This window comes from Cololabis saira, chromosome 3, assembly GCF_033807715.1.
Source record: "Cololabis saira isolate AMF1-May2022 chromosome 3, fColSai1.1, whole genome shotgun sequence".
NCBI lineage: Eukaryota > Metazoa > Chordata > Actinopteri > Beloniformes > Belonidae > Cololabis > Cololabis saira.
Window position 1 is genome coordinate 48,396,559 of NC_084589.1, and position 576,716 is coordinate 48,973,274.

Consider the following 576,716-nt stretch of genomic DNA (forward strand, 5'->3'; position numbering starts at 1 on the left):
TATTTGCGCTGTTTTTTATTTAACCAGATCCATACATTTCTTAACCAGATTCATACATTTCTTTAGACTTAACCGTTTATTTCGTAGAAAACATGTAGATCACAGTGGCTCCGTGTAAGATGTGAGATGACACTGGCAAAAAACCTGATCGTTGGAGGATGTTCATAAAGGAGTTCATATGCAGGACTTGTAGTTAGATTGTTATTTTTTTTTATTTATTCTTTTTTTTTTCAAAAACTTTATTTCACAAAAACATGAAGTTTACTAATTATATATCTTCAACAGAACATAGAAATCACATTTCATGCCAGGGGGGATAAGAGTTTACAAGAAAACATTAAAATGAGCACAGATATTAATAGTTTTGATCGCCTTTTGATGAAGAGAAAATTGAATGGAGTCGATGTGCTGTTTGATCTCATTGTAATAAGCAACAAAAGAGGGTTTTCTATGTGTAAATTTACATTTGTGAATGTGAAATTTTGCCAACAGTATGATGAGGTTAATAATGAATGTTTCATTGGGTTTTGCCTTAATCCTGTCAAAGTCAAAGAGTCCAAACAGCACATCCCTCCAAAACAACTTAAATTCTTGTTGAATATTGTTAACAATAAAATTACATATATCAATCCAGAGGTTTTGGACAATGGGGCAGATCCTGTAGCGGAGCCAGAGGGGGGGGTTAGGGGGCGGGGCCCCGGGGCCCACAAGCTCAAGCTCAATGATAGGGCCCCGTCTTGTGTGATTTATTTATTTATTTATTTGATTGGATCCCCATTAGCAGCTGCACAGCAGCTACTAATCTTCCTGGGGTCCACCCGTAAGTTCACATTGAGTACCGGTAATGAAAAAGTTCAACTAAAATACAAATTATAATGATAAGGAAAAACTTACACTAATGATGACTGCAACCATTGCAGCAATAATTAAAACAATGATAACAATTAAGTAAAATTACAAATACGTGCATATAGGCTGTGTAGGCTAAAGGCTGAATTATGGTTCTGCGTCAAAACGACGCCGTGTCTACGGCGTGTGGTTTTTGTACACGCAGAGGACACGCCGTCACATGCGCCGTCTCTGACGTGCACCTCCTGAAAATTGTAACTACGCGTCGAGGAGACGCCGACCACACGCAGACCGAGAGGGCTGTGATTGGTTCGTTTGAAAGCGAAGCATTTCCGGTTTCCGGTTTGAATCAGTAGTGAACTTCCAGGGCTCTTTTCTTCGTTTATATGTGATTTTTTTTTTGTTTTTGTTTTTTGCACAATAGTTGTCCTTATCTCTTTGATTTACTGTGACCGGAAAAAGTCGGATAAACCATTCAGAAAAAGATCGCTAACTAGTGGCCGCGGGGGGTACTGCACCGCGACCAAATGGAGAGACGGAGAAGTCCGAAGGATTCGTGACGACGTCACGGGTGCGCCGTGTGCTCTGCGTGTGTGTGACGCAGAAGTATACCCGCACCTTAATTCCTACTTTACAACTGTCCTGAACGCATCGGGGCTGTGAGCAAATGCCTATTGGCTGTAAAGCCTGATTTATGGTTCTGCGTTTAAAAACGACGCAGAGCCTATGCCGTAGGCGTAGGGTATGGCGAAGCAATTCTTTTTCCTCCAGGAGAACCGCCTGACACACACTGGTCGCTCGTGTCTTCTGGTAAATCTTGGAGCCGCAGGTTCTACCGACAACTGTAGCGCTCCAAATCACTGACCTGGTTCATGGTTTTCAGGGCAGAGTCCTCGTTCCTTCCACCCTCTTTTCAATGTGTATGACCTTTTCGTTCAGGACTTTAATCTCGCTACGAACAGATTCCATCATTTTTTCAAGGGTGTTGCTCCTGCTATTAATAAGATCAGCCAAGGAGCGGGCCGCATCATCTGAGCCAAACCCGATTTCTTTATTCGCTTGAATTAAAGATGGTTTCTTTGGAAGTGGAGGCTTACTTGGTGTTACAGGCAGGGGTGGGAATTCACAGTCGAAGTTTGTTTGCAGGTTGCAGTCCTTCCCGCTGCTGTAATCGTGGTCACTAGCTGGGAAGCTAGTGTTAGCCTCCTTGTCGGGTCAGTTAACGTTGGATCGTTTTAGTCCGGTCTTTTTGGACGTTTTAGATGTGTTTGTTCAGTCTTCTGACAGAAGTGTGTTAATTTTCTCAAAGGTACTATGCCAGCCGTATTTTCACAGATTGACGGTCAAAATGTTCTTCAAAACAGGTTTGGTGCCGAGAGCTCAATAAGTTGTGACTACTCACTCCGCCATCTTGCCCAGCCCCTCCAGTTAGATCGTTATATATGACGCGGAAGAAGCCATTTCTAGAACAACAACTTTATTCTTCAACTGTCTTGATACCAACGCAGTAACACAAGAGTACAGTCACAGTGCCACCTAAAGGTCACATAGAGTAATGCACTTGTTTTCAAATATACTACATCTCCCTTTCTCAAGTTTGTTTGTTTTCCTCATAACAGTTTCTATGCATTATATGGACATGACAGTTATGAAAACAGCATTACAACATTTAACCAAGTTTACACTAAAGGCACTGTAAATAATACGGTCCTGATGAGACTAAATTTACCAACCAAAATTGCCATCCAATATCACAGATCCGTATTAAGTCTGCATATATCTTTGGAGCAATTGGAAAAACAATTGACTTAAGCATAACAATATAACTTTCAATTTCAACAAAACATACCAATGCCTAAATCTTGTGACTGAATTTGAAAAGATCACAATTAGCGCATAACAGCTCCATCAATAACATTTACATCATACTTGTTCCATTCTTTTTTTTTCTTTTCTGTTTTTTATTCCAGATAACACCAAGTCACTCTAACAGGCCTTCCACAGGGAGTTGTTCTCACAGGGTTGTTCTTGGATACAGCATTGTCAGTCGCTACTCTTGGACTATGCAGTACAGCGGAACAGTATGGAGTAGAGCTAGTTGGACCAGCACTTGTTAGAGTGTCTTGCTCCACGTGATACGAATGCTCTGGTGTGATGTCACCAGGTGTCACTGGAAATTAAGGCCCAATCCCAATTCAACTTCGCTCGCCCTGCTTTTCTCCACTCGCCCTTCTTTTCTTCCCTAACCCCTAAAAAAGAAGGGGGAGATTTTAGGGCACTTGAAATCTAAGGCACTTGGCCCAGGTGCCTGTCCCATTCTCCTACTCCCTCTCGTTTTCATCCCTACCCTGATCAGGAAGCTGAGAGCCAAAAGCTGTTTTAATTTCAGCTGTAGCGCTGTTAATATGGCACTTTCTTAAGTTTTAATATTTTTTCAGGTATAAAGGTAACCTTTAAGATCCGCAACCGGGGCTCAGTTTATCCAAATAACGCCTGTTAAGAAATTTGACCCGATGTTTTCGGAGATGAGAATAGCCGCCGCCCCCGGGGAGCAGCAGCAGCTCACAGCCGGGGGGACAGACGTGTCCGCCCGGTCAAGCTGCTCCGTCGAAACTCAAAATACTTCTTTGTGTGAAAAACTTTCAAATGTCTTATCAACTTCGTTGTGTTGAAATTCTTTAGTAACATTCCTCCTCGGGGTATATCCTTAGCATACACTTTGCAAACTGCAAATTTGTTGTCCTTTTCTGACATCGAAAACTGCTATACCGGCGAGGCCGGCCACGCCCCCTTAGGACAGCTTGGTCTGAGATGCAGGAATGCCCGCGCGGGCGGTGTTTGTTGTTGTAAACGTCATCAGATCGGCCCGCTCTGAACTATTTTCCGATCTCCGATCAAAACCGATAGGGGCATTATTGGCCCGATCCGGATCAGTGGCCGATCAATCGGTGCATCTCTAGTTTTGAGCAGGTGTCTGCGATTTCTCCTGTACATTTCTCCTCTTGTGGTTTTGATAATGTATAATCTGGGCTGAATGTGTTTCTCTGGAAAGAGCTGATATGAGACCACTCAGCAATGAGGTGAAGTTGCGAACATGGAAGGTGATTGGGCACATACTGCGGCAGGACCACAACAACGACTGCAACATAGCAATGACTTGGGCACCAGAAGGGAAGAGAAGACAGGGAAGACCAAAGACCACCTGGAGATGTACCGTTGAGAAGGAGAAAAGGGAAGGACGATGGAAATCATGACTACAAGGCACGAAGTGGATAGGTAACAGGAATGTGTTTCTCTACCACAGTGGCTGGTTCCCACTTGTTGCCTTGTCTAACCCGCACATTTTCACCAACTTGGAGGTCAGACAGTGTCCTGGTTCTTTGATCAAAGTATTGTTTCTGTCTTTGTTGTCTATGCACGAGGTGGCTCCTGGCATCTTTATAGAAAGCTGGCTGCAATAATGACTTTGTCACAGGTAACTTTGATTTGAGCCTTCTTCCCATGAGCATCTGAGCAGGTGAGAGTCCAACCCCACTCAGTGGTGTGTTCCGGTATTCAAGCAGTGCTTGGTACGGGTCACCAGCACTGTCCTGTGCTTTTGTCAGCATGTTTTTTATTGTCTGAACTGCTCTCTCAACTTGGCCATTTGACTGTGGGAAAGTGGGACTTGAAGAAGTGTGTTTGAAACCCCACTCAGCACTGAAGTCCACCGTCTCTTGGCTCACCAGATGTCTGCCATTGTCGGAGAACAACTCATCTGGCACACCATGCCTTGCAAATATAGACTTCAGCCCAATGATGATGTGTGTGCTGTGGGTCGATACAGATCCGAACTTTGTTCGGTTTTGTTACAGTCACCATACTATTGACCCATTCTGTAGGCTCTGTCTGTTTGGTTATCACCCCCAAGTTTTCCATTCTATTCAGCTCTGTTTTAATTTTATCTTTTAGTGCGACAGATACTTTCCTGTTTTTGCTTGGTGACTTTATTGACAGGAATTTCAACCTCTTCATGTAGACTTTTTAGCTGACTCCGACTCAACTCACTGGCTCTGCAATTGTCTATTGCTTTATTTAGCGTGAGGTCCGGTTCTCTCAGTACTCTCACTTGGTAATCTGTGATTCCACACACGATTCTATCTCGTATCAGTGAGTCGGTGAGGTGCTCAAACTCGCAGTCTTTCACTTTCTTTTTTAAATCAGTCACATATGCATCAACAGTCTCTGATATTCATTGCAATCGAATAAAGAACAAGTGCCTCAAATATGTCACATTTTTCCTTGGCTCACAATGTTGGCGGAAAAGTTCTTTCAATGTATCATAGTCATCTACGTCTTCATCAAAGTCAAAAGTGTTATATACCTTTTAATTGCTTCGTCCCCGGCCACATGTAGGAACGTGGCTCTTTTCACTGCACCAGAATTTTCGTCGATTCCGCTGGCGACAAGAAACAGTTCAAATCTCTGGATCCAGACTCTCCAACTTTCCGCTAGATTTCCTTCTAGACTTAATGAGGTCGGAGGTTGCATCTGCTCCATTTTGTCTTCCTATTTTTGTTTTACTTCAAGTTTTTACTCTGACACCATGTTATATATGACGCGGAAGAAGCCAATTCTAGAACAACAACTTTATTCTTCAACTGTCTCGATGCCAACGCAGTAACACAAGAGTAGAGTCACAGTGCCGCCTAATGGTCACACAGAGTAATTCACTTTTTTTCAAATATACTACATAGATGAAGAGGAAGACCGAAAGTTCAGGACAAACTTTAAACTTCACAAATACAACCAACCAATCAACAATGGGAAGCACTTTTGACTTGTTAAAATCCCATCTTTTGTCCCTTTTTGTAATTCCAGAACTCCCACAAGAAAATGTTTGTAAGGTGGAGGAGGACGGGGTTTTCAGTGACCAGCACCTGGATAACCTGGAGAGGAGCTGCAGCCCGGGCCAGGACGAACCAGGGCATCCACAGACTACAGAACTGGAGGAAGACTCCAGCGGTCAGGAGATGAAGCACGAGGACGTAGAGGTGGTCAATGTCGCTGATGTGAAAGTTGAAAATGGTGAACCAGGACCAAACTGTGGCCAGCTGCTGTTGCACACTTCTCCTGAAGCTCAAAACAAAGATGAGGAAGGGACTGAAAGTTTACACTCAGACTCCAGTAAAACTGCAGATCCGGAGCCAATGAGACGACATGGTGACCACGAAGACGCTGCTGTCCCATCAGACAGCAACGAGTTCATTGAAAGTAATATTTTAATGGATCACATGAAGATCCACACTGGCGAAAGGCCGTACCTGTGCAGCACCTGCAACAAAACCTTTACTAGATCATCATATCTTAAACGCCACATAACCATGCACACGGGCGAGAAGCCCTACATCTGCAAAACATGTGGAAAAAGTTACACAGAACGTTCCAACCTAGTGATTCACTCGAGGACCCACACTGGCGAAAGGCCGTACCTGTGCAACACCTGCAACAAAACCTTTACTAGGTCATCACATCTTAAACGCCACATAACCACGCACACGGGCGAGAAGCCCTACATCTGCAAAACATGTGGAAAGAGTTACAAGCAACATTACAACTTGGTGGTTCACTCGAGGACCCACACCGGTGAAAGGCCTTTCGTGTGCAACACCTGCGGAAAAACCTTTACTAAATCATCAAATCTTAAAAGCCACATAACCATGCACACGGGTGAGAAGCCCTACATCTGCAAAACATGTGGAAAAAGTTACAGGCTACGTTCCCACCTGGTGATTCACTCGAGGATCCACACCGGCGAAAGGCCGTACCTGTGCAGCACCTGCGGAAAAACCTTTACTGAATCATCAGATCTTAAAAGCCACATAGACACGCACACGGCTGAGAAGCTATATTTGTGCAAGACGTGCAACAAAGGTTTTAGCCGCAGAATTGATTTGCTGAGTCACATGAAAAATCACCCGGAGGAGAAGTCTGGTGACTCGTGACAAATGAAGCTCATGTTGTCGTCCTCCGGGGGCAGCTGTCCACTCCTGTCTGACCCACAGAAGAAGAACCTGCAGAAGTCCAACCACCACCTCCTGTGGCTGATGAGCCTAATCCCCTCCCCACAAGGGTTGCAGGTTCAACCCGGATTTATGCTTCTCTGTCAACTTGACGCAGAGGGAACGATGTGGTCGTGTACTTTTTTTAAAGTTCTGCATTGAGTTTGTTTGAATCCCTGTTCCTTCTTAAAATCGTTATTTGTTGCTGTTGGTAACTTGCCATCTCCACGGTGCAAATAAAGAGCTGTTAGTATGTGCTGAAATTTCTTTAAACGTGACAGTTTATTTCGTTCATCTACAAAGCCTCTCTCATACGTTCTTTTTCCCGTCTGTTTCCTCTTCACTCACATTCTCTTTGTAAAGTTAATCTGCAGCTCCATGTTGTTAAACTCTCTCCATCTACTCCGTTCTGAGGTTAGTCCAAGTTTGATATATTTACATGTTCAGTTTTTACAACGTTCCTCTGAAAAACATGAAGAAACTTCAGAGAAACAAGGACAGAAGAAGAAACGCAACCATCAACACGTCAGAAACAGAACAGCCAACCATCTGTCACCATTTTATAAACTTTAATATCTGCAGCATTAAACAAAAAACCATGAAGATTTCAGAAGTCAGTGCAGTCAGATACAATTTGCTTTTATTTCCCCTTTAAAATGTTTTTATTGATTTTAGAAAACAAAAACATTTGGTTTAAAGGTGAATGAGGAAATGAGTGATGTGGGATACACATCACGATACTTGAGTCACGATCAATACGATATTGCGGTATCCAGATTTTGCAATATATTGCAATGTTATACATAGTTCGCTGAAAACTGTAAAAGGCTTTATGCGTTTTAAAATCTGAGCTGCACGTACATCAGAATATCGTGTAATTCATGGGACAAACTAAGTCAAAACAATGCACTTCAAATGATCCATGCTGTGTTATTGTAACTATATAAGTTAAAGTTACAACATATTTGTGTAAGTTTTTCACATTATTTACATAATATGAAATTAACAATGAATTAATTGAATCACATGTATAAAATCAAGTTGTACTAGATTTACAACTTGTCTGACACATGATTTATTATAAAGCTGATGTTGAGATCCGCGTTGAAGCTGCAGATCTGCAGGTTGGAGAGCAGGAGGAAGAGGGAGGATCATCGGGATCAGATTCCAGGAAGAGGACAGACTTTGGATTTAAGCCTTTTATATCAGACATCCGTTTAGGAGTAAATGTGTTTTTACCTCAACTCATATGTAGTCAGAAATAATCATGAAAAATGTAATTAAGTTTTCATTTTAGATGGATGAATCATTTTATTGTTTATATTTCGGAATATTACACTCTCCATATGTAGAAAGAGCAGCAGTGCCCCCTGGTGGTGAGTTATAAAATCTCAACATGAACCCAAGAGTGAACAATCTATCGTAATAATAATGAAAACAAAAAAGACTTTACACTGCAAAAACTCAAAAATCTTAACAAGAATATTTGTTTTATTTCCAGTTAAAATGTCTCATTTTTGGTAAAAAAAAAAAAAAAAAATCTCATTACACTTAAAACAAGACTCATCATTGGAAAAAACAACAATTTTCACCTGTTTCAAGTAGATTTTCACTTAAAATAAGTACAAAAAACTGCCAGTGGAACAAGATTTTTTTGCTTGTAATGAGAAGATAAATCTTGTCCCACTGGCAGATTTTTCTACTTATTTCAAGTGAAAATTTACTTGAAACAGATAAATTGTCAAATAAGTTCTTTTTCTGGTAATGACTCTTGTTTTAAGTGTTATACGATTTTCTGACTAAAAATGAGACATTTTAACTAGAAATAAGACAAATATTCTTATTAAGATATTGAGTTTTTGCAGTGTAGTGCAGCAACAAGAGGAAAGTTGTCAGTGACGCAGATTATTGGTACAGCGTGATCAGTACAACCAGCATTTAGCTCAGAAAACAATGTAGGAGCTCTCCATGGTTCTGATGGAGCTCTCCATGGTTCTGATGGAGCTCTCCAGGGTTCTGATGGAGCTCTCCGTGGTTCTGATAGAGCTCTCCATGGTTCTGATGGAGCTCTCCAGGATTCTGATAGAGCTCTCCAGGGTTCTGATAGAGCTCTCCAGGGTTCTGATGGAGCTCTCCAGGGTTCTGATGGAGTTCTCCAGGGTTCTGATGGAGCTCTCCATGGTTCTGATGGAGCTCTCCAGGGTTCTGACAGTCTCCTGAAGGGGGTGAGAGACATTGTCCATGATGGAGGACAGCTTAGCCACCATCCTCCTCTCCCCCACCACCTCCACCGGGTCCAGACTGCAGCCCAGGACAGAGCCGGCTTTCCTCACCACCTTGTCCAGTCTCTTCCTCTCTGCTGCAGTGATGCTGCTGCTCCAGCAGACACACCATAAAAGATGGCCGACGCCACCACAGAGTCATAGAAGGTCCTCAGGAGGCCGTCCCTCACTCCGAAGGACCTCAGTCTGCGCAGCAGGTGGAGTCGGCTTTGGCCTTTCTTGTAGAGTTTAGTAAGGATAAAAGTGTCTGCTAAAACTATAACTATCCCTCTCAACATATAATATATACTACATAAATATCCACATAAATATCTAAACATATCTTAAGCAAGTATAATATACCATGTTCCCCTATTTTATTTGTATCTCACACTCGTTACCCCATTTCCTCTTCCATATACCTGTTTATAAATAATTTTTTGTATATCTTTTTAAACAGATTTATGTTAGTACCTTTTCATTTCCAGCTCCAAACTGTTCCACAGAGTCTCCACAGTTCCATATGCACATGCTGCACATTGTTGTTCCTACTTTATGTTTTCTAAAATGTAGTTCTCCCCTTTAGATTATAGCCCCTTTCTCTCTCAGTGAACATTCTTCTGATATTTTTTGGTAGTAGATTATTCCTTGCTTTGAACATTATTTGCGCTGTTTTGTATTTAAACAGATCCATACATTTCTTAACTAGATCCATACATTTCTTTAGACTTAATCGTTTATTTAGTAGAAAAGATGCAGATCACAGTGGCTCCGTGTAAGATGTGAGATGACACTGGCAAAAAACCCGATCGTTGGAGGATGTTCAAATAGGTGTTCATATGCAGGACTTGTAGTTAGACCGTTATTTTTTTAAACTTTATTTCACAAAAACCTGAAGTTTACAAATTATATATCTTCAACAGAACATAGAGATCACATTTCATGCCAGGGGGGATAAGAGTTTACAATAAAACATTAAAATGAGCACAGATATTAATAGTTTTGATCGCCTTTTGATTAAGAGAAAATTGAATGAAGTCGATGTTTGAGCTCATTGTAATAAGTAACAAAAGAGAGTTTTCTATGTGTAAATTTACATTTGTGAATGTGAAATTTTGCCAACAGTATGACGAGGTTAATAATGAATGTTTCATTGGATTTTGCCTTAATCCTGTCAAAGTCATAGAGTCCAAACAGCACATCCCTCCAAAACAACTTAAATTCTTCTTCAATATTGTTAACAATAAAATGACATATATCAATCCAGAGGTTTTGGACAATGGGGCAGAGCCAAAATAAATGAGTAATTGTTTCAATATTTACAGAACAGAAAGCACATTTCACCTCAATGTCTATTTTAAACCTTTTAACAATATGATCATTAGAAGGATAAAATCTATGAATTATTTTAAACAATATTTCTCTAACTTTGTTGGTCAACAGGTATCGGTTGGGTAAGAGCCAGACCTTTTTCCAGCCAATATGATTCATGTACCTATTCCAGTGTGAGACCACATAAGGAACTGTGGTGACATCCTGTCTAAACAAGAATCTAATCAACTTATTGTTCTTACCATGGTTACCATGGTTACAGGACAAACAGATTTTGACAATTGGAGTATCAGTCAATGATAACAGGGATAATTGTTGGGTTTCCACTCTTGGTTGAGATCTAAAAAACATGCAAACACCAGAAGGGATTGCTCCAAATACTTTTGCAAAGTCGCCAGGTGACACAGGAATATTGTATTCTGCTAGAAACTCATTATAGGAGTAGAGAAGACCGTCCCTGTTAAACAACTGAGCTACATATACAATGTTGTTATTAAACCAGTACTCAATAAATAGGGATTTATGTTTAAACAGTATGTCTTTGTTGTTCCATATGAGGTATTTGTGGGAGGAAAAGTTGTGTTTGAAAATAGGAGACCATGACAGGAAGGCCTGACGGTGAAAGGAAGACATTCTTTTCGGGATTTTATCAATATTGTAGTTAAAGGTAAAAGTTGAATCCACCCAGTTTTGACAGAATATGGAAGGGTAGACATTCCAGATAGAGTTAGGATTTTTGAAGAATTGTTTCAACCAATTTTACCTTAAATGTGTTATTTAGGGTGCAGAAATTTAGAAAATGTAGTCCACCATTTTCATAGTCATGGGGTTCTGCAGAACTGCGGCAGTAAGTCCTTTCTAAAGAGTGGAGCTCCGACGAGGAGCTCCATTCTTTAGTAGGGATTTCATATGGATCCAAACCGTTAATAACCATTATTTTCTCCATATACTGCTCCCTGGCTTCCTTGTTTAAGGTATCCCGGTAAATTCCAGTTCCTTTCCAGCAGTTGAACATCTTTTTTTTGCGTTCCATCTGTTCACTTGGTGAAACAGAAAAGTCTGTCCCGTCTTCATTCGCTATCAAAACAAATGCACGCGACGGGACAGGATCTTTCCGGCAGTACGCGCTGGTGCTCATGGGAAACGTAGTGTTCTTTCTGGTAAAGCACTACCGCTTTTGTCCAAAAGATGCCGCCAAACTCAACAAAAGCTGAAAGTTACGTTGTGCTGCTTTAAAGGTATAGGCCCAATCCCAATACTCCCCCTACTTTTCTTCACTCGCCCTTCTTTTCTTTACTACCCCTAAAAAAGAAGGGACAGATTTTAGGGCCCTTGAAATCTTCCTAGGGGCCTGTCCCAATACTCCCACTACCCCTCGTTTTCATCCCTATCCTAATCAGGAAGCTGAGAACCAAAAGCTGTTAATATGCCACTTTATTTAAGTTTTAATATTTTTTCAGGCGTAAAAGTAACTGTTAAGATCCCCAACCTGGGCTCAGTTTATCCAAATAATGCCTGTTAAGAAATTTGATCTGATGTTTTCGGCGATGATGAGACCGGGGAGCAGCAGCAGCAGCAGCAGCAGCCGGAGTACAGACCTGATCGCGCTGCACCGTCCCGGGGGAGAAACCTGCAGCTCTGTTGAGAATTACCGCTGGCTGAAATAAATCATTTAGGAAGATAAATGTTGGTTTAATTCATCTATCAGTTGTAGCTATGCCTGTTAAGAAATTTGCTCCGAAAATTTTGAGATTTCTGCCTGCCGGCTCCGGAGCTGATATATGGGTTCCGTGTTAAATCGACGCAGAGCCTACGGCGTAGGGTACGTAACCTACGCCGTAGGCTCTGCGTTGGTGTAACGCGGAACCATAAATCAGCCTTTATTCTGGCGTGATCCTCGGCAAACGGGCAAACGAGTGATTATGTACATTCACTGAGTGAATATTATGAAAGTAATGTATATATTTCTCGCTAGAAATGTAATCAAAACGCATTTTTACGCAGAAACTAACTCAAAATATTGATTTTATTCACTAAAAAATAAGAAATGTCCGCCATGTTTTTTTTGGATTCAGTCCACAAATGACGACGAAAAGCATTCTGGGAAATTTTTTGGTCCCTAGATCAGTGAGTGAGGATCGCAAATCCCTTGATCCATAGGGGCAATTCATAGCCACTCGCCCCTCGTTTTCTCCACTCCCCCTAGGTGAAAAGCCGTAGCCTACGCCGTAGGGTACGCGGCGACGCGCACCCTTCTGCGTTGGTGTAACGCGGAACCATAAATCAGCCTTCAGTGTGTGCTGTGTGCTGTTCTTAACTTCTGTGTTGTGCTCATTTTGCTGGGACGTCGGGTCACTCCACCGAGACACAACTTTTGCGGTATGCGTTCATTGTTGTGTCTAAAAAATATAAAATAAAAAAATATATATATTTTTTTTAATGCCAAATAAAGCATAAAAATTCTAAAAAAAAATAAATAAATTATAAAAAAAATAAAGGATCCCCATAACTTTGATTGGGTGGGCAGGACGCACGTTTGGGTGGGCACAGCCCACCCCTGCCCCCCCCTAAAACCGGCCTCACTTACAGGTGAATGAGACATGGGGTAGTTTTGTTGAAAATGTGCTGTCCAAAATGTCCAGGAAAACTCGACTCCTGCAAATGCGCGTTCCCCAAAGTTTGTGGGGGCGTGGCTTTGGACGGAGCATGGCGGGAGGGGGAGGAGGGGCGGGGCTCAGAGGAGGTGCCACTTTCAAATCTTGCTAGCTCTCCAACATCACGGACTATACCTTTTAATGGATATAGTTTCGCATTTATCAGGTATTTTACCTGACTATTAAACATAACAAATAGTATAGAATCTTTGTCTTAAGGCGTGTGTCAGGGCAAGTGGACTGTCGGCCGTCGGGCCGTCGATGAGCGTCGGTGCGTGTCTGTCGGCCTAGTTTTCCCAGTGTGTCCCGGACATCGCCACAGGTCGGCCGCCCGTCGGAAGCTTTTCAGCCAATTCGACAGTTCAAATCGGCGTTGGCCGTCGGTCAAACAGCTCACTCTGTGATTGGCTGTTCAGGTAGCGAATCAGTGCACGAGAAGAGAAATGGAAGTGACGAAAGTAAACAAACATCGAAGGATAAGAGGACACACAGGCTGTATCTGAATTCGGATCCCCAACCTGGGCTCAGTTTATCCAAATAACGCCTGTTAAGAAATTTGATCCGATGTTTCGGGGATCAGAAGAGACGCCGGCGGGACAGACGTGATTGCCAGGTCAACCCGCAGCTCTGTTGAGAATTACCGCTGGCTGAAATAAATCATTTATTGGTTTAATAGATGAAATCTAATAGTTGTAGCTGCCACATTAGTTTGTCTGAATATAAAGTGAAGCTTCATGTTTTTACTAGATAGATAGATAGATAGATAGATAGATAGATAGATAGATAGATAGAACTTTATTCATCTATCTAGAAAAAAAGAAAACATGAAGCTTCACTTTATATTCAGACAAAACTACAAACTACAGAAAAACCAATCTACAACTGTTAGATTGTAGATTGTAGATATGTAGATATATATATATATATATATATATATATATATATATATATATATATATATATATATACATACATACATACATACATACATACATACATACATACATACATACATACATACAAATATCTTTATCAATGGAGGCTGGTTCATAGAGTCAGGGGAGGCTGGTCCTCCTCTATTTTTGAGAAGCAAGAGGGAGATTAAAATATTAAAAAAAAAAAACAGTAACTGGTTGAAATAAACCATTACCAAATCTCAGTATCATTTATGAAATATTTTTTTTCTCGTCTTTGGAAGAAAATCCATTTAAAAATGGTTCAACAGTGACATCTGCAGGCCACAGCAGGCAAGAGGAGAAAGAGCAGTCTGTGTGAGGAGAAGGGGGGTCTAAGGGAGGCTGGGGGGCTTCTGTCCTCCGGGGGAGCGTTCTCCTTCCATTCACTCAATGCATTTATTTTTTTTTCATGCTAATCTGTGATTGGCCGAAATCACGACGGGGACAAGTGTTGAAACAACAGGATTGAATAAAATTATGTTAAGAAATCTTGTAAGCCATTCTTTAACTGCTTAATTTTCGTTGGATATAAGAAAATAGGGATAAGTAATCAACTAATATAAAATAACATGACGCCGTGGGTTGGTTTTCCTGCCGTCCTCCCCAATTTTTTCAGTCACCATCCGCCACTTTTTTATATATATATATATATATATATATATATATATATATATGTATATATATGTATATATATCTCCAGTAATCGAGTTGTAAAAAAAAAAATCAGGGGGGATGGTGGATTTTATCATATGGGGACAGATAATTTGTGCTGATTACAAATAATATACTATATTACAAATAATAGCAGTGACCTAAACACCTGCAGAAATACTGCGGGAATGACATAGCAGCAGTTAAATGCAGCCTTCTGTAAGCTTTAAATATCCACTGGGCTTACATCAAATACATCAAAACACAACATTAAAAAACAGTTTTCTGAACTTATCAATATGACTCTGTCCTTCACAGGATAAGTAAAATGGATCACTGCCAAAACTCACAATCTTAACAAGAATATTTGTCTTATTTCTAGTTAAAATGTCTCATTTTAGTAAAAAAAATCTCATTACACTTAAAACAAGACTCATCACTGGAAAAAACATTTTTCACCTGTTTCAAGTAGATTTTCACTTAAAATAAGTAGAAAAATCTGCATATGGAACAAGATTTTATAGCTTGTAATGAGAAGATAAATCTTGTCCCATTGGCAGATTTTTCCTACTTATTTCAAGTGAAAATTTACTTGAAATAGGTGACAATTGTCAAATAAGTTATTTTTCTGGTGTTATTTTTCTCGTGATTACTCTAAATGTTGAAATAGCAGTGAAACCACATTCATTGATGAAATGACATTCCATCATTTTTTTGAGCGTATCCCTCCTGCCATTAATAAGATCAGCCAAGGAGCAGACCGCATCATCTGAGCCAAACCCGATTTCTTTATTCGCTTGAATTAGGGATGGTTTCTTTGGAAGTGGAGGCGTAGCCTACTTGGTGTTACAGGCAGGGGTGGGAATTCACCGTCGAAGTTTGTTTGCAGGTTGCAGTCCATCCCGCTGCTGTAACCGGGGCCGCTAGCTGGGAAGCTAGTGTTAGCCTCGTTGTCGGGTCCGTTAGCATTGGATCGTTTTAGTCCGGTCTTTTTGGACATTTTAGATGTATTCGTTCAGTCTTCTGAAAGAGGTATGTGTTAACTTTCTCAAAGGTACTATGCCAGCTGTGTTTTCACAGATTGACAGTCAAAATGTGCTTCAAAACAGGTTTGGTGCCGAGAGCTCGATAAGTTGTGACTACTCACTCCGCCATCTTGCCCGGCCCCTCCAGTTAGATCGTTATAAACCGCACGACATTGATCATTTTTGCAGATCTCTCGTGCATCACAGAACTTTGATCCAGTTTGCCTGAACCGAGACGTCTATGGGCTCCCTCGTCAGCCTCCACGGCCGGGAGAGTGCTGCTCATCTATGTTTTAGATACCTGTCCCAGTTAAACTAACGCGGCTTATCTTCCCAGAGCCACCGCTCTACGTCATTGCTCCTAGAATGCATTGTGCAGGTAGAACATGGCGCCTCCCGAAGGTCAAAATATGTGATAAACATTGTAGATTTTTAAAGCAATTAGATTATTTTATGTGTTTCTAACAACATATTTTAGTATAAGAGAACAATTGTGGCTAATTAGGGACTACAAGTCTTAATAACCAGGGTTCCTTTTAAGAATCACATGCTCTACATTCTCTGTGACATCACACTCATCACATTTATCAGACACGGACTTTACCATTAAATATAGAATAGTTCCTTCTCGCAGTCACAGTAAGTATTTAATTTAGCAACGAAAATAATTAGAACAAAATACATACATTCTTTTCATCACTGGTTTACTACGACTTCTGTCATTTAGCAGACGCTTTTATCCAAAGTGATTTACATCTGAGAAAACAACACAAGCAAGAAGGTTTAGAAAGAGTTTTATTTTTTCTGACACAATGAGAGCTGACGCAATTTATATGATAAGCTTCTGATTGTTAATATCAATAAATAAAAGAATAATATTTTTTAATTCATGTGTACTTTATTATTTGTCATAAAACATTTATGTTGTTAAGAAACTTTTATTGCAATGGGCTTCAAAATAATACACATGGTAAGTCTTTGAGACATCAAAACATTTAAACATCCAATTTAGTTTAGTTCAGCGCTTCCAGTCGGTGGATTTATTATTGACGTGCACATGCAGGACTCATGAGTCACCGTTTGGCATTAAAATAAAAAAGCAAGTTAAGTCAGAGGGAAGGTAAACTTCGGATGGTACGACCAGAGGGAACACAGGGAAGGAAATGAGGATCAATTAACATGATTTTGGTGTGAAATATATAGATATACGAGACACATTTAAAGCTGCAGTTTCCAACATTTAACCACTAGAGGGAATAAAGATCCCAAACTAACCCCCAAACTCAGAATGACGGTTCATTCATGCATGAATCACCCACAGGTTTTCTGCAGGGGTTTGAAGCCTCTTTTTCCTCGTATTGTGGCAGGTTGGAATTATATAAAGCAAGAAGTTTAATGCGTAATTAGGGGCGTGGCCTTTTGATTGGCATTAATTTGTCCAACCTGTAAATAAATACTTTTTCTAAGATCTTAGAAAATGTTGGGAGTAAAGAATCAGGCCTGTAATTAGTAAATTGGTGTCTGTCTCCAGAAACATTCTCATTGAACCTTCTCCAGAGACCAACAGAGCAGATCATCTTTTTTTAACCCACATCAACTCCATGGTTCCTGACACAGTGGATTCCTATCAGTTTTCCTACCGTGCCAACAGATCAGTGGATGAAGCGATGGCTTCGGCTTCACTTCACCTTCCAACACCTGGACAGGATGAACACCTATGCACGGCTTCTGTCCCTGGATGTGTCATTTGATGAAGCCAAGACCAGTGAAATAACAAACTGGATCAAAATGACGTGATTGAGGAAGTTGAGGATAAAGGACAAAAGTGCATCTCCACTTTTCAACTTCATTTGACGACATTTCTCTTTCCACATTGTTTTCTGAGCTAAATGCTGGTTGTACTAATCACGCTGTATCAATAATCTGCGTCACTGACAACTTTCCTCTTGTTGATGCACTAAAGTCTTTTTTTATTTGTGTTTTTATTATTATTATTACGATAGATTGTTCACTCCTGGGTTTATGTTGAGCTTTTATAACTCCCCACAAGGGGGCACTGCTGCTCTTTCTACATATGGAGAGTGTAATATTCCAGAATTATAAACAATATAATAATTCATCCATCTAAAATGAAGACTTTATTACATTTTTTATGATTAATTCTGACTAAATATGAGTTTAGGTAAAAAAGACATTTACTTCTAAACGGATGTCTGATATAAAAGGGTTAAATCCAAAGTGTGTCCTCTTCCTGGAATCTGATCCCGATGATCCTCCCTCTTCTTCCTGCTCTCCAACCTGCAGATCTGCAGCTTCAACACGGATCTCAACATCAGCTTTAGAATAAATCATGTGTCAGACGAGTTGTAAATCTAGTACAACTTGATTTTATACATTTTGTAGAATCCCCGACTGATGACGTTTGACTCTTTAACTGATGGTTCATGGATGTTTTTATTCCTTCAATGTAAAATCACTGCAAACACACTGTAAGAGCTATAAAGGAATAAAATAAAACAATGTTACTCTTACTACATACAAGTTTCATCCAACTCAAATACAATGTCAATGTCAATTTTATTTATATAGCACATTTAAAAACGACGAGGTCGACCAAAGTGCTGTACAGTATACAATAAAATGAAACAATACCAAAAGAAAATACAGTACAAAGTGTAGAAATAATAAAATCACTAACATGTTAGAATGATCAATAAAATAGCAATAAAAAATTGAAAATAGACGGCAAAGAACAGACACAGTGCACAATAGGGCTGCACGATTAATCGTTAAAAAATCGCGATCTCGATTCATGCTTGAACGCGATCTCATTTTTCGCATTTACGATTTTTTTTTTGATTTTTTTTTTAATTTTTTTTTTTTTTTTCTTTTCTTTCCCCGTGCTCCTCCAGCTTTATTGATAGTTTGAAATTACATTTCTATTTTCTAGGACTTCAGTTGCACTTTCCTTCCGACTTAAAAACTGAGTACAAGCAAATGGTATTTATACAGTAGTCTAAGTGATATTGTACAAAAATAACATTTTGATTTCTGTGAAAACATTTTTCATTCCCAAATAACTCCTAATTCTGCTGTTCTGACAACTGTTCTTGGTGTTAAATTTTTGCCAAGGTATTTGAGGAAAAAAAGAAAAAAAAAAGGAAAAAGAAAAAAGACATTTTAAAATAAAATGTCCACCTTGGACTACAGAGTGATATTTAAATTGTAAACAGATTTTTATAAAAGAGCGTGTTTCTTTTAATACCTCAAAATTTTTATCTTAGTAATATAACATGTAGTTTGTTATCGCCCGCTTGCAGCTGTGGAGCTGAAATGCATCATGTTATGAACTGTTTCCATGTCATACTCTGTTGGCAAACTCATATTTCACTAAAACAAACCAAAATAACCACACATGGAAGTTTGGTTTCCATTTACTCCCTTCTTCCATCTCATTTTACTGAGATGCACTTGCGATTTAAAAATAATAATAAAAGACGACAATTGCACCGCATTATCACCTGCATGAAAACAAGCGCTCCCTCTTTCTCCCTCAACAAATGAAAACGGCGGAGCCTTATACCACGTGATACACGCAGCCGGCTAGTAAACAAAAGGTGCATGTGAGAGAGTCGTGTTAGGAGTTAATAGAAAATAAGAAAATGAGCGTTGAGGAAAACCCAGCCAACGGCGGTAATGACAACCCCACGCCGGTAACGTTACTTCCTAAAAATGGTTCTCATTCCGTGGTGTGGAAGTTTTTTGGGTTCAAACAAGACGATGAAGACCAAAAACACGTAACTTGTCGTCAGTGTTTTGCCACAGTAGCAGCACCGCAGGGTAACACCACGAACTTGTACAACCACCTTAAACGTCACCATAAAGTGCAATATGACGAAGCTACAAAGACCAAGAAAACGACCGGAGAAAATCCCTCCCGGTCAACCACCCAGACATCGATAACGGGAACCTTGTACAGTGCATCTCCATACGCGTCAAGCTCCCGCAGACACAACGAAATTACAGATGCTATCGCGTATCACCTGGCTAAAGATATGGCTCCAATCAACACTGTGCAAAACGAGGGATTTCGGAAAATGATAAACACCCTAGACAAGCGCTACACAGTACCGTCCCGCAATTATTTTTCAAACGTTGCACTACCTGCTCTATACACTCAGTGTCGAGCAACAGTGGAGACAGAACTCGCAAGCAGTTAATTATTTTGCAGCAACCACAGATTTATGGTCCAGCCGAACTATGGAGCCATACATGAGCCTGACGGTCCATTATGTTACCAGTGACTTCACCATGAAAAGTCGGTGCGTGCAGACTGAGTTTTTCCCCGAGGATCACACAGGAGAGAATATAGCACAAGGACTGAAGGAGGCTCTGATCTCTTGGAGTTTGGAGGAGGAAAAAATGGTGTGCATAACAACAGACAGTGGAGCCAACATTGTGAAAGCAGCATCCCTTAACAACTGGACAAGGCTTCAGTGTTTTGGGCACCGGCTACATCTAGCTATAGGTAAGTTGTGTATTAAAGTTGATAATTTTCTGTTATTTATAATATACAGCTAAATAGCATATAGTTTTTTTTTAAAAAACAACAACAATAGGCTAATATCAGCAATAATAATACTATAAAATAGTAAATAACAAAAGCTGTATGTTATAAGCAACAATATTAATAGCAGCAGTAATGATAATAGTAATAATGATACTATAAAATAGTTATAATAAATATAATAATAAAATGGTGGACAAGAATTGATTTGATTTTTTTTCTATTTTCCTCTCTAGAGAAAGCAATGAAAGATCCAAGAATTGACCGCGCTGTAGGTCTGTGCAAAAAGCTTGTGGGCTGCTTCAGTTACAGTTGGAGACGGAAGAGGGACCTTGCTGAGGCCCAAAAGGAGCTCAAGCTACCCGAACACAAGCTTAAAACTGAGTGTCCAACGAGATGGGGTTCGAGACAAGCCATGATCCAGAGGGTACTTGAACAGCTACCTGCTATTTCACATGTTCTCTCCTCTGATCGGAAGGCTAGACACCTGATTCCCACATGGCAGGATGTTGAAGTTCTCGAGGCAATCAACAATGCACTCAGCCCACTGACAGACTTCACTGATGCCCTGTCAGGAGAGCAATATGTTAGTGTCTCCTCAGTGAAACCAGTTCTCCACCTCTTTGAAACATCAGTTGTGGCCATGCAGGAAGATGACTCGGATCTCACACGATCAATTAAGTCAAAAATCCTGGGGTACCTTCAGGAAAAATACAGTCATCCAAACACACAGGGACTGCTGGACATGGCCACATCTCTTGATCCGAGATTCAAGATGGAGTACATCAGTGAGGACAATAAAACCACTGTCAAGGCCAGACTGACACGTGAGATGACCGACGACATACCTTCAGTTACGGTAATTATGTTTACATCACATCATACTCAAAATGATATTTACACATTTTAAATGGTTGGAAAAATGTGACAGTGTACTTTAATGTTTAAGTGTGTGTTTAAGTGATATTGCATTGGTGTGTGTGAAATAGAATATTAAGATGAGCTTTGTTAATTATCTTCTCTCCTTTAAAGCAAACTCCCCCCTCAACTACACCCCCGGCTGCCCCCATGAAGAAGAGCCAAAAGACCTTAGGCAGCTTCCTCAAAGCAGCAAAAGGCAGTGAGGCACCATCCCAGCCTGAGCAAGATGTTGCCTCAGAACTACTGTCATATCTGCTCTCAAGCAAGATTGACAGTGAAGCTGACCCCTTAGTCTGGTGGAAGGAACATAAGGGAGAATTTCCAAAACTGTCTGTACTGGCTAGGAAATACCTCTGCATTCCTGCCACAAGTTCCCCTTCCGAGAGGGTGTTCAGCACAGGGGGGAACATTGTAACATGTCTCCGCTCATCACTGAAGCCTCAAAATGTCGACCACCTTGTGTTCTTGGCAAAGAACCTTTAAGCAGCTGGCTGCATAAAAAAAGGACTAGGCCTATGTTCTAGGTTGTTGTAGTCCTGTCAACTATCATGTTGTCATGTTGTCATGTTTGATATATTGCACATAAATATTGTTAACATTGTTATTGTTAAAATTTATATAAAGAGAGATGTTTATTTTTTTTTATGTTCAATGTCAGCTGTTACAGCAAAAAGCAGCCAGAGGAATAATTTGTTGCCAAATATTGTTCAAAATTGTTATTATTGTTTTAATTATTAAAAGGTTTGTGTAAAGAAGACAAGAGATGTTTGTTGTTATTATATTTTTGTTCAGCTGTTGCAAAGTTAAAGTAATAAGTGCAGTAAATTTTATATTGGAAAAAAATCGTGAGAGAATCGTGATCTCAATTCTAAGCAAAAAAATCGTGATTCTCATTTTGTCCAGAATCGTGCAGCCCTAGTGCACAATCACTTCTCACAGATGTAGGCAACTTATTTATCGTACACTAAAAACCAAAGAAAATAAATAGGTTTTCAAAAAAGACTTAAAAAGATACAGGCCAACACAGCAGCTCGCTGGGTCGGCAAAACCGTTAACCACAATACATGACAGTAACAGACAACCAAACTCAATATATACATAAATACTGTATATCATTCACAAAGAAAACAAACCTTGTATCAGCCAGGTGCTTTTTGTGTCGGTTAGGCACACTTTAGCACTCCCGACACTAGTTTAGTCTTGCAGAAAACGTTTCTACAGCCTTTAAACATTAACCGTTAAAGACCTGAGCGCTGATGTTTACAAGTTTACAAGAGATGCCTTCGAAATAAAAGCACTAAATATAACAAAATAAAAGCCTGGCTCCAAACAATGCCAATAAGAAAACAAACACAAAAACACATTTACAGAAATACTCATATTAAAGCGACACTACGTAACTTTTCCACCTTAATATCATATTTCCAGAGTCATTGTGATGGTACATCAACTTCCAACAGGTTTAATGAACCTCTGTCATGGTCTGAGGGGTCTGTATCGCCTTCACTGGCATTATGTAACTTTGAGGAGCATGGTAGGAACCCTGCCACACTACTGGTAAAGCACTACCGCTTTTGTCCAAAGGAGCCGCCAAACTCAACAAAAGCTGAAAGTTACATTGTGCTGCTTTAAAGGTCATCTACACATTTGATTAAATATTGTTAAAATTTCATATTATATAAATAATATGAAAAACGTACACAAATATGTCGTAACTTCAGCTTGCGTAATTACAATAACACAGCATGGATCATTTGAATTGCATGTTTTGACTTAGTTTGTCCCATGAATTATCACGATAATCTGATGTACGTGCAGCTCAGATCTTAAAATGCATGAGAGCCTTTTACAGTTTCCAGCGAACAATGTATAACAATACAATATATCGCAAAATTTGGATACCGCAATATCGTATTGTATCGTAATGTGTATCCCACATCACACTCATTTCCTCATTCATTTGCAAACCAAATGTTTTATCTAAATCAATACAAACAATTTAAAGGGGAAATAAAAGCAAACCGTATCTGACTGCACTGACTTCTGAAATATTCAAGGTTTTTTGTTTAATGCTGCAGACATCAAAATGTATAAAATGTTGACAGATGGTTGGCTGTTCTGTTTCTGACGTGTCGATGGTTGCGTTTCTTCTTTTGTCCTTGTTTCTCTGAAGTTTCTTCATGTTTTTCAGAGGAATGTTGTAAAAACGGAACACGTAAAAATATCAAACTTGGACTAACCTCTGAACGGAGTAGATGGAGAGAGTTTAACAACATGGAGCTGCAGATTAACTTTACAAAGAGAATGTGAGTGAAGAAGAAACAGACGGGAAAAAAGACGTGTGAGCGAGGCTTTGTAGATGAACGAAATAAACTGTCGCGTTTAAAGAAACTTCAGCAAATACTAACAGCTTTTTATTTACACCGTGGAGACAGCAAGTTACCAACAGCAACAAATAATACGATTTTAAGAAGGAACAGGGATTCAAACAACATTAGGGCTGAAACGATTCCTCGAATAATTCGAGTAATTCGATTACAAAAAATGATCGAGGAATTTTCTGCCTCAAGGAATCGTTTAATTTATTTATTTATTTATTTTTTTCGTTTAATTTCACCAGCTCAAAGCCTCGTATTACGCCCGGACCACATTTAATGCGACACAACGCGCTGACGCTGCGCCATATATCCATGCGCTGCGCACGTTAAAGGGGGAAGAAAGAGGCGGCGGATACGTTTGTTTTGTAACATGCCATGCTCAGGCAGTCTGCAATGGCCCAGACGGGAGACACATGTAGTTCAGTGCTTAACTTTTATTTTGAATCCACGCTATATTCTTCCGGTCCGTTCTCCCATGTTCCCCCTCTAAAGCCAAAAGTATTGTTCCGCGTTAAATCGACGCAGAGCCTATGCTGCTCTCCGGCGAGGGCGCAGAGCGGCGGTCCGTCTGGCGGTGCTGCGCTGCCGTGCAGGCTCTGTTGCCACGGCTACGCCGTAGCCTACGGCGTAGGGTACGCAGCGACGCGCACCATTCTGCGTTGTTGTAATGCGGAACCATAAATAAGCCTTTACCCGGTACATAAACCTCTGTTCCCGCTACAGTTCTCACTAAAAGAAAAGGCAGAAAATGTCAGAAAAATAAAAACGTAATAAAGCTAACTGGGTAGTTTTCAATTTTAGGTCTGTAGTCATTCATGGATAAAACAAGCAGCACTGGTGCCAAATGTGCTCTAATACAGCAGCTCTCAGAAGTTTATTTTGAACACTGCCAAAACTCTAACTTAAAACTTAACTAGAACTTCAAATTTGCTTGACACAAACGAAAGTTCAATTGAAACACGTGGGAAAAACACCTAACCTTTTAAGTTATGTGTGATATCAAGTGTAATGGCATTTTTAGTTTAGAAATAAGAACATTTCTTGGTAAGATCCTTAGTTATTTGAGTGAAGGCAGTGAATTTGGTCGACTGGTGTAAGTTCAGGGTTTTTAAATGCACAGCCATGAACCGACTGTATTATATAATTTAGTCTTAGTAATGTCAATTAACATCTAATATCTTATAATTGCTCTTTAACTAAACAAAAATATGTTTTATCCGATTACTCGATTAATCAATGGAATTTTCAGTAGAATACTCGATTACTAAAATATTCGATAGCTGCAGCCCTAAACAACATCAATGCAGAACTCATGTGACTCAGCAAATCAATTCTGCGGCTTAAACCTTTGTTGCACGTCTTGCACAATTATCGCTCATCGCCCGTGTGCGTGGTTATATGGCGTTTAAGATGTGCTGATCTAGTAAAGGTTTTGTTGCAGGTGTTGCACAGGTACGGCCTTTCGCCGGTGTGGGTCCTCGAGTGAACCACCAGGGTGGTACGTAGCCTGTAACGTTTTCCACATGTTTTGCAGATGTAGGGCTTCTCGCCCGTGTGCATGGTTTTGTGGCATTTAAGATGAAATAAATTAGTAAAGGCTTTGTTGCAGATGTTGCACAGGTACGGCCTTTCGTCCGTGTGCATGGTTTTGTGGCATTTAAGATGTAATAAATTAGTAAAGGCTTTGTTGCAGATGTTGCACAGGTACGGCTTTTCGCCCGCGTGGATCCTCGAGTGAACCACCAGTTTGGAACGTTCTCTGTAACTTTTTCCACATGTTTCGCAGATGTAGGGCTTCTCATCCGTGTGCGTGATTATGTGGCGTTTAAGATCTGATGATTTAGTAAACGATTTTCCGCAGTTGTTGCACAGGTACGGCCTTTCACCAGTGTGGATCATCATGTGATTCTTTAAATTACAACTTTTACTGAACTCTTTCCCGCAAGTTCTGCAAGAAAACGCTTTCTTCCCCGTGTGGGTCCTGGTCAGCTTTGATTTACAGTTGCTGTCTGACGGGACAGCAGCATCTTCGTGGTCACCGTGTCGTCTCATTGGCTCCGGATATGCAGTTTTGTTGGAGTCTGAGCGTACACTTTCAGTTCCTTCCTCATCTTTGTTTTGAGCTTCAGGAGAAGTGTGCAACAGCAGCTGGCCACAGTTTGGTCCTGGTTCACCATTTTCAACTTTCACATCAGCGACATTGACCAATGAGACATCCACCTCTACGTCTTCGTGCTTCATCTCCTGACCGCTGGAGTCTTCCTCCAGTTCTGTAGTCTGTGGATGCCCTGGTTCCTCCTGGTCCGGGCTGCAGCTCCTCTCCAGATTATCGATGTGCTGGTCAATGAAAACCCCATCCTCCTCCACCTTACAAACATTTTCTTGTGGGAGTTCTGGAATTACAAAAAGGGACAAAAAGATAGGATTTTAACAAGGCAAGGCAATGCAAGTTTATTTATATAGCACAATTCAACACAAGGTAATTCAAAGTGCTTTACATTGACATTAAAAGCGGCAAGACATAATTAGAAAGTAAATAACAAATAAGATTGAATAAAATTATGAATAAGATGATAAGAAAAGAAGTAAAATAATAAAAAGCACAAGCTGTTAAAAATAAGGGCAGTAGAGTCCAGCAGATAAGTATTTAATTTAGGAGTACGCTTGAGTAAACAGTAAAGTTTTTAGCCCTGATTTGAAGGAGCTAAAAGAGCAGTCTACAGTCTACAGTTCCTGTAGACCTCAGGTCTACAGGAAGTTTGTTCCACCGGTGAGGAGCAGAAAAACTGAACGCTGCCTCACCTTGCTTGGCTCTGGTTCTTGGGAACCACAACAAACCAGATCCAGATGAACCTCAGGGGTCTGGGACTTCATAAGGAACTAACAGATCAACCATGTATTTTTGTCCAAGGCCATTCAGTGCTTTGTAGACCAGCAGTAAGATTTTAAACTCTATCCTTTGACTCACTGGAAGTCAGTGTAGTGATTTCATGACCAGTGTAATATGGTCCAGTTTCCTGGTGTTTGTAAGGACTCTGGCAGCAGCGTTCTGGATCAGCTGCAGCTGCCTGATAGATTTCTTGTTAAAGGGGACCTATTATGAAAAACAGGTTTTTTCTTGTTTTAACATATATAAAGTGGTCTCCCCTCACCCTGCCAGCACAGGGGAGACAAAATACCATGAATTTCTGCAAGCTCTCTGACCCCCGCCGGACAGAATCCCCCAGTGTCACGTGGTTTTTTTTGAGCCGATTAAAATCTGCTCCCGTCGTGACGTAACGACGGGAGCAGATTTCCACAGGTTCAGCCTCCGCTGCTGAAACCACGCCCACAACCAGCTCTCTCCGCTGCTGGAGCGGTGCTTCCTTCAGCCAGTAGGACGCGGCGCCGCGGTGGAGCGGATCCAGGTTAAATCATCCAGGTTCCCGGGTGGTTTGGGAGCTGGGTCCTCGGGGGTCTGTCCCAGGTCGGACCAGCTTCACCCTCAAAGATTTTCAGGCAAATCTGTCGGTTTGATCACCGGTAACGGGCGATGCGCACAGGATGCGCTCCGGAGGCGATCTGTGCGCCCGCCGTGGGGTTGCAGCGCCCGTCGCACAGCATTCGCCGGGCAGATCCGGCTGAAATTCCGCTGGTCGGTCCCCGGGAGTCCCTGCTACCAGTCCAGGCCGGTTCCTGCGGTCCCGGCCGGTCGGAACCGGCCAGATTCCCCCGTTAAAGCCGCGGTGATGCGCGCTCCAGCAGCGCTGCTCCCGGGCGCCCGGCGTGGCTCCGGGGCCAGCGTTCAGAATCCGCCGGGTAGATCCGGCTTAAATAGTGCATAAATGTTATTTATATACAACTCATATTTTATTTTTTTAACAATAAAGTTTCCATTTGTGAAAATTCAGTGTTGTGATAATTTACAGGTTCGGGCTGCTCTGGCGGAGCAAGGTTTATTCTCCTCCCCTGCTACACGTCATTCAGGGAGCCAATCAGCACAGAGCCTCATTATCATACATACTGCCTGCGCCCCCCCCCCCCCCCCTGGTCATCCCGTTGCTGCTTCCACATGACTGCTGTGTGCTGTTGACGTCCGCGACTCCCCCACTCTGGCCTTCGGCAGGAGGGTCCCCCCTTATGAGCCTGGTCCTGCTCAAGGTTTCTTCCCTCCTAAAGGGGAGTTTTTCCTTGCCACTGTTTGGCTTAAGGTTTTTCTCCCACTATGGGAGTTTTTACCTGCCATTGTTTATGTAATAATTGCTCGGGGGTTTATGTTTATGTTTATATTTATGTTTATGTTCATGTTCTGGTTCTCTGGAAAGCGTCTAGAGACAACATCTGTTGTATTAGACGCTATATAAATAAAATTGAATTGAATTGAATTAATTCTAACAATGTTTTTCAGGTGGTAACAGGCAGATTTAGTGATAAACTTTAGATGGCTGTTGAAGTTCAGGTCTGAGTCAATAATTACACCCAGCAGGAAAAATCACTATGCCAAAATGTGCAACTGACGCAAGCACACAAATAATCATAAAGTGCAACATATAAACAAAGCCGAGGCAGATGATCAGGACTTCTTTGTTGGCACAATCAAAGCAGAAAAACAAGTCTCACAAATGGATGCAGTGGATGCAAAGAAAGAAAAGTGGCGTGAAGATCTGATTGTCAACAAGAAAGTTTTGAAAGTCAGGCTGGACACTGGGACTTATGGAAGCCCATAGGGGACTTTATTCAAATGCAAATGTATTCCACAATAGCATTATAATTTTCCACATATGCATGAGTTATTTGGGACAAAAATGAAATTAAAATGCAATAATTCAATTTGAATTTTCATTTTCACATACTTGTATGGGCATTCTATGACAATATTAAAATGAAAATGGAAAAGCTGTTTCACATTTCATTTTGAAAGATTTAACCTGATTTACAGAGGACAATATTCAAATGCAATAAGAGAAACAGCGCCCCCAGGCTATTGCATTTACATTTACATATTACAACGCACTTTTAGGGACAATATTCAATTTGAAAATGCAAAAACTCAGTTTTATTTCCTTTGCCCTGAGCTCGGACTCACAGGCTCACGCCAGGCTACAGTAGCAATACAGCCTTCACCCCACTAGTCGGCGCGTAGCTCTCAGTCAGTACGTTTACATGCAGCAGTTCGTAATGATAAACATTTGTATGTAAATAAAAAAGTTGTACCCCAAATTCTGCTGTCTGTGAGAGCTACGCGCCGACTAGTGGGGTGAAGGCTGTATTGCTACTGTAGCCTGGCGTGAGCCTGTGAGTCCGAGCTCAGGGCAAAGGAAATAAAACTGAGTTTTTGCATTTTCCAATTGAATATTGTCCCTAAAAGTGCGTTGTAATATGTAAATGTAAATGCAATAGCCTGGGGGCGCTGTTTCTCTTATTGCATTTGAATATTGTCCTCTGTAAATCAGGTTAAATCTTTCAAAATGAAATGTGAAATGCTGTTTTCATTTTAATTTGCAAGTTGTTAGAAAATTGCATTTTAATTTAAATTTTGTCCAGAAAAGAGCTTGGTGACATTTAAATGTAAATGCATTAGCCTGGGGGCGCTGTTTTTCTTATTGCATTTGAATATTGTCCTCTGTAAATCAGGTTAAATCTTTCAAAATGAAATGTGAAACAGCTTTTCCATTTTCATTATAATATTGTCATAGAATGCCCATACAAGTATGTGAAAATGAAAATTCAAATTGAATTATTGCATTTTAATTTCATTTTTGTCCCAAATAACTCATGCATATGTGGAAAATTATAATGCTATTGTGGAATTACATTTGCATTTGAATAAAGTCCCCTATGGGCTTCCATAGGGACTGATTGCAACGTAATTTCTATGAAAGACCTCAGAAAGCTGAGACTGGATAAAAAGGTGAGCAAATCTCACTCCAAGCTTGTTGCTTATGCAGGACACCACATTCCAGCTTAAGGTAAAATCATGTTGACATGTTAGTACAAAGATAAAAAAGTATGACATGGAGTTTGAGGTCATAAAGAACAATGAATGGGGGGGGGGGGCATTAATACATTTTATGTTTATGTTTTATGAAAAGCACTTTGTGTTACACTTTTTGTATGAAATGTGCTGTACAAATAAAGTTTGATTTGATTTGATTTGATGATGATGATGATGATGATGATGATGATGATGCCTCTCAGTGATGCATGGCGGGTGACGAAGCTGGTCACTGATGGAGCTCTCCATTGTGCTGATGGAGCTGTCCATGGTGCTGATGGAGCTGTCCATGGTGCTGATGGACGACTAGTACTACTACTACAGTACAGGACAGAGCTAGTACTACTACTACAGTACAAGACAGAGCTAGTACTACTACTACAGTACAGGACAGAGCTAGTACTACTACTACAGTACAGGACAGAGCCCGCGTTCACCTTTTCCAGTCTGTTCCTTTCTACTGCTGTGATGCTGCTGCTCCAGCAGATCACAACATAAAAGATAAAAGTACCAGTTATAGTACCAGTAGTACCAGTTATAGTACCAGTAGTACCAGTTGTAGTACTATTATAGTACCAGTAGTACCAGTTGTATTACCACTACTACAAGTACTGCATATGAACTTCTACATGAACATCCTCCAACGATCGGGTTTTTTGCCAGTGTCATCTCACATCTTACACGGAGCCACTGTGATCTGCATCTTTTCTACTAAATAAACGATTAAGTCTAAAGAAATGTATGGATCTGGTTAAGAAATGTCTGGATCTGGTGAAATACAAAACAGCGCAAATAATGTTCAAAGCAAGGAATAATCTACTACCAAAAAATATGAGAGGAATGTTCACTGAGAGAGAAAGGGGCTATAATCTAAGGGGAGAACTACATTTTAGAAAACATAAAGTAGGAACAACAATGTGCAGCATGTGCATATGGAACTGTGGAGACTCTGTGGAACAGTTTGGAGCTGGAAATGAAAAGTACGAACATAAATCTGTTTAAAAAGAGATACAAAAAATGATTTATAAACAGGTATATGGAAGAGGAAATGGGGTAACGAGTGTGAGAAACAAATAAAAGAGGGAAAAATGGTATATTATACTTGCTTAAGATATGTTTAGATATTTATGTGGATATTTATGTAGTATATATTATATGTTGAGAGGGATAGTTATAATTATGAAATATATGTTATATATTTATTAGGTATGCAACATATATTAAGTTTTCTTCTTCCTGCTCCTTTTCTTTCATGGTGATAATGTGTACTTCATGGAATTTTGTACAACATTATTAAGAATATATACCATGAATGGAATAAACGAAATGAAAAAAATGTATATATTTATAGGGATATTTATGTAGTTATATAGTGTATATTTATATAGATTTATAAAATATTTGTATTTTCTATATATTGATATAATATTCATGTAATATTAAGTTTTAGCTATATACTTATATGGATAATTATGAGGTAATAGGCATGTTTTACATAGTATTTATATAGACGATATTTATATGGATATTGTGTAGATATAATAATAGCAATAATGTAAATTCATAGAGTTATAAAGGGGTAGGAACTAGGAAAAAGTGTAGACTTCTTCCTACTCCTTTTTTCCAACATATGTGAATATGAAGATGTTAATGTTTATTTTTTATATAAATGTTCGAAATAAAAATTCATTCATTCATTGATAAAGTGTGAAATATGAGTCTAGTCCAGAGTCTGAATGGAGCATGAAAGGCAGCACCAAGTAAACAGAACAACAAGTTAGTTCGGGATGTTTCCGAATCCCACATCAGCAGCTGCTTGAGCTGGGGAGTTTCCCATTTAGTTCGTTTGCTTCATCACCACGGCTTTTAACTGGAAACAAAAGGGATCTTGTAGGAGTCATACTCATGTGTTCATTCATTCAACTTTCCAGGGTTACGTACCGACTCTGTGGAGTCTGATTTCAGGTTTCCAGGCGAGGTCCAACAGTCTGCGCTGACGGTCGAGCTCTTCTTCATACTCCAAGATGCTTTTTTCAAACACTGACAATATTTCTACAGCAGCTGCTGTTAGTCGCTGACCGATAAACTCTCTCAGATGATTCACCTTAGACATTGTTGAAGAGGAAAAAGAAAGGAAACAACACCGTCCTCCTCAAAGGAATCACTGCTCTCGTCTTCCGTTCGCTCCAAACTTCCGACCTTCCGCCAGGTGTTACAATCTGGAGTTCCGGTAGAAATCACGGTTCTACGGATAGTTCCTTCTCGCAGTTACAGTAAGTATTTCATTTACCAACGAAAGTAATTACAACAAAATGCATACAACATTTTTCATCACTGGTTTACTACTACTTCTGTCATTTAGCAGACGCTTTTATCCAAAGTGATTTACATCTGAGAAAACAACACAAGCAAGAAGGTTTAGAAAGAGTTTTATTTTTTCTAACACAATGAGAGCTGACGCAATTTATATGATAAGCTTCTGATTGTTAATATCAATAAATAAAAGAAAAATATTTTTTAATTCATGTTTTCTTTATTATTTGTCATAAAACATTTATGTTGTTAAGAAACTTTTATTGCAATGGGCTTCAAAATAATACATATGAAAACATTTTTGGAACTTCCAAAGTTTTTTTTGCAGGAATTTCCCAAAACTAAACATTATGTTTGACTCTCAAAATCAAGCTTCCCTCTCAGGATTTCTGGCTAGTTAAGAAATGATGGCTGTTATATCTCAGTGTGTTTCAGCCTCTCCACCCAAACAAAGTATCGTGAAGGTGTTTTTAGGATGCACTTTATGATGTTGTCCATGTTCATATTTTGAAGGGGAATGTCATCACTTTTAACTGTACCTGTATCAGAGAAAGAGTTGATGAAACAGGCTGGCAGCTGTTGCAAATATTCTGTTTCTAGGACAGGTATGATTGGCTGTTTCTAACGTCAAATGCTGAATTAGTTGATATGAGCAAAGTTTCATGTTCAAGATTTGCACTTGATACTGTGAAGATTTCATTAAACTGCATTTAATTTTTTTGTGTCTCTAGTGGCCCTTTATTCAAGTTGCAGACAGGAAGGGGGTAGAGAGAGAGAATGGGGATGACGTGCAGCAAAGGTGCAGGCCGGGATTTGAACCTAGGACCGCTGCAGGAGGACTGTAGCCTCAGTACATGAGCCGCTACTTAACCCACTACGCCACCGAGCTGCCCATTAAACTGCACTTTTAAAGCTTAAATCAAAGGTTTGGGTTTATTCTTCCCATAGATGGACATGAATGGACACCATTATTTATTGCAACTGTGTGGTTAAAAAAAATAAAAGAATTCAGTATATGTTCAAAGTAGATACTGGTCTAAATTTTACATTTAACATTACGGTAAATGTGTAGAATCATAAAAGAATTAATGAAAATAAAAACTGAGTCATGATTTTGTATTTTCTTTTATAGAAATCAAAATTATTTTTCAAAATTATACTTATTTAAGTGAAGTCAGATGTGTTTAAGATCTTAATTTTACATTGCATTTATTCATATTCTTATACATTTATCTTACATTCTAATTAAGTTTTAGGTATTTAGTAAAATGTTTTAATATCATTAATCTCCACAACTCAAAATACTAATTGGTTCAATAAACTTTTTTTCAGTTCAATTCATGATTCTTGATGAAGCCAAGACCAGTGAAATAACAAACTGGATCAAAATGACGTGATTGAGGAAGTTTAGGATAAAGGACAAAAGTGCATCTCCACTTTTCAACTTCATTTGATGATATTTCTCTTTCAACATTGTTTTCTGAGCTAAATGCTGGTTGTACTGATCACGCTGTACCAATAATCTGCATCACTGACAACTTTCCTCTTGTTGATGCACTAAAGTCTTTTTTTATTTGTGTTTTTATTATTGAGTTAGATTGTTCACTCTTGGGTTTATGTTGAGCTTTTATAACTCACCACCAGGGGGCACTGCTGCTCTTTCTACATATGGAGAGTGTAATATTCCAGAATTATAAACAATAAAATGATTCATCCATCTAAAATGAAAACTTAATTAGATTTGTCATGATTATTTCTGACTAAATATGAGTTGAGGTAAAAAGACATTTACTTCTAAACAGATGTCTGATATAAAAGGGTTAAATCCAAAGTCTGTCCTCTTCCTGGAATATGATCCCGACGTGGATGGAGAGAATTTAACAACATGGAGCTGCAGATTAACTTTACAAAGAATGTGAGTGAAGAAGAAACAGACGAGAAAAAGGACGTGTGAGAGGCTTTGTAGATGAACGAAATAAACTGTCACGTTTAAAGAAACTTCAGCACATACTAACAGCTCTTTATTTGCACCGTGGAGACGGCAAGTTACCAACAGCAACAAATAACACAGTTTTAAGAAGGAACAGGGATTCAAACAAACTTAATGCAGAACTTTAAAAAATGTACACAACCACATCGTTCCCTCTGCGTCAAGTTGACGGAGAAGCATAAATCCGGGTTGAACCTGCAACCCTTGTGGGGAGGGGATTAGGCTCATCAGCCACAGGAGGTGGTGGTTGGACTTCTGCGGGTTCTTCTTCTGTGGGTCAGACAGGAGTGGACAGCTGCCCCCGGAGGACGACAACATGAGCTTCATTTGTCACGAGTCACCAGACTTCTCCTCCGGGTGATTTTTCATGTGATTCAGCAAATTACTTCTGCGGCTAAAACCTTTGTTGCACGTCTCGCACAAATATGGCTTCTCACCCGTGTGTGTGGTTATGTGCTGATTAAGAGTTGATGATTTAGTAAAGGTTTTGTTGCAGGTGTTGCACAGGTACGGCCTTTCGCCGGTGTGAGTCCTCGAGTGAACCACCAGGTTACAACGTTCTGTGTAGCTTTTTCCACATGTTTTGCAGATGTAGGGCTTCTCGCCCGTGTGCGTGGTTATGTGGCTTTTAAGAGCTGATAATTGAGTAAAGGTTCTTCCGCAGGTGTTGCACAGGTACGGCCTTTCGCCAGTGTGGATCTTCAAGTGATCCATTAAATTACAACTTTTACTGAACTCTTTCCTGCAAGTGCTGCAAGAAAAGGCCTTCTTCTCCACGTGGGCCCTGGTCAGCTTTGATTTACAGTTGCTGTCTGACGAGACAGCAGCATCTTCGTGGTCACCATGTCGTCTCATTGGCTCCTGATCTGCAGTTTTACTGGAGTCTGAGCGTAAACTTTCAGTCCCTTCCTCATCTTTGTTTTGAGCTTCAGGAGAAGTGTGCAACAGCAGCTGGCCACAGTTTGGTCCTGGTTCACCATTTTCAACTTTCACATCAGCGACATTGACCAATGAGACTTCCACCTCTACGTCCTCGTGCTTCATCTCCTGACCGCTGGAGTGTTCCTCCATTTCTGTAGTCTGTGGATGCCCTGGTTCCTCCTGGTCCGGGCTGCAGCTCCTCTCCAGGTTATCCAGGTGCTGGTCACTGAAAACCCCGTCCTCCTCCACCTTACAAACATTTTCTTGTGGGGGGTCTGGAATTACAAAAAGGGACAAAACGATTGGATTTTAACAAGTCAAAAGTGCTTCCCATTGTTTATTGTATTTGTGAGGTTTAAACTTTGTCCTGAATCTTCGGTCTTCCCCTTCATCTATGTACCGTATTTTCCCGACCATAAGGCGCACATAAAATTATTTTTCCCTTTTATAAATGTGCTGCGCACCCAATGAAACGGTGCGCCGTATCTATTACCTGTATTACGGTAATGTAAGGCGGACGGCCACCATGAGAACGGTAAAGGGAGAAGGGGGCGTGTGAAGCACCTATGAGTTGCGGACGTGAATGAGACCATCCTCAAACCGAAAGCAGTAGCGCTGGCGGAAGAAATTAAAATTGAACATTGTCATGGAGGTCTGTCTTGGTGCTTTCGCTTCATGAAATGGTGCCAGCGCCGGGGAAAGACGGGATCCGCGCCGGGGAAAGACGGGGTCCGCGCCGGGGAAAGACGGGATCCGCGCAGGGGAAAGATGGGATCTGCGCCGGGGAAAGACGGGGTCCGCGCCGGGGAAAGACGGGACTTTGAAGGGTTTGATTAATGTAAAAACTGAAATAAAATACAATCCAACTAAGTTTTGCTCCTGCTCTATTTTTAAATAAGCACACTTGTGTGCTTGTGTGTGTGTTTTGCGGCGCGCGTGTGTGCAGCTCCGTGTCTGTAGACTCCGCCTTTTGGGTCGGTGCGCCGTATGTGTGTTTTAAATCTAAAAATGAGAGACAAAAATGAGGCTGCGCCTTTTCACACGGTGCGCCGAATGGTCGTGAAAATACGGTAGTATATTTGAAAACAAGTGCATTACTCTGTGTGACCATTAGGCGGCACTGTGACTGTACTCTTGTGTTACTGCGTTGGTATCGAGACAGTTGAAGAATAAAGTTGTTGTTCTAGAAATGGCTTCTTCCGCGTCATGAATAATGATCTAACTAGTACAGCATATCAACACATATATGAACATCCTCCAACCATCACGTTTTTTGCCAGTGTCATCTCACATCTCACACTGTGACCTGCATCTTTTCTACAAAATAAACGACTAAGTCTAAAGCATGAAATTTGAACGGTAAAGTTGCATCTTAGTAACAGTTCAATGCCTCCCAGTTTATTAAAAATGACTCGGAACTGAAATGATCTGAATCATCTACTGTATTAATGAATGTGTTTACACAGGACTTGATTATATTTATTATTCATTTTTGTTCTAGTATTAATAGACATATATTAAATGATTTTGAATGATGTAATTTATTGACCATGTGACGGAGGGAAGGGGAGAGGGTGTGCTGTTGTTTTTATTTACTTATTCCTTTTTTTAATTTATTTTTTCTTTTTCTTATTTTTCTTTTTTCTCTTATTAGTTATTTATTTTGGTTTAATTAATGTTATGAAAAGTAAAAAAAGGGGGGGAAATATTGATAATTATATTGTTATTGTAAATCTTCTTTTTTTCTTTTTTTTTTAATGCCCTCAATAAAGATATCTATACAAAAAAATGACTCTGGGGATATGATACCAAAAGCTCTTATTGTGTAGAAAAGATTTCAACCAGTTCATTTTAGGTTTCCATTAATAAAATCTAAATCTATAACTTGCAGGCCTCCATCTTTGAATTCTTTGGTCAGTTCAGTTTTCCTAATGTAATTATTTTTCTTTCTCCATATATAATCAAAGTTAACCTGATTAATCTTTTTGATTACGTTATTGGGAATAGACAACGTGTTTGCTGGATAAATACATCTGGAGAGACTTTCCATTTTGGTTAAGAAGATACGACCTAATAAACTGATGTCTCTTAATAACCAGGAGTTAAGTTTGTTTTGGCATTCATTAATTACCCTCCACACATTTTTATTTTCACGTTCTGCTGAATCTTTAGAGATGGAAATGCCAAGATATTTGACAACAGATTTTATAGTAATAGGCATGTTTTACATAGTATTTATATAGACTATATTTATATGGATATTGTGTAGATATAATAATAGCAATAATGTAAATTCATAGAGTTATAAAGGGGTAGGAACTAGGAAAAAGTGTAGACTTCTTCCTACTCCTTTTTTCCAACATATGTGAATATGAAGATGTTAATGTGTATTTTTTATATACATGTTCGAAATAAAAATTCATTCATTCATTCATTCATTCATTCATAAAGTGTGAAATATCAGTGTGGTCCAGAGTGTGAATGGAGCATGAAAGGCAGCACCAAGTAAACAGAACAACAAGTTAGTTCGGGATGTTTCCGAATCCCACATCAGCAGCTGCTTGAGCTGGGGAGTTTCCCATTTAGTTGGTTTGCTTCATCACCACGGCTTTTAACTGGAAACAAAGGGATGTTGTAGGAGTCATACTCATGTGTTCATTCATTCAACTTTCCAGGGTTACGTACCGACTCTGTGGAGTCTGATTTCAGGTTTCCAGGCGAGGTCCAACAGTCTGCGCTGACGGTCGAGCTCTTCTTCATACTCCAAGATGCTTTTTTCAAACACTGACAATATTTCTACAGCAGCTGCTGTTAGTCGCTGACCGATAAACTCTCTCAGATGATTCACCTTAGACATTGTTGAAGAGGAAAAAGAAAGGAAACAACAGAACCGTCCTCCTCAAAGGAATCACTGCTCTTCCTCTTCTTCTTCTTCTCCTTCTTCTTCTTCAATGGTGTTTATTGGCGGTTGGCAAACCAACTTGAAGATGCATTACCGCCACCTACTGGACTGGAGTGTGGAACACTAGACTAGCAGACAAAATAATAAAAAAGTAAAAAATAAAAATAAACAAATAAAATAAAACAAAAACTAAATAAGGAAATCAAATCCTCTCCAGTAGCCCTGTATCTTTCAGATATGCCATCAAATGCTTGAGCATAACTCCTGACTCTGCTCCTAGCAAGTTCCCCACATGTAAAGCCATCCTGGCTTCCTCTGCTGCTGCTGCTAATGTCCTTCTTTCCACCTCATATCCTCCACAATCCAACAACACATGCTGAACACATTCAGCCTGCCCACATTGGTCACATCTGCCATCAGGGGGTTTTCCTATTTTGTGCAGTGTATTGTTCAGTCCTGTGTGCCCTATCCTGAGTCGTGTAATGATTGCCTCTTCCCTCCGGTTCCTGCCCCTCCTTCTTCCCAACCCAACTGTTTTCTGTATATTGTAAAGGTTTCTTCCCGTGTCTTGGATGTCCCAGTATTCTTGCCACACTTTCCCCACATGTTTCTTGATGATTGATTTACCCTCTGCCCTACATAATGGAATGTCTGTATCTACAGTGTGTGATTTGAGTGTTTGTTTGGCCAGAATATCCACTCCTTCATTCCCTTCTATCCCTACATGGGCAGGAACCCAAATGAAGCAAACTGTCAAACCCCTCTTGTGCATTCTGTGAAGTAGATTATGTATTTTATATATGAGATCTTGCCTACATGACTTCATGGTTTTAATACTTGTAAGAGCTGCCCAACTGTCTGATGCTATTGCTGTATTGTTATGGTTGTTTTCTTCTATCCATTCCAAGCCTAAAATGATAGCTGCAAGTTCAACTGTATATACTGATAAATGGTCTGTGGTTCTTTTCTTGATATGTGTTTTGTAGTGTGGAATGAAAACTGCAGCTCCTGTTCTTCCAGTATTAGGGTCCTTTGACCCATCAGTGAAGATTTATATTTTGTCTGAAAAGTGTTGTTCCAGATAACTTTCAGCTACCCTTCCCTCGGAAATCTGCCTCTTCCTTTTCTTCAATTGTTGCTGTATGTCAAAGTTTACTGACGGTTCTATGAATACCCAGGGAGGAGTACATGAATATGGGACTGTCGGACTGAAGTGTATATGACCTAAACCTGCTTGTACTGCTTTTATGTTTCCTACCCACCCAAAACTCATAATATTTGATTTATTATGTTCCCAACAGTCCTCCAGGATGGCTTTAGCAGGATGGGAATCACTGCTCACGTGTTCCGGTCATCTTTTATGGTGTGTCTGCTGGAGCAGCAGCATCGCTGCAGCAGAGAGGAAGAGACTGGACAAGCTGGTGAGGAAAGCCGGCTCTGTCCTGGGCTGCAGTCTGGACCCGGTGGAGGTGGTGGGGGAGAGGAGGATGGTGGCTAAGCTGTCCTCCATCATGGACAATGTCTCCCACCCCCTTCATGAGACTGTCAGAACCCTGGAGAGCTCCATCAGAACCCTGGAGAGCTCCATCAGAACCCTGGAGAGCTCCATCAGAACCCCGGAAAGATCCATCAGAACCCTGGAGAGCTCCATCAGAACCCGGGAGAGCTCCATCAGAACCCTGGAGAGTTCCATCAGAACCATGGAGAGCTCCATCAGGACCATAGAGAGCTCAATCGGAACCCCGTAGAGCTCCATCAGAACCCTGGGGAGCTCCATCAGGACCATAGAGAGCTCAATCGGAACCCTGGAGAGCTCCATCAGAACCCTGGAGAGCTCCATCAGAACCCTGGAGAGCTCCATCAGAACCCCGGAGAGCTCCATCAGAACCCCGGAGAGCTCCATCAGAACCATGGAGAGCTCCATCAGAACCATGGAGAGTTCCATCGGAACCCTGGAGAGCTCCATCAGAACCATGGAGAGCTCCATCGGAACCCTGGAGAGCTCCTACATTGTTTTCTGAGCTAAATTCTGGTTGTACTGATCACGCTGTAGCAATAATCTGCGTCACTGACAACTTTCCTCTTGTTGCTGCACTACACTGCAAAAACTCAAAATCTTAACAATATTTGTCTTATTTCTAGTTAAAATGTCTCATTTTTAGTCAGAAAATCTCATTACAATTAAAACAAGAGTCATTACCAGAAAAAATACTTATTTGACAATTTTCACCTGTTTCAAGTAAATTTTCACTTGAAATAAGTAGAAAAATCTGCCAGTGGGACAAGATTTATCTTCTCATTACAAGCAAAAAAATCTTGTTCCACTGGCAGTTTTTTGTACTTATTTTAAGTGAAAATCTACTTGAAACAGGTGAAAATTGTTGTTTTTTCCAATGATGAGTCTTGTTTTAAGTGTAATGAGATTTTTTTTTTTTTTTTTTACCAATAATGAGACATTTTAACTGGAAATAAAACATATATTCTTGTTAAGATTTTGAGATTTTGCAGTGTAAAGTCTTTTTTGTTTTAATTATTATTACGATAGATTGTTCATTCTTGGGTTCATGTTGAGATTTTATAACTCACCACCAGGGGGCACTGCTGCTCTTTCTACATATGGAGAGTGTTATATTCCAGAATTAACAATAAAATAATGAATCCATCTAAAATGAAAACTTAATTACATTTTTCATGATTATTTCTGACTACATATGAGTTGAGGTAAAAACACATTTACTCCTAAACGGATGTCTGATATAAAAGGGTTAAATCCAAAGTCTGTCCTCTTCCTGAATCTGATCCCGATGATCCTCCCTCTTCTTCCTGCTCTCCAACCTGCAGATCTGCAGCTTCAACACGGATCTCAACATCAGGTTTATAATAAATCATGTGTCAGACAAGTTGTAAATCTAGTACAACTTGATTTTATACATGGGATTCAACTCATTCATTGTTAATTTCATATTATGTAAATAATGTGAAAAACGTACACAAATATGTTGTAACTTTAGCTTGTATAGTTACAATAACACAGCATGGATCATTTGAAGTGCATTGTTTTGACTTAGTTTGTCCCATGAATTACACGATAATCTGATGTACGTGCAGCTCAGATTTTAAAACGCATAAAGCCTTTTACAGTCTTCAGCGAACTATGTATAACATTGCAATATATTGCAAAATCTGGTTACCGCAATATCGTATTGTATCGTGACTCAAGTATCGTGATGTGTATCCCACATCACACTCATTTCCTCATTCATTTGCAAACCAAATGTTCTTGTTTTCTAAATCATAAAAACATTTTAAAGGGGAAATAAAAGCAAACCGTATCTGACTGCACTGACTTCTGAAATCTTCAAGGTTTTTTGTTTAATGCTGCAGACATTAAAGTTTAGAAAATGGTGACAGATGGTTGGCTGTTCTGTTTCTGACGTGTTGATGGTTGCGTTTCTTCTTTTGTCCTCGTTTCTCTTAAGTTTCTTCATGTTTTTCAGAGGAACGTTGTAAAAACTGAACATGTAAATATATCAAACTTGGACTAACCTCAGAACGGAGTAAATGGAGAGAGTTTAACAACATGGAGCTGCAGATTAACTTTACAAAGAGAATGTGAGTGAAGAAGAAACAGACGGGAAAAAGGACGTGTGAGAGAGGCTTTGTAGATGAACAAAATAAACTGTCACGTTTAAAGAAATTTCAGCACATACTAACAGCTCTTTATTTGCACCGTGGAGAGGGCAAGTTACCAACAGCAACAAATAACGATTTTAAGAAGGAACAGGGATTCAAACAAACTCAATGCAGAACTTTAAAAAAAGTACACAACCACATCGTTCCCTCTGCGTCAAGTTGAGGGAGAAGCATAAATCCGGGTTAAACCTGCAACCCTTGTGGGGAGGGGATTAGTCTCATCAGCCACAAGAGGTGGTGGTTGGACTTCAGCAGGTTCTTCTTCTGTGGGTCAGACAGGAGTGGACAGCTGTCCCCGGAGGACGACAACAGGAGCTTCATTTGTCACGAGTCACCAGACTTCTCCTCCAGGTGATTTTTCATGTGACTCAGCAAACCAATTCTGCGGCTAAAACTTTTGTTGCACGTCTTGCCCAAATATCACTTCTCGCCTGTGTGCGTGGTTATGTGGCTTTTAAGAGATGATGATCTAGTAAAGGTTTTGCTGCAGGTGTTGCACACGTACGGCCTTTCACCGGTGTGGGTCCTCGAGTGAACCACTAGGTGGGAAAGTTGCTTGTAACTTTTTCCACATGTTTTGCAGATGTAGGGCTTCTCACCCGTGTGCGTGGTTATGTGGCTCTTAAGAGCTGATAATTGAGTAAAGGTTTTTCCGCAGGTGTTGCACAGGTACGGTTTCTCGCCCGTGTGGATCCTCGAGTGAACCAGCAGGTGGGAACGTAGCCTGTAACTTTTACCACATGTTTTGCACATGTAGGGCTTCTCGCCCGTGTGCGTGGTTATGTGGCTTTTAAGAGCTGATAATTGAGTAAAGGTTTTTCCGCAGGTGTTGCACAGGTACGGCTTCTCGCCCGTGTGGATCCTTGAGTGAACCAGCAGGTGGGAACGTAGCCTGTAACTTTTACCACATGTTTTGCAGATGTAGGGCTTGTCGCCCGTGTGCGTGGTTATGTGGCGTTTAAGATCTGATGATTTAGTAAACGATTTTCCGCAGGTGTTGCACAGGTATGGCCTTTCGTCAGTGTGGATCTTCATGTGAGCCATTAAATTACAACTTTTACTGAACTCTTTCCTGCAAGTGCTGCAAGAAAATACCTTCTTCCCCATGTGGGTCCTGGTCAGCTTTGATTTACAGTTGCTGTCTGACGGGACAGCAGCATCTTCGTGGTCACCGTGTCGTCTCATTGGCTGCGGATCTGCAGTTTTACTGGAGTCTGAGCGTAAACTTTCAGTCCCTTCCTCATCTTTGTTTTGAGCTTCAGTAGAAGTGTGCAACAGCAGCTTGCCACAGTTTGGTCCTGGTTCACCATTTTCAACTTTCACATTGACCAATGATACATCCACCTCTACATCCTCGTGCTTCATCTCCTGACCGCTGGAGTCTTCCTCCAGTTCTGTAGTCTGTGGATGCCCTGGTTCCTCCTGGTCTGGGCTACAGCTCCTCTCCAGGTTATCGAGGTGCTGGTCACTGAAAACCCCGTCCTCCTCCACCTTACAAACATTTTCTTGTGGGAGTTCTGGAATTACAAAAAGGGACAAAAAGATAGGATTTTAACAAGTCAAAAGTGCTTCCCAGTGTTGATTGTTTGGTTGTATTTGTGAGGTTTAAACTTTGTCCTGAACCTTCGGTCTTCCCCTTCATCTATGTAGTATATATTTGAAAACAAGTGCATTACTCTGTGTGACCATTAGGCGGCACTGTGACTGTACTCTTGTGTTACTGCGTTGGTATTGAGACAGTTGAAGAATAAAGTTATTGCATTTCAGGTTGATCCATCCATCCATCCATCCATCCATCCATCCATCCATCCATCGTCTGCAGCTTTATCCGTTCCCGGGTCGCGGGGGCAGCAGTCTCAGCAGAGATGCCCAGACTTCCTTCACCCCAGACACTTCCTCCAGCTCTTCCGAGGGGAGTCCGAGACGTTCCCAGGCCAGCCGAGAGACATAGTCTCTCCAGCGTGTCCTGGGTCTTCCCCGGGGTCTCCTCCCGGTGGGACATGCCTGGAACACCTCCCTAGGGAGGAGGGACATGCCTGGAACACCTCCCTAGGGAGGTGTCCAGGAGGCATCCGGTACAGATGCCCAAGCCACCTCAGCTGACTCCTCTCAATGTGAAGGAGCAGCGGATCGACTCCGAGCTCCTCCCAGGTGACCGAACTCCTCACCCTATCTCTAAGGGAGTCCAGTCACCATGAGGAGGAAACTCATCTCGGCCGCTTGTGTCTGTTATCTTGTCCTTTCGGTCACTACCCAAAGTTCATGACCATAGGTGAGGGTAGGTGCGTAGATTGACCGGTAAATCGAGAGCTTCGCCTTTCGACTCAGCTCCTTCTTCACCACGACGGTCCGGTACATCGACCACATAAATGCGGACGCTGCACCGATCCGTCTGTCAATCTCCCGCTCCATCGTTCCCTCACTCGGGAACAAGACCCCGAGATACTTGAACTCTTCCACCTGAGGCAGGACTTCTCCACCCACCCGGAGAAGGCACGCCTCCCTTTCCCGGTGGAGAACCATGGCCTCGGTTTTGGAGGTGCTGATTCCCATCCCTGCCACGTCGCACTCGGCCTCAAACGGCCCCAGCACATGCTGAAGATCCCGGTCCGATAAAGCCAACAAGACAACATAATCCGCAAAAAGCAGAGATGAAATCCTGAGGTTCCCAAACCGGATCCCCTCCGGCCCCTGGCTGCGCCTAGAAATCCTGTCCATAAAAATTATGAACAGGACCGGTGACAAAGGGCAGCCCTGCCGGAGTCCAACATGCACCGGGAACAAGTCTGATCTACTAGCAGATGACACCACACTCTTTCTCGGGGATGAAAATCAAGTTTCTATTGCAATAAAGACCATAAATGAGTTTTCCAAGGCCTCTCGCCTAAATCTGAATCTTAATAAATGCAAAATTATTTCCATTAAGGATTCTGAAAAAACATAAATTTGTAGTATCCCAGTCAAAAATGAAGTAGTTTACTTGGGTATTACAATAATTAAGGACCAACAAAAAAATCACTTCACTGAATTTCAATCCTATTATCCAAAGAACTCAAAAAAAGTTAAACCAGTGGCTATTACGGGATCTCTTTCTTAGAGGTAGAGTTCTACTCACCAAGCCGGAAGGAATATCACGTTAACATATGCATCTGTCTCTCTTCGTGGACAACAAACGTATTACTCAGATTGACAGACTGCTTCTCAACTTCTTGTGGAAAAATAGAACTCTTCATCTGAAAAAAATCTGTTCTAATGAATGACTATGAAAATGGTGGACTACATTTTTTAAATTTCTGCACCCTAAATAACACATTTAAGATAAAATTGGTTGAAACAAATCTTCAAAAATCCTAACTATCTGGAATGTCATACCCTTCCATATTCTGTCAAAACTGGGTGGATTCAACTTTTTTTTTTACCTGTAACTACAATATTGATAAAATCCTGATAAAAATGTCTCCCTTTCACCATCAGGCCTTCCTGTCATGGTCTCTTATTTTCAAACACAACTTTTCACCCCACAAATACCTCATATGGAACAACAAAGACATATTGTTTAAACATAAATCCCTATTTATTGAATACTGGTTTAATAACAACATTGTATATGTAGCTCAGTTGTTTAACAGGGACGGTCTTCTCTACTCCTATAATGAGTTTCTAGCAGAATACAATATTCCTGTGTCACCTGGCGACTTTGCAAAAGTATTTGGAGCAATCCCTTCTGGTGTTTGCATGTTTTTTAGATCTCAACCAAGAGAGGAAACCCAACAATTATCCCTGTTATCATTGACTGATACTCCAATTGGCAAAATCTGTTTGTCCTGTAACCGTGGTAAGAACAATAAGTTGATTAGATTCTTGTTTAGACAGGATGTCACCACAGTTCCTTATGTGGTCTCACACTGGAATAGGTACATGGATCATATTGGCTGGAAAAAGGTCTGGCTCTTACCCAACCGATACCTGTTGACCAACAAAGTTAGAGAAATATTGTTTAAAATAATTAATAGATTTTATCCTTCTTGATCATATTGTTAAAAGGTTTAAAATAGACATTGATGTGAAATGTGCTTTCTGTTCTGTAAATATTGAAACAATTACTCATTTATTTTGACTCTGTCCCATTGTCCAAAACCTCTGGATTGATATATGTAATTCTATTGTTAACAATATTGAAGAAGAATTTAAGTTGTTTTGGAGGGATGTGCGGTTTGGACTCTATGACTTTGACAGGATTAAGGCAAAACCCAATGAAACATTCATTATTAACCTCGTCATACTGTTGTCAAAATTTCACATTCACAAATGTAAATTTACACATAGAAAACCCTCTTTTGTTGCTTATTACAATGAGCTCAAACATCGACTGCATTCAATTTCCTCTTAATCTAAAGGCGATCAAAACTATTAATATCTGTGCTCATTTTAATGTTTTCTTGTAAACTCTTATCCCCCCTGGCATGAAATGTGATTTCTATGTTCTGTTGAAGAAATATAATTTGTAAACTTCATGTTTTTGTGAAATAAAGTTTTTGAAAAAAAATGAATAAATAAAAAAAAATAACGATCTAACTACAAGTCCTGCATATGAACTCCTACATGAACATCCTCCAACGATCTGGTTTTTTGCCAGTGTCATCTCACATCTTACACGGAGCCACTGTGATCTGCATCTTTTCTACTAAATAAACGATTAAGTCTAAAGAAATGTATGGATCTGGTTAAATACAAAACAGCGCAAATAATGTTCAAAGCAAGGAAAAATCTACTACCAAAAAATATCAGAGGAATGTTCACTGAGAGAGAAAGGGGCTATAATCTAAGGGGAGAACTAAATTTTAGAAAACATAAAGTAGGAACAACAATGTGCAGCATGTGCATATGGAACTGTGGAGACTCTGTGGAACAGTTTGGAGCTGGAAATGAAAAGGTACTAACATAAATCTGTTTAAAAAGAGATACAAAAAATTATTTATAAACAGGTATATGGAAGAGGAAATGGGGTAACGAGTGTGAGAAACAAATAAAATAGGGAAAAATGGTAAATTATACTTGCTTAAGATATGTTTAGATATTTATGTGGATATTTATGTAATATATATTATATGTTGAGAGGGATAGTTATAATTATGTAATATATGTTATATATTTATTAGGTATGTAGCATATATATATTTATATGGATATTTATGTAGTTATATAGTGTATATTTATATAGATTTATAAAATATTTGTATTTTCTATATATTGATATAATATTCATGTAATATTTATATTTTCTATATACTTATATGGATAATTATGTGGTAATAGGCATGTTTTACATAGTATTTATATAGACTATATTTATATGGATATTGTGTAGATATAATAATAGCAATAATGTAAATTCATAGAGTTATAAAGGGGTAGGAACTAGGAAAAAGTGTAGACTTCTTCCTACTCCTTTTTTCCAACATATGTGAATATGAAGATGTTAATGTTTATTTTTTATTTTTTATATACATGTTCGAAATAAACATTCATTCATTCATTCATTGATAAAGTGTGAAATCTCAGTCTGGTCCAGAGTGTGAATGGAGCATGAAAGGCAGCACCAAGTAAACAGAACAACAAGTTAGTTCGGGATGTTTCCGAATCCCACATCAGCAGCTGCTTGAGCTGGGGAGTTTCCCATTTAGTTGGTTTGCTTCATCACCACGGCTTTTAACTGGAAACAAAGGGATCTTGTAGGAGTCATACTCATGTGTTCATTCATTCAACTTTCCAGGGTTACGTACCGACTCTGTGGAGTCTGATTTCAGGTTTCCAGGCGAGGTCCAACAGTCTGCGCTGACGGTCGAGCTCTTCTTCATACTCCAAGATGCTTTTTTCAAACACTGACAATATTTCTACAGCAGCTGCTGTTAGTCGCTGACCGATAAACTCTCTCAGATGATTCACCTTAGACATTGTTGAAGAGGAAAAAGAAAGGAAACAACAGAACCGTCCTCTCCTTCTTCTTCTCTAGGTTTAATGGCGGATCACAACCAACGTTATTAGGTTCTACCGCCACCTGCTGTACCGGAGTGTGTAACATCAGGATCATTATTACACCAGGTTACAGTCTAACTTAAAGGGGGGGAAAAAGGAAATACCTAAATAAAATAAGATAACCACATTTAAATCTTATTATCTATCCCTGCATCTTTAAGAAAGACAAGGATTTCCTTATAACAATCCCTCATCACCTCACTCCTCCCTAATAACCTACTAAACTCCATTCCCGTCCCAGCTCGTACATCCTGTCTCTTAAAGCGTTCCTTTCTACCTCATACTTGCCACATTTAAGAATCACATGCTCTACATTCTCTGTGACATCACACTCATCACATTTATCACACACGGACTTTGACATTAAATACAGAGTTGATTTTAAACTAGTATGACCTAATCTTAATCTAGAAATGATGACTTCCTCTCTCCTACACTTTCCTTTGAAAACCTTCACGTTAATTGACTTGTGTATGTTATAAAAATGTCTCCCTTTTACACCGTTGTCCCACACCTTCTGCCATGAATCCCTCACTGCCTTTCTAATTCATGATTTTGCTTCACCTTTACCAAAAGGAATTTCCATAATTACCTCACTACTCAATTTCAATGCTCTTTTAGCAATATTGTCTGCTTTCTCATTGCCATCAACACCCATGTGGGCAGGAACCCAACAAAACTGCACAGTAATTCCAGTTCTGCATAACCTCCACAACACCATTAATATTTCCAACACTAGATCTTCTCTTATTGTTTTATTTGAAGTCAAACTTTGAAGGGCTGCAGTGGAGTCTGAACAAATGACATAGTTCCTTCTCGCAGTTACAGTAAGTATTTCATTTACCAACTAAAGTAATTAGAACAAAATGCATACAACATTCTTTTCATCACTGGTTTACTACGACTTCTGTCATTTAGCAGACGCTTTTATCCAAAGTGATTTACATCTGAGAAAACAACACAAGCAAGAAGGTTTAGAAAGAGTTTTATTTTTTCCGACACAATGAGAGCTGACGCAATTTATATGATAAGCTTCTGATTGTTAATATCAATATATAAAATACAAATATTTTTTAATTCATGTGTACTTTATCATTTGTAATAAAACATTTATGTTGTTAAGAAACTTTTATTGCAATGGGCCTCAAAATAATACACATGGTAAGTCTTTGAGACATCAAAACATTTAAATATCAAACTGATCAAACTATCAAACTGATTTTGGTGTGAAATATATAGATATACAAGACACATTTAAAGCTGCAGTTTCCAACATTTAACCACTAGAGGGAATAAAGATCCCAAACTAACCCCCAAACTCAGAATGGCCGGGTTTCCCAGATCCAACCTCTCTTAAGGATTTAAGAGAGGTTCAAAGAAGGTTTGAACTAAGAGAGAACCCTAAGATACGGGTGTTTCCCAGATGACTTCTTAACACCGTCCTTTAGTTTCGCTCTTTCAGACGCTCTTTGGAGCAGCTGTACGGTTCTGAAACCAAATGAATCGATGCCAGGCAAATCGATCACCGATCACTATCAGCGCATTTTCACACGCAGCACTGCTACCTAACGCACTAATTCACTGCTGCCTGTGCGTTATAATAAAAAATTAAGATGGAGGGTTCCGGTGATGACGTCATACTGAGAGGGTTGAGGTTGCATCGCTCCCGACGCAAATCCCCTTAAAAGTTATATTTTACATTTATATAGTTCAACCAAACTGGCTGTGCTTGCTGCTGAATAACCACAGACGATGTCGAGACCAGATGGGACCGCAGAAGCGGCCGATAAACAACAGAAACAACAACGGCCCGCTCGAAAACAGACTGCGGCTAAACCAGCTACGAGCGAGCTAACGGAGGCTAATGCTAGCGGACCTGTTGATGTGTCGGCTCTGGCGAGCGAGATCACAAAGAAGGTTGCAGTTATGATGGATGATAAACTGTCTGCCCTCTCCAGTAAGTTCGACCTGTTTGTGGCAAAGTATGAGCAAGATGCTAAACGTTTGACAGAAGCTGAAACTCGTATTTCTACTGTTGAAGACACTGTCAGTGATTTAGCAATGAGGCTACACGATGCTGAATTCAACGTGACTACCCTCGTAAACCGAATGAATATGCAAGAAGCAAGATCACGCAGAGATAACCTGCGTGTTTTTGGAATTAAAGAGGGCCGTGAAGGGACTGACGCCCTGTCCTTCTTTGAATCATGGCTGCCTGAAGTCCTCAACATACAAGCTAAAAACAACAAGATACGTCTAGACAGATGTCACAGAGGACTGGGACGTCCAAGGCCAGGCTTCCCCCGTGTTGTGGTCATGAAGCTGCACAACCCAGCTGATAAGATGAGGATCCTGAAGGCTTACAACGCGAAGCAAGGGCTCGAATATGAGGGGGCCAAGATCACCATTCGTCAGGACATCCCACTGGATATACTGCTACGAAGAAGAGAGTTTAATACAGCCTGCCAGCATCTCATCAGGAAGAAAATCAAGTTCAGGATGCGATTCCCTTCCACCCTCTGCTTCACATACAACAACCAGAACCATGCCTGTGACACTGCTGAAGAGGCCAGGGAGGTTCTGGAATCGCGCGAAGCTGAAGCATCGGGGGCCAGGCGAGATGGACAGGAACGTGATGAGGACGAAGATGAGATTGGACAGGACCGCCACGATGAGGGATAAAGTAATGATGGACAGGGAGCGTGAACTTGGTTAAAGCAAACTATGAAGCTCGTAGCAGGTTGGGTATTTGACAGATTAGTTTAGGCCTGTTTTATATATATATATTTTTTTTCCTTAGCACCAGTGCAGGACACAAACAGACCTTTGTTTTAATTTTTTAATTTTTCTTATTTCTGTTTTTGTTCAACGGCATAGACTGTCAATCTATTTTTATTTTATTTTTATTTTTGCAATTGGAACTATTCTGGGATGTTTTCTAGGTAGGAGAGGGGTCTGGTCTGTAGTCTGGTTATTTTGTTTATATTATAGAGGGCAGGTCAGTTTTGGTTGTTCTTTTTCACCCCAGCAGCAGTTTAGGACAGCAGACAGGTTTTACTTTCTTATTTACTTTAATTTAATTTAATTTTTTGTTTTTACCATGACACAGGCTGTGACAAACCATTTGTACTTGATTTGTTTTGAAGTTATTATAGATAATACAGTCAGTGTTTACCTTGAGGAAGAAGAAATGTTTTATTTAGGATCTGTCTGTCTCATGTTAATATTTAGTTATTATTGAGGTGTGTGCGTGTGCGCGCACACGGCACGATATGTGTGCGTGCGCATGTACATATATTATTATTACTATTATTTTGTTTATATTTTTGAGCAATGCTGGAGGTGCGGATGTGGGGGATTGTTTTAGGGGGCGGGGGGGTTAGATTTTCTCAGCAGGGGGGGTTTGATCACTCTGATGGGCTCTGGCTCTCAGTATCACAGGAACCTGTTGGTTGTTGCATCCATTATGGATGCAGTTTTTGCGTTACTGTTCTGCGAGATTAGACTCGCAGCCTTTTGCGTTTTTGTGACGGCTTTTTATTTTTTCTTAAATCTGATTAAGGGCAGTTTTGAAACAATTTTGCAGAGTTACACATCTTGTTATTTTTCTTTTTTGTGTGGTTGGTATTGCGCACACTGGGCACGTATTAGTGTTATCTTATTACTTTTTCTGCATGAGTATGACTAAGTATATTTCACTTAACGTAAAGGGGGCGAACCATGTCATAAAGCGTAAAAAACTCCTATCTTGGTTGAAGACAGAGAGAGTTAATATAGCTCTTTTACAGGAAACACATCTGGACGATAAGGAGCATGAAAAACTTAGGAGAGAATGGGTCGGCCAAGTTTACTATTCCTCTTTTTCGACAAGCAAAAGAGGTGTCGCCATTCTTATAAATAAGAATACACCATTTACTTTAGATAGTTGTATTAAAGACAAAAATGGACGCTATGTTCTTATATCTGGTGTTTTATATGGGGAACGCATTATGATTGGCTGCGTATATGCTCCGAATACATATGACAGTCAATTTTACTCTTCTTTGCTGGCTGACGTTTCCTCTCTTTCTTCTTCATACACAATACTGGCTGGTGATTGGAATTCTACGGCTAATCCTGAGGTTGACCATTCTCCACCGTCCAGGTCCAAACCTTCTAAAATGTCAAGAGCCATGAGGGAAGTATGCTCTGATTTAGATCTATTTGACACTTGGAGAGTCCTACATCCCTCGGAGAGGGACTACACGTTTTTTTCCAATCCACATCAGATTTTCACTAGAATAGACTATATCTTTACCTCTAGGCAGGTTCTTGATAGAGTAGAAAAATGCAATATAGGCAGTAGGTTATTATCAGATCACGCCGATGTCTCCCTGGTGGTCGCACCACCATTTTGTCAACCCACCACCCGCCGCTGGCGTTTGAACCCTTCTATTTTGAACAGCACCGCATTTGTGGATTATATGGAGGACCAAATTGAACAATTCTTAGTGATTAATGATAATGATGAAACCAATCCATCAATACTATGGGAGACCCTTAAGGCCTATGTTAGGGGTGCGGCCATATCGTATTGCTCAGCAAGGAAAAAAGAGGCTTTAAAAAAACAGATTGACTTAGAAAAACAATTAGCGGACTTAGAAAAACAATTGAAGGACAATCCGACCAAGACCTTGCTTAATAGAACGGATGCCTCACGCTCAGCTCTTAACCAACTGCTAACACAGAAAGCGGAGGCCAGCATTTTCTATGCGAGACACAGGCTGTTTGAAATGGGGGACAAACCGGGTCGGCTGCTTGCACGTTTGGCAGCGGGTAGACAGAATTATACCTCAATAGCCTCACTTAAGGATGATTCTGGAAAGAGCCATCATGAGACGCAAGCTCTTACTGAAATAATGGGGAACTTTTATAAAAAGCTATATGCTCCTGACTCATCGGCTGATGAGGAGACTATGCACTCTTTCTTGGGAAAACTTAACCTCCCATCCCTATCTGAAACAAACCAGGAGTCTCTTGGGAGGCCTATTACATCAGAGGAGGTTACAGAGGCGATAACATCACTACAGAGTGGTAAAGCGCCTGGGCCTGACGGCTACGGGCCAGAGTTTTATAAAAAGTTCCATAAATTACTAATAGGCCCCTTAACTAAAATGTATCTACACTCTATAGAATTAGGCCAATTTCCCCCCACCTTATATGCTGCAAATATTTCTGTCATCCTCAAGAAAGGAAAGCCTCCTGATGAATGTGGTTCATATCGCCCTATTAGTTTAATTAATGTCGATAGTAAAATATTTTCTAAACTCTTGGCAAAGAGACTGGAAGGCCATCTTCCTTTTTTAATTGGAGAACAACAAACTGGTTTTATCAAAAATAGAGCTTCTCAGCTAAATACGAGGACATTAGTTGGTGTTATACAATACACAAGAACGCATAAAAAGGAGGGTCTCGTAATTTCTTGCGATGCAGCCAAGGCCTTCGATAACATTTTATTTCCTTACTTATTTAGTACCCTGGAGAAGTTTCGTCTGGGTGAGGGCTTTATTAATATGTTAAAATTAATTTATCACTCTCCGAGGGCAAATGTGCTGGTCAATGGTATGCTATCCCCTGAATTTAACCTAGGAAGGTCGGTGCGCCAGGGGGATCCGATTTCTCCACTCATTTTTAATTTAGCTATCGAGCCTCTGGCTGAAGCAATTAGAAGTCATAATAATATATTTGGAATTCAAATGGGCCCGGTTACACACAAACTGGCTTTATACGCTGATGATTTATTATTATTTGTATCCAACCCATCCAAATCTATCCCAGCTATAATGTCACTTATTCAGACATTTGGCTCCTTTTCAGGTTACAGGATAAATTACGACAAATCTGTAGCTATGCCTCTGGGGGGCAGTGTTGACACACCATGCTTGCCTAATTTTCCCTTTGTATGGTCCACTACTGGTTTCACATATCTAGGAATCACCATCACTCCTAATGTTAAGGATATGCTGAGGTTAAATTTCTCCAATGTGTTACAAGAGGTTAAAAGAGATCTTGTAAGATGGTTTGACCTGCCGGTTTCTTGGATGGGTAGGATAAATCTAATTAAGATGAACGTGCTACCCCGGCTTCTTTATCCCATGCAAATGTTACCACTATACATAACCAAGAAAGTAATTAGAGAAATTGAAAGGGACCTTTCAAAATTCATATGGCATGGTAAAAAACCTAGACTGAGTATGAAGACATTACAACTACCTAAGAATAGGGGGGGGTTGGCACTTCCAAGTATCTTATATTACAATTGGGCCTGCCACTGTCGTACTATGCATGGATGGGTTCATGATTTTCTTACTGGTAAGCCAGAGCCCCTTGAAGTATGGGAGTGTACTCCCTATGTACTCCTAGCTGAACTTACAAATATGCACAAATTACACTCCATATCAGCAGATAGCCCAGTACTCTTGAATTCAAGCAAGATTTGGAAAAATATTGTAGCTTTTACTGGTAGGAAAAATATGTCCTCATATTTGACACCTCTCATCGGTAATAGACAATTTGTCCCGGGGATAAGGAGTGTCGTTTTTCGGTCATGGTATGATAAAGGTATTAGGGTTATAGGAGACCTGTTTGATGCCAATGGTGTTTTAATGTCATTCAAAATGATTAAGAATTCATTTGGAATCCCACAAACAGATTTCTTTGCATATCTACAGGCTCGCCACTTTATAAACAATAACATTAGGTTTCCTCAAGATGGATCTCGTCTTGGGCATTTAGAAAAGACTATTATGCATTTTACCAAGAAAAAAGGCTTGATTTCATACTTTTATGACACTTTTCTGAGTCATGAAAAACACAACGTGGACAATGTTACAAGGCGATGGGAAAGGGACTTCCAAACAGAGTATGAACAAGAATGTTGGTCTCAATGCATCCAAAACTCCCACTCTATTTTTATAAGTAATAGATACAAAGAGATGCAGTATAGGATTCTTCATAGGCAACATAGAACACCTGAAATCTTAAACAAATTCGATCCCAGCAGGTCCCCATTATGCATTAAATGCAAAAAGGAGATTGGTACCTACATACACTGTTTCTGGGAATGTCCCAAGATTGCTAGATTTTGGTCCTATGTGGCTAAAGAATTGAGTTCAATTATGAAGTCTACTATCTGTAAAGATCCTGGACAGTTTCTATTAGGGCTGCCGTCAAAATTTGGAGTATTGGATCCTGGTAGAGCCAAGCTGCTTAGTAAGCTTCTCTGCGTAGCTAGAAAATGCATTCTGTTCAATTGGATTCATGAGAAACCTCCATCAGTAACCCAATGGTATAGAGAAATCTACAGAGTTCTTCCGATGGAAAGACTCAGTGCCAAATTAAAAGATAGAGAAGATAACTTCATGAAAATTTGGTGGCCTCTTATAAACCATTTGCCCAGGGATCTATCTGCCTTGATTTATAAAGGAAGCGATTCTTTGGATTTTAGACCCCCAGCTGTACTCTTGCAGTTTACCTTCTGATGTGCTCGGTGTGTGCTGTGTGTACTACACAATATAACTTTTTTTTAATTTACACAGTAACTGTGTTGTATCTATAGATGTGTTGATTGCCCTTTTCTTTTTCCTTTTTTTCTTTTCTTTTTGTTTGTATTGTATTCTGTTTTTGATTTATACCTTTTGTGTTAATACTGAAAATCAATAAAATATTATTATGAAAAAAAAAAAAAAAATTAAGATGATAAATATAATTCAATGACCCTTTTTCATCCAAACGGTGCGTTACTCCGTTATTTCTGGCTACAGTGAGGCTTTTATTCCCCACACACGGAGACCGGGAGTAAACGGGGTGGGCGTGTGTGTGCGTTCAAAAACATGAGCCAAGAGAAGGCGAGTTTCGCAAATCGCAACGTGGAATTACAGCAAACCCTGGTTTTTCGCAGGGGTTATGTTCCAAAAAGAACCCGTGATAAGTGAAATTCTTTTTACAATTATAGAGGGCTTCAGATTGCAGAGATCATCCCCGCCTCGCACGTATTCCTCCTTTTCTGAATGATGCATCCCGACTCGCGCTGTATACAGCGCGAGTCGGCAGGTGGGTTTTTTCAAGAGAAGAAAATAGTTATGGGTCGTTGTCTTCGCTCTTTTCTCTTCTGGGCAAAAAGATTCTTTAATATAAACCGACACCATTGATTATATTTGAGACTGTAATGAACGATTCATCAAAGGATCCCGTTCTTTCAGCTGCTGCTTCCCTGTCATCACACATGTAGGTGCTCGGGCTCGGGCTCGGGCTCGGCGCAGGTGTCACGGCTGCCTGGACAGCCCGGTCCGACACACGTCCAGGGGATTGAAGTGCTGACGCACGAATGCGTTCATAAAAACAGTTCTGCTTCGCGCACGGCGACGCGGTTGATTTGCAGCGAGAACATGCTGTATAGCAGCCAAATTATCAAATAAATGATATTCATGATGATCGTTTTATTTGTGCGTAAAGCATAAAGCATATACAGGAACACACTTGTTATTCCTTATTTTTCTTTTTTTTTCCTTTGCTGTCACCAATAAATGCTAAACAATATAAATCTAAAGTATAAAATAGATCAAAATTTGTGCGGGGTGCATTGTTTTAATATCTCATTGCTTGGTGTGATATTGATTTGCCTGACGCGGCTGGATCTGTGAGTCTTTGTTCACTAAGATGGTTGTAAAGACTGGGTCAGCAGCATCTTTCATTTCCTTCTTAATGAAAGAGATACTTAAGCTAAGAGCAACTCTGGGAAACGCGATTTTCTTTCACAGGCTCCTTAAGAAGGTTTGAAAGAAGTCTTTCGCTGTTAAGAACTACTTAACTGATCTGGGAAACCCGGCCAATGACGGTTCATTCCTGCATGAATCACCCACAGGTTTTCTGCAGGGGTTTGAAGCCTCTTTTTCCTCGTATTGTGGCAGGTTGGAATTATAAAGCAAGAAGTTTAATGCGTAATTAGGGGCGTGGCCTTTTGATTGGCATTAATTTGTCCAACCTGTAAATAAATACTTTTTCTACGATCTTAGAAAATGTTGGGAGTAAAGAATCAGGCCTGTAATTAGTGAATTGGTGTCTGTCTCCAGTTCTGTACAGTGGGAGGACTTTTGCATTTTTCTTTTTTTTTGGGAAATGTCCCAGTTCTGAGTGACTGATTACAGCTGTATGTCAGTTAACAATCCATCAATAACCTTTTTGACTATTGTCATATCACCACAGTCAGTTGACACCTTGTTTTAACATTTACTTACAATGGCCGGGTTTCCCAGATCCAACCTCTCTTAAGGATTTAAGAAGGTTCCAAAGAAGGTTTGAACTAAGAGACAACCCTAAGATATGGGTGTTTCCCAGATGACTTCTTAACACCGTCCTTTAGTTTCGCTCTTTCAGAAGCTCTTTGGAGCAGCTGTCCGGTTCTGAAACCAAATGAATCGATGCCAGGCAAATCGATCACCGATCACTATCAGCGCATTTTCACACGCAGCACTGCTGCCTAACGCACTAATTCACTGCTGCCTGTGCGTTATAATAAAAAATTAAGATGATAAATATAATTCAATTACCCTTTTTCATCCAAACGGTGCGTTACTCCGTTATTTCTGGCTACAGTGAGGCTTTTTTTCCCCACACGCAGAGACCGGGAGGAAACGGGGTGGGCGTGTGTGTGCGTTCAAAAACATGAGCCAAGAGAAGGCGAGTTTCGCAAATCGCAACGTGGAATTACAGCAATCCCTGGTTTTTCGCAGGGGTTATGTTCCAAAAAGAACCCGTGATAAGTGAAATTCTTTTTACAATTATAGAGGGCTTCAGATTGCAGAGATCATCCCCGCCTCGCACGTATTCCTCCTCTTCTGAATGATGCGGCATCCCGACTCGCGCTGTATACAGCGCGAGTCGGCAGTGGGTTTTTTCAAGAGAAGAAAATAGTTATGGGTCGTTGTCTTCGCTCTTTTTTCTTCTGGGCAAAAAGATTCTTTAATATAAACCGACACCATTGATTATATTTGAGACTGTAATGAACGATTCATCAAAGGATCTCGTTCTTCAGCTGCTGCTGTCATCACATAGGTGCGCTCGGGCTCGGGCACGGCGCAGGTGTCCCGGCTGCCTGACAGCCCGGTCCGACAGCACGTCCAGGGGACTGAAGTGCTGACGCACGAATGCGTTCATAAAAACAGTTCTGCTTCGCGCACGGTGACGCGGTTGATTTGCAGCGAGAACATGCTGTATAGCAGCCAAATCATCAAATAAATGATATTCATGATGATCGTTTTATTTGTGCGTAATGCATAAAGCATATACAGGAACACACTTGTTATTCCTTATTTTTCTTTTTTTTCCCCCCTTTGCTGTCACCAATAAATGCTAAACAATATAAATCTAAAGTATAAAATAGATCAAAACTTGTGCGGGGTGCATTGTTTTAATATCTCATTGCTTGGTGTAATATTGTTTTGCCTGACGCGGCTGGATCTGTGAGTCTTTGTTCACTAAGATGGTTGTAAAGACTGGGTCAGCAGCATCTTTCATTTCCTTCTTAATGAAAGAGATACTTAAGCTAAGAGCGACTCTGGGAAACGCGATTTTCTTTCACAGGCTCCTTAAGAAGGTTTGAAAGAAGTCTTTCGCTGTTAAGAACTACTTAACTGATCTGGGAAACCCGGCCAATGTGAGTGAAGAAGAAACAGACAAGAAAGAGGATGTGTGAGAGAGGCTTTGTAGATGAACAAAATAAACTGTCACGTTTAAAGAAACTTCAGCAAATATTAACAGCTCTTTATTTGCACCGTGGAGAAGGCAAGTTACCAACAGCAACAAATAATACGATTTTAAGAAGGAACAGGGATTCAAACAAACTCAATGCAGAACTTTAAAAAAAAAAGTACACAACCACATCGTTCCCTCTGCGTCAAGTTGACGGAGAAGCAGAAATCCGGGTTGAACCTGCAACCCTTGTGGGGAGGGGATTAGGCTCATCCGCCACAGGAGGTGGTGGTTGGACTTCTGCAGGTTCTTCTTCTGTGGGTCAGACAGGAGTGGACAGCTGCCCCCGGAGGACGACAACATGAGCTTCATTTGTCACGAGTCACCAGACTTCTCCTCCGGGTGATTTTTCATGTGACTCAGCAAATCAATTCTGCAGCTAAACGCCTTGCACAAATATCGCTCTTTGCCCGTGTGCGTGGTTATGTGCCGTTTAAGAACTGATGATTTAGTAAAGGTTTTCCCGCAGGTGTTGCACAGGTACGGCCTTTCGCCGGTGTGGATCCTTGAGTGAACCAGCAGGCTGGAATGTTCTTTGTAACTTTTTCCACATGTTTTGCAGATGTAGGGCTTCTCGCCCGTGTGCACAGTTATGTGCCGTTTAAGAGCTGATGAATCAGTAAAGGTTTTCCCACAGGTGTTGCACAGGTACGGCTTTTCGCCCGTGTGCCTGGTTTTGTGGCGTTTAAGATTCGATAATTTAGTAAAGCTTTTGCCGCAGGTGTTGCACAGGTACGGCCTTTCGCCAGTGTGGATCTTCATGTGATCTATTAAAATACTACTTCTACTGAACTCTTTCTTGCAAGTGTTGCAAGTAAATACCTTCTTCCCCGTGTGGGTCCTGGTCAGCTTTGATTTACAGTTGCTGTCTGATGGGACAGCAGCATCTTCGTGTTCACCGTGTTGTCTCATTGGCTCCGGATCTGCAGTTTTACTGGAGTCTGAGCGTAAACTTTCAGTCCCTTCCTCATCTTTGTTTTGAGCTTCAGGAGAAGTGTGCAACAGCAGCTGGCCACAGTTTGGTCCTGGTTCACCATTTTCAACTTTCACATCAGCGACATTAACCAATGAGACATCCACCTCTACGTCCTCATGCTTAATCTCCTGACCGCTGGAGTTTTCCTCCGGTTCTGTAGTCTGTGGATGCCCTGGTTCCTCCTGGTCCGGGCTGCAGCTCCTCTCCAGGTTATCCAGGTGCTGGTCACTGAAAGACCCGTCCTCTTCCACCTTACAAACATTTTCTTGTGGGGGTTCTGGAATTACAAAAAGGGACAAAAAGATAGGATTTTAACAAGTCAAAAGTGTTTCCCAGTGTTGATTGTTTGGTTGTATTTGTGAGGTTTAAAGTTTGTCCTGAACCTTCGGTCTTCCCCTTCATCTATGTAGTATATTTGAAAACAAGTGAATTACTCTGTGTGACCATTAGGAGGCACTGTGACTGTCCTCGTGTTACTGCGTTGGTATCGAGACAGTTGAAGAATAAAGTTGTTGTTCTAGAAATGGCTTCTTCCGCGTCATATATAACATGGTGTCAGAGTAAAAACTTGAAGTAAAACAAAGATAGGAAGACAAAATGGAGCAGATGAAACCTCCGACCTCATTAAGTCTAGAAGGAAATCTAGCGGAAAATTGGAGAGTCTGGATCCAGAGATTTTAACTGTTTCTTGTCGCCAGCAGAATCGACGAAAAGTCTGATGCAGTGAAAAGAGCCACGTTTCTACATGTGGCCGGGGACGAAGCAATTAAAGGTATATAACACTTTTGACTTCGATGAAGACGTAGATGACTATGATACATTGAAAGAACTTTTTCGCCAACATTGTGAGCCAAGGAAAAATGTGACATATTTGAGGCACCTGTTTGTTATTTGAGTGCAAGGAAAATCAGAGACAGAGATGCATGTGTGAATGATTTAAAAAAACAAAGTGAAAGACTGCGAGTATGAGCACCTCACCAACTCACTGATACGAGATAGAATCGTGTGTGGAATCACAGATGACCAAGTGAGAGGACGACTACTGAGAGAACCGGACCTCACGCTAAATAAAGCCATAGACATTTGCAGAACCAGTGAGTTGAGTCAGAGTCAGCTAAAAAGTCTACATGAAGAGGTTGAAATTCCTGTCAATAAAGTCACTAAGATAAAACAACGTGACGAACAGAAAGACAGTGGTGCCACAGAACAGACTGTAAAGATGAGAACTCAAGGAAACTGCACAAGATGCAGCTACAGGCATGAGCCAAGGAAGTGCCCTGCTTATGGACAAGTGTGCAAAGCCTGCCACGGGAAAAATCACTATGCCAAAATGTGCAACCCACGCAAGCACACAAATATCCATAAAGTGCAACATATAAACAAGGCCGAGGCAGATGATCAGGACTTCTTTATTGGCACAATCCAAGCAGAAAAACAAGTCGCACAAAATCGATGCAGTGGATGCAAAGAAAGAAAAGTGGCGTGAAGATCTGATTGTCAACACGAAAGTCTTGAAAGTCAGGCTGGACACTGGGACTGATTGCAACATAATTTCTATGAAAGACCTCAGAAAGCTGAGACTGGATAAAAAGGTGAGCAAATCTCACTCCAAGCTTGTTGCTTATGCAGGACATCACATTCCAGCTTAAGGTTAAGTCATGTTGACATGTCAGTACAAAGATAAAAAGTATGACATGGAGTTTGAGGTCATAAAGAACAATGCACGTCAGCCGTCTGTCGGGCCCCCTACTATCCACTAGCCAGGGACAACTTGGAAAGGGCCCTGTGTGGGAGAATTCTGATGCATTGTGGTTGCAACTGATGGTGATGGCGATGATGATGATGGTGATGAGGATGGTGATGGTGAGGATGATGATGATGATGGTGATGAGGAAGATGATGATGGTTATGAGGATGATGATGATGATGGTTATGATGATGATGGAGATGATGATGATGATGATGAGGATGATGATGATGATAATGATGATGGTGATGATGGTTATGATGATGATGGAGATGATGATGGTGATGATGAGGATGATGATGATGATGATGGTGATGATGGTTATGATGATGATGGAGATGATGATGGTGATGGTGATGAGGATGGTGATGATGATGATGATGGTGATGATGGTTATGAGGATGATGATGGTGAGGATGATGATGTGAGGATGATGGTGATGATGATGATGGTGATGGTGATGATGATGATGATGATGATGGTGAGGATGATGATGATGGTGAGGATGATGATGATGATGATGAGGATGAGGATGATGATGGTTATGAGGATGATGATGATGATGGTGATGATGATGATGATGATGATGGTGATGATGATGGTGATGATGATGGTGATGGTGATGATGATGGTTATGATGATGATGGAGATGATGGTTATGATGATGATGATGATGATGAGGATGAGGATGATGATGGTGATGATGATGGTTATGAGGATGATGATGATGATGGTTATGATGATGATGGAGATGATGATGATGATGATGATGATGATGATGGTGATGGTGAGGATGATGATGATGATGATGATGGTGAGGATGATGATGATGATGGTGAGGATGATGGTGAGGTTGATGATGATGATGATGATGATGGTGAGGATGATGATGATGAGGATGAGGATGATGATGATGGTTATGAGGATGATGGTGATGATGGTTATGATGATGATGGAGATGATGATGGTGATGATGATGATGATGATGATGGTGATGATGATGATGATGATGATGATGATGATGATGGTGAGGATGATGATGGTGAGGATGATGATGATGATGGTGAGGATGATGATGATGATGGTGATGAGGATGATGATGATGATGATGGTGAGGATGATGATGATGATGATGGTGAGGATGATGATGATGATGATGATGGTGAGGATGTTGATGATGATGATGGTGAGGATGATGAGGATGATGATGATGATGATGATGGTGAGGATGATGAGGATGATGGTGATGATGATGATGATGATGGAGATGATGATGATGAGGATGATGATGGTGAGGATGATGATGGTTATGAGGATGATGATGATGATGATGATGATGATGGAGATGATGATGGTGAAGATGATGATGATGATGATGATGATGATGATGATGATGATGATGGTGAGGATGAGGATGATGATGATGATGGTGAGGATGATGATGATGATGATGGAGATGATGATGGTTATGAGGATGATGGAGATGATGATGAGGATGATGATGGTTATGAGGATGATGATGGAGATGATGATGATGATGATGGTGATGGTGAAGATGATGATGATGATGATGGTGAGGATGATGATGATGATGATGGTGAGGATGATGATGATGATGATGGTGATGGTGAAGATGATGATGATGATGGTGAGGATGATGATGATGATGATGGTGAGGATGATGATGATGATGATGATGAGGATGAGGATGATGATGGTGATGATGATGGTGATGATGATGGTGATGGTGATGATGGTGATGATGATGATGATGGTTATGATGATGATGATGAGGATGAGGATGATGATGGTGATGATGATGATGGAGATGATGATGATGATGATGATGATGATGATGGTGATGGTGAGGATGATGATGATGGTGAGGATGATGATGATGATGGTGAGGATGATGGTGAGGTTGATGATGATGATGGTGAGGATGATGATGATGAGGATGAGGATGATGATGATGGTTATGAGGATGATGATGATGGTGATGATGGTTATGATGATGATGGAGATGATGATGGTGATGATGATGATGATGATGATGATGATGATGGTGATGATGGTGATGATGGAGATGATGATGGTGAGGATGATGATGATGGTGAGGATGATGATGGTGGTGAGGATGATGATGATGATGGTGAGGATGATGATGATGATGGTGAGGATGATGGTGAGGATGATGATGATGATGGTTATGAGGATGATGATGGTGAGGATGGTGATGATGATGATGAGGATGATGATGATTGTAAGAGCCAATTGTTTAATTTAAGTAATTCATATTTTATTGCATTTAAGTTTTTTCCCTTAATATAAAAGTTGCATGTCGTCCCATACTGTCTGCTACAAGCTGCTAAAATGCGCCCCCTGGTGTTTGGGCTTTTCGTCTTTTATGCGCAGAAGCATCAGTTAATTAGAGGCTCAGATTATATAATAGTGAAGTGAAGACGCTAGAGCGACACGTGGGATACATTAGTTTGACCGTATTTTGCATTTTAAGTATTTTTGGGTGTTTTTCTGATATCTTCTTTGATTGGAACCTTTTTGTCAGGAAGATAAGCTGTGCTTTGTGCAAGTTCTGCCTTTTGTTTCGTTTGTGGGATTATCCTGTACCACGAGTGATCAGTAAACTCCACTAAAATCATCTACGGCTGTCTCCTGGAGTCTGTGAGTACGTGGTCCAGTTCATGCCTTTGATGTGCAAAGTACAGTGTGCCCGCCCAAAAAAGTACGAGTCAACTCAAACCTGTGTCACACTGGCGAATGTGGCGTCGGATAATGTAGGAGAAATATTCTGGAACCAAACGCCACTACAACTTGTCAAACTAATACCACATGAATGAATGCATGAAAAACGTTAGCCTACCTGCCTTTTGAGCTATATACATACCCTGTAGCAAGCCTTGAACTGTTTTATGGAACTTGTGACGGTTTAATTGAAGAATATATTCGATTTTGTGGAAAACTGTCACAAGTATAACGCAACGAGCGTGACGTCACTATGGACGAGGAAAGCATTGCGCAATCCGAGCAACCTGCACTGTTTGAACCTGGCCACAAGAGGGAGCCAAAACCTACCCCAAAGGCTTTAGAAGACAAACTGCACAGGCTCTTGAATGCAAGGAGATATAAGCTCAGGGTATTGACGGCAAAAGAGAAGGAAATGGAAGAAATTATGGAACATGATTGCAATGTGGAGGAAATTGAAGATGTACATTTAATAAACCTACAGCAATTTCGTGATGGTTTCATTGAAGCAAACAAAGCAGTGCTGCCTTTAATTAATGAAGAAGAGAAAGATGCAGACCAAGAACAATGGTTTCAACCAAAATTGGCCTACTTTAATGACTTTATTAAGAGAACAAATGAATGGATGGTGGGAGCCAAACAAAGACGGCTTGATACGGCACTGGAATGTGACAATGACGTGACCTTCATGGACAGTGTCTCAGTGGCGTCCGCATTAAAGCACGAAACCAATAAACCTACTGGACAGGGCTCTGTCAGTGGTCTTTCCCGACACAGCAGTGCTTCCCGACACAGCAGTGCTTCGCGACACAGCAGTGCGTCAGCAGCTTCCTCAGCTCGTTTAAAAGAAGAAGCCAACAGAGCAGCACTACTCGCAAAGGCAGCCGCCATACAGAAACAACAAGATTTGGAAATTGAGCAGGCTCATTTGAAACAAGAAATGGAGATGCAACAAGCAAGAATGAAGGCTAAAATGGCACAGTTGGAAATAGACACCGCAATTGCAGAATCTGCTGCAAAAATTAAGGTATATACAGAGTTTGATGCCCCACAGCACAACTTGCCACGACAGGAGAAGCCTGAAGAGGGCGCTGCTTATGCTCCTGTGCCGCTGCAAATAAACACAGGCTCTTTATCACGACATTTGAAGCCTGAACAGGGCGCTGCTTACGCTCCTGTGCCGCTGCAAATAAACACAGGCTCTTTACCACGACATTTGAAGCCTGAACAGGGCGCTACTTATGCTCCTGTGTCGCCTCAAAGAAGCACACGCTTATTGTTAGGACAAGCAAAGCCTGAAGATGGTGCTACATTTGCTCCTAGCCACCCACAAAGGCAAAGGGACTCATCGCCACACACCGCTGATGTCAGACGCAAAACAACAGGCACAGTGCCACAGTACACACCCGGCTTTGCTGATGTCAGGTCCGTGAGGCATCAGGATCAGCCACCAAGGCAGGAGTACGCCTATGGTGAACAGCAACAAAACGATGGTATGGGGAACATACTTACAGTGATGCAGAGGCAGAATGACATTACGGAGATGCTTGCAAGGCAGCAACAAACTTCTCACCTTCCTCAAGTGAGTGTTCCAGTGTTCCACGGCGACCCACTTCAGTACAAATCTTTCATGAGAGCATTTGAACACGCAATTGAGTCAAAGACACAGAACAGTGCCGACAAGCTCTACTACCTAGAACAATACACGATGGGAGAGCCGAGAGACCTCATCAGGAGCTGTCAACATATGACACCAGCACGCGGTTTCAAAGAGGCAATGAAACTGCTCACCGAGCATTATGGAAACGAATTAAAGATCGCCACTGCTTACATGGAGAAGGCTTTCCAGTGGCCTTCAATTAAGTCAGAAGATGGCAAATCATTGCACTCATTCTCACTGTTTCTTGTGTCGTGTCGCAATGCCATGGAAGACGTCGACTATATGGATGAGATGGACAACCCTGCAAACATGAGAGCCATCATTTCAAAGCTCCCATACAAACTACGTGAGAAATGGAGAGGAGCTGCTTTTGACATCCAAGAGAGAGGACGAGGGCGCGCCAAGTTTCCGGACTTGGTCAAATTTATAGAAAGGCAGGCTAAAGTCACCATGGACCCACTCTTTGGGAATATTGCAGACGCTGGGCCTGCTACGGAAAAAAGAGACCAAAACAAAGCGCCAGCGAAAGGTGTCAAGAAAAGGAGTAGCTTTGCCACAAATGTTGTCTCAAGTGAAGAGCGAGCGCAGCCCCCTCCTAAGACAAAGAATGACAATACCCCTTTCAACGTGGCTCTTGTCAAACCCTGCCTATTCTGTGAAAAGAATCATGCTTTGGAAGTCTGTTACTCCTTCCGTGACAAACCACACAAGGATAAAGTGGAGTTTTTGAAAAAATGTGGGCTCTGTTTTGGATGTTTAGGTAAGGGACACCGAAGTTCAGCTTGCAAAAAGAAGGCAAGCTGTCAAGTGTGCTCGGGAAGACACCCCAGTCTGCTACACATCCCCAAGCCAGAACACAGACCCAGTGAAACCACCGACAACGAGGAGACAGAACAAACCACCTCAAGAACTGATGGGTCTGTACATGAAGAAACCAGTGCGTACACTGGGGCCGGTAACGGAGACGGCATCCTCGCTATTGTGCCTGTCCGTGTTAAATCCAAGAAAAGTCCCAAAACAGTGGAGACCTACGCCTTTATGGACCCGGGCAGCACGGGCACGTTTTGCACTGAAGACTTAGCCAGGCAGCTGAACCTCACTGGCAGAAAGACAGAGATTATTCTGCAAACTATGAACCTGAAAGGGAGCATTGAAAGTCATGTGCTCTCTGATATGGAAGTGAGCAGCCTAGAGGAAAATAACTTCATAGACCTGCCCAAAGTGTTCACGCAGAAGGAGATACCAGTGAGCAAACGGAACATTCCTTTGCAGAGGGATGTAGACAGATGGCCATACTTGAGAGAAGTGAAACTGCCATACATTGACGCCAAGGTGGGACTCATGATCGGGACTAACGCCCACAAGGCAATGGAGCCGTGGAGAGTTGTAAACAGTCAGGGCAATGGACCCTACGCTGTCAGGACAGCCCTTGGCTGGGTCATAAACGGGCCGCTCAAAGAACATACGGATGCCAATACAGAAAGTGATGAACGGCAATGGTTCACCGTTAATCGAACCTCCCTGCAGAGCATAGAGGAGTTAACCATACAACACTACAACCACGACTTTCCTGAGAGGAACTGCGACGACAAGGTGGAGATGTCTTTGGAGGACCATCAGTTTATGGACAAGATGTCAAGCTCTGTTCATCATGTTGATGGGCACTACTACCTCAACCTACCTGTGAAGAGTCAAAGTCTCACCTTGCCGAACAACCGAAGTGTGGCTGTGCAGCGTGCAGTCAACTTGAAGAGGAAACTCAGCAAGAATCCTGAATTCCACAAGGAATACACAACCTTCATGAACAACATGTTTGAGAAAGGTCATGCAGTTCCGGTACGTGATGACGAACGCATTCGTCAGGATGGCAGAATCTGGTATATTCCACACCATGGGGTCTACCACCCTAAGAAGAAGAAGTTGCGAGTTGTGTTCGACTGCGCTGCTTCCTTTCAAGGTATTTCACTGAACGACATACTACTCCAAGGTCCAGACCTAACAAATTCACTTGTAGGAGTGTTGTTGAGATTTCGACATGACGATGTTGCAGTCATGGCTGATGTAGAAGCAATGTACTACCAAGTCAGGGTTCCTGACGAAGACACGGACCTCATGCGCTTTTTGTGGTGGCCTCAAGGATGCATCACAGAAAACCTTGTGGAATACAAGATGGTCGTACACATTTTTGGTGCAAAGTCGTCCCCCAGTTGCGCAACATTTGCACTACAAAGGACAGCCAAGGACAACAGAAGCAACTCATCTGCCGAGACAGTGGACACTGTTCTCAGAAACTTTTACGTGGACGACTGCCTCAAGTCCCTTCCGAGTGAAGAAGAAGCAGTTGTAATGGTGCAAGAGCTCACTGCGCTATGTGCTACAGGAGGGTTTCACTTAACAAAGTGGGCCAGCAACAGCCGTTTTCTGATGTCTTCAATTCCAGAAGAGGAGAGGGCAAAAGGTTTCAAGAACCTAGACTTAAGTCATGATGCATTGCCTGCGGAGAGGGCTCTTGGTGTACAATGGTGCACTGAAGATGACTCATTCAGATTCACCATCAATATTGAAGACAAGCCAATCACAAGACGTGGAGTTCTCTCAGTTGTGAGTTCGATCTTCGACCCACTAGGCTTTCTAGCGCCACTCACCCTACCTGCAAAGATGCTCCTGCAACAAATGTGTAAAGACAAACTAGGATGGGACAAAGACGTTCCCAAAGAACTTGTCGAGAAATGGCTAAAGTGGTTGAGAGACCTTCAGCGGATATCTGACTTCAGTGTGAGAAGATCTTTCAAGCCTACTGGTTTAGGGTCCAACACCACAGCCCAACTACACCATTTTTCTGACGCAAGCGAACATGGGTACGGAACGGTGTCTTACCTGCGGGTTGTTGACGAAGAAGGTCAGTCAAACTGCGCGTTCTTGATGGGAAAGTCTAGGGTGGCACCCCTAAAGCAGACCACTATTCCACGCATGGAACTGACAGCAGCCGTTGTAGCTGTTAGAATGGACAAGATGATGAGAAAAGAACTTCAATTGGAATTATTGGATTCAACATTCTGGACTGACAGTACCACAGTACTAAGGTATCTTGCAAGCGAGTCAAGTCGTTTCAAAACCTTTGTCGCTAACAGAGTGGCTGTCATCAGAGATAACACACGACCAACACAGTGGAGGTACGTCAACTCCTCACTGAACCCAGCTGACTGTGCGTCACGTGGACAAACAGCAGATATCTTCCTGAAGAACCACAGTTGGATCTGTGGACCATCGTTCTTACAGTCACCAGAAGAACAGTGGCCTGAACATCCTGATCTTCAGCAGGTACAGCCTGATGACATTGAACTGAGGAAATCAATCACTGTGAACGTGAACCTGACTCACACAGAGGAAAGTCCTGTGAGCAAACTGATTCATCACTACTCCAAGTGGTATCGACTGAAGAAGGCTGTTGCTTGGCTGCTCAAGCTCAAACTGAGTCTTCTGCAGCTCAGCAAAAAGCGACAGGAGCTCAGAAACACCATGGCTCAGACTGTCACCAATGCTACAAAGCTAAAGGATGCAGTTGAGCAGGGCATGTGCGACTTCAAGAAAGCTCTGAAAAGAAAGTCCCTGACAGTGAAGGACTTAACAGAGGCCGAAAAGGAAATTATCCGCTTCAGTCAAAACCAAAAGTTTGGTGAGGAGCTGTCTGCTCTGAATCAAGGAGCCAGTGTCAAAAGGAGTAGTCCAACCTACAAATTGGATCCTGTTCTGCAGGACGGCATGCTCAGAGTCGGAGGCAGGCTCTGCAACTCTGCACTGCCGGAAGAGACTATGCACCCAGTCATTTTGTCTAAGGACATGCCCATTGCTAATCTCATCCTGCAAGACATCCACGAGAGGATTGGGCACTCTGGTCGAAACTATATGCTTTCAGAGTTAAGACAAAGATACTGGATTCCCAAAGCGAGCTCAGCAATAAGAAGCCTCCTTAGGAAGTGCGTTGTCTGTAGCAGACATCATGGAAGAGTTGGGGAACAAAAAATGTCCAACTTGCCTCCTGACCGAGTGCTGCCCGACCAGCCGCCCTTCACAAATGTGGGGGTCGATTACTTTGGCCCTCTGGAGGTCAAAAGAGGCCGCAGCATTGTGAAAAGATACGGCGTGCTCTTTACTTGCCTGACTATTAGAGCCGTGCATATTGAGGTTGCACACTCCCTGGACACGGACTCGTGCATAAATGCACTGCGAAGGTTTGTGTGCCGAAGAGGACAAGTAAAGATTCTACGATCGGACAACGGCACCAATTTTGTTGGCACCGAGAGAGAGCTCCGTGAGTCCATACAGCAGTGGAACCAATCCAAAATTCAGGACTCGCTTATGCAGAAAGGAATTCAATGGATTTTCAATCCACCCAGTGGCTCTCACCATGGCGGAGTTTGGGAGAGGCAAATCCGCACTGTGAGAAAAGTCCTGCACTCCGTACTGAAGCAGCAGACACCTGACGATGAATGCCTTCAGACAGTGTTATGCGAAGCTGAAGCCATCATTAACAGCAGGCCCATCACTACGTCTTCAGAGGATCTCAGGGATCTGGAACCCCTGACGCCGAATCACCTGTTGCTGATGAAGAAACAGCCATTAATGCCTGTTGGACTGTTCCAGACAGCAGATCTGTACGCTCGCCGACGCTGGAGGCAGACACAGTACATCGCAGACCTGTTCTGGAAGCGGTGGGCCAAGGAGTTTCTGCCCCTTCTTCAAAAACGCCAAAAATGGTCTCAAGTCAAGCGAAACCTTGCTCCTGACGACATAGTCCTGATCGTGGACGACTCTGCGCCCCGTAATTCATGGACCATGGGCAGGGTTCTAAAGGCTATTCCAGACAAACATGGTCTGGTACGTAGAGTCCTGATCAAGACAAAGACCAACACCTTGGAAAGGCCTATCGACAAGCTTTGCCTGCTTTGTGAAGCTGACGTTTAGGAAAGGCCAAGACAAGAAAAGGACATTATTGAACTGTATTGTTGTTTATTTGGCTCTTGATATTTTTCTTTGTAGTTTGTAATTGATATGCTTCCTGCCTAGTCAATTAGGGGCCGGTAATGTAAGAGCCAATTGTTTAATTTAAGTAATTCATATTTTATTGCATTTAAGTTTTTTCCCTTAATATAAAAGTTGCATGTCGTCCCATACTGTCTGCTACAAGCTGCTAAAATGCGCCCCCTGGTGTTTGGGCTTTTCGTCTTTTATGCGCAGAAGCATCAGTTAATTAGAGGCTCAGATTATATAATAGTGAAGTGAAGACGCTAGAGCGACACGTGGGATACATTAGTTTGACCGTATTTTGCATTTTAAGTATTTTTGGGTGTTTTTCTGATATCTTCTTTGATTGGAACCTTTTTGTCAGGAAGATAAGCTGTGCTTTGTGCAAGTTCTGCCTTTTGTTTCGTTTGTGGGATTATCCTGTACCACGAGTGATCAGTAAACTCCACTAAAATCATCTACGGCTGTCTCCTGGAGTCTGTGAGTACGTGGTCCAGTTCATGCCTTTGATGTGCAAAGTACAGTGTGCCCGCCCAAAAAAGTACGAGTCAACTCAAACCTGTGTCACACTGGCGAATGTGGCGTCGGATAATGTAGGAGAAATATTCTGGAACCAAACGCCACTACAATGATGATGATGATGATGATGATGATGATGGTGAGGGTGATGATGATGATGATGGTGAGGATGATGGTGAGGATGATGATGATGATGGTTATGAGGATGATGATGGTGAGGATGATGGTGATGATGAGGATGATGGTGATGATGATGATGATGATGATGATGATGATGATGGAGATGATGATGATGAGGATGATGATGGTGAGGATGATGATGGTTATGAGGATGATGGTGAGGATGATGATGATGATGGTTATGAGGATGATGATGGTGAGGATGGTGATGATGGTGATGAGGATGATGATGATGATGATGATGATGATGATGATGGTGAGGGTGATGATGATGATGATGGTGAGGATGATGGTGAGGATGATGATGATGATGGTTATGAGGATGATGATGGTGAGGATGATGGTGATGATGATGATGATGATGATGATGATGATGATGATGATGATGGAGATGATGATGATGAGGATGATGATGGTGAGGATGATGATGGTTATGAGGATGATGATGATGGAGATGATGAGGATGATGATGATGATGATGATGATGGAGATGATGATGGTGAAGATGATGATGATGATGATGGTGAGGATGAGGATGATGATGATGATGATGATGATGATGATGATGATGATGATGATGATGATGATGATGAGGATGATGAGGATGATGGTGATGATGATGATGGTGAGGATGATGATGATGATGATGATGATGATGATGATGATGATGATGATGATGATGATGGTGAGGATGATGATGATGATGATGATGGTGAGGATGATGATGGTGAGGATGAGGATGATGATGAAGATGATGATGGTTATGAGGATGATGATGATGATGGAGATGATGAGGATGATGATGATGATGATGATGATGGTGAAGATGATGATGATGATGATGATGATGATGATGGTGAGGATGATGATGATGATGATGATGGTGAGGATGATGATGGTGATGATGATGGTGAGGATGATGATGGTGAGGATGAGGATGATGATGATGGTGAGGATGATGATGATGAGGATGGTGAAGATGATGATGATGATGATGATGATGGTGAGGATGATGATGATGATGATGATGGTGAAGATGATGATGATGATGATGATGGTGAGGATGATGATGGTGATGATGATGGTGAGGATGATGATGGTGAGGATGATGATGGTGATGATGATGATGGTGAGGATGAGGATGATGATGATGGTGAGGATGATGATGATGAGGATGGTGATGATTATGATGATGATGATGATGATGGTGATGATGATGGTGGTGATGATGAGGATGATGATGGTGATGGTGATGAGGATGATGATGATGATGATGGTTATGAGGATGGTTATGAGGATGATGATGATGATGATGCCTCTCAGTGATGCATGGCGGGTGACAAAGCTGGTCACTGGTGGAGCTCTCCATGGTGCTGATGGAGCTCTCCATGGTTCTGATGGAGCTGTCCATGGTGCTGATGGATGACTAGTACTACTACAGTACAGGACAGAGCCCGCTTTCCTCACCTTTTCCAGTCTGTTCCTTTCTACTGCTGTGATGCTGCTGCTCCAGCAGATCACAACATAAAAGATAAAAGTACCAGTAGTACCAGTAGTACCAGTTATAGTTCCAGTAGAACCACTTGTAGTACCAGTAGTACCAGTTATAGTACCAGTTATAGTTCCAGTAGTACCAGTTATAGTACCAGTAGTACCAGTTATAGTACCGGTAGTAGTTCCAGTCATAGTACCAGTAGTACCAGCTGTAATACCAGTTACAGTGCCAGTTGTAGTACCAGTCACAGTACCAATATAAGTACCAGTTATAGTACTAGTTGTAGTACCAGTTGTAGGACCAGTTGTAGTACCAGTACTACCAGTTGTAGTACTATTATAGTACCAGTTGTAGTACTATTATAGTAACAGTTATAGCACCAGTAGTACCAGTTATAGTACTATTATAGTACCAGTTGTAGTACCACTACTACAAGTCCTGCATATGAACTCCTACATGAACATCCTCCAACGATCGGGTTTTTTGCCAGTGTCATCTCACATCTTACACGGAGCCACTGTGATCTGCATCGTTTCTACTAAATAAACGATTAAGTCTAAAGAAATGTATGGATCTGGTTAAGAAATTTATGGATTTGGTTAAATACACAACAGTGCAAATAATGTTCAAAGCAAGGAATAATCTACTACCAAAAAATATGAGAGGAATGTTCACTGAGAGAGAAAGGGGCTATAATCTAAGGGGAGAACTACATTTTAGAAAACATAAAGTAGGAACAACAATGTGCAGCATGTGCATATGGAACTGTGGAGACTCTGTGGAACAGTTTGGAGCTGGAAATGAAAAGGTACTAACATAAATCTGTTTAAAAAGAGATACAAACAATTATTTATAAACAGGTATATGGAAGAGGAAATGGGGTAACGAGTGTGAGAAACAAATAAAATAGGGAAAAATGGTATATTATACTTGCTTAAGATATGTTTAGATATTTATGTGGATATTTATGTAATATATATTATATGTTGAGAGGGATAGTTATAATTATGTAATATATGTTATATATTTATTAGGTATGTAGCATATATATATTTATAGGGATATGTATGTAGTTATATAGTGTATATTTATATAGATTTATAAAATATTTGTATTTTCTATATATTGATATAATATTCATGTAATACTTGTATTTTCTATATACTTATATGGATAATTATGTGGTAATAGGCATGTTTTACATAGTATTTATATAGACTATATTTATATGGATATTGTGTAGATATTATAATAGCAATAATGTAAATTCATAGAGTTATAAAGGGGTAGGAACTAGGAAAAAGTGTAGACTTCTTCTACTCCTTTTTTCCAACATATGTGAATATGAAGATGTAACTGTTTATTTTTTATTTTTATTGTTTACATGTTCGAAAAAAAAATGTAATTAATTCATTGATAAAGTGTGAAATATCAGTGTGGTCCAGAGTGTGAATGGAGCATGAAAGGCAGCACCAAGTAAACAGAACAACAAGTTAGTTCGGGATGTTTCCGAATCCCACATCAGCAGCTGCTTGAGCTGGGGAGTTTCCCATTTAGTTGGTTTGCTTCATCACCACGGCTTTTAACTGGAAACAAAGGGATCTTGTAGGAGTCATACTCATGTGTTCATTCATTCAACTTTCCAGGGTTACGTACCGACTCTGTGGAGTCTGATTTCAGGTTTCCAGGCGAGGTCCAACAGTCTGCGCTGACGGTCGAGCTCTTCTTCATACTCCAAGATGCTTTTTTCAAACACTGACAATATTTCTACAGCAGCTGCTGTTAGTCGCTGACCGATAAACTCTCTCAGATGATTCACCTTAGACATTGTTGAAGAGGAAAAAGAAAGGAAACAACAGAACCGTCCTCTCCTTCTTCTTCTCTAGGTTTAATGGCGGATCACAACCAACGTTATTAGGTTCTACCGCCACCTGCTGTACCGGAGTGTGTAACATCAGGATCATTATTACACCAGGTTACAGTCTAACTTAAAGGGGGAAAAAAGGAAATACCTAAATAAAATAAGATAACCACATTTAAATCTTATTATCTATCCCTGCATCTTTAAGAAAGACAAGGATTTCCTTATAACAATCCCTCATCACCTCACTCCTCCCTAATAACCTACTAAACTCCATTCCCGTCCCAGCTCGTACATCCTGTCTCTTAAAGCGTTCCTTTCTACCTCATACTTGCCACATTTAAGAATCACATGCTCTACATTCTCTGTGACATCACACTCATCACATTTATCACACACGGACTTTGACATTAAATACAGAGTTGATTTTAAACTAGTATGACCTAATCTTAATCTAGAAATGATGACTTCCTCTCTCCTACACTTTCCTTTGAAAACCTTCACGTTAATCAGAGGTTTCAAGTAACGAAGTACAAATACTTTGTTACCTTACTTAAGTAGAAATTTTGGTTATCTATACTTCACTGGAGTAATTACTTTTCAGACGACTTTTTACTTTTACTCCTCACATTTTCACGCAATTATCTGTACTTTTTACTCCTTACATTTTAAAAACAGCCTCGTTACTCCATTTCATTTCTGCCTTTAAATAAAAACTATCCAGTTAAATTGCTCCATCCGGATAGAGTGAATGTGGTTGTGGTTGTTTCAGATGTTCTTGTCCAGTTTTGTTCTTACATCCGTTCCCTCAGATTCCTGCAACTAAACTTGGATGTACATTCCAATAAAGGTTAGGATAAATGATAACATGCCTCTGAAGTTTGACTTTTTGCACCATTACAATACTTATAGGCAACTAGTCATCATATCTTCTGCTCTCTGAAACACATGTTAATGCTCAATAGTACACATATATGCTTCTTTAATATATTTGCATTATACTAAGATGCATTCATTTTCAATGGCTTTTGTCCTTAATGGCTTTTTCCCCCTTACATTACTTTTACTTTTATACTTTAAGTAGTTTTGAAACCAGTACTTTTATACTTTTACTTGAGTTAAAAACTTGAGTCGATACTTAAACTTCTACAGGAGTATTTTTAAACTCTAGTATCTATACTTCTACCTGAGTAATGAATGTGAATACTGAAGACACCTCTGACATTAATTTACTTCTGTATGTTATAAAAATGTCTCCCTTTTACACCGTTGTCCCACACCTTCTGCCATGAATCCCTCACTGCCTTTCTAATTCATGATTTTGCTTCACCTTTACCGAAAGGAATTTCCATAATTACCTCACTACTCAATTTCAATGCTCTTTTAGCAATATTGTCTGCTTTCTCATTGCCATCAACACCCATGTGGGCAGGAACCCAACAAAACTGCACAGTAATTCCAGTTCTGCATAACCTCCACAATACCATTAATATTTCCAACACTAGATCTTCTCTTATTGTTTTCTTTGAAGTCAAACTTTGAAGGGCTGCAGTGGAGTCTGAACAAATGACATAGTTCCTTCTCGCAGTTACAGTAAGTATTTCATTTACCAACAAAAGTAATTAAAACAAAATGCATACATTCTTTTCATCACTGGTTTACTACGACTTCTGTCATTTAGCAGACGCTTTTATCCAAAGTGATTTACATCTGAGAAAACAACACAAGCAAGAAGGTTTAGAAAGAGTTTTATTTTTTCTGACACAATGAGAGCTGACGCAATTTATATGATAAGCTTCTGATTGTTAATATCAATAAATAAAAGAAAAACATTTTTTTAATTGTGTTCTTTATTTGTTATAAAACATTTATGTTGTTAAGAAACTTTTATTGCAATTGCCTTCAAAATAATACACATGGTAAGTATTTGAGACATTAAAACATTTAAATATCAAACTGATCAAACTATCAAACTATCAAACTGATTTTGGTGTGAAATATATAGATATACAAGACTCATTTAAAGCTGCAGTTTCCAACATTTAACCACTAGAGGGAATAAAGATCCCAAACTAACCCCCAAACTCAGAATGACGGTTCATTCATGCATGAATCACCCACAGCCACAGGTTTTCTGCAGGGGTTTGAAGCCTCTTTTTCCTCGTATTGTGGCAGGTTGGAATTATATAAAGCAAGAAGTTTAATGCGTAATTAGGGGCGTGGCCTTTTGATTGGCATTAATTTGTCCAACCTGTAAATAAATACTTTTTCTAAGATCTTAGAAAATGTTGGGAGTAAAGAATCAGGCCTGTAATTAGTGAATTGGTGTCTGTCTCCAGTTCTGTACAGTGGGATGACTTTTGCAGTTTTCATTTATTTTTTGGAAATGTCCCAGTTCTGAGCGACTGATTACAGCTGTATGTCAGTTAACAATCCATCAATAACCTTTTTGACTATTGTCATATCACCACAGTCAGTTGACACCTTGTTTTTACATTTACTTACAATATCTATGATTTCTCTCTCCTCCACAGCTGTGAGAAACATTGAATCTGGATTTCTACTTATTAATGTTTCCTTCCATCCATCAGCTGATCCAGGATCACACATTTTTCTGCCAGATTTGGTCCAACACTCACAAAATACCTGTTAAAATTATTCACAACCTTATTTATATTATTAATGAATTCATCGTTATTGGTTAAATATTGTGGATAATTAGTCTGTGTTGAACTTTAACGTTATTTTTAGTCCTTATTCATGAAGGAATTCATGTCCCTCTCCATGAAGGCAAGTGGTCTCGGCTCTGAAACAGCAAAGTCCTCCCTCCATTATCATATTATTATTTTTATTATTATTGTTATCATTATTACAAAAGTGCATCTCCACTCGTTGAGTTTGCACTTTGAAAGAGATGGAAAATGGACTGGTACCAAAAGCCAGGCTTGTTGCACAAGGTTTTGAGGAAGTGCAAGTTTCTGCTACAGAAGGAATCTCCAACCTGTGCTTCAGTCTCTGAGGCTCCTTGTGGCAGGAAGTTATCAAAAACAATGGACACTGCATTTGATGGACATAAAATCTGCCTTCTTTCATGGACTAGAAATGTGGAGAGACATTTTCATTAAACCTTCTCCAGAGACCAACAGAGCAGATCATCTTTTTTTAACCCACATCAACTCCATGGTTCCTGACACAGTGGATTCCTATCAGTTTTCCTACCGTGCCAACAGATCAGTGGATGAAGCGATGGCTTCGGCTTCACTTCACCTTCCAACACCTGAGGGGTTTTCCAGGAAGCAGGTTCAACAAAGTCCGATTTTAAACCTGAACTCTGAGTTGACTTAACCTGAGATAGGAAACTCAGAGTTTTCGGTTCCAGAACAGCGGATATGAGTTAGTTCAATCAACTCTGAGTTTGTTAAACTCGAGTTAAAAAGTCATCATCAGTAGAGCCCTGATACAAGGATTCACCATGGCAACCGGCGAAAAAAAGATCCACATACGCTTTCTTTTTTTTTTTTTTTACTTTATTTAACATTTCAATTTACAAAATCCCTTTGAGGAAACATTAGTTTGCATCTGAAGATCCACATACTTCACGCCACTGGAGCTAGAAGTGTTAATACGTGCGTATGGCGAGTATGAGAGCATATTTCGAAAAAAAACACGAAACACGAGGATAGAAATGGTGTGGGGGAAAGTTGCTGCAGTCAATGTGTAAGTTTAAATGCAGTATTCATTTAACATTTAAGCACACTGTCTTATAATATTACAGATGAAACCAGTGGTGGAATGGTATTGAAGGAAATGTTATTGTCATTTAGATCAGGGGCAGCCGCCACACCTCGGCTTCAGGGGGAAATGTAAATGCTTTTTTAATTTTTTTTATACATTTATGGAATTACTCTGTGTCTATTTGTATTGATTTATTCTATTACTTAATACATATAAAATAACTACAAATGCATATCAGAACAACATGATGGATTTCACTAGGTATTATCTTTCCCAACGCTTTTTCTGCTCTCTAACTCTGCCGCTTGCTGTCCGTGGTGCAGAAAACGGATGTGTATTGTGTAAAGGCCCATTGGCTGAATTGACGCCACTGAGGGAGGAGACAGAGAGAAACTCAGGCTTTATTGAAGTAAACCTGCTAGCGAGCAGGTTAGGTTCAAAGGCTCAGTTGCCGTAGTAACTGACTCAGAGTTTGAGTTAAATCGCTTTCTGGAACTGAAAACTCCGGATTTCCCTCATCTCAGGCTTAACAAACTCAGACTTTACACTAAACCCGCTTCCTGGAATACCCCTCTGCTCTCCAACCTGCAGATCTGCAGCTTCAAGACGGATCTCAACATCAGCTTTAGAATAAACCATGTGTCAGACGAGTTGTAAATCTAGTACAACTTGATTTTATACATGTGATTCAATAATAGTTAATTTCATATTATTTAAATATGAAAAACGTACACAAATATGTTGTAACTTTAGCTTATATAGTTACAATAAAACAGCATGGATCATTTGAATTACATTGTTTTTACTTAGTTTGTCCCATGAATTATCACGATAATCTGATGTATGCGCAGCTCAGATTTAAAATGCTTAAAGCCTTTTACAGTTTTCAGCGAACTATGTATAACATCACAATATCGCAAAATTTGAATACTGCAATATTGTATTGTATCGTGACTCAAGTATCGTGATGTGTATCCCACATCACACTCATTTCCTCATTCATCTTTAAACCAAATGTTCTTGTTTTCTAAATCAATAAAAACATTTTAAAAGGGAAATAAAAGCAAATCGTATCTGACTGCACTGACTTCTGAAATCTTCAAGGTTTTTTGTTTAATGCTGCAGACATCAAAGTTTATAAAATGGTGACAGATGGTTGGCTGTTCTGTTTCTGACGTGTTGATGGTTGTGTTTCTTCTTTTGTCCTGGTTTCTCTGAAGTTTCTTCATGTTTTTCAAAGGAACGTTGTAAAAACTCAACACGTAAAAATATCAAACTTGGACTAACCTCTGAACGAAGTAGATGGAGAGAGTTTAACAACATGGAGCTGCAGATTAACTTAACAAAGAGAATGTGAGTGAAGAAGAAACAGATGGGAAAAAGGACGCGTGAGAGAGGCTTTGTAGATGAATTAAATAAACTGTCACGTTTAAAGAAAAATCAGCACATACTAACAGCTCTTTATTTGCACCGTGGAGACGGTAAGTTACCAACAGCAACAAATAATACAATTTTAAGAAGGAACAGAGATTCAAACAAACTCAATGCAGAACTTAAAAAAAAAAAAAAGTACACGACCACATCGTTCCCTCTGCGTCAAGTTGACGGAGAAGCATAAATCCGGGTTGAACCTGCAACCCTTGTGGGGAGGGGATTAGGCTCATGAGCCACAGGAGGTGGTGGTTGGACTTCTGCGGGTTCTTCTTCTGTGGGTCAGACAGGAGTGGACAGCTGCCCCCGGAGGACGACAACATGAACTTCATATGTCACGAGTCAACAGACTTCTCCTCCTCTGGGTGATTTTTCATGTGACTCAGCAAATCAATTCTGCGGCTAAAACCTTTGTTGCACGTCTTGCACAAATATGGCTTCTCGCCCGTGTGCGTGGTTATGTGCTGTTTAAGAGTTGATGATTCAGTAAAGGTTTTTCCGCAGGTGTTGCACAGGTACGGCTTTTCACCGGTGTGGGTCCTCGAGTGAATCACCAGGGTGGAACGTTGCGTGTAACTCTTTCCACATGTTTTGCAGATGTAGGGCTTCTCGCCCGTGTGCGTGGTTATGTGGCTTTTAAGATTTGATGATGTAGTAAAGGTTTTGCTGCAGGTGTTGCACAGGTACGGCCTTTCGCCGGTGTGGATCCTCGAGTGAACCACCAGGTGGGCACGTAGCCTGTAACTTTTTCCACATGTTTTGCAGATGTAGGGCTTCTCGCCCGTGTGCGTGGTTATGTGGCGTTTAAGATGTGATGATCTAGTAAAGGTTTTGTTGCAGGTGTCGCACAGGTACGGCCTTTCGCCAGTGTGGCTCTTCATGTGATCCATTAAAAAACTATGTTTACTGAACTCTTTCCTGCAAGTTCTGCAAGAAAACGCCTTCTTCCCTGTGTGGGTCTTGGTCAGATTTGATTTGCTGTCTGACGGGACAGCAGCATCTTCGTGGTCACCGTGTCGTCTCATTGGCTCCGAACCTGCAATTTTACTGGAGTCTGAGCGTAAACTTTCAGTTCCTTCCTCATCTTTGTTTTGAGCTTCAGGAGAAGTGTGCAACAGCAGCTGGCCACAGTTTGGTCCTGGTTCACCATTTTCAACTTTCACATCAGCGACATTGACCAATGAGACATCCACCTCTACGTCCTCGTGCTTCATCTCCTGACTGCTGGAGTCTTCCTCCAGTTCTGTAGTCTGTGGATGCCCTGGTTCCTCCTGGTCTGGGCTGCAGCTCCTCTCCAGGTTATCCAGGTGCTGGTCACTGAAAACCCCGTCCTCCTCCACCTTACAAACATTTTCTTGTGGGGGGTCTGGAATTACAAAAAGGGACAAAAATATAGCATTTTAACAAGTCAAAAGTGCTTCCCAGTGTTAATTGTTTGGTTGTATTTGTGAGGTTTAAAGTTTGTCCTGAACCTTCGGTCTTCCCCTTCATCTATGTAGTATATTTGAAAACAAGTGCATTACTCTGTGTGACCATTAGGCGGCACTGTGACTGTACTCTTGTGTTACTGCGTTGGTATCGAGACAGTTGAAGAATAAAGTTGTTGTTCTAGAAATGGCTTCTTCCGCATCATATATAACATGGTGTCAGAGTAAAAACCCTAACCCTGACCTCATTAAGTCTAAAAGGAAATCTAGCGGAAAAATGGAGAGTCTGGATCCAGAGATTTGAACTGTTTTTTGTCACCAGCGGAATCGTCGAAAAGTCTGATGCAGTGAAAAGAGCCACGTTCCTACATGTGGCCGGGGACGAAGCAATTAAGGTATATAACAATTTTGACTTTGATGAAGACGTAGATGACTATGATACATTGAAAGAACTTTTCCGCCACATTGTGAGCCAAGGAAAAATGTATTTCAGGCACCTGTTCTTTATTCGAGTGCAAGGAAAATCAGAGACTGTTGATGCATATGTGACTGATTTAAAAAAAAAAGTGAAAGACTGCGAGTTTGAGCACCTCACCGACTCACTGATACCAGATAGAATCGTGTGTGGAATCCCAGATGACAAAGTGAGAGGACGACTACTGAGAGAACCGGACCTCACGCTAAATAAAGCAATAGACATTTGCAGAGCCAGTGAGTTGAGTCAGAGTCAGCTAAAAAGTCTACGAAGAGGTTAAAATTCCTGTCAATAAAGTCACTAAGCAAAAACAACGTGACAAACAGAAAGACTGTGGTACCACAGCACAGAATGTAAAGATGAGAACTCAAGGAAACTGCACAAGATGCAGTTACAGGCATGAGCCAAGGAAGTGCCCTGCCTACGGAAAAGTGTGCAAAGCCTGCCCTGTGGTTTTCTTGCGTTTATTTAATATGCAGATAGGTGTGTGCCACAGCCGTGCGGTCATTGGTGGGAAGGTTCCATGCCCTGGATAGTGATTGGCTGAAACCGACAACCACCTGAGATATAAGGAGACAAGATGGCGGCCACCAGAGGGCTGCAAGCGGGCTGCAGACTCTCATCCTCCTCTTCTCCCAACCGGCCACACCTTTTGCTTAGAACTTTGCCATCTGTTTTGATATTAGTTACTTGTGAGTAGTAAGGGTGGGCTGCCAGTTTTGTTAACCTCGTTTTCTCCTGTTTATTTTAGTTAGGGAGGTAAGCCTTGTGTCATTTGTTTTCTTTTGTTTGACAGGTCAGTTACCTATTCCCAAGACAGGACCCTTTTGTTTGTTGTTTTGGCCTGTGTCCACCCTGAAGCCTAGTAGCTCAGTCTCAGTTTACTTTCAAGATAGTTATATGTTCATTTACTTTTGTGTAAATAAATCACTTCCTTTTGTATTGAAACCAAATCTTGTTTGTGGCTACTTGGGACTTGGGGAAGATGGGGCCTTATCATGTTGTCTCCTAGGCACCGCTAGACTGGGGCATAACATGAATTGGGGGTTCGTCCGTCTTCTCGTCTCGCTTAATTTGGTGAGTACTTCTGGTTGGTAGTTCTCTTTTGGTGTGTGGGGGCAAAATTATGGAGTTTTCACTAGATGATTTTGTGGCTAGTCCGCCTTTGTCTAAAACTGAGAAATGCAAAAAGGCAGACCTGTTGGTTTTGGCAAATGTTTATGGTGTGCGCGTGTCTTACAGTGCCAATAAGGCAGAGCTCAGACAGTTGCTGTGTGCAAAGTCGGAGCCCTGCAGAGCAACATGGCTCTCCCGGATGCTCTCGACAAATGCTTGCTGGCTCCTTCTTTGCATCAGGTATTTATTGAAAAACTGACAGGAACGACCATATTTGAGACAACCAATGGTAGACAGTGGATGGACAATGGGAGGAAACAAACAGATAAACAGGACATTTCAGTTGAAGAGCAACTAATCTATGTTATCAAATCAAATCAAACTTTATTTATAAAGCACCTTTCATACAAAAAAAATGTAACACAAAGTGCTTTCCATGTTATGCAGAGCCAACAGACATCTTTTCTGTTGGTGGTTTTGAACAAATGATCCAACTGACCATGAGACAGTTGTGGAACAGCCCAAAACCCTGAGTGGATTAGGGAGTGGCTGTTGTGACTGTTAACATGTGATAAGCAATTCTAAAAAAACACAGTCTGCTCTCCAAGCTGACTTGATTCAGTTTCTAATGGTTGTCATAAGGACAAAACTAATTCAAAAAGGTTGATTAACCTCACAACGTATGTTTAGTTTGTGCGCGACAAGAGTGTTTTGTTTGACAAATGGTGCCACGCGTGTAATGTTAAAACCATGGCGGAAATGAGAGAGCTCATTCTGCTTGAGGAATTCAAAACGTGTTTGCCGGAGCGAATTGTGGTTTATTTGAACGAACAAAAAGAAGCATCTGTAGCAAAAGCAGCCGTGCTCGCTGATGAGTTCATTTTGACTCACAAAAGTGTTTTTTCTATGCCAGTACCTCGTGTCTCACATGCAATGTCTGAGCGCAGAAACCGATCGCCAAAGCTGATGCGTAAAAGCTCCTCACCAGCTGCGGGTGAGAGCCGCGAGTGTTTTTATTGCCATGAGCCAGGCCACTTGATCGCTGTCTGCCCGGCTCTTAGTAAAAAAGGACAACACAAAAATGTTAAACCTACCGCAGGTGTGGGTTTTTATAAACACCGCGTCCCCACCTGTAAAGCACACTGAGTCTTCACCTGAAGCAGAGTTAAATGAGGAGGTTGACCCTCGTTTCAAACAGTTTGTTTTTCACAGATTTGTGTCAGTAACCGGTGAGGAAGCAGATAAAGTGCAGGTAACTATTCTCAGAGAAACAGCCGCCTATCATTCATTCATGCTGGCTAGTGTTTTGCCCCTCTCAAATGAAACTTCGTGTTCTTCTGAGTTGTTGGTGTGGGGAATTAAAATGAGTGAACTGAGCGCCCTACTTCACATGATCCATTTGCATTCACCGCTTGTGTCGTGACGTGTGAAAGTTGCCGTGCTCTCACGGTTTCCGATTAGTGGCATTTCATTTATTTTGGGTAACGATCTGGCCGGAGGAAATGTGTTTCCTCTGCCAGAGGTCGTTAATGATCCCATTTCGGTTGCACCTGCTTGCTGCCCCACCTCTGTCTCTTCTGTTGTGTCTGTGCCAAATGTGTTTCCTGTATGCGCAGTTACTCGTGCACAGGCTAGTAAATTGGGTGATGTGGTGGATTTGTCTATCTCGTTTATGGCTACATTAGATGAAGGTGAGCCCTCTTTTTCAGTGTCCCCCGCTACTGAGTGTGAAAAGGTACCAAAGTCACTGAGCTTGATGTGTATCCTGCTGATGCAGATTGGAGTTTAAATGTGACCCGAGAAATGTTGAGTGCTCAGAGAAATTATCTGTCTCTACCTTTGTGTCTGTCCTCTGTTGTAGCCGCCGAGGACGACAGCCAGCTAGGGATGCAAATTATCGATTATTTCATTAATTGATAGTTGATAACCTTATCGATCGATCATCGATTAGTTGATAAGCGGCGTTTTTCCCCCATCTGAGATACAAACATAATTTTTTTTGCTTGTATAAAATACAAAGGACATTTTAATGTATTCCTTAATCAAATATGTATTTGATACAAAAGTAACAAAAAGACATTTTTGTACCACAAGGAATATAATATAAAGTGCACTTCAAGGCTATTAGTAGTAGCAGCAGCCATAATAGTGTCATTTGTGTCAAGCAAATTTTAAGTTCTAGTTACGTTTTAAGTTAGAGTTTTGGCAGTGTTCAAAATAAAATTACGAGACCTGCTGTATTGGAGCACATTTTCTTTTAGTTAAAACTGTAGCGGGGACAGATGTTTAGAGAAACCTATGTATGTACCGGGTGAAGGCTGATTTATGGTTCCGCGTTACAACAACGCAGAGCCAAGAAGGTCCTGGGTTCGATTCCCGCCGGGGACGCTGTGGGCGCTGAAGTGCGTGTTAGTTCCCCCATGACTTCAGCACCCACACCCTGGGTGGGGTTGGCGAAAGGATCTTTCTGTGTGGAGTTTGCATGTTCTCCCCGTGTTCCCCTGGGTAGCTAATGGGAGCTACCTCACAAAAACATGCACACAGTCCTGGGCTACACATGCCCCCTCTGGCCAACCGGGGCGCCAGATCGGGTGGGGAGGATCCGGCCGGAATAACGTGATCCTTCCACGCGCTACGTTCGGCCGGAGAAACCCCACCCTGTCTGGTGAAAAGATGCGGCCTGCTCACTCCTCAGGTTAAGGAGGAGACCTGAGCTCAGTGCAGGGCCCTCCCAGGGTTGGTAGAGGATGGCAATGCACAGGACTGTTAGGTAGGAGCACTGGGTGATAAAATGGGGACAAAACCGGGATAAAAAAAAAATAAATAAATAAAAAATTAAAAAAAAAAAAATTAAAAAAAAAAAAAAAAAAAAGATTAATTGTAATCGTTAATTTTAATCGGGTAATTTCATAACGGCAATTAATCGAAAATCGATTAATTATTAACATCCCTACAGCCAGCCTTGTGGGTTTTTCTTGGACAACGGTGTCTTAATGAGACGGTGGAGTCCCGACTCCAGTGAGATGCAATGTGAATTCGTTTTCGAATTTTGACCACTTTTTTGCGGGCAGAGCATGAAAAAGAAAAAGCAATGTCCTCTTTGTTTTCTTTTTGATTATGACATAAAATGTGCAGCGTAAAGAATAAAATTAAAATGCAATTTGGATTATATATTATCTATTTTATTTTTGACTCAAATAATGCAGCCACATTCTTAAAATGAAAAAGCATTTCTGCAAATGTATTTTAACTTTCAAATTTTAGATTTAAAATTGAATATTGAACTATTTGCTGAGGCATGATTTGAAAATTAAATCTCCAACGTCTTTTTCTTTTTAATTTGAATTAAGTACAAGAATGACCAGTGTTGAATATGAAAATTAAAATGCAAATCGGATTAAATATTATTAAGTTGATTTATGGGTCAAATAATGCAGCCACATTCTTAAAATGAAAATGCATTTCTGGAAATGCATTTTAATTTTCACATTTTAGATTAAAAATTGAATATTGGTAACTATTTGCTGAGGCATGATTTGAAAATTAAATCTCAAACGTCCTTTTCTTTTTAATTTGAATTAAGTACAAGAATAAGCAGTTTTGAATACGAAAATTAAAATCGGATTGTACGTATATTATCAATTTCATTTTTGACTCAAATAATGCGGCCACATTCTTAAAATGAAAAAGCATTTCCGCAAATGCATTTTAATTTGAATATAGGCCCTCATATGCTTCCATACAGATATTGTAGCTTTGATTGAGGAGAATCTATTGCTTTTTTCTGACCATCCTAGCCAAACCTTTGTCTTGTATCATGACATTGATGTGGAAGGCCACAAACCCATTAAGCAACATGCATACAGGGTGAATCCAACTAAACGGGCCATGATGAAGACGGAGGTGAGCTATATGGTTGAACATGGTTTAGCTGTTCCCAGTACCAGTGCGTGGAGCTCCCCCTGCGTTCTGGTTCCGAAACCCGATAACACTCCTCGTTTTTGTAACGATTACAAAAAGGTAAACTCAGTCACTAAACCCGACTCTTTTCCTCTCCCCAGAATGGAGGATTGCATAGATCGTGTAGGCTCCGCCAAATATGTGACAAAACTGGATCTGTTAAAAGGTTATTGGCAGTTTCCTTTAACACCACGGGCCTCTGAAATATCAGCTTTTGTCACTCCCGATACCTTCCTCCAGTACACCGTTATGCCATTCGGGCTGCGTAATGCCCCCGCTACTTTCCAACGGTTAATGCATGTTGTGTTATCTGGTGTTGAAAATTCTCACTCACTCACTCATCTTCTCCCGCTTTTCCGTTACCGGGTCGCGGGGGCAGCAGCCTCAGCAGGGATGCCCAGACTTCCCTCACCCCAGACACCTCCTCCAGCTCTTCCGGGGGGAGTCCGAGGCGTTCCCAGGCCAGCCGAGAGACATAGTCTCTCCAGCGTGTCCTGGGTCTTCCCCGGGGTCTCCTCCCGGTGGGACATGCCTGGAACACCTCCCTAGGGAGGCGTCCAGGAGGCATCCGGTACAGATGCCCAAGCCACCTCAGCTGACTCCTCTCAATGTGGAGGAGTAGCGGCTCGACTCCGAGCTCCTCCCGGGTGACCGAACTCCTCACCCTATCTCTAACCTGTTGAAAATTGTGAGGCTTATTTAGATGATGTAGTCGCCTATTCCTCTACCTGGTCCGACCATCTCCACACACTGTCCCTCATCTTCAGCCGTCTTTGTGAGCCCTCTCTCACACTCAACCTTTCAAAATGTGAGTTTGGCAAAGCCACTATTACTTATTTAGGAAAACTGGTTGGTCAGGGGCAGGTGCGTCCGTTGGCCGAAAAAGTGCAGGCGGGTATTGATTTTCCGGTCCCACAATCGAAGAAAGCACTGCGCTAATTTATAATTGTATTTAACAATACAGACAATTGATGTGTGTTTATTATAAGATTTTGGGCGGCACCTGCGGCTGAAGAGACATTTGAGCTGGAGGAGGAAAGAAGCGTGGCTAACAGAGAGCTAACAATAGCTAGGATAGGCTCAGATAAACGGTCTGAAAGTTTTAAAAACAAAGAAAAGCTGTCGGAGAAAAGTGACCGTAGTGTTAAGGCTGAATTATGCTTCTGCGTCAAAATGATGCCGTGCCTACGGCGTGTGGTTTGGATCGACGCAGAGGACACGCCGTCACCTGCGCCGTCACTGACGTGCACCTCCTGAAAATTGTAACTACGCGTCGAGGAGACGCCGTCCACACGCAGACCGAGAGGGCTGTGATTGGTTCGTTTGAAAGCGAAGCATTTCCGGTTTCCGGTTTGAATCAGTAGTGAACTTCCAGGGCTCTTTTCTTCGTTTATATGTGATTTTTTTTGTTTTTGTTTTTTGCACAATAGTTGTCCTTATCTCTTTGATTTAGTGTGACCGGAAAAAGTCGGATAAACCATTCAGAAAAAGATCGCTAACTAGTGGCCGCGGGGGGTACTGCACCGCGACCAAATGAAGAGACGGAGAAGTCCGAAGGGTTCAGCACGGCGTCACGGCTGCGGCGTGTGCTCTGCGTTGGTGTGACGCAGAAGCATATTTCAGCCTTTATGTAAATGATTATCCGTCACTCGTAAATCATCTTTTGGTCCACTTTATTGACTCGGTATCAACACAGGGATGACAGACTGCTATTTTGCGGGACCGGTGTTACGGTCTAAACCACCCACGTCTGAACAACCACGTTCTGCGTGACATCATTACAACACAGTGACAGAAAACTATAACAGCCCCGATGAATATGAATGAAAATGCTATTCATTTCATGATGTTGAGAATTCTTCACTAAGGTTAAAGGAGCTTGAGGCTCCTTTTAAGAAATGAGACTCTCTAGCGCCACCCTTCACCACGACGGCCGTTGGTGGTACTGCAGCCAACAGTGAAGCCGGCACGGGAGAACGGGGAGAACGCGCATGCAGCGTCATGTGACGTCACATGCGCAGCCCAGGGCGGGAAATTCGGGACCGAATTGCAGCACATTTTGCAGCACACAGCCTGTTCAAGGCAAACGAGAGATACACTAGAGGGCTCATTCTTTTGGGTTTGGAACGCTTCATCTGACATTATTACTAGAAAACTTAAAATGTATACGGATTTTTTTCATAAATCCTGCCACAATCCAGCCTCAAGCTCCTTTAAGTGAAAATGTATTTTAATTTTCTTATTGATTGTGAGTTTGACTGGATGTCATTCAACTTTTGAACCTAGTAGGTAAACTACCTCCTTTTGAAGTGAAATTGATTTTTGTTATTGCACTGTTCTTAACTTTTTGTTAGGGCCCGAGCACTTACAGTGCGAAGGCCCTATTGTATCTGTAGGAATTTTTTATTTATTGTCGTTCTTTCTTTCTTCTGATGAAAAGAGGGCCTTTTTTCCCCCTAAACGTGCCCAAAAAGTCACCAAATTTTGCACGCAAGCCAAGCGTGGCAAAATGGCTAAACAGTGCTCCCTAGAAAACTTTGTGCCTCAAGCCCCACAATACGGTTTGACGTACATGCACGAAAATCGGTACACACCTGTATCATGGCGCAACTTAAAGAAAAGTCTCTTGGCGCCATGGCCGAAACCGAACAGGAAGTCGTCCATTTGGAATTAATAGTGTAATTTTGGCGAAATTTATGCCATTCCTTCGGCAGTTAATACGGCCCGAACCGTAACGTGCACCCAGGTGTGTTATACTTCAAAATGTGCGTCTCCATCCTGCGACTAGGCGCATTACTTTTCTCTTTGAAAAGCGTTACCGTGGCGACGCTAGACGCCAAAAAGCACCTCCACCCTTCATCGGATTGGTTCAGACAGAAAAAACTTTGTGCCTCAAGCCCCACAATACGGTTTGATGTACATGCACGAAAATCGCTACACACCTGTATCATGTCGCAACTTAAAGAAAAGTCTATTGGCACCATGGCCAAAACCGAACAGGAAGTCGGCCATTTTGAACATTTTGAATTAATCACGTAATTTTGGCTCAATTTATGCCATTCCTTCGGCAGTTAATACGGCCTGAACCGTAATGTGCACCCAGGTGTGTTATACATCAAAATGTGCGTCTCCATCCTGCGACTACCGCATTACTTTTCTCTTTCAAAAAGCGTTACCGTGGCGACGCTACATGCCAAAAAGCGCGCCCCTCCTTCATCTGATTGGTCCATATTTGATAGTTTCACCAAAAGTCACCAAATTTTGCACGCAAGCCAGGGCTGGCAAAAAATTTGATATTTCATGGTTTGCATTAATGGGCGTGGCCTAATGGCTCAACAGCGCCCCCTAGAAAACGTATCTCTGCCATAACTTTTGAACGGGTTGTGATAAAGACTCGTTGGTGGTGTCATCGGACTCTGTATTGAGTCCTTGACCTTCATTGGCTGAATTAGCCCCGCCCCTTCTTCTGATTGGTTGTCCCTATTTTCTGCTATAACTTTTGAATGCTTTGACAGAGAGTCGTGGGTGGTATCATCGGACTCTGTATTGCGTCCTTAATTAGAATTGGCCCCGCTCCTTCTTCTGATTGGTTATCCCTATTATTTGCTATAACTTTTGAATGGTTTGAGAGAGTCGTGGCTGGTGTCATCCGCTAAATGTCCAGGCCTGAAGAATCTACATGCAAGTCATACAAGCGCTTCCACTGCAGCCTGAACGTGCACAAGGGTGCGAGGGCCTGTTCATCGCTGCTTGCAGCTTTAATTTTAGTTTACAATTTCATGTTTCTACATTTTGTGGCAACAGTGCTGACAAGCTTTGTTTTGATCCAATGATGCAGTCAGTGAAAAAAAAAATGTCCATGTTGGAGAGAATGGACAATACATTTGTTTTACTTAATTTACTTTACTTTTTTACTTAATTCATTGCCAAAATGTATCTGATCGGGAAAAAGTATCGGAAATGTATCGGGAGCCAAAAAAAGTGATCGGATCGGGAAAAATCGGGATCGGCAGATACTCAAACTCAAGTGATCCGGATCGGATCAGGAGCTAAAAAATCCTGATCGGGACAACCCTAGAAGAAGTGGTAGCTGAAATGCCAAATGCCAGATACTTTTCAGTTGTAGACGCTAACCACGGATTTTGGCAAATCAAGTTGGACCAAGAAAGCTCACACCTGTGTACATTCAACACGCAATTTGGGAGATACAGGTTTGAAAGACTTCCATTTGGTATACCGTCAGCACCTGAAGTGTTCCAGAGGTGCATAGCCAGACATCTAGAAGGGCTAGAGGGAGTAGTCAACGTAATAGATGACATCCTGGTCTGGGGAGAGAGCATTGAGCAGCATGATCGCTGCTTGAGACAACAGCTGGACCGCCTAAGAAGCGTCAATCTGAAACTGACTAAAAGTAAGTGTAAGATAAGGATGACAGAAATCAGTTACATTGGACATGTGCTCAGTGAGAAAGGACTCAAGCCTGATCCTGAAAAGGTTAGAGCCATACAAAACATGCCTGCACCAGAGGACAAAGCTGCCCTCCAGAGGTTCACGGGGTTACTGCAGTACCTCTCTAAATGCATCCCTAACCTCTCAGACCTGAGTGCTCCTCTAAGGAAGTTGGAAGGGAATGTGGAATGGCACTGGGGGTCAGAGCAACAACAGAGTTTTGACAAACTGAAAGCTCTCGTCGGCCAAGCACCATTACTCAAGTACTATGATGTCAGAAAGCAAGTTATCTTATCTGTTGAATCAAGTTGTGAGTCCAGGTACTTCAAGATGGACATCCTGTAGCATATGGCTCCAGAACATTAACTGATTGTCAAAAACGTTATGCACAAATTGAAAAGGAATTGCTTGCAATTAGTGATGGAGGAACTAGAACTATTGAATGAATTCAAATACTTGGGAGTCACATTGGACTCCACCCTCTCTTTCCGGAATCACGTCAACAGGATCTCAAAAATAATCAAATTCAACCTTGCCAATTTCAAAACTATAAGACCATCTCTCACTACCGAGGCAGCCAGAGTGTTCATGCATGCAATGGTCATGTCACACATCGAATATGGATTCACCAACTGGTCTTTCACCACTAAAATGACACTCAACCAAGTAGAATCACTATACAAAAGAGCAATAAAAATACTTGACAAAAAAACTGTAACATACCACCTAAATATACTAAATAAACAATTAAGTCTAAAGAAATGTATGGATCTGGTTAAGAAATTTAGGGATTTTGCTAAATACAAAACAGCGCAAATAATGTCCAAAGCAAGGAATAATCTACTACCATCTAATTTTAGAAAACATAAAGTAGGAACAACAATGTGCAGCATGTGCATATGGAACTGTGGAGACTCTGTGGAACAGTTTGGAGCTGGAAATGAAAAAGTACTAACATAAATCTGTTTAAAAAGAGATACAAACAATTATTTATAAACAGGTATATGGATGAGGAAATGGGGTAACAAGTGTGAGAAACAAATAAAATAGGGAAAAATGGTATATTATACTTGCTTAAGATATGTTTAGATATTTATGTGGATATTTATGTAGTATATATTATATGTTGAGAGGGATAGATATAATTATGTAACATATGTTATATATTTATTAGGTATGTAGCATATATATATTTATAGGGATATTTATGTAGTTATATAGTGTATATTTATATAGATTTATAAAATATTTGTATTTTCTATATATTGATAAAATATTCATGTAATATTTATATTTTCTATATACTTATATGGATAATTATGTGGTAATAGGCATGTTTTACATAGTATTTATATAGACTATATTTATATGGATATTGTGTAGATATAATAATAGCAATAATGTAAATTCATAGAGTAATAAAGGGGTAGGAACTAGGAAAAAGTGTAGACTTCTTCCTACTCATTTTTTCCAACATATGTGAATATGAAGATGTTAATGTTTATTTTTTATTTTTTATATACATGTTCGAAATAAAAATTCATCCATTCATTCATTCATAAAGTGTGAAATCTCAGTCTGGTCCAGAGTGTGAATGGAGCATGAAAGGCAGCACCAAGTAAACAGAACAACAAGTTAGTTCGGTTTCCGAATCCCACATCAGCAGCTGCTTGAGCTGGGGAGTTTCCCATTTAGTTGGTTTGCTTCATCACCACGGCTTTTAACTGGAAACAAAGGGATCTTGTAGGAGTCATACTCATGTGTTCATTCATTCAACTTTCCAGGGTTACGTACCGACTCTGTGGAGTCTGATTTCAGGTTTCCAGGCGAGGTCCAACAGTCTGCGCTGACGGTCGAGCTCTTCTTCATACTCCAAGATGCTTTTTTCAAACACTGACAATATTTCTACAGCAGCTGCTGTTAGTCGCTGACCGATAAACTCTCTCAGATGATTCACCTTAGACATTGTTGAAGAGGAAAAAGAAAGGAAACAACAGAACCGTCCTCTCCTTCTTCTTCTCTAGGTTTAATGGCGGATCACAACCAACGTTATTAGGTTCTACCGCCACCTGCTGTACCGGAGTGTGTAACATCAGGATCATTATTACACCAGGTTACAGTCTAACTTAAAGGGGGGAAAAAAAGGAAATACCTAAATAAAATAAGATAACCACATTTAAATCTTATTATCTATCCCTGCATCTTTGAGAAAGACAAGGATTTCCTTATAACAATCCCTCATCACCTCACTCCTCCCTAATAACCTACTAAACTCCATTCCCGTCCCAGCTCGTACATCCTGTCTCTTAAAGCGTTCCTTTCTACCTCATACTTGCCACATTTAAGAATCACATGCTCTACATTCTCTGTGACATCACACTCATCACATTTATCAGACACGGACTTTGACATTAAATACAGAGTTGATTTTAAACTAGTATGACCTAATCTTAATCTAGAAATGATGACTTCCTCTCTCCTACACTTTCCTTTGAAAACCTTCACGTTAATTGACTTCTGTATGTTATAAAAATGTCTCCCTTTTACACCGTTGTCCCACACCTTCTGCCATGAATCCCTCACTGCCTTTCTAATTCATGATTTTGCTTCACTTTTACCAAAAGGAATTTCCATAATTACCTCACTACTCAATTTCAATGCTCTTTTAGCAATATTGTCTGCTTTCTCATTGCCATCAACACCCATGTGGGCAGGAACCCAACAAAACTGCACAGTAATTCCAGTTCTGCATAACCTCCACAACACCATTAATATTTCCAACACTAGATCTTCTCTTGTTGTTTTATTTGAAGTTAAACTCTGAAGGGCTGCAGTGGAGTCTGAACAAATGACATAGTTCCTTCTCGCAGTTACAGTCAGTATTTCATTCACCAGCGAAAGTAATTAGAACAAAATGCATACAACATTCTTTTCATCACTGGTTTACTACGACTTCTGTCATTTAGCAGACACTTTTATCCAAAGTGATTTACATCTGAGAAAACAACACAAGCAAGAAGGTTTAGAAAGAGTTTTATTTTTTCCGACACAACGAGAGCTGACACAATTTATTTGATAAGCTTCTGATTGTTAATATCAATATATAAAATAAAAATATTTTTAATTCATGTGTTCTTTATTATTTGTCACAAAACATTTATGTTGTTAAGAAACTTTTATTTCCTTGGGCTTCAAAATAACACACATGGTAAGTCTTTGAGACATTAAAACATTTAAATATCCAACTTAGTTTAGTTCAGCACTTCCAGTCGGTGGATTTATTATTGACGTGCACATGCAGGACTCATGAGTCACCGTTTGGCATTAAAATAAAAGTAAGTTAAGTCAGAGGGAAGGTAAACTTCGGATGGTACGACCAGAGGGAACACAGGGAAGGAAATGAGGATCAATTAACATGATTTTGGTGTGAAATATATAGATATACAAGACACATTTAAAGCTGCAGTTTCCAACATTTAACCACTAGAGGGAATAAAGATCCCAAACTAACCCCCAAACTCAGAATGACGGTTCATTCATGCATGAATCACCCACAGGTTTTCTGCAGGGGTTTGAAGCCTCTTTTTCCTCGTATTGTGGCAGGTTGGAATTATATAAAGCAAGAAGTTTAATGCGTAATTAGGGGCGTGGCCTTTTGATTGGCATTAATTTGTCCAACCTGTAAATAAATACTTTTTCTAGGATCTTAGAAAAAGTTGGGAGTAAAGAATCAGGCCTGTAATTAGTGAATTGGTGTCTGTCTCCAGTTCTGTACAGTGGGATGACTTTTGCAGTTTTCATTTTTTTTTTGGAAATGTCCCAGTTCTGAGCGACTGATTACAGCTGTATGTCAGTTAACAATCCATCAACAACCTTTTTAACTATTGTCATATCACCACAGTCAGTTGACACCTTGTTTTTACATTTACTTACAATATCTATGATTTCTCTCTCCTCCACAGCTGTGAGAAACATTGAATCTGGATTTCTACTTATTAATGTTTCCTTCCATCCATCAGCTGATCCAGGATCACACATTTTTCTGCCAGCTTTGGTCCAACACTCACAAAATACCTGTTAATTATTAACCACCTCATTCATATCATTAATGACTTCATCGTTATTGGTTAAATATTGTGGATGATTAGTCTGTCTTGAACTTTTCCTTATGGCATCGAGTTTTTATTATTATTATTAAGACAGATTGTTCACTCTTGGGTTTATGTTGAGCTTTTATAACTCACCACCAGGGGGCACTGCTGCTCTTTCTACATATGGAGAGTGTAATATTCCAGAATTATAAACAATAAAATGATTCATCCATCTAAAATGAAAACTTAATTACATTTTTCATGATTATTTCTGACTAAATATGAGTTGAGGTAAAAAGACATTTACTTCTAAACGGATGTCTGATATAAAAGGGTTAAATCCAAAGTCTGTCCTCTTCCTGGAATCTGATCCCGATGATCCTCCCTCTTCTTCCTGCTCTCCAACCTGCAGATCTGCAGCTTCAACACGGATCTCAACATCAGCTTTAGAATAAATCATGTGTCAGACGAGTTGTAAATCTAGTACAACTTGATTTAATACATGTGATTCAATAATATTGTTAATTTCATATTATGTAAATAATATGAAAAACATTCACAGATATGTTGTGACTTTAGCTTATATCAGAATCAGAATTTATTTATTAGTTATTTCCCTCTTTGGTAGTAAAAATAAATGTGGTATTTCTGTGTGGTATTTCTATCTACAGTATACACATTTTAAGGTGCAGCAGTTTGAGGTAGTGAGAAGGACAGTTCTGAATAAAAAGTATAGTAAAAATAAGTATAAGTATAACCTATTTACAATTTTAACAGACAAATTATACAAAAAATACAAAAAAATTATACAAAGGAAATACAAAAGTGAGAGGTGCAGCAGAGTGAGGCAGACATGATTATTAAAGAGGGTGCTGGATGATTTTTATTGCACGTGTTTGGTTACTCTGAGACTTATTATTTGTGGGAGTTCATCAGAGCAACCGCTTGCGGGAAGAAACTGTCTCTGTGTCTGGAGGTTTTAGCGTACAGAGCTCTGTAGCGCCGTCCAGAGGGGAGGAGTTGGAACAGGCAGTGTCCCGGGTGTGAGGGGTCTGCAGAGATTCGACCTGCCCGTTTCCTGGTCCTGGACCGGTACAGGTCCTGGATAGATGGGAGGTTAGTCCCAACTATCCTATCTGCAGTCCTGATGGTCCGTTGCAGTCTGTGCCTGTCCAGTTTGGTGGCTGATCCAAACCAGACAGTGATGGAGGAGCAGAGAACAGACTGGATGATGGCAGTGTAAAATGTGATCAGCAGCTGCTGTGGCAGGTTGAACTTCCTGAGCTGCCGCAGGAAGTACAACCTCTGCTGCGCCTTCTTTCTGACGGAGTTGATGTGGGTGGTCCACTTCAGGTCCCGGGAGATGGTGGACCCCAGGAACTTGAAGGAGTCTGTGGTGGAGACGGTGCTGTTGAGGATGGTGAGGGGGGGGGGGAGTGGCGGTGGGTTTTTCCTGAAGTCCACTGTCATCTCCACAGTCTTGAGCGGGTTCAGTTCCAGGTGGTTCTGACTGCACCAGTGGACCAGCTGATCCACCTCCCGTCTGTACGCGGACTCGTCACCTTCCCGGATCAGGCCGATGACGGTGGTGTCGTCCGCGTACTTCAGGAGCTTCACAGACGAGTCCCCTGAGGTGCAGTCGTTAGTGTATAGGGAGAAGAGCAGGGGTGAGAGGACGCACCCCTGGGGGGCGCCAGTGCTGATGGTGCGGGTGCTGGATGTGATGCTCCCCAGCCTCACCTGCTGCCTCCTGTCACTCAGGAAGCTGGAAATCCACTGACAGGTGGAGGCAGGCACGGTGAGCTGGGTGAGCTTCTGGTGGAGGATTGCGGGTGCGATCGTGTTGAACGCCGAGCTGAAGTCCACAAACAGGATCCTCGCATAAGTCCCTGAGGTGTCGAGATGACGCAGGATGTAATGCAGTCCTATGTTGACTGCGTCATCCACCGACCTGTTTGCCCGGTAGGCAAACTGCAGGGGGTCGAGCAGGGAGCCTGTGGTGTCCTTCAGGTGGCTCAACACCAGCCGCTCAAAGGTCTTCATGACCACAGACGTCAGGGCGACGGGTCTGTAGTCATTTAGACCAGTGATGGTGGGTTTCTTCGGGACTGGGATGATGGTGGAGCGTTTGAAGCATGAAGGCACCTCACACAGCTCCAGGGACCGGTTGAAGATCCGTGTGAAGGTGGGGGCCAGCTGCTCGGCGCAGACTCTCAGGCAGGAGGGAGACACGCCGTCTGGGCCAGGAGCCTTCCTGATCTTCTGCCTTTTGAACAGCCGACACACGTCTTCCACAGAGATCTTCAGTGCAGGCAGGGTCTTGGGTGGGGGGAGGGGGGTAGACAGAGGTGGGGGGGGTTGGCTGAGGTGAGGTGTGAAAAGGTGGGCAGTGGGGGGGGAGGGGGGGGATGGTGGAGGTGTAGCCGCAGGGGGGGAGGGGGAGGGGGAGGGGGGGTGGTGATGATGATGATGATGATGAAGGTGATGATGATGATGAAGATGATGAAGGTGATGATGATGATGATGATGAACATGATGAACATGATGAAGGTGATGATGATGGTGATGATGGTGATGATGATGAGTCGAACCGGCAGTAAAAGTTGTTCAGCTGGTTGGCGAGTTTGCGGTTGCCTGCAGGGCGTGGAGCTGGTCTTTTGAACCCAGTGATGTTCTGCAGGCCTCTCCACACAGACGAGGGGTCAGGGTTGGCAGAGAGGCGATTCTGCAGCCGTTCGCCGTAGGATCGCTTCGCTTTCCTGATCTCCCTTGTCAGTGCGTTTTTGGCCTGCCTGAACAGGGCTCGGTTGCCGCTCCTGTAGGCATCCTCCTTGTCTCTGCGCAGTTTTCTGAGGGTCGGAGTGAACCAGGATTTATTGTTATTGTATGTGCAGAACGTCTTGGTCTGCACACACATGTCCTCGCAGAAACTGATATAGGATGTAACAGTATCAGTCAGTTCATGGAGATCTGAGGCCGCAGCTTCAAACACACTCCAGTCGGTGATCTGAAAACAGTCCTGAAGCTCCAGCTTTGACTCCTCAGTCCACTTTTTAACAGTATTCACTACAGGCTTGGAGGTCTTTAATTTCTGCCTGTAGGTAGGGATGAGATGGAGCAGACAATGGTCAGAGTGACCAAGAGCTGCGCGGGGAACAGAGCGGTATGCGTTCTTTATGACGGTGTAACAATGGTCCAGAGTCCGCGTGTCCCTGGTGGGACACGTGACGTGTTGTCTGAATTTCGGGAGTTTGTGAGTGAGGTTTGCTTTGTTAAAGTCCCCCAAAACAATAAAAAATGAGTTCGGGAGTTTTTTCTCCAGGTCTGTTATCTGGTCGGCGAGACACTGAGTGGCTTCAGCCACACACGCGTCTGGTGGAATGTAGACGCCGACCAGAACAAAGGATGAAAACTCCCGCGGTGAATAAAATGGTTTGCAGTTCACAAAAAGTGTCTCTAAGTGAGGACTGCAAGAAACTTTTAGCACTGTGGCATCTGTACACCAACCTTCGTTAATATAGAGGCAGACCCCGCCGCCTTTTCGTTTCCCTGATGATTCCTTGCAGCGATCCGCTCGGATGAGCTGGAATCCCGGCAGCCGTACTGCGCTGTCCGGGACGAGATCACTGAGCCAGGTTTCCGTGAAGCAAAAGGCGGCAGATCTGCTAAAATCCCGGTTCCTTGTGATGAGCATAAGAAGCTCATCTATTTTGTTAGTAAGGGATCGGACGTTTCCCAGGTGAATGGAGGGGAGCGCGGTTCGGAATCCTCTCTCTCTCAGACGCACGAGGGCTCCGGCGCGCTTCCCCCGCTTGCGTCTCCTGTAGAGCCGGTAAACAGCGACTGCTGCTCCGATCAGAATCTCCTTAAAGCTGTCCGGATCGGAGAAAATTGGGCAAGATGTGCCGGGAGAGGACTTCCTAATATTAAATAGCTCTTCTCTGCTGAAGGTGACCCGTGAGGGGCAGCAGAAAACAGGAAAAATAAACAAAAAGCAGAAGAAAAACAGAGAGCGAAAAACCGTGGCGGCCATAGGCGGCGCCATCTTGCACTTTAATCCGCTGTCGGTGTTGCTCACCTACATCTCAGGACCAACCCAGTTCCCAGAGTACACGGCGGTCCTGATGCTGGACGACAACCAGATGGGGTACTATGACTCAGAGACCAACAGAGTGATGAAGGTCGGTGCTGGAGGTGGGAAAGGGGAGGAGCTTGACGTGGACCAGTTAGCCTTGGATGGGCTGTGGAACAATATGAAGGGGATGAGGATCAGGTTGGACATAGCCAGAAAACAGCTGAACCTGACCTCTCCAGGCATCTACGTTCAACAGAGGATGGTGGTTTGTGGGGACCAGGAAGACGATCAGCATCATTTCCTCATGGTCAGGGATGGTGTGAATGGTCATGATGCCGAAAGTGTAGTGTGTAACACGACCCACTTCCTGTACGGCGGTGGTGATGGTTGGGAGTTCCAATTGGACACCATGGAGCAGATTTACTTTCAGATGCGCTTCTCAAACATCTACCTGCTCTTCTGTGCCCGGACTCTGCAACACCTGCTGGAGATCAACAAGCACCTGGTGATGCGTCGTGTTCGACCTCGACTACGCCTCCTATCACAGCCGGGGGGGGGCGGGCCCAGATCACCTGTCTGGCCACAGACTTCTACCCTCGCCACATCAACCTGACGCTGCTGCGGGGACGGTCGAGGAAATGACCGTTGGCTCGGTGCTGCCCAACGGCAACGGTCTCTACCAGCTGAGGAAGACGCTGGTGGTGGATGAAGAGGAGCTGCAGAGGAAGCACAAGTACACCTGTGCAGCGTCTCCCCTGAGTCTGGACAACCGGCTGGACGTGAGCTGGAGGGCGGAGTCTTTCCGCTCATTCAGAGTCCACGTCATCTCTGCTCCGTCGTCCTGATGGTTGCTGCCATCCTGCTGCTGGTGCTGATGATGAAAATGAGGAAGAGGTCAGGGTCAGAGGGCATCTCCATGGAAACACAGGAGACTCCCGGAACAGACACCTGAATCTTGATGACACGGTTCCTGAAGTTTGCTGGTTCGTCCAGATGCAGTTTTGTGATCTTCAGTCCTGCTTCCAAGTTCTCTCTGCTCAGTTTAAATTCCAGTAAATGTTGAACTGACGACAAGTTTGATTTTCAAGTATCAGTACTGCATATTTACAGTAGTAATGATGTTCTACATCGTAGCACAGTCGTCATATCAGGTGAGAGTGTGGGGTTCAGTGTCCTGCTCAAAGACTCCTCAGACTGGGGTCAGTCCACGACCTTCAGGTTGGAGGACGACCTGCTCCACCCAACCACATGTCCAGACAGCTGCAGCGTAGTTAAGATCATTATTATCTGAAGCTGTTCAACGACACCTTCAGAAGATGCACGGTCCTTCCTTGAGCCAGCAACAGTGCATACATGTTATTTATATACAACTTATGTTGTTTTTTTTTAACAATAAAGTTGCCATTTGTGAAAATTCAGTGTTGTGATTTCTTTACAGTTAACGTGATTCATTTGTCTTGTAACATAATAAAATGAAATGATGAGGAATCGGAGTAAATAACTGTGGTGTACCTGTTTAGAATTCAATTAAATCTTCCTGTGTGAAGACGAGGTGACTAAAGGCTGATTTATGGTTCTGCGTTTCACCAACGCAGAGCCTACGGCGTAGGGTACGCGTCGATTTAACGCAGAACCGTAATTCAGGCTTTAAGATCCGTTTACACCGTGTCATAACTGCATGCCAGCGTCAGACTATCGTGTCGAGCTGCGTGACATCGGACGCTCTCTGTCCACACTGAAACCGTTAAACTCGCGGCCAGTTAGGACAGTCTAATACAAAAAAATAAAGCAATGGAATTGATTTTGTCACTCAAGTTCGATCGCATCGCATGGGACACGCTTTGTGTACGCAGCCGGCTCTTCTGTCCGGGGAGAGGCTTTGTTCCCTCCCCTGCTACACGTCATTAACAGAGAAGGAGGTTAGAAGCGGTAAAACTAGAGACATGGCCCAGAGGCTGAATTTCTGATTTATGTAGAAAAAACTATCTTTAGATTGTTTTTAAGACATTCAATGCCTGTTTAAAATATACATTAAATGCCATAATAGGTCCCCTTTAACGCACATCCTAAGTCACTTTTGCATACTCATGACTCATATCCAGCACTTTAAAAACCTCATATTGTTCATTTTTGCTTATACATTTTCTCTCTTATATATTTGCTTTTATATTTTATATTTGTATTGTATTGCACCAATCACCACAACAAATTCCTTTTGTGTTTAACAAACTTGGCAATAAACCTTTTTCTGATTCTGTTGAGCTTTTATAACTCACCACCAGGGGGCACTGCTGCTCTTTCTATGGAGAGTGTAATATTCCAGAATTATAAACAATAAAATAATTCATCCATGTAAAATGAAAATTTAATTACATTTTTCGTGATTGTTTCTGACTATTTATGAGTTGAGGTAAAAAGACATTTACTCCTAAACGGATGTCTGATATAAAAAGGTTAAATCCAAAGTCTGTCCTCTTCCTGGAATCTGATCCCAATGATCCTCCCTCTTCTTCCTGCTCTCCAACCTGCAGATCTGCAGCTTCAACACGGATCTCAACATCAGCTTTAGAATAAATCATGTGTCGGACGAGTTGTAAATCTAGTACAACTTGATTTTATACATGTGATTCAATAATATTGTTAAAATCTCATTATGTAAATAATATGAAAAACGTACACAAATATGTTGTAACTTTAGCTTGTACAGGACTGTCTCAGAAAATTTGAATATTGTGATTTTCAGTAATGCAATTACAAAAACAAAAAAAAGTCATACATTCTGGATTCAATACAAATCAACTGAAATATTGCAAGCCTTTTATGATTTTAATATTGCTGATCATGGCTTACATATTAAGAAAACTCAAATATCCTATCTCAAAAAATTTGAATATTCTGGGAATCTTAATCTTAAACTGTAAATGGTGACAGATGGTTGGCTGTTCTGTTTCTGACGTGTTGATGGTTGCATTTCTTCTTTTGTCCTCGTTTCTCTGAAGTTTCGTGTTTTTCAGAGGAACGTTGTAAAAACTGAACATGTAAATATATCAAACTTGGACTAAACTCTGAACGGAGTAGATGGAGAGAGTTTAACAACATGGAGCTGCAGATTAACTTTACAAAGAGAATGTGAGTGAAGAAGAAACAGACGGGAAAAAGGACGTGTGAGAGAGGCTTTGTAGATGAACGAAATAAACGTTTAAAGAAACTTCAGCACATACTAACAGCCCGTGGAGACGACAAGTTACCAACAGCAACAAATAATACGATTTTAAGAATGAACAGGGATTCAAACAAACTCAATACAGAACTTAAAAAAAAAAGTACACAACCACATCGTTCCCGCTGCGTCAAGTTGACGGAGAAGCATAAATCCGGGTTGAACCTGCAACCCTTGTGGGGAGGGGATTAGGCTCATCAGCCCCAGGAGGTGGTGGTTGGACTTCTGCGGGTTCTTCTTCTGTGGGTCAGACAGGAGTGGACAGCTGCCCCCGGAGGACGACAACATGAGCTTCATTTGTCACGAGTCACCAAGACTTCTCCTCCGGGGGATTTTTCATGTGACTCAGCAAATTAATTCTGCAGCTAAAACCCTAAAATTCCTCCCTTTCACTGAAATAGTAGACATAAAAATCACAGCTTTATTGACAGAAATGTGTTTAACATTTAAAACATTAAGTGCTACAGGAATTACAATAATTATGCACATTTCTTAATTATAGTATGTAACGCATTGCATAAATTGATTAAGACTTAATGTCATTCCGTTAGAAATATATTTATATTTTACTCTCTCACCTTGGATGTAAGGGTTGCCCAGCAAGGAACAGCTGTTCCGCCTGTGGCTGGTGCAGCGGTGGATGGCGCAGCGGTGGATGGCGCATCAACATTGTGTGGTGTGGCAGCAGCGGCGTGTGGTGTGGTGGTAGTGGCGTGCGGTGTGGTGTGGTGGCAGTGGCGTGCGGTGCAGTGGCGTGCTGTGTAGCAGCAGATGTTACAGGCGCAGGCGCCACAGGTGTGGGTGCTTTTGGTGCTTGGATGCCTATTACAGCAGGGTGCTTTGCCTTGCACGAAGCAAGGTGCTTGATAAAGTCCGCCCTGCGTATTAATATTGACTGACAGTGGATGCAGTGGTAGTGTAGGTCAGATTTGCACTGTAACCCACATCTGTGGATGGTGTACCCTGGAACAGAACATTGAATTGTAATATCATTCTACAATCAACATCTGAATCATGTAGTATCTGTCACAAACACATCACAGAAGGATTAGTTTTGATTCATTGCTTAAATGGAACCGGTCTGTACAACTTTACCTTCATGTGACACTGCCCTCTTAAAATGGGCCTCCAAATGGCTTTTCACCTTGCTCAGTTTGGTGGGATGGAACAAGGATGATTGGCAGAAAGGGCAGTGATATTGATCGCAGCACGTACGGCACCTTTGCAACTCTGGCAAAGAGCTCCCTCTTTGTATAGTAATATGCATCTAGTAAAAGAGAGAACATAATTGGTTAAATTGAACATTCTTACATGATTCCAAAGACACAAGTAAGGAAATCAAAATAAGACATTTAGTAATTTTTTTTAAATCACAAAAACATAAAATCCCTCATTCACATTGACAGTGTTGCTTCTACATTTTCATATGACAATGTACTAAAGTTGAAGCCAACACACCAGTTGCAAAGGGCGGAAATAATGAGAAGTCTATATTAACTTGAACTGATTTTGCCTTTAACTACAAAGTTTACAAATACTCTCAGTGAAATAATTTGTCACTCATTCCTTCCCTCACTTGTTTCTCATTCATTACTGATTAGCTACTCTAAGGCATTTGATGAAGAGTTGCTCAAGAACTGACCAGCATAATTATAAGTTGCTCATTCTCATTACTCATTAGTTTCTTTCTATCTAATCAGTAACTACAATACTTTTTGTTACCTTGACTGACCATCAACTAATGATAAAATACTCATCTGTCGCATCTGTTACTCATTAATTTCCAAGTGACTACTGACTTATCAGTAACTACCCAATTGTTTTATTTTACCTAATTGTGAAGTGTTACTGTTTATTTGAGCATGTTTTGCATGTTCTGGGGCCTCATTTAAAATGGAGTGCGTAGGATTCATACTAAAAGTGCACGTACGCCCAAAAGCCGAAAATGGCGGGCGCAAAAAAAAATCCGGATCTATAAAACCGCGTGCACGCACACTTCCACGCAATGTTCCCTTTATGAATCACAGTCCACCTGGAAAGCTGCGCAGCTGAATCCGCCCCATATCCCGCCCTCAACACGCCCATAAATCCATATGGATGAGCCTACTGAGCATGCGCAGTGGCTTCCTGCAGCCTCATTCAGGGATGAATGCGTCAGAATGAATGAACGTGTCGAGCCACCGTGCCACTGAATTTCGCTGAGATCTGAGATCTAGATGTTGTGGATGATGTGGAGAGAGGACAGTGAAACGAGATTATTTGGTGGTCACAGTAAAAGTAGAAAAAGTATATAAATAGTATAAAATAAAGCGAGTGAGTGGCAGCACGTCGTTGCTGCCCGTTAGTGCCACGATCGCACGACGCAATTTCCACTGGGGGCAGGGGGGACATGTCCCCCCCACTTTTCAAAATGATGTATTTGTCCCCCCCACTTTTTACAGTTTAAAAACTAACGGTAGGCTCAGCAAATCATCAAGACACTCGGGACGGCGGCCCGGCAGCCCCCACTCCCCCTCCTCCCTCCCGTCTCCCCTCAGAGCTGCTCTAGGCTGTTTTATGGTTCCGCGTTATACCAACGCAGAGCCTACGGCGTAGGGTACGCGGCGACGCGCAACCTACGCCGGACCCTACGGCGTAGGCTCTGCGTTGGTGTGACGCAGAACCATAATTCCGGCTTAAAAGTAAACAACATGAGCGCACGTACCCGTGCATGACAGGCAGACACACACGGGGAGAAGAGACAATTTCTTTAATTTTTATTTTTTTTAAAACTTTATCCTTATGAACGCAATTGTTATATAGTCCAACATTCCTTATTTTAATCAGAACACTTTCTTTTTTCCTCTTCGGCGTGGAGTAGTGGGCTCGGAGCGGCAGTCATCCCGGCCCCCTCCCCCCCCGCCGCCTACTCCGTTATCAGCACTATTTTATTATAAGTCTGACATATGTTGTGATATGTGATGACATTATTAAGAGTATGACATGAATCTGGCTTCATTTCACCACCTCACAGCCTGCGTCGCCAGTTCCCCGTGTCTTAAGTAAATTCTTACGGGAGGGTCCGGGTTGCCGTAAAGATACGCAGATCTTTCGGTTAGTTTTTTCTTTTTAGATCCGAGGCTTTGCGTAGAAGGTGGCTTCCGCAACTTTCAGGCGCTTTTTCTGCGCAAGCAAGCTTTATAGATGAGGCCCCTGGCCACTTGACCGCAGTCCTAAGTTATAGGTTATAATGTACTGTACAAAGAAGCATAACATTACAAGCAGAGTCACAAAATAAATGAAGTGTAAAAAAAACGTTACATGACATTATCATTATGTCATATTGACATATGACATTAATACAGTTTAGGTTGGAATACTTAATTCAAGATTATCAGACAGGTAATGACATAACACTGCTTTAATCTTTAAAAATCTATGTACTGGATAGAAATAATCGAATTAGCTTCATAATTAAATAGAAATCAAGCAATGTTTCCACAACTTCAAATAAACGTTAGCCTAACTGTAGAACAACACGAAACTATTTTGTTTCCAACACGAAATGTTGCTTTTAACTTTCTGCAGAAAGTTAACTGTTGCTTTTAACGGAACTGTTGCTAATGTTAGACGAGTTAAGAAGAGTATACTCGTCTTTTTTTTAATTAAAAATGCATCTGTTGAGCCGGTACCATGTTAGGCTAACGCCAAACGTTAGCCTAACTGTAGAACAACACGAAACTATTTTGTTTCCAACACGGAACTGTTGCTTTTAACTTTCTGCAGAAAGTTAAAAGTAACAGTTCTGTGTCGCTAATGTTAGACGAGTTAAGACGAGTATACTCGTCTTTTTTTTATTAAAAATGCATCTCGTCTTTGACCGCCAAAAGACAAATATACTCATCTTTGGTGCTTTTTAATAGAGTGCAGCTGGTGAACTTCATGGTTAAATTAGATGATCGCTTATGGCTACATGTTGTTCAATTTGCTTTCAAATTATCCTACATTTAGACCGCAGTTTAAACAAATAACTTATAACTTGACATGTTACTTACGTTCGTCATCGAAGTCCGGATACAATCTGCAATCTGCGACCTGCAAACCTGCAATGACAACTCCAATTCATTGAGTGGCGCTGTTGCAAAAACTACGGGTCCTGGAACTGCGGGTCCTGGAACTGCGGGTCCTGGAACTGCGGGTCCTGGAACTGCGGGTCCTGGAACTGCGGGTCCTGGAACTGCGGGTCCTGGAACTGCAGCCTCCGAGCCTGCAGCTGGACCCTTCTCCTTTTCGCTGGTGTGGGTCCTCGAGTGAACCACCAGGGTAGAACGTTCTGTGTAACTTTTTCCAGATGTTTTGCAGATGTAGGGCTTCTCGCCCATGTGCGTGGTTATGTGGCGGTTAAGATCCGATAAATTAGTAAAGGTTTTGCTGCAGGTGTTGCACAGGTATGGCCTTTCGCCAGTGTGGATCTTCGGGTGAATCACCAGGTAGGAAAGTAGCTTGTAACTCTTTCCAGATGTTTTGCAGATGTAGGGCTTCTCGCCCGTGTGCGTGTCTATGTGGTGGTTAAGATCTGATAAATTAGTAAAGCTTTTGCCACAGGTTTTGCACAGGTACGGCTTTTCACCAGTGTGGGCCCTCGAGTGAATCATCAGGCTGGAATTTTGTCTGTAACTTTTACCACATGTTTTGCAGACGTAGAGCTTCTTGCCCATGTGGATCATTTTATGCTTCTTGAATATTGATGATTTTCTAAACGATTTTCCGCAGGTGTTGCACAGGTACGGCCTTTCGCTAGTGTGGATCTTCATGTGATCCATTAAAATACTACTTTTACTGAACTTTTTCCTGCAAGTGCTGCAAGAAAATGCCTTCTTCCTGGTCAGCTTTGATTTATAGTTGATGTCTGAGGGGACAGAAGCATCTTGGTGGTCACCGTGTCGTCTCATTGGCTCCGGATCTGCAATTTTACTGGAGTCTGAGCGTAAACTTTCAGTCCCTTCCTCATCTTTGTTTTGAGCTTCAGGAGAAGTGTGCAACAGCATCTGGCCACAGTTTGGTCCTGGTTCACCATTTTCAACTTTCTCATGAGCAACATTGACCAATGAGACATCCACCTCTACGTCCTTGTGTTTCATCTCCTGACCGCTGGAGTCTTCCTCCAGTTCTGTAGTCTGTGGATGCCCTGGTTCCTCCTGGTCCGGGCTGCAGCTCCTCTCCAGGTTATCGAGGTGCTGGTCACTGAAAACCCCGTCCTCCTCCACCTTACAAACATTTTCTTGTGGGAGTTCTGGAATTACAAAAAGGGACAAAAAGATAGGATTTCAACAAGTCAAAAGTGCTTCCCAGTGTTGATTGTTTGGTTGTATTTGTGAGGTTTAAACTTTGTCCTGAACCTTCGGTCTTCCCCTTCATATATGTAGTATATATTTGAAAACAAGTGCATTACTCTGTGTGACCATTAGGCGGCACTGTGACTGTACTCTTGTGTTACTGCGTTGGTATCGAGACAGTTGAAGAATAAAGTTGTTGTTCTAGAAATGGCTTCTTCTGCGTCATATATAACGATCTAACTACAAGTACTGCATATGAACACCTATATGAACATCATCCAACCTTCGTGTTTTTTGCCAGTGTCATCTCACATCTTACAAGTTCTAGTTCTAAGGTATAGAGTGTATAACAAAATAAATGTTGACCGGTTTGAGATGCAGGTTGATGACATCCTATGTCCTATGTTTAACAATTATTTTGTTAATATTGGTACTGTTCTTTCAGAAAGGATAACTCCTATAGCCGGGTCCCCATCTGAGTTTCTGACAGGTTCCCATCCTTCTATTCAGAGCTTCAAGCCTCCTACAGAGAAGGAAATCTTGGACATAATTATGTGCCTGAAAGACTCAGCTGCTGGTCATGATGAGGTCAGATTTAATTTAATTATGAAAACTAGACATTCAATTGCTAAGCCTTTGACCCATATTTTCACCAAATCTCTAGAAACTGGAATAATACCCAATGACCTCAAAATTGCCAATTGGCCCACCTAGATGGTGCTTTCAGCATAAGTGGTTACAAGATGAAGAATTTGTAAAGTACATAGGAAAACAAATAGAGTAGTTCTTCAAAATGAATACTACACAGACAACAGAATGTATAAGGTGGGAAGCATTTAAAGCCTTTCTCAGAGGACATATAATAAGCTATACGGGTTCAAAGTCAAAAAAGGCACAAGAAGAGAGATTCAATTTGGAAAAAAAATTAAAACTCTTCAAGAAAAAGTTTATGAAAAAAACAACTCAACTGGAAAAAGAATTACTAATTTTGAGGTCTGAATATGACAAACAATCTGCTTTTAGAGCCGCATCTAGTCTTCTAAGATTAAAACAGTCATTCTATGAACAAGGTGATACATCTGGAAAACTATTAGCATGGCAAATAAAACAATTAGAGACCAGAACAGCTATTACAACCATAACATCCAACGGGAATGTTGTGATGAACCCTACAGAAATAAATTATGATTTCAGAGATTATTATAAAAAGATTATATGGTACAACTAACTCTATTAATGTACAAAATATGAATAGATTTTTAGATGGATTACCTGTTCCTTGTACCCCAGATGAATATAAACAAGATTTAAATACAGATATTACCAAAGAAGAAATCTGTAACGCCATAGATAATTTGAAATCAGGAAAAAGAGCAGGACCAGATGGTCTCCCGATTGACTTGTACAAAACATTTAAAAACATAATGCTAACACCCCATTTAGAAATGTTTCTCGAGGCATTTCAGAGTGGCAATCTTCCATCTTCGATGAATAAAGCTCTAATTATTTTACTGCCAAAAACAGGCAAAACCCCTAATAAGTGTGAAAATCTGAGACCAATAAGCCTCCTAAACACGGACCTTAAAATATAATGTAAGCTTCTAGTAATTAGATTACAGAGAATTCTGCCAAAAATTGTAAATAAGGACCAAAATGGATTCATATCAGGAAGACAGGGTTTCCATAATGTCAGAAGAATACTGAATATCATTCACTATAAAAAAGATAAACCAGATACATCCCTATTATTATTAGATGCCAAAAAGGCCTTTGATAGGGTCGAATGGCCTTATCTTTTCAATGTTTTAGAAAGATTTGGTTGTGGAAATATCTTTATTAAATGGGTGCAGGTCATATACAATAACTCTACAGCAGAAATTCTACGAACAGAAAATATTTCAAAACCAATAAATGTTAACAAAGGATGTCGAGAGGGCTGCCCTCTCTCACCCTTGTTATTCACATTAGCAATAGAACCATTTGCTATAGCAAAACGTTCTCATCCACAGTTTTGCGGAATTACAGTAGGACCAGTAGAGCACAGAATTGCCCTTTACGCGGACGATGTAATCTTATTTATGTCCTGTTTAAGGAAATCAATCCCAGCTCTGATACAGCTGATAAGAGCGTTTGGCGATATCTCAGGGTATAAAGTGAATCATACCAAATCCTCTATATTACTACTTAATTCAAATGAGAGGAAAAATCCAATAGCTGAAGCAATTCAGTTCAATGTTGTGGACCAATTTAAATATTTGGGAATACGCATTGTACCCGGGTTAGAACAGGTAGCAAGTGCCAACTATGAACCTTTAATGGCAGAAGTTAGTGAGTCAATCGACAGGTGGATGTCGTTACCAGTATCCATAATGGGCAGAGTTAATATTTTGCCAAAGTTGCTTTATTTATTCCAGAACATCCCATTACCACCACCTGCAGATTTATTCTCAAAAGTCAAAATATTATTTGTTGGTTTTCTATGGAACAACCGTAGGGCGAGAATACGCTTGTCTTTATTGTACTTACCATATGACCGGGGGGGTCTAAAATGTCTGAACGTGATATGGTATTACTGGGCTGCACAACTGAGGTCTATTATGTTTTATGTTGCATTGGATAATGCCCCCCACTGGGCTGAAATTGAATCTTATGGCTTAAATCTATCTCTTCCTTCATATATTTATTCAGACAATGTACAAAAGCTTTGTAAACAAACTAAAAATCAAATTGTTAAACAAATGATAAAGATTTGGTATGAAGTGAATAAATACTTAAACGAACCACAATCACTATCGCAATTTACCCCAATTTGGGGTAATCAGTTCTTTTTACCAGGCAGGGCAGATGCAACATTCCAATTGTGGTTAACTAAGGGACTAAAAACAATTAAAAATCTATACACAACAAACCTCAGATGATATAATGTCCTTTGAAGAACTAGTAGCTAAATATCATCTTAATAGAAAACGTTTCTTCAAGTACCTTCAGCTTAGAAATTATGTTAAAATAAACCCAAGCAATGTACTTTCTAAACCCTGTAGCACAGAACTAGAAAAAATTGTAACAAAGAATTGTCTGAGAAAGGGTGCTATATCAGACATCTACAATTTGTTGATATCATTTTCAAGTGAGAACTCAACATATAAGCTAAGGGCCTGGAAGGAAAACATCCAAACAGATATTACCATGGAAGAGTGGGAAGCCGCATGTGCCAACGCTCATTCTGGATCCATAAATGCACGCCTTAGAATAATACAATATAAATGGTTAATGCGGATGTATGTGACACCGATGGATTTGAATAGATATGACCCGAATATACCAGACATATGCACAAAATGTACAGAAGATAGAGGAACACTATTTCACTGCCTTTGGCAGTGTAGAATAAATATTAAATACTGGGAAGAGATAAGAGTCATCATCGAAAAGATAATTTCCAAATCAATATCATTGGGTCCTAAACTTTTCCTGCTGGGCCTTTATCCAGAGAAACATAACTTCAGTAAATATGAAAAAGCAATTACAGATTTAAGCTTGTTAAATGCCAAAAAATGTATTGCACTACTATGGAAAAGAACCCATTAACCAAGTACCAGTCAATGGTTAAAACAAATGTTATCAAGCCTACCGTTGGAAAGAATTACTTATATTCTGAAAGCCCAACACCATGTATTTGAAGGTTTATGGAAGCCCTTTATTGAATATGTCAAGAACTCAGACTTAACAGAAAACCAAAATGATCACTAACTGTGGGTATGGTGTGTATATGTATGTTTTTATAAAATATATATATATATATATATATATATATATATATATATATATATATATATATATATATACATACATATACACATACATACATACATACATACATACATACATACATACATACATACATACATACATACATACATACATACATACATACATACATATATTAGGGGTGTAACGGTATATGTATTTGTATTGAACCGTTCGGTATAGCGTGTTCGGTTCGGAGGCGTACCGAACGAGTTTCCACACGGACATATTAAGTAGAGGACCGCACGTTGTGGAGCAGAGCGCTGCTGCAGTTGCGCTCACACCGAGAAAGTATTAAGATTAAAGAAAAAAGCACTAACTAATGAAGAACTAAAGAGCTAAGCACATAATTGTGACAAGTCCAGTGTTTCCCCTACCATCGAGACCCCCCGCCAGGCCTGTTCTGCAACGTGAGTCAACCTGCTTCGTTGCCTAGTAAAACCTGAATTATGGTTCGGCGTTAAATCGACGTAGAGCCTACGCCGTAGGGTACGCAGTGACGTGCACCGTACGGCCGCTCGCCGCGTACCCTACGCCGTAGGATCTGCGTTGGTGTAACGCGGAACCATAAATCCGCCTTAACGATGCGAGTACCGCTGCTGAGAGCGCAGGGATATTATTATACATTATGGGATGTATAGAGTTTGTAGCCAGCCAACTATGGCACCGGCCAAAAAAAGAAAAAATATCGCGGGCGACAGACAACATGATATAAAGAAATGTTTCTGCAGGTACGTGTGTTTGTGTTTGCATGAGACGCTGCAGGGAAGCGTGAAGGAAAACACAGCCCGACGACACACCATGCATCCGTGGGGTCCTAGCGCCGGCACACGTAGAGCCAATGTTATTTTGTGTGTGTGTAATAAACAACTAGCACGTTTATATTTTGCATTTTGTTTTCTTACTGTACCGAAAATGAACCGAACCGTGACCTCCAAACCGAGGTACGTACCGAACCGAGATTTTTGTGTACCGTTACACCCCTAACATATATATATATATATATATATATATATATATATATTTTCTCCTCTGTTACTTTTAAAGCCTGTAGCTTATCATTATTATTACTATTATTTCACAATCCATTACATTGTGTTCATAATCTGTCTAATAACAAGAGAAGCATATTGTTCATTTTGTGTTTTTATTGTGATTGTTTTGTTTTAAGCTGTGTTTTTTTTGTTGTTGCTATATTTGGCAGCTAATCTATAAGAAAAGACATATGGCCATGACTAGACTAAACATGACATGATTGTTTTTACTGTGATTGTCTTGTGCTGCTATAAAACTCAAATAAAGATATTGTGGGAAAAATAAATAAATAAAGTATATTGTAAATCTAACACCGGTCTGTCTATAGGAGATGACCCGCTCACTCAGGTTACATCAACAACCTTCCTTGGTGTAATTATCCATGAAAGTTTAAGCTGGAAAAACCACATCAACCATGTCTGTAAAAGAATATCTAAATCTATTGGTATTATTGGCAAATTCAGTAGTTTGGTGAATGAAAATTGTCTCCCAACTCTTTATTATAGCTTGATATATCCATATCTCATTTACTGTAATATTATTTGGGGAGCTAGTTACAACACACATCTTCATAAACTTCACATGTTGCTAAAAAGATTGCCACACAGTAATTGGTCTGCTCATTCTGCCCCTCTTTTCAAACAACTCAATATTTTACCCATCTTTAAGTTAAATATATCAAACCTGCAATTTTATTTTCAAAGTATTGTTCCTGCCAGTTTCATTTTCTTTGCCATGTAAAGATTTTTTCAGTTCAACAGTGATATGCAACATTTTAATACAAGACAGGCTAATCATTTAAATCTCCTGAAGTTCCGTACTGGTTTGTGTCAGTTCTCCATCAGATACAGTTATGGAACACCTACAGCAATCTCGTCTACCTCTACTTCATTCAATCATTTTAAACATAAACTCAGGACACATTTAATTGATCACATTACCTAATGATATTTGTGGATAATTTTTTTCTTTAATCATGTAGAAACCATGTATTCTATTCATGTTGCTGTTTATTTGTTTTGTCTTTGTTTTTAGACTGCAATCATGTATTCTGTATATTTTAAATCTTTGTACAATCTTTTGCTGTATTTTACAGGCAGAGGCCTCGTATAAGCCCCTTGGGCTTTTTGCCTCAACTGAGCATTACTGCGGTCCAGCCAGCCGTCATTCGTATTTACGGTCAAATCAGCCGCTCCTAAATGTTCATGTGCTCCTATTTCAGCCTTTACGGTAAATGAATGAACGCGGCTCAGAAACGGAAAGATATGAAGTACTGAGTTTGAGATAATGCAGATATGTTTTTTTCATATACCCATACTTCCACTGTAATATTTACACACTCTTCCTGTAAAAAAAAAAAAAGGATGAAACACTTTTCTTTTAAGATCTAAACTTCAAACACCTTACTTTTCTAAAAAGGTCAGTCTCTTTTTTCACTTAAAGAGCATATTGCAGGTTAGGGTTTTTTCAAAAATCATACCTGACCTTATGTGAAAATGACTATGTGAGAAGTTAATGTAGGATTTAATATGTTTTACAAGACATAAGGGCACGTATTCAGAGGAAAAAGTGGCTGATTTTAGCCAAGCTCCTACAAACGCTTTTTTTTTCCGAACACCGCATCATATGACGTAGCACCAGGGAGACGTCTCCACAGCTCTGCCCCATCTGACTGCGCAGACCCCGTACACACGTAACCAGGTATCTGCTAAACCGAAGATATTTTCCTACGTTTGGACCTGTCATCCACATGAAAACGCAAATAAACGAATGTTAAAAAAAACTCCAGGCAAAGGGAAGATTTTTGAAAACTCAGTTTATGTAGATGCGTGTAGACAGAGACAGAGAGTTTTGCGTTTTCGAACATCACATTATGCTCCAAAACAACAACAAATATGCTCTGAGTCTGACGTCTAACGTGCGACCTTTGTTTACTACAGAACTACAGATGATCCACCATCTGTTCTCCAAGCTATTTATTAAATAAATAGTCTCTGCTCTTGTTCACCGTTTACTGCGTTACACCGACGCAGAGCCTACGCCGTAGGGTACGCGGCGACGCAATGAAAATTCAGTTCCTACATTATTTTCCTACACATTGATTCACAGGGGTCTCCAACCTGCAAATATGCTCTTTAAGGTTCTGTTTTGCAGGGACTATAAAAATGAATTCTCCCATAATTTCACCCAATACCCCATATAGCCCTCGTCACAACTACAATCACTACAGACACAGTCAATTTCAAACAATTTTACTGTGAAAAAATTGAAATATTAACATCTAAACCTCAAACGTTTTACTTTTCTACAAAGATCAATCAGCTTTTTTGCTTCAGGTTCGGTTTTACAGAGACTATAAAAATGAATTCTCCCATAATTTCACCCAATGCCTCATATACCTCTCTTCATAACTACAATCACTACAGGCACACTGAATTTCAAACAATTTTACTGTACAAATATTGAAATATTAAGGTGTAAACTTCAAACAATTTACTTTTCAACAAAAGTCAAATGCCTTTTTTGCTTCAGGTTCTGTTTTGCAGAGACTATAAAATTGAATTCACCCATAATTTCACCCAATACCTCATATATCTCTCTTCATAACTACAATCACTACAAGCATGCTTAATTTCAAACAATTTGGACCGGAGTCGAGCACTTTACCAATCTCTTTTTTACATTTGGATGTAACTTGTTCTTTTTTTCGGATGAGGAGTCATACTCATGTGTTCATTCATTCAACTTTCCAGGGTTACGTACCGACTCTGTGGAGTCTGATTTCAGGTTTCCAGGCGAGGTCCAACAGTCTGCGCTGACGGTCGAGCTCTTCTTCATACTCCAAGATGCTTTTTTCAAACACTGAGAATATTTCTACAGCAGCTGCTGTTAGCCGCTGACCGATAAACTCTCTCAGATGATTCACCTTAGACATTGTTGAAGAGGAAAAAGAAAGGAAACAACAGAACCGTCCTCCTCAAAGGAATCACTGCTCTTCTTCTTCTTCTTCTTCTTCTTTTTCTTCTTCTCTCTGTTTTATTGGCGGATCGCAAACAACTTTCAGGTGCATACCGCCACCTACTGTACAAGAGTGTGTAACATCATTTCATTTAGCCTGTTTTAAATTCTATTTATCAGCCTAGTGTCTTTTAAGAAATGAATCAGTCTTTCTGGTGATTTCACCCCCTCTCCCTCTGTTCCAGGATCCCCCTCAAATTCCACTCACGTCCTGCCTCTCTCACTTTTTCCTGTAGCCGTTCTCTTTCTATTTCATATCTGTTGCAATACATTAGAATATGCTCCCTGTTTTCTTTTACTCCACAATTCTCACACTTATCACTGTCCCTTTTTCCCATAACATACAAAGTTCCATTTAATCCTGTGTGGTCCAGTCTGAGTCTTGTTATGACTATTTCCTCCTTCTGTTCCTTTCTGTATAATTCTTTGTTATGATAGACTTTTGTATTTTGTGATATCCCTGTCCTTTCTGATCTTCCTCCCACCTTTTCTGCCATATTTCCATTCCTTTCTTCTTTATTACTGCTTTACCTTCTCCTTTTCCTAGTGGAACTGGTAATGTTATTTCCTTTTGTAGAGCCATTTTTGCTCATTTATCGGCACCCTCACTCCCTGTTACTCCCTCATGTGCTGGTACCCAACAGAACTGTATGTCTATGCCACGTCTGTGTATTCTTAGTAAAGTATGATAAATATCTATGAGTAAGTCTTCTCTGCAAGTTGTTGTTGATTGTATACTTTCCAATCCAGCTATTGAATCTGTGCAACCACCACCTTATCAGGACTGACCTCTTCCACCCACTGTAACCCAATAAAGACTGACACCATTTCTGCTGTGTATACTGATAGTTGATTAGATCATCTTTTAGAGATATTCACATCAAACTCAGGGATATACACACCTATTCCCACATAATCCTTTTGATTTTTTGACCCATCTGTGTATATTTTCAGGTAGTTGTAATAACTACGGATAGTTCCGTCTCACAGTTACAGTATTTCATTTACCAACGAAAATAATTAGAACAAAATGCATACAACATTTTTTTCATCACTGGTTTACTACGACTTCTGTCATTTAGCAGACGCTTTTATCCAAAGTGATTTACATCTAAGAAAACAACACAAGCAAGAAGGTTTAGAAAGAGTTTTATTTTTTCCGACACAATGAGAGCTGACGCAATTTATATGATAAGCTTCTGATTTTTAATATCAATAAATAAAAGAAACATATTTTTTTTAATTCATGTGTAGCAACTTTATTATTTGTCATGAAACATTTATGTTGTTAAACTTTTATTGCAATGGGCCTCAAAATAATACACATGGTAAGTCTTTGAGACATTAAAACATTTAAATATCCAACTTAGTTTAGTTCAGCGCTTCCAGTCGGTGGATTTATTATTGACGTGCACATGCAGGACTCATGAGTCTCCGTTTGGCATTAAAATAAAAAAGTAAGTTAAGTCAGAGGGAAGGTAAACTTCGGATGGTACGACCAGAGGGAACACAGGGAAGGAAATGAGGATCAATTAACATGATTTTGGTGTGAAATATATAGATATACAAGACACATTTAAAGCTGCAGTTTCCAACATTTAACCACTAGAGGGAATAAAGATCCCAAACTAACCCCCAAACTCAGAATGACGGTTCATTCATGCAGGAATCACCCACAGGTTTTCTGCAGGGGTTTGAAGCCTCTTTTTCCTCGTATTGTGGCAGGTTGGAATTATATAAAGCAAGAAGTTTAATGCGTAATTAGGGGCGTGGCCTTTTGATTGGCATTAATTTGTCCAACCTGTAAATAAATACTTTTTCTAGGATCTTAGAAAATGTTGGGAGTAAAGAATCAGGCCTTCATTTCATTTATTCTTTCATTCATTAATTTTTAATTAATTGTGCATCTCCACTTTTCAACTTCATTTGATGACATTTCTCTTTTGACAGTTTTCTGAGCTAAATGCTGGTTGTACTGATCACGCTGTACCAATAATCTGCATCACTAACAACTTTCCTCTTGTTGATGCACTAAAGTCTTTTTTTATTTGTGTTTTTATTATTACGATAGATTGTTCACTCTTGGGTTTATGTTGAGCTTTTATAACTCACCACCAGGGGGCACTGCTGCTCTTTCTACATATGGAGAGTGTAATATTCCAGAATTATAAAACAATATAATAAGTCATCCATCTAAAATGAAAATATGAAAAAACATACAAAAATATGTTGTAACTTATAGTTACAATAACACAGCATGGATCATTTGAATAACATTGTTTTGACTTAGTTTGTCCCATGAATTATCACGACAATCTGATGTACGTGCAGCTCAGATTTTAAAATGTATAAAGCCTTTTACAGTTTTCAGCGAACTATGTATAACATCAAAATATATAACCTCTGAACAGAGTAGATGGAGAGAGTTTAACAACATGGAGCTGCAGATTAACTTTACAAAGAGAATGTGAGTGAAGAAGAAAAAGACGAGAAAAAGGACGTGTGAGAGAGGCTTTGTAGATGAACGAAATAAACTGTCACGTTTAAAGAACCTTCAGCACATACTAACAGCTCTTTATTTGCACCGTGGAGACGGCAAGTTACCAACAGCAACAAATAATATGATTTTAAGAAGGAACAGGGATTCAAACAACGTCAATGCAGAACTTTAAAAAAAAAAAAAAAAAGTACACAACCACATCGTTCCCTCTGCCTCAAGTTGACGGAGAAGCATAAATCCGGGTTGAACCTGCAACCCTTGTGGGGAGGGGATTAGGCTCATCAGCCACAGGAGGTGGTGGTTGGACTTCTGCAGGTTCTTCTTCTGTGGGTCAGACAGGAGTGGACAGCTGCCCCCGGAGGACTACAACATTCAATTTCAATTCAATTCAATTTTATTTATATAGCGTCTAATACAACAGAGTTGTCTCTAGACGCTTTCCAGAGACCCATACCCAGAACATGACCCCCGAGCAGTTATTACATAAACAATGGCAGGTAAAAACTCCCCTAGTGGGAGAAAAACCTTAAGCCAAACAGTGGCAAGGAAAAACTCCCCTTTAGGAGGGAAGAAACCTTGAGCAGGACCAGGCTTGTAAGGGGGGACCCTCCTGCCGAGGGCCAGACTGGTGGGTCAGGGACGGCAACAGCACAGCAGGCAGGTGGAAGCAGCAACGGGATGACCAGGGGTGGGGACCGCAGGCCAGCACGCAGCTCCCGAAGCTCCGGCCCAATCATCAAGTCCCAGGTTGGGGTGCAGGGTCGGGGAAAGGTTGAAAAGGGGGAGGGCCAGGGAGAGGAGTCTTGAGGGACGAACCTTCTCCCCCGCCCAAAAGGGGCCGTTACCCTGCCCCCCTCACTCCCACATGAGCTTCATTTGTCACGAGTCACCAGACTTCTCCTCCGGGTGAATTTTCATGTGACTCAGCAAATCAATTCTGCGGCTAAAACCTTTGTTGCACGTCTTGCACAAATACGGCTTCTGGTCCATGTGCGTGGTTATGTGCTGTTTAAGAGATGATAATTGAGTAAAGGTTTTGCTGCAGGTGTTGCACAGGTACGGCCTTTCGCCCGTGTGGATCCTCGAGTGAATCACCAGGGTTGAACGTTCTGTGTACCTTTTTCCACATGTTTTGCAGATGTAGGGCTTCTCGCCCGTGTGCGTGTATATGTGGCTTTTAAGATGTGATGATTTAGTAAAGGTTTTGCTGCAAGTGTTGCACAGGTATGGCTTTTCGCCGGTGTGGGTCCTCGAGTGAACCAGCAGGCCGGAACGATCTGTGTAACTTTTTCCACATGTTTTGCAGATGTAGGGCTTCTCGCCCGTGTGCGTGGTTATGTGCCGTTTAAGATTTGATAATGTAGTAAAGGTTTTTCCGCAGGTGTTGCACAGGTACGGCCTTTCGCCAGTGTGGATCTTCACGTGATCCATTAAATTACAACCTTTACTGAACTGTTTCCTGCAAGTGCTGCAAGAAAACGCCTTCTTCCCCGCGTGGGTCCTGGTCAGCTTTGATTTACAGTTGCTGTCTGACGGGACAGCAGCATCTTCGTGGTCATCGTGTCGTCTCATCGGCTCCGGATCTGCAGTTTTACTGGAGTCTGAGCGTAAACTTTCAGTCCCTTCCTCATCTGTGTATTGAGCTTCAGGAGAAGTGTGCAACAGCAGCTGGCCACAGTTTGGTCCTGGTTCACCATTTTCAACTTTCACATCAGCGACATTGACCAATGAGACATCCACCTCTACGTCCTCCTGCTTAATCTCCTGACCGCTGGAGTCTTCCTCCAGTTCTGTAGTCTGTGGATGCCGTGGTTCCTCCTGGTCCGGGCTGCAGCTCCTCTCCAGGTTATCCAGGTGCTGGTCACTGAAAACCCCGTCCTCCTCCACCTTACAAACATTTTCTTGTGGGGGTTCTGGAATTACAAAAAGGGACAAAAAGACAGGATTTTAACAAGTCAAAAGTGCTTCCCAGTGTTGATTGTTTGGTTGTATTTGTGAGGTTTAAAGTTTGTCCTGAACCTTCTGTCTTCCCCTTCAGCTATGTAGTAAATTTGAAAACAAGTGCATTACTCTGTGTGACCATTAGGTGGCGCTGTGACTGTAGGAAATCTAGCAGAAAATTGGAGTCCGGATCCAGAGATTTGAACTGTTTCTTTTTTTTTTTCTTTTTTTTTTTACCTTGTCTGCACACATATTATTGAATGATACCATGACGGTAGAAACCAAAAGTGTATATATGTGCATTATTACTATATGTAATATATACATATATATACGCACACATATGCGTACACATACATAAATATACACATACAAACCCAGTGTTTTTTTTTTGGGGGGGGGGGGGGGGGGGTGGGGGTGGGGGTGACGACATCCACTGCCAATCCAGGAAGCAGGAACACACGGAGACACACGTCAAGCACTGGAAATCTGCAACAAAAAACGACAAACAAAGCACAAAACCGGCACGGAGCCAACCAAAACAATAACAGCAATCGACCTAAATCTTGAGATCTGATCGCAGTCTGAGCTAAGCAATCGCTACCGCTACCTAAACCCAAAAACTAGAGAGCCAGCATGCAGGTGAACAAGCCAGTGTGTATGTCTATGTGTGTGTGTGTGTATGTATATGATCATGCGTGTGTGTGTGTGTGTGTGTGTGTGTGTGTGTGTGTGTGTGTGTGTGTGTGTGTGTGTGTGTATGCATGTGAACTGTTTCTTGTCGCCAGCGGAATCGACGAAAAGTCTGATTCAGTGAAAAGAGCCACGTTCCTACATGTGGCCGGGGACGAAGCAATTAAAAGGTATATAACACTTTTGACTTTGATGAAGACGTAGATGACTATGATACATTGAAAGAACTTTTCCGCAAACACTGTGAGCCAAGGAAAAATGTGACGTATTTGAGGCTCCTGTTCTTTATTCAAGTGCAAGGAAAATCAGAGACTGTTGATGCATATGTGACTGATTTAAAAAATAAAGTGAAAGACTACGAGTTTGAGCACCTCACTGAAACGTATTGATGTAAATGTTCGCACATTTGAGCTGATCGACTGATCAGCTGTCAGTCGATCAGCTGATGGCGCTGCTCTGCTGGCGACATGGAGGAGGGCTCCTGCTGCATTTTGTATGGATGTCTGTGGCGTCTCCGTTTATTGTTCTGTTTATTGTTTTGAATCGGCTGGCACAACATGCACTTGACAAGAGGGCTGGTCTGAACTGCAAGCTGCGTCCAAATGTGCTGAACTGGAGGAGATTGGAGTGGCTGCTGGTGGCATGGTTATTCCTGTCTGGCTGGGCTGGCGGGTGTGCGCTCGCTGATCAGCTGTCATACAGCGGGAGCGAGCTTCTACACCTGCGGGAATGCGGAGTGTCACCACCGCCAAACCTGCTGAGCAACATCCCCAGGGAGCTATTGAGGCAACCCGGACCGGCATCTCGCCTTGCTCGGAAGGCCAGGAAGCGGGGCAAGAGAGGCGGCGTCAGGCAGCGGGCTCGGAGAGCCACCAAACTTCCACTGCCTCCGATACTACTCTGCAATGCTCGCTCATTGAAAAACAAGCTGGATGAACTACGCTCCCATGCCGGAGCTTACTACGAATACCGTGAGTCTGGCTTAATGGTTTTCACTGAAACATGGTTCCGAAATGACGTGCCGGACAGTTTTATACAGATCGATGGGTTTTCACATATACGCTCGGATAGGGATGTAAACTCAGAAAAAGAAGCCCATGGCTGCCCACAACGAAAGCGTGAGGGCAAATTAACGGAATGACTTCTTTATGCGCTTTGAGACAGACACCTCTAAAGAATGCAGTGATATTTTAAATGCAATTACTTTTAATGTGGGTGATGACAGAATGGTTATAGACGAAGACTCTGTGACCAAGGTTTTTAAAACCATACGCACTAATAAAGCGACAGGACCAGAGGGCATGTCTGCTTTTCTTTTAAAATCCTTTGCTGAGGAGCTCACACCAGCCTGGCATCGCCTTTTCCAGCTCTCTATGGATACACACACTGTGCCAGAGCTCTGGAAAAAGTCGATCATATTCCCAGTCCCCAAGAAAGCCCATCCCCTAGAGAATAATGATTACAGGCCAGTGGCCCTAACCTCAAATGTAGTCAAGTCACTAGAGAGGATTGTAACAGAGGAGCTCCGAAGGGAGGTGGAGCCATCTCTAGATCAGTTTCAGTTTGCGTATACTAGAGACCGCAGCACCAGTGACGCGGCCTCTACCTTACTGCACTTTATGTTGAAGCATCTTGAGAGTCCAGCTGCATATGCCAGACTGCTCTTCATTGATTTTAGCTCTGCTTTTAACACAATCCATCCAGACATCCTTCTTAGAAAATTAGTTAAGTTGAACGCAAATCCCTATTTAACTAAGTGGTATTTCTCATTTTTATCAGACAGGCCGCAACAGGTGAGATTCAACTCTTCTTTCAGACACAACAGTAAGCAGCACTGGGGCCCCCCAGGGATCTGTCAGTTCCTCCTTTCTGTTTACTCTGTACACAAATGACTGTGTCAGCTCCCAACCCGACCAATATGTGGTCAAATTCTCTGATGATACTGATCCTCAGCTTACTTACAAGCAGCTCTGACATCAGCAGCCATACAGCTGGAGTGGACGGGTTTGTGGGCTGGTGTGATGAACACCACCTGCAGATCAATATTAAGAAAACCGAGGAGATTGTGGTGGACCCAAAGTCAGTTGGGGATCACAGCACAACTATCATACATGGCCATAACATCAAGCAGGTCACGTCCTATAAGTACCTGGGCGTCCATATTGACAAGGATCTTAATTGGAGCACGCATGTGACAAATGTCTGTGTTAGGATCCACCGGCGCCTCCATTTTTTACGCAGGCTCAGAGTGTTTGGGGTCTGCAGAAACATCATGCTGATTTTTTATAGAGCGACGATAGAGTCCATCGTACGCGATGGAATCACCAGCTGGTTTGGGAACCTAACGGTCAAATCTAAATCCCAGATTGTTGGCCTGGTCAAAACGGCAGGGAAGATCATGGGAATGGGAATGGGAATGGGAATGCCCCTTATTAAATACCAAAACAAAAAGAACAGTCAATGTAACCAATATTTACAAAAATATACACTTAAATAGAACCAACCACAGATATTAATAATACTGCTTAATTCCCAGTCTATTCATGATCATATAACTTAAATATTTTATCTTTATACATTTTTTTGAACCTAAGTGAATTTGTGCATTCCTTTAAATCATTTTGTAGAGAGTTCCACAGTTTTACTCCCACAACCGATGTACACATCTGCTTAAGAGTGGTCCCTGCATGCTGATGTTTGACATTATATTTCCTTCTATGTTCTATATCTTCTGGATTTGAAAAAACAAACAACTGCTGTAGATTACTTGGTAATAATTTTCTTTTTGCCCTATGCATAACTAATAACGTCTGTAACTCAACTATTTCTTTAAATTTAATAAGTCCTGAATTAATAAATAATCTGTTGGTGTGTTCTCTGTAATTTGCTTTATGAATGATCCTCACCGCTCTTTTCTGCTGGATAAACAATGGATGTAGATTGCTAGTATATTTGTTGCCCCAGACTTCCACACAGTAATTGAAATAAGGTAAAATAAGTGAACAATATAAAATTCGCAATGCCTTATAATCTAATACATATTTTGCTTTGTTCAGAACAAAAATACTACTATTTTTTTAACATGTGATATATGAGCTTTCCATGTCAATTTGTCATCCAGTACAACACCCAAAGATCTAAGTTTAGTTTTACTTAATAAAGTAAACCTTGACCTGGACCTTGACATCCAAGTGGAGAACAAGGTGGATTGAGGAAAACCTACAGTACGACCCTCGCAGAACTGGTCAGTGCCAATAAGGCAGAATGAAACATCTTTATGTAATCTGAATTAGATGACATATATGACACGCACTGCAATCAATCTCACTCTAATAAAGTAAGGTAGCTGTCTTCAATTTCATAATGACACCATAGTTAAACTGAAACAATAGTAGGTACAGTAGCCTATGCTGTACCAGGATCATTCTCCATAGGTGTTAATAGAGGGGTTAATCGTACCACAGAACACAGCACATACACCTACTACCTTTCACCAGACAGTGCCAATTCATTTAATATCTCACCTCTGCATTTATAGCCAAGCCACTTGAGGGAGGACACAGGTCCCACACACTGGAGACACTTGTCCAAGGGGGAGACAGTTGCACACACCAGGCTATGTTTCTGACACTGTTGGAATTTTTTTATTGTAACATTTATTGTTACCAGACAGTTTGAGCAGCAAGACATTTCAGAATCATATGTATTTATCTTAAAAGTATTTAAAAAAAAAAACAAATGTCCATCAAATGTCTACATTACATTCAACTTACCCTCTCACTGTTGACAACTGTCTCCATTTCAGTTGGACTGCAGAACTGATTCTCCGTGTCCATCTAAGATAGAGAACAAGAGCAGATGTGTTCAAAATTAACACCGTGGTCTGTCTGTGTTCATTTGTTCATTTCCATTAAGTGACAGGATAAAAATAAGTGTGGAAATACAGCTTTAGAAGGTCAAAAATATCTTGCACAGACTCCAGACTAACTCGTCCACTGGTGCGACAACTGAGAAAGTTGGTTGCACCAGCACATGATTTGGTTGCACCTTTTTTATGGAATATTGTATCATTCAGAAAGGAGTGCTTGAAAACAGGGTTTTGTATCTGTAACCATAGTTTTGTAAAGCTGTGCATTTATGTTTGTACATGTAACTATAGTTTTGCAAACTTGTACATTTAAGTACAAGCATTTATCTGTAAGCTTAATTTCGTAAACTTCTACATGTGTGCAAACTGCGTTTTACAAGTCTGTGCATTCAGACACTTGCAAGCTCACTTTCATACAGCTAAATATTTAATAGCTACTACTATGTACAAGTTTACAAAACTACGGTTACAGATACAAACAAATATGATTTACAGAAACAAAACCCTGTTTTCAAATACACCTTTTTGAATGATCAGTGATTTGGCTGTTTTGGTAGTCCAATGTGACGTTACTGCAGGGCTCTACAGAGCGAGAATTTCACTTGCCCCTAAAAATGGAAATGTGCAAACTGGAAGAAATAATTTACGAGCACAGTGTGCGAGTTAAGATTAAAACCTACCGTAATCTTTTTTGCACCCGCTGCTATTCATTCAGAAAATAGTATTTCATACTCAGATAATGTACAATGTTTATTAAAAGTATCAATATATACCTGTTCCAAATCTTCAATTGTGGAGGAAGACTTTGTAACACCAGAATCTTCTGGAGGCATTTCCTCAGTAGAAACCTGCAAAACGGAAAAATATAGATATTTTCATAAATGTCTTGATGGCAGGTTGTTCTCTGTGTAACATTATGCAAAAGGTGTCATGGCTGTGTTTCTGAGTGTTTTGAGGGAAAGAAATCCACTCAAAATGTTTCTTAATTAGTCAACAAGGTAAATTATTACAGTCTATCGACTTTGAAACCTAGAATCTTCCAAAAATAATGTTTGTGTGCGTGGTTATGTGCCGTTTAAGAGCTGATGATTCAGTAAAGGTTTTTCCGCAGGTGTTGCACAGGTACGGCCTTTCACCAGTGTGGATCATCATGTGATTCTTTAAACTACTACTTTTACTGAACTCTTTCCTGCAAGTGCTGCAAGAAAATACCTTCTTCCCCGTGTGGGTCCTGGTCAGCTTTGATTTACAGTTGCTGTCTGACGGGACAGCAGCATCTTCGTGGTCACCGTGTCGTCTCATTGGCTCCGGATCTGCAGTTTTACTGGAGTCTGAGCGTAAACTTTCAGTCCCTTCCTCATCTTTGTTTTGAGCTTCAGGAGAAGTGTGCAACAGCAGCTGGTCACAGTTTGGTCCTGGTTCACCATTTTCAACTTTCACATCCGCGACATTGACCAATGAGACATCCACCTCTACGTCCTCGTGCTTCATCTCCTGACCGCTGGAGTCTTCCTCCAGTTCTGTAGTCTGTGGATGCCCTGGTTCCTCCTGGTCCGGGCTGCAGCTCCTCTCCAGGTTATCCAGGTGCTGGTCACTGAAATCCCCGTCCTCCTCCACCTTACAAACATTTTCTTGTGGGAGTTCTGGAATTACAAAAAGGGACAAAAAGATAGGATTATAACAAGGCAAGGCAAGGCAAGTTTATTTATATAGCACAATTCAAAACAAGGTAATTCAAAGTGCTTTACATTGACATTAAAAGCGGCAAGACATAATTAGACAGTAAATAACAAATAAGATTGAATAAAATTATGAATAAGATGATAAGAAATAAGTAAAATAATAAAAAGCACAAGCTGTTAAAAATAAGGGCAGTAGAGTCTAGCAGATAAGTATTTAATTTAGGAGTACGCTTGAGTAAACAGTAAAGTTTTTAGCCCTGATTTGAAGGAGCTAAAAGAGCAGTTGGAGCAGACCTCAGGTCTACAGGAAGTTTGTTCCACCGGTGAGGAGCAGAAAAACTGAACGCTGCCTCACCTTGCTTGGTTCTGGTTCTTGGGACACACAACAAGCCAGATCCAGATGAAGCTCAGGGGTCTGGGAGCTTCATAAGGAACTAACAGATCAACCATGTATTTTGGTCCAAGACCATTCAGTGCTTTGTAGACCAGCAGTAAGATTTTAAACTCTATCCTTTGACTCACTGGAAGCCAGTGTAGTGATTTCATGACCAGTGTAATATGGTCCAGTTTACTGGTGTTTGTAAGAACTCTGGCGGCAGCGTTCTGGATCAGCTGCAGCTGCCCGATTGATTTCTTGTTAAGGCCTGTAAAGATGCCATAGCAATAATTCAACCTACTGAAAATGAATGCATGAATAAGTTTTTCCATGTCTTGTTCAGACAGATTTTTTTTTAGGGGCAAAAATGATCACCTCTGTCTTTTCTGCATTTAGCTGGAGAAAATTCTGGCACATCCACTCATTGATTTGGTGAATACAGTTAAATTCAGATTCAGATTAAGATTCAGAGAAACTTTATTTAACCCCGAGTGGCAATTGCAAGAACAACTGAGCAGCAAGACGTTGAAAGTACCAGATAGAATAATATAATAAAATAAAAGCAGATAAATGAGGCATGTCTCATATGTACAAAACATATATAAATATAAGAATATCACAAAAAATGTAAAATAGGGTGACTATAGTGGTATAAATTAAATATAAAGTGTCAGTGTAAAGTGTTGACAGTGGATGTAAACAATGCAACAGGAGTATGGAGTAGTCCGGGGGGGCGATGCAGCGCAGGCGCCGCCTGGAGGGGAGCCACTGAAATGCGGGGTGAAGTATGTGGGAGGGGTCGTTGATGATTTTGGCTGCCTGGCTGAGGGCCTGTTGGTTAAAAACCTGAGACAGAGCTCTGACCGGCAGGCCGATGACTTTGGAGCATAATGATGCAGTGCTCTGCAGTCTGTTCCTGTTCTGGGTGCTGAGGGAGTGGAACCAGCAGGTCATGGAGAAGGTCATGATGCTTTCCAGGAAGGCATAGTAGAAAGTCATCATGATGTGAGTGCTGACTCTAAAGGAGTTGAGTTTCCTGAGGAGGTACAGCCGTTGGTGACACTTCCTGAGAATCTCCTCTGTGTTGGCGGAGAATTTCAGGAGGTTATCAAAGATGGTGCCCAGGTGGTAGCATATAGATGTTGAATAAGCGGAGAATGGACCCTTGAAGAACCCCACATGTGATCTTGGTTCTCTTAGACTCATGGTTTCCAATTGACACAAAAAAGGATGTTATAAATTCCCTTATAAGTAAGCTGATACCAGAATATAAGCTGCTAATTTGTTAAACATAAAGCTGTTAATTTGTTAGATATAAAGCTGTTAATTTGCTAAATATAATTTATATTAATGTTTGATTTAAACAGGTTAATATTATATTCAGGTATGTTTAGTTCAGTCTGTTTGAGTCAGGCAATTACAGGGCAGCTAAGTCTAGGTTTTGGGGTCCTCGGAACCTCAGGTGTGTGCGCTCAGAAGAAAAATGTTTGTAACTCCTGACCGGCTGCAGAAAACTTTAGATAAAGAAAAGTAAAAATGGAAAAACGGTGTCTTTATGCCTTAACCGGAGTACGTCCACGGGTGAAGGGTCCCTGCACATCAGTTTCAACATATAGTTCTTTAATAAAGGCCCTATCTTGCAAGTAATATTTAAACCATTGAAGCACAGTGCCGGTAAGTCCCACCCACTTTTCCAATCTGCTGAGAAGAATGTTATGATCAACTGTGTCGAATGCAGCACTGAGATCCAGTAACACCAGAACTAGGGCTGGGCGATATATCGAGTATAGCCGATGTATCTCGGCTTCTACTCTGCGCGATGTACAAAATGACTCTATCGTGCATATTCGAATATAAATTTTCACGCATTTTGCTTTTAGCCGCGGGCATTAAATTACAGGCTTTTCTCGCTCTGTCGTCTCATCTCTCCTTCTCTGAGACATAAAACAAGCGTACCCTGTCACACATGTCAGTCACGTGCTGTCGTGTGTGCATTATCATTGGCCCCCGACCAGCTGCTGGTGTCAGCGCTGCTGTCCGGGACCGCCGCTCACTTCCCCGCTTTAACTTTACTTTAACTTTCCCAAACTTGGCCTGTTTGCGCCGTGAGCTCATCTGCGCGGTTGCTACGCGCGGCGGACTCTTTTCAAAGCTAACCGGTTTAGTAAAGACGGGAGGGGATGTTTTCTCCTCGCACGACGCGAACGGCTCCAGAGAGCGGAGGACCCGCTTAGCGCGACACGCGCAGCCGAGCTTTTAGGCTGATTTATGGTCCCGCGTTACACCAACGCAGAGCCTACGGCGTAAGTGCGCATCGCCGCGTACCCTACGCCGTAGGTCCTGCGTCGATTTAACGCGGAACCATAAATCAGGCTTTTCTCTTCAATAGCTGAGAAACGTCACCTAGTGTTGCTTAAATGTGGCCACATGAAATCAATCACTATCATCCAAACAAAGTCAAACAAGACTATATGACGTCATATTTCTAACAATAAGTGAAAGTGATGCAAATTAAAGGAGGAGAGGATGAAACATTGCAGCCCCTGGCTGCACCTACAATTTAATATAAAGGTGCTGTAAGGGGCCCCTGCTGCTCAGAGCAGCTCATCCTGGTAAAACCTGGCAAAACCTGGTCATCCTGGTAAAACCAGGTAAAACCTGGTAAAACCGGGACCAGAACATGTTCTTAGCAGATGTTCTTCAGACGGGGAGTCAGAGAGATGCAACGTGCACTTTCTATTTTGAAATTACACTTTTTATGTTTGTGCCACTCACTGCTTAGTAACTGTTTAATAAATACAGTTTTGGTAAATTTGACTTATTCCCCGTTTTTGCATGAAAGTTTAAAATGAGCATATATTAATGCAGTATGAACAAGAATGTTTTAATGTAGACATATAGAATAATCATACTGGTGTGATTGTATGCATCAAATTGTTAATTCAAGGCTAAGGCAAAATATCGAGATATATATCGTGTATCGTGACATGGCCTAAAAATATCGAGATATTAATAAAAGGCCATATCGCCCAGCCCTAACCAGAACAGAGGATTTTCCTGCATCATTATTCAGATGAATATCATTTAAGACTTTGATGAGTACAGTCTCAGTGTACAAGTCAAAAGTTCTTCCCAGTGTTGATTGTTTGGTTGTATTTGTGAGGTTTAAAGTTTGTCCTGAACCTTCGGTCTTCCCCTTCATCTATGTAGTATATTTGAAAACAAGTGCATTACTCTGTGTGACCATTAGGCGGCACTGTGACAGTACTCGTGTTACTGCGTTGGTAACGAGACAGTTGAAGAATAAAGTTGTTGTTCTAGAAATGGCTTCTTCAGTGTCATGTATAACATGGTGGAGTCAAAACTTGAAGTAAAACAAAGATAGGAAGGCAAAATGGAGCAGATGAAATCTCCGATCTCATTAAGTGTAGAAGGAAATCTAGCAGAAAATTGGAGAGTCTGGATCCAGAGATTTGAACCGTTTCTCGTCACCAGCGGAATCGACGAAAAGTCTGATTCAGTGAAAAGACCCACGTTCCTACATGTGGCCGGGGACGAAGCAATTAAAGGTATATAACAATTTTGACTTTGATGAAGACGTAGATGAATATGATACACTGAAAGAACTTTTCCGCCAACATTGTGAGCCAAGGAAAAATGTGACGTATTTGAGACACCTGGGGCCTTATGTACTAAGAGTGCGGCGCACAAAAAACGTGCGTACGCCACTTTCAACGCTCACGTCGGATGTACAAAGAATGACGTGAACGTAGAAAGCTGCGGTCCGTCACTCACACATTAAGGCTGTTGTACGCACTTTTCTGAGGTTTTGTCCGTTGGCGACACTCACTGGTGATGCAGTGAAGTGCAGAATATGAAGGAAATGTAACGTCAACAATAAGTTTACGACCACGTGAAGGACACGACAGTCCCCACATCACCAGATAAGTTACACAAGAGTGGAGCTGCAACAATCTCACAATCAACCACATGATCTGAACAAACAACTAAAGACAGGAGCCCAACGATGGAACCTGCAAATCCTGATGGAGCTTTGGCTCCGTTAGAGGAACCTGCTGATGGCAGGAGGATCAGGAGCGAGTCTTCAGGCACCAAACCGATCTGCTGGTCCAGGACTAAGACTGGACCATCAGCTGGTTCAGGTACCAAGAGGATCTTATGGATCTCTGCCCTGAACTGGACCAGCTGCTCCGGTTCAGACCAACATGATGCTTCAGCTGGAGCTGCAGGTCGGACATATCCGTCGTCATGACGACCGTATGGGACGAGTACTGGAGATAAAAGCCAGATCCTAAACATCCCATAACTGTGTCTGGACAGAAATACATTAAAATACATTTTGCAGCAAAAACCGCTTCTGTAAAGATGTCTTAAATAAAAAAAAAGGTGTCACGGAAAGGTTGGTTGCGAACTGATGTGATTCAGCATGAAATAAGTTTTTATTGAATGTTTAGGCAACTTTCAGAGTCTGATATGGGGTCAGCTGCAGGTGCTGCAGGATCCAGAAAGTGTTTCTCCGCTGATGGACCGGTGTTGTGCCAAAAAGTGATTGCCTGCCAGAATCTGATTTCTTCTGATTTGTGGCCGCGGGAGCGCGCACAGCAGCCCGCTGAACGACAGCGCTACAACGTCAGAGTTTCAGATTATGAAACTCAAGAATGAGATCAAGTCAGATTTAGGCAGAAAAAACTTTTCATTAACTGTATTTGGCCTTCAATCAATATTTGGCAGGTAAAAAGACCCATTTTCAGGGGAGAAATCAGATTCTGGGAGGCAATCACTTTTTGGCACGACACCTGTCTCTCCTCCTGCAGATGAAATACTCGAGTTACAGCAACTTTGCTCTTTATTTCTCACGTTTGCACCTCAATAATCCCGTTGGAACAAATTGTCTTTATTTCTGCAGCAGAGGAATCAGATCGTGATGCTTCATGTTTTAAATATAAATGGTATATTGTTCACATTGTTATACTTATGAGAGAGGTGATCGCGGACATCCATATAGGATATATTATATCCCTTATAGAATAAAGAGAACGTGTGAAGATATAGATATAGATAGATCTATATATAGAATCAATAAACGTGTGCATTGGTCTTAATCCGTTAGTATATAATATGCATGACAATAAAGCAGAACGAGGAGCCGTTTTTCATCCACCAAAAATTCTGGTGTCGGTTCTTAAAATACAAACAAGAAAAGCAGAGTGTAATGATGCACTAACGCTGCCCATAAACATTCACAAACCCGTAATAAAACCAAAACTCTTCACGGAACGCAAAGCAAAGAACACCATAATGTAGGCGTCAAAGTGAATCCCAGAAGGGCCGGTGTCCTGCATGTTTTAGATGTTTCACTGCTTTAACACACCTGATTCTAATTAATCATCGTCACCAGCTTGTCATCAAAGTCTGGATAGTTCTGTTGATGACACAGTCATCATGGTGCAATGAAGCAGGGAAACATGTAAAACCTGCAGGGACACCGGCCCTCGAGGACTGGAGTCCGACACCCAGCTCAGAGCCGATGTTTTCTTTTTTTATTTGTTTTACCTGTTTTTGCACATTTCTTGTTAGGATGAGCGGTTTTTAATGGATAATTATCTTCATTATCATATTCAAACATATATTTGAGGGAGGAGACAAGGCGGAGTGTTGTGCTCCCGCATGTGCGCTCAAATCCACGCTGATTGGGATGTACAGAGAAACCTGCGTGGATTTGGGCGAACGCACAGCTTTGTACATATGAATTTTTGCATTCTTGTTAATTCCACGCACGGATTCAAGTTGAAATACACGCACTGTTAGTACATGAGGCCCCTGTTCTTTATTCGAGTGCAAGGAAAATCAGAGACTGTTGATGCATATGTGAATGATTTAAAAAAACAAAGTGAAAGACTGCAAGTATGAGCACCTCACCGACTCACTGACACGAGATAGAATCGTGTGTGGAATCACAGATGACCAAGTGAGAGGACGACTACTGAGAGAACCGGACCTCACGCTAAATAAAGCAATAGACATTTGTAGAGCCAGTGAGTTGACTCGGAGTCAGCTAAAAAGTCTACATGAAGAAGTTGAAATTTCTGTCAATAAAGTCACTAACCAAAAACAACGTGACAAACAGAAAGACAGTGGTGCCACAGCACAGAATGTAAAGATGAGAACTCAAGGAAACTGCACACGATGCAGCTACAGGCATGAGCCAAGGAAGTGCCCTGCCTACGGACAAGTGTGCAAAGCCTGCCACGGGAAAAATCACTATGCCAAAATGTGCAACTGACGCAAGCACACAAATAATCATAAAGTGCATCATATAAACAAGGCCGAGGCAGATCAGGACTTCTTTGTTGGCACAATCCAAGCAGAAAAACAAGTCTCACAAATGGATGCAGTGGATGCAAAGAAAGAAAAGTGGCTTGAAGATCTGATTGTCAACAAGAAAGTTTTGAAAGTCAGGCTGGACACTGGGACTGATGGCAAAGTCATGTCTATGAAAGACCTCAGAAAGCTGAGACTGGATAAAAAGGTGAGCAAATCTCACTCCAAGCTTGTTGCTTATGCAGGACACCACATTCCAGCTTAAGGTAAAGTCATGTTGACATGTCAGTACAAAGATAAAAAGTATGACATGGAGTTTGAGGTCATAAAGAACAATGCACCTATTCTAGGAGGAGAGTCATGTGAGAAAAATGGGGCTTGTCAAAAGATTGCATGCGCTTAAAAAAAGAGTGACATTCTAAGTGAATATGAGGATTTATTCAATGGATTAGGCTGCACACCAGGAGTATATCACATTGAGACTAGGGATGTTAACAATTAATCGATTTTCGATTAATTGCCGTTATGAAATTACCCGATTAAAATTAACGATTACAATTAATTGACAATTTCGTTTAATTTCACCAGCTGGTATTACGCCCGGACTACATTTAATGCGACACAACGCGCTGCGCCGCGCACATAAAGTTAGAAGAAAGAGACGGCGGATATGTTTGGTTTTAGTAATATCATGCTCAGGCAATGACTCTGCAATGGCCCAGACGGGAGACACATGTAGTTCTGTGCTTAACTTTTATTTTTAATCCACTCTATATTCTTCTGGTTGTTCTCCGATAGTCTCCCCTAAAGCCTGAATTATGGTTCCGCCTTAAATCGCCGTAAATCGCCGTAAATCGCCGTAAATCGCCGCCGTAGCCTACGGCGTAGGCTACGGCGGCGGCTCTGCGTTGTTGTAACGCGGACCCATAAATCAGCCTTCACCCGGTACATACATAGGTTCCTCTAAACATCTGTCCCCGCTACAGTTTTAACTAAAATGTGCTCCAATACAGCAGGTCTCATAATTTTATTTTGAACACTGCCAAAACTCTAACTTAAAACGTAACTAGAACTTAAAATTTGCTTGACACAAATGAAAGTTAAATTTTAACACGTGGGAAAAACACCTAACCTTTTAAGTGATGTGTGTTATCAGGTGTAATGGCATTTTTAGGTTAGAAATAAGAATATTTCTTGGTAAGATCCTTAGTTATTTGAGTGAAGGCAGTGAATTTGGTCAACTGGTGTAAGTTCAGGGTTTTAGTAAAGACACAAGTAGGGAAATGTTATTGGCCAGTACCCCCAATATTTGTACATTTGTTAAGTACTGTGTTTAACAGTTACATTCATGGCTGAAAGGTTACTAAGCACTTTGTTACCAAGCACTTTTTTATCATGTGAATGTATGTTTTTTTTATATATATAATGACAGCAATGGTGCTGTCAGTTTACTTTATGTAAATCAAGCTAGCTAAGTAGCTATTATGGCTGCTGCTACTACTAATAGCCTTGAAGTGCACTTTATATTATATTCCTTGTGGTACAAAAATGTCTTTGTTACTTTTGTATCAAATAAATATTTGATTAAGGAATAGATTAAAATGTCCTTTGTATTTTATATAAGCAAAACAAATTATGTTTGTATCTCAGATGGGGGAAAAACGCAGCTTATCAACTAATCGATGATCGATCGATAAGGTTATCAACTGTCAATTAATGAAATAATCAATAATTTGCATGAATATGAAGATGTTAATGTTTATTTTTTACTTTGTTTTGTTTGAAATTTGTTCGAAATAAACATTCATTCATTCATTCATTCATAAAGTGTGAAATATGAGTCTGGTCCAGAGTGTGAATGGAGCATGAAAGGCAGCACCAAGTAAACAGAACAACAAGTTAGTTCGGGATGTTTCCGAATCCCACATCAGCAGCTGCTTGAGCTGGGGAGTTTCCCATTTAGTTGGTTTGCTTCATCACCACGGCTTTTAACTGGAAACAAAGGGATCCTGTAGGAGTCATACTCATGTGTTCATTCATTCAACTTTCCAGGGTTACGTACCGACTCTGTGGAGTCTGATTTCAGGTTTCCAGGCGAGGTCCAACAGTCTGCGCTGACGGTCGAGCTCTTCTTCATACTCCAAGATGCTTTTTTCAAACACTGACAATATTTCTACAGCAGCTGCTGTTAGTCGCTGACCGATAAACTCTCTCAGATGATTCACCTTAGACATTGTTGAAGAAGAAAAAGAAAGGAAACAACAGAACCGTCCTCCTCAAAGGAATCACTGCTCACGTGTTCCGTTCGCTCCAAACTTTCGCTCTTCCGCCGGGTGTTACAATCTGGAGCTCCCGGTAGAAATCACGGTTCTACGTATATTTCCTTCTCGCAGTTACAGTAAGTAGCCTATTTCATTTACCAACGAAAGTAATTAGAACAAAATGCATACAACATTCTTTTCATCACTGGTTTACTACGACTTCTGTCATTTAGCAGACGCTTTTATCCAAAGCAACTTACATCTGAGAAAACAACACAAGCAAGAAGGTTTTAGACCAGGGTTCGGCAACCCGCGGCCCTTTAGCGCCGCCTAGTGGCTCCTGGAGCTTTTAAAAAAATGTTTGACCTTTTTTTCCCCTTTTTTTTTCTTCTTTTTTGTATTTTTTTGTCTTTTTTTCCTTTTTCTCTTTTTTTCTTCTTTCTTCTTTTTTTCCATTTTTTCTCTTTTTTTCTTTCTTTTTCCTTTCCTTTTTATTCTCGAAATTTTGACTTTTCTCTCGACATTTCGACTTTTTTCTCGATATTTCGACTTTTTTCTCGAAGTGCATAATGAAAAAAAAATCTTCCCCCAGTTATAACTACACACAGCATGGGTTGCCTTCATTCTAAGGCTGATACAAGACTTTTCATTTTTTGCGGCTCCAGACATATTTGTTTTTTGTGTTTTTGGTCCAATATGGCTCTTTCAACATTTTGGGTGGCCGACCCCTGGTTTAGAGTTTTAGTTTTTCCGACACAAGGAGAGCTGACGCAATTTATATGATAAGCTTCTGATTGTTAATATCAATAAATGAAAGTGTACTTTATTATTTGTCATAAAACATTTATGTTGACAATACAAACTTATATTTAAAACATGAAGCATCACGATCTGATTCCTCTGCTGCAGAAATAAAGACAACTTGTGCTGGCGGGATTATCGAGGTGCAAACGTGAGAAATAAAGAGCAAAGTTGCTGTAACTCGGAGTGTTGCATCTTCAGGAGGAGAGACCGGTCTTGGTCCCAGTCCATCACCGGAGAAACACTTTCTGAATCCTGCAGCACCTGCAGCCGACTCCATATCAGACTCTGAAAGTTGCCTAAACATTCAATAAAAACTTTATTCATCATTGCTGAATTACATCAGTTCGTACCAACCAACCTTTCCGTGACATCTTAGTTTTATTTTAAAAGACAACTTCAGAGAACCGTTTTTTCGCTGCAAAATGTATTTGAATATTTTTCTGTCCAGACAGTTATGGGATGTTTTAGGATCTGGCTTTAATCTGCAGTAGTCCTCCCATACGGTCGTCATGGTGACAGAGATGTCCGACCTGTCAGCAGCTCCAGCTGAAACATCATGTTGGTCTGAACCGGAGCAGCTGGTTGCATTGATGTCAAGACACCCAACAAAACACAAAAAATCAAGAAAAATGTGTTTTTCATGTCACAATCCCTTTAATGACATGTGGTGTGTTGACAAGGTGCTGTTTTCAGTGGAGGGCAGCATGCTGCTCTTTGGAAATATTCTCAGTTGAAATGTATTGGTTTTGTATTGTTTTTGTTTGTACTGAAAGTTTTTGTCTGTGTGTTTGGTTGGACACGTTTTTGAGTAAATAAAAGTGGTTTGAAAAACTCAAAAAAACTCTCTCTGTTTCTCACACACACACACACACACACACACACACACACACACACACACACACACACACACACACACACACACACACACACACACACAGGGGTTAATTTGTGCCGGATCCGCCTCTCGATTTTAGCCTCCCTGTGTTCCGGGACTTATTTGGGCAGATCCGGCACCTCTCGTATATATATAAAACAATAATAATATAAAAAACTGCACACACACACACACACACACACACACACACACACACACACACACACACACACACGGTCATTAATATTAATTCATTAAACCACAGTATTTTTTCTTCGTCTCATTAATGTAATGTACCATTGCTGTGGATCTTGTCTTTTATAATAATAATTATTAAAAAAGATAAAATGTCAAACCTTTTAATGTATTATTATTGTTTTGGGGTTTTCTAGATAAAGAGCACACATATTTGGATATTATAAAACTGATTCTGAGAAATCCTTTTTATATTCACATTGATGAACGTTTACAATGTGATCATGTGACCTTGGTTCTAACTCCTGTCTATACCTCCATTCAGTCTCCTCTATCACAGCGGGGGATCCTGCAGGGTAACTGACAGCCTGTGGGAGGGTGTACCCTTCATAATCTTCCATCAGTTTTGGTTGTCGCTTTTGTTGGTGTGGACATACATCTTCACTTGGGGAACATAAGCCATTATCACTTCGTAATGACGTTATCCGTCTCCAAAGACCATATGTTTTGGAGGCTTAATGATTAACAATTGTACACTGACCTTCTCTGTATTTTAATCATGAAGCAAGTGTCAAGACTTAAATAAAGAGGCAGGAAGCGGTCAATTTCCTTTACAGTGCTTTAATCGAGTTTAGAGAGTGAACTTACAGTTACGGTGTGTATTTGGTTCTGGAATAAACCATAGAATAATAGAAATCAATAAACAGCAATAAACAAATGTTTAAGATAGCACACATTCCAAATAATAATTTTATAAGCATGAACATCATATACATGTGTCATGGTTTCTCAGTTTGATTTGTTTTTTACTTGTTAACTCACTCTCCTGTCATTCCAGACCCTGCCACCCTCATCAGCCAGAAATCCACTCATTCCCTTCACCTGTGCTTCCCCTGCCCAGCTCCACACCTGGTTTCCCTCATCAGCAGTTCCCCTCATATACCGGCCCATTTCCACCTTCTAGTTTGCCAGATTGTCGAGTGTTTGTGCCTCACTTTCCAGCGTTCCCGATTTTTGATCAGTTTTCTGCCTGCCTGCCTGTCTGTGACCCTGCCTGATTCCGGTTTTTGGATTTTTGCCTACCCCCTTGGATTGTTTGCCTGATCTGCCTGACTACCCGGTTTTGACCCCTGCCTGCCTTTGACCCTGATTAAAGCCTCTTGGACTCTGATTGTGTTTGGTGTCGTGCATTTGGGTTCTCTGTCTTTGAGCCGTGACAGTACAATCTGGCCAAAAGCATGAACCCAGCCGACCCAAATCCAGATCCAGTACAGCACGCGCTGTCTTCTCAGGCTGCTGCTATTCAGCGTCATGAGGAGGAACTCTCCAATGTTGCCGGAGGACTTCAGGAGTTTGCCGCTCGTCAGGACCGGTGTTTAGACGCCATCCGGGAGCAGATGAACCAGCTTTTCTTTTCGACCCGACCTCCAGCACCTGAGGCTCGGCTTCCGCCTCCAGAGCGGTACTCCGGTGAGCCACGAACATGCCGGCCGTTCCTCACCCAATGCTCTCTCCTCTTCGAGCTCCAGCCGTCTTCCTATCCGTCGGAGAGGGCCCGGGTGGCCTTCATCATTTCCCAGCTCACAGGGAGAGCCAGGGACTGGGGAACCGCGGAGTGGGAGAGGCAATCCCCGATCTGTTCCTCAGTGAAACTTTTTTCAGACGAGCTGAAGAAGGTTTTTGATCACGTTACACCGGGGAGAGAGGCGGCTCGTGGTCTGCTCACCCTGGCTCAGGGGGGACGAAGTGTGGCCGATTATTCCATTGAGTTTCGCACGGTGGCAGCTGAAAGTAAGTGGAATGCTGATTCACTCTATGATGCGTTTTATCATGGTCTCTCTGATTCAATTAAAGATGAGCTGGCAGCCAGAGATCCGCCCATCGGCCTGGATGCCCTGATCGCTCTCGCCATTCGGGTGGATGGACGCCTCAGAGAGAGGAAGAGGGAGAGAGCCCAGTCCGTCGTACTCCGGGGGTTCCCTCACCTACCGGCCGCGGTTCCTGTCTCAGCTCCCCCGTCCGCTTCTAATGATTATCCGGAGCCCATGCAGTTGGGGCGGACTCATCTCTCCTTGGCAGAACGCCAGCGCCGCCTGCGGGAAAACAGGTGCATGTACTGTGGCCAGGTTGGACATTTTGTGGCTTCCTGCCAGGTAAAAGGGCAGGCTCACCAGTAATTCCGGGGGTGCTGGTGAGCCAGATCTTTGAGTCAGAAATGCCCTCTCGCCCTTTGGTCTTTGGAAGATTGACTGTAACTGGTCAGACTCATGTGGTGACGGTCTTCATCGACTCTGGTGCCGACGCCAATTTTATGGATAGTTCCTTGGCAGCCCAATTGGGAATCAAGCGGGAGCTCCTATCCAAGCCTGTCCCGGCCAACGCAATTGATGGGCGTCGGCTCTGCTCCGTAACTCACCGCACGGCTCCGGTTCACCTTGGCATGTCAGGTAACCATCATGAAACTCTTACATTTCACTTAATTCATGCACCCAGTTTACCTGTCATATTGGGTTATCCCTGGCTGAAACAACACAACCCTCACATAAACTGGTCTTCAGGGATCATTTCTCAGTGGAGCTCTCATTGCCATGCTGTCTGCCTCAGATCTGCTCTGCCTGTCACTCCCTGTAACTCCCCTTCATCTGCGTTTCCAGATTTGTCTGAGGTTCCTCCAGAGTACATGGACCTCAAGGAGGTGTTTAACAAGGCTCGTGCCTCCTCCTTGCCCCCGCATCGGCCCTACGATTGCGCAATCGACCTCCTGCCTGGCACTTCACCACCCAGGGGCCGTATCTTCTCCCTGTCCGCTCCAGAAACCAGGGCCATGGAGAAGTACATCAATGACTCGTTGGCAGCAGGCCTCATCCGTCCATCTTCATCTCCTGCTGGGGCTGGATTCTTCTTTGTGGATAAGAAGGACAGGACGCTGCGCCCCTGCATTGATTATCGTGGTCTGAACAACATTACTGTGAAGAACAGGTACCCCCTCCCACTCATCATCTCTGCTTTTGAGCTGTTGCAGGGTGCCACGGTGTTTACCAAGCTGGACCTCAGGAATGCGTATCACCTGGTACGCATTAGGGAGGGTGACGAGTGGAAGACGGCGTTCAACACTCCCCAGGGCCACTACGAGTATTTGGTCATGCCATTCGGGCTCACTAATGCTCCTGCGGTTTTTCAGGCTCTGGTTAACGACGTCCTCAGGGACTTGCTCAATACCTGTGTTTTTGTTTATCTGGATGATATCCTCGTCTTTTCCAAGTCCAGGGAGGAGCATGTTCAGCATGTGCGAGGTGTCCTCCGCAGGCTCCTGGAGAATCACCTGTTCGTGAAAGCCGAAAAGTGCCAGTTTCACGCATCGGAGGTTTCATTCCTGGGCTCCATTATCAAGGAGGGGGGCCTCCAGATGGATCCTGCCAAGGTAAAGGCTGTTCGGGATTGGGCCTCTCCTTCCTCCCGGAAGGAACTGCAACGCTTCTTGGGCTTCGCAAATTTTTACCGGCGGTTCATAAGAAATTACAGCGCTGTGGCAGCCCCCCTCACAGCTCTCACTTCCATCAACTCCCCTTTTGTGTGGTCCCCCGAGGCGGAGAGGTCATTCGGTGAGTTGAAAGTTTTGTTCACCTCTGCTCCTATACTCACCCTTCCGGATCCCTCACTTCAGTTTCTGGTAGAAGTGGATGCATCTGATTCTGGTGTGGGGGCTGTCCTCTCTCAGCGGTCTGCTAGGGATCATAAACTTCACCCTTGTGCCTTTTTTTCGCGCAAGTTGTCTTCCGCAGAGAGGAATTACGACATCGGCAACCGTGAGTTACTAGCCGTCAAGCTGGCTTTGGAGGAGTGGCGGCATTGGCTGGAGGGGGCGGAGCTGCCGTTTGTCGTATGGACCGACCACAAAAACCTGGAGTACCTCCGTTCTGCCAAGAGACTGAACTCCCGCCAGGCCAGGTGGGCGTTGTTTTTCAATCGGTTCAATTTCACTCTCTCTTACCGCCCAGGGTCCAAGAACACAAAGGCCGATGCCCTGTCCCGCCAGTTCCAGGTCATGGAGCCCCAGGCCGCACCTGAGGGGATCCTTCCGTCTGCCTGCGTGGTTGGTGCCATTACTTGGCCTGTGGAGGACAAGGTCAAACAGGCAAGCTCTCAGTTTCCTGCCCCCAGTAATTGCCCCAATAACCTCCTCTTTGTGCCTGCCAGCCTTCGCTCTGAGGTTCTTCAGTGGGGCCATTCTTCACCCCTGGCCTGTCACCCTGGTGTCGCCCGCACCCTGGTGTTCCTTAAGCAACGGTTCTGGTGGGCTTCCATGGAGAAGGATACCAGAGAGTTTGTCGCTGCCTGTCAGGTCTGCTCCCAGAATAAGAGTCTTCGGCAGGCTCCTGCCGGCCTCTTACTTCCTCTACAAGTTCCTCATCGGCCTTGGTCCCACATCTCCCTGGATTTTGTCACCGGGCTTCCTCCCTCAGATGGTAACACTGTAATACTCACTGTGGTTGACCGTTTCTCAAACTGCTCACTTCATTCCATTACCCAAGCTACCATCTGCCAAACAAACTGCTGAACTGATGCTTCATCATGTGTTCCGTCTTCATGGCCTCCCCAGGGACATTGTCTCTGACCGGGGGCCCCAATTTACCTCTTGTTTTTGGCGTGAGTTTTGCAGGCTCTTGGGTGCCTCCGTCAGCCTCTCTTCAGGCTTCCACCCTCAGTCCAATGGCCAGACGGAGAGGATGAATCAGGAGATGGAGACGGCCCTGCGTTGCCTCACGTCCCGCAACCCCTCATCCTGGTCCAAGCAGCTGTTGTGGGTGGAATACGCCCACAATACCCTTCCCAGCACTGCTACTGGACTCTCACCTTTCCAGTGTTCCCGGGGATATCAGCCTCCGCTTTTCCCGACTCAGGAGGGAGAAATCACAGTCCCATCTGTCCAGGCCTTTATTCGCAGGTGTCGGCGAACCTGGCTGCAGGCCCGCTCCACACTGCTTCGCACCTCTGACCGGTACCGTAAGGATGCTAACCGGCGTTGCGTCCCAGCTCCCCAGTACGCCCCTGGTCAGAAGGTCTGGCTTTCTACCCGGGACTTGCCATTAAGGGTGGAATCCAAAAAGCTAGCGCCCCGCTTTGTGGGTCCCTTCCCCATATCAAAGGTTATCAACCCAGCAGCCGTTCGACTACGCCTCCCTCGTTCCATGAGGGTTCATTCCACGTTTCTCGCCTCAAGCCTGTCAAGGAGAGTCCCCTTCAACCCGCCTCCAGGCCCCCGCCGCCCCCCCGGCTCATTGGGGGTGGTCCTGTTTACTTCGGTCCCGTCGCCGTGGGAGGGGCTATCAGTATCTGGTGGACTGGGAGGGCTACGGCCCTGAGGAGCGCTGCTGGGTTCCTACACAGAGGATCTTGGATCCCACTCTCATCCGGGACTTCCGCCGTGCTCATCCCGACCAGCCTGGTGGGACGTCGGGAGCCGTCCCTTGAGGGGGAGGTTCTGTCATGGTTTCTCAGTTTGATTTGTTTTTTACTTGTTAACTCACTCTCCTGTCATTCCAGACCCTGCCACCCTCATCAGCCAGAAATCCACTCATTCCCTTCACCTGTGCTTCCCCTGCCCAGCTCCACACCTGGTTTCCCTCATCAGCAGTTCCCCTCATATACCGGCCCATTTCCACCTTCTAGTTTGCCAGATTGTCGAGTGTTTGTGCCTCACTTTCCAGCGTTCCCGATTTTTGATCAGTTTTCTGCCTGCCTGCCTGTCTGTGACCCTGCCTGATTCCGGTTTTTGGATTTTTGCCTACCCCCTTGGATTGTTTGCCTGATCTGCCTGACTACCCGGTTTTGACCCCTGCCTGCCTTTGACCCTGATTAAAGCCTCTTGGACTCTGATTGTGTTTGGTGTCGTGCATTTGGGTTCTCTGTCTTTGAGCCGTGACAACATGAGATAATATCACATTTAAATGACAACAAAGAAAACAGTCAGTGACATCCATATAACATAACTAATGACTTTTGAACGATTAGCGAAGTAAATAACACTGCTGGAAATACTCACCACCAGACTTATAAACTATAACAACAAAGAAGTGCTTCTTACAAACAACAATATAACTCACGTTCCTCTGGACGCACATTGAACCACAAACATCAGTTTCATGACACAAAGTAATATAACAGCTTCATCCACATCATCCAGCTTCTCATCATTGTCTCTTCTTCTACCACACGATAAGCGGCTCTCAGCGGGATCTAGTGCAGCAGCCCCCCCTGGGGGCTGGATGTTCTTAAATCAACCACTCTGTCATGAAAACCTTCAGACCAGTGCTACATCTTTTATTAGTACAAATGTGGGGATTTTGAAATTCTGATTTTTATACCTGATCATTTCTACAGATGTGGGGCTTCGTGATTTGCTAAAAGTGTTATGGGAGTGAATATTGCATTCATGGGACTTGATTTGAAGATGTTCATGATTTGCTACTAAAAGGTTACAAAAGTGATGATTTGAAATTTGGAATACACTAAATGGATTAAGAATAAAACAATTTTCATGTTGAAATACTTCCTAGCATGATAAATCAATTTGGCAATTATTGTGCGGAAATGTTGAGGCAGCGCTTTTAATTAGTGAATATCAAATATTGTCATCAAAGGGGAACTTTATTCAAAAAGTAGCCCTTAGTACAGTGTAAAATCAACAAGGCCAACCCCCGGGAACCTGAACATGAAGAAGCAGTTCTAGATGATTGATGGATCATCTTATTCATCTTGGTGAGAACTCACACATAAACAAACACTTTACCATGACAGAGACCTGACAGTCCAGTAGTGACGTCCTGGTTGGAACAGGAAGTGGGTGAGAATAAAGACCAGGATGAACCCTGGCTGCACAGCAACCTTGTGCTCAGATCTGACAGCAGGTTGTAACTTCATCTCGGCTGATTGCAGCTCAGTGATTCCTCTCTGACATCACAGTTGGTCACATGTTCAGCAAACTAACTGCAGCTGACATGAAGTGAATGATCTCAGCTGAACTGAGCTGCAGAGAAACAACATGCTGCTGTTCACTGTGAAGCTCTGACTGGAAACAGACAGAAGAACAACATGTGGATCCTGGAATAACGGCAGCTTCCACCTTTAAAGGACTGGAAGAGGAAGAAGTTTCCAAGGAATCATTCAGAACAGTTTCACCAACATGTGATTCAGGTGTTCTGATGGAAACAGAGACAGACATGTACAGACTCAACTATCTGTCCAACAGAGACAGTTTCTCTGACAGAAGACTCTTGAGACTGAACTCAACACAGAGACACTGAAGAACCAGTCTTTTTCCCAAACCCGAACCCAGGATAGAGAGGTTCAGTGAATGTGGTGTTGAATGTGTGGAGGTGGATCAGTCTGTCAGAGGAGATGCTGTAGAAGGACAGAGTTCCAGCAGGAACGTCCACATACACTGCTACTCTGTCAGAGACTGAGGAAGAGGAAGAGGAGGAGGAAGATGTTAGTCTGTTATTGTGATAGACTTGGTACCAACCACCATCAGAACAGGACAGACTCCAGGAATGATCATTCATTCCAAACCTACAGTCATCAAAGTTTCCTTTCCTGCTGATTCTTCTGTAACTCACTGATATCTCAACTATTCCTCTCAACTGGACCTCCCAGTAACAGGGACCCGTCAGAACTTCTCTACACAGCAGCTGAGGACAGTAATCAAACCTGTCTGGATGATCAGGATATGACTGATCCTCCTCCACACACGTCATCTTCCTGTTGTTGTCGGACAGTTGGATGTTTTTGTTTACTGTGTTTGTGTCAATGGTGAGATGACAGGAATCTGATGGCGAGAAGAAACAACCCAGCTGCAGTTATTATTGATCTGTCATTGATCATTGATGGACTTATGAATGAGTGATGTGACAGTCTGAAGATGGTTGAATGTGTGAATGAAATAAAAACACACTTACACTTCCTCAGACCTGGTGTCATCCATCGTTGTCCAGCAGGCTCCACCCTGAAAGGAGGAGGGGGGTCAGACCAGCACAGTCTCTTTCAGCAAACATGGACATTACATGGCTCTCACACACTGATGAAGGAACAGTCCAACACGTGGACAGATGCACTTGAATGCAGCATCTCTGAAGTCCTGTCCTGTGGTCGTCCCGTTCCAGCACAGTTTGAACACATTCTTTTCATCTGATTTCATCTCTGCTGAATCAGCAGCAGGAGGAGACCATGTCATGGATGAGTGAAGGTGCAGCTGTTATTGTGCTGTGATGGGCCTGAAAACCACACTGCTGTGGTTCTGGGATGTTTACTGAGTCAAGAACGGCTCAGAGTTGTGACATGCATCTATCAGCTCTGCTGCAGCACCAGATGAGCTGCAGCAGCTCCATCTGCTCAAAGATCTCTGCTCAAAGTGTCATGGAAAACATTCATACATTATATGGTTTGTAACAAAAGGCCAACAGCTCTAAGGAACAGGATGAAAAGAGGGGGATATAAAACATGTAAATGCAGATGAAAGGGTCATATTTCTTTTGTAATTTTGCCTTCCTCTAAGAGGACTAGCATCCACATGTCGGGTGCAGGTATCTGTATTTTACTCTGTGTAATTAATAAAAATTGCCACAACAAAATCCAGAGAGCCACAAAAATGATGTCCACAACAACATGATGAAGTGTCCAGCACACTGATGTCCTTCTGTCTTCATACCTGAGAGTGTCCAGTCTCCAGCGGGGATCCTCCAGTCCAGAAAACAAAAGCTTCACTGCTGACTCTCCTGGATGGTTGTAGCTCAGGTCCAGCTCTCTCAGGTGGGAGGGGTTGGAGCTCAGAGCTGAGACCAGAGAAGCACAGCCTTCCTCTGAGATCAGACAGCCTGACAGCCTGCAGACACACAACACACATGCAGAGACTCTGAGAGAACTGCTCTGAGATTAAAGCTGACTCTGTCCTCATGGTCATCTGATGATGGCACTGATGGAAAATTCAGAGGATCAGCAGAAACACATCAACAATCCTTCAATATCAACCACAGTTCTGACGGTCAACACTTGAACACTTGTGTATTCTGACCTGAGAGACTCCAGGTGACAGTGGTGACTCTCCACTCCAGGACACAGCTTCTTCAGTCCTGAATCCTGCAGGTGGTTGTTACTCAGGTCCAGTTCTGTCAGACTGGAGGACTGAGAGCTGAGAACTGAGGACAGATCTGCACAGATGTCCTCTGAGAGGTTACAGAAACTCAACCTGCAGAGGAGATTAAAGAGAGATCATGAGGTTATTTAAAAGTTGATAATGTCATTTAACAAAGAAATAAATTATATAAAACCCATGAATGCTGATTATTTCAACTAATAATCAATAAGTATTGATCATTTTGATAGCTGCCTTTCTCTTCTTTGCATGTTAAGTTTCCTCAGATGAATCATTGATAAGAACTGAGGGGTATTCCAGGAAGCGGGTTTAGTGAAAAGTCTGAGTTTGTTAAAGGAGCACGAGGCAGGATTGAGGCAGGATTTATGAAAAAAATGCGTATACATTTTACGTTTTCTAGTAATAATGTCAGATGAAGCGTTCCAAACCAAAACGAATGAGCCCTCTAGCGTATCTCTCCGTTGCCTTGAACAGGCTGTGTGCTGCAAAATGTGCTGCAATTCGGGGCCCGAATTTCCCGCGCTGTCCTCAAATGACGCTGCATGCGCGTTCTCCCGTGCCGGCTTCGCTGTTGGCTGCAGTACCCCCGATGGCCATCGTGGCGAAGGTGGCGCTAATGAGTCTCATTTCTTAGAAGGAGCCTCATGCTCCTTTAAGCCTGAGATGAGGGAAATCCGGCATCAATTCAGCCAATGGGCCTTTACGCAATACGCATCCGTCTTCTGCACCACGGACAGCAAGCGGCAGAGAGAGCAGAAAAAGCGTATCTAACAAACGCAACATATTCTATTCACTATGTCAGTGCAACAATATCACAGGGACATCCGAGTTTAACTTCAAACAGTTAAAATCCAAATGAAAAAAGGAGAGGGAGGGAGCAGAAAACAGAAAGAGAAAGAAAGTAAAAAAAAAGTATATTTCTCTTAAACTGATTTATAAGAGGGTAGGGTGATTTGATATCTTACCTTAAAATGAACTTGCATAATTAATCCATCAGTGGCTGACAGCCTCGTTAATATCTTCTGCTGCTGGGGCAACATTGGACCATCACTTGCCTTCTTTCTTTTTTTTTTAAATTGAGTGGTTGTCTGCTTCCTTTTCATTTTTGTAAGTTAGTAACACTGCAGAGCGCGCTAAAAACAAGATTTACCTAATGACCACTGTTTTCAGGGACACTTGGACATCACATTTCAAGATATGAGGGGGGTACAAGTGTTGGGAAAGATAATACCTAATGAAATCCATCATGTGTTTCTGATATGCATTTGTAGTTATTTTATATGTATTAATAATAGAATAAATCAATACAAATAGACACAGAGTAATAAAATATAAAAAAAATTAAAAAAACATTTACATTTTCCCCTGAAGCCGAGGTGTGGCGGCTGCCCCTGATCTAAATGACAATAAAATTGCATTCAATACCATTCCACCACTGTTTTCATCGGTAATATTATAAGACAGTGTGCTTAAATATTAAATGAATACTGCATTCAAACTTACACATTGACTGCAGCAACTTTCTCCCACGCCAATTCTCTCCTTTACTGCTGCAGCTGTTTTTGTTTTTTCGAAACATGCTCTCATACTCGCCATACGCACGTATTAACACTTCTAACACCAGTGGCGTGAGGTATGTGGATCTTCAGATGCAAACTAATGTTTCCTCAAAGGGATTTTGTAAATTGAAATGTTAAATAAAGTTTAAAAAAAGAAAATAGAAAAAGTATGTGGATCATTTGTTGTCGCCTGTTGCCATAGTGAATCGTTGTATCAGGGCTCTACTGATGATGGGTTTTTATTTCCCTCACGCACGCGCTTACCTCGAGCTTAAAGGAGCATGAGGCTCCTTTAAAGAAATGAGACTCTCTAGCGCCACCCTTCACCACGACGGCCGTCGGGGGTACTGCAGCCAACAGTGAAGCCGGCACGGGAGAACGGGGAGAACGGGGAGAACGCGCATGCAGCGTCATGTGACGTCACATCCGCAGGACAGCGCGGGAAATTCGGCCCCCGAATTGCAGCACATTTTGCACCACACAGCCTGTTCAAGGCAACGGAGAGATACGCAAGAGGGCTCATTCTTTTTTGTTTGGAACGCTTCATCTGACATTATTACTAGAAAAATTAAAACATATACGCATTTTTTTCATAAATCCTGCCTCAATCCTGCCTCCTTTAACAAACTCAGAGTTGATTGAACTAACTCATATCCGCTTAAGTCGACTGGGAGTTCAGGTTCAAACTCGGAGTTTGTTGAACCTGCTTCCTGGAATACCCCTCTGGTCCCACATGAACCTGAACTTAGTTAAACAGTGAATTTAACTGGTTTCCTCCAAGAACACAACATGTGATTGTAACTAAAACAGATGTGTCCGTGTTCGTCCTTACACAACTTTCTTGGAGGCTTTGACCACCGGCAGCAACCTCCGTAGAACCTTCTCTGAAGCTGAGTATTTCTTCAGGTCAAACACCTCCAGATCTTCTTCTGATGACAGTAAGATGAAGACCAGAGCCGACCACTGAGCAGGAGACATTTTATCTGTGGAGAGACGTCCTGACCTCAGGGACCGTTGGACCTCCTTCACCAGAGAACCAGCGTTCAGTTCATTCAGACAGTGGAACAGGTTGATGCTTTTCTCTGCAGACAGATCCTTACTGATCTTCTTCTTGATGTATTTAACTGTTTCCTGATTGTTCTGTGAACTTCTTTGTTTTGGTTCCAACAGACCTCGTAGGAGAGTCTGATTGGTTTCCAGTGAAAGACCCAGGAGGAAGCGGAGGAACAAGTCGAGGTGTCCGTTTGGACTCTGTAAGGCCTTGTCCACAGCACTCTGATAGAGGTCAGTCTCTGTGTTTCTTTGTTCCTCCAGCAGGTTGACTCCAGAGCTGATGAAGGCCTGATGGACATGAAGAGTAGCCAGAAACTCCTGAACACTCAGATGGATGAAGCAGAAGACCTGGTCCTGGTACAGGCTGCTCTCCTCTCTAAAGATCTGGGTGAACACTCCTGAGTACACTGAAGCCTCTCTGACATCGATACCACACTCTCTCAGGTCTGGTTCATAGAAGATCAGGTTTCCTTTCTGCAGCTGCTCAAAAGCCAGTTTTCCCAGAGACCTGATCATCTTCCTGCTCTCTGGACTCCAGTGTGGATCTGTCTCAGCTCCTCCATCATACTTGACCCTCTTCAGTTTGGCCTGGACCACCAGGAAGTGGATGTACATCTCAGTCAGGGTCTTGGGCAGCTCCCCCCCATCTCTGGTTTCCAGGACTTTCTCCAGGACCGTAGCAGTGATCCAGCAGAAGACTGGGATGTGGCACATGATGTGGAGGCTCCGTGATGTCTTGATGTGGGAGATGATCCTGCTGGTCTGCTCCTCTTCTCTGAACCTCTTCCTGAAGTATTCCTCCTTCTGTGGGTTAGTGAACCCTCTGACCTCTGTCACCATGGAGACACACTCAGGAGGGATCTGATTGGCTGCTGCGGGTCGTGTGGTGATCCAGAGACGAGCAGAAGGGAGCAGGTTCCCCCTGATGAGGTTTGTCAGCAGCACATCCACTGAGGTGGACTCTGTAACATCAGTCAGGACCTCATTGTTGTGGAAGTCCAGAGGAAGTCGACTTTCATCCAGACCGTCAAAGATGAACACGACCTGGAACTCTTCAAAGCTGCAGATTTCTCTAGTTTCAGTGAAGAAGTGATGAACAAGTTCCAACAAGCTGAACTTTCTGAGTTTCAGCACATTCAGCTCTCTGAAGGTGAATGGAAGCAGTAACTGGATGTCCTGGTTGGCTTTGCCTTCAGCCCAGTCCAGGGTGAACTTCTGTGTTAGAACTGTTTTCCCGATGCCGGCCACTCCCTTCGTCATCACTGTTCTGATTGGTTCATCTCTTCCAGGTGGGAGTTTAAAGATGTCTTCCTGTCTGATGGTTGTTTCTGCTCTGTGTGGTTTCCTGGAAGCTGCTTCAATCTGTCTGACTTCATGCTCATCGTTGACCTCTCCAGTCCCTCCCTCTGTGATGTAGAGCTCTGTGTAGATCTGCTTCAGAAGGGTTGGGTTTCCTGCTTTAACAATCCCCTCAAACACACACTGGGACTTTTTCTTCAGCTTAGACCTAAGCCGCTTTTTACAAACTTTAGCAAGAGTACCTGAATAAAAGTGAAAAAAAAACAATTAGTGTTTCATAAAGTTCAACTTAATTCTCCTAAAGAATCGGAATATGAACCAACACTGATCAACTCTAACGTTACAATGAGCTGTCCAATATTGAGTAGATTCACTTTTACCACCAAAACACCTGAACATTCAGGATGTGGAAGTGACAAGAACATCTGGGGTTCTGGAGTTTCTAGTACCAGGATGTTAGCAGTACAGCCCTGATGGGTCGTAGGTTTGTGTGTTGTTGTGTTCTAGTTATTGTCGTGGTGTCTGTGAAGGGGATTTTCAAGGTTTAGGATTTGAAAACACCAGAAGATGATCTGATAAAATAATCTTTAGAACCATCAAGACAATCTGGATTTTAGCAGGATTCCTGGAAGAGGAAAACTAGGACTAAAATCTTCCAGTTATCTTGTGGTGTTGGTCAGTTAAACATATTTATGCTGTCCTGCACAGGGAAGGTGCTACTCTAGGGGGGGTGGTACCATGTGGGGGCAAATGTTGTGGCTGATCTGTGAATGTTGTTCATCTCCTGAGGCATTCTGGGTCATTTATCCAGCAGCTTAAATGTTCATAGAAATCCTCTTACTTCTCTGCAGACGCTCAGCCAGATCCTCCTGCTTCATTCTCCTCAGGAAGTTCACTGTGATCTTCACAAACGCCTCTCTGCTGCTCCTCCCCTGCTCTTCATCCTCACTCTCCAACAGATGCTCTAGGGATTCTGGGTAATCTGGACTCAGACCCCTCTGGATCTTCTTCAGCTCGTTCTTCACAAACATGACAATGTTGTCCTCCAGTAGCTGGAACAGAAGACCACATGAAGGACACAATCAGACTGAAACCACAGAGACAAACATCAGACTCATGATGGACAGACTGACAGTCCACTGGTCTCCAGAGACCAGCATGGAGACAAACACCAGACCAATGTTGGACAGACTGACAGTCCACTGGTCTCCAGAGACCAGCATGGAGACAAACATCAGACCCATGTTGGACAGACTGACAGTCCACTGGTCTCCAGAGTCCAGCATGGAGACAAACATCAACAGAACAGGTGGAGAAGCAGTTGTTGTTCATGTACAGACCAGAAATATGGAGTCCAGCTGTGTCTGATGTTGCTGGACAGACGGACCGCTGGGAGGCTCTGAGCTCTGCTGGTCCACTCTGTGGAGGAACCAGGAAGAATTAGCTCACATCATGTCTGTCCTCACAGAGACAAACACAAGCTGAAGGTCCATGAAGTTCTGTTTGGATGAGGACAGTCCATCAGAGGACTGGTTGTGGTGAATGTTTACTAGTCCTGCTGAATCAACAAGAACACATGACCTCAGTTAGAGCTCTGCTCATTCACATATTCACAAGATCCAGTTCTGCTCCAAGAAAGGATAAGAGATCAAGAAGATGGACAACTAATGGAGACATGAAGCAGCTGATGAACTCTGGATCATCATCAGGATCAGTCCTCTGGAAGGTAAGACCTCCAGATGTGTCGACCAGAGTAAAAAGCTCCTGACAGGAGATGAAGATCTACAGTATGAGGAGGAAGCTCAGATCACCATCAGGTGATGGAGGACCACAGGGGTCCAGGACTACATGGATCTACTCAGGAAGAAACATATGGACATTTCCTAACATGAGGACTGATTTAAATACATTTAATGCGTTTAAATACATTACACCTTTCTGAAGAAGAATGTTGGTCTCCTTTAAAGTGAATTAATCTATAATTTGACCTGTCGCTCTTCAAGGACAAACAGCTGGGTTCATGTTCAAGAGAGTCTCTTTTCTGATGGACCCTGATAGAAGACAAAAGTTCAAATATAAATATTCAATTTATATTAAAAAGAAGTAATACAGATAAAAATATTCAGTCTATTTAAAAAGTATTAAACATAAATCATTGGCAGCGTTTGGATACGCACACCTATTTACAGCAGAACGATGGTCTCCTTTAAAGTTAATATATCTATCATTTGACTGGTCGCTCTTCAAGGACACACAGCTGGGTTCAGGTCCAGGTCCAGGTCCAGGTCCAGGTCCAGCTAACAGGGTATTTTAAGTCCGGTGGTTGTCAGATGAATCAACTGAACGGGACTGTGAGCAGTTGGGCCGTGACAGGTTCAGAGCAACAGTGTTTGCTGCCATAGATCATCTCCTTGCTGAAATGGATCGGAGGGATAACTCCTACACACATGTTCAGCACACATTTGGATTTCTGAACAATATTCCATCTATCTCCATAATAGACCTCCGTCCAGGTGATCTAGAAGAATGTTTTGGATGAAATTGGACAATTCAGAGAATTCATTAAGGGACAGGATGACACCTCAACTAGGTCACTGCTGAGTCATATAAGAGGACGGAGACTACAGTCAGTGTTTCCAAATGTTGATATTTTTAAATGAGCACACTTGTGTGTGTGTTCTGCAGCACATGTGTGTTTTGCGGCGCGTGTGTGCAGCTCCGTCTGTGTAGACTGCGCCTTTTGGGTCGGTGCGCCGAATGGTCGTGAAAATACGGTATATATATATATATACATATATACATATATATATATATATATGTATATATATATATATATATATATATATATATATATATATGTATATATATATATATATATATATATATATATATATATATATATATATATATATATATATATATATATATATATATATATATATATATCAAGCAACCCTGTCTCATGGAGATGGGGTACCTTGACACGGAGTCAGGTCTGGTTCTTCTCGACTTTTTATCAATTTTAAGACTCTTAACACTATGCTACCCCACTGGTGGTAGGCACTGCAGGTATCTTTCAAATACTCCTTTGTTTGGTTGGATTTTGATAAGATGTGTACTTTGAGGGCCATTCTTCCCAAGGTGTGACCTCACTTAAAAGGTATAGTCTTTGATCGTATTCAAAAACATTTATTGTTATACTGGGTGAAATGGTCCTTCCATCCTGAGAGTAGCCAGTGAATAATGTGTTCAGAAAAAGGAGTGTGTTCAGAGTTGTTCCTGTAGTTTCTTGTGCTGTAGTTTCTTGTGCTGGCCCCCCCTTCTCCTCCCTTTTCTCTCTTTTGTCCATGTTGCAGCATCCTTTGCCGGACACCGGAACCTGCAGCGTGGGAGTGAGAGGGGCAGGGTAACGGCCCGGGCAGGCGGGGGAGAGGTTTGTCCGTCAAGACTCCTCTCCCTGGCCCTGCCCCTTCTCAACCTTTCCCCAACCCTGCACCCCAACCTGGGACTTGCTGATTGGGCCGGAGCTTCGGGAGCTGCGTGCTGGCCTGCGGTCCCCACCCCTGGTCATCCCGTTGCTGCTTCCACCTGCCTGCTGTGCTGTTGCCGTCCCTGACCCACCAGTCTGGCCCTCGGCAGGAGGGTCCCCCCTTATGAGCCTGGTCCTGCTCAAGGTTTCTTCCCTCCTAAAGGGGAGTTTTTCCTTGCCACTGTTTGGCTTAAGGTTTTTCTCCCACTAGGGGAGTTTTTACCTGCCATTGTTTATGTAATAACTGCTCGGGGGTCATGTTCTGGGTATGGGTCTCTGGAAAGCGTCTAGAGACAACTCTGTTGTATTAGACGCTATATAAATAAAATTGAATTGAATTGAATTGATTTAAATTCAGAAACTGTTGTCCCGTGATTATTTTTCAACTGCCCTATTATTTCCTTTACAAACAGGGAGCGACCAACAAATGGAGGGAAGAAAACCAAAAAAAGGACAAATGAAGTTTTGGACTTTCTTCAAGACTAAAGACAGGAAAAGAGGCTGAGGGAGCTGGATGAAAAGGAGGAGAGGGAAAAGAAGAGGCATGACCAGTTATCTAAGTTAATTGACGTTTTTGGGAAGATGGTGGACAAAATGTCGTTTTCTTCATTTTTTGATTCATAATTTGAGGTTCAATTTCTTTTGTTTTCATTTTATATTAGACAAATCCTCAGTTGACCTGCTGGTGTTGAATAAACAAGACTTGCTTTTCTTTAATCTGAGTACAGTGTTTGAATTAAGATTCCCTATGTTAACAAAAATGCATACATGTAAATACTAGCAAGACAGTTTTAGATCCAACACAAACCAGTTAGGCAGTAATTTGGTTATTCATTTATTTATGACCACAAAATTTAAACAATTTCAGCAAGTTGAACAAAAACGTTGCAGTAAATAGTGATCATATAACTGAAATATTTAGCTCAGGTTACCATCAATTTATACGCTCTCTTACAAAAATGAAATGACATCATGCTCAAAATGGAAAGTGATCTTAGATGGTCATAACACAGCTGGAATATTTAACTCAGGATACCATCATTTTACACGCTCTTACAAAAATGAAATTACTCGGCGATTGAGCCTGGCATACTGGATGCGCTGGTACGGGTAGATTGAAAGAAAGACAATACATTAACAAGGAAATACTTAAATTGTGTTCTTTGTTGAATTTTATGCTCCTTTATATAGGCTACCACTTTGTTTTCAAACATCCGTAGGATGATCATTCCCAAACTTATAATACCGGTATGTAACATTTTGAGGTTTCTGCATTCAAAAGCATGAAATTCAAAATATATAAGAGATAAAACAAGAACTTACAATGTAGAAAATGTAGGAAAAATAAAGAAAAAAAACAAATAAACAATTCTATGCACCTAGGTGAACATCTATATATATATATATATATATATATATATATATATATATATATATATTCTATCTATCTATTCTATCTATTAGGGGTGTAACGATACACTAATCTCACGATACGGTACGATACACGATATTGAGGTCACGATAACGATACGATACGATATTATAGCAGTATTTTTTTAACAACCTTGAATGAGGAACATATGACTGGAAAAAAAAGTATTTTATTTGAAAGACACAAAATACAAAACAATGCTGTGTGTTTGCCCTATTGTTACAGTTTGTAATGCTTTATAACTGTTTAAAGGAGCCGTCTGTAAGAAATGGCCAAAACTGGTACTGCAGTCACTTTCAAAATATTGTTGAGCGGCGTGTACCCTCCCCCCCTTCCCCCGACCAGAGTTTGCCAGGTAGGCTGCAGAATGCAGCAGGAACGTAGGCTGCCATGGCTGCGATAATTAGAGCCGAGCTGGCAACCCGGATGCCGAAACAATACTGACTTGGTGATTGGGAGATAGGTGGAGGGTGGAGCTTCAGAAACAATACTGACTTGGTGATTGGGAGATAGGTGGAGGGTGGAGCTTCAGAAACAATACTGACTTTGTGATTGGGAGATAGGTGGAGGGTGGAGCTTCAGAAACAATACTGACTTGGTGATTGGGAGATAGGTGGAGGGTGGAGCTTCAGCAGTGGTGGACAGTAACGGAGTAAATTTACTTGAGTACTGTACTTAAGTACATATCCACAAGATTTGTACTTTACTTGAGTATTAGATTTCTTTGGTACTTATTACTCTTACTTGAATACATTTCCAAGACAAATATTTTTACTTTTACTCGAGTAAATTTCTAGGAAGGCTGAAAAGTACTCGTTACTTTCAGGTCTGCTCTTTTTTCTTCTTCCCTAAAATCCTATTGGACACAAGCTGTTTTTGTCAAAGGAGGAGACCTCTCACAGTGCACGCTCTCCACTGGGATGTACGTAAAGCGGAAATACGTCAAGCCTCTGAATGGCTGAATGGGTAGACAGTTTGTTATGCTCTATATTGCTATATTGTACTGGTACATGTCCTTCCTGTAAAGTTAAGTGACTTCAACATTGAGTTATTGAAAGCAGAGATGTAGTTTTTTGTAAAGCAGTGGTCTTTGAGGGGGATCCAGACTTAGTTGGATGGTGCAGGTTCATTTGGTTTCAGTTCATGATTGTTAATAAACTCTGCATCATCTGCTGTCCTCTTATGATCCCATTCATTTGATTTGTTTTTGGTGTTTCTGCAGGTTTTATATAACATTGTGGTTCTAAAAGCAGCACATCAGTGCAACTGGTTTCAAAGAGTTAATTCTCAGAAACAAGAGTTAAAAGATCCTTAAATTAATTTAGAAAAAATATAGTAATTTACTGACGTGGAAAATAAGAAATTTACTCTTACTCTTACTTTTACTTTTACTTAAAGTACATTTAAAAGCATTTACTTTTGGATACTTAAGTACCTTTAAAAGCAAGTACTTTTCTACTCTTACTCGAGTAATATTTTGACTGAGCTACTTTTACTTGTAACGGAGTAAATTTTGACCAGTAGTATTTGTACTCTTACTCAAGTACTGGGGTCGAGTACTCTGTCCACCTCTGAGCTTCAGGCCAAAACAAAAAATGACAACATAAACATCAGTTGAGGGCTGCAACTCCTCTTTTTAAACTGGAATATCCTGGCTTGAGTGCTGTTGTCAGTGACATAAGTATTTGAAATGAACATGATTTTTAAATGTCTGTTGACATATCAGGGTCATTTTATGATTCGTTTTATTATTGCTCTTACATACAGCTCCTTTAAGTTTTAAAGAGAAAGCCAGGCCAACCATTTTCCACAAACTGAACTAAAAGTAAATGTCAGGTTTGCATTATGCATCTTCAGTTTCATACAAGTAAAAATATTTTGCCACAAACTGAATCGTTTCTCTCATGTATGATTTGACTTTTTTCTTTCTAATTTAACAACTAAAATTAAATAAATAAATAAAAGTAAATAAATACATACAATTTTACATCATAAAAAAGATTGATTCATGCTCACCTTATAAATGTAAGAGGAGATTTATTTTTGTTAAGAAGGTTATTTTGGTAATTCAGGGTTCATTATTTTATAAATATATTCTTTATATTCTGATGTAAATCAGGGACTATAATGACACTAGTCAGTTTATCTGTAGTGATTAGTCTGTTTTAGATTGGGCGGAATGATACGCCACAGTACGGCACTAGGTGCTGTGTTGATGTTCTAAAATCCTACGCTGTTGAACGGACGTTAAAGTACACTGACTGGAGCTCAGCAGAAGTTGTCCCCGTGTTTATCCTACTCACGACCAGAAAAAGGTTTAATTTAATAAGGTAAGGCTTAACTCTACACCAGACTTACATTAGTAAAAGTTCAGAGCTCAAAACGGGACCACAAAATGGGACTAGTTTCTTCTGAGCGGAGTAAGATTTTGGTCCGTGGGTCGAGGTGCGGTCGTGGTCGCGGCCGCGGTCGGATGCGCGTTTCTGGTCAACACAATAGATTAATATTAATAACCCAATATCGCGATACAGTTTGTCACCTCCACGACACGTATTGTGACGTTTTTGTATCGCGAAATTTCGTGGCACGATATATTGTTACACCCCTAATATATATATATATATATATATATATATATATATATATATATATATATATATATATATAATATATATATATATATATAATATATATATAAATATAAATATATATATATATATATTTATATATATATATATATATATATATAATATATATATATATTTATATATATATATATATATATATATATATATATTACTTGATCAATTGTAATTCTATCATTATTTTTGAGCAGTGTTAAAAGTTGGCCCAAATGTTTGTTATAAAAATAAAATACCTCTATGGAAACTGAAAGAGTATTTTTTTTTTTTGTTTATGTAGCGGTTCCCACTAAGTTTCCCATGGCAGATGTATTGATAATCCTCTGGAAACATTATTCAAAAACCAGCAATGCAGGACAACAGTTACTCATTTTCCATTATTCTATTTTCCACTATTATTCCATTATGTCAGTTTTCATTTGGTATGCAACGCTGATATTTCCTGTTTTTTCTTGATTACAGTTCAAGTCATCAAACAGTCCATCAGTGTCCTAATATCTTGAGATGACCTTCAATTCTACAAACAGCCATAGTTTCCCTAAACAGCTAAGCTGTCTGTCTGCTTTTGTCCTGTCATTGAAGGGGCCTTTGTCATGTCATTTATTGTTGCTGTTGATGAAATTTACTGCCAGTGAAGACAAATCTCCCTATGGAACATTGGAATTTTGATAAAAAAAAATGTTTCTAGAACAACTTTTATTTAACCCAAATGTCAGAGTACAGCAGCACAGCAATAGCACAGCACTAACCCACTTCCCTTTCTGTCACGGCTCAAAGACAGAGAACCCAAATGCACGACACCAAACAGAATCAGAGTCCAAGAGGCTTTAATCAGGGTCAAAGGCAGGCAGGGGTCAAAACCGGGTAGTCAGGCAGATCAGGCAAACAATCCAAGGGGGCAGGCAAAAATCCAAAAACCAGAATCAGGCAGGGACGCAGACAGACAGGCAGGCAGGCAGAAAACTGATCAGAAATCGGGAACGCTGGAAAGTGAGGCACAAACACTCGACAATTTAGCAAACTAGAAGGTGGAAATGGGCCGATATATGAGGGGAACTGCTGATGAGGGAAACCAGGTGTGGAGCTGGGCTGGGGAAGCACAGGTGAACAGCTGTTCACTGTGAAGCTCTGACTGGAAACAGACAGAAGAACAACATGAGGATCCTGGAATAACAGCAGCTTCCACCTTTAAAGGACATGAAGAGGAAGAAGTTTCCAAGGAATCATTCAGAACAGTTTCACCAACATGTGATTCAGGTGTTCTGATGGAAACAGAGACAGACATGTACAGACTCAACTATCTGTCCAACAGAGGAGGAGACTCTGGAGACTGAACTCAACACAGAGACACTGAAGAACCAGGATTGGACCAGATCATGAACCCAGGATATAGAGGTTCAGTGAATGTGGTGTTGACGGTGTGGAGGTGGATCAGTCTGTCAGAGGAGACGCTGTAGAAGGACAGAGTTCCAGCAGGAACGTCCACATACACTGCTACTCTGTCAGAGACTGAGAAAGAGGAGGAGGAAGATGTTTGTCTGTTATTGTGACAGACAAAGTACTGACCATCATCAGAACAGTCCAGACTCCAGGAATGGTCGTTCTTTCCAAACCTACAGTCTCTAGAGTTTCCTTTCCTTCTGATTCTTCTGTAACTCACTGATACAGAAACATCTCCTCTCCTCTGGACCTCCCAGTAACAGCGACCCGTCAGAACTTCTCTACACAGAAGCTGATCCCAGAAATCAAACCTGTCTGGATGATCAGGATATGACTGATCCTCCTTCACAAACATCATCTTCCTGTTGTCGTCAGACAGTTTGATGCGTTTGTAGACTGTGTTTGTGTCGATGGTGAGTTGACAGGAGTCTGATGAAGAGTACAAACAACAGAACTGCAGTTATTATTGATCTGTCATTGATCATTGATAGACTCATGAATGAGTAATGTGACAGTGAGAAGAATGAAATGAAATAAAAACACACTTACACTTCCTCAGACCTGGTGTCATCCATTGTTGTCCAGCAGGCTCCACCCTGAAAGGAGGAGGGGGGTCAAACCAGCTCAGTCTCTTTCAGCAAACATGGACATTACATGGCTCTCACACACTGATGAAGGAACAGTCCGACACTTGGACAGATGCACTTGAATGCAGCATCTCTGACGTCCTGTCCTGTGGTCGTCACGTTTCAGCACAGTTTCAACACATTATTTTCATCTGATTTCATCTTTACTGAATCAGCAGCAGGAGGAGACCATGTCATGGATGAGTGAAGGTGCAGCTGTTATTGTGCTGTGATGGGCCTGAAAACCACACTGCTGTGGTTCTGGAATGTTTACTGGGTCAATAACGGCTCAGACTTGTGAACTACATCTATCAGCTCTGCTTCAGCACCAGATGAGCTGCAGTAGCTCCATCTGCTCAAAGATCTCTGCTCAAAGTGTCATGGAAGAAATTCAGACATTATATGGTTTGTAACAAAAGGCCAACAGCTGTAAGGAACAGGATGAGAAGAGGGAGATATAAAACATGTAAATGCAGATGAAAGGGTCATATCTCTTTTGTAATGTATACCTTCCTCTAAGAGGACTAGCATCCACATGTCAGGTTCAGGTATCTGTATTTTACTGTGTAATTAAGAAAAATTGCCACAGCAAAATCCAGAGAGCCACAAAGATGATGTCCACAACACCATGAAGAGACCAGCACACTGATGTCTTTCTGTCTTCATACCTGAGAGTGTCCAGTCTCCAGCGGGGATCCTCCAGTCCAGCAGACAAAAGCTTCACTGCTGACTCTCCTGGATGGTTGTAGCTCAGGTCCAGCTCTCTCAGGTGGGAGGGGTTGGAACTCAGAGCTGAGACCAGAGAAGCACAGCCTTCCTCTGAGATCAGACAGCCTGACAGCCTGCAGACACACAAAACAACACAACACACATGCAGAGACACTGAGAGAACTGCTCTGAGACTAAAGCTGACTCTGTCCTTATGTTCACCTGATGATGGTGCTGAAGGAAGAGTCAGAAGATCAGCAGAAACACATCAACAATCTTTCAATATCAACCACAGTTCTAACGGTCAAAAGTTGAACACTCAACGGATTCTGACCTGAGAGACTCCAGGTGACAGTGTGGACTCTCCAGTCCAGGACGCAGCTTCTTCAGTCCTGAATCCTGCAGGTGGTTGTTACTCAGGTCCAGTTCTGTCAGACTGGAGGACTGAGAGCTGAGAACTGAGGACAGATCTGCACAGATGTCCTCTGAGAGGTTACAGACACTCAACCTGCAGAGGAGATTAAAGAGAGATCATGAGGCTATTTAGGAAAGTTTCTTTATAAAATTTAGGGCCAAATCCACAAAGAATAGATTGCGCCTGCAAATAGCGCTGTGAATTGCGCTGCATTTGCGCCCGCAATTTGCCCTGCTTTAAGGTCCTATTCACAAAAGACTTTGCTTTAATGATATACCGGCGCAAACACGCCCATAAAGTTTTGCAGCTGAGTGCAATTTTCCCTTGTCTGAGTAAGTGAGCGGAGCTGTTTCCAGTGTTCTCCATATTTCAGCACACAGATTGGTCCATAATGAAAACTGCAGAGAGCACAACAGCCTCAACTTTCACGTATTTGTTCTTCTCTAGTATTTCGCATGTATGACATAAGCTAATGAAAAGTCAAATGTTAAGAGGCTGTGCGCATTTACGCACAAGGCACAGCACCGGTCACTTCATTAACACCGGATCGGGATCAGATCAGGATCTGATGGTAATTCATGTTCTTTGTTTTGCTACACACACCTACAGGTCAGCTGTTAAACACACACATTCTAGATTTATATGTTTATATGGTGGAATTGTTTGTAATAAAGCAGCCCCTTATGTATGGATGAATCCTGAGCTCCGTCCTGTTATTTTTATTTTTAAATCCGAGATAAGTCCACAACCCCACTTGATCTGACTGTCTACAGTCATGTCTGACTGTAGATTTCACCCTTAATATCATTCAGTATCACACAGGCTTGAATGATATTGAAAAGAAAGAGAAACAGAGACAGACGGGGAGTGAGGAGTGAGTTTGCACGCAGTTAATACACGCTTCGAAAAGACGGTATTTGCTCCACTATTTTTGCGTGTAGCAAATAGTGCTGGCCTTTGTGAATTAGACGGTTTTTGCAATGAGGCTTATTTGCATAGAAAGGCGGATGTAAAATTTTGCGGCGAATGTATGAATATTACCTAATTTACATGCATGCAAATGGCACAGGCGCACCATGACACTAGTTGCTTGGCAGCGCAGTTTGTGGTGCAATTCGCCCTTTGCAGGTGCTTTGTGAATTAGACGCTCTCTTTTTGTCTCATTTGCACCGGTTTAGCGGCCGCAAAAGCCGCGAAATCCTTTTGTGGATTTGGCCCTTACTGTACAAGACAACTCAAAGGCAAGACAACTTAAAATAAAAAGATTTAAAAAAAAGAATAAAAAAATTAAGAATTTAAAAGCAGTAATTAAAGACAGACAGGCATAAGTCAATAAAAAGGTTTTCAACTTGACTTAAGGCTATAGAGAGTTTCAGCATCCCTGATGCATTCTGGGAGTTTGTTCCACAAGTGAGGAGCAAAAACTGAACGCTGACTCATCATTGGTTTTATCTCTGGGTATAGAAAGTAGGCGTGTTTCTGACGACCTGAGGGTTCTGGTTGGTTCATCATGGACCAGGAGATCAGAGATGTATTTTGATCCGAAATCAGGTGAAGAGAAAGTGTACTGTTTTAGGTTTAAAACATTTATTAAGAGAATACCCTGTGCTATGCTTAACTATGGATGATGTAGTGATAGAGCAAGTAACAGAAGTGAAGGTATTAGGGGATGTTGTAGAGAGTCAAATGACCTGGAATAGACAAGTTGATCAAATAGTGCAGAGAATGATTAGAGGTATAGCTGTGATTAAACACTGCAGGAAGTTTTTGCCTAATGATTTGATTAAACAGGTGATACACGCATCGGTCTTGTCAAATCTAGATTATTGCTCTGTGATTTGGTCCAGTAAAACCAAACTTAAAGGAGCTTGAGGCTGTTTTTTTTATTTGCAAAATGTGCTGCAATTCGGTCCCGATTTTCCCGCGCTGGGCTGCGGATGTGACGTCACATGACGCTGCATGCACGTTCTCCCCGTTCTCCTGTGCCGGCTTCACTGTTGGCTGCAGTACCCCCAACGGCCGTCGTGGTGAAGGGTGGCGATAGAGAGTCTCATTTCTTAAAAGCAGCCGCAAGCTCCTTTAACCTGGCCAGGCTGCAGGTAAATCAGAACAAAGCAGCTGACTGAGTCATTCAGCGCCTTTATCAGACCAATGGAAGTATAATGAATATCCATCCATCCTGGTTAAGTGGAGAATGTAGGAGGCAATATTCATTGATGAGTCTAATCAATAAAGTAGTTATGACTAAAACACCAGAAACATTTTATAGAAGATTATCATTTTTTTCACACACGCAGTCATTTGTCAAGTCGGACATCAGCAGGTCATTTTCTGTTGCCTCCATGTAGAAGTCACTTAAAACAGAAGACAATGAATCACAGAGCGATGGTGGTGTGGAGTGAATTACCAGACCTTTGGAGTTTAGATAATATGATAAGCTTTAAAAAGAAGCTCAAGTTATTTTTGTTTACTCAGGAGAATAAAATGGACTGTTAAGAATTGAGTTATTCATCTGTTTATCGTATTTGAGACTGTTTCCTTTTCCTCTATTTCTTTTGTGTTTGTGTGTGTAGTTTTGCTGAAGGGGGTGGGGGGTGTTAAAATGTGAACAGTAGATGATTATTTGTTCTATCTCACACTGTCCAGAAAGTTGTTGTGTTGTTGAAAAAGGGAAAAAAAATGTATTCTTTTTAAATTGAGCTATGTATTTTATTTTTCTTAATATCTTGTTTGAGAGTGTGATGAGAAATTGTAAATCCTGACTTTAAAAAGAAGGAATGTAGAGTCATAATGTCATTGTGCTGATTATATTGTTGTTTTTTTTCACTTTGAGCAGGTGTCCTAGTGTCTGTTGTCTCAGAGTTGTGAACATGTATGTTTACGTATTTTAATTAATGATAATGTTGTAATTCAGCTGATGATTCTGATGAGACCCAGAGAAACTGCTGTGAAAGATCAGCAACTAACGGGGATCTAATAAAACATCTAAACAAACAGTTTTAACGGACAACAGTTGAACACTTGGTGGATTCTGACCTGAGAGACTCCAGGTGACAGTGTGGACTCTCCAGTCCAGGACACAGCTTCTTCAGTCCTGAATCCTGCAGGTGGTTGTTACTCAGGTCCAGTTCTGTCAGACTGGAGGACTGAGAGCTGAGAACTGAGTACAGATCTGCACAGATGTACGCTGAGAGGTTACAACCACTCAACCTGAGAGAAGAGAAAAAGAGATCATGCCGTTATTTAGGAAAGTTTGTGTATGATATTTCATGTACAAGACGATTTAAGGGCTTAAAATAAAAAGATTTTAAAAAATTAATAAAAAAAAGTTAAGAATTTAAAAGCAGTAATTAAAGACAGACAAACATAAGTCAATAAAAAGGTTTTCAACTTGACTTAAGTCAATAAAGAGTTTCATCATCCCTGATGCATTTTGGGAGTTTGTTCTTTAGGTGAGGAGCAAAAGCTGAACGCTGACTCATGTTTGGTTTTAACTCTGGTTAAAGATAGTAGGCGTGTTCCTGACGACCTGAGGGTTCTGGTTGGTCCATCATGGACCAGGAGATCAGAGATGTATTTTGATCTGAAATCATTCAGAGATTCATAAACCATCAGCAGGATTTAACATTTATTCTGGGACAGACAGGAAACCAGTGTAAAGATCTAAGAAATGGAGTTGTATGGTCCACTCTCCTCCACATGTTCTTTAGGTCCATAATGACCATAATGTGTTATTGAATAAGTTAATGTAACCCTGGTGAAAAGTGTGGAGTGAATCTTGTTACCTGTGGACACGCCCCCTACCCTTTGACTGGGCACTCCCACTGGAAACGGCCTTTAAACCCTGGGCCAATGGATGCAGGCTCCACACTGCACCATCCTCCACTCTCAATAAATGAGCAGCACCTGCTCAGCCCAGACATACTCATTTGCTCAGACACACTGTTGCTGCCCCCATCACCAAACATTTCCTCTCAAGCCTTGAAGGAAATCTGCAAACCACCTGGATTAGTTCCCACAGCTGAGGTGCTGAATCATTGAAGATTATTGCTGTGGGGTATGGGGCTTCATTCTGCATTGGTCAGGCTTTATTGGAAGCTTTGAATTTCTTTGAACTGATCTAACTGGATGGCGAGCCAACCCTGAACCTTGAATACCTGCAGGAAGGATTTGAACTCTTGTTCCAGAAATCAATAAGCAGGTCCAAGGCAGGCTCAAGCCTGACTTGGACTTTCCTGACTTGACTTGACTGACTTTGACTGTGGTTGAGAACTGAAGTAAAAGTGCACTACTCATTTGAAAACTCTAAATACTCGTATTTAAAATGACTAATCTAGTCACTGTTTGAAAGGCCTTTGTCTTGTTTTTTTCAATGTTATATGTTGTCCTTTTTGTAATGTTTGTTTAATCATTTTAACAATATACTGCAGTTAAATTCAAACCTTGGTCTCAGTGTTTCATTGTCCTTCAATCAGCTCCTTGAGTCGAGCTTTGTATTTTTTTACTTTGAGCAGGTGTCCTAGTGTCTGTTGTCTCTGAGTTGTAAGCATTTATGTTTATGTATTTTAATTAATGATAATGTTGTAGTTCAGCTGATGTTTCTGATGAGACCCCAGAGAAACTGCTGTGAAATGTCAGCAGCTAACGGGGATCTAATAAAACAACCAAACAAACAGTTCTAACGGTCAACAGTTGAACACTTGGTGTATTCTGACCTGAGAGACTCCAGGTGACAGTGTGGACTCTCCAGTCCAGGACACAGCTTCTTCAGTCCTGAATCCTGCAGGTGGTTGTTACTCAGGTCCAGTTCTGTCAGACTGGAGGACTGAGAGCTGAGAACTGAGGACAGATCTGCACAGATTTTCTCTGAGAGTTTACAACCATTCAACCTGCAGAGGAGATTAAAGAGAAATGATGAGGTTATTTAGGAAAGTTTGTGTATTACATTTCATGTACAAGACAACTCACAGGGCTTAAAATAAAAAGATTTAAAAAAATGAATAAAAAAAGTTAGGAATTTAAAAGAAGCAATTAAAGACAGACAGACCTAAGTAAATGAAAAGGTTTTCAACTTGACTTAAGTTAATAAAGAGTTTCATCATCCCTGATGCATTTTGGGAGTTTGTTCTTCAGGTGAGGAACAAAAGCTGAACGCTGACTCATGTTTGGTTTTAACTCTGGTTAAAGATAGTAGGCGTGTTCCTGACGACCTGAGGGTTCTGGTTGGTCCATCATGGACCAGGAGATCAGAGATGTATTTTGATCCAAAATCATTCAGAGATTCATAAACCAGCAGCAGGATTTAACATTTATTCTAGGACAGACAGGAAACCAGTGTAAAGATCTAAGAACTGGAGTTGTATGGTCCACTCTCCTCCACATGTCCTTTAGGTCCATAATGACCATAATGTGTTATTGAATAAGTTAATGTAACCCTGGTGAAAAGTGTGGAGTGAATCTTGTTACCTGTGGACACGCCCACTACCCTTTGTCTAGACACTCCCACTGGAAACGGCCTTTAAACCCTGGGCCAATGGATGCAGGCTCCACACTGCACCATCCTCCACTCTCAATAAATGAGCAGCACCTGCTCAGCCCAGACACACTCATTTGCTCAGGCACACTGTTGCTGCCCCCATCACCAAACATTTCCTCTCAAGCCTTGAAGGAAATCTGCAAACCACCTGGATTAGTTCCCACAGCTGAGGTGCTGAATCATTGAAGATTATTGCTGTGGGGTATGGGGCTTCATCCTGCATTGGTCAGGCTTTATTGGAAGCTTTGAATTTCTTTGAACTGATCTAACTGGATGGCGAGCCAACCCTGAAGCTTGAATACCTGCAGGAAGGATTTGAACTCTTGTTCCAGAACTCAATAAGCAGGTCCAAGGCAGGCTCAAGCCTGACTTGGACTTTCCTGACTTGGCTTGACTGACTTTGACTGTGGTTGAGAACTGAAGTAAAAGTGCACTACTCATTTGAAAACTCTAAATACTAATACTTGAAATGACTAATCTAGTCACTGTCTTTTTTTTTCTATGTTATATGTTGTGTCTTTTTTGTAATGTTTGTTTAATCATTTTAACAATATACTGCAGTTAAATTCAAACCTTGGTCTCAGTGTTTCATTGTCCTTCAATCAGCTCCTTGAGTCGAGCTTTGTATTTTTTTACTTTGAGCAGGTGTCCTAGTGTCTGTTGTCTCTGAGTTGTGAGCATGTATGTTTATGTATTTTAATTAATGATAATGTTGTAGTTCAGCTGATGATTCTGATGAGAGCCCAGATAAACTGCTGTTAAAGGTCAGCAGCTAACGGGGATCTAATAAAACAACCAAACAAACAGTTCTAACGGTCAACAGTTGAACACTTGGTGGATTCTGACCTGAGAGACTCCAGGTGACAGTGTGGACTCTCCAGTCCAGGACACAGCTTCTTCAGTCCTGAATCCTGCAGGTGGTTGTTACTCAGGTCCAGTTCTGTCAGACTGGAGGACTGAGAGCTGAGAACTGAGGACAGATCTGCACAGATGTCCTCTGAGAGTTTACAGTCACTCAACCTGCAGAGGAGATTAAAGAGAGATCATGAGGTTATTTAGGAAAGTTTGTGTAGCTATAACATTTCATGTACAAGACAACTCAAAGGGCTTAAAATAAAAAGATTTAAAAAAATGAATAAAAAAAGTTAGGAATTTAAAAGCAGTAATTAAAGACAGACAGACATAAGTAAATAAAAAGGTTTTCAACTTGACTTAAGTCTATAGAGAGTTTCAGCATCCCTGACTCATCATGTTTGGTTTTATCCCTGGGTATAGATAGTAGGCGTGTCCCTGACGACCTGAGGGTTCTGGTTGGTTCATCATGGACCAGGAGATCAGAGATGTATTTTGATCCAAAATCATTCAGAGATTCATAAACCAGCAGCAGGATTTTAACATCTATTCTGGGACAGACAGGAAACCAGTGTAAAGATCTAAGAACTGGAGTTGTATCGTCCACTCTCCTCCACATGTTCTTTAGGTCCATAATGACCATAATGTGTTATTGAATAAGTTAATGTAACCCTGGTGAAAAGTGCGGAGTGAATCTTGTTACCTGTGGACACGCCCCCTACCCTTTGTCTGGGCATTCCGACTGGAAACGACCTTTAAACCCTGGGCCAATGGATGCAGGCTCCCCACTGCACCATCCTCCACTCTCAATAAATGAGCAGCACCTGCTCAGCCCAGACACACTCATTTGCTCAGGCACACTGTTGCTGCCACCATCACCAAACATTTCCTCTCAAGCCTTGAAGGAAATCTGCAAACCACCTGGATTAGTTCCCACAGCTGAGGTGCTGAATCATAGAAGATTATTGCTGTGGGGTATGGGGCTTCATTCTGCATTGGTCAGGCTTTATTGGAAGCTTTGAATTTCTTTGAACTGATCTAACTGGATGGCGAGCCAACCCTGAACCTTGAATACCTGCAGGAAGGATTTTAACTCTTGTTCCAGAAATCAATAATCAGGCCCAAGGCAGGCTCAAGCCTGACTTGGACTTTCCTGACTTGGCTTGACTGAGTTTGACTGTGGTTGAGAACTGAAGTAAAAGTGCACTACTCATTTGACAACTCTAAATACTAGTATTTGAAATGACTAATCTAGTCACTGTCTTTTTTTATGTTATATGTTGTGTCTTTTTTGTAATGTTTGTTTAATCATTTTAACAATATACTGCAGTTAAATTCAAACCTTGGTCTCAGTGTTTCATTGTCCTTCAATCAGCTCCTTGAGTCGAGCTTTGTATTTTTTTACTTTGAGCAGGTGTTCTAGTGTCTGTTGTCTCTGAGTTGTGAGCATGTATGTTTATGTATTTTAATTAATGATAATGTTGTAATTCAGCTGATGATTCTGATGAGACCCCAGAGAAACCGCTGTGAAAGATCAGCAGCTAACGGGGATCTAATAAAACAACCAAACAAACAGTTCTAACGGTCAACAGTTGAACACTTGGTGGATTCTGACCTGAGAGACTCCAGGTGACAGTGTGGACTCTCCAGTCCAGGACACAGCTTCTTCAGTCCTGAATCCTGCAGGTGGTTGTTACTCAGGTCCAGTTCTGTCAGACTGGAGGACTGAGAGCTGAGAACTGAGGACAGATCTGCACAGATGTCCTCTGAGAGGTTACAACCACTCAACCTGCAGAGGAGATTAAAGAGAGATCATGAGGTTATTTAGGAAAGTTTGTGTATTACATTTCATGTACAAGACAACTCACAGGGCTTAAAATAAAAAGATTTAAAAAAATTAATAAAAAAAGTTAGGAATTTAAAAGAAGCAATTAAAGACAGACAGACCTAAGTAAATGAAAAGGTTTTCAACTTGACTTAAGTCTATAAAGAGTTTCATCATCCCTGATGCATTTTGGGAGTTTGTTCTTCAGGTGAGGAGCAAAAGCTGAACGCTGACTCATGTTTGGTTTTAACTCTGGTTAAAGATAGTAGGCGTGTTCCTGACGACCTGAGGGTTCTGGTTGGTCCATCATGGACCAGGAGATCAGAGATGTATTTTGATCTGAAATCATTCAGAGATTCATAAACCAGCAGCAGGATTTAACATCTATTCTGGGACAGACAGGAAACCAGTGTAAAGATCTAAGAACTGGAGTTGTATGGTCCACTCTCCTCCACATGTCCTTTAGGTCCATAATGACCATAATGTGTTATTGAATAAGTTAATGTAACCCTGGTGAAAAGTGTGGAGTGAATCTTGTTACCTGTGGACACGCCCACTACCCTTTGTCTAGACACTCCCACTGGAAACAGCCTTTAAACCCTGGGCCAATGGATGCAGGCTCCACACTGCACCATCCTCCTCTCTCAATAAATGAGCAGCACCTGCTCAGCCCAGACATACTCATTTGCTCAGACACACTGTTGCTGCCCCCATCACCAAACATTTCCTCTCAAGCCTTGAAGGAAATCTGCAAACCACCTGGATTAGTTCCCACAGCTGAGGTGCTGAATCATTGAAGATTATTGCTGTGGGGTATGGGGCTTCATTCTGCATTGGTCAGGCTTTATTGGAAGCTTTGAATTTCTTTGAACTGATCTAACTGGATTGCGAGCCAACCCTGAACCTTGAATACCTGCAGGAAGGATTTGAACTCTTGTTCCAGAACTCAATAAGCAAGTCCAAGGCAGGCTCAAGCCTGACTTGGACTTTCCTGACTTGGCTTGACTGACTTTGACTGTGGTTGAGAACTGAAGTAAAAGTGCACTACTCATTTGAAAACTCTAAATACTAATACTTGAAATGACTAATCTAGTCACTGTCTTTTTTTTTCTATGTTATATGTTGTGTCTTTTTTGTAATGTTTGTTTAATCATTTTAACAATATACTGCAGTTAAATTCAAACCTTGGTCTCAGTGTTTCATTGTCCTTCAATCAGCTCCTTGAGTCGATCTTTGCACAAGCCTCAACTTGATGGTAGCCTGATTACATGTGCTACATTAAGCTGCTATGGTTTTGAATCAGCTACTATTGCATGTGGTAAGAGTTATTTGTCTGATAGGAAAAGCACTGTTTACTTTAATGGTAGTGATTCCAAGCTGAGAGCCGTGAGCTGTGGGGTTCCCCAAGGCAGTTCTTTGGGTCCGCTTTTATTTTCAATATTCATCAATGATTTACTGTTTATTCTAAATCATGCCACCACTGCAATGTATGCTGATGACTCCACAGTTTACACATCAGTAAATGTGCCTGCTTAATTAACTGAGATTTAAAGGGTGGAATTAAAATTAACATAAAATTGGATGATTTCCGAATAAGGTGAAGAGAAAGTGTATTGTTTTAGGTTTAAAACATTTATTAAGAAATTACCCTGTGCTATGCTTAACTATGGGTGATGTAGTGATAGAGCAAGTAACAGAAGTGAAGGTATTAGGGGATGTTGTAGAGAGTCAAATGTCCTGGAAAAGACAAGTCGACCAAATAGTGCAGAGAATGGGTAGAGGTATAGCTGTGATTAAACACTGCAGGAAGTTTTTGCCTAATGATTTGATTAAACAGGTGATACACGCATCGGTCTTGTCAAATGTAGATTATTTCTCTGTGATTTGGTCCAGTACAACCAAACGTAACCTGGCCAGACTGCAGGTAAATCAGAACAAAGCAGCTGACTGAGTCATTCAGCTTCTTTATCAGACCAGTGGAAGTATAATGAATCCCCATCCATCCTGGTGTAACAGGGAGGGTTTTAGGACCCTGGGGAGCCTTTAATGGGAGAGCAGAAGCAGCGCTCTCTCTCTCTCTCACCTGCAGAAGTGCAGACACTCAGCAGAAGGCACACCAAACATTTGTTGTGGTAGGTTGTGATTTGAAGGGAAATAATATTTTATTCACATTGTAATGCATTAAAAACATTATTTTAATGGATATACATTATTTTACTAGAAGAGCAGCGGCAGCAGTTGGGGCAGATTCAGTGTGGACATTGTGTGAGGTTTGATGATTGTAAGTCATGCACTTTATATTTAACTGTGAATGCATTGAATTTTGTGGTGTTAATGTGTTTTATGTTTTTTTTAGTATCTGTCTCTGACAAAAGAATAACTGCTGGTCCGGGTGCTAGTTAAAAACCACTTTAAAGGGCGACAACCTAACTGCTGGTCGGGGTTTAGTAAAGCTACTTGAAGGTACAGCATGTTGAATGGTGTATTTTAATTAAGTATTGTATCTTAACCTGTGGAACAAAACTTAACACATGTCTGTGTTCATAGGACTGTCTGCGAGAGAAGTGACTGTCACTGTTTTTTTTTCCCTCCTAATAATTAGTTTCATTTGGGCCTTCTTGTTTTCTTTTATTTGTTCTGGTTGTTATTAATTTTAGTTGGGCTAAGTGCAATATTTACCAGGCGCCTGACAGCGTTTTAGTGGCCACCGGTTTGGGGGAAGCTATCGCACTAACATTTAGTGATCCCTTTTTGTTTTGCGTGCTTATATTTTGGTTGCAGTGCAAACCCCACCTTGAGACCGTGCGAGTGATTCATTAGAGTGCAGTGGTGTTGTTACTCTACTGGTTTGGGTTTCTTTTTGAGTTATTGGATCCTGAATGCGTGAGCTGATTGCATTTATCCCCTTACCGTCACTTGGGTTATATGTGTTTTTGCCTAATATATATGACGCCTGCCCTTTTTAAATAAGTTAATTTCGTAATAAACTATTTTCATGATTCAAAAAAAAAAAAAAAAAAAAAAAAAAACAGTGACAGTCACTTCTCTCGCAGACAGTCCTATGAACACAGACATGTGTTAAGTTTTGTTCCACAGGTTAAGATACAATACTTAAATAAAATACACCATTCAACATGCTGTACCTTCAAGTAGCTTTACTAAACCCCGACCAGCAGTTAGGTTGTCGCCCTTTGTCGCCCTTTAAAAGTGGTTTTTAACCCCCGGACCAGCAGTTATTCTTTTGTCAGAGACAGATACTAAAAAAAACATAAAACACATTAACACCACAAAATTCAATGCATTCACAGTTAAATATAAAGTGCATGACTTACAATCATCAAACCTCACACAATGTCCACACTGAATCTGCCCCAACTGCTGCCGCTGCTCTTCTAGTAAAGTAAATGTATATCCATTAAAATAATGTTTTTAATGCATTACAATGTGAATAAAATATTATTTCCCTTCAAATCACAACCTACCACAACAAATGTTTGGTGTGCCTTCTGCTGAGTGTCTGCACTTCTGCAGGTGAGAGAGAGAGAGAGCGCTGCTTCTGCTCTCCCTTTAAAGGCTCCCCAGGGTCCTAAAACCCTCCCTGTTACACTGGTTAAGTGGAGAATGTAGGATGCAATATTCACTGATGAGTTTAATCAATGAAGTAGTTATGACTAAAACACCAGAAACACTCTACAGAAAATTATCCTTTTTTCCAAACGCAGTCATTTGTTGAGTCGGACATCAGCAGGTGGTTTTCTGTTGCCTCCATGTAGAAGTAACTTAAAACAGAAGACAATGAATCACAGAGCAATGGTGATGCCGAGTGAATTACCAGACCCTTGCACTTTAGATAAATGATAAGCTTTAAAGGGGACCTATTATGAAAAACACGTTTTTTCTTGCTTTAACATATATAAAGTGGTCTCCCCTCAGCCTGCCAACTCAGAGAAGGAGAAAATCAACCAAATTCTGCAGTGTCTGTACAGCCGCCCGGATGAGCCGTACAGTGTGATGTGGCTTCCACGGGCCGTTCAGATTCTGCTCCCTTTCGTTACGGAATGAAAATGCGATTTACATCGGTTGGCCTCCGATGTGTGAAACCACACCCACAACTAACTCTGCCGGCCGGAGCTTCTGCCATTTTTTCGTAGCGGTGTATCGCGTCATTCAGGCAGCCAATCAGCACAGAGCCTCATTATCATAGCCCCGCCCACTCAGAATCCTGCATAGATAATGAGGTTAGAGAATGGGAAGATAAAGACATGGCTCAGAGGCTGAATTTCAAATTTATTTAGCAAAAACAATCAAAAGCTTGTTTTTAAGACATTCAAGGCCTGTTTAAAATAGGTATTAGATGCCATAATAGGTCCCCTTTAAGAAGAAGCTTAAGTTATTTTTGTTTACTCAGGAGAATAAAATGGACTGTTAAGAATTGAGCTATTAATCTGTTTATTGTGTTGACACTGTTTCCTTTTCCTCTATTTATTTTGTGTTTGTGTGTGTAGTTTTGCAAAAGGGGAGAGGGGGAGTTAAATGTGAACAGCACATGATTGTTTGTTCTATCTCTCACTGTCCAGAAAGTTGTTGTTTTGTTGAAAAATGGAAAATACAGCTGGTAGTGCAGACCTCTCACAGCAAGAAGGTCCTGGGTTCGATTCCCACCGGGGACGCTGTGGGCGCTGAAGTGCGTGTTAGTTCCCCCATGACTTCAGTGCCCACACCCTGGGTGGGGTTGGCGAAAGGATCTTTCTGTGTGGAGTTTGTATGTTCTCCCCGTGTTCCCTTGGGTAGCTAATGGGAGCTACCCTCACAAAAACATGCACACAGTCCTGGGATATACATGCCCCTTCTGGCCAAGCGGGGCGCCAGATGGGGTGGGGAGGATTAACGTCGGAATAACGTGATCCTTCCACGCGCTACGTCCGGCCGGAGAAACCCCACCCTGTCTGGTGAAAAGATGCGGCCTGCTCACTCCTCAGGTTAAGGAGGAGACCTGAGCTCAGTGCGGGGCCCTCCCGGGGTTGGTAGAGGAGGGCAATGCCCAGGACTGTTAGGTAGGAGCACGGGGTGATAAAAGGGGGAAAAAACGGGAAAAAAAATTTATATAAAAAAGAAAAATGGAAAATATTTGTATATTCTTTTTTAATTGAACTATGGATTTGATTTTTCTTAATATTTTGTTTGAGCGTGGTGAGAAAGTGTAAATCCTGACTTTAAAAAGAGGAAATGTAGAGTCATAATGCCATTGTGCTGATTTTAATGTTGTTTTTTTTTACTTTTAGCAGGTGTCCTAGTTGTCTCTGAGTTGTGAGCATTTTGTTTATGTATTTTAATTAATGATAATGTTGTAATTCAGCGGATCATTCTGATGAGACCCCAGAGAAACTGCTGTGAAAGGTCAGCAGCTAACGGGGATCTAATATAACAACCAAACTGTCACAGTTTGGTTATTGAGTTCCTGTTTTATTTTGAAACCCATGTCTTTGTGTTTAAGATGGGGTTTGACCTTTCTGTTTCCCATCTGCCTTGATCATCTGCACCTGTGTCTCGTTATCCTCGTCCATCCTGCGATGACGCGCATTACTTTTCTCTTTCAAAAGCGTTACCATACGACGCTAGACGCCAAAAAGCGCGCCCACCCTTCGTCTGATTGGTTCAGACAGAAAAAACTTTGTGCCTCAAGCCCCACAATACGGTTTGACGTACATGCACGAAAAACACTACACACCTGTATCATGTCACAACTTAAAGAAAAGTCTCTTGGTGCAATGGCCGAAACTGAACAGGAAGTCGGACATTTTGAACATTTTGAATTAATCGTCGTCATTTTGGCGAGATTTATGCCATTTCTTCAGCCGCCTCAGAGCCCGAACCGTAACGTCCAGGTGTGTTATACATCAAAATGTGCGTCTCCATCCTGCAACGACGTGCATTACTTTTCTCTTTCAAAAGCGTTACCGTGGCGACGCACCCCCTAGAATAATTTTCTCTGCCATAACTTTTGAATGGTTTGACATAAAGACTCGTGGGTGGTGTCATCGGACTCGGTATTGAGTACTTGACCTTCATTGGCCTGAATTAGCCCCACCCCTTCTTCTGATTGGTCAATATTTGATAGTCCCTATTTTCTGGCATAACTTTTGAATGGTTTGACAGAGAGTCGTGGGTGGTGTCATGTGACTCGGTTTTGAGTCCTTGACCTTCATTGTCATGAATTAGCCCTGCCCCTTCTTCTGATTGGTCGATATGTGATACTTCTGATTTTCTGCAATAACTTTTGAATGGTTTGACATAAAAACTCGTGGGTGGTGTCATCGGACATGGTTTTGAGTCCTTGACCATAATTGGTGCAAATTAGCCCCGCCCCTTCTTCTGATTGGACGACATTTCGTAGTTCCTATTTTCCGCCAAAACTTTTGAATGGTTTAACATAGAAAGTCGTGGGTGGTGTCATGTCTGATATGCTTATCGGGGGCGGTGGCCATTAGTGCGAGGGCCCGTTCATCGCTGCTTGCAGCTTTAATGTTGTTTTTCATTTCTACTTTGAGCAGGTGTCCTAGTGTCTGTTGTCTCTGAGTTGTGAGCAGGTATGTGTTAGGATTTCATGAAATTGTTAAAAGCTCAAAGAATTTATAACACTGGTGGGCTTTCTCTTTATATTCAAAGTAACCTCGTATTGATTAAGACACAGAGCCACCCCCCCTGGTGGCATGGGTAGACAAGATTTGATTAGAGGTTAAATACAATAAACATACCATTGTTGAAGAGGAGACGGTGGGGAAAAGCAGATGCTTGGCATTGGGGGGTCTTGTCTGTGTTATGGGTGGGCACCCCAGGTGAGAGAAATAACAAAGGAGATGGAAGTGACACGTTCCGGGGGTCTTTCTGTAGCTGGCCCCACCAATGACATTCATTTGCAAAGAAAACCCCCCTCTTTTTAGTATAAAAAGGAACTGGATCGGTGACCAGGTGTGCATTTTCTCTCTTACCTCTGTGGTTTCCAGACAAATGTACCTGCCGCCGGAAAAACCTTGTACTTGACATATTAAAAGCTTGTATTAACCTTTGATTCTATTCCACTAGTTTTCTTTTGGTTCGCCAGACAAACAAAACAAATCTTTCATATGTTTACGTATTTTAATTAATGATAATGTTGTTATTCAGCCGATGATTCTGATGAGACCCCAGAGAAACTGCTGTGAAATGTCAGCAGCTAACGGGGATCTAATAAAACAACCAAACAAACAGTTCTAACGGTCAACAGTTGAACAGTTGGTGGATTCAGACCTGAGAGACTCCAGGTGACAGTGTGGACTCTCCAGTCCAGGACACAGCTTCTTCAGTCCTGAATTCTTCAGGTGGTTGTTACTCAGGTCCAGTTCTGTCAGACTGGAGGACTGAGAGCTGAGAACTGAGGACAGATCTGCACAGATGTCCTCTGAGAGGTTACAACCACTCAACCTGCAGAGGAGATTTTAAGAGAAATGATGAGGTTATATAAAAGTTGATTGTCATTTAACAAAGAAATAAATGATATAATATCAATGAATGCTGATTATTTCAACTAATAATAAGTATTGATCATAGTGATCGCTGCATTTCGCTTCTCTTCTCTTCTCTTCTCTTCTCTCTCTGCATGTAAAGTTTCCTGAGGTGAATTATTGATGAGAACTGGTCCCACATGAACCTGAACTTAGTTGAACAGTGAATTTAACTGGTTTCCTCCAAGAACACAACATGTAATTGTAATTAAAACAGATGTGTCCGTGTTGGTCCTTACAAAACTTTCTTGGAGGCTTTGACCACCGGCAGCAGCCTCCGTAGAACCTCCTCTGAAGCTGAGTATTTCTTCAGGTCAAACACCTCCAGATCTTCTGATGACAGTAAGATGAAGACCAGAGCCGACCACTGAGCAGGAGACAGTTTATCTGTGGAGAGACGTCCTGACCTCAGTGACCGTTGGACCTCCTCCACCAGAGAACCAGCGTTCAGTTCATTCAGACAGTGGAACAGGTTGATGCTTTTCTCTGCAGACAGATCCTCACTGATCTTCTTCTTGATGTATTCAACTGTGTGCTGATTGTTCTTTGAACTTCTTTGTTCTGATTCCAACAGACCTCGTAGGAGAGTCTGATTGGTCTCCAGTGAAAGACCCAGGAGGAAGCGGAGGAACAAGTCCAGGTGTCCGTTTGGACTCTGCAAGGCCTTGTCCACAGCCTTCTGATGGACGTCAGTCTCTGCTCTTGTTTTAAACCACCACGAGGTGTTCTTTTGTTTCTCCAGCAGGTTGACTCCAGACTTGATGAAGGTCTGATGGACATGAAGAGCAGCCAGAAACTCCTGAACACTCAGATGGATGAAGCAGAAGACCTGGTCCTGGTACAGGCTGCTCTCCTCTCTAAATATCTGGGTGAACACTCCTGAGTACACTGAAGCCTCTCTGACATCGATGCCACACTCTCTCAGGTCTGGTTCATAGAAGATCAGGTTTCCTTTCTGCAGCTGTTCAAAAGCCAGTTTTCCCAGAGACTCCACCATCTTCCTGCTCTCTGGACTCCAGTGTGGATCCGTCTCAGCTCCTCCATCATACTTGACCCTCTTCAGCTTGGCCTGGACCACCAGGAAGTGGATGTACATCTCAGTCAGGGTCTTGGGCAGCATCCCTCCATCTCTGGTTTCCAGAACTTTCTCCAGGACCGTAGCAGTGATCCAGCAGAAGACTGGGATGTGGCACATGATGTGGACGCTTCGTGATGTCTTGATGTGGGAGATGATCCTGCTGGTCTGCTCCTCTTCTCTGAACCTCTTCCTGAAGTATTCCTCCTTCTGTGGGTCAGTGAACCCTCTGACCTCCGTCACCATGGAGACACACGCAGGAGGGATCTGATTGGCTGCTGCGGGTCGTGTGGTGATCCAGAGACGAGCAGAAGGAAGCAGGTTCCCCCTGATTAGGTTTGTCAGCAGCACATCCACTGAGGTGGACTCTGTAACATCAGTCACAACCTCATTGTTGTGGAAGTCCAGAGGAAGTCGACTCTCATCCAGACCGTCAAAGATGAACACGACCTGGAACTCTTCAAAGCTGCAGATTTCTCTGGTTTCTGTGAAGAAGTGATGAACAAGTTCCACCAAGCTGAACTTTCTGTCTTTCAGCACATTCAGCTCTCTGAAGGTCAATGGAAGCAGGAACTGGATGTCCTGGCTGGCTTTGCCTTCAGCCCAGTCCAGAGTGAACTTCTGTGTCAGGACTGTTTTCCCGATACCAGCCACTCCCTTCGTCATCACTGTTCTGATTGGTTCATCTCTTCCAGGTGGGAGTTTAAATATGTCTTTCTGTCTGATGGTTGTTTCTGCTCTGTGTGGTTTCCTGGAAGCTGCTTCAATCTGTCTGACTTCATGTTCATTGTTGACCTCTCCAGTCCCTCCCTCTGTGATGTAGAGCTCTGTGTAGATCTGCTTCAGAAGGGTTGGGTTTCCTGCTTTAACAATCCCCTCAAACACACACTGGGACTTCTTCTTCAGCTTAGACCTAAGACGCTTTTTAGAAACTGCAGCAAAAGTACCTTAATAAATGTGGAAAAAAGAAACCAATTAGTGTTTATAAAGTTCAACTTAATTCTCATAAAGAATCAGGATGTTAACCGGCACTGATCAGCTCTAATGTTACGATGAGCTGTCCAATATTGAGTAGAATCACTTTTACCACCAAAACACCTCTGAACATTCAGGACGTGGAAGTCACAAGAACATCTGGGGGTCCTGGAGTGTCTAGTACCAGGATGTTAGCAGTACAGCCCTGATGGGTCATGGGTTTGTGGGTTGTTGTGTTCTTGTTATTGTTGTGGTGTCTGTGAAGTGGATTTTCCAGGTTTAGGATTTGAAAACACCAGAAGATGATCTGATCCAATGATCTGGAGAACTATCAAGACAATCTGGGGTTCAGCAGGATTCCAGGAAGAGGAAAACCTGGACTAAAATCTTCCGGTTATCTTGTGGTGTTGGTCGGTTAAACATATTAATGCTGTCCTGTACAGGGAGGGTGCTACTCTAGGGCAGTAACATGTGGGGGCGAATGTTCTGGCTGATCTGTGAATGTTGTTCATCTACTGAGGCATTCTGGGTAATTTATCCAGCAGCTTAAATGTTCATAGAAACCCTCTTACTTCTCTGCAGACGCTCAGCCAGCTCCTCCTGCTTCATTCTCCTCAGGAAGTTCACTGTGATCTTCACAAACGCATCTCTGCTGCTCCTCGTCTGCTCTTCATCCTCACCCTCCAACAGATGCTCTAGGCATTCTGGGTAATCTGGACTCAGAACTCTCTGGATCTTCTTCAGCTCGTTCTTCACATACATGACAATGTTGTCCTCCAGTAGCTGGAACAGAAGACCACATGAAGGACACAATCAGACTGAACCATGGAGACAAACATCAGACCCATGTTGGACAGACTGACAGTCCACTGGTCTCCAGAGACCAGCATGCAGATGGATATCAGGACAACAGATGGAGAAGCAGTTGTTGTTCATGTACAGACCAGAAATATGGAGTCCAGCTGTGTCTGATGCTGCTGGACAGACGGACCGCTGGGAGGCTCTGAGCTCTGCTGGTCCACTCTGTGGAGGAACCAGGAAGAATTAGCTCACATCATGTCTGTCCTCACAGAGACAAACACCAGCTGAAGGTCCACGAAGTCCTGTTTGGATGAGGACAGTCCATCAGAGGACTGGTGGTGGTGAATGTTTACTAGTCCTGCTGATCCCCTGAGAACATGTGACCTCAGTGAGAGCTCTGCTCATTCACACATTCACAAGATCTAGTTCTGCTCCAAGAAACGTTACGAGATCAAGAAGACGGACAACTGATGGAGACATACAGCAGCTGATGAACTCTGGATCATCATCAGGATCAGTCCTCTGGAAGGTAAGACCTCCAGATGTGTCAACCAGAGGAAAAAGCTCCTGACAGGAGATGAAGATCTATGAGGAGGAACCTCAGATCACCATCAGGTGATGGAAGACCACAGGGATCCAGGACTACATGGATCTACTCAGGAAGAAACATGTGGACATTTCCTAACATGAGGACTGATCTAAATACATTTAATGCGTTTAAATACACCTCACCTCTCTGAAGAAGACTGTTGGTCTCCTTTAAAGATAATTATCATCCCTTTTGAGTGGTCGCTCTTCAAGGACACACAGCTGGGTACAGGTCCAGGTCCAGGTTGATTCCTGTAATAATGAGGTTTGGTGATGTGAGTCTTGAGCTCTGACATGCAGAAGAGTCAGGGACAGTTAGAGATGCTCATCTCACCTCTGAGCTTTGCTCCGACTCTCATGTTCCCCACACAGAGAGGTTTTAGAGGGAGGGACTCCCTCCTCTCCGTCCTGACACTGATCCATTCTGCTGAATTCACCTCCACATCACCTCACACACACACCTTCACCTGCAGAGGAAACACACATCACTGGTGTTGCACACAGATCAGCTGATCCTGCTCTGTTTGTTCCTCTCTTTTTTTTTTTTTGCTTCTACTGAGCAGTAGAGGTCACTTGGCACTATTTTTATTTGTCTTTCTTTCTTATCTTTCAAATGTTGGAAAGGGTCACAGAGTAATCAATCTGTCCTCCACCAAGCCAGTCCATCAAGACTAACATGCTGTAACTAGCTGGAACAAGTGTGAAACAACAATCATGTGATTCTGTGAACAGAGTTTTTACTGTAGACTCGAAAACCTTGTTGTAAATGCGAGGAAGCTCAGAGGTTGATCTGCAGAGACAAAGGTTCAATGTGCAAATATAAGGAGATATAAACATGCTGTATCCAGTGCAAACAAGTAATAAATGTGATACAAGGTTTGATGATTGACAGAGTTCAGAGTCCAGAGTGCTGGGTGTGTCTTATGACCTGGAAGAAGGATCTTCTTTTACGTGTCTCAGTAAAAATGTTTCAGTTAATCAGCCTGTTGTTTCTGACCCCTGTCTGCATGAACCTCTGGGGAACTTCGGTGTCAACATTGATACTATTGGAAGTTCAGGCACGAAGACTTCTGGACGAAGATACCCCATCTTCAGTAGTTACACAAGTACCAAAGAACAACTTCTTCCAGGAACCAAACTGACTTTAATGCTGCAGACGACAGCTTCATTCCAGGAAATAAAAACACCTCACAGTTTGATGAAGAAAACTAATCACCAGCTGATCATCACTGTGTTTCTGATCTGTGGTTGAAGCAGCATCTGCCTCACCAGCTTTGGACCATAACGTTTTTTGCACTCAGCACACCGATGACGGAAAGGAAAGGTCTTAACGCAAAGTTCTTCTTTTGTATGTTTACTCCAAAAAACTGAAAAATAATACAGAATACAGAACCAAATCCTTAACTTTTGTAAATAGAAAAAAATTATGCTGGTCAAAAGCCTGTGTTGCTCAAAGGTCCAGTGACTTGTAAACTTTCACTGAGTGACCGTATATTTATTCTACATACAGCAGCCAATAGAAATGCAATATTCTGTTTTGTGAGTAGTCACCGGTTAGAACAAATATAAAACCAAAGTCTTACAAAAGGTATTATCTTAAACATAAATCACATTCATGCAAAATGAATAAATTTCACAAATAAATCCAATAAAAATATTGTCATCTAACAATCATGTATATTTGTTTTCATACACAAGAATGATCAAAGTCTGCAGTGAATACTTTCTCCAACCATGCAGGAGCAGAAACAAACAGGAAAGATCCTGAAGACAAATTTCAAACTTACAGTTTCTTCAAACAGTCCAAAGAGTTGAAGATGAAGATTCTGCAGTCTGAACAAAACCCACTGAGACGCAACTGAACTGATCCTGGAATGAGTCAGAGCTGCAACTGTGGAGGAGGAGGAGGAGGAGGAGGAGGAGAATGGATAGATAGGAGGAGGAGGGACAGGTGGAAGGATGAAGAGTCTAATAAATAATTTTTCTTAAAAGGGACCTATTATGGCATTTAAAGGTGACCTATTATGGCATTTAATGTATATTTTAAACAGGCCTTGAATGTCTTAAAAACAATCTAAAGATAGTTTTTTCTACATGAAACAGAAATTCAGCCTGTGGGCCATGTCTCTAGTTTTACCACTTCTAACTTCATTATCTGTGAGGGATTCTGAGGGGATGGGGTTATGATAATGAGGCTCTGTGCTGATTGGCTGCCTGAATGACGTGTAGCAGGGGAGGGAACAAAGCCTCTCTGGGCAGAAGAGCAGCGGCTGCGTACACAAAGCGTGTCCCATGCTAGGGAGCTTCGGCGACAAAATCAATTCCATTGCTTTATTTTTATTGTATTGGACTGTCCTAACTGGCTGCGAGTTTAACGTTTTCAGTGTGGACAGAGAGCGTCTGATGTCACGCAGCTCGACGCGATAGTCGGACGCTCGCATTCAGTTACACGGTAAACGGATCTTAAAGCCTGATTTACGGTTCTGCGTTAAATCGACGCGTACCCTACGCCGTAGACTCTGCGTTGGTGTAACGCGGAACCATAAATCAGCCTTTAGTCACCTGACCGGGTCACCTATGGGCAGAAATATGTGCCACTAGAAACTGAATTTGAATCATTCATATTTGAATTTGAATTGCTCAACTTGAATAATTGCATTAAAAAACTGAATCTGAATCACATAATTTGAATTTGTGTTGTTTAATTTGAATAATTGCATTGAAAAACTGAATCTACATTCCGAAAAACTGAATCTAAAATCAGTTCTCACAATTCAAATTCAGTTCTTGAAATTCAATTTCAATTCTACTGTGCCAGACATCCGGGTCTTCTGGAGGAACAGCAATCGAGTGCAGATACAAAGAACTCGGGTATCAGTCACGTGACGTTTTTTGTTGTCAGCGCCATCTTGAGGACCGACGAGGGACATTCCAGCCCCCCGGTCTCGCACTCCGCAGGCACGCCGATTTTTTCCATTGGCCAGCCGCGGTACTGCAACAAAAAATCCCATGGGGCCCAGAAAGCTTTTTTCCCATAGACCGCAATAGTAAAAGAGAAGCCTCTAAAACTGTTCACACGAACCTCCAGCTGTAATCACCGGCAATTACTAATCTTTGTATTCTATATTTTTAAGTCATGGACTTTATACATATCCATACCTGCCAACATTGGGCTGTGAAAAAGAGGGAGATTTTCTGGGGTAGCGGTTGGAATGCTCCACTCACAACATCCCTGCCCTGATAAACAAGACGACTTTTAATTAGCTTTAAATCCATAGCTACAATGAAATGTGCTAAAATGTACCTCCCAAAATGACTCTACAGCCTTCTTGGAGCCAAATATGTTTAATATTAATGACAATAAAATACAATATAGGCTACAATTGTACATACAATAATAACAAAAATCAATGCTGTCAATAATGTCATCTTCTAAACCACATACATACTGAATCACGCACTGAGGTGGTGGTGATGGTGTGTGTGTGTGTGTGTGTGTGTGTGTGTGTGTGTGTGTGTGTGTGTGTGTGTGTGTGTGTGTGTGTGTGTGTGTGTGTGTGTGTGTGTGTGTGTGTGTGTCCAGGACTTCAATTTTGTTGTACCTGTTGTAATTGTAGGTGCAGACTTTGCAGCTTCAATCACTTTCCTGGAGGGTACATACTTCTACATACTCCTTACATTTTAAAAACAGCCTCGTTACTCTATTTCATTTCGGCCTTTAATAAAAAACTATCCAGTTAAATTGCTCCATCCGGATAGAGTGAATTTGGTTGTGGTTGTTTCAGATGTTCTTGTCCAGTTTTGTTCTTACATCCGTTCCCTCAGATTCCGGCAACTAAACTTGGATGTACATTCCAATAAAGGCTGGATAAATGATAACATGCCTCTGAAGTTTGACTTTTTGCACCATTAAATATAGGCAACTAGTCATCATATCTCCTGCTCTCTGAAACACATGTTAATGCTCAATAGTACACAAATATGGTTCTTTAATATATTTGCATTATACTAAGATGCATTCATTTTCAATGGCTTTTGTCCTTAATGGCTTTTTCCCCCTTACATTACTTTTATACTTTAAGTAGAATTGAAAACAGTACTTCTATACTTTTACTTGAGTAAAAAACTTGAGTTGATACTTCAACTTCTACAGGAGTATTTTTAAACTCTAGTATCTATACTTCTACCTGAGTAATGAATGTGAATACTGAAGACACCTCTGTTAAAAAGACACACACACACACACACACACACACACACACACACACACACACACACACACACACACACACACACACACACACACACAGAAAAAAACTGCTTTAATAAGATATTTAAACGTGGGAGTTCTGATAAACAGTTATTATTAATGTGAATATGATGACAAAGGAGGTAGAGCCAAAAATAGATCAGCGAAAACAGTTGTGGTGCGACCTGGATGTTCCTCACCCCCTCTGTCCCCCTCTCCTCCCTGCGCGCACTCGTCACGTGTCAAGGCTGATTTATGGTTCCGCGTTACACCAACCGTACCGCACGCGTCGCCGCGTACCCTACGCCGTAGGCTCTGCGTCGATTTAACGCAGAACCATAATTCAGGCTTACCGCAAATCTTCACACACTCCTCAGCAGAAATTTTTCTACAAAACGGCAAGATATGAATCTACACTTTTTACACAGAATGGAGAAAACACAATAGGTTTAAATATCTAGCTCCCATTGGTCGTTTATATCGTTGAAAGAAAATAGAGGTTATAGTAGGCTACGTGAAAAGGAGTTCTTTGTATCTGCACTCGATTGCTGTTCCTGCGGAAGACCCGGATGTCTGGCACAGTAGAATTGAAATTGAATTGCAAGAACTGAATTTGAATTGTGAGAACTGAATGTAGATTCAGTTTTTCAATGCAATGATTTAAATTAAACAATACAAATTCAAATTGTGTGATTCAGATTCAGTTTTTTGATGGAATTATTCAAGTTGAGCAATTCAAATTCAAATATAAATTATTCAAATTCAGTTTCTAGTGGCACATATTTCTGCCCATAGTCTTGTATTAAAATGGTGCATATCACTGTTGAACTGAAAAAAAAACTTTACATGGCAAAGAAAATGAAACTGGCAGGAACAATACTTTGAAAATAAAATTGCAGGTTTAATATGTATTTAACTTAAAGTTGGGTAAAATATTGAGTTGTTTGAAAAGAGGGGCAGAATGAGCAGACCAATTACTGTGTGTGGCAATCCTGCAGAATCTTTTTTACAACATATGAAGTTTATGAAGATGTGTGTTGTAGGTAGCTCCCCAAATACTATTACAGTAAATGAGATATGATATATCAAGCTATAATAAAGAGTTGGGAGACAATTTTCATTCACCAAACTACGGAATTTGCCAATAATACCAATAGATTTAGGTATTTTTTACAGACATGGTTGATGTGGTTTTTCCAGCTTAAACTTTCATGGATAATTACACCAAGGAAGGTTGTTGATGTAACCTGAGTGAGCGGCTCATCTCCTGTAGACAGACCGGTGTTAGATTTACAATATATTTAATTTTTTGATGCAAATATAATAAAATTAGATTTTTTTTATATTCAGTGATAGTTTGTTAATTTTAAACCATTTTGAAATGTTTTGTAAATTGTGATTAGCCTTTCCCATTAAAGATGAAAAATCATTATGTGAAATAAATAAGTTGGTAACACTTTACAATAAGGGTCCCTTAATTAACGTTAGTTAATGCATTATTAAGCATTAATTAACAGTTTAATAATAGTTAAATAACCATTATTATGTATTACTTAACATTAATTAGCATATTAGTTAATGCATTAATAAACAGTTAGTTAATGCATTATTAATCATTAATTAACAGTGTAATAATAGTTAAATAACCATTATTATGTATTACTTAACATTAATTAGCATATTAGTTCATGCATTAATAAACAGTTAATTAATGCCTACTGCTCAGAGTTAATTAATACATTATTAAGCATTAATAAACGTTACATGATGTAATTATTTATCCTTATGTATGCATTACTTAGTATTAAGTAATACATTAGTTAATACATAAGTAAAACGTTAATAATGTCCCTAGTAATCATTTACTAATGATGTTTATTTGGAGTGAATATGCATTAAGTAACAGCTACCTAATACATCTACTAATCATTCGCTAATGGTGTACATGTTTACTGGATGGGCATTATTAAACAACTATTTAGAGTCTTAAGTAATCATTTCCTAATGGTGCTGTGTATGTTATCAGGTAGCTTACCTGACCTTATGAACGGTAACCTGACATAAACCTTAATAAATGTATAGGAGTGGCTCATAACCATTACTTAACCATTAGTAAAGGCTTGCTGGACCCTTATTGTAAAGTGTAACACATTTATCCCTTAGGTAACACATTATTAATGCTTAACTGCCTCATAAGCATTACTTAACCATAATTAACCATTAGTAGATACTATTCTGGGTAACACTTTACAATAAGGGTCCCTTAATTAACGTTAGTTAATGCATTATTAAGCATTAATTAACAGTTTAATAATAGTTAAATAACCATTATTATGTATTACTTAACATGAATTAGCATATTAGTTAATGCATTAATAAACAGTTCATTAATGCCTACTGCTCAGAGTTAATTAATACATTAGTAAGCATTAATAAACGTTACATGATGTAATTATTTATCCTTATGTATGCATTACTTAGTATTAAGTAATACATTAGTTAATACATACGTAAAACGTTAATAATGTCCCTAGTAATCATTTACTAATGGTGTTTATTTGGAGTGAATAAGCATTAAGTAACAGCTACCTAATACATCTACTAATCATTCACTAATGGTGTACATGTTTACTGGATGGGCATTATTAAACCACTATTTAGAGTCTTAAGTAATCATTTCCTAATGGTGCTGTGTATGTTATCAGGTAGCTTACCTGACCTTATGAACGGTAACCTGACATAAACCTTAATAAATGTATAGGAGTGGCTCATAACCATTACTTAACCATTAGTAAAGGCTTGCTGGACCCTTATTGTAAAGTGTAACACATTTATCCCTTAGGTAACACATTATTAATGCTTAACTGCCTCATAAGCATTACTTAACCATAATTAACCATTAGTAAATACTATTCTGGACCCTTATTGTAAAGTGTAACACATTTATCCCTTAGGTAACACATTATTAATGCTTAACTGCCTCATAAGCATTACTTAACCATAATTAACCATTAGTAAATACTATTCTGGACCCTTATTGTAAAGTGTAACACACGTATCCCTTAGGTAACACATTATTAATGCTTAACTGCCTCATAAGCATTACTTAACCATAATTAACCATTAGTAAATAATATTCTGGACCCTTATTGTAAAGTGTAACACATTTATCCCTTAGGTAACACATTAGCAATGCTTAACTGCCTCATAAGCATTACTTAACCATAATTAACCATTATTAAATAATATTCTGGACCCTTATTGTAAAGTGTAACACATTTATCCCTTAGGTAACACATTATTAATGCTTAACTGCCTCATAAGCATTACTTAACCATAGTTAACCATTAGTAAATTAAGCAATCACATATAAAGAAGTTTACACTTTTTATTTAAAACAAAATAAAACAGACTTTAACAGATAACATTTGTTATATATATATATATATATATATATATATATATATATATATATATATATATATATATATATATATATATATATATATACACACATCTGTGATAACAGATACGTAACAACAATTCACACAGAGGAGAGCTTTGAACAAACATTATTTAGTAACATAATACAATAACACAGTATGATAGGCTGGCATAATTTTATCATCCTTCATTTTATGTATTGTAGCAGAAATGACTTCAGTGGCCTTTATAACCTCCTTGCATCTTTTAGCAAAGTCTGCCACCGTCACCCCCTTCTCCATTTGATCATATTCTTCTGGAGCAGCTATTGCAAGCTCGGCAATCGCTGCAGTCCTCACAATAGTAGTCTGTCTACTCCATACTTCTCGAAGGATTTGGCCATATTCTTCCCCGTCTGGAAAATGGCAAGGACTTCCTTGTACCTCTTCACCACATCACCTGGTCCTCCAACTAATATAGACACACAAGAACAAGAAGGAATGTATCATTTGAATCATGAGATTGATGAGAAGAAAAAAACAAATCATTGTATTTTACTGTTAATGTTCAATGTGCCACGAGACACACTAATCCCATATGTGACACCTCAACACAGTGTAGAAGGATTTTCTGGCACAACTTCACCAAGGTACATGGAAACACCATGACACACACAGGGAATTATCAAGGCTAAATTGGGAGAAAAAGAGGAGAAAATGCTAAATAAAAATGGACACATTTGGGGTGAATCATTTTTGGAAATGAACATTCATTTGGACCGTACTGGTCCTTCTGGTACATTACTCTATCAGCGTGCAGGGCTTGAATTTAGCACTCGCCACTTGCCATTTGCGACCCAAATTCCTCAAGTGGCAAGACAGATTTTCTTGCCACTTGGCTAGTTAGAAAAATCGAGATTCCCAACTGTTGTGCCATTTATAAATCAAATTGAGATTCCCAATACTGTGCGCACCATCGCACCTTTTTATTTTTTATTCTTGATGTCAACTCCGGGTGAACCGTCTGAGTCTGACTCTGAAGAATGAATAGTAAACACTCTGAAGAACAACTGGAGAAAATGGACCAATGCAATGTCTCAGTTTGACCAGCAGGGGGCACACTGTATAGTTCCTTAAATGGTTTAGCTGGTGTATTGTGGTTGTCTTAAGACAGGCTAGGTTGGTTGTTGTAGTCTTAATAAGACACTTTCGAGCTAATAATAAAAAGGCTGCTTTCGTTCACTTGTTCGTTCTCATTTGGACATTTTTATCCAGCCCAGAATAAACACATTATTTATACAATACACCTGCTGCATTATAGAATATACAGACACGACAGGATCAAAGTGTTACTTTGAAGGTGTAATGCTATATATTCCTCCATAAATGTTAAATTTACAATTAAGTAGGCAACTACTGAAATTAAATTATACAAGAACACATCATGCAATCTCATTTTCCACCAATAGTATAGTAGTACACTACTGAATGATAATTGTAGCGTATAGAAAAACAGGATTGATGTAATATGGTACTACGATGACTGCTATATACAAGTGATGTCGAAATACAAAAGTAAAGCAACGTTTTGGTTTTGGTTAGTAAAAAATCTGGTTGGCTAATAACTTTTTTCATCTACTAGCCACTTGGCTAGTAAGTCAAAAAGTTAATTTCAAGCCCTGTCAGCTTGTCATGAGAGATTGATCTACTTGTAGGGACAACAGCCACATACAGCTCAAGCCAGCCAAGAAATACGTTTCACATACCCCGCAGGCGAGAGCGATGTTTGCTTTTCTTCGCCTTTTTCTCCTTATCCTGTCAGAGCTGGATTCAGAGCTGGATTCAGAGTCATCCTCACTGTCGTCTTCACTGTCATGCTGCATCTCAGATCCCCTCATCGCTTCATCATCATTGTCTTCTCTTGTGGACTGTTGAGCCTCCTTGAGACATGTCAAAGCTATGGATGCAAGGATTGATAGTTGATTACATCAGTTTGATTGCTTATTATATACAAACACCTACAACAACAAACACAGCTATGACACAACTTTCGCACCCACAGCGTACACACCCATCATTCTTTAACCCTCGAGCATCCCTTAAAATTAATATACACTTTTTACCCATAGTCCAAATTTGCCTCATTGACTACCATCTCATAAAAGTGCAATAAAAATGTAATACATATTTATTTTCACTTTCACCACATAAAATCTTTTCAACAACTTCAGACCTAGCCATAGATATAAAGTTAATTATAATCTTTAAACATTATTTTTACAACTCCTGATTTTTTCAATAGAAAAATCACAAAATATGCAATATTTTCAAAAATTAGGTTCAAAGTGAAATATATTACAGCATTGACTATGTCAATAATTGATAACATTTATTTTGATGCATTATTATTTTTGGAACAATGATTGTTCATTTAAAAAAACTTACACTCTTTACCTTCATGTCCAAATTTGCCCCATTGACTCCCATTATAACCACATATTTTTTATGTACTGTAATTCTTACCTATTATAATTTTTTTCCAGACGAATTCCTAATAAATCTAAGCCTCTACCTTCAAAATACAGAGAAAACAGGTTTTATGTCTGGTGACCCCCCAAAACTAGCAGGCGCAGCAGAGCTTCATCACATCAAGTTTCAGTGACGTCTCATCCATCCCGCTCCGTGTTTAGTTGGGGTCTTTCATTTAAAAAAGTGTCAGCCTTCACGAAGTGTATTAGCTTCTACACACACCCTTTCAGTTACATGACTGAGAAGTCAGTCTTTCAAATTTACCGATGTAAACTTCTTCTTCTCCATTATTCAAGTGTTACTGAGTCAAATATGCAGCATCTTTTTGAAAAGTTTACATTTTGTCAGAATGATGTATTTGTTATGACAACTTGAATTGTGAACTTTTCAAAAAAAGTGTCATGAAGTTAACATTAAGAGCTAACAGTTTAACGTAGTTAGATTAATCTTACCATGTTTTCCAGATGAATTTCCCTTTTCCGCTTTTTTCTTGTGCGTGGTTAGCCTGGTCCTGTAAGGGAGGTGACACGCCGAGCTCTTCCATCCTGAGACGCTTCTGTAGATGGGGCCGCGGTCAGTGCGCGCAAAGAAAAAAGTGTGGCGTGCGGCGTTCAGGCCAGTTCGGAACTAAGGCTTTTAACTAAAGCCTAATATTGGTGCTCCTAATCGGGAAATTCAGAGTCTTCTTGGAGAATCAGTTTTCTGACGTCACACAACAATGTCTAATGTCAATGTCTGGAACGCTTTGAAGACAGAAATGGGAGTTTTCAATGGGGAAACCCAGAGTTCTGAGGTGTCATGAACGCAGCATTGGCGCACACCAGAACTCAGGAGTTATCGCAGTGTAACCTGGGTGTAACTGCCTTGAAGGAGGAGCAGAATTTTCTGGCAGGACGGACAGTAATTTTAATAGGATAGCCATTTACCAAGCTGCACGTTTCATTTTAGGAGCACTTTAGTGGGTTTCATTTTAGTGGGTTAAAGTTAGCAAACGAGTTGAGTGAGCTGACAGAAGGCAAAAAAAAAAAAAAACACAAACACCTCAAACTAATTGAATGGCTCCAAAAGAAAAAAATACTGAGATGGAAAGTCAAGTGCAACCGGTGCCATCACAAAATGAAGCTGAAGAAAAAGATGGTGGATCTGTGGACCGATTTGAATGGTAGGTAACTTTGGCTAACATTGTGGGATAACTTTTTAGGTCAGTATTATTATTGTTATTATTATTATTATTATTATTATTATAATTATTATTATTATTATTATTCGCCAGCTTGATTTCATGATGGACAACATTGCTGCATCCCCAAGAACCCTTTCAAGAATGGCAAAGCAACGGGAGGTCTGCGTGACAGCGATGGAGAGGCTGCATCATAGAGAAGGACAGAGAATTGGGGGAAGGAGCATTTCGTGGTGATAGATGAGTCACTTCAGACATAAAAGAAAGGTAACGTTTTATATTAACTGCTACAAATTGTTAGGCTGCTAATTATGACTTAGTCTTGTGATGCCCAACGTTCAGGTCGAGACTGGACAAGACTTGAATGTCTGGGTAAGTTAGTGCAGGATTTTGTAATAGTGCTACCGCTGGTTGCAACCAGCTTCCTTGAAAAGGTAAAATAGGTAAAATAGGCAGGTTAAATAAGAGTTTTCTTTTTCCTGCTCCTTTCTGAACATGGATAAAGATGCAACTGTTTGCTATTTCCTTTGGTAAAATTTGAATGTTTCCATGGGCAGAACAAGTAAATGAAATTAAATGAAAATCTGTGTTAGTCTTTCATCCTCAACCAATGATTGGTTAGCTCTGCTTTGCACACACCTTACCAGAAACGTCAGCAATGTTAGCAACGAAAGGCCCACCCTAAAAGACTGTTGGTTGGTTTTGCAACACTGTTTTTTTTTAAACTCACAAAACGTTTCCACCCAGACACCCGCTTATTTTTACAAAATTGAGGTGGAACTTCCCCAGACAATCATTTTGAAATATTAGAGTTTGGAAACGAGACTAGTTATAACCACATCACCAATGTGGAAAAATTAATTAGTATATTCAAAGATTCAATATGTAAATTTTGATCAGAATTTTGAGGTAAAACATTACAAAATCATGTGCAATTATCAGAAATATGTTTAGAAAGAAGAGTTTAAATGTTATGTCAAAGACATTTACCAATTGAAGATGCAAAAGGCACCAAATACAAGCGCAACAGTAAAAGTTGGTGGCGAAGTGCAAATATGCGGCCTCCAGCAGGGAGCAGGGTGCGGATTTTTATTTTAAAAGTTGTACCAGCGCTCCTGCTCCATCCCGCTCCAATTTAGCTCCAGGGCCACCCATACCTGACCTACAACCAGCTTGTTTTCTAGCTGGATCTGTTTGTTATCGAAAAGTATGTAAGTGATTAAATTATTATTCAAACTGTGGGAGGGAAGAGATCTGAAACAGAACTCATACTGGAATCTGACGATGCCAGGTTTGGGTTTAAGTGTACAACGCTGCTTTTTTGGACAGGTCTGTGAGCAAGGAGCAAGAAAATTCTCACCTGCTCTGTTTCCCTCACATGCTCTGGTCCACCATCCTAATGTGGAGATCTATACTGTATTTTTTAGCCTGGTATTTGGCTGTACTTTGTGTGTATAAAAAGAGTTTAAAACTGCAAGATCTAACTGCTGTCTGAGCGTCGATCAGCTGAGCCAGAGCACAATGGGTGGGTCACTACACAGCTGTAGCAGCATATGTGTATGTTTTATAACATCGGCAAGAAAAAAAAACATTGTTGATTGTCTTCTCAATCGCAGTGAAACGATTGGATTGCCGATCGACAGAAGCCAAGTTGAAACAGCAGCCCATCATTTATAATGTTCATGCTTATAATGATGAAAAACAGAATGGGACAGAATCATTCCTATAGAAACTCTTAAATTTGGCTATAGTAATCATCCATTCCATGGAAATCTTGCATTTTACTTTGTCTAATCAGATTTGTCAACTTTATTCCTGCTAACATTATAAATGCATCTGACACAAGGTTAATAATCTTGTTTCTTGTTCTGTCATTTTCCCCAAAACACAGTATGGAAGGGGCAGGATGGCTGGGGGCTAGAAGCGGAGGAAGTGGGTGTTCGGGATGCTGGGGGTGCAAAGCACGCAGAGGCGGCCAGGGCGAAGACACCCAGGGAAGCCGGTGCTTCGCTTGGTGGAGAAGAGGGGGAGGAGGGAGCCTATCATACTGTGTTATTGTATTATGTTACTAAATAATGTTTGTTCAAAGATCTCCTCTGTGAGAATTGTTACGTATCTGTTATCACAGATGTGTGTGTGTATGTATATATATATATATATATATATATATATATATATATATATATATATATATATATATATATATATATATATATATATATATATATATATATATATATATATATATATATATATAATATGTATACATATAACAAATGTTATCTGTTATCTGTTTTATTTTGTTTTAAATAAAAAGTGTAAACTTCTTTATATGTGATTGCTTTATTTACTAATGGTTAACTATGGTCAAGTAATGCTTATGAGGCAGTTAAGCATTAATAATGTGTTACCTAAGGGATACATGTGTTACACTTTACAATAAGGGTCCAGAAAAGTATTTACTAATGGTTAATTATGGTTAAGTAATGCTTATGAGGCAGTTAAGCATTAATAATGTGTTACCTAAGGGATAAATGTGTTACACTTTACAATAAGGGTCCAGCAAGCCTTTACTAATGGTTAAGTAATGGTTATGAGCCACTCCTATACATTTATTAAGGTTTATGTCAGGTTACTGTTCATAAGGTTAGGTAAGCTACCTGATAACATACACAGCACCTTTAGGAAATTATTACTTAAGACTCTAAATAGTTGTTTAATAATGCCCATCCAGTAAACATGTACACCATTAGCGAATGATTAGTAGATGTATTAGGTAGCTGTTACTTAATGCATATTCACTCCAAATAAACACCATTAGTATTAGTGCATACGTAAGGATAAATAATTACATCATGTAACGTTTATTAATGCTTACTAATGTATTAATTAACTCTGAGCAGTAGGCATTAATTAACTGTTTATTAATGCATTAACTAATATGCTAATTCATGTTAAGTAATACATAATGGTTATTTAACTATTATTACACTGTTAATTAATGCTTAATAATGCATTAACTAACTGTTTATTAATGCATTAACTAATATGCTAATTAATGTTAAGTAATACATAATAATGGTTATTTAACTATTATTAAACTGTTAATTAATGCTTAATAATGCATTAACTAACGTTAATTAAGGGACCCTTATTGTAAAGTGTTACCAAAATAAATTCTCGCATAATGTCACCCAATACCTCATATAGCCCTCTTCATAACTACAATCGCTACAGGCACAGTGAATTTCAAACAATTTTACTGTATAAATATTAAAGGTGTAAACTTCAAACACCTTACTTTTCTAAAACCTTCTTCTACTTTCTATATTTAGTATTTCAATGTGTTTTATCTTTTACTGTCCTTATTGTTCAGCTGTGTTTTTTAATATTTATATTCCTATACTAATAATAATATTTATAGGCGCCTTTCAGGACACCCAAGGTCGCCGTGCAAAAGGACATTAAAAACAATCAATAAAACATTGCCATCAATTAAAAACATAGCAAAGTACAATACATAAAACAGTAAAGTGCAATAATGAGGTTATTCCAGTTCCAAGATTATGAAAAGTTTTTAGAAAAGTAAGGTGTTTGAAGTTTACACCTTTAATATTTATACAGTAACATTTTTTTAAATTAAGCATGCTTGTAATGATTACAGTTGTGAAGAGGGCTATATGAGGTATTGGGTGAAATCACGGGATAATTCATTTTTATAGTCAGAAAAACAGAACCTGAAGTGAAAAAGGCGACTGACCTTTGTAGAAAAGTAAGGTGTTTGAAGTTTAGATGTTAATATTTCAATTTTTCCACAGTAAAATTGTTTGAAATTCACTGTGCCTGTAGTAATTGTAGTTGTGAAGAGGGCTATATGAGGTATTGGGGGAAATTATGGGAGAATTCATTTTTACAGTCTCTGCAAAACAGAACCTTAAGCGAAAAAGGAGACTGACCTTTTTAGAAAAGGTGTTTGAGGTTTAGATCTAAAAGAAATGTGTTTCACCCTTTTCACAACTACAATCACTACAGGCACACTGAATTTCAAACCATTTTACTGTGGAAAAATTGAAATATTAAGGTGTAAACTTCAAACACCTTACTTTTCTAAAACAAATCAATCACCTTTTGCTTCAGGTTCTGTTTTGCAGAGATTGTAAAAATGAATTCTCCCATAATTTCACCCAATACCTCATATACCTCTCTTCTTAACTAGACTCACTACAGGCACAGTGAATTTAAAACAATTTTACTGTACAAATATTAAAAAGAAAACTCCTGCACACCTTCTTCTCACCGTACTCGTGTTTATTGGGCCAACGTTTCGGTCATAGACCTTTTTCAAGGCATCAAACAGATCGGAACAAAAGCTTGTCTATTATAGGCTGGTAGGACTATGTGGTCCAATCAGGCGCCGCCACACAAACACCTGAGCACCTTCAAACAAGGTCACATACCGAAATACAGTCAGTGAGCATCACCAAAAAACCAGGGAAAAAGAGACAACACTTATAAAGTGCATGCATGAAATACATCAATCAATGACCATCGAATCCAAAGGTATAATCATTAGAAAGGGAGGATGATTATACATGTAAAGTGTCAATCTTAGGTAGCAATCAATTTAAAATATTTACAATGAGGGAAGAGAGTCACACAGCAAAAATCCCATCTAAGTGTTCTGATCTTATACAGTATAAAAAATAGGGAGGATGAATGTACTGTAAAAACACAAAGTACATCAAAACTTATCATAAGGAGAACATTTTAGAATAAATAGGAGTCAGGGCCAGTCTCCTAATCGACCCATTCCCTGGAGAAAGGAAGGGAAAGGAGATACTTAAAAGAGGTGAATATATATATATATATATATATATATATATATATATATATATATATATATATATATATATATATATATATATATATATATATATATATATATATGTATATATATATATATATATACATATACATATATACATATACACACACACACATTACACAAGTTATACATATAGATACTGGCTATCGTTATTGTGGGGAAGTGTGAGGAAGGAAACTACACATGATAAAAAACCAAATCATAACATAACACTCAAAGGCAGTTCATCATTCAATCCCTTCGGTGCCAGTGTTTGTAAAGTAAAAATCCAGAAGAGCTCTCGACGTTTTAGCAGCAAGTCCAGATTCCCACCCCTCCGTGGAAGGCTGACTTTTTCAAGTCCACAAAAACGTAAAGTTGAGATATCATGTTTGTTCTCGTTGAAATGAACAGCCACAGGATAGTTAATGGCCCGGTTTCCCAGATCAGTTAAGTAGTTCTTAACAGCGAAAGACTTCTTTCAAACCTTCTTAAGGAGCCTGTGAAAGAGTTTCCCAGAGTTGCTCTTAGCTTAAGTATCTCTTTCATTAAGAAGAAAATGAAAGATGCTGCTGACCCAGTCTTTACAACCATCTTAGTGAACAAAGACTCACAGATCCAGCCACGTCAGGCAAATCAATATCACACCAAGCCATGAGATATTAAAACAATGCACCCCACACAAATTTTGATCTATTTTATACTTTAGATTTATATTGTTTAGCATTCATTGGTGACAGCAAAGGGGAAAAAAAAGAAAAATAAGGAATAACAAGTGTGTTCCTGTAAATGTTTTATGCATTGCGCAAAAATAAAAGGATCATAATTTGTCAAAATTTGTCTGCACACATCCCAGATCTGCGTGCACATATGAGATAATGTACCACACTGAAAAATGCTTGGCTGTGCACGCCGGAGCAGATGAGCCGCCTCCCTCGGATGAGGACGAGGATTCTGCGACGATGCCCCACCTCTGGTCCCCGGACCTCCAGCCCCCGGACCTCCCCGGACCTCCGGTCCTTGGACCTCCGAACGATGCCCGAGCAGCACTCCACCAAGCCGGTGTCCAGAGAAGACAGGAGCTCATCGACCTGTTTTTCTGATTTCACTTCCCTTTCACCAGTCACCTGAGCACCAACCAACTCCCCTAATCCCCAAACATTAAGAAGAAAAACAGCAATAGACGCACTATCACCACACCACCCATAACTGTCTAAAAACTACTAAACTCCGCCACTAACTTTCAAGAATACTTTATTGTTGCAATGTTTCAGTGCTTTTTCAGTGCTTTGAAGGTGTAGCATTGAACATTAAAGCAAAGTATTCTTGAAAGTGTTCGGGAGTTTACATGTGGTTTTGGCTGGAAGAGGCGCGTGTGTCATGCGTAAAGCGTACATTACGCACACACTTATACATGGCATGAGGACTCTTGGAGTAAATTAATAAAATGGTCAATTCACAGGGACCCTCTGTGTAACCCCTATGAATCATACAACACAAGAATGAAAAGAGAACCAAGTTTAATTCAACCATAAACACAACATGTCAGGAAATGAATCAATATAGCCTAATCATGATTCACAGGGAGGGTCGCCCTCCGGAGGGTCGGCTGTACGGCGCCTCGAGAAGTGGCATCTGTCTCCGCTGCAGCTCTAATCATCTGCTGCTGGAGGGCAGTGGACCTCTCGAGGTGGGCCTCTATACGCCGCACCACTCCGAGCTTCTCCCTCTCCAGCTCCACCAGCGTCTCGCTGCAGGTGCAGGTGCTGATAGCAGGCCGCTGTGTGCGGCCACCCTGCATGCGGACGCCGGTTCTTGGTGCAGGTTGGAGCTCGGGGACACGCTGGAGTGCGTGTAGGGTGACATATTCCTCGGACTCGGTACTTGGAGCCGGGGAGGTTGGTGGTGCTGGTCTGTCCCCGCTCCCAGGTGGCTCATCCACCGGTTGCGACAGGTCAAGCAGCTAAATAAACTTCCGAATATTTTTTTGAGGTGAAGGATTCTGTTTTACTAGTCACGAGAATAAAATGTGCTGTCCTATATGCTGATCGTTAAGATCATTTGTCCTAATTTGTCCATCTTTCACATTTAATAAAAAAACAATACATTTCCTCATTATTCTCTTACCAAGACTACTTATTTAGTTGCTGTCTTGTTTTTACCATGAAAAAGGGTCATTGAAGTATATTTATCATCTTAGTTTTTCAATATAACACACATAATGCACAGGCAGCAGGGAATTAGTGTGTTAGGCAGCAGTTCTGCGTGTGAAAATGCGCTGATAGTGATCGGTGATCGATTTACCTGGCATCGATTGATTTGGTTTCAGAACCGGACAGCTCCTCTATGGAGCCAAATCAGGGCCAAAAGTTTTGCTAATTTGAAAATAAAATTTGAACCTGAAATTTTTTTTTTACAGTTTCAGTTTTATTTTTTTCAGTATCAGATCTTTTTTTTCAGTTTCAAATCTTTTTATTTCAGTTTCAAATCTTTTTTTCAGTTTCAAATCTTTTTTTTTCAGTTTCACGTCTTTTTTTTCAGTTTCACATCTTTTTTTTCAGTTTCACTTCTTTTTTTTTCAGTTACAAATTTTTTTTTCAGGTTCAGACTTTTGGCCCGGATCTGGCGTGGGGGGCGTGGCATCAACTGAGAGGGGCGTGGCATCATGAGTGACAGCAGAACAGAGAAGGTTGGGGACGTTCCTCACTCATGTTGCCTTCAGGAAACGTAGGTTGCAGAAGTTATCAGTAGAAGTATGAATCAACACTGTATATACACTATATTCACGTGATTGGCAAAACTGATATTAGTGACACATTTCTGTTTGAAAGGCTGTTTTAGACCTTACTTGGCACCAATCGCAGTATAAAAGCAATAAACTATGCCAGACTGTACAGTTCAACAGCCACACTTTAAAGTTTGACATTTCCCACTTCTACATACTACCAAGTACGGTCTAAAACAGCTTTTTAAACAGAAATGTGTCACTAGTATCCGTTTTTTCCACTGCAAATCACGTGAATACGGTGTATATACAGTGTTGATTCATTCTTCTACTGATAACTTCTGCAACCTACGTTTCCTGAAGGCAACATGAGTGAGGAACGTCCCCCGCCTTCTCTGTTCTGCTGTCACTCATGATGCCACGCCCCTCTCAGTTGATGCCACGCCCCCCACGCCAGATCCGGGCCAAAAGTCTGAACCTGAAAAAAAAATTTGTAACTGAAAAAAAAAGAAGTGAAACTGAAAAAAAAAGAAGTGAAACTGAAAAAAAAAGATTTGAAACTGAAAAAAAGATTTGAAACTGAAATAAAAAGATTTGAAACTGAAAAAAAGATCTGATACTGAAAAAAATAAAACTGAAACTGTAAAAAAAAAATTTCAGGTTCAAATTTTATTTTCAAATTAGCAAAACTTTTGGCCCTGATTTGGCTCCATACTCCTCCAAAGAGCTTCTGAAAGAGCGAAACTAAAGGACGGTGTTAAGAAGTCATCTGGGAAAAACACCCGTATCTTAGGGTACCTTCTTAGTTGAAACCTTCTTTGAACCTCTCTTAAATCCCTAAGAGAGGTTGGATCTGGGAAACCCGGCCAATGTCTTTTCTCCATATGGAGCTTTTGTGTTCACTTATCCTTTGTTTTAACTGTCTGGAAGTTTTTCCCACATATGCTAGACTGCATATATATGACGTGTAGATGCGCAAGTAATCACCTCTTTCATGGAAAATGTTTTATTAGAGTGGGGATGATAAAAAAAGTTGGTCTTGGAGGTGTTATTGCATTGTGCGCAGTTACCACACCGGTAATTTCCAGCAGGTAAGGGAGCCAACAGTCTCTGAGTAGGTGGCTTAGGTGTTTGGGTAGTATAGTCAGTGGGAACAAGCAGGTCTTTTAGAGTTTGTCTCCGTTTATATACAAAGAGGGGGGGATCTTTAAAAGTGGGGGCCAATTCAGAGTCCGAGGTCAGGATGTGCCAGTATTTCTCAAATGTGGATTTTACAGAGTGATGCAGGTCACAGAGAACTTCCTTTCTTTCTTTTGGCTTTTTTGTAGCAGTTCTGAGCGTGATTTCTTCCGTGCCGCATCATACGCCCTCTGGATACAATCCATAGGATATCCCCGCTGGATAAATCTAGAGCTCATCTCTGATGCCTTGTCTATGAAATCCTCTGTACTGCTGCAAATTCTCTGGAGTCTAAAAAACTGGCTTTTGGGTAGGCCTCTTTTGAGGGGAGGAGGACGAAAACTACTAGCCAATAAGAGCGTATTTCTATTTGTTTCTTTTCAGTAGAGTGAAGTGGATAAGGAGCCATTCTTTTTTTCAACCCATATATCTAGAAAAATAACTTTTTCACTACTATACTCCATTGTAAATTGGAGGTTGCTGTCGAAGCTAATTCAGTAAGGTAAAAAAGTCTTCTAGTTCATTAGCATCAGCTTTAATTAGACAGAAGATGTCATCAATGAATCCGTACCATTTTAAGATTTTTGGCAAAAAAAAATATTGTGCTCAGGATTTGACACAAAGTTTTTTTCAAAGTGACCCACGTATAGATTTGCGTAATTCGGAGCACAAATAGAGCTGGTACCAGATACTTGGAAATAATATTCACCATTAAAGTTAGTAGTTTTTCTTCATGATAAAAGTAGCTAAGTCAACAATAAACTTACCCGGGGGCATGAGTAAGTCCTGCAAATAGAACTTTTAGGCTTCTCTACCACCATCATGGGGAATATTAGTGTAGAGACTGGGGATGTCAAAGGTGACCAACAGAAGATCATCAGGAAGGTTAGTGAGGTTAAAGATCTTATTAATGAAATCCGTGGAGTCTCTAATATACGCTGGTAGTGTTTGGACATAAGGTTTGATATAGTGATCCACAAACTCTGACAAAGGTGATAGTAAAGCGTTCATCTGGGCCACAATAGGGCGACCAGGAGGATTTGACAGGCTTTTGTGCACTTTGGGTAGTGTGTAAAAGACTGGACAAACGGGCGGCTGACAATACAAGAATTCAGAAATGCTCAACCTGAAATGCAACAACTTTATTCTTCAGCTGTCTCGATACCATAGCAGTAACACATGAGTACAGTCACAGTGCCGCCTAATGGTCACACAGAGTAATGCACTTGTTTTCAAATATACTACATAGATGAAGGGGAAGACCGAAGGTTCAGGACAAACTTTAAACCTCACAAATACAATCAACACTGGGAAGCACTTTTGACTTGTTAAAATCCCATCTTTTTGTCCCTTTTTGTAATTCCAGAACTCCCACAAGAAAATGTTTGTAAGGTGGAGGAGGACGGGGTTTTCAGTGACCAGCACCTGGATAACCTGGAGAGGAGCTGCAGCCCGGACCAGGAGGAACCAGGGCATCCACAGACTACAGAACTGGAGGAAGACTCCAGCGGTCAGGAGATGAAGCACGAGGACGTAGAGGTGGATGTCTCATTGGTCAATCTCGCTGATGTGAAAGTTGAAAATGGTGAACCAGGACCAAACTGTGGCCAGCTGCTGTTGCACACTTCTCCTGAAGCTGAAAACAAAGATGAGGAAGGGACTGAAAGTTTACGCTCAGACTCCAGTAAAACTGCAGATCCGGAGGCAATGAGACGACACGGTGACCACGAAGATGCTGCTGTCCCGTCAGACAGCAACTGTAAATCAAAGCTGACCAAGACCCACGCGGGGAAGAAGGCGTTTTCTTGCAGCACTTGCAGGAAAGAGTTCAGTAAAAGTCGTAATTTAATGAATCACATGAAGATCCACACTGGCGAAAGGCCGTACCTATGCAAAACCTGCGGAAAATCGTTTACTGAATCATCTGATCTTAACCGGCACATAACCACGCACACGGGCGAGAAGCCCTACATCTGCAAAACTTGTGGAAAAAGTTACAGTCAACCTTCCAACCTGGTGATTCACTCGAGGATCCACACAGGCGAGAAGCCGTACTTGTGCAACACCTGCGGAAAAACCTTTACTAGATCATCAGTTCTTAAACGCCACATAACCATGCACACGGGCAAGAAGCCCTACATCTGCAAAACTTGTGGAAAAAGTTACACAGAACATTCCAACCTGGTGATTCACTCGAGGACCCACACAGGCAAAAAGCCATACATGTGCAACACCTGCAGCAAAACCTTTACTATTTTATCGGATCTTAAACGCCACATAACCACGCACACGGGCGAGAAGCCCTACAGTTGCAAAACATGTGGAAAGAGTTACAGGCTACGTTCCTACCTGGTGGATCACTCGAGGACCCACACCGGTGAAAGGCCGTTCGTGTGCAACACCTGCGGAAAAACCTTTACTAAATCATCAAACCTTAAAAGCCACATAACCACGCACACGGGCGAGAAGCCCTACATCTGCAAAACATGTGGAAAAAGTTACAGGCTACGTTCCCACCTGGTGGATCACTCGAGGATCCACACCGGCGAAAGGCCATACCTGGGCAACACCTGCAACAAAACCTTTGCTGTATCATCACATCTTAAACGGCACATAACCACGCACACGGGCGAGCAGCGATATTTGTGCAAGACACAGAATTGATTTGCTGAGTCACATGAGAAATCACCCGGAGGAGAAGTCTGGTGACTCGTGACAAAGGATGCTCATGTTGTCGTCCTCCGGGGGCAGGTGTCCACTCCTGTCTGACCCACAGAAGAAGAACCCGCAGAAGTCCAACCACCACCTCCTGTGGCTGATGAGCCTAATCCCCTCCCCACAAGGGTTGCAGGTTCAACCCAGATTTATGCTTCTCCGTCAACTTGACGCAGAGGGAACAATGTGGTTGTGTACACTTTTTAAAGTTCTGCATTGAGGTTGTTTGAATCCCTGTTCCTTCTTAAAATCGTATTATTTGTTGCTGTTGGTAACTTGCCGTCTCAACGGTGCAAATAAAGAGCTGTTAGTATGTGCTGAAGTTTCTTTAAACGTGACAGTTTATTTCGTTCATCTACAAAGCCTCTCTCACACGTTCTTTTTCCTGTCTGTTTCTTCTTCACTCACATTCTCTTTGTAAAGTTAATCTGCAGCTCCATGTTGTTAAACTCTCTCCATCTACTCCGTTCAGAGGTTATACATAGGTCGCTGAAAACTGTAAAAGGCTTTATACAGTTTAAAATCTGAGCTGCGCGTACATCAGATTATCGTGATAATTCATGAGACAAAATAAATCAAAACAATGTAATTCAAATGATCCATGCTGTGTTATTGTAACTATAAGTTACAACATATTTGTGTACGTTTTTCATATTGTTTAAATAATATAAAATTAACAATATTATTAAATCACATGTATAAAATCAAGTTGTATTAGATTTACAACTCGTCTGACACATGATTTATTCTAATGCTGATGTTGAGATCCGTGTTGAAGCTGCAGATCTGCAGGTTGGAGAGCAGGAAGAAGAGGGAGGATCATCGGGATCAGATTCCAGGAAGAGGACAGACTTTGGATTTAACACTTTTATGTCAGACATCCGTTTAAAAGTAAATGTATTTTTACCTCAACTCATATTTAGTAAGAAATAATCGTGAAAAATGTAATTAAATTTTCATTTTACATGGATGCATTTTTTTTATTGTTTATAATTCTGGAATGTTATTATTTAGAAAGAGCAGCAGTGCCCCCTGGTGGTGAGTTATAAAAGCTCAACATAAACTCAAGCGTGAAAAATCTATTATAATAATAATAATAAAAACACAAATAAAAAAAGACTTCAGTGCATCAACAAGAGGAAAGTTGTCAATGACGCAGATTATTGGTACAGCGTGATCAGTACAACCGGCATTTAACTCAGAAAACAATGTGGAAAGAGAAATGTCCTCAAATGAAGTTGAAAAGTGGAGATGCACTTTTGTCCTTTATCCTCAACTTCCTCAATCACGTCATTTTGATCCAGTTTGTTATTTAACTGGTCTTGGCTTCATCAAATGACACATCCAGGGACAGAAGCCGTGCATAGGTGTTCATCCTGTCCAGGTGTTGGAAGGTGAAGTGAAGCCGAAGCCATCGCTTCATCCACTGATCTGTTGGCACGGTAGGAAAACTGATAGGAATCCACTGTGTCAGGAACCATGGAGTTGATGTGGGTTAAAAAAAGATGATCTGCTCTGTTGGTCTCTGGAGAAGGTTTAATGAAAATGTCTCTCCACATTTCTAGTCCATTAAAGAAGGCCGATTTTATGTCCATCAAATGCAGTGTCCATTGTTTTTGATAACTTCCTGCCACAAGGAGCCTCAGAGACTGAAGCACAGGTTGGAGATTCCTTCTGTAGCAGAAACTTGCACTTCCTCAAAACCTTGTGCAACAAGCCTGGCTTTTGGTACCAGTCCATTTTCCATCTCTTTCAAAGTGCAAACTCAACGAGTGGAGATGCACTTTTGTAATAATAATTACAACAATAATAAAAATAATAATATGATAATGGAGGGAGGACTTTGCTGTTTCAGGGCTGAGACCACTTGCCTTCATGGAGAGGGACATGAATTCCTTCATGAATAAGGACTAAAAATAACGTTAAAGGTATTTGGAATATATTGAACGATGCCATTAGGAAAAGTTCAAGACAGACTAATTATCCACAATATTTAACCAATAACGATGAAGTCATTAATGATATGAATGAGGTGGTTAATAATTTTAACAGGTATTTTGTGAGTGTTGGACCAAATCTGGCAGAAAAATGTGTGATCCTGGATCAGCTGATGGATGGAAGGAAACATTAATAAGTAGAAATCCAGATTCAATGTTTCTCACAGCTGTGGAGGAGAGAGAAATCATAGATATTGTAAGTAAATGTAAAAACAAGGTGTCAACTGACTGTGGTGATATGACAATAGTCAAAAAGGTTATTGATGGATTGTTAACTGACATACAGCTGTAATCAGTCACGCAGAACTGGGACATTTACAAAAAAAAAAAATGAAAACTGCAAAAGTCATCCCACTGTACAGAACTGGAGACAGACACCAATTCACTAATTACAGGCCTGATTCTTTACTCCCAACATTTTCTAAGATCTTAGAAAAAGTATTTATTTACAGGTTGGACAAATTAATGCCAATCAAAAGGCCACGCCCCTAATTACGCATTAAACTTCTTGCTTTATATAATTCCAACCTGCCACAATACGAGGAAAAAGAGGCTTCAAACCCCTGCAGAAAACCTGTGGGTGATTCATGCATGAATGAACCGTCATTCTGAGTTTGGGGGTTAGTTTGGGATCTTTATTTCCTCTAGTGGTTAAATGTTGGAAACTGCAGCTTTAAATGACTCTTGTATATCTATATATTTCACACCAAAATCAGTTTGATAGTTTGATAGTTTGATATTTAAATGTTTTAATGTCTCAAAGACTTACCATGTGTATTATTTTGAGGCCCATTGCAATAAAAGTTTCTTAACAACATAAATGTTTTATGACAAATAATAAAGAACACATGAATTCAAAAATATTTTTCTTTTATTTATTGATATTAACAATCAGAAGTTTATCATATAAATTGCGTCAGCTCTCATTGTGTTGGAAAAAATAAAACTCTTTCTAAACCTTTTTGCTTGTGTTGTTTTCTCAGATGTAAATCACTTTGGATAAAAGCGTCTGCTAAATGACAGAAGTCGTAGTAAACCAGTGATGAAAAGAATGTTGTATGCATTTTGTTCTAATTACTTTCGTTGGTAAATGAAATACTGACTGTAACTGCGAGAAGGAACTATGTCATTTGTTCAGACTCCACTGCAGCCCTTCAGAGTTTGACTTCAAAGAAAACAATAAGAGAAGATCTAGTGTTGGAAATATTAATGGTGTTGTGGAGGTTATGCAGAACTGGAATTACTGTGCAGTTTTGTTGGGTTCCTGCCCACATGGGTGTTGATGGCAATGAGAAAGCAGACAATATTGCTAAAAGAGCATTGAAATTGAGTAGTGAGGTAATTATGGAAATTCCTTTTGGTAAAGGTGAAGCAAAATCATGAATTAGAAAGGCAGTGAGGGATTCATGGCAGAAGGTGTGGGACAACGGTGTAAAAGGGAGACATTTTTATAACATACACAAGTCAATTAAGGTGAAGGTTTTCAAAGGAAAGTGTAGGAGAGAGGAAGTCATCATTTCTAGATTAAGATTAGGTCATACTAGTTTAAAATCAACTCTGTATTTAATGTCAAAGTCCGTGTGTGATAAATGTGATGAGTGTGATGTCACAGAGAATGTAGAGCATGTGATTCTTAAATGTGGCAAGTATGAGGTAGAAAGGAACGCTTTAAGAGACAGGATGTACGAGCTGGGACGGGAATGGAGTTTAGTAGGTAATTAGGGAGGAGTGAGGTGATGAGGGATTGTTATAAGGAAATCCTTGTCTTTCTTAAAGATGCAGGGATAGATAATAAGATTTAAATGTGGTTATCTTATTTTATTTAGGTATTTCCTTTTTTTCCCCTTTAAGTTAGACTGTAACCTGGTGTAATAATGATCCTGATGTTACACACTCCGGTACAGCAGGTGGCGGTAGAACCTAATAACGTTGGTTGTGATCCGCCATTAAACCTAGAGAAGAAGAGGGAGAGGACGGTTCTGTTGTTTCCTTTCTTTTTCCTCTTCAACAATGTCTAAGGTGAATCATCTGAGAGAGTTTATCGGTCAGCGACTAACAGCAGCTGCTGTAGAAATATTGTCAGTGTTTGAAAAAAGCATCTTGGAGTATGAAGAAGAGCTCGACCGTCAGCGCAGACTGTTGGACCTCGCCTGGAAACCTGAAATCAGACTCCACAGAGTCGGTACGTAACCCTGGAAAGTTGAATAAATGAACACATGAGTATGACTCCTACAAGATCCCTTTGTTTCCAGTTAAAAGCCGTGGTGATGAAGCAAACCAACTAAATGGGAAACTCCCCAGCTCAAGCAGCTGCTGATGTGGGATTCGGAAACATCCCGAACTAACTTGTTGTTCTGTTTACTTGGTGCTGCCTTTCATGCTCCATTCACACTCTGGACCAGACTGATATTTCACACTTTATGAATGAATGAATGAATTTTTATTTGGAACATGTATATAAAAAATAAACAGTAACATCTTCATATTCACATATGTTGGAAAAAAGGAGTAGGAAGAAGTCTACACTTTTTCCTAGTTCCTACCCCTTTATAACTCTATGAATTTACATTATTGCTATTATTATATCTACACAATATCCATATAAATATAGTCTATATAAATACTATGTAAAACATGCCTATTACTATAAAATCTGTTGTCAAATATCTTGGCATTTCCATCTCTAAAGATTCAGCAGAACGTGAAAATAAAAATGTCTGGAGGGTAATTAATGAATGCCTAAACAAACTTAACTCCTGGTTATTAAGAGACATCAGTTTATTAGGTCGTATCTTCTTAACCAAAATGGAAAGTCTCTCCAGATGTATTTATCCAGCAAACTCGTCGTCTATTCCCAATAACGTAATCAAAAAGATTAATCAGGTTAACTCTGATTTATATCTGGAGAAAGAAAATTAATCACATTAGGAAAACTGAACTGACCAAAGAATTCAAAGATGGAGGCCTGCAAGCTGTATATTTAGATTTTATTAATGGAAACCTAAAAAAAGAACTGGTTGAAATCTTTTCTACACAATAAGAGCTTTTGGTATCATATCTCCAGAGTCATTTTTAATAAATTGGGAGGCATGTTACTAAGTTACTGTTACTAAAATGCGACTTTACCGTTCAAATTTCATGCTTTAGACTTAATCGTTTATTTTGTAGAAAAGATGCAGGTCACGGTGTAAGATGTGAGATGACACTGGCAAAAAACGTGATGGTTGGAGGATGCTCATATAGGAGTTCATATCCAGGACTTGTAGTTAGATTGTTATTTATGACGCGGAAGAAGCCATTTCTAGAACAACAACTTTATTTTTCAACTGTCTCGATACCAACGCAGTAACACAAGAGTACAGTCACAGTGCCGCCTAATGGTCACAGAGAGTAATGCACTTGTTTTCAAATATACTACCATATTTTCACGACCATTCGGCGCACCGTGTGAAAAGGCGCAGCCTCATTTTTGTATCTCATTTTTAGATCTAAAACACACATACGGCGCACCGACCCAAAAGGCGGAGTCTACAGACACGGAGCTGCACACACGCGCGCCGCAAAACACACGCACTTGTTTTCAAATATACTACATAGATGAAGGTGAAGACCGAAGATTCAGGACAAACTTTAAACCTCACAAATACAACCAAACAATCAACACTGGGAAGCACTTTTGACTTGTTAAAATCCTATCTTTTTGTCCCTTTTTGTAATTCCAGAACTCCCACAAGAAAATGTTTGTAAGGTGGAGGAGGACGGGGTTTTCAGTGACCAGCACCTGGATAACCTGGAGAGGAGCTGCAGCCCGGACCAGGAGGAACCAGGGCATCCACAGACTACAGAACTGGAGGAAGACTCCAGCGGTCAGGAGATGAAGCACGAGGACGTAGAGGTGGATGTCTCATTGGTCAATGTTGCTGATGTGAAAGTTGAAAATGGTGAACCAGGACCAAACTGTGGGCAGCTGCTGTTGCACACTTCTCCTGAAGCTCAAAACAAAGATGAGGAAGGAACTGAAAGTTTACGCTCTGACTCCAGTAAAACTGCAGATCCGGAGCCAATGAGACGACACGGTGACCACGAAGATGCTGCTGTCCCGTCAGACAGCAACTGTAAATCAAAGCTGACTAGGACCCACACGGGGAAGAAGGCGTTTTCTTGCAGCACCTGCAGGAAAGAGTTCAGTAAAAGTAGTATTTTAATAGATCACATGAAGATCCACACTGGTGAAAGGCCGTACCTGTGCAACACCTTCAACAAACCCTTTACTAAATCATCAGCTCTTAAAAGCCACATAATCACGCACATGGGCGAGAAGCCCTACATCTTCAAAACATGTGGAAAAAGTTACAGAGAACGTTCCAAACTGGTGATTCACTCAAGGATCCACACGAGCGAGAAGCCCTACATTTGCAAAACATGTGGAAAGAGTTACAGGCTACGTTCCACCCTGGTGGTTCACTCAAGGACCCACACCGGCGAAAGCCCGTCCCTGTGCAACACCTGCGGGAAAACCTTTACCAAATCATCACATCTTAACCGCCACATAACCACACACACGGGTGAGAAGCTTGACATCGGCCACAGGGTGCAGTTCCCCTGCATTCTAACTTCAAGGCTTGCCTGTAACTTTGACGTGGTCACATTGTTTTATTTTCTTTATATGTTTTTAGATGAGCTTATTGGAGTGGAGTATCTCTACAAGCAAACTGGTAAAGTGCTGCAGGATTACAACGTGGCCATTGAGCAGTCAGAGAATAATGTGGTCCAGGTGGATGAGAGTTTCATTGAGACTGAGGAGTTTGTAAACATGACCCTTCCATCCTTGGAGACAGTGCGAAGACCTGCCGTCTCACAATCGTCTGCAGCTGCTCCTATTCCACCACTTTCAGCTCCTCCATCTACCAGCTCCACATGTCTGCCAGCAGTCCCTCCTTCAGCTCCATCAACCAGCTCCATGTCTCTGCCAGCAGTCCCTCCTTCAGCTACGGCTTCTCCTTTGGACAGCCTACTGATGGCTAAATCCAGGCCAGCAATTCTTCCTGCTACTCAATGCTGTGAGTTTTACTGAAGTATTAATAGAACTTTTAGTATATGTAAATGCACCAACTCTTAATACACAAATGGGTAGAAGTAAAATTAGCCACGAACACATATACATTTTAAGTAATAACCTTGTTCTTCTATGTAGCCCCAACACAGCAACCTTCGTCAGGAGCTGCTGCTCAAGCTTCTGAAGCCTCCTCCTCACATGATGTAAGAAGGAATTTGAAAATAGGTATTAAAATTATACGTTGCTGCTGTACATAGAGCTTATTGAATTTTTGTTGGTTTTTTTTCTGTTTTAGGATTCAGTTGGGCCTGACAACATCGAAGGGTATGGAGCAGTACAAGACTTGGCAGAGTTTTTGGTTGGCCTCAGACACCACCGTCTTGCCTTGAGTGGAGAAGAGGCCAACCAGGTCATCACCCTGTGGCAAATGCTGGGGGAGTACGACAAAAGGAAAACCATTTACCCAATACGTCACTGAACCAACCTGTCACAGGGTCGATTCCGGGCAACCAAAAAGATTGTGGCACCAGGTGTAGAGAGCACCAAAAGGTAGATAAATCTAAGCAAGAACAAGGTCTTGACTGTTTAAAAAATATATATTCACAATTCAAAATATCTAATTACAAAATAATAACACTGAAAACAGTCGTGTTTTAATAGTATGTATGGGATTCTATTTTTCAGATCTTTCATCGGGGCCCACAGTCCAGCTCAGTGGCCTGACTGTAACAGGGTGGTGGAGGCCGTCTTCCTGAGACTCTGTGCCCTCTACCCAAATGCTGTGCACTGTGATGGTAAAAAGGTGTCCCGGTTCACAATGATGGCTCGTTTATACAAACACATCCGGGAGTGTGTGATAACAAACAGTAGAGTGATGAGTGAGACCACCATCCAGCTCCCCGAAGTAAACGCTGCCACACTCACACAATGGTGAGTACCTCAGCATACTTCATATACAGTTCAGTACAGAAGGATTTGAACAATGACAGAATCTGTACAACTTTGCACCAAAAAAATGGATTTACAATGAAAACAATCAAGTGTTATCTTTCACCTTTATTGCTGCTGACAGCTTTACAGACATTTCACTTTACCTCACATTTACCTGCATTTCCGAGGTAATTAAAGCCTTGAAAAGAAAGTACTAATCTTCTTATATATTTATTTTACACAGGTACAGCAGGCGCAGCAGGGGACAGGAACAAAAAATTCTGCACCGGGGCGTCCCAGCTCCAGATCCACCCATGGCTGCCCCAGAAAAACTATGTCCAGCGGTACAGAAAGACCCCTCCCTGTTTTCAGCCAGTTTACTTCCGCTTCATCAATTCATCTTGCCACTAAATACTGCTGGGGAAGCACATCTGAAAGGGAGGCCACAACCCCAAGCCATCTTCCCAACTCCACAGCCCCATCCACAGCTGCACTTCCTGTCACAGCTGCCACCTGGCTACGTTGTCCCGTCAGGGGCTGCATCCTCACAGGTGACGGCTGCACCTGGATGCTCACAATACATACTTTCATATACACCATTATCATCACCATCCACCCAGACACAAGCACACAATGAAAGCGGACGTAGGAAACGGGTAGAAGAGCACACAGTCCAAGGAAAAAGAAAATACACCAGAAAGACAGATGTGATTATTTGCAGCAAGTGCAAAGAAAGCCGAAAAACGCCATCACACAGGCAGTATTTCGGCAACTGGTACTGTGGAGAAACAGAAACACAGTCATATGATCAATGGAGGGCTGAATTGGAGAAAAAGGGCTACAGAAAAAGCAAAAAAAACTGAAAACAAGGACCCTCCTGCTTCTTAAAAGTTAATTAGTTGGGTTTAGTTTATTTGGTGGTAACTTTTTTTACTGTTTTATGTTTTTGTCTTTGGGTTTAGCAGCTTTTTTTTTTTAAACCTTCATCTTTTTGGGAAAATTGTTATTGTTATGGGTGTTTTTCTTTTTTTTATTTCTAAATATTAGTCATTACATGCCTTTTTACATCTTATTGTAAAATATTAGTATTGTAAATAGAAATGAGTGCCTTTCTACATCTTAACGTTACAGCTACGATTGTTATTGTTGTTATTGCTGTTTTATTTTACCATGCAAATATATATTTATATAAGTTAATAGAAGTTTATAAATATGAGTCGGCATTTATTGTTATATTACTGTTTCTATTGTTATTATTTGTTATTATTTGTTATGTTGTTGTTATTTGTTATTGTCATTATTTCAATAAAATGTTATGTTTATAATTGATTTTATGACTTTCTTCCTCTTATTCTATTGTTATAAACTCAAATAGTAAGATCCTTTAGAATCTATACAAGGCTAACTGTCCGAAATTGGACATAGCTTAGGGAAGAAAATGTGTAGAATGAACCTTTATTTCTACCATTTCATTTGTTTTTACTTTACTAAAAAAACGTTCTTGTTATCGGTAGTCCCTGGGCTCGAACTCGCGAATTCCCGGTTGAAACGGCTTTTTTTCGTGCGTTCCCGTGCTCGATCTCGCAATGTCGCGGGAGATTTTGATCATTTCTGGATGAGTAACATCGACTAATGTGCGATGTCCTTGGCGCAGCAGGTAGTGTAGCCGTCTCACAGCAAGAAGGTCCTGGGTTCGATTCCCGCCGGGGATGCTGTGGGCGCTGAAGTGCGTGTTAGTTCCCCCATGACTTCAGTGCCCACACCCTGGGTGGGGTTGGCGAAAGGATCTTTCTGTGTGGAGTTTGCATGTTCTCCCCGTGTTCCCTTGGGTAGCTAATGGGAGCTACCCTCACAAAAACATGCACACAGTCCTGGGCTATACATGCCCCCTCTGGCCAACCGGGGCGCCAGATGGGGTGGGGAGGATCCGGCCGGAGAATCCTCACCCTGTCTGGTGGAAAGAAGCGGTCCATCACTCATCAGGATAAGCCCAGTGTAGGGCCCTCCCTGGGTTGGTAGAGGATGGCAATGCCCAGGACTGTCTAGGTAGGAGCACTGGGTGATGAAATGGGCCGGAGAATCCTCACCCTGTCTGGTGGAAAGAAGCGGTTCATCACTCCTCAGGATAAGAAGGAGACCTGAGCCCAGTGTAGGGCCCTCCCTGGGTTGGTAGAGGATGGCAATGCCCAGGACTGTCTAGGTAGGAGCACTGGGTGATGAAATGGGTAAAAAAAAGACAGGAGTGGACAGCTAGGCCGATATATTTTCCCACAAATTATTGACGATAAACAATATTATTGTCGACATTGTCGAGACCAAAATAAGCACTTATGTAATGTTAATATATCATAATAATGCAAGTACACCCTTTCAAATGTAATAATTAAACCTTTATTTGACATTGGAGAACTTTTAAATATGCAAAACAAATAAAACAAGCAAATGGGAGGTTCGAGCCTTCGTGCCCCAAAGTGCAGACCGTCGGGATGCCCGGACCTCCGCACCCCTCGCAGAAACCGCCACCCCCCCAAACAGCAGCTCTCACCCGCGGGGGTGAGAGGAAAAAAGGAGTGCCGTCTCCGTCGAGCCCCCCGCTTGCGCGGTGGACTCAGGTCTCCGCGCTGACCGCGTACCACTGCGCCTGCGAAGGCCGGCGGAGGCAGACACACGCTCCCATCCACTTGGGGGATCTTGGCGGTGGACGTGGGGGGTGACGGAGCTCCGGCTCGTCCCCTCGCCGCGCCGGCGTGCCCGGCAATCACCCGAGCCCTGAGCCGCGGGTTGGAGGGAGAGAGACGGCCGGCCTCCGGGCCGCCACCGCCCCTCTCCTCTCCACCCGTGCCCCCTTTTTTTTTTTGCCTACGACCTCAGATCAGACGAGACAACCCGCTGAATTTAAGCATAATACTAAGCGGAGGAAAAGAAACTGGGGTCCGGTCCGCGCAGTCTGCCCGGGGGATTCAACCCGTGACTCCGCCTCCCCCCACAGATACAAAGAGTCTGAATGATTGACAAGATGGTTCACTCCGTTCATTTTTTTCCGCTAAGGAACGAACGCGCCCAGGACCGATGCACAGAGTGAGCCCTCTTGTCATCCAGTGTGTTTGGAGGCCGGAGACGAAGAAAACAAATATGCGCGCATATGGCCATTTATCGAGGCCGGAAAAATTATCGAGTCCATTTTCATTTATTGTGCGATTAATTGATTTATTGATTATCGTCCCAGGCCTATGGACAGCTGCCCCCGGAGGACGACAATTGCTCGGGGGTTTATGTTTATACTTATGTTTATGTTCATGTTCTGGTTCTCTGGAAAGCGTCTAGAGACAACATCTGTTGTATTAGACGCTATATAAATAAAATTGAATTGAATTGAACAACATGAGCTTCATTTGTCACGAGTCACCAGACTTCTCATCCGGGTGATTTTTCATGTGACTGAGCAAATCAATTATGCAGCTAAAACCTTTGTTGCACGTCTTGCACAAATATCGCAGCTCGTCTGCGTGCGTGGTTATGTGGCGCTTAAGAGCTGATAATACAGTAAAGGTTTTTCTGCAGATGTTGCACACGTACGGCCTTTCACCGGTGTGGGTCCTCGAGTGAATCACCAGGCCAGAACGTTGTGTGAAACCTTTTCCACATGTTTTGCAGTTGTAGGGCTTCTCGCTCATGTGGATCCTCGAATGAACCACCAGGCTAGACCGTTGCGTGAAACTTTTTCCACATGTTTTGCAGATGTAGGGCTTCTCGCCCGTGTGCGTGGTTATGTGGTTTTTAAGATGTGAAGAGTGTCTAAACGATTTTCCGCAGGTGCTGCACGGGTACGGCCTTTCGCCAGTGTGGATCTTCATGTGATCCATTAAATTACTACTTCTACTAAACTCCTTCCTGCAAGTGCTGCAAGAAAATACCTTCTTCCCCGTGTGGGTCCTGGTCAGCTTTGATTTACAGTTGCTGTCTGACGGGACAGCAGCATCTTCGTGGTCACCGTGTCGTCTCATTGGCTCCGGATCTGCAGTTTTACTGGAGTCTGAGCGTAAACTTTCAGTCCCTTCCTCATCTTTGTTTTGAGCTTCAGGAGAAGTGTGCAACAGCAGCTGGACACAGTTTGGTCCTGGTTCATCATTTTCAACTTTCACATCAGCGACATTGACCAATGAGACATCCACCTCTACGTCCTCGTGCTTCATCTCCTGACCGCTGGAGTCTTCCTCCAGTTCTGTAGTCTGTGGATGCCCTGGTTCCTCCTGGTCCGGGCTGCAGCTCCTCTCCAGGTTATCCAGGTGCTGGTCACTGAAAACCCCGTCCTCCTCCACCTTATAAACATTTTCTTGTGGGAGTTCTGGAATTACAGAAAGGGACAAAACGATTGGATTTTAACAAGTCAAAAGTGCTTCTCAGTGTTGATTGTATTGGTGAGGTTTAAACTTTGTCCTGAATCTTCGGTCTTCCCCTTCATCTATGTACCGTATTTTCCCGACCATAAGGCACAAATAAAATTCTTTTTTTTTTTTTTTTAAATGTGCTGCGCACCCAATGAAACGGTGCGCCGTATCTATTACCTGTATTACGGTAATGTAAGGCAGACGGCCACCATGAGAACGGTAAAGGGAGAAGGGGGCGTGTGAAGCACCTGTGAGTTGCGGACGTGAATGAGACCATCCTCAGACTGAAAGCAGAAGCGCTGGCGGAAAAAATTTAAATTGAACATTTTCATGGAGGTCTGTCTTGGTGCTTTCGCTTCATGAAATGGTGCCAGCGCCGGGGAAAGAGGGGATCCGCGCCGGGGAAAGACGGGATCCGCGCCGGGGAGAGACGGGGTCCGCGCCGGGGAGAGACGGGACTTTGAAGGGTTTGATTAATGTAAAAACTGAAATAAAATACAATCAAACTAAGTTTTGCTCCCGCTCTATTTTTAAATAAGCACACTTGTGTGTGTGTTCTGCAGCGGGTGTGTGTGTTTTGCAGCGCGCGTGTGTGTTTTGCGGCACGCGTGTGTGCAGCTCCGTGTCTGTAGACTCCGCCTTTTTGGTCGGTGCGCCGTATGTGTGTTTTAAATCTAAAAATGAGACACAAAAATGAGGCTGCGCCTTTTTACACGGTGCGCCGAATGGTCGTGAAAATACAGTAGTATATTTGAAAACAAGTGCATTACTCTGTGTGACCATTAGGTGGCACTGTGACTGTACTCTTGTGTTACTGCGTTGGTATCGAGACAGTTGAAGAATAAAGTTGTTGTTCCAGAAATGGCTTCTTCCGTGTCATAAATAACGATCTAAGTACAGCATATGAACACATATATGAGTATCCTCCAACCATCACGTTTTTTGCCAGTGTCATCTCACATCTCACACTGTGACCTGCATCTTTTCTACAAAATAAGCGATTAAGTCTAAAGCATGAAATTTCAACGGTAAAGTTGCATCTTAGTAACAGTTCAATGCCTCCCAGTTTATTAAAAATGACTCTGAACTGAAATGATCTGAATCATCTACTGTATTAATGAATGTGTTTACACAGGACTTGATTATATTTATTATTCATTTTTGTTCTAGTATTAATAGACATATGTTAAATGATTTTGAATGATGTAATTTATTGACCATGTGACGGAGGGAAGGGGAGAGGGTGTGCTGTTTTTATTTTTATTTACTTATTTATTTATTCCTTTTTTAATGTATTTTTTCTTTTTCTTATTTTTCTTTTTTATCTTATTATTTATTTATTTTGGTTTAACTAATGTTATGAAAAGTAAAAAAAAAAGGGGGGAAAATATTGATAATTATATTGTTATTGTAAATCTTCTTTTTTTTCTTTTTTTTAATGCCCTCAATAAAGATATCTATAAAAAAAAAATGACTCTGGGGATATGATACCAAAAGCTCTTATTGTGTAGAAAAGATTTCAACCAGTTCCTTTTTTAGGTTTCCATTAATAAAATCTAAATCTATAGCTTGCAGGACTCCCTCTTTGAATTCTTTGGTCAGTTCAGTTTTCCTAATGTAATTAATTTTCTTTCTCCAGATTTAATCAAAGTTAACCTGATTAATCTTTTTGATTACGTTATTGGGAATAGACAACGAGTTTGCTGGATAAATACATCTGGAGAGACTTTCCATTTTGGTTAAGAAGATACGACCTAATAAACTGATGTCTCTTAATAACCAGGAGTTAAGTTTGGTTTGGCATTCATTAATTACCCTCCACACATTTTTATTTTCACGTTCTGCTGAATCTTTAGAGATGGAAATGCCAAGATATTTGACAACAGATTTTATAGTAATAGGCATGTTTTACATAGTATTTTTATAGACTATATTCATATGGATATTGTGTAGATATAATAATAGCAATAATGTAAATTCATAGAGTTATAAAGGGGTAGGAAATAGGAAAAAGTGCAGACTTCTTCCTACTCATTTTTTCCAACATATGTGAATATGAAGATGTTACTGTTTATTTTTTATATACATGTTCGAAATAAAAATTCATTCATTCATTCATTCATAAAGTGTGAAATATGAGTCTGGTCCAGAGTCTGAATGGACCATGAAAGGCAGCACCAAGTAAACAGAACAACAAGTTAGTTCGGGATGTTTCCGAATCCCACATCAGCAGCTGCTTGAGCTGGGGAGTTTCCCATTGAGTTGGTTTGCTTCATCACCACGGCTTTTAACTGGAAACAAAGGGATCTTGTAGGAGTCATACTCATGTGTTCATTCATTCAACTTTCCAGGGTTACGTACCGACTCTGTGGAGTCTGATTTCAGGTTTCCAGGCGAGGTCCAACAGTCTGCGCTGACGGTCGAGCTCTTCTTCATACTCCAAGATGCTTTTTTCAAACACTGACAATATTTCTACAGCAGCTGCTGTTAGTCGCTGACCGATAAACTCTCTCAGATGATTCACCTTAGACATTGTTGAAGAGGAAAAAGAAAGGAAACAACAGAACCGTCCTCCTCAAAGGAATCACTGCTCACGTGTTCTTCTTCTTCTTCTTCTTCTTCTTCTTCTTCAATGGTGTTTATTGGCGGTTGGCAAACAAACTTGAAGGTGTATTACCGCCACCTACTGGACTGGAGTGTGGAACACTAGACTAGCAGACAAAATAATACAAAATAAATAAGAAAAGAAAAATACTAATAAAATAAATGAATAAAATAAAACAAAAACTAAATAAGGAAATCAAATCCTCTCCAGTATCCCTGTATCTTTCAGATATGCCATCAAATGCTTGAGCATAACTCCTGACTCTGCTCCTAGCAAGTTCCCCCCATTTAAAGCCATCCTGGCTTCCTCTGCTGCTGCTGCTAATGTCCTTCTTTCCACCTCATATCCTCCACAATCCAACAACACATGCTGAACACATTCAGCCTGCCCACATTGGTCACATCTGCCATCGGGGTGTTTTCCTATTTTGTGCAGTGTATTGTTCAGTCCTGTGTGTCCTATCCTGAGTCGTGTAATGATTGCCTCTTCCCTCCGGTTCCTGCCCCTCCTTCTTCCCAACCCAACTGTTTTCTGTATATTGTAAAGGTGTCTTCCCGTGTCTTGGATGTCCCAGTATTCTTGCCACACTTTCCCCACATGTTTTCTTGATTATTGATTTACCCTCTGCCCTACATAATGGAATGTCTGTATCTACAGTGTGTGATTTGAGTGTTTGTTTGGCCAGAATATCCACTCCTTCATTCCCTTCTATCCCTACATGGGCAGGAACCCAAATGAAGCAAACTGTCAAACCCCTCTTGTGCATTCTGTGAAGTAGATTATGTATTTTATATATGAGATCTTGCCTACATGACTTCATGGTTTTAATACTTGTAAGAGCTGCCCAACTGTCTGATGCTATTGCTGTTTTGTTATGGTTGTTTTCTTCTATCCATTCCAAGCCTAAAATGATAGCTGCAAGTTCAACTGTATATACTGATAAATGGTCTGTGGTTCTTTTCTTGATATGTGTTTTGTAGTGTGGAATGAAAACTGCAGCTCCTGTTCTTCCAGTATCAGGGTCCTTTGACCCATCAGTGAAAATTAATATTTAGTCTGAAAAGTGTTGTTCCAGATAACTTTCAGCTACCCTTCCCTCGGAAATCTGCCTGTTCCTTTTCTTCAATTGTTGCTGTATGTCAAAGTTTACTGACGGTTCTATGAATACCCAGGGAGGAGTACATGAATATGGGACTGTCGGACTGAAGTGTATATGACCTAAACCTGCTTGTACTGCTTTTATGTTTCCTACCCACCCAAAACTCATAATATTTGATTTATTATGTTCCCAACAGTCCTCCAGGATGGCTTTAGCAGGATGGGAATCACTGCTCACGTGTTCCGGCCATCTTTTATGGTGTGTCTGCTGGAGCAGCAGCATCACTGCAGCAGAGAGGAAGAGACTGGACAAGGTGGTGAGGAAAGCCGGCTCTGTCCTGGGCTGCAGTCTGGACCCGGTGGAGGTGGTGGGGGAGAGGAGGATGGTGGCTAAGCTGTACTCCATCATGGACAATGTCTCCCACCCCCTTCATGAGACTGTCAGAACCCTGGAGAGTTCCATCAGAACCATGGAGAGCTCCATCAGAACCCTGGAGAGCTCCATCAGAACCCTGGAGAGCTCCATCAGAACCCTGGAGAGATCCTTCAGAACCCTGGAGATCCTTCAGAACCATGGAGAGCTCCATCAGAACCCTGGAGAGCTCCATCAGAACCCTGGAGAGCTCCATCAGAACCCTGGAGAGCTCCTACATTGCTTTCTGAGCTAAATGCTGGTTGTACTGATCACGCTGTACCAATAATCTGCGTGACTGACAACTTTCCTCTTGTTGCAGCACCACACTGCAAAAACTCAAAATCTTAACAAGAATATTTGTCTTATTTCTAGTTAAAATGTCTCATTTTTAGTCATAAAATCTCATTACACTTAAAACAAGAGTCATTATCAGAAAAATAACTTATTTGACAATTTTCACCTGTTTCAAGTAAATTTTCACTTGTATAACATCACAATATATAACCTCAGATCGGAGTAGATGGAGAGAGTTTAACAACATGGAGCTGCAGATTAACTTTACAAATAGAATGTGAGTGAAGAAGAAACAGACGGGAAAAAGGAAGTGTGAGAGAGGCTTTGTAGATGAATGAAATAAACTGTCACGTTTAAAGAAACTTCAGCAAATACTAACAGCTCTTTATTTGCACTGTGGAGACAGCAAGTTACCAACAGCAACAAGTAATACGATTTTAAGAAGGAACAGAGATTCAAACAAACTCAATGCAGAACTTTAAAAAAAAAGTACACAACCACATTGTTCCCTCTGCGTCAAGTTAACGGAGAAGCATGAATCCGGGTTGAACCTGCAACCCTTGTGTGGAGGGTATTAGGCTCATCAGCCACAGGAGGTGGTGGTTGGACTTCTGCGGGTTCTTCTTCTGTGGGTCAGACAGGAGTGGACAGCTGCCCCCGGAGGACGACAACATGAGCTTCATTTGTCATGAGTCACCAGACTTCTCCTCCGGGTGATTTTTCATGTGACTCAGCAAATAAATTCTGCGGCTAAAACCTTTGTTGCACGTCTTGCACAAATACGGCTTCTCGCCTGTGTGCGTGTTTATGTGGCGGTTAAGAAACCGTGAATCAGTAAAGGTTTTTCCGCACGTGTTGCACAAGTACGGCCTTTCGCCGTTGTGTATCCTCGTGTGAATCACCAGGTTGGAATTTTTCTTGTAACTTTTCCCACATGTTTTGCAAACGTAGGGCTTCTCACCAGTGTGCGTGGTTTTGTGCCGGTTAAGATCCGATAAATTAGTAAAGGTTTTGCTGCAGGTGTTGCACAGGTATGGCGTTTCACCAGTGTGGATCTTCGGGTGAATCACCAGGAAGGAAAGTAGCCTGCAACTCTTTCCAGATGTTTTGCAGATGTAGGGCTTCTCGCCCGTGTGCGTGTCCATGTGGTGGTTAAGATCCGATAAATTAGTAAAGGTTTTTCCACAGGTGTTGCACAGGTACGGCGTTTCACCGGTGTGGTTCCTCGAGTGCCTCACCAGGTAGGAATTTTTCTTGTAACTTTTTCCACATGTCTTGCAGACGTAGGGCTTCTCGCCTGTGTGCATGGTTTTGTGGCGTTTAAGATGTGATAAATTAGTAAAGGCGTTGTTGCAGATGTTGCACAGGTACGGCCTTTCGCCGGTGTGGATCCTCGAGTGAACCACCAGTTTGTAACGTTCTCTGTAACTTTTTCCACATGTTTTGCAGATGTAGGGCTCCTCGCCCGCGTGGATCCTCGAGTGAACCACCAGTTTGTAACGTTCTCTGTAACTTTTTCCACATGTTTCGCAGATGTAGGGCTTCTCATCCGTGTGCGTGGTTATGTGGCGTTTAAGATCTGATGATTTAGTAAACGATTTTCCGCAGGTGTTGCACAGGTATGGCCTTTCACCAGTGTGGATCATCATGTGATTCTTTAAACTACTACTTTTACTGAACTCTTTCCTGCAAGTGCTGCAAGAAAATACCTTCTTCCCCGTGTGGGTCCTGGTCAGCTTTGATTTACAGTTGCTGTCTGACGGGACAGCAGCATCTTCGTGGTCACCGTGTCGTCTCATTGGTTCCGGATGTGCAGTTTTACTGGAGTCTGAGCGTAAACTTTCAGTCCCTTCCTCATCTTTGTTTTGAGCTTCAGGAGAAGTGTGCAACAGCAGCTGGTCACAGTTTGGTCCTGGTTCACCATTTTCAACTTTCACATCAGCGACATTGACCAATGAAACAGACACCTCTACGTCCTCGTGCTTCATCTCCTGACCGCTGGAGTCTTCCTCCAGTTCTGTAGTCTGTGGATGCCTTGGTTCCCCCTGGTCCGGGCTACAGCTCCTCTCCAGGTTATCCAGGTGCTGGTCACTGAAATCCCCGTCCTCCTCCACCTTACAAACATTTTCTTGTGGGAGTTCTGTAATTACAAAAAGGGACAAAAAGATAGGATTATAACAAGGCAAGGCAAGGCAATGCAAGTTTATTTATATAGCACAATTCAACACAAGGTAATTCAAAGTGCTTTACATTGACATTAAAAGCGGCAAGACATAATTAGAAAGTAAATAACAAATAATATTGAATAAAATTATGAATAAGATGATAAGAAATAAGTAAAATAATAAAAAGCACAAGCTGTTAAAAATAAGGGCAGTAGAGTCCAGCAGATAAGTATTTAATTTAGGAGTACGCTTGAGTAAACAGTAAAGTTTTTAGCCCTGATTTGAAGGAGCTAAAAGAGCAGTTGGAGCAGACCTCAGGGGTCCGTTTCACAAAGCAGGTTCAACAAACTCTGAGTCTAATCCTGAACTCTTAGTTGATCTACTCTGAGATCGGAAACTCTGAGTTTTCGGTTCCAGAACAGCGGTTTAGAGGTAATTTACTCAACTCTAAGTAGTTTCACCTGGAGTTAAGCACGTGCGCCACAACTATCAAAAAGCAGTATCTATAGAGCCCTGATACAAGGATTCACCATGGCAACCGGTGACACAAAAGATCCACATACTTTTTTTTTTTTTTTTTAAACTTTATTTAACATTTCAATTTACAAAATTCCTTTTGAGGAAATATTACCGGTAGTTTGCATCTGAAGATCCACAGATCCACATACTTCACGCCGTGTCCTTTTTCACCCGAATGGAATTAGAGATTTTAATGCGCACATACGGCGAAATTGAACATGTTTTTCGAAAAAAGAGTAACACCGCAGCACAGAATAATATAAAATTAATTTAACAGATCTCCACATCATTCACCTGCAATCCTGTGGAACTCCTTGATGGCTTGGACAGGTTTATGTAGGCTTGCCACCCGTCCCTTGAAATACGGAATTGTTCCTTAATTGGGAATTAAAAGTTGCGTTCCGTATTGAACCAATACAGACACATATTATGCTCTTATTTATTCATGTAATAATATACAGGTGGAGGTCAGAAAATGTGAATATATTGCAAAACTTAATTCGTAGTAAATTCAACTTAAGGTGAAACAAATATTATTTCCCACTACATGCAAAGTGAGATATTTCAAGCCTTTGTTTGTTATAATTTTGGTGATTATGGCTCACAGTTTATGAAAACCCCAAATAAAAAATCTCAAAAAATTTGAATACATTATGAAATCATTAAACAATTCAATCATCAAAATTATAACAAATAAAGGATTAACATATATTGCTTTGCCTGTAATGAGACTATGTATAATGTACATGTATTACGTGGTCTGATAATCATCTCCCGACGAATAATTAATTCTCTGCGCATTAATTCTGCACAAAAAGGAGATGCCGTGTTCGTGACAATGGACTTCTAATATATATACTGACTCTGTTTTTAATGACGGACGGCAGAACTTCGCCAAAACTCGCCTGCTGACTGAATGAATGAGGAAATCAAATGTGCGTGTGGCTCTGAAAGAGGCGGAGACACAGAGAAACTCCAGGTTTCACGATATAAACCTGGTCCCGACCAGTTTAGGTTCAGAGCGTCTGTTACTACGGTAACTGACCGAGAGCTTAAATTACCTCTCTTTGTGAAACAGGCTAGAGTTACTCCTCTTTCTCTGGTTTGAGTTACCTCCGTTTGTGAAATGGAAAACTCAGAGTTTCCCTCATTTCAGGGTTAACAGACTCAGAGTTTTCACTAAACCTGCGTTGTGAAACGGACCCCTGGTCTACAGGAAGTTTGTTCCACCGGTGAGGAGCAGAAAAACTGAACGCTGCCTCACCTTGCTTGGTTCTGGTTCTTGGCACACACAACAAACCAGATCCAGATGACCTAAGGGGTCTGGGAGCTTCATAAGGAACTAACAGATCAACCATGTATTTTGGTCCAAGACCATTCAGTGCTTTGTAGACCAGCAGTAGGATTTTAAACTCTATCCTTTGACTCACTGGAAGTCAGTGTAGTGATTTCATGACCAGTGTAATATGGTCCAGTTTACTGGTGTTTGTAAGGACTCTGGCGGCAGCGTTCTGGATCAGCTGCAGCTGCCTGATTGATTTCTTGTTAAGGCCTGTAAAGATGCCATAGCAATAATTCAACCTACTGAAAATGAATGCATGAATAAGTTTTTCCATGTCTTGTTTAGACAGAGTTTTTTTTAGGGGCAAAAATGATCACCTCTGTCTTTTCTGCATTTAGCTGGAGAAAATTCTGGCACATCCACTCATTGATTTGGTGAATGCAGTTAAATTCAGATTCAGATTCAGAGAAACTTTATTTAACCCCGAGTGGCAATTGCAAGAACAACTGAACAGCAAGACGTTGAAAGTACCAGATAGAATAATATAATAAAAGCAGATAAATGAGGCATGTCTCATATGTACAAAAAATATATAAATATAAGAATATCACAAAAAATGTAAAATAGAGTGACTATAGTGGTATAAATTAAGTTAAAATGTCAGTGTAAAGTGTTGACAGTGGATGTAAACAATGTAACAGGAGTATGGAGTAGTCCGGGGGGGCGATGCAGCGCAGGCGCCGCCTGGAGGGGAGCCACTGAAATGCGGGGTGAAGTATGTGGGAGGGGTCGTTGATGATTTTGGCTGCCTGGCTGAGGGCCTGTTGGTTAAAAACCTGAGACAGAGCTCTGACCTGCAGGCCGATGACTTTGGAGCATAATGATGCAGTGCTCTGATGTCTGCTCCTGTTCTGGAGCAGCAGACAGCATGGCTCCGCGGAGCGCCGCAAAAAAACGCTTCTGTAAAGATGTCTTAAATAAAAAAAAAAGGTGTCACGGAAAGGTTGGTTGCGAACTGATGTGATTCAGCATGAAATAAGTTTTTATTGAATGTTTAGGCAACTTTCAGAGTCTGATATGGAGTCAGCTGCAGGTTCTGCAGGATCCAGAAAGTGTTTCTCCGCTGATGGACCGGTGTTGTGCCAAAAAGTGATTGCCTGCCAGAATCTGATTTCTTCTGATTTGTGGCCGCGGGAGCGCGCACAGCAGCCCGCTGAACGACAGCGCTACAACGTCAGAGTTTCAGATTATGAAACTCAAGAATGAGATCAAGTCAGATTTAGGCAGAAAAAACTTTTCATTAACTGTATTTGGCCTTCAATCAATATTTGGCAGGTAAAAAGACCCATTTTCAGGGGAGAAATCAGATTCTGGGAGGCAATCACTTTTTGGCACGACACTCTACCAGTCTCTCCTCCTGCGGATGAAACACTCGAGTTACAGCAACTTTGCTCTTTATTTCTCACGTTTGCACCTCGATAATCCCGTTGGAACAAATTGTCTTTATTTCTGCAGCAGAGGAATCAGATCGTGATGCTTCATGTTTTAAATATAAATTGTATATTGTTCACATTGTTATACTTATGAGAGAGGTGATCGCAGACATCTATATAGGATATATTATATCCCTTATAGACTCAATAAACGTGTGCATTGGTCTTAATCCGTTAGTATATAATATGCATGACAATAAAGCAGAACGAGGAGCCGTTTTTCATCCACCAAAAATTCTGGTGTCGGTTCTTAAAATACAAACAAGAGAGGCAGAGTGTAATGATTCACTAAAGCTGCCCATAAACATTAACAAACCCGTAATAAAACCAAAACTCTTCGCGGAACGCAAAGCAAAGAACACCATAATGTAGGTGTCAAACTGAACCCCAGAAGGGCCGGTGTCCTGCATGTTTTAGATGTTTCTCTGCTTTAACACACCTGATTCTAATTAATCATCATCACCAGCTTGTCATCAAAGTCTGGATAGTTCTGTTGATGACACAGTCTGTATCACAGTTTGTATCACGGTGCAATGAAGCAGGGAAACATCTAAAACCTGCAGGGACACCGGCCCTGGAGGACTGGAGTCCGACACCCAGCTCAGAGCCGATGTTTTTTTTTATTTGTTTTACCTGTTTTTGCACATTTCTTGTTAGGATGAGCGGTGTTTAATGGATAATTATCTTCATTATCATATTCAAACATATTTGAGGGAGGAGACAGGGCGGAGTGTTGTGCTCCCGCATGTGCGCTCAAATCCACGCTGATTGGGATGTACAGAGAAACCTGCGTGGATTTGGGCGAACGCACAGCTTTGTACATATGAATTTTTGCGTTCTTGTTAATTCCACGCACGGATTCAAGTTGAAATCCACGCACTGTTAGTACATGAGGCCCCTGTTCTTTATTCGAGTGCAAGGAAAATCAGAGACTGTCGATGCATGTGACTGATTTAAAAAAACTAATTGAAAGACTGCGAGTTTGAGCACCTCACCGACTCACTGATACGAGATAGAATCGTGTGTGGAATCACAGATGACCAAGTGAGAGGACGACTACTGAGAGAACCGGACCTCACGCTAAATAAAGCCATAGACATTTGTAGAGCCAGTGAGTTGAGTCGGAGTCAGCTAAAAAGTCTACATGAAGAGGTTGAAATTCCTGTCAATAAAGTCACTAAGATAAAACAACGTGACAAACAGAAAGACAGTGGTGCCACAGCACAGAATGTAAAGATGAGAACTCAAGGAAACTGCACAAGATGCAGCTACAGGCATGAGCCAAGGAAGTGCCCTGCCTACGGACAAGTGTGCAAAGCCTGCCACGGGAATAATCACTATGCCAAAATGTGCAACTCACGCAAGCACACAAATAATCATGAAGTGCATCATATAAACAAGGCCAAGGCAGATGATCAGGACTTCTTTATTGGCACAATCCAAGCAGAAAAACAAGTCTCACAAATCAATGCAGTGGATGCAAAGAAAGAAAAGTGGCGTGAAGATCTGATTGTCAACTAGAAAGTTTTGAAAGTCAGGCTGGACACTGGGACTGATCGCAAAGTCATTCCTATGAAAGACCTCAGAAAGCTGAGACTAGATAAAAAGGTGAGCAAATCTCACTCCAAGCTTGTTGCTTATGCAGGACACCACATTCCAGCTTAAGGTAAAGTCATGTTGACATGTCAGTACAAAGATAAAAAGTATGACATGGAGTTTGAGGTCATAAAGAACAATGCACCTATTCTAGGAGGAGAGTCATGTGAGAAAAATGGGGCTTGTCAAAAGATTGCATGCGCTTAAAAAAGAGTGACATTCTAAGTGAATATGAGGATTTATTCAATGGATTAGGCTGCACACCAGGAGTATATCACATTGAGACTAGGGATGTTAACAATTAATCGATTTTCGATTAATTGCCGTTATGAAATTACCCGATTAAAATTAACGATTACAATTAATTGACAATTTCGTTTAATTTCACCAGCTGGTATTACGCCCGGACCACATTTAATGCGACACAACGTGCTGCGCCGCGCACATAAAGTTAGAAGAAAGAGACGGCGGATATGTTTGGTTTTAGTAACATCATGCTCAGGCAATGAGTCTGCAATGGCCCAGACGGGAGACACATGTAGCTCAGTGCTTAACTTTTATTTTTAATCCACTCTATATTCTTCTGGTTGTTCTCCGATAGTCTCCCCTAAAGCCTGAATTATGGTTCCGCCTTAAATCGACGCAGAGCCTACGGCGTAGCCTACGGCGTAGCCTACGGCGTAGCCTACGGCGTAGCCTACGGCGTAGCCTACGGCGTAGCCTACGGCGTAGCCTACGGCGTAGGCTCTGCGTTGTTGTAACGCAGAACCATAAATCAGCCTTCCCCCGGTACATACATAGGTTCCTCTAAACATCTGTCCCCGCTACAGTTTTAACTAAAAGAAAATGTGCTCCAATACAGCAGGTCTCATAATTTTATTTTGAACACTGCCAAAACTCTAACTTAAAACGTAACTAGAACTTAAAATTTGCTTGACACAAATGAAAGTTAAATTTTAACACGTGGGAAAAACACCTAACCTTTTAAGTGATGTGTGTTATCAGGTGTAATGGCATTTTTAGGTTAGAAATAAGAATATTTCTTGGTAAGATCCTTAGTTATTTGAGTGAAGGCAGTGAATTTGGTCAACTGGTGTAAGTTCAGGGTTTTAGTAAAGACACAAGTAGGGAAATGTTATTGGCCAGTACCCCCAATATTTGTACATTTGTTAAGTACTGTGTTTAACAGTTACATTCATGGCTGAAAGGTTACTAAGCACTTTGTTACCAAGCACTTTTTTATCATGTGAATGTATGTTTTTTTTATATATATAATGACAGCAATGGTGCTGTCAGTTTACTTTATGTATATATAAATCAAGCTAGCTATTATGGCTTCTGCTACTACTAATAGCCTTGAAGTGCACTTTATATTATATTCCTTGTGGTACAAAAATGTCTTTTTGTTACTTTTGTATCAAATAAATATTTGATTAAGGAATAGATTAAAATGTCCTTTGTATTTTATATAAGCAAAACAAATTATGTTTGTATCTCAGATGGGGGAAAAACGCCGCTAATCTAGCTAAACTAATCGATGATCGATCGATAAGGTTATCAACTGTCAATTAATGAAATAATCAATAATTTGCATAAATATGAAGATGTTAATGTTTATTTTTTACTTTGTTTTGTTTGAAATTTGTTCGAAATAAAAATTCATTCATTCATTCATACATAAAGTATGAAATATCAGTGTGGTCCAGAGTGTGAATGGAGCATGAAAGGCAGCACCAAGTAAACAGAACAACAAGTTAGTTCGGGATGTTTCCGAATCCCACATCAGCAGCTGCTTGAGCTGGGGAGTTTCCCATTTAGTTGGTTTGCTTCATCACCACGGCTTTTAACTGGAAACAAAGGGATCTTGTAGGAGTCATACTCGTGTGTTCATTCATTCAACTTTCCAGGGTTACGTACCGACTCTGTGGAGTCTGATTTCAGGTTTCCAGGCGAGGTCCAACAGTCTGCGCTGACGGTCGAGCTCTTCTTCATACTCCAAGATGCTTTTTTCAAACACTGACAATATTTCTACAGCAGCTGCTGTTAGTCGCTGACCGATAAACTCTCTCAGATGATTCACCTTAGACATTGTTGAAGAGGAAAAAGAAAGGAAACAACAGAACCGTCCTCCTCAAAGGAATCATTGCTCACGTGTTCCGTTCGCTCCAAACTTTCGCTCTTCCGCCGGGTGTTACAATCTGGAGTTCCGGTAGAAATCACGGTTCTACGTATAGTTCCTTCTCGCAGTTACAGTCAGTATTTCATTTATCAACGAAAGTAATTAGAATAAAATGCAAACAACATTCTTTTCATCACTGGTTTACTACTACTTCTGTCATTTAGCAGACGCTTTTATCCAAAGTGATTTACATCTGAGAAAACAACACAAGCAAGAAGGTTTAGACCAGGGTTCGGCAACCCGCGGCCCTTTAGCGCCGCCTAGTGGCTCCTGGAGCTTTAAAAAAAATGTTTGACCTTTTTTTTTCCTTTTTTTTCTTCTTTTTTGTATTTTTTTGTCTTTTTTTCCCTTTTCTCTTTTTTTCTTCTCTCTTCTTTTTTCCATTGTTTCTCTTTTTTTCTTTCTTTTTCCTTTCCTTTTTATTCCCGAAATTTTGACTTTTCTCTCGACATTTCGCCTTTTTCTTGAAATTTTGACTTTTTTCTCGATATTTCGACTTTTTTCTCGAAGTGCATAATGAAAAAAAAATCTTCCCCCAGTTCTAACTACACACAGCATGTGTTGCCTTCATTCTAAGGCTGATACAAGACTTTTCATGTTTTGCGGCTCCAGACATATTTGTTTTTTGTGTTTTTGGTCCAATATGGGTCTTTCAACATTTTGGGTGGCCGACCCCTGGTTTAGAGTTTTAGTTTTTCCGACACAAGGAGAGCTGACGCAATTTATATGATAAGCTTCTGATTTTTAATATCAATAAATGAAAGAAAAATGTTTTTTAATTCATGTGTACTTTATTATTTGTCATAAAACATTTATGTTGACAATATAAACTTATATTTAAAACATGAAGCATCACGATCTGATTCCTCTGCTGCAGAAATAAAGACAACTTGTGCTGGCGGGATTATCGAGGTGCAAACGTGAGAAATAAAGAGCAAAGTTGCTGTGTTGCATCTTCAGGAGGAGAGACCGGTCTTGGTCCCGGTCCATCACCTGAGAAACACTTTCTGAATCCTGCAGCACCTGCAGCTGACTCCATATCAGACTCTGAAAGTTGTCTAAACATTCAATAAAAACTTTATTCATCATTACTGAACCACATCAGTTCGTACTAATCAAACTTTCCGTGACATCTTAGTTTTATTTTAAAAGACAACTTTACAGAACCGGTTTTTCGCTGCAAAATGTATTTGAATGTTTTTCTGTCCAGACACAGTTATGGGATGTTTTAGGATCTGGCTTTAATCTGCAGTAGTCCTCCCATACGGTCGTCATGGTGACAGAGATGTCCGACCTGTAGCAGCTCCAGCTGAAGCATCATGTTGGTCTGAACCGGAGCAGCTGGTCCAGTTCAGGGCAGAGATCCAGAAGATCCTCTTGGTACCTGAACCAGCTGATGGTCCAGTCTTAGTCCTGGACCAGCAGGTCCAGACTAAACCAGCTGATGGTCCAGTCTTAGTCCTGGACCAGCAGATCCAGACTAAACCAGCTGATGGTCCAGTCTCAGTCCTGGACCAGCAGATCCAGACTAAACCAGCTGATGGTCCAGTCTTAGTCCTGGACCAGCAGGTCGGTGTGATCTGATGCATCAGCAGGTTCCTCTAACGGAGCCAAAGTTCCATCAGGATTTGCAGGTTCCATCGTTGAGCTCCTTTAGTTGTTTGTTCAGATCATGTGGTTGATTGTGAGATTGTTGCAGTTCCACTCTTGCGTAACTTATCTGGTGATGTGGGGACTGTCGTGTCCTTCACGTGGTCGTGAACTTATTGCTGACGTCACGTTTCCTCATATTCTGCACTTCACTGCATCACCAGTGAGAGTCACCAACGGACAAAACCTCAGAAAAGTGCGTACACCAGCCTTGGTGTGTGTGTGAAAGACCGCAACTTTCTACGTTCAAATCAATTTTTGTATATCCGACCGTGAGCGTAGAAAGTGGCGAATGCACGTTTTTTGTGCGCCGCACGTTTTGTACATGAGGCCCCTGGCCCTCACACAGGCTCAGAGGCCTGGGTGGAGAGTACTATATAAACCTCCATTAACCAGGAGGGTTGGGGATTTACAGTGGAGGCTCCTGCACGAGGTGCTCGCTGTGAATGCTTTTGTTCCTGTTATTAATCCAAATGTTCAGCCTGTTTGTCCCTTCTGTGCACAGAGAGAGACGGTGTTTCATTGTTTCTAAGAGTGTGCTCGTCTTTCTGCTCTCTTTCACCTGCTGAGTCGAATGTTCTCGATGTTTGGTGAGACTTTTTCACACCAGGTGTTCATTTTATGTGTCAGGCACAGTAAAACAATTTTTTCATTGGTCAAGACAAATTGGCAATTTATGTCAGCAGGAGAATCAGACTGGAGGGTTCTGTGGATATTGATGTTGGATTAATTTTTTTGTCGGATGTTAAAAGTCAGACTCAGGACTGTTTTTAATTTCTACTGTCTGACTAACAACATAAAGGAGTTTAATGACATGTGGTGTGTTGACAAGGTGTTGTGTTCAGTGGAGGGCAGCATGCTGCTCTTTGGAAATATTCTGAGTTGAAATTTATTGGTTTTGTATTGTTTTTGTTTGTACTGAAAGTTTTTGTCTGTGTGTTTGGTTGGACACGTTTTTGAGTAAATAAAAGTGGTTTGAAAAACTCAAAAAAACTCTCTCTGTTTCACACACACACACACACACACACACACACACACACACACACACACACACACACACACACACACACACACACACACACACACACACACACACGGTCATTAATATTAATTCATTAAACCACAGTATTTTTTCTTCGTCTCATTAATGTAATGTACCATTGCTGTGGATCTTGCCTTTTATAATAATTATTATTAAAAAAGATAAAATGTCAAACCTTTTAATGTATTATAATTGTTTTGGGGTTTTCTAGATAAAGAGCACACATATTTGGATATTATACAACTGATTCTGAGAAATCGTTTTTATATTGACATTGATGAACATTTACAATGTGAACATAAGACCTTGGTTCTAACTCCTGTCTAAACTTAATTGTGTTTTGCTGCGGGCGGTGCTCCCTTGCTGAAGGGGCGGTGTGGCCTGTAAGGGTGGTGGTGACAGAGACTGCCTTTACTGGTCTCCGGGCTGTGGATGACGTGTTCCCGGTGGTGAAGGGAGCATGGGAGGTTGGGATGGAGGGGCTTGGTGTCCTCTCCTCCGGTAGGAGTCGGCCTCTCATGTGGATGGTGCAGCAGTGGAGACTAAACTGGGAGGGGCTGCACCACTACTGTCCATCTGACGTCTCATGTCCATCACCATCAGCTGCAGCCTCCGGTTCTCTTGTATTTGCTGCAGCACATACATCATTGCAGGTGGGCCCTGATACGGCTGTGGCCAACCCACATACACAGGTGCTCTAATGTGACTGGGAGATGTCTCTACGAGCTCAGCAGGGTGATTCTGACCTGGGCGCCGGGTGAGGGGTGTCATCTCTGCAAATCCCTCTCTATACCTCCATTCAGTCTCCTCTATCACAGCGGGGGTTCCTGCAGGGTAACTGACAGCCTGTGGGAGGGTGTACCCTTCATAATCTTCCATCAGTCTTGGTTGTTGCATTCGTCGGTGTGGACATACATTTTCACTTGGGGGAACATAAACCATTATCACTTTGTAATGACCTTATCCGGCTCCAAGGACCATATGTTTTGGAGGCTTAATGATTAACAGTTGTACACTGGCATTCTCTGTATTTTAATCATGAAGCGCATGTCAAGACTTAAATGAAGAGGCAGGAAGCGGTCAATGTCCTTTACAGTGCTTTAATCCAGTCTAGAGAGTGCACTTACAGATGTGGTGTGTGTGTATGTGGTTCTGGAATAAACCATAGAATAATAGAAATCAATAAACAGCAACAAACGTTATGTTTAACCATAGCACACAATCCAAATAATAATTTTATAAGCATGAACATCATTTACATGAGATAATATCACATTTAACTGGCAACAAAGAAAACAATCAGTGACATTCAGATAACATATCTAATTACTTTTCAACGATTAGTGAAGTAAATAACACTGCTGGAAATACTCACCAGCAGAATTATAAAATATAACGCATATGGATGTTCTTAAATCAACCACTCTGTCAGGCAAACCTTCAGACCAGTGCTACATATTTGATTATTAGTACAAATGTGGGGATTTTGAATATCTGATTATTTTTAAACCAGATATCTACAGATGTGGGACTTCATGATTAGCTACAAGTATTATGCTTCTTAATTTCATATAAATGGGACTTGATTTGAAGATGTTCATGATTTGCTACTAAAATGTTACATAAGCAATCATTTGAAAATTGGAACAAACTAAATGAATTAAGAATGAAAAATGTTTTGTGTTGAAATATGTTTCCTAGCATGATAAATCAATTTGATAATTATTGTGAGGAAATTTTGAGGCAGCACTTTTAATGAGTGAATATCAAATATTGTCATCAAAGGGGAATTTTATTCAAAAAGTAGCCCTTCTTAGTACAGTGTAAAATCAACAAGGCCGACCCCCGGGAACCTGAACATGAAGAAGCAGTTCTAGACGATGGAAGGATCTTATTCATCTTGGTGAGAGCTCACACATAACAAACACTTTACCATTAAAGAAACCTGACAGTCAAGTTGTGACATCATGGTTGGAACAGGAAGTGGGTGAGAATAAAGACCAGGATGAACCCTGGCTTCACAACAACCTTGTGCTCAGATCTGTCAGCAGGTTGTAACTTCATCTAGGCTAATTGCAGCTCAGTGATTCCTCTCTGACATCACAGTTGGTCACATGTGCAGCAAACTAACTGCAGCTGACATGAAGTGAATGATCTCAGCTGAACTGAGCTGCAGAGAAACAACATGCTGCTGTTCACTGTGAAGCTCTGACTGGAAACAGACAGAAGAACAACATGTGGATCCTGGAATAACGGCAGCGTCCACCTTTAAAGGACCGGAAGAGGAAGAAGTTTCCAAGGAATCATTCAGAACAGTTTCACCAACATGTGATTCAAGTGTTCTGATGGAAACAGAGACAGACATGTATAGACTCAACTATCTGTCCAACAGAGACAGTTTCTCTGACAGGAGGAGACTCTTTAGACTGAACTCAATACAGAAACACTGAAGAACCAGGATTGAACCCGAACCTGAACCCAGGAGAGAGAGGTTCAGTGAATGTGGTGTTGAAGGTGTGGAGGTGGATCAGTTTGTCAGAGGAGACACTGTAGAAGGACAGAGTTCCAGCAGGAACGTCCACATACACTGCTACTCTGTCAGAGACTGAGGAAGAGGAGGAGGGAGATGTTGGTTTGTTATTGTGATAGACACGGTACCGACCATCATCAGAACATTCCAGACTCCAGGACTGATCGTTCCTTCCAAACCTACAGTCATCAGAGTCTCCTTTCCTGCTGATTCTTCTGTAACTCACTGATACAGAAACTTTTCCTCTCCTCTGGACCTCCCAGTAACAGCGACCCGTCAGAACTTCTCTACACAGCAGCTGAAACCAGTAACTAAACCTGTCTGGATGATCAGGATATAAGTGATACCCCCACATATACATCATCTTCCTGTTGTTGTCAGACAGTTTGATGCGTTTGTGGACTGTGTTTGTGTCGATGGTGAGTTGACAGGAATCTGATGGAGAGAACAAACAATCCAGCTGCAGTTATTATTGATTTGTTGTGATCATTGATGGACTTGTGAATGAGTGATGTGTCAGTGTGAAGATGGTTGAATCTGTGAATGAAATAAAACAAAACTTACACTTCCTCAGACCTGGTGTCATCCATCGTTGTCCAGCAGGCTCCACCCTGAAAGGAGGAGGGGGGTCAGACCAGCACAGTCTCAGCAAACATGGACATTACATGGCTCTCACAGACTGATGAAGGAACAGTCAAACACTTGGACAGATGCACTTGCATGCAGCATCTCTGAAGTCCTGTCCTGTGGTCGTCATGTTCCAGCACAGTTTGAACACATTCTTTTCATCTGATTTCATCTATGCTGAATCAGCAGCAGGAGGAGACCATGTCATGGATGAGTGAAGGTGCAGCTGTTATTGTTCTGTGATGGGCCTGAAAACCACACTGCTGTGGTTCTGGGATGTTTACTGGGTCAAGAACGGGTCAGTTGAAGTGAAGTGCATCTATCAGCTCTGCTGCAGCACCAGATGAGCTGCAGCAGCTCCGTCTTCCCAAAGATCTCTGCTCAAAGTGTCATGGAAAACATTGTGGTATAAAACATGTAAATGCAGATGAAAGGGTCATATAGGAGCCAAATATTTTGTTGTTCACTGTGTGTGTCTGTGGGTGGCGCTGTGTTGTTACCTGAGCCACAGGTATAAAGGTGATGACGTAACATTTGTTTGACAGATGTTTGGCCTGGAAGGGCGAAAGGTTTTTGACCGCTGTGGCGCTAAAACTGCAAATGGTTATGCTTTGTCTGAGCACAATAAATACACTTTTAATTGCATCAAAAGAAAAGCGTCCTGGCTCGTCTGTCACCGCCGGGGAACGTGGGCAGCAGCAGCCAAAAGCACGTCGACCAGGTTCTATCTAGGTCAAACATTCTCAGTAGCCATAAGCATTGGGCTTGGCTCCTTCAGGTCACATCTCTTTTGTAATATATAACTTCCTCTAAGAGGACTAGCATCCACATGTCGGGTGCAGGTATCCGTATTTTACTCTGTGCAATTAATAAAAATTGCCACAACAAAATCCAGAGAGCCACAAAGATGATGTTCACAACAACACAATGAAAAGTCCAGCACACTGATGTCCTTCTGTCTTCATACCTGAGAGTGTCCAGTCTCCAGCGGGGATCCTCCAGTCCAGCAGACAAAAGCTTCACTGCTGACTCTCCTGGATGGTTGTAGCTCAGGTCCAGCTCTCTCAGATGGGAGGGGTTGGAGCTCAGAGCTGAGACCAGAGAAGCACAGCCTTCCTCTGAGATCAGACAGCCTGACAGCCTGGAGACACAACACACAACACACATGCAGAGACTCTGAAAGAACTGCTCTGAGACTAAAGCTGACTCTGTCCTTGTGTTCACCTGATGGCCATCATCAGCTGAAGGAAAAGTCAGAGGATGAGCAGAAACACATCAACAATCCTTCAATATCAAACACAGTTCTAACGGTCAACTATTGAACACTTGGTGGATTCAGACCTGAGAGACTCCAGGTGACAGTGTGGACTCTCCAGTCCAGGACACAGCTTCTTCAGTCCTGAATCCTGCAAGTCGTTGTTACTCAGGTCCAGTTCTGTCAGACTGGAGGACTGAGAGCTGAGAACTGAGGACAGATCTGCACAGATGTCCTCTGAGAGGTTACAGTCACTCAACCTGCAGAGGAGATTAAAGAGAAATGATGAGGTTATTTAGGAAAGTCTGTGTATAACATTTCATGTACAAGACAACTCAAAGGGCTTAAAATAAAAAGATGAAAAAAAAATGAATACAAATTTAAGAATTTTAAAGCAGTAATTAAAGACAGACGACATAAGTAAATAAAAAGGTTTTCAACTTGACTTAAGGCTATAGAGAGTTTCAGCATCCCCAATCCATTCTGGGTATAGTTTTAACTCTGGGTATAGAAAGTGTTGTATGGTCCACTCTCCTCCACATGTTCTTTAAATGAAACAGGCTAACTTCACTACTGTCTTATTGTGGCTGTTCAGGTCTGAGTCCAAAACCACTCCCTGATTTGGCTATTTGTTTTTAGCTTGACTACTTGAAGCTGAGTGCTGACGTTTAATCTTATTTACTTGGTTTCAAACGCTATTATTTCTGTTTTTATCTTCATTTAAAGCAGCACAACGTAACTTTCAGCTTTTCTGAGTTTGGCGGCATCTTTTGGACAAAAGCGGTAGTGCTTTACCAGAAAGAACACTACGTTTCCCATGAGCACCAGCGCGTACTGCCGGAAGAATCCTGTCCCGTCGCTGCATTTGTTTTGATGAGAGAACACGGGACGCTTTTCTGTTTCACCAAGTGAACAGACAGAACGCAAAAAAAAAGATGTTAAACTGCTGGAAAGGAACTGGAATTTACCGGGATACCTTAAACAAGGAAGCCAGGGAGCGGTATATGGAGAAAATAATGATTATTAATTATTATTAATTATAATAATAATTAATCCCTACTGAAGAGCCATGTGTTTCAATAAATTAGTATAATAGTACAACATACAGTACATGTTTTGTATCCCTCTTACTTCTCTTTTATTTTTTTTGACCGCTATATTATGGTGAAGAGGCTCCGATGCGTGATTATTTTTCTTTTCCTCGTGAGATTATTTTTTTCCTCTGCAGCTACAAATAAGAGTTAATATTTTTTCCTCAACAAACTAGTTTTATCTGAAGATTGGGGTTAATTGCACCGCAGAGAGCTGGCCAGCAACTGCGTTTAGCTGGAGAAGTGGGGAATAAAACCCTTGTTTTGATCCGACGCCCGTCTGTGTGAGTGTTTGTGGTTTAAGGCTGTTTATGGTTCTGCGTTAAATCGACGCAGAGCCTACGACACGCACCGTGCGTTGCATGTCGCCACGTACCCTACGCCGTAGGTCTGCGTCGATTTAACGCAGAACCATAATTCAGGCTTTACTGTGTGGAAGCCGGTGTTTGGTCGTTACAGCCGCGATCCAAAGCGAGCCGACGACTCTTTCACTCTTTTACTTTGTTATATCAGATACTTGGCCTGCGTGGTTCTGCCTCCGAGCAGGAAACCGTTGAAAAGTTAAACCATTAGGATCTTTTCCCCACGTCTGTTGTGTGGAGCTGCTGCAGCCGCAACGCAGCAACAGGTTCTGCGGAGCTCTGAGCTCCACGCCCCGCCCATTTTCGTCTCGACTGCGAATCGGCAAGGAGGGGGAAGTGACGTATGCCGTAAAGCAGTCAAAGTCGTAACGATTTGTAGTTTTTTAGTGTGGCAGGGTTCCTACCATGCTCCTCAAAGTTACATAGTGCCAGTGAAGGCGATACAGAACCCCTCAGACCATGACAGAGGTGTCATTAAACCTGTTGGAAGTTGATGTACCATCACAATGACTCTGGAAATATGATATTAAGGTGGAAAAGTTACGTAGTGTCGCTTTAACTGAAAAAAGTCTGGCACATCCACTCTTTAATGTGATCAATGCATTTGAAAAAAATTTGAATTGGATTATAGACTCTAGGTGAGATGCTTATACAGATTGGGGTGTCATTTGCATAGTCATGGCCGCACATTTTGTTCTTTTTCTAAATTTGACCATGTGACTGTGTGTAAATATTAAACAACAAAGACCCCAGAATTGAACGTTGAGGAACTCCACATATTATTTGTGTTAACTCTGATATATAGTTACCTAAATACACAAAATTGTCTTTGTCTTTTAGATTGGACTGAAACCAGGTTAGTGCTGTTCTTGAAACAAACTGTCTAGGATTGTGTCAATCGCTAGCAAAATCATTGGCAAGTCCCAAAAGGCTTTGTGCCTGCTGTACAAGGACAGGGTAAGGAGGAAAGCTCTGAGCATCGCAGCTGATGGCTCCCGTCCTCTCTCCAGAGAGTTTGTGCTTCTGAACTCTGGTAGGTGCAACCAAAAATATTCATAAAAACTCTTTTGTCCCCAGAGCAGTCAACATTCTTAATTTGACAGAATGACCAACTTCATGACGGGGATGGTGGTGGTGATGATGATGATGATGATGATGATGATGATGATGATGATGATGATGATGATGATTATGATGATGGTGATTATGAAACAGTTTTTTTTTCTTATGTTGGTATATTTCTTCTTAGTGCAGTTTTATCTTTTATACGATGTGATCCTCACTGCTGTATTGTGGGACCGCATCCTCCGGGACCGCATCCTCTGGGACCGCATCCTCCGGGACCGCATCCTCCGGGACCGCATCCTCCGGGACCGCATCCTCCGGGACCGCATCCTCCGGGCCCGCATCCTCCGGGCCCGCATCCTCCGGGCCCGCATCCTCCGGGACCGCATCCTCCGGGACCGCCGTGGCGAACCTCTGTTGTGGCGCCGGGGTGTGTCGTGCCGTGGGTCCCTCGCCTCGGGAGCCGTCGTTTGGTAGCCCGCACCCTCTGCCTCCCGGCCTGCTGGCTGCGGCGCCACCAGCTCTCCAGCGCTGCGAGCTGCTGCTCACCCTGGCCCTGAAGCAGGGCTGCCAGGTCCGCCAGTGCTCGGGCCAGGGCCTCCAGGGCCCGCTCCGTGCCTCCCTCCTCCATCCTGTCGGGCCCCACGTTGGGCGCCTGTGTAGCAGTGCTAGTGGTACGGGGGCTGACCGACAGGACAGAGGACACAGGGTTTTAGTGCAAAAACTGTTTTATTCACCAGAAACTCTCGCACGTGCACAAGCACCTTCTCCCACAGCAGACCCCTTGCTGCTTTGCAGCCACGCCTTATGAAGGCAGGCAGGGTGGAGAGGTTGATGGGGCCCACCTGTGCCCTAATCAACCTGAGTGGCTGCACCTCCACCTTGCCACATGTAGAGAGTCAAATGTCCTGGAATAGACAAGTTGACCAAATAGTGCAGAGAATGGGTAGAGGTATAGCTGTGACTAAACACTGCAGGAAGTTTTTGCCTAATGATTTGATTAAACAGGTGATACATGCATCGGTCTTGTTAAATGTAGATTATTGCTCTGTGATTTCGTCCAGTACAACCAAACGTAAAGTGGCCAGACTGCAGGTAAATCAGAACAAAGCAGTTAGCTGACTCATTCAGCGCCTTGATCAGACCAGTGGAAATATAATGTAATCCTAGTGAAGTGGAGAATGTAGGATGCAATATTCATTGATAAGTTTATTCAATAAAGTAGTTATGACTAAAACACCAGAAACACTCTACAGAAGATTATCATTTTTTTCACAAAACAATCATTTGCCGAGGCGAACATCAGCTTTTCATTTTCTGTTGCCTCCATGTAGAAGTCACTTAAAACAGAAGACAATGAATCACAGAGTGGTGTGGAGTGAATTACCAGACCTTTGGACTTTAGATAATATAATAAGCTTTGAGAAGAAGTTCAAGTTATTTTTGTTTACTCAGGAGAATAAAATTGACTTTTAAGAATTGAGCTATTCATCTGTTTATTGTGTTGAAACTGTTTCTTTTCCTCTCTTTATTTTGTGTTTGTGTGTGTAGTTTTTCTGAAGGGGGGTGCGGGGTGTTAAAATGTGGACAGCACATGATTATTTGTTCTATGTCACACTGTCCAGAAAGTTGTTGAAAAATGGAAACAAAAATTTGTATTCTTTTTAAATTGAGTTATGGATTAGATTTTTCTTAATATCTTGTTTGAGAGTGCGATGAGAAAATGTAAATCCTGACTTTTAAAAGAAGAAATGTAGAGTCATAATGCCACTGTGCTGATTATAATGTTTTTTTTACTTTGAGCAGGTGTCCTAGTGTCTGTTGCTTCTAAGTTGTGAGCACGTATGTTTATGAATTTTATTTTCTGATAATGTTGTAATTCAGCTGATGACTCTGATGAGACCCCAGAGAAACTGCAGTGAAAGGTCAGCACCTAACAGGGATCTAATAAAACATCCAAACAAACAGTTCTAAAGGTCAATAGTTGAACACTTGGTGGATTCTGACCTGAGAGACTCCAGGTGACAGGGTGGACTCTCCAGTCCAGGACACAGCTTCTTCAGTCCTGAATCCTTCAGGTGGTTGTTACTCAGGTCCAGTTCTGTCAGACCGGAGGACTGAGAGCTGAGAACTGAGGACAGATCTGCACAGATGTTCTCTGAGAGTTGACAACCACTCAACCTGCAGAGGAGATTAAAGAGAGATCATGCGGTTATTTAGGAAAGTTTGTGTATGATATTTCATGCATAAGACAACTCAAAGGGCTTAAAATAAAAATATTTAAAAAAATGAATAAAACATTTAAGAATTTAAAAGCAGTAATAAAGGCAGACAGACATAAGTCAATAAAAAGATTTTCATTTTGACTTGTGAGGCAGCTAGAGAGTTTCAGCATCCCTGATGCATTCTGGGAGTTTGTTCCACAGGTCAGGAGCAAAAGCTGAACGCTGACTCATCATGTTTGGTTTTAACTCTGGGTACAGATAGTTCCTGACGGCCTGAGGGTTCTGGTTGGTTCATCATGGACAAGGAAATCAGAGATGTATTTTGATCCGAAATCAAGTGAAGAGAAATTGTACGGTTTTAGTTAGTTTCAAAACATTTATTTAGAAATTACCCTGTGCTATGCTTAACTATGGGTGATGTAGCGATAGAGCAAGTAACAGAAGTGAAGGTATTAGGGGATGTTGTAGAGAGCCAAATGTTGTGCCAGGAGTCCCTCTGCCAGCATCCAGCACAGCTGTGGCAGATTCCAATCAGCCCAGCTGCTCCACCATCATGATCAACGGCTGCCTTCATAAGCTGCTGAGAGACAACACTCAGCGCTTAGACGTTGACTACTGTGGCTCCCTCCAGTCTATCCAGTGTCTCCCCGCTCCACCGCGCCATCCACCTCCCCCGGATTGAGTTTACTCATTAAAACATTCATTTGCAACTTCAGTCTCAGTGTCTTTGCTTTTGGGGTCCCTGGCACATTTGGCTATTTCAATTCTTGAGTGAGCATAACACCAAATGTCCTGGAATAGACAAGTTGACCAAATAGTGCAGAGAATGGGTAGAGGTATAGCTGTGATTAAACACTGCAGGAAGTTTTTGCCTAATGATTTGATTAAACAGGTGATACACGCATCAGTCTTGTCAAATGTAGATTATTGCTCCGTGATTTGGTCCAGTACAACCAAACGTAACCTGGCCAGGCTGCAGGTAAATCAGAACAAAGCAGCTGGCTGAGTCATTCAGCGCCTTTATTAGACCAGTGGAAGTATAATGAATCCCCATCTATCCTGGTGAAGTGGAGAATGCGTGCTCTGCAGAAGATTATCATTTTTGTCACACACGCAGTCATTTGTCGAGTCGGACATCAGCAGGTCATTTTCTGTTGCCTCCATGTAGAAGTAACTTAAAACAGAAGACAATGAATCACAGAGCGATGGTGGTGTGGAGTGAATTACCAGACCTTTGGAATTTAGATAATATGATAAGCTTTAAGAAGAAGCTCAAGATATTTTTGTTTACTCAGGAGAATATAATGGATTGTTAAGAATTGAGCTATTAATCTGTTTATTGTGTTGACACTGTTTCCGTTTCATCTATTTCTTTTTGTAGCAGGGCGAGTGCCAGACCGACAGGACAGAGAGGACACAGGGTTTCAGTGCAGAACTCTTTATTCGCAATTCACCCACACACGTGCACCAACACCTTCAGCAGCTTCACAGGGAGACCCCTTGCTGCAGGGCCGTTCCTGACCCATTTGGCGCCCTAGTTAAAATATTTGCAGGCGCCCCCCACCCCGTTCCCGTCCTGTCCCGTCCCATCCACTACCACCACACACACACACACACACACACACACACACACACACACACACACACACACACACACACACACACACACACACACACACACACACACACACACACACAACAAACGGAATGGCAATTTCTTTAGGATGTATTAAATAATTAAATATATAATATTACTGATTACTTCTGGCTCTCGACTAAGGCGGACGCTTTTTCTGCTCCTTCTCCCTATCTATCTGCCCTGCTACTGCTTGCTTGTCTCGTCTCCAGAGTTTCCTTCTTTTCACTCCTCCGAAACTACAAACATGGAATTGATTAACTGGTCTCTCAGCACAATTGACCAAATTTTTGCAACAAGAAGACAGGGGGTAAGGGAGCCCTCTTGCCCTGATGAGACATTCTTTGCTGGGTACACAATGGATTCGTACAAGTCGTGGAAGCCTTTGTGTATGGCGATAATGTCAATCGAGGACGTAGAAGATGCCTACATATTTGGATTTATGATCGCAGGATTTCTCCTGATTATCTCCATGATCGGAGGTGGGAGTTTCCTGATGTATCGACAAATGCGTAAGTCGCCGGCGGCCTTTTTTACTCACTTTTCCAGGCTGCCGGACGTGGCAGATGGATCAAGCAAAGCGATCAGCGCTCTGACTTTTATGCTGGGGGAGCAGGCCCGTAAGCTGGATGCGATTCTCGAGCAGAACCGCAGGCTGGCGGGGGTCTTTGAGCTCATTAACAAGATGGATAACAACATGGAGAAGCTGGGAGCTCAGCTTGGCCGGAATTGATCACTATTCGTCTGATTGGAGTCGCTGATGATGATGATGATGTTGTGCAACTCGGGTAGCTTGGCTGTCCAGTTATCGAAGGCTAATGATAATTCTATTAAAGAATTATTAATAATTAATAAAGTGGACTATTTATCAAATTGTATTATCAAAAATGATAATTCTCGTAGGGGCACCACCCCCGATGCCTTACTTCGGAGGAAATTGTGATAACTAAACAGCAGAAAATCAGTCTCATTATGATTTGAATTATCCTGCAGAACAGCAAATCTTACTATATCTTACAGAATAACAGTGAAGGCGTGATATCCGAACACTAGGCTCTGCTTAAACAAATCAATTTGTGACCAAATCTTGCATGAAATAACAACAACCACTCGTTAAAACTCAATCAGAATTTATTTACATACGGGTATCAAAGAAGATGTGAATAGATACCCAATAAATCCTGACGGCACACTACTTAAGTATTATAAAACAATTAATTAACTAGGAAAACAACAATCAATAAAAAAATGAAATGAAAGTTCAATGCATGGAATGGGAAAAAGAAATCAAAGCAATAATAAAAATGATGATAAAGAGCACAATAATGATAACGTACAGTAATACGCATACAGTAATCTCATTAAACATAAGTTCAGCTTTACACCGTTCTAACTGACTGATCGCCCACACGCCACCTCACGTCTCCTCTGGATTCTGGATCTGGGCTGCGGGCTCTGTCGGTGGTGACCGGGTTCCTGCCGGGGGTTCCCGGTGTCGGAGAGGTCCGGTTCAGCTTTGACCCCACCGCCGATCGCTTCTGGCGGGGATGCTCCGATAGCGAGCGGTCCCTCAGTCTCTGTCCTGCTCCTACTTCAAAAAGAAAAGGGCAACAGTTGCTGCAGCGGCGCCTCACGCCGGCTCTCTGGTCCTGACCGCGGCCTCAACACCGGCCTCGTTGCGACGGGGGGGCCGGTTCCTCCCTCGGAACGTCGGCTCACGTCCCGTGTGTGTCGCCAGGCTGCGGGAGGGGTTCGCGGGTCCAAGGCTGGAGCTTCTACGGCGGGTTCTGGCGGAGCAGTCGTCCTGGACGCACGGTCCCTGGTGTGGGGAAAGTGCTCAAAGGAAGAAAGGAGTTAGCAGACAGAGAGAGTTGAGAGTGCCGCACTCTGGTATCGGATTTTACGCCCGGCCTGTTAATGCAGGTCCGGAACGGCTCCCCCCCCCCCGCCCCAGGCTCTCGGGGAGTAGATGCGGCAGCGGCTGCACCGTTCGCAGGCACGTCTTGTCCGGTCCGCTGGCTGAGGGAGAGAGAGAGATGCACTGGGCAGGACGGGAGTTTGAGTTCCGCGGGCTGCGTGATGTCACCAGCCCCTGGCAAGTGATTGGGTGCTTCCCGCTTTTGGGCTTGGGGCGGTTTTACTGAGAGGGACAGTCCCCCCCTTCAGGGCTCGCTTCCTGGGGCTCCACTGAGTCTGAACCCCCCCTGGTGTCGTCACCCCAGGGAGTCTGTTCCTGGTCCCTTTGCGTTGTCTTTTCCTTTGTTCCTCCAGGTCTGGCGGGAACCCTGCTGGGTTTGTGGGGGCTATACTGCGCCTGACCCCCCTCCTAGGTGTCGTAACTTACTATCTCGACCGAGATCACCAGGAGGCACATTGCAGCCGATTTTCAGCTGAGCAGTTTCAAAGTTGGATATACACATTCACAAAATGTTCATACACATTTATAAGTCCAGAGTTCACATGACGTACACATTTATAAGTCCAGAGTTCACATGACGACGCCCAACAATGATGATTCAGAGACTGAAAGGAAGACCGAAAATTACTGGGGCTGCCTTTTTTCAAAACAATTGCTGATTCTACTAATTTGACCTTGACAGAGCGGTCTTGGCACGACCGCTCCTGCTCACAATCTCCTGGAGGAATGTAAACAAGATGACTCTGTCCTAAACTAGCCCTTCCCTCTCCCACAAACACTTGCGGATCCTGTTTTCACACACATTTGGCTGTGAGCGGATCTGGGCGGAGGTTCACGGACAGACTCATTGCTTCACAGACACTAACTGATAAGCACACACAATTCCCTCAATTAATGTCAACGCCTTTCTCGGCCCCCATCTTATCAGCCCCTCCTGACACAGACTCCGGGTTTGAGCGCCAGCTGCAATGGCCGCGGCCCTCACTTGGATGACCTGTGCCGGCCCCCCCCCGACCTCCCATATCATATACCCATAAGCTTATGATGTTGTTTTGTTGTGTGTATGTTGCTTCTCTGTGCTGAGGTGTTTTTTTGCACCTTGACACTAGGTATTAATACACAGTGTGAAGATGCCTTTTTTTCCCTCCTCCCCCCCATCCCAGTGTCATCCTTCCTCTAAAAATGGCGTCCGTATTAATGGTGCCATCGGTGTAAACCGGAGTCCTCTCGTCCGATTTTATGTCTGACCGGCAAAAAAGCTTTTTCTGATTATTATTATTATTATTATTATTATTATTATATTTCTTTATTTGTTATGGACATCACAATAACATAGGACAAACCAAATGCACTGTTTGAGTGTTTTAGCATACATGCTAATTTGCAACACTTGTCCACAGGAGGCTTTTTAAAAAAATAATATAAATACAATACAATAAGATATACAATAAAATTAGAGGATGACATAAGATATAAAGCAAAGACAACATTCAAGATCAGAACCAGACCTGACCTATTCATGTAGGCACTGTTGTTTTGACTTGAGCCATAGTTTGAGTCCTCTGTTAAAAATATTGCCACACGTTTCTAATTTTAAATTAGTCGGTAAGGAATTCCAGAGTTTTGCACCCTTCACAGAAAAAACCGACTCACCAAAAGAGGTCTTATATTTTGGGATACGACAATCACCATTGGTGCAGGCCTGTGTGGTTACTCTACCAGAGCTCTGATGCCTAATAACGACTTCAGAGAACAGGGGTGAAACATGATTATATAAACATTTAAAAACCAGTTTAAGACTACTAAAATTCACAAAGTTTTCAAAAGTTAAAAGGTTGTGTTTTCTTAAAATTTCACAGTGGTGCCATCTCATAGGTTTCTGATCCATAATTTTTATTGCCTGCTTGTATAATGATGTTATAGGTTTTAGAGTTGTTTGAGAGGCAAATGACCATGATGTGATGCAATATGACAGATGTGAAAAGATCATTGCATGCATGTATAATCGAGCAGTTTGACATGACAAATTCCTTCGAATATAACGAAATAAATTTAGATTTGGTTTGACCTTCTTGGAAATTTGCTTAACCTGACTGTTGAATTTTAAATTCTTGTCCAGAATAATGCCTAGGTACTTGACTTCGGTCACTACATCAATTTTTTCCTGGTCGATCCATACCTCAAATATGTCATTAGCAGCCCTATCACGTATAGAGAAACACATGGAGACAGTTTTCTTTACATTAAGAGTTAAATATGACAGCTCAAGCTATTTATGAATATTTAGTAGTGCCTGTGTCAGCTGCTCGCCTGCCAAGCTTGGTGTTTTTGCGGACACGTAGATGACAGTGTCATCAGCATACATCTGGCAGTTGACACGCGGACAGCAGTTTGGTAAGTCATTAATGTACATGGAAAACAACAGTGGTCCGAGTACAGACCCTTGTGGTACTCCCATGCTGTTGGTATGCAGGCTTGACTTCACCCCATTGACCCTGACACATTGTTGTCTCCCCTCCAGGTAAGACTTAAACCACTGCAGAGCTGCTGGTGACATTTTGAATTGATTTAACTTACTCAGTAGGATGCTATGGTTAACAGTATCAAAGGCCTTTTTTTAGATCCAAGAACACTGCCCCCACAACAAGTCCTTTATCCAGTAGACCTTTGACTCTTTCAAGCAAATAGCAATTAGCTGTTTCTGTGGAGTATTTTTGTCTAAATCCAAATTGCTGTGAGTAAAGCAATTGGTTAGACTCTAAATGTTCCATCAATTGCTCAGCTACAATTTTCTCCAGGACTTTTGATATTACAGGGAGGATAGCAATAGGCCTATAGTTACTTGCTATCTCCTTGTCTCCTGATTTATAGACCGGAGTAATTATTGCAGTTTTCCATCTGTCTGGAAATGATTTTGTTTTTATTGACAGGTTTACTAAATAAGTAATTGGCTCCAGCAGACAATTCAGATACTTCTTGATTAAGACAGCATGTAGATTATGAATGTCCTTTGACATGGAGTTACTCATGTTCACAATCACTTTTTTAACTTTATCCTGAGACACTTCTTTGATATGAAAAGACTCAGAATGAATCTGATTCACTTCTTTAGAGTTTGACTCAATAGTTTTAAAATGACTTGCCAGTTCTGTTACAGACTCAATAAAAAAGTGGTTAAAAACATTTGCAATGGTCTCATTACTGTAAATGGGCTCATTACAAACCTTAAGACAGTTTATTTTAGGATGCTTTTGCGTACTGGAATTGGTTAATCTGTTTATGTGTTGCCATAGTTTAGAGCTACAGCCATTGGCCTCTTCAATGAGTTTGGAGAAATAATTAGTCTTGGCCTTCCGCAACTCAGACACCACTTTATTCCTCAAGCTAGTATACATGAGATGGTCAGTGTTGTTTTTTGTTATTAAGGATCTTTTCAGAGCAAGATCTCGTTTTTTAATGATTTGAAGAATATCATTATTAAACCATGGAAGAGAGTATTTTTTGGGTTTACTTCTCCAGGTTTTTGTGTATTTATTTATTAGATTGCTTAAAGTAGAGGTAAAGCTTTTGACACTATAATTTAGATCTGGCTCTTTAGTTACTTTTTCCCAGTTGATTTTCTTCAGATCATGTTCAAAGTTAGCTATTTTTGATTTGGGAATTCCTGTTGTTAAAATGGAATTTTCCATTTTGTTATGATGAACTAGACGTTTTTTAGTTAGCTTTCTTACAATCAGTGTCATATTATGGTCTGAAAGTCCAGTAATAAGATTATATGTTTTTGTTATTCTTTCTGGCCTATTTGTAAAAATCTAATCTAAAAGAGTTTCACTGTTTCTAGTAATTCGAGTGGGTCTATCTATGAGCTGTTCATATTTAAATTTCTCTGTAATTGATTTTAATTTTGATCTACCACGTTTTTCCAGCCAGTTGATGTTAAAGTCCCCAAACAACATACATTCATAACCATTGTCAATAGAGAGAAGAGTCTGAGTCTGATTCTGATTTGTAATAAATAAGTAATACAACAACTCAGAGCAGCAATTAAATAAAGAAACAAGTGCAAACACAAACAAAATTTCAAATAGTAAAATAGGTCAAGTAAAATTTATTGCTCACAAATAATAACAACTACTACCAATAATAACTATATACAAAATACCCTGTAAAAACCTCAATTTAGCCCACAACATCTTACAATAACAATTTTAACAACAATAACAACAGCATTATAGCCATTGACCGGCTAACATGTTAGCATCACTCCCGTTTTCCCAACAATTATCTAGATTTTCAGCAGACAATCAGAAGTAAGTTTAAGAATAAAACGTGAGGATTACTTAAATGCACATGATTGTCAAGGTCAGGGGCGGAGCAGGGGTCCCAGCCTAAGGGGGGTGAAGCATTCTAGATGGGCCCTTGAGGCCTAAACATCTCCGTTAAAACATAATCGCTAAAAAAATGCCACAGATCAGCTCTCTGACACACAACCACAGCACGCAGGGGACACGGTCAGAACTTCAAATGAGGTTTCAGCACCATGGATTTACCAGTCATTTTGTCAAACCTAACTATAACCCTAATGCAAACTTTAAAATATAAGTATCAAACTGGAGATAAAAATCAAATGACATCCAGTGATGTCTATGGAAGCCCATCACCGCCAGTAAAAGAAAAAAATAAGACGAAATCTTAGCCTTAAAAATAAAAATATCCCCACGGTAAGTCATAATTATGACTTAAAAAGTCATAATTTCAACTTTTTATCTCATAATTATGACTTTCTATCTCATAATTTCGACTTTCTATCTCATAATTTCGACTTTCTATCTCATAATTTCGACTTTATATCTCATAATTTCGAATTTCTATCTCATAATTATGACTTTCTATCTCATAATTATGACTTTCTATCTCATAATTATGACTTTCTATCTCATCATTTTGACTTTTTATGTCATAATTATGACTTATCGTGGGGATATTTTTATTTTTAAGGCTAAGTTTTCATCTTAGCCATAGATGTCGGCAGAGGCGATTCTAGGGTCTGTTGGGGCCCTAGGCAAGAATTTCTAGGGGGCCCCTCAAACCAGCGTTCATCACCGTTATGTTATAATAAACTGACACCAACGAAAACTTTATGAAATTTATATTTATTTACACACTGCTAATTTACACACACGACACTGTGTAGTTTTTTTTTTTTGACACTGCATACAGGTGGATGACCGTGATCATGGGAATGACAACATGGGGCCCCGTAAGGGAGGTTTCTTACTGGCTACTGAGATGTCATTGATAATTGCCTTATGTTTGTTTAAGGAGGAGGATGTGGTCATTGCGGTTACCACATTTTGAGATCTGTACAGTAAAAACAGCCTTCAATACTTTTTTAGTCCTCAAAACCCCTGATAGGAAACACTTTTGTAATAAAAGTAATTATTAAAAAAAAAAAAAATTTTTTTTTTTTTTTTTTTGGGCCTCATGGGCCCCCCAACAACTCGGGGCCCCAAGCAGTTGCCTGCCTTGCCTGTTCACAAGCTGCGCCCCTGGATGTCGGATTCGCTGAGTAGATCAATTCAGACACGTGTGTTCAACCTACACGACAACAGTTTACAATGTGCAACGACATGTATTTAACACAATCAGACACGGCGGTCAAACAGCAACAAACAATATAGGAAAGGCCATATATTCAGCGTCATGACAATGTTATCAGAAATAATTAATATTATGACAGCTTACCAATGATGGTTTAATCCAGGGTTGGGCAGAAAACCACAACAAAACATATTTCCATCCACATCAAAACATATTTCCTGCTTTAAGGCTCCTTCTGATGTGACAACTGGCTAAAGGCTGATTTATGGTTCTGCGTTACAGCAGAGCCTACGGCGTAGTGGGTGGGGGAGGGTCGCCGCACGCGAGTGTGTTGAGGTGAGGGACCGCAGCAAAATTAATTGTGGCTGCCAGAGAGGCAGAAGGATGCAGCCAGGCAGAAATTAAAATTAGAAAAACGATTTCATTATTATTTAAAGACTTTTGGCTATATATGTACTGTTGTTGTTTTTTAGTGTATTCATTTCTAATTTTTCAAAAGTTTATTAAAAAGAAAAAAAAAATATCAGGCCGGGGTCCATCAGGCCGAGCCAACCCCTTTTTCAGAAGTAGGGGGTGTTAAAATGTGAACAGAACATGATTGTTTGTTCTATCTCACGCTGTCAAGAAAGTTGTTGTGTTGTTGAAAAATGGAGAAGATTTTCTTTTTAAATTGAGCTATGGATTTTACTTTTCTTAATATCTTATTTGAGAGTGTGATGAGAAAATGTAAATCCTGACTTTAAAAAGAGGGAACATAGAGTCATAATGCCATTGTGCTGATCATATTGGGTTTATTTTTTTACTTTGTGGAGGTTTCCTAGTGTCTGTTGTCTCTGAGTTGTGAGCATGTATGTTTATGTATTTTAATTAATGATAATGTTGTTATTCAGCTGATGATTCTGATGAGACCCGAGAGAAACGGCTGTCAAAGATCAGCAGCTAACAGGGATCAAATAAAACATCCAAACAAACAGTTCTAATGATCAACAGTTGAACACTTGGGGCCCGATTTACTAAAGGTTTGCGTGTGTTAAAACCTGTGCAAACTTGACAGCACCCGCAAACCAAAGTGCCAGCTGATCTACTAACAGCGTGCAAAGAGGATTGCGTCTCTGAAATGCGCTAAATTGCACACGCAATTCAGTTAGTACTTTTGCCCTGATGAATAATCAATATGGGGCGTAACCGCCAGAGAGCGCTAAATACTGGGAGGGGAAGATGCAAATTGCTCCATTTACCACGCGCAATGAGATTTACCAAGCCTGAAAGTAATTGCGCGTATTGTGATTGCGTCTGTATTTAATACGTTCGAAAGGAAGGTGCTAATCTGCTGCTCCCGTTATTGTGGCAAGGAGGCGACATCCAAAATCAAAGAATACGCAGAGAGAGTCTTTATTCTGCTGCATGCTATTTTAAAAATGGTTGCACAAGTTTTATTAAAGGCCACTTTTTCTTTAGTTCTTCGCCTTATATCTTGCCACCTTCTCTTATTGTGCCCCCCTCCACTCGCCCACAAGCAGGCCAAGCCTTTGTGCCAAAACTTTGTATTTTATTGATTACTTATCTTATTGAACGTGAAATCATCCTTCGTAAATTACATTTAATTAAAACCCGTGCTTATTAATCACAAAACATCATGACCAAATCCGCTCCGACCCGCTGTGTCAGGATCAGCGCAGACAGACTGCAGCTTCACCTGAATTATGGTTCTGCGTTAAATCGACGGCCATATGGTCCCGTCTGTCACACATTTACTGTCAGTGTTTGCTATATAATATATAATATTTGCAATATACTGTGGACATCTGAATAAAAACTTAACTCATAAATAGATTGAATCAAAGCGCTCTCCAGCTCTGTGTCTGATGTCTTTTTCTCCTCAGATCATGCCGAGCACCGCCGGGTCACGCAAACCCGACCAATTAAATATTAAAATCAAATTCAGTCCTGTGGCCCGTTTTTCTATTTCGTATTTTTGATCTGTGCCTAAAATTGAAATATGAAAAACCAGACGTTTTTCCGTTTTTTGTGTTACCAACTGCATTTATTCTATCGCAGGTTTTCTCCGATATTGCGTTTCTTTTGGTAATGTTTAAATTTCTTTGCTGTAGTTCATGAATGTGTTTATTTGCCTCTTCCACTAATATCTCTAACTCCAACTCGTCAAATTTCATTTTGCGCTTGTGACTTGTGACTGTGCTTTCCATCCACTCTCCATGGCGCAGATCTGCGCTCGCAAACCTTAAGACACGCAACACCTCATTTAAATACTGCTGTTTGCACCTGTTATCAATTGCGCACGCAATCTTAGTTGATCACCCGCAAACCACGCAACAACAGCACGCGCAAACTTTTTCAGTGCACACGCAATTTAGTACTCTTTATTTAGGATCTTAGTAAATCGGGCCCTTGGTGTATTCTGACCTGAGAGACTCCAGGTGACAGTGTGGACTCTCCAGTCCAGGACACAGCTTCTTCAGTCCTGAATCCTGCAGGTGGTCGTTACTCAGGTCCAGTTCTGTCAGACTGGAGGACTGAGAGCTGAGAACTGAGGACAGATCTGCACAGATGTTCTCTGAGAGGTTACAGTCACTCAACCTGCAGAGGAGATTAAAGGGAAATTATGAGGTTATTTAAAAGTTGATTATGTAATTTAACAAAGAAATAAATGATATAATATCAATGAATATTGATTATTTCAACTAATAATCATCAAGTGTTGATCAAAGTGATTGCTGCATGTCTCTTCTCTGCATGCAAATGTTCAATTTATACATGCAGCCATTGGGAAGTATAATCCAGAATCACTGCATACACTTTCATTGTTATGCTGTTGATACGCAGCTCTATTTATCTATGAAGCGGATGAAACAGAACCGTTAGTTAAACTTCAGGCATGACTTAGGGACATCAAGGACAGGATGTCCAGAAATGTCTTGCTTCTAAATTCAGATAAAACAGAGGTTGTCATTCTTGGTCCAGAGCATCTTAGGAAGGGATTAGATGGTGTTGCGATGGCTTCCAGTGCAACTGTGAGAAACCTTGGTGTTGTTTTCGATCAGGATTTGTCGTTTAAACCATATGTTAATCAGGTTTGTAAAATAGCGTTTTTTCATCTCCGTAATATTGCAAAAATTAGGAAAATCCTCTCGCGGATCGATGCAGAAAAACTAGTTCATGCGTTTGTATCTTCTAGACTAGATTACTGTAATGTGTTATTAGCAGGGTGTCCAAGTAATTTGCTGAATAGGCTCCAGCTGATCCAAAATGCAGCAGCACGAGTACTGACAGGAATCAGCAGGAGAGACCACGTCTTCCCAATGTTAGCGTCGCTCCATTGGCTACCTGTAAAATTCAGAATCCGATTTAAAATTTTATTACTTGCATATAAAGCCCAAAACGGCTCAGCTCCGCAGTATTTACAAGACCTGATAGTGTCTCTCCTGGCAGAGCTCTCCGCTCTCAGAGTGCAGGTTTATTCGTAGTTCCTAGAGTATCTAAATGTAGATTTGGAGGGCGGGCGTTCTGCTATCAGGCACCATTACTATGGAACCAACTTCCAATCTGGGTTAAGGAGGCTGACACCACCTCCACCTTTAAAACTAAACTTAAAACCTTTCTGTATAGTAAAGCCTATAGTTAGTGTTTAGTAAACCTCTAGCTGGTGTTGGTAAATCTCTAGGTAGTGTAAACTCTAGTGTGTTAGAGTCAGTAGTCATAGTTGCAGCTATAGAACAAGACTATAATAGTTAGTCTCAAATATAGCTTCGCGGTAGATATGCTGCTATAGGCTTATGCTGCAGGGGGGCACCAACATGATCCGCTGGGCGGTGCCTCTCACCCTTCTTCTCCTCTCTCTTTCCCTTCCTCTCTTCTCCATTTCCATTTTTACAAATGTCTCATAGCTATCGTTTTGTCCATCGCTCCTGTAGTTTCTTGTGCTGGCCCCCCCTTTTCTCTTTTTTGTGCATGTTTGCAAGCCGGATCCTCGGGAGTTGCGTTCTGGCCTGCGGTCCCGGCCCCCCCCCCCCCATCCCCGGTCATCCCGTTACTGCTTCCACCTGCCTACGTGGATGTCTGCTGTGTGATGCTGACAACCACCCCCCCCCCCCCCCCTGGTCATCCCGCTGCTGCTTCCACATGCCTGCTGTGTGCTGTTGACGTCCCCGACTCCCCCACTCTGGTACATTTCTCAGATCAGAATTGAAATTCTCAAAACTACTTGTTCAATCTTCACATCATTGTGTCACTTGTGCACATCAAAAAAGCAGTTTCTCATTTCTTCGAACAAGTTGCAAATGCATTTGTCATCCATGCAAATGATAATGTACAATTTTCTGCTGTTTCCTACATTATCAGTTGTTTATGTCATGTTGATCAAAATGTATTATAATGGGTCTCTGTTGAATAGTCTCACCCCCCACAACATTTAGGCATTAGTTCATCGCATAAGTCTTTACATGCAAAATGGTTGAACAAGTTGTCATAATATGTCAGCATATTTCTATACATTTCCATTAAACTTTGTTTCTAAATCTGGCCTGAATTGGTAAATTGATCCCAGGTGAATCTTGACTTTCTGTAATGAAGGGAAATATGTCAAGCATTAGATCAACCAATGATCAACCAGTTTTCTGAAATAGCTCAAAGGTGCATCTCATGAACTATCAGCTGGCAAGTATACATATAGCCGGAGCACAACACAATGTTACAATGTCTGACAATGGAAGGACAAGGAATTGGACGGGGTCAACAGCCAGAGAGAAGAAGAAGAGGAAGAGGAGTGAGGCTGCGTGGCGGAGGAGTTGGGAGGCAAAACAGAGGAAGAGGCAGAAGAGGCCGAGGACATATGCGCGTTCCTGATGAGATAAGACCTACACTTGTAGACCATGTTCTCAATCATGGGCTTACAATGGCCGAGGCTGGTCGAAGGGTGCAGCCAAATGTTGAGAGAACAACTGTGTCCTCAATCGTTCAGACTTTTCGTCGACAGAACAGGTATGTAATCTAACAATAGGCACTGTACTGTAATACTGTATACTTTCTGTAATGCTTCATACAATATGACAGTATTCTACTTTCATTTTACAATATACAGTAAGTATACTATATACAGTCACATTTTATCTTACTCAATTTTGTGTTTTGCATTACTATATTTTTTCCACATAGGACTGCAAGACAACTTCACAGGGAACATGACTAAGCAATTTGACTGTCTTATCCGTACACAATGACACAAGCACTTGTGATTCTGATGCACTGACACGTTCATTGACACAGATATTTAATTTTGAGAGATGAACTAAGGATTTTGAGCAAGAGACTGGCTTTTGCAGGTAATCCATGGTGTTTTGCTATTTGTACGAACTGTTTTGAGAAATGCACTTACTGTTTTGCAAATGTCGAGGATGATCTGAGAAATGTACCAAAGCGACTGAGAAAAACTGTAATAATTGCTCGGGGATTATATTTCTAATTATGTTTATGTTCATGTTCTGGATCTCTGGAAAGCGTCTACAGACAACATCTGTTGTATTAGACGCTATATAAATAAAATTGAATTGAATTGAATTGAATTGAATGTAAAGTTTCCTGAGATGAATCATTGATGAGAACTGGTCCCCCATGAACCTGAACTTAGTTGAACAGTGAATTTAACTGGTTTCCTCCATGAACACAATATGTGATTGTAATTAAATCAGATGTGTCCGTGTTCGTCCTTACACAACTTTCTTGGAGGCTTTGACCACCGGCAGCAGCCTCTGTAGAACCTCCTCTGAAGCTGAGTATTTCTTCAGCTCAAACACCTCCAGATCTTCTGATGACAGTAAGATGAAGACCAGAGCCGACCACTGAGCAGGAGACAGTTTATCTGTGGAGAGACGTCCTGACCTCAAGTACTGTTGGACCTCCTCCACCAGAGAACCAGCGTTCAGTTCATTCAGACAGTGGAACAGGTTGATGCTTTTCTCTGCAGACAGATCCTCACTGATCTTCTTCTTGATGTATTCAATTGTTTCCTGATTGTTCTGTGAACTTCTTTGTTTTGGTTTCAACAGACCTCGTAGGAGAGTCTGATTGGTCTCCAGTGAAAGACCCAGGAGGAAGCGGAGGAACAAGTCCAGGTGTCCGTTTGGACTCTGTAAGGCCTTGTCCACAGCACTCTGATACAGGTCAGTCTCTGTGTCTTTTTGTTCCTCCAGCAGGTTGATTCCAGAGCTGATGAAGGTCTGATGGACATGAAGAGCAGCCAGAAACTCCTGAACACTCAGATGGATGAAGCAGAACACCTGGTCCTGGTACAGGCTGCTCTCATCTCTAAAGATCTGGGTGAACACTCCTGAGTACACTGAAGCCTCTCTGACATCGATGCCACACTCTCTCAGGTCTTGTTTATAGAAGATCAGGTTTCCTTTCTGCAGCTGCTCAAAAGCAAGTTTTCCCAGAGACTCCACCATCTTCCTGCTCTCTGGACTCCAGTGTGGATCTGTCTCAGCTCCTCCATCATACTTGACCTTCTTCAGTTTGGCCTGGACCACCAGGAAGTGGATGTACATCTCAGTCAGCGTCTTGGGCAGCTCCCCTCCCTCTCTGGTTTCCAGGACTTTCTCCAGGACCGTAGCAGTGATCCAGCAGAAGACTGGGATGTGGCACATGATGTGGAGGCTTCGTGATGTCTTGATGTGGGAGATGATCCTGGTCTGCTCCTCTTCTCTGAACCTCTTCCTGAAGTATTCCTCCTTCTGTGGGTTAGTGAACCCTCTGACCTCTGTCACCATGCAGACACACTCAGGAGGGATCTGATTGGCTGCTGCTGGTCGTGTGGTGATCCAGAGGCGAGCAGAAGGAAGCAGGTTCCCCCTGATGAGGTTTGTCAGCAGAACATCCACTGAGGTGGACTCTGTAACATCAGTCAGGACCTCATTGTTGTGGAAGTCCAGAGGAAGTCGACTCTCATCCAGACCATCAAAGATGAACACGACCTGGAACTCTTCAAAGCTGAAGATTTCTCTGGTTTCAGTGAAGAAGTGATGAACAAGTTCCACCAAGCTGAACTTTGTCTCTTTCAGCACATTCAGCTCTCTGAAGGTGAATGGAAGCAGGAACTGGATGTCCTGGTTGGCTTTGCCTTCAGCCCAGTCCAGAGTGAACTTCTGTGTTAGGACTGTTTTCCCGATGCCGGCCACTCCCTTCGTCATCACTGTTCTGATTGGTTCATCTCTTCCAGGTGGGACTTTAAAGATGTCTTCCTGTCTGATGGTTGTTTCTGCTCCGTCTGGTTTCCTGGAAGCTGCTTCAATCAGTCTGACTTCATGTTCATCGTTGACCTCTCCAGTCCCTCCCTCTGTGATGTAGAGCTCTGTGTAGATCTGCTTCAGAAGGGTTGGGTTTCCTGCTTTAACAATCCCCTCAAACACACACTGGTACTTCTTCCTCAGCTTAGACTTCAGCCGCTTTTTACAAAGTGGAGCAAAAGTACCTTAATAAAAGTGGAAAAAAGAAAGTGATAAGTGTTTATAAAGTTCAACATAATTCCCCTAAAGAATCAGGATGTGAACCGTCACTGATCAACTCTTGCGTTACGATGAGTTGTCCAATATTGAGTAGAATCACTTTTACCACCAAAACACCTCTGAACATTCAGGACATGGAAGTGACAAGAACATCTGGGGGTCCTGAAGTTTCTAGTACCAGGATGTTAGCAGTACAGCCCTGATGGATTGTGGGTTTGTGGGTTGTTGTGTTCTTGTTATTGTTGTGGTGTCTGTGAAGTGGATTCTCCAGGTTTAGGATTTGAAAACCCCAGAAGATGATCTGATAAAATAATCTGTAGAACCATCAAGACAATCTGGAGTTCAGCAGGATTCCTGGGAGAGGAAAACCTGGACTAAAATCTTCCAGTTATCTTGTCTTGTTGGTTGGTTTAACATATTTATGCTGACCTGTACAGGAAAGGTGCTACTCTAGGGGGGGTGGTGCCATGTGGGGACAAATGTGAGATTCCTGTGTTTGTTTTTTCTAGTAATTTAGCTTATTCTCCTTAGTTGTCCTATGTTTTACATATCTCTGTAGATATTGTTTGTTTCATTATAGGAGGACCACTCGACAAGCCCTTATGGGTTTTTTTGGTTCCTCCCGCACATTTTTTCTGTTACATTTTATTAGGGCCCGAGCACTGAGAGTGCGAAGGCCCTATTGTATCGGTAGGAATTTTTATTCTTTATTCTTTATTCTTTCTTCTGACAAAAGGAGGGCCTTTTTGCCCCCCTAAACGTGCCCCAAAAGTCAATACATTTTGCACGCAAGCCAGGCCTGGCGAAAAATTGGATATTTCACGGATTGCATTAATGGGCGTGGCAAGATGGCTCAACAGCGCCCCCTAGAAAACTTTGTGCCTCAAGCCCCACAATACGGTTTGACGTACATGCACGAAAATCGGGACACAACTGTATCACTGTCGCAACTTAAAAAAAAGTCTCTTGGCGCCATGGCAAAAACCGAACAGGAAGTCGGCCATTTTGAACATTTTGAATTAATCGTTGTCATTTTGGCGAAATTTATGCAATTTTTTCAGCCGCTTCAGAGCCCGAACCGTACCGTGCACCTAGGTGTGTTATACATCAAAATGTGCATCTCCATCCTGCGACGATGGGCATTACTTTTCTCAGTCAAAAGCGTTACCGTGGCGACGATAGACGCCAAAAGGTTTTGACTCCTTCACCTTAATTGGTGCAAGTTAGCCCCGCCCCTTCTTCTGATTGGTCAATATTTGATAGTCCCTATTCTCTGCCATAACTTTTGAATGGTTTGACATAAAGAGTCGTGGGTGGTGTCATCTGACTCGGTATTAGTACTTGACCTTCATTGGCCTGAATTAGCCCCGCCCCTTTTTCTGATTGGTCGATTTTTGATGGATCCTATTTTCTGCCATAGCTTTTGAATGGTATGACATACAGAGTCGTGGGTGGTGTCATCAGACTCGGTTTTGACTCCTTCACCTTAATTGGTGCAAATTAGTCCCGCCCCTTCTTCTGATTGTTCGATATGTGATAGTTTTTTTTCCGATTTTTCCGATTTTTTCTTAAATATCCAGGCCTGAAGACATCTACATGCAAGTCATAGGCTACAAGGGCTTCCACTGCACGCCTGAACGTGCACAAGGGTGGGAGGGCCCGTTCATCGCTGCTTGCAGCTTTAATTTATTTTCCTTTGTTTCCTTATTTTCCTATGTTTCCTTTTTTTTTCTACATACTGTTTGTCTGAACTTTTAGCGGTTCACTCATCTCATCACTCACATCGCACACATTTTCTTCTGCTTATCCGTTCCCGGGTCGCGGGGCAGCAGCCTCAGCAGGGATGCCCAGACTTCCTTCACCGCAGCACTTCTTCCAGCACTTCCGGGGGGAGTCCGAGAAGCTCCCAGGCCAGCCGAGAGACATAGTTTCTCCAGCGTGTCCTGGGTCTTCCCCGGGGTCTCCTCCCAGAGGGACATGCCTGGAACACCTCCCTAGGGAGGCGTCCAGGAGGATCTGGTACAGATGCCCAAGCCACCTCAGCTGACTCCTCTCAATGTGCAGGAGCAGCGGCTCGACTCCGAGCTCCTCCTGTGTGACCGAACTCCTCACCCTATCTCTAAGGGAGCGTCCAGCCACCGTGCGGAGGAAACTCATCTCGGCCGCTTGTATCCGCGATCTTGTCCTTTCGGTCACTACCCAAAGTTCATGACCATAGGTGAGGGTAGGTGCGTAGATTGACCGGTAAATCGAGAGCTTCGCCTTTCGACTCAGCTCCCTCTTCACCACGACGGTCCAGTACATCGACCGCATACCTGCGGACGCTGCACCGATCCGTCTGTCAATCTCACGCTCCATCGTTCCCTCACTCGTGGACAAGATCCCGAGATACTTGAAGGCAGGACTTCTCCACCCACCCGGAGAAGGCATGCCACCCTTTCCCGATGGAGAACCATGGCCTCGGTTTTGGAGGTGCTTATTCTCATCCCTGCCGCGTCGCACTCGGCCTCAAACCGCCCCAGCACATGCTGAAGGTCCCGGTCCGATGAAGCCAACAGGACAACATCATCCGCAAAAAGCAGAGATAAAATCCTGTGGTTCCCAAACCGGATCCCCTCCGGCCCCTGGCTACGCCTAAAAATCCTGTCCATAAAAATTATGAACAGGACCGGTGACAAAGGGCAGCTTTGCCGGAGTCCAACATGCACCGGGAACAAGTCTGATCTACTGCGGGCAATGCAAACCAAACGCCTGCTCCGATCATATAGAGACCGGACAGCCCTTAATAGAGGGTACTCACCCAGCACCCCCCACAGAATGGCACGAGGGACACGGTCAAATGCCTTCTCCAGATCCGCAAAACACATGTAGACTGGTTGGGCAAATTCCTATGAACCCTTGAGCACCCTGCGGAGGGTATAGAGCTGGTCCAGTGTTCCACGACCGGGACGAAAACCGCATTGTTCCTTCTGAATCCGAGGTTCAACTATCGGCCGTAGTCTCCTCTCCAGTACCCTGGCGTAGACTTTCCCGGGGAGGCTGAGAAGTGTGATCCCCCTATAGTTGGAGCACACTCTCCGGTCCCCCTTTTAAAACAGAGGGACCACCACCCCGGTTTGCCACTCCAGCGGTACCGTCCCTTTCCTCCATGCAATGTCGCAGAGGCGTGTCAACCAAGACAGCCCTACGACATCCAGAGACTTGAGGTACTCAGGGCGAATCTCATCCACCCCCGGTGCCCTGCCACTGAGGAGCTTACGAACTACCTCAGTGACCTCGGCTTGGGTGATGGATGAGCACACTCCAGAGTCCCCACTCTCTGCTTCCTCAGTGGAAGGCATGTCAGTCGGGTTGAGGAGATCCTCGACGTATTCCTTCCACCGTCCGACAATGTCCCCAGTCGAGGTCAACAGCTTCCCACCCACACCGTAAATGTGCCAGCAGAGTATTGCTTCCCCCTTCTGAGGTGCCGAACGGTCCTCCAGAATTTCCTCGCGGCCGACCTGCCCGAGCTGCGGCTCGCTTGGCCTGCCGGTACCTATCTACTGCGTCAGGAGTCCCACAGGCCAACATAGCCCGGTAGGACTCCTTCAGTCTGACGGCATCCTTTACTTCCGGTGTCCACCACCGGGTTCTAGGATTGCCGCCACGACAGGCACCGGAGACCTTGCGTCCACAACTTCGAACCGCCGCGTTGACAATGGAGGCAGAGAACATGGTCCACTCGGACTCGATGTCCCCCGCCTCTCCGGGATCCGAGAGAAGCTCTCTCGGAGGTGAAAGTTGAAGATGTCCCTGACAAAGGGCTCAGCCAGACGTTCCCAACAAACCCTCACAATCCGTTTGGGTCTGCCCGGTCTGTCCAACCTCCTCCTCCGCCAGCGCATCCAACTCACCACCAGGTGGTGATCAGTTGACAGCTCAGCCCCTCTCTTCACCCGAGTATCCAAGACATGCGGCCAAAGGTCAGATGAAAAAGTCGATCATTGACCTCCGGCCTAGGGTGTCCTGGTGCCACGTGCATTGATGGACACCCTTATGTTTGAACGTGGTGTTCGTTATGGACAAACTGTGACTAGCACCGAAGTCCAACAACGAAACACTGCTCGGGTTCAGATCGTGGAGGCTGTTCCTCCCAATCACGCCTCTCCAGGTATCACTGTCATTGCCCACGTGAGCGTTGAAGTCCCCCAGTAGAACAATGGAGTCCCCAGTTGGAGCACTATCAAGTACCCCTCCCAGGGACTCCAAGAAGGCCGGGTACTCCGCACTGCTGTTCGGCCCGTATGCACAAACAACAGTGAGAGACCTTTTCCCGACCCGAAGGCGCAGGGAAGCGACCCTCTCGTTCACCGGGGTGAACTCCAACACATGAGCTGACTGAGCTGAGGGGCTATAACCAAGCCCACACCAGCCCGCCGCCTCTCACCCTGGGCAACTCTAGAGTAGTGGAGGGTCCAGCCCCTTTCAAGGAGCTGGGTTCCAGAGCCCAATCTATGTGTGGAAGTGAGCCCGACTATCTCTAGCCGGTATCTCTCAACCTCACGCACAAGCTCCGGCTCCTTCCACCCCAGCGAGGTGACATTCCATGTCCCCACTGCGAGGGTTTTGGTCCAGGGATTGGGTCGTCTAGGCACCCCGCCACGACTGCTACCCAGCCCACATTGCACCAGCCTCTCACGGTCCTTCCTGCGGGTGGTGGGCCTACAGGAAGGTGGACCCACGTCGCCGTTTCGGGCTGAGCCCGGCCGGGTCCCACGGGCAAAGACCCGGCCACCAGGCGCTCGCCTACGAGCCCCAACCCCAGGCCTGGCTCCAGGGCGGGGCCCCGGTGACGACGATCCGGGCGACGTTACGGCCCTCAATTTATTTCTTCTCATGGTAGGCTTTGGCGGTTTTATTTTTTTTTTTATGTGCAAATAAACTAAACTAAACTAAATGTTGTGGCTAATCTCTGAATGTTGTTCATTTCCTGAGGCATTCTGGGTCATTTATCCAGCAGCTTAAATGTTCATAGAAATTATCTTACTGCTCTGCAGACGCTCAGCCAGCTCCTCCTGCTTCATTCTCCTCAGGAAGTTCACTGTGATCTTCAAAAATGCCTCTTTGCTGCTCCTCCTCTGCTCTTCATCCTCACCCTCCAACAGATGCTCTAGGGATTCTGGGTAATCTGGACTCAGAACCCTCTGGATCTTCTTCAGCTCGTTCTTCACAAACATGACAATGTTGTCCTCCAGCAGCTGGAACAGAGGCCACATGAAGGACACAATCAGACTGAAACCACAGAGACAAACATCTTGGCCACCATGTTGGACAGACTGACAGTCCACTGGTCTCCAGAGACCAGCATGGAGACAAACATCAACAGAACATATGGAGAAGCAGTTGTTGTTCATGTACAGACCATAAATATGGAGTCCAGCTGTGTCTGATGCTGCTGGACAGACGGACCGCTGGGAGAGTCTGAGCTCTGCTGGTCCACTCTGTGGAGGAACCAGGAAGAATTAGCTCACATCATGTCTGTCCTCACAGAGACAAACACCAGCTGAAGGTCCATGAAGTCCTGTTTGGATGAGGACAGTCCATCAAAGGACTGGTGGTGGTGAATATTTACTAGTCCTGGTGACCCACTGAGAACATGTGACCTCAGTGAGAGCTCTGCTCATTCACATATTCACAAGATCCAGTTCTGCTCCAAGAAAAGTTACGAGATCAAGAAGACGGAAACTGATGGAGACATAAAGCAGCTGAGGAACTCTGGATCATCATCAGGATCAGTCCTCTGGAAGGTAAGACCTCCAGATGTGTCAACCAGAGGAAAAAGCTCATGACAGGAGATGAAGATCTATGAGGAGGAGAGCTCAGATCACCATCAGGTGATGGAGGACCACAGGGGTCCAGGACTACAGGGATCTACTCAGGAAGAAACATGTGGACATTTCCTATAATGAGGAATGATGGAAATACATTTAATGCATTTAAATACATCTCACCTCTCTGAAGAAGAACGTTGGTCCCCTTTAAAGTTAATTAATCTATCATTGGACCAGTCGCTCTTCAAGGACAAACAGCTGGGTTCATGTTCAAGAGAGTGTCTTTTCTGATGGACCCTGATAAAAGACAAAAGTTCAAAATGTGCATATTCTATTTATATGAAAAAGAAGTTACAGAGGTAAAAATATTTAGGCTATTTAAAAAGTATTAAACATAAATCATAGGCAGCGTTCGGAAACACTCACCTCTTTACAGCAGAACGTTGGTCTCTTTTAAAGTTAATTAATCTATCATTTGACCAGTCGCTCTTCAAGGACACACAGCTGGGTCCAGGTCCAGGTCCATATCCAGGTCCAGGTCCAGGTTGATTCCTGTAATAATGATGTTTGGTGATGTGAGTTTTGAGTTCTGACATACAGAAGAGTAAGGGACAGTTAGAGATGCTCATCTCACCTCTGAGCTTTGCTTCGACTCTCATGTTCCCCACACAGAGAGGTTTAGAGGGAGGGACTCCCTCCTCTCCGTCCTCACACTGATCCATTCTGCTGAATTCACGTCCACAACAGCTCACACACACACCTTCATCTGCAGAGGAAACAAACATCACTGGTGTTGCACACAGATTTAATTGAATTGAATTGAAATCTTTATTTTGACCATATAAAAAACAGAAAACAAAAAAACAATTTCACAAAACAAAAAAATAATACAAATAAACAGTCAGAATATATATATATATATATATATATATATATATATATATATATATATATATATATATATATATATACACACACACACATCTTATCATAAACCATATAATAATTATTCTATATACCATTTTATATACATACATTATGCTGAATCCCCACACAATCACTGCCTCATGTCTCTTCTTCCCTGTATTTGGAAAAAATTGTATGATCTATCATCTAATGTAGATGGTTGGACATTGTTTCAGCTCCTTACTCAGACAATTATTAGGGCCTGAGCACCTTCAGTGCGAAGGCCCTATTGTATCTGTAGGAATTTTTTTTCTTTTTCTTTTTCTTTTTCTTCTGACGAAAGAGGGCCTTTTTGCCCCCCTAAACGTGCCCAAAAAGTCACCAAATTTTGCATGCAAGTCAGGCCTGGTGAAAAATTTGATATTTAATGGTTTACATTAATGGGCGTGGCAAAATGGCTCAACAGCGCCCCCCGGAAAACTTTGTGACTCAAGCCCCACAATACGGTTTTACGTACATGCACGGAAATCGCTACACACCTGTATCAGTACACAACTTAAAGAAAAGTCTCTTGGCGACATGGCCGAAACCTAACAGGAAGTCAGCCATTTTGAATTAATCGTGTCACTTTGGCGCAATTTATGCCATTCCTTCGGCAGTTAATACGTCTCCATCCTGCGACAACACGCATTACTTTTCTCTTTCAAAAGCGTTACCGTGGCGACGCTAGACGCCAAAAAGCGCGCCCATCCTTCATCTGGTTGGTTCAGACCGAAAAAACTTTGCGCCTCAAGCCCCAGAATACGGTGTGACGTACATGAACGAAAATCGGTACACACCTGTATCATGTCGCAACTTAAAGAAAAGTCTCTTGGCGCCATGGCCGAAACCGAACAGGAAGTCGGCCATTTTAAACATTCTGAATTAATCGCGTAATTTTGGAGCAATATGAGCCATTCCTTCGAGAATTAATACGGCCCGAACCGTAACGTGCACCCAGATGTGTTATACATCAAAATGTGCGTCTCCATCCTGCGACTACACGCATTACTTTTCTCTTTCAAAAGTGTTAACGTGGCGACGCTAGACGGCAAAAAGCTCGCCCCCCTTCATCTGATTGGTCCATATTTGATAGTTCCCCAAAAGTCACCAAATTTTGCATGCAAGGCAGGCCTGGCGATAAATTTGATATTTTATGGTTAAATTAATGGGCGTGGCAAAATGGCTCAACAGCTCCCCCCGGAAAACTTTGTGCCTCAAGCCCCACAATACGGTTTGACGTACATGCATGAAAATCGGTACACACCTGCATCATGTTGCAACTTAAAGAAAAGTCTCTTGGCGCCATGGCCGACACCGAACAGGAAGTCAGCCATTTTTAATTTATTGTGTAATTTTGGCGCAATTTATGCCATTCCTTCGGCAATTAATACGCCCGGAACCGTAACGTGCACCCAGATATGTTATACCTCAAAATGTGCGTCATCTTGCGACTACGCGCATTGCTTTTCTCTTTCAAAAGTGTTACCGTGGCAACGCTAGACGCGAAAAAGCGCGCGTCCCCTTCATCTGATTGGTCCATATTTGATAGTTCTCCAAAAGTCACCAAATTTTGCATGCAAGCCAGGCTTGGCGATAAATTTGATATTTCATGGTTTGCATTAATGGGCGTGGCCTAACGGCTCAACAGCGCCCCCTAGAATACTTTTCTCTGCCATAACTTTTGAATGGTTTGACATAAAGAGTCGTGGGTGGTGTCATGGGACTCGGTATAGAGTCCTTGACCATAATCGGTGAAAATTAGCCCCGCCCCTTCTTCTGATTGGTTGTCCCTATTTCCTGCTATAACTTTTGAATGGTTTGACATAGAGAGTCGTGGGTGGTGTCATGGGACTCTGTAATGAGTCCTTGACCTTCATTGGCCTGAACTAGCCCCGCCCCTTCTTCTGATTGGTTGTCCCTTTTTTCTGCTATAACTTTTGAATGGTTTGACATAGGAAGTCGTGGGTGGTATTGTTTCTGATATGCTTATGGGGGGCGGTGGCCGTGAGTGGGAGGGCCCGTTCATCGCTGCTTGCAGCTTTAATTTTTGCTTGTAGTTCTACATGTCTTAAATTTAAAATTAATTGGTTCCCTTAATTCATATCTCCCCTGTCTGAAACATTTGCTGTATTTGTCCGGGTAAAGAGTTATTTCTGGCTTTGTATATTATTTGTGCAGTCCTTAAGTCTGCAATATCTAACAATTTTATTATTTTGGATTTAATGTATAATGGATTGATGTTTTCTAGATATATGCATGATTCTGATAGCTCTTTTTTGGAGAATGAATACTGGTTCCAACTTATTTTTATATGTATTGCCCCAGACCTCTATGCAGTAATTTAAATAAGGTAAAACTATTGAACAGTACAGAGTGTGGAGTGATGTGCTGTATATGAAGTGTCTAGCTTTCGCCATTATTGAGATGCTTCTAGCTATTTTAGTACAGATGTATTTTGTGTGAGATTTCCAGCAGATTTTGTCATTTATTGTCACCCCTAAACATTTGATTTCCTGTACCCTTTCTACGTCCGTCCCATCTATCTGTATCGAAGCCCTGTTATCCATATTCCTGTTACTAAAAATCATGAATTTTGTCTTGCTTATACTTAAAGCAGCATGAGGCTCCTTTTAAGAAATGAGACTCTCGAGCGCCACCCTTCACAACGACGGCCGTCGGGGGTACTGCAGCCAACAGTGAAGCCGGTGTCGGTGCTTTTTTTTCCCACCTGCTTTTTTTTATCGGAGGTCTCCCGTACGTGATGACGTTCCGTCTTGTGATTGGCTTTTGACCGTTTGCGTGAAAAGACCAGGAACAGAGTGACTACAGCAGCCGAGAGAGAGAGAGAAGTCATTGAAAGAAGGTCGTGTCGTGAACAGCAGTTACAGCAACATTTATTTAGTTATTAGTCAGTCAGTTAGTTAGTTTAGCCATTGTTATTTTATTAGTTAGTTGGTTGGGGTACTTTAGCCTTTATTTGTTTAGTTAGCTTAGCCTCAGTTAGTCAGTCACTCAGTCAGTCAGTTGTCTTGTCAGTAGTTTTTCATTTTTAGATGATAAAGCCTGGACATTCGAGGCTAGTAGTTAGTTAGTTACTTACTTACTTACTTAGTTACTTAGTTAGTCAGTCAGTCAGTTAGTTGGTTAGCTTTACAGGAGAGAGAGAGAGAGAGAGAGAGAGAGAGAGAGAGAGAGAGAGAGAGAGAGAGAGAGAGAGCTTCTGCTGCTTCTGACTTTACAGAAGTGTATGTCTCTATATGTTCTCATTGTTGAATCTGTAAATGTCTAAGCAAAATGGTCATAATACATTATATAAATATAATTAAAAAAATTTAACGTCAACTAAGCGCTCACTGATTAATCCGCAATTGCCAAAAAAGACGTTTTGAATGTGAAGACATGGTGAAAAACTACCTTCCTAGCTTAACATGGCAAAAAAATACCATCGCGGGGAAAAAATGCACACTTCCGGGGAAAATATTTCAGCCCGATACAATCTGGTACTCACACCGGCACGGGAGAACGGGGAGAACGCACATGCAGCGTCATGTGACGTCACATCCGCAGCCCAGCGCGGGAAATTTGGGCCTGAATTGCAGCACATTTTGCAGCACACAGCCTGTTCAAGGCAACGGAGAGATACACTAGAGGGCTCATTCTTTTTGATTTGGAACGCTTCATCTGACATTATTACTAGAAAACTTAAAACGTATACGAATTTCTTTCATAAATCCTGCCTCAATCCGGCCTCAAGCTCCTTTAAAGATAATTTATTTTTGTCGAACCAAAGTTTTATTTTACTGAATTCAGATGTGACCATTCCCAAAAGCTGCTGTAGATTCTCACCTGATGCAAAAAAGTTAGTGTCATCGGCAAATAAGATGGATTTGAGTAATTTTGATATTTTACATATGTCGTTGATGTATATGATAAATAATTTTGGTCCTAGTACTGATACTTGTGGTACACCGCAAACAATATCCAACCATCCAGACTGGCTGCCACCCAACTTCACGAACTGCCTCCTGTTGTTTAGGTAACTGCTGACCCTCTTTAATGCCATACCTCTGATTCCATATTGATCTAGTTTGTTAATTAAAATTTTGAGATTTATTGTGTCAAAAGCTTTCTTTAAATCAATGAATACCCTGACCGCAAATTTCTTTTTATCTGTGATTTCTTCTACTAGTTCAATTAATGCTAATGATTTTGATCTGTTGTTCCGAAATGCATATTGATTGTCTGAAAGTAATTAATGTTTTTCTATGAAATCGTCTAACCTACTGCAAAAGATTTTTTCAAGAATTTTTGAAAACTGGGAGAATGGATACAGACCTGTAGTCCGTGAAGAGATGTTTGTCACCAGTCTTAAACAGCGGAATAACATTGGCTACTTTCATACTGTTGGGAAATTGACTGGTTTGTAATGATAAGTTAAACATGTGAGTTAACGCTTTGGAAATCCCAAGAATGACTTTTTTTACTGTTTTCATATCTATGTCGTTATAATCCATGTATGTCTTGTTTTTGCAGTTGTTTGCAATGTCTATTAATTCTTTTTCTATGACAGGTTTGAGAAAAATGGAGTTTAGTCTATTAAGTTGTCATTATGTATTCCTGGTTCTTGAATTTCATTAGCTAATTTAGGTCCAATATTTACAAAATAATCATTTAGTCTATTAGCTACTTCATTCATATTGTTTATAATTGTGTCATTTTCTATAACATATTGTGGATAGTTCATATGTCTCGTTTTATTTCTAATTATACTATTAAGAATATTCCAAATACCTTTTATATTATTCTTGTTATTATCTAATAAGTTATTATAATAATCTTTCTTACAGATTCTCATGATATTAGTTAATTTATTTTTATACTTCTTATATTTATCTTTCGTCTCTTTGTTTCTATGTTTTATGAATTCTCTATATAAAGTATTTTTCTTTTTGCACGCATTCTGCAATCCTTTTGACATCCACTGATTATCCTTATATTTATGAGTTATATACTGTTATATACTGTTTCAGATCAGCTGATCATGCTCTGGTTTGTTCTTCTCTTTTGTTTTGTTTTTTTTGCTTCTTCTTAGTAGTAGTAGTAGAGGTCACTTGGCTCGATATTTATTTTTGTTCCTTTCTTATCCTCTAAATGTTTGAAAGGGTCCCAAAGTAATCAGCTTATCCTCCACCAAGTCAGTCCACCAGGCTAACATGCTGTAACTAGTTGGAACAAGTGTGAAACAACAATCATGTGATTCTATGAACAGAGTTTTTACTACAGAAACTCAAAAATCTTGTTACTGTAAATGAGATATAAACATGCTGTATCCAGTGCAAACAAGTAATAAATGTGATATGAGGTGTGATGATTGACAGAGTTCAGAGTCCAGAGTACTGGGTGTGTCTTGATTAAGAAGTCTTATGACCTGGAAGAAGAAACGTCTCTCAGTAAAAATGTTTCAGTTAATCAGCCTGTTGTTTCTGCCCCCCATCTGCATGAACCTCTGGGGAGATTCTGTGCCAACATTGATACTATTGGAAGTTCAGTCAGGAAGACTTCTGGACAAAGATACGCCATCTTCAGTAGTTACACAAGTACCAAAGAACAACTTCTTCCAGGAACCAAACTGACTTTAATGCTGCAGACGACAGCTTCATTCCAGGAAATAAAAAAACCTCAGTTTGATTGATGAATAAAACTAATCACCAGCTGATCATCACTGTGTTTCTGATCTGTAGTTGCAGCAGCAGCAGCAGCTGCCTCACGTGCTTTGGACCATAAAGTGTTTTGCACCCAGCACACCGATGACGTAAAGGAAAGGTCTTAGCGCAAAGTTCTACTTTTTTATGTTTACTTAAAAAACTGAAAAATCATACAAAATACAGAACTAAATCCTTAACTTTTGTAAATAAGATAAAGTATGCTGGTCAAAAGCCTGTGTTGCTCAAAGGTCTGGTGACTTGTAAACTTTCACTGAGTTACCGTATATTTATTCTACATACAGCAGCCAATAGAAATGCAATATTCTGTTTTGTGACTTGTCACTTGTCACAAACGGCTACAAGAGATAAAAAATAAATCCAATAAAAATATTGTCAACTAACAATCATGAAGATTAGTCTTCAGAAACAAGAATGATCAAAGTCTGCATTGAATACTTCCTCCAACCATGGAGGAGCAGAAACAAACAGGAAAGTCCCTGAAGACAAATTTTAAACTTACAGTTTCTTTAAACAGTCCAAAGAGTTGAAGATGAAGATTCTGCAGTCTGAACAAAACCCACTGAGACGCAACTGAACTGATCCTGGAATGAGTCAGAGCTGCAACTGTGGAGGAGGAGGAGGATGGACAGATAGGAGGAGGAGGGGGGACAGGTAAGGGGAGGAAGAGTCTAATAAATAATCTGGCTGAATTTAAAAAATGAAGGTGACAATTTATATTGAAGGTTGTTAATGAATTTCAACTAAATTATTGAGTAATTTAACTGAGATTTTTTTTTCAGGTGTATTAATTTATTTTGGTTCATCATTGTTCAGAATAAATCCTATGACGTGTTTCTACCAACAATGTCCATCCAGCGTCAGCTGTTGGGACATAGTGTGTGTGATTTCATCAGAAATGCCACTTGTGGAGTGATTCATCGAGGGCGTGACACCTGCTTCCATCATGAAGACATCCCTTACTTGTTGTTCTTGAATATTTCTGAGTTGTTGACTCCAGTAAAGAATCAGGGGTTAGATCCCACAGATCCCACCAGAAAACTTATATGTGGCAAGATGGCCACCAATGATGACGTTCAAAACTCAGCCATGAAGCATTTACTTTATATATATCGCTACGAATGAGTATCATTACTGCAGACACTTGAGAATCTTGTTACTTTAAATGTAGATCTGCAGAGACAAATGTTCAATGTGCAAATATAAGGAACTATAAACATGCTGTATCCAGTGAAAACAAGTAATAAATGTGATATGAGGTGTGATGATTGACAGAGTTCAGAGTCCAGAGTGCTGGGTGTGTCTTGATGAAGAAGTCTTATGACCTGGAAGATGAAACTTCTTTTACGTTTCTTAGTCAAAATGTTTCAGTTAATCACTAAAACCTGGAAACTTTATACACAGAAAATGATGTTGATAATGCATATGAGTCTTTCTTAAGAGTGTTCACATCATTATACGATAAAAACTGTCCAATAAAGACAATAAAACAATACAGTGGAAAACAGAAATACACTGATCGACCATGGATCACAAAGGGATTACAAAATGCCCGTAAAAAGAAAAAAATACACTTTATAGAGAGTTCATGAAACTAAGAACCAAAGAAGCAGAACATAAATATAAAAAATATAAAAATAAGTTAACCAATATGATAAGGGTATGTAGGAAGGAACACTATAGCAAAATATTAGATAACAATAAAAACAATATTAAAGGAATATGGGACATTTTAAATAGTATTATCAAAAATGGCTCCAGACAACAGAGTTGCCCTCAATATTTTATTGATAACAACATTAAAAAGGTCAATATGGATTATGTGGTTAATAGCTTTAACAATTTTTTTGTAAGTGTTGGACCAAACATGGCAGAAAAAATCCCTGATCTATTGTCATCTGAGGATTGGAATGATAATCTTATAGATAAGAATCCCAGCTCAATGTTCCTTACAGCAGTGGAAGAAAAATAAATAATAGATATTGTAAATAAATGTAAATATAAAACATCCACCGATTGTAATGAAATTGATATGAAAATTGTTAAAAAAAGGTCATTGAGGGGATTTCAGAACAACTAACATACATCTGTAACTTGTCATTCCAAACCGGTAAATTTCCAAACAAAATGAAAATAGCTAAAGTTGTGCCGCTGTATAAAACTGGGGATAGACACCATGACAGACCTGTTTCTTTACTTCCACAATTCTCAAAAATTTTAGAAAACTATTCAATAACAGACTAGACAAATTCATAGATAAACATAAACTACTTTCTGACAGTCGGATTCACACAAACAGCTCAACATCACTGGCAATAATTGAATCAATAGAGGAAATTACAAACGCAATAGACCACAAACAGTATGCAGTTGGAGTATTCATAGACCTTAAAAAAGCTTTTGACACAATCAATCATAACATATTAATCAACAAACTGGAACGGTATGGGATCAGGGGCGTAGAATTGCACTGGGTGAGAATTTACCTACGAGACAGGAAACAATTTGTGAAGTTGGGAGAGTTTACGTCGTCATGCTTGGACCCCAGGGGTCAGTACTGGGTCCGAAACTGTTTCCTTTACATCCGGGGTCCGCAACCAGTGGACTCCAGTCCGGATCCGGACCCAAATGCCATCCCATCCGGACCCTGAATGAATTGTTAAAATATTTTTAATTTTGACGAGAGAATTTATTTTAAGCCGGAGCGTCAAGGCTGATTTATGGTTCCACGTTACACCAACGCAGAGCCTACGGCGTAGGTTTTGCGGCGACTGAACCGTACGGCTCGCGTCACCGCGTACCCTACGCCGTAAGCTCTGCGTCGGTTTAACGCGGGACCATGATTCAGGCTTTACTTTTCCCCTATCTGACACAACCGTGCCTTTAACGGCACTGGATTGGAAGCTACAAACCAATCGCATGCGAGTCATAGTACACGTGGTTCAACTAGCCAATCACATCGCTCCAAGATACTTAGCTTCTCGGAGCTACAAGCTTGAGCGAGGTTTGGAGGCAGGCACAGACGCAGTGTGATAAATGAAAGAGAAGGTGGCGAACGAAAAGCGATTGAAGCGAGAAACACAGTGAGAAGATACAGGAAGACAGGTCGTGAGTTACAGGCAGAACAGGGGAAACACTATGGCGCTTTCAAAAAAAAGAAAAGTAGATGCCGAAAACCGAGCGTTCAACACGGAATGGACTGATTCCTACATGTTCATTCTTCCTGCCGGGCGCACGAAACCAGTGTGCCTCATATGCTCAGAATCCGTGGCACTTATTAAAAGTGCCAATGTCAAGCGTCACTATGAGACTAAGCACAAAGCATTTCACCAATCATACCCACCTAAGTCCGAACTCCGGACGCAGAAAATTCAAAGTCTCACTGCCCAATATGATCAGTCCACCAGGGTATTGAGCCGTGCTTTCAGCGCACAACAGCGTGCAAATGAATGTTCCCTCCGTGTTGCTTGGGTTTTAGGAAAACACAAAAAGCCCTTTACTGATGCAAGTGTTGTGAAAGAGTGCATGACTGAAATAGCAGGCGCATTACTTGATGGTAAAGAAAAAGATGAGCTCTGTGACAAAATAGAGAAAATACCCCTGTCAGCCTGCACAGCCACAAGGAGAAGTGAGATACTAACTCAAGATACACTGTCCCAGCTGGAAGAAGCTATTTGTAAGGCACCGTGTGTAGGCTTGGCTGTGGATGAATCTACTGATGTGTCTGACAATGCTCAGCTATTGGTTTACATAAGATTCTTAAACAGGGAGGAAAATGAGTTCTGTGAAGACCTTTTAGGCGTGACTCCCCTGCAGACTACTACTAAAGGAGAAGACATCTACCTGGCCATTAAGGAAATGCTATCACAGCGAGGAATAGAGCCAAAAAAAGTCATATCCATAACCACTGATGGAGCCCCTGCCATGATAGGGAGAGAAAAGGGAGCTGTGGCGAGGTTGAAAGAAGACAACAATGACCTGATCTCTTACCACTGCATTATTCATCAGGCTGTCCTTTGCTCCGCCCTGTCAGATGAGTATGCTGAGGTGATGAAGACAATGATGAAAATCATAAACTTTCACAGGGCATCTTCTTCTTGTCAGCATTGCATGCTCAGGGATTTTCTCAAAGAGGATGATGCAAACTCTGATGATCTTTTGCTCCACAATAATGTGAGATGGCTCAGCAAAGGCAGGGTGCTAGAGCGATTTTGGTCAATTAGACATGAAGTAACAGCTTTCTTGGAACAACTTCAAAGTCAGAAAGCAGCCAACTTTTGTGTGTTTCTAAATGACGAGGAAAAACATGGATATTGTAGCTTTTTTGGCTGATATCATGTCACACCTGAATGGGCTTAATTTGCAGCTACAGGGAAAGAACAATTCTATTTGTGATCTGATGACAGATGTCCGCTCATTTCAACGAAAACTTCAGGTGTTCAAAGAAGATCTGCAAGGAGACTACACACACTTCCCAAAAGTGAAAGAACAAGTGCAGGGCCATAGAGATGTCTCCTCTTTTGTTGACTTTGTTGACAAGTTGATTGAAAACGCTTTGATAGCTTCCGCATTGGAGAGGAGCTCAGCCTCTTCATAGAGAATCCATTTCTGATCACTGATGTCAGAGCATTCTCAAATGAAGTCACACATCACTTCAAGTGGGCAAACTCTGGGGCTCTCTAGATGCAAATGATTGACTTCCAGGCAGATGTGGCCCTGAAAGAGCAGTTTGCAAGAACCAAATATACCACCTTCTGGCTCCAGATGGTTTCTGAGGAAGCTTTCCCAGATCTGAAGAAAGTGGCACTGTTTATCTTGACCATGTTCGGCTCCACATACAGCTGCGAGGCAGCGTTTTCTACAATGAACATAATAAAAACAAAATATCGTTCCAGGCTCACCAATGAGCATCTGCACATGAGCATGAGAATGGCTCTGACCTCCTTTAAAGTGGAAATGAAACGTGCATGTTTTGGCACTGGTAGTGGTCAAATATATTTAAAAAACGACTTTGTCTAAAATCTGATTTTTATAAATTGTGAAACCCATAGAAATAACACATTTATTTTCGTAGTTTCTATCTAGTTCTCTGGCTAGCGAGCCGCCATCTTGAAGTGACGTCGGTGCTTACGTCACGGGGTTGGTTGGTGCTTTGAACGCTCTATTGACAAGACAGGACAGCAAGTGGTTTTTGCGAAAGATCATGGATGAGGACGAGATTGAGAGGACTGTGGAGGTCAGCAACCCTATGGCCAGTGGCGAAACAACTCAGCACCGGGCCCCCCGATGCAAGATCATTAAACCGGGCCCTGCCCATCACAATGCAAAACAGACACGCTGTGATTGACGCAATCTCACAGCAGATGCATCACCATTCAAATGACAACGGGCACTACTGACAGCTTTAACCCTTAACACAACCACAGCGCAGATAGATATGTTTAAAAAAAATCCCATATAGCTGTAGCACATATAACCAACAGCATAATGCACACAGTGCGCCGGTGTGCGACAGAACCGGCAGTGCCAAGAGCTGAGAATAATAAACCCACACAGCGCACAGATTGAAATTTGGTGGCACGGCGGCATACCACAAATAAAAACATCATAAACACGCATAAACACAAACAAACTAGTGATAGACTATCACTATAACAAATATTAATAATAATGGGTCATTACTTACAATTACAGTTTGACTTTCCGGGCCTTCCGCTTCGCCGCGTCCCCTACGCCGTAATCTGCATTGGTGTAACGCGGAACCATAAATCAGCCTTAACTCCTTTCCTCTCCTCACTCGCCAACTCTTCCTCTACGCAAATATGGGTTACACATGCGCACTACACATAATCCGAGATCATCTATAAATTAAAATGTTTATTTAAACTAGATATATCTTTATAACCAGCCCATAACATTGATGTAAACACAAAAAAAAAAAGTCCAAGCCCGCACGTCCCCAGGTCCTGCGCGTGCGGGCCCTGGACAAGTACTGAGTACTGGAGTACTGGGAAAGTAAATTAATTTTATCACGGTGATGATTGCACACCATGTTGATGGACGCAGGTGTTGCTGCAGAGCAGAGGTGAACTTTTTTGACCGTGCTGTGGAGTATAAAAGCCACGTTTTTTTTATTGTTGTTTGAGTGGAAAATTGACGTAAAACCCAGAGGCAGTTGGATGCATTTCGTTGTATTGGAAAACACGATCTGTAAGTAAATCATCTTTATTGGAAAAAGCAGACATTTTCTTAGTTTTTTTTATTTGGCGTAATTGGTAATAGTTACCAGTAGGCTATTTGTGTCTAGAGACAGATATTTAACAGTATCTGTCATGAAGTAGTTGTTCAACGTTATTGCTGTCCAGATATTTGTGTGCATCAGCTGTTAGCTTCTCTTGTTTACGAAGCAGTATGGTGTGGAAAAACGTAGGTTTTGGCTGAATTGCTTTGTAGCCCGGATGTTTATAATAGATGTGGTTCAGTTTTAATTTCTGACTGTCTTTTTGGCTGCTATATTGTATAGCTAAACTCTTCTGCTGCAGAGATGATATGGAAATCTAGGGGGAGTGTCTGTGCTGTCAGCGACAGGTGTTATGAGTGCTGTTGTTTGGAATGAAAGATGTGTTCAATGCGGGAGATGTGAAACTTTATTTCAGTGATGATGATGTCAAACAGCTAGGTTTCTGTGACTGATGTTTGTGAATACTGCCTTTGCGTTAGGGGCTATTACCTGTCTCTTCCCTGCCTCTTTGGTGCGTCTCACTGCTCTTTCCTTGCGGCGGACTGATGACTGATGTCAGTGTGTACAGGGCGGTCTGTAGAGCACCAGTTATACTCAGAGCAAGTACCAACCAACCCCGTGACGTCACGGCCAAGATGGCGGCGTCCGTGCTATGAAAGCTATAACGGGAGTTCTTTTTATTTTTTATTGTATTACGTTTTTCATGTTTATTACATAATTGGTGAATAGAGTGGATATCCATTTAGCAAATAATGTATACCTGACTGACTGCTTCATTTCCACTTTAAGCCCAGATTTAAAATGTTGGTTGGGCAAGCCAAAGCTCAATTCTCACACTGAGCAAAAAAGTGGGAGAGTGGGATATAAGAGGGGAAGAAAGTAATACTCTAAAACTGTTCAATTGTTAAGATGTGTTGAGATTTATTATCTGTAAAATTGGTTGAGACTGTTGAGTCAAGATGTGAAACATAAAAAGGGAAATTCAAGCTTTTCCTCCATTTATTTTATTTTTCTGAAGTTAAGCACTTTATTTGAACATGCAATTTTCATTTATTTTATTATTATTTATTTTCTCTTATTTTGAAATGCAGCCCTTCTTTTATTTAGTTAATGAGAGAACATTATTATACCATTATTATATATCTGCAGTCATACATTTCTATTCAGTTCTATGTTACGTAACAATAAATATTATCCAAAAGTTTTTGAATCGTACTGAATTAATTTGATTTGACAGGCAGGTATTGAGTACATGCAGATGTTAATACAACTACTAGGCTACTTAAATATATATCACACTAAATAGTTAGACATTATGATCTTCCGGACCTTTGCTTCAAGAAATTTTCTCTAACCGGACCTCTTTAGGTTTTAGTTGAATACCCCTGCTTTACATCAATGATATTTACAAGGTATCAAAAATATTAAAATTAGTATTGTTTGCCGATGACACAAATATTTTTTGTTCTGGGGGGGATTTAAAGGGGCTACTGGATATGATCACTGCAGAAATGTGCAAATTAAAGAGGTGGTTTGACAGAAATAAATTATCATTAAACTTAAGTTAAACTAAAATCATGTATTTGGTAATTGTAAAAGGGATACTCAAGTGCAGGTGCAAGTAGAAGGTGTGGATATTGCAAGAGTTCATGAAAATATGTTTTTTCGGTGTAATAATAGATGATAAAATAAACCGGAAATCTCACTCAAAACATGTACAAAACAAACTATCAAGAAGCATCTCCGTAATCAATAAGGCAAAACATATTCTGGACCACAAATCACTCCACATTGTCTATTGTTCACTGGTTTTACCATATCTAAAATACTGTGCGGAGGTTTGGGGCAATACTTATAAATGTACACTACAATCATTATCAATGATGCAAAATCGAGCCATAAGGATCATTCATAATACCGGTTACAAGGATCACACAAATTCACTCTTCTTAAAATCCAAAACATTAAAATTTACTGATCTGGTTCACTTTCAAACAGCACAAACTATGTACAAAGTAAAAAACAACATGCTTCCTGGAAATATTCAAAAATTGTTTTTTAACAGAGATGGAGATTATAATTTGAGGGGGGAGAAAAATTCAAAACATCTTTGTGTCCGCACACTAAAAACATTTAGGCCCCGTCCCAATACTCCCCCTCACCCTCGTTTTTTTCACTACCCCTAAATTTTGCGCGTTCCCGTGAGAGTAGTGGTGTCCCAATTCCTCTTTTCACCTAGGGGGAGGGGGCATAACGAGGGCTAGGGGCTGAGAATAGCCCCTTCACATCGAGGGATTTCAGATGCTGACTTCACGAGCGAGGGGGTATGAAAATTTCCCCGAATGCTTTTCGTCGTCATTTGCGGACTGAATCCAAAAAAAAAACATGGAGGACATTTCTTATTTTTTTGTGAATAAAATCAATATTTTGAGTTAGTTTCTGCATAAAAATGCGTTTTCTTTACATTTCTAGCGAGAAACTTATATTTTACTTTCATAATATTCACTCAGTGAATGTACATAATCCCTTTTTTGTCCGTTGTTTGCGAAGATCGCACTGGAATAAAGGCTGTTACGTATGGCGTAGGTTACGTAGGTTTCGTAGGTTACGTAACCTACGCCCTATGCTCTGCGTCGATTTAACGCAGAACCATAATCAGCTCCGGAGCCGGCAGTCAAGCAGAAATCCCGAAATCTTCGGAGCAAATTTCTTAACAGGCGTTATTTGGATAAACTGAGCCCAGGTTGGGGATCTTAACGGTTACTTTTACGCCTGAAAAAATATTAAAACTTAATAAAGAGCCATATTAACAGCGCTACAGCTGAAATTAAAACAGCTTTTGGATCTCTGCTTCATGATCAGGGTAGGGATGAAAACGAGGGGTAGGGGGAGAATTGGGACAGGCACCTGGGCCAAGTGCCCTAGATCTCAAGTGCCCTAAAATCCCCCCCTTCTTTTTTAGGGGGTAGGGAAGAAAAGAAGGGCGAGTGAAGAAAAGAAGGGCGAGTGGAGAAAAGTAGGGGGAGTATTGAGATTGGGCCTTACTATTTCCATATGTGGAGTGAAGTTGTGGAACAGTTTGGGTGCGGAGCTCAAGAAATGTCCAAGCATGAGCCGGTTCAAACAGCGGTACAAAAATGTTTTTCACAGGAAACAGGGAGAATGAAGGGCTTTGACGATCACCAGCTGTTTCCACACATCATTTAGTCACTTGTTTACTTACATTATTTATTTTCTTGTTTGTAAATATGTATATACATGAGGTGTTGGTACACAATATATGCAGTAGTTGTGAAAATGTAGTGAGACAGGATAATGAAATCAACTGAGGATTGTTAATAACTGAGAAGGGAGAAGGGGTAGGATTAAATAAGCACATGCTTCTTTCTACTCCTTTTTCGGACATGGCAACATTTGTTTATTTTATTTTTTTGTTGTTTTGACTATTTTGACTTGTGTGTTATTTTTATGTTTTCCCATGTTCAGAATAAAGCTTTCATTCATTCATTAATTAATTCATTAATTAATTCATTAATTCATTAATTCATTAATTCATTCATTCATTCATTCATTCATTCATTCATTCATTCATTCAATCAGCCTGTTGTTGGGGTGGGTTGAGTCCATCAGGGTTCTTGTATCTCCTGATGTAAATGTCCAGGAGAGATGGAAGATGACCTGCAGCTGTGTCCAGCTGTCTGGACCCCCGTCTGCATGAACCTCTGGCGAGATTCTGTGTCAACTTTGACACTATTGGAAGTTCAGTCACAAAGACTTTTGGACGAAGATACGCCATCTTCAGTAGTTACACAAGTACCAAAGAACAACTTCTTCCAGGAACCAAACTGACTTTAACGCTGCAGACGACAGCTTAATTCCAGGAAATAAAAACACCTCACGGTTGGATTGATGAATAAAACTAATCACCAGGCTGATTATCACTGTGTTTCTGATCTGTGGTTGCAGCAGCAGCTGCCTCACAAGCTTTTAAAGTTTTTTGCACCCAGCACACCGATGACGGAAAGGAAAGATCTTGTCGCAAAGTTCTACTTTTGTATGTTTACTACAAAAACTGAAAAATCACACAAAATACAGAAGCAAATCCTTAATTTACAAATAAAATAAAGTTTGCTAGTCAAAAGACTGCGTTGCTAAAAGGTCCAGTGACTTGTAAACTTTCACTGCGTTACTGTATATTTCGTATAATTTCATTATACCAGTATTATGATAATAAAGGCTTTCTATTCTATTTTATTTATTCTACATACAGCAGCCAATAAAACTGCAATATTCTGCTTTATGACTTGTCACTGGTATCCAAACCAACCAAACCAAAGGAATCTTACAAAAAGCATTAATCCTCTTAAACATAAATTACATTCATGCAAAACAGCTACAACACAGTTCCCGAAGACAAAGTGCAAACCATCCAAAGAGTTGAAGATGAAGATTCTGCAGTCTGAACAAAACCCACTGAGACACAACTGAACTGATCCTGGAATGAGTCAGAGCTGCACCTGTGGAGGAGGAGGAGGAGGAGGAGGAGGAGGAGGAGGAGGAGGAGGAGGAGGAGGAGGAGGAGGAAGAGGAGGAGGAGGAGGAGGAGGAGGAGGAGGAGGAGGAGGAGGAGGAGGAGGAGGAGGAGGAGGAGGAAGAATCTAATAAATAATCTGGCTGAACTTGAAAATGAAGGTGACAATTTATATTGAAGGTTGTTAATTAATTTCAACTAAATTATTCAGTAAATGAACTGAGATTTTTTAGGTGTATTCATTTATTTTGGTTCATCATTGTTCAAAATAAGTCCCATGATTCACAGGGCTCCTGTGTCTTACTACCGACAATTGGCCGGGTTTCCCAGATCAGTTAAGAAGCTCTTAACAGCAAAAGGCTTCTTTCAAACCTTCTTAAGGAGCCTGTGAAAGAAAAACGCATTTCCTAGAGTTTTTCTTAGCTTAAGAAGCTCTTTCATTAAGAAGGAAATGCAAGATACTGCTGACCCAGTCTTTACAACCATCTTAGTGAACAAAGACTCACAGATCCAGCCGCGTCAGGCAAATCAATATCACACCAAGCAATGAGATATTAAAACAATACACACCGCACAAATTTTGATCTATTTTATACTTTAGATTTATATTGTTTAGCATTCATTGGTGACAGCAAAGGGGAAAAAAAAGAAAAATAAGGCATAACAAGTGTGTTCCTGTATATGCTTTATGCATTACGCACAAATAAAACGATCATCATGAATATCATTTATCACACGTGTGAGATACCATGGCTGCTATACAGCATATTCTCTCTGCAAATCAACCGCGTTGCCGTGTGCAAAACAGAACGGTTTATATGAACGCATTTGTGCGTCAGCACTTCAATCCCCTGGACGTGCTGTCGGACCGGGCTGTCCAGATGAGGCACCGGCTTCCACGGGCTGAGATACAGCGCCTCATCACGATGGTGTCTCCACATATCCGGAGGGAAACCCGGTGCAATTTCGCCCTGAGCCCGGAGGTCCAGTTACTGGCTGCACTGCGTTTTTACGCAGTGGGCAGCTTCCTGGAGGTGGTGGGGGACGGCACCGGACTGAGCAAGGCGTCGGTGTCACGGAGTGTGGCAGCCGTGACACCGATCCTCCTGCGCCATGCCCGAGCGCACATCCAGATGCCCACCACAAGGGAGGAGATCCGCCAGTTCCACCAAGGTTTCCACGCCATGGCTGGGATCCCCCGGGTGATTGGTGTTGAGGAGCAGCGCTGCGTGTCTCCACACACCCGCAAATACAACGTTGATGATGGCAAGATTCTGCTTAGTAGTGAAAAAGGTCAAGCAGCTAAATACACTTCAGAATATTTTTTTGAGGTGAAGGATTCTGTTTTACTAGTCAGGAGGATACAATGTGGTCCTATATGCTGATTGTTAAGTTAATTTCTCCTTTCGTCCATCTTTCACATTAATAAAAACAATACATTTCCTCATTATTCTCTTACCAAGACTACTTCTTATTTAGTTGCAGTCTTGTTTTCATCATGAAAAAGGGTCATTGAAGTATATTTATTATCTTAGTTTTTCATTATAACGCACATAACGCACAGGCAGCAGGGAATTAGTGCGTTAGGTAGCAGTGCTGCGTGTGAAAATGCGCTGATATTGATCGGTGATCGATTTGCCTGGCATCGATTGATTTGGTTTCAGAACCGCGGTGGTGGACAGCTCCTCCAAAGAGCTTCTGAAAGAGCGATCTTAAGAGCGGTCCTGAGAACGGTGTTAAGAAGTCATCTGGGAAACACCTGTATCTTAGGGTACCTTCTTAGTTGAAACCTTCTTAAATCCTTAAAATCAACTCTGTATTTAATGTCAAAGTCCGTGTCTGATAAATGTGATGAGTGTGATGTCACAGAGAATGTAGAGCATGTGATTCTTAAATGTGGCAAGTATGAGGTAGAAAGGAACGCTTTAAGAGACAGGATGTACGAGCTGGGACGGGAATGGAGTTTAGTAGGTTATTAGGGAGGAGTGAGGTGATGAGGGATTGTTATAAGGAAATCCTTGTCTTTCTTTAAGATGCAGGGATAGATAATAAGATTTAAATGTGGTTATCTTATTTTATTTAGGTATTTCCTTTTTTCCCCCCTTTAAGTTAGACTGTAACCTGGTGTAATAATGATCCTGATGTTACACACTCCGGTACAGCAGGTGGCGGTAGAACCTAATAACGTTGGTTGTGATCCGCCATTAAACCTAGAGAAGAAGAAGGAGAGGACGGTTCTGTTGTTTCCTTTCTTTTTCCTCTTCAACAATGTCTAAGGTGAATCATCTGAGAGAGTTTATCGGTCAGCGACTAACAGCAGCTGCTGTAGAAATATTGTCAGTGTTTGAAAAAAGCATCTTGGAGTATGAAGAAGAGCTCGACCGTCAGCGCAGACTGTTGGACCTCGCCTGGAAACCTGAAATCAGACTCCACAGAGTCGGTACGTAACCCTGGAAAGTTGAATGAATGAACACATGAGTATGACTCCTACAAGATCCCTTTGTTTCCACTTAAAAGCCGTGGTGATGAAGCAAACCAACTAAATGGGAAACTCCCCAGCTCAAGCAGCTGCTGATGTGGGATTCGGAAACATCCCGAACTAACTTGTTGTTCTGTTTACTTGGTGCTGCCTTTCATGCTCCATTCACACTCTGGACCAGACTGATATTTCACACTTTATGAATTAATTAATGAATCAATTTATATTTCGAACATGTATATAAAAAATAAACATTAACATCTTCATATTCACATATGTTGGAAAAAAGGAGTAGGAAGAAGTCTACACTTTTTCCTAGTTCCTACCCCTTTATAACTCTATGAATTTACATTATTGCTATTATTATATCTACACAATATCCATATAAATATAGTCTATATAAATACTATGTAAAACATGCCTATTACCACATAATTATCCATATAAGTATATAGAAAATATAAATATTACATGAATATTATATCAATATATAGAAAATACAAATATTTTATAAATCTATATAAATATACACTATATAACTATATAAATATCCCTATAAATATAATATATGCTACATACCTAATAAATATATAGCATATATTACATAATTATAACTATCCCTCTCAACATATAATATATAATACATAAATATCCACATAAATATCTAAACATATCTTAAGCAAGTATAATATACCATTTTTCCCTATTTTATTTGTTTTCTCACACTCGTTATTTATATTTCCTCTTCCATATACCTGTTTATAAATATTTTTTTGTATCTCTTTTTAAACAGATTTATGTTAGTACTTTTTCATTTCCAGCTCCAAACTGTTCCACAGAGTCTCCACAGTTCCATATGCACATGCTGCACATTGTTGTTCCTACTTTATGTTTTCTAACATTTAGTTCTCCCCTTAGATTATAGCCCCTTTCTCTCTCAGTGAACATTCCTCTGATATTTTTTGGTAGTAGATTATTCCTCGCTTTGAACATTATTTGCGCTGTTTTGTATTTAACCAGATCCAGACATTTCTTAACCAGATCCATACATTTCTTTAGACTTAATCGTTTATTTAGTAGAAATGCAGATCACAGTGGCTCCGTGTAAGATGTGAGATGACACTGGCAAAAAACCAGATCGTTGGAAGATGTTCATGTAGGAGTTCATATGCAGGACTTGTAGTTAGATCGTTATTTTTTTTTCAAAAACTTTGTTTCACAAAAACCTGAAGTTTACAAATTATATATCTTCAACAGAACATAGAAATCACATTTCATGCCAGGGGGGATAAGAGTTTACAAGAAAACATTAAAATGAGCACAGATATTAATAGTTTTGATCGCCTTTTGATGAAGAGAAAATTGAATGGAGTCGATGTTTGAGCTCATTGTAATAAGCAACAAAAGAGGGTTTTCTATGTGTAAATTTACATTTGTGAATGTTAAATTTTGCCAACAGTATGACGAGGTTAATAATGAATGTTTCATTGGGTTTTGCCTTAATCCTGTCAAAGTCAAAGAGTCCAAACAGCACATCCCTCCAAAACAACTTAAATTCTGGTTGAATATTGTTAACAATAAAATTACATATATCAATCCAGAGGTTTTGGACAATGGGGCAGAGCCAAAATAAATGAGTAATTGTTTCAATATTTACAGAACAGAAAGCACATTTCACATCAATGTCTATTTTAAACCTTTTAACAATATGATCATTAGAAGGATAAAATCTATGAATTATTTTAAACAGTATTTCTCTAACTTTGTTGGTCAACAGGTATCGGTTGGGTAAGAGTCAGACCTTTTTCCAGACAATATGATCCATGTACCTATTCCAGTGTGAGACCACATAAGGAACTGTGGTGACATCCTGTCTAAACAAGAATCTAATCAACTTATTGTTCTTACCACGGTTACAGGACAAACAGATTTTGCCAATTGGAGTATCAGTCAATGATAACAGGGATAATTGTTGGGTTTCCACTCTTGGTTGAGATCTAAAAAACATGCAAACACCAGAAGGGATTGCTCCAAATACTTTTGCAAAGTCGCCAGGTGACACAGGAATATTGTATTCTGCTAGAAACTCATTATAGGAGTAGAGAAGACCGTCCCTGTTAAACAACTGAGCTACGTATACAATGTTGTTATTAAACCAGTACTCAATAAATAGGGATTTATGTTTAAACAATATGTCTTTGTTGTTCCATATTTTTTTTATTTATTTTTTTTTTATTTATCCTTTATTTATTCAGGAAAATCCCATTGAGATACAATATCTCTTCTGCCAGGGAGTCCTGGTCAAGATAGCAGCAAAAAAATAAATTCAGTTTCATATAAAAGAAAATACATACAAGGACAAGTAACTTTACAAAAAATAAAAAATATCAAAACAAGAAACAAACAAACATAAAACATACAAGGATCAGAAAGCTAAAAAGAATTCATGACAAGAATGACACTTGATTACCGTATTTTCGCGACCATTCGGCGCACCGTGTGGAAAGGCGCACCCTCATTTTTGTGTGTCATTTTTAGATTTAAAACATACATATGGCGCACCGACCCAAAAGGCGCAGTCTACACAGCAGAGCTGCACACACGCGTGCCGCAAAACACGCCGGCCGGAAAACACACACACCCGCTGCAGAACGCACACACATGCAGAACGCACACACAAGCACACAAGCGCTTATTTAAAAAATAGAGCGGGAGCAAAACCTCTGTTTCTGCATTAAAGAGCTCCGCTAATTCAGCTGCGCCAGTCCGAATTTCCTCGGTGTCAGTCACTTTCTGCACAACAGTAAATAAACTTTTCATACCCCGTTGTGCGGATCCTCCACCGCGCAGAGCCCGTCTCTCCCCAGCGGGGTGGAGCAGCGCGCGTCACAGCGGCTTTAACCGGGAATGTGACCTGTTCGGACCGGCTGGGACCGAAGCCATCCACCTGTATGGGAGCAGGGGCTCCCGGGGAAAGACCAGCGGCATTTCGGCCGGATCTGCCCCGGGGATGGTGCGCCCTGGCCCGGCAAACCCGCGGCGGGAGCCTGGCGGCTCCTGAGCGCATCCTCTGCATCTTGGTTACCGGAGATCAAACCGACAGATTTGCCTGAAAATCTCGCAGGTTGAAGTTGATCCGACCTGGGACAGACCCCTGAAATCCCTGCTCCTAAAGCGGGTGGGAACCAGGAGAATTTGATCTGATCCAGCTTCGGGAACCTGGAAGTCGGGTTGCAGCAGCGCGCGTCACAGCGGCTTTAACCGGGAATGTGACCTGTTCGGACCGGCCGACACCGAAGCCATCCACCTGTATGGGAGCAGGGGCTCCCGCGGAAAGACCAGCGGCATTTCGGCCGGATCTGCCCCGGGGATGGGGCGCCCTGGCCCGGCAAACCCGCGGCGGGAGCCTGGCGGCTCCTGAGCGCATCCTCTGCATCTTGGTTACTGGAGATCAAACCGACAGATTTGCCTGAAAATCTCGCAGGTTGAAGTTGATCCGACCTGGGACAGACCCCTGAAATCTCTGCTCGCAAAGCGGCCGGGAACCAGGTCATCGGACCCCGCTTGGGGAACCAGGAAGTCGGCTGCAGCAGCGCCGATCACCGCGCTGCTCCAGCCGCTGCTTTAACCGGGGAACGTGGACGGTTCCGACCAGCCGGGACCGGAGGAGCCCGCCTGCACTGTTGTAGGGGCTCCCGGGGAAAGAGCACTGGAATTTCAGCCGGATCTGCCCCGGGGAACCGGCGATCGGACCCGCAAACCCACGGCAGGTGCTTCCTCGGTTCCCGACATGCAAAACACACGCGCGCTGCAGAACAAGTGTGCTTATTTAAATAGAGCGGAAGCAAAACTTAGTTTGATTGTATTTTATTTCACTTTACACATCAAGCAAATCCTTAAACGTTTTCATCATCTGTTTCGCATTAATCAGCTCAGTGGAGTCTCATTCACGTCGCAACTCACCGGGGCTTCCCCCGCCCCCTTCTCTTTTTACCATTCACATGGTGGCCGGCCTTACATTACCGTAATTCAGGTAATAGACACGGCGCACCGTTTCTTAAGGCGCCCGGCACATTTAAAAAAAAAAAAAAAAAAAAAAGTTGCGCCTTATGGTCGCGAAAATACGGTAAAAACAATGACATTGTTCTGTAAAAACCGATTTTAACATATGTTTGAACATGTTAAGAGAGGGTAAATATTTAAGGTTGAGTATGTGTTGTAGCTCATTCCAAGCTTGCGGTGCATAAAAGGAAAAGGCTGATTTACCCAACTCTGTTCGAGTGCTTGGGACCTTGAGGAGAATTTTCTCTGATGATCTGGTATTATAGCTGCTAGAGTAATATTTGAATAAATTGGATATGTACAGCGGTAGTTTACCCAGTAATGCTTTTGCAATAAATATTAACATATGTGATTTTCTCCTTAGACTCAGTGAATTCCATTCAACCATTTGATACAAGGTACAATGACGTGTACGTGCACTTGAACCAGTTACAAACCGCAAGGCAGCATGATAGACTACATCCAGTTTTTTCAAAAGAAATGAAGATGCATGCATGTAAATGACATCACCATAGTCTAATACTGACAAAAAGGTACTTTGTACCAATCTTTTTCTAGCAACAAAAGGAAAAAATCTTTTTTGCACGAAAATAAAAACCTAACTTTGGTCTGAGCTTTTTTAGGAGGCTATCAATATGAACATCAAAGGTCAACTTATCATCCAACCAGATCCCAAGGTATTTGTACGAGGTAACCCTCTCAAGGTGAGCGCCATCTACTGTTAAGATCTCACAATCAGAATCTAATGACCGGGAACGCGTAAAAATCATGTATTTAGTCTTTTTAGAGTTTAAAATCAGTTTTAATTTAAGAAGTGACTCCTGCAATATATTAAAAGCAGACTGCAAGGAATCCATTGCCTTTTTTACAGATGGTGCCAAAGCGTAGATAATTGTGTCATCTGCATAGAGATGTACCTTTGCTGGATTTAGTCCTACCCCAAGATCATTTATATAAATAGAAAATAAAATTGGTCCCAAGATAGAACCTTGAGGAACACCTGTCTTTACAGTTAGAGGTGCAGAGTTATAATTGTCTATGGACACACACTGACTTCTCCCAGTCAGATAGTTGGAAAACCAATTCAGTACAGGGTTACTAAAACCTATATATTTGAGTCTATGCAGAAGAAGACCATGATCCACTGAGTCAAACGCTTTGGCAAGATCAATAAAAAGTGCAGCACATGATTTTTTTTCATCCAAAGCTGTAATAATATCATCTGTGACTGACGTGGCTGCAGTTATAGTGCTATGCCCTTGCCTAAAACCTGACTGAGTTTGACTTAAAATATTATTTTCAGTCAAAAAATGCTTTAGCTGTTCATTTACAAGGGATTCAAATATTTTGGCTATAACGGACAGTCTGGAAATAGGTCGATAATTATCCAGGACAGAAGAATCTCCACCTTTTAATAATGGAAAAACAAATGCTGACTTCCAGGAGCTGGGAATCAAACCGCTGCTTAGACTAAGATTAAAAATAGAGGCAATGGGTCTTGCGATCAAACCTGCAGCTGTTTTTAAAAAATAAGGTTCAATTTGGTCAGGGCCGGCAGACTTTTTACAGTCCAGACTAGATAGAGCTTTGTAAACCTGAGTGGTAGAAATGGGGAGAAATTCAAAACTATTCCCAGGACAGGTGGCTACACTGTCTTTCACATCTGCAGGGAGATTTGAGAGATTTGAGAGAATGACTGAGCCTGCATTGATAAAATGCTTATTAAATGCTTCTGCTATATTTTCTTTACCCTTAATTTCGCTCTGATTTACCTTCAAAAGATCAGGAAGAGTAGAGGTTGTCATAGACCCTGATGAAGATTTAATTAATTTCCAAAATTTTCTGGGATCATTAAGATTTTCATTTATCAAGTTAAGATAATACTCACTTTTTGCATTTTTTTACCAACTGTATCCAATTGTATCTTAAATGTGTTATTTAGGGTGCAGAAATTTAGAAAATGTAGTCCACCATTTTCATAGTCATTCATTAGAACAGATTTTTTTCAGATGAAGAGTTCTATTTTTCCACAAGAAGTTGAGAAGCAGCCTGTCAATCTGAGTAATACGTTTGTTGTCCACGAACAGAGACAGAGATGCATATGTTAACGTGATATTCCTTCCGCCTTGGTGAGTAGAACTCTACCTCTAAGAGAGAGATCCCGTAATAGCCACTGGTTTCACTTTTTTTGAGTTCTTTGGATAATAGGATTGAAATTCAGTGAAGTTATTTTTTGTTGGTCCTTAGTTATTGTAATACCCAAGTAAACAACTTAATTTTTGACTGGGACACTACAAATTGATGTTTTATCAGAATGCTTAATGGACAACAAAATTTGTTGTCCTTTTTGGACATTGTAAAACTGCTGTACCAACGAGGCCGGCCACGCCCCCTTAGGACCGCTCTGTCTGAGATGCAGGAATGCCCGAGCGGGCGGTGTTTGTTGTTGTAAACGTCATCAGATTGACCCGCTCTGAACTATTTTCCGATCTCCAATCAAAACCGATAGGGGCATTATAGGCCTGATCCCGATCAGTGGCCGATCAATCGGTGCATCTCTAGTTTTGAGCAGGTGTCTGCGATTTCTCCTGTACATTTCTCCTCTTGTGGTTTTGATAATGTATGATCTGGGCTGAATGTGTTTCTCTACCACAGTGGCTGGTTCCCACTTGTTGCCTTGTCTAACCTGCACATTTTCACCAACTTGGAGGTCAGACAGTGTCCTGGTTCCTTGATCAAAATATTGTTTCTGTCTTTGTTGTCTATGCACGAGGTGGCCCCTGGCATCTTTATAGAAAGCTGGCTGCAATAATGTCTTTGTCACAGGTAACTTTGATTTGAGCCTTCTTCCCATGAGCATCTGAGCAGGTGAGAGTCCAACCCCACTCAGTGGTGTGTTCCGGTATTCAATCAGTGCTAGGTACGGGTCACCAGCACTGTCCTGTGCTTTTGTCAGCATGTTTTTTATTGTCTGAACTGCTCTCTCAACTTGGCCATTTGACTGTGGGAAAGTGGGACTTGAATAGGTGTGTTTGAAACCCCACTCAGCACTGAAGTCCACCATCTCTTGGCTCACCAGCTGTCTGCCATTGTCGGAGAACCACTCATCTGGCACACCATGCCTTGCAAATATAGACTTCAGCCCAATGATGATGTGGGTGCTGTAGGTCGATACAGATTCGAACTTTGTTCGGTTTTGTTACAGTCACCATACTATTGACCCAATCTGTAGGCTCTGTCTGTTTGGTTATCACCCCCAAGTTTTCCATTCTATTCAGCTCTGTTTTAATTTTATCTTTTACCGCGACAGGTACTTTCCTGTTTTTGCTTGGTGACTTTATTGACAGGAATTTCAATCTCTTCATGTAGACTTTTTAGCTGACTCCGACTCAACTCACTGGCTCTGCAAATGTCTATTGCTTTATTTAGCGTGAAGTCCGGTTCTCTGAGTAGTCGTCCTCTCACTTGGTCATCTGTGATTCCACACACGATTCTATCGTATCAGTGAGTCGGTGAGGTGCTCAAACTCGCAGTCTTTCACTTTCTTTTTTAAATCAGTCACATGTAGGGTTGCAAAGGGTTGGAAAATTTCCGGTAAATTTCCGGAAACTTTCCGGAAACTTTCCATGGGAAGTTAAGCTGGGGAATTTTGGAAATATTCCAAATTGGAAACTTTCCATGGGAATTATGGGAATTATGGGAATTTATGGGAATTATTGGGAATTTATGGGAATTAACTGGAAATTGGGGGTAATTTAAACAAACTGTATCATATCCAAACATTAGCACCTAACTTACCAGCTAGCTAGCTACTGTGTTAATACATTTTTATTTAATATTTGCAAGTTAAACATTAATACCATTATAGATCAAATATATTTACCCCATAATATTATCAAAACTTACTTGACTTTATATAATCCGTGGGCTCAATAGTCTTGTGCTTTGAGCTCAAATGTGTGGCCTCCAGGCTTCAAGAAATCACCTGTGCATGTGATGGAGGAATGCACAGTGCATGTAGGGGGTATGGCCTCAATAGCCCTGCAGTAAGCTGTGTGCATGTGATGGAGGAATGCACAGTGCCTGTAGGGGGCGTGGCCTCAATAGCCCTGCAGTAAGCAATGTGCTGTGTGCATGTCATTGAGGAGTGTACTTGCATTGAATCTGGTTGTTTTAGCCAAGACTATGCTACAATATATTTCCCCCAACTATATTTAAGTTCCCTGTTAAGGGCCAACCTTCAATTCTGTAAATTTCTTATTTATTCCCGTTAATTCCCGTTAATTCCCATATATTCCCGTTAATTCCCATATATTCCCGTTAATTCCCATGGAAAGTTTCCAACTTTGAAAATTCCCGGAATTTTGCAACCCTAGTCACATGTGCATCAACAGTCTATGATATTCCTTGCAATCGAATAAAGAACAGGTGCCTCAAATACGTCATACATTTTTCCTTGGCTCACAATGTAGGCGGAAAAGTTCTTTCAGTGTATCATAGTCATCTACGTCTTCATCAAAGTCAAAAGTGTTATATACCTGAATTGCTTCGTCCCCGGCCACATGTAGGAACGTGGCTCTTTTCACTGCACCAGAATTTTCGTCGATTCCGCTGGCGACAAGAAACAGTTCAAATCTCTGGATCCAAACTCTCCAACTTTCCGCTAGATTTCCTTCTACACTTAATGAGGTCGGAGGTTTCATCTGCTCCATTTTGTCTTCCTATTTTTGTTTTACTTCAAGTTTTTACTCTGACACCATGTTATATATGACTTGGAAGAAGCCATTTCTAGAACAACAACTTTATTCTTCAACTGTCTCGATACCAACGGAGTAACACAAGAGTAGAGTCACAGTGCCGCCTAATGGTCACACAGAGTAATGCACTTTTTTCAAATATACTACATAGATGAAGAGGAAGACCGAAAGTTAAGGACAAACTGTAAACCTCACAAATACAGCCAAACAATCAACACTGGGAAGCACTTTTGACTTGTTAAAATCCTATCTTTTGTCCCTTTTTGTAATTCCAGAACTCCCACAAGAAAATGTTTGTAAGGTGGAGGAGGACGGGGTTTTCAGTGACCAGCACCTCGATAACCTGGAGAGGAGCTGCAACCCGGACCAGGAGGAACCAGGGCATCCACAGACTACAGAACTGGAGGAAGACTCCAGCGGTCAGGAGATGAAGCACGAGGACGTAGAGGTGGATGTCTCATTGGTCAATGTCGCTGATGTGAAAGTTGAAAATGGTGAACCAGGACCAAACTGTGGCCAGCTGCTGTTGCACACTTCTCCTGAAGTGCAAAACAAAGATGAGGAAGAGACTGAAAGTTTACACTCAGACTCCAGTAAAACTGCAGATCAGGAGCCAATGAGACGACATGGTGACCACGAAGATGCTGCTGTCCCGTCAGACAGCAACTGTAAATCAAAGCTGACCAGGACCCACATGGAGAAGAAGGCCTTTTCTTGCAGCACTTGCAGGAAAGAGTTGTAATTTAATGGATCACTTGAAGATCCACACTGGCGAAAGGCCGTACCTGTGCAACACCTGCGGAAGAACCTTTACTCAATTATCAGCTCTTAAAAGCCACATAACCACGCACACGGGCGAGAAGCCCTACATCTGCAAAACATGTGGAAAAAGCTACACAGAACGTTGTAACCTGGTGGTTCACTCGAGGACTCACACCGGCGAAAGGCCGTACCTGTGCAACACCTGCAACAAAACCTTTACTAAATCATCAACTCTTAATCAGCACATAACCACACACACGGGCGAGAAGCGATATTTGTGCGAGACGTGCAACAAAGGTTTTAGCCGCAGAAGTAATTTGCTGAATCACATGAAAAATCACCCGGAGGAGAAGTCTGGTGACTCGTGACAAATGAAGCTCATGTTGTCGTCCTCCGGGGGCAGCTGTCCACTCCTGTCTGACCCACAGAAGAAGAACCCGCAGAAGTCCAACCACCACCTCCTGTGGCTGATGAGCCTAATCCCCTCCCCACAAGGGTTGCAGGTTCAACCCGGATTTATGCTTCTCCGTCAACTTGACACAGAGGGAGCGATGTGGTTGTGTACATTTTTTAAAGTTCTGCATTAAGTTTGTTTGAATCCCTGTTCCTTCTTAAAACTGTGTTATTTGTTGCTGTTGGTAACTTGCCGTCTCCACGGTGCAAATAAAGAGCTGTTAGTATGTGCTGAAGTTTCTTTAAACGTGACAGTTTATTTCGTTCATCTACAAAGCCTCTCTCACACGTCCTTTTCCCGTCTGTTTCTTCTTCACTCACATTCTTTGTAAAGTTAATCTGCAGCTCCATGTTGTTAAATTCTCTCCATCCACGTCGGGATCATATTCCAGGAAGAGGACAGACTTTGGATTTAACCCTTTTATATCAGACATCTGTTTAGAAGTAAATGTCTTTTTACCTCAACTCATATTTAGTCAGAAATAATCATGAAAAATGTAATTAAGTTTTCATTTTAGATGGATGAATCATTTTATTGTTTATAATTCTGGAATATTACACTCTCCATATGTAGAAAGAGCAGCAGTGCCCCCTGGTGGTGAGTTATAAAAGCTCAACATAAACCCAAGAGTGAACAATCTAACTCAATAATAAAAACACAAATAAAAAAAGACTTTAGTGCATCAACAAGAGGAAAGTTGTCAGTGATGCAGATTATTGGTACAGCGTGATCAGTACAACCTGCATTTAGCTCAGAAAACAATGTGGAAAGAGAAATATCATCAAATGAAGTTGAAAAGTGGAGATGCACTTTTGTCCTTTATCCTCAACTTCCTCAATCATGTCATTTTGATCCAGTTTGTTATTTCACTGGTCTTGGCTTCATCAAGAATCATGAATTGAACTGAAAAAAAGTTTATTGAACCAATTAGTATTTTGAGTTGTGGAGATTAATGATATTAAGACATTTTACTAAATACCTAAAACTTAATTAGAATGTAAGATAAATGTATAAGAATTTGAATAAATGCAATGTAAAATTAAGATCTTAAACACATCTGACTTAATTTAAATAAGTATAATTTTGAAAAATAATTTTGATTTCTATAAAAGAAAATACAAAATCATGACTCAGTTTTTATTTTCATTAATTCTTTTATGATTCTACACATTTACCATAATGTTAAATGTAAAATTTAGACCAGTATCTACTTTGAACATATACTGAATTCTTTTATTTTTTTTAACCACACAGTTGCAATAAATAATGGTGTGCATTCATGTCCATCTATGGGAAGAATAAACCCAAACCTTTGATTTAAGGTTTAAAAGTGCAGTTTAATGGGCAGCTCGGTGGCGTAGTGGGTTAAGTAGCGGCTCATGTACTGAGGCTGCAGTCCTCCTGCAGCGGTCCTAGGTTCAAATCCCGGCCATGTCATCCCCATTCTCTCTCTCTACCCCCTTCCTGTCTGCAACTTGAATAAAGGGCCACAAGAGACGCAAAAAAAATGAAATGCTGTTTAATGAAACCTTCACAGTATCAAGTGCAAATCTTGAACATGAAACTTTGCTCATATCAACTAATTCAGCATTTGACGTTAGAAACAGCCAATCATACCTGCCCTAGAAACAGAATATTTGCAACAGCTGCCAGCCTGTTTCATCAACTCTCTCTCTGATACAGGTACAGTTAAAAGTGATGACATTCCCCTTCAAAATATTAACATGGACAACATCAAGTGCATCCTAAAAACACCTTCATGATACTTTGTTTGGGTGGAGAGGCTGAAACACACTGAGATATAACAGCCATCATTTCTTAACTAGCCAGAAATCCTGAGAGGGAAGCTTGATTTTGAGAGTCAAACATAATGTTTAGTTTTGGGAAATTCCTGCAAAAAAAAACTTTGGAAGTTCCAAAAATGTTTTCATATGTATTATTTTGAAGCCCATTGCAATAAAAGTTTCTTAACAACATAAATGTTTTATGACAAATAATAAAGAAAACATGAATTACAAAATATTTTTCTTTTATTTATTGATATTAACAATCAGAAGCTTATCATATAAATTGCATCAGCTCTCATTGTGTCGGAAAAAATAAAACTCTTTCTAAACCTTCTTGCTTGTGTTGTTTTCTCAGATGTAAATCACTTTGGATAAAAGCGTCTGCTAAATGACAGAAGTCGTAGTAAACCAGTGATGAAAAGAATGTTGTATGCATTTTGTTCTAATTACTTTCGTTGGTAAATGAAATACTTACTGTAACTGCGAGAAGGAACTATGTCATTTGTTCAGACTCCACTGCAGCCCTTCAAAGTTTGACTTCAAAGAAATCAATAAGAGAAGATCTAGTGTTGGAAATATTAATGGTGTTGTGGAGGTTATGCAGAACTGGAATTACTGTGCAGTTTTGTTGGGTTCCTGCCCACATGGGTGTTGATGGCAATGAGAAAGCAGACAATATTGCTAAAAGAGCATTGAAATTGAGTAGTGAGGTAATTATGGAAATTCCTTTTGGTAAAGGTGAAGCAAAATCATGAATGAGAAAGGCAGTGAGGGATTCATGGCAGAAGGTGTGGGACAACGGTGTAAAAGGGAGACATTTTTATAACATACAGAAGTCAATTAACGTGAAGGTTTTCAAAGGAAAGTGTAGGAGAGAGGAAGTCATCATTTCTAGATTAAGATTAGGTCATACTAGTTTAAAATCAACTCTGTATTTAATGTCAAAGTCCGTGTGTGATAAATGTGATGAGTGTGATGTCACAGAGAATGTAGAGCATGTGATTCTTAAATGTGGCAAGTATGAGGTAGAAAGGAACGCTTTAAGAGACAGGATGTACGAGCTGGGACGGGAATGGAGTTTAGTAGGTTATTAGGGAGGAGTGAGGTGATGAGGGATTGTTATAAGGAAATCCTTGTCTTTCTTAAAGATGCAGGGATAGATAATAAGATTTAAATGTGATTATCTTATTTTATTTAGGTATTTCCTTTTTTCCCCCTTTAAGTTAGACTGTAACCTGGTGTAATAATGATCCTGATGTTACACACTCCGGTACAGCAGGTGGCGGTAGAACCTAATAACGTTGGTTGTGATCCGCCATTAAACCTAGAGAAGAAGAAGGAGAGGACGGTTGAAGGGGAGGCGGAAGCGGATGGTGACGTGGCGAGAGTGGTAGCGCGGTAGGATTGAACATTTGTTTTGGCGGATTTGCATAAACTGTACTCTGACTGTGAAATTATGACATCTAGCTCGGATGGATTGGATAATGAAATGGATTGGACGATAAATCAATCTAGGAAACAGAAAAGGACTGTGCCAGAGAGAAGCTCACGAGACAGAGCGAAAAGTTGGTCGGATGACAGCGAGGCCAGGGCTGGGAAAAAGTCTAGAAATAATGAAAGGCGGATAAATATGGATCAAGCTCAGGAAAGCGACTGGAAAGTTATGATCGAATTCTACCAGGATGGTGGGCACTATCACCCAATCAAACTTACCAAAATAATCGAGGAAGAAATTGGTAGAATAAAATTCGCCAGGTTTATGAACAACAAACGAGTGCTGATACATGCAACCAGTAAACAACAACAAGAAAAAATACTTAGAATGTCAACACTTAAAGGAGAAAGGATGAAAGCTCATATTCCTGGAGCAATGGCAAGCGTGAGAGGAGTTATCTCAGGAGTCCCACTAAGCATGACAATGGAAGATGTGAAAAAAGAGATAAAAGGAGGAAAAGTGACTGAGGCCACAAGGCTCAAAAGTAAAAGGGATGGCACACTGAAGGAAACCCCGTCAGTAGTACTTCAGTTTGAAAAAGATGTACCAAATGCAGTACAGATGGGATATGTGAATTACCCAGTGAGGGAATATATACCAAAGCCACTCAGGTGTTATGCCTGCCAGAGAATGGGACACACAGCGCAACAGTGCAAAGGTAAACTAAGGTGTGCAAGATGTGGAGGGCCACATGAGTATGGAAAATGTGACAAAGATTCCAAGATACAATGTTGTAACTGTGGAGGAGAGCACAGTGCTGCCTATGGAGGATGTGTAGTGCAGAGGGAAGCCAGAGAGGCCCAGAGAATTAAAATAACTGAAAAAGTTTCATATGCAGAAGCACTGAAGAAAGTTAGGGGGACAGGAACAAATGATGAAAGATTTAGTGGAATGACACAAAGACATGTAGCTCAGAGGGACAGTAAAACAACAGATAATCAGGACAAAACCCAAACCCCAGTGATGGCCCAAAATGTCTGCACGCACAAATGTAAAGTTAACGATGAAACACTAGTGGTGAACAAAGTGAACTTTGTGGTCTTCATCTGCCACACCATTAATGTTACGACACAACTGAAAAGGAAAAGTGACAGGATCAAGGCCATTGTGGAAGCAGCAGAAACATTTCTGGATATGAAAGATGTGAAAGCAGACCAGATACATGCACTACTAAAGGAAAATGAAGCTGCAGGAAATACACATGTGGAGGGTTAATATATTGATGATGGTTCTACACATACTTCAGTGGAATGCAAGAAGTCTTATAGCAAACGGACAAGAATTTAAAAAGTTCATCCATGATTTAGATACAGTTCCAGATATTATTTGTGTACAGGAAACTTGGCTACAGCCCCAGCTAGATTTTATAATTCCAGGGTTCAGTTCCATAAGACATGATAGAAATAACCAACATGGAGGAGGGTGTGCTACTTTTTTCAAAGATGGACTGGCCTATAGGGAGATTCCCTCCCCTGAGGATATTGAATGTACTGTAGCAGAAATTTATAGCTCAAGAGAAGAAGGAAACATTAAGTTAATTAACTTTTATAATCCATGTAGAAACTTAACTGTTGAAAGCTTCAAGGAATTGGCAGGGATCGTAGCTAAGAGAGAAATATGGTGTGGAGATTTCAATGCACACAGCAGTTTATGGGGTAGTACTCACACGGATAACAATGGGGATGTAGTGGAAGAAATGATGGATGAAAGGTCTTTAGTGTGTCTTAACAGTGGAATAGGTACAAGAGTGGATGTGAACAGGGGTACGATGTCATGTTTGGATCTGACAATGGTGTCAGATAGACTGGTGAATGCGTGTGAGTGGTATGTTAAGAATAATTCAACCGTAGGAAGTGATCACTTCCCTGTGATAACTATTGTAAATACAAGTGTATGCCTTCAGGAAGGGAATACGTTCACCAGGTGGTGCTTTGTTAAGGCAGACTGGGAAAAATGTAAGATGTGTTGTAAAGAGTCAGTACATTTGATTACACTAGAAGGAGACATAGAGGAGTGCACGGATCAGATTACAGAACATATTCTAAATGCAGCAAACTTGAGCATACCAAAAAGAACTACAAAGGGCAGGAAGAAAGTGGTACCGTGGTGGAACGAGGAATGCAGCAGAGCAATTAAAGAACGAAACAAAGCATTCAGAGCACTGAAGAAAAATTTATCACAAGAGAATATTATAGATTATCAAAGGAAAAAGGCAGTGGCTCGTAGGATCATTAAATACACTAAAAAGAGTACATGGAGAGATTTTTGTGCCACCTTAGGCAGAGGGGTCAAGCTGGGGGATGTATGGTCTATGCTCAAGCGAATGAGTGGGAAAAGGAAGTCAGCTTTAATACCAGCACTAGTAGATGGGGAGAAAATGGCAGTGTCAGACAAAGAGAAGGCTGATGTATTAGGTACAGCATTTGCTGCAGTTCATAATGGGGAGCACATTGGTGAATTACACAGGCAGCAGAAAGACCGCATATGCAGAGAAAATGAGAAAGTGAGAGAGAAGAAAGAAGATGACATGTCAACGTTGAATATGGACCTAACAAGTCCAGAACTTAAAATAGCCTTACAAGGTACAGGGTATACGGCACCAGGACAGGACCAGTTATGTTATGCCATGTTCCGGCAGCTACCAGAGGAATCTTTAAAAATGGTGTTGAGACTGTTTAATAAAATATGGAGGGAGGGAACTCTGCCCAGTGGCTGGAAAAGAGCAATAATATTGCCATTTAATAAACCTGGGAAGAATCCTAATAATCCTAGTAACTATAGACCCATAGCCTTGACGTCTCACTTATGTAAATGGATGGAGAAGATAATTGTTATGAGGCTGTCATATGTTCTGGAACAGAGAGGGCTATTTAATAATTCTCAGAGTGGATTTAGGAAAGGACGATCCACAATGGATGCTCTAGTTAGAGTTAGTAATGAAGTAGAAAAGACAATGAAAATGAAAGAGTTAAGGATAATTGTATATTTTGATATAGAAAAAGCATATGACTCCATGTGGAGGGATGGGTTGCTTATCAAATTAAGTAGAATGGGTATTGGAGGGAGATTATATAACTGGATTATGGACTTCTTAACAGGAAGGAAATTTAATGTCAAGGTTGGAACAGAAGTTTCTAAAGATTATAAAATTGAAAATGGTATTCCCCAGGGAAGTGCAATCAGCCCTGTTCTGTTTAATGTAATGATCAATGATATTTTTACAAAGTTAGATGGATGCATCGAATCAGCGCTATACGCAGATGATGGGGCCATATGGATGAGGGGAAAAAATGTGTCACATGTCTTCAGGAATATCAGGAAAGCAATAGAAAAAGTGGAAAAGTGGTCGTATGAATGGGGGTTCAAAATGTCAACCAGCAAGTCATGTTACATGATCTTTACAAACAAGCGTAAGATTGACAATGAGAAGTTAACACTTTATGATCAGCCGATGGAGAGGGTGAATGAGTTCAAGTACCTGGGCCTATATCTAGACCACAAATATATATGGAAAGCACACAATGAACATTTGGCAACAAAGTGCAAAAAGGTTATTAATTTACTACGGGCTGTAGCAGGCTGTGACTGGGGGGCAGATAAAAAATCATTAATTGACATATACAGGGCAGTTATGAGATCAACAATAGATTATGGCAGTATAGTTTACGGAGCAGCAGCTAAAACTTCATTACAAAAAGTAGACAGACTGCAGTATAGAGCACTGAGAATTTGCATAGGAGCCATTAGGTCAACACCCATAAACGCAATATTAATAGAAGCAGGAGAGACACCACTGGATTTAAGAAGGGATAAACTGGCACTTACATACTGGATAAGATTAAAAGGGAGTGGGGAAGAAAACCTTACAACGAGGACAATAAAGGACTGTTGGGAATACTCTAAATTCCAGAGACATGGGTTTGGGTGGTCAAGGGATGAAAGGTTGAGAAGATATGCAATGGAGACATTAAAATTCACTAAATACACACCTATGAGTAACATACCTCCTTGGCTATTCCCAGAAGCAAAAGTAGACATGAGCATACTGGAACGGAAAAAAGAATGGAGAATGAACGAAGTAGGAGGTAAAGCGAGTATTTACCTGAGAAATAGTTACTACAACTACCTGGAAATATACACAGATGGGTCAAAAAATCAAAAGGATTGTGTAGGAATAGGTGTATTTATCCCTGAGTTTGATGTGAATGTCTCTAAAAGATTATCCAACCAACTATCAGTATACACAGCAGAAATGGTGGCAGTCTACATTGGGTTACAGTGGGTGGAAGAGGTTAGTCCTGATAAGGTGGTGGTGTGCACAGACTCAATAGCGGTATTAGAAAGTATAAAATCAACAACAACGTGCAGAGAAGATTTACTCATCGATATTTCTCACATTTTATTAAGATTACACAGATGTGGCATAGATGTTCAGTTCTGTTGGGTACCAGCACATGAGGGAGTAACAGGGAACGAGGCTGCTGATAAACTAGCAAAAATGGCTCTACATAAGGAAATAACATTACCAGTTCCACTAGGAAAAGGAGAAGGTAAAGCAATAATTAAAAAGAAAGGAATGGAAATATGGCAGAAAAGGTGGGAGGAAGATCAGAAAGGACAGGGATATCACATAATACAAAAGACTATAATAACAAAGAATTATACTGAAAGGAACAGAAGGGATGAAACAGTTATAACAAGACTCAGACTGGACCACACAGGACTAAATGGCACCTTGCATGTAATGGGAAAAAGGGATAGTGATAAATGTGAGAACTGTGGAATAAAAGAAAATGGTGAACATATCCTAATGCACTGTAACAGGTATAAAATAGAAAGAGAGCGGCTACAGGAAAAAGTGAGAGAGGCAGGACGTGAGTGGAATTTGAAGGGGATACTGGGAACAGAGGGAGATGGGGGTGAAATCACCAGAAAGGCACTAATTAATTTCCTAAAAAACATTAGGCTGATAAACAGAATTTAAACCGGGCTAAATGAAATAATTTCACACACTCTTGTACAGTAGGTGGCGGTATGCACCTGAAAGTTGCTTGCGATCCGCCAATAAACTGAGAGAAGAAGAAGAAGAAGAAGGAGAGGACGGTTCTGTTGTTTCCTTTCTTTTTCCTCTTCAACAATGTCTAAGGTGAATTATCTGAGAGAGTTTATCGGTCAGCGACTAACAGCAGCTGCTGTAGAAATATTGTCAGTGTTTGAAAAAAGCATCTTGGAGTATGAAGAAGAGCTCGACCGTCAGCGCAGACTGTTGGACCTCGCCTGGAAACCTGAAATCAGACTCCACAGAGTCGGTACGTAACCCTGGAAAGTTGAATGAATGAACACATGAGTATGACTCCTACAAGATCCCTTTGTTTCCAGTTAAAAGCCGTGGTGATGAAGCAAACCAACTAAATGGGAAACTCCCCAGCTCAAGCAGCTGCTGATGTGGGATTCGGAAACATCCCGAACTAACTTGTTGTTCTGTTTACTTGGTGCTGCCTTTCATGCTCCATTCAGACTCTGGACCAGACTGATATTTCACACTTTACACTTAATCCTTTATTCTGTAGAAAAGATGCAGATCACAGTGGCTCCGTGTAGATTTTCTCTTTTTTTAGAGCAAATCCACATTGGAAGAATAATAACAAAATTAACTGTGTTAAAAGCTTTGTATAAACCAAGAAAGATTCCCAAAGCGTATTCATTATTATTGATTGCAGTGAGAATTTTATCAACCAATTGAAGTATAGCCATTTCTGTAGAATGATTTTTCCTAAATCCATATTGGTGTTTATACAGTATATTACAGTCCTGCAAATGTTTCATCATTCTGTTATAGACCAATTTCTCCAGGATCTTTGAGAAACATGGGAGAACAGAAATGGGCGGGTAGTTACTAAATACACTATGGTCTCCAGATTTGTAAACAGGGACTACTTTGGTACAGAGGTGGAAAAAGTACAAAAATATTGTACTTAAGTAAAAGTACAAATTTTCTGCTTGAAAATTACTTAAGTAAAAGTAAAAAGTACCCATTAAGAACATTACTTAAGTAAAAGTATAAAAGTACCTCAACTTAAATATAATAAAGTACCAAAAGTACATGGTGTAAAATGTACTTAAGTACAAAAGTACAAAGTACAAAATTCAAAGTACAAAATTATTTTCAAAAGGATTGCAAAGAAATGAAGAATCCAAGAATTTGCTTACAACTCTAAATAATGGTGATATTATTCTGACCCCTTTAGCGTTTTTTTTTTTTTTAGTGTTTGTTTCCATTACCCCATTTTAATTCCTCCCTTTGCTCATCACTGCTGCTGTACCCCATTGGCCCCGCTGACAGGTTCACCCCCAGCCTGTAGTATGCAGTGACAACATTAAGCAACCCCAGCTGAAGGAGGATGAGACTTTTGAACTTTTAAATGCCAAAACCACCTTAGAAGGGGTGGAATCAAAGAATGGTGCGCATGGACACGCGTCGGCTGCCACTCAAGGCTGATTTATGGTTCCGCGTTACACCAACGCGGTACCCTACGGCGAGGCTCTGCGTCGATTTAACGCGGAACCATAATTCAGGCTTCAGTCCTCATCGGTACTCGACGCGACGGCGGTTCCTCCGGCCTTCCGGCCCGCCTCTGCGGCGCAACTCTCCCGGGAGCTGTGGCTCCTTCTCGGTATATTCACGCGCCCCCCTACCTTCCCGTCCGCCTTATGGTTCCGCGTTAAATCGACGCACACCTTACGCCGTAGGCTACGGCGTAGGGTGTGCGTCGCCGCGTACCCTACGCCGTAGCTCTGCGCCGGTGTAACGCGGAACCATAAATCAGCCCCCGCTGTGCTGTTCTTTAATTTGTAGCGAGTAACGACGTGTCCAATTTTAAATATAGCGGATTAAAAGTACGATTTTTTTCCTTGAAAATGTAACGAAGTAAAAGTAAAAGTACAGAAAAATGAAAGTATCAATAAAAGTACAAATTCTCAAAAATCTTACTTAAGTACAATAACGAAGTACTTGTACTTTGTTACTTTACACCACTGCTTTGGTAATTTTGAGGTCATTGGGTATTATTCCTGTTTCTAGAGATTTGGTGAAAATATGGCCGCCTAATGGTCACACAGAGTAATGCACTTGTTTTCAAATATACTACATAGATGAAGGGGAAGACCGAAGGTTCAGGACAAACTTTAAACCTCACAAATACAACCAAACAATCAACACTGGGAAGCACTTTTGACTTTTTATAATCCTATCTTTTTGTCCCTTTTTGTAATTCCAGAACTCCCACAAGAAAATGTTTGTAAGGTGGAGGAGGACGGGGTTTTCAGTGACCAGCACCTGGATAACCTGGAGAGGAGCTGCAGCCCGGACCAGGAGGAACCAGGGCATCCACAGACTACAGAACTGGAGGAAGACTCCAGCAGTCAAGAGATGAAGCACGAGGACGTAGAGGTGGATGTCTCATTGGTCAATGTCGCTGATGTGAAAGTTGAAAATGGTGAACCAGGACCAAACTGTGGCCAGCTGCTGTTGCACACTTCTCCTGAAGCTCAAAACAAAGATGAGGAAGGGACTGAAAGTTTACGCTCAGACTCCAGTAAAACTGCAGATCCGGAGCCAATGAGACGACACGGTGACCACGAAGATGCTGCTGTCCCATCAGACAGTAACTGTAAATCAAAGCCGACCAGGACCCACACGGGGAAGAAGGTATTTTCTTGCAGAACTTGCAGGAAAGAGTTTAGTAGAAGTAGTACTTTAGTGGATCACATGAAGATCCACACTGGCGAAAGGCCGTACCTGTGCAACACCTGCGGAAAATCGTTTACTAAATCATCAGATCTTAAACGCCACATAACCACGCACACGGGCGAGAAGCCCTACATCTGCAAAACATGTGGAAAAAGTTACAGGCTACGTTCCACCTTGGTGGTTCACTTGAGGATCCACACTGGTGAAAAGCCATACCTGTGCAACACCTGCGGCAAAACCTTTACTCAATCATCACTTCTTAAAAACCACATAACCACGCACACGGGCGAGAAGCCCTACAGCTGCAAAACATGTGGAAAGAGTTACAGGCAACATTCCCACCTCATGGTTCACTTGAGGATCCACACGGGCGAGAAGCCCTACATCTGCAAAACATGTGGAAAAAGTTACAGGCAACGTTCCAACCTGGTCATTCACTCGAGGATCCACACCGGTGAAAGGCCGTACGTGTGCAACACGTGCAGCAAAACCTTTACTCTATTATCAACTCTTAAGCGCCACATAACCACGCACACGGGTGAGAAGTGATATTTGTGCAAGACGTGCAACAAAGGTTTTAGTCGCAGAATTGATTTGCTGAGTCACATAAAAAGTCACCCGGAGGAGAAGTCTGGTGACTCGTGACAAATGAAGCTCATGTTGTCGTCCTCCGGGGGCAGCTGTCCACTCCTGTCTGACCCACAGAAGAAGAACCCGCAGAAGTCCAACCACCACCTCCTGTGGCTGATGAGCCTAATCCCCTCCCCACAATGGTTGCAGGTTCAACCCGGATTTATGCTTCTCCGTCAACTTGACGCAGAGGGAACGATGTGGTTGTTTTTTTAAAGTTCTGCATTGAGGTTGTTTGAATCCCTGTTCCTTCTTAAAATCGTATTATTTGTTGCTGTTGGTAACTTGCCATCTCCACGATGCAAATAAAGAGCTGTTAGTATGTGCTGAAGTTTCTTTAAACGTGACAGTTTATTTCGTTCATCTACAAAGCCTCTCTCACACGTCCTTTTTCCCGTCTGTTTCTTCTTCACTCACATTCTCTTTGTAAAGTTAATCTGCAGCTCCATGTTGTTAAACTCTCTCCATCTACTCCGTTCAGAGGTTATACAGTATATTGTGATGTTATACATAGTTCGCTGAAACCTGTTAAAGGCTTTATACATTTTAAAATCTGAGCTGCGCGTACATCAGATTATCGTGATAATTCATGGGACAAACTAAGTCAAAACAATGTAATTAAAATGATCCATGCTGTGTTATTGTAACTATACGTTACAACATTTGTGTACGTTTTTCATTATTATTATTATTATCATTATAATCATATTATCATTATTATATTATATTATTTAAATAATATAAAATTAACAATATTATTTAGTCACATGTATACAATCAAGTTGTACTAGATTTACAACTCGTCTGACACATGATTTATAATAAAGCTGATGTTGAGATCCGTGTTGAAGCTGCAGATCTGCAGGTTGGAGAGCAGGGGCCTGTACTACGAAGCGGGATTTGGGGTTAGCGAGGTAACTTCAGGTTTAACCCTGGGTTTTCAGGACTACGACGGTGGTTCACTTCTTAGCGGGGCACATCGCCATGGTAACTTATGCTGAACCGCTAACCTGCTCCGGAGCAGGTTATGTTCGAGATACAGATCGCCGGGTGTAAAAGCACCGCCCACTGACCAATCAGCTCTATGAACGATCCAAAAAAAAAGGAAAAAAAGAAAAAAGAGGTGGAGGAGAAAATAAAAAATAAATCAATCAATGAATAAATAAAACAAATCATCACCCAAAATCCGATGTACAGTCAATCCAAAACTAATACCAATTAAATAAATAAATCAAGAAGAAATGAAAAAGAAGATGCATTTGTAAGGGGATAGCAAAAAAGGGATTTTCAATTTCGTCCCTCGAACATTCTGAGAAGTCACTTTAAAATACTAAATACCCCCCTCCTGAAAAAATAAAAAATTAAATAAAATAAATAAAAAAACCCAATTCTTTGGTACAGCATCAGCACAAGTTATCGGCCAACAACAATAGTTATAGAACCAATATATACAGACTGTCTCAGAAAATTAGAATATTGTGATTTTCTGTAATGCAAACACAAAAACAAAAAAAATGTCATACATTCTGGATTCATTACAAATCAACTGAAATATTGCAAGCCTCTTATTATTTTAATATTGCTGATCATGGTTTACAGTTTAAGATTAAGATTCCCAGAATATTCAAATATATGTTTATATCCCTATGAATTTACGCATTTATACAGTCAGCGATCTTTTGCCAGCTGTCTTTCCTGCATTTTGCAGCTGCAACTGTGTTGCTTTTTGCCTGTATTATATGCCTATACTCATCATATTTCCGTAAAATTATTGTTTGCTCTTTGCTACTGAAATAAGCGGCTCTGACAGCGGACTTCTCCATGCTTGCGATTGGTCATGCGCTGAAAACACTGCCCCTTTTATGTGCACGCGCTCATATCCAGATTGGAGAAACCTGGGTTGATATACCGAGTTGATAACCGCCGTCGTGTGACCGCTTAGCGTGATTGCAATTGTCCGGGTTAGTGAATCTGGATAAGGAAAAGATATCCTGGATATGTTGAACTTGCTTCGTAGTACAGGCCCCAGGAAGAAGAGGGAGGATCATCGGGATCAGATTCCAGGAATAGGACACACTTTGGATTTAACCCTTTTATATCAGACATCCGTTTAGGAGTAAATGTCTTTTTACCTCAACTCATATTTAGTCAGAAACAATCATGAAAATGTAATTAAGTTTTCATTTTAGATGGATGACTTATATTGTTTATAATTCTGGAATATTACACTCTCCATATATAGAAAGAGCAGCAGTGCCCCCTGGTGGTGATTTATAAAAGCTCAACATAAACCCAAGAATGAAAAATCTATCATAATAATAATAAAAACACAAATAAAAAAAGACTTTAGTGCATCAACAAGAGGAAAGTTGTCAGTGATTCAGATTATTGATACAGCGTGATCAGTACAACCAGTATTTAGCTCAGAAAACAATGTGGAAAGAGAAATGTCATCAAATGAAGTTGAAAAGTGGAGATGCACTTTTGTCCTTTATCCTCAACTTCCTCAATCACGTCATTTTGATCCAGTTTGTTATTTCACTGGTCTTGGCTTCATCAAATGACACATCCAGGGACAGAAGCCGTGCATAGGTGTTCATCCTGTCCAGGTGTTGGAAGGTGAAGTGAAGCCGAAGCCATCGCTTCATCCACTGATCTGTTGGCACGGTAGGAAAACTGATAGGAATCCACTGTGTCAGGAACCATGGAGTTGATGTGGGTTAAAAAAAGAACATCTGCTCTGTTGGTCTCTGGAGAAGGTTTAATGAAAATGTCTCTCCACATTTCTAGTCCATGAAAGAAGCAGATTTTATGTCCATCAAATGCAGTTGCCATTGTTTTTGATAACTTCCTGCCACAAGGAGCCTCAGAGACTGAAGCACAGGTTGGAGATTCCTTCTGTAGCAGAAACTTGCACTTCCTCAAAACCTTGTGCAACAAGCCTGGCTTTTGGTACCAGTCCATTTTCCATCTCTTTCAAAGTGCAAACTCAACGAGTGGAGATGCACTTTTGTAATAATAATAATAATAAAATAATATGATAATGGAGGGAGGACTTTGAATGAATGAAAGAATTAATGAAATGAAAACTGCAAAAGTCATCCCACTGTACAGAACTGGAGACAGACACCAAATCACTAATTACAGGCCTGATTCTTTACTCCCAACATTTTCTAAGATCTTAGAAAAAGTATTTATTTACAGATTGGACAAATTAATGCCAATCAAAAGGCCACGCCCCTAATTACGGATTAAACTTCTTGCTTTATATAATTCCAACCTGCCACAATACGAGGAAAAAGAGGCTTCAAACCCCTGCAGAAAACCTGTGGGTGATTCATGCATGAATGAACCGTCATTCTGAGTTTGGGGGTTAGTTTGGGATCTTTATTCCCTCTAGTGGTTAAATGTTGGAAACTGCAGCTTTAAATGAGTCTTGTATATCTATATATTTCACACCAAAATCAGTTTGATAGTTTGATATTTAAATGTTTTGATGTCTCAAAGACTTACCATGTGTATTATTTTGAAGCCCATTGCAATAAAAGTTTAACAACATAAATGTTTCATGACAAATAATAAAGTACACATGAATTCAAAAATATTTCTTTTTTTTATTGATATTAACAATCAGAAGCTTATCATACGAGACTTTCTCAGAAAATTTGAATATTGTGATAAAGTTCTTTATTTTCTGTAATGCAATTAAAAAAAACAAAAATGTCATACATTCTGGATTCATTACAAATCAACTGAAATATTGCAAGCCTTTTATTATTTTAATATTGCTGATCATGGTTTACAGTTTAAGATTAAGATTCCCAGAATATTCTATTTTTTTTAGATAGGATATTTGAGTTTTCTTAAGCTGTAAGCCATGATCAGCAATATTAAAATAATAAAAGGCTTGCAATATTTCAGTTGATTTTCAATGAATCCAGAATGTATGACATTTTTGTTTTTGTAATTGCATTACAGAAAATCACAATATTCTAATTTTCTGAGAGAGTCCTGTATAAATTGCGTCAGCTCTCATTGTGTCGGAAAAAATAAAACTCTTTCTAAACCTTCTTGCTTGTGTTGTTTTCTCAGATGTAAATCACTTTGGATAAAAGCGTCTGCTAAATGACAGAAGTCGTAGTAAACCAGTGATGAAAAGAATGTTGTATGCATTTTGTTCTAATTACTTTCGTTGGTAAATGAAATACTGACTGTAACTGCGAGAAGGAACTATGTCATTTGTTCAGACTCCACTGCAGCCCTTCAGATTTTGACTTCAAATAAAACAACAAGAGAAGATCTAGTGTTGGAAATATTAATGGTATTGTGGAGGTTATGCAGAACTGGAATTACTGTGCAGTTTTGTTGGGTTCCTGCCCACATGGGTGTTGATGGCAATGAGAAAGCAGACAATATTGCTAAAAGAGCATTGAAATTGAGTAGTGAGGTAATTATGGAAATTCCTTTTGGTAAAGGTGAAGCAAAATCATGAATTAGAAAGGCAGTGAGGGATTCATGGCAGAAGGTGTGGGACAACGGTGTAAAAGGGAGACATTTTTATAACATACAGAAGTCAATTAACGTGAAGGTTTTCAAAGGAAAGTGTAGGAGAGAGGAAGTCATCATTTCTAGATTAAGATTAGTGTAGAGCCTGTACCAATAGGCTATACTCAGGGCAACAGGTTGATTTTGTTTGGACGCGTGCTTCTCATAAATGCAAACGCTCAGACTTATGATCCGGGTCGGATATGCCAATCCATTTATTTTCTTGATCAGCAGTAGTCAAAGCAAAAGTAATTCCACTATTTAAAGTAAACATAAACTTATGACAGAACGCCACTCTCTGTCTTGCACGGTTGCACGGTTGCACGGTCAAAAACTGTTTGTCTTCCCCCTGTCGCACCTGAGTGCAATCACCACCCAGGGGGCTTATAATGGTTACCAGGACAACCACCCACCTGGCTGATTGACAGGCTAATCATGACGTAACAAAAAAGGGGGTATGACAACTCATATTCAGCTAAATAAATAAAACAATAAATCAAAGTATTTTGGCTCCAACACACCGGCCCCTAATTGAGAACTGCAGGAAGCCGTGAACAATTCAATTCAATATACACAATGGAGCCAATATTTATACAAAAAACTCAAAACAAAACAATCCTCTCGTAGAGGTTTAAGTGTCTGCTGTTTGAATCAAGCAAAGCTTGGTTACTGATATGTCCAGTGTACTGGTTCTGGTCTTTGATTCTCTGATGGATGATGTCTTCCAGCTGTAGTGTAGTCTCTTCAGTGATGGCGGGAGCCATCCTTGCTGTCTGCTCAAACTCCACATCTTCCTCAAGCATGCTGTTCACAGGACGGGTCTGCGCCATCACCTTTCCCGACAGCTGCCACGGCTTCTATGTGAGAGCTGCTTTCTCCAGCTCCTCCATCTTCTGCCACATCTTTTCTTGCCGCTTCTCAAATGAAGACTTTACTTTAGGCTTGTCTGTGGTTGGTGCTTTTCCTCCAAAAATGTCCCTGTCATCATCATTATCATCATCATCATCATCATCATCATCATCATCAGAAGGCAGGTCCCGAAAATAGTCCAATCCATCCTTGAGCTTCCTGGTGAAGTTTCTGTCAATTTCCTTTTCCTTTCGGTCCCAGTTTCCCTTCCCCCCAAAGGGATCAACGTGGGAAACCTCAATGTAACGACCCCCTATGTAGTCTTTATTCTTCTTCTTTCCCACTTCTTCTTCAGAGCGTAAATCTACATAGACGTAACCTGTTCTATTCCCACTTTCATTCTTGCCAATCCTGACTGCTATAGGCTTCAGCGGGGGCATGAATTCTCTGATTTGTTGCCTTTTAATACTGAACAGGATTCCTCTGGGCTTCACTGTTAAACCTGTCGTCGGCTCCATCTCCTGTTTGGCCGTTTTCTTCACTTTGCTCTGCTTATCATCAGCGGCAGGGTTAGTTTTTGAGATGGTTTCTCTGTCACTGCTCTCATAGGCACTATCCGGTTGCTGAACAGGATCGCCATCCTCTTTTTCATCATCACCGTCCTTCATCTCATCTGCCTCCTCTTTGGTGTCCTCTGTTTTTGTCATCTTAAAGTCATGGTTGTACTGATTCTGTAGCAACTCCTTCAGGTGTGTTATGGAGGTCCTGTTGACATTAACACTTTCATGCTGCTCACTGTAGCTGGAAAGGGGACCATTAATGACCCACCCCAATAGGGTCTTAATGGCGTATGGCCCACTGCCACGACTGTTCACAACTTCCCACGGTTCAAGTAGTTTAGAGGCATTGGTACCAATCAATAGCTCAACGTCAGCTTGAATGCGTGGGAGAACAACCCCATTCAAATATGGCCACTTAGCCAGCTCCTCTTCTTTAATCATGTTTCTGGTTGTCACAGTCATTTTATTTTGGGTGTAAACCGTTTGCTGTTCCATTAGCATGGCTGTGATTTCATTCTGCTTTTGCAAAAGGTCACATACAGTTGAGGTTTCATTGGGTTGAGAAGAAATTTGAGGCTTTGTCACATCATGGTTCAGGTAAGTAGTGGGTTTATTGGCCGGTGCTGCATTCCAGGGCAAGTATTGTTGGTCAGATGTATTATTCGATGGTGGTGGTTGTTCTTGTCGAGGTGGCTGTTGCGTTTGTATGCAGACTTGCTGCTGCAGTGGTTCTATTTGAGTTGGAGTAGGTGTTTGGATAGATGGTTGTACGGATGGTACATACTCTGTGGCTAGGGGGTTGAATGAGACTGAAGGTTCTTTTGGTCTGGCTCCTTTCCTATAGTATGAGTCCATTCCATCAGAGTGTGTCCGTGAAGGGGTTGGACTAGGAGATTGTAGAACTGCTATTTTGGCATTTGCAGCTGCCAGTTGTGCATCCATTTCCATTTTCTCCTTTTTCTTTCTTAACGTTTCCCTTTTTTGTGACATTTCCCTGTGCAGCCTTTCCTCCTCTTCCTCAATGGCATGCTTTTCTTGTAGTGCTGCAGCACGTATGGCTAGGGCAGCTCTCTCTGCCTCTGCCTGCCTGCGAGCTGATGAGGTGCTGGACCTGCTGGACCTGCTTGTTGCAGACCTGGTGTGACTTTGATGAGTGGATTTTCTGCTTTCAACATTTGAAATGCTGTCATTGGGACAGATTTCATCCTCATCACTTTGCTGCAGAGTTTCGCTGCTTTTGGTCCATTCATTCACCTCCTCAATGAATTCATTGACGTTTATCATTTTGGCTTGGAACCATATATCATGTTTTCTCTGTTCTTCTGGAGGGATTAGTGGCAACAGAGCATTCTGTGCATCTCTAGCATCCTTGCACAGGTTAAGATATTTCCTGAATTCCTCTTGAACTTCTTGTTTGCATCCTCTTCCTCTTTGCATTAACTCTCCAATTGTTTTCTGCAAGTGGGATGCTTTGGTGAACTTAGATTTTCTATCCTTTTGCAGTGAGTCAATTTTCTCCATTAAGGCCTTGGGGGTTAATTTTATCTTTCGTTTTGTGACAACCTGTGATCCAGTCTGTGATTCATGTTCACTGTGAGCACTGCGACCTGCTGTGGTCACATCGGACTGTTTTTCAGCCTCTGAAGGTTCAACCATTATTTGCATTGCATTACCATTAGAGCGCATAACGTGCGCGTCAGCCACAGAGGGCTCTCCATACACGTTTGGCTCAGTTTGAACCAGAACACCATTATCTGACTCATTTGGACCCAGAACACCATTATCCGAGTACATCTTGCAATACAAAAAACCAACCAACAGTGTAAAAAGTAAAACAGTACCTTTGCTATTTCAGTAAAACCCACAGTTGTTCATCACAGTTAAACCCAGTTTATTAATTCCAAGTCCTTGAAACCATAAAACCACCAATGCATTGGATTTTTACCAGAGCGCTCGTTTTTGAACCTTTTTTTTTTTCTAGTACCCTTTGTGTGCACACAGTGTTTTACTATATGGCCATGTAACCAGCTGGTAGCGCGCTACATACCTTGATGTGTATGCATTTCTTCGGACCGGTCCACTTTGAGCTGGTGGAGGCTGCCAATGCCACGATCAAGCACCAGGATGCTGAGGTGATCCTCCAACTCCTCCGAACAGCGTGTAATCCCCCCGCTTGCCGCCGGGTAGAGGTGGTGATCCAGCCAGGCTCTGCTCCAGGCTCTGCTCCGCGCAGCGGGTAATCCAACCGCGATGCCGCCGGGTAGAGGCGATGATCCAGCCAGGCTCCGCTCCGAGCAGCGCGTAATCCAACCGCTGTGCCGCCGGGTAGAGGCGATGATCCAGCCAGGCTCCGCTCCAGGCTCTGCTCCGCGCAGCGTGTAGACCCTCCGCGGTGCCGCCGGCAGCCGGGGTGGTGCGCTGCGCTGCGCTGTGGTCCTCCGAACGCCGCGTCTCAGCAGCGGCTGTGGCGTTGTCCTGCACACCTGATCCACTTCCAATGCAGGTTTTAAACTTTCAACTATAGTCCCTTCCAAACGAAGACTAAAGTTTCTTTGACAATAGTCCGCTCCAAACGAAGAGTATAGTTTTTGACAATATTCCGTTCCAAACGAAGATTAAAAGTTTTTGACAATAGTCCGTTCCAAATGAAGACTAAAGTTTTTGACAATAGTCCGTTCCAAATGAAGACTAAAGTTTTTGACAATAGTCCGTTCCAAATGAAGACTAAAGTTTTTGACAATGTAGAGCCTGTACCAATAGGCTATACTCAGGGCAACAGGTTGATTTTGTTTGGACGCGTGCTTCTCATAAATGCAAACGCTCAGACTTATGATCCGGGTCGGATATGCCAATCCATTTATTTTCTTGATCAGCAGTAGTCAAAGCAAAAGTAATTCCACTATTTAAAGTAAACATAAACTTATGACAGAACGCCACTCTCTGTCTTGCACGGTTGCACGGTTGCACGGTCAAAAACTGTTTGTCTTCCCCCTGTCGCACCTGAGTGCAATCACCACCCAGGGGGCTTATAATGGTTACCAGGACAACCACCCACCTGGCTGATTGACAGGCTAATCATGACGTAACAAAAAAGGGGGTATGACAACTCATATTCAGCTAAATAAATAAAACAATAAATCAAAGTATTTTGGCTCCAACAATTAGGTCATACTAGTTTAAAATCAACTCTGTATTTAATGTCAAAGTCCGTGTCTGATAAATGTGATGAGTGTGATGTCACAGAGAATGTAGAGCATGTGATTCTTAAATGTGGCAAGTATGAGGTAGAAAGGAACGCTTTAAGAGACAGGATGTACGAGCTGGGACGGGAATGGAGTTTAGTAGGTTATTAGGGAGGAGTGAGGTGATGAGGGATTGTTATAAGGAAATCCTTGTCTTTCTTAAAGATGCAGGGATAGATAATAAGATTTAAATGTGGTTATCTTATTTTATTTAGGTATTTCCCTTTTTTTCCCCCTTTAAGTTAGACTGTAACCTGGTGTAATAATGATCCTGATGTTACACACTCCGGTACAGCAGGTGGCGGTAGAACCTAATAACGTTGGTTGTGATCCGCCATTAAACCTAGAGAAGAAGAAGGAGAGGACGGTTCTGTTGTTTCCTTTCTTTTTCCTCTTCAACAATGTCTAAGGTGAATCATCTGAGAGAGTTTATCGGTCAGCGACTAACAGCAGCTGCTGTAGAAATATTGTCAGTGTTTGAAAAAAGCATCTTGGAGTATGAAGAAGAGCTCGACCGTCAGCGCAGACTGTTGGACCTCGCCTGGAAACCTGAAATCAGACTCCACAGAGTCGGTACGTAACCCTGGAAAGTTGAATGAATGAACACATGAGTATGACTCCTACAAGATCCCTTTGTTTCCAGTTAAAAGCCGTGGTGATGAAGCAAACCAACTAAATGGGAAACTCCCCAGCTCAAGCAGCTGCTGATGTGGGATTCGGAAACATCCCGAACTAACTTGTTGTTCTGTTTACTTGGTGCTGCCTTTCATGCTCCATTCACACTCTGGACCAGACTGAGATTTCACACTTTATCAATGAATGAATGAATGAATGAATTTTTATTTCGAACATGTATATACAAAATAAACAGTTAAATCTTCAGATTCACGTATGTTGGAAAAAAAGGATTAGGAAGAAGTCTACACTTTTTCCTAATTCCTACCCCTTTATAACTCTATGAATTTACATTATTGCTATTATTATATCTACACAATATCCATATAAATATAGTCTATATAAATACTACGTAAACATGCTTATTACCACATAGTTATCCATATAAGTATATAGCTAAAAATAAATGTTACATGAATATTATATCAATATATAGAAAATACAAATATTTTATAAATCTATATAAATATACACTATATAACTACATAAATATCCCTATAAATATATATATATATGCTACATACCTAATAAATATATAACATATATTACATAATTATAACTATCCCTCTCAACATATAATATATACTACATAAATATCCACATAAATATCTAAACATATCTTAAGCAAGTATAATATACAAGTAGAGGTAGACGAGATTGCTGTAGGTGTTCCATAACTGTATCTGATGGAGAACTGACACAAACCAGTACGGAACTTCAGGAGATTTAAATGATTAGCCTGTCTTGTATTAAAATGGTGCATATCACTGTTGAACTGGAAACAATCTTTACATGGCAAAGAAAATGAAAGTGGAAGGAACAATACTTTGAAAAACAAATTGCAGGTTTGATATGTATTTAATCCATCGTAGGAACAAAGGGTACTGGAAATGTAACTTTAAGTTTATTGAAATGCCAGGCCTTTCATGATGGAATCGAAATCTTAATCTCAGATGTAAAGTGTGATGAATCAATAATATCTTATGTTGCTAAATGGGAATTCTTAAAATTTTAAATTCGAGAATTTGATATTAGTTTTGGAAAATCACGTAACAGAAGTAACAAATTATCCGAAATTATTAAAGAAATAAACTCCTACTGCAATAAAACTTCACAGACTGATGGGGATAAAAAAATTACAAATTTTGCAAATTAAGCTTAATGAAATCTATCTCAGGAGAACCGAAGGTTCTTATATAAGATCAAGAGCAAAATGGATAGAGGAAGGAGAAAAAAGCACATCATACTTTTGTCGATTAGAAAAAAGAAGACGGGAAAGAAATTCAATCAAATCACTGGTGATTAAAGATCAAACTGTCACAGATCCAGCTGTGATTGCCAGATAAATAGTTTCCTTCTACAGTAAGTTATATTCCTCATCTTTCTCTAGAGATGATGCTGACAACTTTTTTAACTATATCAAAGATCTTATTCCAACTATAGAAAAAGAGTTTGCAGATTTATGTGATGCAGATATTTCTTCTGTTGAACTTGACCAGTTAACAGTTTGTCTTTGGACAAATCCCCAGGGAGGGATGGTCTTACTGCAACTTTTTATAAACATTTCTGGTATTTATTAAAGGAACCATTCTCTTATGTTAAAAGAAGCAACTACCAATAGCATGGCATTAAGTCTGCCCTCATCAAAGAGACCATTGATTTTATACTACCACCTCTTACCCATATCTTTTCATTATCCTTTCAATCTGGAATCATTCCCCAGGAATTAAAAATTGCAAAAGTCGTCCCGATTTTTAAATCGGGTGACACTAATGAATTCGGAAATTATCGACCAATATCTATTCTTCCCTGTATATCTAAAATTCTGGAAAAGCTGGTCTTTCATAGAATATCTCAACATTTTGAAATTAACAATATATTATATAAACACCAATATGGTTTCCGAAAAAAATATTCCACAGAACATGCACTCCTCCAGCTTGTAAATAATATTTCCAACGCTCTTGATGATAAAAAATTTGCCTTAGGAATTTTCCTGGATTTAAGTAAAGCTTTCGATACGGTAGATCACAACATTCTTATCTCTAAGCTCTACAGGTATGGTGTGGCGGGAACCGCCCTTAACTGGTTCAAAAACTATCTGACCAATAGAGAACAATTTGTCCATCTTAATGACTTTTCTTCTAAAAAATCTAAAATCTTGTTTGGTGTACCCCAAGGCTCAATCTTGGGTCCCTTGCTATTCTTAATTTATATCAATGATATGCCTATGATGTGTAAAACATTTCTTCCTGTCCTGTTCGCAGATGACGCTAATCTCATCGCTGTTCATGAGGATTTTCCCACTCTGATTAAATGTGCCAATGATGAACTTTCTTCAATTGCCCACTGGTTCCAACTTAACAAACTGACCCTCAATGTCAATAAATGCAACTTCATGGTCTTTTGTAACATTAATAAGTTCTATCCCAAGGAGTTAGCCAAAATTCTAATAAATGGTAATGAAATCCTTCAAGTCAATTCAACCAAATTTCTGGGGGTTATTCTAGATGAACACCTCAACTGGTGGAATCATATTAGTGGGGTTGTTTAAGGCTCAGTCATTTCAAATTGGTGCTAAAGTTTGGTTTTCACTTCCAAGTTGAAGTTTAGGGTCTATAGAACAATTTGAGTCCGAGTGTCAAACAAATAGATAAAAAATGCCCCCTAGGGGGCGCTCTAAAATATGTAAACAGCTACAACTTTTGATTAGATTATCCAATTTTAACATATGAGGTATGTATGGATTCAAAATTAAAAGGAGAAACAGGTATACCAACCATTTGGTGACCAGATTAAAAATAAATACACTTTTAGCCCAATATATTAAATGGACACAAGAAAAATTGTGCTTTTTTTGAAGATAAAGTCTGGGAATGTCCTCAAAGTTGCTATGAAACATGATTTTTTTAAATTATTGTAAATAAATGCTGTTTAATGACTCAACTGGATTTAAAATTGGTGTTCAGAATATCCCTATAGCATAAAGATAGCTAGGATACACATACACAAATATGGCTGCATATAGCCTACGTGATATGAAGCACCCAAATTGCAGGCCTTTTGTTATTGTTGCACTTCTTAATTATTTTACTGTTTTCATCCATATAGATAATACTGTGATTTAAAAAAAATAAGGTTATGGTAGAGTTAGGGTTAGGATTAGGGTTAGGGTTAGGGTTAGAGTCCTACTTCGACAAGGTCTTCTGCCCAAGAGTTCAACGTGACTTGAAAAGATCAACAGGAGTGGACATTGTCTGGGACCAGTATCGTGCTTTGACAATTAAAGGAGGAACAAGAGAAAAACGAGGATCAGGCACCCGACAACGCATCTCTGGCACTGCCAGAGTCCCAAGAGATTGGCAGGCATTTCTGGCAAATGGAGATAATAAGACAGAACTGTATTCATTCTTGTCAACTGCGGTTGTAACAAATGGACAGTTCCCAGATGACAAAGATGTCTTCATAACAGCAGATGATTGTGTCCACCATTTTGGAAACAGTCCTCCAATGGATCGCTGCAACCACGAGGAAACTGACTCTCGTGTCCTAGTGCATCTTCCCCATGCCCTCCAAACAGCATCAGTTGGGATGGTCTATACTGGAGACACAGATGTTGTCGTAATCCTGCTGAGTAATTTCCATCATATCAAGGCTTTGAATGCAACTGCAGAAATCTGGATCTGCTTCAAAACTGGAAAGACATCAAGAATGATTTACCTGAACACTCTTGCCACAAAACTGGGTACAGAAACATGTAAAGCCATGGCTCTCTTCCACGCATTCACTGGATCAGACAGCGCATCTTCTTTCAAGTTCAGGGGTAAGCGATCCTTCTGCAAATTGATGCACGAAGTTCCACACTTGACAGAGGAGTTCGCAACTATCGTTGATACTCTATTCCAAACCTCTCCAAGGCTGAAAGAAGTTGCAATAAACTTTGCCTGTAGGCTGTACTCCAGTGAATCAAATGAGGAAAATGATGTTGATCTTCTTCGAATGAGACTATTCTCACAGAAGACGAGGGATGTTGAAAGAATCCCCCCAACAATGGATGCTTTGGATCTACATCTCAAAAGGAGTGTCTTCCAAGCAAGCATCTGGACGGCAGCCCACATGTAAGTATGCACCTGTATGGATTTGAGTATTGTACTATATAATCACAAAAAAATAATGCATTTATTTATTCATTCATTTAGGTCAACAATGCCTGTCAACAACTACTGACCATGGGTGGAAAGAAGAGGACAGCAAACTTCTTCCCATTTGGACTACACTACCACTTGCAAAAGACGTATTCCAACTAGATGTGAAGTGCGGTTGTACAAGTACTTGTACAAGTCGACCTGACAGTTCTCGGTGCAAGTGCATGAAGGCAAAGTTGTGCAAGTGCACATGTCAGAACTTCTAAGACTGACATAGAATAAATCAAAGAAGTAAACCATAGTTATCATTGTAGAGTGAAGTTCTCAGAATAAATGTTAGCCCTGTTCATTTTTGAATGCCAGAAAAACTATTGTTTCTCTTCTTATTGTTATTGATTAACTTTCTTCCAGATATAAAGTTCTTTAGTCGAAATTTCTTGTGTATAAAATGATGGCGTGATGGCTTGATGGCTTGATTGATTGATTGATTGATTGATGGCTTGATTGATTGATTGATTGATTGATTGATTGATTGATTGATTGATTGATTGATTGATTGATTGATTGATTGATTGAAGATATTTTCAGACTTTATCTCTAAAAAAAGCATCATTTCGCTTGTGTCCATTTCATATTTTGGGCTAAAAGTGTATTTATTTTTAATCTGGTCGCCAAATGCTTAGTATACCAGTTTCTCCTTTTAATTCTGAATCCATACATACCTCATATGTTAAATTTGGTTAATCTAATCAAAAGTTGTTGCAGTTTACATATTTTGCGGCGCCCCCTAGAGGCCATTTTTTATCTGTGTGTTTGACACTCGGACTCAAATTGTTCTATAGACCCTAAACTTCAACTTAGAAGTGAAAACCAAACTTTAACACCAATTTGAAATTACTGAGAAAAAATACATATCCATCCAACCCCACTATATTGATCTCGTCTCCAAAAGATCCATGAAGATGCTAGGCATTTTGAGGAAAGTTCTCCCTTTAATTCATTCCTCAGCTTACTTAATCCTATATTATAGTTTCTTGTTCCCTCATTTAAATTATTGTAACATTGTTTGGGCAGCTAATTATCCGACTCATCTAAGAAAACTACTCTTATTGCAGAAGAGGTTTCTGAGATTGGTCTCTCACTCCTCTAGATATGCGCCATCAGCGCCTCTTTTTCTGAAGTATCGACTCTTACCTATTGATAAGGTGAATGCCTATCAAACATGCCTTTTTATTCATAAGTTTATATACAGGAAACAAGATCTGCCTATTACTTTTCACAATTTCTTTATTCTGACAACAGACTTTCACTCATATCAAACAAGGTTTAGTAACAATAGCTTATCTATACCGTCCTCCCGAACCTCAAGTCACCAATTCAACATTACTTATAGAGGCCCCAAGCTCTGGTCTGACTTAAACTCTTCACTGAGGTCCACCTCCTCCCAATGCATTTTCAAAAAAAACCTAAAGGAATTTTTACTTTCCACAGGAACCTAATTTACTTTTTCTACTCGACCTTTAATTTTATCAACCTTTAATTATATATTCTTTCTCATTGTTCTGCTTTTGTCACATTTTTTGTTCTTTCTTTGTGTTTTTTACTATTAGTTGTTTCAAGTACTTGAATTCCTGTTGCTATTGATCTTTGTCTTTTGTTGTTGTTTAGCTCATGCATGCTGTCTGCTTGTCCTTTGTTTTGTTTTTTTGACAGGGGTGGAACTTCGTTCCCTCCTTGCGCAGTGCTTCATGCATCTTTTTGTGCTAAATTAATAAACTGTAAACTCTAACTCTAATATCACATTTCCCTCTAGTATGAAACAAGGAATAATAACTGTGATTCCAAAACCGGGTAAAAACCCAAGTGACTCCCAATCTGGCTTCATGAGGAGTAGATCCATTCACAACAATATTCGCTTAATCTTTGATCTTCTACACTATAGTAATTTAATAGAAGATGATGATTTTATTTAGATTTTTATAAAGCGTTTGATTCGATTGAGCACCCATTCATTTTTCAGTGTTTAAAATTAATTGGATTTGGTGATAAATTCCTAAATGTCTTTGAATCCCTTCTTCAAAATTCAAATAGCTGTATATCTTTACCAGAAGACACATCACCTCGATTTACAATTAAACGAGGAGTAAAACAAGGCTGTCCTATTTCTCCATTTTTCTTCATAATAGCTACAGAAATGCTCTCTATCCTTATCAAACATTCCAATATTGCACCTTTAGAGGTACTTGGAATACATGTAATCATTATCCAGTTAGCAGATGACACTACTATCTTCACGAAACAATTATCTGAAGTCCCAAAAATATTGCATAATATTGATATTTTCTCCAAAGCCTCAGGGCTGAAATTAAATTTGAACAAATGTGAGTTAATGTTAATTCACCATAGTCACTTATCAGAGGCATACAACATCCCTATGAAATCTGTTGTCAAATATCTTGGCATTTCCATCTCTAAAGATTCAGCAGAACGTGAAGATAAAAATGTCTGGAGGGTAATTAATGAATGCCAAACCAAACTTAACTCCTGGTTATTAAGAGACATCAGTTTATTAGGTTGTATCTTCTTAACCAAAATGGAAAGTCTCTCCAGATGTATTTATCCAGCAAACTCGTTGTCTATTCCCAATAACGTAATCAAAAAGATTAATCGGGTTAACTCTGATCTATATCTGGAGAAAGAAAAATAATTACATTAGGAAAACTGAACTGACCAAAGAATTCAAAGATGGAGGCCTGCAAGCTATAGATTTAGATTTTATTAATGGAAACCTAAAATGAACTGGTTGAAATCTTTTCTACACAATAAGAGCCTTTGGTATCATATCCCCAGAGTCATTTTTAATAAACTGGGAGGCATTGAACTGTTACTAAGATGCGACTTTACCGTTCAAATTTCATGCTTTAGACTCAATTGTTTATTTTGTAGAAAAGATACAGATCACAGTGGCTCCGTGTAAGATGTGAGATGACACTGGCAAAAAACACGATGGTTGGAGGATGTTCATATAGGAGTTCATATGCAGGACTTGTAGTTAGATCATTATTTATGATGCGGAAGAAGCCTTTTCTAGAACAACTTTATTCTTCAACTGTCTCAAAACCAACGCAGTAACAAAAGAGTACAGTCACAGTGCCGCCTAATGGTCACACAGAGTACTGCACTTGTTTTCAAATATACTACATAGATGAAGGGGAAGACCGAAGGTTCAGGACAAACTTTAAACCTCCCAAATACAATGAACACTGGGAAGCACTTTTGACTTGTTATAATCCTATCTTTTTGTCACTTTTTGTAATTGCAGAACTCCCACAAGAAAATGTTTGTAAGGTGGAGGAGGACAGGGTTTTCAGTGACCAGCACCTGGATAACCTGGAGAGGAGCTGCAGCCCGGACCAGGAGGAACCAGGGCATCCACAGACTACAGAACTGGAGGAAGACTCCAGCGGTCAGGAGATGAAGCACGAGGACGTAGAGGTGGATGTCTCATTGGTCAATGTCGCTGATGTGAAAGTTGAAAATGATGAACCAGGACCAAACTGTGGCCAGCTGCTGTTGCACACTTCTCCTGAAGCTCAAAACAAAGATGAGGAAGGGACTGAAAGTTTACGCTCAGACTCCAGTAAAACTGCAGATGCGGAGCCAATGAGACGACACGGTGACCACGAAGATGCTGCTGTCCCGTCAGACAGCAACTGTAAATCAAAACTGACCAGGACCCACACGGGGAAGAAGGTATTTTCTTGCAGCACTTGCAGGAAAGAGTTCAGTAAAAGTTGTATTTTAATAGCTCACATGAAGATCCACACTGGCGAAAGGCCGTACCTGTGCAACACCTGCGGAAAATCGTATAGACACTCATCACATCTTAAAAGTCACATATACATGCACACGGGCGAGAAGCCCTACATGTGCAAAGCATGTGGAAAAAGTTACAGAGAACGTTCCAACCTGGTGGTTCACTTGAGGATCCACACCGGCGAAAGGCCGTACCTGTGCAACACCTGCGGAAAAACCTTTACTACATTATCAAATCTTAAGCGCCACATAACCACACACACGGGCGAGAAGCGATATTTGTGCAAGACGTGCAACAAAGGTTTTAGCCGCAGAAGTAATTTGCTGAATCACATGAAAAATCACCCGGAGGAGAAGTCTGGTGACTCGTGACAAATGAAGTTCATGTTGTCGTCCTCCGGGGGCAGCTGTCCACTCCTGTCTGACCCACAGAAGAAGAACCCGCAGAAGTCCAACCACCACCTCCTGTGGCTGATGAGCCTAATCCCCTCCCCACAAGGGTTGCAGGTTCAACCCGGATTTATGCTTCTCCGTCAACTTGACGCAGAGGGAACAATGTGGTTGTGTACACTTTTTAAAGTTCTGCATTGAGGTTGTTTGAATCCCTGTTCCTTCTTAAAATCGTATTATTTGTTGCTGTTGGTAACTTGCTGTCTCCACGGTGCAAATAAAGAGCTGTTAGTATGTGCTGAAGTTTCTTTAAACATGACAGTTTATTTAATTCATCTACAAAGCCTCTCACACGCCCTTTTTCCCGTCTGTTTCTTCTTCACTCACATTCTCTTTCTAAAGTTTATCTGCAGCTCCATGTTGTTAAACTCTCTCCATCTACTCCGTTCAGAGGTTATATATTGTGATGTTATACATAGTTCGCTGAAAACTTTATGAAGGCTTTATGCATTTTAAAATCTGAGCTGACTAAGCAAACTAAGTCAAAACAATGTAATTCAAATGATCCATGCTGTGTTATTGTAACTATACGTTACAACATATTTGTGTACGTTTTTCATTTTATTTAAATAATATGAAATTAACAATATTATTTAATCGCATGTATAAAATCAAGTTGTACTAGATTTACAACTCATCTGACGCAAGATTTATTTTAAAGCTGATGTTGAGATCCGTGTTGAAGCTGCAGATCTGCAGGTTGGAGAGCAGGAAGAAGAGGGAGGATCATCGGGATCAGATTCCAGGAAGAGGACAGACTTTGGATTTAACCCTTTTATATCAGACATCCATTTAGAAGTAAATGTCTTTTTACCTTAACTCATATTTAGTCATAAATAATCATGAAAAATGTAATTAAGTTTTCATTTTAGATGGATGAATTATATTGTTTATAATTCTGGAATATTACACTCTCCATATGTAGAAAGAGCAGCAGTGCCCCCTGGTGGTGAGTTATAAAAGCTCAACATAAACCCAAGAGTGAACAATCTATCTTAATGATAATAATAAAAAATGTCTCTCCACATTTCTAGTCCATGAAAGAAGTCAGATTTTATGTCCATCAAATGCAGTGTCCATTGTTTTTGATAACTTCCTGCCACAAGGAGCCTCAGAGACTGAAGCACAGGTTGGAGATTCCTTCTGTAGCAGAAACTTGCACTTCCTCAAAACCTTGTGCAACAAGCCTGGCTTTTGGTACCAGTCCATTTTCCATCTCTTTCAAAGTGCAAACTCAACGAGTGGAGATGCACTTTTGTAATAATAATTACAATAATAATAAAAATAATATGATAATGGAGGGAGGACTTTGCTTTTTCAGAGCCGAGACCACTTGCCTTCATGGAGAGGGACATGAATTCCTTCATGAATAAGGACTAAAAATAACGTTAAAAGGTATTTGGAATATATTGAAAAGCCATTAGGAAAAGTTCAAGACAGACTAATTATCCACAATATTTAACCAATAACGATGAAGTCATTAATGATATGAATGAGGTGTTTCATCATTTTAACAGGTATTTTGTGAGTGTTGGACCAAAGCTGGCAGAAAAATGTGTGATCCTGGATCAGCTGATGGATGGAAGGAAACATTAATAAGTAGAAATCCAGATTCAATGTTTCTCACAGCTGTGGAGGAGAGAGAAATCATAGATATTGTAAGTAAATGTAAAAACAAGGTGTCAACTGACTGTGGTGATATGACAATAGTCAAAAAGGTTATTGATGGATTGTTAACTGACATACAGCTGTAATCAGTCGCTCAGAACTGGGACATTCCAAAAAAAAATGAAAACTGCAAAAGTCCTCCCACTGTACAGAACTAGAGACAGACACCAATTCACTAATTACAGGCCTGATTCTTTACTCCCAACATTTTCTAAGATCTTAGAAAAAGTATTTATTTACAGGTTGGACAAATTAATGCCAATCAAAAGGCCACGCCCCTAATTACGCATTAAACTTCTTGCTTTATATAATTCCAACCTGCCACAATAGGAGGAAAAAGAGGCTTCAAACCCCTGCAGAAAACCTGTGGGTGATTCATGCATGAATGAACCGTCATTCTGAGTTTGGGGGTTAGTTTAGGATCTTTATTCCCTCTAGTGGTTAAATGTTGGAAACTGCAGCTTTAAATGTGTCTTGTATATCTATATATTTCACACCAAAATCATGTTAATTGATCCTCATTTCCTTCTCTGTGTACCCTCTGGTCGTACCATCCGAAGTTTACCTTCCCTCTGACTTAACTTACTTTTTTATTTTAATGCCAAACGGTGACTCATGAGTCCTGCATGTGCACGTCAATAATAAATCCACCGACTGGAAGCGCTGAACTAAACTAAGTTGGATATTTAAATGTTTTAATGTCTCAAAGACTTACCATGTGTATTATTTTGAGGCCCATTGCAATAAAAGTTTCTTAACAACATAAATATTTTATAACAAATAATAAAGTATACATGAATTAAAAAATATTTTTCTTTTATTTATTGATATTAACAATCAGAAGCTTAACATATAAAATATAAATAAGGAAATCCTTGTCTTTCTTAAAGATGCAGGGATAGATAATAAGATTTAAATGTGATTATCTTATTTTATTTAGGTATTTCCTTTTTCCCCCCCTTTAAGTTAGACTGTAACCTGGTGTAATAATGATCCTGATGTTACACACTCCGGTACAGCAGGTGGCGGTAGAACCTAATAACGTTGGTTGTGATCCGCCATTAAACCTAGAGAAGAAGAAGGAGAGGACGGTTCTGTTGTTTCCTTTCTTTTTCCTCTTCAACAATGTCTAAGGTGAATCATCTGAGAGAGTTTATCGGTCAGCGACTAACAGCAGCTGCTGTAGAAATATTGTCAGTGTTTGAAAAAAGCATCTTGGAGTATGAAGAAGAGCTCGACCGTCAGCGCAGACTGTTGGACCTCGCCTGGAAACCTGAAATCAGACTCCACAGAGTCGGTACGTAACCCTGGAAAGTTGAATGAATGAACACATGAGTAGGACTCCTACAAGATCCCTTTGTTTCCAGTTAAAAGCCGTGGTGATGAAGCAAACCAACTAAATGGGAAACTCCCCAGCTCAAGCAGCTGCTGATGTGGGATTCGGAAACATCCCGAACTAACTTGTTGTTCTGTTTACTTGGTGCTGCCTTTCATGCTCCATTCAGACTCTGGACCAGACTGATATTTCACACTTTATGAATTAAAGGAGCCGTCTGTAAGAAATGTCCAAAACTGGTACTGCAGTCACTTTCAAAATATTGTTGAGCGGCGTGTACCCTCCCCCTCCTCCCCCCGACCAGAGGTTGCCAGGTAGGCTGCAGAATGCAGCAGGAACGTAGGCTGCCATGGCTGCGATAATTAGAGCCGAGCTGGCAACCCGGATGCTGAAACATAACTGACTTCGTGATTGGGAGATAGGTGGAGGGTGGAGCTTCAGGCCAAAACAAAAAATGACAACATAAACATCAGTTGAGGGCTGCAACTCCTCTTTTTAAACTGGAATATCCTGGCTTGAGTGCTGTTGTCAGTGACATAAGTATTTGAAATTAACATGATTTTTAAATGTCTGTTGACATATCGGGGTCATTTTATGATTCGTTTTATTATTGCTCTTACATACAGCTCCTTTAATACATAAATTATTTGGAACATGTGTATAAAAAATAAACATCTTCATATTCACATATGTTTGAAAAAAGGAGTAGGAAGAAGTCTACACTTTTTCCTAGTTCCTACCCCTTTATAACTCTATGAATTTACATTATTGCTATTATTATATCTACACAATATCCATATAAATATAGTCTATATAAATACTACGTAAACATGCCTATTACCACATAATTATCCATATAAGTATATAGCTAAAAATTAATATTACATGCATATTTTTTCAATATATAGAAAATACACATATTTTATAAATCTATATAAATATACACTATATAACTACATAAATATCCCTATATATATATATATATATATATATGCTACATACCTAATAAATATATTACATAATTACAACTATCCCTCTCAACATATAATATATACTACATAAATATCCAAATAAATATTAATAAAATTATTTGTTTCTCACATTCGTTACCCCATTTCCTCTTCCATATATCTCTTTTTAAACAGATTTATGTTAGTACCTTTTCATTTCCAGCTCCAAACTGTTCCACAGAGTCTCCACAGTTCCATATGCACATGCTGCACATTGTTGTTCCTACTTTATGTTTTCTAAAATTAGATGGTAGTAGATTATTCCTTGCTTTGAACATTATTTGCGCTGTTTTGTATTTAACCAGATCCATACATTTCTTAACCAGATCCATACATTTCTTTAGACTTAATCGTTTATTTAGTAGAAAAGATGCAGATCACAGTGGCTCCGTGTAAGATGTGAGATGACACTGGCAAAAAACCTGATCGTTGGAGGATGTTCATGTAGGAGTTCATATGCAGGACTTGTAGTTAGATCGTTATTTTTTTTTATTTATTCATTTTTTTCAAAAAACTTTATTTCACAAAAACATGAAGTTTACAAATTATATATCTTCAACAGAACATAGAAATCACATTTCATGCCAGGGGGGATAAGAGTTTACAAGAAAACATTAAAATGAGCACAGATATCAATAGTTTTGATCGCCTTTTGATGAAGAGAAAATTGAATGGAGTCGATGTTTGAGCTCATTGTAATAAGTAACAAAAGAGGGTTTTCTATGTGTAAATTTACATTTGTGAATGTTAATTTTTGCCAACAATATGACGAGGTTAATAATGAATGTTTCATTGGGTTTTGCCTTAATCCTGTCAAAGTCAAAGAGTCCAAACAGCACATCCCTCCAAAACAACTTAAATTCTGGTTGAATATTGTTAACAATAAAATTACATAGATCAATCCAGAGGTTTTGGACAATGGGGCAGATCCTGTCGCGGAGCCAGAGGGGGGCAAGGTGGCGGGCGCCCCGGAGCCCACAAGCTCATAGGGCCCAATGATAGGGCCCGTCTTGTGTGATACGTTCATATATAATCGTAAATTGTAGTTTATAATTACGATAAAATGTGCATTGTGCGGCTAGTGTAGGCTAATTCCTACTTTACAACTGTTAGGATTTTATGAAATTATTGAAGCCCAAAACTGTCTGGGCTCTCTCTTCAAAGTAGGCTAATCTCATTCTGATTAAGAGCAAAGAGTAGACAGAGATTAGATTAGAAGTTAAATACAAATACACATTGTTGAAGAGGAAACGGGGGAAAGGTGACACCTTATAGTCGGGGATCCACATGCCCAAAAGCTCTTGAAAATGGGTTGAACCTGTGATGTCATGCTATACTTTTTTTGTGTGTTTTTTCTATTAATTTGGTCATTAAGGTCCACAGAATGAGAGGCCTGCTCTGCCGGAAACATTGCGAAAAAAAGTTATGGCCATTTTTGTATACTGAAGCCTGTATTTTTTGACTGGGTGACGCGAACTAGGTTTATTTTCTTTAAGTGCTCAATAGGTTGGTTAGGCTGTCAATAAATGATTCCCAGATACACAGAACACATATGTGAACAACACCAAGTCAAAAAATACACTCACAAAGCCTTTTCTAATTATTTTTAGTCATTTTTTGTACAAAAAATACAACCGTTTTTTGCATTTTTCCTAATACTTTCATCTTCACTTCAATAGTAATCAACTTTGCCATGGGTTATGACATCAGCCAATGTCTCATTATTTTCATCAATCTTAAAAGTCATTCCACAAAAAATATTATTAAAATCAAGCCTAAATCAAAGGAACTGTGTTGACTTTATTACCCTTATGCTCAAAATTCTAAGAGCAAAAGAAAAAAGAAAAATAAAACAAAAAACTAAAGGCAATAGACATTTTAAGCTGTTACTGGAATCTAGCAGTCTCCTTTCTCTGCACAGACAATGATTGCACATGTGTTAATAATAATAATAATCACACCTGTACAGCATCTAAGTTAATCAGGGAGTTTTGTCACTATATCAAGAGAGGTTTGCTGGACTCATTTTCTCCACTGCATTTGAACACATGGACACAGTGGATATTTTGGATGGATATAGCACATCCCAGGTAAACCTTTTATTCTTATATGTGTGCAACTATGTTGCATTACCTAGCTTGTTTGGTATGTGTATGTTAGCTAGCTTTGTTGACATGTTTACTAGCTACAGTGTTTTATAACTGATACATTTAAAATGTTTCAAGTTTAATTTATTTTATGTGTGATTTCTATGATTTGTATGTACTCTATGTTCTATGTACTCTAATTGAATTTCACCGGCACCCCACCCCTGAGGTTTTCAGCTCAACATGGAGAGAGACGCTGTCCATGGTTCTAAAATTAACAATAATTCCAACCTATTCTGAAGCAAGGTTTGTACTTTATTTTTATTTTTATATACAGTACATGATTAATAATTTGAAGTAAATCACTGCACCACCTGTTTGCCAGCTATCTAGGCATGCACATTGGTCCAAGACTAACTTTCAAATGTAATCAGAACACTTGCTTAATTGCTATTGGGTTTCTTTCTTCACAATGCAGTAAAATAAGTATTATCCTCCCTCCATGCACCCATTGTTTATTTATTTATTACTGAAACATGTTTTTTTTTTCTTGGATTTTCTGCTGCAGATCCTGCAGTCTTAAACATGGAGCCCGAGTTCTCAATAAAGCAGCTGAAAGGAAAGCAGCCCAATACCAACTATACTTCATGCCTAATATGTCAGAAGACAGACAGTAATCCTGGTCCTCTTCATAAACTGACCGATAAAGGCTATCCTGCACTTCTATATGCTGTAGCCAACAGAAATGATGATGTCTCATTCCGACTTGAAAAGGAGTTGGATCCTGAGTGTGCCTTTCTGGAAAGGAATCCTGTATGCCACACAAAGTGTCGCAACAAATACACAAATCGCAAAACAGTTGATCAGAGAAAAAAACAATTTGCAAAGCAAGAAGCCACTTCATCTGAAGCAGGGCCCTCCGCTGAGGCAGACAGCAGTGCTAAAAAAAAAACACGGTCTTCAGTGCCTCAGCCTTTCAAATACAAGGAAGAATGCTTCATTTGTGGAAGAGCCCGAAGTACCAAGGGGGATAGATCCCTCCTTTTGATTGCAACTTATAATAGACAAAATTCCATCTGGAAAAAAGCAAACCAACTTGAAGATGAGGATATGCTATGCAAGATACGTGGTCCTGATGTAAACACGTGCACCGATATGATTGCTAATGACTTCCGGTATCACAGGGATTGCATGAGTGTCTACCTGACAAGACGGGTTCACACGCAGGAAAAAACAAGTACTGGCACAATTCCTTATGATGCTGCACTGACCCAACTAATATCTCGCATTGATGAGCCACTTTTCAAAGATGGTGCCATATTCTTTGTTACAGCTTTGAGGGATGAATTTCGTAAATACCTGGCAAATCATGGAGTTGACAATGTTAAATCATACCAATCTCACTCCTTGGTAGCCCGCCTTAAAAGGCACTATGAAGTAGATGGCAACTGTAAGATAATGGTTGTACCACAGAAAGGATGCTCTAGCCTAGTTTGCTCTGCAGAACTGAGCATTGGCTGCATGCTCACCAAGTTAAAAGAACTAAAGGAGACAGCCCAAGAGGCAGATTATGCAGAAGAAAGTGATGATGAGGTAACACCTGATGATACCATAGTCTCCTCCTACAATACTGCAAAGAGAATACGGATGGAGCTCCAGGCCCAATGTAAGGCAGAGAAGCAGGCAATGAAGGTTGCAAAAGAAGCCAGATCATCTTCAGCCAGTGAAAGTGAGACTGATTACACAGCAATGCAAATGGAGATATCATACTTGGAGGCATCTAGGAGAGTGAGCAGCAACCTCTACAACCACCTGGCATGGTTGATAACAGATGCATCCCCAGAAGTGGGTGAGGACGGCCGGGTGAAAGTCAGTCCCAAGCAGCATGAACAAGTTCTTAACCTTGCCCAGGATGTCTGCCATACAGTTGCAGGCATCCCAACACCAAAACACGTTGGGACCGCATTGCACATCCTCAAGGAAACCAGAAGCAAGGCAACTGTCACACTTCTAAACAGATTTGGGAACAGCATCAGCTACCAGGATGCCCAGAGATATATAACAACAATGGCAAAGTCAGTTGATGAGCAGAGAGGTCAGGATGGCACCTTTTATACCAACAAACCTTAAGGTTGGACGCTTCACACAATTTGTATTTGATAACCTTGATTTCCAAGAGTACACAAAGGATGGACGAACATTACATGGCACAACACATGTCATATTCCAGTACAAGGATCCTAATGAAGATCCCACGCCAAAGCCTTGTTTACCGTTGCTGAAAACCTGCCAAGCATCCCTGGGCCCTTCTCAGCCATTTCAAACCAAGGATAGCCACCTGAGTTTCTGTGCAAAACCTGCACATTGCAAGCGCAGCAAATACTGCCACTGTAAGAAAAGCAAGTGTGCCCGAGGATGCTCCTGTGCAAGAGCCGGTGTCAAGTGTGTTATTGCGTGTCTCTGCACTGGGGACCCGAACAAATGTTCACGAGTTGAACTCGCGCTCGAAGACAGTGAGAGTGAGTGAGTTAATCCGTTGTTTTTATTTTCCTGATCATTTTAATTTTTGTGATATTAGACGTATCTTTATTTTATTCAGCCAATGTTTTTCCTTTTTTACTAATACATAACAAATCTACTGTGCACAACTGTTTATTTTCCTATAAAAATATATATATGTTTTGAATTTGTTTTTTTGGGGGGGGTACAGTTTTTTTCAACAACAAAAAAAGTCCCTGGGAATTTTGAGCATAAGGGTAATAAAGTCACCACAGTTTCTTTAATATAGGCTTGAATTTAATAATATTTTTTGTGGAATGACTATTAAGATTGTTGACAATAATGAGACATTGGCTGATGTCATAACCCATGGCAAAGTTGATTACTATTGAAGTAAAGATGAAAGTATTGGGAAAAATGCAAAAAACGGTTGTATTTTTTGTACAAAAAATGACTAAAAATCATTAGAAAAGACTTTGTGAGTGTATTTCTTGACTTGGTGTTGTTCACATATGTGTTCTGTGTATCTGGGAATAATTTTTTGACAGCCTAACCAACCTATTGAGCACTTAAAGAAAATAAACCTAGTTCGCGTCACCCAGTCAAAAAATACAGGCTTCAGTATACAAAAATGGCCATAACTTTTTTTCGCAATGTTTCCGGCAGAGCAGGCCTCTCATTCTGTGGACCTTAATGACCAAATTAATAGAAAAAACACACAAAAAAAGTATAGCATGACATCACAGGTCCTCTCAAATTTTCAGTGACTGGATCCCCGACTATTAAGGTGATTTCCCCTTCATCTGGCTCTGCTAATGAAGTTAAATACAAATACACATTGTTGGAGAGGAAACGGGGGAAAGGTGACACCTTAAGGCGATTTCTCCTTGATCTGACTCCTAATGAAATTAATTTACAATACACATGCCATGGGGGAATAAGCAGACGCTTAGGTGTGGGGAGTCTCACCTGTGAGCTAGGCTTGACACCCCAGGGAAAAGGAAGATGGGAGTGACACGTCTCTTAAGGCTCAACCAATGAAAATCATTTGCAAAGAACATCCTCCTTTTCAGTATAAATTCAACTGGACTCATGAAAACGTCGTGATTTTCTCTTGTACCTACGTGGTCTGAGAGAAGTCTCCTCCGGCCGGAAAAAACCTTGTGCTTGACATGATTAAAAGTTGTTAACCTGTGATTCTTTCCACTAGTCTTTCTTGATTCACCAGACAAACGAACACGAGAATTCTTTCACAACTGTCCTGAATGCATCGGGGCTGTGAGCCAACGCTGATTGGCTGTAAAGCCTGATTTATGGTTCTGCGTTAAAAAACGACGCAGAGCCTACGCCGTAGGGTACGGCGAAGCCTACGGCGCAGGGTACGCGGCGACGCGCAACTAGTGCGCATCGCCGCGTACCCTACGCCGTAGGCTCTGCGTTGGTGTAACGGGGAACCATAAATCAGCCTTAACAGTTACAGCCAATTTTCCGACTCAGCAAATTTGCTGCCATGAAGGAGATGAGCGCTAAACTTTAAAAGAGGACTAAGCATGTACAAAGTTTTATGGAAGAGTCAACTACCATTGGTGAGTCAGTGTAACCTTCATAAATAAGTTCTTTATCAGAATGTTGTGGTAGCTTTGACCACCTGCCTAATTGAATGAGCTTTGTGTTGTTGTCAACGAGACCGCCGAGTCTATTCTCTGTTATATAGCTCAGAAATGATGTTATAGACCGCTGTATCTATATCTATCTAAATAGATTGTGTAATTTTAGACCAGTTATGTTTTTCTTTGTATTTAAGCTGTATCAAAAATGGAACTGAGTCAGTCCGTGACTATCAGAGTTTTCATCGCCATGTGATCGCCTGATTGCTGTCAGGCCTGTGTGTGTATGTGTGTGTTCTTCTGAACAAGTTTGTGTGACTTTTCTCTGCTTTCTGCAGCATAGGCCTATAGGCTTGCTTGGCTTAAAAAAAGTGAGAATAAATGTTGTTTGATGGGTAGGATGAGGTGTTGTCGAACGTTAAAATGACTATCATAAGGGCCCATCGAGAATGCTCCGCCCCCTCTGTACTGAGACCCACACTCCGCCACTGGGCAGAGCCAAAATAAATGAGTAATTGTTTCAATATTTACAGAACAGAAAGCACATTTCACATCAATGTCTATTTTAAACCTTTTAACAATATGATCATTAGAAGGATAAAATGTATGAATTATTTAAAAAAATATTTCTCTAACTTTGTTGGTCAACAGGTATCGGTTGGGTAAGAGCAAGACCTTTTTCCAGCCAATATGATTCATGTACCTATTCCAGTGTGAGACCACGTAAGGAACTGTGGTGACATCCTGTCTAAACAAGAATCTAATCAACTTATTGTTCTTACCACGGTTACAGGACAAACAGATTTTGCCAATTGGAGTATCAGTCAATGATAACAGGGATAATTGTTGGGTTTCCACTCTTGGTTGAGATCTAAAAAACATGCAAACACCAGAAGGGATTGCTCCAAATACTTTTGCAAAGTCGCCAGGTGACACAGGAATATTGTATTCTGCTAGAAACTCATTATAGGAGTAGAGAAGACCGTCCCTGTTAAACAACTGAGCTACATATACAATGTTGTTATTAAACCAGTACTCAATAAATAGGGATTTATGTTTAAACAATATGACTTTGTTGTTCCATATGAGGTATTTGTGGGGTGAAAAGTTGTGTTTGAAAATAAGAGACCATGACAGGAAGGCCTGACGGTGAAAGGGAGACATTTTTATCGGGATTTTATCAATATTGTAGTTACAGGTTAAAAAAAAGTTGAATCCACCCAGTTTTGACAGAATATGGAAGGGTAGACATTCCAGATAGAGTTAGGATTTTTGAAGAATTGTTTCAACCAATTTTATCTTAAATGTGTTATTTAGGGTGCAGAAATTTAGAAAATGTAGTCCACCATTTTCATAGTCATTCATTAGAACAGATTTTTTTCAGATGATGAGTTCTATTTTTCCACAAGAAGTTGAGAAGCAGCCTGTCAATCTCAGTAATACGTTTGTTGTCCATGAACAGAGACAGAGATGCATATGTTAACGTGATATTCCTTCCGCCTTGGTGAGTAGAACTCTACCTCTAAGAGAGAGATCCCGTAATAGCCACTTGTTTAGCTTTTTTTTAGTTCTTTGGATAATAGGATTGAAATTCAGTGAAATTCTTTTTTGTTGGTCCTTAGTTATTGTAATACCCAAGTAAACAACTTCATTTTTGACTGGGATACTACAAATTGATGTTTTATCAGAATCCTTAATGGATATAATTTCGCATTTATTAAGATTCAGATTTAGGCCAGAGGCCTTGGAAAACTCATTTATGGTGTTTATTGCAATAGAAACTTTATTTTCATCCCCGAGAAAGAGTGTGGTGTCATCTGCTAGTAGATCAGACTTGTTCCCGGTGCATGTTGGACTCCGGCAGAGCTGCCCTTTGTCACCGGTCCTGTTCATAATTTTTATGGACAGGATTTCTAGGCGCAGCCAGGGGCCGGAGGGGATCCGGTTTGGGAACCTCAGGATTTCATCTCTGCTTTTTGCGGATGATGTTGTGCTGTTGGCTTCATCGGACCGAGAACTTCAGCTTGTGTTGGGGCGGTTTGAGGGCGAGTGCGATGCGGCAGGGATGAGAATCAGCACCTCCAAAACCGAGGCGATGGTTCTCCACCGGGAGAGGGTGGTGTGCCTTCTCCGGGTGGATGGAGAAGTCCTGCCTCAGGTGGAGGAGTTCAAGTATCTTGGGGTTTTGTGACGTCACGAGTGAGGGAACGATGGAGCGGGAGATTGACAGACGGATCGGTGCAGCGTCCGCAGTTATGCGGTCGATGTACCGGACCGTCGTGGTGAAGAAGGAGCTGAGTCAAAAGGCGAAGCTCTCGATTTACCGGTCAATCTACGCACCTACCCTCACCTATGGTCATGAACTTTGGGTAGTGACCGAAAGGACAAGATCGCGGATAAAAGCGGCCGAGATGAGTTTCCTCCTCAGGGTGACTGGACTCCCTTAGAGATAGGGTGAGGAGTTCGGTCACCCGGGAGGAGCTCGGAGTCGAGCCGCTGCTCCTTCACATTGAGAGGAGTCAGCTGAACTGGCTTGGACATCTGTACCGGATCCTCCTGGACGCGAGGGAGGTGTTCCAGGCATGTCCCTCTGTTCCCCTTCTGTGTTTTATTCCAGATAACGCCATGGCACTCTAACATTGTCAGTCGCTACTGTTGGACTATGCAGTACAGCGGAACAGTCTGGAGTAGAGCTAGTTGGATCAGCACTTGTTAGTGTCTTGCTCCATGTGATACGAGTTCTCTGGTGTGATGTCACCAGGTGTCAATGGAAATGAAGTCTCTCTTGTTTTGAGTAGAGATGCACCGATCAGGATTTTGAGGGCCCATCACCAATCTCGAAAACCAGTATCTGCCGATCCCGATTTTGCCGATCACTGATCACAGCGAGAAATCCATAAATTTGTCAATATTGTTGTCTCATGTACATGACACTGACATTGTATTATTATGTATAAAAATTAGGAGAATTGAGTGTTTTATTGCATGTGAGGCAATGAGCAATATTTCACCCTCTAGAGCAGGGGTAGGCAATTCCGGTCCTCGAGGGCCGGTGTCCTGCATGTCTTACATGTTACCCTATAGATGGAGGTCTCATCTTCCACCTCATTCATGGTTTTGCTACTGCTCCATCAGCACACCGTGATAAAAGTACCTGTGTCATTAACAGAATTGTGCAGCCCTGGATGACAAGCTGATGACAATGATTAATTAGAATCAGGTGTGTTAAAGCAGGGAAACATCTAAAACATGCAGGACACCGGCCCTCGAGGACCGGAATTGCCTACCCCTGCTCTAGAGACTCTTAGAGACGACTTAGACTCTGCTTACAGAGAGTAAGTGTAGCTTACTAGCTTCAGCTTCCTGTGGTAATAATTCTGTACAACATGTGCAGCAACACAGACAACAGCAGACAAGTCATTCTTTAAAATAAAACTTGATAAACTCTCTATAAACTCTCTAACTTGATACAAGTTGTAAACTATAAACCTTAGTTTTCCTCTGGGAAGAGGAATTAAATCTTAAAATAAAAATTAATTATGAATTATCAAGCCTTGTGAAAGCTTTAGCCGTAGCATCCGCCGCGTTTGAGGAAACTCTTGTGAGTGAAACTCTTCACACTAGAACTCCACATGTCACTCGTGAAGCGACTGACAAGGCTTTGAACTGTATATATTTTGCTATAACTCCGACAGGATTTCATCAGTGAAATATTTACGACGCGGCAGCGTGTACCGCGGATCCAAGCTGAAAACGACACGTTTAAACCCGACGTCTTCTACAACAGAAAGCAGCTGATGAGCAAAGCATATGAATTCATTACCTTACGATGTAGTTCTTTATTTTTTTCGTCCTGTCGTTTATAGGTCTCTGTTACGTTCAGTGGAGTTAGCGGCGTGGCTGCACCTCCTTTTCTTTCTCTGCCTTAGCTGCAGCCAACTTTGGAAACTCAAAATACTTCTTTGTGGGAAAAACTTTCAAATGTCTTATTACCTTCGTTGTGTTGAAATTCATTAGTAACATTCCTCCTCGGGTTATCTCCTTTGCACATACTTTGCAAACTGCAAATTTGTTGTCCTTTTCGGACATTGTAAAACTGCTATACCAACGAAGCCGGCCACGCCCCCTTAGGACAGCTTGGTCTGAGATGCAGGAATGCCCGCGCGGGCAGTGTTTGTTGTTGTAAACGTCATCAGATCGGCCCGCTCTGAACTATTTTCCGATCTCCGATCAAAACCGATAGGGGCATTATAGGCCCGATCCGGATCAGTGGACGATCAATCGGTGCATCTGTAGTTTTGAGCAGGTGTCTGCGATTTCTCCTGTACATTTCTCCTTTTGTGGTTTTGATAATGTATGATCTGGGCTGAATGTGTTTCTCTGGAAAGAGCGGATATGAGACCACTCAGCAATGAGGTGAAGTTGCGAACATGGAAGATGATTGGGCACATACTGCGGCAGGACCACAACAACGACTGCAACATAGCAATGACTTGGGCACCAGAAGGGAAGAGAAGACAGGGAAGATCAAAGACCACCTGGAGACGTACCGTCGAGAAGGAGAAAAGGGAAGGAGGATAGAAATCCTGGCAGGAAGTGAGGACTGCAGCAGCCGACCGTCAGAAGTGGAGGAGCTCTGTTGAGGCCTTATGTGCCACAAGGCACGAAGGGTAGGTAGGAAGGGATAGGTAACAGGTAACAGGTAACAGGTAACAGGAATGTGTTTCTCTACCACAGTGGCTGGTTCCCACTTGTAGCCTTGTCTAACCCGCACATTTTCACCAATTTGGAGGTCAGACAGTGTCTTGGTTCCTTGATCAAAGTATTGTTTCTAGTGATGCACCGATTGTTCGGTAACCGAAATTGTTCGGCCGAAAATGGCAAAAAAACACTTTCGGTGTTCGGTGGAATGAGTGGGAAAAAAAACCGAACAATTAATAACGGCGTTGTAATATAAGGAAATAGACTGGCCGCTCCGTAACTGTTGCGCACCACATAAATAGTTGGCCAACCAAAAACTAACCACGTAACGCTCCCGTAATGGTTGCGCAGCACATAAATCGTTGGCCAACCAAAAACTAACCACATAAGAATTTTACCAACATTCACCAGCAGGTGGAACCAAAACAACATAAATCAATCTATTACAGGTGCGTTTAGATGAGGAAATCAAACAGCGAAGAGCGTGGAGTGAAGTGGTGCGGTGCAAACATGTCAGCAGTGTGGAAGTATTTTAGAGTGGCAAAGAATAATACAAGAATGGCTGTTTGCAATGAATGTTCTGCTCAAATATCTAGAGGGGGCACATCTGCAAAGTCTTTCAGCACTACAAGTTTGATTTATCATTTGAAATGATAAAAAACCCTGAGCGCTTTAATGCATTTTTATTGTTTTAAGGCCTATGTTACAATGTTCAGTCAGTTAAGCCTAACGTAAGCTCAAAGATGGCCAAAAAATTTATTTTGCTAATTTATTTATTTTAAGTTATTGTTCTTTGCTGGTATAATGTCTGCTGGAATATTTAAGAAATGCTGGGAAATTAAAAAATGTTCAGTTTTTTATGTTCAACAAATGTTTTCTACCTTGTAATTTTGTAAAAGATTTTTTTCTTTTAAAAGCATGCCTAAATCAAATTTATTTTATTTATGCAATGGTGAAAAAATTGGCAAAATAAATGAAAAACTGCGAAGAACCATGTTCGGTATTGTTCGGTATTCGGCCAAGTGTTTATTATTATTTTCGGTTTCGGTTTCGGCCACAAATTTTCATTTCGGTGCATCACTAATTGTTTCTGTCTTGGTTGTCTATGCACGAGGTGGCTCCTGGCATCTTTATAGAAAGCTGGCTGCAATAATGACTTTGTCACAGGTAACTTTGATTTGAGCCTTCTTCCCATGAGCATCTGAGCAGGTGAGAGTCCAACCCCACTCAGTGGTGTGTCCCGGTATTCAAGCAGTGCTAGGTACGGGTCACCAGCACTGTCCTGTGCTTTTGTCAGCATGTTTTTTATTGTCTGAACTGCTCTCTCAACTTGGCCATTTGACTGTGGGAAAGTGGGACTTGAAGAGGTGTGCTTGAAACCCCATTCAGCAGTGAAGTCAACCGTCTCTTGGCTCACCAGCTGTCTGCCATTGTCGGAGAACAACTCATCTGGCACACCGTGCCTTGCAAATATAGCCCAATGATGATGTGGGTGCTGTGGGCCGGTACAGATCCGAACTTTGTTCGGTTTTGTTACAGTCACCATACTATTGACCCATTCTGTAGGCTCTGTCTGTTTGGTTATCACCCCCAAGTTTTCCATTCTTTTCAGCTCTGTTTTAATTTTATCTTTTACCGCGACTGGTACTTTCCTGTTTTTGCTTGGTGAATTTATTGACAGGAATTTCAATCTCTTCATGTAGACTTTTTAGCTGACTCGACTCAACTCACTGTCTCTGCAAATGTCTATTGCTTTATTTAGCGTGAGGTCCAGGTCTCTCAGTAGTCGTCCTCTCACTTGGTCATCTGTGATTCCACACACGATTCTATCGTATCAGTGAGTCGGTGAGGTGCTCAAACTCGCAGTCTTTCACTTTCTTTTTTAAATCAGTCACATGTGCATCAACAGTTTATGATATTCCTTGCAATCGAATAAAGAACAGGAGCCTCAAATACGTCACATTTTTCCTTGGCTCACAATGTTGGTGGAAAAGTTCTTTCAATGTATCATAGTCATCTACGTTTTCATCAAAGTCAAAAGTGTTATATACCTTTTAATTTCTTCGTCCCCGGCCACATGTAGGAACGTGGCTCTTTTCACTGCACCAGAATTTTCGTCGATTCCGCTGGCGACAAGAAACAGTTCAAATCTCTGGATCCAGACTCTCCACCTTTCCGCTAGATTTCCTTCTACACTTAATGAGGTCGGAGGTTTCATCTAGAGCCATATGAAATCCGTTTTATTTTTTGCCCAATTCCGTTTTATTTTTTCTCAAATTCCGTTTTTTCCATTTTAATATTTCTGAATTCTGTATTTTGCTTTTTATCGTCATTTTTACCATTAAAAAAAGTGTCTAAGTAAGTGGAAATGAATAAATGTCCACAATTTAATAATATATAACAGTCCATTTAATGTTTAAAGTGCCTGAAATTAGTGAAATACTGTTCAATTACATTTTAAAGAGAAATAATAAATAATAAACACTCCACCTCAGAGTTTTGTTATAAAAATAACATAAAGTGCACAAATGAACAACAATAATGCATCAAACTATGCAACAATGCAGGCAGCAACTTAAATATTTAAGTTAAATATTAACACTGTATAGCAGGGGTATTCAACTTTAAGAGGTCCATTTAGAGAAAATTTACTCAAGCGAAGGTCCAGAACATCATAATATATATGTATATATATATATATATATATATATATATATATTCAAGTAGCCTCATAGTTGTATCAACATCTGCATCTGACTGTTATATTAAAAAAAGTACATATTTGCAACTTAACATGTGTAACTTTAATTACACATATTTTTCTCTCTTAAAAATAAAATAGATTTTATTTTATTTCAAATGCTATCTTATTTTATTTATTTACCAGCAGTTTGAATTTCCCCTTTTCTTTTTTAATTGTCTCAACACATTTTTATAATAAATTAATATAAACACATCTTAACAATTGAACAGTTTTGCAGTTTTTCTTTCTTCCCCTGTAATAATCTTTGCGGCCCACTAGATGGCGCTCGCGGCCCAAGTGTGGGCTGCGGCCCTATGGTTAAGAATCACTGCGTCGTTTCGTTCTCGGGCAGCGATCCTCCCTGCTTGCAGTGTTTCACTAGAAACGGTCGTAGCCAGGGCTGGACTGGGACAAAAAATCGGCCCGGGCATTTTGAGCCTAGACCGGCCCACCAGCTATAAGATGGAAAGAAAATGAAGCCTATGAATGAAAACAAACGTTCTTGTGACACCGCTTGTACACTGTCTTGTTGGTGTGTATGTTCTTGTCTAATAAACCTAAACCTACACCATCCCCCCCAGTCCCGTTATAGATGTACTTAGTACTGTTTCTGAGTAGACCAGCAAACTTGTGGCAAGCCGTTTTAACATTTAATAGCTAGACTGGATATGTGTTGCAGATATCTGTAATTCAATTCCTCCTAGTCAAAAAGAACATTTCAGATATCTACAATGATATATTAACCCATTTTAAACAGGGGGAACGCATTCTGACAGCGTGAAATACTGCTGTCAGAATGCGTTCCCCCTCTGTTTATCATGAAGGGATGCTCACACATCTTTCAAATTCATACTGCTGACTTCTTTCACCACCACAGATAAGTCCTGGGATTTTCAGGCTGATATCATCATATTTGACCATTTTAAACAGGGGGAATGCAGCGCTGCCTCTGTTTTTACTAACTAATGACCATGTCTTCCTATTTTTGTTTTACTTCAAGTTTTTACTCTGACACCATGTTATATATGACACGAAAGAAGCCATTTCTAGAACAACAACTTTATTCTTCAACTGTCTCGATACCAACGCAGTAACACAAGAGTACAGTCACAGTGCCGCCTAATGGTCACAAAGAGTAATGCACTTGTTTTCAAATATACTACATAGATGAAGGGGAAGACCGAAGGTTCAGGACAAACTGTAAACCTCACAAATACAACCAAACAATCAACACTGGGAAGCACTTTTGACTTGTTAAAATCCTATCTTTTGTCCCTTTTTGTAATTCCAGAACTCCCACAAGAAAATGTTTGTAAGGTGGAGGAGGACGGGGTTTTCAGTGACCAGCACCTGGATAACCTGGAGAGGAGCTGCAGCCCGGACCAGGAGGAACCAGGGCATCCACAGACTACAGACCTGGAGGAAGACTCCAGCGGTCAGGAGATGAAGCACGAGGACGTAGAGGTGGATGTCTCATTTGTCAATGTCGCTGTTGTGAAAGTTGAAAATGGTGAACCAGGACCAAACGGTGGCCAGCTGCTGTTGCACACTTCTCCTGAAGCTCAAATCAAAGATGAGGAAAGGACTGAAAGTTTACGCTCAGACTCCAGTAAAACTGCAGATCCGGAGCCAATGAGACGACACGGTGACCGCGAAGATGCTGCTGTCCCGTCAGACAGCAACTGTAAATCAAAGCTGACCAGGACCCACACAGGGAAGAAGGCGTTTTCTTGCAGCACTTGCAGGAAAGAGTTCAGTAAACGTTGTAATTTAATGGATCACATGAAGATACACACTGGCGAAAGGCCGTACTTGTGCAACACCTGCGGAAAAACCTTTACTAAATCATCAAATCTTAAAAGCCACATAACCACGCACACGGGTGAGAAGCCTTACATCTGCAAAACATGTGGAAAAAGTTACACACAACGTTCCACCCTGGTGGTTCACTCGAGGATCCACACCGGCGAAAGGCCGTACCTGTGTAACACCTGCGGAAAAACCTTTACTGAATCATCAACTCTTAAACGGCACATAACCACGCACACGGGCGAGAAGCCCTACATCTGCAAAACATGTGGAAAGAGTTACGAGCAATGTTGCAACCTGGTGGTTCACTCGAGGACCCACATGGGCGTGAAGCAATATTTGTGCAACACGTGCAACAAAGGTTTTAGCCGCAGAATTGATTTGCTGAGTTACATGAAAAATCACCCGGAGGAGAAGTCTGGTGACTAGTGACAAATGAAGTTCATGTTGTCGTCCTCCGGGGGCAGCTGTCCACTCCTGTCTGACCCACAGAAGAAGAACCCGCAGAAGTCCAACCACCACCTCCTGTGGCTGATGAGCCTAATCCCCTCCTCACAAGGGTTGCAGGTTCAACCCGGATTTATGCTTCTCCGTCAACTTGACGCAGAGGGAACGATGTGGTTGTGTACTTTTTTTTAAAGTTCTGCATTAAGTTTGTTTGAATCCCTGTTCCTTCTTAAAATCGTATTATTTGTTGCTGTTGGCAACTTGCTGTCTCCACGGTGCAAATAAAGAGCTGTTAGTATGTGCTGAAGTTTCTTTAAACGTGACAGTTTATTTAGTTCATCTACAAAGCCTCTCTCACACGCCCTTTTTCCCGTCTGTTTCTTCTTCACTCACATTCTCTTTGTAAAGTTAATCTGCAGCTCCATGTTGTTAAACTCTCTCCATCTACTTCGTTCAGAGGTTATTTATTGTGATGTTATAGATAGATAGATAGATTGATAGATGGATATATTGTGATATTATAGTTCGCTGAAAACTGTAAAAGGCTTTATACATTTTAAAATCTGAGCTGCACGTACATCAGATTATCGTGATAATTCATGGGACAAACTAAGTCAAAACAATGTTATTCAAATGATCCATGCTGTGTTATTGTAACTATAAGTTACAACATATTTGTGTATGTTTTTCATATTATTTAAATAATATAAAATTAACAATATTATTGAATTTACATGTATAAAATCAAGTTGTACTAGATTTACAAATCGTCTGACACATGATTTATTATAAAGCTGATGTTGAGATCCGTGTTGAAGCTGCAGATCTGCAGGTTGGAGAGCAGGAAGAAGAGGGAGGATCATCGGGATCAGATTACAGGAAGAGGACAGACTTGGAATTTAACCTTTTTATATCAGACATCCGTTCACATCCAGGGACAGAAGCCGTGCATAGGTGTTCATCCTGTCCAGGTGTTGGAAGGTGAAGTGAAGCCGAAGCCATCGCTTCATCCACTGATCTGTTGGCACGGTAGGAAAACTGATAGGAATCCACTGTGTCAGGAACCATGGAGTTGATGTGGGTTAAAAAAAGATGATCTGCTCTGTTGGTCTCTGGAGAAGGTTTAATGAAAATGTTTCTCCATGAATAAGGACTAAAAATAACGTAAAAGTTCAAGACAGACTAATTATCCACAATATTTAACCAATAACGATGAAGTCATTAATGATATGAATGAGGTGGTTAATAATTTTAACAGGTATTTTGTGATTGTTGGACCAAAGCTGGCAGAAAAATGTGTGATCCTGGATCAGCTGATGGATGGAAGGAAACATTAATAAGTAGAAATCCAGATTCAATGTTTCTCACAGCTGTGGAGGAGAGAGAAATCATAGATGTTGTAAGTAAATGTAAAAACAAGGTGTCAACTGACTGTGGTGATATGACAATAGTCAAAAAGGTTATTGATGGATTGTTAACTGACATACAGCTGTAATCAGTCGCTCAGAACTGGGACATTTCCAAAAAAAATGAAAACTGCAAAAGTCATCCCACTGTACAGAACTGGAGACAGACACCAATTCACTAATTACAGGCCTGATTCTTTACTCCCAACATTTTCTAAGATCTTAGAAAAAGTATTTATTTACAGTTTGGACAAATTAACATCAATCAAAAGGCCACGCCCCTAATTATGCATTAAACTTCTTGCTTTATATAATTCCAACCTGCCACAATACGAGGAAAAAGAGGCTTCAAACCCCTGCAGAAAACCTGTGGGTGATTCATGCATGAATGAACCGTCATTCTGAGTTTGGGGGTTAGTTTGGGATCTTTATTCCCTCTAGTGGTTAAATGTTGGAAACTGCAGCTTTAAATGAGTCTTGTATATCTATATATTTCACACCAAAATCAGTTTGTTTGATTAGTTTGATATTTAAATGTTTTGATGTCTCAAAGACTTACCATGTGTATTATTTTGAACCCCATTGCTATAAAAGTTTCTTAACAACATAAATGTTTTATGACAAATAATAAAGAAAACATGAATTAAAAAATATTTTTATTTTATATATTGATATTAACAATCAGAAGCTTATCATATAAATTGCGTCAGCTCTCGTTGTGTCGGAAAAATAAAACTCTTTCTAAACCTTCTTGCTTGTGTTGTTTTCTCAGATGTAAATCACTTTGGATAAAAGCGTTCCGCTAAATGACAGAAGTTGTAGTAAACCAGTGATGGAAAGAATGTTGTATGCATTTTGTTCTAATTACTTTTGTTGGTAAATGAAATACTTACTGTAACTGAGAGAAGGAACTATGTCATTTGTTCAGACTCCACTGCAGCCCTTCAGAGTTTGACTTCAAATAAAACAACAAGAGAAGATCTAGTGTTGGAAATATTAATGGTATTGTGGAGGTTATACAGAACTGGAATTACTGTGCAGTTTTGTTGGGTTCCTGCCCACATGGGTGTTGATGGCAATGAGAAAGCAGACAATATTGCTAAAAGAGCATTGAAATTGAGTAGTGAGGTAATTATGGAAATTCCTTTTGGTAAAGGTGAAGCAAAATCATGAATTAGAAAGGCAGTGAGGGATTCATGGCAGAAGGTGTGGGACAACGGTGTAAAAGGGAGACATTTTTATAACATACAGAAGTCAATTAACGTGGAGGTTTTCAAAGGAAAGTGTAGGAGAGAGGAAGTCATCATTTCTAGATTAAGATTAGGTCATACTAGTTTAAAATCAACTCTGTATTTAATGTCAAAGTCCGTGTGTGATAAATGTGATGAGTGTGATGTCACAGAGAATGTAGAGCATGTGATTCTTAAATGTGGCAAGTATGAGGTAGAAAGGAACGCTTTAAGAGACAGGATGTACGAGCTGGGATGGGAATGGAGTTTAGTAGGTTATTAGGGAGGAGTGAGGTGATGAGGGATTGTTATAAGGAAATCCTTGTCTTTCTTAAAGATGCAGGGATAGATAATAAGATTTAAATGTGGTTATCTTATTTTATTTAGGTATTTCCTTTTTTCCCCCTTTAAGTTAGACTGTAACCTGGTGTAATAATGATCCTGATGTTACACACTCCGGTACAGCAGGTGGCGGTAGAACCTAATAACGTTGGTTGTGATCCGCCATTAAACCTAGAGAAGAAGAAGGAGAGGACGGTTCTGTTGTTTCCTTTCTTTTTCCTCTTCAACAATGTCTAAGGTGAATCATCTGAGAGAGTTTATCGGTCAGCGACTAACAGCAGCTGCTGTAGAAATATTGTCAGTGTTTGAAAAAAGCATCTTGGAGTATGAAGAAGAGCTCGACCGTCAGCGCAGACTGTTGGACCTCGCCTGGAAACCTGAAATCAGACTCCACAGAGTCGGTACGTAACCCTGGAAAGTTGAATGAATGAACACATGAGTATGACTCCTACAAGATCCCTTTGTTTCCAGTTAAAAGCCGTGGTGATGAAGCAAACCAACTAAATGGGAAACTCCCCAGCTCAAGCAGCTGCTGATGTGGGATTCGGAAACATCCCGAACTAACTTGTTGTTCTGTTTACTTGGTGCTGCCTTTCATGCTCCATTCAGACTCTGGACCAGACTGAGATTTCAGACTCTACACTTAATCCTTTACTCTGTAGAAAAGATGCAGATCACACTGGCTCTGTGTAGATTTTTTTAGAGCAAATTCATAGTGTAATAATTTTTGAAGAATATAAAAAAAAAAGGTTTGGATAAATCAAGAAAGATTCCCAAAGCATATTCATTTTTATTGATTGCAGTGTGAATTTTATCAACCAATTGAATTATAGCCATTTCTGTAGAATGATTTTTCCTAAATCCATATTGGTGTTTATACAGTATATTACAGTCCTGCAAATGTTTCATCATTTTGTTATAGACCCATTTCTCCAGGATCTTTGAGAAACATGTGAGAACAGAAATGGGCCGGTAGTTTCTAAATACACTATGGTCTCCAGATTTGTAAACAGGGACTACTTTGGCAATGTTGAGGTCATTGGGTATTATTCCAGTTTCTAGAGATTTGGTGAAAATATGGCCGCCTAATGGTCACACAGAGTAATGCACTTGTTTTCAAATAACTACATAGCTGAAGGGGAAGACCGAAGGTTCAGGACAAACTTTAAACCTCACAAATACAACCAAACAATCAACACTGGGAAGCACTTTTGACTTGTTAAAATCCTGTCTTTTTGTCCCTTTTTGTAATTCCAGAACTCCCACAAGAGAATGTTTGTAAGGTGGAGGAGGACGGGGTTTCCAGTGACCAGCACCTGGATAACCTGGAGAGGAGCTGCAGCCCGGACCAGGAGGAACCAGGGCATCCACAGACTACAGAACTGGAGGAAGACTCCAGCGGTCAGGAGATGAAGCACGAGGACGTAGAGGTGGATGTCTCATTGGTCAATGTCGCTGATGTGAAAGTTGAAAATGGTGAACCAGGACCAAACTGTGGCCAGCTGCTGTTGCACACTTCTCCTGAAGCTCAAAACAAAGATGAGGAAGGGACTGAAAGTTTACGCTCAGACTCCAGAAAAACTGCAGATCCGGAGCCAATGAGACGACACGGTGACCACGAAGATGCTGCTGTCCCGTCAGACAGCAACTGTAAATCAAAGCTGACCAGGACCCACACGGGGAAGAAGGCATTTTCTTGCAGCACTTGCAGGAAAGAGTTCAGTAAAAGTTGCAATTTAATGGCTCACATCAAGATCCACACTGGTGAAAGGCCATACCTGTGCAACACCTGCGGAAAATCGTTTACTAAATCATCAGATCTTAAACGCCACATAACCACGCACACGGGCGACAAGCCCTACATCTGCAAAACATGTGGTAAAAGTTACAGGCTACGTTCCCACCTGCTGGTTCACTCAAGGATCCACACGGGCGAGAAGCCGTACCTGTGCAACACCTGCGGAAAAACCTTTACTCAATTATCAGCTGTTAAAAGCCACATAACCACGCACACGGGCGAGAAGCCCTACATGTGCAAAACATGTGGTAAAAGTTACAGGCTACGTTCCCACCTGCTGGTTCACTCGAGGATCCACACGGGCGAGAAACCGTACCTGTGCAACACCTGCGGAAAAACCTTTACTCAATTATCAGCTCTTAAGAGCCACATAACCACGCACACGGGTGAGAAGCCCTACATCTGCAAAACATGTGGAAAAAGTTACAAGCAACTTTCCCACCTAGTGGTTCACTCGAGGATCCACACTGGTGAAAGGCCGTACGTGTGCAACACCTGCAACAAAACCTTTACTAGATCATCATCTCTTAAAAGCCACATAACCACGCACACGGGCGAGAAGTGATATTTGTGCGAGACGTGCAACAAAGGTTTTAGCCGCAGAATTGGTTTGCTGAGTCACATGAAAAATCACCCGGAGGAGAAGTCTGGTGACTCGTGACAAATGAAGCTCATGTTGTCGTCCTCCGGGGGCAGCTGTCCACTCCTGTCTGACCCACAGAAGAAGAACCCGCAGAAGTCCAACCACCACCTCCTGTGGCTAATGAGCCTAATCCCCTCCCCACAAGGGTTGCAGGTTCAACCCGGATTTATGCTTCTCCGTCAACTTGACACAGAGGGAACGATGTGGTTGTGTACTTTTTTTGTAAAGTTCTGCATTGAGTTTGTTTGAATCTCTGTTCCTTCTTAAAGTTGTATTATTTGTTGCTGTTGGTAACTTGTTGTCTCCACGGTGCAAATAAAGAGCTGTTAGTATTTGCTGAAGTTTCTTTAAACGTGACAGTTTATTTCGTTCATCTACAAAGCCTCTCTCACACGCCCTTTTTCCCGTCTGTTTCTTCTTCACTCACATTCTCTTTGTAAAGTTAATCTGCAGCTCCATGTTGTTAAACTCTCTCCATCTACTCCGTTCTGAGGTTAGTCCAAGTTTGATATTTTTACGTGTTCCGTTTTTACAACGTTCCTCTGAAAAACAGGAAGAAACTTCAGAGAAACGAGGACAAAAGAAGAAACGCAACCATCAACACGTCAGAAACAGAACAGCCAACCATCTGTCACCATTTTTAAACTTTAATGTCTGCAGCATTAAACAAAAAACCTTGAAGATTTCAGAAGTCAGGTCAGTCAGATACGATTTGCTTTTATTTCCCCTTTGAAATGTTTTTATTGATTTAGAAAACAAGAACATTTGGTTTGCAAATGAATGAGGAAATGAGTGTGATGTGGGAAACAAATCACGATACTTGAGTCACGATACAATACGATATTGCAGTATCCAAATTTTACGATATATTGTGATATTATAGTTCGCTGAAAACTGTAAAAGGCTTTAAGCATTTTAAATCGGAGCTGCGCGTACATCAGATTATCGTGTAATTCATGGGACAAACTAAGTCAAAACAATCTAATTAAATGATCCATGCTGTTATTGTAACTATATAAGCTAAAGTTACGACATATCTGTGTACGTTTTCATATTATTTAAATAATATGAAATTAACAATGTTATTTTATCACATGTATAAAATCAAGTTGTACTAGATTTACAACTCGTCTGACACATGATTTATTATAAAGCTGATGTTGAGATCCGTGTTGAAGCTGCAGATCTGCAGGTTGGAGAGCAGGAAGAAGAGGAAGGATCGTCGGGATCAGATTCCAGGAAGAGGACAGACTTTGGATTTAACCCTTTTATATCAGACATCTGTTTAGAAGTAAATGTCTTTTTACCTCAACTCATATTTAGTCAGAAATAATCATGAAAATGTAATTAAGTTTTCATTTTAGATGGATGGCTTATTATATTGTTTATAATTCTGGAATATTACACTCTCCATATATAGAAAGAGCAGCAGTGCCCCCTGGTGGTGAGTTATAAAAGCTCAACATAAACCCAAGAGTGAACAATCTATCGTAATAATAATAATAAAAACACAAATAAAAAAAGACTTCAGTGCATCAACAAGAGGAAGTTTTCAGTGATGCAGATTATTGGTACAGCGTGATCAGTACAACCAGCATTTAGCTCAGAAAACAATGTGGAAAGAGAAATGTCATCAAATGAAGTTGAAAAGTGGAGATGCACTTTTGTCCTTTATCCTCAACTTCCTCAATCACGTCATTTTGATCCAGTTTGTTATTTCACTGGTCTTGGCTTCATCAAATGACACATCCAGGGACAGAAGCCGTGCATAGGTGTTCATCCTGTCCAGGTGTTGGAAGGTGAAGTGAAGCCGAAGCCATCGCTTCATCCACTGATCTGTTGGCACGGTAGGAAAACTGATAGGAATCCACTGTGTCAGGAACCATGGAGTTGATGTGGGTTAAAAAAAGATGATCTGCTCTGTTGGTCTCTGGAGAAGGTTTAATGAAAATGTTTCTCCATGAATAAGGACTAAAAATAACGTAAAAGTTCAAGACAGACTAATTATCCACAATATTTAACCAATAACGATGAAGTCATTAATGATGTAAATGAGGTGGTTAATCATTTTAACAGGTATTTTGTGAGTGTTGGACCAAAGCTGGCAGAAAAATGTGTGATCCTGGATCAGCTGATGGATGGAAGGAAACATTAATAAGTAGAAATCCAGATTCAATGTTTCTCACAGCTGTGGAGGAGAGAGAAATCATAGATGTTGTAAGTAAATGTAAAAACAAGGTGTCAACTGACTGTGGTGATATGACAATAGTCAAAAAGGTTATTGATGGATTGTTAACTGACATACAGCTGTACAGCTGGGACATTTCCAAAAAAAAATGAAACTGCAAAAGTCATCCCACTGTACAGAACTGGAGACAGACACCAATTCACTAATTACAGGCCTGATTCTTTACTCCCAACATTTTCTAAGATCTTAGAAAAAGTATTTATTTACAGGTTGGACAAATTAATGCCAATCAAAATGCCACGCCCCTAATTACGCATTAAACTTCTTGCTTTATATAATTCCAACCTGCCACAATACGAGGAAAAAGAGGCTTCAAACCCCTGCAGAAAACCTGTGGGTGATTCATGCATGAATGAACCGTCATTCTGAGTTTGGGGGTTAGTTTGGGATCTTTATTCCCTCTAGTGGTTAAATGTTGGAAACTGCAGCTTTAAATGAGTCTTGTATATCTATATATTTCACACCAAAATCATGTGAATTGATCCTCATTTCCTTCCCTGTGTTCCCTCTGGTCGTACCATCCGAAGTTTACCTTCCCTCTGACTTAACTTACTTTTTTATTTTAATGCCAATCGGTGACTCATGAGTCCTGCATGTGCACGTCAATAATAAATCCACCGACTGGAAGCGCTGAACTAAACTAAGTTGGATATTTAAATGTTTTAATGTCTCAAATACTTACCATGTGTATTATTTTGAAGCCCATTGCAATAAAAGTTACTTAACAACATAAATGTTTTATGACAAATAATAAAGAACACAAGAATTAAAAAATATTTTTCTTTTATTTATTGATATTAACAATCAGAAGCTTATCATATAAATTGCATCAGCTCTCATTGTGTCGTAAAAAATAAAACTCTTTCTAAACCTTCTTGCTTGTGTTGTTTTCTCAGATGTAAATCACTTTGTATAAAAGCGTCTGCTAAATGACAGAAGTCGTAGTAAACCAGTGATGGAAAGAATGTTGTATGCATTTTGTTCTAATTACTTTCGTTGGTAAATGAAATACTTACTGTAACTGCGAGAAGGAACTATGTCATTTGTTCAGACTCCACTGCAGCCCTTCAGAGTTTGACTTCAAAGAAAACAATAAGAGAAGATCTAGTGTTGGAAATATTAATGGTATTGTGGAGGTTATGCAGAACTGGAATTACTGAGCAGTTTTGTTGGGTTCCTGCCCACATGGGTGTTGATGGCAATGAGAAAGCAGACAATATTGCTAAAAGAGCATTGAAATTGAGTAGTGAGGTAATTATGGAAATTCCTTTTGGTAAAGGTGAAGCAAAATCATGAATTAGAAAGGCAGTGAGGGATTCATGGCAGAAGGTGTGGGACAACGGTGTAAAAGGGAGACATTTTTATAACATACAGAAGTCAATTAACGTGAAGGTTTTCAAAGGAAAGTGTAGGAGAGAGGAAGTCATCATTTCTAGATTAAGATTAGGTCATACTAGTTTAAAATCAACTCTGTATTTAATGTCAAAGTCCGTGTCTGATAAATGTGATGAGTGTGATGTCACAGAGAATGTAGAGCATGTGATTCTTAAATGTGGCAAGTATGAGGTAGAAAGGAACGCTTTAAGAGACAGGATGTACGAGCTGGGACGGGAATGGAGTTTAGTAGGTTATTAGGGAGGAGTGAGGTGATGAGGGATTGTTATAAGGAAATCCTTGTCTTTCTTAAAGATGCAGGGATAGATAATAAGATTTAAATGTGGTTATCTTATTTTATTTAGGTATTTCCTTTTTCCCCCCTTTAAGTTAGACTGTAAGCTGGTGTAATAATGATCCTGATGTTACACACTCCGGTACAGCAGGTGGCGGTAGAACCTAATAACGTTGGTTGTGATCCGCCATTAAACCTAGAGAAGAAGAAGGAGAGGACGGTTCTGTTGTTTCCTTTCTTTTTCCTCTTCAACAATGTCTAAGGTGAATCATCTGAGAGAGTTTATCGGTCAGCGACTAACAGCAGCTGCTGTAGAAATATTGTCAGTGTTTGAAAAAAGCATCTTGGAGTATGAAGAAGAGCTCGACCGTCAGCGCAGACTGTTGGACCTCGCCTGGAAACCTGAAATCAGACTCCACAGAGTCGGTACGTAACCCTGGAAAGTTGAATGAATGAACACATGAGTATGACTCCTACAAGATCCCTTTGTTTCCAGTTAAAAGCCGTGGTGATGAAGCAAACCAACTAAATGGGAAACTCCCCAGCTCAAGCAGCTGCTGATGTGGGATTCGGAAACATCCCGAACTAACTTGTTGTTCTGTTTACTTGGTGCTGCCTTTCATGCTCCATTCAGACTCTGGACCAGACTCATATTTCACACTTTATCAATTAATTAATTAATTAGTTAATTAATTTTTATTTCGAACGTCTATATAAAAAATAAACAGTAACATCTTCATATTCACATATGTTGGAAAAAAGGAGTAGGAAGAAGTCTACACTTTTTCCTAGTTCCTACCCCTTTATAACTCTATGAATTTACATTATTGCTATAATTATATCTACACAATATCCATATAAATACAGTCAAAATACAAAATATAAATATTACATGAATATTATATCAATATATAGACAATACAAATATTTTATAAATCTATATAAATATACACTATATATCTACATAAATATGCCTATAAATATATATATGCTACATACCTAATAAATACATAACATATATTACATAATTATAACTATCCCTCTCAACATATAATATATACTACATAAATATCCACATAAATATCTAAACATATCTTAAGCAAGTATAATATACCATTTTTCCCTATTTTATTTGTTTCTCACACTCGTTACCCCATTTCCTCTTCCATTACCTGTTTATAAATCATTTTTTGTATCTTTTTAAACAGATTTATGTTAGTACTTTTCATTTCCAGCTCCAAACTGTTCCACAGAGTCTGCACAGTTCCATATGCACATGCTGCACATTGTTGTTCCTACTTTATGTTTTCTAAGATGTAGTTCTCCCCTTAGATTATAGCCCCTTTCTCTCTCAGTGAACATTCCTCTGATATTTTTTGGTAGTAGATTATTCCTTGCTTTGAACATTATTTGCACTGTTTTGTATTTAACCAGATCCAGACATTTCTTAACTAGATCCATACATTTCTTTAGACTTAATCGTTTATTTAGTAGAAAAGAAGCAGATCACACTGGCTCCGTGTAAGATGTGAGATGACACTGGCAAAAAACCAGATTGTTGGAGGATGTTCATGTAGGAGTTCATATGCAGGACTTGTAGTAGTGGTACTACAACTGGTACTATAATAGTACTATAACTGGTACTACTAGTACTATAACTGGTACTTATACTGGTACTGTGACTGGTACTACAACTGGTACTGTAACTGGTACGATAACTGGTACTACTACTGGTACTACCGGTACTATAACTGGTTCTACTGGTTCTTTAACTGGTACTATAACTGGTACTACAAGTGGTACTACTGGTACTATAACTGGTACTACAGGTACTATAACTGGTACTATAACTGGTACTACTGGTACTATAACTGGTACTTTTATCTTTTATGTTGTGATCTGCTGGAGCAGCAGCATCACAGCAGTAGAAAGGAACAGACTGGAAAAGGTGAGGAAAGCGGGCTCTGTCCTGTACTGTAGTAGTAGTACTAGCTCTGTCCTGTACTGTAGTAGTAGTACTAGCTCTGTCCTGTACTGTAGTAGTAGTACTAGCTCTGTCCTGTACTGTAGTAGTAGTACTAGCTCTGTCCTGTACTGTAGTAGTAGTACTAGCTCTGTCCTGTACTGTAGTAGTAGTACTAGTCATCCACCAGCACCATGGACAGCTCTATCAGCACCATGGACAGCTCCATCAGTGACCAGCTTCGTCACCCGCCATGCATCACTGAGAGGCATCATCATCATCATCATCATCATCATCATCATCATAATCATCACCATCCTCATCTTCATCATCATCATCATCATCATCATCATCCTCACCATCATCATCCTCACCATCATCATCCTCACCATCATCACCATCATCATCATCCTCACCATCATCATCATCATCATCATCCTCACCATCATCATCATCATCCTCACCATCATCATCATCATCATCCTCACCATCATCATCCTCATCATCACCATCATCATCATCCTCACCATCATCATCATCCTCACCATCATCACCATCATCATCCTCACCATCATCATCATCATCATCATCATCATCCTCATCATCATCATCATCATCATCCTCACCATCATCATCATCATCATCATCCTCACCATCATCATCATCATCCTCACCATCCTCACCATCATCATCATCCTCACCATCATCATCCTCACCATCATCATCATCCTCACCATCATCATCCTCACCATCATCATCATCATCCTCACCATCATCATCATCATCATCCTCACCATCATCATCATCATCATCCTCACCATCATCATCCTCACCATCATCATCATCCTCACCATCATCATCCTCACCATCATCATCATCCTCACCATCATCATCCTCACCATCATCATCATCATCCTCACCATCATCATCATCATCATCCTCACCATCATCATCATCATCCTCACCATCATCATCCTCACCATCATCATCATCCTCACCATCATCATCCTCACCATCATCATCATCCTCACCATCATCATCCTCACCATCATCATCATCATCCTCACCATCATCATCATCCTCACCATCATCATCCTCATCATCATCATCATCATCACCATCCTCACCATCATCATCATCATCATCATCCTCACCATCATCATCATCATCATCATCATCATCCTCACCATCATCATCATCCTCACCATCATCTCCATCATCATCTCCATCATCCTCATAACCATCATCATCCTCATAACCATCATCATCGTCATCACCATCAGCTGCAACCACAATGCATCAGAATTCTCCCACACAGGGCCCTTTCCAAGTTGTCCCTGGCTAGTGGATAGTAGGGGGCCCGACAGACGGCTGACGTGCATTGTTCTTTATGACCTCAAACTCCATGTCATACTATTTATCTTTGTACTGACATGTCAACATGACTTTACCTTAAGCTGGAATGTGGTGTCCTGCATAAGCAACAAGCTTGGAGTGAGATTTGCTCACCTTTTTTATCCAGTCTCAACTTTCTGAGGTCTTTCATAGAAATTACGTTGCAATCAGCCCCAGTGTCCAGCTTGACTTTCAAAACTTTCTTGTTGACAATCAGATCTTCACGCCACTTTTCTTTCTTTGCATCCACTGCATCGATTTGTGAGACTTGTTTTTCTGCTTGGATTGTGCCAACAAAGAAGTCCTGATCTGCCTCGGCCTTGTTTATATGATGCCCTTTATGATTATTTGTGTGTTTGCGTGAGTTGCACATTTTGGCATGGTGATTTTCCCCGTGGCAGGCTTTGCACATTTGTCCGTAGGCAGGGCACTTCTTTCGCTCATGCCTGTAGCTGCATCTTGTGCAGTTTCCTTGAGTTCTCATCTTTACATTCTGTGGTGTGGTACCACTGTCTTTCTGTTTGTCACGTTGTTTTATCTTAGTGACTTTATTGACAGGAATTTCAACCTCTTCATGTAGACTTTTTAGCTGACTCCGACTCAACCCACTGGCTCTGCAAATGTCTATGGCTTTATTTAGCGTGAGGTCCGGTTCTCTCAGTAGTCGTCCTCTCACTTGGTCATCTGTGATTCCACACACGATTCTATCTCGTATCAGTGAGTTGGTGAGGTGCTCAAACTCGCAGTCTTTCACTTTGTTTTTTTAAATCAGTCACACATGCATCTCTGTCTCTGATTTTCCTTGCACTCAAATAACAAACAGGTGCCTCAAATATGTCACAATTTTCCTTGGCTCACAATGTTGGCGAAAAAGTTCTTTCAATGTATCATAGTCATCTACGTCTTCATCAAAGTCAAAGGTTTTATATACCTTTAATTGCTTCGTCCCCGGCCACATGTAGGAACGTGGCTCTTTTCACTGCATCAGACTTTTTGTCTATTCCGCTGGCGACAATAGAGACTCTCCAATTTTCCGCTAGATTTCCTTCTACACTTAATGAGGTCGGAGGTTTCATCTGCTCCATTTTATCTTCCTATCTTTGTTTTACTTCAAGTTTTTACTCTGACACCATGTTATATATGACGCGGAAGAAGCCATTTCTAGAACAACAACTTTATTTTTCAACTGTCTCGATACCAACGCAGTAACACAAGAGTAGAGTCACAGTGCCACCTAATGGTCACACAGAGTAATGCACTGGTTTTCAAATATACTACATAGATGAAGGGGAAGACCGAAGGTTCAGGACAAACTTTAAACCTCACAAATACAACCAAACAATCAACACTGGGAAACACTTTTGACTTGTTAAAATCCTATCTTTTTGTCCCTTTTTGTAATTCCAGACCCCCCACAAGAAAATGTTTGTAAGGTGGAGGAGGACGGGGTTTTCAGTGACCAGCACCTGGATAACCTGGAGAGGAGCTGCAGCCCGGACCAGGAGGAACCAGGGCATCCACAGACTACAGAATTGGAGGAAGACGCCACCGGTCAGGAGATGAAGCAAGAGGACGTAGAGGTGGATGTCTCATTGGTCAATGTCGCTGATGTGAAAGTTGAAAATGGTGAACCAGGACCAAACTGTGGCCAGCTGCTGTTGCACACTTCTCCTGAAGCTCAAAACAAAGATGAGGAAGGGACTGAAAGTGTACGCTCAGACTCCAGTAAAACTGCAGATCCGGAGCCAATGAGACGACACGGTGACCACGAAGATGCTGCTGTCCCGTCAGACAGCAACTGTAAATCAAAGCTGACCAGGACCCACACGGAGAAGAAGGCGTTTTCTTGCAGCACTTGCAGGAAAGAGTTCAGTAAAAGTTGTAATTTAATGGCTCACATCAAGATCCACACTGGCGAAAGGCCGTACCTGTGCAACACCTGCGCAAAATCGTTTACTAAATCATCAGATCTTAAACGCCACATAAACACGCACACGGGCGACAAGCCTTACATCTGCACAACATGTGGTAAAAGTTACAGGCTACGTTCCCACCTGCTGGTTCACTCAAGGATCCACACGGGCGAGAAGCCGTACCTGTGCAACACCTGCGGAAAAACCTTTACTCAATTATCAGCTCTTAAAAGCCACATAACCACGCACACGGGCGAGAAGCCCTACATGTGCAAAACATGTGGTAAAAGTTACAGGCTACGTTCCCACCTGCTGGTTCACTCAAGGATCCACACGGGCGAGAAGCCGTACCTGTGCAACACCTGCGGAAAAACCTTTACTCAATTATCAGCTCTTAAGAGCCACATAACCACGCACACGGGTGAAAAGCCCTACATCTGCAAAACATGTGGAAAAAGTTACAAGCAACTTTCCCACCTAGTGGTTCACTCGAGGATCCACACCGGTGAAAGGCCGTACGTGTGCAACACCTGCAGCAAAACCTTTACTAGATCATCAGATCTTAAAAACCACATAACCAAACACACGGGCGAGAAGCGATATTTGTGCAAGACGTGCAACAAAGGTTTTAGCCGCAGAATTTATTTGCTGAGTCACATGAAAAATCACCTGGAGAAGTCTGGTGACTCGTGACAAATGAAGCTCATGTTGTCGTCCTACCGGGGCAGCTGTCCACTCCTGTCTGACCCACAGAAGAAGAACCCGCAGAAGTCCAACCACCACCTCCTGTGGTTGATGAGACTAATCCCCTCCCCAGAAGGGTTGCAGGTTCAACCCAGATTTATGCTTCTCCGTCAACTTGACACAGAGGGAACAATGTGGTTGTGTACTTTTTTGTAAAGTTCTGCATTGAGGTTGTTTGAAACCCTGTTCCTTCTTAAAATCGTATTATTTGTTGCTGTTGGTAACTTTCCGTCTCCACGGTGCAAATAAAGAGCTGTTAGTATGTGCTGAAGTTTCTTTAAACGTGACAGTTTATTTCGTTCATCTACAAAGCCTCTCTCACACGTCCTTTTTCCCGTCTGTTTCTTCTTCACTCACATTCTCTTTGTAAAGTTAATCTGCAGCTCCATGTTGTTAAACTCTCTCCATCTACTCCGTTCAGAGGTTAGTCCAAGTTTGATATATTTACGTGTTCGGTTTTTACAACGTTCCTCTGAAAAATACGAAGAAACTTCATAGAAACGAGGACAAAAGAAGAAACGCAACCATCGACACGTCAGAAACAGAACAGCCAACCATCTGTCACCATGTTATAAATTTTAATGTCTGCAGCATTAAACAAAAAACCTTGAAGATTTCAGAAGTCAGTGCAGTCAGATACGGTTTGCTTTTATTTCCCCTTTAAAATGTTTTTATTGATTTAGAAAACAAGAACATTTGGTTTGCAAATGAATGAGGAAATGAGTGTGATGTGGGATACACATCACGATACTTGAGTCAAGATACAATACGATATTGCGGTATCCAAATTTTGCGATATATTGCGATGTTATACATAGTTTTCTGAAAACTGTAAAAGGCTTTATGCATTTTAAATCTGAGCTGCGCGTACATCAGATTATCGTGATAATTCATGGGACAAACTAAGTCAAAACAATGCAATTCAAATGATGCATGCTGTGTTATTGTAACTTTATAAGCTAAAGTTACAACATATTTGTGTATGTTTTCATATTATTTACATAATGAGATTTTACCAATATTATTTAATCACATGTATAATATCAAGTTGTACTAGATTTACAACTCGTTTGACACATGATTTATTATAAAGCTGATGTTGAGATCCGTGTTGAAGCTGCAGATCTGCAGGTTGGAGAGCAGGAAGAAATGGGAGGATCATCGGGATCAGATTCCAGGAAGAGGACAGACTTTGGATTTAACCCTTTTATATCAGACATCCGTTTAGAAGTAAACTCTTTTTACCTCAACTCATATTTGTTAGAAACAATCATGAAAAATGTAATTAAGTTTTCATTTAAGATGGATGAATTATTTTATTGTTAATTCTGGAATATTACACTCTCCAGAGCTCCAAGAGCAGCAGTGTCCCCTGGTGGTGAGTTATAAAAGCTCAACAGAATCAGAATCAGAAAAAGGTTTATTGCCAAGTTTGTTAAACACACACAAAGAATGTGTTGTGGTGATTGGTGCAATACAATACAAATATAAAAGCAAATATATAAGAGAGAAAATGTATAAACAAAAATGTACAATATGAGGTTTTTAAAGTGCCGGATATGAGTCTGTACAAAAGTGATTTATGATGTGCGTTAATGTAACGCACAGGTCAGGATTGGAATCTTTACGTTAATGTAACGTAGAGTGGGAAGGGGGGACAGTTCGTGGTAGACGGGGGGTAGGGGGGACCGGGGCCTTGTTGATGAGGACGGCTGCAGACGGGAAAAAACTGTTCTTGTGGCGTGAGGTTTTGGTCCTGATGGACCGCAGCCTCCTGCCAGAGGGAAGAGTCTGGAACAGTTTGTGTCGGGGGTGGGAGGGATCTGCTGCAATCTTTCCTGCACCATCAGGTCCTGGAGGCTGCAGGTCCTGGAGAGATGGAAGATTGCAGCTAATCACCTTCTCTGCAGAGCGGATGATACGCTGCAGGTGCTCCTGTCCTTCACAGTGGCAGCAGCTACCAGACGGTGATGGAGGAGGTGAGGATGGACTCAATGATGGAGGAGGTGATGGAGGAGGTGAGGATGGACTCAATGATGGCCGTGTAAAACTGCACCATCATTGTCTTTGGCAGGTTAAACTTCTTCAGCTGCCGCAGGAAGTACATCCTCTGCTGTGCTTTTTTGGTGAGGGAGGTGATGTTCAGCTCCCACTTGAGGTCCTGGGATATGATGGTCCCCAGGAAGCGGTAAGACTCCACCGTGTCTGCTGGGGAGTCACACAGGGTGAGGGGGGCAGGTGGGGCTGCGTTCCTCCTGTAGTCCACTATCATCTCCACTGTCTTTAGAGCGTTGAGCTCTAGGTTGTTCCGACCGCACCAGGGGCCTCATGTACTAAGAGTGCGTGGATTTCAACGTGAAACCGTGCGTGGAATTTACACGAACGCAAAAATTCTGATGTACAAAACTGCGTACGCCCAAATCCACGCAGGTTGCTCTTTACAAACCAATCAGCGTGGATTTGAGCGTACATGCGGGAGCACAACCCTCCGCCCTGTCTCCTCCATCAAATACATATGTTTGAATACGATAATGAAGATAATTATCCATTAAAAACCGCTCATCCTAACAAGAAATGTGCAAAAACAGGTCAAACAAATTAAAAAAAACATCAGCTGTGAGCTGGAATAAATAATTTATTTGGGGGCATTTCTTCCGATTTCAGCTGCATTGCATTATGAGTAATGCTGTTCTTTGCTTTATGTTGCGTTCCGTGAAGAGTTTTGGTTTTATTATGATCGTACTGGTTTGTGAATGTTTATGAGCAGCGTTAGTGCATCTTTACACTCTGCTTTTCCTGTTTGTATTTTAAGAACGGACACCAGAACTTAAGTTGGTGGATGAAAAACGGCTCCTCGTTCTGCTTTATTGTCACACGTATTATATACTGACGGATTAAGACCAATGTACACGTTTATTGAGTCCTAAACATTGTGGATGTCCGCGATCACCTCTCTCATAAGTATAACAATGTGAACAATAGATAGATAGATAGATAGATAGATAGAACTTTATTCATCCCCGAAGGGAAATTCAACTGTCCAGCAGCTCATCAAAACATAAAAATCAACCACACTTCCATTCAGACAATAAAAGCACATTCATAAAAAATAAACATGAAATATAAGGTTTCAAAAATATCATGTAAAGTGCAAACTAAAATATAGTCCAGTTGTGGCAGAGGTGAGTGTGTGAGTGTGTGAGTGTGTGTGTGTGTGTGTGTGTGAGTTCAGGAGGAGTTAAACAGTCTTATTGCTGTGGGGATGAAGGATCTCCTGAATCTCTCCGTTCTGCAGCGCGGTGAGCGGAGCCGACCGCTGCAGCTGCTCCTGCTCCTCTGTTGCTCCAGGAGGCTGTGGAGACGCTGTCTGCTATTGTCCATTATAGCACTCAGTTTGTTCAGTGTTCCCTCTCCACCACAGATCTTAGCGGGTCCAGACTCCTGCCCAACACTGAGCCCGCTTTTTTCACCAGTTTGTCCAGTCGCTTGGTGTCTTTGATTGCAAGGCTGCCTCCCCAACACACAGCAGCAAAAAAGAGTGCACTGGCCACCAGCGTGTGGTAGAACATGGCCATCATCTCCACACACACATCAAAAGACCTCAGTGTCCGCAGGGAGAACAGGCGGCTCTGCCCCCTCCTGTAGAGGGCGTTGGTGTTAGGGGACCAGTCAAGCTTGTCGTCCAAGAGGACCCCGAGGTATTTGTATGTACATTCATATTTAAAACATGAAGCATCACGATCTGATTCCTCTGCTGCAGAAATAAAGACAACTTGTGCCGACGAGATTATCGAGGTGCAAACGTGAGAAATAAAGAGCAAAGTTGCTTTAACTCGGATTGTTGCATCACCAGTCCATCACCGGAGAAACACTTTCTGGATCCTGCAGCTCCTGCAGCTGACTCCATATCAGACTCTGAAAGTTGCCTAAATATTCAATAAAAACTTTATTCATCATTTCTGAGTCACATCAGTTCGTACCAACCAACCTTTCCGTGACATCCTAGTTTTATTTTAAAAGACAACTTTACAGAACCGATTTTTCGCTGCAAAATGTATTTTAATGTTTTTCTGTCCAGACACAGTTATGGGATGTTTTAGGATCTGGCTTTAATCTCCAGTACTCGTCCCATACAGTCGTCATGGTGACAGAGATGTCCGACCTGTCAGCAGCTCCAGCTGAAAGATCATGTTGGTCTGAACCGGAGCAGCTGGTCCAGTTCAGGACAGAGATCCAGAAGATCCTCTTGGTACCTAAACCAGCTGATGGTCCAGTCTTAGTCCTGGACCAGCAGATCCAGACTAAACCAGCTGATGGTCCAGTCTTAGTCCTGGACCAGCAGGTCCAGACTAAACCAGCTGATGGTCCAGTCTTAGTCCTGGACCAGCAGGTCCAGACTAAACCAGCTGATGGTCCAGTCTTAGTCCTGGACCAGCAGGTCCAGACTAAACCAGCTGATGGTCCAGTCTTAGTCCTGGACCAGCAGGTCCAGACTAAACCAGCTGATGGTCCAGTCTTAGTCCTGGACCAGCAGGTCGGTGTGATCTGATCATCAGCAGGTTCCTCTAACGGAGCCAAAGCTCCATCAGGATTTGCTGGTTCCATCGTTGAGCTCCTGCCGTTAGTTGTTTGTTCATATCGTGTGGTTGATTGTGAGATTGTTGCAGCTCCACTCGTGTGTAACTTATCTGGTGATGTGGGGACTGTCGTGTCCTTCACATGGTCGTGAACTTAATGCTGACGACACGTTTCCTCATATTCTGCACTTCACTGCATCACCAGTGAGAGTCACCAACAGACAAAACCTCAGAAAAGTGTGTACACCAGCCTTGGTGTGTGCGTGAAAGACCGCAACTTTCTACGTTCAAGTCATTCTTTGTACATCCGACCGTGAGCGTATAAATTGGCGTAGGCTACGCAGGTTTTTTGTGCGCCGCACGTTTTGTACATGAGGCCCCTGGCCCTCACACAGGCTCAGAGGCCTGGGTGGAGAGTACTGTATAAACCTCCATTAACCAGGAGGGTTGGGGATTTACAGTGGAGGCTCCTGCACGAGGTGCTCGCTGTGAATGCCTTTGTTTCTGTTATTAATCCAAATGTTCAGCCTGTTTGTCCCTTCTGTGCACAGAGAGAGACAGTTTTTCATTGTTTCTTAGAGTGTGCTCGTCTTTCTGCTCTGTTTCACCTGCTGAGTCGAATGTTCTCTATGTTTGGTGAGACTTTTTCACACCAGGTGTTCATTTTATGTGTCAGGCACAGTAAAACGAAAAAATCCAAACGTCAATTGTTACATTTTGTTATTGGTCAAGCCAAAGTGGTGATTTATGTCAGCAGGAGAAGCAGACTGGAGGGTTCTGTGGATACTGATGTTGGATTAATTTTTTTCTCGGATGTTGAAAGTCAGACTGATTTTAATTTCTACTGTCTGACTAACAACATAAAGGAGTTTAATGACATGTGGTGTGTTGACAAGGTGCTGTTTTCAGTGGGGGGCAGCATGCTGCTCTGGAAATATTCTGAGTTGAAATTTATTGGTTTTGTATTGTTTTTATTTGTACTGAAAGTTTTTGTCTGTGTGTTTGGTTGGACACATTTTTGAGTAAATAAAAGTGGTTTGAAAAACTCAAAAAAACTCTCTCTGTTTCTCACACACACACACACACACACATACACACACACACACACACACACACACACACACACACACACACACACACACACACACACACACACGGTCATTAATATTCATTCATTAAACCACAGTATTTTTTCTTCGTCTCATTAATGTAATGTACCATTGCTGTGGATCTTGTCTTTTATAATAATTATTATTAAAAAAGATAACATTTCAAACGTTTTAATGTATTATAATTGTTTTGGGGTTTTCTAGATAAAGAGCACACATATTTGGATATTATACAACTGATTCTGAGAAATCGTTTTTATATTGACATTGATGAACATTTACAATGTGAACATATGACCTTGGTTCTAACTCCTGTCTAAACTTAATTGTGTTTTGCTGTGGGCGGTGCTCCCTTGCTGAAGGCGGCGGTGTGGCCTGTAAGGGTGGTGGTGACAGAGGCTGCCTTTACTGGTCTCCGGGCTGTGGATGACGTGTTCCTGGTGGTGAAGGGAGCATGGGAGGTTGGGATGGAGGAGGCCTGGTGTCCTCTCCTCCGGTAGGAGTCGGCCTCTCATGTGGATGGTGCAGCAGTGGAGACTAAACTGGGAGGGGATGCACCACTACTGTCCATCTGACGTCTCATGTCCATCACCATCAGCTGCAGCCTCCGGTTCTCTTGTATTTGCTGCAGCACATACATCATTGCAGGTGGGCCCTGATACGGCTGTGGCCTACACACATACACAGGTGCTCCAATGTGAATGGGAGATGTCTCTACAACCTCAGGTGATTCTGACCTGGGCGCCGGGTGAGGGGTGTCATCTCTGCAAATCCCTCTCTATACCTCCATTCAGTCTCCTCTATCACAGCGGGGGTTCCTGCAGGGTAACTGACAGCCTGTGGGAGGGTGTACCCTTCATAATCTTCCATCAGTCTTGGTTGTTGCATTCGTCGGCGTGGACGTCCATCTTCACTTGGGGGAACATAAGCCATTATCACTTCTTAATGACCTTATCCGGCTCCAAGGACCATATGTTTTGGAGGCTTAATGATTAACAGTTGTACACTGGCTTTCTCTGTATTTTAATCATGAAGCGCATGTCAAGACTTAAATGAAGAGGCAGGAAGCGGTCAATTTCCTTTACAGTGCTTTATTCCAGTCTAGAGAGTGAACTTACAGTTATGGTGTGTGTGTGTGTGTGTGTGTGTGTGTGTGTGTGGTTCTGGAATAAACCATAGAATAATAGAAATCAATAAACAGCAATAAACATATGTTTAACCATAGCACACAATCCAAATAATAATTTTATAAGCATGAACATTATATACATGAGATAATATCACATTTAACTGGCAACAAAGAAAACAATCAGTGACATTCAGATAACATATCTAATTACTTTTCAGCAATTAGTGAAGTAAATAACACTGCTGGAAATACTCACCAGCAGAATTATAAAATATAACGCATATGGATGTTCTTAAATCAACCACTCTGTCAGGCAAACCTTCAGACCAGTGCTACATATTTGATTATTAGTACAAATGTGGGGATTTTGAATATCTGATTATATTTAAACCAGATATCTACAGATGTGGGACTTCATGATTTGCTACAAGTATTATGCTGCTTAATTTCATATAAATGGGACTTGATTTGAAGATGTTCATGATTTGCTACTAAAATGTTACATAAGCAATCATTTGAAAATTGGAACAAACTAAATGAATTAAGAATGAAAAATGTTTTGTGTTGAAATATGTTTCCTAGCATGATAAATCAATTTGATAATTATTGTGAGGAAATGTTGAGGCAGCGCTTTTAATGAGTGAATATCAAATATTGTCATCAAAGGGGAACTTTATTCAAAAAGTAGCCCTTCTTAGTACAGTGTAAAATCAACAAGGCCAACCCCCGGGAACCTGAACATGAAGAGGCAGTTCTAGATAATGGATGGATCATATTATTCATCTTGGTGAGAGCTCACACATAAACAAACCCTTTACCATGAAAGAAACCTGACAGTCCAGTAGTGATGTCATGGCTGGAACAGGAAGTGGGTGAGAATAAAGACCAGGATGAACCCTGGCTGCACAGCAACCTTGTGCTCAGATCTGTCAGCAGGTTGTAACTTCATCTCGGCTGATTGCAGCTCAGTGATTCCTCTCTGACATCACAGTTGGTCACATGTGCAGCAAACTAACTGCAGCTGACATGAAGTGAATGATCTCAGCTGAACTGAGCTGCAGAGAAACAACATGCTGCTGTTCACTGTGAAGCTCTGACTGGAAACAGACAGAAGAACAACATGTGGATCCTGGAATAACAGCAGCTTCCACCTTTAAAGGACTGGAAGAGGAAGACGTTTCAGCAACATGTGATTCAGGTGTTCTGATGGAAACAGAGACAGACATGTACAAACTCAACTATCTGTCCAACAGAGACAGTTTCTCTGACAGGAGGAGACTCTTGAGACTGAACTCAACACAGAGACACTGAAGAACCCGGATTGGACCTGAACCACAACCCAGGATAAAGAGGTTCAGTGAATGTGGTGTTGAAGGTGTGGATGTGGATCAGTCTGTCAGAAGAGATGCTGTAGAAGGACAGAGTTCCAGCAGGAACGTCCACATAGACTGCTACTCTGTCAGAGACTGAGGAAGAGGAGGAGGAAGGTGTTACTCTGGTATTGTGCCAGACACAGTACCGACCATCATCAGAACATGACAGACTCCAGGAATGATCGTTCATTCCAAAGCAACAGTCTTTAGAGTTTCCTTTCCTGCTGATTCTTCTGTAACTCACTGATACAGAAACTTTTCCTCTCCTCTGGACCTCCCAGTAACAGCGACCCGTAAGAACTTCTCTAAACAGCAGCTGACACCAGATATCAAACCTGTCTGGATGATCAGGATATGACTGATCCTCCTTCACATACGTCATCTTCCTGTTGTTGTCAGACAGTTTGATGCGTTTGTGGACTGTTTTTGGGTCGATGGTGAGTTGACAGGAATCTGATGGAGAGAACAAACAATCCAGCTGCAGTTATTGTTGATCTGTCATTGATCATTGATTGACGCATGAATGAGTGATGTGACAGTGTGAAGATGGTTGAATGTGTGAATGAAATAAAAACACACTTACACTTCCTCAGACCTGGTGTCATCCATCGTTGTCCAGCAGGCTTCACCCTGAAAGGAGGAGGGGGGTCAGACCAGCACAGTCTCTTTCAGCAAACATGGACATTACGTGGCTCTCACACACTGATGAAGGAACAGTCCAACACTTGGACAGGTGCACTTGAATGCAGCATCTCTGAAGTCCTGTCCTATGGTCGTCATGTTCCAGCACAGTTTGAAAACATTCTTTTCATCTGATTTCATCTCTGCTGAATCAGCAGCAGGAGGAGACTGTGTCATGGATGAGTGAAGGTGCAGCTGTTATTGTGCTGTGATGGGACTGAAAACCACACTGCTGTGGTTCTGGGATGTTTACTGGTTAAGAACGGATCAGAGTTGTGAACTGCATCTATCAGCTCTGCTGCACCAGATGAGCTGCAGCAGCTCCATCTGCTCAAAGATCTCTGCTCAAAGTGTCATGGAAAACATTCAAACATCATATGGTTTGTAACAAAAGGCCAACAGCTTTAAGGAACAGGATGAGAAGAGGGGGATATAAAACATGTAAATGCAGATGAAAGGGTCACATCTCTTTTGTAATGCATACCTTCCTCTACGAGGACTAGCATCCACATGTCGGGTGCAGGTATCTGTATTTTATCTGTGCAATTAATAAAAATTGCCACAACAAAATCCAGAGAGCCACAAAGATGATGTCCACAACAACACGATGAAGAGTCCAGCCACTGATGTCCTTCTGTCTTCATACCTGAGATAGTCCAGTCTCCAGCGGGGATCCTCCAGTCCAGCAGACAAAAGCTTCACTGACTCTCCTGGATGGTTGTAGCTCAGGTCCAACTCTCTCAGGTGGGAGGGGTTGGAGCTCAGAGCTGAGACCAGAGAAGCACAGCCTTCCTCTGAGATCAGACAGCCTGACAGCCTGCAGACACACAACACACATGCAGAGACTCTGAGAGAACTGCTCTGAGACTGAAGCTGACTCTGTCCTCGTGTTCACCTGATGATGGTGCTGATGGAAAAGTCAGAAGATCAGCAGAAACACATCAACAATCTTTCAATATCAACCACAGTTCTAACGGTCAACAGTCTGACACTTGGTGGATTCTGACCTGAGAGACTCCAGGTGACAGTGTGGACTCTCCAGTCCAGGACACAGCTTCTTCAGTCCTGAATCCTGCAGGTGGTTGTTACTCAGGTCCAGTTCTGTCAGACTGGAGGACTGAGAGCTGAGAACTGAGGACAGATCTGCACAGATGTTCTCTGAGAGGTTACAGACACTCAACCTGCAGAGGAGATTAAAGAGAGATCATGAGGCTATTTAGGAAAGTTTCTTTATAAAATTTAGGGCCAAATCCACAAAGAACAGATTGCGCCCGCAAATAGCGCTGTGAATTGCGCCGCATTTGCGCCCGCAATTATCCCCGCTTTAAGGTCCTCTTCACAAAAGATTTTGCTCTAATGATATGCCGGCGCAAACACGCCCATAAAGTTTTGCAGCTGAGTGCAATTTTCCCTTGTCTGAGTAAGTGAGCGGAGCTGTTTCCAGTGTTCTCCATATTTCAGCACACAGATTGGTCCATAATGAAAACTGCAGAGAGCACAACAGCCTCAACTTTCACGTATTTGTACTTCTCTAGTATTTCGCATGTATGACATAAGCTAATGAAATGTCAAATGTTAAGAGGCTGTGCGCATTTACGCACAAGGCACAGCACCAGTAACTTCATTAACACTGGATCGGGATCAGATCAGGATCTAATGGTAATTCATGTTCTTTGTTTTGCTACACACACCTACAGGTCAGCTGTTAAACACACACATTCTAGATTTATATATTTATATGGTGGAATTGTTTGTAATAAAGCAGCCCCTTACTGTATGGATGAATCCTGAACTCCGTCCTGTTATTTTTATTTTTAAATCCGAGATAAGTCCACAACCCCACTTGATCTGACTGTCTACAGTCATGTCTGACTGTATATTTCACCCTTAATATCATTCAGTATCACACAAGCTTGAATGATATTGAATAGAGAGAGAAACAGAGACAGAGGGGGAGTGAGGAGTGAGTTTGCGCGCAGTTAATACACGCTTCGAAAAGACGGTATTTGCTCCACTATTTTTGCGTGTAGCAAATAGCGCTGGCCTTTGTGAATTAGACGGTTTTTGCAATGAGGCTTATTTGCATAGAAAGGCGGATGTAAAATTTTGCGCCGAATGTATGAATATTACGGTACCTAATTTACATGCATGCAAATGGCACAGGCGCACCATGACACTATTTGCTTGGCAGCGCAGTTTGTGGTGCAATTCGCCCTTTGCGGGTGCTTTGTGAATTAGACGCTCTCTTTTTGTCTCATTTGCACCGGTTTAGCGGCCGCAAAAGCCGCAAAATCCTTTTGTGGATTTGGCCCTTACTGTACAAGACAACTCAAAGGCAAGACAACTTAAAATAAAAAGATTTTAAAAAAAGAATAAAAAAATTAAGAATTTAAAAGCAGTAATTAAAGACAGACAGACATAAGTCAAAGAGTTTTTCAACTTGACTTAAGGCTATAGAGAGTTTCAGCATCCCTGATGCATTCTGGGAGTTTGTTCCACAAGTGAGGAGCAAAAACTGAACGCTGACTCATCATTGGTTTTATCTCTGGGTATAGAAAGTAGGCTTGTTCCTGACGACCTGAAGGTTCTGGTTGTTGGTTCATCATGGACCAGGAGATCAGAGATGTATTTTGATCCGAAATCAGGTGAAGAGAAAGTGTACTGTTTAGGTTTAAAACATTTATTAAGAGAATACCCTGTGCTATGCTTAACTGTGGATGATGTTTGATAGAGCAAGTAACAGAAGTGAAGGTATAAGGGGATGTTGTAGAGAGTCAAATGACCTGGAATAGACAAGTTGACCAAATAGTGCAGAGAATGGGTAGAGGTATAGCTGTGATTAAACACTGCAGGAAGTTTTTGCCTAATGATTTGATTAAACAGGTGATCCACGCATCAGTCTTGTCAAATGTAGATTATTGCTCTGTGATTTGGTCCAGTAAAACCAAAGTTAACCTGGCCAGACTGCAGGTAAATCAGAACAAAGCAGCTGGTTGAGTCATTCAGCGCTTTTATCAGACCAGTGGAAGTATAATGAATCCCCATCCATCCTGGTGAAGTGGAGAATGTAGGATGCAATATTCATAGATGAGTTTAATCAATAAAGTAGTACTGACGAAAACATCAGAATCATTTTGCAGAAGATTATCATTTTTTTCACACAACAATAATTGGTCGAGTCGGACATCAGCAGGTAATTTTCTGTTGCCTCCATGTAGAAGTAACTTAAACAGAAGACAATGAATCACAGAGCGATGGTGGTGTTGAGTGAATTACCAAACCTTTGGACTTTAAATAATATGATAAGCTTTAAGAAGAAGCTAAAGTTATTTTTGTTTACTCAGGATAATAAAATGGACTGTTAAGAATTGAGCTAATAATCTGTTTATTGTGTTGACACTGTTTCCTTTTCCTCTATTTCTTTTGTGTTTGTGTGTGTAGTTTTGCTGAAGGGGTCTGGGGGGGTGTTTATATTGCTGATTATATTGTTGTTGTTTTTACTTTGAGCATGTGTTCTAGTGTCTGTTGTCTCTGAGTTGTAAGCATTTATGTTTATGTATTTTAATTAATGATAATGTTGTAATTCAGCTGATGATTCTGATGAGACCCCAGATAAACTGCTGTGAAAGATCAGCAGCTAACGGGGATCTAATAAAACAACCAAACAAACAGTTGTAACGGTCAACAGTTGAACACTTGGTGTATTCTGACCTGAGAGACTCCAGGTGACAGTGTGGACTCTCCAGTCCAGGACACAGCTTCTTCAGTCCTGAATCCTGCAGGTGGTTGTTACTCAGGTCCAGTTCTGTCAGACTGGAGGACTGAGAGCTGAGAACTGAGGACAGATCTGCACAGATGTTCTTTGAGAGGTTACAGTCACTCAACCTGCAGAGGAGATTAAAGAGAGATCATGAGGTTATTTAGGAAAGTCTGTGTATTACATTTCATGTACAAGAGAACTCAAAGTGCTTGAAATAAAAAGATTTAAAAAAAATGAATAAAAAAAGTTAAGAATTTAAAAGCAGTCAATAAAAGTCAATAAAAAGGTTTTCAACTTGACTTAAGTCTATAAAGAGTTTCAGCATCCCTGATGAATTCTGGGAGTTTGTTCTTCAGGTGAGGAGCAAAAGCTGAACGCTGACTCATCATGTTTGGTTTTATCTCTGGGTACAGATAGTTCCTGACTGAGGGTTCTGGTTGGTTCATCATGGACCAGGAGATCAGAGATGTATTTTGATCCAAAATCATTCAGAGATTCATAAACCAGCAGCAGGATTTAACATCTATTCTGGGACAGACAGGAAACCAGTGTAAAGATCTAAGAACTGGAGTTGTATGGTCCACTCTCCTCCACATGTCCTTTAGGTCCATAATGACCGTAATGTGTTATTGAATAAGTTAATGTAACCCTGGTGAAAAGTGTGGAGTGAATCTTGTTACCTGTGGACACGCCCCCTACCCTTTGACTGGACACTCCCACTGGAAACAGCCTTTGAACCCTGGGCCAATGGATGCAGGCTCCACACTGCACCATCCTCCACTCTCAATAAATGAGCAGCACCTGCTCAGCCCAGACACACTCATTTGCTCAGGCACACTGTTGCTGCCACCATCACCAAACATTTCCTCTCAAGCCTTGAAGGAAATCTGCAAACCACCTGGATTAGTTCCCACAGCTGAGGTGCTGAATCATAGAAGATTATTGCTGTGGGGTATGGGGCTTCATTCTGCATTGGTCAGGCTTTATTGGAAGCTTTGAATTTCTTTGAACTGATCGAACTGGATGGTGAGCCAACCCTGAACCTTGAATACCTGCAGGAAGGATTTGAACCCCTTGTTCCAGAATTCAATAATCAGGCCCAAGGCAGGCTCAAGCCTGACTTGGACTTTCCTGACTTGACTTGACTGACTTTGACTGTGGTTGAGAACTGAAGTGAAAGTGCACTACTCACGTTATATGTTGTGTCCTTTTTGTAATGTTTGTTTAATCATTTTAACAATATACTGCAGTTAAATTCAAACCTTGGTCTCAGTGTTTCATTGTCCTTCAATCAGCTCCTTGAGTCGAGCTTTGCACAAGCCCCAACTTGATGGTAAACTGATTACATGTGCTACATTAAGCTGCTATGGTTTTGAATCAGCTACTATTGCATGTGGTAAGAGTTATTATTCTAATAGGAAAAGCACTGTTTACTTTAATGGTAGTGATTCCAAGCTGAGAGCCGTGAGCTGTGGGGTTCCGCAAGGGAATTCTTTGGGTCCGCTTTTATTTTCAATATTCAAATTTAAAATAAATTTACTGTTTATTCTAAATCATGCCACCATTGCAATGTATGCTGAAGATTCAACAGTTTATCAGTAAATGGGCGTGCTGAATTAACTGAGATTCAAAGGGTGGAATTAAAATTAACATAAAAATGGATGAGTTCTGAATAAGGTGAAGAGAAAGCGTACTGTTTTAAGTTCAAAATTCAAAAGAAGTGAAGGTATTAGGGGATGTTGTAGAGAGACAATTGTCCTGGAATAGACAAGTTGACCAAATAGTGCAGAGAATGGGTAGAGGTATAGCTGTGATTAAACACTGCAGGAAGTTTTTGCCTAATGATTTGATGAAACAGGTGATACTTGCATCGGTCTTGTCAAATGTAGATTATTGCTCTGTGATTTGGTCCAGTACAACCAAACTTAACCTGGCCAGGCTGCAGGTAAATCAGAACAAAGCAGCTGACTGAACCATTCAGCTTCTTTATCAGACCAGTGGAAGTATAATGAATCCCCATCCTGGATAAGTTGAGAATGTAGGAGGCAATATTCATTGATTAGTTTAATCAATAAAGTAGTTATGACTAACACCAGAAACACTCTACTGAAGATTATCATTTTTTCACACACACAGTCATTTGCCGAGGCGAACATCAGCAGGTAATTTAGATTCAAAATAAAGTCAAAATCAATACATTGAAAGATTCGTCCCACCAAAGAATAAAAAAAAACTACTTTTTTTATTTTTATCTAGGCTGGAGCTATGAGGGTGAGATTTTACACCTCACAGATCATGTGACCCAACAGGGGTAAAAATGAAACTTAATCCTATGACAAAACCAAATACATTTTTGGAAAGGCCTTGACCTGTAGATTAACATAAATCAGAATGAAGCTCATACATGCCTCCTGCTTTGAAATAATGACCATTGAACCTTGACCTTGATGCATTTTAAAGGGTTATAATTTTGCGATAAAATGGACTATAGACATTAAACCAACTGTTATGGAAACCTCTTGATCTAATGTATCATGCCAGAGTAGTCATCACTAGGTGGCGCTATAATATAAGGGTAAAACATGTTTAAAATTAATTTTCACATATTTAACAATTATATATTTAAAATATATTTAAACAAATTTGTGTATCATGCCCTTAAACTACTATGTACACTCTTATTTTAGTATTAATAACCTCCATTTCTTTGAAAAAAACAATATTAGCTAAGAACTACATTTCCCTAGAGTCATGCAGCTTTTCCTCTATTTCTTTTGTGTTTGTGTGTGTAGTTTTGCTGAAGGGGGTGGGGGGTGTTAAAATGTGAACAGCAAATGATTATTTGTTCTATCTCACACTGTCCAGAAAGTTGTTGTGTTGTTGAAAAATGGAAAATATTTTTTATTCTTTATTAATTGAGCTATGGATTTGATTTCTCTTAATATTTGGTTGAGAGTGTGATGAGAAAATGTAAATCCTGACTTTAAAAAGAAGGAATGTAAAGTCATAACGTAATTGTGCTGATTATATTGTTGTTGTTTTTTTTTTTCACTTTGAGCAGGTGTTCTAGTGTCTGTTGTCTCTGAGTTGTGAGCATGTATGTTTGTGTATTTTAATTAATGATAATGTTGTAGTTCAGCTGATGATTCTGATGAGACCCCAGATAAACTGCTGTTAAAGGTCAGCAGATAATGGGCATCAAATAAAACAAACAAACAAACAGTTCTAACGGTCAACAGTCTGACACTTGGTGGATTCTGACCTGAGAGACTCCAGGTGACAGTGTGGACTCTCCAGTCCAGGACACAGCTTCTTCAGTCCTGAATCCTTCAGGTGGTTGTTACTCAGGTCCAGTTCTGTCAGACTGGAGGACTGAGAGCTGAGAACTGAGGACAGATCTGCACAGATGTCCTCTGAGAGTTTACAACCACTCAACCTGCAGAGGAGATTAAAGAGAAATCATGAGGTTATTTAGGAAAGTTTGTGTATTACATTTCATGTACAAGACAACTCACAGGGCTTAAAATAAAAAGATTTAAAAAAATGAATAAAAAAAGTTAGGAATTTAAAAGAAGCAATTAAAGACAGACAGACCTAAGTAAATGAAAAGGTTTTCAACTTGACTTAAGTTAATAAAGAGTTTCATCATCCCTGATGCATTTTGGGAGTTTGTTCTTTAGGTGAGGAACAAAAGCTGAACGTTGACTCATGTTTGGTTTTAACTCTGGTTAAAGATAGTAGGCGTGTTCCTGACGACCTGAGGGTTCTGGTTGGTCCATCATGGACCAGGAGATCAGAGATGTATTTTGATCTGAAATCATTCAGAGATTCATAAACCAGCAGCAGGATTTAACATCTATTCTGGGACAGACAGGAAACCAGTGTAAAGATCTAAGAACTGGAGTTGTATGGTCCACTCTCCTCCACATGTCCTTTAGGTCCATAATGACCATAATGTGTTATTGAATAAGTTAATGTAACCCTGGTGAAAAGGGCTGAGTGAATCTTGTTACCTGTGGACACGCCCACTACCCTTTGTCTAGACACTCCCACTGGAAACAGCCTTTAAACCCTGGGCCAATGGATGCAGGCTCCACACTGCACCATCCTCCTCTCTCAATAAATGAGCAGCACCTGCTCAGCCCAGACACACTCATTTGCTCAGGCACACTGTTGCTGCCACCATCACCAAACATTTCCTCTCAAGCCTTGAAGGAAATCTGCAAACCACCTGGATTAGTTCCCACAGCTGAGGTTCTGAATCATAGAAGATTATTGCTGTGGGGTATGGGGCTTCATTCTGCATTGGTCAGGCTTTATTGGAAGCTTTGAATTTCTTTGAACTGATCTAACTGGATGGTGAGCCAACCCTGAACCTTGAATACCTGCAGGAAGGATTTGAACTCTTGTTCCAGAACTCAATAAGCAAGTCCAAGGCAGGCTCAAGCCTACCTTGGACTTTCCTGACTTGGCTTGACTGACTTTGACTGTGGTTGAGAACTGAAGTAAAAGTGCACTACTCATTTGACAACTCTAAATACTAGTATTTGAAATGACTAATCTAGTCACTGTCTTTTTTTATGTTATATGTTGTGTCTTTTTTGTAATGTTTGTTTAATCATTTTAACAATATACTGCAGTTAAATTCAAACCTTGGTCTCAGTGTTTCATTGTCCTTCAATCAGCTCCTTGAGTCGAGCTTTGTATTTTTTTACTTTTAGAAGCTGTCCTAGTGTCTGTTGTCTCTGAGTTGTGAGCATGTATGTTTATGTATTTTAATTAATGATAATGTTGTAGTTCAGCTGATGATTCTGATGAGACCCCAGAGAAACTACTGTGAAAGATCAGCAGCTAACGGGGATCTAATAAAACAACCAAACAAACAGTTCTAACGGTCAACAGTTGAACACTTGGTGGATTCTGACCTGAGAGACTCCAGGTGACAGTGTGGACTCTCCAGTCCAGGACACAGCTTCTTCAGTCCTGAATCCTGCAGGTCGTTGTTACTCAAGTCCAGTTCTGTCAGACTGGAGGACTGAGAGCTGAGAACTGAGGTCAGATCTGCACAGATGTTCTTTGAGAGTTTACAACCACTCAACCTGCAGAGGAGATTAAAGAGAGATCATGAGGTTATTTAGGAAAGTTTGTGTATTACATTTCATGTACAAGACAACTCACAGGGCTTAAAATAAAAAGATTTTAAAAAATGAATAAAAAAAGTTAGGAATTTAAAAGAAGCAATTAAAGACAGACAGACCTAAGTAAATGAAAAGGTTTTCAACTTGACTTAAGTTAATAAAGAGTTTCATCATCCCTGATGCATTTTGGGAGTTTGTTCTTCAGGTGAGGAACAAAAGCTGAACGCTGACTCATGTTTGGTTTTATCTCTGGGTATAGATAGTAGGCGTGTTCCTGACGACCTGAGGGTTCTGGTTGGTCCATCATGGACCAGGAGATCAGAGATGTATTTTGATCCAAAATCATTCAGAGATTCATAAACCAGCAGCAGGATTTAACATTTATTCTGGGACAGACAGGAAACCAGTGTAAAGATCTAAGAACTGGAGTTGTATGGTCCACTCTCCTCCACATGTCCTTTAGGTCCATAATGACCGTAATGTGTTATTGAATAAGTTAATGTAACCCTGTTGAAAAGTGTGGAGTGAATCTTGTTACCTGTGGACACGCCCACTACCCTTTGGCTGGGCACTCCCACTGGAAACAGCCTTTAAACCCTGGGCCAATGGATGCAGGCTCCACACTGCACCATCCTCCACTCTCAATAAATGAGCAGCACCTGCTCAGCCCAGACACACTCATTTGCTCAGACACACTGTTGCTGCCACCATCACCAAACATTTCCTCTCAAGCCTTGAAGGAAATCTGCAAACCACCTGGATTAGTTCCCACAGCTGAGGTGCTGAATCATAGAAGGTTATTGCTGTGGGGTATGGGGCTTCATTCTGCATTGGTCAGGCTTTATTGGAAGCTTTGAATTTCTTTGAACTGATCGAACTGGATGGTGAGCCAACCCTGAACCTTGAATACCTGCAGGAAGGATTTGAACCCCTTGTTCCAGAATTCAATAATCAGGCCCAAGGCAGGCTCAAGCCTGACTTGGACTTTCCTGACTTGACTTGACTGACTTTGACTGTGGTTGAGAACTGAAGTGAAAGTGCACTACTCACGTTATATGTTGTGTCCTTTTTGTAATGTTTGTTTAATCATTTTGACAATATACTGCAGTTAAATTCAAACCTTGGTCTCAGTGTTTCATTGTCCTTCAATCAGCTCCTTGAGTCGAGCTTTGCACAAGCCCCAACTTGATGGTAAACTGATTACATGTGCTACATTAAGCTGCTATGGTTTTGAATCAGCTGCTATTGCATGTGGTAAGAGTTATTATTCTAATAGGAAAAGCACTGTTTACTTTAATGGTAGTGATTCCAAGCTGAGAGCCGTGAGCTGTGGGGTTCCCCAAGGGAGTTCTTTGGGTCCGCTTTTATTTTCAATATTCAAATTTAAAATAAATTTACTGTTTATTCTAAATCATGCCACCATTGCAATGTATGCTGAAGATTCAACAGTTTATCAGTAAATGGGCGTGCTGAATTAACTGAGATTCAAAGGGTGGAATTAAAATTAACATAAAAATGGATGAGTTCTGAATAAGGTGAAGAGAAAGCGTACTGTTTTAAGTTCAAAATTCAAAAGAAGTGAAGGTATTAGGGGATGTTGTAGAGAGACAATTGTCCTGGAATAGACAAGTTGACCAAATAGTGCAGAGAATGGGTAGAGGTATAGCTGTGATTAAACACTGCAGGAAGTTTTTGCCTAATGATTTGATTAAACAGGTGATACTTGCATCGGTCTTGTCAAATGTAGATTATTGCTCTGTGATTTGGTCCAGTACAACCAAACTTAACCTGGCCAGGCTGCAGGTAAATCAGAACAAAGCAGCTGACTGAACCATTCAGCTTCTTTATCAGACCAGTGGAAGTATAATGAATCCCCATCCTGGATAAGTTGAGAATGTAGGAGGCAATATTCATTGATTAGTTTAATCAATAAAGTAGTTATGACTAACACCAGAAACACTCTACTGAAGATTATCATTTTTTCACACACACAGTCATTTGCCGAGGCGAACATCAGCAGGTAATTTAGATTCAAAATAAAGTCAAAATCAATACATTGAAAGATTCGTCCCACCAAAGAATAAAAAAAAACTACTTTTTTTATTTTTATCGAGGCTGGAGCTATGAGGGTGAGATTTTACACCTCACAGATCATGTGACCCAACAGGGGTAAAAATGAAACTTAATCCTATGACAAAACCAAATAAATTTTTGGAAAGGCCTTGACCTGTAGATTAACATAAATCAGAATGAAGCTCATACATGCCTCCTGCTTTGAAATAATGACCATTGAACCTTGACCTTGATGCATTTTAAAGGGTTATAATTTTGCGATAAAATGGACTATAGACATTAAACCAACTGTTATGGAAACCTCTTGATCTAATGTATCATGCCAGAGTAGTCATCACTAGGTGGCGCTATAATATAAGGGTAAAACATGTTTAAAATTAATTTTCACATATTTAACAATTATATATTTAAAATATATTTAAACAAATTTGTGTATCATGCCCTTAAACTACTATGTACACTCTTATTTTAGTATTAATAACCTCCATTTCTTTGAAAAAAACAATATTAGCTAAGAACTACATTTCCCTAGAGTCATGCAGCTTTTCCTCTATTTCTTTTGTGTTTGTGTGTGTAGTTTTGCTGAAGGGGGTGGGGGGTGTTAAAATGTGAACAGCAAATGATTATTTGTTCTATCTCACACTGTCCAGAAAGTTTTTGTGTTGTTGAAAAATGGAAAATATTTTTTATTCTTTATTAATTGAGCTATGGACTTGATTTCTCTTAATATTTGGTTGAGAGTGTGATGAGAAAATGTAAATCCTGACTTTAAAAAGAAGGAATGTAAAGTCATAACGTAATTGTGCTGATTATATTGTTGTTTTTTTTTTTTTCACTTCGAGCAGGTGTTCTAGTGTCTGTTGTCTCTGAGTTGTGAGCATGTATGTTTGTGTATTTTAATTAATGATAATGTTGTAGTTGGGCTGATGATTCTGATGAGAGCCCAGATAAACTGCTGTTAAAGGTCAGCAGATAATGGGCATCGAATAAAACAACCAAACAAACAGTTCTAACGGTCAACAGTCTGACACTTGGTGTATTCTGACCTGAGAGACTCCAGGTGACAGTGTGGACTCTCCAGTCCAGGACACAGCTTCTTCAGTCCTGAATCCTGCAGGTGGTTGTTACTCAAGTCCAGTTCTGTCAGACTGGAGGACTGAGAGCTGAGAACTGAGGACAGATCTGCACAGATGTTCTCTGAGAGGTTACAACCACTCAACCTGCAGAAGAGATTAAAGACAGATCATGAGGTTATTTAGGAAAGTTTGTGTATTACATTTCATGTACAAGACAACTCACAGGGCTTAAAATAAAAAGATTTAAAAAAATGAATAAAAAAAGTTAGGAATTTAAAAGAAGCAATTAAAGACAGACAGACCTAAGTAAATGAAAAGGTTTTCAACTTGACTTAAGTTAATAAAGAGTTTCATCATCCCTGATGCATTTTGGGAGTTTGTTCTTTAGGTGAGGAACAAAAGCTGAACGTTGACTCATGTTTGGTTTTAACTCTGGTTAAAGATAGTAGGCGTGTTCCTGACGACCTGAGGGTTCTGGTTGGTCCATCATGGACCAGGAGATCAGAGATGTATTTTGATCTGAAATCATTCAGAGATTCATAAACCAGCAGCAGGATTTAACATTTATTCTGGGACAGACAGGAAACCAGTGTAAAGATCTAAGAACTGGAGTTGTATGGTCCACTCTCCTCCACATGTCCTTTAGGTCCATAATGACCATAATGTGTTATTGAATAAGTTAATGTAACCCTGGTGAAAAGGGCTGAGTGAATCTTGTTACCTGTGGACACGCCCACTACCCTTTGTCTAGACACTCCCACTGGAAACGGCCTTTAAACCCTGGGCCAATGGATGCAGGCTCCACACTGCACCATCCTCCACTCAATAAATGAGCAGCACCTGCTCAGCCCAGACACACTCATTTGCTCAGACACACTGTTGCTGCCACCATCACCAAACATTTCCTCTCAAGCCTTGAAGGAAATCTGCAAACCACCTGGATTAGTTCCCACAGCTGAGGTTCTGAATCATAGAAGATTATTGCTGTGGGGTATGGGGCTTCATTCTGCATTGGTCAGGCTTTATTGGAAGCTTTGAATTTCTTTGAACTGATCTAACTGGATGGTGAGCCAACCCTGAACCTTGAATACCTGCAGGAAGGATTTGAACTTTTGTTCCAGAACTCAATAAGCAAGTCCAAGGCAGGCTCAAGCCGGCCTTGGACTTTCCTGACTTGGCTTGACTGACTTTGACTGTGGTTGAGAACTGAAGTAAAAGTGCACTACTCATTTGACAACTCTAAATACTAGTATTTGAAATGACTAATCTAGTCACTGTCTTTTTTTATGTTATATGTTGTGTCTTTTTTGTAATGTTTGTTTAATCATTTTAACAATATACTGCAGTTAAATTCAAACCTTGGTCTCAGTGTTTCATTGTCCTTCAATCAGCTCCTTGAGTCGAGCTTTGTATTTTTTTACTTTTAGAAGCTGTCCTAGTGTCTGTTGTCTCTGAGTTGTGAGCATGTATGTTTATGTATTTTAATTAATGATAATGTTGTAGTTCAGCTGATGATTCTGATGAGACCCCAGAGAAACTACTGTGAAAGATCAGCAGCTAACGGGGATCTAATAAAACAACCAAACAAACAGTTCTAACGGTCAACAGTTGAACACTTGGTGGATTCTGACCTGAGAGACTCCAGGTGACAGTGTGGACTCTCCAGTCCAGGACACAGCTTCTTCAGTCCTGAATCCTGCAGGTCGTTGTTACTCAAGTCCAGTTCTGTCAGACTGGAGGACTGAGAGCTGAGAACTGAGGTCAGATCTGCACAGATGTTCCCTGAGAGGTTACAGTCACTCAACCTGCAGAGGAGATTAAAGAGAAATTATGAAGATTTTTAAAAGTTGATTATGTCATTTAACAAAGAAATAAATTATATAATATCAATGAATGCTGATTATTTCAACTAATAATCAATACATATTAATCATAATGACCGCAACATTTGAACAGGTTTCCTCCATGAACACAACATGTAAAACAGATGTGTCCGTGTTCATCCTTACACAACTTTCTTGGAGGCTTTGACCACCGGCAGCAGCCTCCGTAGAACCTCCTCTGAAGCTGAGTATTTCTTCAGGTCAAACACCTCCAGATCTCCTGATGACAGTAAGATGAAGACCAGAGCCGACCACTGAGCAGGAGACAGTTTATCTGTGGAGAGATGTCCTGACCTCAGGAACTGTTGGACCTCCTCCACCAGAGAACCAGCGTTCAGTTCATTCAGACAGTGGAACAGGTTGATGCTTTTCTCTGCAGACAGATCCTCACTGATCCTCTTCTTGATGTATTCAACTGTTTCCTTATTGTTCTGTGAACTTCTTTGTTTTGGTTCCAGCAGACCTCGTAGGAGAGTCTGATTGGTCTCCAGTGAAAGACCCAGGAGGAAGCGGAGGAACAAGTCCAGGTGTCCGTTCGGACTCTGTAAGGCCTTGTCCACAGCACTCTGATAGATGTCAGTCTCTGCGCTTGTTTTAAACCACCAGAAGGTGTTCTTTTGTTTCTCCAGCAGGTTGACTCCACACTTGATGAAGGTCAGATGGACATGAAGAGCAGCCAGAAACTCCTGGACACTCAGATGGATGAAGCAGAAGACCTGGTCCTGGTACAGGCTGCTCTCGTCTCTAAAGATCTGTGTGAACACTCCTGAGTACACTGAAGCCTCTCTGACATCGATGCCACACTCTCTCAGGTCTGGTTCATAGAAGATCAGGTTTCCTTTCTGGAGCTGCTCAAAAGCCAGTTTTCCCAGAGACTCCACCATCTTCCTGCTCTCTGGACTCCAGTGTGGATCCGTCTCAGCTCCTCCATCATACTTGACCTTCTTCAGCTTGGCCTGGACCACCAGGAAGTGGATGTACATCTCAGTCAGGGTCTTGGGCAGCTCCCCTCCCTCTCTGGTTTCCAGGACTTTCTCCAGGACCGTAGCAGTGATCCAGCAGAAGACTGGGATGTGGCACATGATGTGGACGCTTCGTGATGTCTTGATGTGGGAGATGATCCTGCTGGTCTGTTCCTCTTCTCTGAACCTCTTCCTGAAGTATTCCTCCTTCTGTGGGTCAGTGAACCCTCTGACCTCCGTCACCATGGAGACACACTCAGGAGGGATCTGATTGGCTGCTGCGGGTCGTGTGGTGATCCAGAGATGAGCAGAAGGAAGCAGGTTCCCCCTGATGAGGTTTGTCAGCAGCACATCCACTGAGGTGGACTCTGTAACATCAGTCAGGACCTGATTGTTGTGGAAGTCCAGAGGAAGTCGACTCTCATCCAGACCGTCAAAGATGAACACGACCTGGAACTCTTCAAAGCTGCAGATTTCTCTGGTTTCAGTGAAGAAGTGATGAACAAGTTCCACCAAGCTGAACTTTCTCTCTTTCAGCACATTCAGCTCTCTGAAGGTGAATGGAAGCAGTAACTGGATGTCCTGGTTGGCTTTGCCTTCAGCCCAGTCCAGAGTGAACTTCTGTGTTAGGACTGTTTTACCGATGCCGGCCACTCCCTTCGTCATCACTGTTCTGATTGGTTCATCTCTTCCAGGTGGGAGTTTAAAGATGTCTTCCTGTCTGATGGTTGTCTCTGCTCTGTCTGGATTCCTGGATGCTGCTTCAATCTGTCTGACTTCATGTTCATTGTTGACGTCTCCAGTCCCTCCCTCTGTGATGTAGAGCTCTGTGTAGATCTGCTTCAGTAGGGTTGGGTTTCCTGCTTTAACAATCCCCTCAAACACACACCGGGACTTCTTCTTCAGCTTAGACTTCAGCCGCTTTTTACAAACTGCAGCAAAAGTACCTTAATAAATGTGGAAAACAGAAAGCAATTAGTTTTTATACAATTCAACTTATTTCTCATAAAGAATCGGAATGTGAACCGACGCTGATCAACTCTGACATTACGATGAGCTGTCCAATATTGAGTACTGCAGTAATCTGCAGATAATCTGGAGTTAGCAGGATTCCTGGAAGAGGAAAACCTGGACTAAAATCTTCCAGTTATCTTGTGTTGTTGGTTGGTTTAACATATTTATGCTGTCCTGTACAGGGAGGGTGCTACTCTAGGGGAGGTGGTACCATGTGGGGGGTGAATGTTGTGGCTGATGTGTGAATGATGTTCATCTCCTGAGGCATTCTGGGTCATTTATCCAGCAGCTTAAATGTTCATAGAAATCATCTTACTTCTCAGCAGACACTCAGCCAGCTCCTCCTGCTTCATTCTCCTCAGGACGTTCACTGTGATCTTCACAAACGCCTCTCTGCTCCTCCTCTGCTCTTCATCCTCATCCTCCAACAGATGCTCTAGGGATTCTGGGTAATCTGGACTCAGACCCCTCTGGATCTTCTTCAGCTCGTTCTTCACAAACAGGACAATGTTGTCCTCCAGCAACTGGAACAGAAGACCACATGAAGGACACAATCAGACTGAAACCACTGAGACAAACATCAGACTCATGTTGGACAGACTGACAGTCCACTGATCTCCAGAGACCAGCATGGAGACAAACATCAGACCCATGTTGGACAGACTGACAGTCCACTGGTCTCCAGAGACCAGCGTGGAGACAAACATCAACAGAACAGGTGGAGAAGCAGTTGTTGTTCATGTACAGACCAGAAATATGGAGTCCAGCTGTGTCTGATGCTGCTGGACAGACGGACCGCTGGGAGGCTCTGAGCTCTGCTGGTCCACTCTGTGGAGGAACCAGGAAGAATTAGCTCACATCATGTCTGTCCTCACAGAGACAAATACCAGCTGAAGGTCCATGAAGTCCTGTTTGGATGAGGACAGTCCATCAGAGGACTGGTGGTGGTGAATGTTTACTAGTCCTGCTGATCCACGAGAACGTACACATGACCTCAGTGAGAGCTCTGCTCATTCACATATTCACAAGATCCAGTTCTGCTCCAAGAAAGGATAAGAGATTAAGAAGACGGACAACTGATGGACACATGAAGCAGCTGATGAACTCTGGATCATCATCAGGATCAGTCCTCTGGAAGGTAAGACCTCCATATGTGTCAACCAGAGGAAAAAGCTCCTGACAGGAGATGAAGATCTATGAAGAGGAAGCTCAGATCACCATCAGGTGATGGAGGACCACAGGGGTCCAGGACTACACAGATCTACTCAGATAGAAACATGTGGACATTTCCTAACATGAGGACTGGTATAAATACATTTAATATGTTTAAATACATCTCACCTCTCTGAAACAGAATGTTGGTCTCTTTTAAAGAGAATTAATCTTTCATTTGACCAGTCGCTCTTCAAGGACAAACAGCTGGGTTCATGTTCAAGAGAGTCTCTTTTCTGATGGACCCTGATAGAAGACAAAAGATCGAAATGCAAATATTCTATTTATATGAAAAAGAAGTTACACAGATAAAAATATTTAGTCTATTTAAATAGTATTAAACATAAATCATTGGCAGTGTTTGGATACATCTTTTGGATACGATTGGATACATCTCACCTCTCTGAAGAAGACTGTTGGTCTCCTTTAAAGAAAATGAATCTTTCATTTGATATGTCGCTCTTCAAGGACACACAGCTGGGTCCAGGTCCGGATTCAGATCCAGGTCCAGGTTCAGGTCTGGGTCCAGTTCCAGGTCCAGGTCCAGGTTGATTCCTGTAATAATGATGATTGGTGATGTGAGTCTTGAGCTCTGACATGCAGAAGAGTCACGGACAGTTAGAGATGCTCATCTCACCTCTGATCTTTGCTCCGACTCTCATGTTCCCCACACAGAGAGGTTTTAGAGGGAGGGACTCCCTCCTCTCCGTCCTCACACTGATCCATTCTGCTGAATTCACGTCCACATCAGCTCACACACACACCTTCATCTGCAGAGGAAACACACATCACTGGTGCTGCAAACAGATCAGCTGATCCTGCTATGGTTTGTTACTCTCTTTTGTTTTGTTTTTTTATTTCTACGGAGCAGTACAAGTCACTTTGCTCGATTTTTATATTTGTTTCTTTCTTATCCTTTAAATGTTGGAAAGATTAGATGTGATTGAAGAGGTGATTTTGTGAACAGAGTTTTCACTTTAGAAACTCGAAAATCTTGTTAGTATAAATGGGAGGAATCTCAAAGGTTGATCTGCAGAGACAAAGGTTCAATGTGCAAATATAAGGAGATACAAACATGCTGTATCCAGTGCAAACAAGTAATAAATGTGATATGAGGTGTGATGATTGACAGAGTTCAGAGTCCAGAGTGCTGGGTGTGTCTTGATTAAGAAGTCTTATGACCTGGGAGAAGAAACTTCTTTTACGTCTCTCAGTAAAAATGTTTCAGTTAATCAGCCTGTTTTTTCTGACCCCTGTTTGCATGAACCTCTGGGGAGATTCTGTCTCAACATTGATGCTATTGGAAGTTCAGAAAGACTTCTGGACGAAGGTACTCCATCTTCAGTAGTTACACAAGTACCAAAGAACAACTTCTTCCAGGAACCAAACTGACTTTAATGCTGGAGACAACAGCTTCATTCCAGGAAATAAAAACACCTCACAGTGTGATTGATGAAGAAAAACTAATCACTAGCTGATCATCACTGTGTTTCTGATCTGTGGCTGCAGCAGCAGCTGCCTCACGAGCTTTGGACCATAAAGTGTTTTGCACCCAGCACACCGATGACGTAAAGGAAAAGTCTTAACGCAAAGTTCTACTTTTCTATGTTTACTTCAAAATCTGAAAATTCATACAAAATACAGAAGCAAATCCTTAAATTTTATAAATAAAATAAATTATGTGTCGAAAGACTGTCTAGCTCAAAGGTCCAGTGCCTACAACTTTCACTGAGTTACCGTATATTTATTCTACATACAGCAGCCAATAGAAATGCAGTATTCTGCTTTGTGAGTAGTCACTGGTTTGAACAAATATTCAAACCAACCAAACCAAAGGAATCTTACAAAAAACATTAATCCTCTTAAACATAAATCACATTCATGCAAAACGGCTCCAACAGATCCAAAATAAATCCAATACGAATATTGTCATCTAACAATCAGGTAGATTTGTCTTCAGACACAAGAATGATACTTTCTCCAAACATGGCGGAGCAGAAACCAACAAGACAGTTCCCAAAGACAAATTTCAAACTTACAGTTTCTTCAAACCGTACAAAGAGTTGAAGATGAAGATTCTGCAGTCTGAACAAAACCCACTGAGATGCAACTGAACTGATCCTGGAATGAGTCAGAGCTGCAACTGTGGAGGAGGAGGAGGAGGAGGAGGAAGAGGAGGAGGAGGAGGAGGAGGAGGATGTGAATGGACAGATAGGAAGAGGAGGGGGGGCAGGTAAGGGGAGGAAGAGTCTAATAAATAATCTGGCTGAACTTAAAAAATGAAGGTGACAATTTATATTGAAGGTTGTTAATGAATTTTCAACTAAATTATTGAGTAATTTAACTGCGATTTTTTTTTAGGTGTATTAATTTATTTTGGTTCACCGTTCTTCAGAATAAATCTCGTGATCTACTGGGCTCCTTTGTGTTTCTACCAACAATGTCCATACAGCGGTCAGCTGTTGGGACATAGTGTGTGTGATCTCATCAGAAATGCCACTTGTGGAGTGATTCATCCAGGGCGTGACACCTGCTTCCATCATGAAGACATCCCTTACTTGTCATTCTTGAATATCTCTGAGTTGTTGACTCCAGTGAAGAATCAGGGGTGAGGGTTAGATCCCACAGATCCCACCAGAAAGCTTACCTGTGTAGGATGGCCACCAATGATGACATTCAAAACTTAGACATTAAGCATTTACTGTATATATCGCCACTACTGAGTGTCATTACTGCAGACACTGATAATGACTTGTAGCGATCCTACTTAATTGAATAAACTCATTGGGGCACCACCCTTGATTACAAAAGAAAAATAAATTGTATTCATTAATTTCTCATCTGAAAGTAGGTTCTAATCTGGATTGGTCTGAGTGCATCAAATAAACAACGTTGCGGATCAATTCAAGAAAAATGTATTCAAATAAACAGACACATAATTGCACAATTCAGTGCGCTCTGTCAGAGAAAATGTGATAATGATATGTTTGTTAATCCATTGTGGATTCATTCTCTTGTTTCTCAACTTTCATTTATTTCCAAATGCTATGACGACGGCGCGCCTTTGGAGTGACAGTTTGCTGGTTAGCAACACCAGAACTTTTCACTCATATTTTTCTTAGGGGAGCAATATTGGTCGGAGTCTGCGACTCGCTGTAATCATGGTCTGTCTGTAATTGTCTATCAGAGCATTTAAATTTCAACAATATGCCTTAACTTTGGGTGATTAATTGCTTTTCCCGGAAAATAGATTTTCAATCCACCTTCATATAAAGGCTGCCGATATAATCACAGCAGGAGACAACCTGCTTCTCAAACCGGCCAACATTTATTTTGTTATACACTCTATACCTTAGAACTAGAACTTGTAAGATGTGAGATGACATTGACAAAAAACACGATGGTTGGAGGATGCTCATATCGGTGTTGATATGCAGGACTTGTAGTTAGATCGTTATATATGATGCGGAAGAAGCCATTTCTAGAACAACAGCTTTATTCTTCAACTGTCTCGATACCAATGCAGTAACACAAGAGTACAGTCACAGTGCCGCCTAATGGTCACACAGAGTAATGCACTTGTTTTCAAATATACTATATACATGAAGGGGAAGACCGAAGGTTGAGGACAAACCCTAAACCTCACAAATACAACCAAACAATCAACACTGGGAAACACTTTTGACTTGTTAAAATCCTATCTTTTTGTTCCTTTTTGTAATTCCAGAACTCCCACAAGAAAATGTTTGTAAGGTGGAGGAGGACGGGGTTTTCAGTGACCAGCACCTGGATAACCTGGAGAGGAGCTGCAGCCCGGACCAGGAGGAACCAGGGCATCCACAGACTACAGAACTGGAGGAAGACTCCAGCGGTCAGGAGATGAAACACAAGGACGTAGAGGTGGATATCTCATTGGTCAGTGTCGCTCATGAGAAAGTTGAAAATGGTGAACCAGGACCAAACTGTGGCCAGCTGCTGTTGCACACTTCTCCTGAAGCTCAAAACAAAGATGAGGAAGGGACTGAAAGTTTACGCTCAGACTCCAGTAAAACTGCAGATCCGGAGCCAATGAGACGACACGGTGACCACGAATATGCTGCTGTCCCGTCAGATAGCAACTGTAAATCAAAGATGACCATGACCCACACGGGGAAGAAGGCGTTTTCTTGCAGCACTTGCAGGAAAGAGTTCAGTAAAAGTAGTATTTTAATGGATCACATGAAGATCCACACTAGCGAAAGGCCGTACCTGTGGAACCCCTGCGGAAAATCGTTTACAAAATCATCAACATTCAAGAAGCATAAAATGATCCATATGGGCGAGAAGCTCTACGTCTGCAAAACGTGTGGAAAAAGTTACAGGCAAAATTCCAGCCTGGTGATTCACTCGAGGACCCACACTGGCGAAAGGCCGTACCTGTGCAACACCTGCGGCAAAACCTTTACTACATTATCAAATCTTAAACGGCACATAACCATGCACATGGGCGAGAAGCCCTACACTTGCAAAACATGTGGAAAAAGTTACACAGAACGTTCCAGCCTGGTGGTCCACTCGAGGACCCACACGGGCGAAAGGCCGTACCTGTGCAACACCTGCGGAAAAACCTTTACTAATTTGCCGGATCTTAACTGCCACATAACCACACACATGGGCGAGAAGCGATATTTGTGCAAGACGTGCAACAAAGGTTTTAGCCGCAGAATTTATTTGCTGAGTCACATGAAAAATCACCCGGAGGAGAAGTCTGGTGACTCGTGACAAATGAAGCTCATGTTGTCGTCCTCCGGGGGCAGCTGTCCACTCCTGTCTGACCCACAGAAGAAGAACCCGCAGAAGTCCAACCACCACCTCCTGTGGCTGATGAGCCTAATCCCCTCCCCACAAGGGTTGCAGGTTCAACACGGATTTATGCTTCTCCGTCAACTTGACATAGAAGGAACAATGTGGTTGTGTACTTTTTTTCTTAAAGTTCTGCATTGAGTTTGTTTGAATCCCTGTTCCTTCTTAAAATCTTATTATTTGTTGCTGTTGGTAACTTGCTGTCTCCACGGTGCAAATAAAGAGCTGTTAGTATGTGCTGAAGTTTCTTTAAACGTGACAGTTTATTTCGTTCATCTACAAAGCCTCTCTCACACGCCCTTTTTCCCGTCTGTTTCTTCTTCACTCACATTGTCTTTGTAAAGTTAATCTGCAGCTCCATGTTGTTAAACTCTCTCCATCTACTCCGTTCTGAGGTTAGTCCAAGTGTGATATATTTACGTGTTCAGTTTTTACAACGTTCCTCTGAAAAACATGAAGAAACTTCAGAGAAACGAGGACAAAAGAAGAAATGCAACCATCAACACGTCAGAAACAGAACAGCCAACCATCTGTCACCATTTTCTAAACTTTAATGTCTGCAGCATTAAACAAAAAAAACCTTGAAGATTCCAGAAGTCAGTGCAGTCAGATACGGTTTGCTTTTATTTCCCCTTTAAATTTTTTTTATTGATTTAGAAAACAAGAACATTTAGTTTGCAATGAATGAGGAAATGAGTGTGATGTGGGATATACATCACGTTACTTGAGTCACGATACAATACGACATTGCGGTATCCAAATTTTGCGATATATTGCAACGTTATACATAGTTTGCTGAAAACTGTAAACGGCTTTACGCTTTATAAAATCTGAGCTGCGCGTACATCAGATTATCGTGTAATTCATGAGGCAAACTAAATCAAAACAATGTAATTGAAATGATCCATGCTGTGTTATTGTAACTATACAAGCTAAAGTTACAACATATTTATGTACGTTTTTCACATTATTTACATAATATGAAATTAACAGTATTATTTAATCACATGTATAAAATCAAGTTGTACTAGATTTACAACTCGTCTGACACATGATTTATTATAAAGCTGATGTTGAGATCCGTGTTGAAGCTGCAGATCTGCAGGTTGGAGAGCAGGAAGAAGAGGGAGGATCATCGGGATCAGATTCAGGAAGAGGACAGACTTTGGATTTAACCCTTTTATATCAGACATCCGTTTAGAAGTAAATGTCTTTTTACCTCAACTCATATTTAGTCAGAAATAATCATGAAAATGTCATTAAGTTTTCATTTTAGATGGATGAATTATTTTATTGTTTATAATTCTGGAATATTACACTCTCCATATGTAGAAAGAGCAGCAGTGCCCCCTGGTGTTGAGTTATAAAAGCTCAACATAAACCCAAGAGTGAACAATCTATCTTAATGATAATAATAAAAAATGTCTCTCCACATTTCTAGTCCATGAAAGAAGGCATATTTTCTGTCCATCAAATGCAGTGTCCATTGTTTTTGATAACTTCCTGCCACAAGGAGCCTCAGAGACTGAAGCACAGGTTGGAGATTCCTTCTGTAGCAGAAACTTGCACTTCCTCAAAACTTGTGCAACAAACCTGGCTTTTGGTACCAGTCCATTTTCCATCTCTTTCAAAGTGCAAACTCAACGAGTGGAGATGCACTTTTGTAATAATAATTACAATAATAATAAAAATAAATAATATGATAATGGAGGGAGGACTTTGCTGTTTCAGAGCTGAGACCACTTGCCTTCATGGAGAGGGACATGAATTAATTCATGAATAAGGACTAAAAATAACGTTAAAGGTATTTGGAATATATTGAATGATGCCATTAGGAAAAGTTCAAGACAGACTAATTATCCACAATATTTAACCAATAACGATGAAGTCATTAATGATATGAATGAGGTTGTTAATAATTTTAACAGGTATTTTGTGAATGTTGGACCAAAGCTGGCAGAAAAATGTGTGATCCTGGATCAGCTGATGGATGGAAGGAAACATGAATAAGTAGAAATCCAGATTCAATGTTTCTCACAGCTGTGGAGGAGAGAGAAATCATAGATATTGTAAGTAAATGTAAAAACAAGGTGTCAACTGACCGTGGTGATATGACAATAGTCAAAAAGGTTATTGATGGATTGTTAACTGACATACAGCTGTAATCAGTCACTCAGAACTGGGACATTTACAAAAACAAATGAAAACTGCAAAAGTCATCCCACTGTACAGAACTGGAGACAGACACCAATTCACTAATTACAGGCCTGATTCTTTACTCCCAACATTTTCTAAGATCTTAGAAAAAGTATTTATTTACAGGTTGGACAAATTAATGCCAATCAAAAGGCCACGCCCCTAATTACGCATTAAACTTCTTGTTTTATATAATTCCAACCTGCCACAATACGAGGAAAAAGAGGCTTCAAACCCCTGCAGAAAACCTGTGGGTGATTCATGCATGAATGAACCGTCATTCTGAGTTTGGGGGTTAGTTTGGGATCTTTATTCCCTCTAGTGGTTAAATGTTGGAAACTGCAGCTTTAAATGTGTCTTGTATATCTATATATTTCACACCAAAATCAGTTTGATAGTTTGATATTTAAATGTTTTGATGTCTCAAATACTTACCATGTGTATTATTTTAAGACCCATTGCAATAAAAGTTTCTTAAAAGCATAAACGCTTTATGACAAATAAAAATATTTTTATTTTATTTATTGATATTAACAATCAGAAGTTTATCATATAAATTGCGTCAGCTCTCATTGTGTCGGAAAAAATAAAACTCTTTCTAAACCTTCTTACTTGTGTTGTTTTCTCAGATGTAAATCACTTTGGATAAAAGCGTCTGCTAAATGACAGAAGTAGTAGTAAACCAGTGATGAAAAGAATGTTGTATGCATTTTGTTCTAATTACTTTCGTTAGTAAATGAAATACTGACTGTAGGAGCCATAATTCTCCTCTGCTTTTATGTTCACGGTCTCGTATTGCACCTGCACATTTCATTGACACTTTGGGTGGTGGGCGTGTTCACCGGGGCATGGGCGGTAACAGCTGATGATAGTATTTCATTCATTACCTTCACCTGCTCAGGGTTTGACAGAGAGGGGGAGAGCTCGAGGAGGTGATATTTTTCTGTTGACCGCAATCACGCACTCACGCACTCACGCACGCAAATGTTGTCTTGGAAACTGGTACCTGGATTATTTTTACGTGCAAGCAAAGAAAAGAATAAATGTTCAGACGCATAATTGGAGTGGAACTGAATTCTTTATACAAGCGCGTCACAGTGTTTCCTCCCCTGCTTAGTCCCTCGCGGCCCTTTTTTTGGATTAACAACGGCCGCAATATATGTCAACAGAAAAGTTTTCATCCAAAGTGTTGATCTAGAGGAGTAAACTGTTTTCGTTCATGAAGGATTCCTCATATCGCGCTGGAGCGCTTTGGATCTAAGGAAACATTGAAACGCCTGGAGCACGGCTGCGCGTGCACGCGCTTCATTCATTCATTCATTCGTTCTTTCAATCATAAAAGGAAGCCACGGAGACAAGCTGGGGCAAACGACACAGCAACAGAAGCGGTATGTAGAAACTCGATTTCAGTTCTTGCTGTGTGGATTGTTTGTTTGAGCACAGTCTGAAAACTCTGCTGCCGCTTGTCCATTGGGGACGTGATGTTGTTTGCTGGTGTCGTTTGCTGAAGTGGATGACGTTTATGAAGCAGCGCTGAAGTGATTGATCGTTTTGAAGTGTGTGGATTTTGAGTTTGCTACTGGAAAATGTCAGTGAGTGGATCAAAGTCGAGTTCAGTGGAAAATGGTTCAAAAATGGATGAACAAAAAAGAGAAATTAAACTCACTACCAAGGCCTTGTTCAATAAAATTGAAACTCTCCAGAAGGACCGTAAAGCAATGGTTAACAAAATTAAAGGTTTAACAAACACAATAAAGGATCTTATGCAAAATGATGATAATTTCCCACAAGTGCAGTCTCAAATGGAGAAGTTGAATCAAATGGTTGAAAACACCGCCCTGTTACATGAGTCTGTGATTCCTTTACTTCCTAAAAAGGAACAGGAAAAACAAAATGAATGGTTTGCAAATGTGCTCAGATGTAATAATGGATTTGTTGTGGATGCCCAGCAGTGGTGTTCTGAAACTGGGAGACAAATAAGCAATACCATTGCCCAGGTTGCAAAGAATGATGAATTAAATGATGAAATAAATGGAACAAATGATGTTCCCATGTCTGTAACACAACAGGGGTCAACTCTCATTCAAGTTTCTGATACACATCATGCTGAGAAAGAGTCTCATGTTTCATCTCATGTTTCAAAGCACTCGGGACAAAATGATGGAGCCTCTGTTGCACAAGATGACATTAAACCATACGACAGTGTGTCAAACATTGGAAGCAGACGGTCTGGAAAGCAAAGCTCTACTGGAAGTAGGTCCAGTAGCTCAACAACATCATCAGCTCGCATTCAGGCTGAGGCTGACATGGCCGCTCTCATGGCAAAACAAAGGCTTTTAAAGGACAAGCATGCATTGGAGGAACAGGAGGAGCTGTTAAGGAAGAAAAAGGAGCAACTTGCACTTGAAACGGAGATAGCTGCATCAGTGGCTAAAGTGAATGTGCTGAGAGGCTCTGGAGGATCTCGTGTAGCAAGTAGTACATCTGTGAAATCCGATGGCATGACCTCTTACTTTGAAAAGGGGCAAAGGAAACTAAAGACACTCAGCACTGATGCAACCCCATTTGTGCCTGATACAAACATTTCAGCTGGCCAGAATGGTTCACATGTTTTGGGCGCAAGACCTAAAGTGGGATATTTAAATCAGGTTTTACAACCTCCACCCACATTGTCAAGACGCTCAGAGGCTAAAATACATCAAAGTGCAACACAAACTCAAGCACCTCCTCTGTTTCAGCCACACCAAGGCTATCTCCCTGCAGCACCAGTGCCAGGCAGTCGAGCATCTTCACAGCCTCAGCACCAAAGCAACCACCCTGCAGCACTGGTTCCAAGCAGTGACCAGCACAACATAATCACAGTCTTGGAGAAACAGAATGAAATAACAGCCTTGTTAGTTCAACAGCAGTCTCTTTCATTTTTGCCTAGAAGAGACATTCACATTTTTGACGGTGACCCTTTGCAATATCACACATTCATAAGGGCTTTTGAGAACAGCATTGAAAAGAAGACTGACAACTCAAGAGACTGCCTATATTTCCTCGAACAGTACACCAGGGGGCAGCCTCGGGACCTCGTTCGGAGTTGTCAGCATATGGTCCCTGATGGAGGATATGCCAAGGCTAAGAATTTGCTACAAGATCATTTTGGCAATGCACAGAAAATTGCTTCAGCCTACATGGAAAAGGCTCTTTCATGGCACCCAATAAAATCTGAAGATGTGAAAGCTCTGCAGGCATTTGGTCTCTTCTTGAGAGGCTGCTGCAACGCCATGGAAGAAGTTGAATACATGTGTGATTTGGACATGCCTGCCAATATGCTAACCATCATAAAAAAGTTGCCCTACAAACTCAGGGACAGGTGGAGGACTGTGGCATGTGAGCTGCAGGAGAGGCGTGGACGGAGAGCTACGTTTACTGACGTTGTTGGCTTCATTGAACGACAAGTGAAGATTGCAAGTGATCCACTGTTTGGGGATATACAAGACGCTCCATCAGTTGCAGCAACCAAGGATGTGAGAGTTAAGTTTCAACCTCGCTCTAGGACAAAAGGGAGTAGCTTTGCTACCACCATTGCCACAGTGGAAAGGAAAGTTGAGCCTGTGACAAAGCCGAAGGAGAGAAGCTCATCTGGGACAAGGGTTTGCCTGTTTTGTGGAGGTGGACATTCACTGGATCTGTGCCTTCAATTGGAAAAGAAGGCGCACAGTGAGAAAATTGATTTCTTAAAGGGACATGGTGTGTGTTTTGGATGCCTGTGCATTGGGCACATGAGTAGAGACTGTAAGAAACGGCTTTCATGCAAAGTATGCAGTCTGAAGCACCCTAGCATACTTCATATTCACTCAAAAGAAAAAGAAACAAGTTCACTACAAACCAAGGGAGAATCGGAGTCGGCACTGGGCGGGGCTCTGATCTCTGTCCAAACCAGTGGTCTTACAGGGGCTGGTGAGCATGATTGTACGCTCTCCATCGTGCCAGTTCATGTCAAGCCTAAGAAGGGGCATGAAACAATGATTACTTATGCCTTCCTGGATCCTGGGAGCTCCGCCTCATTCTGCACAGAGAGGCTGATGAACAGGTTGAATCTCAGGGGAAGAAGAACAGGCATTCTCCTTCGGACTATGGGTCAGGAGAAGGTCGTTGAAAGCTACGTTGTCTCAGATCTGGAAGTGGCTGGATTGGATAGCGATTGTTTTTGTGATCTGCCTGATATCTTCACACAGAAAAACATGCCAGTTCATCAAAGTAACATTCCTAGACAGAAAGACCTCCAAAGGTGGCCACACCTGAAACACATACAAATAACAGAGATTGATTCAGAGATTGACCTGTTGATTGGAACAAATGTTCCCAAGGCACTGGAGCCATGGCAAGTTGTTCGGAGTGTTGATGGAGGCCCATACGCGGTTAAAACCATGTTGGGCTGGACCATAAATGGACCTCTCGGAGGAGAGGGAAGTAGAGCAGCTATTTGTGGACAGCCACATGTCACAGTCAATAGGATCTCTGTGGCAAGATTTGACGACATGTGGAAGCAGCAGCTAAAGGTCGATTTCCCTGAGTGCAGTCAGGATGAGCAGATGGGCTTGTCGAGAGAGGACGATCGCTTTATGGAGTACGTCACAAAGTCTGCAAAGCTGATCGATGGCCATTACAGTATTGGCTTACCCTTGAGGAAAGTGGATGTGAACATGCCAAATAACAGAAGGATTGCCGAACAGCGGGCTCTGAGCCTCAAGAGAAGGTTTGATAAGAATGCTTCGTTTCATGCAGATTACGTTGCTTTCATGAATGACATCATCTCCAAGGGCTATGCAGAGAAAGTATCAGATGAGGACCTAGAGCGTAGTGATGGTAGGGTCTGGTATATACCACATCATGGTGTATACCACCCGCAGAAGAGAAAGATCAGAGTCGTATTTGACTGTGCAGCTACGTTCCAGGGAACATCGTTGAACGCACAACTCCTGCAGGGTCCTGATCTTACCAGCACACTGATTGGTGTCATGACTCGGTTCAGAAAGGAACCCGTTGTGCTCATGGCAGACATCGAGGCCATGTTTCATCAGGTTAGAGTACCACCCGAAGATTCAGATCTATTGAGGTTTCTCTGGTGGCCGGAGGGAGATCATTATCAGAACCTGGTGGAGCATAGAATGGTTGCACATCTGTTTGGAGCTACATCCTCACCAAGTTGCGCAAGTTTTGCACTTAGGAAGTGTGCAGAGGACAATCAGGAGCAGTTCAGCCCCAAGGTAATTGACACAGTCCTGCACAATTTCTATGTTGATGATTGCCTTTCATCTGTGGCTTCTGAAGAGGAGGCAGTAGCCCTATATCAAGACCTGCGTGCCCTTTGTGCTAAAGGGGGCTTTAAACTCACAAAGTGGATTAGCAACCGACGTGCTGTGCTGACTGCTATACCTCCAGAAGAGAGAGCTAAGGAGGTTAAGGATCTGGACTTGGACAATGACACACTTCCTATAGAAAGAGCATTGGGCGTACAGTGGTGTGTGCAGTCGGATATGTTTAAGTTCAAGATCATGATCAGTGTAACTGCTCCTAAATCTTCTTAAAATGGTAGATAAAGACAACGCTCCACTGACATCTGAAGGTATTTTATTTCCCCACAGACAACGTGAAAAACTGCAAACAAACAAATAATACATTTTTAACACGTTGAATGAAATCTTTACATCTTTAAGCAAACAATGAAATTAAATAAATATGTATACAAACGTACCGTGTAAGCCTTCTACCACGTTTTTAGGATAGTTAAAGTTGTTTTATTCATTTTACCACCACTGAAGCTCAGTTCAGAATGAGCTTGGCTCATCAGGTGCACTCAATTAGCCCAGCACCAATTAGGAGGAGGCCTGCCTCTGCTGCCCCCTACAGCAGGTACTGAAGTACTGAAGGACATACACACAAATATAATGTTGCTCAAAAGAAACACATGGTACATATTCTTTAGAAACCCAATAAAATAAAAATATAACAAATTTCCATTTCTGGCTTATTAAGACAGCTACACTGCCCCCAAAATTACAGTGATTCATTACTGCCGCCATGAACTAATTAGGCTATAGAATCTGTAATTTTCCTTACCAATAAAATAAAAGTATCACTTTAAAGTCTTCCTTTTCAATCTTAAGTGACCATCAATCAAAACATTAAGTTTTCCCTTTATCCTAGTTAACTTAGGGCTTATTCTCAACTAGTACCACTAGCTTTTGGACTGGGCGTTCGAGAATAGAAGGTTGTCTCAGACGTTCACCTTTCCTTCCTAAGTTACACTGCCTAAGTCTTTTATCCATGCTTCCAACCTCAAGAACCTCAGGAAATCACGATCTTCACTACGAACATGAAATCTGTGAAACATCTTTTCCACATCACATGTGGCTGCAATTTGGTGCTCACGGAATCTGCACAGCACTCCGATGAGAGCGGGTGTGATCGGAGGGAGCTCCTTAACTGAGATGCGGTGACAGAGCCCTGTCACATTGTTTGAGCTTGTATTTGTTATGCACCCCACCACACTCCAGCCTAAGTCTGTCTTAACCGCATAAGGCTCGTAATCTTCGCCGGTTATTACTCTTGTTGGTTTAAGAGCTCTTGCACAGTCGTAACCAATCAGGAGACCAACAGGATAGTCCAACAACTCAGGCATTTCCCCAGATATGCAGCGAAGGTGAGCCCACCTTTCTGCTGTTCTCCGAGTGGGAATGCTGCTTTGTTCCAGCGGTATATAATCCCGAGTGTATGCAGGTGGCAAGTCAACATTTTCTTGTGAGAAGTAACCTCGAACTCTTAGACCGGTCACTCTTTGGCATTTGACCACTGAACCCCTGTCGGTCATTGTTGACAGTTTTAGTTTGACTGGCTGTGTTTCTGTTTTTATTTTTTCTGCAGTTTCCAAGTCAATAAAGGTGTTACTGCTTTGTGTGTCCAGCAGCGCGTACACTAAGGTCTCGGCAGAGGTGCCATCAGTCGATGACAGCCACACGGGTACAATCATTGATGTTCGATCTCCATTATCTCCGGTCACACTGCATGAAACCGATGAAGCGGTTGCCTCCTGTTCTATCGTATCTGCAGAGGGTTCTTCGTGAAGCGGAGATGGATGGTTTCCTTTGCAAATATTGCAAGAAGCTCTCCGTTTGCATTCTTTGGAAAAATGGCCGACACGGAGGCATCCAAAGCACATATTGTTGTCCATAACAAATGTTTTCTTTTGTTTTAGCGACAATGCAGCAAATTTCTCACACTTGTAGATAAAGTGATTCTGCTTGCAACAAATACAGCTCAATGGTTTTGCATTTCCTAGAGGTTTATTTTTCGATTTTGTAGTGTCCCCTTTTCCACTGCCTGCTGTATTTGACTGAGTGGTTTTGGGACCCTGAAACACTGTTGTTGTTGCAAAGACACTTGCCTTTGAGCGTCTTGGTTCCCTCCCAGAGACAGCTGTTGATTTTTCGTCCAACTGCTTCAAGGCATGCAGGGATGTAATAGGGTTGCACGCTGCTCATGCCTCCTTTGCCACAAAGTCTGCAAACGCATTAAACCCTGGATATGGCCTTTTATCATATATGGCTTCAGTAACATATTGATTCCAGCGGGTGGTGGCCCAGTCTGGAAGTTTGTAAGCCAACTTCTGGTTCTGCTCACAGTCATTGAGGACCTGTAGCCCCTCCACATAGGGCATTGCATTTTTACATGAGGTTAGGAAGTCGCTGTACTCTCTTAGTTTAAACGACTCCTTCGGTCCAATCTTTGGCCATTTATTGATCTTCTCTCTGAAGGCCCTTTGCACCACAAATGGGTGTCCATATCGTTCGTTGAGGGCATCCCAAGCCTGGTTATACGCTTCCTCATCGTTCCTGTAAAAGGTGCCTTCTAGAACACAAAGAGCTTCTCCACTGATATATTTTTTCAGATAGAACAGCTTGTGCACTGGCTTTGCACAGCTCGATTCAATCAATGCTTTGAAGCAGGTGCTCCATTCAACAAACTTTAGTGGATCGCCTGAGAACACAAACGGCTCTGGTACTGGAAGCCTAGTCAGTGTCATGGTCTCCTGTAATGCTTGAACCAAACTGACTTCATTCATTGTGGGCTCTTTATTTTCAATGGAAGGAGGTGGTGGAATGCGTTTAGAGGCTTGAGCACATGGAGTGCTAGTTTGTTGCATGACAAAATCACTTGAGAGTTGGACATTCACTGCTTCTGGACCCCTTCCTTGAGTAGTTAGCTTGAACTCTTCTTCTGTATAAGCATTATATTCTGCTTCTGCAGCATCCAAGTCTCTTTGTTTCTCAAGCTTTCTTAATTCCTGTTCAGCTTTCAGGATTTCCAAAGATCTTTGTGTCTCCAACATTTTTAACCTTTCTTGTTGAATTGAGATTTTTTCTTCTGCCTGCAATTCAGCCCTTTTTGAAGCCACCAGCGCTGCCCTTTTTGCCTTTTCCACTGATCCCTCAGAGACGTGGCTTCCACGCTGACTTCCCCGTTCAGCTCTGGAAACGGTAGAGCCGTAGACAGACTTGGCATCTGGTCTTTGCAGCAACTGTTTTACTGCAGCCTTTGCAGCCTCTGGATCAAACTCTGTCGTCCCAGTCTCATATGAACGCTTCTTCAGAAGTTCAAACATTTCATCTGCTACCGAGACACAGGTGTCTACTTTTCTTCGGACATCTTGAGAAGGAGTTGTTATTGCTCTGATACGCTCATATTCTTTAGTGACGTTCGACTTGCATTCCTCAACTATTTGTGCATACTTATCTAATTCTGTCTTTGTGCGTTCCTCTTTTAGCTTTGACCTAGTGAATTGAATGTCTGACTTGAACCTTTGATAAGAAGAGAAAAATGTCCGCTCTCTCTTTTCAATGTCCTGATCTAATAGTTCACGCATTTTTTCTGTAGGGCGTCTTTCCCTCTCTGATCGCCTGACCGTTGCAGGTTCACTTGGTTTCTCCACCTCTGTGTCCTTCATAGAAAACTGAGTGAAGTATGCTTCTATCTCATCCAAACACTCTTGGATTAATTCCTTTTCTGACTCTTCATCTTCAGTTTCCAGCCTTTTCTCCAAATGTGCCTTTTCTTCCTTTAATGCAGCAATTATTTCCTCCGGTGCAACTATTTCACCCTCATCCATGTTTCCTTTCAGTTAGAGTGACCTTGCTTAGGAAAATATTATTATACAACTCAAAATAGATAACTTTGCTTGTTTAAAGCACCAAGATATTTTTTAAATGAACAAATCGTAAATTAAATACCCTTTGTTTTGTTTTTAAACACCACAATGAAATGAAATGGTTTTTAAATCACCAGCAAGAATAAATGATATCGATCTTTTTGTTTTTAACCAACAAAATGAAATCTCTTTTTAATAGCCTCTTAAATAAATGAAAGTGTTCTTATTTAAATCAACTGAATGAAACAAATAGTAGGCTTATCACCTCTTTGAAATTAAACCTTTAAATGAAATGTCACACTACTCATGCAACCTTGTAGAAAAATGAATACACCGAATATATGCAAAGTATTCTGCTTTGAAAATAAATGAGTAGAATGTCTCTCAAACTTATATTTATATTTTCTTCTCAGACAGATCAATGTTTATCTTCAAAACAATTCAATGTAACTTGATATTAATTGGACGTTTTCTTTTGCCAACGCAATATACCTGGACTCTTTCACACTGAACGTTCTCCCATAGAAAGTTGCAGACCAGTGAATGGAGCGACGCTGCCCTCTTGTGGTCGTCTCGACAACTGCAGCCCTTATTGCTCCGCTGGTCCAAGCTCCGTATGGGCGCCGTGTAGTTCTTGAGTCTGCGTAGCGTAACCATGGAAATGGATGCGGCTAGTTCTTGGAGTCAAACGTTGTGACGGAACTGTAAAAAGACACTCCTCTCTTGGCCCCAGCCATGTCGTTTCGTCTGGAACTGGAACACTTGTCCTGGAACCCGCCGCCGATACGAGGAGGTGGATGCTGAGTGTTTGCGCCAGGAATTAGTCTTCCCCCTCCGGCGTCGGTGGCCACGTTTTTCACTGTAACTGCTCCTAAATCTTCTTAAAATGGTAGATAAAGACAACGCTCCACTGACATCTGAAGGTATTTTATTTCCCCACAGACAACGTGAAAAACTGCAAACAAACAAATAATACATTTTTAACACGTTGAATGAAATCTTTACATCTTTAAGCAAACAATGAAATTAAATAAATATGTATACAAACGTACCGTGTAAGCCTTCTACCACGTTTTTAGGATAGTTAAAGTTGTTTTATTTATTTTACGGCAACTCTTGTTCAACACATGAACTGCTACCACCACTGAAGCTCAGTTCAGAATGAGCTTGGCTCATCAGGTGCACTCAATTAGCCCAGCACCAATTAGGAGGAGGCCTGCCTCTGCTGCCCCCTACAGCAGGTACTGAAGTACTGAAGGACATACACACAAATATAATGTTGCTCAAAAGAAACACATGGTACATATTCTTTAGAAACCCAATAAAATAAAAATATAACAAATTTCCATTTCTGGCTTATTAAGACAGCTACAATCAGAGACAGACCTTTAACCAGGAGAGGGATCCTATCCACAGTCAGCTCTATCTATGACCCCTTGGGAATCTTGGCGCCTGTGGTTCTATCTGCCAAAAAGATTCTTCAGGACTTATGCAGAAAGGGACTTGGTTGGGACAATGCTATACCGACGTCGGCTGCACAAGAATGGACAGGATGGCTGGAGGAACTCTGTCAGCTTGCAGATTTCAAGGTTGAGAGATGCCTGAAACCAGTGGATTTTGGGGAGGTAGTGTCACTGCTGAAGGACGACGCTTGGGTGTCTGGACCTCGGTTTCTCAGTGGACCTTTAGAGGAGTGGCCTGTAAACCCTGATAGTTCTGGGAAAATCTCCCTAGATGACCCTGAGATCAAGATGAGCCAGGTGAACGCGGTACAGGCTGAAGAGGAGGTTGATGCAGTAACCCATTTGATCAATCACTTCTCCTCTTGGACCCATCTAAAAAAAATGGTTGGTTGGATCCTCAGGTTTAAGAGCCTGCTGCTGCGTCTTTGTCAGGAAAGGAGGCAATTGAGTGTGACTCTTGCTCAGTCTGGCCTGGATAAGAACCAACAGGAAAGAGAAATGGAGAAGGGGATGCAGAGTGTCAAGGCTCAAGCTGCTAGTGGTTCTCTTTCAATTGAGGAGCTCAGAAAGGCTGAGATGGAGATCATCTGCTTCTGTCAAAAGAAGAGGTTTCCAGATGAGTTCAACAGCTTGCTAAAGGGAGAGAGTGTGAAAAGGACTAGCCATATCTACAAGCTCAATCCAGTCCTCAACGATGGTGTTCTAAGAGTCGGGGGGCGTCTTAGCCGAGCAGCTATGCCTGAAGAAGCTAAACATCCTGCCATATTGGCGAAAGATCTTCACATTTCTGATATCATTCTTCAGCATATACATCAGGAGGTGGGACATAGTGGTCGCAACCACATGTTATCTAGCCTGCGTCAAAGGTATTGGATCCCAGGTGCTAGTGTGGCTATAAGGAGAATCCTGTCGAAATGTATTGTCTGTCGGCGACTGTATGCTGCTCCAGCACACCAACAGATGGCAGACTTGCCTCGGGACAGAGTTTCTCCAGATGAACCGCCATTCACACGTGTTGGAGTAGATTACTTTGGGCCCTTTGAAATCAAGCGGGGGAGGAGCATGGTGAAGAAATATGGAGTTCTCTTCACCTGCTTAGCAATAAGAGCCATCCACATCGAAGTAGCGTCATCTTTGGACACGGATTCATTTATTAATGCTCTTCGACGCTTCATAGCAAGACGTGGACAAGTGTTGGAGTTGCGCTCAGATAATGGAACTAACTTCGTCGGAGCTGAGCGGGAATTGAGGAAGGCCATGGAAGGTTGGAACCTTGTTCAAATCAACGACACCCTCCTTCAGAAGGGGATTAAGTGGATTTTCAATCCCCCCACTGGATCACATCATGGAGGAGTATGGGAACGGTTGATTAGATCTGTGAGGAAGGTCCTGAATTCCACCTTGAAGGTGCAAAACCTTGATGAAGAAGGTCTTCACACAGTTCTCTGCGAAGCAGAAGCTATCATCAACAGTCGACCCATAACCAGAGCATCCACTGATCCCAATGACTTGGAAGCTTTAACTCCTAACCATCTTTTGTTGCTCAAGACCATGCCATCGTTTCCACCGGGGCAGTTCCAAAGAGAAGATACGTATGCTCGTCGCAGATGGAGACAAGTTCAGTACATGTCCGACTTATTTTGGAAACGATGGGTCAAGGAATACTTGCCTCTGCTTCAGGAGCGCCAGAAGTGGTCAAGTGTCAAGCGCAACTTTCTTCCTGGAGATATTGTGCTCATAGTGGATGATTCAGCACCTCGCAATTCATGGCTCACAGGAAGGATTGTGCAAACGATCCCAGATAGAAGAGGACTGGTGCGCCAGGTGCGGATCAAGACGAAGACCAGCTATCTGGACAGACCTATTACAAAGGTTTGCCTTCTACAGGAAGCAGAAGATCCATGAGGACGTGCAGCTGACCTTTGAACTTCATAGACTTCATTGTCTTATGAATTTTGACACTGTCACATGGACTTTGGACTATTTTTTGTGTTGGCCTAAAGAAGAAAAGGACATTCAAAGGAACTGTATCTTTCTCTCAAGTTTTTCTTGTATATAATGTGTAGTGGTGTAATTATTATTGGAATAATTAAGGGGCTGGAATGTAGGAGCCATAATTCTCCTCTGCTTTTATGTTCACGGTCTCGTATTGCACCTGCACATTTCATTGACACTTTGGGTGGTGGGCGTGTTCACCGGGGCATGGGCGGTAACAGCTGATGATAGTATTTCATTCATTACCTTCACCTGCTCAGGGTTTGACAGAGAGGGGGTGAGCTCGAGGAGGTGATATTTTTCTGTTGACCGCAATCACGCAATCACGCAATCACGCACTCACGCACGCAAATGTTGTCTTGGAAACTGGTACCTGGATTATTTTTACGTGCAAGCAAAGAAAAGAATAAATGTTCAGACGCATAATTGGAGTGGAACTGAATTCTTTATACAAGCGCGTCACAGTGTTTCCTCCCCTGCTTAGTCCCTCGCGGCCCTTTTTTTGGATTAACAACGGCCGCAATACTGACTGTAACTGCGAGAAGGAACTATGTCATTTGTTCAGACTCCACTGCAGCCCTTCAAAGTTTGACTTCAAATAAAACAACAAGAGAAGATCTAGTGTTGGAAATATTAATGGTGTTGTGGAGGTTATGCAGAACTGGAATTACTGTGCAGTTTTGTTGGGTTCCTGCCCACATGGGTGTTGATGGCAATGAGAAAGCAGACAATATTGCTAAAAGAGCATTGAAATTGAGTAGTGAGGTAATTATGGAAATTCCTTTTGGTAAAGGTGAAGCAAAATCATGAATTAGAAAGGCAGTGAGGGATTCATGGCAGAAGGTGTGGGACAACGGTGTAAAAGGGAGACATTTTTATAACATACAGAAGTCAATTAACGTGAAGGTTTTGAAAGGAAAGTGTAGGAGAGAGGAAGTCATCATTTCTAGATTAAGATTAGGTCATACTAGTTTAAAATCAACTCTGTATTTAATGTCAAAGTCCGTGTCTGATAAATGTGATGAGTGTGATGTCACAGAGAATGTAGAGCATGTGATTCTTAAATGTGGCAAGTATGAGGTAGAAAGGAACGCTTTAAGAGACAGGATGTACGAGCTGGGACGGGAATGGAGTTTAGTAGGTTATTAGGGAGGAGTGAGGTGATGAGGGATTGTTATAAGGAAATCCTTGTCTTTCTTAAAGATGCAGGGATAGATAATAAGAGTTAAATGTGGTTATCTTATTTTATTTAGGTATTTCCTTTTTTTCCCCCCCTTTAAGTTAGACTGTAACCTGGTGTAATAATGATCCTGATGTTACACACTCCGGTACAGCAGGTGGCGGTAGAACCTAATAACGTTGGTTGTGATCCGCCATTAAACCTAGAGAAGAAGAAGGAGAGGACGGTTCTGTTGTTTCCTTTCTTTTTCCTCTTCAACAATGTCTAAGGTGAATCATCTGAGAGAGTTTATCGGTCAGCGACTAACAGCAGCTGCTGTAGAAATATTGTCAGTGTTTGAAAAAAGCATCTTGGAGTATGAAGAAGAGCTCGACCGTCAGCGCAGACTGTTGGACCTCGCCTGGAAACCTGAAATCAGACTCCACAGAGTCGGTACGTAACCCTGGAAAGTTGAATGAATGAACACATGAGTATGACTCCTACAAGATCCCTTTGTTTCCAGTTAAAAGCCGTGGTGATGAAGCAAACCAACTAAATGGGAAACTCCCCAGCTCAAGCAGCTGCTGATGTGGGATTCGGAAACATCCCGAACTAACTTGTTGTTCTGTTTACTTGGTGCTGCCTTTCATGCTCCATTCAGACTCTGGACCAGACTGATATTTCACACTTTATCAATGAATGAATTAATTATTTTTTATTTCGAACTTGTATATAAAAAATAAACACTAACATCTTCATATTCACATATGTTGGAAAAAAGGAGTAGGAAGAAGTCTACACTTTTTCCTAGTTCCTACCCCTTTATAACTCTATGAATTTACATTATTGCTATTATTATATCTACACAATATCCATATAAATATAGTCTATATAAATATGTAAAACAAGCCTATTACCACATAATTATCCATATAAATATTACATAAATATTATATCAATATATAGAAAATACAAATATTTTATAAATCTATATAAATATACACTATAAAACTACATAAATATCCCTATAAATATATATATGCTACATACCTAATAAATATATAACATATATTTCATAATTATAACTATCCCTCTCAACATATAATATATACTACATAAATATCCACATAAATATCTAAACATATCTTAAGCAAGTATAATATACAACTTTTTCCCTATTTTATTTGTTTCTCTCACTCGTTACCCCATTTCCTCTTCCATGCTAATGTTAAGTGTTTTATTTTTTTAAATTATTGTTTTATAGATATTTCTCTCATTTCAATTCACCAACTTAGACTATTTTGTGCAGATCCATCACATATAATTCAGTTTCAAAAAATATTTCAATTACAGGTTGAAATGTAACAAAATAGATAAAAAGCCAAGGGGAGTGAATACTTTTGCAACCCCCTGTACCTGTTTATAAATAATTGTTTGTATCTCCTTTTAAACAGATTTATGTTAGTACCTTTTCATTTCCAGCTCCAAACTGTTCCACAGAGTCTCCACAGTTCCATATGCACATGCTGCACATTGTTGTTCCTACTTTATGTTTTCTAAAATTAGATGGTAGTAGATTATTCCTTGCTTTGGACATTATTTGCGCTGTTTTGTATTTAGCAAAATCCCTAAATTTCTTAACCAGGTCCATACATTTCTTTAGACTTAATCGTTTATTTAGTAGAAAAGATGCAGATCACAGTGGCTCCGTGTAAGATGTGAGATGACACTGGCAAAAAACCTGATTGTTGGAGGATGTTCATATAGGAGTTCATATGCAGCACTTGTAGTTAGATCGTTATTTTTTATTACATTTTTTTTCAAAAACATGAAGTTTACAAATTATATTTCTTCAACAGAACATAGAAATCACATTTCATGCCAGGGGGGATAAGAGTTTACAAGAAAACATTAAAATGAGCACAGATATTAATAGTTTTGATCGCCTTTTGATTAAGAGAAAATTTAATGCAGTCGATGTTTGGGCTCATTGTAATAAGCAACAAAAGAGAGTTTTCTATGTGTATATTTACATTTGTGAATGTGAAATTTTGCCAACAGTATGACGAGGTTAATAATGAATGTTTCATTGGGTTTTGCCTTAATCCTGTCAAAGTCAAAGAGTCCAAACAGCACATCCCTCCTAAACAACTTAAATTCTTCTTCAATATTGTTAACAATAAAATTACATGTATCAATCCAGAGGTTTTGGACAATGGGGCAGAGCCAAAATAAATGAGTAATTGTTTCAATATTTACAGAACAGAAAGCACATTTCACATCAATGTCTATTTTAAACCTTTTAACAAAATGATCATTAGAAGGATAAAATCTATGAATTATTTTAAACAACATTTCTCTAACTTTGTAGGTCAACAGGTATCGGTTGGGTAAGAGCCAGACCTTTTTCCAGACAATATGATTCATGTACCTATTCCAGTGTGAGACCACATAAGGAACTGTGGTGACATCATGTCTAAACAAGAATCTAATCAACGTATTGTTCTTACAACGGTTACAGGACAAACAGATTTTGTCAATTGGAGTATCAGTCAATGATAACAGGGATAATTGTTGGGTTTCCACTCTTGGTTGAGATTTAAAAAACATGCAAACACCAGAAGGGATTGCTCCAAATACTTTTGCAAAGTCGCCAGGTGACACAGGAATATTGTATTCTGCTAGAAACTCATTATAGGAGTAGAGAAGACCGTCCCTGTTAAACAACTGAGCTACATATACAATGTTGTTATTAAACCAGTACTCAATAAATAGGGATTTATGTTTAAACAATATGTCTTTGTTGTTCCATATGAGGTATTTGTGGGGTGAAAAGTTGTGTTTGAAAATAAGAGACCATGACAGGAAGGCCTGACGGTGAAAGGGAGACATTTTTATCGGGATTTTATCAATATTGTAGTTACAGGTAAAAAAAAAAGGTTTAATCCAGTTTTGACAGAATATGGAAGGGTAGACATTCCAGATAGAGTTAGGATTTTTGAAGAATTGTTTCAACTAATTCTATCTTAAATGTGTTATTTAGGGTGCAGAATTTAAAAAAAATGTAGTCCACCATTTTCATAGTCATTCATTAGAACAGATTTTTTTTCAGATGAAGAGTTCTATTTTTCCACAAGAAGTTGAGAAGCAGCCTGTCAATCTGAGTAATACGTTTGTTGTCCATGAACAGAGACAGAGATGCATATGTTAACGTGATATTCCTTCCGCCTTGGTGAGTAGAACTCTACCTCTAAGAGAGAGATCCCGTAATAGCCACTGGTTTAACTTTTTTTGAGTTCTTTGCATAATAGGATTGAAATTCAGTGAAGTTATTTTTTGTTGGTCCTTAGTTATTGTAATACCCAAGTAAACAACTTAATTTTTGACTTGGACACTACAAATTGATGTTTTATCAGAATGCTTAATGGACAACAAAATTTGTTGTCCTTTTTGGACATTGTAAAACTGCTCTACCAACGAGGCTGGCCACGCCCCCTTAGGACCGCTTGGTCTGAGATGCAGGAATGCCCGAGCGGGCGGTGTTTGTTGTTGTAAACGTCATCAGATTGACCCGCTCTGAACTATTTTCTGATCTCCGATTAAAACCGATAGGGGCATTATAGGCCCGATCCCGATCAGTGGCCGATCAATCGGTGCTTCTCTAGTTTTGAGCAGGTGTCTGTGATTTCTCCTGTACATTTCTCCTCTTGTGGTTTTGATAATGTATGATCTGGGCTGAATGTGTTTCTCTACCACAGTGGCTGGTTCCCACTTGTTGCCTTGTCTAACCCGCACATTTTCACCAACTTGGAGGTCAGACAGTGTCCTGGTTCCTTGATCAAAATATTGTTTCTGTCTTTGTTGTCTATGCACGAGGTGGCTCCTGGCATCTTTATAGAAAGCTGGCTGCAATAATGTCTTTGTCACAGGTAACTTTGATTTGAGCCTTCTTCCCATGAGCATCTGAGCAGGTGAGAGTCCAACCCCACTCAGTGGTGTGTTCCGGTATTCAAGCAGTGCTAGGTACGGGTCACCAGCACTGTCCTGTGCTTTTGTCAGCATGTTTTTTATTGTCTGAACTGCTCTCTCAACTTGGCCATTTGACTGTGGGAAAGTGGGACTTGAAGAGGTGTGCTTGAAACCCCACTCAGCACTGAAGTCCACCATCTCTTGGCTCACCAGCTGTCTGCCATTGTCGGAGAACAACTCATCTTGCACACCATGCCTTGCAAATATAGACTTTAGCCCAATGATGATGTGTTTGCTTGTGGTTCCATTCAGTTTGATGATCTCTGGAAACTTTGAAAAATAACCCACACACAATAAATACTCTGCATCCTTGAAGTGAAACAAATCCACACCTATCTTTGCCCATGCTCTCTCGGGCACTGGGTGTGGTATAAGTGGCTCTCTGGGATTATTGTTCTTGTGTGTGTTACGTACAGCACACTGAGCCACGACTTCTTCTATCTGTTTCATCGTGCCCGGCCAGTACAGTACATCACGGGCTCGCTCCTTACACTTAACTCTGCCCATATGTGACGTGTGGATTTTCCTGAGCATTTCACTTCTCATGTGTGTGGTACTACTAACCTTGAGCTCTTGTGTATGAGTCCATCTGCATATGGCAGTTCTTCTAAATGTCCAGTACTGTTTGATTCTGTCTGGAAGCTGTCTCTGTGTATCTGGCCAGCCTCTCTGAATTGCATTTGCGACCAGCATCAACTCAGCATCCTCTTGTGTTGCTTCTTTGAACTCCTGCAAAGTTTTTTTTACAAAGTTGACTTCCAGCTCTTCATCAAGGAGTTTCTCATGGTGCTCTTTTAGAAATGCTCTGCTTAAAGCATCAGCAATATGCATCTCCTTGCCTGGCTTGTACTTGACCTCAAGACTGTACTTTTATAGTCTCATGAGCATTCTTTGTAGACTGGCTGGGGCGCTGAGGAGTGATTTTTTTTTTTTTTTTAATATATCACCTCCAGGGGCTTATGATCACTTTCTTCACGGACATGTCTTCCATACCTGGCTTTCTGACATCATAGTTCTTGAGTACTGGTGCTTGGCCGACGAGAGCTTTCAGTTTGTCACAACTCTGTTTTTGCTCTGACCCCCAGTACCAGTCCACATTCCCTTCCAACTTCCTTAGAGGAGCACTCAGGTCTGAAAGGTTAGGGATGAATTTAGAGAGGTACTGCAGTAACCCTGTGAACCTCTGGAGGGCAGCTTTGTCCTCTGGTGCAGGAATGTTTTGTATGGCTCTAACCTTTTCAGGATCAGGCTTGAGTCCTTTCTCACTGAGCACATGTCCAATGTAACTGATTTCTGTCATCCTTATCTTCCACTTACTTTTATTCATTTTCAGATTGACGATTCTTAGGCGGTCCAGCTGTTGTTTCAAGCAGCGATCATGCTGCTCTATGCTCTCTCCACAGACCAGGATGTCATCTATTACATTGACTACTCCCTCTAGCCCTTCTAGATGTCTGGCTATGCAATAGAAAAACCTGCCTTTCAAACCTGTATCCCCACATGGCGTGTTGAATGTACACAGGTGAGAGCTTTCTTGGTCCAATTTGATTTGCCAAAATCCGTGGTTAGCGTCTACAACTGAAAAGTATCAGGTCCTCTGGTCGATACAGATCCGAACTTTGTTGGGTTTTGTTACAGTCACCATACTATTGACCCAATCTGTAGTTTATTTCTGTTTGGTTATCACCCCTAAGTTTTCCATTCTATTCAGCTCTGTTTAAATTGTATCTTTTAGCGCGACAGGTACTTTCCTGGGAGCGTGTACTACTGGGGTGACATCTGGATTCGTCTCAATGTGATAAACTCCTGGTATGCAGCCTAATCCAGTGAATAAATCCTCATATTCACTTAGAATGTCACTCTCTTTTCTAAGCGCATGCAATCTTTTGACAAGCCCCATTTTCTCACATGATTCTCCTCCTAGAATAGGTGCATTGTTCTTTATGACCTCAAACTCCATGTCATACTTTTTTATCTTTGTACTGACATGTCAACATGACTTTACAGGGCTCCAGACTAACTTCTTCCACTAGGAGCACCAGTGCTCCTTACTGAAAATTTTAGGAGCACCAGCACAAAATTTAGGAGCATCCATATCAACACAACATATTCATTTTTTGTCTATATTAACTGCATTACTGATAATTTAGCAATAAACACAGGCAATTTACAGTAATAGCAATGTACTGCTTTTTCATTGCATCAGCAATAACACCAATGAACTGCGAACAGCGTATTCCATTCACTTGAGAAAAAAACTAACGAAGATAATTATCGCAGAATTCTGAGAAAAGTTTTAATGAAAAAAAAAATCTGCTCTTTTTCTGAATTAAAGAGATATTTATCTCAGAATTCTGAGAAATGTTTTAATGAAAAAATAAATCTGCTCTGTTTTTCTGAATTAACGAGAATTATCTCAGAATTCTGAGAAGTTTTAATGAAAAAAAAAATCTGCTGTTTTTTCTGAATTAAAGGAGCTTGAAGCTCCTTTTAAAAAATGAGACTCTCTAGCGCCACCCTTCACCACGACGGCAGTCGGGGGTACTGCAGCCAACAGTGAAGCCGGCACTGGAGAACGGGGAGAACGCACATGCAGCGTCATGTGACGTCACATCCGCAGGGCAGCACGGGAACTTCGGGACCGAATTGCAGCACATTTTGCAGCACACAGCCTGTTCAAGGCAAAGGAGATCTACACTAGAGGGCTCATTCTTTTGGGTTTGGAACGCTTCATCTGACATTATTACTAGAAAACTTAAAACGTATACGGATTTTTTTCATAAATCCTGCCACAATCCGGCCTCAAGCTCCTTTTAAGCAGATACCTAACAACTTGCAGAAGCTGTCATTCACTTGAGAGCTGGATTTCATGGAAGCAAACATGACATGCCTGCCCAGTTTAATCCAATTTTATTTTGCTTTTGGTTTGAAACATTGGGAGGTAGTCTTGTCTTTAAGTTATATAGATGGTATTGTTATTAGTTTGTCGACTTTGCGCAGGCCTTTGGACCTCAGGACTTTGCGGTTGTTCAGACGGAAAGGGTTTTTTTTTTTTTTTCATTAAAACCACGGCTTCTATTCTACAGCCTCATCACAGCAGATCATTCCGCGTCAGGGAAGCAACAATGTATCCGTGACAACAACCAACTGTTACATATTTTTGACGGTTACAGCAGGTAGCAAAAAGTAGCCGGTGTTAAAATGTATTTTTTATTTTCGTGAACAAGTAATTTGGCATGTTGGCGGTAAACTTTGATCTTCGGGGAGGAGCTAACGATGGATGAATGGATTGACGAGTGCCAGTCTCCGAAAAAAAAAGACGACATGCAGAGCTGTAAACTCTCCCACTCCGTTAAAATCGTCCTGTGTTTATCCTCATATTTTCGTTAGGCCGTGCATTTTTCCCTGCCATTTTGAGTATGCACCACAAACGCAAAATTCAATGGGAGCGCGCGCCCGTCTGGTTCATTGGGTTGAGCAGACTTATGTAAACCTTCCCCTGTACAGCGACGCATGTTCGATTCCAGTCGTGGGATATTTTGCCCCCACTTCCTACGCAGTGTTGTGCAAGTTCATACTTCTCATGAACTAGTTCAAAGTTCAGTTCACATAGTTTAAAAATGAACAGTTCACGTTCATAGTTCACCATTTTAATTTTGAACTAGTTCAAATTCAGTTCATTTCAATATTTTTAGGTGAGAAGTACAAATGAAAAGCCCCCCTATCCTAAAACTGTTCACCGTACACCAGTGGTCTTCAACCCTGGTCCTCAGGACCCTGTCCTGCATGTTTTAGATATTTCCCCTCAGAACCCTGATATAAATGACTGTCATTAACAGACTTGTGCAGACCTGGATGACAAGCTGATGACGAGCATTAATTAGAATCAGGTGTGATGATGCAAGGAAACATCTAAAACATGCAGGACAGGGTTGGAGACCCTGCTGAATACAATCATGTATTGTCCTAGTGGCGTTTCAACTTTATTCAGAGGCTGTAAATCTCCAACATTGTAGTGCATTATCAATTTGTCTACCTGTTACTGGGAAATCAGACCTCTTGGTCTTTCTGGGAACTTTTTTGATTTTTAAGGACTCGCAGATATTTTCTCCCACTGGGCGGATGCTTTAACTCCACATGACGTTTCTAATGTGAAGTTGACGAGGCAGATGTTCAGACTTGTTTTCTCAGCGCAGGTGGACATAATTTGCACAGAAAGGTTAGTTTCCTACCGTCAGACTCTTTGGGAGACGATGTGTAAAATTTCCGCAGATAATGATAAGCGGATCATCATCTGACGGCTCTCTGACGCTGCGACTGCAACGTCTCTCTTCACCTGTCAAGGCTGATTTATGGTTCCGCGTTAAATCGACGGCGAAGACTACGGCGTAAAGTACGCGGCGACGCGAACCATACGGTCCGCACGCCGCGTACCCTACGCCGTAGGTCCGCGTTGGTGTAACGCGGAACCATAAATCAGCTACATACAGACTGCACCGGGCTTGTGGAGCATGTGCGCGCTGCCCGCTGGTGAAATAAGAAGGATTATTCCGTAATAATTGGACCTAAACACTGAAGCTGCAACTCACATAATCTGAACAGTTCAAATTCCAGTTCATGATCTGCAGAATGAACAAGTTCACGTTCAAGTTCTTTATGTGTAAATATGTTGCGTTCAGTTCAACGTTCTCACAGAAATGAACGCGTTCATGCACAACACCGTTCCTACGGGTCTGTCTTTCACTGCACCATCAAATAAAGTCGCAAGAACCGCATGACACCTGGCAAAGAGTTGGCACTGGCGCGCGCCACGCCCCCCCGCCTCGCAGTGCGCATCCAGACACACATGACAGGCACGCACACACGCACGCACAGACACAGGCGCTTGCTTCGGCTCCTCCACATTATTATGAAAAAAATAAAGAAATGGGGGAGAAGGGTGGATTTGTAAGTCGCGCTGGTGCTCCTAGTTAAAAAACTATGTCGAACCGCCTCCAGAAAAGGTCGCAAAATGCGACCAATTGGTCGCAGTCTGGAGCCCTGCTTTACCTTTGGCTGGAATGTGGTGTCCTGCATAAGCAACAAGCTTGGAGTGAAATTTGCTCACTTTTTTATCCAGTTTCAGCTTTCTGAGGTCTTTCATAGAAATTACGTTGCAATCAGCCCCAGTGTCCAGCTTGACTTTCAAAACTTGTTGACAATCAGAGAAGCGCCCCGCTGCCTCTGCGGCGGGACGGTCCTCTGGTCCTGGAGGGCTGCTTTTGTGGGGGCGGGTGCGCCTGCCCACGTCGGCGCCCGGGGCAGCCCTGTCTCTCCGGGCAGTTTGGCACACATATTCACACATATTCATGCATACATACACATACATACATACATACATACATACATACATACATACATACATACATACATACATACATACATACACACACACACACACACACACACACACACACACACACACACACACACACACACACACACACATATACATACACATAGCCACACATATACATACACATAGCCACACACATACATACAAATAGCCACACATATACATACACATAGCCACACATACACTCGCGCACACACACATACATTTATATACACACAGACACAAGTGTTCTTGCTTCCTGGTTTAGCAGCGGGTTTGTATGTGTATATGTGATGTGTGTGTGTGTGTGTGTGTGTGTGTGTGTGTGTGTGTGTGTGTGTGTGTGTGTGTGTATATATATATATATATATATAATATAGTAACAATGCACATATATATGCCTTAGGTTTTTACCATTATGATATTAACCATTAATATGTGTGCAGACAAGGTAAAAAAAAAAAGAAGAAGACACTCAGATCTTCATGCCACTTTTTTTTTTCTTTGCATCCACTGCATCGATTTGTGAGACTTGTTTTTCTGCTTGAATTGTGCCAATAAAGAAGTCCTGATCTCCCTCGGCCTTGTTTATATGATGCACTTTATGATTATTTGTGTGCTTGCGTGAGTTGCACATTTTGGCATAGTGATTTTTCCCGTGGCAGGCTTTGCACACTTGTCCGTAGTAGGGGTGGGTTAAAAATATCAATATATCAATATTTTATCGATATGCATGTGTAGGAACGATTATCAATACATAAATCCAAGTATCGATTTAAAAAAAAAAAAAATATATATATATATATATATTTTTTTTTTAATCCCGATTGTATCCCCCATTTTATCACCCAGTGCTCCTACCTAAGTCAGTCCTGGGCATTGCTCCATCTACCAACCTCGGGAGGCCCTGCACTGAGCTCAAGTCTCCTCCTTACTTGAGGAGTGAGCAGGCTGCTTCTTTTCACCAGGCAGGGTGGGGTTTCTCTGGCCGGACGTGGCGCGTGGAAGGATCATGTTATTCCCTTATTGTAACCAGAATATCGATATCGAATCGTATCGGATCGGAAATCGTATTGTCTTGGGACCTAGTGTATCGGAATCGTATCGTATCGGGAGGTCAGTGATGATACCTAGCTCTAGTCCGTAGGCAGGGCACTTCCTTGGCTCATGCCTGTAGCTGCATCTTGCGCAGTTTCCTTGAGTCAACTCACTGGCTCTGCACATGTCTATTGCTTTATTTAGCGCGAGGTCCGGGTCTCTCAGTAGTCGTCCTCTCACTTGGTCATCTGTGATTCCACACACGATTCTATCTCGTATCAGTGAGTCGGTGAGGTGCTCAAACTCATAGTCTTTCACTTTGTTTTTTAAACCAGTCACATATGCATAAACAGTCTCTGATTTTCCTTGCACTCGAATAAAGAATAGGTGTCTCAAATACGTCACATTTTTCCTTGGCTCACAATGTTGGCGGAAAAGTTCTTTCAGTGTATCATAGTCATCTACGTCTTCATCGAAGTCAAAATTTTTATATACCTTTAAATGCTTCGTCCCCGGCACATGTAGGAACGTGGCTCTTTTCACTGCATCAGATTTTTTGTCTATTCCGCTGGCGACAAGAAACAGTTCAAATCTCTGGATCCAGACTCTCCAATTTTCTGCTAGATTTCCTCCTAAATTTAAGGAGGTCGGAGGTTTCATCTGCTCCATTTTGCCTTCCTATCTTTGTTTTCCTTCAAGTTTTTACTCTGACACCATGTTATATATGATGCGGAAGAAGCCATTTCTAGAACAAAAACTTTATTCTTCAACTGTCTCGTTACCAACGCAGTGACACGAGTACTGTCACAGTAATGGTCACACAGAGTAAAGCACTTGTTTTCAAATATACTACATAGATGAAGGGGAAGACCGAAGGTTCAGGACAAACTTTAAACCTCACACATACAACCAAACAATCAACACTGGGAAACACTTTTGACTTGTTAAAATCCTATCTTTTTGTAATTCCAGAACTCCCACAAGAAAATGTTTGTAAGGGGAAGGAGGACGGGGTTTTCAGTGACCAGCACCTCGATAACCTGGAGAGGAGCTGCAGCCCGGACCAGGAGGAACCAGGGCATCCACAGACTGTAGAACTGGAGGAAGACTCCAGTCGTCAGGATATGAAGGACAACGACGTAGAGGTGGATGTCTCATTGGTCAATGTCGCTGATGTGAAAGTTGGTGAACCAGGACCAAACTGTGGCCAGCTGCTGTTGCACACTTCTCCTGAAGCTCAAAACAAAGATGAGGAAGGGACTGAAAGTTTACGCTCAGAATCCAGTAAAACTGCAGATCCGGAGCCAATGGGACGACACGGTGACCACGAATATGCTGCTGTCCCGTCAGACAGCAACTGTAAATCAAAGCTGACCAGGACCCACACGGGGAAGAAGGTGTTTTCTTGCAGAACCTGCAGGACAGAGTTCAGTAAAAGTAGTATTTTAATGGATCACATGAAGATCCACACTTGTGAAAGGCTATACCTGTGCAACACCTGCGGAAAATCGTTTACTAAATCATCAAATCTTAAACGCCACATAATCACACACAGGGGTGAGAAGCCCTACATCTGCAAAACATGTGGAAAAACTTACACAGAACGTTCCAACCTGGTGGTTCACTCGAGGATCCACACTGGCGAAAGGCCATACATGTGCAACACCTGCGGAAAAACCTTTACTAAATCATCAAATCTTAAAAGCCACATAACCACGCACAAGGGCGAGAAGCCCTACATCTGCAAAACATGTGGAAAAAGTTACAGGCTACGTTCCCAGCTAGTGATTCACTCGAGGACCCACACTGGCGAAAGGCCGTACCTGTGCAACACCTGCAGCAAAACCTTTACTAATTTATCAGATCTTAAACGCCACATAACCATGCACACGGTCGAGAAGCCCTACATCTGCAAAACATGTGGAAAGAGTTACAGGATACGTTCCTACCTGGTGGCTCACTCGAGGATACACACCGGTGAAAGGCTGTTCGTGTGCAACACCTGCGGAAAAACCTTTACTAAATCATCAAACCTTAAAAGCCACATAACCACGCACACGGGCGAGAAGCCCTACATCTGCAAAACATGTGGAAAAAGTTACAGGCTACGTTCCCACCTAGTGACTCACTCGAGGATCCACACCGGCGAAAGGCCGTACTTGTGCAACACCTGTGGAAAAACCTTTACGGGATCATCAGTTCTTAAACGGCACATAACCACGCACACGGGAGAGAAGCCCTACATCTGCAAAACATGTGGAAAAAGTTACAGGCTACGTTCCCAACTAGTGATTCACTCGAGGATCCACACCGGCGAAAGGCCGTACCTGTGCAACACCTGCGGAAAAACCTTTACTGAATCATCACATCTTAAACGGCACATAATCACCCACACGGGGAGAAGCTATATTAGTGCAAGACCTGCAACAACGGTTTTAGCCGCAGAATTGATTTGCTGAGTCACATGAAAAATCACCCGGAGGAGAAGTCTGGTGACTCGTGACAAATGAAGCTCATGTTGTCGTCCTCCGGGGGCAGCTGTCCACTCCTGTCTGACCCACAGAAGAAGAACCCGCAGAAGTCCAACCACCACCTCCTGTGGCTGATGAGCCTAATCCCCTCCCCACAAGGGTTGCAGCTTCAACCTGGATTTATGCTTCTCCGTCAACTTGACGCAGAGGGAACGATGTGGTGGTGTACTTTTTTTTTTAAATTCTGCATTGAGTTTGTTTGAATCCCTGTTCCTTCTTAAAATCGTATTATTTGTTGCTGTTGGTAACTTGTCGTCTCCACGGTGCAAATAAAGAGCTGTTAGTATGTGCTGAAGTTTCTTTAAACGTGACAGTTTATTTCATTCATCTACAAAGCCTCTCTCACACGTCCTTTTTCCCGTCTGTTTCTTCTTCACTCACATTCTCTTTGTAACTTTAATCTGCAGCTCCATGTTGTTAAACTTTCGTTTGATATATTTTGATATATTTACAGTTTGATATATTTACATGTTCTTTTTACAACGTTCTTCTGAAAAACACGAAGAAACTTCAGAGAAACGAGGCCACAAGAAGAAATGCAACCATCAACAGAACAGCCAACCATCTGTCACCATTTACAGTTTAAGATTAAGATTCCCAGAATATTCAAACTTTTTGAGATAGGATATTTGAATTTTCTTAATATGTAAGCCTTGATCAGCAATGTGAAAATAATAAAAGGCTTGCAATATTTCAGTTGATTTGTATTGAATCCAGAATGTATGACGTTTTTGCATTACTGAAAATCACAATATTCTAATTTTCTGAGACAGTCCTGTTCAAGCTAAAGTTACAACATATTTGTGTACGTTTTTCATATTATTTACATATTATGAAATTAATGAAATATTATTTTATCACATGTATAAAATCAAGTTGTACTAGATTTACAACTCGTCTGACACATGATTTATTCTAAAGCTGATGTTGAGATCCGTGTTGAAGCTGCAGATCTGCAGGTTGGAGAGCAGGAAGAAGAGGGAGGATCATCGGGATCAGATTCCAGGAAGAGGACAGACTTTGGATTTAACCCTTTTATATCAGACATCCGTTTACAAGTAAATGTCTTTTTACCTCAACTCATATTTAGTCAGAAAATACCATGACAAATGTAATTAAGTTTTCATTTTAGATGGATGACTTATTATATTGTTTATAATTCTGGAATATTACACTCTCCATATGTAGAAAGAGCAGCAGTGCCCCCTGGTGGTGAGTTATAAAAGCTCAACATAAACCCAAGAGTTAACAATCTATCGTAATAATAATAATAAAAACACAAATAAAAAAAGACCTTATTGCATCAAAAAGAGGAAAGTTGTCAATGATGCAGATTATTGGTACAGCGTGATCAGTACAACCAGCATTTAGCTCAGAAAACAATGTTGAAAGAGAAATGTCATCAAATGAAGCTGAAAAGTGGAGATGCACTTTTGTCCTTTATCCTCAACTTCCTCAATCACGTCATTTTGATCCAGTTTGTTATTTCACTGGTCTTGGTTTCATCAAATGACACATCCAGGGACAGAAGCCGTGCATAGGTGTTCATCCTGTCCAGGTGTTGGAAGGTGAAGTGAAGCCGAAGCCATCGCTTCATCCACTGATCTGAAAAATATAATTAAGTTTTCATTGTAGATTTATTGTTTATAATTCTGGAATATTACACTCTCCATATATAGAAAGAGCAGCAGTGCCCCCTGGTGGTGAGTTATAAAAGCTCAACATAAACCCAAGAGTGAATAATCTATCGTAATAATAATCATTAAAAACACAAATAAAAAAAGACTTCAGTGCATCAACAAGACGAAAGTTATCAGTCACGCAGATAATTGGTACAGCGTGATCAGTACAACCAGCATTTAGCTCAGAAAACAATGTGGAAAGAGAAATGTCATCAAATGAAGTTGAAAAGTAGAGAGGCACTTTTGTCTTTTATCCTCAACTTCCTCAATCACGTCATTTTGATCCAGTTTGTTATTTCACTGGTCTTGGCTTCATCAAATGACACATCCAGGGACAGAAGCCGTGCATAGGTGTTCATCCTGTCCAGGTGTTGGAAGGTGAAGTGAAGCCGAAGCCATCGCTTCATCCACTGATCTGTTGGCACGGTAGGAAAACTGATAGGAATCCACTGTGTCAGGAACCATGGAGTTGATGTGGGTTAAAAAAAGATGATCTGCCCTGTTGGTCTCTGGAGAAGGTTTAATGAAAATGTCTCTCCACATTTCTAGTCCATGAAAGAAGCAGATTTTATGTCCATCAAATGCAGTGTCCATTGTTTTTGATAACTTCCTGCCACAAGGAGCCTCAGAGACTGAAGCACAGGTTGGAGATTCCTTCTGTAGCAGAAACTTGCACTTCCTCAAAACCTTGTGCAACAAGCCTGGCTTTTGGTACCAGTCCATTTTCCATCTCTTTCAAAGTGCAAACTCAACGAGTGGAGATGCACTTTTGTAATAATAATTACAACAATAATAAAAATAATAATATGATAATGGAGGGAGGACTTTGCTGTTTCAGGGCCGAGACCACTTGCCTTCATGGAGAGAGACATGAATTCCTTCATGAATAAGGACTAAAAATAATGTTAAAGGTATTTGGAATATATTGAATGATGCCATTAGGAAAAGTTCAAGACAGACTAATTATCCACAATATTTAACCAATAACGAAGTCATTAATGATATGAATGAGGTGGTTAATCATTTTAACAGGTATTTTGTGAGTGTTGAACCAAAGCTGGCAGAAAAATGTGTGATCCTGGATCAGCTGATGGATGGAAGGAAACATTAATAAGTAGAAATCCAGATTCAATGTTTCTCACAGCTGTGGAGGAGAGAGAAATCATAGATATTGTAAGTAAATGTAAAAACAAGGTGTCAACTGACTGTGGTGATATGACAATAGTCAAAAAGGTTATTGATGGATTGTTAACTGACATACAGCTGTAATCAGTCGCTCAGAACTGGGACATTTACAAAAAAGAATGAAAACTGCAAAAGTCATCCCACTGTACAGAACTGGAGACAGACACCAATTCACTAATTACAGGCCTGATTCTTTACTCCCAACATTTTCTAAGATCTTAGAAAAAGTATTTATTTACAGGTTGGACAAATTAATGCCAATCAAAAGGCCACGCCCCTAATTACGCATTAAACTTCTTGCTTTATATAATTCCAACCTGCCACAATACGAGGAAAAAGAGGCTTCAAACCCCTGCAGAAAACCTGTGGGTGATTCATGCAGGAATGAACCGTCATTCTGAGTTTGGGGGTTAGTTTGGGATCTTTATTCCCTCTAGTGGTTAAATGTTGGAAACTGCAGCTTTAAATGTGTTTTGTATATCTATATATTTCACACCAAAATCATGTTAATTGATCCTCATTTCCTTCCCTGTGTTCCCTCTGGTCGTACCATCCGAAGTTTACCTTCCCTCTGACTTAACTTACTTTTTTATTTTAATGCCAAACGGTGACTCATGAGTCCTGCATGTGCACGTCAATAATAAATCCGCCGACTGGAAGCGCTGAACTAAACTAAGTTGGATATTTAAATGTTTTAATGTCTCAAATACTTACCATGTGTATTATTTTGAAGCCCATTGCAATAAAAGTTTCTTAACAACATAAATGTTTTATGACAAATAATAAAGAACACATGGATTTGTTGATTATTATTATTGATATTAACAATCAGAAGCTTATCATATAAATTGCGTCAGCTCTCGTTGTGTAGGAAAAAATAAAACTCTTTCTAAACCTTCTTGCTTGTGTTGTTTTCTCAGATGTAAATCACTTTGGATAAAAGCGTCTGCTAAATGACAGAAGTCGTAGTAAACCAGTGATGAAAAGAATGTTGTATGCATTTTGTTCTAATTACTTTCGTTGGTAAATGAAATACTTACTGTAACTGCGAGAAGGAACTATGTCATTTGTTCAGACTCCACTGCAGCCCTTCAGAGTTTGACTTCAAAGAAAACAATAAGAGAAGATCTAGTGTTGGAAATATTAATGGTGTTGTGGAGGTTATGCAGAACTGGAATTACTGTGCAGTTTTGTTGGGTTCCTGCCCACATGGGTGTTGATGGCAATGAGAAAGCAGACAATATTGCTAAAAGAGCATTGAAATTGACTAGTGAGGTAATTATGGAAATTCCTTTTGGTAAAGGTGAAGCAAAATCATGAATTAGAAAGACAGCGAGGGATTCATGGCAGAAGGTGTGGGACAACGGTGTAAAAGGGAGACATTTTTATAACATACAGAAGTCAATTAACGTGAAGGTTTTCAAAGGAAAGTGTAGGAGAGAGGAAGTCATCATTTCTAGATTAAGATTAGGTCATACTAGTTTAAAATCAACTCTGTATTTAATGTCAAAGTCCGTGTCTGATAAATGTGATGAGTGTGATGTCACAGAGAATGTAGAGCATGTGATTCTTAAATGTGGCAAGTATGAGGTAGAAAGGAACGCTTTAAGAGACAGGATGTACGAGCTGGGACGGGAATGGAGTTTAGTAGGTTATTAGGGAGGAGTGAGGTGATGAGGGATTGTTATAAGGAAATCCTTGTCTTTCTTAAAGATGCAGGGATAGATAATAAGATTTAAATGTGGTTATCTTATTTTATTTAGGTATTTCCTTTTTTCCCCCCTTTAAGTTAGACTGTAACCTGGTGTAATAATGATCCTGATGTTACACACTCCGGTACAGCAGGTGGCGGTATAACCTAATAACGTTGGTTGTGATCCGCCATTAAACCTAGAGAAGAAGAAGGAGAGGACGGTTCTGTTGTTTCCTTTCTTTTTCCTCTTCAACAATGTCTAAGGTGAATCATCTGAGAGAGTTTATCGGTCAGCGACTAACAGCAGCTGCTGTAGAAATATTGTCAGTGTTTGAAAAAAGCATCTTGGAGTATGAAGAAGAGCTCGACCGTCAGCGCAGACTGTTGGACCTCGCCTGGAAACCTGAAATCAGACTCCACAGAGTCGGTACGTAACCCTGGAAAGTTGAATGAATGAACACATGAGTATGACTCCTACAAGATCCCTTTGTTTCCAGTTAAAAGCCGTGGTGATGAAGCAAACCAACTAAATGGGAAACTCCCCAGCTCAACCAGCTGCTGATGTGGGATTCGGAAACATCCCGAACTAACTTGTTGTTCTGTTTACTTGGTGCTGCCTTTCATGCTCCATTCAGACTCTGGACCAGACTGATATTTCACACTTTACACTTAATCCTTTATTCTGTAGAAAAGATATAGATCACCGTTTTTTTAGATGTATTTATTCAGCACAGTATAAAAACAGAACAAGTAACATACAAATGTAAAAGAGAGATTGGTAATGTGCTAGGCTGAGGCAAAAAGCCCAAGGGGCTTATACGAGGCCTCTACCTGTAAAATACAGCAAAAGATTAAAGATTTAAAATATGCAGAATACATGATTGCAGTCTAAAAACAAAGACAAAGCAAATAAACAGCAGCATGAATAGAATACATGGTTTCTACATGATTAAAGAAAAAAATAACTAATTTAGAAATATCATTAGGTAATGTGATCAATTAAATGTGTCCTGAGTTTATGTTTAAAATGATTGAATGAAGTAGAGGTAGACGAGATTGCTGTAGGTGTTCCATAACTGTATCTGATGGAGAACTGACACAAACCAGTACGGAACTTCAGGAGATTTAAATGATTAGCCTGTCTTGTATTAAAATGGTGCATATCACTGTTGAACTGAAAAAAATCTTTACATGGCAAAGAAAATGAAAGTGGAAGGAACAATATTTTGAAAATAAAATTGCAGGTTTGATATGTATTTAACTTAAAGATGGGTAAAATATTGAGTTGTTTGAAAAGAGAGGCAGAATGAGCAGACCAATTACTGTGTGTGGCAATCCTGCAGAATCTTTTTTTGCAACATATGAAGTTTATGAAGATGTGTGTTATAGGTAGCTCCCCAAATACTATTACAGTAAATGAGATATGGATATATCAAGCTATAATAAAGAGTTGGGAGACAATTTTCATTCACCAAACTACGGAATTTGCCAATAATACCAATAGATTTAGATATTTTTTACAGACGTGGTTGATGTGGTTTTTCCAGCTTAAACTTTCATGGATAATTACACCAAGGAAGGTTGTTGATGTAACCTGAGTGAGCGGGTCATCTCCTTTAGACAGACCGGTGTTAGATTTACAATATATTTTATTTTTTGATGCAAATATAATAAAATTAGATTTTTTTATATTCAGTGATTTTTGTTAATATTAAACCATTTTGAAATGTTTTTGTAAATCATGGCTGGCCTTTCCCATTAAAGATGAAAATCATTATGTGAAATAATTAAGTTTGTATCATCGGCAAAAAGTACAGGAAACAAGGAGGACGAGGCTGCGGCCAAATCATTTATATGAATCAAAAATAACAGGGGCCCTAGTATAGACCCCTGGGGGACCCCGCATTTTAAGGCGGCCCTCTCTGATGATTTACGGTCAATGATGACAAATTACTGACGGTTATGAATACAATTGAAAAGCCACACATGAGTGATTCCAGCAAATTCATAGTGTAGTCATTTTTGAAGAAGAATATCACAATTAACTGTGTCAAAAGCTTTGGATAAATCAAGAAAGATTCCCAAAGCGTATTCATTATTGATTGCAGTGTGAATTTTATCAACCAATTGAATTATAGCCATTTCTGTAGAATGATTTTTCCTAAATCCATATTGGTGTTTATACAGTATATTACAGTCCTGCAAATGTTTCATCATTCTGTTATAGACCAATTTCTCCAGGATCTTTGAGAAACATGGGAGAACAGAAATGGGCCGGTAGTTTCTAAATACACTATGGTCTCCAGATTTGTAAACAGGGACTACTTTGGTAATTTTGAGGTCATTGGGAATTATTCCAGTTTCTAGAGATTTGGTCAAAATATGGGTAAAAGGCTTAGCAATTGAATGTCTAGTTTTCATAATTAAGTTAGATCTGACCTCATCATGACCAGCAGCTGAGTCTTTCAGGCACATCATTATGTCCAAGATTTCCTTCTCTGTAGGAGGCTTGAAGCTCTGAATAGAAGGATGGGAACCGGTCAGAAACTCAGATGGAGACCCGGCTATAGGAGTTATCCTTTCTGAAAGAACTGTACCAATATTAACAAAATAATTGTTAAAAACATATGCAATGTCAGATGGATCAGAGTAGACTCGATTTTCATCACCAAATTGAGATGAAAGAGTGGTTGTAGACTTATTCATATTTAGAAGTGGTTAATGACTCCCCAGGTAGTTTTTATGTTATTAGAAGCCTCATTGAATTTGTCGGAAAAGTACTTTTTCTTGGCAATTCTAACAAGATGATTATAATTGTTACAAAATGTCTCATAATTTGCTATATTAATTGGGAATGGATTACTTATGAATTTTTTATACATTCTATTGTTAGCTTTCAGAGACTTATGGAGATCTGGTGTAAACCAGGGTTTTCTAAATGCAGAGACCTTGTTTTCTTTTTTGCTGACAAGAGGAAAGCACCTGTTGAATACAGAGTTGAAAGACTTGAAAAATGACTGATATGCTTGTTCAACATCATCATGGGTGTATACATCATCCCGTAGGATGTCATCAACCTGCTTCTCAAACCGGTCAACATTTATTTTGTTATACACTCTAATACCTTAGAACTAGAACTAGAACTTGTGAGATGACACTGGCAAAAACATGATAGTTGGAGGATGCTCATATAGGTGTTCATATGCAGTGGGGAGAACAAGTATTTGATACACTGCCGATTTTGCAGGTTTTTCCGACTTGAAAAGCATGTAGAAGTCTGTAATTTTTATCATAGGTACTCTTCAACTGTGAGTGACAGAATCTAATGGCACTTTTCCACTAGTATCGGCTCAGCCCGGCACGGCTCGGCGCGGCTTTACACGGCCCCACACGTGTGTTTTCGCACTGCCAGGGGAGAAGCGGGCAGGTTTGGGTGAAGCTGCTGCGACGTACTCGATTGCGCAACCGCTTTGTTCATGTCGGCGCTGATCAGAAATCAGCTGGAGCCGGGAGCGGCTGAGAGTAAAACAGCCCGTCTACATCGCTTTTTAATTTTTTCTCGACAGCCACCAAGTTTATGAACATCTGCACCTCAGAGTTGGATCACCAAACAGACGTTTTGCGCTTTATAATAAAATCGCCGCGAGCCGCGAGTCCACTCGCGCTGACTCCCGCTTCCTGATTCAAACGTTTGACGGCCCCGCCCCCCGACCAATCAGAGGCGCAGAGGGTGGTGACGTCCCCGCCCCCGACCAATCGGTGGCGAGGAGGTGGTGACGTCAGAAATAGTCCCTGCTCAGCCCGCTTTCAGAACCTCACTGAAATGGTTACAGAAAAAAGTATCGACTTGGAGCGGCTCTACTCGTCTCAGCCCTAGTGCGAAAGCGAGCTTAGGTGATACTAATGCAAAAGCGCCATTTAAAAAAAAAATGCAGAAAATCACAATATATGATTTTTAAGTAATTAATTTACATTTTATTGCAGGACATAAGTATTTGATACATCAGAAAAACAGAACTTAATATTTGGTACAGAAACCTTTTGTTTGCAATTACAGAGATCAGACGTTTCCTGTAGTTCTTGACCAGGTTTGCACACACTGCAGCAGGGATTTTGGCCCACTCCTCCATACAGATCTTCTCCAGATCCTTCAGGTTTTGGGTCTGTCGCTGGGCAATACGGACTTTCAGCTCCCTCCAAAGATTTTCTATTGGGTTCAGGTCTGGAGACTGGCTAGGCCACTCCAGGACCTTGAAATGCTTCTTACGGAGCCACTCCTTAGTTGCCCTGGCTGTGTGTTTCGGGTCGTTGTCATGCTGGAAGACCCAGCCACGGCCCATCTTCAATGCTCTTACTGAGGGAAGGAGGTTGTTGGCCAAGATCTCGCGATACATGGCCCCATCCATCCTCCCCTCAATACGGTGCAGTCGTCCTGTCCCCTTTGCAGAAAAGCATCCCCAAAGAATGATGTTTCCACCTCCATGCTTCACGGTTGGGATGGTGTTCTTGGGGTTGTACTCATCCTTCTTCTTCCTCCAAACACGGCGAATGGAGTTTAGGCAAAAAGCTCTATTTCAGTCTCATCAGACCACATGACCTTCTCCCATTCCTCCTCTGGATCATCCAGATGGTCATTGGCAAACTTCAGACGGGCCTTGACATGCACTGGCTTGAGCAGGGGGACCTTGCGTGCGCTGCAAGATTTTAATCCATGACGGCGTAGTGTGTTACTAATGGTTTTCTTTGAGACTGTGGTCCCAGCTCTCTTCAGGTCATTGACCAGGTCCTGGACCGATGGAGATTGACCCTCATCTTGAACTTCTTCCATTTTCTAATAATTGCGCCAACAGTTGTTGCCTTCTCACCAAGCTGCTTGCCTATTGTCCTGTAGCCCATCCCAGCCTTGTGCAGGTCTACAATTTTATCCCTGATGTCCTTACACAGCTCTCTGGTCTTGGCCATTGTGGAGAGGTTGGAGTTTGTTTGATTGAGTGTGTGGACAGGTGTCTTTTATACAGGTAACGAGTTCAAACAGGTGAGTTAATACAGGTAATGAGTGGAGAACAGGAGGGCTTCTTAAAGAAGAACTGACAGGTCTGTGAGAGCCGGAAGTCTTACTCGTTGACAGGTGATCAAATACTTATGTCCTGCAATAAAATGCAAATTAATTACTTAAAAATCATACAATGTGATTTTCTGGATTTTTTTTTTAGATTCCATCACTCACAGTTGAAGAGTACCTATGATTAAAAATTACAGACTTCTACATGCTTTGCAAGTGCGAAAACCTGCAAAATCGGCAGTGTATCAAATACTTGTTCTCCCCACTGTATATGACGCAGAAGAAGCCTTTCCTAGAACAACAACTTTATTCTTCAACTGTCTCGATACCAACGCAGTAACACAAGAGTACAGTCACAGTGCCGCCTAATGGTCACACAGAGTAATGCACTTGTTTTCAAATATATACTACATAGATGAAGGGGAAGACCGAAGGTTCAGCACAAACTTTAAACCTCACAAATACAACCAAACAATCAACACTGGGAAGCACTTTTGATTTGTTAAAATCCAATAATTTTGTCCCATTTTGTAATTCCAGAACTCCCACAAGAAAATGTTTGTAAGGTGGAGGAGGACGGGGTTTTCAGTGACCAGCACCTGGATAACCTGGAGAGGAGCTGCAGCCCGGACCAGGAGGAACCAGGGCATCTGCAGACTACAGAACTGGAGGAAGACTCCAGCGGTCAGGAGATGAAACACAAGGACGTAGAGGTGGATATCTCATTGGTCAGTGTCGCTCATGAGAAAGTTGAAAATGGTGAACCAGGACCAAACTGTGGCCAGCTGCTGTTGCACACTTCTCCTGAAGCTCAAAACAAAGATGAGGAAGGGACTGAAAGTTTACGCTCAGACTCCAGTAAAACTGCAGATCCGGAGCCAATGAGACGACATGGTGACCACGAATATGCTGCTGTCCCATCAGATAGCAACTATAAATCAAAGATGACCATGACCCACACGGGGAAGAAGGTATTTTCTTGCAGCACTTGCAGGAAAGAGTTCAGTAAAAGTAGTATTTTAATGGATCACATGAAGATCCACACTAGCGAAAGGCCGTACCTGTGGAACCCCTGCGGAAAATCGTTTACAAAATCATCAACATTCAAGAAGCATAAAATGATCCAAATGGGCGAGAAGCTCTACGTCTGCAAAACGTGTGGAAAAAGTTACAGGCAAAATTCCAGCCTGGTGATTCACTCGAGGACCCACACTGGCGAAAGGCCGTACCTTTGCAACACCTGCGGCAAAACCTTTACTACATTATCAAATCTTAAACGGCACATAACCATGCACATGGGCGAGAAGCCCTACACTTGCAAAACATGTGGAAAAAGTTACACAGAACGTTCCAGCCTGGTGGTCCACTCGAGGACCCACACGGGCGAGATGCCCTACATCTGCAAAACATGTGGAAAGAGTTACAGGCAACATTCCCACCTGGTGGTTCACTCGAGGATCCACACGGGCGAAAGGCCGTACCTGTGCAACACCTGCAACAAAACCTTTACTGAATCATCAACTCTTAAACGGCACATTACCACGCACATGGGCGAGAAGCCCTACAACTGCAAAACATGTGGAAAAAGTTACAGGCTACGTTCCACCCTGGTGATTCACTCGAGGATCCACACGGGCGAAAGGCCGTACCTGTGCAACACCTGCGGAAAAACCTTTACTAATTTACCGGATCTTAACTGCCACATAACCACACACATGGGCGAGAAGCGATTTTTGTGCAAGACGTGCAACAAAGGTTTTAGCCGCAGAATTTATTTGCTGAGTCACATGAAAAATCACCCGGAGGAGAAGTCTGGTGACTCGTGACAAATGAAGCTCATGTTGTCGTCCTCCGGGGGCAGCTGTCCACTCCTGTCTGACCCACAGAAGAAGAACCCGCAGAAGTCCAACCACCACCTCCTGTGGCTGATGAGCCTAATCCCCACAAGGGTTGCAGGTTCAACACTGATTTATGCTTCTCCGTCAACTTGACATAGAAGGAACAATGTGGTTGTGTACTTTTTTTCTTAAAGTTCTGCATTGAGTTTGTTTGAATCCGTTCCTTCTTAAAATGTTATTATTTGTTGCTGTTGGTAACTTGCCGTCTCCACGGTGCAAATAAAGAGCTGTTAGTATGTGCTGAAGTTTCTTTAAACGTGACAGTTTATTTCGTTCATCTACAAAACCTCTCTCACACGCCCTTTTTCCCGTCTGTTTCTTCTTCACTCACATTCTCTTTGTAAAGTTAATCTGCAGCTCCATGTTGTTAAACTTTCTCCATCTACTCCGTTCTGAGGTTAGTCCAAGTTTGATATATTTACGTGTTCAGTTTTTACAACGTTCCTCTGAAAAACATGAAGAAACTTCAGAGAAACGAGGACAAAAGAAGAAATGCAACCATCAACACGTCAGAAACAGAACAGCCAACCATCTGTCACCTTTTTCTAAACTTTAATGTCTGCAGCATTAAACAAAAAACCTTGAAGATTTCAGAAGTCAGTGCAGTCAGATACGGTTTGCTTTTATTTCCCCTTTAAAATGTTTTTATTGATTTAGAAAACAAGAACATTTAGTTTGCAAATGAATGAGGAAATGAGTGTGATGTGGGATACCCATCACGTTACTTGAGTCACGATACAATACGACATTGCGGTATCCAAATTTTGCGATATATTGCAACGTTATACATAGTTTGCTGAAAACTGTAAACGGCTTTACGCTTTATAAAATCTGAGCTGCGCGTACATCAGATTATCGTGTAATTCATGGGGCAAACTAAATCAAAACAATGTAATTGAAATGATCCATGCTGTGTTATTGTAACTATATAAGCTAAAGTTACAACAAATTCATGTACGTTTTTCACATTATTTACATAATATGAAATTAACAGTATTATTTAATCACATGTATAAAATCAAGTTGTACTAGATTTACAACTCGTCTGACATATGATTTATTCTAAAGCTGATGTTGAGATCCGTGTTGAAGCTGCAGATCTGCAGGTTGGAGAGCAGGAAGAAGAGGGAGGATCATCGGGATCAGATTCCAGGAAGAGGACACACTTTGGATTTAACCCTTTTATATCAGATATCCAATATGAGCAAAATCTGGGCATTCAGTGGACAATGTGGTCTCAATTAGAAGACCTAGATTTTGCAGATGACATAGTCCTCCTGTCTACCACCCAAGCACAAATGCAAACCAAACTCACAAAACTTGCCAAAACAGCAGCCACTACAGGACTTCACATCAACAAAAGCAAAACAAAGGTGATAAATATAGACCACAAAACAAACAATATCATAAACCTGGATGGAGAGGCAATGGAAGAGGTGGACACATACACGTATCTGGGAAGCATCGTAGGGAGGGATGGAGGCAGCGACAAAGACATACAAGCTAGAATAGGGAAAGCCAGAACAGCTTTTCTAATACTACGGCAAGTATGGAACTCCAAACTCATCTCCACTAAAGTCAAACTCCGCATCTTCAATTCCAACGTCAAGTCAGTGTTACTGTATGGTGCGGAAACATGGAGAACCACAAAAGCAACAACAAACAAACTGCAAACATTCATAAACAAATGCCTACGACATATCTTAGGAATTTACTGGCCTAACACCATCACAAACACAGAGCTCTGGCAAACCACACAACAAGAACAAATGGTAACCCAGATAAGACGTAGGAAATGGGGCTGGATCGGGCATACCTTGAGAAAACCAGCATCCAACACAACCAGGCAGGCCTTAACCTGGAACCCTCAGGGGAAAAGAAAACCGGGAAGACCCAAAAACAGCTGGAAAAGGTCTGTCGAGGCAGAACTCAAGGAGAAAGGAACATCTTGGAAGGAAGCAGAGAAGATCGCGCAACACCGAACCAGCTGGAAGAAGTTCATAAATGACCTATGCTCCCCAAAGAGCCAAAGGGTTTAAGAAGAAGATATCAGATATCCGTTTAGAAGTAAATGTATTTTTACCTCAACTCATATTTAGTCAGAAATAATCATGAAAATGTCATTAAGTTTTCATTTTAGATGGATGACTTATTATATTGTTTATAATTCTGGAATATTACACTCTCCATATGTAGAAAGAGCAGCAGTGCCCCCTGGTGGTGAGTTATAAAAGCTCAACATAAACCCAAGAGTGAACAATCTATCGTAATGATAATGATAAAAAATGTCTCCACATTTCTAGTCCATGAAAGAAGGCAGATTTTATGTCCATCAAATGCAGTGTCCATTGTTTTTGATAACTTCCTGCCACAAGGAGCCTCAGAGACTGAAGCACAGGTTGGAGATTCCTTCTGTAGCAGAAACTTGCACTTCCTCAAAACCTTGTGCAACAAGCCTGGCTTTTGGTACCAGTCCATTTTCCATCTCTTTCAAAGTGCAAACTCAACGAGTGGAGATGCACTTTTGTAATAATTATTACAATAATAATAAAAAAAATAATATGATAATGGAGGGAGGACTTTGCTGTTTCAGAGTTGAGACCACTTGCCTTCATGGAGAGAGACATGAATTCCTTCATGAATAAGGACTAAAAATAACATTAAAGTTCAAGACAGACTAATTATCCACAATATTTAACCAATAACGATGAAGTCATTAATGATATGAATGAGGTTGTTAATAATTTTAACAGGTATTTTGTGAGTGTTGGACCAAAGCTGGCAGAAAAATGTGTGATCCTGGATCAGCTGATGGATGGAAGGAAACATTAATAAGTAGAAATCCAGATTCAATGTTTCTCACAGCTGTGGAGGAGAGAGAAATCATAGATATTGTAAGTAAATGTAAAAACAAGGTGTCAACTGACTGTGGTGATATGACAATAGTCAAAAAGGTTATTGATGGATTGTTAACTGACATACAGCTGTAATCAGTCACTCAGAACTGGGACATTTCCAAAAAAAAAAATTAAAACTGCAAAAGTCCTCCCACTGTACAGAACTGGAGACAGACACCAATTCACTAATTACAGGCCTGATTCTTTACTCCCAACATTTTCTAAGATCTTAGAAAAAGTATTTATTTACAGGTTGGACAAATTAATGCCAATCAAAAGGCCACGCCCCTAATTACGCATTAAACTTCTTGCTTTATATAATTCCAACCTGCCACAATACGAGGAAAAAAAGGCTTCAAACCCCTGCAGAAAACCTGTGGGTGATTCATGCAGGAATGAACCGTCATTCTGAGTTTGGGGGTTAGTTTGGGATCTTTATTCCCTCTAGTGGTTAAATGTTGGAAACTGCAGCTTTAAATGAGTCTTGTATATCTATATATTTCACACTAAAATCAGTTTGATAGTTTGATCAGTTTGATATTTAAATATTTTAATGTCTCAAAGACTTACCATGTTTATTATTGTGAAGCCCATTGCAATAAAAGTTTCTTAACAACATAAATGTTTTATGACAAATAATAAAGAACACATGAATGAAAACATTTTTTTTATTGATATTAACAATCAGAAGCTTATCATATAAATTGCGTCAGCTCTCATTGTGTCGGAAAAAAATAAAACTCTTTCTAAACCTTCTTGCTTGTGTTGTTTTCTCAGATGTAAATCACTTTGGATAAAAGCGTCTGCTAAATGACAGAAGTCGTAGTAAACCAGTGATGAAAAGAATGTTGTATGCATTTTGTTCTAATTACTTTCGTTGGTAAATTAAATACTTACTGTAACTGCGAGAAGGAACTATGTCATTTGTTCAGACTCCACTGCAGCCCTTCAAAGTTTGACTTCAAATAAAACAACAAGAGAAGATCTAGTATTGGAAATATTAATGGTGTTGTGGAGGTTATGCAGAACTGGAATTACTGTGCAGTTTTGTTGGGTTCCTGCCCACATGGGTGTTGATGGCAATGAGAAAGCAGACAATATTGCTAAAAGAGCATTGAAATTGAGTAGTGAGGTAATTATGGAAATTCCTTTTGGTAAAGGTGAAGCAAAATCATGAATTAGAAAGGCAGTGAGGGATTCATGGCAGAAGGTGTGGGACAACGGTGTAAAAGGGAGACATTTTTATAACATACAGAAGTCAATTAACGTGAAGGTTTTCAAAGGAAAGTGTAGGACAGAGGAAGTCATCATTTCTAGATTAAGATTATTTCATACTAGTTTAAAATCAACTCTGTATTTAATGTCAAAGTCCGTGTGTGATAAATGTGATGAGTGTGATGTCACAGAGAATGTAGAGCATGTGATTCTTAAATGTGGCAAGTATGAGGTAGAAAGGAACGCTTTAAGAGACAGGATGTACGAGCTGGGACGGGAATGGAGTTTAGTAGGTTATTAGGGAGGAGTGAGGTGATGAGGGATTGTTATAAGGAAATCCTTGTCTTTCTTAAAGATGCAGGGATAGATAATAAGATTTAAATGTGGTTATCTTATTTTATTTAGGTATTTCCTTTTCCCCCCCTTTAAGTTAGACTGTAACCTGGTGTAATAATGATCCTGATGTTACACACTCCGGTACAGCAGGTGGCGGTAGAACCTAATAACGTTGGTTTTGATCCGCCATTAAACCTAGAGAAGAAGAAGGAGAGGACGGTTCTGTTGTTTCCTTTCTTTTTCCTCTTCAACAATGTCTAAGGTGAATCATCTGAGAGAGTTTATCGGTCAGCGACTAACAGCAGCTGCTGTAGAAATATTGTCAGTGTTTGAAAAAAGCATCTTGGAGTATGAAGAAGAGCTCGACCGTCAGCGCAGACTGTTGGACCTCGCCTGGAAACCTGAAATCAGACTCCACAGAGTCGGTACGTAACCCTGGAAAGTTGAATGAATGAACACATGAGTATGACTCCTACAAGATCCCTTTGTTTCCAGTTAAAAGCCGTGGTGATGAAGCAAACCAACTAAATGGGAAACTCCCCAGCTCAAGCAGCTGCTGATGTGGGATTCGGAAACATCCCGAACTAACTTGTTGTTCTGTTTACTTGGTGCTGCCTTTCATGCTCCATTCAGACTCTGGACCAGACTGATGTTTCACACTTTATGAATGAATGAATGAATGCATTTTTATTTCGAACATGTATATAAAAAATAAACAGTAACATCTTCATATTCACATATGTTGGAAAAAAGGAGTAGGAAGAAGTCTACACTTTTTCCTAGTTCCTACCCCTTTATAACTCTATGAATTTACATTATTGCTATTATTATATCTACACAATATCCATATAAATACAGTCTATATAAATACTATGTAAAACATGCCTATTACCACATAATTATCCATATAAGTATATAGAAAATATAAATATTACATGAATATTATATCAATACATAGAAAATACAAATATTTTATAAATCTATATAAATATACACTATATAACTACATAAATATCCCTATAAATATATATATGATACATACCTAATAAATATATAACATATATTTAATAATTATAACTATCCCTCTCAACATATAATATATACTACATAAATATCCACATAAATATCTAAACATATCTTAAGCAAGTATAATATACCATTTTTCCCTATTTTATTTGTTTCTCACACTCGTTACCCCATTTCCTCTTCCATATACCTGTTTATAAATAATTGTTTGTATCTCTTTTTAAACAGATTTATGTTAGTACCTTTTCATTTCCAGCTCCAAACTGTTCCACAGAGTCTCCACAGTTCCATATGCACATGCTGCACATTGTTGTTCCTACTTTATGTTTTCTAAAATTAGACGGTAGTAGATTATTCCTTGCTTTGAACATTATTTGCGCTGTTTTGTATTTAAACAGATCCCTAAATTTCTTAACCAGATTCGGACATTTCTTTAGACTTAATCATTTATTTAGTAGAAAAGATGCAGATCACAGTGGCTCCTGTAAGATGTGAGATGACACTGGCAAAAAACCAGATCGTTGGAGGATGTTCATGTAGGAGTTCATATGCAGGACTTGTAGTTAGATCGTTATTTTTTTTATTTTATTTTTTTTCAAAAACTTTAATTCACAAAAACATGAAGTTTACAGATTATATATCTTCAACAGAACATAGAAATCACATTTCATGCCAGGGGGGATGAGAATTTACAAGAAAACATTAAAATGAGCACAGATATTAATAGTTTTGATCGCCTTTTGATTAGGAGAAAATTTAATGCAGTCGATGTTTGAGCTCATTGTAATAAGCAACAAAAGAGGGTTTTCTATGTGTAAATTTACATTTGTGAATGTGAAATTTTGCCAACAGTATGACGAGGTTAATAATGAATGTTTCATTTCATTGGGTTTTGTTAAAGTCAAAGAGTCCAAACAGCACCTTTTAACAATATCATCATTAGAAGGATAAAATCTATTAATTATTTTAAACAATATTTCTCTAACTTTGTAGGTCAACAGGTATCGGTTGGGTAAGAGCCAGACCTTTTTCCAGCCAATATGATCCATGTACCTATTCCAGTGTGAGACCACATAAGGAACTGTGGTGACATCCTGTCTAAACAAGAATCTAATCATCTTATTGTTCTTACCATGGTTAAAGGACAAACAGATTTTGCCAATTGGAGTATCAGTCAATGGTAACAGGGATAATTGTTGGGTTTTCACTCTTGGTTGAGATCTAAAAAACATGCAAACACCAGAAGGGATTGCTCCAAATACTTTTGCAAAGTCGCCAGGTGACACAGGAATATTGTATTCTGCTAGAAACTCATTATAGGAGTAGAGAAGACCGTCCCTGTTAAACAACTGAGCTACATATACAATGTTGTTATTAAACCAGTACTCAATAAATAGGGATTTATGTTTAAACAATATGTCTTTGTTGTTCCATATGAGGTATTTGTGGGGTGAAAAGTTGTGTTTGAAAATAAGAGACCATGACAGGAAGGCCTGACGATGAAAGGGAGACATTTTTATCAGGATTTAATCAATATTGTAGTTACAGGTAAAGAAAAAGTTTAATCCACCCAGTTTTGACAGAATATGGAAGGGTAGACATTCCAGATAGAGTTAGGATTTTTGAAGAATTGTTTCAACCAATTGTATCTTAAATGTGTTATTTAGGGTGCAGAAATTTAGAAAATGTAGTTCACCATTTTCATAGTCATTCATTAGAACAGATTTTTTTCAGATGATGAGTTCTATTTTTCCACAAGAAGTTGAGAAGCAGCCTGTCATTCTGAGTAATACGTTTGTTGTCTACGAACAGAGACAGAGATGCATATGTTAACGTGATATTCCTTCCGGCTTGGTGAGTAGAACTCTACCTCTAAGAGAGAGATCCCGTAATAGCCACTGGTTTAACTTTTTTTGAGTTCTTTGGATAATAGGATTGAAATTCAGAGAAGTTATTTTTTGTTGGTCCTTAGTTATTGTAATACCCAAGTAAACTACTTCATTTTTGACTGGGATACTACAAATTGATGTTTTATCAGAATCCTTAATGGATATAATTTCGCATTTATTAAGATTCAGATTTAGGCCAGAGGCCTTGGAAAACTCATTTATGGTGTTTATTGCAATAGAAAGTTGATTTTCATCCCGGAGAAAGAGTGTGGTGTCATCTGCTAGTAGATCAGACTTGTTCCCGGTGCATGTTGGACTCCGGCAGGGCTGCCCTTTGTCACCGGTCCTGTTCATAATTTTTATGGACAGGATTTCTAGGCGTAGCCAGGGGCCGGAGGGGATCCGGTTTGGGAACTTCAGGATTTCATCTCGGCTTTTTGCGGATGATGTTGTCCTGTTGGCTTCATCGGACCGGGACCTTCAGCATGTGCTTGGGCGGTTTGAGGCCGAGTGCGATGCGGCAGGGATGAGAATCAGCACCTCCAAGACCGAGGCCATGGTTCTCCACCGGGAAAGGGTGGCGTGTCTTCTCCGGGTGGGGGAAGAAGTCCTGCCTCAGGTGGAGGAGTTCAAGTATCTCGGGATCTTGTTCACGAGTGAGGGAACGATGGAGCGTGATATTGACAGACGGATCGGTGCAGCGTCCGCAGTTATGTGGTCGATGTACCGGACCGTCGTGGGGAAGAAGGAGCTGAATCGAAAGGCGAAGCTCTTGATTTACCGGTCAATCTACGCACCTACCCTGACCCATGGTCATGAACTTTGGTTAGTGACCGAAAGGACAAGATCGCGGATAAAAGCGACCGAGATGAGTTTCCTCTGCAGGGTGGTTGGACGCTCCCTTAGATATAGGGTGAGGAGTTCGGTCACCCGGGGGGAGCTCGGAGTTGAGCCGCTGCTCCTTCACATTGAGAGGAATCAGCTGAGGTGGCTTGGGCATCTGTACTGGATCCTCCTGGACGCCTCCCTAGGGAGGTGTTCCAGGCATGTCCCTCCTATCTAGGGAGGTGTTCCAGGCATGTCCCACCGGGAGGAGACCCCGGGGAAGACCCAGGACACGCTGGAGAGACTATGTGTCTCGGCTGGCCTGGGAACGCCTCGGACTCCCCTCGGAAGAGCTGGAGGAAGTGTCTGGGGTGAGGGAAGTCTGGGCATCCCTGCTGAGGCTGCTGCCCCCGCGACCCGTGAATGGATAAGCGGCGGACGATGGATGGATGGATGGATGGATGGATGGATGGATGGATGGATGGATGGATGGTTAACCAGTCAGCAAAAATATTTTCAATGGATAACAGAAGGTTTACATTTTCTTTCTTTGCGTTGTAACCATAAATGTTGAAGTTATGTAGATTAACTCATTATATTCAATAACCTGGCAAATGAAGTGACCATCTGGATCGCATTTTGTGATCAAGACATTTCCTTTAAATCTATTATTCAAGGTGGCAACCCCTGCTGGGCGCTAGGTCCCATGGGACAGCCATATAGTATTACCCCATTGAGACCTCCAGAAGTTAGTATTGTCCATAGTAGAGTGAGATTCTTGAAAATAGAAAATATCTGATTTGAATTGTTTTGCAAAAAGAAATAATGGTTATCACCCCCAAGTTTTCCATTCTATTCAGCTCTGTTTCAATTTTATCTTTTAGCGCGACAGGTACTTTCCTGGGAGCATGTACTACTGGAGTGACATCTGGATTCGTCACAATGTGATATACTCCTGGTATGCAGCCTAATCCAGTGAATAAATCCTCTTATTCACTTAGGATGTCACTCTTTTTTAAGCGCATGCAATCTTTTGACAAGCCCCATTTTCTCACATGACTCTCCTCCTAGAATTGCAGGTGCATTGTTTTTTATGACCTCAAACTCCATGTCATACTTTTTTATCTTTGTATGACATGTCAACATGACTTTACCTTTGGCTGGAATGTGGTGTCCTGAATAAGAAACAAGCTTGGGGTGAGATTTGCTCACCTTTCAATCCAGTCTCAGCATTCTGAGGTCTTTCATAGAAATTACGTTGCAATCAGCCCCAGTGTCCAGCCTGACTTTCAAAAATTTCTTGTTGACAATCAGATCTTCAAGCCACTTTTCTTTCTTTGAATCCACTGCATCGATTTGTGAGACTTGTTTTTCTGCTTGGATTGTGCCAATAAAGAAGTCCTGATCATCTGCCTCGGCCTTGTTTATATGTTGCACTTTATGATTATTTGTGTGCTTGCGTGAGTTGCACATTTTGGCATAGTGATTTTTCCCGTGGCAGGCTTTGCACACTTGTCCATAGGCAGGGCACTTCCTTGGCTCATGCCTGTAGCTGCATCTTGTGCAGTTTCCTTGAGTTCTCATCTTTACATTCTGTGCTGTGGCACCACTGTCTTTCTGTTTGTCACGTTGTTTTTGCTTAGTGACTTTATTGACAGGAATTTCAACCTCTTCATGTAGACTTTTTAGCTGACTCCGACTCAACTCACTGGCTCTGCAAATGTCTAATGCTTTATTTAGCATGAGGTCCGGTTCTCTCAGTAGTCGTCCTCTCACTTGGTCATCTGTGATTCCACACACGATTCTATCTCGTATCAGTGAGTCGGTGAGGTGCTCAAACTCGCAGTGTTTCACTTTCTTTTTTAAATCAGTCACATATGCATCAACAGTCTCTGATTATCCTTGCACTCCAATAAAGAACAAGTGCCTCAAATGTGTCACATTTTTCCTTTGCTCACAATGTTGGCGTAAAAGTTCTTTCAATGTATCATAGTCATCTACGTCTTCATCGAAGTCAAAAGTGTTATATACCTTTAATTGCTTCGTCCCCGGCCACATGTAGGAACGTGGCTCTTTTCACTGAATCAGACTTTTCGTCGATTCCCCTGGTGACGAGAAACAGTTCAAATCTCTGGATCCAAACTCTCCAATTTTCTGCTAGATTTCCTTCTAGACTTAATGAGGTCGGAGGGTTCATCTGCTCCATTTTGTCTTCGTATCTTTGTTTTACTTCAAGTTTTCACTCTGACACCATGTTATATGACGCGGAAGAAGCCATTTCTAGAACAACAACTTTATTCTTCAACTGTCTCGATACCAACGCAGTAACACAAGAGTACAGTCACAGTGCCGCCTAATGGTCACACAGAGTAATGCACTTGTTTTCAAATAACTACATAGATGAAGGAGAAGACCGAACGTTCAGGACAAAGTTTAAACCTCACAAATACAACCAAACAAGCAACACTGGGAAGCAATTTTGACTTGTTAAAATCCTATCTTTTTGTCCCTTTTTGTAATTCCAGAACTCCCACAAGAAAATGTTTGTAAGGTGGAGGAGGACGGGGTTTTCAGTGACCAGCACCTGGATAACCTGGAGAGGATCTGCAGCCCGGACCAGGAGGAACCAGGGCATCCACAGACTACAGAACTGGAGGAAGACTCCAGCGGTCAGGAGATGAAGCACGAGGACGTAGAGGTGGATGTCTCATTGGTCAATGTCGCTGATGTGAAAGTTGAAAATGGTGAACCAGGACCAAACTGTGTCCAGCTGCTGTTGCACACTTCTCCTGAAGCTCAAAACAAAGATGAGGAAGGGACTGAAAGTTTACGCTCAGACTCCAGTAAAACTGCAGATCCGGAGCCAATGAGACGACACGGTGACCACGAAGATGCTGCTGTCCCGTCAGACAGCAACTGTAAATCAAAGCTGACCAGGACCCACACGGGGAAGAAGGTATTTTCTTGTAGAACCTGCATGAAAGAGTTCAGTAAAAGTAGTAATTTAATGGATCACATGAAGATCCACACTGGTGAAAGGCCGTACCTGTGCAACACCTGCGGAAAAACCTTTACTGAATCATCAGCTCTTAAACGGCACATAACCACACACACACATTATTTTTGGAAGATTCTAGGTTTCAAAGACTGTAATAATTTACCTTGTTGACTAATTAAGAAACATTTTGAGTGGATTTCTTTCCCTCAAAACACTCAGAAACACAGCCGTGAAACCTTTTACATAATGTTACACAGAGAACAACCTGCCATCAAGACATTTATGAAAATATCTATATTTTTCCGTTTTGCAGGTTTCTACTGAGGAAATGCCTCCAGAAGATTCTGGTGTTACAAAGTCTTCCTCCACAATTGAAGATTTGGAACAGGTATATATTGATACTTTTAATAAACATTGTACATTATCTGACTATGAAATACTATTTTCTGAATGAATAGCAGCGCGGTGCAAAAAAGATTACTGTAGGTTTTAATCTTAACTCGCACACTGTGCTCGTAAATAATTTCTTCCAGTTTGCACATTTCCATTTTTAGGGGCAAGTGAAATACTCGCTCTGTAGAGCCCTGCAGTAACGTCACATTGGACGACCAAAACAGCCAAATCACTGACAAAGTGCAACACTATTAAAATATGCTCCGTTATCTCCATAGTAAAGCGATACCAAAATAATATGGAATATATCATATATATATATATATATATATATATATATATATATATACAGTGGGTTGCAAAAGTATTCACCCCCCTTGAACTTTGTGACCTTTTGCTACATTTCAGGCTTCAAACATAAAGATATAAAACTGTAATTTTTTGTGAAGAATCAACAAGTGGGACACAATCATGAAGTGGAACGAAATTTATTGGATATTTCAAACTTTTTTAACAAATAAAAAACTGAAAAATTGGGCGTGCAAAATTATTCACCCCCCTTAAGTTAATACTTTGTAGCACCACCTTTTGCTGCGATTACAGCTGTAAGTCGCTTGGGGTTTGTCTCTATCAGTTTTGCACATCGAGAGACTGAACTTTTTGCCCATTCCTCCTTGCAAAACAGCTCGAGCTCAGTGAGGTTGGATGGAGAGCGTTTGTGAACAGCAGTTTTCAGTTCTTTCCACAAATTCTCCATTGGATTCAGGTCTGGACTTTGACTTGGCCATTCTAACACCTGGATATGTTTTTTGTGAACCATTCCATTGTAGATTTTGCTTTATGTTTTGGATCATTGTCTTGTTGGAAGACAAATCTCCGTCCCAGTCTCAGGTCTTTTGCAGACTCCATCAGGTTTTCTTCCAGAATGGTCCTGTATTTGGCTCCATCCATCTTCCCATCAATTTTAACCATCTTCCCTGTCCCTGCTGAAGAAAAGCAGGCCCAAACCATGATGCTGCCACCACCATGTTTGACAGTGGGGATGGTGTGTTCAGGGTGATGAGCTGTGTTGCTTTTACGCCAAACATAACGTCTTGCATTGTTGCCAAAAAGTTAGATTTTGGTCTCATCTGACCAGAGCACCTTCTTCCACATGTTTGGTGTGTCTCCCAGGTGGCTTGTGGCAAACTTTAAACGACACTTTGTATGGATATCTTTAAGAAATGGCTTTCTTCTTGCCACTCTTCCATAAAGGCCAGAATTGTGCAGTATACGACTGATTGTTGTCGTATGGACAGAGTCTCCCACCTCAGCTGTAGAGCTCTGCGGTTCATCCAGAGTGATCATGGGCCTCTTGGCTGCATCTCTGATCAGTATTCTCCTTGTATGAGCTGAAAGTGTAGAGGGACGGCCAGGTCTTGGTAGATTTGCAGTGGTCTGATACTCCTTCCATTTCAATATTATCGCTTGCACAGTGCTCCTTGGGATGTTTAAAGCTTGGGAAATCTTTTTGTATCCAAATCCAGCTTTAAACTTCTCCACAACAGTATCTGGGACCTGCCTGGTGTGTTCCTTGTTCTTCATGATGCTCTCTGCGCTTTAAACGGACCTCTGAGACGATCACGGTGCAGGTGCATTTATACGGAGACATGTTTACACACTGGTGGATTCCATTTATCATCATTACTCATTTAGGTCAACACTGGATCATTCAGAGATCCTCACTGAACTTCTGGACAGAGTTTGCTGCACTGAAAGTAAAGGGGGTGAATAATTTTGCACACCCAATTTTTCAGTTTTTTATTTGTTAAAAAAGTTTGAAATTTCCAATACATTTTGTTCCACTTCATGATTGTGTCCCATTTGATGTTGATTCTTCACAAAAAATTACAGTTTTATATGTTTATGTTTGAAGCCTGAAATGTGGCAAAAGGTCACAAAGTTCAAGGGGGGTGAATACTTTTGCAACCCATTGTGTATATATATAATCATTCAAAAAGGTGTACTTGAAAACAGGGTTTTGTTTCTGTAACTCATATTTGTTTGTATCTGTAACCGTAGTTTTGTAAACTTGTACATAGTAGTAGCTATTAAATATTTAGCTGTATGAAAGTGAGCTTGCAAGTGTCTGAATGCACAGACTTGTAAAACGGAGTTTGCACACATGTAGAAGTTTACGAAACTAAGCTTACAGATAAATGCTTGTACTTAAATGTACAAGTTTGCAAAACTATAGTTACAGGTACAAACATAAATGCACAGCTTTACAAAACTATGGTTACAGATACAAAACCCTGTTTTCAAGCACTCCTTTCTGAATGATACAATATTCCATAAAAAAGGTGCAACCAAATCATGTGCTGGTGCAACCAACTTTCTCAGTTGTCGCACCAGTGGACAAGTTAGTCTGGAGCCTGTGCAAGACATTTTTCACCTTCTAAAGCTGTATTTCCACACTTATTTTTATCCTGTCACTTAATGGAAATGAACAAATGAACACAGGCAGACCACGGTGTTAATTTTGAACACGTCTGCTCTTGTTCTCTATCTTAGATGGACACGGAGAATCAGTTCTGCAGTCCAACTGAAATGGAGACAGTTGTCAACAGTGAGAGGGTAAGTTGAATGTAATGTAGACATTTGATGGAAATTAGTTGGGTTTTTTTTAGTACTTTTAAGATAAATACATATGATTCTGAAATGTCTTGCTGCTCAAACTGTCTGGTAACAATAAATGTTACAATAAAAACATTCCAACAGTGTCAGAAACATAGCCTGGTGTGTGCAACTGTCTCCCCCTTGGACAAGTGTCTCCAGTGTGTGGGACCTGTGTCCTCCCTCAAGTGGCTTGGCTATAAATGCAGAGGTGAGATATTAAATGAATTGGCACTGTCTGGTGAAAGGTAGTAGGTGTATGTGCTGTGTTCTGTGGTACGATTAACCCCTCTATTAACACCTATGGAGAATGATCCTGGTACAGCATAGGCTACTGTACCTACTATTGTTTCAGTTTAACTATGGTGTCATTATGAAATTGAAGACAGCTACCTTACTTTATTAGAGTGAGATTGATTGCAGTGCGTGTCATATATGTCATCTAATTCAGATTACATAAAGATGTTTCATTCTGCCTTATTGGCACTGACCAGTTCTGCGAGGGTCATACTGTAGGTTTTCCTCAATCCACCTTGTTCTCCACTTGGATGTGCGAACATTTACATCAATAAGTGTTGTGAGGTGCTCAAACTCGAAGTGTTTCACTTTGTTTTTTAAATCAGTCACATATGCATCAATAATCTCTGATTTTCCTTGCACTCGAATAAAGAACAGGTGCCTCAAATACGTCACATTTTTCCTTGGCTCACAATGTTGGCAGAAATGTTCTTTCAATGTATCATAGTCATCTACGTCTTCATCAAAGTCACAAGTGTTATATACGTTTAATTGCTTCGTCCCCGGCCACATGTAGGAACGTGGCTCTTTTCACTGAATTAGACTTTTCGTCGATTCCGCTGGCGACAAGAAACAGTTCAGATCTCTGGATCCAGACTCTCCAATTTTCTGCTAGATTTCCTACATTCACAGTGCCACTTAATGGTCACACAGAGTAATGCACTTGTTTTCAAATATACTACATAGCTGAAGGGGAAGACAGAAGGTTCAGGACAAACTTTAAACCTCACAAATACAACCAAACAATCAACACTGGGAAACACTTTTTACTTGTTAAAATCCTGTCTTTTTGTAATTCCAGAACTCCCACAAGAAAATGTTTGTAAGGTTGAGGAGGACGGGGTTTTCAGTGACCAGCACCTGGATAACCTGGAGAGGAGCTGCAGCCCGGACCAGGAGGAACCAGGGCATCCACAGACTACAGAACTGGAGGAAGACTCCAGCGGTCAGGAGATGAAGCACGAGGACGTAGAGGTGGATGTCTCATTGGTCAATGTCGCTGATGTGAAAGTTGAAAATGGTGAACCAGGACCAAACTGTGGCCAGCTGCTGTTGCACACTTCTCCTGAAGCTCAAAACAAAGATGAGGAAGGAACTGAAAGTTTACGCTCAGACTCCAGTAAAACTGCAGATCCGGAGCCAATGAGACGACACGGTGACCACGAAGATGCTGCTGTCCCGTCAGACAGCAACTGTAAACCAAAGCTGACCAGGACCCACACGGGGAAGAAGGTATTTTCTTGCAGCACTTGCATGAAAGAGTTCAGTAAAAGCCGTAATTTAATGGATCACATAAAGATCCACACTGACAAAAGGCCGTACCTGTGCTACACCTGCGGAAAAACCTTTACTAGATCATCACATCTTAAACGCCACATAACCACGCACACGGGCAAGAAGCCCTACATCTGCAAAACATGTGGAAAAAGTTACACACAACGTTCCCAACTGGTGGTTCACTCGAGGATCCACACCGGCGAAAGGCCGTTCGTGTGCAACACCTGCGGAAAAACCTTTACTGAATCATCAAGTCTTAAACGGCACATAACCACGCACACCGTCGAGAAGCGATATTTGTGCAACACGTGCAACAAAGGTTTTAGCTGCAGAAGTAATTTGCTGAGACACATGAAAAATCACCCGGAGGAGAAGTCTGGTGACTCGTGATAAATGAAGCTCATGTTGTCGTCCTCCGGGGGCAGCTGTCCACTCCTGTCTGACCCACAGAAGAAGAACCCACAGAAGTCCAACCACCACCTCCTGTGGCTGATGAGCCTAATCCCCTCCCCACAAGGGTTGCAGGTTCAACCCGGATTTATGCTTCTCCGTCAACTTGACGCAGAGGGAACGATGTGGTTGTGTTGCAATGAGGTTTTTTTTTTAAGTTCTCCATTAAGTTTGTGTGAATCCCTGTTCCTTCTTAAAATCGTATTATTTATTGCTGTTGGTAACTTGCCGTCTCCACGGTGCAAATAAAGAGCTGTTAGTATTTGCTGAAGTTTCTTTAAACGTGACAGTTTATTTCGTTCATCTACAAAGCCTCTCTCACACGTCCTTTTTCCCGTCTGTTTCTTCTTCACTCACATTCTCTTTGTAAAGTTAATCTGCAGCTCCATGTTGTTAAACTCTCTCCATCTACTCCGTTCAGAGGTTATATATTGTGATGTTATACATAGTTTGCTGAAAACTGTAAAAGGCTTTATACATTTTAAAATCTGAGCTGCACGTACATCAGATTATCGTGATAATTCATGGGACAAACTAAGTCAAAACAATGTAATTAAAATGATCCATGCTGTGTTATTGTAACTATACAAGCTAAAGTTACAACATATCTATGTACGTTTTTCACATTATTTAAATAATATGAAATTAACAATATTATTTAATCACATGTATAAAATCAAGTTGTACTAGATTTACAACTCGTCTGACACATGATTTATTCTAAAGCTGATGTTGAGATCCGTGTTGAAGCTGCAGATCTGCAGGTTGGAGAGCAGGAAGAAGAGGGAGGATCATCGGGATCAGATTCCAGGAAGAGGACACACTTTGGATTTAACCCTTTTATATCAGACATCCGTTTAGAAGTAAATGTATTTTTACCTCAACTCATATTTAGTCAGAAATAATCATGAAAAATGTAATTAAGTTTTCATTTTAGATGGATGAATTATTTTATTTATAATTCTGGAATATTACACTCCCCATATGTAGAAAGAGCAGCAGTGCCCCCTGGTGGTGAGTTATAAAAGCTCAACATAAACCCAAGAGTGAAAATTCTATCGTAATAATAATAAAAACAAGCAGTGGCGGCTGGGGATAAAAAATGTTGGGGGTGCACTGGCGAGTGAGGATTACAACACAACTATAAACTCTACTTGAACATAAATTGTTTTGTTATTTTTTATTGCATATCATTACATATACTACATATACTAAATATTCATGTAGCATATTTTACATAAACATTTAAAATGTTTCAAGTAACAAAATAACATTTTAACAATTTTTCAGATTTTTTCAGTTATTATATAGAGATATTGACAGATATTGTCTGAAAAATGGTTCAAATATGTTATTTTTTATTTGAAAAATCTAAAATTTGTTTTGTTGATGAGAAAATATTTTCTTATTTTTGTGAGGGGGGATATATATTGTTTTTCGGCACTACCTTGTTCTCTATAGCTGATATAACATGAATTACTCCTATGTGGGATCAATAAAGTTCTTATTTTTGCCTTCTCAGAAAATTAAATATATTATATTTGGTGCCTAACTGTTTCCCAAGTACATTAGTGCATGTGTGAATGAATAAATGAGACGTAAAACGTACATTTCTTTGTAGAAAGGCGCTTTATGAAAATAAGTCAATTTACTTGTATTAGTTTACAGCGCAGTCTTGAACATCCAATATGGCGGCGACGTTGACGTATCAGCAGCTCCATGGAAGGAGGAGGAGACATGTCTATGCGGAAATCCAGATTGTAACACCTGGCGGAAGAGAGAAAGTTTGGAGCGAACGGAACACGTGAGCAGTGATTCCTTTGAGGAGGACGGTTCTGTTGTTTCCTTTCTTTTTCCTCTTCAACAATGTCTAAGGTGAATCATCTGAGAGAGTTTATCGGTCAGCGACTAACAGCAGCTGCTGTAGAAATATTGTCAGTGTTTGAAAAAAGCATCTTGGAGTATGAAGAAGAGCTCGACCGTCAGCGCAGACTGTTGGACCTCGCCTGGAAACCTGAAATCAGACTCCACAGAGTCGGTACGTAACCCTGGAAAGTTGAATGAATGAACACATGAGTATGACTCCTACAAGATCCCTTTGTTTCCAGTTAAAAGCCGTGGTGATGAAGCAAACCAACTAAATGGGAAACTCCCCAGCTCAAGCAGCTGCGGTCAAATCAGCCGCTCCTAAATGTTCATGTGCTCCTATTTCAGCCTTTACGGTAAATGAATAAATGCGGCTCAGAAACGGAAAGATATGAAATACTGAGTTTGAAATAATGCAGATGTTTTTTTTTCATATACCCATACTTCCACCGTAATATTTACAAGCTCTTACTGTAAAAGAAAAGGATGAAACACTTTTCTTTTAGATCTAAACTTCAAACACCTTTTCTAAAAAGGTCAGTCTCATTTTTTTGCTTAAGCTTCTGTTTTTCAGAGACTATAAAAATGAATTCTACTATAATTTCACCCAATGCCTCATATAGCCCTCTTCACACCTACAATCACTACAAGCACACTGGATTTCAAACAATTTTACTGTGGAAAAATTGAAATATTAAGGTGTAAACTTCAAACACCTTACTTTTCTAAAAAAAGGGATTTGCCTTTTTTCCTTCAGGTTCTGTTTTGCAGAGACTGTAAAAATGAATTCTCCCATAATTTCACCTAATACCTCATATACCTCTCTTCATAACTACAATCACTACAGGCACAGTGAATTTCAAACAATTTTACTGTACAAATATTAAAAAGAAAACACCTTCTTCTCACCGTACTCGTGTTTATTGGGCCAACGTTTCGGTCATAGACCTTTTTCAAGGCATCAAACAGATCGGAACAAAAGCTTGTCTATTATAGGCTGGTAGGACTATGTGGTCCAATCAGGCGCCGCCACACAAACACCTGAGCACCTTCAAACAAGGTCACATACGGAAATACAGTCAGTAAGCATCACCAAAAACCAGGGAAAAGAGACAACACCCATAAAGTGCATGTATCAAATACATCAATCAATGACCATCGAATCCAAAGGTATAATCATTAGAAAGGGAGGATGATTATACATGTAAAGTGTTAATCTTAGGTAGCAATCAATTTAAAATATTTACTATGAGGGAAGAAAGTCACACAGCAGAAATCCCATCTAGGGGCCTGATTTACTAAAGGTTTGCGTGCGTAAAAACCTGTGCAAACTTGACAGCACCCGCAAACCAATGTGCCAGCTGATCTACTAACGGCGTGCAAAGACGACTACGTCTCTCAAATGCGCAAAATTGCACACGCAATTCAGTTAGTACTTTTGCCCTGATGAATAATCAATATGGGGCGTACCCGGCAGAAATCCTAAATACTGGGAGGGGAACATGCAAATAGGTTAATTTACCACGCGCAATGAGATTTACCAAGCCTGAAAGTAATTGCGCGTATTGTGATTGCGTCTGTATTTAATACGTTCGAAAGGAAGGTGCTAATCTGCTGCTGCTGTTATTGTGGCAAGGAGGCGACATCCAAAATCAAAGAATACGCAGAGAGAGAGTCTTTATTCTGCTGCATGCTATTTTAAAAATGGTTGCACAAGTTTTATTAAAGGCCACTTTTTCTTTAGTTCTTCGTCTTATATCTTGCGACCTTCTTTTAATGTGCCCCCCTCCACTCGCCCACAAGCAGGCCAAGCCTTTGTGCCAAACTGCCAAATTAAATTACATTTAATTAAAACCCGATCTTATTAATCACAAAACACAGGTTAAACATCATGACCAAATCCGCTCCGACCCGCTGTGTCATCAGCGCAGACAGACTGCAGCTTCGCCTGAATTATGGTTCCGCGTTAAATCGACGGCGTGGCCGACGCGTAGGGTCGCGGGCGGGGTGCGTCGCCGCGTACCCTACGCTGTCGGTTCTGCGTTGGTGTAACGCGGAACCATAAATCAGCCTTTAGTGTGCGCTCTGTGCGCTGTTCTGAACACTTCTCTTCTCTCGGCCATATGATGGTCCCGTCTGTCACACATTTACTGTCAGTGTTTGCTATATAATATATAATATTTGCAATATACTGTGGACATCTGAATAAAAACTTAACTCATAAATAGATGAATCAAAGCGCTCTCCAGCTCTGCGTCTGATTGTCTTTTTCTCCTCAGATCATGCCGAGCACTGCGGGGTCACGCAAACCCGACCAATTAAATATTAAAATCAAATTCAGTCCTGTGGCCCGTTTTTCTATTTCGTATTTTTGATCTGTGCCTAAAATTGAAATATGAAAAACCAGCCGTTTTTCCGTTTTTTGTGTTATAATAAAATACTAATAACAACATAACCAGTCACTTTTTCATGTTTTGGTTTTTGATTGGCAATTGAAAATGGAAAGAACGATTGATACACGGATTCATCCAGACTCTCCATGCAAAGTTTGCGCTCGCAAACCGTAAGACGCGCAACACCTCATTTAAATACTGCAGTTTGCACCTGTTATCAATTGCGCACGCAATCTTAGTTGATCACCCGCAAAACACACAACAGCAGCACGCGCAAACTTTTTCAGTGCACACGCAATTTAGTACTCTTTATTTAGGATCTTACTAAATCGGGCCCTAAGTGTTCTGATCTTATACAGTATAACAAATAGGGAGGATGAATGTACTGTAAAAACACAAAGTACATCAAAACTTATCATAAGGAGAACATCTTAGAATAAATAGGAGTCAGGTCCAGTCTCCTAATCGACCCCTTCCCTGGAGAAAGGAAGGGAAAGGAGAACTGTTCAAATTCAACTCTCAAAATGTTTAAATATACTTAAAAGATGTTAACTTATATATATATATATATATATATATATATATATATATATATATATATATATATATATATATATATGATATCACACACACACATGACACAAGTTATACATATAGATACTGGCTATCGTTATTGTGGGGAAGTGTGAGGAAGAAAACTACACATGATAAAAAAACAAATCATAACATAACACTCAAAGGCAGTTCATCATTCAATCCCTTCGGTGCCAGTGTTTGCAAAGTAAAAATCCAGAAGAGCTCTCAACGTTTTAGCAGCAAGTCCAGATTCCCACCCCTCCGTGGAAGGCTGACTTTTTCAAGTCCACAAAAACGTAAAGTTGAGATATCATGTTTGTTCTCGTTGAAATGAACAGCCACAGGATAGTTAATGTCTTTTCTCCATATGGAGCTTTTGTGTTCACTTATCCTTTGTTCTAACTGTCTGGAAGTTTTTCCCACATATGCTAGACCTCAACGGCAGCGTAGCATATATATGACATGTGTAGATGCGCAAGTAATCACCTCTTTGATGGAAATTTTTTTATTAGAGTGGGGATGATAAAAAAAAAGTTGGTCTTGGAGGTGTTATTGCATTGTGCGCAGTTACCACACCGGTAATTTCCAGCAGGTAAGGGAGCCAACCGTCTCTGAGTAGGTGACTTAGGTGTTTGGGTAGTATAGTCAGCGGGAACAAGCAGGTCTTTTAGAGTTTTTCTCCGTTTATATACAAAGAGGGGGGGGGGGTCTTTAAAAGTGGGGGCCAATTCAGGGTCCGAGGTCAGGATGTGCCAGTATTTCTCAAATGTGGATTTCACAGAGTGATGCAGGTCACAGAGAACTTCCTTTCTTTCTTTTGGCTTTTTTGTCGCAGTTCTGAGCGTGATTTCTTCCGTGCCGCATCATACGCCCTCTGGATACAATCCATAGGATATCCCCGCTGGACAAATCTAGAGCTCATCTCTGATGCCTTGTCTATGAAATCCTCTGTACTGCTGCAAATTCTCCGGAGTCTAAAAAACTGGCTTTTGGGTAGGCCTCTTTTGAGGGGAGGAGGATGAAAACTACTAGCCAATAAGAACGTATTTCCTTCGGTTTCTTTGTGGTAGAGTGAAGTGGATGAGGAGCCATTATTTTGTTCAACCCACCTATCTAGAAAATGAACTTTTTCACTACTATACTCCATTGTAAATTGGAGGTTGCTGTCGAAGCTAATTCAGTAAGGTAAAAAAGTCTTCCAGTTCATTAGCATCAGCTTTAAAGCAGCACAACATAACTTTCTGCTTTTCTGAGTTTGAGGGCATCTTTTGGACAAAAGCGGTAGTGCTTTACCAGAAAGATCACTACGTTTCCCATGAGCACCAGCGCGTACTGCCGGAAAACTCCTGTCCCGTCGCGTGCATTTGTTTTGAGAGAAGACGGGACGCTTTTCTGTTTCACCAAGTGAACAGACGGAACGCAAAAAAAAGATGTTATACCTTAAACAAGGAAGCCAGGGAGCGGTATCTGGAGAAAATAATGATTATTAACGGTCTGGATCCATATGAAATCCCTACTAAAGAATGGAGCTCCTCGTCGGAGCGCCACTCTTTAGAAGGATTTACTGCCGCAGTTCTGCACAACCCACGTCTTAGGCTACCTTTTTTAGGAGTGTTTGGCAGCTGCTTTGGTAAATGTTAGTATAATAAATTAGTATAATAGTACAACATACAGTACATGTTTTGTATTACTCTTACTTTTCTTTTTTTTGACTGCTTTGAAGAGGCTCCGAGGCGTGAGCAATATTTTTTTTTCCTCGTGAGATAATTTTTTTCCTCTGCAGCAACAAATCAAACAGTTAATATTTTTTCCTCAACAAAATTAATCCCACCGCAGAGAGCTGGCCAACAACTGTGTTTAGCTGGAGAAGTGGGGAATAAAACCCGTTTGAATGATCCGACCCCGGTCTGTGTGCGTGTTTGTTTGTTTACTGAGGAACGTTATGTTTGGTCGGACTCGTTACAGCCGCGATCCAACCGAGCCGACGACTCTTTTACTCTTTTAATTTGTTATCTCAGATAATTGGCCGGCCTCCGTGGTTCTGCCTCCGAGCAGGAAAGCAGTGAAAAGTTAAACCATTAGCGATCTTTTCCCCACGTCTGTTGTGTGGAGCTGCTGCAGCCACAACGCAGCAACGGGTTACCAGCTTCTGCGGAGCTGCGCTCCCAGCCCCGCCCATTTTCGTCTCGACTACGAATCGGGAAGGAGGGGGAAGTGACGTATGCCGTAAAGCCGTCAAAGCCGTAAAAATGTGTAGTTTTTTAGTGTGGCAGGGTTCCTACCATGCTCCTCAAAGTTACATAGTGCCAGTGAAGGTGATACAGACCCCCCCAGACCATGACAGAGGTGTCATTAAACCTGTTGGAAGTTGATGTACCATCACAATGACTCTGGAAATATGATATTAAGGTGGAAAAGTTACATAGTGCCGCTTTAATTAGACAGAAGATGCCATCAATGAATCTGTACCATTTTAAGATTTTTGGCAAAAAAATATTGTGCTCAGGATTTCACACAAAGTTTTTTTTCAAAGTGACCCACGTGTAGATTTGTGTAATTCGGAGCACAAATAGAGCTGGTACCAGATACTTGTAAATAATATTCACCATTAAAGTTAAAGTAGTTTTTCTTCATGATTAAAGTAGCTAAGTCAACAATAAACGTACCCAGGGGCATGAGTAAGTCCTGCAAATACAACTTTTAGGATTCTCTACCTCCATCATGGGGAATATTAGTGTAGCGACTGGGGATGTCAAAGGTGACCAACAGAAGATCATCAGGAAGGTTAGTGAGGTTAAAGATCTTATTAATGAAATCCGTGGAGTCTCTAATATACGCTGGTAGTGTTTGGACATAAGGTTTGATATAGTGATCCACAAACTCTGACAAAGGTGATAGTAAAGCGTTCATCTGGGTCACAATAGGGTCGACCAGGAGGATTTGACAGGCTTTTGTGCACTTTGGATAGTGTGTAAAAGACTGGACAAACGGGATGCTGACAATACAAGAATTCAGAAATGCTCAACCTGAAATGCAACAACTTTATTCTTCAACTGTCTCGATACCAACGCAGTAACACAAGAGTAGAGTCACAGTGCCGCCTAATGGTCACACAGAGTAATGCATTTTTCAAATATACTACATAGATGATGGGGAAGACCGAAGGTTCAGGACAAACTTTAAACCTCACAAATACAACCAAACAATCAACACTGGGAAGCACTTTTGACTTGTTAAAATCCCATCTTTTTGTCCCTTTTTGTAATTCCAGAACTCCCACAAGAAAATTTTTGTAAGGTGGAGGAGGACGGGGTTTTCAGTGACCAGCACCTCGATAACCTAGAGAGGAGCTGCAGCCCGGACCAGGAGGAACCAGGGCATCCACAGACTACAGAACTGGAGGAAGACTCCAGCGGTCAGGAGATGAAGCACGAGGACGTAGAGGTGGATGTCTCATTGGTCAATGTTGCTGATGTGAAAGTTGAAAATGGTGAACCAGGACCAAACTGTGGCCAGCTGCTGTTGCACACTTCTCCTGAAGCTGAAAACAAAGATGAGGAAGGGACTGAAAGTTTACGCTCAGACTCCAATAAAACTGCAGATCCGGAGCCAATGAGACGACACGGTGACCACGAAGATGCTGCTGTCCCGTCAGACAGCAACTGTAAATCAAAGCTGACCAAGACCCACGCGGGGAAGAAGGTGTTTTCTTGCAGCACTTGCAGGAAAGAGTTCAGTAAAAGTCGTAATTTAATGAATCACATGAAGATCCACACTGGCGAAAGGCCGTACCTGTGCAAAACCTGCGGAAAATCGTTTACTGAATCATCTGATCTTAACCGGCACATAACCACGCACACGGGCGAGAAGCCCTACATCTGCAAAACTTGTGGAAAAAGTTACAGTCAACCTTCCAACCTGGTGATTCACTCAAGGATCCACACAGGCGAGAAGCCGTACTTGTGCAACACCTGCGGAAAAACCTTTACTAGATCATCAGTTCTTAAACGCCACATAACCATGCACACGGGCGAGAAGCCCTACATCTGCAAAACTTGTGGAAAAAGTTACACAGAACGTTCCAACCTGGTGATTCACTCGAGGACCCACACAGGCGAAAAGCCATACATGTGCAACACCTGCAGCAAAACCTTTACTATTTTATCGGATCTTAAACGCCACATAACCATGCACACGGGCGAGAAGCCCTACAGTTGCAAAACATGTGGAAAGAGTTACAGGCTACGTTCCTACCTGGTGGCTCACTCGAGGATACACACCGGTGAAAGGCCGTTCGTGTGCAACACCTGCGGAAAAACCTTTACTAAATCATCAAACCTTAAAAGCCACATAACCACGCACACGGGCGAGAAGCCCTACATCTGCAAAACATGTGGAAAAAGTTACAGGCTACGTTCCCACCTGGTGGATCACTCGAGGATCCACACCGGCGAAAGGCCATACCTGTGCAACACCTGCAACAAAACCTTTGCTGTATCATCACATCTTAAACGGCACATGACCACGCACACGGGCGAGCAGCGATATTTGTGCAAGACGCAGAATTGATTTGCTGAGTCACATGAGAAATCACCCGGAGGAGAAGTCTGGTGACTCGTGACAAAGGATGCTCATGTTGTCGTCCTCCGGGGGCAGCTGTCCACTCCTGTCTGACCCACAGAAGAAGAACCCGCAGAAGTCCAACCACCACCTCCTGTGGCTGATGAGCCTAATCCCCTCCCCACAAGGGTTGCAGGTTCAACACGGATTTATGCTTCTCCGTCAACTTGACGCAGAGGGAACAATGTGGTTGTGTACACTTTTTAAAGTTCTGCATTGAGGTTGTTTGAATCCCTGTTCCTTCTTAAAATCGTATTATTTGTTGCTGTTGGTAACTTGCCGTCTCCATGGTGCAAATAAAGAGCTGTTAGTATGTGCTGAAGTTTCTTTAAACGTGACAGTTTATTTCGTTCATCTACAAAGCCTCTCTCACACGTTCTTTTTCCTGTCTGTTTCTTCTTCACTCACATTCTCTTTGTAAAGTTAATCTGCAGCTCCATGTTGTTAAACTCTCTCCATCTACTCCGTTCAGAGGTTATACATAGGTCGCTGAAAACTGTAAAAGGCTTTATACAGTTTAAAATCTGAGCTGCGCGTGCATCAGATTATCGTGATAATTCATGAGACAAACTAAATCAAAACAATGTAATTCAAATGATCCATGCTGTGTTATTGTAACTATAAGTTACAACATATTTGTGTACGTTTTTCACGTTATTTAAAATAATATAAAATTAACAATATTATTAAATCACATGTATAAAATCAAGTTGTATTAGATTTACAACTCGTCTGACACATGATTTATTCTAAAGCTGATGTTGAGATCCGTGTTGAAGCTGCAGATCTGCAGGTTGGAAAGCAGGAAGAAGAGGGAGGATCATCGGGATCAGATTCCAGGAAGAGGACAGACTTTGGATTTAACACTTTTATGTCAGACATCCGTTTAAAAGTAAATGTATTTTTACCTCAACTCATATTTAGTAAGAAATAATCATGAAAAATGTAATTAAATTTTCATTTTACATGGATGCATTTTTTTATTGTTTATAATTCTGGAATGTTATTTAGAAAGAGCAGCAGTGCCCCCTGGTGGTGAGTTATAAAAGATCAACATAAACTCAAGCGTGAAAAATCTATAATAATAATAATAAAAACACAAATAAAAAAAGACTTTAGTGCATCAACAAGAGGAAAGTTGTCAATGACGCAGATTATTAGTACAGCATGATCAGTACAACCGGAATTAAGCTCAGAAAACAATGTGGAAAGAGAAACGTCATCAAATGAAGTTGAAAATTGGAGATGCACTTTTGTCCTTTATCCTCAACTTCCTCAATCACGTCATTTTGATCCAGTTTGTTATTTCACTGGTCTTGGCTTCATCAAATGACACATCCAGGGACAGAAGCCGTGCATAGGTGTTGATCCTGTCCAGGTGTTGGAAGGTGAAGTGAAGCCGAAGCCATCGCTTCATCCACTGATCTGTTGGCACGGTAGGAAAACTGATAGGAATCCACTGTGTCAGGAACCATGGAGTTGATGTGGGTTAAAAAAAGATGATCTGCTCTGTGTTTTCTCAGATGTAAATCACTTTGGATAAAAGCGTCTGCTAAATGACAGAAGTCGTAGTAAACCAGTGATGAAAAGAATGTTGTATGCATTTGGTTCAAATTACTTTCGTTGGTAAATGAAATACTTACTGTAACTGCGAGAAGGAACTATGTCATTTGTTCAGACTCCACTGCAGCCCTTCAGAGTTTGACTTCAAAGAAAACAATAAGAGAAGATCTAGTGTTGGAAATATTAATGGTGTTGTGGAGGTTATACAGAACTGGAATTACTGTGCAGTTTTGTTGGGTTCCTGCCCACATGGGTGTTGATGGCAATGAGAAAGCAGACAATATTGCTAAAAGAGCATTGAAATTGAGTAGTGAGGTAATTATGGAAATTCCTTTTGGTAAAGGTGAAGCAAAATCATGAATTAGAAAGGCAGTGAGGGATTCATGGCAGAAGGTGTGGGACAACGGTGTAAAAGGGAGACATTTTTATAACATACAGAAGTCAATTAACGTGAAGGTTTTCAAAGGAAAGTGTAGGAGAGAGGAAGTCATCATTTCTAGATTAAGATTAGGTCATACTAGTTTAAAATCAACTCTGTATTTAATGTCAAAGTCCGTGTGTGATAAATGTGATGAGTGTGATGTCACAGAGAATGTAGAGCATGTGATTCTTAAATGTGGCAAGTATGAGGTAGAAAGGAACGCTTTAAGAGACAGGATGTACGAGCTGGGACGGGAATGGAGTTTAGTAGGTTATTAGGGAGGAGTGAGGTGATGAGGGATTGTTATAAGGAAATCCTTGTCTTTCTTAAAGATGCAGGGATAGATAATAAGATTTAAATGTGGTTATCTTATTTTATTTAGGTATTTCCTTTTCCCCCCCTTTAAGTTAGACTGTAACCTGGTGTAATAATGATCCTGATGTTACACACTCCGGTACAGCAGGTGGCGGTAGAACCTAATAACGTTGGTTGTGATCCGCCATTAAACCTAGAGAAGAAGAAGGAGAGGACGGTTCTGTTGTTTCCTTTCTTTTTCCTCTTCAACAATGTCTAAGGTGAATCATCTGAGAGAGTTTATCGGTCAGCGACTAACAGCAGCTGCTGTAGAAATATTGTCAGTGTTTGAAAAAAGCATCTTGGAGTATGAAGAAGAGCTCGACCGTCAGCGCAGACTGTTGGACCTCGCCTGGAAACCTGAAATCAGACTCCACAGAGTCGGTACGTAACCCTGGGAAGTTGAATGAATGAACACATGAGTATGACTCCTACAAGATCCCTTTGTTTCCAGTTAAAAGCCGTGGTGATGAAGCAAACCAACTAAATGGGAAACTCCCCAGCTCAAGCAGCTGCTGATGTGGGATTCGGAAACATCCCGAACTAACTTGTTGTTCTGTTTACTTGGTGCTGCCTTTCATGGTCCATTCAGACTCTGGACCAGACTGATATTTCACACTTTATCAATGAATGAATGAGTTAATTTTTATTTCGAACATGTATATAAAAAATAAACATTAACATCTTCATATTCACATATGTTGGAAAAAAGGAGTAGGAAGAAGTCTACACTTTTTCCTAGTTCCTACCCCTTTATAACTCTATGAATTTACATTATTGCTATTATTATATCTACACAATATCCATATAAATATAGTCTATATAAATACTATGTAAAACATGCCTATTACCACATAATTATCCATATAAGTAGGCTATATAGAAAATATAAATATTACATGAATATTATATCAATATATAGAAAATACAAATATTTTATAAATCTATATAAATATACACTATATAACTACATAAATATCCCTATAAATATATATATGCTACATACCTAATAAATATTTAACATATATGACATAATTATAACTATCCCTCTCAACATATAATATATACTACATAAATATCCACATAAATATCTAAACATATCTTGGGCAAGTATAATATACCATTTTTCCATATTTTATTTGTTTCTCACACTCGTTACCCCATTTCCTCTTCCATATACCTGTTTATAAATCATTTTTTGTATCTCTTTTTAAACAGATTTATGTTAGTACTTTTTCATTTCCAGCTCCAAACTGTTCCACAGAGTCTCCACAGTTCCATATGCACATGCTGCACATTGTTGTTCCTACTTTATGTTTTCTAAAATTTAGTTCTCTCCTTAGATTATATCCCCTTTCTCTCTCAGTGAACATTCCTCTCATATTTTTTGGTAGTAGATTATTCCTTGCTTTGAACATTATTTGCGCTGTTTTGTATTTAACCAGATCCATACATTTCTTAACCAGATCCATACATTTCTTTAGACTTAATCGTTTATTTAGTAGAAAAGATGCAGATCACAGTGGCTCCGTGTAAGATGTGAGATGACACTGGCAAAAAACCTGATCGTTGGAGGATGTTCATGTAGGAGTTCATATGCAGGACTTGTAGTAGTGGTACTACAACTGGTACTACTGGTGCTACAGCTGGTATTACAACTGGCACTACTGGTACTATAACTGGTACTACTGGTACTATAACTGGTACTACTGGTACTATAACTGGTACTACTGGAACTATAACTGGTACTACTGGTACTACAAGTGGTACTACTGGTACTATAACTGGTACTACTGGTACTATAACTGGTACTTTTATATTTTATGTTGTGATCTGCTGGAGCAGCAGCATCACAGCAGTAGAAAGGAACAGACTGGAAAAGGTGAGGAACGCGGGCTCTGTCCTGTACTGTAGTAGTAGTACTAGTCGTCCATCAGCACCATGGACAGCTCCATCAGCACCATGGAGAGCTCCATCATTGACCAGCTTCGTCACCCGCCATGCATCACTGAGAGGCATCATCATCATCAAATCAAATCAAATCAAACTTTGTACAGCACATTTCATACAAAAAGTGTAACACAAAGTGCTTTTCATAAGACATAAACATAAAATGTATTAATGCCCCCCCCCCCCCCCCCCCCCCCCCCATTCATTGTTCTTTATGACCTCAAACTCCATGGCATACTTTTTTATCTTTGTACTAACATGTCAACATGATTTTACCTTAAGCTGGAATGTGGTGTCCTGCATAAGCAACAAGCTTGGAGTGAGATTTGCTCACCTTTTTATCCAGTCTCAACTTTCTGAGGTCTTTCATAGAAATTACGTTGCAATCAGTCCCTATGGAAGCCCATAGGGGACTTTATTCAAATGCAAATGTAATTCCACAATAGCATTATAATTTTCCACATATGCATGAGTTATTTGGACAAAAATGAAATTAAAATGCAATAATTCAATTTGAATTTTCATTTTCACATACTTGTATGGGCATTCTATGACAATATTATAATGAAAATGGAAAAGCTGTTTCACATTTCATTTTGAAAGATTTAACCTGATTTACAGAGGACAATATTCAAATGCAATAAGAGAAACAGCGCCCCCAGGCTATTGCATTTACATTTACATATTACAACGCACTTTTAGGGACAATATTCAATTTGAAAATGCAAAAACTCAGTTTTATTTCCTTTGCCCTGAGCTCGGACTCACAGGCTCACGCCAGGCTACAGTAGCAATACAGCCTTCACCCCACTAGTCGGCGCGTAGCTCTCACAGACAGCAGAATTTGGGGTACAACTTTTTTATTTACATACAAATGTTTATCATTACGAACTGCTGCATGTAAACGTACTGACTGAGAGCTACGCGCCGACTAGTGGGGTGAAGGCGGTATTGCTACTGTAGCCTGGCGTGAGCCTGTGAGTCCGAGCTCAGGGCAAAGGAAATGAAACTGAGTTTTTGCATTTTCAAATTGAATATTGTCCCTAAAAGTGCGTTGTAATATGTAAATGTAAATGCAATAGCCTGGGGGCGCTGTTTCTCTTATTGCATTTGAATATTGTCCTCTGTAAATCAGGTTAAATCTTTCAAAATGAAATGTGAAATGCCGTTTTCATTTTAATTTGCAAGTTGTTAGAAAATTGCATTTTAATTTAAATTTTTTCCAGAAAAGAGCTTGGTGACATTTAAATGTAAATGCATTAGCCTGGGGGCGCTGTTTCTCTTATTGCATTTGAATATTGTCCTCTGTAAATCAGGTTAAATCTTTCAAAATGAAATGTGAAACAGCTTTTCCATTTTCATTTTAATATTGTCATAGAATGCCCATACAAGTATGTGAAAATGAAAATTCAAATTGAATTATTGCATTTTAATTTCATTTTTGTCCCAAATAACTCATGCATATGTGGAAAATTATAATGCTATTGTGGAATACATTTGCATTTGAATAAAGTCCCCTATGGGCTTCCATAAGTCCCAGTGTCCAGCCTGACTTTCAAAACTTTCTTGTTGACAATCAGATCTTCACGCCACTTTTCTTTCTTTGCATCCACTGCATCCATTTGTGAGACTTGTTTTTCTGCTTTGATTGTGCCAACAAAGAAGTCCTGATCATCTGCCTCGGCTTTGTTTATATGTTGCACTTTATGATTATTTGTGTGCTTGCGTCAGTTGCACATTTTGGCATAGTGATTTTTCCTGCTGGGTGTAATTATTGACTCAGACCTGAACTTCAACAGCCATCTAAAGTTTATCACTAAATCTGCCTGTTACCACCTGAAAAACATTGTTAGAATTAATTCAATTCAATTCAATTTTATTTATATAGCGTCTAATACAACAGATGTTGTCTCTAGACGCTTTCCAGAGAACCAGAACATGAACATAAACATAAATATAAACATAAACATAAACCCCCGAGCAATTATTACATAAACAATGGCAGGTAAAAACTCCCATAGTGGAAGAAAAACCTTAAGCCAAACAGTGGGAAGGAAAAACTCCCCTTTAGGAGGGAAGAAACCTTGAGCAGGACCAGGCTTGTAAGGGGGGACCCTCCTGCCGAAGGCCAGAGTGGGGGAGTCGCGGACGTCAACAGCACACAGCAGTCATGTGGAAGCAGCAGCGGGATGACCGGGGGGGGGGGGGGGGCGCAGGCAGGCGGAAGCAGCAACCGGATGATCAGAGGGGGGGGGGCGTCAGCAGCAAACAGCAGACATCCACATAGGCAGGTGGAAGCAGCAATGGGATGACCGGGGATGAATTAAGGGGATTCTGTCTAAACAAGACATGGGAAAAACTTCATACATTCATTTTCAGTAAGTTGAATTATTGCAATGGCATCTTTACAGGCCTTAAAGGTGACCTATTATGGCATTTAATGTATATTATTTTTAACAGCTTGTGCTTTTTATTATTTTACTTCTTTTCTTATCATCTTATTCATAATTTTATTCAATCTTATTTGTTATTTACTTTCCAATTATGTCTTGTCGCTTTTAATGTCAATGTAAAGCACTTTGAATTACCTTGTGTTGAATTGTGCTATATAAATAAACTTGCATTGCCTTGCCTTGTTAAAATCCTATCTTTTTGTCCCTTTTTGTAATTCCAGAACTCCCACAAGAAAATGTTTGTAAGGTGGAGGAGGACGGGGTTTTCAGTGACCAGCACCTGGATAACCTGGAGAGGAGCTGCAGCCCGGACCAGGAGGAACCAGGGCATCCACAGACTACAGGACTGGAGGAAGACTCCAGTCGTCAGGAGATCAAGCAGGAGGACGTAGAGGTGGATGTCTCATTGGTCAATGTCGCTGATGTGAAAGTTGAAAATGGTGAACCAGGACCAAACTGTGGCCAGCTGCTGTTGCACACTTCTCCTGAAGCTCAAAACAAAGATGAGGAAGGAACTGAAAGTTTACGCTCAGACTCCAACAAAACTGCAGATCCGGAGCCAATGAGACGACACGGTGACCACGAAGATGCTGCTGTCCCGTCAGACAGCAACTGTAAATCAAAGCTGACCAGGACCCACACGGGGAAGAAGGCGTTTTCTTGCAGAACTTGCGGGAAAGAGTTCAGTAAAAGTTGTAATTTAAAGAATCACATGATGATCCACACTGGTGAAAGGCCGTACCTGTGCAACAACTGCGGAAAATCGTTTACTAAATCATCAGATCTTAAACGCCACATAATCACGCACACGGATGAGAAGCCCTACATCTGCGAAACATGTGGAAAAAGTTACAGAGAACGTTCCAAACTGGTGGTTCACTCGAGGATCCACGCGGGCGAAAAGCCGTACCTGTGCAACATCTGCAACAAAGCCTTTACTAATTTATTACATCTTAAATGCCACAAAACCATGCACACGGACGAAAGGCCGTACCTGTGCAACATCTGCAACAAAGCCTTTACTAATTTATTTCATCTTAAACGCCACAAAACCATGCACACGGGCGAGAAGCCCTACATCTGCAAAACATGTGGAAAACGTTACAGGCTACGTACCACCCTGGTGGTTCACTCGAGGACCCACACCGGCGAAAGGCCGTACCTGTGCAACACCTGCAACAAAACCTTTACTAGAGCACATCTTAAACGCCATATAACCACGCACACGGGCGATGAGCGATAATTGTGCAAGACGTGCAACAAAGGTTTAAGCCACAGAATTGATTTGCTGAGTCACATGAGTTCTGCATTGATGTTGTTTAGGGCTGCAGCTATCGAATATTTTAGTAATCGAGTATTCTACTGAAAATTCCATTGATTAATCGAGTAATCGGATAAAACATATTTTTGTTTAGTTAAAGAGCAATTATAAGATATTAGATGTTAATTGACATTACTAAGACTAAATTATATAATACAGTTCATGGCTGTGCATTTAAAAACCCTGAACTTACACCAGTCGACCAAATTCACTGCCTTCACTCAAATAACTAAGGATCTTACCAAGAAATGTTCTTATTTCTAAACTAAAAATGCCATTACACTTGATATCACACATAACTTAAAAGGTTAGGTGTTTTTCCCACGTGTTTCAATTGAACTTTCGTTTGTGTCAAGCGAATTTGAAGTTCTAGTTAAGTTTTAAGTTAGAGTTTTGGCAGTGTTCAAAATAAACTTCTGAGAGCTGCTGTATTAGAGCACATTTGGCACCAGTGCTGCTTGTTTTATCCATGAATGACTACAGACCTAAAATTGAAAACTACCCAGTTAGCTTTATTACGTTTTTATTTTTCTGACATTTTCTGCCTTTTCTTTTAGTTAAAACTGTAGCGGGAACAGAGGTTTATGTACCGGGTAAAGGCTTATTTATGGTTCTGCATTACAACAACGCAGAATGGTGCGCATCGCTGCGTACCCTACGCCGTAGGCTACGGCGTAGCCGTGGCAACAGAGCCTGCACGGCAGCGCAGCACCGCCAGCCGGACCGCCGCTCTGCGCCCTCGCCGGAGAGCAGCATAGGCTCTGCGTCGATTTAACGCGGAACAATACTTTTGGCTTTAGAGGGGGAACATAGGAGAACGGACCGGAAGAATATAGCGTGGATTGAAAATAAAAGTTAAGCACTGAACTACATGTGTCTCCCGTCTGGGCCATTGCAGACTGCCTGAGCATGGCATGTTACAAAACAAACATATCCGCCGCCTCTTTCTTCCCCCTTTAACGTGCGCAGCGCATGGATATATGGCGCAGCGTCAGCGCGTTGTGTCGCATTAAATGTGGTCCGGGCGTAATACGAGGCTTTGAGCTGGTGAAATTAAACGAAAAAAAATAATAAATAAATAAATTAAACGATTCCTTGAGGCAGAGAAAATTCCTCGATCATTTTTTGTAATCGAATTACTCAAATTATTCAAGGAATCGTTTCAGCCCTAATGTTGTTTGAATCCCTGTTCCTTCTTAAAATCGTATTATTTGTTGCTGTTGGTAACTTGCCGTCTCCACGGTGTAAATAAAATGCTGTTAGTATTTGCTGAAGTTTCTTTAAACGCTACAGTTTATTTCGTTCATCTACAAAGCCTCTCTCACACGTCTTTTTTCCCGTCTGTTTCTTCTTCACTCACATTCTCTTTGTAAAGCTCCATGTTGTTAAACTGAAAAACATGAAGAAACTTCAGAGAAACGAGGACAAAAGAAGAAACGCAACCATCAACACGTCAGAAACAGAACAGCCAACCATCTGTCAACCCTTTATACATTTTAATGTCTGCAGCATTAAAAAAAAAACCTTGATGATTTCAGAAGTCAGTGCAGTCAGATACGGTTTGCTTTTATTTCCCCTTTAAATTGTTTGTATTGATTTAGATAAAACATTTGGTTTGCAAATGAATGAGGAAATGAGTGTGATGTGGGATACACATTACGATACAATACGATATTGCGGTATCCAAATTTTGCGATATATTGTATTGTTATACATTGTTCGCTGGAAACTGTAAAAGGCTCTCATGCATTTTAAGATCTGAGCTGCACGTACATCAGATTATCGTGATAATTCATGGGACAAACTAAGTCAAAACATGCAATTCAAATGATCCATGCTGTGTTATTGTAATTACGCAAGCTGAAGTTACGACATATTTGTGTACGTTTTTCATATTATTTATATAATATGAAATTTTAACAATATTTAATCAAATGTGTAGATGACCTTTAAAGCAGCACAATGTAACTTTCAGCTTTTGTTGAGTTTGGCGGCTCCTTTGGACAAAAGCGGTAGTGCTTTACCAGTAGTGTGGCAGGGTTCCTACCATGCTCCTCAAAGTTCCATAGTGCCAGTGAAGGCGATACAGACCCCTCAGACCATGACAGAGGTTCATTAAACCTGTTGGAAGTTGATGTACCATCACAATGACTCTGGAAATATGATATTAAGGTGGAAAAGTTACGTAGTGTCGCTTTAATATGAGTATTTCTGTAAATGTGTTTTTGTGTTTGTTTTCTTATTGGCATTGTTTGGAGCCAGGCTTTTATTTTGTTATATTTAGTGCTTTTATTTCGAAGGCATCTCTTGTAAACTTGTAAACATCAGCGCTCCGGTCTTTAACGGTTAATGTTTAAAGGCTGTAGAAACGTTTTCTGCAAGACTAAACTAGTGTCGGGAGTGCTAAAGTGTGCCTAACCGACACAAAAAACACCTGGCTGATAAGGGGCACAAGGTTTGTTTTCTTTGTAAATGATATACAGTATTTATGTATATATTGAGTTTGGTTGTCTGTTACTGTCATGTATTGTGGTTAACGGTTTGGCCGACCCAGCGAGCTGCTGTGTTGGCCTGTATCTTTTTAAGTCTTTTTTGAAAACCTATTTATTTTCTTTGGTTTTTAGTGTACGATAAATAAGTTGCCTACATCTGTGAGAAGTGATTGTGCACTAGGGCTGCACGATTCTGGACAAAATGAGAATCACGATTTTTTTGCTTAGAATTGAGATCACGATTCTCTCACGATTTTTTTCCAATATAAAATTTACTGCACTTATTACTTTAACTTTGCAACAGCTGAACAAAAATATAATAACAACAAACATCTCTTGTCTTCTTTACACAAACCTTTTAATAATTAAAACAATAATAACAATTTTGAACAATATTTGGCAACAAATTATTCCTCTGGCTGCTTTTTGCTGTAACAGCTGACATTGAACATAAAAAAAAATAAACATCTCTCTTTAAATGATTTTTAACAATAACAATGTTAACAATATTTATGTGCAATATATCAAACATGACAACATGACAACATGATAGTTGACAGGACTACAACAACCTAGAACATAGGCCTAGTCCTTTTTTTATGCAGCCAGCTGCTTAAAGGTTCTTTGCCAAGAACACAAGGTGGTCGACATTTTGAGGCTTCAGTGATGAGCGGAGACATGTTACAATGTTCCCCCCTGTGCTGAACACCCTCTCGGAAGGGGAACTTGTGGCAGGAATGCAGAGGTATTTCCTAGCCAGTACAGACAGTTTTGGAAATTCTCCCTTATGTTCCTTCCACCAGACTAAGGGGTCAGCTTCACTGTCAATCTTGCTTGAGAGCAGATATGACAGTAGTTCTGAGGCAACATCTTGCTCAGGCTGGGATGGTGCCTCACTGCCTTTTGCTGCTTTGAGGAAGCTGCCTAAGGTATTTTGGCTCTTCTTCATGGGGGCAGCCGGGGGTGTAGTTGAGGGGGGAGTTTGCTTTAAAGGAGAGAAGATAATTAACAAAGCTCATCTTAATATTCTATTTCACACACACCAATGCAATATCACTTAAACACACACTTAAACATTAAAGTACACTGTCACATTTTTCCAACCATTTAAAATGTGTAAATATCATTTTGAGTATGATGTGATGTAAACATAATTACCGTAACTGAAGGTATGTCGTCGGTCATCTCACGTGTCAGTCTGGCCTTGACAGTGGTTTTATTGTCCTCACTGATGTACTCCATCTTGAATCTCGGATCAAGAGATGTGGCCATGTCCAGCAGTCCCTGTGTGTTTGGATGACTGTATTTTTCCTGAAGGTACCCCAGGATTTTTGACTTAATTGATCGTGTGAGATCCGAGTCATCTTCCTGCATGGCCACAACTGATGTTTCAAAGAGGTGGAGAACTGGTTTCACTGAGGAGACGCTCACATATTGCTCTCCTGACAGGGCATCAGTGAAGTCTGTCAGTGGGCTGAGTGCATTGTTGATTGCCTCGAGAACTTCAACATCCTGCCATGTGGGAATCAGGTGTCTAGCCTTCCGATCAGAGGAGAGAACATGTGAAATAGCAGGTAGCTGTTCAAGTACCCTCTGGATCATGGCTTGTCTCGAACCCCATCTCGTTGGACACTCAGTTTTAAGCTTGTGTTCGGGTAGCTTGAGCTCCTTTTGGGCCTCAGCAAGGTCCCTCTTCCGTCTCCAACTGTAACTGAAGCAGCCCACAAGCTTTTTGCACAGACCTACAGTGCGGTCAATTCTTGGATCTTTCATTGCATTCTCTAGAGAGGAAAATAGAAAAAAAATCAAATCAATTCTTGTCCACCATTTTATTATTATATTTATTATAACTATTTTATAGTATCATTATTACTATTATCATTACTGCTGCTATTAATATTGTTGCTTATAACATACAGCTTTTGTTATTTACTATTTTATAGTATTATTATTGCTGATATTAGCCTATTGTTGTTGTTTTTAAAAAAAAAACTATATGCTATTTAGCTGTATATTATAAATAACAGAAAATTATCAACTTTAATACACAACTTACCTATAGCTAGATGTAGCCGGTGCCCAAAACACTGAAGCCTTGTCCAGTTGTTAAGGGATGCTGCTTTCACAATGTTGGCTCCACTGTCTGTTGTTATGCACACCATTTTTTCCTCCTCCAAACTCCAAGAGATCAGAGCCTCCTTCAGTCCTTGTGCTATATTCTCTCCTGTGTGATCCTCGGGGAAAAACTCAGTCTGCACGCACCGACTTTTCATGGTGAAGTCACTGGTAACATAATGGACCGTCAGGCTCATGTATGGCTCCATAGTTCGGCTGGACCATAAATCTGTGGTTGCTGCAAAATAATTAACTGCTTGCGAGTTCTGTCTCCACTGTTGCTCGACACTGAGTGTATAGAGCAGGTGGTGCAACGTTTGAAAAATAATTGCGGGACGGTACTGTGTAGCGCTTGTCTAGGGTGTTTATCATTTTCCGAAATCCCTCGTTTTGCACAGTGTTGATTGGAGCCATATCTTTAGCCAGGTGATACGCGATAGCATCTGTAATTTCGTTGTGTCTGCGGGAGCTTGACGCGTATGGAGATGCACTGTACAAGGTTCCCGTTATCGATGTCTGGGTGGTTGACCGGGAGGGATTTTCTCCGGTCGTTTTCTTGGTCTTTGTAGCTTCGTCATATTGCACTTTATGGTGACGTTTAAGGTGGTTGTACAAGTTTGTGGTGTTACCCTGCGGTGCTGCTACTGTGGCAAAACACTGACGACAAGTTACGTGTTTTTGGTCTTCATCGTCTTGTTTGAACCCAAAAAACTTCCACACCACAGAATGAGAACCATTTTTAGGAAGTAACGTTACCGGCGTGGGGTTGTCATTACCGCTGTTGGCTGGGTTTTCCTCAACGCTCATTTTCTTATTTTCTATTAACTCCTAACACGACTCTCTCACATGCACCTTTTGTTTACTAGCCGGCTGCGTGTATCACGTGGTATAAGGCTCCTCCGTTTTCATTTGTTGAGGGAGAAAGAGGGAGCGCTTGTTTTCATGCAGGTGATGTCCTGGATCAAAATGCGGTGCAATTGTCGTCTTTTATTATTATTTTTAAATCGCAAGTGCATCTCAGTAAAATGAGATGGAAGAAGGGAGTAAATGGAAACCAAACTTCCATGTGTGGTTATTTTGGTTTGTTTTAGTGAAATATGAGTTTGCCAACAGAGTATGACATGGAAACAGTTCATAACATGATGCATTTCAGCTCAACAGCTGCAAGCGGGCGATAACAAACTACATGTTATATTACTAAGATAAAAATTTTGAGGTATTAAAATAAACATGCTGTTTTATAAAAATCTGTTTACAATTTAAATATCACTCTGTAGTCCAAGGTGGACATTTTATTTTAAAATGTCTTTTTTCTTTTTCCTTTTTTTTTTCTTTTTTTCTCAAATACCTTGGCAAAAATTTAACACCAAGAACAGTTGTCAGAACAGCAGAATTAGGAGTTATTTGGGAATGAAAAATGTTTTCACAGAAATCAAAATGTTATTTTTGTACAATATCACTTAGACTACTGTATAAATACCATTTGCTTGTACTCAGTTTTTAAGTCGGAAGAAAAGTGCAACTGAAGTCCTAGAAAATAGAAATGTAATTTCAAACTATCAATAAAGCTGGAGGAGCACGGGGAAAGAAAAGAAAAAAAAAAAAAAAAAATCGTAAATGCGAAAAATGAGATCGCGTTCCAGCATGAATCGAGATCGCGATTTTTTAACGATTAATCGTGCAGCCCTATTGTGCACTGTGTCTGTTCTTTGCCGTCTATTTTCTATTTTTTATTGCTATTTTATTGATCATTCTAACATGTTAGTGATTTTATTATTTCTACACTTTGTACTGTATTTTCTTTTGGTATTGTTTCATTTTATTGTATACTGTACAGCACTTTGGTCGACCTTGTCGTTTTTAAATGTGCTATATAAATAAAATTGACATTGACATTGTATTTGAGTTGGATGAAACTTGTATGTAGTAAGAGTAACATTGTTTTATTTTATTCCTTTATAGCTCTTACAGTGTGTTTGCAGTGATTTTACATTGAAGGAATAAAAACATCCATGAACCATCAGTTAAAGAGTCAAACGTCATCAGTCGGGGATTCTACAAAATGTATAAAATCAGGAAGAAGAGGGAGGATCATCGGGATCAGATTCCAGGAAGAGGACAGACTTTGGATTTAACCCTTTTATATCAGACATCCGTTTAGAAGTAAATGTCTTTTTTACCTAAACTCATATTTAGTCAGAATTAATCATAAAAAATGTAATAAAGTTTTCATTTTAGATGGATGAATTATTATATTGTTTATAATTCTGGAATATTACACTCTCCATATGTAGAAAGAGCAGCAGTGCTGAGTTATAAAAGCTCAACATAAACCCAGGAGTGAACAATCTATCGTAATAATAATAAAAACACAAATAAAAAAAGACTTTAGTGCATCAACAAGAGGAAAGTTGTCAGTGATGCAGATTATTGGCACAGTGTGATCAGTACAACCAGCATTTAGCTCAGAAAACAATGTTGAAAGAGAAATGTCATCAAATGAAGTTGAAAAGTGGAGATGCACTTTTGTCCTTTATCCTCAACTTCCTCAATCACGTCATTTTGATCCAGTTTGTTATTTCACTGGTCTTGGCTTCATCAAATGACACATCCAGGGACAGAAGCCGTGCATAGGTGTTCATCCTGTCCAGGTGTTGGAAGGTGAAGTGAAGCCGAAGCCATCGCTTCATCCACTGATCTGTTGGCACGGTAGGAAAACTGATAGGAATCCACTGTGTCAGGAACCATGGAGTTGATGTGGGTTAAAAAAAGATGATCTGCTCTGTTGGTCTCTGGAGAAGGTTTAATGAAAATGTCTCCACATTTCTAGTCCATGAAAGAAGGCAGATTTTTTGTCCATCAAATGCAGTGTCCATTGTTTTTGATAACTTCCTGCCACAAGGAGCCTCAGAGACTGAAGCACAGGTTGGAGATTCCTTCTGTAGCAGAAACTTGCACTTCCTCAAAACCTTGTGCAACAAGCCTGGCTTTTGGTACCAGTCCATTTTCCATCTCTTTCAAAGTGCAAACTCAACGAGTGGAGATGCACTTTTGTAATAATAATTACAACAATGATAAAAATAATATGATAATGGAGGGAGGACTTTGCTGTTTCAGAGCCGAGACCACTTGCCTTCATGGAGAGGGACATGAATTCCTTCATGAATAAGGACTAAAAATAATGTTAAAGGTATTTGGAATATATTGAATGATGCCATTTGGAAAAGTTCAAGACAGACTAATTATCCACAATATTTAACCAATAACGATGAAGTCATTAATGATATGAATGAGGTGGTTAATCATTTTAACAGGTATTTTGTGAGTGTTGGACCAAATCTGGCAGAAAAATGTGTGATCCTGGATCAGCTGATGGATGGAAGGAAACATTAATAAGTAGAAATCCAGATTCAATGTTTCTCACAGCTGTGGAGGAGAGAGAAATCATAGATATTGTAAGTAAATGTAAAAACAAGGTGTCAACTGACTGTGGTGATATGACAATAGTCAAAAAGGTTATTGATGGATTGTTAACTGACATACAGCTGTAATCAGTCACGCAGAACTGGGACATTTACAAAAAAAAAAATGAAAACTGCAAAAGTCCTCCCACTGTACAGAACTGGAGACAGACACCAATTCACTAATTACAGGCCTGATTCTTTACTCCCAACATTTTCTAAGATCTTAGAAAAAGTATTTATTTACAGGTTGGACAAATTAATGCCAATCAAAAGGCCACGCCCCTAATTACGCATTAAACTTCTTGCTTTATATAATTCCAACCTGCCACAATACGAGGAAAAAGAGGCTTCAAACCCCTGCAGAAAACCTGTGGGTGATTCATGCATGAATGAACCGTCATTCTGAGTTTGGGGGTTAGTTTGGGATCTTTATTCCCTCTAGTGGTTAAATGTTGGAAACTGCAGCTTTAAATGAGTCTTGTATATCTATATATTTCACACCAAAATCAGTTTGATAGTTTGATCAGTTTGATATTTAAATGTTTTAATGTCTCAAAGACTTACCATGTGTATTATTTTGAAGCCAATTGCAATAAAAGTTTCTTAACAACATAAATGTTTTATGACAAATAATAAAGAACACATGAATTAAAAAATATTTTTATTTTATATATTGATATTAACAATCAGAAGCTTATCATATAAATTGCGTCAGCTCTCATTGTGTCGGAAAAAACAAAACTCTTTCCAAACCTTCTTGCTTGTGTTGTTTTCTCAGATGTAAATCACTTTGGATAAAAGCGTCTGCTAAATGACAGAAGTCGTAGTAAACCAGTGATGAAAAGAATGTTGTATGCATTTTGTTCTAATTACTTTCGTTGGTAAATGAAATACTTACTGTAACTGTGAGAAGGAACTATGTCATTTGTTCAGACTCCACTGCAGCCCTTCAGAGTTTGACTTCAAATAAAACAACAACAGAAGATCTAGTGTTGGAAATATTAATGGTTTTGTGGAGGTTATGCAGAACTGGAATTACTGTGCAGTTTTGTTGGGTTCCTGCCCACATGGGTGTTGATGGCAATGAGAAAGCAGACAATATTGCTAAAAGAGCATTGAAATTGAGTAGTGAGGTAATTATGGAAATTGCTTTTGGTAAAGGTGAAGCAAAATCATGAATTAGAAAGACAGTGAGGGATTCATGGCAGAAGGTGTGGGACAACGGTGTAAAAGGGAGACATTTTTATAACATACAGAAGTCAATTAATGTGAAGGTTTTCAAAGGAAAGTGTAGGAGAGAGGAAGTCATCATTTCTAGATTAAGATTAGGTCATACTAGTTTAAAATCAACTCTGTATTTAATGTCAAAGTCCGTGTCTGATAAATGTGATGAGTGTGATGTCAGAGAGAATGTAGAGCATGTGATTCTTAAATGTGGCAAGTATGAGGTAGAAAGGAACGCTTTAAGAGACAGGATGTACGAGCTGGGACGGGAATGGAGTTTAGTAGGTTATTAGGGAGGAGTGAGGTGATGAGGGATTGTTATAAGGAAATCCTTGTCTTTCTTAAAGATGCAGGGATAGATAATAAGATTTAAATGTGGTTATCTTATTTTATTTAGGTATTTCCTTTTTCCCCCCCTTTAAGTTAGACTGTAACCTGGTGTAATAATGATCCTGATGTTACACACTCCGGTACAGCAGGTGGCGGTAGAACCTAATAACGTTGGTTGTGATCCGCCATTAAACCTAGAGAAGAAGAAGGAGAGGACGGTTCTGTTGTTTCCTTTCTTTTTCCTCTTCAACAATGTCTAAGGTGAATCATCTGAGAGAGTTTATCGGTCAGCGACTAACAGCAGCTGCTGTAGAAATATTGTCAGTGTTTGAAAAAAGCATCTTGGAGTATGAAGAAGAGCTCGACCGTCAGCGCAGACTGTTGGACCTCGCCTGGAAACCTGAAATCAGACTCCACAGAGTCGGTACGTAACCCTGGAAAGTTGAATGAATGAACACATGAGTATGACTCCTACAAGATCCCTTTGTTTCCAGTTAAAAGCCGTGGTGATGAAGCAAACCAACTAAATGGGAAACTCCCCAGCTCAAGCAGCTGCGGTCAAATCAGCCGCTCCTAAATGTTCATGTGCTCCTATTTCAGCCTTTACGCTAAATGAATGAACGCGGCTCAAAAACGGAAAGATATGAAGTTCTGAGTTTGAGATAATGCAGATGTGTTTTTTTTTTTCATTACCTTGATTACACCCAAACTTCCACCGTAATATTTACACACTCTTACTGTAAAAGAAAAGGAAGAGGAAAACACTTTTTTTCACTTCAGGTTCTGTTTTGCAGAGACTATAAAAATGAATTCTCCCATAATTTCACCCAATACCTCATATACCCCTCCTTCATAACTACAATTACTACAAGCATGCTTCATTTCTAACAATTTTACCGTGGAAATATTGAAATATTAAGGTGTAAACTTCAAACACTACTTTTCTACAAAGGTCAGTCGCCTTTGTTGCAGAGACTGTAAAAAGAATTCTAAAACTAAATCAAATATCCACATAGTGTGCTTAAGGATGATTATAAAACAATGAGGCGATTGTGGTGACGGGACTGAGCCTGTGATTCTGTGTGGATTATAAAAGTACAGTGAATGTGAAATTGAGCAGACCTGTAGTGAAAAGTTTGAAGTTCAGATCTTAATATTTCAATATTTGTACAGTAAAATAGTTTGAAATTAAGCATACTTGCAGTGATTGTAGTCCTGAAGAGAGGTATATGAGGTATTAGCTGAAATTATGGAATAATTCATTTTTACAGTCTCTGCAACAAAATCAACTGACCTTTGTAGAAAAGTAGTGTTTGAAGTTTACACCTTAATATTTCTACAGAAAAATTGTTTGAAATTAAGCATGCTTGTGGTGATTGCAGTTGTGAAGAGAGATATATGAGGTATTGGGTGAAATTATGGGAGAATTCATTTTTATAGTCCCTGCAAAACAGAACCTTAAGCGAAAAAAGAGACTGACCTTTTTAGAAAAGTAAGATGTTTGAAGTTTAGATCTTAAAAGAAAAGTGTTTTATCCTTTTCTTTTACAGTACCAGCGTGTAAATATTACAGTGGAAGTATGGGTATATGAAAAAAACATCTGCATTATATCAAACTCAGTACTTCATATCTTTCCTTTTCTGAGCCGTTCATTCATTTACCGTAAAGGCGGAAATAGGAGCACATGAACATTTAGGAGCGGCTGATTTGACCACGTAAATACGAATGACTGCTGGCTGGACCGGAGTAGTGCTCAGTTGAGGCAAAAAGCCCAAGGGGCTTATACGAGGCCTCTGCCTGTAAAATACAGCAAAATATTGTACAAAGATTTAAAATATGCAGAATACATGATTGCAGTCTAAAAACAAAGCGAAGGCAAATAAACAGCAGCATGAATAGAATACGTGGTATCTACATGATTAAAGAAAAAATAACAAATCTAGAAATATCATTAGGTAATTTGATCAATTAAATGTGTCTGAGCTTACGTTTGAAATGATTGAATGAAGTAGAGGTAGACGAGATTGCTGTAGGTGTTCCATAACTGTATCTGATGGAGAACTGACACAAACCAGTACGGAACTTCAGGAGATTTAAATGATTAGCCTGTCTTGTATTAAAATGGTGCATATCACTGTTGAACTGAAAAAATCTTTACATGGCAAAGAAAATGAAACTGGCAGGAACAATACTTTGAAATCAAAATTGCAGGTTTGATATGTATTTAACTTAAAGATGGGTAAAATATTGAGTTGTTTGAAAAGAGGGGCAGAATGAGCAGACCAATTACTGTGTGTGGCAATCCTGCACAATCTTTTTTGCAACATATGAAGTTTATGAAGATGTGTGTTGTAGCTAGCTCCCCAAATACTATTACAGTAAATGAGATATGGATATATCAAGCTCTAATAAAGAGTTGGGAGACAATTTTCATTCACCAAACTACGGAATTTGCCAATAATACCAATAGATTTGGATATTTTTTACAGACATGGTTGATGTGGATTTTCCAGCTTAAACTTTCATGGATAATTACACCAAGGAAGGTTGTTGATGTAACCTGAGTGAGCGGGTCATCTCCTATAGACAGACCGGTGTTAGATTTACAATATATTTTATTTATTTATTTTTTCCACAATATCTTTATTTGAGTTTTATAGCAGCACAAGACAATCACAGTAAAAACAATCATGTCATGTATAGTCTAGTCATGGCCATATGTCTTTTCTTATAGATTAGCTGCCAAATATAGCAAAAAAAAAAACAGCTTAAAACAAAACAATCACAATAAAAACACAAAATGAACAATATGCTTCTCTTGTTATTAGACAGATTATGAACACAATGTAATGGATTGTGAAATAATAGTAATAATAATGATAAGCTACGCGCTTTAAAAGTAACAGAGAAAAAATAAATACATACATGCATACATGCATACATGCATACATGCATACATGCATACATGCATGCATACATACATACATACATACATACATACATACATACATACATACATACATACATACATACATGCATACATACATACATACATACATACATACATACATACATACATACATACACACGATACCCACAGTTAGTGATCATTTTGGTTTTCTGTTAAGTCTGAGTTCTTAACATATTCAATAAAGGGCTTCCATAAACCTTCAAATACATACTGTTTGGCTTTCAGAATATAAGTAATTCTTTCCAACGGTAGGGTTGATAACATTTGTCTTAACCATTGACTGGTACTTGGTTAATGGCTTCTTTTCCATAGTGCAATACATTTTTTGGCATTTAACAAGCTTAAAGGGAAAGTTCGTTTTTTTTACAACCTGGACCTTATTTCTGGCATTTTTTATGGTCGTATACTCACCCAGAGGTGTTTGGTGTCATTTGGAGTCCTTCGGAAGATATTAGGAGAGATGAGATGAGATGACGCCATGAGTTCAGAGGTCTTGTTTACAAACTGATTTATTTGTTATACACACAGCCCCGGATGAAGACAACAGGTCCTGGAAGCAGATCTAGTGATTCATAAAAGAAATGAAGAGATTTGCGGCAATCATGTGTTATTTAGACGCTGCATCGTCTGTGCCCCGCGGTGCCCCCATGCGCTACCGTTATATGGAGAAGCGGCTCGCAAAAAAACTCCTAATATCTTCCAAAGGACTCCAAATGACACCAAACACCTCTGGGTGAGTATACAACCATAAAAAATGCCAGAAATAAGGTCCAGGTTGTAAAAAAACAAACTTTCCCTTTAAATCTATAATTGCTTTTTCATATTTACTGAAGTTATGTTTCTCTGGATAAAGGCCCAGCAAGAAAAGTTTAGGATCCAGTGATATTGATTTGGAAATTATCTTTTCGATGATGACTCTTATCTCTTCCCAGTATTTAATATTTATTCTACACTGCCAAAGGCAGTGAAATAGTGTTCCTCTATCTTCTGTACATTTTGTGCATATGTCTGGTATATTCGGGTCATATCTATTCAAATCCATCGGTGTCACATACATCCGCATTAACCATTTATATTGTATTATTCTAAGGCGTGCATTTATGGATCCAGAATGAGCGTTGGCACATGCGGCTTCCCACTCTTCCTTGGTAATATCTGTTTGGATGTTTTCCTTCCAGGCCCTTAGCTTATATGTTGAGTTCTCACTTGAAAATGATATCATCAAATTGTAGATGTCTGATATTGCACCCTTTCTCAGACAATTCTTTGTTACAATTTTTTCTAGTTCTGTGCTACAGGGTTTAGAAAGTACATTGCTTGGATTTATTTTGACATAATTTCTAAGCTGAAGGTACTTGAAGAAATGTTTTCTATTAAGATTATATTTAGCTACTAGTTCTTCTAAGGACATCATATCATCTGAGCTTGTTGTGTATAGATTTTTAATTGTTTTTAGTCCCTTAGTTAACCACAATTGGAATGTTGCATCTGCCCTGCCTGGTACAAAGAACTGATTACCCCAAATTGGGGTAAATTGCGATAGTGATTGTGGTTCGTTTAAGTATTTATTCACTTCATACCAAATCTTTATCATTTGTTTAACAATTTGATTTTTAGTTTGTTTACAAAGCTTTTGTACATTGTCTGAATAAATATATGAAGGAAGAGATAGATTTAAGCCATAAGATTCAATTTCAGCCCAGTGGGGGGCATTATGCAATGAAAAATAAAACACAATAGACCTCAGTTGTGCAGCCCAGTAATACCATATCACGTTCAGACATTTTAGACCCCCCGGTCATATGGTAAGTACAATAAAGACAAGCGTATTCTCGCCCTACAGTTGTTCCATAGAAAACCAACAAATAATATTTTGACTTTTGAGGAAAAAATCTGTAGGTGGTGGTAATGGGATGTTCTGGAATAAATAAAGGAACTTTGGCAAAATATTCATTTTTAAAATATTAACTCTGCCCATTATGGATACTGGTAACGACATCCACCTGTTGATTGACTCACTAACTTCTGCCATTAAAGGTTCATAGTTGGCACTTGCTACCTGTTCTAACCCGGGTACAATGCGTATTCCCAAATATTTAAATTGGTCCACAACATTGAACTGAATTGCTTCAGCTATTGGATTTTTCCTCTCATTTGAATTAAGTAGTAATATAGAGGATATGGTATGATTCACTTTATACCCTGAGATATCGCCAAACGCTCTTATCAGCTGTATCAGATCTGGGATTGATTTCCTTAAACAGGACATAAATAAGATTACATCGTCCGCGTAAAGGTCAATTCTGTGCTCTACTGGTCCTACTGTAATTCCGCAAAACTGTGGATGAGAACGTTTTGCTATAGCAAACGGTTCTATTGCTAATGTGAATAACAAGGGTGAGAGAGGGCAGCCCTGTCGACATCCTTTGTTAACATTTATTGGTTTTGAAATATTTCTGTTCGTAGAATTTCTGCTGTAGAGTTATTGTATATGACCTGCACCCATTTAATAAAGATATTTCCACAACCAAATCTTTCTAAAAAATTGAAAAGATAAGGCCATTCGACCCTATCAAAGGCCTTTTCGGCATCTAATAATAATAGGGCTGTATCTGGTTAATCTTTTTTATAGTGAATTATATTCAGTATTCTTCTGACATTATGGAAACCTTGTCTTCCTGATATGAATCCATTTTGGTCCCTATTTACAATTTTTGGCAGAATTCTCTGTAATCTAATTTCTAGAAGCTTACATAATATTTTAAGGTCCGAGTTTAGGAGGCTTATTGGTCTCAGATTTTCACACTTATTAGGGGTTTTGCCTGGTTTTGGCAGTAAAATAATTGGAGCTTTATTCATCGAAGATGGAAGATTGCCACTCCGAAATGCCTCGAGAAACATTTCTAAATGGGGTGTTAGCAATATGTTTTTAAATGTTTTGTACAAGTCAATCGGGAGACCATCTGGTCCTGCTCTTTTTCCTGATTTCAAATTATCTATGGCGTTACAGATTTCTTCTTTGGTAATATCTGTATTTAAATCTTGTTTATATTAATCTGGGGTACAAGGAATAGGTAATCCATCTAAAAATCTATTCATATTTTGTACATTAAACGTACACAATACGTTAGTTGTGTACCATATCATTTTTTATAATAATCTCTGAAATCATAATTTATTTCTGTAGGGTTCACCACAACATTCCTGTTGAATGTTATGGTTGTAATAGCAGTTCTGGTCTCTAATTGTTTTATTTGCCATGCTAATAGTTTTCCAGATGTATCACCTTGTTCATAGAATGACTGACTGTTTTAATCTTAGAAGACTAGATGCGGCTCTAAAAGCAGATTGTTTGTCATATTCAGACCTCAAAATTAGTAATTCTTTTTCCAGTTGAGTTGTTTTTTTCATAAACTTTTTCTTGAAGAGTTTTCCTTTTTTTCAAATTTAATCCCTCTTCTTGTGCCTTTTTTGACTTTGAACCCGTATAGCTTATTATATGTCCTCTGAGAAAGGCTTTAAATGCTTCCCACCTTATACTTGCTGTTGTCTGTGTAGTGTTAATTTTGAACTACTCTATTTGTTTTCCTATGTACAAATTCTTCATCTTGTAACCACTTATGCTGAAAGCACCATCTAGGTGGGCCAATTGGCAATTTTGAGGTCATTGGGTATTATTCCAGTTTCTAGAGATTTGGTGAAAATATGGGTCAAAGGCTTAGCAATTGAATGTCTAGTTTTCATAATTAAGTTAAATCTGACCTCATCATGACCAGCAGCTGAGTCTTTCAGGCACATCATTATGTCCAAGATTTCCTTCTCTGTAGGAGGCTTGAAGCTCTGAATAGAAGGATGGGAACCTGTCAGAAACTCAGATGGAGACCCGGCTATAGGAGTTATCCTTTCTGAAAGAACTGTACCAATATTAACAAAATAATTGTTAAAAACATATGCAATGTCAGATGGGTCAGAGTAGACTCGATTTTCATTAAAAATTAAGATGGAAGATTGGCTGTAGAATTATTCATATTTAGAAGCTGGTTAATGACTCCTCAGGTAGTTTTTATGTTATTAGAAGCCTCATTGAATTTGTCGGAAAAGTACTTTTTCTTGGCAATTCTAACAAGATGATTATAATTGTTACTAAATGTCTTATAATTTGCTTTATTAATTGGGGATGGATTACTGATGAATTTCTTATACAATCTATTCTTAGTTTTCAGAGACTTATAGAGATCTGGTGTAAACCAGGGTTTTCTAAATGCAGAGACCTGGTTTGCTTTTTTGCTGACAAGAGGAAATCACCTGTTGAATACAGAGTTGAAAGACTTGAAAAATGACTGATATGCTTGTTCAACATCATCATGGGTGTATCCATCATCCCATAGGATGTCATCAACCTGCATCTCAAACCAGTCAACATTTATTTTGTTATACACTCTATACCTTAGAACTAGAACTTGTAAGATGTGAGATGACACTGGCAAAAAACACGACGGTTGGAGGATGTTCATATAGGTGTTCATATGCAGTACTTGTAGTTAGAATGTTATATATGACGCAGAAGAAGCCATTTCTAGAACAACAACTTTATTCTTCAACTGTCTTGATACCAACGCAGTAACACAAGAGTACAGTCACAGTGCCACCTAATGGTCACACAGAGTAATGCACTTGTTTTCAAATATACTACACAGATGAAGGGGAAGACCGAAGGTTCAGGACAAAGTTTAAACCTCACACATACAACCAAACAATCAACACTGGGAAGCACTTTTGACTTGTTAAAATCCTATCTTTTTGTCCCTTTTTGTAATTCCAGAACTCCCACAAGAAAATGTTTGTAAGGTGGAGGAGGACGGGGTTTTCAGTGACCAGCACCTGGATAACCTGGAGAGGAGCTGCAGCCCAGACCAGGAGGAACCAGGGCATCCACAGACTACAGAACTGGAGGAAGACTCCAGCAGTCAGGAGATGAAGCACGAGGACGTAGAGGTGGATGTCTCATTGGTCAATGTCGCTGATGTGAAAGTTGAAAATGGTGAACCAGGACCAAACTGTGGCCAGCTGCTATGGCACACTTCTCCTGAAGCTCAAAACAAAGATGAGGAAGGGACTGAAAGTTTACGCTCAGACTCCACTAAAACTGCAGATCCGGAGCCAATGAGACGACACGGTGACCACCAAGATGCTGCTGTCCCGTCAGACAGCAACTGTAAATCAAAGCTGACCAGGACCCACATGGGGAAGAAGGTATTTTCTTGCAGCACTTGCAGGAAACAGTTCAGTAAAATTAGTATTTTAATTGATCACATGAAGACCCACACTGGCGAAAGGCCGTACCTGTGCAACACCTGTGGAAAATCGTTTAGAAAATCATCAAATCTTAAACGCCACATAACCACACACACGGGCGAGAAGCCCTACATCTGCAAAACATGTGGAAAAAGTTACAGGCTACGTTCCCACCTGCTGGTTCACTCGAGGATCCACACTGGCGAAAGGCCATACCTGTGCAACACCTGCGGAAAAACCTTTACTGAATCATCAACTCTTAAACGCCACATAACCACGCACACGGGCGAGAAGCCCTACATCTGCAAAACATGTGGAAAAAGTTACACAGAACGTTCCACCCTGGTGGTTCACTCGAGGAGCCACACCGGCGAAAGGCCGTACGTGTGCAATACCTGCAGCAAAACCTTTACTAAATCATCAAATCTTAAAAGCCACATAATCACGCACACGGGCGAGAAGCGATATTTGTGCAAGACGTGCAACAAAGGTTTTAGCCGCAGATTTGATTTGCGGAGACACATGAAAAATCACCCGGAGGAGAAGTCTGGTGACTCGTGACAAATGAAGCTCATGTTGTCGTCCTCCGGGGGCAGCTGTCCACTCCTGTCTGACCCACAGAAGAAGAACCCGCAGAAGTCCAACCACCACCTCCTGTGGCTGATGAGCCTAATCCCCTCCCCACAAGGGTTGCAGGTTCAACCCGGATTTATGCTTCTCAGAGGGAACGATGTGGTTGTGTACTTTTTTTTAAAGTTCTGCATTAAGTTTGTTTGAATCTCTTTTCCTTCTTAAAATCGTATTATTTGTTGCTGTTGGTAACTTGTCGTCTCCACGGGCTGTTAGTATGTGCTGAAGTTTCTTTAAATGTGACAGTTTACACGTCGTCACAACTCCTTTTTCCCGTCTGTTTCTTCTTCACTCACGTTCTCTTTTGTAAAGTTAATCTGCAGCTCCATGTTGTTAAACTCTCTCCATCTACTCTGTTCAGAGGTTAGTCCAAGCTTGATATATTTACATGTTCAGTTTTTACCATGTTCCTCTGAAAAACAGGAAGAAACTTCAGAGAAACGAGGACAAAAGAAGAAACACAACCATCAACACATCAGAAACAGAACAGCCAACCATCTGTCACCATTTTATAAACTTTAATGTCTGCAGCATTAAACAAAAAACCTTGATGATTTCAGAAGTCAGTGCAGTCAGATACGATTTGCTTTTATTTCCCTTTTAAAATGTTTTTATTGATTTAGAAAACAAGAACATTTTGTTTAAAGGTGAATAAGGAAATGAGTGTGATGTGGGAAACAAATCACGATACTTGAGTCACGATACAATACGATATTGCGGTATCCAAATTTTACGATATATTGTGATGTTATACATAGTTCGCTGAAAACTGTAAAAGGCTTTAAGCATTTTAAAATCTGAGCTGCGCGTACATCAGATTATCGTGTCATTCATCGGACAAACTAAGTCAAAACAATGCAATTCAAATGATCCATGCTGTGTTATTGTAACTATATAAGCTAAAGTTACGACATATCTGTGTACGTTTTCACATTATTTACATAATATGAAATTAACAATATTATTTTATCACATGTATAAAATCAAGTTGTACTAGATTTACAACTCGTCTGACACATGATTTATTATAAAGCTGATGTTGAGATCCGTGTTGAAGCTGCAGATCTGCAGGTTGGAGAGCAGGAAGAAGAGGGAGGATCATCGGGATCAGATTCCAGGAAGAGGACACACTTTGGATTTAACCCTTTTATATCAGATATCCGTTTAGAAGTAAATGTCTTTTTACCTCAACTCATATTTAGTCAGAAATAATCATGAAAAATGTAATTAAGTTTTCATTTTAGATTGATGACATGTTGTTTATAATTCTGGAATATTACGCTCTCCATATGTAGAAAGAGCAGCAGTGCCCCCTGGTGAGTTATAAAAGCTCAACATAAACCCAAGAGTGAACAATCTATCGTAATAATAATAAAAACTATGGGGGTATTATTGTTCCAATATTATTTGTGTGTGCGTATCTCAATCTGTGTGTGCGTAAAAAGATTTGTGTGTCTGTATTCAGATTTGTGTGTGCGTAAAAAAGATTTGTGTGTCTGTATTCAGATTTGTGTGTGCGTAAAAAATCAGCCGGGAGCTCTCGATTGGCTGTCTTTGTACATGTGGATTTTGACACACTTCTGCCGCGGCAAATCTGTAAAAAGATCTGTGTGTAAAACGATTTGTGCGTCCGTAACTTTTCCTTTGCCCTGAGCTCGGACTCACAGGCTCTCGCCAGGCTACAGTAGCAATGCAGCCTTCACACCACTAGTCGGCGCGTAGCTCTCAGTCAGTACGTTCACCTGCAGCAGTTCCATCGGGTTTCTGATCATATTAGACATTGTTTGGACTTTTAAACTGCATGCAAACACCTGAACCCCATCTACTTCGGACCTATGTCGGACATTTAGTAATCGGGTTGCATATGGAGTAAGATAACTTCCAAAAAGATGTGTCCATGTTATAACTATTCGTATTCGTAATGATAAACATGTAAATAAAAAAATTGTACCCCAAATTACCTTTTACGTCTCATTTATTCATTCACACACGCACTAATATATTTCAGAAACAGTTAGGCACCAAATATAATATATTTATTTTCTCAGATGGCAAAAATAAGAACTTTATTGATCCCACATAGGAGTAATTCATGTTATATCAGCTATAGAGAACAAGGTAGTGCTGAAAAAAACAATAGTCTATCTTCCCTCACAAAAATAAGAATAGAGAAACATATTTTCTCATCAACAAAACAAATTTAAATTTTTTCAAATAACAAAATAACACATTTGAACCATTTTTCAGACAATAAAAGAACTGAAAAAATCTGAAGAATTGTTCAAATATGTTATTTTGTTACTTGAAAATGTTTAAATATGTTTATGTAAAATATGCTTTGTTGATGAGAAAATATATTTTTCTTATTTTTGTGAGGGGGGATAGGCTATATATTGTTTTTCGGCACTACCTTGTTCTCTAATATGACATGAATTACTCCTATGTGGGATCAATAAAGTTCTTATTTTTGCCATCTGAGAAAATTAAATATATTATATGTGGTGCCTAACTGTTTCCCAAGTATATTAGTGCGTGTGTGAATGAATAAATGAGACGTAAAAGGTCAATTTCTTACCTAATTTCTTACTCATATAAAAACAATCCTAACCCTAATAATTTATCAGACTCATGTGCGTGACAGCAGAATTTGGGGTACAATTTTTTTATTTACATGTTTATCATTACGAATACGAATAGTTATAACATGGACACATCTTTTTGGAAGTGATCTTACTCCATATGCAACCCGATTACTAAATGTCCGACATAGGTCCGAAGTAGATGGGGTTCAGGTGTTTGCATGCAGTTTAAAAGTCCAAACAATGTCTAATATGATCAGAAACCCGATGGAACTGCTGCAGGTGAACGTACTGACTGAGAGCTACGCGCCGACTAGTGGTGTGAAGGCTGCATTGCTACTGTAGCCTGGCGAGAGCCTGTGAGTCCGAGCTCAGGGCAAAGGAAAAGTTACGGACGCACAAATCGTTTTACACACAGATCTTTTTACAGATTTGCCGCGGCAGAAGTGTGTCAAAATCCACGTGTACAAAGACAGCCAATCGAGAGCTCCCGGCTGATTTTTGCGCACACATAAATATGAATACAGACACACAAATCTTTTTACACACACACAAATGTGAATACGGACACACAAATCTTTTTTACGCACACACAAATCTGAATACAGACACACAAATCTTTTTACGCACACACAGATTGAGATACGCACACACAAATAATATTGGAACAATAATACCCCCATAAAAAACACAAATAAAAAAAGACTTCAGTACATCAACAAGAGGAAAGTTGTCAGTGACGCAGATTATTGGTACAGCGTGATCAGTACAACCAGCATTTAGCTCAGAAAACAATGTGGAAAGAGAAATGTCATCAAATGAAGTTGAAAAGTGGAGATGCACTTTTGTCCTTTATCCTCAACTTCCTCAATCACGTCATTTTGATCCAGTTTGTTATTTCACTGGTCTTGGCTTCATCAAATGACACATCCAGGGACAGAAGCCGTGCATAGGTGTTCATCCTGTCCAGGTGTTGGAAGGTGAAGTGAAGCCGAAGCCATCGCTTCATCCACTGATCTGTTGGCACGGTAGGAAAACTGATAGGAATCCACTGTGTCAGGAACCATGGAGTTGATGTGGGTTAAAAAAAGATGATCTGCTCTGTTGGTCTCTGGAGAAGGTTTAATCAAAATGTCTCTCCAGGAATAAGGACTAAAAATAACGTAAAAGTTCAAGACAGACTAATTATCCACAATATTTAACCAATAAAGATGAAGTCATTAATGATATGAATGAGGTTGTTAATAATTTTAACAGGTATTTTGTGAGTGTTGGACCAAAGCTGGCAGAAAAATGTGTGATCCTGGATCAGCTGATGGATGGAAGGAAACATTAATAAGTAGAAATCCAGATTCAATGTTTCTCACAGCTGTGGAGGAGAGAGAAATCATAGATATTGTAAGTAAATGTAAAAACAAGGTGTCAACTGACTGTGGTGATATGACAATAGTCAAAAAGGTTATTGATGGATTGTTAACTGACATACAGCTGTAATCAGTCGCTCAGAACTGGGACATTTCCAAAAACAAATGAAAACTGCAAAAGTCATCCCACTGTACAGAACTGGAGACAGACACCAATTCACTAATTACAGGCCTGATTCTTTACTCCCAACATTTTCTAAGATCGTAGAAAAAGTATTTATTTACAGGTTGGACAAATTAATGCCAATCAAAAGGCCACGCCCCTAATTACGCATTAAACTTCTTTCTTTATATAATTCCAACCTGCCACAATACGAGGAAAAAGAGGCTTCAAACCCCTGCAGAAAACCTGTGGGTGATTCATGCATGAATGAACCGTCATTCTGAGTTTGGGGGTTAGTTTGGGATCTTTATTCCCTCTAGTGGTTAAATGTTGGAAACTGCAGCTTTAAATGTGTCTTGTATATCTATATATTTCACACCAAAATCATGTTAATTGATCCTCATTTCCTTCCCTGTGTTCCCTCTGGTCGTACCATCCGAAGTTTACCTTCCCTCTGACTTAACTTACTTTTTTATTTCAATGGCAAACGGTGACTCATGAGTCCTGCATGTGCACGTCAATAATAAATCCACCAACTGGAAGCGCTGAACTAAACTAAGTTGGATATTTAAACGAGCTGTATGTAAGAGCGATAATAAAACGAATCATAAAATGACCCCGATATGTCAACAGACATTTAAAAATCATGTTCATTTCAAATACTTATGTCACTGACAACTGTACTCAAGCCAGGATATTCCCATTTAAAAAGAGGAGTTGCAGCCCTCAACTGATGTTTATGTTGTCATTTTTTGTTTTGGCCTGAAGCTCCACCCTCCACCTGTCTCCCAATCATGAAGTCAGTATTGTTTCTGAAGCTCCACCCTCCAGCTATCTCCCAATCACCAAGTCAGTATTGTTTCTGAAGCTCCACCCTCCACCTATCTCCCAATCACCAAGTCAGTATTGTTTCTGAAGCTCCACCCTCCACCTGTCTCCCAATCACCAAGTCAGTATTGTTTCTGAAGCTCCACCCTCCACCTATCTCCCAATCACCAAGTCAGTATTGTTTCGGCATCCGGGTTGCCAGCTCGGCTCTAATTATCGCAGCCATGGCAGCCTACGTTCCTGCTGCATTCTGCAGCCTACCTGGCAACCTCTGGTCGGGGGGAGGAGGGGGAGGGTACACGCCGCTCAACAATATTTTGAAAGTGGCTGCAGTACCAGTTTTGGACATTTCTTACAGACGGCTCCTTTAAATGTTTTAATGTCTCAAAGACTTACCATGTGTATTATTTTGAAGCCCATTGCAATAAAAGTTTAACAATATAAATGTTTCATGACAAATAATAAAGTACACATGAATTCAAAAATATTTTCTTTTTTTTATTGATATTAACAATCAGAAGCTTATCATACAAGACTTTCTCAGAAAATTTGAATATTGTGATAAAGTTCTTTATTTTCTGTAATGCAATTAAAAAAACAAAAATGTCATACATTCTGGATTCATTACAAATCAACTGAAATATTGCAAGACTTTTATTATTTTAATATTGCTGGCTTAATCATGGCTTAAGTTTAAGATTAAGATTCCCAGAATATTCTATTCTTTTAGATATGATTTGAGTTTTCTTAAGCTGTAAGCTATGACCAGCAATATTAAAATAATAAAAGGCTTGCAATATTTCAGTTGATTCGTAGTGAATCCAGAATGTATGACATTTTTGTTTTTGTAATTGCATTACAGAAAATTGCAATATTCTAATTTTCTGAGACAGTCCTGTATAAATTGTGTCAGCTGTTATTGTGTCAGAAAAAATAAAACTCTTTCTAAACCTTCTTGCTTGTGTTGTTTTCTCAGATGTAAATCACTTTGGATAAAAGCGTCTGCTAAATTACAGAAGTAGTAGTAAACCAGTGATGAAAAGAATGTTGTATGCATTTTGTTCTAATTACTTTCGTTGGTAAATGAAATACTTACTGTAACTGCGAGAAGGAACTATGTCATTTGTTCAGACTCCACTGCAGCCCTTCAGAGTTTGACTTCAAATAAAACAACAAGAGAAGATCTAGTGTTGGAAATATTAATGGTGTTGTGGAGGTTCTGCAGAACTGGAATTACTGTGCAGTTTTGTTGGGTTCCTGCCCACATGGGTGTTGATGGCAATGAGAAAGCAGACAATATTGCTAAAAGAGCATTGAAATTGAGTAGTGAGGTTTATGGAAATTCCTTTTGGTAAAGGTGAAGCAAAATCATGAATTAGAAAGGCAGTGAGGGATTCATGGCAGAAGGTGTGGGACAACGGTGTAAAAGGGAGACATTTTTATAACATACAGAAGTCAATTAACGTGAAGGTTTTCAAAGGAAAGTGTAGGAGAGAGGAAGTCATCATTTCTAGATTAAGATTAGGTCATACTAGTTTAAAATCAACTCTGTATTTAATGTCAAAGTCCGTGTCTGATAAATGTGATGAGTGTGATGTCACAGAGAATGTAGAGCATGTGATTCTTAAATGTGGCAAGTATGAGGTAGAAAGGAACGCTTTAAGAGACAGGATGTACGAGCTGGGACGGGAATGGAGTTTAGTAGGTTATTAGGGAGGAGTGAGGTGATGAGGGATTGTTATAAGGAAATCCTTGTCTTTCTTAAAGATGCAGGGATAGATAATAAGATTTAAATGTGGTTATCTTATTTTATTTAGGTATTTCCTTTTTTCCCCCCTTTAAGTTAGACTGTAACCTGGTGTAATAATGATCCTGATGTTACACACTCCGGTACAGCAGGTGGCGGTAGAACCTAATAACGTTGGTTGTGATCCGCCATTAAACCTAGAGAAGAAGAAGGAGAGGACGGTTCTGTTGTTTACTTTCTTTTTCCTCTTCAACAATGTCTAAGGTGAATCATCTGAGAGAGTTTATCGGTCAGCGACTAACAGCAGCTGCTGTAGAAATATTGTCAGTGTTTGAAAAAAGCATCTTGGAGTATGAAGAAGAGCTCGACCGTCAGCGCAGACTGTTGGACCTCGCCTGGAAACCTGAAATCAGACTCCACAGAGTCGGTACGTAACCCTGGAAAGTTGAATGAATGAACACATGAGTATGACTCCTACAAGATCCCTTTGTTTCCAGTTAAAAGCCGTGGTGATGAAGCAAACCAACTAAATGGGAAACTCCCCAGCTCAAGCAGCTGCTGATGTGGGATTCGGAAACATCCCGAACTAACTTGTTGTTCTGTTTACTTGGTGCTGCCTTTCATGCTCCATTCACACTCTGGACCAGACTGAGATTTCACACTTTATCAATGAATGAATACATTTTTATTTCGAACATTTAAAAAATTAACAGTAACCTCTTCATATTCATGTTGGAAAAAAGGAGTAGGAAGAAGTCTACACTTTTTCCTAGTTCCTACCCCTTTATAACTCTATGAATTTACATTATTGCTATTATTATATCTACACAATATCCATATAAATATGGTCTATATAAATACTATGTAAAACATGCCTATTACCACATAATTATCCATATTAGTATATAGAAAATATAAATATTACATGAATATTATTTCAATATATAGAAAATACAAATATTTTATAAAACTATATAAATATACACTATATAACTACATAAATATCCCTATAAATATATATATGCTACATACCTAATAAATATCTAACATATATTACATAATTATAACTATCCCTCTCAACATATAATATATAATACATAAATATCCACATAAATATCTAAACATATCTTAAGCAAGTATAATATACCATTTTTCCCTATTTTATTTGTTTCTCACACTCGTTACCCCATTTCCTCTTCCATATACCTGTTTATAAATAATTTTTTGTATCTCTTTTTAAACAGATTTATGTTCGTACTTTTTCATTTCCAGCTCCAAACTGTTCCACAGAGTCTCCACAGTTCCATATGCACATGCTGCACATTGTTGTTCCTACTTTATGTTTTCTAAAATTAGATGGTAGTAGATTATTCCTTGCTTTGGACATTATTTGCGCTGTTTTGTATTTAGCAAAATCCCTAAATTTCTTAACCAGATCCATACATGTCTTTAGACTTAATCGTTTATTTAGTAGAAAAGATGCAGATCACAGTGGCTCCGTGTAAGATGTGAGATGACACTGGCAAAAAACCAGATCGTTGGAGGATGTTCATGTAGGAGTTCATATGCAGGACTTGTAGTTAGATCGTTATTTTTTATTAAATTTTTTTTCAAAAACATGAAGTTTACTAATTATATATCTTCAACAGAACATATAAATCACATTTCATGCCAGGGGGGATAAGAGTTTACAAGAAAACATTAAAATGAGCACAGATATTAATAGTTTTGATCGCCTTTTGATGAAGAGAAAATTAAATGCAGTCGATGTTTGAGCTCATTGTAATAAGTAACAAAAGAGGGTTTTCTATGTGTAAATTTACATTTGTGAATGTGAAATTTTGCCAACAGTATGACGAGGTTAATAATGAATGTTTCATTGGGTTTTGCTTTAATCCTGTCAAAGTCATAGAGTCCAAACAGCACATCCCTCCAAAACAACTTAAATTCTTCTTCAATATTGTTAACAATAAAATGACATATATCAATCCAGAGGTTTTGGACAATGCGGCAGAGCCAAAATAAATGAGTAATTGTTTCAATATTTACAGAACAGAAAGCACATTTCACCTCAATGTCTATTTCAAACCTTTTAACAATATGATCATTAGAAGGATAAAATCTATGAATTATTTTAAACAATATTTCTCTAACTTTGTAGGTCAACAGGTATCGGTTGGGTAAGAGCCAGACCTTTTTCCAGTCAATATGATTCATGTACCTATTCCAGTGTGAGACCACGTAAGGAACTGTGGTGACATCCTGTCTAAACAAGAATCTAATCAACTTTTTGTTCTTACCACAGTTACAGGACAAACAGATTTGGCCAATTGGAGTATCAGTCAATGATAACAGGGATAATTGTTGGGTTTCCACTCTTGGTTGAGATCTAAAAAACATGCAAACACCAGAAGGGATTGCTCCAAATACTTTTGCAAAGTCTCCAGGTGACACAGGAATATTGTATTCTGCTAGAAACTCATTATAGGAGTAGAAAAGACCGTCCCTGTTAAACAACTGAGCTACATATACAATGTTGTTATTAAACCAGTACTCAATAAATAGGGATTTATGTTTAAACAATATGTCTTTGTTGTTCCATATAAGGTATTTGTGGGGTGAAAAGTTGTTTGAAAATAAGAGACCATGACAGGAAGGCCTGACGATGAAAGGGAGACATTTTTATCGGGATTTTAATATTGTAGTTACAGGTAAAGAAAAAGTTTAATCCACCCAGTTTTGACAGAATATGGAAGGGTAGACATTCCAGATAGAGTTAGGATTTTTTAAGAATGGTTTCAACCAATTTTATCTTAAATGTGTTATTTAGGGTGCAAAAATTTAGAAAATGAAGTACACCATTTTCATAGTCATTCATTAAAACAGATTTTTTTTCAGATAATGAGTTCTATTTTTCCACAAGAAGTTGAGAAGCAGCCTGTCATTCTGAGTAATATGTTTGTGGTCCAAGAACAGAGACAGAGTGCATATGTTAACGTGATATTCCTTCCGCCTTGGTGAGTAGAACTTTACCTCTAAGAGAGAGATCCCGTAATAGCAACTGGTTTAACTTTTTTTGAGTTTTTGGATAATAGGATTGAAATTCAGTGAAGTTCTTTTTTGTTGGTCCTTAGTTATTGTAATACCCAAGTAAACAACTTCATTTTTGTCTGGGATACAAATTGATGTTTTATCAGAATCCTTAATGGATATAATTTCGCATTTATTAAGATTCAGATTTAGGCCAGAGGCCTTGGAAAACTCATTTATGGTGTTTATTGCAATAGAAACTTGATTTTCATCCCGGAGAAAGAGTGTGGTGTCATCTGCTAGTAGATCAGACTTGTTCCCGGTGCATGTTGGACTCCGGCAGGGCTGCCCTTTGTCACTGGTCCTGTTCATAATTTTTATGGACAGGATTTCTAGGCGTAGCCAGGGGCCGGAGGGGATCCGGTTTGGGAACCTCAGGATTTCATCTCGGCTTTTTGCGGATGATGTTGTCCTGTTGGCTTCATCGGACCGGGACCTTCAGCATGTGCTTGGGCGGTTTGAGGCCGAGTGCGATGCGGCAGGGATGGGAATCAGCACCTCCAAGACCGAGGCCATGGTTCTCCACCGGGAAAGGGTGGCGTGTCTTCTCCGGGTGGGGGAAGAAGTCCTGCCTCAGGTGGAGGAGTTCAAGTATCTCGGGATCTTGTTCACGAGTGAGGGAACGATGGAGCGTGATATTGACAGACGGATCGGTGCAGCGTCCGCAGTTATGTGGTCGATGTACCGGACCGTCGTGGGGAAGAAGGAGCTGAATCGAAAGGCGAAGCTCTTGATTTACCGGTCAATCTACGCACCTACCCTGACCCATGGTCATGAACTTTGGTTAGTGACCGAAAGGACAAGATCGCGGATAAAAGCGACCGAGATGAGTTTCCTCTGCAGGGTGGTTGGACGCTCCCTTAGATATAGGGTGAGGAGTTCGGTCACCCGGGGGGAGCTCGGAGTTGAGCCGCTGCTCCTTCACATTGAGAGGAATCAGCTGAGGTGGCTTGGGCATCTGTACTGGATCCTCCTGGACGCCTCCCTAGGGAGGTGTTCCAGGCATGTCCCTCCTATCTAGGGAGGTGTTCCAGGCATGTCCCACCGGGAGGAGACCCCGGGGAAGACCCAGGACACGCTGGAGAGACTATGTGTCTCGGCTGGCCTGGGAACGCCTCAGACTCCCCTCGGAAGAGCTGGAGGAAGTGTCTGGGGTGAGGGAAGTCTGGGCATCCCTGCTGAGGCTGCTGCCCCCGCGACCCGTGAATGGATAAGCGGCGGACGATGGATGGATGGATGGATGGATGGATGGATGGATGGATGGATGGATGGATGGATGGATGGATGGTTAACCAGTCAGCAAAAATATTTTCAATGGATAACAGAAGGTTTACATTTTCTTTCTTTGCGTTGTAACCATAAATGTTGAAGTTATGTAGATTAACTCATTATATTCAATAACCTGGCAAATGAAGTGACCATCTGGATCGCATTTTGTGATCAAGACATTTCCTTTAAATCTATTATTCAAGGTGGCAACCCCTGCTGGGCGCTAGGTCCCATGGGACAGCCATATAGTATTACCCCATTGAGACCTCCAGAAGTTAGTATTGTCCATAGTAGAGTGAGATTCTTGAAAATAGAAAATATCTGATTTGAATTGTTTTGCAAAAAGAAATAATGGTTATCACCCCCAAGTTTTCCATTCTATTCAGCTCTGTTTCAATTTTATCTTTTAGCGCGACAGGTACTTTCCTGGGAGCATGTACTACTGGAGTGACATCTGGATTCGTCACAATGTGATATACTCCTGGTATGCAGCCTAATCCAGTGAATAAATCCTCTTATTCACTTAGGATGTCACTCTTTTTTAAGCGCATGCAATCTTTTGACAAGCCCCATTTTCTCACATGACTCTCCTCCTAGAATTGCAGGTGCATTGTTTTTTATGACCTCAAACTCCATGTCATACTTTTTTATCTTTGTACTGACATGTCAACATGACTTTACCTTTGGCTGGAATGTGGTGTCCTGAATAAGAAACAAGCTTGGGGTGAGATTTGCTCACCTTTCAATCCAGTCTCAGCATTCTGAGGTCTTTCATAGAAATTACGTTGCAATCAGTCCCAGTGTCCAGCCTGACTTTCAAAAATTTCTTGTTGACAATCAGATCTTCAAGCCACTTTTCTTTCTTTGAATCCACTGCATCGATTTGTGAGACTTGTTTTTCTGCTTGGATTGTGCCAATACAGAAGTCCTGATCATCTGCCTCGGCCTTGTTTATATGTTGCACTTTATGATTATTTGTGTGCTTGCGTGAGTTGCACATTTTGGCATAGTGATTTTTTCCGTGGCAGGCTTTGCACACTTGTCCATAGGCAGGGCACTTCCTTGGCTCATGCCTGTAGCTGCATCTTGTGCAGTTTCCTTGAGTTCTCATCTTTACATTCTGTGCTGTGGCACCACTGTCTTTCTGTTTGTCACGTTGTTTTTGCTTAGTGACTTTATTGACAGGAATTTCAACCTCTTCATGTAGACTTTTTAGCTGACTCCGACTCAACTCACTGGCTCTGCAAATGTCTAATGCTTTATTTAGCATGAGGTCCGGTTCTCTCAGTAGTCGTCCTCTCACTTGGTCATCTGTGATTCCACACACGATTCTATCTCGTATCAGTGAGTCGGTGAGGTGCTCAAACTCGCAGTGTTTCACTTTCTTTTTTAAATCAGTCACATATGCATCAACAGTCTCTGATTATCCTTGCACTCCAATAAAGAACAAGTGCCTCAAATGTGTCACATTTTTCCTTTGCTCACAATGTTGGCGTAAAAGTTCTTTCAATGTATCATAGTCATCTACGTCTTCATCGAAGTCAAAAGTGTTATATACCTTTAATTGCTTCGTCCCCGGCCACATGTAGGAACGTGGCTCTTTTCACTGCATCAGACTTCGTCGATTCCCCTGGTGACGAGAAACAGTTAAAATCTCTGGATCCAAACTCTCCAATTTTCTGCTAGATTTCCTTCTAGGCTTAATGAGGTTGGAGGGTTCATCTGCTCCATTTTGTCTTCGTATCTTTGTTTTACTTCAAGTTTTCACTCTGACACCATGTTATATGACGCGGAAGAAGCCATTTCTAGAACAACAACTTTATTCTTCAACTGTCTCGATACCAACGCAGTAACACAAGAGTACAGTCACAGTGCCGCAGAATGGTCACACAGAGTAATGCACTTGTTTTCAAATATACTACATAGATGAAGGGGAAGACCGAAGGTTCAGGACAAACTTTAAACCTCACAAATACAACCAAACAATCAACACTGGGAAGCACTTTTGACTTGTTAAAATCCTATCTTTTTGTCCATTTTTGTAATTCCAGAACTCCCACAAGAAAATGTTTGTAAGGTGGAGGAGGACGGGGTTTTCAGTGACCAGCACCTCGAAAACCTGGAGAGGAGCTGCAGCCCGGACCAGGAGGAACCAGGGCATCCACAGACTACAGAACTGGAGGAAGACTCCAGCGGTCAGGAGATGAAGCACGAGGACATAGAGGTGGATGTCTCATTGGTCAATGTCGCTGATGTGAAAGTTGAAAATGATGAACCAGGACCAAACTGTGGCCAGCTGCTGTTGCACACTTCTCCTGAAGCTCAAAACAAAGATGAGGAAGGGGCTGAAAGTTTACGCTCAGACTCCAGTAAAACTGCAGATCCGGAGGCAATGAGACACGGTGACCACGAAAATGCTGCTGTCCCGTCAGACAGCAACTGTAAATCAAAGCTGACCAGGACCCACACGAGGAAGAAGACATTTTCTTCAAGCACTTGCAGGAAAGAGTTCAGTAGTAGTATTTTAATGGATCACATGAAGATCCACACTGGCGAAAGGCCGTACCTGTGCAACACCTGCGGAAAAACCTTTACTAAATCATCACATCTTAAAGACCACATAACCACGCACACGGGCGAGAAGCCCTACATCTGCAAAACATGTGGAAAAAGTTACAGGCTACGTTCCAGCCTGGTGATTCACTCGAGGACCCACACTGGTGAAAGGCCGTACCTGTGCAACACCTGCGGCAAAAGCTTTACTACATTATCAAATCTTAAAAGCCACATAACCACGCACACCGGCGAGAAGCCCTACATCTGCGAAACATGTGGAAAAAGTTACACAGAACGTTCCAACCTGGTGATTCACTCGAGGACCCACACGGGCGAAAGGCCGTACCTGTGCAACACCTGCGGAAAAAACTTTACTAAATCATCACATCTTAAAAGCCACATAACCACGCACACGGGCGAGAAGCCCTACATCTGCGAAACATGTGGAAAAAGTTACAGGCTACGTTACCACCTGATATATCACTCGAAGACCCACACTGGCGAAAGGCCGTACCTGTGCAACACCTGTGGAAAAACCTTTACTCAATCATCAAATCTTAAAAGCCACATAACCACGCACACGGGTGAGAAGTGATATTTGTGCAAGACGTGCTACAAAGGTTTTAGCCGCAGAATTGATTTGCTGAGTCACATGAAAAATCACCCGGAGGAAAAGTCTGGTGACTCTTGACAAATGAAGCTCATGTTGTCGTCCTCCGGGGGCAGCTGTCCACTCCTGTCTGACCCACAGAAGAAGAACCCACAGAAGTCCAACCACCACCTCCTGTGGCTGATGAGCCTAATCCCCTCCCCACAAGGGTTGCAGGTTCAACCCGGATTTATGCTTCTCCGTCAACTTGACGCAGAGGGAATGATGTGGTTGTGTCGTTTTTTTTTTAAAGTTCTGCATTGAGTTTGTTTGAATCCCTGTTCCTTCTTAAAACTGTGTTATTTGTTGCTGTTGGTAACTTGCCGTCTCCACGGTGCAAATAAAGAGCTGTTAGTAGTGCTGAAGTTTCTTTAAAACTAACAGTTTATTTCGTTCATCTACAAAGCCTCTCTCACACGTCCTTTTTCCCGTCTGTTTCTTCTTCACTCACATTCTCTTTGTAAAGTTAATCTGCAGCTCCATGTTGTTAAACTCTCTCCATCTACTCCGTTCAGAGGTTAGTCCAAGTTGGATATATTTACATGTTCAGTTTTTACCATGTTCCTGTGAAAAACATGAAGAAACTTCAGAGAAACGAGGACAAATGAAGAAACGCAACCATCAACACGTCAGAAACAGAACAGACAACCATCTGTCGCCATTTTCTAAACTTTAATGTCTGCAGCATTAAACAAAAAACCTTGAAGATTTCAGAAGTCATTGCAGTCAGATACGATTTGCTTTTATTTCCCCTTTAAAATGTTTTTATTGATTTAGAAAACAAGAACATTTGGTTTTCAAATGAATGAGGAAATGAGTGTAATGTGGGATACACATCACGATACTTGAGTCAAGATACAATACGACTTTGCGGTATCCAAATTTTGCAATATATTGCGATGTTATACACAGTTCGCTGAAAACTGTAAAAGGGTTTAAGCATTTTAAAATCTGAGCTGCGCGTACATTGGTTTATCGTGTAATTCATGGGACAAACTAAGTCAAAACAATGTAATTCAAATGATCCATGCTGTGTTATTGTAACTATAAGTTACAACATATCTGTGTACGTTTTTCATATTATTTACATAATATAAAATTAACAATATTATTGAATCACATGTATAAAATCAAGTTGTACTAGATTTACAACTCGTCTGACACATGATTTATTCTAAAGCTGATGTTGAGATCCGTGTTGAAGCTGCAGATCTGCAGGTTGGAGAGCAGGAAGAAGAGGGAGGATCATCGGGATCAGATTCCAGGAAGAGGACTGACTTTGGATTTAACCCTTTTATATCAGACATCCGTTTAGGAGTAAATGTCTTTTTACCTCAACTCATATGTAGTCAGAAATAATCATGAAAATGTAATTAAGTTTTCATTTTAGATGGATGAATTATTTTTTTGTTAATTCTGGAATATTACACAATCCATATGTAGAAAGAGCAGCAGTGCCCCCTGGCGGTGAGTTATAAAAGCTCATCATAAACCCAAGAGTGAACAATCTATCATAATAATAATAAAAACACAAATAAAAAAAAGACTTCAGTGCATCAAAAAGAGGAAAGTTTTCAGTGACGCAGATTATTGGTACAGCGTGATCAGTACAACCAGCATTTAGCTCAGAAAACAATGTTGAAAGAGAAATGTTATCAAATGAAGTTGAAAAGTGGAGATGCACTTTTGTCCTTTATCCTCAACTTCCTCAATCACGTCATTTTGATCCAGTTTGTTATTTCACTGGTCTTGGCTTCATCAAATGACACACCCAGGGACAGAAGCCGTGCATAGGTGTTCATCCTGTCCAGGTGTTGGAAGGTGAAGTGAAGCCGAAGCCATCGCTTCATCCACTGATCTGTTGGCACGGTAGGAAAACTGATAGGAATCCACTGTGTCAGGAACCATGGAGTTGATGTGGGTTAAAAAAAGATGATCTGCTCTGTTGGTCTCTGGAGAAGGTTTAATGAAAATGTCTCTCCACATTTCTAGTCCATGAAAGAAGCAGATTTTATGTCCATCAAATGCAGTGTCCATTGTTTTTGATAACTTCCTGCCACAAGGAGTCTCAGAGACTGAAGCACAGGTTGGAGATTCCTTCTGTAGCAGAAACTTGCACTTCCTCAAAACCTTGTGCAACAAGCCTGGCTTTTGGTACCAGTCCATTTTCCATCTCTTTCAAAGTGCAAACTCAACGAGTGGAGATGCACTTTTGTAATAATAATTACAACAATAATAAAAATAATAATATGATAATGGAGGGAGGACTTTGCTGTTTCAGAGCCGAGATCACTTGCCTTCATGGAGAGAGACATGAATTCCTTCATGAATAAGGACTAAAAATAACGTTAAAGGTATTTGGAATATATTGAATGATGCCATTAGGAAAAGTTCAAGACAGACTAATTATCCACAATATTTAACCAATAACGATGAAGTCATTAATGATATGAATGAGGTTGTTAATCATTTTAACAGGTATTTTGTGAGTGTTGGACCAAAGCTGGCAGAAAAATGTGTGATCCTGGATCAGCTGATGGATGGAAGGAAACATTAATAAGTAGAAATCCAGATTCAATGTTTCTCACAGCTGTGGAGGAGAGAGAAATCATAGATATTGTAAGTAAATGTAAAAACAAGGTGTCAACTGACTGTGGTGATATGACAATAGTCAAAAAGGTTATTGATGGATTGTTAACTGACATACAGCTGTAATCAGTCGCTCAGAACTGGGACATTTCCAAAAACAAATGAAAACTGCAAAAGTCATCCCACTGTACAGAACTGGAGACAGACACCAATTCACTAATTACAGGCCTGATTCTTTACTCCCAACATTTTCTAAGATCTTAGAAAAAGTATTTATTTACAGGTTGGACAAATTAATGCCAATCAAAAGGCCACGCCCCTAATTACGGATTGAATTTCTTGCTTTATATAAATCCAACCTGCCACAATACGAGGAAAAAGAGGCTTCAAACCCCTGCAGAAAACCTGTGGGTGATTCATGCATGAATGAACCGTCATTCTGAGTTTGGGGGTTAGTTTGGGATCTTTATTCCCTCTAGTGGTTAAATGTTGGAAACTGCAGCTTTAAATGTGTCTTGTATATCTATATATTTCACACCAAAATCAGTTTGATAGTTTGATAGTTTGATCAGTTTGATATTTAAATGTTTTAATGTCTCAAAGACTTACCATGTATTATTTAGAAGCCCATTGCAATAAAAGTTTCTTAACAACATAAATGTTTTATGACAAATAATAAAGAACACATGAATTAAAAAATATTTTTATTTTATATATTGATATTAACAATCAGAAGCTTATCATATAAATTGCGTCAGCTCTCATTGTGTCGGAAAAAATAAAACTCTTTCTAAACCTTCTTGCTTGTGTTGTTTTCTCAGATGTAAATCACTTTGGATAAAAGCGTCTGCTAAATGACAGAAGTCGTAGTAAACCAGTGATGAAAAATGTATGTATTTTGTTCTAATTACTTTCGTTGGTAAATGAAATACTTACTGTAACTGCGAGAAGGAACTATGTCATTTGTTCAGACTCCACTGCAGCCCTTCAGAGTTTGACTTCAAATAAAACAACAAGAGAAGATCTAGTGTTGGAAATATTAATGGTGTTGTGGAGGTTATGCAGAACTGGAATTACTGTGCAGTTTTGTTGGGTTCCTGCCCACATGGGTGTTGATGGCAATGAGAAAGCAGACAATATTGCTAAAAGAGCATTGAAATTGAGTAGTGAGGTAATTATGGAAATTCCTTTTGGTAAAGGTGAAGCAAAATCATGAATTAGAAAGGCAGTGAGGGATTCATGGCAGAAGGTGTGGGACAACGGTGTAAAAGGGAGACATTTTTATAACATACAGAAGTCAATTAACGTGAAGGTTTTCAAAGGAAAGTGTAGGAGAGAGGAAGTCATCATTTCTAGATTAAGATTAGGTCATACTAGTTTAAAATCAACTCTGTATTTAATGTCAAAGTCCGTGTCTGATAAATGTGATGAGTGTGATGTCACAGAGAATGTAGAGCATGTGATTCTTAAATGTGGCAAGTATGAGGTAGAAAGGAACGCTTTAAGAGACAGGATGTACGAGCTGGGACGGGAATGGAGTTTAGTAGGTTATTAGGGAGGAGTGAGGTGATGAGGGATTGTTATAAGGAAATCCTTGTCTTTCTTAAAGATGCAGGGATAGATAATAATATTTAAATGTGGTTATCTTATTTTATTTAGGTATTTCCTTTTTCCCCCCTTTAAGTTAGACTGTAACCTGGTGTAATAATGATCCTGATGTTACACACTCCGGTACAGCAGGTGGCGGTAGAACCTAATAACGTTGGTTGTGATCCGCCATTAAACCTAGAGAAGAAGAAGGAGAGGACGGTTCTGTTGTTTCCTTTCTTTTTCCTCTTCAACAATGTCTAAGGTGAATCATCTGAGAGAGTTTATCGGTCAGCGACTAACAGCAGCTGCTGTAGAAATATTGTCAGTGTTTGAAAAAAGCATCTTGGAGTATGAAGAAGAGCTCGACCGTCAGCGCAGACTGTTGGACCTCGCCTGGAAACCTGAAATCAGACTCCACAGAGTCGGTACGTAACCCTGGAAAGTTGAATGAATGAACACATGAGTATGACTCCTACAAGATCCCTTTGTTTCCAGTTAAAAGCCGTGGTGATGAAGCAAACCAACTAAATGGGAAACTCCCCAGCTCAAGCAGCTGCTGATGTGGGATTCGGAAACATCCCGAACTAACTTGTTGTTCTGTTTACTTGGTGCTGCCTTTCATGCTCCATTCAGACTCTGGACCAGACTGATGTTTCACACTTTACACTTAATCCTTTATTCTGTAGAAAAGATGCAGATCACAGTGGCTCCGTGTAGATTTTCTCTTTTTTTAGAGCAAATCCATAGTGGAAGAATAATAACAAAATGAACTGTGTCAAAAGCTTTGGATAAATCAAGAAAGATTCCCAAAGCGTATTCATTATTATTGATTGCAGTGTAAATTTTATCAACCAATTGAAGTAAAGCCATTTCTGTAGAATGATTTTTCCTAAATCCATATTGGTGTTTATACAGTATATTACAGTCCTGCAAATGTTTCATCATTCTGTTATAGACCAATTTCTCCAGGATCTTTGAGAAACATGGGAGAACAGAAATGGGCAGGTAGTTTCTAAATACACTATGGTCTCCAGATTTGTAAAAAGGGACTACTTTGGTAATGTTGAGGTCATTGGGTATTATTCCAGTTTCTAGAGATTTGGTGAAAATATGGCCGCCTAATGGTCACACAGAGTAATGCACTTGTTTTCAAATATACTACATAGATGAAGGGGAAGACCGAAGGTTCAGGACAAAGTTTAAACCTCACAAATACAACCAAACAATCAACTTTGACTTGTTAAAATCTTTTTGTCCCTTTTTGTAATTCCAGAACTCCCACAAGAAAATGTTTGTAAGGTGGAGGAGGACGGGGTTTTCAGTGACCAGCACCTGGAAAACCTGGAGAGGAGCTGCAGCCCGGACCAGGAGGAACCAGGGCATCCACAGACTACAGAACTGGAGGAAGACTCCAGCGGTCAGGAGATGAAGCACGAGGACGTAGAGGTGGATGTCTCATTGGTCAATGTCGCTGATGTGAAAGTTGAAAATGGTGAACCAGGACCAAACTGTGGCCAGCTGCTGTTGCACACTTCTCCTGAAGCTCAAAACAAAGATGAGGAAGGGACTGAAAGTTTACGCTCAGACTCCAGTAAAACTGCAGATCCGGAGCCAATGAGACGACACAGTGACCACGAAGATGCTGCTGTCCCGTCAGACAGCAACTGTAAATCAAAGCTGACCAGGACCCACACAGGGAAGAAGGTATTTTCTTGCAGCACTTGCAGGAAAGAGTTCAGTAAAAGTTGTAATTTAATGGATCACGTGAAGATCCACACCGGCGAAAGGCCGTACCTGTGCAACACGTGCGACAAAACCTTTACTAGATTACCAGATCTTAAACGGCACATATACACGCACACGGGCGAGAAGCCCTACATCTGCAAAACATGTGGTAAAAGTTACACAGAACGTTCCAACCTGGTGATTCACTCGAGGACCCACACCGGCGAAAGGCCGTACCTGTGCAACACCTGTGGAAAAACCTTTACTCAATCATCAAATCTTAAACGGCACGTAACCACGCACACGGGCGAGAAGCCATATTTGTGCAAAACGTGTAACAAAGGTTTTAGCCGCAGAATTGATTTGCTGAGTCACATGAAAAATCACCCGGAGGAGAAGTCTGGTGACTCGTGACAAATGAAGCTCATGTTGTCGTCCTCCGGGGGCAGCTGTCCACTCCTGTCTGACCCACAGAAGAAGAACCCGTAGAAGTCCAACCACCACCTCCTGTGGCTGATGAGCCTAATCCCCTCCCCACAAGGGTTGCAGGTTCAACCCGGATTTATGCTTCTCCGTCAACTTGACGCAGAGGGAACGATGTGGTTGTTTTTTTAAAGTTCTGCATTGAGTTTGTTTGAATCCCTGTTCCTTCTTAAAATCGTATTATTTGTTGCTGTTGGTAACTTGCCGTCTCCACGGTGCAAATAAAGAGCTGTTAGTATTTGCTGAAGGTTCTTTAAACGTTTATTTCGTTCATATACAAAGCCTCTCTCACACGTCCTTTTTCCCGTCTGTTTCTTCTTCACTCACATTCTCTTTGTAAAGTTAATCTGCAGCTCCATGTTGTTAAACTCTCTCCATCTACTCCGTTCAGAGGTTAGTCCAAGTTTGATATATTTACGTGTTCGGTTTTTACAACGTTCCTCTGAAAAACATGAAGAAACTTCAGAGAAATGAGGACAAAAGAAGAAATGCAACCATCAACATGTCAGAAACAGAACAGCCAACCATCTGTCACCATTTTATAAACATTAATATCTGCAGCATTAAACAAAAAACCTTGAAGATTTCAGAAGTCAATGCAGTCAGATACGGTTTGCTTTTATTTCCCTTTTAAAATGTTTTTATTGATTTAGAAAACAAGAACATTTGGTTTTCAAATGAATGAGGAAATGAGTGTGATGTGGGAAACACATCACGATACTTGAGTCACGATACAATACGATATTGCGGTATCCAAATTTTGCAATATATTGCGATGTTATACATAGTTCGCTGAAAACTGTAAAAGGCTTTATGCATTTTAAAATCTGAGCTGCACGTACATCAGATTATCGTGATAATTCATGGGACAAACTAAGTCAAAACAATGTAATTCAAATGATCCATGCTGTGTTATTGTAACTATATAAACTAAAGTTACAACATATCTGTGTACGTTTTTCATATTATTTAAATAATATGAAATTAACTATTATTGAATCACATGTATAAAATCAAGTTGTACTAGATTTACAATTCGTCTGACATATGATTTATTATAAAGCTGATGTTGAGATCCGTGTTGAAGCTGCAGATCTGCAGGTTGGAGAGCAGGAAGAAGAGGGAGGATCATCGGGATCAGATTCCAGGAAGAGGACAGACTTTGGATTTAACCCCTTTATATCAGACATCCGTTTAGAAGTAAATGTCTTTTTACCTCAACTCATATTTAGTCAGAAATAATCATGAAAAATGTAATTAAGTTTTCATTTTAGATGGATGACATGTTTATAATTCTGGAATATTACGCTCTCACTATGTAGAAAGAGCAGCAGTGCCCCCTGGTGGTGAGTTATAAAAGCTCAACATAAACCCAAGAGTGAACAATCTGTCTTAATGATAATAATATAAACACAAATAAAAAATGACTTTCGTGCATTAACAAGAGGAAAGTTGTCAGTGATGCAGATTATTGGTACAACGTGATCAGTACAACCAGCATTTAGCTCAGAAAACAATGTTGAAAGAGAAATGTCATCAGATGAAGTTGAAAAGTGGAGATGCACTTTTGTCCTTTATCCTCAACTTCCTCAATCACGTCATTTTGATTCAGATTGTTATTTCACTGGTCTTGGCTTCATCAAATGACACATCCAGGGACAGAAGCCGTGCATAGGTGTTCATCCTGTCCAGGTGTTGGAAGGTGAAGTGAAGCCGAAGCCATCGCTTCATCCACTGATCTGTTGGCACGGTAGGAAAACTGATAGGAATCCACTGTGTCAGGAACCATGGAGTTGATGTGGGTTAAAAAAAGATGATCTGCTCTGTTGGTCTCTGGAGAAGGTTTAATGAAAATGTCTCTCCACATTTCTAGTCCATGAAAGAAGCAGATTTTATGTCCATCAAATGCAGTTGCCATTGTTTTTGATAACTTCCTGCCACAAGGAGCCTCAGAGACTGAAGCACAGGTTGGAGATTCCTTCTGTAGCAGAAACTTGCAGTTCCTCAAAACCTTGTGCAACAAGCCTGGCTTTTGGTACCAGTCCATTTTCCATCTCTTTCAAAGTGCAAACTCAACGAGTGGAGATGAACTTTTGTAATAATAATTACAATAATATTAAAAATCGTAATATGATAATGGATGGAGGACTTTGAATGATTGAAAGAATTAATGAAATGAAAACTGCAAAAGTCATCCCACTGTACAGAACTGGAGACAGACACCAATTCACTAATTACAGGCCTGATTCTTTACTCCCAACATTTTCTAAGATCTTAGAAAAAGTATTTATTTACAGGTTGGACAAATTAATGCCAATCAAAAGGCCACGCCCCTAATTACGCTTTAAACTTCTTGCTTTATATAATTCCAACCTGCCACAATACGAGGAAAAAGAGGCTTCAAACCCCTGCAGAAAACCTGTGGGTGATTCATGCATGAATGAACCGTCATTCTGAGTTTGGGGGTTAGTTTGGGATCTTTATTCCCTCTAGTGGTTAAATGTTGGAAACTGCAGCTTTAAATGTGTCTTGTATATCTATATATTTCACACCAAAATCAGGGCCGGATTTAGCGAGGCCCACTAAGGTGGGCAGACTGAAATGTAGGGTGGGCGACGCTGCCCATGCTGCAACGCAGCGCGGGCGAAAACATTTTGGGGGGTCAAACCCCTGAAATGCATTGAAAACTATGCTATCATCATATCAGTTCATCTATCTTCTCCACAGTATGATAACCCAATTGCTCTTCCTGACACTACCCTCTGCATTCGGGCTTGGGACCGGTGTTCTGCCAATCCTTGCTACCTGCCGAGAAATGCTACTTTGTGGTTCTGCGCATGCGCACAGTCAATTTTCAAAGTTTGATTGCCCCGCCAATCATTTCTTGCACGATGTAACATGGATAATATGGGATGTTGAGTATTTGATCCTTCAAAATACACGACCCATGACATGAATTTCATTACACTTTGTGAACATTATACGATAAAGAGAAAAAAAACAAACAATTCTATCACTTTATTTGCTATTCATTCAGTCATTCGCCTTTATTTAACCAGGCAGGTCATTAAGAACATTCTTATTTACAATGAGGACCTGGCAAGAGACAAGGACCACTTGGGAGGAAAGGAAGTGGTTTAGGGAGTAAAACAAAGTAAAATTGTAGCTCTACAAAGGTAGAAAACCATTAGGGAGCATTTTTTTGGCAAAGCAGCAAAAAATGGCAGAACACCGGTGTTGTGCCAAAAAGTGACTGTCTGCCAGAATCTGATTTCTTCTGATTTGTGGCCGCGGGAGCGCGCACAGCAGCCCGTTGAACGAGAGCGCTAAAACGTCAGATTTTCAGATTATGAAGCTCAAGAATGAGATCAAGTCATATTTAGGCAGAAACAACTTTTCATTAACTGTATTTTGCCTTCAATCAATTTTTGGCAGGTGAAAATGCCTATTTTGTGTTGTAATGGTCCTTTAAAAGAGTTAAAAGCAATCCTGTGAGCTCTAGTTGAGTCTAGTCTATTATGAAGCTCAAGAATGAGATCAAATCATATTTAGGTAGAAACAACCTTTTATTAATTGTATTTAGCCTTCAATCCAGGTAAAAAGACCCATTTTCAGGGGAGATTCTGGCAGGCAATCACTTTTTGGTACGACACCTGCTGTGCGAGGCACAAACAGGACACTGGCTTGTGCCCTGTTGAGGGTGTATTTATTTTATGTATTTTAGGCTCTGCGTCGATTTAAAAGGTCCCGCGGCAGGCTGGCGGCTCCAGAGCCTGCTCGGCACCGCAGCACCGCCACCCGCACCGGCGCTCTCCGCCCTCGCCTGGATGGAGAGAGGCGTCTCGGGGACGCGGCGACGCGCACCGCTCTGCGTTGGTGTAACGCAGAACCGTAAATCAGCCTTACGCCGTAGGTTACGCGGTAACGCGCAAGAACGGTGCGGGTCGCCGCGTCCCCTACGCCGGGGTCTCTGCGTTGGTGTAACGCGGAACCATAAATCAGCTTTCAGTGTGTCTGCCGTTCTGAACACCTCACGTCTCCGAGACACAACTTTTGCGGTATGCGTTCATTGTTGTGTCTAAAAATGATGCGCAGTGCCCAGGCAAACTGAAACGGTACAGATATTTTGTGATATTTTTATATATATATATATATATAAAAAAAATAAAATTAGAAAAAAATAAATGATCCCCATAATTTGATTGGGTGGGCAGGAAGCACGTTTGGGTGGGCACAGCCCACCCCTGCCCCCCCCTAGAACCGGCCTCGACCAAAATCATGTTAATTGATCCTCATTTCCTTCCCTGTGTTCCCTCTGGTCGTACCATCCGAAGTTTACCTTCCCTCTGACTTAACTTACTTTTTTATTTTAATGCCAAACGGTGACTCATGAGTCCTGCATGTGCACGTCAATAATAAATCCACCGACTGGAAGCGCTGAACTCAACTAAGTTGGATATTTTAATGTTTTAATGTCTCAAAGACTTACCATGTGTATTATTTTAAAGCCCATTGCAATAAAAGTTTCTTAACAACATAAATGTTTTATGACAAATAATAAACAACACATGAATTAAAAAATATTTTTCTTTTATATATTGATATTAACAATCAGAAGCTTATCATATAAATTGTGTCAGCTCTCATTGTGTCAGAAAAAATAAAACTCTTTCTAAACCTTCTTGCTTGTGTTGTTTTCTCCGATGTAAATCACTTTGGATAAAAGCGTCTGCTAAATGACAGAAGTCGTAGTAAACCAGTGATGAAAAGAATGTTGTATGCATTTTGTTCTAATTACTTTCGTTGGTAAATGAAATACTGACTGTAACTGCGAGAAGGAACTATGTCATTTGTTCAGACTCCACTGCAGCCCTTCAAAGTTTGACTTCAAATAAAACAACAAGAGAAGATCTAGTGTTGGAAATATTAATGGTATTGTGGAGGTTATGCAGAACTGGAATTACTGTGCAGTTTTGTTGGGTTCCTGCCCACATGGGTGTTGATGGCAATGAGAAAGCAGACAATATTGCTAAAAGAGCATTGAAATTGAGTAGTGAGGTAATTATGGAAATTCCTTTTGGTAAAGGTGAAGCAAAATCATGAATTAGAAAGGCAGTGAGGGATTCATGGCAGAAGGTGTGGGACAACGGTGTAAAAGGGAGACATTTTTATAACATACAGAAGTCAATTAACGTGAAGGTTTTCAAAGGAAAGTGTAGGAGAGAGGAAGTCATCATTTCTAGATTAAGATTAGGTCATACTAGTTTAAAATCAACTCTGTATTTAATGTCAAAGTCCGTGTCTGATAAATGTGATGAGTGTGATGTCACAGAGAATGTAGAGCATGTGATTCTTAAATGTGGCAAGTATGAGGTAGAAAGGAACGCTTTAAGAGACAGGATGTACGAGCTGGGACGGGAATGGAGTTTAGTAGGTTATTAGGGAGGAGTGAGGTGATGAGGGATTGTTATAAGGAAATCCTTGTCTTTCTTAAAGATGCAGGGATAGATAATAATATTTAAATGTGGTTATCTTATTTTATTTAGGTATTTCCTTTTTCCCCCCTTTAAGTTAGACTGTAACCTGGTGTAATAATGATCCTGATGTTACACACTCCGGTACAGCAGGTGGCGGTAGAACCTAATAACGTTGGTTGTGATCCGCCATTAAACCTAGAGAAGAAGAAGGAGAGGACGGTTCTGTTGTTTCCTTTCTTTTTCCTCTTCAACAATGTCTAAGGTGAATCATCTGAGAGAGTTTATCGGTCAGCGACTAACAGCAGCTGCTGTAGAAATATTGTCAGTGTTTGAAAAAAGCATCTTGGAGTATGAAGAAGAGCTCGACCGTCAGCGCAGACTGTTGGACCTCGCCTGGAAACCTGAAATCAGACTCCACAGAGTCGGTACGTAACCCTGGAAAGTTGAATGAATGAACACATGAGTATGACTCCTACAAGATCCCTTTGTTTCCAGTTAAAAGCCGTGGTGATGAAGCAAACCAACTAAATGGGAAACTCCCCAGCTCAAGCAGCTGCTGATGTGGGATTCGGAAACATCCCGAACTAACTTGTTGTTCTGTTTACTTGGTGCTGCCTTTCATGCTCCATTCACACTCTGGACCAGACTGATATTTCACACTTTATCAATGAATGAATGGATGAATTTTTATTTCGAACATGTATATAAAAAATACACATAACATCTTCATATTCACATATGTTGGAAAAAAGGAGTAGGAAGAAGTCTACACTTTTTCCTAGTTCCTACCCCTTTATAACTCTATGAATTTACATTATTGCTATTATTATATCTACACAATATCCATATAAATATAGTCTATAAAAATACTATGTAAAACATGCCTATTACTATAAAGTCTGTTGTCAAATATCTTGGCATTTCCATCTCTAAAGATTCAGCAGAACGTGAAAATAAAAATGTGTGGAGGGTAATTAATGAATGCCAAACCAAACTTAACTCCTGGTTATTAAGAGACATCAGTTTATTAGGTCGTATCTTCTTAACCAAAATGGAAAGTCTCTCCAGATGTATTTATCCAGCAAACTCGTTGTCTATTCCCAATAATGTAATCAAAAAGATTAATCGGGTTAACTTTGATTAAATCTGGAGAAAGAAAATGAATTACTTTAGGAAAACTGAACTGACCAAAGAATTCAAAGATGGAGGCCTGCAAGCTATAGATTTAGATTTTATTAATGGAAACCTAAAAAAGGAACTGGTTGAAATGTTTTCTACACAATAAGAGCTTTTGGTATCATATCTCCAGAGTCATTTTTAATAAATTGGGAGGCATGTTACTAAGTTACTGTTACTAAAATGCGACTTTACCGTTCAAATTTCATGCTTTAGACTTAATCGTTTATTTTGTAGAAAAGATGCAGGTCACAGTGTAAGATGTGAGATGACACTGGCAAAAAACGTGATGGTTGGAGGATGCTCATATAGGAGTTCATATGCAGGACTTGTAGTTAGATCATTATTTATGACGCGGAAGAAGCCATTTCTAGAACAACAACTTTATTTTTCAACTGTCTCGATACCAACGCAGTAACACAAGAGTACAGTCACAGTGCCGCCTAATGGTCACACAGAGTAATGCACTTGTTTTCAAATATACTACCGTATTTTCACGACCATTCGGCGCACCGTGTGAAAAGGCGCAGCCTCATTTTTGTATCTCATTTTTAGATTTAAAACACACATACGGCCCACCGACCCAAAAGGCGCAGTCTACAGACACGGAGCTGCACACACGCGCGCCGCAAAACACACGCACTTGTTTTCAAATAACTACATAGATGAAGGTGAAGACCGAAGATTCAGGACAAACTTTAAACCTCACAAATACAACCAAACAATCAACACTGGGAAGCACTTTTGACTTGTTAAAATCCTATCTTTTTGTCCCTTTTTGTAATTCCAGAACTCACACAAGAAAATGTTTGTAAGGTGGAGGAGGACGGGGTTTTCAGTGACCAGCACCTGGATAACCTGGAGAGGATCTGCAGCCCGGACCAGGAGGAACCAGGGCATCCACAGACTACAGAACTGGAGGAAGACTCCAGCGGTCAGGAGATGAAGCACGAGGACGTAGAGGTGGATGTCTCATTGGTCAATGTCGCTGATGTGAAAGTTGAAAATGGTGAACCAGGACCAAACTGTGGCCAGCTGCTGTTGCACACTTCTCCTGAAGCTCAAAACAAAGATGAGGAAGGAACCGAAAGTTTACGCTCAGACTCCAGTAAAACTGCAGATCCGGAGCCAATGAGACGACACGGGGACCACGAAGATGCTGCTGTCCCGTCAGACAGCAACTGTAAATCAAAGCTGACCAGGACCCACACGGGGAAGAAGGCGTTTTCTTGCAGCACCTGCAGGAAAGAGTTCAGTAAAAGTAGTATTTTAATAGATCACATGAAGATCCACACTGGCGAAAGGCCGTACCTGTGCAACACCTTCAACAAACCCTTTACTAAATCATCAGCTCTTAAAAGCCACATAATCACGCACATGGGCGAGAAGCCCTACATCTTCAAAACATGTGGAAAAAGTTACAGAGAACGTTCCAAACTGGTGATTCACTCAAGGATCCACACGAGCGAGAAGCCCTACATTTGCAAAACATGTGGAAAGAGTTACAGGCTACGTTCCACCCTGGTGGTTCACTCAAGGACCCACACCGGCGAAAGCCCGTCCCTGTGCAACACCTGCGGGAAAACCTTTACCAAATCATCACATCTTAACCGCCACATAACCACACACACGGGTGAGAAGCTTGACATCGGCCACAGGGTGCAGTTCCCCTGCATTCTAACTTCAAGGCTTGCCTGTAACTTTGACGTGGTCACATTGTTTTATTTTCTTTATATGTTTTTAGATGAGCTTATTGGAGTGGAGTATCTCTACAAGCAAACTGGTAAAGTGCTGCAGGATTACAACGTGGCCATTGAGCAGTCAGAGAATAATGTGGTCCAGGTGGATGAGAGTTTCATTGAGACTGAGGAGTTTGTAAACATGACCCTTCCATCCTTGGAGACAGTGCGAAGACCTGCCGTCTCACAATCGTCTGCAGCTGCTCCTATTCCACCACTTTCAGCTCCTCCATCTACCAGCTCCACATGTCTGCCAGCAGTCCCTCCTTCAGCTCCATCAACCAGCTCCATGTCTCTGCCAGCAGTCCCTCCTTCAGCTACGGCTTCTCCTTTGGACAGCCTACTGATGGCTAAATCCAGGCCAGCAATTCTTCCTGCTACTCAATGCTGTGAGTTTTACTGAAGTATTAATAGAACTTTTAGTATATGTAAATACACCAACTCTTAATACACAAATGGGTAGAAGTAAAATGAGCCAGGAACACATATACATTTTAAGTAATAACCTTGTTCTTCTATGTAGCCCCAACACAGCAACCTTCGTCAGGAGCTGCTGCTCAAGCTTCTGAAGCCTCCTCCTCACATGATGTAAGAAGGAATTTGAAAATAGGTATTAAAATTATACGTTGCTGCTGTACATAGAGCTTATTGTATTTTTGTGTTTTTTTTCTGTTTTAGGATTCAGTTGGGCCTGACAACATCGAAGGGTATGGAGCAGTACAAGACTTGGCAGAGTTTTTGGTTGGCCTCAGACACCACCGTCTTGCCTTGAGTGGAGAAGAGGCCAACCAGGTCATCACCCTGTGGCAAATGCTGGGGGAGTACGACAAAAGTAAAACCATTTACCCAAAACGTCACCGAACCAACCTGGAACAGGGTCGATTCCGGGCAACCAAAAAGATTGTGGCACCAGGTGTAGAGAGCACCAAAAGGTAGATAAATCTAAGAAAGAACAAGGTCTTGACTGTTTAAAAAATATATATTCACAATTCAAAATATTTAATTACAAAATAATAACACTGAAAACAGTCGTGTTTTAATAGTATATATGGGATTCTATTTTTCAGATCTTTCATCGGGGCCCACAGTCCAGCTCAGTGGCCTGACTGTAACAGGGTGGTGGAGGCGTCTTCCTGAGACTCTGTGCCCTCTACCCAAATGCTGTGCACTGTGATGGTAAAAAGGTGTCCCGGTTCACAATGATGGCTCGTTTATACAAACACATCCGGGAGTGTGTGATAACAAACAGTAGAGTGATGAGTGAGACCACCATCCAGCTCCCCGAAGTAAACGCTGCCACACTCACACAATGGTGAGTACCTCAGCATACTTCATATACAGTTCAGTACAGAAGGATTTGAACAATGACAGAATCTGTACAACTTTGCACCAAAACAATGGATTTACAATGAAAACAATCAAGTGTTATCTTTCACCTTTATTGCTGCTGACAGCTTTACAGAGATTTCACTTTACCTCACATTAACCTGCATTTCCGAGGTAATTAAAGCCTTGAAAAGAAAGTACTTATCTTCTTATATATTTATTTTACACAGGTACAGCAGGCGCAGCAGGGGACAGGAACAAAAAATTCTGCTCCGGGGCATCCCAGCTCCAGATCCACCCATGGCTGCCCCAGAAAAACTATGTCCAGCGGTACAGAAAGACTCCTCCCTGTTTTCAGCCAGTTTACTTCCGCCTCATCAATTCATATTGCCACCTAATACTGCTGGGGAAGCACATCTGAAAGGGAGGCCACAACCCCAAGCCATCTTCCCAACTCCACAGCCCCATCCACGGCTGCACTTCCTGTCACAACTGCCACCTGGCTACGTTGTCCCGTCAGGGGCTGCATCCTCACAGGTGACGGCTGCACCTGGATGCTCACAATACATACTTTCATATACACCATTATCATCACCATCCACCCAGACACAAGCACACAATGAAAGCGGACGTAGGAAATGGGTAGAAGAGCACACAGCCCAAGGAAAAAGAAAATACACCAGAAAGACAGATGTGATTATTTGCAGCAAGTGCAAAGAAAGCCGAAAAACGCCATCACACAGGCAGTATTTCGGCAACTGGTACTGTGGAGAAACAGAGACACAGTCATATGATCAATGGAGGGCTGAATTGGAGAAAAAGGGCTACAGAAAAAGCAAAACAAACTGAAAACAAGAACCCTCCTGCTTCTTAAAAGTTAATTAGTTGGGTTTAGTTTATTTGGTGGTAACTTTTTTGCTGTTTTATGTTTTTGTCTTTGGGTTTAGCAGCTTTTTTTTTTAAACCTTCATCTTTTTGGGAAAATTGTTATTGTTATGGGTGTTTTTCTTTTTTTTATTTCTAAATATTAGTCATTACATGCCTTTTTACATCTTATTGTAAAATATTAGTATTGTAAATATAAATGAGTGCCTTTCTACATCTTAACGTTACAGCTACGATTGTTATTGTTGTTATTGCTGTTTTATTTTACCATGCAAATATATATTTATATAAGTTAATAGAAGTTTATAAATATGAGTCAGCATTTATTGTTATATTACTGTTTCTATTGTTATTATTTGTTATTATTTGTTATGTTGTTGTTATTTGTTATTGTCATTATTTCAATAAAATGTTATGTTTATAATTGATTTTATGACTTTCTTCCTCTTATTCTATTGTTATAAACTCAAATAGTAAGATCCTTTAGAATCTATACAAGGCTAACTGTCCGAAATTGGACATAGCTTAGGGAAGAAAATGTGTAGAATGAACCTTTATTTCTACCATTTCATTTGTTTTTACTTTACTAAAAAAACGTTCTTGTTATCGGCAGTCCCTGGGCTCGAACTCGCAAACTCCCGCTTGAGACGGCTTGTTTTTCGTGCGTTCCCGTGCTCGATCTCGCAATGTCGCGGGAGATTTTGATCATTTCTGGATGAGTAACATCGACTAATGTGCGATGTCCTTGGCGCAGCAGGTAGTGTAGCCGTCTCACAGCAAGAAGGTCCTGGGTTTGATTCCCGCCGGGGACGCTGTGGGCGCTGAAGTGCGTGTTAGTTCCCCCATGACTTCAGCACCACACCCTGGGTGGGGTTGGTGAAAGGATCTTTCTGTGTGGAGTTTGCATGTTCTCCCCGTGTTCCCTTGGGTAGCTAATGGGAGCTACCCTCACAAAAACATGCACACAGTCCTGGGCTATACATGCCCCCTCTGGTCAACCGGGGCGCCAGATGGGGTGGGGAGGATCCGGCCGGAATAACGTGATCCTTCCACGCGCTACGTCCGGCCGGAGAAACCCCACCCTGTCTGGTGAAAAGATGCGGCCTGCTCACTCCTCAGGTTAAGGAGGAGACTTGAGCTCAGTGCAGGGCCCTCCCGGGGTTGGTAGAGGATGGCAATGCACAGGACTGTTAGGTAGGAGCACTGGGTGATAAAATGGGGAAAAAAACCGGGATAAAAACATAGAAAAAAAAACAAAACATCAAAATCTGGGAAGTCACCTGGCCCAGACGGCTACCCCGTCGAATTTTATAAAGCCTTCTCTGTCAAATTGGTACCACTTCTACGCAAAGTATATGAAGAGGCTCTGCAGAATAAAACCCGGCCCTTAACAATGACACAGGCAACTATATCTGTACTCCTCCAAAAGGGTAAAGACCCACTGAAATGTGACTCCTACCGTCCAATTAGTTTGCACTGTTGTGATTACAAAATTTTAACAAAGACCCTTGCAGCAAGACTCGAACCAACCATGCAAAACATAATCCACAGAGATCAAACAGGTTTTATGACTGGCAGGCAGCTAGCTGGCAATTTACGTCGTCTCTTTAACATAATGTATACACCAAACCATAACCATGCTCAAGAGGTTTTGATATCTTTAGATACAAGAAAACGCATCTTGACTCCTCAGTTTTGTCAAATTTTAGACCAGTCTCTCATTTGCCTTTTCTGTCTAAGGTTTTAGAAAAAGTTGTTTTTACCCAGTTAAGATCATTTCTGGAGAACAACTCTGTTTTTGAAAAGTTTCAGTCTGGGTTCAGGTCTCGTCACAGCACTGAGTCTGCCTTGTTAAAGGTGCACAATGATATTGCCCTGTCTGTTGATGTCAAGTGCCCTGTTGTCCTAGTGCTGCTAGATCTCACAGCGGCTTTTGATACAGTCGACCACACAGTCCTTCTGTCACGCCTGAAACAATATGTTGGCCTTCACAGCACTGTACTCAAGTGGTTTACGTCATATCTGTCAGATAGAACCTTCTCTGTTATGCTTGGTGATTCCTGCTCCTCCTGTGCCTCCCTCTCATGCGGTGTCCCGCAAGGTTCTATTCTAGGCCCACTTCTTTTTTCATTATATATGTTGCCACTTGGGTCCATTATAGCCAGACATAACTTATCATTTCATTGTTATGCAGATGACCTACAGATCTATCTGCCACTGAAGCCTAAAGTCACTAGTGCACAAAGCTCCCTGCTGGAATGCATTGCTGACATCAAGCAGTGGTTGGCACGCAATTTTTTACATTTAAATGAGGACAAAACGGAGTGCATTTTGTTTGGTGACACCGTGACGGCTGACTTTGGCTCTTTGTCCGGATCTTTTAGTCCCAAAGTTAGGAACCTGGGAGTTATTTTTGATAGCTTTTTAAAATTTGCCCGACAAGTGGACAATGTCATGAAGACAAGTTTTTATCAATTGCGTCTTTTAACCAAAGTCAAAACATTTTTGAGCCGTCACGATATGGAGAGAGCTGTCCACGCTCTAGTCAGCTCCAGATTTGACTACTGTAATGCACTTTATGTTGGCATCGCCCAATCTTCTTTTAGCGTCTTCAGCTGGTACAAAATGCAGCTGCCCGTCTTTTAACGAACACACCCAGACGAGAGTATATCACCCCGGTCCTCTATTCCCTTCACTGGCTGCCTGTTCGTTTTAGAGTTGGTTTTAAACTTTTAATGTTTGTTTTTAAAGCTCTTAACGGCTTTGCCCCTCCTTATTTATCAGAGATTTTAACGGTGCGTGAGCCTGGTAGAGCTCTGAGGTCCTCCAACCAACGTTTGTTGGAAGTGCCCAGGTCAAAGCAGAAGCGCTGGGGTGACCGAGCTTTTTCAGTTTCCGGCCCCAGGCTCTGGAATAAGCTCCCCTGTGAGTTACGCACCATCTCTGACCTTGGCCTTTTTAAATCTAAAATTAAAACTTATTTTTTCAGGGTGGCTTTTAATACCCAGTAGTGTGGCGACACTTTTTATATTTGATGTTTTTATATGTTCATATGTTTTATTCTTGTTTTATTTTGTTGTATGTTATGTAAAGCACTTTGGTTCACCTTGAGGTTGATATAAGGTGCTATACAAATAAAGTACATTTACATTTACATTTACATATAAAGCCTTTGATAGGGTGGAGTATAATTATTTATTTGCAGCTCTTGAAAAGTTCGGTTTTGGACAGAAATTTTGTAACTGGGTAAAGCTTTTGTATTGTAATCCACAGGCCTCTGTGCGGACCAATAATCTTACATCAGATTACTTTCCCATTCGGAGGGGCACAAGACAGGGGTGCCCCCTGTCACCCCTATTGTTTAATATCGCTATTGAACCTCTCGCTGTGTGCTTGAGGGAGAATACTGGATTAGAGGGCATAGACCGTTGTGGGCTCAATCATAAACTTTTTCTATATTGTGATGATCTCCTCTTGTACCTCTCGCAGCCAGATACATCCATACCTGTTGCATTAGATGTGATTACTAAATTTGGGGTAGTCTCCGGCTATAAAATACATTTTTCGAAAAGCCAAATTTTTCCCATAAGCTCAGCCGCAAAGCAGAGGTCTTTTGACATGTTCCCATTTACACATGACTCTTTTAAATATTTAGGTGTCCAGGTTACTGAGAAATTCAAGGATTTATTCAAACACAATTTAAGGGTGGCACTGGACAGAGCTAGACAGGATTTGACAAGGTGGTCGTCCCTTCCACTATCTCTAGCAGGAAGAATTAACTCCATCAAAATGACTATAATGCCACGATTTTTATTTCTTTTTCAGACAATCCCTATATTCATTCCTAAGGCATTCTTCACTGAACTGAATAAGTACATATCCGTCTTTATATGGAATAGAATTGTGCCACGTATTAGAAAGGCATTCTTAGAAAGGCCAAGGGGAAATGGGGGTCTGGCATTGCCAAACCTGATGTATTACTACTGGGCGGCTAACCTCCACGCCCTCTCATACTGGAACAATATTCTAGCTCCCCAAACTCATTGGCTGCCTTAGCTTGTGCTCCGATGCCAATAAGTAAGCGCTATCACACAAATAATCCGGTAATCGGGGGCTCCCTCCGAATTTGGTCACAATTCAGAGTGCATTTTGGATACAAGAAATCACTTTTGTCGAGTCCTATTCTGGCTAACCCCTTCTTCCCTCCCTCTTTCATGGACCCGGCATTTAAATTGTGGAAAAGTAGAGGCTTCATATGTGTAAGGGCTTTCTTTAAAGACTGGTCTTTCATGTCATTTGAATATTCAAAGGCACATCACAAAATTCCAAAAACTCACTTCTTCAGGTATCTGCAGATTCGAATTTACATTAAGACATGTTTCTCACCTTCCCTAACACCTACAGAGATGTATTATTTTTGTTTGTTTCCATCTTTTGTCAATGTGTAGTTGTCTATATGTCTGAGATGTTCATATGTGTGATATTTGTAATTCATAACACTGAAAACTCAATACAAATATTTGTATAATAATAATAAATCCGGGGGGCACGGTAGCGCAGCAGGTAGTGTAGCCGTCTCACAGCAAGAAGGTCCTGGGTTCGATTCCCGCCGGGAACGCTGTGGGCGCTGAAGTGCGTGTTAGTTCCCCCATGACTTCAGTGCCCACACCCTGGGTGGGGTTGGTGAAAGGATCTTTCTATGTGGAGTTTGCATGTTCTCCCCGTGTTCCCTTGGGTAGTTAATGGGAGCTACCCTCACAAAAACATGCACACAGTCCTGGGCTACACATGCCCCCTCTGGCCAACCGGGGCGCCAGATGGGGTGGGGAGGATCCGGCCGGAGAATCCTCATCCTGTCTGGTGGAAAGAAGCGGTCCATCACTCCTCAGGATAAGAAGGAGACCTGAGCTCAGTGTAGGGCCCTCCCTGGGTTGGTAGAGGATGGCAATGCCCAGGACTGTCTAGGTAGGAGCACTGGGTGATGAAATGGGTAAAAAAAAAGACATAAGGCATGTGTAGGATAACAAATTTTGCTGGACGATATATTGTCCCACAAATTATTGACGATAAACAATATTATTGTCGACATTGTCGAGACCAAAATAAGCACTTATGTAATGTTAATATATCATAATAATGCAAGTACACCCTTTCAAATGTAATAATTAAACCTTTATTTGACATTGGAGAACTTTTCAATATGCAAAACAAATAAAACAAGCAAATGGGAGGTTCGAGCCTTCGTGCCCCAAAGTGCAGACCGTCGGGATGCCCGGACCTCCGCACCCCTCGCAGAAACCGCCACCCCCCAAACAGCAGCTCTCAGAGCCCTCAGAGAGGAAAAAAGGAGTGCCGTCTCCGTCGAGCCCCCCGCTTGCGCGGTGGACTCAGGTCTCCGCGCTGACCGCGTACCACTGCGCCTGCGAAGGCCGGCGGAGGCGGACACACGCTCCCATCCACTTGGGGGATCTTGGCGGTGGACGTGTGGGGTGACGGAGCTCCGGCTCGTCCCCTCGCCGCGCCGGCGTGCCCGGCAATCACCCGAGCACTGAGCCGCGGGCTGGAGGGAGAGAGACGGCCGGCCTCCGGGCCGCCACCGCCCCTCTCCTCTCCACCCGTGCCCCCTTTTTTTTTTGCCTACGACCTCAGATCAGACGAGACAAACCGCTGAATTTAAGCATAATACTAAGCGGAGGAAAAGAAACTGGGGTCCGGTCCGCGCAGTCTGCCCGATTAATTGATTTATTGATTATCGTCCCAGGCCTATGGACAGCTGCCCCCGGAGGACGACAATTGCTCGGGGGGTTTATGTTTATGTTCATGTTCTGGTTCTCTGGAAAGCGTCTAGAGACAACATCTGTTGTATTAGACGCTATATAAATAAAATTGAATTGAATTGAATTGAATTGAACAACATGAGCTTCATTTGTCACGAGTCACCAGACTTCTCCTCCGGGTGATTTTTCATGTGACTCAGCAAATCAATTATGCAGCTAAAACCTTTGTTGCACGTCTTGCACAAATATCGCAGCTCGTCTGCGTGCGTGGTTATGTGGCGCTTAAGAGCTGATAATACAGTAAAGGTTTTTCTGCAGATGTTGCACACGTACGGCCTTTCACCGGTGTGGGTCCTCGAGTGAATCACCAGGCCAGAACGTTGCGTGAAACCTTTTCCACATGTTTTGCAGTTGTAGGGCTTCTCGCTCATGTGGATCCTCGAATGAACCACCAGGCTAGACCGTTGCGTGAAACTTTTTCCACATGTTTTGCAGATGTAGGGCTTCTCGCCCGTGTGCGTGGTTATGTGGTTTTTAAGATGTGAAGAGTGTCTAAACGATTTTCCGCAGGTGCTGCACGGGTACGGCCTTTCACCAGTGTGGATCTTCATGTGATCCATTAAATTACTACTTCTACTAAACTCCTTCCTGCAAGTGCTGCAAGAAAATACCTTCTTCCCCGTGTGGGTCCTGGTCATCTTTGATTTACAGTTGCTGTCTGACGGGACAGCAGCATCTTCGTGGTCACTGTGTCGTCTCATTGGCTCCGGATCTACAGTTTTACTGGAGTCTGAGCGTAAACTTTCAGTCCCTTCCTCATCTTTGTTTTGAGCTTCAGGAGAAGTGTGCAACAGCAGCTGGTCACAGTTTGGTCCTGGTTCACCATTTTCAACTTTCACATCAGCGACATTGACCAATGAGACATCCACCTCTACGTCCTCATGCTTCATCTCCTGACCGCTGGAGTCTTCCTCCAGTTCTGTAGTCTGTGGATGCCCTGGTTCCTCCTGGTCCGAGCTGCAGCTCCTCTCCAGGTTATCCAGGTGCTGGTCACTGAAAACCCCGTCCTCCTCCACCTTACAAACATTTTCTTGTGGGAGTTCTGGAATTACAGAAAGGGACAAAACGATTGGATTTTAACAAGTCAAAAGTGCTTCTCAGTGTTGATTGTATTGGTGAGGTTTAAACTTTGTCCTGAATCTTCGGTCTTCCCCTTCATCTATGTACCGTATTTTCACGACCATAAGGCGCACATAAAATTCTTTTTTTTTTTTTTTAAATGTGCTGCGCACCCAATAAAACGGTGCGCCGTATCTATTACCTGTATTACGGTAATGTAAGGCGGACGGCCACCATGAGAACGGTAAAGGGAGAAGGGGGCGTGTGAAGCACCTGTGAGTTGCGGACGTGAATGAGACCATCCTCAAACTGAAAGCAGAAGCGCTGGCGGAAGAAATTAAAATTGAACATTTTCATGGAGGTCTGTCTTGGTGCTTTCGCTTCATGAAATGGTGCCAGCGCCGGGGAAAGACGGGATCCGCGCCAGGGAAAGACGGGGTCCGCGCCGGGAAAAGACGGGGTCCGCGCCGGGGAAAGACGGGATCCGCGCCGGGGAGAGACGGGGTCCGCGCCGGGGAGAGACGGCACACTTGTGTGCTTGTGTGTGTGTTCTGCAGCGGGTGTGTGTGTTTTGCAGCGCGCGTGTGTGTTTTGCGGCACGCGTGTGTGCAGCTCCGTGTCTGTAGACTCCGCCTTTTTGGTCGGTGCGCCGTATGTGTGTTTTAAATCTAAAAATGAGACACAAGAATGAGGCTGCGCCTTTTTACACGGTGCGCCGAATGGTCGTGAAAATACAGTAGTATATTTGAAAACAAGTGCATTACTCTGTGTGACCATTAGGTGGCACTGTGACTGTATTCGTGTTACTGCGTTGGTATCGAGACAGTTGAAGAATAAAGTTGTTGTTCCAGAAATGGCTTCTTCCGTGTCATAAATAACGATCTAACTACCAGTACAGCATATGAACACATATATGAGTATCCTCCAACCATCACGTTTTTTGCCAGTGTCATCTCACATCTCACACTGTGACCTGCATCTTTTCTACAAAATAAACGATTAAGTCTAAAGCATGAAATTTCAACTGTAAAGTTGCATCTTAGTAACAGTTCAATGCCTCCCACTTTATTAAAAATGACTCTGAACTGAAATTATCTGAATCATCTACTATATTAATGAATGTGTTTACACAGGACTTGATTATATTTATTATTCATTTTTGTTCTACTATTAATAGACATATGTTAAATGATTTTGAATGATGTAATTTATTGACCATGTGACGGAGGGAAGGGGAGAGGGTGTGCTGTTGTTTTTATTTTTATTTACTTATTCATTTATTCCTTTTTTAATGTATTTTTTCTTTTTCTTATTTTTCTTTTTTATCTTATTATTTATTTATTTTGGTTTAACTAATGTTATGAAAAGTAAAAAAAAAAGGGGGGAAAATATTGATAATTATATTGTTATTGTAAATCTTCTTTTTTTTCTTTTTTTTAATGCCCTCAATAAAGATATCTATATAAAAAAAATTACTCTGGGGATATGATACCAAAAGCTCTTATTGTGTAGAAAAGATTTCAACCAGTTCCTTTTTTAGGTTTCCATTAATAAAATCTAAATCTATAGCTTGCAGGCCTCCATCTTTGAATTCTTTGGTCAGTTCAGTTTTCCTAAAGTAATTCATTTTCTTTCTCCAGATATAATCAAAGTTAACCTGATTAATCTTTTTGATTACGTTATTGGGAATAGACGACGAGTTTGCTGGATAAATACATCTGGAGACATTTTCCATTTTGGTTAAGAAGATACAACCTAATAAACTGATGTCTCTTAATAACCATGAGTTAAGTTTGGTTTGGCATTCATTAATTACCCTCCACACATTTTTATTTTCACGTTCTGCTGAATCTTTAGAGATGGAAATGCCAAGATATTTGACAACAGATTTTATAGTAATAGGCATGTTTTACATAGTATTTATATAGACTATATTTATATGGATATTGTGTAGATATAATAATAGCAATAATGTAAATTCATAGAGTTATAAAGGGGTAGGAACTAGGAAAAAGTGTAGACTTCTTCTTACTCCTTTTTTCCAACATATGTGAATATGAAGATGTTAATGTTTATTTTTTATATACATGTTCGAAATAAACATTCATTCATTCATTCATTGATAAAGTGTGAAATATGAGTCTGGTCCAGAGTGTGAATGGAGCATGAAAGGCAGCACCAAGTAAACAGAACAACAAGTTAGTTCGGGATGTTTCCGAATCCCACATCAGCAGCTGCTTGAGCTGGGGAGTTTCCCATTTAGTTGGTTTGCTTGATCACCACGGCTTTTAACTGGAAACCAAGGGATCTTGTAGGAGTCATACTCATGTGTTCATTCATTCAACTTGCCAGGGTTACGTACCGACTCTGTGGAGTCTGATTTCAGGTTTCCAGGCGAGGTCCAACAGTCTGCGCTGACGGTCGAGCTCTTCTTCATACTCCAAGATGCTTTTTTCAAACACTGACAATATTTCTACAGCAGCTGCTGTTAGTCGCTGACCGATAAACTCTCTCAGATGATTCACCTTAGACATTGTTGAAGAGGAAAAAGAAAGGAAACAACAGAACCGTCCTCCACAAAGGAATCACTGCTTTTCTTCTTCTTCTTCTTCTTCTTCTTCAATGGTGTTTATTGGCGGTTGGCAAACCAACTTGAAGGCGCATTACCGCCACCTACTGGACTGGAGTGTGGAACAGTAGATTAGGAGACAAAATAATAAGAAAAAATAAATAAGAAAAGAAAAATACTAATAAAATAAATGAATAAAATAAAACAAAAACTAAATAAGGAAATCAAATCCTCTCCAGTAGCCCTGTATCTTTCAGATATGCCATCAAATGCTTGAGAATAACTCCTGACTCTGCTCCTAGCAAGTTCCCCACTTTTAAAGCCGTCCTGGCTTCCTCTGCTGCTGCTGCTAATGTCCTTCTTTCCACCTCATATCCTCCACAATCCAACAACACATGCTGAACACATTCAGCCTGCCCACATTGGTCACATCTGCCATCAGGGTGTTTTCCTATTTTGTGCAGTGTATTGTTCAGTCCTGTGTGCCCTATCCTGAGTCGTGTAATGATTGCCTCTTCCCTCCGGTTCCTGCCCCTCCTTCTTCCCAACCCAACTGTTTTCTGTATATTGTAAAGGTGTCTTCCCGTGTCTTGGATGTCCCAGTATTCTTGCCACACTTTCCCCACATGTTTCTTGATTATTGATTTACCCTCTGCCCTACATAATGGAATGTCTGTATCTACAGTGTGTGATTTGAGTGTTTGTTTGGCCAGAATATCCACTCCTTCATTCCCTTCTATCCCTACATGGGCAGGAACCCAAATGAAGCAAACTGTCAACCCCCTCTTGTGCATTCTGTGAAGTAGATTATGTATTTTATATATGAGATCTTGCCTACATGACTTCATGGTTTTAATACTTGTAAGAGCTGCCCAACTGTCTGATGCTATTGCTGTTTTGTTATGGTTGTTTTCTTCTATCCATTCCAAGCCTAAAATGATAGCTGCAAGTTCAACTGTATATACTGATAAATGGTCTGTGGTTCTTTTCTTGATATGTGTTTTGTAGTGTGGAATGAAAACTGCAGCTCCTGTTCTTCCAGTATCAGGGTCCTTTGACTCATCAGTGAAAATTAATATTTAGTCTGAAAAGTGTTGTTCCAGATAACTTTCAGCTACCCTTCCCTCGGAAATCTGCCTGTTCCTTTTCTTCAATTGTTGCTGTATGTCAAAGTTTACTGACGGTTCTATGAATACCCAGGGAGGAGTACATGAATATGGGACTGTCGGACTGAAGTGTATATGACCTAAACCTGCTTGTACTGCTTTTATGTTTCCTACCCACCCAAAACTCATAATATTTGATTTATTATGTTCCCAACAGTCCTCCAGGATGGCTTTAGCAGGATGGGAATCACTGCTCACGTGTTCCGTTCGCTCAAAACGTCCGACCTTCCACCGGGTGTTACAATCTGGAGTTCCGGTAGAGCTCACGGTTCTACGGATAGTTCCTTCTCACAGTTACAGTAATTATTTAATTTACCAACGAAAATAATTAGAACAAAATGCATACAACATTTTTTTCATCACTGGTTTACTACTACTTCTGTCATTTAGCAGACGCTTATATCCTTACTAAACGACCTGTTAACACTCAGGCTCTCTACAAGAAGGGCCAAAGCCGACTCCACCTGCTGCGCAGACTGAGGTCCTTCGGAGTGAGGGACGGCCTCCTGAGAACCTTCTATGACTCTGTGGGGGCGTCGGCCATCTTTTATGGTGTGTCTGCTGGAGCAGCAGCATCACTGCAGCAGAGAGGAAGAGACTGGACAAGCTGGTGAGGAAAGCCGGCTCTGTCCTGGGCTGCAGTCTGGACCCGGTGGAGGTGGTGGGGGAGAGGAGGATGGTGGCTAAGCTGTCCTCCATCATGGACAATGTCTCCCACCCCCTGGAGAGCTCCATCAGAACCCTGGAGAGCTCCATCAGAACCCCGGAGAGCTCCATCAGAACCATGGAGAGCTCCATCAGAACCCTGGAGAGCTCCATCAAAACCCTGGAGAGCTCCATCAGAACCCTGGAGAGCGCCATCAGAACCCTGGAGAGCTCCATCAGAACCCCGGAGAGCTCCATCAGAACCATGGAGAGCTCCATCAGAACCCCGGAGAGCTCCATCAGAACCCTGGAGAGCTCCATCAGAACCCTGGAGAGCTCCATCAAAACCCTGGAGAGCTCCATCAGAACCCTGGAGAGCTCCATCGGAACCATGGAGAGCTCCATCAGAACCCTGGAAAGATCCATCAGAACCCTGGAGAGCTCCATCAGAACCCTGGAGAGCTCCATCAGAACCCTGGAAAGATCCATCAGAACCCTGGAGAGCTCTATCAGAATCCTGGAGAGCTCCATCAGAACCCCGGAGAGCTCCATCAGAACCCTGGAGAGCTCCATCAGAACCCTGGAGAGCTCCATCAAAACCCTGGAGAGCTCCATCAGAACCCTGGAGAGCTCCATCGGAACCATGGAGAGCTCCATCAGAACCCTGGAAAGATCCATCAGAACCCTGGAGAGCTCCATCAGAACCCTGGAGAGCTCCATCAGAACCCTGGAAAGATCCATCAGAACCCTGGAGAGCTCCATCAGAACCCTGGAGAGCTCCTACATCAGGGGTGGGCAATTCCGGTCCTGGAGGGCCGGTGTCCTGCAGGTTTTAGATGTTTCCCTGCTTCATTGCACCGTGATACAAGTGACTGTGTCATTAACAGAATTGTGCAGCCCTGGATGACAAGCTGATGACAATGATTAATTAGAATCAGGTGTGTTAAAGCAGGGAAACATCTAAAACATGCAGGACACCAGCCCTCGAGGACCGGAATTGCCCACCCCTGTCCTACATTGTTTTCTGAGCTAAATGCTGGTTGTACTGATCACGCTGTACCAATAATCTGCGTCAACTTTCCTCTTGTTGCTGAACTACACTGCAAAAACTCAATATTTTAACAAGAATATTTGTCTTATTTCTAGTTAAAATGTCTCATTTTTAGTCAGAAAATCTCATTACACTTAAAACAAGAGTCATTACCAGAAAAATAACTTATTTGACAATTTTCACCTGTTTCAAGTACATTTTCACTTGAAATAAGTTGAAAAATCTGCCAGTGGGACAAGATTTATCTTCTCATTACAAGCAAAAGAATCTTGTTCCACTGGCAGTTTTTTGTACTTATTTTATACTTATTTTAAGTGAAAATCTACTTGAAATAGGTGAAATTTGTTGTTTTTTCCAATGATGAGTCTTGTTTTAAGTGTAATGAGATTTTTTTTTTTACCAAAAATGAGACATTTTAACTGGAAATAAAACAAATATTCTTGTTAAGATTTTGAGTTTTTGCAGTGTAAAGTCTTTTTTGTTTTTATTATTACGATAGATTGTTCACTCTTGGGTTTATGTTGAGCTTTTATAACTCACCACCAGGGGGCACTGCTGCTCTTTCCACATATGGAGATATTTCTAATATTTCCACATATTCCAGAATTATAAACAATAAAATGATTCATCCATCTAAAACGAAAACTTAATTACATTTTCATGATTATTTCTGACTAAATATGAGTTGAGGTAAAAAGACATTTACTCCTAAACGGATGTCTGATATAAAAGGGTTAAATCCAAAGTGTGTCCTCTTCCTGGAATCTGATCCCGATGATCCTCCCTCTTCTTCCTGCTCTCCAACCTGCAGATCTGCAGCTTCAACACGGATCTCAACATCAGCTTTAGAATAAATCATGTGTCAAACGAGTTGTAAATTTAGTACAACTTGATTTTATACATGTGACTAAATAATACTGTTAATTTCATATTATGTATATAATATGAAAAACGTACACAAATATGTTGTAACTTTAGCTTGTATAGTTACAATAACAGCATGGATCATTTGAATTGAGTTGTTTTGACTTAATTTGTCGGATGAATTATCACGATAATCTGATGTACGTGCAGCTCAGATTTTAAAATGCATAAAGCCTTTTACAGTTTTCAGCTAACTAATTTGGATACCGCAATGTCGTATTGTATCGTGACTCAAGTATCGTGATGTGTATCCCACATCACACTCATTTCCTCATTCATTTGCAAACCAAATGTTCTTGTTTTCTAAATCATAAAAACATTTTAGGGGAAATAAAAGCAAACCGTATCTGACTGCACTGACTTCTGAAATCTTCAAGGTTTTTTGTTTAATGCTGCAGACATTAAAGTTTATAAAATGGTGACAGATGGTTGGCTGTTCAGTTTCTGACGTGTTGATGGTTGCGTTTCTTCTTTTGTCCTCGTTTCTCTGAAGTTTCTTCATGTTTTTCAGAGGAACGTTGTAAAAACTGAACATGCAAATATATCAAACTTGGACTAACCTCTGAACGGAGTAGATGGAGAGAGTTTAACAACATGGAGCTATAGATTAACTTTACAAAGAGAATGTGAGTGAAGAAGAAACAGACGGGGAAAAAGGACGTGTGAGAGAGGCTTTGTAGATGAACAAAATAAACTGTCACGTTTAAAGAAACTTCAGCAAATACTAACAGCTCTTTATTTGCACCGTGGAGACGGCAAGTTATCAACAGCAACAAATAATACGATTTTAAGAAGGAACAGGGATTCAAACAAACTCATTGCAGAAATTTAAATAAAAAGTATACAACCACATCGTTCCCTCTGCGTCAAGTTGACGGAGAAGCATAAATCCGGGTTGAACCTGCAACCCTTGTGGGGAGGGGATTAGGCTCATCAGCCACAGGAGGTGGTGGTTGGACTTCTGTGGGTCAGACAGGAGTGGACAGCTGCCCCCGGAGGACTACAACATTCAATTTCAATTCAATTTTATTTATATAGCGTCTAATACAACAGAGTTGTCTCTAGACGCTTTCCAGAGACCCATACCCAGAACATGACACCCGAGCAGTTATTACATAAACAATGGCAGGTAAAAACTCCCCTAGTGGGAGAAAAACCTTAAGCCAAACAGTGGCAAGGAAAAACTCTCCTTTAAGAGGGAAGAAACCTTGAGCAGGACCAGGCTCGTAAGGGGGGACCCTCCTGCCGAGGGCCAGACTGGTGGGTCAGGGATGGCAACAGCACAGCAGGCAGGTGGAAGCAGCAACGGGATGACCAGGGGTGGGGACCGCAGGCCAGCACGCAGCTCCCGAAGCTCCGGCCCAATCATCAAGTCCCAGGTTGGGGTGCAGGGTCGGGGAAAGGTTGAAAAGGGGGAGGGCCAGGGAGAGGAGTCTTGAGGGACGAACCTTCTCCCCCGCCCAAAAGGGGCCGTTACCCTGCCCCCCTCACTCCCACATGAGCTTCATTTGTCACGAGTCACCAGACTTCTCCTCCGGGTGAATTTTCATGTGACTCAGCAAATCAATTCTGCGGCTAAAACCTTTTTTGCACTTCTTGCACAAATACGGCTTCTCGTCCATGTGCGTGGTTATGTGCTGTTTAAGAGTTGATAATTGAGTAAAGGTTTTGCTGCAGGTGTTGCACAGGTACGGCCTTTCGCCCGTGTGGATCCTCGAGTGAATCACCAGGGTTGAACGTTCTGTGTAACTTTTTCCACATGTTTTGCAGATGTAGGGCTTCTCGCCCGTGTGCGTGTATATGTGGCTTTTAAGATGTGATGATTTAGTAAAGGTTTTGCTGCAAGTGTTGCACAGGTATGGCTTTTCGCCGGTGTGGGTCCTCGAGTGATCCACCAGGTGGGAACGTTGCCTGTAACTTTTTCCACATGTTTTGCAGATGTAGGGCTTCTCACCCGTGTGCGTGATTATGTGGCTTTTAAGATGTGATGATTTAGTAAAGGTTTTGCTGCAAATGTTGCACAGGTACGGCCTTTCGCCAGTGTGGATCTTCATGTGATCCATTAAATTACAACTTTTACTGAACTCTTTCCTGCAAGTGCTGCAAGAAAATACCTTCTTCCCCGTGTGGGTCCTGGTCAGCTTTGATTTACAGTTGCTGTCTGACGGGACAGCAGCATCTTCGTGGTCACCGTGTCGTCTCATTGGCTCCGGATCTGCAGTTTTACTGGAGTCTGAGCGTAAACTTTCAGTCCCTTCCTCATCTTTGTTTTGAGCTTCAGTAGAAGTGTGCAACAGCAGCTGGCCACAGTTTGGTCCTGGTTCACCATTTTCAACTTTCACAACAGCAACATTGACAAATGAGATATCCATCTCTACGTCCTCGTGCTTCATATCATGACGACTGGAGTCTTCCTCCAGTTCTGTAGTCTGTGGATGCCCTGGTTCCTCCTGGTCCGGGCTGCAGCTCCTCTCCAGGTTATCCAGGTGCTGGTCACTGAAAACCCCGTCCTCCTCCACCTTACAAACATTTTCTTGTTGGGGGTCTGGAATTACAAAAAGGGACAAAAAGATAGGATTTTAACAAGTCAAAAGTGCTTCCCAGTGTTTGGTTGTATTTGTGAGGTTTAAACTTTGTCCTGAATCTTCAGTCTTCCTCTTCATCTATGTTGTAGGTATTTGAAAACAAGTGCATTACTCTGTGTGACCATTAGGCGGCACTGTGACTGTACTCTTGTGTTCTGCGTTGGTATCGAGACAGTTGAAGAATAAAGTTGTTGTTCTAGAAATGGCTTCTTCCGCGTCATATATAACGATCTAACTACAAGTACTGCATATGATCACCTATATGAACATCCTCCAACCGTCGTGTTTTTTGCCAGTGTCATCTCACATCTTACTAGTTCTAGTTCTAAGTTATAGAGTGTATAACAAAATAAATGTTGACCGGTTTGAGAAGCAGGTTGATGACATCCTATGGCAGTGGTTCTCAACTCCGGTCCTCGGGACCCCCTGCCCTGCATGTCTTAGATGTTTCCCTGCATCAACACACCGTGATAAAAGTACCTGTGTCATCAACACAACTGTCCAGACTTTGATGACAAGCTGGTGACGACTGTTAATTAGAATCAGGTGTGTTGATGCAGGGAAACAACTAAAACATGCAGGGCAGGGGGTCCCGAGGACCGGAGTTGAGAACCACTGGCCTATGGGATGATGGATACACCCATGATGATGTTGAACAAGCATATCAGTCATTTTTCAAGTCTTTCAACTCTGTATTCAACAGGTGCTTTCCTCTTGTCAGCAAAAAAGCAAACCAGGTCTCTGCATTTAGAAAACCCTGGTTTACACCAGATCTCCATAAGTCTCTGAAAGTTAAGAATAGATTGTATAAGAAATTCATCAGTAATCCATCCCCAATTAATATAGCAAATTATAAGACATTTCGTAACAATTATAATCATCTTGTTAGAACTGCCAAGAAAAAGTAATTTTCCGACAAATTCAATGAGGCTTCTAATAACTAATAAAAACTACCTGGGGAGTCATTAACCAGCTTCTAAATATGAATAAGTCTACAGCCAATCTTCCATCTCAATTTGTTGATGAAAATCGAGTCAACTCTGACCCATCTGACATTGCATATGTTTTTAACAATTATTTTGTTAATATTGGTACAGTTCTTTCAGAAAGGATAACTCCTATAGCCGGGTCTCCATCTGAGTTTCTGACAGGTTCCCATCCTTCTATTCAGAGCTTCAAGCCTCCTACAGAGAAGGAAATCTTGGACATAATGATGTGCCTGAAAGACTCAGCTGCTGGTCATGATGAGGTCAGATCTAACTTAATTATGAAAACTAGACATTCAATTGCTAAGCCTTTGACCCATATTTTCACCACATCTCTAGAAACTGGAATAATATCCAATGACTTTGGATATTATTGCCAAAGTAGTCCCTGTTTACAAATCTGGACACCATAGTGTATTTAGTAACTACCGGCCCATTTCTGTTCTCCCATGTTTCTTAAAGATCCTGGAAAAATTGGTCTATAACAGAATGATGAAACATTTGCAGGACTGTAATATACTGTATAAACACCAATATGGATTTAGGAAAAATTATTCTACAGAAATGGCTTTACTTCAATTGGTTGATAAAATTCACACTGCAATCAATAAAAATGAATACACTTTGGGAATCTTTCTTGATTTATCCAAAGCTTTTGACACAGTTAATTTTGATATTCTTCTTCAAAAATTACTACACTATGAATTTGCTGGAATCACTCATGTGTGGCTTTTCAATTATATTCATAACCGTCAGCAATTTGTTATCATTGATGTTAAATCATCAGAGAGGGCCACCTTAAAATGCGGGGTCCCGCAGGGGTCTATACTAGGGCCCCTGTTATTTTTGATTCATATAAATGATTTGGCCGCAGCCTTGTCCTCCTTGTTTCCTGTACTTTTTGCCGATGATACAAACGTATTTATTTCACATAATGATTTTTCATCTCTAATGGGAAAGGCTAATCACGATTTACAAAACATTTCAAAATGGTGTAATATTAACAAAATTCACTGAATATAAAAAAAATCTAATTTTATTATATTTGCATCAAAAAATAAAATATATTGTAAATCTAACACTGGTCTGTCTATAGGAGACGACCCGCTCACTCAGGTTACATCAACAACCTTCCTTGGTGTAATTATCCATGAAAGTTTAAGCTGGAAAAACCACATCAACCATATCTGTAAAAAAATATCTAAATCTATTGGTATTATTGGCAAATTCCGTAGTTTGGCGAATGAAAATTGTCTCCCAACTCTTTATTATAGCTTGATATATCCATATCTCATTTACTGTAATATTATTTGGGGAGCTACCTACAACACACATCTTCATAAACTTCATATGTTGTAAAAATGATTCTGCAGGATTGCCACACACAGTAATTGGTCTGCTCATTCTGCCCCTCTTTTCAAACAACTCAATATTTTACCCATCTTTAAGTTAAATACATAACCTGCAATTTTATTTTCAAAGTATTGTTCCTGCCAGTTTCATTTTCTTTGCCATGTAAAGATTTTTTTCAGTTCAACAGTGATATGAACCATTTTAATACAAGACAGGCTAATCATTTAAATCTCCTGAAGTTCCGTACTGGTTTGTGTCAGTTCTCCATCAGATACAGTTATGGAACACCTACAGCAATCTCGTCTACCTCTACTTCATTCAATCATTTTAAACGTAAACTCAGGACACATTTAATTGATCAAATTACCTAATGATATTTCTAGATGTGTTATTTTTTTCTTTAATCATGTAGAAACCATGTATTCTATTCATGCTGCTGTTTATTTGCTTTGTCTTTGTTTTTAGACTGCAATCATGTATTCTGCATATTTTAAATCTTTGTACAATATTTTGCTGTATTTTACAGGTAGAGGCCTCGTATAAGCCCCTTGGGCTTTTTGCCTCAACTGAGCACTACTGCGGTCCAGCCAGCCGTCATTCGTATTTACGTGGTCAAATCAGCCGCTCCTAAATGTTCATGTGCTCCTATTTCAGCCTTTACGGTAAATGAATGAACGCGGCTCAGAAACGGAAAGATATGAAGTTCTGAGTTTGAGATAATGCAGATAGGTTTTTTTCATATACCCATACTTCCACTGTAATATTTACACGCTATAACTGTAAAAGAAAAGGATGAAACACTTTTCTTTTAGATCTTAACTTCAAACACCTTTTCTAAAAAGGTCAGTCTCCTTTTTCGCTTAAGGTTCTGTTTTGCAGGGACTATAACAATGAATTCTACTATAATTTTACCCAATACCCCATATAGCCCTCGTCACAAATACAATTAATACAGGCACAGTGAATTTCAAACAATTTTACTGTGGAAAAATAGAAATATTAACATCTAAACTTCAAACACCTTCCTTTTCTAAAAAAGTAATTTGACTTTTTTGCTTCAGGTTCTGTTTTTTCACAGACCATTAAAATGAATTCTCCCATAATTTCAACCAATACCCCATATAGCCCTCTTCATAACTAGAATCACTACAGGCACAATGAACTTCAAACAATTTTACTGTACAATTATTTAAATATTAAGGTGTAAACTTCAAACAATTTACTTTTCTACAAAAGTCAATCGCCTTTTCTGCTTCACGTTCTGTTTTGCAGAGACTATAAAAATGAATTCTCCCATAATTTCACCCAATACCTCATATACCTCTCTTCTAGGGCTGGGCGATTATACGATCTCGATTTGTGATCGCGATCAAATTAAGTTCGATCACGGTGATCAGCTGTGGGTATACTTTCTCGATCACGTGCAAAACATGCTGCAGGAAAGTGCATGACAACCAATCACAACCCGCTTTCCCTGCACCGCGCTGTCTGCCTTAATTGATCATGCGCATGACATGCCACGGCAAGTTGCATGACCATAGGAGCACATTTTCTTTTAGTTAAAACTGTAGCGGGGACAGATGTTTAGAGAAACCTATGTATGTACCGGGTGAAGGCTGATTCATGGTTCCGCGTTACAACAACGCAGAGCCTACGCCGTAGGCTACGGCGTAGGCTCTGCGTCGATTTAAGGCGGAACCATAATTCAGGCTTTAGGGGAACATATCGGAGAACAACCAGAAGAATATAGAGTGGATTAAAAATAAAGGTTAAGCACTGAGCTACATGTGTCTCCCGTCTGGGCCATTGCAGACTCATTGCCTAAATGTAGTCCGGGCGTAATACTTGCTTTGAGCTGGTGAAATTAAACGAAAAAAAAGTGCTGTGTTAATTCACAATTCTGCAGATTTTGCATTTCACTTCCCTCTAGGAAGTACAACTGTTTGTTTACATTTTGAATATTGACTATGGTGGAGATTTTGGTGGCTGCTAAAATAATTTAATGTGAACTGTCAGAGTTGTTTCTGTTTGTTTGACTATCCATGTTGCATATGAATACCTATGTTAAACAATATTAGTGGCTTGATATTCTGTGCACTGTTTTTGTTCACAGTTCTGCAGGTTTTACAGTTCACTCACTTGCACTTTTTTGGTTGGTTTACATTTTAAATGATCATAAAAACAATTTTTGTCTGCTAAAACTACTTGAAACTTTTTTAAACTGCTTAAGACTACCTGTTTGTTGTGCCATTTTCTATATGGCTCTTGTTAAAACATGCTATTTGCTTTATTTGTTAAAAAAAAAACTAATCTCTGGTTTCTTTCTATTTTATTCCAGAAGGGAGGGGGGATCTTCCGATTTAAAAAATTGTGATTAAAAATCGAGATCATTCAATATGGGAAAAAAAATCGTGATCAATTTTTTTGCCATATCGCCCAGCCCTACTCTCTTCACAACTGCAGTCACTACAAGCATGCTTAATTTCAAACAATTTTACTGTAGAAATATTAAGGCGTAAACTTCAAACACTACTTTTCTACAAAGGTCAGCTGATTTTGTTGCAGAGACTGTAAAAATGAATAATTCCATAATTTCACCCAATACCTTATATACCTCTCTTCAGGACTACAATCACTGCAAGTATGCTTAATTTCAAACAATTTTACTGTAAAAATATTGAAATATTAAGATCTGAACTTCAAACTTTTCACTACAGGTCTGCTCAATTTCACATTCACTGTACTTTTATAATCCACACAGAATCACAGGCTCAGTCCCGTCACCACAATCGCCTCATTGTTTTATAATCATCCTTAAGCACACTATGTGGATATTTGATTTAGTTTTAGAATTCATTTTTACAGTCTCTGCAACAAAGGCGACTGACCTTTGTAGAAAATTAGTGTTTGAAGTTTAAATGTTAATATTTCAATTTTTCCATAGTAAAATTGTTTGAATTTCACTGTGCTTGTAGTGATTGTAGTTCTGAAGAGGGCTATATGAGGTATTGGGTGAAATTATGGGAGAATTCATTTTTATAGTCTCTGCAAAACAGAACCTGAAGTAAAAAAAAAAAAAGAAGTGTTTTCCTCTTCCTTTTCTTTTACAGTAAGAGTGTGTAAATATTACGGTGGAAGTATGGGAGTAATCAAGTTAATGAAAAAAATATATGAAAAAAACATCTGCATTATCTCAAATGAAATAGGAGCACATGAACATTTAGGAGCGGCTGATTTGACCGCAGCTGCTTGAGCTGGGGAGTTTCCCATTTAGTTGGTTTGCTTCATCACCACGGCTTTTAACTGGAAACAAAGGGATCTTGTAGGAGTCATACTCATGTGTTCATTCATTCAACTTTCCAGGGTTACGTACCGACTCTGTGGAGTCTGATTTCAGGTTTCCAGGCGAGGTCCAACAGTCTGCGCTGACGGTCGAGCTCTTCTTCATACTCCAAGATGCTTTTTTCAAACACTGACAATATTTCTACAGCAGCTGCTGTTAGTCGCTGACCGATAAACTCTCTCAGATGATTCACCTTAGACATTGTTGAAGAGGAAAAAGAAAGGAAACAACAGAACCGTCCTCTCCTTCTTCTTCTCTAGGTTTAATGGCGGATCACAACCAACGTTATTAGGTTCTACCGCCACCTGCTGTACCGGAGTGTGTAACATCAGGATCATTATTACACCAGGTTACAGTCTAACTTAAAGGGGGGGAAAAAAAGGAAATACCTAAATAAAATGAGATAATCACATTTAAATCTTATTATCTATCCCTGCATCTTTAAGAAAGACAAGGATTTTCTTATAACAATCCCTCATCACCTCACTCCTCCCTAATAACCTACTAAACTCCATTCCCGTCCCAGCTCGTACATCCTGTCTCTTAAAGCGTTCCTTTCTACCTCATACTTGCCACATTTAAGAATCACATGCTCTACATTCTCTGTGACATCACACTCATCACATTTATCAGACACGGACTTTGACATTAAATACAGAGTTGATTTTAAACTAGTATGACCTAATCTTAATCTAGAAATGATGACTTCCTCTCTCCTACACTTTCCTTTGAAAACCTTCACGTTAATTGACTTCTGTATGTTATAAAAATGTCTCCCTTTTACACCGTTGTCCCACACCTTCTGCCATGAATCCCTCACTGCCTTTCTAATTCATGATTTTGCTTCACCTTTACCAAAAGGAATTTCCATAATTACCTCACTACTCAATTTCAATGCTCTTTTAGCAATATTGTCTGCTTTCTCATTGCCATCAACACCCATGTGGGCAGGAACCCAACAAACCTGCACAGTAATTCCAGTTCTGCATAACTTCCACAACACCATTAATATTTCCAACACTAGATCTTCTCTTGTTGTTTTATTTGAAGTCAAACTCTGAAGGGCTGCAGTGGAGTCTGAACAAATGACATAGTTCCTTCTCGCAGTTACAGTAATTATTTCATTTACCAACGAAAGTAATTAGAACAAAATGCATACAACATTCTTTCCATCACTGGTTTACTACGACTTCTGTCATTTAGCAGACGCTTTTATCCAAAGTGATTTACATCTGAGAAAACAACACAAGCAAGAAGGTTTAGACAGAGTTTTATTTTTTCCGACACAATGAGAGCTGACGCAATTTATATGATAAGCTTCTGATTGTTAATATCCATATATAAAATAAAAATATTTTTTAATTAATGTGTTCTTTATTTTTTGTTATAAAACATTTATGTTGTTAAGAAAGTTTTATTGCAATGGGCTTCAAAATAATACACATGGTAAGTCTTTGAGACATTAAAACATTTAAATATCAAACTGATCAAACTGATTTTGGTGTGAAATATATAGATATACAAGACTCATTTAAAGCTGCAGTTTCCAACATTTAACCACTAGAGGGAATAAAGATCCCAAACTAACCCCCAAACTCAGAATGACGGTTCATTCATGCATGAATCCCCCACAGGTTTTCTGCAGGGGTTTGAAGCCTCTTTTTCCTCGTATTGTGGCAGGTTGGAATTATATAAAGCAAGAAGTTTAATGCGTAATTAGGGGCGTGGCCTTTTGATTGGCATTAATTTGTCCAACCTATAAATAAATACTTTTTCTAAGATCTTAGAAAATGTTGGGAGTAAAGAATCAGGCCTGTAATTAGTGAATTGGTGTCTGTCTCCAGTTCTGTACAGTGGGATGACTTTTGCAGTTTTCATTTTTTTTTGTAAATGTCCCAGTTCTGAGCGACTGATTACAGCTGTATGTCAGTTAACAATCCATCAATAACCTTTTTCACTATTGTCATATCACCACAGTCAGTTGACACCTTGTTTTTACATTTACTTACAATATCTATGATTTCTCTCTCCTCCACAGCTGTGAGAAACATTGAATCTGGATTTCTACTTATTAATGTTTCCTTCCATCCATCAGCTGATCCAGGATCACACATTTTTCTGCCAGCTTTGGTCCAACACTCACAAAATACCTGTTAAAATGATTAACCACCTCATTCATATCATTAATGACTTCATCGTTATTGGTTAAATATTGTGGATAATTAGTCTGTCTTGAACTTTTCCTAATGGCATCATTCAATATATTCCAAATACCTTTAACGTTATTTTTAGTCCTTATTCATGAAGGAATTCATGTCCCTCTCCATGAAGGCAAGTGGTCTCGGCTCTGAAACAGCAAAGTCCTCCCTCCATTATCATATTATTATTTTTATTATTATTGTAATTATTATTACAAAAGTGCATCTCCACTCGTTGAGTTTGCACTTTGAAAGAGATGGAAAATGGACTGGTACCAAAAGCCAGGCTTGTTGCACAAGGTTTTGAGGAACTGCAAATTTCTGCTACAGAAGGAATCTCCAACCTGTGCTTCAGTCTCTGAGGCTCCTTGTGGCAGGAAGTTATCAAAAACAATGGACACTGCATTTGATGGACATAAAATCTGCCTTCTTTCATGGACTAGAAATGTGGAGACATTTTTTATTATTATCATTAAGATAGATTGTTCACTCTTGGGTTTATGTTGAGCTTTTATAACTCACCACCAGGGGGCACTGCTGCTCTTTCTACATATGGAGAGTGTAATATTCCAGAATTATAAACAATAAAATGATTCATCCATCTAAAATGAAAACTTAATTACATTTTTCATGATTATTTCTGACTAAATATGAGTTGAGGTAAAAAGACATTTACTCCTAAACAGATGTCTGATATAAAAGGGTTAAATCCAAAGTCTGTCCTCTTCCTGGAATCTGATCCCGATGATCCTCCCTCTTCTTCCTGCTCTCCAACCTGCAGATCTGCAGCTTCAACACGGATCTCAACATCAGCTTTAGAATAAATCATGTGTCAGTCGAGTTGTAAATCTAGTACAACTTGATTTTATACATTTTGTAGAATCCCCGACTGATGACGGTTGACTCTTTAACTGATGGTTCATGGATGTTTTTATTCCTTCAATGTAAAATCACTGCAAACACACTGTAAGAGCTATAAAGAAATAAAATAAAACAATGTTACTCTTACTACATACAAGTTTCATCCAACTCAAATACAATGTCAATGTCAATGTCAATTTTATTTATATAGCACATTTAAAAACGACGAGGTCGACCAAACTGCTGTACAGTATACAGTAAAATGAAACAATACCAAAAGAAAATACAGTACAAAGTGTAGAAACAATAAAATCACTAACATGTTAGAATGATCAATAAAATAGTAATAAAAAATAGAAAATAGAAAATAGACGGCAAAGAACAGACACACAAAGTGCACAATCACTTCTCACAGATGTAGGCAACTAATTTACCGTACACCAAAAGCCAAAGAAAATAAATAGGTTTTCAAAAAAGACTTAAAAAGATACACCAACACAGCAGCTCGCTGGGTCGGCAAAACAGTTAACCACAATACATGACAGTAACAGACAACCGAACTCAATATATACATAAATACTGTATATCATTTACAAAGAAAACAAACCTTGTATCAGCCAGGTGCTTTTTGTGTCGGTTAGGCACACTTTAGCACTCCCAACACTAGTTTAGTCTTGCAGAAAACGTTTCTACAGCCTTTAAACATTAACCGTTAAAGACCTGAGCGCTGATGTTTACAAGTTTACAAGAGATGCCTTCAAAATAAAAGCACTAAATATTGGTCTTAATATATAACAAAATAAAAGCCTGGCTCCAAACAATGCCAATAAGAAAACAAACACAAAAACACATTTACAGAAATACTCATATTAAAGGTCATCTACACATTTGATTAAATATTGTTAAAATTTCATATTATGTAAATAATATGAAAAACGTACACAAATATGTCATAACTTCAGCTTGCGTAATTACAATAACACAGCATGGATCATTTGAATTGCATGTTTTGACTTAGTTTGTCCCATGAATTATCACGATAATCTGATGTACGTGCAGCTCAGATCTTAAAATGCATCAGAGCCTTTAACAGTTTCCAGCGAACAATGTATAACAATACAATATATTGCAAAATTTGGATACCGCAATATCGTATTGTATCGTGATGTATATCTCACATCACACTCATTTCCTCATTCATTTGCAAACCAAATGTTTTATCTAAATCAATACCAACATTTTAAAGGGGAAATAAAAGCAAACCGTATCTGACTGCACTGACTTCTGAAATCTTAAAGGTTTTTTGTTTAATGCTGCAGACATCAAAATTTATAAAATGGTGACTGATGGATGGTTGTTCTGTTTCTGACATGTTGATGGTTGCGTTTCTTCTTTTGTCCTTGTTTCTCTGAAGTTTCTTCATGTTTTTCAGTTTAACAACATGGAGCTGCAGATTAACTTTACAAAGACAATGTGAGTGAAGAAGAAACAGACAAGAAAGAGAATGTGTGAGAGAGGCTTTGTAGATTAACAAAATAAACTGTCACGTTTAAAGAAACTTCAGCAAATATTAACAGCTCTTTATTTGCACCGTTGAGATGGCAAGTTACCAACAGCAACAAATAATACGATTTTAAGAAGGAACAGGGATTCAAACAAACTCAATGCAGAACTTTAAAAAAAGTACACAACCATATCGTTCCTTCTGCGTCAAGTTGACGGAGAAGCATAAATCCGGGTTGAACCTGCAACCCTTGTGGGGAGGGGATTAGGCTCATCAGCCACAGGAGGTGGTGGTTGGACTTCTGCGGGTTCTTCTTCTGTGGGTCAGACAGGAGTGGACAGCTGCCCCCGGAGGACGACAACATGAGCTTCATTTGTCACGAGTCACCAGACTTCTCCTCCGGGTGATTTTTCATGTGACTCAGCAAATCAATTCTGCGGCTAAACGCCTTGCACAAATATCGCTCTTTGCCCGTGTGCGTGGTTATGTGCCGTTTAAGATGTGATGATTTAGTAAAGGTTTTCCCGCAGGTGTTGCAATGGTACGGCCTTTCGCCAGTGTGGATCCTTGAGTGAACCAGCAGGCTGGAATGTTCTTTGTAACTTTTTCCACATGTTTTGCAGATGTAGGGCTTCTCGCCCGTGTGCGTGGTTATGTGCCGTTTAAGAGCTGATGAATCAGTAAAGGTTTTCCCACAGGTGTTGCACAGGTAAGGCCTTTCGCCGGTGTGGGTCCTTGAGTGAACCAGCAGGCTGGAACGTTCTGTGTAACTTTTTCCACATGTTTTGCATATGTAGGGCTTTTCGCCCGTGTGACTGGTTATGTGGCGTTTAAGATTCGATAATTTAGTAAAGCTTTTGCCGCAGGTGTTGCACAGGTACGGCCTTTCGCCAGTGTGGATCTTCATGTGATCTATTAAAATACTACTTCTACTGAACTCTTTCTTGCAAGTGCTGCAAGAAAATACCTTCTTCCCCATGTGGGTCTTGGTCAGCTTTGATTTACAGTTGCTGTCTGACGGGACAGCAGCATCTTCGTGGTCACCGTGTCGTCTCATTGGCTCCGGATCTGCAGTTTTACTGGAGTCTGAGCGTAAACTTTCAGTCCCTTCCTCATCGTTGTTTTGAGCTTCAGGAGAAGTGTGCAACCGCAGTTGGCCACAGTTTGGTCCTGGTTCACCATTTTCAACTTTCACATCAGCGACATTAACCAATGAGACATCCACCTCTACGTCCTCATGCTTAATCTCCTGACCGCTGGAGTTTTCCTCCGGTTCTGTAGTCTGTGGATGCCCTGGTTCCTCCTGGTCCGGGCTGCAGCTCTTCTCCAGGTTATCGAGGTGCTGGTCACTGAAAAACCCGTCCTCCTCCACCTTACAAACATTTTCTTGTGGGGGGTCTGGAATAACAAAAAGATAGGATTTTAACAAGTCAAAAGTGTTTCCCAGTGTTGATTGTTTGGTTGTATTTGTGAGGTTTAAAGTTTGTCCTGAACCTTTGGTCTTCCCCTTCATCTATGTAGTATATTTGAAAACAAGTGCATTACTCTGTGTGACCATTAGGCGGCACTGTGACTGTACTCTTGTGTTACTGCGTTGGTATCGAGACAGTTGAAGAATAAAGTTGTTGCTCTAGAAATGGCTTCTTCCGCGTCATATATAACATGGTGTCAGAGTAAAAACTTGAAGTAAAACAAAGATAGGAAGACAAAATGGAGCAAATGAAACCTCCAACCTCATTAAGTGTAGAAGGAAATCTAGCGGAAAATTGGAGAGTCTGAATCCAGAGATTTGAACTGTTTCTTGTCGCCAGCAGAATCGGCGAAAAGTCTGATGCAGTAAAAAGAGCCACGTTCCTACATGTGGCCGGGGACGAAGCAATTAAAGGTATATAAAACCTTTGACTTTGATGAAGACGTAGATGACTATGATACATTGAAAGAACTTTTTCGCCAACATTGTGAGCCAAGGAAAATTGTGACATATTTGAGGCACCTGTTTGTTATTTGAGTGCAAGGAAAATCAGAGACAGAGATGCATGTGTGACTGATTTAAAAAAACAAAGTGAAAGACGAGTATGAGCACCTCACCAACTCACTGATACGAGATAGAATCGTGTGTGGAATCACAGATGACCAAGTGAGAGGACGACTACTGAGAGAACCGGACCTCACGCTAAATAAAGCCATAGACATTTGCAGAGCCAGTGGGTTGAGTCGGAGTCAGCTAAAAGGTCTACATGAAGAGGTTGAAATTCCTGTCAATAAAGTCACTAAGATAAAACAATGTGACAAACAGAAAGACAGTGGTGCCACAGCACAGAATGTAAAGATGTGAACTCAAGGAAACTGCACAAGATGCAGCTACAGGCATGAGCCAAGGAAGTGCCCTGCCTACAGACAAGTGTGCAAAGCCTGCCACGGGAAAAATCACTATGCCAAAATGTGCAACCCACGCAAGCACACAAATAATCATAAAGTGCAACATATAAACAAGGCTGAGGCAGATGATCAGGACTTCTTTATTGGCACAATCCAAGCAGAAAAACAAGTCGCACAAATTGATGCAGTGGACGCAAAGAAAGAAAAGTGGCTTGAAGATCTGATTGTCAACACGAAAGTCTTGAAAGTCAGGCTGGACACTGGGACTGATTGCAACGTAATTTCTATGAAAGACCTCAGAAAGCTGAGACTGGATAAAAAGGTGAGAAAATCTCACTCCAAGCTTGTTGCTAATGCAGGACACCACATTCCAGCTTAAGGTAAAGTCATGTTGACATGTCAGTACAAAGATAAAAAGTATGACATGGAGTTTGAGGTCATAAAGAACAATTCACGTCTGCCGTCTGTCGGGCCCCCTACTATCCACTAGCCAGTGACAACTTGGAAAGGTCCCTGTGTGGGAGAATTCTGATGCATTGTGGTTGCAGCTGATGGTGATGATGATGATGATGGTTATGAGGATGATGATGATGGTGATGGTGATGATGATGACAATGATGATGATGGTGATGAGGATGGGGATGATGATGAGGATGATGATGGTTATGAGGATGATGATGGTTATGAGGATGATGATGGTGATGAGGATGAGGATGATGATGATGGTTATGAGGATGATGATGGTGATGAGGATGAGGATGATGATGATGGTTATGAGGATGATGATGGTGATGAGGATGAGGATGATGATGATGGTTATGAGGATGATGATGGTTATGAGGATGATGATGATGGTGAGGATGATGATGGTGAGGATGATGATGGTTATGAGGATGATGATGATGGTGATGAGGATGATGATTATGAGGATGATGATGATGATGATGATTATGAGGATGATGATGATTATGAGGATGATGATGATGGTTATGAGGATGATGATGATGGTGAGGATGATGATGGTGAGGATGATGATGACGACGATGACGACGACGACGATGATGAGGATGAGGATGATGATGATGGTGATGGTGAGGATGATGAGGATGATGATGGTGATGATGATGATGATGATGGTGGTGATGATGAGGATGATGATGATGATGGTGGTGATGGTGAGGATGATGAGGATGATGATGGTGATGATGATGATGATGATGGTGATGATGAGAATGATGATGGTGAGGATGATGATGATGATGATGGTGATGATGATGGTGATGATGAGAATGATGATGGTGAGGATGATGATGATGATGATGATGATGGTGGTGATGATGAGGATGATGATGGTGATGATGGTGAGGATGATGATGATGATGATGGTGGTGATGGTGAGGATGATGGTGAGGATGATGATGATGATGATGATGATGGTGATGATGGTGAGGATGATGATGATGATGGTGATGATGGTGAGGATGATGATGATGATGATGGTGGTGATGGTGAGGATGATGAGGATGATGATGGTGAGGATGATGAGGATGATGATGGTGATGATGATGATGGTGGTGATGATGAGGATGATGATGGTGGTGATGGTGAGGATGATGATGGTGAGGATGATGAGGATGATGATGATGCTGATGATGATGGTGGTGATGATGAGGATGATGATGGTGATGATGATGGTGAGGATGATGATGATGGTGGTGATGATGAGGATGATGATGGTGATGATGATGGTGAGGATGATGGTGATGATGAGGATGATGATGGTGAGGATGATGATGATGATGATGATGCCTCTCAGTGATGCATGGCGGGTGACGAAGCTGGTCACTGAAGGAGCTGTCCATGGTGCTTACGGAGCTCTCCATTGTGCTGGTGGAGCTGTCCATGGTGCTGGTGGAGCTGTCCATGGTGCTGATGGAGCTGTCCGTGGTGCTGGTGGAGCTGTCCATGGTACTGGTGGAGCTGTCCATGGTGCTGGTGGAGCTGTCCGTGGTGCTGGTGGAGCTGTCCATGGTACTGGTGGAGCTGTCCATGGTGCTGATGGAGCTGTCCCTGGTTCTGATGGAGCTGTCCATGGCGCTGATGGAGCTGTCCGTGGTGCTGGTGGAGCTGTCCATGGAGCTGGTGGATGACTAGTACTACTACAGTACAGGACAGAGCCCGCTTTCCTCACCTTTTCCAGTCTGTTCCTTTCTACTGCTGTGATGCTGCTGCTCCAGCAGATCACAACATAAACGATAAAAGTACCAGTTGTAGTACCTGTAGTACCAGTTATAGTTCCAGTAGAACCACTTGTTGTACCAGTTATAGTACCAGTAGTACCAGTTATAGTACCAGTAGTACCACTTGTAGTACCAGTCATAGTACCAGTAGTACCAGTTATAGTATCAATTGTAGTACCAGTTATAGTACCAGTAGTACCAGTAGTACCAGTTATAGTACCAGTTAAAGAACCAGTAGAACCAGTTATAGTACCAGTTATAGTACTAGTAGTACCAGTTGTAGTACCAGTTATAGTACCAGTAGAACCAGTTATAGTACCGGTAGTAGTTCCAGTTATAGTACCAGTAGTACCAGTTATCGTACCAGTCACAGTACCAGTATAAGTACCAGTTATAGTACTAGTTGTAGTACCAGTTGTAGTACCACTACTACAAGTACTGCATATGAACTCCTACATGAACATCCTCCAACGATCGGGTTTTTTGCCAGTGTCATCTCACATCTTACACGGAGCCACTGTGATCTGCATCTTTTCTACTAAATAAACGATTAAGTCTAAAGAAATGTATGGATCTGGTTAAATACAAAACAGCGCAAATAATGTTCAAAGCAAGGAATAATCTACTACCAGAAAATATCAGAGGAATGTTCACTGAGAGAAAAAGGGGCTATAATCTAAGGGGAGAACTACATTTTAGAAAACATAAAGTAGGAACAACAATGTGCAGCATGTGCATATGGAACTGTGGAGACTCTGTGGAACAGTTTGGAGCTGGAAATGAAAAGGTACTAACATAAATCTGTTTAAAAAGAAATACAAAAAAATTAGAGGTATATGGAAGAGGAAATGGGGTAACGAGTGTGAGAAACAAATAAAATAGGGAAAAATGGTATATTATACTTGCTTAAGATATGTTTAGATATTTATGTGGATATTTATGTAGTATATATTATATGTTGAGAGGGATAGTTATAATTATGTAATATATGTTATATATTTATTAGGTTTGTAGCATATATATATTTATAGGGATATTTATGTAGTTATATAGTGTATATTTATATAGATTTATAAAATATTTGTATTTTCTATATATTGATATAATATTCATGTAATATTTATATTTTCTATATACTTATATGGATAATTATGTGGTAATAGGCATGTTTTACATAGTATTTATATAGACTATATTTATATGGATATTGTGTAGATATAATAATAGCAATAATGTAAATTCATAGAGTTATAAAGGGGTAGGAACTAGGAAAAAGTGTAGACTTCTTCCTACTCCTTTTTTCCAACATATGTGAATATGAAGATGTTAATGTTTATTTTTTATATACATGTTCGAAATAAAAATGGATTCATTCATAAAGTGTGAAATATCAGTGTGGTCCAGAGTGTGAATGGAGCATGAAAGGCAGCACCAAGTAAACAGAACAACAAGTTAGTTCGGGATGTTTCCGAATCCCACATCAGCAGCTGCTTGAGCTGGGGAGTTTCCCATTTAGTTGGTTTGCTTCATCACCACGGCTTTTAACTGGAAACAAAGGGATCTTGTAGGAGTCATACTCATGTGTTCATTCATTCAACTTTCCAGGGTTACGTACCGACTCTGTGGAGTCTGATTTCAGGTTTCCAGGCGAGGTCCAACAGTCTGCGCTGACGGTCGAGCTCTTCTTCATACTCCAAGATGCTTTTTTCAAACACTGACAATATTTCTACAGCAGCTGCTGTTAGTCGCTGACCGATAAACTCTCTCAGATGATTCACCTTAGACATTGTTGAAGAGGAAAAAGAAAGGAAACAACAGAACCGTCCTCTCCTTCTTCTTCTCTAGGTTTAATGGCGGATCACAACCAACGTTATTAGGTTCTACCGCCACCTGCTGTACCGGAGTGTGTAACATCAGGATCATTATTACACCAGGTTACAGTCTAACTTAAAGGGGGAAAAAAGGAAATACCTAAATAAAATAAGATAACCACATTTAAATCTTATTATCTATCCCTGCATCTTTAAGGACATGATCAGCAATATTAAAATAATAAAAGGCTTGCAATATTTCAGTTTATTTGTAATGAATCCAGAATGTATGACATTTTTGTTTTTTTAATTGCATTACAGAAAATAAAGAACTTTATCACAATATTCAAATTTTCTGAGAAAGTCTTGTATGATAAGCTTCTGAATGTTAATATCAATAAAAAAAAAGAAAATGTTTTTTAATTCATGTGTACTTAATTATTTGTCATAAAACATTTATGTTGTTAAGAAACTTTTATTGCAATGGGCTTCAAAATGATACACATGGTAAGTCTTTCAGACATTAAAACATTTAAATATCAAACTTAGTTTAGTTCAGCGCTTCCAGTCGGTGGATTTATTATTGACGTGCACATGCAGGACTCATGAGTCACCGTTTGGCATTAAAATAAAAAAGTAAGTTAAGTCAGAGGGAAGGTAAACTTCGGATGGTACGACCAGAGGGAACACAGGGAAGGAAATGAGGATCAATTAACATGATTTTGGTGTGAAATATATAGATATACAAGACTCATTTAAAGCTGCAGTTTCCAACATTTAACCACTAGAGGGAATAAAGATCCCAAACTAACCCCCAAACTCAGAATGACGGTTCATTCATGCATGAATCACCCACAGGTTTTCTGCAGGGGTTTGAAGCCTCTTTTTCCTCGTATTGTGGCAGGTTGGAATTATATAAAGCAAGAAGTTTAATGCGTAATTAGGGGCGTGGCCTTTTGATTGGCATTAATTTGTCCAACCTGTAAATAAATACTTTTTCTAAGATCTTAGAAAATGTTGGGAGTAAAGAATCAGGCCTGTAATTAGTGAATTGGTGTCTGTCTCCAGTTCTGTACAGTGGGATGACTTTTGCAGTTTTCATTTGTTTTTGTAAATGTCCCAGTTCTGAGTGACTGATTACAGCTGTATGTCAGTTAACAATCCATCAATAACCTTTTTGACTATTGTCATATCACCACAGTCAGTTGACACCTTGTTTTTACATTTACTTACAATATCTATGATTTCTCTCTCCTCCACAGCTGTGAGAAACATTGAATCTGGATTTCTACTTATTAATGTTTCCTTCCATCCATCAGCTGATCCAGGATCACACATTTTTCACAACCAACGTTATTAGGTTCTACCGCCACCTGCTGTACCGGAGTGTGTAACATCAGGATCATTATTACACCAGGTTACAGTCTAACTTAAAGGGGGAAAAAAGGAAATACCTAAATAAAATAAGATAACCACATTTAAATCTTATTATCTATCCCTGAATCTTTAAGAAAGACAAGGATTTCCTTATAACAATCCCTCATCACCTCACTCCTCCCTAATAACCTACTAAACTCCATTCCCGTCCCAGCTCGTACATCCTGTCTCTTAAAGCGTTCCTTTCTACCTCATACTTGCCAAATTTAAGAATCACATGCTCTACATTCTCTGTGACATCACACTCATCACATTTATCAGACACGGACTTTGACATTAAATACAGAGTTGATTTTAAACTAGTATGACCTAATCTTAATCTAGAAATGATGACTTCCTCTCTCCTACACTTTCCTTTGAAAACCTTCACGTTAATTGACTTCTGTATGTTATAGAAATGTCTCCCTTTTACACCGTTGTCCCACACCTTCTGCCATGAATCCCTCACTGCCTTTCTAATTCATGATTTTGCTTCACCTTTACCAAAAGGAATTTCCATAATTACCTCACTACTCAATTTCAATGCTCTTTTAGCAATATTGTCTGCTTTCTCATTGCCATCAACACCCATGTGGGCAGGAACCCAACAAAACTGCACAGTAATTCCAGTTCTGTATAACCTCCACAATACCATTAATATTTCCAACACTAGATCTTCTCTTGTTGTTTTCTTTGAAGTCAAACTCTGAAGGGCTGCAGTGGAGTCTGAACAAATGACATAGTTCATTCTCCCAGTTACAGTCAGTATTTCATTTACCAACGGAAGTAATTAGAACAAAATGCATGCAACATTCTTTTCATCACTGGTTTACTACGACTTCTGTCATTTAGCAGACGCTTTTATCCAAAGTGATTTACATCTGAGAAAACAACACAAGCAAGAAGGTTTAGAAAGAGTTTTATTTTTTCCGACACAATGAGAGCTGACGCAATTTATATGATAAGCTTCTGATTGTTAATATCAATAAATAAAATAAAAATATCTTTTAATTCATGTGTTCTTTATTATTTGTCATAAAACATTTATGTTGTGAAGAAACTTTGATTGCAATGGGCTTCAAAATAATACACATGGTAAGTCTTTGAGACATTAAAACATTTAAATATCAAACTGATCAAACTATCAAACTGATTTTGGTGTGAAATATATAGATATACAAGACTCATTTAAAGCTGCAGTTTCCAACATTTAACCACTAGAGGGAATAAAGATCCCAAACTAACCCCCAAACTCAGAATGACGGTTCATTCATGCAGGAATCACCCACAGGTTTTCTGCAGGGGTTTGAAGCCTCTTTTTCCTCGTATTGTGGCAGGTTGGAATTATATAATGCAAGAAGTTTAATGCGTAATTAGGGGCGAGGCCTTTTGATTGGCATTAATTTGTCCAACCTGTAAATAAATACTTTTTCTAAGATTTTAGAAAATGTTGGGAGTAAAGAATCAGGCCTGTAATTAGTGAATTGGTGTCTGTCTCCAGTTCTGTACAGTGGGAGGACTTTTGCAGTTTTCTTTTTTTTTGGGAAACTTTAGCTTATATAGTTACAATAACACAGCATGGCTCATTTGAATTACATTGTTTTGACTTAGTTTGTCCCATGAATTATCACGATAATCTGATGTACGTGCAACTCAGATTTTAAAATGCATAGAGCCTTTTACAGTTGTCAGCAAACTATGGATAACATCACAATATATAACCTCTGAACGGAGTAGATGGAGAGAGTTTAACAACATGGAGCTGCAGATTAACTTTACAAATAGAATGTGAGTGAAGAAGAAACAGATGGGAAAAAGGACGTGTGAGAGAGGCTTTGTAGATGAACGAAATAAACTGTCACGTATAAAGAAACTTCAGCAAATACTAACAGCTCTTTATTTGCACCGTGTAGACGGCAAGATACCAACAGCAACAACATCTCTCCACGTGTCTCCAGTGTTGGCGTCGCTCCATTGGTTACCCATTCAGAATAAAATTCAGAATCCAATTTAAAATTTTATTACTTGCATATAAAGCCCAAAACGGCTTAGCTCCGCATTATTCGCAAGATCTGATAGTGCCTTATGTTCCTGTCAGAGCTCTCTGTTCTCAGAGTGCAGGTTTACTCGTAGTTCCTAGAGTATCCAAATGTAGATTTGGAGGGCTGGCATTCTGCTATCAGGCACCACTACTATGGAACCAACTTCCAATCTGGGTTAAGGAGGCTGACACCACCTCCACCTTCAAAACTAAACTTAAAACATTTCTGTTTAGTAAAGCCTATAGTTAGTGTTCAGTAAACCTCTAGCTGGTGTTGGTAAATCTCTAGGTAGTGTAAACTCTAGTGTGTTAGAGTCGCTCCTCTAGTTTCTTGTGCTAGCCCCCCCTTCTCTTCTCTTTTTTCTCTTTTGTCCATGTTGCAGCATCCTCTGCCGGTGGCGAAGAGCATCACTGAATGCAAAACACCGGATCCTGCAGTGTGGGAGTGAGGGGGGCAGGGTAACGGCCCCTTTTGGGCGGGGGAGAAAGTTCGTCCCTCAAGACTCCTCTCCCTGGCCCTGCCCCTTTTCAACCTTTCCCCGACCCTGCACCCCAACCTGGGACTTGATGATTGGGCCGGAGCTTCGGGAGCTGCATGCTGGCCTGCGGTCCCCACCCCGGGTCATCCCGTTGCTGCTTCCACCTGCCTGCTGTGCTGTTGCCATCCCTGACCCCCAGTCAGGCCCTCGGCAGGAGTCCCCCCTTATGAGCCTGGTCCTGCTCAAGGTTTCTTCCCTCCTAAAGGGGAGTTTTTTCTTGCCACTGTTTGGCTTAAGGAAACTCGTCCACGCTCTTATCTCCTCCAGGCTTGACTACTGCAACAGCCTGCTCATCGGTATCCCCAACAAACACCTTCGGAAACTCCAACTCATTCAGAACTGTGCTGCCCGAACTCTGATGAGAACCTGCAAATACGACCATATCACCCCTACTCTCCAGAAACTACACTGGCTTCCCATAACCGCAAGAATCCAATTCAAGATCGCCCTCATCACCCACCTCTGCATCTACAGCACTGCCCCTCAATACCTCAAAGACCTCCTGACCCCTCACTCATCCACCCGGAACCTCCGCTCACAAAAGACCAACCTCCTCTATCAGCCCCGCACACGACTCAGCTCCATGGGAGACCGAGCTTTCTGCTCCGCTGCCCCACGCATCTGGAACTCCCTCCCTGAACACTACGTCAACCCCAGTCTGTGGACACCTTCAAAAAGGGGCTTAAAACTTTCCTGTTCAGGAAGGCTTTCCCTGGTCTTTCTTAGATGTTTTTTACTATTTTTACGCTTTTTTTACTTCTCGTCTTTTATGTGTCCTGACTTTCCCTTGATTATGTAATGCACTTTGAGATTATACATGAAAAGTGCTCTACAAATAAAATGTATTATTATTATTATTATTATTATTAGGTTTTTCTCCCACTAGGGGAGTTTTTACCTGCCATTGTTTATGTAATAACTGCTCGGGGGTCATGTTCTGGGTATGGGTCTCTGGAAAGCGTATAGAGACAACTTTTGTTGTATTAGACGCTATATAAATAAAATTGAATTGAATTGAATTGAATACTAACTATTTTAAGAAGGAACAGGGATTCAAACAAACTCAATGCAGAACTTTAAAAAAAAAAAGTATACACATCGTTCCCTCTGGGTCAAGTTGACGGAGAAGCATAAATCCAGGTTGAACCTGCAACCCTTGTGGGGAGGGGATTAGGCTCATCAGCCACAGGAGGTGGTGGTTGGACTTCTGCGGGTTCTTCTTCTGTGGGTCAGACAGGAGTGGACAGCTGCCCCCGGAGGACGACAACATGAGCTTCATTTGTCACGAGTCACCAGACTTCTCCTCCGGGTGATTTTTCATGTGACTCAGCAAATCAATTCTGCCGCTAAAACCTTTGTTGCACGTCTTGCACAAATATAGCTTCTCGCCCATGTGCGTGGTTATGTGCCGTTTAAGAGTTGATGATTCAGTAAAGGTTTTTCCGCAGGTGTTGCACAGGTACGGCTTTTCGCCGGTGTGGGTCCTCGAGTGAACCACCAGGGTGGAACGTAGCCTGTAACTTTTTCCACATGTTTTGCAGATGTAGGGCTTCTCGCCCGTGTGCGTGGTTATGTGGCGTTTAAGAAGTGATGATTGAGTAAAGGCGTTGCCGCAGGTGTTGCACAGGTACGGCTTTTCGCCAGTGTGGATCCTCGAGTGAACCAGCAGGCCGGAACGTTCTGTGTACCTTTTTCCACATGTTTTGCAGATGTAAGGCTTCTGGCTCGTGTGCGTGGTTATGTGGCGTTTAAGATGTGATAATGAAGTAAAAGTTTTGCCGCAGGTGTTGCACAGGTATGGCCTTTCGCCGGTGTGGGTCCTCGAGTGAATCACCAGGCTGGAATTTTGCCTGTAACTTTTTCCACATGTTTTGCAGACATAGAGCTTCTCGCCCATGTGGATCATTTTATGCTTTTCGATTGTTGATAATTTTCTAAACGATTTTCCGCAGGTGTTGCACAAGTACGGCCTTTCGCCAGTGTGGATCTTCATGTGATCCATTAAAATACTACTTTTACTGAACTCTTTCCTGCAAGTGCTGCAAGAAAACACCTTCTTCCCCATGTGGGTCCTGGTCAGCTTTGATTTACAGTTGCTGTCTGACGGGACAGCAGCATCTTCGTGGTCACCGTGTCGTCTCATTGGCTCCGGATCTGCAGTTTTACTGGAGTCTGAGCATAAACTTTCAGTCCCATCCTCATCTGTGTATTGAGCTTCAGGAGAAGTGTGCAACACCAGCTGGCCACAGTTTGGTCCTGGCTCACCATTTTCAATTCTCACATCAGCGAGATTGACCAATGAGACATCCACCTCTACGTCCTCGTGCTTCATCTCCTGACCGCTGGAGTCTTCCTCCAGTTCTGTAGTCTATGGATGCCCTGGTTCCTCCTGGTCCGGGCTGCAGCTCCTCTCCAGGTTATCCAGGTGCTGGTCACTGAAAACCCCGTCCTCCTCCACCTTACAAACATTTTCTTGTGGGGGGTCTGGAATTACAAAAAGGGACAAAACGATTGGATTTTAACAAGTCAAAAGTGCTTCCCATTGTTTATTGTATTTGAGTTTGTTTGAGTTTGAGTTTATTCACAATACCAGAATAATAATTATAATAATACAATTGAATCAAACGGGTAGAGTGAATGGGTCCCCCAAGGAAGCTAGGAAAGCTTATAGGTGGGGGCCCATAGTTCATGTAAGGGTGAGGGTACAGTCAATGGTATAAGCAGTTACCATCCGTAAAGAGATGGTGATGGACAAATGCATACAAGTACACAAAAAAAAAACACTTAACATACATACTTAACATTACATACACATACAGTCACACACATACATCTCAGCAGTCCATGAAGAAGCATTTTAAATTATATATAGGTTAGTAAAAGATTATTTTTTTAGTTGTCTTTTAAACTTGGAGATAGAACGCAACACCTTGAGGCCATCATCAATCCTATTCCAAATCTGCGGCCCCCTGCAAACAACACTCATACTGGCACGCACATGTCGGTGACATTTCCCTAATATGAGTGGTTTGATTCTTGTTTGGTACGTGTGCTGAGGACTGGAGATTGGCACAAGACTACTAAGTCTAGGGTTGAGCCTGTTGACAATTTGAAACATAAGACAAGCATTATGATAATTGTTTAACTCAGCCAGTCTTAGTAACTCAAAGCGATGAAATAGAGGGTGGGTGGGGGAATTTCTCTGACCAAGACAGGGCCCGTATGACTTTCTTTTGTGAGGTTTAAACTTTGTCCTGAATCTTCGGTCTTCCCCTTCATCTATGTACCGTATTTTCCCGACCATAAGGCGCACATAAAATTCTTTTTTCCTTTTATAAATGTGCTGCGCACCCAATGAAACGGTGCGCTGTATCTATTACCTGTATTACGGTAATGTAAGGCGGACGGCCACCATGAGAACGGTAAAGGGAGAAGGGGGCGTGTGAAGCACCTGTGAGTTGCAGACGTGAATGAGACCATCCTCAAACTGAAAGCAGTAGCGCTGGCGGAAGAAATTAAAATTGAACATCTTCATGGAGGTCTGTCTTGGTGCTTTTGCTTCATGAAATCGTGCCAGCGCCGGGGAAAGACGGGGTCCGCGCCGGGGAAAGACGGGGTCCGCGCCGGGGAAAGACGGGGTCCGCGCCGGGGAAAGACGGGGTCCGCGCCGGGGAAAGACGGGATCCGCGCCGGGGAAAGACGGGACTTTGAAGGGTTTGATTAATGTAAAAACTGAAATAAAATACAATCAAACTAAGTTTTGCTCCCGCTCTATTTTTAAATAAGCACACTTGTGTGCTTGTGTGTGTGTTCTGCAGCGGGTGTGTGTGTTTTGCGGCACCCGTGTGTGTTTTGCGGCGCGCATGTGTGCAGCTCCGTGTCTGTAGACTCCGCCTTTTGGGTCGGTGCGCCGTATGTGTGTTTTAAATCTAAAAATGAGACACAAAAATGAGGCTGCGCCTTTTCACACGGTGCGCCGAATGGTCGTGAAAATACGGTAGTATATTTGAAAACAAGTGCATTACTCTGTGTGAACATTAGGCGGCACTGTGACTGTACTCGTGTTACTGCGTTGGTATCGAGACAGTTGAAGAATAAAGTTGTTGTTCCAGAAATGGCTTCTTCCGTGTCATATATAACGATCTAACTACAAGTACAGCATATGAACACATATATGAACATCCTCCAACAATCACGTTTTTTGCCAGTGTCATCTCACATCTCACACTGTGACCTGCATCTTTTCTACAAAATAAACGATTAAGTCTAAAGCATGAAATTTGAACGGTAAAGTTGCATCTTAGTAACAGTTCAATGCCTCCCAGTTTATTAAAAATGACTCTGAACTGAAATGATCTGAATCATCTACTATATTAATGAATGTGTTTACACAGGACTTGATTATATTTATTATTCATTTTTGTTCTAGTATTGATAGACATATGTTAAATGATTTTGAATGATGTAATTTATTGACCATGTGACGGAGGGAAGGGGAGAGGGTGTGCTGTTGTTTTCATTTTTATTTACTTATTTATTTATTCCTTTTTTTAATTTATTTTTTCTTTTTCTTCTTTTTCTTTTTTATCTTATTATTTATTTATTTTGGTTTAATTAATGTTATGAAAAGTTAAAAAAAAAGGGGGGAAAATATTGATAATTATATTGTTATTGTAAATCTTCTTTTTTTCTTTTTTTTAATGCCCTCAATAAAGATATCTATACAAAAAAAATTACTCTGGGCATATGATACTAAAAGCTCTTATTGTGTAGAAAAGATTTCGACCAGTTCCTTTTTTAGGTTTCCATTAATAAAATTTAAATCTACAGCTTGCAGGCCTCCATCTTTGAATTCTTTGGTCAGTTCAGTTTTCCTAATGTAATTATTTTTCTTTCTCCATGTATAATCAAAGTTAACCTGATTAATCTTTTTGATTACGTTATTGGGAATAGACGACGAGTTTGCTGGATAAATACATCTGGAGAGACTTTCCATTTTGGTTAAGAAGATACGACCTAATAAACTGATGTCTCTTAATAACCAGGAGTTAAGTTTGGTTTGGCATTCATTAATTACCCTCCACACATTTTTATTTTCACGTTCTGCTGAATCTTTAGAGATGGAAATGCCAAGATATTTGACAACAGATTTTATAGTAATAGGCATGTTTTACATTTTATTTATATAGACTATATTTATATGGATATTGTGTAGATATAATAATAGCAATAATGTAAATTCATAGAGTTATAAAGGGGTAGGAACTAGGAAAAAGTGTAGACTTCTTCCTACTCCTTTTTTCCAACATATGTGAATATGAAGATGTTAATGTTTATTTTTTATATACATGTTCGAAATAAAAATTCATTCATTCATTCATTCATAAAGTGTGAAATATGAGTCTGGTCCAGAGTCTGAATGGAGCATGAAAGGCAGCACCAAGTAAACAGAACAACAAGTTAGTTCGGGATGTTTCCGAATCCCACATCAGCAGCTGCTTGAGCTGGGGAGTTTCCCATTTAGTTGGTTTGCTTCATCACCACGGCTTTTAACTGGAAACAAAGGGATCTTGTAGGAGTCATACTCATGTGTTCATTCATTCAACTTTCCAGGGTTACGTACCGACTCTGTGGAGTCTGATTTCAGGTTTCCAGGCGAGGTCCAACAGTCTGCGCTGACGGTCGAGCTCTTCTTCATACTCCAAGATGCTTTTTTCAAACACTGACAATATTTCTACAGCAGCTGCTGTTAGTCGCTGACCGATAAACTCTCTCAGATGATTCACCTTAGACATTGTTGAAGAGGAAAAAGAAAGGAAACAACAGAACCGTCCTCTCTTCTTCTTCTTCTTTGTGTTAAGCAGACTAGACGCATCAACGTCGTATTACTGCCCTCTACCGATCATTATTCAATTCTCTGTCAGTGTATTATATTTTCCTATATAGTCCAATACTGTGCAGATAATCCAACAGTTTCTTCATTTTAGTCCAGTTATCCAGGTTGAGTAGATTACGCAGATTAAATACAGTTTCTCCAGCTGCTCCCAGGTCTCTGAACAGCTTCCTCCTTTGTAGAGAGTAATTCTTGCACTGGATGAGGATGTGTCTCACTGTTTCTCTGCCTCCACACTCACATTTACCATCCGGGTGTTTCCCAATCAGAGCCAGCCCACTCCTCAGCCCACAATGCCCAAGCCTCAACCTGGAAATAACAACTCAGTCTTTCCTTTTACAGTAAAAAGTGCATTTTCCTTTTTCCACTGAGCTCTGTATAGCAAAATAAGACCTCCCTTTCTTTTCAGTTCCCCATGCTCTCTGCCACACTTCTTTTGTTGACTTATTTATGATTTCAGTGTATTCTGACAATCCATATTGTAAAGTGATTTCTATACTTTCCTCCTGTACTGCCTTTTTTGCCAACTCATCTGCCACCTCATTACCCTCCACACTTATATAGTTCCGTCTCAAAGTTACAGTAAGTATTTAATTTACCAACGAAAGTAATTAGAACAAAATGCATACAACATTCTTTTCATCCTCCTTGTCTTTCCCCCATTATAGCACTTTAACTTTAAACCCTCAGCACTTTAATCGTAACCAGCACTTTAATTTGCTCTGGCACTTTACCGCCTAAACTTTTAACTGCTAAATGTGAAATGTGTGTAATGTATTCACTATTGCAATATATGTAAATGTCTAAGATCGTGTTAGTAAGATTGATGTGTCAGGTTGTTCTCCTGTTCCTTCTATCTTAAATAGAAGCAAAATAACAAGAACAGAAACTTTTTGCACGCTATATTTGTATTTGTTCTAACTTGTTGTTTAACTTGTCTTTCTTTTATATTTTTAGCCGGGGAACTGCCAATGGAAACTAGCTCTGTAGCTAAAATTGGGTGCATTTGCATTTTTAATGTATGTGAATGTACACTGTCCCTTCCCAAATAAACTGAATTGAATTGAATTGAATCACTGGTTTACTACGACTTCTGTCATTTAGCAGACGCTTTTATCCAAAGTGATTTACATCTGAGAAAACAACACAAGCAAGAAGGTTTAGAAAGAGTTTTATTTTTTCTGACACAACGAGAGCTGACGCAATTTATATGATGGGGTGACGACATCCACTGCCAATCCAGGAAGCAGGAACACATGGAAACACACGCCCTGGAAATCTGCAACAAAAAACCACAAACAAAACACGAAACCGGCACGGAGCCAACCAAAACAACAACAGCAATCGACCTAAATCTTGAGATCTGATCGCAGTCTGAGCTAAGCTACCGCTACCTAACCCCAAAAACTAGAGAGTCAGCATGCAGGTGAACAAGCCAGTGTGTATGTCTATGTGCGTGTGTGTGTGTGTGTGTGTGTGTGTGTGTGTGTGTGTGTGTGTGTGTGTGTGTGTGTGTGTGTGTGTGTATATGTTTGTGTGGCTGTGTATGTTTGTGTATATGCATGTGACTAAGTGGCTATATGTGTGTGTGTGTGTGTGTGTGTGTGTGTGTGTGTGTGTGTGTGTGTGTGTGTGTGTGTGTGTGTGTGTGTGTGTGTGTGTGTGTGTGTGTGTAATAAACCAAACAAAGCTCTACCTGCGAGACCAGAGGCCTGCCAGGGGCGTGGCCTTTTGATTGGCATTCATTTGTCCAACCTGTAAATAAATACTTTTTCTACGATCTTAGAAAATGTTGGGAGTAAAGAATCAGGCCTGTAATTAGTGAATTGGTGTCTGTCTCCAGTTCTGTACAGTGGGATGACTTTTGCAGTTTTCATTTTTTTTGGAAATGTCCCAGTTCTGAGCGACTGATTACAGCTGTATGTCAGTTAACAATCGATCCATAAGCTTTTTGACTATTGTCATATCACCACAGTCAGTTGACACCTTGTTTTTACATTTACTTACAATATCTATGATTTCTCTCTCCTCCACAGCTGTGAGAAACATTGAATCTGGATTTCTACTTATTAATGTTTCCATCCATCAGCTGATCCAGGATCACACATTTTTCTGCCAGCTTTGGTCCAACACTCACAAAATACCTGTTAAAATGATTAACAACCTCATTCTTATCATTAATGACTTCATCGTTATTGGTTAAAGGGGACCTATTATGAAAAACACGTTTTTTCTTGTTTTAACATATATAAAGTGGTCTCCCCTCACCCTGCCAGCACAGGGGAAACAAAATACCATGAATTTCTGCAAGCTCTCTGACCCCCGCCGGCCAGAGTCCCCCAGTGTCACGTGACCTTTTTTTTGAGCCATTCTGAATCTGCGCCTATGGTGACGTCACCATAGGCGCTCATTTCCATAGGTTCAGCCTCCGCTGCTGAAACCACGCCCACCACCAGCTCTCTGGCTCTGGCTGGAGCGGTCCATCCTTTAGCCAGTCGGACGCGGCGCCGCAGCGGAGCGGATCCAGGTTAAATCATGCAGGTTCCCGGGTGGTTTGGGAGCTGGGTCCTCGGGGGTCTGTCCCAGGCTGGACCAGCTTCACCCTTCGAGATTTTCAGGCAAATCTGTCGGTTTGATCCCCGATAACGGGCGATGCGCCGCGGATGCGCTCCGGAGGCGATCTGTGCGCCCGCCGTGGGGTTGCAGCTCCCGTCGCGCAGCATCCGCCGGGCAGATCCGGCTGAAATTCCGCTGGTCGGTCCCCGGGAGTCCCTGCTACCAGTCCAGGCCGGTTCCTGCGGCCCCGGCCGGTGGGAACCGGTCATATTTCCCGGTTAAAGCCGCGGTGATGCGCGCTGATCCAGCAGCGCTGATCCAGCAGCGCTGCTCCCGGGCGCCTGGCTTGGCTCCGGGGCCAGCGTTCAGCATCCGCCGGGCAGATCCGGCTTAAATAGTGCATAAATGTTATTTATATACAACTCATATTTTATTTTTTTAACAATAAAGTTGCCATTTGTGAAAATTCAGTGTTGTATTTATTTACAGGCTAGGGCTGCTCTGGCGGAGCAGGTTTATTCTCCTCCCCTGCTACACGTCATTCAGGGAGCCAATCAGCACAGAGCCTCATTATCATACCCCCCCTTTCCCTAAAAATGAGGCGCAGAAAAAGAGGTTAGAAACGGTAAAACTAGTGACAGGGCCCACAGGCTGGATTTATGATTTATGTAGAAAAAACAAGCTTTAGATTGTTTTTAAGACATTCAAGGCCTGTTTAAAATATACATTAAATGCCATAATAGGTCTCCTTTAAATGTTTTGATGTCTCAAAGACTTACCATGTGTATTATTTTGAGGCCCATTGCAATAAAAGTTTCTTAACAACATAAATGTTTTATGACAAATAATAAAGAACACATGAATTAAAAAACATTTTTATTTTAAATATTAATATTAACAATCAGAAGCTTATCATATAAATTGCGTCAGCTCTCATTGTGTCGGAAAAAATGAAACTCTTTCTAAACCTTCTTGCTTGTGATGTTTTCTCAGATGTAAATCACTTTGGATAAAAGCGTCTGCTAAATGACAGAAGTCGTAGTAAACCAGTGATGAAAAGAATGTTGTATGCATTTTGTTCTAATTACTTTCGTTGGTAAATGAAATACTTACTGTAACTGCGAGAAGGAACTATGTCATTTGTTCAGACTCCACTGCAGCCCTTCAGAGTTTGACTTCAAATAAAACAACAAGAGAAGATCTAGTGTTGGAAATATTAATGGTGTTGTGCAGGTTATACAGAACTGGAATTACTGTGCAGTTTTGTTGGGTTCCTGCCCACATGGGTGTTGATGGCAATGAGAAAGCAGACAATATTGCTAAAAGGAGCATTGAAATTGAGTAGTGAGGTAATTATGGAAATTCCTTTTGGTAAAGGTGAAGCAAAATCATGAATTAGAAAGGCAGTGAGGGATTCATGGCAGAAGGTGTGGGACAACGGTGTAAAAGGGAGACATTTTTATAACATACACAAGTCAATTAACGTGAAGGTTTTCAAAGGAAAGTGTAGGAGAGAGGAAGTCATCATTTCTAGATTAAGATTAGGTCATACTAGTTTAAAATCAACTCTGTATTTAATGTCAAAGTCCGTGTGTGATAAATGTGATGAGTGTGATGTCACAGAGAATGTAGAGCATGTGATTCTTAAATGTGGCAAGTATGAGGTAGAAAGGAACGCTTTAAGAGACAGGATGTACGAGCTGGGACGGGAATGGAGTTTAGTAGGTTATTAGGGAGGAGTGAGGTGATGAGGGATTGTTATAAGGAAATCCTTGTCTTTCTTAAAGATGCAGGGATAGATAATAAGATTTAAATGTGATTATCTTATTTTATTTAGGTATTTCCTTTTTCCCCCTTTAAGTGAGACTGTAACCTGGTGTAATAATGATCCTGATGTTACACACTCCGGTACAGCAGGTGGCGGTAGAACCTAATAACGTTGGTTGTGATCCGCCATTAAACCTAGAGAAGAAGAAGGAGAGGACGGTTCTGTTGTTTCCTTTCTTTTTCCTCTTCAACAATGTCTAAGGTGAATCATCTGAGAGAGTTTATCGGTCAGCGACTAACAGCAGCTGCTGTAGAAATATTGTCAGTGTTTGAAAAAAGCATCTTGGAGTATGAAGAAGAGCTCGACCGTCAGCGCAGACTGTTGGACCTCGCCTGGAAACCTGAAATCAGACTCCACAGAGTCGGTACGTAACCCTGGAAAGTTGAATGAATGAACACATGAGTATGACTCCTACAAGATCCCTTTGTTTCCAGTTAAAAGCCGTGGTGATGAAGCAAACCAACTAAATGGGAAACTCCCCAGCTCAAGCAGCTGCTGATGTGGGATTCGGAAACATCCCGAACTAACTTGTTGTTCTGTTTACTTGGTGCTGCCTTTCATGCTCCATTCACACTCTGGACCAGACTGATATTTCACACTTTACACTTAATCCTTTATTCTGTAGAAAAGATGCAGATCACACTGGCTCCGTGTAGATTTTTTTTTTTATTCATTAATTCAACACAGTATAAAAAACAGAACAAGTAACATACAAATGTAAAAGAGAGATTGGTAATGTGCTAGGCTGAGGCAAAAAGCCCAAGGGGCTTATACGAGGCCTCTACCTGTAAAATACAGCAAAAGATTAAAGATTTAAAATATGCAGAATACATGATTGCAGTCTAAAAACAAAGACAAAGCAAATAAACAGCAGCATGAATAGAATACATGGTATCTACATGATTAAAGAAAAAAATAACAAATCTAGAAATATCATTAAGTAATCTGATCAATTAAATGTGTCCTGAGTTTAAGTTTAAAATGATTGAATGAAGTAGAGGTAGACGAGATTGCTGTAGGTGTTCCATAACTGTATCTGATGGAGAACTGACACAAACCAGTACGGAACTTCAGGAGATTTAAATGATTAGCCTGTCTTGTATTAAAATGGTGCATATCACTGTTGAACTGAAAACAATCTTTACATGGCAAAGAAAATGAAACTGGAAGGAACAATACTTTGAAAATAAAATTGCAGGTTTGATATGTATTTAATCCATCGTAGGAACAAAGGGTACTGGAAATGTAACGCAAGTTTATTGAAATGCCAGGCCTTTCATGATGGAATATAAATCTTAATCTCAGATGTAAAGTGTGATGAATCAATAATATCTTATGTTGCTAAATGGGAATTCTTAAAATTTAAAATTCGAGAATTTGCTATTAGTTTTGGAAAATCACGTAACAGAAATAACAAATTATCAGAAATTATTAAAGAAGTAAACTACTACTGCAATAAAACTTCACAGACTGATGAGGATAAACAAAAATGACAAATTTAGCAAATTAAGCTTGATGAAATCTATCTCAGGAGAGCCGAAGGTTCTTATATAAGATCAAGAGCAAAATGGATAGAGGAAGGAGAAAAAAGCACATCAAACTTTTGTCGATTATAAAAAAGAAAACAGAAAAGAAATTCAGTCAACTCACTGGTGATTAAAGATCAAACTGTCACAGATCCAGCTGTGATTGCCAGAGAAATAGTTTCCTTCTACAGTAAGTTTTATTCCTCATCTTTCTCTACAGATGATGCTGACAACTTTTTTAACTATATCAAAGATCTTATTCCAACTATAGAAAAAGAGTTTGCAGATTTATGTGATGCTGATATTTCTTCTGTTGAACTTGACCAGTTAACAGTTTGTCTTTGGACAAATCCCCAGGGAGTGATGGTCTTACTGCAAATTTTTATAAACATTTCTGGGATTTATTAAAGGAACCATTCTCTCCTCTCTTCCTCCCACAAGAAAATGTTTGTAAGGTGGAGGAGGACGGGGTTTTCAGTGACCAGCACCTGGATAACCTGGAGAGGAGCTGCAGCCCGGACCAGGAGGAACCAGGGCATCCACAGACTACAGAACTGGAGGAAGACTCCAGCGGTCAGGAGATGAAGCACGAGGACGTAGAGGTGGATGTCTCATTGGTCAATGTCGCTGATGTGAAAGTTGAAAATGGTGAACCAGGACCAAACTGTGGCCAGCTGCTGTTGCACACTTCTCCTGAAGCTCAAAACAAAGATGAGGAAGGGACTGAAAGTTTACGCTCAGACTCCAGTAAAACTGCAGATCCGGAGCCAATGAGACGACACGGTGACCACGAAGATGCTGCTGTCCCGTCAGACAGCAACTGTAAATCAAAGCTGACCAGGACCCACACGGGGAAGAAGATATTTTCTTGCAGCACTTGCAGGAAAGAGTTCAGTAAAAGTAGTAATTTAATGGATCACATGAAGATCCACACTGGTGAAAGGCCGTACCTGTGCAACACCTGCAGAAAAATCTTTACTGAATCATCAGCTCTTAAACGGCACATAACCACACACACAAACATTATTTTGGGAAGATTCTAAGTTTCAAAGACTGTAATAATTTACCTTGTTGACTAATTAAGAAACATTTTGAGTGGATTTCTTTCCCTCAAACACTCAGAAACACAGCCATGAAACCTTTTACATAATGTTACACAGAGAACAACCTGCCATGACATTTATGAAAATATCTATATTTTTCCGTTTTGCAGGTTTCTACTGAGGAAATGCCTCCAGAAGATTCTGCTGTTACAAAGTCTTCCTCCACAATTGAAGATTTGGAACAGGTATATATTGATACTTTTAATAAACATTGTAAATGATCTGACTATGAAATACTATTTTCTGAATGAATAGCAGCGGGGTGCTAAAAAGATTACGGTAGGTTTTAATCTTAACTCGCACACTGTGCTCGTAAATTATTTCTTCCAGTTTGCACATTTCCATTTTTAGGAGCAAGTGAAATACACGCTCTGTAGAGCCCTGCAGTAACGTCACATTGGACGACCAAAACAGCCAAATCACTGACCAAGTGCAACACTATTAAAATATGCTCCGTTATCTCCATAGTAAAGCAATACCAAAATAATATGGAATATATCATATATATATATATATATATATATATATATATATATATAATATATATATATATATATATATATATAATTCAAAAAGGTGTACTTGAAAACAGGGTTTTGTTTCTGTGAATCATATTTGTTTGTATCTGTAACCGTAGTTTTGTAAACTTGTACATAGTAGTAGCTATTAAATATTTAGCTGTATGAAAGTGAGCTTGCAAGTGTCTGAATGCACAGACTTGTAAAATGGAGTTTGCAAACATGTAGAAGTTTACGAAACTAAGCTTACAGATAAATGCTTGTACTTAAATGTACAAGTTTGCAAAACTATAGTTACAGGTACAAACATAAATGCACAGCTTTACAAAACTATGGTTACAGATACAAAACCCTGTTTTCAAGCACTCCTTTCTGAATGATACAATATTCCATAAAAAAGGTGCAACCAAATCATGTGCTGGTGCAACCAACTTTCTCAGTTGTCGCACCAGTGGACAAGTTAGTCTGGAGCCTGTGCAAGACATTTTTGACCTTCTAAAGCTGTATTTCCACACTTATTTTTATCCTGTCACTTAATGGAGATGAACAAATGAACACAGGCAGACCACGGTGTTAATTTTGAACACGTCTGCTCTTGTTCTCTATCTTAGATGGACACGGAGAATCAGTTCTGCAGTCCAACTGAAATGGAGACAGTTGTCAACAGTGAGAGGGTAAGTTGAATGTAATGTAGACATTTGATGGACATTTGTTTGTTTTTTTTAATACTTTTAAGATAAATACATATGATTCTGAAATGTCTTGCTGCTCAAACTGTCTGGTAACAATAAATGTTACAATAAAAACATTCCAACAGTGTCAGAAACATAGCCTGGTGTGTGCAACTGTCTCCCCCTTGGACAAGTGTCTCCAGTGTGTGGGACCTGTGTCCTCCCTCAAGTGGCTTGGCTATAAATGCAGAGGTGAGATATTAAATGAATTGGCTCTGTCTGGTGAAAGGTAGTAGGTGTATGTGCTGTGTTCTGTGGTACGATTAACCCCTCTATTAACACCTATGGAGAATGATCCTGGTACAGCATAGGCTACTGTACCTACTATTGTTTCAGTTTAACTATGGTGTCATTATCAAATTGAAGACAGCTACCGTACTTCACTTTCAGTTTAACCCTTGTACTGTCTTCGGGTCAAAATGACCTAATTCTCCTGTTCCTTCCTTCCTTCCTTCCTTCCTTCCTTCCTTCCTTCCTTCCTTCCTTCCTTCCTTCCTTCCTTCCTTCCTTCCTTCCTTCCTTCCTTCCTTCCTTCCTTCCTTCCTTTTTCCCTTCCTTCTTTCCTTCCCCCTGCTCTCTCCTTCCTTCCTTCCTTCCTTCCTTCCTTCCTTCCTTCCTTCCTTCCTTCCTTCCTTCCTTCCTTCCTTCCTTCCTTCCCTCTTTCCTCTTGCTCTCTCCTTCCTTCCTTCCTTCCTTCCTTCCTTCCTTCCTTCCTTCCTTCCTTTTTCCCTTCCCCCTGCTCTCTCCTTCCTTCCTTCCTTCCCTCTTTCCTCTTGCTCTCTCCTTCCTTCCTTCCTTCCTTCCTTCCTTCCTTCCTTCCTTCCTTCCTTCCTTCCTTCCTTCCTTCCTTCCCTCTTTCCTCTTGCTCTCTCCTTCCTTCCTTCCTTCCTTCCTTCCTTCCTTCCTTCCTTCCTTCCTTCCTTCCTTCCTTCCTCCTTTCCTTCCTTCCATCCATCCTTCTTTCCTCCCTTCTTCTCTTCCTCCTTCCTTGACCTGAACACAGCACAAGGGTTAACTATGGAGTCATTATCAAATTGAAGACAGCTACCTTACTTTATTAGAGTGAGATTGATTGCAGTGTGTGTCATATATGTCATCTAATTCAGATTACATAAAGATGTTTCATTCTGCCTTATTGGCACTGACCAGTTCTGCGAGGGTCGTACTGTAGGTTTTCCTCAATCCACCTTGTTCTCCACTTGGATGTGCGAACATTTACATCAATAAGTGTCAGTCAGTACGTTTACATGCAGCAAAGAGATGGGATTTCTGATCGTATCAGATAACGACATGCAGAAGACCGGATCACTGGTCTGAGTTTACATGCTGTTCAGAGATCGGATAAATGGCCAGAGCATGGCTGACTCCGTGACGCTAGGTGGCGCTGTAACCATGGTAACCATTTCAACAAAGATCCACCTCCGGTTGACCTCCACTTAACAACAAGAAAAGACGTCGTACGACGACCTGGTCTGATTGTTGTTCCGAGTTTGTTCCCTTTGCTGCCACTAACCTTGCGAGAGGCGCAAAAGGCACAATAACCCTTTTTTTTTTTTTATTATTATATTATAAAACGTGAAATTTACCGGAAAATACTAATACGGGAGGACGGCGGGAAAGAGGAGTAAAATACGGTAGTTTCCCAGCAAAAACGGGAGACTGGACTTGAGTGGAAACAAGTCACAAGTTTTCTACTGGACAATTGTGTCGTTATTAGGGAAAGAGGACTGGACTTGAGACACAAGTTAGGAGGGCCGGCCAGGTTCTTTCCTCTCTCTTATTGTTCAACTGTTGCACTGTAGGTGTGTGGAAAATAAAAAATAAATAAATAGTGGAAGTGATATATATGTAAATATTGTCCTTTACTTACTCAATAATTCCGCCAATTAATTAGCCTGCCTGAGTTTTACCTGCCCTTATAACCAGTACTCGAGTTGTAAAAAAAAAAATCAGGGGGGATGGTGGATTTTATCATATGGGGACAGATAATTTGTGCTGATTACAAATAATATAATATATTACAAATAATAGCACTGACCAAAACACCTGCAGAAATACTGCAGGAATGACATAGCAGCAGTTAAATGCAGCCTTCTGTAAGCTTTAAATATCCACTGGACTTACATCAAATACATCAAAACACAACAATAAAAAACAATTTTCTGAACTTATCAATATGACTCTGTCCTTCATAGGATAAGTAACATGGATCACTGCAAAAACTCACAATCTTAACAAGAATATTTGTCTTATTTCTAGTTAAAATGTCTCATTTTAGTAAAACAAATCTCATTACACTTAAAACAAGACTCATCACTGGAAAAAACAACAATTTTCACCTGTTTCAAGTAGATTTTCACAATCTACAGATTTTTTTGCTTGTAATAAGAAGATAAATCTTGTCCCACTGGCAGATTTTCCTACTTATTTCAAGTGAAAATGTACCTGAAACAGGTGAAAATTGTCCAATTTTTCTGGTGTTATTTTTCTGGTGATGACTCTAAATGTTGAAATAGCAGTAAAACCACATTCATTGATGAAATGACATACGTTTTCAGTTGTAAGAGCTTCCTTCATTTTTTTTGCTGTAGCACACACTTGTATTTCATGCCACGAATAAAGTCATTTCATTTGTAGTTATGTGTTTCACTTTTATTACAAACAAAGAGCTAAATATTAGTGTTGGTGTGTTACATTTATTATGAACAGATACAAAATGGTATACAAATCTTAAACAAAATATCAACATGTACAAATTTGAAAAACGTTTACAAATTTTAAACATTTGTATGTGCAAATTGTAGAGGTATCAAAAGCTGAACTAAAAGGAAATATCTTCCCATGTGTAGAGGTTGCGGTAGACAGGCTTGTGGTTGGAGGTGATTGGCCGTGAGGGGCTGGATGGCGACATCGCCTCTTTGCCCCTGCCGCCTCCGACCAGGTCTCTGGGCACTTGTCTCTGAAGACAGAATTGGTGTAAAACTTATTACATGTCCTAACGTGGGCATATGTTTAAACATAAAGAAGCATTGGTTGTTGCAGCCAGCATATTGCAGAACTTACCTGGTAACTCAGAGTTCCTCTGCAGCGGGGAACTGCTCTACCATCGCTGCTGTTGACTCTCCCCCATCTCTGTTTCTGCTTCTGCAGAGGGTTACACAAATGAAAAATGATTTATAGCTTATTCATTTTATGTCAGACATATGGATTTATTTTGTCTAGTTGTCAGAATAATCACATTATTGGTTCCATATTAGGTTCTTTGCAAATATAATCATGACTACTTTCATTAAACTGTGTTTTAGGTACTTTGATTTATAAACAGTCACACCGGGTTCATTTTGACCCAGGAAAACAGCTGTGATTGGTTTTAAATCAGTATTCTGATTAAACCTGATCAGTGTGTCATAATATAAACGCATTTTCATTAAAGTCAGACAATAATGCCCAAATAAAACCTATAAAGTTGGAATACAGTTGGATAATAACACATTTAACACAGAATTAGGTTATAATTTATGTAATGTGTTATTGGTAGTCAAACCTAACACACCTAACCCCTCACCCCCGCCCGCTTGAGGGTTAAATGTAAATGTACAAATAAATCGTTATTTAGCAGAAGCTTTTATCCAAAGCGACGTGCATAACATACAGAACAAAACATTCTTTGAACAAAGGCAACAAGTTAGCAGCTCACGTTATTTTGATCTGCTCCAGTGACTCCGTCCCCGTCCCCCTTTCACTTCCGGGTGAATCCCCCTAGAGGAAATTCTCGAGCATGCGCAGGCTGCAATATCCGATCCCCCGTATACATGGCGTTAACATTCCGACTGCGAACGGGTTATCTAGGTGCTGCAACCCGATTACTAAATGTCCGACATAGGTCCGAAGTAGATCGGGTTCAGGTGTTTACATGCAGTTTAAAAGTCCGAACGAACAGAAACCTGCATGTAAACGTACTGAGTGAGTCGGTGAGGTGCTCAAACTCGCAGTGTTTCACATTGTTTTTTAAATCAGTCACATGTGCATCAACAGTCTCTGATGTTCCTTGCACTTGAATAAAGAACAGGTGCCTCAAATATGTCACATTTTTCCTTGGCTCACAATGTTGGCGGAAAAGTTATTTCAATGTATCATAGTCATCTACGTCTTCATCAAAGTCGAAAGTGTTATATACCTTAATTGCTTCGTCCCCGGCCACATGTAGGAACGTGGCTCTTTTCACTGAATTAGACTTTTCGTCGATTCCGCTGGCGACAAGAAACAGTTTCAATCTCTGGATCCAGATTCCAATTTTCTGCTAGGTTTCCTACAGTCACAGTGCCGCCTAATGGTCACACAGAGAAGACAGAAGGTTCAGGACAAACTTTAAACCTCACAAATACGACCAAACAATCAACAGTGGGAAACACTTTTGACTTGTTAAAATCCTATCTTTTTGTGATTCCAGAACTCCCACAAGAGAATGTTTGTAAGGTGGAGGAGGACGGGGTTTTCAGTGACCAGCACCTGGATAACCTGGAGAGGAGCTGCAGCCCGGACCAGGAGGAACCAGGGCATCCACAGACTACAGAACTGGAGGAAGACTCCAGCGGTCAGGAGATGAAGCACGAGGACGTAGAGGTGGATGTCTCATTGGTCAATGTCGCTGATGTGAAAGTTGAAAATGGTGAACCAGGACCAAACTGTGACCAGCTGCTGTTGCACACTTCTCCTGAAGCTCAAAACAAAGATGAGGAAGGGACGGAAAGTTTACGCTCAGACTCCAGTAAAACTGCAGATCCGGAGCCAATGAGACGACACGGTGACCACGAAGATGCTGCTGTCCCGTCAGACAGCAACTGTAAATCAAAGCTGACCAGGACCCACATGGGGAAGAAGGCATTTTCTTCCAGCACTTGCAGGAAAGAGTTCTATAAAAGTAGTATTTTAATGGATCACATGAAGATCCACACTGGCGAAAGGCCGTACCTGTGCAACACCTGCGGAAAATCGTTTACTAGATCATCAGATCTTAAACGTCACATAACCACGCACACGGGCGAGAAGCCCTACATCTGCAAAACATGTGGTAAAAGTTACAGGCGAAATTCCATCCTGGTGATTCACTCGAGGATCCACACGGGCGAGAAGCCGTACCTGTGCAACACCTGCGGAAAAACCTTTACTCAATTATCAGCTCTTAAAAGCCACATAACCACGCACACGGGAGAGAGGCCCTACATCTGCAAAACATGTGGAAAAAGTTACAGGCAACGTTCCCACCTGCTGGTTCACTCGAGGATCCACACGGGAGAGAAGCCCTACATCTGCAAAACATGTGGAAAAAGTTACAGGCTAAGTTGCCACCTGGTGGTTCACTCGAGGATCCACACTGGTGAAAGGCCGTACCTGTGCAACACCTGCAGCAAAACCTTTACTAAATCATCACATCTTAAACGGCACCTAGCCACGCACACGGGCGAGAAGTGATGTTTGTGCAAGACGTGCAACAAAGGTTTTAGCCGCAGAATTGATTTGCTGAGTCACATGAAAAATCACCCGGAGGAGAAGTCTGGTGACTCGTGACAAATGAAGCTCATGTTGTCGTCCTCCGGGGGCAGCTGTCCACTCCTGTCTGACCCACAGAAGAAGAACCTGCAGAAGTCCAACCACCACCTCCTGTGGCTGATGAGACTAATCCCCTCCCCACAAGGGTTGCAGGTTCAACCTGGATTTATGCTTCTCTGTCAACTTAACGCAGAGGGAATGATGTGGTTGTGTACTTTTTTTCTTAAAGTTCTGGATGGAGGTTGTTTGAATCTCTTTTCCTTCTTAAAATCGTATTATTTGTTGCTGTTGGTAACTTGCCGTCTCCACGGTGCAAATAAAGAGCTGTTAGTATGTGCTGAAGTTTCTTTAAACATGACAGTTTATTTCGTTCATCTACAAAGCCTCTCACACGTCCTTTTTCCCGTCTGTTTCTTCTTCACTCACATTCTCTTTGTAAAGTTAATCTGCAGCTCCATGTTGTTAAACTCTCTCCATCTACTCCGTTCAGAGGTTATATATTGTGATGTTATACATAGTTCGCTGAAACCTGTTAAAGGCTTTATACATTTTAAAATCTGAGCTGCGCGTACATCAGATTATCGTGTAATTCATGGGACAAACTAAGTCAAAACAATGTAATTCAAATGATCCATGCTGTGTTATTGTAACTATACAAGCTAAAGTTACAACATATTTGTGTATGTTTTTCATTATTATTATTATCATTATAATCATATTATCATTATTATATTATATTAATTAAAGTAATTAATTAAATAATATAAAATTAACAATACTATTGTATCACATGTATAAAATCAAGTTGTACTAGATTTACAACTCGTCTGACACATGATTTATTCTAAAGCTGATGTTGAGATCCGTGTTGAAGCTGCAGATCTGCAGGTTGGAGAGCAGGAAGAAGAGGGAGGATCATCGGGATCAGATTCCAGGAAGAGGACAGACTTTGGGTTTAACCCTTTTATATCAGACATCCGTTTAGAAGTAAATGTCTTTTTTACCTCAACTCATATTTAGTCATAAATAATCATGAAAATGTAATTAAGTTTTCATTTTAGATGGATGAATAATTTTATTGTTTATAATTCTGGAATATTACACTCTCCATATGTAGAAAGAGCAGCAGTGCCCCCTGGTGGTGAGTTATAAAAGATTATTGGTACAGCGTGATCAGTACAACCAGCATTTAGCTCAGAAAACAATGTTGAAACAGAAATGTCATCAAATGAAGTTGAAAAATGGAGATGCACTTTTGTCCTTTATCCTCAACTTCCTCAATCACGTCATTTTGATCCAGATTGTTATTTCACTGATCTTGGCTTCATCAAATGACACATCCAGGGACAGAAGCTGTGCATAGGTGTTCATCCTGTCCAGGTGTTGGAAGGTGAAGTGAAGCCGAAGCCATCGCTTCATCCACTGATCTGTTGGCACGGTAGGAAAACTGATAGGAATCCACTGTGTCAGGAACCATGGAGTTGATGTGGGTTAAAAAAAGATGATCTGCTCTGTTGGTCTCTGGAGAAGGTTTAATGAAAATGTCTCTCCACATTTCTAGTCCATGAAAGAAGCAGATTTTATGTCCATCAAATGCAGTGTCCATTGTTTTTGATAACTTCCTGCCACAAGGAGCCTCAGAGACTGAAGCACAGGTTGGAGATTCCTTCTGTAGCAGAAACTTGCACTTCCTCAAAACCTTGTGCAACAAGCCTGGCTTTTGGTACCAGTCCATTTTCCATCTCTTTCAAAGTGCAAACTCAACGAGTGGAGATGCACTTTTGTAATAATAATTACAACAATAATAAAAAATATGATAATGGAGGGAGGACTTTGCTGTTTCAGAGCTGAGACCACTTGCCTTCATGGAGAGGGACATGAATTCCTTCATGAATAAGGACTAAAAATACTGTTAAAGGTATTTGGAATATATTGAATGATGCCATTAGGAAAAGTTCAAGACAGACTAATTGTCCACAATATTTAACCAATAACGATGAAGTCATTAATGATATGAATGAGGTGGTTAATAATTTTAACAGGTATTTTGTGAGTGTTGGACCAAATCTGGCAGAAAAATGTGTGATCCTGGATCAGCTGATGGATGGAAGGAAACATTAATAAGTAGAAATCCAGATTCAATGTTTCTCACAGCTGTGGAGGAGAGAGAAATCATAGATATTGTAAGTAAATGTAAAAACAAGGTGTCAACTGACTGTGGTGATATGACAATAGTCAAAAAGGTTATTGATGGATTGTTAACTGACATACAGCTGTAATCAGTCACGCAGAACTCAGACATTTCTAAAAAAAAATGAAAACTGCAAAAGTCATCCCACTGTACAGAACTGGAGACAGACACCAATTCACTAATTACAGGCCTGATTCTTTACTCCCAACATTTTCTAAGATCTTAGAAAAAGTATTTATTTACAGGTTGGACAAATTAATGCCAATCAAAAGGCCACGCCCCTAATTACGCATTAAACTTCTTGCTTTATATAATTCCAACCTGCCACAATACGAGGAAAAAGAGGCTTCAAACCCATGCAGAAAACCTGTGGGTGATTCATGCATGAATGAACCGTCATTCTGAGTTTGGGGGTTAGTTTGGGATCTTTATTCCCTCTAGTGGTTAAATGTTGGAAACTGCAGCTTTAAATGTGTCTTGTATATCTATATATTTCACACCAAAATCAGTTTGATAGTTTGATCAGTTTGATATTTAAATGTTTTAATGTCTCAAAGACTTACCATGTGTATTATTTTGAAGCCCATTGCAATAAAAGTTTCTTAACAACATAAATGTTTTATGACAAATGATAAAGAACACATGAATTAAAAAATATTTTTATTTTATATATTGATATTAACAATCAGAAGCTTATCATGTAAATTGCCTCAGCTCTCATTGTGTCAGAAACAATAAAACTCTTTCTAAACCTTCTTGCTTGTGTTGTTTTCTCAGATGTAAATCACGTTGGATAAAAGCGTCTGCTAAATGACAGAAGTCGTAGTAAACCAGTGATGAAAAGAATGTTGTTTGCATTTTGTTCTAATTACTTTTGTTGGTAAATGAAATACTTACTGTAACTGCGAGAAGGAACTATGTCATTTGTTCAGACTCCACTGCAGCCCTTCAGAGTTTGACTTCAAATAAAACAACAAGAGAAGATCTAGTGTTGGAAATATTAATGGTGTTGTGGAGGTTATACAGAACTGGAATTACTGTGCAGTTTTTTTGGGTTCCTGCCCACATGGGTGTTGATGGCAATGAGAAAGCAGACAATATTGCTAAAAGAGCATTGAAATTGAGTAGTGAGGTAATTATGGAAATTCCTTTTGGTAAAGGTGAAGCAAAATCATGAATTAGAAAGGCAGTGAGGGATTCATGGCAGAAGGTGTGGGACAACGGTGTAAAAGGGAGACATTTTTATAACATACAGAAGTCAATAACGTGAAGGTTTTCAAAGGAAAGTGTAGGAGAGAGGAAGTCATCATTTCTAGATTAAGATTAGGTCATACTAGTTTAAAATCAACTCTGTATTTAATGTCAAAGTCCGTGTCTGATAAATGTGATGAGTGTGATGTCACAGAGAATGTAGAGCATGTGATTCTTAAATGTGGCAAGTATGAGGTAGAAAGGAACGCTTTAAGAGACAGGATGTACGAGCTGGGACGGGAATGGAGTTTAGTAGGTTATTAGGGAGGAGTGAGGTGATGAGGGATTGTTATAAGGAAATCCTTGTCTTTCTTAAAGATGCAGGGATAGATAATAAGATTTAAATGTGATTATCTTATTTTATTTAGGTATTTCCTTTTTTCCCCCCTTTAAGTTAGACTGTAACCTGGTGTAATTATGATCCTGATGTTACACACTCCGGTACAGCAGGTGGCGGTAGAACCTAATAACGTTGGTTGTGATCCGCCATTAAACCTAGAGAAGAAGAAGGAGAGGACGGTTCTGTTGTTTCCTTTCTTTTTCCTCTTCAACAATGTCTAAGGTGAATCATCTGAGAGAGTTTATCGGTCAGCGACTAACAGCAGCTGCTGTAGAAATATTGTCAGTGTTTGAAAAAAGCATCTTGGAGTATGAAGAAGAGCTCGACCGTCAGCGCAGACTGTTGGACCTCGCCTGGAAACCTGAAATCAGACTCCACAGAGTCGGTACGTAACCCTGGAAAGTTGAATGAATGAACACATGAGTATGACTCCTACAAGATCCCTTTGTTTCCAGTTAAAAGCCGTGGTGATGAAGCAAACCAACTAAATGGGAAACTCCCCAGCTCAAGCAGCTGCTGATGTGGGATTCGGAAACATCCCGAACTAACTTGTTGTTCTGTTTACTTGGTGCTGCCTTTCATGCTCCATTCACACTCTGGACCAGACTGATATTTCACACTTTACACTTAATCCTTTATTATGTAGAAAAGATGCAGATCACAGTGGCTCCTTGTAGATTTTTTATGAGCAAATTCATAGTGTAATAATTTTTGAAGAAGAATATAAAAAAAAAAAGCTTTGGATAAATCAAGAAAGATTCCCAAAGCGTATTCATTTTTATTGATTGCAGTGTAAATTTTCTCAACCAATTGAAGTAAAGCCATTTCTGTAGAATGATTTTTCCTAAATCCATATTGGTGTTTATACAGTATATTACAGTCCTGCAAATGTTTCATCATTCTGTTATAGACCAATTTCTCCAGGATCTTTAAGAAACATGGGAGAACAGAAATGGGCCGGTAGTTACTAAATACACTATGGTCTCCAGATTTGTAAACAGGGACTACTTTGGTGATTTTGAGGTCATTGGGTATTATTCCAGTTTCTAGAGATTTGGTGAAAATATGGCCGCCTAATGGTCACACAGAGTAATGCACTTGTTTTCAAATATACTACATAGATGAAGGGGAAGACCGAAGGTTCAGGACAAACTTTAAACCTCACAAATACAACCAAACAATCAACACTGGGAAGCACTTTTGACTTGGTAAAATCCTATCTTTTTGTCCCTTTTTGTAATTCCAGACCCCCCACAAGAAAATGTTTGTAAGGTGGAGGAGGACGGGGTTTTCAGTGACCAGCACCTGGATAACCTGGAGAGGAGCTGCAGCCCGGACCAGGAGGAACCAGGGCATCCACAGACTACAGAACTGGAGGAAGACTCCAGCGGTCAGGAGATGAAGCACGAGGACGTAGAGGTGGATGTCTCATTGGTCAATGTCGCTGATGTGAAAGTTGAAAATGGTGAACCAGGACCAAACTGTGGCCAGCTGCTGTTGCACACTTCTCCTGAAGCTCAAAACAAAGATGAGGAAGGGACTGAAAGTTTACGCTCAGACTCCAGTAAAACTGCAGATCCGGAGCCAATGAGACGACACGGTGACCACGAAGATGCTGCTGTCCCGTCAGACAGCAACTGTAAATCAAAGCTGACCAGGACCCACACGGGGAAGAAGGTATTTTCTTGCAGCACTTGCAGGAAAGAGTTCAGTAAAAGTTGTAATTTAATGGATCACGTGAAGATCCACACTGGTGAAAGGCTGTACCTGTGCAACACCTGTGACAAAACCTTTACTAGATTACCAGATCTTAAACGGCACATGTACACGCACACGGGCGAGAAGCCCTACATCTGCAAAACATGTGGAAAAAGTTACAGGCTAAGTTGCCACCTGGTTGTTCACTCGAGGACCCACACCGGCGAAAGGCCGTACCTGTGCAACACCTGCGGAAAAACCTTTACTGAATCATCACATCTTAAACGGCACATAACCACACACGATCGATATTAGTGCAAGACGTGCAACAAAGGTTTAAGCCGCAGAATTGATTTGCTGAGTCACATGAGTTCTGCATTGATGTTGTTTAGGGCTGCAGCTATCGAATATTTTAGTAATCGAGTATTCTACTGAAAATTTTATTGATTAATCGAGTAATCGGATAAAACATATTTTTGTTTAGTTAAAGAGCAATTATAAATATAGCCTACATAAGATATTAGATGTTAATTGACATTACTAAGACTAAATTATATAATACAGTCGGTTCATGGCTGTGCATTTAAAAACCCTGAACTTACACCAGTCGACCAAATTCACTGCCTTCACTCAAATAACTAAGGATCTTACCAAGAAATGTTCTTATTTCTAAACTAAAAATGCCATTACACTTGATATCACACATAACTTAAAAGGTTAGGTGTTTTATCCCACGTGTTTCAATTGAACTTTCATTTGTGTCAAGCAAATTTGAAGTTCTAGTTAAGTTTTAAGTTGGAGCATGGATATATGGCGCAGCGTCAGCGCGTTGTGTCGCATTAAATGTGGTCCGGGCGTAATACGAGGCTTTGAGCTGGTGAAATTAAACGAAAAAAAATAATAAATAAATAAATTAAACGATTCCTTGAGGCAGAGAAAATTCCTCGATCATTTTTTGTAATCGAATTACTCGAATTATTCAAGGAATCGTTTCAGCCCTAATGTTGTTTGAATCCCTGTTCCTTCTTAAAATCGTATTATTTGTTGCTGTTGGTAACTTGCCGTCTCCACGGTGCAAATAAAGAGCTGTTAGTATTTGCTGAAGTTTCTTTAAACGTGACAGTTTATTTCGTTCATCTACAAAGCCTCTCTCACACATCCTCTTTCTTGTCTGTTTCTTCTTCACTCACATTCTCTTTGTAAAGTTAATCTGCAGCTCCATGTTGTTAAACTGAAAAACATGAAGAAACTTCAGAGAAACAAGGACAAAAGAAGAAACGCAACCATCAACACGTCAGAAACAGAACAACCATCCATAAGTCACCATTTTATAAACTTTAATATCTGCAGCATTAAACAAATAACCTTGAAGATTTCAGAAGTCAGTGCAGTCAGATACGGTTTGCTTTTATTTCCCCTTTAAAACGTTTGTATTGATTCAGATAAAACATTTGGTTTGCAAATGAATGAGGAAATGAGTGTGATGTGGGATATACATCACGATACAATACGATATTGCGGTATCCAAATTTTGCAATATATTGTATTGTTATACATTGTTCGCTGAAAACTGTAAAAGG

General features: G+C 40.8%; 16 protein-coding genes, 1 long non-coding RNA gene and 2 pseudogenes across 17 annotated transcripts; 11 read left to right on the forward strand and 8 right to left on the reverse strand.

The window, feature by feature from the left end:
• Positions 1-5,847: 5,847 nt before the first annotated feature.
• On the forward strand, positions 5,848-6,947 carry LOC133440418 (zinc finger protein 239-like). Its single transcript, XM_061717676.1, has one exon. It carries the CDS (start codon positions 5,862-5,864, stop codon positions 6,831-6,833), a length of 972 nt encoding a protein of 323 aa, XP_061573660.1. The 5' UTR covers positions 5,848-5,861; the 3' UTR covers positions 6,834-6,947.
• Positions 6,948-39,073: 32,126 nt separating this feature from the next.
• LOC133440733 (zinc finger protein OZF-like) lies at positions 39,074-42,662 on the reverse strand. The gene is made up of 2 exons (XM_061718051.1): positions 41,930-42,662; positions 39,074-39,124 (listed from the first exon to the last, which is right to left on the reverse strand). Exons 1-2 carry the CDS (start codon positions 42,611-42,613, stop codon positions 39,074-39,076), a joined length of 735 nt encoding a protein of 244 aa, XP_061574035.1. The 5' UTR covers positions 42,614-42,662.
• A 14,993-nt stretch (positions 42,663-57,655) lies between these two features.
• Positions 57,656-59,495, reverse strand: LOC133440452 (zinc finger protein 383-like). The gene has a single exon (XM_061717712.1). The coding sequence runs from the start codon at positions 59,162-59,164 to the stop codon at positions 58,568-58,570; it is 597 nt and encodes a 198-aa protein (XP_061573696.1). The 5' UTR covers positions 59,165-59,495; the 3' UTR covers positions 57,656-58,567.
• A 12,185-nt stretch (positions 59,496-71,680) lies between these two features.
• On the forward strand, positions 71,681-71,998 carry LOC133440467 (prostatic spermine-binding protein-like; the record flags this gene model as incomplete). The annotated part of the gene is made up of 1 exon (XM_061717726.1): positions 71,681-71,998. A coding segment is annotated over one exon (318 nt), but the record flags the coding sequence as incomplete, so codon positions are not given.
• Positions 71,999-144,454: 72,456 nt separating this feature from the next.
• On the reverse strand, positions 144,455-383,710 carry LOC133440735 (NACHT, LRR and PYD domains-containing protein 12-like). The gene is made up of 14 exons (XM_061718052.1): positions 383,674-383,710; positions 381,508-383,290; positions 374,474-374,647; positions 371,163-371,336; positions 368,459-368,632; positions 252,519-252,692; positions 236,283-236,456; positions 176,520-176,693; positions 164,056-164,229; positions 160,939-161,112; positions 146,236-146,409; positions 145,873-146,046; positions 145,124-145,170; positions 144,455-144,993 (listed from the first exon to the last, which is right to left on the reverse strand). Exons 1-14 carry the CDS (start codon positions 383,708-383,710, stop codon positions 144,455-144,457), a joined length of 4,146 nt encoding a protein of 1,381 aa, XP_061574036.1.
• Positions 176,572-181,802, reverse strand: LOC133440393 (protein NLRC3-like). Its single transcript, XM_061717650.1, has 5 exons — positions 180,547-181,802; positions 180,357-180,464; positions 179,768-179,846; positions 179,396-179,606; positions 176,572-178,795 (listed from the first exon to the last, which is right to left on the reverse strand). Exons 1-5 carry the CDS (start codon positions 180,633-180,635, stop codon positions 177,009-177,011), a joined length of 2,274 nt encoding a protein of 757 aa, XP_061573634.1. The 5' UTR covers positions 180,636-181,802; the 3' UTR covers positions 176,572-177,008.
• LOC133440414 (zinc finger protein 239-like) lies at positions 201,732-203,361 on the forward strand. Its single transcript, XM_061717673.1, has one exon. It carries the CDS (start codon positions 201,879-201,881, stop codon positions 203,022-203,024), a length of 1,146 nt encoding a protein of 381 aa, XP_061573657.1. The 5' UTR covers positions 201,732-201,878; the 3' UTR covers positions 203,025-203,361.
• Positions 210,640-211,748, forward strand: LOC133440475 (uncharacterized). The gene is made up of 3 exons (XR_009782345.1): positions 210,640-210,677; positions 210,813-211,058; positions 211,303-211,748. It is a non-coding gene; the product is annotated as an uncharacterized LOC133440475 (long non-coding RNA).
• LOC133424105 (gastrula zinc finger protein XlCGF57.1-like) lies at positions 281,794-323,193 on the forward strand (annotated as a pseudogene).
• On the reverse strand, positions 365,782-367,990 carry LOC133440454 (stonustoxin subunit beta-like). Its single transcript, XM_061717714.1, has 2 exons — positions 367,354-367,990; positions 365,782-367,223 (listed from the first exon to the last, which is right to left on the reverse strand). Exons 1-2 carry the CDS (start codon positions 367,373-367,375, stop codon positions 366,691-366,693), a joined length of 555 nt encoding a protein of 184 aa, XP_061573698.1. The 5' UTR covers positions 367,376-367,990; the 3' UTR covers positions 365,782-366,690.
• A 33,129-nt stretch (positions 383,711-416,839) lies between the features above and the next one.
• LOC133440404 (zinc finger protein OZF-like) lies at positions 416,840-418,547 on the forward strand. The gene has a single exon (XM_061717664.1). It carries the CDS (start codon positions 416,986-416,988, stop codon positions 418,318-418,320), a length of 1,335 nt encoding a protein of 444 aa, XP_061573648.1. The 5' UTR covers positions 416,840-416,985; the 3' UTR covers positions 418,321-418,547.
• A 10,594-nt stretch (positions 418,548-429,141) lies between these two features.
• On the forward strand, positions 429,142-429,953 carry LOC133440736 (zinc finger protein 3 homolog). The gene has a single exon (XM_061718053.1). It carries the CDS (start codon positions 429,142-429,144, stop codon positions 429,838-429,840), a length of 699 nt encoding a protein of 232 aa, XP_061574037.1. The 3' UTR covers positions 429,841-429,953.
• Positions 429,954-454,282: 24,329 nt separating this feature from the next.
• LOC133440737 (zinc finger protein 850-like) lies at positions 454,283-482,281 on the forward strand. Its single transcript, XM_061718055.1, has 3 exons — positions 454,283-455,545; positions 462,603-463,522; positions 481,621-482,281. Exons 1-3 carry the CDS (start codon positions 454,430-454,432, stop codon positions 482,138-482,140), a joined length of 2,556 nt encoding a protein of 851 aa, XP_061574039.1. The 5' UTR covers positions 454,283-454,429; the 3' UTR covers positions 482,141-482,281.
• Positions 482,282-495,361: 13,080 nt separating this feature from the next.
• On the forward strand, positions 495,362-501,380 carry LOC133440738 (zinc finger protein 239-like; annotated as a pseudogene).
• A 531-nt stretch (positions 501,381-501,911) lies between these two features.
• Positions 501,912-503,067, forward strand: LOC133440443 (gastrula zinc finger protein XlCGF8.2DB-like). The gene has a single exon (XM_061717702.1). The coding sequence runs from the start codon at positions 502,059-502,061 to the stop codon at positions 502,770-502,772; it is 714 nt and encodes a 237-aa protein (XP_061573686.1). The 5' UTR covers positions 501,912-502,058; the 3' UTR covers positions 502,773-503,067.
• A 7,236-nt stretch (positions 503,068-510,303) lies between these two features.
• Positions 510,304-512,370, forward strand: LOC133440739 (zinc finger protein 79-like). The gene is made up of 5 exons (XM_061718056.1): positions 510,304-511,127; positions 511,239-511,622; positions 511,757-511,821; positions 511,912-512,165; positions 512,301-512,370. The coding sequence occupies exons 1-5, from the start codon at positions 510,437-510,439 to the stop codon at positions 512,368-512,370; spliced, it is 1,464 nt and encodes a 487-aa protein (XP_061574040.1). The 5' UTR covers positions 510,304-510,436.
• Positions 512,371-519,142: 6,772 nt separating this feature from the next.
• On the reverse strand, positions 519,143-520,246 carry LOC133440440 (oocyte zinc finger protein XlCOF19-like). Its single transcript, XM_061717698.1, has one exon. It carries the CDS (start codon positions 520,169-520,171, stop codon positions 519,374-519,376), a length of 798 nt encoding a protein of 265 aa, XP_061573682.1. The 5' UTR covers positions 520,172-520,246; the 3' UTR covers positions 519,143-519,373.
• A 7,732-nt stretch (positions 520,247-527,978) lies between these two features.
• LOC133440428 (zinc finger protein 239-like) lies at positions 527,979-529,223 on the reverse strand. Its single transcript, XM_061717686.1, has one exon. It carries the CDS (start codon positions 529,086-529,088, stop codon positions 528,207-528,209), a length of 882 nt encoding a protein of 293 aa, XP_061573670.1. The 5' UTR covers positions 529,089-529,223; the 3' UTR covers positions 527,979-528,206.
• A 10,507-nt stretch (positions 529,224-539,730) lies between these two features.
• LOC133440410 (zinc finger protein ZFP2-like) lies at positions 539,731-552,196 on the reverse strand. Its single transcript, XM_061717669.1, has 2 exons — positions 551,349-552,196; positions 539,731-540,340 (listed from the first exon to the last, which is right to left on the reverse strand). The coding sequence occupies exons 1-2, from the start codon at positions 552,092-552,094 to the stop codon at positions 539,902-539,904; spliced, it is 1,185 nt and encodes a 394-aa protein (XP_061573653.1). The 5' UTR covers positions 552,095-552,196; the 3' UTR covers positions 539,731-539,901.
• Positions 552,197-576,716: the final 24,520 nt, after the last annotated feature.

Coding starts and splice junctions, on each gene's coding strand:
- LOC133440735 (XM_061718052.1), bottom strand. CDS start 383,710: ATGAAGCAGGAGGAGCTGGCTGAGTGTCTGCTGAGAA. Junction 236,457..252,518: donor TGTCACCTGGAGTCTCTCAG/GTCAGAATACAC, acceptor TCTCCTCTGCAG/GTTGAGTGACTGTAACCTCT. Junction 145,171..145,872: donor TGGAGACTGGACACTCTCAG/GTATGAAGACAG, acceptor TCCTCCTTTCAG/GGTGGAGCCTGCTGGACAAC.
- LOC133440428 (XM_061717686.1), bottom strand. CDS start 529,088: ATGAAGCACGAGGACGTAGAGATGGATATCTCATTTGTCAATGTTGCT.
- LOC133440452 (XM_061717712.1), bottom strand. CDS start 59,164: ATGAGACAACACGGTGAACACGAAGATGCTGCTGTCCCATCAGACAGC.
- LOC133440440 (XM_061717698.1), bottom strand. CDS start 520,171: ATGAAGCATGAGGACGTAGAGGTGGATGTCTCATTGGTCAATGTCGCT.
- LOC133440737 (XM_061718055.1), top strand. CDS start 454,430: ATGAAGCACGAGGACGTAGAGGTGGATGTCTCATTGGTCAATGTTGCT. Junction 455,546..462,602: donor TGACCACGCACACGGGCGAG/CAGCGATATTTG, acceptor CTCCCACAAGAA/AATGTTTGTAAGGTGGAGGA. Junction 463,523..481,620: donor AGGACCCACACCGGCGAAAG/GCCGTACCTGTG, acceptor CACTGGCGAAAG/GCCGTACCTGTGCAACACCT.
- LOC133440443 (XM_061717702.1), top strand. CDS start 502,059: ATGAAGCACGAGGACGTAGAGGTGGATGTCTCATTGGTCAATGTCGCT.
- LOC133440454 (XM_061717714.1), bottom strand. CDS start 367,375: ATGACACCAGGTCTGAGGAAGT. Junction 367,224..367,353: donor GACACCAGGTCTGAGGAAGT/GTAAGTGTGTTT, acceptor TCTCTCCATCAG/ATTCCTGTCAACTCACCATC.
- LOC133440404 (XM_061717664.1), top strand. CDS start 416,986: ATGAAGGACAACGACGTAGAGGTGGATGTCTCATTGGTCAATGTCGCT.
- LOC133440410 (XM_061717669.1), bottom strand. CDS start 552,094: ATGAGACGACACGGTGACCACGAAGATGCTGCTGTCCCGTCAGACAGC. Junction 540,341..551,348: donor CTTAAACGGCACATAACCAC/GCACATGGGCGA, acceptor CCACATAACCAG/TCACACGGGCGAAAAGCCCT.
- LOC133440418 (XM_061717676.1), top strand. CDS start 5,862: ATGAAGCACGAGGACGTAGAGGTGGTCAATGTCGCTGATGTGAAAGTT.
- LOC133440393 (XM_061717650.1), bottom strand. CDS start 180,635: ATGGATCAGTGTCAGGACGGAGAGGAGGGAGTCCCTCCCTCTAAAACC. Junction 180,465..180,546: donor AGTCGGAGCAAAGCTCAGAG/GTGAGATGAGCA, acceptor TCATTATTACAG/GAATCAACCTGGACCTGGAC. Junction 179,847..180,356: donor CAACAGTCTTCTTCAGAGAG/GTGAGGTGTATT, acceptor GTTCCTCCACAG/AGTGGACCAGCAGAGCTCAG.
- LOC133440736 (XM_061718053.1), top strand. CDS start 429,142: ATGGGCGAGAAGCTCTACGTCTGCAAAACGTGTGGAAAAAGTTACAGG.
- LOC133440414 (XM_061717673.1), top strand. CDS start 201,879: ATGAAGCACGAGGACGTAGAGGTGGATGTCTCATTGGTCAATCTCGCT.
- LOC133440739 (XM_061718056.1), top strand. CDS start 510,437: ATGAAGCACGAGGACGTAGAGGTGGATGTCTCATTGGTCAATGTCGCT. Junction 511,623..511,756: donor TCTTCCTGCTACTCAATGCT/GTGAGTTTTACT, acceptor TCTTCTATGTAG/CCCCAACACAGCAACCTTCG. Junction 511,822..511,911: donor AAGCCTCCTCCTCACATGAT/GTAAGAAGGAAT, acceptor TTTCTGTTTTAG/GATTCAGTTGGGCCTGACAA.
- LOC133440733 (XM_061718051.1), bottom strand. CDS start 42,613: ATGAGACGACACGGTGACCACGAAGATGCTGCTGTCCCGTCAGACAGC. Junction 39,125..41,929: donor ACACCGGTGAAAGGCCGTAC/GTGTGCAACACC, acceptor TCTCTGCTGCAG/CGATGCTGCTGCTCCAGCAG.